This window comes from Natator depressus, chromosome 10 (genome assembly GCF_965152275.1).
Source record: "Natator depressus isolate rNatDep1 chromosome 10, rNatDep2.hap1, whole genome shotgun sequence".
Taxonomy (NCBI): Eukaryota; Metazoa; Chordata; order Testudines; family Cheloniidae; genus Natator; species Natator depressus.
In genome coordinates, this window is record NC_134243.1 from 57,036,334 (window position 1) to 57,551,986 (window position 515,653).

Here is a 515,653-nt window from a genome sequence, read left to right on the forward strand (position 1 = left end):
CCCCCATGACCCCAGCTCTCTGGCCTGACCCCAGCCCCCCCACACACAGCCCCCCACTCCAGCACCCCCTCACATGCCCCCAGCCCTCTACCCTGACTGTTGCAGCCCCCACATTCCCACCCTGAGCACCAAACAGGAGCTCCTGCACCCCCCCCACCACATTCCCAACTGCACCCCTCATACCAAATGGGAGCAACCCAGGTAAGCACTCCACCCCCAAACCTCCTGTCAACCCTGAGCCCCCTCCCTCATTCTAGCTCCTGGCCAGACCTTATACCCCAACCTGCTCCTTCACCCCCAGCCCTGTGCTCAGTGCACTCCCACCCTTAGCTTAGTGCAGAGAGAGGAAGAGAAGGGGCTAGAACCAGGGAGAAGGTAGGTACCCACTATATGGGCAGGGCCGGGATCTCAGACCAGCAGCAGGCTGAGCAGGGCCAGCAGCTGGGACCCTGGCTGGCAGGAGGCGGCAGATGGAACCCCAGACTGGCAAGAGGCTGAGTGGCAGCAGGCTGAGCCGCTCAGCCCGCTGCTGGTCTGGGATCCTGGCCGCTGGCCCTGCTCAGCCTGCTGCTGGCCAAGGTAAACTGAACCCCAGGCTGAGCGGTGCAAGATCAGCATTTTAATTAAATTTTAAATGAAGCTTCTTAAATATTTTGAAAATGTTGTTTACTTTACATGACCATTTAGTTATATAATATATAGACTTCTAGAGAGACCTTCCAGAAAAGGTTAAAATGTATTACTGGCATGTGAAACCTTAATTTAAAGTCAATAAATGAAGACTTGGCCTACCACTTCTGAAAGGTTGCTGACCCCTGCTCTAGCCCAATAGCCTTCCATTGGGATTCATAGTAATAGTTCATTATGAACTAACGAGTAGCTGAACTATCTTAATTCAAGCAGCTTTTTCTTTACTCTAATTGAGAGTTTCCAGCTACCTTCCTCCTGATAGGAGTAGGAAGCTTTAGTTACATGGACTTGAATCAAGCCATCACTTATAGGGGTAGATTTTTTCCCATTCTCCAGGCAGCTCAGCCCTGCAAGAGTAACTGTCTGGACATAAGCTACAGTTTCAGCTTATACATGTCCCACTTCTGCTGGCCTCCATGTATCATGCACTCTACTCACTAAATGTAGATGTTTAGGGGGCTTGGCATGGGACTACAACTACATTCATGCAGAGATGTGTTGCCAGACTGGGGCTTATCTTAATAGTACTTTGCCCAGTTTGAGGCTTCTCCCCCACCAAAAGCCAGGTTGATCCAGTTTATGAGTGGAGATTACTTCTAGACACCCTCACATTTGCCAGATTCATGTCAACTATGTACTCTAGAGCTTTGTTTTAAACAGTTAAGGTTCTGATTGCTGGCCTATTATGAGGATCATCTCAAGTCTACCCAAAGTTTATGAAGTAGGTCTTTTCACATTGCTTGTGAAAGTCAAGTTCTCACATGCACCATCTACACTTAGTGTAAGTAACGCTCAGGGAAGAGTTTTTTTTTTTAAAAAAAGGAGCTTTATTTCTAGATATACAAGAGTATTAAAGGGCAAGTTTAAAAGTTTGCTTTCAGAGTGAATCTGAGGGGTCTGTACTAAGATTGAAAGGCTATGTACAAAAGCAGCAGTTGTGCCTCAATAGGCATGTTGACAAAGTGCATGGAGTAGGAATCGTCTACCTAGGATTATCCCAAGAGAGATGAAGCAAGGTCTTTGATTGTTTTGGAGTTCAGTTGAGGAATTGTGCTGATCCTCATGAGTTTGCTGCTTGCATACTTGTTCCTTATGGCCTGTAGGAATTAGAGAGACTGTTAAGTAATATCAAGTTTACATTGTTTTGTGCCATGCTAGAGAGATCAGACTACTTACTAGTAAGTGGTTAAGCCACCTACTCATTTCCACTGAGGCACTTTGAAAAGGGGCCAGGAAGTTGCTGAATAGTCAAAAGAGGGAGTAAGAGCATACTCTTTTATAGAGTAAAACTGAAGCAATAGAGACATCTGTCAAAGTAATTATGTATTAACATTTGAAGCATAATTAGATATTTGCCCTTAGTGTATACTTACAGTGTATTTTGTTAAGTTCTCATTTACTCTTACTACATTCTTGGCCATATGTTGCATAATTAGCATAAGATTGTCTTCTGCATACCCAGTGTAGTGCTGCTGCTTTACACCCTGCAATACAAGACTAGTCAGAACCCTAGAGTAGCATCTTAAAGAGATTATGTCTGCCTGAGGCACTACAGTTTACTTCAGGTAACACCAACTGTAATAAGTTTGGTTTAGACTGGACATTAGAGGTGACAAGTTGAACTTGAGCTTTACCAGGTGTAGCTTAGATCAGAATCATCCTTGCTATTAGGCCAGAGTAGTGGCATCCAACTTAATATATGAAATCCTTATGACAATATTTCAGGAGCGTCAAGAGGCCACAATACATACTTTAGGGAAGAAGTGTTGTTGAATCTTGTGTGCTGAGCAGGTTCAGTGGCAGAAAAATCCTCAACAGGTGCTCAGCAACTACTCAGCACACTTCTAACTGCTCTGTACAGCACAGGGGCTGGGGGGACAGGTCACCTGTAACAGCAGGGCTGATTCAAACACTTCAGTTTAAGAATTGCAGGGCACAACTCAAAACATGTTTTATTCATAATCTAGGCGCAAAGTTTTCTACTTAAAATGCCTGAGGGCCACAGGTAGACACCTACTTTTGACTGCCTGTCTCAGTAAAACTGGTACCAAATTGTCTGTGGTATCTTGACACTATTTCCTAGATGTGGTCTTTCCCCACCTTGTCCAAGAACTGGTTTATGCAAAAGCTGTAAACCAAGCTAACAAGTTCGTGCAGATAGTTTAGAAGTTCAGTTGCTGTGGTTGGAATTCACCATCATGCAATCACTATTCTTTGTAATATCAGAACGCACTGCTTTCTGAAGTGGAATTTTTACACTGACCAAAACGTTATTAGGCTTAGCTATTTAGCAAGCAAGGACATTTTGATGTTGTCTTTTGAAGTGTTAAAAGGTCTATCGTCCGCAAGGGAAAATACTCAAGGCATGTTACCTAATGGTCAAGCTGGCTTTTCCTGCCATTGTTGTTCCTGATAAGTTTAGTTACTTGCTAGTATGGGCCGGTGTGCTAAGTAGCACTGTGACAAAAAATGTTCTAGCCTTCCAACTACTGGTAGGCTTGAACATTCCAATGCTTAAGGGCAACAAGCTGGAACCTTTCCATTTATTACTACATTTCTTGGATTACTTATCCTACCAGCTATACTTTGCAGTTACTCATTATGTTGGAGTGCAGCTTACATACTACATAAGTTTGACAGCCGTCTATTCTGTGGCCTTGAACAAATCACAAAAAGCAACTCACCCATTTGCCTTGCCCCAGAACCTTTTGAGACAAACATAAGGCAGCAGCTGCTATCTCTGAAGGATGATGGTGTATCATATCATAGTCTATGAGTGTCAGCTCCATCAGGTACTTTGCTAGTGTATGTTGCTCAGCATCAGCCTGCCAGATCAACAGCTTGTTAGTTCATGAAATTTGTCACTTCATTATAAACCTGGACCACCTTGATGGTGGTACTAATCTACTTTATGTTCTTGCTCCTGTTTGGAAAACAGTTGTTGACCCGTTCTCAGTCATACAAATCTTTGAAACTATGTTAAGTAGGAATTTGATCTCTTCCTTCAGGAGAGAGAGGCCAAGAGACTCTTAACCTGTTCTCCCAGGTTAACAGGGCTTAAATTCAGTCTAACCCAAATCTAAACAGAATTGTCAAGATTCTCCTCACCCCATAAAAATAGCTGAATTATATTCCCTGTAGTGTTTGCAACAAGCACTATAGCATAATACTAGCATAACAGACCTAGCAAATGAGGAGAGTCCCACCTTTTCCCTAAAGAGAAGCTAGAGGGAGACAATGAATTAGTTAAACACTTATCAAAAAGTAAGCTTAGGTATTACAGCTAATTTTCCACCCAATAAGACTTCCATTCTTTGAGCTGGCAAGTCAAATATCCTTGACTCCTTTAGTTAACACCACATTACAACCATAGTTTTAGTATCTTTTAAAAGTCAGAACAGAAGCCTCAACATGAGGCTTGTAAAATTTGAGACAACCATGTTATGAATTGCAGCAAAGGCTGATGAGTTGCTTGACTCCATGACCACAAAGTAACTTAATACCGCTCAGTCCTTTTCCTATAACAAGCATTCAACTGTATACACGGCCCACCCACCAGAAAGTCTCCTTCAGCTCATTGTGCTTTAAGTCAGGAGGTAAAAATCACACTGCCTAAATGAAGTGTTAATGGAAGTCCTGACATTCCATGCCTCCAATACTAGTCTCTCATAAGCAGGAGGATTTTAAGATAGCTAGAGGAAGTACCTACCTCACCAGCTTTTGATGCTCTCCTTAAGAAGTGAAGTGGCAGAGGGCGTCCCAAGTCAAAGTTCAGCTCCTTAAGTATCATCATTTCCATCTCTCTGATCTGAGAGCTAGAGTATGCATTGTCAGTGATGTAAACAAAATCCGCAATATCAGGAGAGAATATCTCCTCATACTTTGAGGCAAGAAGCAATGCTGTAACACCAGCCAGCTGAAGCTTCTTACGGGATACTGGGTGAATCTGTATAAGGTCACATGAGTTTAGAGAACTGTTTAATCTTCATGATGTATTACCTTTCAACAAGTACAAGGTATGAGTTTCCATTCAGTGAGTCAGCACATTTTTTTCCCCCTCCCCATTTACGTTTTCAGCATGCAAGACTTCTAGATTTAGCCTTGGGATGCATCTGTGTCCCTAGAATGACTTGTGTTAGTCAGAACTACCACTTCCACCTTTTAGCTCAGGTAGAAAATTATAGGTTAACAGATTTTAAGTTTGCCTGGAACATCTGTAACCCAGAAACCATAAACAGAGGACAAGAGTTATTTTAGAGTGTACTAATTTAATGAGTCTCATAAGCCTGTACAATGTGCTTGGATCAGGTTTCAGATACTTACTTGTAAGAAGCGGTCCATAATTGCAACACACATATACAGTGTTTCCTGCAAGAGCTGAAATCTTGAGTGGACCTGAACCAGCCAATCAACTAGAATTGCACGCATACGCCCATTGATCTCCTTCCCATTGAGGTAGTGTGGACGTACTGATTGCTGCAGCTGTTAAAGAGAGACCAATATGAAAGACTGAAAGCTTAATTTCACTTGAATGTGTAGTACTTAGGCATCCATACCTCAAGCTGCCTCAGATACAGATAAATATCTTTTACATAGTCACTACAGAGTTGAGGGTTTTCCCAATCATCAGCATCAATATCCTCTATGTTGTTAAGCAGCACATCAGAGAAAGCTTGGCACAGGTCCTCTTCTTTCATGGATACATCCATGGGGGTTGGAGACAGAATCTAGTGGACAGATTATAGTCACTGAGGCCCATACATTAAGTCTCTCTCATTTAAGACCCCCCTCCCCCTGAGTTGGGAGTTTGCCTGTAATACAAACTAGGAAAGCGGCTACCAAAACCTAAGACTCTACATGCCATTTAAGATACCTACAATATTTTAGCCTATAAGGCCTTTACCCAATTATAGATATATTTCTTGATCTGACAAGTTCTTTTGCAAGTCCTAATGGGTAGTATTATGTCACATCCCAAGTTAGTTGTGACTGTAAGCTAATAGACTGAAGCCAGGAATAATATCATAAAATGAATCTGATCTTTTTCTGAAGTGTTAAAACTCTGGCCTAGAAAGGGGTAGAGTGGAGGACCAAGGGTTAGGAACTGGAGAGTGACATAGGAATTTGCCATTTCCTACCTTTGGAACAGTCTCTTCTTTGAGAGTTAAATTTACTGCAGCTGGAGGTTTAGGTTGTGCAGTTACATTTGCTGGTTTAGTAGCTCCTTTTGTAGTTTTTACGGGTACTTTGAAGCTCTCTGTTTTCTACCAGAGGAAAGAACAGTTAACGCAGAACTAATAAGTTGCTTTTCTGACAGCTAGAGTTGAACTACAGCTTTACCTTGGCTGCATGTGTTCCTCTGGTTGTAACTCTATTTCCAATCTCTTCCAAAGCAGTCCTTTTGTTAGTCACTTGACTTTTGGCTTTGTTGTTAAGTCCTGTCATAGCATTCTCCACCCCTCTAGTAATCTGCAAGGGAAAATTGTAAACAAGGTTAAAAAAACTAAACCAAATCAACTCCAAGTAAAACTGGTTACTTTCAGATTATACTAATCTCAAAATCTCCCACCACCATGGTATCTGGGCACCCACAGTACCACTATACCATGTTTTGTTTCACAGCACATAATTGTGCTCAGCAGGATGGGGAGGTGAATAAAGGAGGATTAGATGCATTATGGAGAGTGCAATTAAAAATTGACTACATTTAGAGACATTACAGATGAAGTCACCCAAATCTTGTTCTTCCTGACTGGAAACCATGCTTTTTTTTAGCATCAGTTTTAGAATGCTCACCTGTGGCTTAGCTATTTAGTGTGTCCACCCAATTGTAACTAAAGATGAATTTCCATGGAGATGATCCAGTGACCAAACTGGTTTCTCTTAGGTCATCACCTAGAGAGGGAATTACTGCCTTATGCATTTTACATTGCATGGTAAAAGACTGTTGCCTTTCAGAGTTATTTCGGCACACACTGTACTTCAAAGGACTGAAGCACTCCCCTACTCAGTTTTAGATAGATAGCGCATCCAAGCCTTTAAAAGCCATACTGAAACCCAGCCCTCTTTGTTACTGTGAAGTTAGAAATCTTTCATAAGGACTAAAGCTTTCAACAAAGTAAAAAAAGCATTACCTCAAAAAGATTAACATCTACATATGCACAAGTCTTTAAGAAAGCTTACTTTACTGTAAGAACATTTCAGTGGTCACAAGGTAGGAGTTAAATTTTTGCTATCCCTTTTGTCTAAACAGTTTGCCTGCATTTGGGACTTTGCAACATTGTTTCCATCAGAAAACAGGAGTCCAACAGAGGCAGCTGTATTCTAATCCGAGTGATACAGAAGATCCCATATCCATGAGCACAGAACAAATAGGCATTTTACTCGCTGGAAAATCCCCATGCCATCTCCAGAGCAAGTGCCGTACCCAAGCAGCTCTGTGTCGGTTCCCACAGGAAAGCATGCTCATAACGGCTGCTCTCGCCATCTGCTGAGTTTCCTGCCTGACGGACACAACTGAGATCAATACCTTAGCCCTGAATGTCTAATTTGTCCCAGGGAAACCACTCAGACCCTCAGTGTTCGGCCTTATTTACACCTAAAAACTAACTATATTAGTCAGTGGTGTGAAAAATTCCCACCCCAGGCAGATGCAGTTAAGCCAACCTAACCCCGGCTATAGACACCACTGTGCCATTGACCGACTACAGCTCCCCAAGGGGGTGTATTGACTCTGACAACGAGAAAACCCCTTCCGCGGGGACGGCGAGTGGTGACACGCTGGCTGTGCAGCAGGCGGGCTGCACGCGTCTCAGCGGAGGTAGTACAAACCTCTAGCGTAGAGGGGACCTTAGCCCGGCTGAAGCTTCACGTGCAGCCTGGGCCGAAGCCTCCGACTGTCCCCAGCCGGAGCTACGCAGAGAACATTTAACTGCTCCGGGCCCTTAGCCTAACGGCAGGGGTCTCCGCACAAGCGCTCTCCAGCGTGGGCAGGAGCAGGGCGCCAGCGCGCTCCCCGCCGCCCCAACCCCACGGCTTGCTCCGGCCGCACCGCTCTCTGCGGCCGCCTGCCCGATCCAGCGCGTCCCCGCAGCTCGGCACCAGCGGCCCGGGCCCAGACCCGCACTCACCGCAGCGCGCCGGACCAGCGCCATGAGAACGGCGACTCTTGACTGGAGACGGTCGGGCTGTAAGAGTGAGGAATAAAAGCGACCCCTACACCCCTTCCGCCTCTTGATACAGCTACTACGCTATTAGCCTAGCGCGCCGCCCTCAGCTTCAAATAGCGCCCCGCCTGTGCTCCCATTGGACAGCTTCGTACGATGCTCTCCTCTGATTGGCCCAGCATTCGGGCTCCGCCCCATACGTTGCCGTGACGATGACCCTTGGCCGGGAAGGGAAAGCTGGATTCGAAGCGCTTCCGCGGGAATAGAGATCTTAACAGAAACAAAGATTCAAAGGAAGCCGGTCCAGATCTCCGCTACGACTGAGAGTTCTCGCGAGCTCGGACCTTGCGCAAAGGAGCTTGGGACACGTAGTCACCTCGGGTGGAGGCAGCACTCGGGACGGGGCCGGTCGGTCCCTAGTGACTGGGCCGCCAGAGCCAAGGGGGGAGGGAAGGGGGTCGGCCTTGTTCCGCAAGCGGAGCGCGCGGCGCTGAGAGGCGGGGCGTTAGAGAGCGGCCTGGGGAGGCGGTGGGGGCTGGGCGCGGCAGGTGCCGCCCACGGCCTCGCGCGCGTGTAGGAGAAGTGACGCGCCCGGCCGCTCCCGCGCGCGGCCCGGGCTGAGGGCAGCCCCGTTCCGCCTTGGAACCCTCCTGTCTGCAGCTCGCGCGAGTGCAGCCGGTTATGCAAGAAAAAGCCCGCATTTGTAAGTTGCATTTTAAGGATAAAGAGCTCACACTCCAGTACTTGTATGAGATGAATTGAAAAATACTCTATTTTTTTAATCATTTTTACAGTGCAAATATTTGTAATAAAAAATATGAAGTGAGCACTGTACACTTTGTATTCTGTGTTGTAATTGAATTGCTGTATTTAAAAATGTATAGCAAAACATCCAAATATATTTCATAAATTTAAATTGGTATTAAGTGCAATTAATTGCAGTTGATTTTTCAATCATGATTAATTTTGAGTTAATCATGTGAGCTGTTATTACTCAATAGCCCTTATATATATACATACACACACACAACCCAGTACAGTTTAGTGCTTTTTCTCTTATTCATTGAGTTATTCTTCATATTATATATAGGTATGTTAAAGTTCCTAATGACTTTCAAGGTCCTTTATACCTTGTGAACCAAACCCGTGGTAATATTTGCCATATCCAACAAAACACCAAAGTCTTTCTGGCATTGAGGGCCCACTAAACTTATCAGAAGCTCATCTTCCAGCATAAGCTTATAGTACGTATATTGTGTGGTTAAGATCTGTGCCATTAGCATATGAAGTTGTCTCTACAAACCTTGATTTTTAAAATGGAAAAGTGGGAAAATTAGGTATTGAAACCTTAATATGAAGTGCTTCAAGGTAATGTCTTAGAACAGTTGAACAACGTACATCCACCTACACTTTTTTTTTCTTTTAATGTATTCCTGTAGTTGCATAGGAGCAGTGGCTAATATTCAAGCAGAGAGGTAGTCCAAAATACAGTTCTACTGCATTGGTAATAGGAAGGACTATAATACATAAGTGCATATTTCCTTACAGTAGAGAACCCCAAAAGGCTGTTGTAGCCAGCTAAGCCTTGTAACACCTGTGATTTATGACAGGTGAAAGTCTATTTGATATGGGTATGACTCAAAGAAAGGTTAGGTAGCATGGCTATAATATACCTGCCCATGGCAAAAGTTAAAAAGCACAGCATGAATTAGGTTTCCTCTAATTCCCCACACTCACTATAGGATCATCAAACATTTATTCCTTTTGAGAGCAGAACTGAAAAATCAGCACAGCTTTTTTCAACAAGGTGAAATCTAATGGCCATGCTACTCCAATAATGCATCCGATGAAGTGAGCTGTAGCTCATGAAAGCTTATGCTCAAATACATTGGTTAGTCTCTAAGGTGCCACAAGTCCTCCTTTTCTTTTTGCGGATACAGACTAACACAGCTGCTACTCTGAATCCAATAATGAATGTTACTACTTCCAGCTAGCTCTCATTGTGTTCACCTGTACAAGCACTCAATACTTGTTTCTTTCAAGGTTTCTTATTTTTGAATTAAAATGTTTGTGCCCCAGCCTTTGAGCGTAATGATCTGATTTTAAGTCTTCCAATCTATCCATTTGTCTTAATTTGATCTTATATATCTTACAACTCTCTTAAGAAAGGTCATTCTTTGCCATACCGTACCAATTTGTTTTCTTTGCTTTAAGGCTCAGTTTCTTCCTGCTTTATCAGGACAGTCCCATTTTATGGGATATGCTGTAACACTTCTCCCTCTAAAAGAAAAGGAGTACTTGTGGCACCTTAGAGACAAACATTTATTTGAGCATAAGCTTTTGTGAGCTACAGCTCAATGAAGTGAGCTGTAGCTCACGAAAGCTTATGCTCAGATAAATTGGTTAGTCTCTAAGGTGCCACAAGTACTCCTTTTCTTTTTGCAAATACAGACTAACACGGCTGCTACTCTGAAACTTCTCCCTCTATTATCCCACGTAATGTCATTATGTGTTCAGATGTAGCCAGTCATGCACATTTCTGACTCAGCTTTGCGTAAATGTTCCCCAGTGTTTCAAAGTAAATCCTTTAGTTCTTCAGTCAGTTATGTATCAGGGGGGTAGCCGTGTTAGTCTGTATACACAAAAACAACAAGGAGTCCGGTGGCACCTTAAAGGCTAACGGATTTATTTGGGCATAAGCTTTCGTGGGTAAAAAACCCACTTCTTCAGATGCCTGGAATGAAAGTTACAGGTGCAGGCATACGAAAGCTTATGCCCAAATAAATTTGTTAGTCTTTAAGGTGCCACCGGACTCCTCCTTGTTTCAGTCACTTATGTTTATAGTCAGTCCCAGTCAGACTAGGACAGTAGTATAATGGGAGGTCTGCCTTTGAGGCTGCTCCAAGTATGGACTTTTTACTTTCCTTAATATGGAGTTCCACAGCAAATCTTTGTTATAGTACATGCATTATTATGCAGGCAACAACTCAACAGGTTTGCATGGAAATAAACACCATACAAAAATGGTGAGAAAGCAAGTTCTCATATGTTGAAGGTTTTCCAAGATTCAGTGGTACAATGCATTTGTGCTGTAAAGATTTAAAATTTTTGCCTACTTGAGGAAAAAAACTCAAGGTATCTCAGGGTAGTAACAGGAGTACTTGTGGCACCTTAGAGACTATGCTCAAATAAATTGGTTAGTCTCTAAGGTGCCACAAGTACTCCTTTTCTTTTTGCGGATACAGCCAACACGACTGCTACTCTGAAACCTGTCAGAGTAATAATAGTGAAAGGCAAAGTAAAACATCAAAGGTAAGCACCCAATACATGGTATCATCACCACTGCTTTTCACTGTTTCATGGTGTTTTGATAGTTGTTCAGTTTTCATCAGCATGAAGCGCACACACTCCCGCTTCAGAAGCTACTTTTTAATTCACTCACATTTTTTGTTGTAGAACAATCAACATGAAGGTGTTTGAAAATTCCCTTTCATATTCCAGACCCTTTTTTGTGGTTCAGTCACTTACGCTGCTATCATCATGGGAGAAAATTCAAATACCATGCAAGTATTATGGTCGCTAACAACTGGATTTACACTTTGAGAGCAAAATAAATCAAAGTGTTATCTTATGTACACAAGTAAACAAATCTAGTAGTAATTTGCATGAATTCTCTTAGTTGTAGAGAAAATGACAAATGCTGTGGGTGTAGCATTTCAAACAATCCACTATTTTAATTAAGATACTGACTTCTGTATATAACTGGAGCTTTATAAAATATTTAATCCTTTCATACTGAGGTTGTGATGTTCCCACAGACACATCCATTGTTAGGATGCAAGTAAACAGCTTATGCCAAAGAATTATTGTTCAAATGAAGAGCTTATAAACTAGAAGGCAAAATTGAAAACAACTTTTATGAAAAAACAGACTGCAGATGATCAGTCTAACATTTTATTTATTGCATACAAAAGGATTTGTTCTGACAATGGAATTTTATATGAAAAGTAATTTGATGCATACTGTTGAGACTTATCTTGAAAGTCAAAGATGCTGCAGAAAACTTAAGGCAATGCATCTAAGCAAGTAAAGCACAGTAAGTGGTGGAAGTTTTCAAAAACCCATTAATTTTCCTTTCCCTAAATTATATCAGGTCACAACTTTCTGGAATAGGAGTAGGCTGCAGGTTTATTAGCCCCTGCATTAGCACATAACAAGAACTGAGATTCCTGGCACATAACTGTTAAACATCACTTTACAATATGTTATGTATACATTTAAAAGCAAGACAGTATCAGTAGCAGTTATAAAATAGGTCAACTCATGGGCCACTAAAATACCTCTAAGTACCAGACACCGAAATCTGGTGCATTTTTAAAAAAAGTCTGTGCTTCTTTGTCCCTGGAAGGTATGCCAAAGTGGACTCATTGTGCACCCTGGGTCTCAATTATTTCCATGTCTCTAAGTACCTATGATGTAACTTTAAAAGTGAGTGTCCTCCCACCTTCAACTATCAGTTGGGGTGCACCCCTGGAAAGCTACCTCCCCTCCTTTTTTCTTCATATGCACTGAAGAGTTGAAAAGGGTTCCTGTTTCGTCTTTCCAGTTAATTTTATCCACTACAGCTTCAATTTCATACCCAGCCACAGGTCCTTATAGCTACATACGCTAAGAAGCTTCAGTTTAAAACCATGATAGTTTGGAGCAGCCAAATCACGTTATCTTTCTCCCTCATCCCCCTCACCCCACGCCACCCCACCAAATTAAACACAAAAGTGATTCAAGTCTTCAAATTAAGTTTACTTTTAACAATGCAAGTAAGCTTTAAAATGTCCATTAATCATAACTGTTAGGACAAAACTTCTCCCTGCTTAATGCCTTAGTGCCAGAGGTATTAAGTCTATTGCCAGCAATGGACATTGCATTGGAAAATGCTACTCCTGACATGAAAGGATTAAAAAAAAAAAAAGGGGGGGGGGGGAGGGAGCTGCTTTTAACCAGACAAACAGGCATCAAATTAGATAAGGTTACACTTATAAATGGATCACAATTTGTTAGGTGTAAACAAAACATTTTGATTTGTGTTTTACTGTAAACTGTTTTACACTTAACTGATTATGAAAGACACAAGGGAAACGGAAGGTATTTATTATTCAATCCACTTACAAAGCAGGTGGCTTAATGCAAGCTTATTGACATGTTCACATATGATCCCACAGGAACATCTCTTCCAGGTTGTGACAGTAATACTGTCTTGATGTTCTTGAGCCTCTCTTCAACACATTTTAAATAAACTATACTATACTGTGTGTCAAAGTATTTTGATAAGGAACTTGTCCCGAAGTGGATTAAAACTTCCTCCAAAGGAGAAATGTTAGTACATTAATTTAATTCTATATACTATATTATGCAGCAAATCTTAACTATAGAAAATATTTTCAATCAGTGATGGACTGTTGGTAATTTATAAAGAGGGAATCTATGATCAAAGCAAAACAAGGTAATCACATAATTTGTGTCAGTTTCTACAGAGATTTACAGATTTTTAAGTTACTAGTGACAAAACAAGTGACAGGTGGATTTAGCTGACTTTATTAACTTTAAAACTAATAAAAATCCCATGAGAGATCTGGGTTCTTTAAAAGTTCTAAGAAAGCATGGATCCTGCCTTAAGGACTGCAATTCTAGGTTCTGATTAAATGGCTTTACAAAACCAATGTGTGCAGGTAATTTGACGTACTTAGCAGAAGACTGAACAAAATTCTACATATTTGTTTCCCTAAAAATGCATTCAATCTGCAAGTATCTACAATCCAGCTAATTGAAATCAATATTTAGTGTTCATTAGAGCTGTTTCACAGCAACAAATATTAAGTTAGGGATTCAAATTTCTAGACATTGGAAGAAAATGATAAATACAATCTGAACAGCAGTCTAAATGTTTAATATTGACATTCAAATATATCTGTATTGTGCTGAAAGTTTAAAAACATAAAATTTGATCAGACAAAACTCTGGTGAGGCGTATACCAGCTGTATCAGTCAGACCGAATATAGTTTGTATTCTGTTCCCAGTATTAAGGATGGTATTTGACTCAGAACTGACATTGTAAATATACAGCAGCCATTTTTTCCTAATTAAGGAATGTCTTAATATACAATATTATTATTTTCTAGATGATCTTTATACATTAAACTAAAATACATGATTGATTAAATTAAGATATCTGAGGTTAGTAATGAGTGAAATCATATTCTCAAAGCTTGATACTATGTTTGGGAGGGAAGGGAACAACACACAATTCTACTTACTAAAGCAGCTAATCTTGCCTGCAAGTTTGGGGTCACAAAGCCCATAATATGTGCAAACAAATGCAATACAAGGAACCATGCAAAAATACAGTAAAATGAATTAAAAGAAAAAAATGTAAAACCTAAAAAAGCTTTATAAATACACTGAAACTCAACTGTCTACATAAACTGTAGGTCTAGCATTAGTTGTACCATATAGCAGAGATAGCACTCTAGGATCAATGCTTCCAAATCTGCGCAGGTAAGTCATGCCATCTTTGGTAGACTGCAGTACCAGGAAGGATGGAAGGGAGTGAGAAGGAGGACAAGAGTTCTGGAAAATGGTGTCAACTTTCACTTGGCAGCTGAGCTTCAATGTCCACTCTGCAAATGGGGCACTTCTTGTTAGTAATCAACCATTGATCTACACACACTTGGTGGAAAAGGTGCATACATGGAAGGCGCCTGTTAGCAGAAAAGAAAGAGTTAATTTTTAATACAGTATTTACAGTGTTATTAGTTTTTCTTGTTGCTGAAATCTGAAATTTTATATATAAAAATTGGCACCAGCCAAAAATGAAAGAACAAAGGGCTATATCTCCACTAAATTGTCAGTAAGATTAAAAATGATAGAACATTTTAATGCAGAATACTATGGGACAGATTATGCTCTGTTACAGTGATGTAACTCTGCTGTATCTTCAGTAGCGTTACTCCAGACTTGCACTAGTAAAGAAGAATGGGGCTGTGTAGAATTAACCCATAGAATCCATTGTTCAAGACAGTGAGGGAGACAGCATAGTAAGATTTTTAAAAGGAAACTAATAGCACCTGCAATTACCATATCTACCTTTTACTAGTGCTATCAGTCTTGGCTCAAGACGTGAGCTTGATTGACAATTGACCTGCCATTTGCCTCTTCACCAGTTCTATGGTACTGGACAATCAGCTCAGTGCATTAAGAGGACTTTCACCATCCACTGAACCAACAGCACGGGCAATTGTTGGAGGTAGGATATAGGATCTGATGTGCCAATGGCCCCTAAAAGCTTTTCGTACTACTATAATTTGTTATTAAAAAAGTCAATATAGAAATTGAGAATTATTGCCGATAACTGACAGTAAGACAGACTTCACTTGTTTAAATGTATTTCTAAACATATCAAGTGAGTTCTTTCATTACTCCTGGGGGGATTCCGCGTGACTGCGCAACAGCAGAAAATGCGCCTCCCCCAATCCTCTCCGAATTCCTGTGCTTCCCTGCAGAAAATGGCAGAGAAGCCGAGTGGGGGGACGACCATAGGTACAGTTTTTTTTTGTTTTTTTTTTTTATCAGGATTGCCCCTCTCCAAACAGAGGTGAGGCACGGGGAGGGGGCACACGGGGTTACCTGCCCTATCATTTCTGCAAGCACAGAACTTCCCAGCTAAAGGCAGCTTCATCTGGCTCCACTGATTGAATGCCGCCTCCTGGGTCCTAGTGCCAGTCGTGTTCCCGTTCCGTGTGCTGGGAGATTTCCTGTTTTCTGTGCAACAGTGAGTGCTGATATAAGGGAAGGGGGGGGGGGGAAGAGACAGGGAAGGGGGGAAGAAGCAGGTGCAATAGGGCACGGGGAGGGGAATGTGGGATTGAGGATGGAGAAGAAAAGGGAATAGGGGAATTGGGGGGGGGGCGGGGAGTGGAAGGATAGCATGCAACATCCCCTTAGCAGTAGCTGGGGCTCCCCCGTTAAGCAGGTTCATCAAACCCTCACTTTGACAAGCCCTATGCCCCTATACCTGGACCCCTCTGATGAGCCCCCAGACCCATATCCCCACCCCACTGATCCCCAACCAGTTGCAACTGGACCCCCACCCCATCAAGCCCTACTCACCCAGCACCAGGACCCCCCCGACACGAAGCCCCATCGCCCCACATCCAGACCCCTCTACTGAGCCCCAACCACCTTCACCTGGATCCCCAGCAGAGTCCCATTGCCCCTGCACCCCAAGCCCCCCAATAAGCCCCTCTGTATCCAGATTTTTTGTAAAGCCACCCACACCCAGATTGCCCAACACAGAAACCTCTCACCCCACACCTGGATCCTGCTGGGCTGAGCCTGCCCACCCACATCTGGTGCAGAGGGGTAGGCCCAGCCCTTGCACTGTATCAGGGTCGGGTGCAGCCTCACTGCTGTCCCTGTAACAGGGAGATAAGGGCTTTAGGGTGATCTCCCACCTCAATGCAGCCAGTGGCCTTTGCTCCCCACTGCTATGCTGGAACCACATTTACTGACAAATAAAATGTGCAGAACTTTAAAATATTGTACACATAATTTTTAATTTTTTGGCGCAGAATCCCCTCAGGAGTATTTTATGCTGCAAAATTTAAAAGTAAACTTTTTGTTTCCTGGGTGCTATATCCAAAGGTGTTCCGGCACTAGATTTTGATTATTAGGTACTAATAGTGTTTATTTACCTGACATCTTCACCTTCCTCTAATATAGACAAACAGATGGTACACTTTTCCTCTGTGTCTTCCTCTGTTCCTTCCTCCCCATCTTGTTTGCAGTGCAGTTTCCTCTGTGAGAACCAATCAGTTGTTACCTTATTAGTAGAGATGACATTATTGACAAACTGAGTAGAATCTCTTTTTATGCATATTCAACATTTCATTTCTAGGAAAACATCTGATTGACAAATTATATGTTACATTTTAAAAAGTAAATCTTCAACTTGTTTGCTTCTAAAGACTAGATATCAAACGTTTAAACAGTTAAAAATTAGTATAGATATAAGAGCATAAAGAATTAATAAAGACTGAAATGTGAGGTTAAAAGATATTTGGGACTATGAAGTTAAGATGTTTTTTTGTCTCTAAGCATATGAATATCTTCATTTCATGCATGAACAAACATTTCAAACAAAACTCATACCGATGGTTGAATTATTCTCATGTAAAGTCTGGTACCTTAAACCTTCACCTATTAAAGACCACCACCCATATTACTGACAGGGTCTTGTATATAATGTAGTCTCCAATGGCCTAAATTGCCTCATACATAACTATTATTTTTAAGTTTCTACATAACTACTCCAGAATCAAAGCTTTCCTTTTTAAAAGAAGTCTATTCCTTAGAGTTATGGAAGCCTTCAAAGTGCGAACAGAGTAATGGAAAAAAGTGGTTACTCACCTTTTGTAACTGTTGTTCTTCGAGATGTGCTGCTCATGCCCATTCCATTCCAGGATGTACGTGTGCCATGTGCACGGTTGCTGGATATTTTCCCTTTGTGGTACCCGTAGGGCCAGCTCTGGCGATCCCAGAAGGCCCATGCACCCATATATAGGGCGCCGCCAGCCCTGCGCCCTCTCAGTTCCTTCTTGCCGTCAACTCTGACAGCGGGGATGGAGCGCAGGTCATGGAATGGACATGAGCAACACATTTCAAAGAACAACAGCTATGAAAGGTGAGTAACCTTTTCTTCTTCTTTGAGTGATTGCTCATGTTGATTCTATTCTGGGTGACTCAAGCATAAAAACCTGAAGGTGGGTGAGGAGTTCAAGGTCAGGGGAGGGTCCCAGACAGGGCTAAGTGCTGCTGCTATCTGTCTTTGTGGGGAGGGAGAGTGGCCTGACATGGGTCGTAACTTGCGCCTCCCTTGGGCACTGGGGAGCACCCTCTCTCGACCTGGTGCCGGCAGGGCATTGTGCATTGATCTGCTCAGCTTGGAGGCCAACCTGAGTGCTGCTTCCATAAGTAGGGCTTTAAGCCTGATGTCCCTGTCCTCCTATGTCCTTGGTTTAAACCCACAACAAATCTTGTGCCATTCTTTAACGTGCACTTCCCCAAGGCACCTCAAGCAGCCGGAGTGGGGATCACTTACTGGCATAGGTTTGCCACAGTTCGGGCATGCCCCGACCCCGGAGCAACGTCCCTAAAGGGGACTATCCAACTACTAAAAAACTAAGCATAACTAAGTAACTACTGAATATAATTGTTTACAAGAATACAGTTCGATTAAACACTAGGCAAGGGTTTTCACAAAGGAAAGGAAGGCTGTTCTGACAACTGTCACAGGCGGTAAGAAGGAACTGAGAGGGTGCAGGGCTGGCGCTGCCCTATATACCAGTGCATGAGCGCGGGCCTCCAGGGGTCACCAGAGTCAGCCTAACGGGTACCACTAAGGGAAAATTTCTGGCAACCATGTACACCGCACACACACACCCCAGACTGGAACTGACATGAGCAAGCACTCAAAGAAGAAGAATGATGTCTGCCCAAGTCTGTAAACAATTTGTTACAACTCTTAAGATGAAATACATCTATTATTCTCCACAGTGTGAGCAATGAAGACCAATGACAATTTAAAATGTCACCATTAATTATTTCATTGCTTGATATCATTGCTGAAATGATCAGCTATGTGATTACTCACTGTTGGAGGTAGTGATAGATACTCTAAAATGGTACAGTGGGGCAGTTAGATGCTATCAAGGGTCAGTGGGATGGGGACCAAAATTGTCACCTCTCTGTCTTTGCCCAAGAGGAGGCATTAAAGAGAAGATGCAGCCCCTCTATAGTAACAAAAGATCTCAACTGACTTGTGACTACCCGTCCTACCTACCTGTCCCCCTTTGCCTCAAACACCTTCCTGGATACAAAAAGTCTAAAATATCCGCTACCCAGCTGCCTAAACCTTTCCCCCGCTACAACCGAGTTACTTTGTCAGTACAGAACTTTGCAGTATACTTTAAAATTTAGAAGCAGAGTAAAATTAATTGAAGATAAAAATAAAAGGAATGCTGTACTGATGAAACTGGACAGGAGATGCAGAGGGAGGAGAGAACTGGGAGAGAGGGTGCTGCATAGGTCTGGGGCTCCTGCCGAATACTTCAGGTCTAATTGATCTAAATAGAATACTGGAAGATTTAAAGAGTATGAACTTGACTACAAATCCATCTAGTTTTCTTTGAGAATTTTAGCTCATATAGCCAAGAGCTGCAATTGGACTAAAAGGCATTTCTTTTTGCAGATACAGACTAACACGGCTGCTACTCTAAAACCTGTCATTATGCAAGGCACTGAATTTAGCCGTATGGAGTGGAAATCTGTCAACTTCATGAAAAAATTGTACAGATACAGACAGACATCATCTTCCTTTCCAAATGCAAACAGATGGACATCATACCAAAAGGACTGAAGGTAAAAAATCCATTACAATCTACATACCACACAGACTATGTTGACAGATTGTGCCACACGCTCTCAAAGAAACTGCGGAACCACCTGATCAACATCCTCTACAGCAAACAGGGAAAGATTAAGAATGAGCTCTCAAAACTGGATACTCTCATAAAAAACCAACCTTCCACACAAACTTCCTCATGACTGGACTTTACAAAAACTAGACAAGCCATTTACAACACACACTTTGTTTCTCTACAAAAGAAAAAGGACACTAAACTATCTAAACTACTACATGCCACAAGGGGCCACAACAGTGGTTCCCTTAACCCACCCAGCAATATTGTTAATCTATCCAACTACACTCTTAGCCCAGCAGAAGAATCTGTCCTATCTCGGGGCCTCTCCTTTTGCCCCTCCACCCCCATGAACTTGATACAGTTCTGTGGTGACCTGGAATCCTATTTTTGACGTCTCCGACTCAAGGAATATTTCCAACACACCTCTGAACAACATACTAACCCACAGAGACCTTCCTACCAACACTACAAAAAGAAGGATTCTGGGTGGACTCCTCCTGAAGGTCAAAACAACAGACTGGACTTCTACATAGAGTGCTTCTGCCGACGTGCACGGGCTGCAATTGTGGAAAAGCAGCATCACTTGCCCCATAACCTCAGCCGTGCAGAACACAATGCCATCCACAGCCTCAGAAACAACTCTGACATCATAATCAAAAAGGCTGACAAAGGAGGTGCTGTTGTCATCATGAATAGGTCGGAATATGAACAAGAGGCTGCTAGGCAGCTCTCCAACACCACTTTCTATAAGCTATTACCCTCTGATCCCACTGAGGGTTACCAAAAGAAACTACAGCATTTGCTCGAGAAACTCCCTGAAAAAGCACAAGAACAAATCCGCACAGACACACCCCTGGAACCCCAACCAGGGGTATTCTATCTACTACCCAAGATCCATAAACCTGGGAATCCTGGATGCCCCATCATCTCAGACATTGGCACCCTGACAGCAGGATTGTCTGACTACGTAGACTCCCTCCTCAGGCCCTATGCTACCAGCATTCCCAGATATCTTCGAGACACCACTGACTTCCTGAGGAAACTACAATCCATCAGTGATCTTCCTGAAAACACCATCCTGGCAACTATGGATATAGAAGCCCTCTACACCAACATTCCACACAAAGATGGACTACAAGCCGTCAGGAACATTATCCCCGATAATGTCACGGCAAAGCTGGTGACTGAACTTTGTGACTTTGTCTTCACCCATAACTATTTCACATTTGGGGACAATGTATACCTTCAAATTAGCAGCACTGCTATGGGTACCCGCATGGCCCCACAGTATGCCAACATTTTTATGGCTGACTTAGAACAATGCTTCCTCAGCTCTCGTCTCCTAATGCCCCTACTCTACTTGCGCTACATTGATGACATCTTCATCATCTGGACCCATGGAAAAGAAGCCCTTGAGGAATTCCACCATGATTTCAACAATTTCCATCCCACCATCAACCTCAGCCTGGACCAGTCCACACAAGAGATCCACTTCCTGGACACTACGGTGTTAATAAGCTATGGTCACATAACCACCACCCTATACCGGAAGCCTACTGACCGCTATGCCTACCGACATCCCTCCAGCTTTCATCCAGACCACACCACATGATCCATTGTCTACAGCTAAGCCCTACGATACAACCGCATTTGCTCCAACCCTTCAGACAGAGACAAACACCTACAAGATCTCTATCAAGGGTTCTTACAACTACAATACCCACCTGCTGAAGTGAAGAAACAGATTGACAGAGCCAGAAGAGTACTCAGAAGTCACCTACTACAGGACAGGCCCAACAAAGAAAATAACAGAATGCCACTAGCCATCACCTTCAGCCCTCAACTAAAACCTCTCCAACGCATCATCAAGGATCTACAACCTATCCTGAAGGACGACCCATCACTCTCACAGATCTTGGGAGACAGGCCAGTCCTTGCCTACAGACAGCCCCCCAACCTGAAGCAAGTACTCACCAGCAACCACACACCACACAACAGAACCACTAACCCAGGAACCTATCCTTGCAACAAAGCCCGTTGCCAACTGTGTCCACATATCTATTCAGGGGACACCATCATAGGGCCTAATCACATCAGCCACCCTATCAGAGGCTCGTTCACCTGCACATCTGCCAATGTGATATATGCCATCATGTGCCAGCAATGCCCCTCTGCCATGTACGTTGGCCAAACTGGACAGTCTCTACTTAAAAGAATCAGTGGACACAAATCAGACGTCAAGAATTATAACATTCAAAAACCAGTCGAAGAACACTTCAATCTCTTTGGTCATTCGACTACAGACCTAAAAGTGGCAATTCTTCAACAAAAAACCTTCAAAAACAGACTCCAAGGAGAGAGTGCTGAATTGGAATTAATTTGCAAACTGGATACAATTAACTTAGGCTTGAATAGAGACTGGGAGTGGATGGGTCATTACACAAAGTAATACTATTTCCCCATGTTTATTCCTCTCCCCCGCCCGCTGTTCCTCAGACGTTCTTGTCAACTGCTGGAAATGGCCCACCTTGATTATCACTACAAAAGGTTCCCCCCGCCTCACCCTTGCTGGTAATAGCTCACCTTGAGTGATCACTCTCGTTACAGTGTGTATGATAACACCCATTGTTTCATGTTCTCTGTGTATATAAATCTCCCCACTGTATTTTCCACTGAATGCATCCGATGAAGTGAGCTGTAGCTCACGAAAGCTTATGCTCAAATAAATCTGTTCGTCTCTAAGGTGCCACAAGTCCTCCTTTTCTCTAAACCTATGGGCTTTCTTCCTTTACATTTGTGTTATAGTGTTCCACACAGCACAGCAGGGCACTATTTCTTAATTTCCTACATATCTACAATAATATATGGGTCATTCCTTGCTCTAAATGCAAACAAATAACTTTTGCCCAGATGTATGGACATGTTTATAAGTTGCCTTTTCATTAACTGGACTAACTTTTTTCTTTTAAAAAAAAAATGAAGCTTCGCCCATATCTTTAGGGGTTTTTGTTTTGTATTCTGAGGAATTTGGAATTAATCTTAAAACAAGAAAGAAAAATTCAATTCAATTAAATTGTACTTGCTCCTCATTCAGACATTAACCAAAAACTGGGATGGAGAAAAGTCCATAACGAAGGTAAAAAGTCTGGGTGTCATTCTGAAAATAGCAGCAACTTTGAGATAAAATTTTCTTACAAAACTTTAGGTTAGGAGCATACAGAAGACAAGTGCCCTTTAGTAACACTGCAAGCGGTAATATTTAGTATATCTGCAAAAGTAAATATACAAATGTAGAGAAATCCTCACCTTTTTGTATTTGTGTGGATACGTGCACCTTTCAATAGTTCCCTGGGAGGCTCCACGATTAACATTGCCTAATCGCTCTTCCAAGTGAATCAACTCCTGAAGTCAAGGGATAACCATGGTAAGAACTATGACGTATATCAGTAGCTAAATAGTTGTTCGTTTTATTCTATCCACAGAATGATATACCAGACACCACCATTAGTTCTCCCACTTATTCACTCTCAGACAATTTACCTGAGAGTGGCAGGATTACAATTAAATCTACGATGTGCAGGAAAAGTTGGGGCTTTCTGAATAAAGATACACAGCACTTTTTGTCGCTTTAAGAGATAGGAAAATATTGTTTTATGCCTAAAAACTGGCAACTGTTTTTATAATCTAGAAATGACTGGTTGGTATGTTCATAAATACTCGTGTGTCTAGTGAGGAAAATATAATTAAAATGCTATTCAAATATATTTGCTTTCTAACAGTCATTAAGGCTTGAAAGAGACAACAGATATACAGTGACTGATTTCTTATTCTCCAGCAATACAAATTTATTAGAACCATGAGCTCTCACTGAAGGTTTTTTTTTTTCCTCCCCAGTGGACTAGTTCATTAACTCTCTGCATCTGATACCATATTTACAGCTTCAGTTCCTGTACTACATGATAAATTGAGGACAGCACTGTCAAAGTTGCCAAGTTTCATTCTCATGAGGTGGATCTCAGTTGTTTAGAGGCACCAGTACCTTTCACCACTGTCTTGGAATGTATGACATCCTATTTATTGTAACAGCTAGATGTAGTGTCAGTTAATAGCCACCTAATGCTACCTTGTCCAGGAAAAAGGCACCTTTTATTGACTAACTTTTTTCAGTTACAATTCACTCACTTTTAGTATCCATTCTGCTCCTCGTCTGTGATAACAGCCAAAAGTCATTCTAAAAATTAAGGGCATTTTCTATACATTTATTTATTTTACATCCATATGCAGGGCTAATCCTGCAGCGTACCCTCCCCTCATTCCCTCAACACATTTTGGCATATATCTATGTTTATTCTATTACAAACCTCAAAATTGCCCCTGAAAGGGCCTCTGAACGATGTTCCATCCAATCCCGATGAAATGTAACGGATGTGAGGGTAGCCCGCCATGTCTGGAACCTATTCAAATAGCAGACGTAAGTTAAACCTATTCAGAACAGTTTCAGTATTTTACTGTTCATGTTGCAAAATAAAAGATCCTTTTGCTTTTATTGAAGTCACTCAGTCTCATCATTTATACTGCCCAACTTGAACTAGCACATACAAATCCAACTAATAAGTACTGAAACACCACAATGAGCTTCCTTATTTTAGTGCTCTCTAATGTAACCAGAAGCAAGAACCCTTATGGGAGACTAGATGCTCTTCTATTATGGTTCTCTCCACCTTCTGAATAATGTATCAAATACTTTAAACCTTGCCAATTCTCTCACAATCTCAACCTGATCTGTATAATAAACACTCAAATATTTTCGGACTTTGGTAAACCCAACACCTAAAACTGATGTATTAAATCACTATCAAACCTGCTGTAGCGTCTCAACCATTAAACTTTAGATATTACATAAGAATCAAGATAAACACTCACTCCATAACAATGGTCAATATTCTTATCTTATCCAAGCAACCTAATACATTTTTGAATACAGTTCTTAAAATTTACAAAGGCAAATCCAAGATATAACATCCAAAGTTTAGGTAAGCCTTTAAAATGCAACCCAAATAACCTAAATTGTAAGCTCCTTCGAGCAGGGATTATATGAATGTTTATACAGTGCCTAGCACACTGGGAGCCAATCCCAACTAGTCTCCTTAAGTACTACTGTACTATGTATGAGTAACAGTCCTGACCTTACTTTGAAAGCACATCCTTAACACTTTTTATAAAAACTGTTCTTGTCATGGCTTATCAAGAGGATAAAAATCGTTCATCTCACCTTAAAAGTGAGCAGCCAAGCTAAAATGAAAACTGAGTCAAGCCCCCAGAATGAGCAATATCTGCCTAAAGATCTTGAGGAGTAGTAAGCACAAAAATTATGTTTAACTTTATGGAGGAGAAAGCAGTATTTCCAAGAGTCAGCAAGCACCTTCCTGACTGCTGTAAGTAGTGGCTGGTAAGTCTTCAGCAAATCAGTAATGCAAGATGATACCATGGAGAATTTAAACTTTCACTTTTATGCTGAATACTTCCATGACCTTTTTGTTTTTATTAGCGGGAAGTACATTCAAGCAAGGTTTAACAAAGATTTCATTCGATCACTTCTGTTCAAACTTATAAAATATGTAATGTGACTAAGTGGAACTAATCAACGTCACCTTTAAGATAGTTTTGCCATGGACAATATGCCATGACAAATCGCTAAACCGCCTCTTTCTAGCCACAGTGATTCAAAAATATTTTGTTGTATGGACTGCATAAAGAAAAGCTTTATGGATACGTAGGGCCCTACCAAATTCACAGCCATGAAAAACGTGTCACGGACCATGAAATCTGGTCCCCCCCTGTGAAAACTGCTCTTTTGTGCACTTTTACTGCGTACTATACCAATTTCAGAGGGGAGATCAGATTTTCTCAAATTGGGGGTCCTGACCCAAAAGGGAATTGCAGGGGAGTTGCAAGGTTATTTTAGAAGGAATCGTGGTATTGCCACCCTTACTTCTGAGCTGCTTTCAGAGCTGTATGGCTGGGGAGCAGCAGCTGTTGCCTAGGCACCCAGCTTTCAAGGCAGCATCCCACCAGGAGCAGCGCAGAACTAAGGCTGGCAATACCATTCCATGCCACCCTTACTTCTGTGCTTCTGCCTTCAGAGCTGGGCGGCCGGAGAATGGCAGCTGCTGACTGAGGGCCCTGCTTTGCAGGCAGCAGCAGAGAAGTAAGGGTGGCAACACCACACCATGCCATCCCATCCTTACTTCTGTGCTGCTGCTGGTGGTGGCAGCTCTGCCTTCAGAGCTGGGCTCCTGGCCAGCAGCCACCACACTCCAGCTGCCCAGCTCTGAAGGCAACACAAAAGTAAGGGTAGCAGTACCGCAACCCACCCTGCAGTAACACCCTCCTCCCCTTCAACCATCCCACAACTTCTTTTTGGATCAGGACCCCCACAATTACAACACAGTGATTGGATTTAAATAGCTGAAATCAGGAAATTTATTATTTTTTAAATCCTATGTCCGTGAAATTGACCAAAATGGACCATGAATTTGGTAGGGATCTATGGATAGGACTGCCAATGGTAACTTTAAATGCTTTGGCAACAGCAACAATGATTTTATTTGTACCAGTTCACTTTGAGAATATATTTTTTGTTCAAATATTTAAGTGTGCTTATCAAGTAATGAGATAGGAGCTGTTGCCAATGTTAAAAAACACACACACTCATACTCGTACATGGTATACTGGAATATTTTCTATACATTGACAGGTGTCCCTGTGCCAGGCTTCCAGGGGAACATAGCATAGAAGGAGAGTTCTCTGTAAATATGCAACTGAACAGGAACCTCAGACTAGCAAATATTTCAAGACTAATATAAGGTAAAAAGTGCATGTCCCCATCCTCAATTCTTATTAACAAGGAGACTCAAAAGCCTAGAAGGTATGATTCTAGAGTGGATCCATCTACGGGTATGTCTACACTATGAAATTAGGTTGATTTTATAGAAGTCGATTTTTAGAAACTGATTTTATATAGTCGATTGTGTATGTCCACACTAAGCGCATTAAGTTGGCGGAGTGCGTCCTCACTACCGTGGCTAGCATTGACTTACAGACTGGTGCACTGTAAGTATCTATCCCACAGTTCCCGCAGTCTCCGCTGCCCATTGGAATACTGGGTTAAGCTCCCAATGCCTGATGGGGCAAAAACATTGTCGCGGGTGGTTTTGGGTACATGTCAGCAGGCCTCCCTCCCTTCGTGAAAACAATGGCAGACAATCGTTTCGCGCCTTTTTTCCTGGGTTACCTGTGCAGACGCCATACCACGGCAAGAATGGAGCCCGCTCAGCTCACTGTCATGGTACATCTTCTGAGTGCTGCTGGCAGACGTGATACTGCATTGCTACTAACAGCTGTCGTACGTCTCCTGGGTGCTCCTGGCAGACCTCAGTGAGGTCGACCAGGGGCGCCTGGACAGACATGGCTATCTTCCTCTTAGAGCACTGAATGGGAGCCAGAGACTCTAGATCATTCTTTTCTTTAAGTTTTGACTCATGGAGATTCAGTCCTGCCTGAATATCATGCGGGCTGGAGGCTTCTGCCTCAGGCTGCTCTCCCAGCCGCTAGCACCGTGCAGTCGCACCTACCCCAGCCTACCCCTTGCTCCCATGGCTCACGAAGCCTGGACAGTAGTAAGGAGCAGTTCAACTACAGGCTGAGCAAGAGCAGAATGGTGGTTGAATGTGCCTTTGGATGTTTAAAAGCTTGCTGGCGCTGTTTGGTGACTAGGTCAGACCTCAGTGCAACCAACATTCCCATTGTTATTGCTGCTTGCTGTATGCTCCATAATGTCTGTGAGAGTAAGGGGGAGACGTTTATGGAGGGGTGGGAGGTTGAGGCAAATCGCCTAGCGTCCGATTTTGAGCAGCCAGACACCAGGCGATTAGAAGAGCACAGCAAGGCGCACTGCGCATCAGAGAGGCTTTGAAAACTAGTTTCATGACTGGCCAGGCTTCGGTGTGACAGCTGTGTGTGTTTCTCCTTGATGCAAACCCGCCACCTTTGTTGATTTTAATTCCCTGTAAGCCACTCTCCCCCCTTCGAAATAAAGTAACTATTGTTTTGAAACCCATGCATTCTCTCTTTATTAATTAAAAAAAAAAAGATAACGGACAAGGTAGCCCAGGTGGGGTGGGGGAAGAGGGAAGGACAAGGCCACATTACTTATTGTAGCCACACTAAAAATCAAGTTGTTTGAATGACAACCTTCTGTTGCTTGGACCATCCTCTGGAGTGGAGTGGCTGGGTGCCCTGAGCCTTCCCGCCCTGCGTTCTTGGGCGTCTGGGTGAGGCGGCTATGGAACATGGGGAGGAGGGCAGGCGGTAAAACAATGGATGCAGGGGGTTCTGTGCTCTTGTTGGCTTTCCTGCAGCTCCAACAGATGCTTCATCATGTCCGTTTGCTCTCCCATTAGCCTCAGCATCGCATCCTGCCTCTGCTCTTCACGCTCACTTAATTCTTCCCTGGCCTCTACCACTGAATGCCTCCATGCATTAAGCTGTGCCCTATCTGTGCGGGAGGACCACATGAGCTCGGAAAACATGTCATCACGAGTGCTTTTTTTCGCCTTCTAATCTGCAATAACCTCAGGGACGGAGATGATGGGGGAGTGTAGAAACATTCTATGTTCAACGATTCTAGGGCAGGGGGGACTGGATGGTCACCTGTGCTGCTGAAAGAAAAGGAGTACTTGTGGCACCTTAGAGACTAACAGATTTATTTGAGCATAAGCTTTGTGAGCTGCAGATGCATTCAGTGGAAAATACAGTGGGGAGATTTATATACATAGAGAACATGGAACAATGGGTGTTACCATACACACTGTAACAAGAGTGATCACTTAAGGTGAGCTATTACCAGCAGGAGAGCGGGGGGGGGGGGGGGGAGAGGCGGGAGAAACCTTTTGTAGTGATAATCAAGGTGGGCCATTTTCAGCAGTTGACAAGAACGTCTGAGGAACAGTGGGGTTTGGGGGGAGGGAATAACCATGAGGAAATAATTTTACTTTCTGTAATGACCCATCCACTCCCAGTCTCTATTCAAGCCTAAGTTAATTGTATCCAGTTTGCAAATCAATTCCAATTCAGCAGTCTCTCGCTGGAGTCTGTTTCTGAAGGTTTTTTGTTGAAGAATTGCAACTTTTAGGTCTGTAATCGAGTGACCAAAGAGACTGACATGTTCTCCAATTGGTTTTTGAATGTTATACTTCTTGACGTCTGATTTGTGTCCATTGATTCTTTTACATAGAGACTGTCCAGTTTGGCCAACGTACATGGCAGAGGAGCACTGCTGGCACATGATGGCATATATCACGTTGGCAGATGTGCAGGTGAACGAGCCTCTGATAGGGTGGCTGATGTGATTAGGCCCTATGATGGTGTCCCCTGAATAGATATGTGGACACAGTTGGCAACGGGCTTTGTTGCAAGGATAGGTTCCTGGGTTAGTGGTTCTGTTGTGTGGTGTGTGGTTGCTGGTGAATACTTGCTTCAGGTTGGGGGGCTGTCTGTAGGCAAGGACTGGCCTGTCTCCCAAGATCTGTGAGAGTGATGGGTCGTCCTTCAGGATAGGTTGTAGATCCTTGATGATGCGTTGGAGAGGTTTTAGTTGAGGGCTGAAGGTGATGGCTAGTGGCATTCTGTTATTTTCTTTGTTGGGCCTGTCCTGTAGTAGGTGACTTCTGGGTACTCTTCTGGCTCTGTCAATCTGTTTCTTCACTTCAGCAGGTGGGTACTGTAGTTGTAAGAACGCTTGACAGAGATCTTGTCGGTGTTTGTCTCTGTCTGAGGGGTTGGAGCAAATGCAGTTGTATCGTAGGGTCTGGCTGTAGACAATGGATCATGTGGTGTGGTCTGGATGAAAGCTGGAGGCATGTCGGTAGGCATAGCGGTCAGTAGGCTTCCGGTATAGGGTGGTGTTTATGTGACCATAGCTTATTAACACCGTAGTGTCCAGGAAGTGGATCTCTTGTGTGGACTGGTCCAGGCTGAGGTTGATGGTGGGATGGAAATTGTTGAAATCATGGTGGAATTCCTCAAGGGCTTCTTTTCCATGGGTCCAGATGATGAAGATGTCATCAAAATAGCGCGAGTACGGGCATTAGGGGACGAGAGCTGAGAAAGCGTTGTTCTAAGTCCGCCATGAAAATGTTGGCATACTGTGGGGCCATGCGGGTACCCATAGCAGTGCCACTGATTTGAAGGTATACATTGTCCCCAAACGTGAAATAGTTATGGGTGAGGACAAAGTCACAAAGTTCAGCCAACAGGTTTGCCGTGACATTATCGGGGATACTGTTCCTGACGGCTTGTAGTCCATCTTTGTGTGGAATGTTGGTGTAGAGGGCTTCTACATCCATAGTGGCCAGGATGGTGTTTTCAGGAAGATCACTGATGGATTGTAGTTTCCTCAGGAAGTCAGTGGTGTTTCGAAGATATCTGGGAGTGCTGGTAGCATAGGGCCTGAGGAGGGAGTCTACATAGCCAGACAATCCTGCTGTCAGGGTGCCAATGCCTGAGATGGAGCGTCACGCTGACCAAACAGGAAATAAAGTTAAAAAGTACCCAGGGCTTTTCCTGTGTATCTGGCTAGTGCATTGGAGTTCAAAGTGCTGTCCAGAGCAGTCACAATGGAGCACTCTGGGGTAGCTCCCGGAGGCCAATACAGTCAATTTGCGTCCGCACTACTCCAAATTCGACCCAACAAGGTTGATTTTCGCACTACTCCCCTCGCCAGGGAGGAGTACAGAAGTCAATTTTAAGAGCCCTTTAAGTCAACGGAACGGGGTTGGTTGTGTGTATGCATCCATTTTAAAATCGATCGAACGTGACTAAATTCAACCTAACCCCGAAGTGTAGACTAGGGCTAAGTGTACGCCGCTAAACTGTTATGTAACATTCATGATGAATTGTTTACAAAGGTTACTTACCAGTAAATGTAACTCAGTATAATTGCCAGTATAAAGCTAAATTTGTTTGATGTGCATACATCTATCTGCAGAACTGATCCCTCCCTCCCTCAAAAAAAAGCAGCATCTGTTGGAGAACCACATATGTTTCCCTCACAGATCTGATAGTTTGAACATGACAATATAAAGAGTTTGGCTGTGACTTAAAAAGAGGGAGAGTTTGGGGGGAGGGATGTCTATGAGCAATTATTTGGATCAACAGTAGTTACTGGTAATCTCTGATCCATTAAAACTGGGTTATTCCTCTTCCTTTTACAAGTATGGAGGCTTTTTGGTGGTGTGTTTGTTTTTGTTTTTTTAAATAACCTCTCTAGCTTCCACTTGATGACATTACATTATGAGCTGTTCTGAGAGCCAATTGCTTCTCTAACTCCCTAGTGTCTTGTCTCCACTAAATGAAAAGAGGGAGGAGGGCAGGCCATAGCGGAGCCTCCTATCTTCCAGGCAGAAGCTCTTTCCATTGTCATTTTTAACTCCTCCTTCTCCCCCACCTTGGTGTCCCCTCGCCCCCACCTTGATGTCCCCTCCCAGATTTGAAACCTGGAATCTACAGCAAAATAATATTTGATGAGAAAACACAGCAGTGGAGTCCGTCCTGCTAAAGCAAGGGTGGAGATATGGGTGGGGGCGGCATGTTGCCTCACCCAAACCACATTTTTCCACTCCCCTCTGGACCCTGGACCCTTCAGCGCAGCCTCAGGGCACACAGCCCTATCCACTTGCCCTGCCTGACAGAGCCTGTGTGGAGAGCATAGGGGAAGGGTCTGGAAGACAGGGATTTGGGGGAGGGGGGGATGATGGAGAGCTGGGGTCAGGGGAGCAGCAGAGGAAAAGCTGGAGGGTTTCCTCCTCCCTTCCTCAGCTGGTGGCAATGGGAGGGGGGTTGCTATTTTGCAGTGGAGAGTATCGGGGACAACCCCCAGTACAATGAGCTCTCCATCTCAGTTGCTGGCAGTGGGATGTGGCTGTGCTGTTTTGCAATGGGAGGATCAGGGGACCCTACTCCCCCAGGCACGGACCTGTCCCCTTCCCATCTCCACTGTCCGTGCTTGGAGCCTCCTCCCTCAATTGCAGTCCACGCAGGGTGCCCTCCCCAGCCAGCCATCCCTGTCCCTTGCAGCCAGGCTTGCTCAGCCATTTTGCCAAATTGGGGGCTCCCAGGCCAAACCCAGGGTTCCCCTGCCCCATTCCCCCCAAGGATGGGGTTCCCTCTTCCCTCTCCATCATCTCCTGTTTTTATTTACTTATATATGTATGATTAATATTAGCATTCCACTATCTCTTCAAGGGGCAGGTCATAGATGGGGGCAGCAGCAAAAGAATCAGTTTATCAGGCAGGGTAGCCCAGTACATTGGGGGTTGGTCTGTCATTGCTGAGGTGGATAGTAGAGCTGGCTGGAAATTTGCAGATGAGAGTTTCACTGGAAAATGCCAATTCACTGAACTCAAGCTGTCTCATGAAAGTGAGTTTTACCTGGTGCGCTGCTGGTGATACCAGACTTCCATGGTCTGTACAGCTTTGGAGCCGCCCCATCATGCAGCATGGAAGCCCTAAAACCAGTTCAAGCTGGGGCTCAAGGGTTTCCCGGATTCCTGCTGCAGAGCCAAGAGGTCCTGGGACAGGTTTCCTGAACATCTGAATCTAAGTGTTAGGAGCTTTGTAACATATTGTGTCTACATCTAGCCCTTCTTACAGCACCTTTCCAATTCCTTAAGTGCAGAGACACCCACAGGAGACAAACAGAATGATATGTTGTTTCAGTTAATGTCTTATTTTAAAGATAGGCAGGAGTTCCCCATACTTTCTGTGCAAGTGTTTTTTCCTGTTAGCAATTAGACAGGCCAGGAGAGTTCGTAAATTTAGAGGGGCTTATCCAGCTGTAATCCTGTGTAATTTTTTCTTCTCCAGCTCAGGTGATTCTCAGGCCTTCAGGACAGTTTTCTGCCCCAAAAGTTAAATTGGTTCAAGTGAAAGCTATGTGTTCTAAGCCCTTGCACAACTAGGACAAATCAGTTGCACACTTTAAATATGGTTCAGACATTCAAATTGTTTATGAAAAAACTACTTGAAGAAAATTAAATTTATGATTAGACTGCTGACTAAAGGGGCATGAAGAGCATCCATATCCACTGTTTCCAGCTAGATATAATCAGGAGTTTGCCAGGCTTAAAAATTGTTCATAAAAGATCCCTCCTTCTGTGAAGGCTCACTCAATCAGGGAAGTGGTCATTAGATGGGAAAACAGCACAGTGCTTCTTCATTCAGGTAGTTTTGCCATATTGCTACCTGGACTTTAGTGATATAATAAGAATACACTGAATTAAAATAGATGTTTAGTCTGAAGAAGCTCTTAAAAATGAGATTGTCTTCCCTCTCTCAATTTGCCTTAATTAAAACCCCTTCATATGGTAGAGGGAGGAAGGAAGAACTAAAAAACAAAATAACTCCCCGACGCTGAAATAAGAGCTGTTTTTTCTTTTGATTCAGCTTTCCTGATTTCTAAGTTTCCCTTCCACTTGTGGAGATTTGTTTTACTGCTGCCTACTTCCCAGCTGTAATGGATCATAGAGTATCATGTGCCCATATGGGTCAAAAGTATAATTTACTTACCTACTAGTAATTTCCCCACCCTTTTCTGAAGTAGGCCCCTGGTGCTCTTTGAAACCCCTACCCAGGGAGACACCTAATTTGCATGTATTCTAGTTGGAAGGGAAATCTCAGTCCTTCCGTCACAGTTACATGGTGATCTGAGTTTTAGTCCCCCTTTTTGTCCTTCTTCAGAGCATTCCTCAGGCAATGCATAAAATGGTCTGAAAAAAAGTGAGGGGAGCAGCAGCTTTGGTAAGATAGTTCTTAAAGTGTGTTTTTCAGCAACCAGCTTGATTTTAAAAGAATAAATCTGCTGGGTCTGTGACCCCCCCACCTCACACCACTTTAATCACTGCCCTCAGGTGACAGGCCTGGTTTTCTTCACCTCTCTCAAGGGTGGAACCATGTGCTTCAACCACTCTGGGACTGGATCTCAGAGTCAATACAGAAGCTACCAATCTATTGAAGCTACAACACCCTAGAAGATGAAGCCAATGTCAGTTGCAGACTTGGTAGCAGAGAACCCTCAAAAGCCTGACACAATGGCCAAAAAAACTAATGGATTGAAGAGGTACGACAAAGACAATGGTTCTGAATACTTCTACAGCACAGAGGAAATTTCTAGAACAGAGTTTCTCAAACTGTGGTCCATGGATAGTTTCCTCTAAGGTGTGCGCCTGGGTGGCCGCACAAAAGAGAATGAAGGGCCACCCACCTAAGTAGTGGAGCTGCACAGGCGGGGCTCCACTAATTAGGTGCCTGGACCCTGGAGGAGGAGACGCACATGTAAGGTGAGATGGTGGCCTTGGGGGGAATAGGGGGAGGGGGCACTGGGGTGAGAAGAGGCGGTGGGGGGAATTTGGGACATGCAGGGCTGCGGCGGCCAGAGAAAGAGGTGACTTTCCCCAGCTCCAGGGCTGTGGCTGCCCAGGAGAGACAGCCCTCCTTCCCAGCCCCAACTCGGGAGCTGCTGCGGTGGGGGGAAGAGAGACCCTTTTCCTTCCCAGCTCCAGCTTGGGGGCTGCCATGGCAGGGTAGAGAAGGCACATCCATTGCATTAGAAAGGTAAGACTAATGATATTAAAATGAGTTGTGTACTATTATCTATAGAACAAAAAAACAATTATTATGTATTTTTTATATAGCGCTTTTATCCAAAGTGCTTTACAATAGTTAGCTAACCATACAAACAACATTTGGAAAGATCATTAAAGTGGTCCGCCAAGACCCTTGGCAATTTTCAAGTGTTCTGCAGAAAAAAAAGTTTGAGAACCACTGTTCTAGAACCTGAGCCGCTACATTGCCTACCCCTCTACCAGCAGATATGTTCTTCCATCTCTTATAAGGAGAGCCTCTGCAAAGCCTTATAGATCAAAGAGGCCTGGAAAGGGCATCTTTGCACCATCTGGGATAGTGAGGAGTCCAAACCCTGAATCCAGGTCTCCGATCTTACAAGCAGATGAACCCCAAGAGACAGTGCAAGTTCCACTGAGATTCAACAAAGAGGAAGAATCAGAAAAATAGGTGTAATAGGAGAGAGCAGAATCTGCCAAGAACTCCTGCTGCTGGCAGGGGGAGAAGAGTTACTAAACAGAGCATCAAGAACAGGAGTAGTTGTGGCACCTCAGAGACTAACAAATTTATTTGAGCATAAGCTTTCGTGGGCTACAGCCCACTTCATCAGATGCATTCAGTGGAAAATATAGTAGAAAGATTTTATATACACAGAGAACATGAAACAATGGGTGTTACCATACACACTATAACGAGAGTGATCAGTTTAGGTGAGCTATTACCAGCAGGAGAGAGGAAAAAAACAAAACAAAACAAAAACCCTTTTGTAGTAATAATCAAGATGGGCCACTTCCAGCAGTTGACAAGAACGTGTGAGGAACAGTAGGGAGGAAAAATAAACATGGGGAAATCGTTTTACTTTGTGGAATGACACATCCAATCCCGGTCTTTATTCAAGCCTAATTTAATGGTGTCCAGTTTGCAAATTAATTCCAATTCAGCAGTCTCTCACTGGAGTCTGTTTTTGAAGTTTTTTTGTTGTAATATTGAGACTTTTAGGTCTGTAATCGAGTGACCAAAGAGATTGAAGTGTTCTCCATTTGGTTTTTGGATGTTATAATTCTTGACGTCTGATTTGTGTCCATTTATTCTTTTACGTAGAGACTGTCCGGTTTGGCCAATGTACATGGCAGAGGGGCATTGCTGGCACATGATGGCATATATCACATTGGTAGATGTGCAGGTGAACGAGCCTCTGATAGTGTGGCTGATGAGATTAGGCCCTATGATGGTGTCCCCTGAATAGATATGTGGACACAGTTGGCAACGAGCTTTGTTGCAAAGATAGGTTCCTGGGTTAGTGTTTTTATTGTGTGGTTGCTGGTGAGTATTTGCTTCAGGTTGGGGGTCTGTCTAAGCATGAAAGCTTATGCTCAAATAAATTTGTTCATCTCTATGGTGCCACAAGTACTCCTGTTCTTTTTGCAGATACAGACTAACATGGCTGCTACTCTAAACAGAGCATCAGTAGTCACTAAGGCTATGTCTACACTGGCAATTGAACAACAAAATTTGTGTCTTTCAGAAGTGCTAAAAAAACCCAAACCCTGGAAGACAAAAGTTTTGCCATGACAAGTGCCAGTGCGAACAGAGCGTTGTTGGCAGGAGCACTCTCCTGCCGACAACGCAAATGCCACTCATTGGGGTAGAAGTATTTTATCGGCAGGAGAGCCAATGAACAGCAGCTACACTGCGCGACTTTTAGCGGCATGGCTATTGCGACACAGTCCTGTCGCTAAAAGCTGTGTAGTATAGACAGCCTAAAATGACCCTGTATCCCTCTCAATCAGTAAATGACCAGATAGATCCATGGTGTCTCCTATTACTCAGATCTGGAGAGTCTGAAGTTAGGGGTATGAGGTGGAGAGGAATGTAGGCTTCTGAAGCCAGCCTTCAGTCATATTGGCATCTCAAAGCTGCTCTGCACTTCTGCCTTAGGAACTTCAAAATAGAGTTTGGGTCAAACAGGTGCTTGGACTGGGGACATGAGAAACTGAATATGTAAGGCCAATTACAATAGAAAAGCCTTCAACTGGTTCTCAGCCTTTCCTTGATTTGCACGTAAGTGCATACAAATAGAGCAGACCCAGGGAAGGTCCCTGTCAAAGAGACTTGACCAAGATGTACAGAGATAAGCTGTCTTCCAAGAGGCACATATTCGAATCCTGACTGTTTCAATGCCATCAGGGCCTAACAGCTGGTGTGGAACTAACCAGGACTGCAGGTACTACTCAGAACGAGTTGTACACTAAACAAAACAGGTAAAAAGCTCCTCAAGGTAAATACAGAAGACCCAAACTTTGAGGTTCTTTATCACAGTAGATTAACAGAAACTGGGTGGGGTCAAGGCCACAGTGCATATATCCTCAAGTCTGAATGTTCAAATCCACTAGCAAGCATGCATGTGGTCCCAACAAAGACTGCTTTTAGAGAGAGTTTCTGCTTTCCATATAGAGCATACCTACATACCATATGTAGGGAATCTATATTCGTAATCCTTTAAGGAGAAACAAAGAAGTTGATTTCAGGCCAAAAATAAAAGATGTACTTTGAGGCAGTTCTTTTTGTGAAAATCAACCAGCTCTATTACACATTCACACCAGGTTGTCACCTACTGTAGCATAACATTAAGTGATTATGTTGGCAACTGCAGACTGATGAGGGAAAACAGCAATATCTTTCAAGAGTAGCAGAATTCCAAAAGCAACTTGATAGTTTCCATCAAGGCTGGAGTCCAAGGGAACGATCAGTGGCCTTCTAGCCCATTGCCATGCAGTGAGGCTTAGTGCATGTGAAAGTACAATCTTAAAACATATTATGACCAAACTACATAAACAGGGAGCTAAAATAGAGTTTTAAAAATCTACTCCCACAGCTTCTCTCTCTCATCCTCTTTTCTTCATGCTACATGCTAGTCATTCCCATATCAATACATTCCTGAGCCTGCTTTTATTTACATATTACAAATTAAGTACTTTATTTTAGCAGGGCCATTGCAAGTTTGAGCAAAGAAGAGTTTGATTCCGTAATCATAATTTCTGCTGTTTCCTGTAGAATCTTAGTGTTCTTATTTTTAAAAATAAGCTGGAACAAAGATGCATAAAGAACATGAATCTCATTCCCTTAGATGCCTGTATAGGTTACTGGACTATTACAGTAGACATCTGCATTAGGAATCTATGCACTGAAAGTAACTGAAGTTATTCATGTATGTTACCGATGATCTGGTATAAAAAAGGAGGAAGAAAATATAATTGTTTTGTCCTACTGAAGATCATTAACCTAATTTAAAAATCGTATGACAATTAGGATACGTATAGATCAGGAGTGGCCAAACGTGGCTTGTGAGCTGCATGCGTCTCTTTTACAGTTAAAGTGGAGCTCACAGAGCCCCCCAATTCTCTGCCTACCAGACCGGGGGGGGGGGGGGGGGGAACAGGGGGGAGCTCAGGGCTTCTGCCTTGCAGCACATTGGTGGGGTTAAGGGCTTCCACTCAGCCAGGAGTGGGGTCTTGGGACTTCAGCCCTGTGAGGTGTGCTACCAGGGCTTTGGGCTTCAGCAGGAGCAGGACTGAAGCCCCTACCCCCACACCACCCTGCTGCAAGGCTGAAGCCCCAAGCCCGGTCAGGCGCGCTCCGGCTCTTGAACTTCTGAAGATTGTCATATGCAGCTCGCAGGATCACTAAATATGGCCACCCCAGTATAAATGGCCCATGCAACACATATTAAAAACAAATAAAATTATATATATATATATTACACACACACTTACTTGAATAGACTGTGCAGTAACCAGTGCATTGCTGACCATATTAAAATATGGAATTATACCTACCACTCAAAAAATTAGGTTGCACTATTGACAGAGCTAGCCATCTGTTACTTTCATACATTCCAACAAGTAACTGGTTCACCTCACAGTATGCTAACTGAGCATCAATGCAATAGGAATCTTGATATGTCATCGAAGTACTGGAAGATTTTACCATGGTAGTTAATTAGCAAAGCCTTAAGCAACGTAAGAACAAGTTATAAAAGGGAAGAACTATTATTCCAAAAATTTGCAAGTTCTCTACTCAGCCCTAGTGATTTATAGCAAGGGTGCCTAGGATACCCACTTTTACATGATAAAAAAAAATCGAATCAATAAGTAAACAGATGTTTTAATTTAGCAAAACAAGGGAAATTTATGCTCCAACGTCAATATTTTTATCTCCCCATGCCACTGTTCTTATGCAACAGAAATTATGTGCTGTATCTCCATTTTAATGATGCTCCTTCATAAGAAATGGTTCACTTGACACCCAAAATTATCTTGAAATATTGTATAACCAAATGAAGAAGTTACTGACCTTGTGCAGTAACAATAGTTCTTCGAGAGGTGTCCCCCTATGGGTGCTCCCCTGTAGGTGTGTCTGTGTCCCTGCGCTGCTGATTGGAGAACTTTGGTAGCAATCTGTCCTGCCCATACATGCGCTGCTCCCCGCCTGCCACAAGGCTAACCAGCATGCACAGGCAATCCCTCCTCAATTCCTTCTCTACTGCAGAGTCAACTATTAGAACTCCGAAGTACAGAGGAGGTGGGTGGGTCGTGGAGCACCCATATGGACACACATCTCAAAGAACCATCGTTATTGCACAAGGTGAGTAAAACTTCTTTGAGTAGTGTCCCTATGGGTGCTCCACCGTAGGCGACTCCCAGGCAGTGCCCACCACTGGAGATTGGGACTTCAAAGAAGAGTCTGATATGGATGGTAGTACTGTGGCACTGAATTTGGGATCTGCAACAGAATCCCCCAGGATGACATTGTGTTCTGCAAAGGTGTGTGCAGAAGTCCAGGTAGCTGCTCTGCAGATTTTTGATATAGGGATACCCTTGGAGAAGGCAATGGATGAGGAGACTGACCTCGCAGAATGCATGCATACTGAAGATGGGGGTTTTGTGTTACACAATTGGTAACAGATTACTACAGTCCAAGACCCAGTTAGAGAGCCTCTGAGCTAAATCTCACCGTACCTTTTGACCTATCTTCAATGGAGAAGAAGAGTCTTGGAGACTTTCTGAAGGCTCTTGTCCTCTCCAAACAGAAGGCCAAGGCTCTCCTCATGTCGAGTGTATGAGGGGAATAGAGAAGGTTTGAGATAAAAGTCTGGAGGCTGAATAAGTTGATTTAAGTGAAATGCAGAAGACACCTTGGGAGTGAACTTTGGATTTGGTCTAAGTATGACCTCATCATGAAGAACACAATGAAAGGGGGATGCGCCATCAGAGTCGCTATTTCCCCAATCCTTCTGGCAGAGGTGCTGGCGATGAGGAACGCCTTCTTCATAAAAAGGTAAGTTAAGGAACAAGTGGCCAAGGGTTCAAATGGTAGCCTAGTCAGACCTTTTAATACTAGGTTGAAATCCTATTGAGGCATGGAAAGTCTGGGTTGTGGGAAGAAGTTTGCTATGCCTTAGAGAAACCTCTTTGTAGTCAGGTGGGAGAAGATTGAGTATCATTCTACATGCTAATGGAAGACTGCAAGTGCTGCTAGATGAACCTTCAGTGAACTGAGAGAGTCCTGAATTCCTGAGAGTCAACAGGATCACCAGTAGGATGGATGTATTAGGGATGACACCTTTGGGCTGGAACCAGATCTGGATTCTCTTCCATTTTTGTAGATAGGTATGGTGAGTAGTTCCTCTCCTACTGTGCAATAACACCTCCTGTACCTCCTCAGAGCAAGATGTCTCTATGTGCAGAAGCCAGACTTTGAGCCACAGAATCCACAGATTCAGATGGAGAGTGCATCTCTCATTCTGGGATAGAAGGTAAGGAGTGACTGGAAGAGTTATTGGTGGACACAGTGGCAGCTGTGACAGGTAAGGGTACCACATCTCTCCGAGCCAGGTAGGAGCAATCAGTATGATGTTTGCTCTCTCTTTTCACTTTCAACAAGACTTTCCATCTTAGAGGGAATGGGGGAAAGGCGTAAAGAATGTCCTGTCCCATTGAAGGAGGAGGGCGTCTCCCATGGAGCAGTACTGTGGACATTTCTTGCTGTGGTAATGAATAGGTCTACTACAGATGTCCCATATTGTCAGAATGTCATGGAGTACCATCAAATCTATCTCTCGTTAGTGATTGTGTGGGAGTGTGCAGCTGAGACTGTCCGCCGTCGTGCTGTATATTCCTGATAAGTATGCCGCTGATATTAAGATATTGTGGGAGATGCACCAGTTCCACAGTTTTGATGCTTCTACACATAGGGAATAAGACCTGGGGCCTCCCTGATCGTTTATGTAAGACATGGAGACCATATTGTTCATCATGACCCATACGTGCATGTTTTTGATCAGCTGGAGGAAATGAGTGCGCCCGTTTCTGATCGCTCCGAGTTTGAGCAGGTTGACGTGGAGGCATGTTTTAGCTGGAGATATTTGCCCTGTATTGTGCGACCATTGAGATGTACAGCCCCATCTCTGAGGGATGCATCGGTGGTCAGGAGTAGAGATGGGGAAGACTGAACAAACAGGATTGAACAAACAGATATTTACTGGGTCCTTCCACCAGTCCAAGAATTGCTTGACCCTGGTAGGCATCAATAGTCATTTATGTTGTCTCTGTTCGGCCTATAAACCAAACCAAACATGCCTGGAGGCATCTCATGTATAGTCTGCATAAGCAATAACTGATGTGCCCAAAGCTGTGTTCCACAAGAGCTGGAGGCAATGTTTAGCCAAAATTTGGGAGCTGGATTGTACTGTCTCTATCAATGAGGAGAGACTGAGAAATGTTTGATGTGGGAGGAGTGCTTCCGTCTGAATGGAGTCACGGTCGGCTCCTGTGAGAAGGTAGTCATCCAGATAAGGATAAATCATGATGTCTTGAGAGTATAAGTGGACCGCCAATACCAAGATGACCTTGGAGAATACTCTGGGGGCCGATGAGCGGCTGAAAGGGAGTACTCCATATGGTAGTGGTCTTGGCCTAGCGTGAACCTCAGGTAATGTCTGTGGCTCAGTTATGATCAAGATGTGAAAAATAAGCATCTTGGAGGTCCAGGGCTGAGAACCCGTCTTCTTTTTCTAATGCTGGAATGATCGTAGATAACATGACCATCTTGAACTTCTCTGCCTTGATAAACTTGTTGAGCATTCTGAGGTCCAGTATGGGTCTCCAACGCCCTTTTTTCTTCAGGAAGTAACAAGAGTAGAAGACTCTGCTCCTTAGATATACGGGCACTGGCTCTATGGCTCCTATGCTGAAGAGGTGGTTAATCTGCTGGTTTAGCAGGTGTTGTGAAAAGGATCCCTGAAGAGGATGGGGAAAGGGGTATGGGAAGGGGGAGGGTGGAGAAATGGATGCAGTGTTCATCTCGGATAATCTCCAACACCCATTTGTTGGCAGTTATCCATTCCCAGGTGCTGTGGAACAGGGTGAGACCATCTCCAAAGGGATGGGTGGGGTTTTCTAGCATGAGTGTTCTACAGCACCTCAACCAACGCGTCAAAACTGTCTCTTCAAGGTAGAGGACAGAGGAAGTTTGCTGAGTTCCCGACATCTTTCGTCTGGAGAACCTGGACTTCTTCCTCAGATTCATATGATCTCTGTGAATATTAACGTGGATAACTGAGATGAATATTGTGAGCAAGACTTGAATGGTGGCTGAGGGCTGTACTTTCTTTGGTACCCAGGTGTATAGATCCTGAGGGATTGAAGAATGGCCCTTGAACCTTTTAACGTGTGGAGGGAGGCATCAGTCTGTTCAGCAAATAATTTTGTCCCCTCAAAGGACAATGTTTGGACCTCCTGGGGGAAGCCAAAGAGATGAAACCACGAGGCCCATCTCATCACAATGGCAGTCTAAATAGAATGTGCCACTGTCAGCTGCATCAAGTGCAGACTGGAGAGACTTTTTGCCACCAGCTGGCCCTCATTAATTAAGGTTTTAAATTGGTCCTTGTGAGAATAGGGGAGTTGTTCAATAAAAGAACTAAACTTCACATAGTTCTGATACTCATATTTAGCCCACAAGGCTTGATCGTTCGCCACTCTGAATTGAAGGGTAGCTGAGGAGGAGGCCTTCCTGCCAAACAAGTCCAGGTGCTTCCAGTCCCGGTCATAAGTGGTGGACTTAAAGTGGTGTTGGTGGCATTTAGAGTTAACTGTGTCCACAATGATCGAACTGGGAGTCAGGTGCGAGAACAGGAATTCCATGTCCTTTCTGGCACATATTTCTTGTCCGCCCTCTTACAAGTTGGTAGGACGGACGTGGGGGCCTGCCATATCGTGTCAGCAGGGTCCAGTAGATCCTCATTAATAGGGAGGGCCACTCTGGAGGAGGTGGAGGAATGTAGAATGTCCACCAGCTTATGACATGACTCAGACACCTCTTGTAAAGGTATATGGAGTGCCTCTGCCACCCCCTGTCCCCAGTCCTGGAACAGTTTAAAGTCGTCCTCCATCGATGGCAGAGGGAGCATCACTGTCTCATCTGGTGACGATGACGAGAAAGGGGCTGAAGAAGTGACTTCCTCCTCAACTTTGGCCTCTGGTTCCTCCCTTCCCTGGTCGGGGAGTTGAGGCCCTCGAGACAGCGGCTGAAGGAGGGTACTTCCTTGGCTTCTGATAGGCCATACTAGTAATGATGGAGGCCTGTTGCCTTTGGACCTGCCAGTACAGCCACTGTGATGGTAAGGGGACCGGTGGTTGCCACCTCGGTTGCCCAAACCAGGGAGGCTGTGCGTCAGAGGGTTGGTATGCCCAGTGTCCAGAGTGAAACTGGGCTCCATACGGTGGGCAAGAAGAGCATTGGGAAGCTAGGTCCTCTTGGTCAATTTCTGACTCTGATGACAAAAAGGGTGGTGCATGGCAGGAGGTCATTGGTGAGCCAAGGGCTCTGGGTGAACTTGGTACCAGGGCCCCGGTACTGAGCAGAGAAGAAACTGGTGTCAGACACCGAAAAATTCATTGTGCACTGGAAATCTGTTGGTGCAGAGGGCATTGCTACTGGTGGAGCCTGTCGGTGCCAAGAGGCTTGTACTGACAGTTGGAAACACAGACCTGATAGCAAGCTCTGTTGGTGCCTGGCGTATCATCAGCGGTTACAATGTTGACGACCGTACCAGTCTTCCCTGGGGTGGATCTTCTATGTTTCTCACACCCCTGCGGTACCGATACTTCTTTGCCTGTGCCCACTGGGTCTTTAGGCATTCCGACCTGCCCTCTCGGTTCGATACCATGCGTGCCCTGGGTACCAGATTTAGATGGCTTCAGTGCCATCGGTACCAATGATACTGGACAAGCCAGGGATCTTTTCAGCTCAATTGGGGCTTACTGTGGGAACTCACAGACCTTTTCTTAGAGGCCTTACCTGAGTGGCTCGCAGGCATGTCTCTGAGCTCATCCCCCTTTGAAGTGGGCAGATACAGTGTTGGCTCCCATCGGGACTTCAGAGGCTGAAGGACTGACTCCATAAGTAGGAGTTTGAGCATCAGTTCTCTGTCCTTCCTAGATCTGGGCTTCAGTTGCTGGCACAAGTCCAAAAAGTGACTCAGTTGCAAAGAATCTATCCCAGTCACTGATGAAGTCCTGCAAGCTGGGCATACCCTTATCCAGGAGTGTCCCCCCATCAGGGGGTCCACAGAAGACAATTTTTTTTAAGGCAACGACCAAAATAAAATGTAAATGAAGCAAAGAAAGTAGTCTTGTGGCAGGCGGGGAGCAGTGCATGTGCAGGCGGGATGGATTGCTACCGAAGTTCTCCAATTAGCAGAACAGTGGAGCACCCATAGGGACACTACTCGAAGAAGAACTAAGATTTAACTCCTACTGTGCTGCAAGATAAACTATAAAATAAGCATCAATACAATTCTCACATGCTGCTTAGAAAGTTAAGCACTGTGACACCAGTTACAGTAAGATCTGAACTTTTAAATCAGATGCAGAGGGTCAATGCATTATTATGCAAGAGACAATTTCATTCAGATGTCTTCCATTTACAAGGCTGAAGTTAGAAATGTTACTGTCCTAAATGTATTTTATTCAATTAATGCAAGTCTGTTCTAGCTTCCCATTTAGTATCAATACATAAAACAATGGAATAGATTTTTCTGCATTTGTTCAGTTGAACCACTATTATTTGTAAAATTCTATACATATCCAATTAAAATGTAACAAACCTTGTACAAAAGAGGATAAATTCTTTAAGAAGTCACAGGTAATGATTAACTACCATATGAGTTTCCACAAATTATCTCCTTACCATTAAAGGAAGAGCCCCTATTTGTAAGTGATGAAGTCGAGGAGGTGCATGGTAGTGTGCCAAATGAGGGTGCAATGGGCCTGGCGGATATGTAGCTGCAGCCACTCCAGCTTCAATTCCCAGTTCCCTGTCACATAAGCAAAATTAAACGTTTTAGTCTAGTTACTTTTTGCCCTCTAGCTACATCTCTACGGTTTTGGAAATTTATATCATGGCATCTAAAACACACGCTCAAAGGACATTTTAAATAAAAGATTAATTACTTTAAAATAAATATTTTCCATTTAATCAGTTCTGTAATCCCATCATTGGTTCAAATAACGTGTTTGTGACTTAACATCTGGTTCAAAAATTAAAGACAAAAAAAAAATCAGTAAAAATAAAATTAACAAATACCAGTACAGACTTAACTTAGAAATCATGTGTTATGCACAACTACTCTATTACTGATTTGAAATCCTGTGTTTTCATACAATAAGTCCTCTGCAGTTCACCATTCCATTAATCACTGTAGTTACAGGAAGTTGCCCAATGGATCTGAGATATTATCTTAGATCTAGATAGTAAAGTTCTAGAATTTTCAGAGCTATCTAGCCACTGTAAACCACAGGTTACTAGGAGTGGAACAACACAACAGAAAAACTAATTACAAAGTTACAGGTTTAGTAGTTTATGAGTAGACCAAGCTCAGGAGTAAAAGTTCAGTTAAAATCTCCTCTTACTACATATCAGATGCAAAAGTTTTTTAAATAAAAATTCAGTCACAGATAAGAGGAAAGGTAAATTAGCTTACAGTTCAAAAGGTCTGAACTTTTAACTTCAAAAAATGTTTTGTATAAATTCCTTTTTTTGCCAATACACAAGAGTTTTGAACTCCTTTTATTTGCAATAACTGGTACCAAAACAGTTCAACTGTATAAGCATTGTTAAGAAATGGTAGATATTTGCTGGCATTTGTAAAAGCAAACTGGAAAAAAGTTTAAATTGGCTAGTAGCAAACAAAATGGCACTTTATAGAGAGAGCCATGTTAACACATTTTAGCCTGCACATGCACTTGGCAGTTTGTTAAATTAAATCAAAACATTATCAACGTATTCTCAGGATGAAAGGTCATATAGCAAATGCCAATAAATGGGCACCTACCAACTCATATGACACTAACGAGGAATTAAGAGTACTGACCAGGCAGACCTCTCTGGAGCTTGTCGAGGATGTGAGGACATTGTCTGAGGCACGTGGATATGGTGCCCATGACCATAGTTGGGATGCATTCTGTGAGGATGTGGAGGAGGCCGTTCATGTGCACGTCTAAGAGTTCGAATACAAGACAGCACGAGTTAAAACTATAATGATTCAACCTTTATCTGGCAGGCATGACTACAGAAAAATACTAAGTCTTCAACATGAGGTTAACCATTTTTGCCAAAGTAAAATTCAGTTTCATCATTATATGTCAAGATCCAGAGACATTCACAACTGAAAAGTCATCCATATCTTAATCTGCAGCTTCCTGGTAGATTAAGGTACTTAGGTATTCACATGAAGCAATACTTCTGTTTTCTAGGTTAAAAGGCAGCAATTTCTCTTAATAGATAATACAGAGTTCATTTTCTCTTAGTCCACATGATAGGAGTACAGTTTCTCCATGCAACAGGTGAACAAGGAGCATCTGAAGTTTTTGTATAATGTACTCTAAGGAACAGTTGGTTGTAACCCATCAGCTGATACTTCCAAAGGAGTCATGGAAAATTTTTAAAACTTTAAAAGCTTGGAAGCATATAATTCTATAAGGGAAGTAGTAGCTATAAGTTTACTCTTTGCTTAATTTTTCTGTCAGTTTAGAAACTTGTGTTTCCCAAAAGCAGAACATGGGGTGGATGGCTTCATGTCCAAACAACCACGTGTAGCGTTCTCTTGCCAGATGGTGCTTTTTGCAGGTGGCTTAGCTATTGTAGCTGCTTTACTGCATAAAATCGCTAGCAAGGATGACTTCCCCCAAGAAGGCTACCACCAACCTGTAATTTATCCTGGCAGGAATTGAAAGTTTTCTGTGCTACTACAGAAGAATGACATAGGAAAACTGCCTGGTCAATAGCCAAATCAGTTAGTAATAGTGGACTTAACTAAAAGTTCTATTCTCAACCTTTTCACATCAGAGAGTGCCACAATCAGATTTTGCCACAATTATCTGGTTCTTGCAAAAGGAATTGTGACAATAGACAGAGAAACTGCTCCTTAAAAAACAAAAGTTAACGCAGCTTCATAATGACTCCCAGAACGTCTCCTTAAGCTAGTGGACAAAAGTCATCTTTGAGAGAGAAACAGCCTATGAGAATACAGACTTTATACAGTATAAACTTGAAAAATCTTGTATTTTAAAATAGGGCTGTCGATTAATCACAGTTAACTCACAAGATTAACTCAAAAAAATTAATCGTGGTTTTAATACTTCTAAACAATAGAATACCAACAGAATACCAAAAATTTTTGATTTTTGCATTTTTTCTATATTTTCAAATATATTGATTTCAGTTACAACACAGACTACAAAGTGTACAGTGCTCACTTTATATTATTTTTGATTACAAACATTTGCACTCTAAAAGTGATAAACAAAAGAAATAGCATTTTTCTAGTCACCTCATACAAGTACTGTAGTGCGATCTCTTTATTGTCAAAGTGCAACTTCCAAATGTAGATTCTTTTGTTACATAACTGCACTCAAAAACAAAACAATGTAAAACGTTGGCGCCTACAAGGCCACTCAGTCCTACTTCTTGTTCAGCCAATTGCTAAGACACACAAGTTTGATAACATTTACGGGAGATAATGCTGCCCGCTTCTTATTTACATCACCTCAAAGTGATAACAGGCATTCACATGGCACTTTTGTAGTAGGCATTGTAAGATATTTACATACCAGATATGTTAAATATCCGTATGCCCCTTCCTGCTTCTGCCACCATTCCAGAGGACATGCTTCCACCCTGATGATGCTCGTTAAAAAAATCATACATTAATGAAATTTGTGAATGAACTGCTTGGGGGAGAATTGTATGTCTCTTGATCTGTTTTACCCACATTCTGCCATATATTTCATGTTATAGCAGTCTCGGATGATGACCCAGCATATGTTGTTCGTTTCAAGAACATTTTCACTGCAAATCTGACAAAACGCAAAGAAGGTACCCATGTGAGATTTCTAAAGATATACAGCACTCGACCCAAGGTTTAAGAATCTGAAGTGCCTTCCAAAATCTGAAAAGGAAGAGGTGTGAAGCATGCCTTCAGAAGTCTTAAAAGAGCAACACTTTGATGTGGAAACTATAGAACCTGAACCACCAAAAAACAAAACAAAAACAAACAAAAACCCCCAAAACAAACAAAACACAAAAACCCCCAAAACAAACAAAACAAAAAAACCCCCAAAACAAACAAAACAAAAAAAAAACCCCTTCTGCTGGTGGCATCTGACTCAGATGATGAAAATGAACATACATTGGTCCACACTGCTTTGGATCATTGTCAAGCAGAACCAGTCATCAGCATGGATGCATGTCCTCTGGAATGTTGGATGAAGCATAAAAGGGCATCTGAATCTTTGGCGTATCTGGCACATAAATATCTTGTGACACCAGCTACAACAGTGCCATGTGAACGCCTGTTCTCACTTTCGGGTAATGTTGTAAACAAGAGCAGGCAACGTTATCGCCCGTAAATGTAAACTAACTTGTTTGTCTGAGCAACTGGCTGAACAAAGAAGTAGGACTGAGTGGCCTTGTAGGCTCTAACATTTTACATTGTTTTATTTTTGAACGCAGATATTTTTTGTACATAATTCTACATTTGTAAGTTCAACTTTCGTGTCAAAGAGACTGTACTACAGTACTTGTATTAGGTGAACTGAAAAATACTATTTCTTTAGATTTTTACAGTGCAAATATTTATAATAAAAAATATAAAGTGAGCGTTGTACACTTATATTTGAAAATGTCAAAAACATTGAAAAATGTTTAAATAACTAGTATTCTATTAACAGCACGATTAATCGTGCGATTAATTTCTTTAATTCCACAATTCATCATCGTGATTAATTTTTTTTAATCACTTGACAGCCCTAATTTTAAATAAAAGTTTCACCTTGAGAGATTTTAAAGTAACTTCAGTCTATCAAGATTACATTTTACAATATAAACTGTTTGACCTATCAGCCTAGTTTCAAATATCGATGTTGAATTAAAGATGCAGTTTCCTAGCTGGGAGCATAATGAAACATTGGAACAGCTTAGAGGGTGGACTCAGCATCACTAATAAGATTAGATATGTTTTTTAAAGATATGGTTTAATCCAGCTTCTGGGAGAAATTCTACGACCTGTGTATGGGGGAGGCCAGGCTGGATGGTCATGATGGTTCCTTCTGGTCTTGGAATCTGTGAATCTATGAGACCCGATACTCACTCCCTTTCTTCATGGGGAGAATGAGGTTGACTGCAGTACCCTCAAAAACGCTCATAACCCTTGTAACTCAATGACATTACATATCATGCATCAGGGCTTTAGCATCTTTGAAGGTACAAAGTTTAATAGTCCCTTCTGGCCTTAAATTATGAAAAGATGAAACTATGAAATTACTGTAAATTGTCTTGTTGCAAGAAGTGATGACATTAGCCATAAGTTGTTTAACTTTTTAGTTTTGTTGGTGGGTGAGCAATTGATTATTGCTCAGTGTTTAGTCAGCTATTTGTATAGGTCTTTTTATAGTGATCTGTCCATAAATTGATGACAAAAAGGGGAATTTTTTTTTTGTTTTGGAAGCTGGGGGTGTCAAACATACAGATAAGGGTAGCATAAAATCCCTCCTTGCCACTGTACTGAAACACTTTATCTGTAAGGGGTTAAGCAGCTCAAATAACCTAGTTGGCACCTGACCAGAAGGGCCAATGAGGAAAGAAGATACTTTCATATCTGTGGGGAGAGGTTTTGTTTGTGCTCTCTTTGTTTTGTTCCCTCTCCGACAGAGAGAGAGAGAGGGAGAGAGACCGACCGACCAGGCAGGTAAAACATCTCCTGAAAACATACCTGAAATGATTCATCTAAGATTACAAAAATTGTAAATAAGGCAAGGAAATGAGTTAGATTATCTTTTGTTTTAGCTTGTGAATTTTCCCTATGCTAATAGGTAGTTTTATTCCTGTTTTTGGTAACTGAGAAGTTGAGTCCAGAAAGGAGTCCTCTGTATTTTAAACCTTTTTATTACCCTGTAAAGTTACCTTCCATCCCGATTTTGCAGGTGTGATTCTTTTACTTTTTTCTTTATAATACAATTCTTCTTCTAAGAACCTGATTGATTTTCAGTGTCCTAAAAACCAAAGGGTTTGGTCTGTGCTCACTTTGTAACCAACTGGTTGGTATATTATTCTCAAGCTTCCCCAGGAAAGGGGGTGAAGGGGCTTGGGGGAATATTTTGAGGGAATATGGACTCCAAGTGACCCTTTCTCGCATTTTTGTTTCAATCACTTGGTGGTGGCAGCAATACCGTCCAAGGCAAGGAAAGGAATTTGTGCCTTAGAGAGGTTTTTAACCTAAAATGGTAGAATATAATCTTAGGGGGTCTTTCATGCGGGTCCCCACATCTGTACCTCAGAATGGGGAGGGAACCCTGACAGGGGGTCACAGACTTCCAGTCTCTGTGGCATGTAAAACCTTGAATAGTTTTTTTAATTACTGGTTTGAAAAGGATTTTTCCAGAAGTAATGCCAGCTACAGATTACCTAATTTGAAACTGACTGGGCCAGGTTGCATGGCTCCAAGATAGGCCTTGGACCAGATTTGTTTGAAGACCTTGGAGACACTGGAAGACTCAGTAAGCAAAGTTTGCAAACTATAAGCATCAACAGTAAGGCAGTGATGCTTTGCCTTTTGGGCCAATGAGCCACCTGAAGGAAAACTGATGTTCCAGAACCCTGAGAGTGATAACACCAGGGAGAGTAATTCACAACAAGAAATAGGTATGCCAGCCTTTGACCTGTCTCTCCCTGCACCTAAGTCCACTAGGAAGAAGCACTGTGCCAGTAATAAGAAGCGCTGTGCCAGAAACATCACTATCTGGCTCCTTGGCTGCAGTTCAAGCTCCTATTCCATAAAAGTCCATAAAACTGACAGCTGTAGAGTTAATCCTGTTATTTTCCTTTTTCTATTTTTCTCTTTTATTTTCGTTAGCTGGCGGTGTCCCAGCCTTTTAATATTCTTTACTTTTAGGGTGTAAAAATGTAGTTGTGTGCATGCATGTGTATAAGCACTCAAAGCCCACAAGGGAAAGGTGCCAGAAAGTAATTTTCCCGAATTTAAACAGCCCTAAAAAACTGTCTGAAAGACAGTTAAAGACTTGGTTAAAGTGTGTTCTGTGTCCTGTAATTAAAAGGCCTGGGATACCAAAAATTACAGAATGACCAGTTTCTTGTAAGTAGGAGTTGTCAAACTTCTGCTTATCAAAGATATAAGTCTGTATTGTAATATCTGTTTTGGGGAAATGGAGGAAGGAAAGGGTTAGCCACCACATAAGAACAGAATTCTAACAAAGAAGCTTAATTGCCTGAGGTTGTAGTTCAGATGTTAGAACTGATTAAGTTTTTAATAATGAAACCAAATTTATCTAGGTCACGGATTTGATTAGAACTGGTAACATTTTATAGTTGTGGTTATAGCCAAACATACAGCCACCTTCTTATAAATTCTCCAGAGAATTCTAAGGACTGGTTATCTCGAATTAGTTTGATGATTTAACATATTTTATGATTTAACTCCAATCCAGCATTCAGATTGATTGGTTGGTTGATTTGACCTTGATTTGGTAGTTGTATTTCTTTATTTTTAGTTTTATTTAATACTAAATTAGTTTGGTGATCTATTTTCTCTTTGTTTAAAAGATTTAGTAACATTTATAAAAAAAAGTTACATTTCTTTCAACAAGCAACATGGGTCCAGAATTCTTGACCTTAAAACCCTGAACAGCTCCCCCTAATTAGTCTTTTGTGGTCACACCAAAAAATAGCACTGTTATGGAAAAAAAGTCAAAATTTCTATTAATGATGTTTGCTTTAATGTAGATGAAAATTGAAGTGATTTTATCGACAATTTCCAAGGTCAAGATTTTTTTTTAAAAAACCATCTCACTTGCCTTCAGTTGTTCATTTGTTTTAAAATGTCAATTTATATTTAAAAAAGTCTTGCTGACTTCAACAGTGCAAAAAACATTTAAGGATTTGCTTGGAAGCTGGAAATTACCTGCTAGTGGTAATAAAAAAGTGCAAATTGCTTGCACTTGAAACTGAACTCTGCTTATTCACAGGACAGGTAAAGCATGGGCAACAGAAGTACTAGCTTCCCCAAGCTTCCCCACTAAAGTACCTCTGATCCTTCCTGGAGGGGCCACCTTGACAAGTGAGAGGGTAGTTCAGCCTCAGTGCTTACTTAATCCTTGGCTTTTCTACTGCAACTGTCACATCTCACCACAGTTTAATTGTAATTGTCCACTAACCATGGTATTACAATTAAGAGTCACATGCAGCATTTAAAAAAAACAGAGGATAAGGAATTAAATGTACTCGGAACAATAACTAAACGATTATGACATACGTTGGATGCTGCATCATTCTTCTTCTCTGGACCTCCATCCTCTGGATCACTTCATGAGGATGCATCCTCTGTGCTGAAGGTGCAGTTGCAGGAATATGATGGGTAATCGGCTGGTGTGAGGGTGGAAGATGCTGTGGAATTGGAGCAGCTGCACTGGCTAAAGGGTGAGTTGGTGGTGGAGGTGGAACTGGATGAGAAGAGGCATGAGAGATGGAAGGATGAAAGGGATGCACTGGATGAGGGATAACATAATCCACTTGGGGTGGAGGCTGTGGCTGAGGAGGAGGATTTCCATGAGAGTGGGGGCATGCAGAAGACTGATGAAGAGGTCTCGTCAAAGCATCTGGAATGAAAATGCATTTTTAATGTATTACGTAAAGTTTCTCAATCAAATGCATAAGAAACTACAATAACTTCATGCCGATGCTGTACTGCACTCTACTCCTATACAAATAATATCTTTATAACATGAGCATTTATCTTTTCACAATGATTAACAGGCACTGACAAATCAACAACGTGAAATTCACAAATTAAGTGAAATAAAAGCCAAAGCTTCCCATCATGTAGATGAGCAAGACAAAATGAAAAACTGTAACCAGAAAGCCAGTTTTCATAGGATGTTTCTTGATAACTGGAGATGGAAGGATACATAACCAACTGGCTGCCATAAGAGGACTGATGGGCATGAGAAAAAAAATAAGCATTTTTTTTTTTAAAATAGAAAAATCGGACTTGCTAACATTGACAAAACTGCAATATTGACAAAAAAAGTCAGGTCTGAGAAAATTCCATTTAACACACCTGATTAAAAACTACCAGGATGCTGTCAGCCTCTTCTTTTTTAGAACTCATTGTATTAAGAGAAACAAGAGGAAAGGAATTTTGTTCTGTGTTTGTACAGCAGCTAGCACAATGGGTCCTGACCTATGACTAGGGCTGCTACATGTTACAGTGGTAATGAGAATTATCATCAACATCATCATAAAAGAGCCAATGCCTCCTAGCAAGTCCATGTCCCTTACTGTTCTCAAAACATAAGCATCTTTGAGTACTTGGCATTGTTCCAAGAAAATAAGTTTCTGGCAACCCCAACTGACATTTAGTGCATGTTAACACAGCAATGTAACCCCAGGGTTAGCAGAACTTGAGTTAGTAAACACTGGGCTACTGGCCAAGTTAGGAATAGTTGAACCCTGGGTCCCAACCTGAGGCTCCAGCATCTACACTTCATTATGCAGACCATAATCCAACCAGCCATAATCCCAGACTTCCTAGCCCCGTCCCCAAAAAAGTGGCCACTATATCCCTTTGTCATGGTGCAGTGTGGGAAATCTTGACTGTCCACCAAAGTTACCTGTCCAGAGGACAAAAAGTCAGCCCACAAGATTATGATACACTTATGGTGGACTCCCAGAGTAAGAGTCCAGTCAGGATGTGTCTACACTGCAAAGCAACAGGACTTGAACCCTGGGTTCCAGCTTGACTCGGTCTTGGACCCTCAACCCCTGTGGGATCCTGGATCCAAAGCCTGGGTTAGCATGATTTGTGTGTAGACAGAAGTGGGGATCAGGCTTGAGCCTGAGTTCGAACTCTGGGTTTACACTGAAGTGTAGACACTCTCTTAAGCACTAAATAGGTTTCCCTTTGTGTGCAACAACCGTCAAAGAGGTATTTAATTTTGTATACTATCCTCAAATATTTCAAAGCCATTATTTAAAAATGGATTGTGAGAGGCAAAGAAATGGAGAAGAAAGGCACAAAGGCCCCAACCCTACAATCAGTTCCGCATGGGTAGATCCCTATGCTTATGAGAAACCACACTGACTTAATGAGTCTGCCCAAGCAGAGCTCATTGCAAGATGGGGGCCAAAGTAAGGAAATAAATTAAAAAAAAGAAGTAGAGAATACATCCTTACTTCCTAAGGAAATGATTGAACAGTACAGGATCTAGACTGCCAGTCTCAGATAAAGTGGGGGAGAAAAAAAAATATTAAAGTCTGATATTTACTGAATCAGAAAATGAACAGTTAATATAAAATAAGGCAGGGCAAGGGGGAAAGCCTCAAAAATCTGATATAAGTATAAATTTGAAAAACTTAGTGTGTCTGAACTCAGATAAAAAATGAGTGAGCCTAGAGAGAAATAACTCCCATGCATTACTTTAGATGATCAAATTTCAGGTCTTAGAATCTTCTCAAATAAATTGTATACAGTGCTATGTGGGAAACAATTTATCTAAAAATGCTCTTTTAAAAAAGGAAGGTTTCCTTTTAATTATACCACAAAGATGATTTACCCTAAAAGTCATTTTTCACTATTTCAACCTCAAAGATTTTTTTCGTTTTGTTTTTTATATAAAGTTGGTACTTTTAGGGTACAGAATTAATTCACAGTAATAAACATTAAAAAAACAAAAACCTCATGTTTTCTATATCTTAGGCACAGTCAAAGCAGTACATACTGGATTATCTGTTTATTTTAAATTCCTCCATGCTGCAAGGATTCTCAGAAGGACCCTGATGGTTTACCAACAGTAAAAATATTTCTTATTGTAGGTTTAGGAATGCTGGTTCTAAGGCCTAATCAAGAGGACGGTATAACCAAAGTTGTCAGGGAAGTTATGTTTTCCTGTTTTGTATTTCACACAAGTATATTTATAGGTAGAGTAAGTGTACTTACAAGGAGAGTGCATATAATGTCGACATGATGAGAGCGAGGCCTGAGCAGGAGGTTGGGGCTGGGGCTGTGCAACCATGCTTGTTCCATATCCATCTATTGCTATTGGTTGGCTTGGGCCAGCACCAGCCTGATGCCCATAAATTGCAGTTCGGGATGAAGAACCAGGACAGCAAGGGTCAAATGCTGATGCTCCATGGAAAGCACCATTTCCATGACTTCTTATACCATTGTTGCTTAAGTCTACTGGCAGTGCCTGCTGTATAAACAAACTGACTTGTTTTCAAGCATTTCTTCAAATATTTAAAGCTAGGTCACCTTTAAGTGTGCTACAACAAAATATATTTACTGCAATGTTTTGCACGTGAAATATTTAATGCGATAAAATGCTTAAGGCCCCAATGTAGAGCACTCTTTAGATACGATTATTGTTTAAAGTTCACAAGCTTAGTGAAGGAGGATGGAGTTGAACAAGAATGTTCACGCTCATAAGAGTTCTTCAATTTAGCTTCATTATTTTCTATTTTATAATCATTTGTCCGAAAACAAGTCTTAATTCAATGCCCATGAGGGAACTTCACTGTACATTTCCATAGATGCAAACAGTAACCTTAGTATTCTTCTTCGTTGGGCTTAACTGATATAAGTTTCATAGTTATAAAAATGACCAAAAGCTTTATTACAAAAAGCACTGTTAAAAAAATCATAAGTTCTAGGAATAAGTTATACAGTTCAGTTCTCAGAGGCCTGAAACTTCAATTTTAAACAACTTACAAATAAGAGGCATTTCTAAAGAGAACTTGAAGTTAAATTAGCATAAAATGAAGTACTGAAGTGCAAATATTCTAAAAAGGATTCTGAAAACCATATTTGACAAATTAGTTTTTCTGCAGTGGCTGAATTAGTCACAGAACTATGTTAACCTCAAGAGCCTACCTTTGGAGTCACAGGCCATATCAGAGAAGACTGCTATATACTTTAGAACTACTTAAGAGTCCAAAGTATGTGGAGTATATTCTAAGCCATTGGGGGGTTTTTTTGTTGTTTTTTTTTTTTTTTTTTTTTTTAAACAGGAACATTTAAAAATTTTAGAGGTGTACAAGTGACAGATAGTGTCAACATCAAATTAACACATTTTGAGTTGTTTCTGTTTTTGGTTTGTTTTTTGTTTTTCAATTTCACTGCTCAGAACTCGTGCTTTAAATTTTCCTATTTCACGCCTCTTTTATACCTGCCACAGATAAGACTACTGAATTGGGAATTCACTTATTATTCTATTATACCGCTAACATCACTTTAAAAATGTAAAGTGAAAAATCATAAAAGTTAAACATGCCTGGTCATGGTAGCTGGTGCCAGTACTGCTGCTTGCTCCACAAGGAGCTGGCACTGGAGGAGGCCTTTCAACAGGGCAACTGGAGTCACTGAACGAAGGAGACAGTGGGACAGTTGAGTGGGGATTATGGTGGTGGTGATGGTGGTGTTGAAAGTGGTGGCCATGCTGCTGAAAACAACTTGTGTGAGGGTGTCCTAATACATGGTGATTCTGTGAAGATCCTCCACACGGAGAATGTTGGGGGCAGCATGATGGTAGCCTTGGCATGGCAGGAGGACCAGTTTCCAGTGTAGTACTAGAGGCAGTTCTCCTTACATCATCTTAAAATGGAGAGAAATTAAACAAATTTAATGTTGCTGAAACTTGGGCAAGGAAGTGGAAGATGCATCGTGAAATGGTGCCTGAAATAGAAGTATCTGGATTTAATCAATCATTAACCCATTAAATAGTGAGTAATTGGATAGGAAATACATCCACATCAAACAAAATTACAGGAGACTTCACCAACTGATATTTGAAACTCAAACATTTTAAAAGGATATGAAAGGTGGTTTCAATGATTCCTCTGAGAAGTCCTGAAACTAATCAGTTAGATCTGTTCATATGAATTGTCAGAGGAAGAATCTTGCATTATTACATTCAGAGTGCATTCAAACCCAGATTTCATTGCAGCTGCTGGCTAGGGGCACAGACAAGGTCCCATGCACACATATTGTGGCCAGAGAAGTCCCTTCCTGGGTCTACTAGTATTGCAGGTAGTACTAGCTGACCTCATGCTCCCCTGAACTCCAACGATGACTGACCCCGGCATGTGTGTGTTTGAGGCAGTTTCCTTAAGATCTCTCTTCTCTAGCACAGGGACAGGCAGAGTCTGGCCTTAAACTCATGGGGCCTTTAATTTCTATTGTGTTAAATATTAATAAAACTGTGTTACTTTGAAAAATATCTAAATTTGCCATTCTGTTAAACAGTATCTACACAGACACAATAATTCATTTAAACAAAGTAAAGCCAGGCCTAAGCATATTTCAACAGGTAGCAAAGCAATTTAAACATAAAACAGATCTTGAGAAAGTTCTATTGTTCTGTACCTCCCACTGAAGTCCCAGCAGTGTTGCTATTGGGAAGAGTAGTCAATGTCTCTGGTGCTGTAGAGATCTGGCTATTGGAGACACTTATAGCAGCATCAGAGGCCTGCTCTGAGGTAGATGTATTGGTATTGTTACCGGAAGCAGAACTCACAATCTGGGTTTCAACTCTAGCTGAGGTTGTTGGCACAACTGTGGGCTCTATGGAAGTGTGGACATTACAGAGAATCAATATAATGATTACCGCAACAGTACATGCTATTTAAGCTTTTAAAGTTCCCAAGAAATTCAGTTTTCCTTACAACTGTTTATTTTACAGGAAATTCTGGATTCTATTTCTACCAGACGCTGATAAATTCAGAACAAGTGGCTTGATGGGATATAAAATGTGAAAGTTAGTTCTATTTCCCCCACAAGTATGAAAAAGCCAAAGTATGAAGAGTTTTAAAGTGAGTAGTCTTTTGCTTTTTTTTTTTAGCAAAGTCAAACTTTGTAAAAAGTCAGTATAAAATCATTCCACAAGCCAAACCAAAGATTTTGATTTATTTGGCAATTATATATAACTAGAAAGGCAACTAAGTCATTGTAATATATGATGCAAGTACTGACTTTATTTACTAGTGTATTTTCTATGGACTTTCACATATCCCTAAGCAATCAGTTATATAATTACTTGTAGTTCATAATCATCATCTGTGTTTAATGCGTATCAGTGAACTGTACAACTTTACACAACCTGGTCCAGTGGCTTTTCAAAAAACCTGCATATTTCTTAATTTATGGTTCTACTTTACACAAGTTTAATAATTCCAAGTGTGTCATACTGGCTCTGATTTTTAAAAAACTGCTTCTGATATTGGGCATAATTAACTATGTAAAAATTACAAAACAAGTTGGCACCCCTTTTGAAATCCACCATTTTCAAACAATATTTGATTATTAAACTAAAGCACATAGCTATAGTAATAAAGAGCTGCTATAATTATCTCCTTTTCAAAACACTGGAGTAGAATATTTCCAAAAAGTATGTTAGAGAATAAGGTTTTTTAAAAAGCCTCTTTACTTTCAATTTTTTCCTCCTTATTTTCAACCAGTAAAATGTCAATAGATTTTAAGTACCTTCTGGAAGCTTAAGAAGCGACTTCCAGAAATTAGGGGAAATGTTAAAAATCTCATTAAAATAGTCCCGTGGCACTCTTTCCCAACATACCACTTACTATTGATAGAGTGTAAATAGAAGCTTTCCCCGGTTTTACAATTATCCTGCTCGTCCTGTGATTCAATGTAATGTCATTATGCAATGTTTGTAATATCACAGTCTCTTTCTTGAAGATTGTGTAAGATCCATCAACACTAGACCATTGAATCACTGAGTTAGGCAAGAAAAGTCAATTACAATGGGAGAGAGTCTCTTGAGAATCACTGTGGAGATACCTAAGCAACTCCATAGTTAAGGATGAGTTGATTTTCACTTAACAGCAGAATTACTAATCATCTTTCACATTTAAGTGGTGTAATTGTATCTATTTCACACAGTAATTCTTCCTATAACAATTTTCCAGATTTTTTTGTTTAAGATTAGTTGACTTTGCCAGAGACATTTTTAAATGAGTCCTTTTGAAAGTTTTTCCCAAACCACAGTCCTCACAATCAAACTTCACTGTGAAAAAGTTTCCAAATATACACTAGAACATAAAAAGTTAGTACTCTAATTTATCTTAACCTTACTGCTCTCTACAAAGACATGCTGACAGCACTACTGAAGCCCTGCCTACTAGTTCTATTCTCTAATGCTTCTAAGCCTGCCTCCCTGAGCCCACAGATCAGTTCCTCATACACATACACACACACACATATATATACACACACACCCTGGAAATTACAGTTGTGAGGTGTGCTGGAATTTTATAGTGGTTCTTTAAGCCAGCTGTATGAGTCTCTCTGACTCACTGGCTTTTAAAATGGGAACACTAGTTCCAGGTGAAATCAGAATTTTACCTCCATTACTGTCTTCTAGTGTAACTGCTCTCCCTTTACAGACAGAGCATTCAAACAGCAAGAGAAAGACAAGCAGCATAAGTAAGCTTTCGGTAGTATGAGTTAAGTAGTAAAGTCAGGGCAATAACTTGGCAACAGGATTGCTTTTAAAACTTACGAACTCCAGGACTTACCATGTCAACATTAGATTGCAAGTGACATAGCCTTTCCTCAAAGAAAAAAGTACTAATATAGTTTTCCTAATCAGTATTCTCAGAATTTCTACTTTAAAGAAAACTACCGTGACATCAGACAAACTCAGAATGCCAACAAGATGAGTGTAGATACCAATTTTTTTAGATTTTCTAACTCCTCTACCTGTTTAAAAATAAGCCAAATTGCTTCTGATGTTCTCCCCTTTGTTTTAATTCTGAGACGTAGAGCCTCATGATAAATATAGAACAGTAGTTAGGAAGAGAAATGGCAAACTGACTAACAAGTCACCCTTTGATCTTTTGTTCAACTTGAATCTTGCTACTATGCATATCTTTCAATCCATTACAATTTCATAGTGAAGAGCAAAATTCTCATTAATCCAGTAAAAGGTATCTACTTTTTTATTTAACGTCCACTAGACTAACGTTTATTTTTAGCACAAGTAAATTCAGCAACAACGCTCAAGATTTAGTTTGTACGGAGCAGCTGACTAGCAGGTTTATTTTGGCTTATCCTTGTGATTGCAACACCTATATTTTAATAGCAACCAACTACTCATTTGTTAGCGTTAACTCAGTTTTCTGTTCTGCTGACAACATCCCCCCTTCCCTCCTCTCTTTCATCCTGCATCCTCATTAGAGTGATCTAAGTCACAATTATAACTTACCATCTTCATCCACTGTGAGGTCCACCACTTCCGCTGCATTCTGCCTCAGCGGCTGTATGACTGTGGAAATCCTACTACGGTTCCGCTGTTCTTGTGATCGAGCAGCATGAGAGCTAGAGTTTTGGTTCCAGTGAGATCGTGAGTGTCCAAGTGTCGAACGAGACCTGAAGGGGGGGAAAAAAAATACAGCTGCCTGGAAAAGTAACACATACTTTTGGCCTCGACTTGATACATTTTCTCTTGAGTCCGGTTTTCAGAGATGGAAACTAAGTTTTCTGCTCACTGTGAGTTGGTTCCAACTGTATTTGTTTGGAAAAGTTTGATTTTCTAAATGTTCTGCCACATTCAAATACACCACTACACCATACACACTAGTAGCTTATTCACTAATACTTCTGTAGCTTTGGGAGTATTCCAGTTCTGGCAAACATCCAAAGAGGCAGGACTCACACCCGTGTTAGAGCTCATTAGTCTAATACTGCCATACAGTCTGCCTGGAAAGAGTACCACAGTAAGACTTGAAAATATGGATAAGGTTAAGGAAAAACCTCAAAATGAAACCACAGAGTTCCCACCATTTAGCGCTTATACCTGCCCTTGTTTTATGCAAAGTTAAAAAACAAAGAAGTGTCTTTCCCAACCCTCAGTTCTCCACACCACTATTTGTATCAAATTGGTGAAATACTGGACATACCAAGGACGACAGGAATGTCCACAGTATGAAAACATCTAGAACACTATAGGTATTGTTTTGTATGTTATTTTATTCACTTATGTCTGAGATTTTGTTTTGAGGATTTTACCTACTGTTATATAATTAAGTCTGTATTTTTAAAATAAACTCAGAACACAACCTCTGAATTTATAATCCCTTCAAATATATGCTATTATTTTCTTCTCTAGAGATAATTCAGAACCCTCTCTCACATAAACTTTGGGAGGGATAGTAAGCATAAGTGTGAACTATGCCCATGGAAACCACTGGTTTTATTTTTCCAGGCTGAAACTTTACACCAAGTAAATTCAATCCATCCACAAGCCAAACACCCAGACCAAAGAATCTGTTAAATGGGAGTTAAGGTTGAGAGAACAGATCAGTTACTTACAGGTAGAGCCCCTTACATGAATGTTGTATTTCCTAAAATACAAGCATTAGAAACCCAGAAAAGTCAGATGCCTGGGTCTAAAGTTTAATCTTTACATTCAAAATACAGAAATGCACAGACAAGGTAATCTAAAAGGATCTTAATTCTACCTGCTTAGCAATGCCAGCCTCATCTTCACTAATTTCTTTCAACCTACTATTACAGCACTAGATATCCCAAGTCTGGAAAAGCCATCATATTGGTAAAGTGCAACTCATCTCTACCATCCTCCCATCATCATCATCATCATCCGTAAGTGCATAATCAGATCCCCCAACCTACAGTTCCAGACATACTAATTTTTTTTCACCGAGAAAGTGTATAAGGTTTACAAATGACAGACACAGAGCACTGGTTTCAGAATTGGTTCCATACAAATTTGTCTAGGACACAGTCTGATACTTTGGTTTATTTCTGCCTCAATTTCATGGTGTTTCTGTAAGTCTATATGTTAGCTCTGTAATCAATGATACTATAATTATGGCACATGGAATCAAAGAATTTGGAATGACTGGCTTACATATACTACTTATCTAACTGGAAATTTAGCAAGTATGCCTTTCTGTGTACATTATATGCCCATAAAGGAAGACTGAATTGGTACAGCCACTTTGCCATTATAAGTAAGGCATTCTAGTTTCTGCACTCAGTGACAAGGTATCAATATTAATGAATATGTCCCCAAGCAATTTCTCTTGTGGGATCTTTACAGGGGAGCAGTTAAGATAGTTTGGGAGACACCTTTCATATGCTGCGATTTCTTTTTGCTTTAACCCCTGCTGCCGACAAAGTACCTGGCTAACCACAGACTCCACCTGTGGAGGGGAGAAATAAGGCTGTAGACTTCCTGAACTCTGCAGCTGTGGGGTTCCCTTCATGTGGATCTTTTGAGTTCTACAGGAGAGCATGTATGGGAGATTAGGGGTAGACCTAGAAGAGATGTGGTAATTTGCTAATCACCTTGATAGACCTCTTTGTCACGAACCCCAGGTCAAAGCACACTAACCACTCCCCTCCTGTTAATTTAAAAAAGTGAATTAAATTCCACATTTAACATTTTACTTTTATCCTTAGAGATGTTAAACACCCGGGGCTCCTAGAGTTCAGTGAGAATTGTGGGCACTTACCTCCTCTGTAATATTTAAGCACAACAATGGCCTGATTTTCCAAATTGGAAAATGCTGCATTTAGAACCTTAGGAAGTCCACCAGGAATAGAGACATAGTGGAATGCTGGCATGCTGCACCATGCCACAAGCATGATCACCTACATTTATCTTCCGTCCCAAACCACCACTTCTGTAGACCTTATGAGCTCTGATGTTAGATTTTTTTCCTGCAGCATGCAAGCTTTTTGTATTATAGGCCAATCTTCTCTGTTACTAAAGAAATTGACAGATTTAGATTGCATTTCTATTATATTTCCAAAAAATCGTGATATTTTAATGTATTTACCAAATCAATATTCTTACATGAGAGCCATAAAGTGAATACAATATGAAAAAGTTCCCTTGTATTTCCACTTGCCCAAAGGGCTAATTTTTGGTGACATGGTGGAACAATAAAACTGCTTCATAACACTATATAAGATACAAGGCCTTGTTTTGCTCAGCACTTATGTGACTGTGCAGCAGAGCTAATACATGAAAAAAAATTTCAGGATTTTTTTAACATTTGATTTGAATTTAGGAATCAAATCTGTGATTTGATACAAGGAAAGCAGAATCTATAAAGCTAGAAACATTTTGGGAGGCTTAGGTTGGGCAAAGAGAAATGCCACTTAATGAGCTAGTAGTACTGTACCCATCTCCACAAAAAATACACTCCCCTAAAATTAATGTTCTTATAAATTTTGTAACAGCTTAGCCTATATACTGGATTCCATGAATCCAATGATCATCTAGTTTTAACCTAGAGTACACACAAACTTCAAGAAGTTCAGTAATTAGCAAGCAATGACAACATTTTTGAACTGAAATGTAGGAACCATTCATCAGTCTGCTGATCCATAACGCCATCAGGCTCATCAATGCCCGATATGTGTTTTCCTTGACAGGGTTACAGGCCTAGTGGATTGATGGGAGGGAACAGTAGACAGGATATATTTTGATTTTAGTAAGGTTTTTGGCACAGACCCACAAGACATTCTCATAAGCAAACGAGGGAAATGTGGGCTAGATGAAATTACTATCAGATGCATGCAAAAGACCATAATCAAAGAGTAGTTATCAACAGTTCACTATCAAAATGGGGATTGGAGGGGAACGTATCTAGTGGGCTCCCGGAGGGGTCTGTTCCGAGTTTGGTATTATTCAATATTTTCCATTAGTGACTTGGATAATGGAATGGATATATAAAACCTTTAGGTGACACCATGCTAGGAGGGGTTGCTAGCACTCTGGAGGAAAGGATTAGCATTCAAAATGACTGACAAATGTGAGAACTTGTCTGAAGTCAGCACCTACTGCACAGTACTACACTTAGGAAGGAGCAAATCAAATACACAGCTACACAATGGGGAATAACTGGATAGGCAGTAGTATTGGTGAAGACTGGTGATTATAATGGATCGCAACTTGAATATGAACCAACATGATGAAGTTGTGAAAAAAAGCCAATATTCTGGGTTGTAATAACAGGAACGACGCATGTAAGACAATCAGGTAATTGTATTGCTCTCCTTGGCCCTGGTGACGCCTCAGCTGAAGTATTATGTCCAGTTCTGGGTGCCACACTTCAAGAAAGATGTGTACAAATTGGAGAGAGTCCAGATGAGAGGAACAAAAATGTTAAGAGGTTTAGAAAACTTACTTTTGAGTAAAGGTTAAAAAAAGGGCATGTTCAGTCTCCTATTCTGAAGACTAAAGGGGGACCTGATAGTCTTCAAATATGTTAAATACTGTCATAAAGACGACACTGATCAATTGTTCTCCATGCCCACTGACAGTAGGACAAGTAGTAATCTGCAGCAAGGAAGATTCAGGTCATATATGAGGAAAAACTTTCTAACGAAGGATAGTTAGCACTGGAAAAGGCTACCAAGAGGGCTGTGGAATCCCTGTCATTGGCGATTTTTAGGAACAAGTTAGACAAACACCTGTCAGTGATGGTCAAGATATACTTAATCTTACCTTAGCCCAGGGGCCTGGACTAGCTGACATCTCGAGCTCCCTTCCAACCCTAGCTTTCTATCTTCATTTTATCATATGTATCAATAAGTCTAATTATGGCTATTCTTTGGGGATATAATTAGATTATTTTCCACGTTATCAACCTCTACTTTGAACCCATGCCTTTCAACGTGTTATGCTCTTATTTTAGAAAGTGCATCATGCCTATTTGAAAGTGAAAGATGACTGAGTTCTGTACAATACAGAAGTACACACACAAAAAGAGAAAGAATACCTAAGAATTACAGTAGACAGCAAACAACATGAAAATACAAAGATGTATCACTTAGAGGTCCATATAAAACCAATCAAGTAAGAGACTAAACAGGCTCTATAAATCAGCTAGTGTAGAGACTCATCAGTTTTTGTGTGGAACAAGTGAGACTTGAATAGTAAATCCTCTATGGTGTTCTGGACCTCCTATGGGAACCCTAAAGAGTGAAGCCAAGACTCACCACTCATAAGTAACCCTCTAGATGCCATACCCATTGCATCCATTGCAGCTGGTAGGGACGTTTCCCCCCCACTAGTCTGCCTTCCTCAATGAAGGCTTGCAGTTGGGCTCTGTCCTCTAGGGGAAGCTTGTCCTTAAAGTCTGGCATGTCTGAAGTAGTAATTAAGGTCATATTTTGCTAACAAAGCCTAATAGGTAGCGATACAAAGCTGCAGGCTTATAGAGGAATACTCCTTTCTTCCCAGAAGTTCCAATCTCTTTGAGCCTTTATCAGCCAGGTGACTGCAGGGTGTTGTAACCTTGTTCTTTCTGGGTCTGCTTGCACCAATAGCGAGTAGGGCATTAGGTATATGCAAAGCAATTCCACTCCTTTGGCTGGGACGAAATAATGCCAATTTTAGGTGTGGGAGTGCAGGGGGCCAGGGCATGCCATGTCACCCTGGCTGCTTCCATGACGGCCTTATTTACTGGGAGAGCTACTTTGCAGGGACCTATCAGCTATAGGATGTCAGGGTGCTGACGCCAGGCATCTTGGACCTCCTCCAGAGGAATCTGGAGGTTATTTGCTATCCTCTGTAGGAGCTCCTGACACGGTCTACAGTTGTCTAGCAGAGACAGTGAAGAGGATGAGGTCCCTGGCAGTACTGGATCATAGAATATCAGGGTTGGAAGGGACCTTAGAAGGTCATCTAGTCCAACCCCCTGCTCAAAGCAGGGCCAATCCTCAACTAAATCATCCCAGCAGGATCCATTTCCTCCTCCTCATACTCCAATGGATTTGGTAGATGCCATGTGGGAAAAGTGTGGTAGGGCTCATGATGGATCTGCCATATGGGTCCCATGGGCCCCACTAGGACAAATACAAGGGGTCAACTGATTGAGAGGGACCACACAGCATCAGGTACCAGCAGTCCTGCTCTCTGCCAGGGGATCATAGAATCATAGAATATCAGGGTTGGAAGGGACATCAGGAGGTCATCTAGTCCAACTCCCTGCTCAAAGCAGGGCCAATCCCCAACTAAATCATCCCAGCAAGGGCTTTGGCAAGCCTGACCTTAAAAACTTCAAAGGAAGAAGATTCCACCACCTCCCTAGGTAACGCATTCCAGTGTTTCACCACCCTCCTAGTGAAAAAGTTTTTCCTAATATCCAACCTAAACCTCCCCCACTGCAACTTGAGACCATTACTCCTTGTTCTGTCATCAACTACCACTGAGAACAGTATAGATCCATCCTCTTTGGAACCCCCTTTCAGGTAGTTGAAAGCAGCTATCAAATCCCCCCTCATTTTTCTCTTCCGCAGACTAAACAATCCCAGTTCCCTCAGCCTTTCCTCATAAGTCATGTGTTCCAGTCCCCTAATCATTTTTGTTGCCCTCCGCTGGACTCTTTCCAATTTTTCCACATCCTTCTTGTAGTGTAGGGCCCAAAACTGGACACAGTACTCCAGATGAGGCCTCACCAATGTCGAATAGAGGGGAACGATCATGTCCCTCAATCTGTTGGCAATGCCCCTACTTATACATCCCAAAATGCCATTGGCCTTCTTGGCAACAAGGGCACACTGTTGACTCATATCCAGCTTCTCATCCACTGTAACCCCTAGGTCCTTTTCTGCAGAACTGCTGCCGAGCCATTCGGTCCCTCCTCTGTAGCGGTGCATTGGATTCTTCCGTCCTAAGTGCAGGACTCTACGCTTGTCCTTGTTGAACCTCATCAGATTTCTTCTGGCCCAATCCTCCAATTTGTGTAGGTCCCTCTGTATCCTATCCCTACCCTCCAGTGTATCTACCACTCCTCCCAGTTTAGTGTCATCTGCAAACTTGCTGAGGGTGTAATCCACACCATCCTCCAGATCACTGATGAAGATATTGAACAAAAGTGGCCCCAGGACTGATCCCTGGGGCACTCCACTTGATACCGGCTGCCAACTAGACATGGAGCCATTGATTGCTACCCGTTGAGCCCGACAATCTAGCCAGCTTTCTATCCACCTTATAGTCCATTCATCCAGCCCATACTTCTTTAACTTGCTGGCAAGAATACTGTGGGAGACCATGTCAAAAGCTTTGCTAAAGTCAAGGAACAAGACGTCCACTGCTTTCCCCTCATCCACAGAGCCAGTTATCTTGTCATAGAAGGCAATTAGATTAGTCAGGCATGACTTGCCCTTGGTAAATCCATGCTGACTGTTCCTGATCACTTTCCTCTCCTCTAAGTGCTTCAGAATTGATTCCTTGAGGACCTGCTCCATGATTTTTCCAGGGACTGAGGTGAGGCTGTAGGCCTCTCTGGCCTGTCGTTCCCAGGATCTTCCTTCTTCCCTTTTTTTTTTTTTTTTTTTAAAAAGATGGGCACTACATTAGCCTTTTTCCAGTCATCTGGGACCTCCCCCAATCGCCATGAGTTTTCAGAGATAATGGCCAATGGCTCTGCAATCACATCCACCAACTCCTTTAGCACTCTCGGATGCAGCGCATCTGGCCCCATGGACTTGTGCTCGTCCAGTTTTTCTAAATAGTTCCGAACCACTTCTTTCTCCACAGTGGGCTGGTCACCTCCTCCCCATTCTGTGCTGCCCAGTGCAGTAGTCTGGGAGCTGACCTTGTTTGTGAAGACTGAGGCAAAAAAAGCATTGAGTACATTAGCTTTTTCCACATCCTCTGTCACTACGTTGTCTCCCTCATTCAGTAAGGGGCCCACACTTTCCTTGACTTTCTTCTTGTTGCTAACATACCTGAAGAAACCCTTCTTGTTACTCTTAACATCTCTCGCTAGCTGCAACTCCAGGTGTGATTTGGCCCTCCTGATTTCACTCCTGCATGCCCAAGCAATATTTTTATACTCATCCCTGGTCATTTGTCCAATCTTCCACTTCTTGTAAGCTTCTTTTTTGTGTTTAAGATCAGCAAGGATTTCACTGTTAAGCCAAGCTGGTCGCCTGCCATATTTACTATTCTTTCTACACATCGGGATGGATTGTCCCTGTACCTCAATAAGGATTCTTTAAAATACAGGATGATGGATAGGCCAGAACACCGAGCTCTTCTAAGGTCTCATTTCACTAGTGGGGCCATCAGTATTGGAGGGTGAACATTTCTGCCTGAGGGTTGGAGCGGAGAGGGTTCCTGTACTGTCATAGTAGTTTTCATCTCCGGTGTGGCAATGTCTCTCAGGAGGATGAAGCCCAAAAGGAGAGCGGACTGAGGATAATGGAAGAAGATATCCTCTGCCAAGATATAGGTGTCTGTGCATCCCAGCGTTTGGGGCAATCCAGTGATCGGGACTGATGTTGCCGATACCTCCCAAGACATTTGGGATGGATGATCCTTAGAAAGGGTGACTGCTACAACTGAAAAGTCAGGTCTAGCAGTCTTCGATGGAACCAGTGGATGTTGGTCTTTATGTTTAGGAGACAACAGATGGATTCTTTTTCTTACATGCTTTACCCTCCTTCCTGGGGGTCTTAAGCAGTCCTGAGCCCTTAAGATCTTCATGCAAAGGCACACCTGCACGGAGCTGGGGATGGGTCACTTCTCTTAGGAGGAGATTTGGATGCAGCTCTGTCCTCGAATCCATGAGAGTGCCCCCTACTCTCGTGTGAAGCCCTAAATGACAATTCCTTGGGCTAAGGAGCTCGAGGTTCCACTCCCAAGCTTGTGCTTGAGGTGGGTGTCATTGAGGCCAATGTAGAGGGTAGTCTCCCTGGCTGGATCAGAGTGAGGTCTCATGAGCTTCTCTATAAGGTGTTCTCTCAACCAAAGCTCACAAGCCTCACATGTTCAAGAGGGAAAAGCAGCAGCAAATGCTGTACTCTGCCGAGATATTCATCTCACCCAGACAAAGGCAGCACTGGTGCTCACCACACACAGAGAAAGAGTTAGGGTAAGGGACTGAATTCTTGACTCCCAGGATTGGGAATCATTCCCAGTCTGTGGGAATGGACTCCCCAAGAGGGGGAAAAGCTAAGCTTAACCTTACTGTATTAAAATTTTAATTATGCTAAATAATAAAACTATTTACAATATATATTTACTGACTAATAAAGAAGCTGGAGAAATCTGTGGACATAGAGGATTCTGACTCTGGCCATGTGGTACATAAGAAGGAATTGGAGAAGTATTGGCCCACACTGCCTCTTCTGCCCTCAGTCTAGAACATGAGGAGAGCAACTGCAAATGTGCAGGCCAAGTGACATTACTTACAAAGACTATCCGGACTAAGGCGCATGGCACACATGCATACCCACGTGTGCAATACATGTCAGGACCAGCACTCAACGAACCACCACTGCCTCAGATAGGGATGAGGACAAAACAGCTGTTGATATTGCCTGAACTGTCAGGTTCATGAACTGCAATCTGAGACACTGTAGTTTCCGGACACAGGGTAGGAGAGGTTTGTGATGGGTTGTCCCCAACTCCGGGGTGCCGCCTGATGTACTGGAGTCATCAAGCCTGGACTCCCTCACCTTGTCCTGCTGTGCCAGGCCCTTATGCCTCCTGTAGCACACACACAGGGTAGGGACTTGCCCAGCTGCAGAAAGACGCAGACACTGAAATCAGCTCTGCATGGGAAGAATCAGCTAGGGGACTGCTCAACACTCAAGTGCATACCCCCTACGGGGTGCAAACCCAAAATTATATTGTCTTGCACTGCACAGAAAACTGTACAGCGTAAGCTTGTGAAATCCGCTTCCTCTCTCAATGTGCAGGAAGATATGCACAGCTTTTGGCCCCCTCCAGTTATGAATTACACAAAATTTTAGAATAAACAAAACAAGTTTATTAACTACAAAAGGTAGATTTTAAGTGATTACAAGGGATAGCAAACAGATCAAAGCTTAGTAAATAAACAAATCGCAAACTGAGCTTAACACACTAGATAGGTAAGATATAAATTAGCAAATGCTCACTCTGAGTGATAAACAGGCTGGCAGATTCTTAAGGCACAAGTTGCCTTGACTTTCCCAGGTTTTCATACACAGGCTAAAGATCCTTCTAGCCTGGGACCATCACTTCCTACAGTTCAGTCCTTGCTCCCCTCAGGTCTTTCCAGGTTTGATGTTGCAGGGATAGTGAGGTACCCACATGAGGTCATTGTCCCCCTTTTATATCTTCCTCCCACTTGCTGGAAAGCTCTTTTGCTGTGACCTGGGTCAAACAGTTACCATTGTGTAGTGCTATCTCTGAGATGTTTCTATTGTACACAGTTCCTGGGGTAATCTTTATGCTTGTGTGCATTCCCTGAATAAGCCATTAACATTGTTTGGCCTTTTTAACGGTTGTACATGAAAGGCTGCCTGCGGGTGTTTTCAACCTCACAATATCTTTCAGTAATACATAATAGCCAAACTTCATAACTTCCCATACGACAATAACACAAACAATACTAATGTTTAGCAGATCAAGACTTTTAGAATGATACCTCACAAGACACACTTTTTACAAAACATATCCTAATTACGTGACAGCGGTGAATATTGGAGTGTCAGGGTGTCACAAGGTTCTCATTCTAAGAGAAGATGCAAAGGCATGATATCTAGGACCTTAAAGACCCCACAGTTTCCAACAGAGCCATGTTATAACATTATATCAGAAAGGAGCACCAGGGCAAGTGTCTACTCACAAACCTGCTGTGTTCTAAGTGAAGCCCTCTACTCCCTGTCATAAATATAAAGGGAAGGGTAAACCCCTTTAAAATCCCTCCTGGCCAGAGGAAAAATCCTCTCACCTGTAAAGGGTTAAGAAGCTAGGATAACCTCGCTGGCACCTGACCAAAATGACCAATGAGGAGACAAGATACTTTCAAAAGCTGGGGGGAGGGAAAAACAAAGAGTCTGTCTGTGTGATGCTTTTGCCGGGGACAGAACAGGAATGGAGTCTTAGAATTTAGTAAGTAATCTAGCTAGATATACGTTAGATTATGATTTCTTTAAATGGCTGAGAAATTAAGCTGTGCTGAATAGAATGGATATTCCTGTCTGTGTGTCTTTTTGTAATTTAAGGTTTTGCCTAGAGGGATTCTCTATGTTTTGAATCTAATAACCCTGTAAGGTATTTACCATCCTGATTTTACAGAGGTGATTCTTTTTATTACTTCTTTTTTTACTGTTACTTCTATTAAAATTCTTCTTTTCAAGAACTGAATGTTTTTTTTTAATTGTTCTTAAGATCCAAGGGTTTGGGTCTGTGGTCATCTATGCAAATTGGTGAGGATTTTTATCAAACCTTCCCCAGGAAGTGGGGTGCAAGGGTTGGGAGGATTTGGGGGGGAAAGACATTTCCAAACAACGCTTTCCTAATAAAATAAATCCAGATAAACGTTTGGTGGTGGCAGTGGAAGTCCAAGGGCAAAAGGGTAAAACAGTTTGTACCTTGGGGAAGTTTTAACCTAAGCTTGTAAAAGTAAGCTTAGGAGGTTTTCATGCAGGTCTCCACATCTGTACCCTAGAGTTCAGAGTGGGGAAGGAACCTTGACACTCCCCTTCAGATTTGTAATAAGTAAGGGAGCCTTCCCTGCCTTCCCTGTTGTGTTGAGCATCAGAAGAGGACAATGAACATTCTAAATCTAAGGGGGGAGGGGGAGGCAGGGGAAGCATCAGAAGCCTGAGTACTAGGATTCCACAGGACATAAGCCCCAGAGCAGTACTCTGTGCCAATGACATAGAAGGCATCAGTACCACAAGAGGGATTTATAGTCCAGTGGATAGCAAGGGAGACTGACTCTTATAAGACCTGAAGGTCCATTGTTACTGCATGCTTTTTTGTATTGAGAGAGGCAGTGCCACAAACCTTAGGGTTGGCTATGCCAGTGCACTTGGTACAGACACTCTGTGTAGAAGCAAGTAGTGTTTAGGGGAGTAGTGCTGATGAGGTCTGTACCATATAACTGACTCCAAAGCACTCTGTGCTCAGGTAATCCCTGATGCCCTGGCAGCAGCTGATTGTGAGTCCCCAAGTAGTCCCAAAGCCCCAGTACCATGCTCCATCAGAGTGGTTACTCACATCAATCCATAAAGTCCCCTTAGAACCAAAGAGGTGAGATGACAGACCTCTTCTCGCTGGGAAACTCCCACTGAGATTTGTCCCTGCTTTTCTCAGATTAGCAACGCCCCTTCTTATCTGAGGATTTAGGTTTTATCAGCCCTACCTCTGTCTGAAGCCATCACAGGTCTTTCCAGATTGGAGCTGAATTACTGGATCTGAAGCTGATGGGGACACTCCTGTACTGAGGTGAAATTTTTCAAAGGGGGTCTGCCCTCCCCAGATCAGGGACTAGCTGCATAGATAGATCTAACAAAATTATCTTTAAGTGTGCCTCTCTAGCTTTCAAGGACCTTCTAGAAAAGGAATTGCACACCAAACATTTATCAGAGATGTGCTTCTCCTAAACAAAATGGCATGTTATGTGCCCATCATTTACCGGAATTGCCAATCTCCAAGAGGGGCAATACTTAAACCTAGGAGACTTAATAACATCCCTCCCTATGTCCCAATACCAGGGCACTCCCAGTCAGAGAAGAAAAAGAAGGGAGTACACACACTTACAGCTAAGAGCAAAAAGGGATGTATAAAGATGCAGACACTGAGGAGCTCAGTCTTGCAGCAGTGGGTAGTGAGAAGGAACTGAGTGGTGGAATACTTATGGACAAGCACTCAAGTACTTTCAGCTAAGTCCAGGAGCATGCAGCAGAATGTGCAAAGATGCTAGGTATGGACATGCTTCCTTTTTCCTACGTGGAGGGTGAGATTAAGCCCCCTTGTATCAGATTCCTAGATGTTCCTGTTTCACTAACAAGGCAGTATCAGATCAGTGTGCTACTTTAAGAATTGCAGAACAGTATGGTCTGGGTAACTGTATGTAGAAGGGTACACCTAACTACTCACATATGGCTCAGTGGTCAGACAGCTGACTACATATGTTACAGCCTACTAGGTCAGGAGCAGCAGAGAGACTGGGAGCAGCTCTGGCAACATGTACATCCTCAGCTGACAGCATGCCACAGTCACGGTTTTCAGCATAATCTTGGAAAAGCTGCATGATGTCATAGAGGAATGGCTAAGGTCCCTCTCTGCTGGCTTTGCAGCAACAAGGGAGTAATCATAAAGACAGAGCACAATGGTCTCTTCCACATCCCTAGCTTCACTCACTGCCTCAATCTGGTTGTGAGTCAGTTTCTGGATAGCATTACAAGGTGCAGGAACTGCTATCAACAGCTCTCAGCCTCAATGCATTCATAGTGGATGCAGTCTGTGGGACTGGCAATCTCTGGTCCCACCTAAGGAGGTGGTACTAAGATGCTATGGGGAGTCTCAAGACGACCCCCACCCCTTCACAGTAGTGGCAGACAGCCATGTTTGACAGCCCCTATCACCACAGAAAAGTGCTCCCAAACACTGGAGGAGAGGGAGAGTTTTGTAGTAAGGGGCCCCACTCCTCTTTCACCTCTCCACCACCACCACCACCACTCATCCTAGTCCATTTGTTTGTTTTAAAAAGTCAGCGTCCTACTCCTCAGCTACCCCTCTTCCCTGCCCTGATTAAATGACATACTGAAAACTGCACACAACATGGCCACTAGTGGAATTTCTGTTCCAGGTCAAAATATTTTGTTATGACATTTGGGACTAAACATTTTGTTATCTGAGAAACTAATTCTTGCAGGGTTTTGCTACAAAAATCAAAACATTTTGAACCAAATCAAAACAAAAAACAAGTTGCTCTCAAAATCCTCCACAAAATGGAATTACTGTTCCTTACACAGTTTTAGCAGGCATATTTTCCCTCAGTATCCTCCTCCCTCACCATGAGTAACCATCATCTGAAAGAAGGGCTCACCATGAACCAAATAATTTAAGTGCTTTGTTTACTATTACATTTTCTTCTTTCTGACCTTAACTAGTAATTCTTTGACTATGAGTGGCCAGTAGGGATTAATTTCAACATACTGACAGTCAGCTGAGCTCCAAGAAGATTTCCCCATCTCATTATTACCAAAAAAAAGTTGACGTGCACTGTTGATTTTTTTTTTTAATAAAGTACTATAAAGCATCATAATTTTTGCTCCAGTTTTAATTCACTAGTTTGTAAATTAAACATATACCAGATGCATAATTTAGGTACTTTGTTAAGGGTTCTTTGATACACTATCACCTTTTAAACAGTGTTTGAAGAAGTAATCCCTTTCTTTGTTTTACTTATACAAGAGTAGGGATCAACTAACTTCAAAAGTCTCCCACAAACAGATTCCTTATACTAACAGGTTCCTTATACAAAGTCACAGCTTCGGATCTCTCATACTTATTTCATCTCCCACTTTGAGGTTAACAAATTTAATGTTTTTTAAAATACTAAACTTTTCAATTTTCAGGCCACTAGCACTTCAGAATTTTAAATATGATTTTTACGTTAGTTTTGGCAAAGAGAAAGAATATCACTTACCATCAAATATCTGAAGATTAACTCCATGTCTCAATCCTAATATAATTCCCCCCAGAGGAGGGACAAATTTTAAACTACCATTACTTAAGTCTAGTGACAAACTTGAATAAAAGTTAAATCATCAAAAATACAGTTAGCTGCTCACAAGCACCTTTTAAACAATAGGGCTAAAGCTAATGTCTAATACTACTGAATAACTACTCAATGAGTCATCACTTAATAGGGGATCAATAGCTCAACACAGGAATTACTATAATCCATGTTCTAACTATAACAGATTTGATGGCAACAATGGAAATTTTTTACATACTTCCAAATCTGTGGTAAACAGTACTTCCCTGCAATACCCCATGTGCCATATAATTCATTCATTAAGTAGGATTGCAGGTAACAAAATGACAGATCTTTTTCTCGCTATCAGTCTTCTTATAGTCAAGTATTAATAGAGCTAGAATATAACATACATTTCTACAGTGGAAAGTACCTACTTTAGCATGCAAAATATTGTCAACTGAAGAATAGCTGAAGAGACACAAACCATCATCATTTACTAAAGAAGTTATTAATACCTCCCTCTCTCTCCCTTCCACAAATGTCTCTTAATATAATCTCTCAGAACTCTTTTTCCATACAGGTGATGCAGAAGAATGTCATGAAGCAAATTCAGCTGTACCTGGGAGTCCTCAGGTCAGTTTTCTAACAGGAAATTTAAAACCCAAGGGTTGACTAGTCTAAAGGGTTTAGATATACCTTCCATTAATTTTAGTAGGAGACATATTTAATATCCTTTGACTTCTTTGAAAAATTTCAAAAGGGAGTATTTGAAAAAAAATTAAAGCTAAGATTTCCTGTGACACAGAACATCCTCTCTCACTGAAGTAAGATGCTCTGTTATAAGAGCCCAATTCCACAAAACATATGTACTTACCTTTACTATCATTGAAATAAGTGGGACTACTAACAGGAGTACAGTTAAGCAGACATGCAACTATTTGCAGCATCAAAACCTAAAGTCATTAAAAATTAAATAAAGGCTGCATTTTCTATTATATGAGATAAGTAGAGCATTACACCAGCTGACCTCCATTTTTTGGGGTGTATATTGGGTATAGAAACTGTAAAGGATATAGAAAACAAATGTACTTAACTTGATGGGAAAATACCTAAAATAGACAAAAACCTCAAAACTTTGTGAATCAAAGAAGTTGTAAAATTTCTCTTTTTAAATTTACAGCCATCCAAATTACTGAAACCAAAATGACAAGTTCATAAACTACTATGATCTATCTGGGTTGGGGGTGTGTGTGTGTTAACACTACCCATTCCTTACACAAGACTTATTCAATACATTTAAAACAGGTATTGTAAGAAAATCCATCTTCTAGATTAGACAGAAAAATGATACTATAGAGTGCTGTATACTGTATTTTCATGTTTTATTCTCACTCGACTTAGATTTTTACTTCCCTCCAAAACACATGCTTGACTTTTAAAAAATGTAACCTGCTTCATCTATATGAGAGTTATGTGAAGCTGAACATAAGACAGACACTTATTTTTGCTTTGAACGGTACTCTAAATAGTGGTGAACAACTATGTCAGAATGTTCAGTTTATTCACAATATTTGAAACTAAAACTCTGAATTAAGTTGGAATTGTAAGACTGCTGATGGCACCTTCTGTTCAGCAGAACAGCAACAAAATTTGTAATTCTGGAAATGCTGTGATGTGCCTGACCAGGCCACATGACTTTGGTCTGAATAGGAAGTACTATGGGTATGTCTACACTACGAAATTAGGTCAAATTTATAGAAGTCGGTTTTTTAGAAATCGTTTAAGTAGTCAATTGTGTGTGTCCCCACACAAAATGCTCTAAGTGCATTAAGTGAATTAACTTGGCGGAGTGCTTCCACAGTACCGAGGCTAGCGTTGACTTCCGGAGTGTTGCACTGTGGGTAGCTATCCCACAGTTCCCGCAGTCTCTGCTGCGGATTGGAATTCTGGGTTGAGATCCCAATGCCTGATGAGGAAAAAACATTGTCACGGGTGGTTCTGGGTCCATGTCATCAGGCCCTCCTTCCCTCCCTCCCTCTGTGAAAGCAACAGCAGACAATCGTTTTGTGCCTTTTTTCCTGAGTTACCTGTGCAGATGCCATACCAGGGCAAGCATGGAGCCCGCTCAGCTCACTGTCACCATATGTCTCCTGGGTGCTGGCAGACATGGTACTGCATTGCTACACAGCAGCAGCAACCCATTGCCTTGTGGCAGCAGACGGTATAATAGGACTGGTAGCCGTTATCGTCATGTCCAAGGTACTCCTGGCCGCGTCGGTCAAGAGCGCCTGGGCAGACATGGGTGTAGGGACTACATTAGGAGTGACTCGACCAGGTCACTCTCTTTAATCGGGCAGGCAGTCCTATTCTACCATCTTATGGTGAGCACGCAGGAAATATGGATGGCTAGCAGTCCTATTGTACCATCTTCTGCCGAGCAGCCAAGAGATGTGGATGGCTTGCAGTCCTTCTGCACCGTCTGCTGCCAGCCAAAGACGTAAAAGATAGATGGAGAGGATCAAAACAAGAAATAGACCAGATTTGTTTTGTATTCATTTGCTCCCCTCTCCCTCAAGTCCTGCCTGAAATATGAGAGGGAGGGATAGCTTAGTGGGTTGAGCACTGGCCTGCTAAACCCAGGGTTTTGAGTTCAACCTTTGAGGGGGCCATTCTGTGTGACAGCTGTTTTTGTTTCTCCTTGATGTAAAGCCACCCCCTTTGTTGATTTTAATTCCCTGTAAGCCAACCCTGTAAGCCATGTCGTCAGTCGCCCCTCTCTCCGTCAGAGCAACGGCAGACAATAGTTCCACGCCTTTTTTCTGTGCAGACGCCATACCACGGCAAGCATGGAGCCCACTCAGATCACTTTGGCAATTAGGAGCACATTAAACACCACATGCATTATCTAGCAGTATATGCAGCACCAGAACCTGCCAAAGCGAAACCGGGCGAGTAGGCGACGTCAGCGCGGTGACGAGAGTGATGAAGACATGGACACAGACTTCTCTCAAAGCATGGGCCCTGGCAATGCGGGCATCATGGTGCTAATAGGGCAGGTTAATGCCATGGAACGCCGATTCTGGGCCCGGGAAACTAGCACAGACTGGTGGGACCGCATAGTGTTGCAGGTCTGGGGCAATTCCCAGTTGCTGCGAAACTTTCGCATGCGTAAGGCCACTTTCATGAAACTTTGTGACTTGCTTTCCCCTGCCCTGAAGCACCAGAATACCAAGATGAGAGCAGCCCTCACAGTTGAGAAGCAAGTGGCAATAGCCCTGTGGAAGCTTGCAACGCCAGACAGCTACCGGTCAGTCGGGAATCAATTTGGAGTGGGCAAATCAACTGTGGGGGCTGCTGTGATGCAAGTAGCCAATGCAATCAAAGATCTGCTGATATCAAGGGTAGTGACCCTGGGAAATGCGCAGGTCATAGTGGATGGCTTTGCTGCAATGGGATTCCCTAACTGTGGTGGGGCCATAGACGGAACCCATATCCCTATCTTGGCACCGGAGCACCAAGCCGCCGAGTACATAAACCGCAAGGGGTACTTTTCAATAGTGCTGCAAGCTCTGGTGGATCACAAGAGATGTTTCACCAACATCAACGTGGGATGGCCGGGAAAGGTACATGACGCTCGCATCTTCAGGAACTCTGGTCTGTTTCAAAAGCTGCAGGAAGGGACTTTATTCCCAGACCAGAAAATAACCGTTGGGGATGTTGCAATGCCTATATGTATCCTTGGGGACCCAGCCTACCCCTTAATGCCATGGCTCATGAAGCCGTACACAGGCACCCTGGACAGTAGTCAGGAGCTGTTCAACTACAAGCTGAGCAAGTGCAGAATGGTGGTAGAATGTGCATTTAGACATTTAAAAGCGCGCTGGTGCAGTTTACTGACTCTGTTAGACCTCAGCGAAACCAATATTCCCACTGTTATTATTGCTTGCTATGCGTTCCACAATATCTGTGAGAGTAAGGGGGAGACGTTTATGGTGGGGTGGGAGGTTGAGGCAAAATCGCCTGGCCGCTGGTTACGCGCAGCCTGACACCAGGGAAGTCAGAAGAGCACAGAGGGCGCGGTGTGCATCGGAGAAGCTTTGAAAACCAGTTTCATGACTGGCCAGGCTACGGTGTGAAAGTTCTCTTTGTTGCTCCTTGATGAAACGCCCTGCCCCTTGGTTCACTCTACTTACCTGTAAGCTAAGCACCCTCCCCTCCTCCCTTCGATCACCACTTGCAGAGGCAATAAAGTCATTGTTGCTTCATATTCATGCATTCTTTATTAATTCATCACACAAATAAGGGGATAACTGCCAAGGTAGCCCAGGATGGGTGGTGGAGGCGAGAAGCACTGGGAGGGGTGGTGGAGGAGGGAAGGACAAGGACACACAGCACTTTAAAAGTTTAAAACTTTAAAACTTATTGAATGCCAGCCTTTTGTTGCTTGGGCAATCCTCTGGGGTGGAGTGGCTGGGTGGCCGGAGGCTCCCCCACCGTGTTCTTGGGCGTCTGGGTGAGGAGGCTATGGAACTTGGGGAGGAGAGCGGTTGGTTACACAGGGGCTGTAGCGGCGGTCTGTGCTCCAGCTGCCTTTCCTGAAGCTCAACCATACGCTGGAGCATATTAGTTTGATCCACCAGCAGCCTCAGCATTGAATCCTGCCTCCTCTTATCATGCTGCCGCCACCTTTCAGCTTCAGCCCTCTCCTCAGCCCGCCACTTACTCTCTTCAGCCCGCCACTTCTCTTCCCGGTCATTTTGTGCTTTCCTGCACTCTGACATTGTCTGCCTCCACGCATTCGTCTGTGCTCTGTCAGTGTGGGAGGACAGCATGAGGTCAGAGAACATTTCATCACGAGAGCGTTTTTTTCGCCTTCTAATCTTCACTAGCCTCTGGGAAGGAGAAGATCCTGTGATCCTTGAAACACATGCAGCTGGTGGAGAAAAAAAAAGGGACAGTGGTATTTAAAAAGACACATTTTATAGAACAATGGCTACACTCTTTCAGGGTAAACCTTGCTGTTAACATTACATACACAGCACATATGGTTTCGTTCCAAGGTCGCATTTTGCCTCCCTCCTCCACGTGGCTAGCCCCTCACTGTGGCTAACAGCGGGGAACATTTCTGTTCAGCCACAGGCAAACAGCCCAGCAGGAACGGACACCTCTCAATGTCCCCTTAAGAAAAGCACCCTATTTCAACCAGGTGACCCTGAATGATATCACTCTCCTGAGGATAACACAGAGAGATAAAGAACAGATGTTGTTTAAATGCCAGCAAACATACACTGCAATGCTTTGTTCTACAATGATTCCCGAGTACGTGCTATTGGTCTGGTGTGGTAAAGTGTCCTACCATGGTGGATGGAATAAGGCTGCCCTCCCCAGAAACCTTTTGCAAAGGCTTTGGGAGTACATCCAGGAGAGCTGCAAATGCCAGGGCAAATTAATCATTAAACATGCTTGCTTTTAAAACCATGTATAGTATTTTAAAAAGGTACACTCACCAGAGGTCCCTTCTCCACCTGGCAGGTCCAGGAGGCAGCCTTGGGTGGGTTCAGGGGGGGTACTGGCTCCAGGTCCAGGGTGAGAAACAGTTCCTGGCTGTCGGGAAAACCGGTTTCTCCGCTCGCTTGCTGTGAGCTATCTTCCTCGTCCCCAAAACCTGCTTCTGTGTTGCCTCCATCTCCATTGAAGGAGTCAAACAACATGGCCGGGGTAGTGATGGCTGAACCTCCTAAAATGGCACTGCAGCTCATCATAGAAGTGGCATGTTTGGGGCTCTGACCCGGAGCGGCTATTTGCCTCTCTGGTTTTCTGGTAGGCTTGCCTCAGCTCCTTAAGTTTAATTCGGCACTGCTTCGGGTCCCTGTTATGGCCTCTGTTCTTCATGCCCTGGGAGATTTTGACAAATGTTTTGGCATTTCGAAAACCGGAACGGAGTTCTGATAGCACGGATTCCTCTCCCCATACAGCGATCAGATCCCGTAGCTCCCGTTCGGTCCATGCTGGAGCTCTCTTGCGATTCTGGTACTCCATCATGGTCACCTCTGCTGATGAGCTCTGCATGGTCACCTCTTCTGATGAGCTCTGGCCAGCGTGGCAAGCTGCAGGTGACCATGCAAACAGGAAATTGAAATTCAAAAGTTTGCGGGCCTTTTCCTGTCTACCTGGCCAGTGCATCTGAGTTGAGAGTGCTGTCCAGAGCGGTCACAATAGAGCACTCTGGGATAGCTCCCGGAGGCCAATACCGTCTAATGGCGTCCACAGTACCCCAAATTCGACCCGGCAAGGCCAATTTAAGAGCTAATCCCCTTGTCGGGGGTCGAATAAGGAAATCGATTTTAAGAGCCCTTTAAGTCGAAAAAAAGGGCTTCATCGTGTGGACGGGTGCAGGGTTAAATCGATTTAATGCTGCTAAATTCGACCTCAACTCCTAGTGTAGACCAGGGCTAAGATAACTTCACCACAGTAAAGAATAATTGACTGGTACGGAGGACATTTTCTGGCATTTAATGATTGCCTGGAAGAACCTAAGGCTTAAGGCCGAGTTGAGGACCTCTTTCAGTCATTAGATGACTGAATCCTAGAGCTGAAGATCAGCATTGCTATTATAAAACACAAATATATAAAACTGTAGAGAAAGACAAAGTAATTACATGCATGTGTTCAACTGAAAGTTGCCAAGGATACAGTGCTTTGTTTTAGAAGGAGGTCTTTTCCTCGTAGCTGAAGACCAGTAGTAAACAGTAGAAGAACAGACTGTTACCCTTGCCACGCCATTAGTGAAATTAAAGATTTAAATTTATCAGTAATCTGCATATTGAAGGAGCTGACAAATTCAATACAATCTAAAACTTATTGACAGATGTCATCAAAATGCATTGGAACAAGCCTTTGACCTAATCTTGCTACCACTGGCAAGGCTACCATTGCCATCAATGGGAGCCGGATTCATGTATTTGGGGGAGGAGGAGAAGAGAAACACTAGCCTTTATCTGATACTCTCCTTTAGTCCTTTTGGCTACGACACAAACCTTTTCTTAATTATGCCGAGCAGAGAAAAAGCTGAATATGTAAAAGAATCCCATCCATCTTTAATCAAGCCTTGAATTAATGTTCTATAAATGCAATCAGCTTAATCTAGGCTCATTTTTGACGCTTTAAAGGTTATCTACAATACACAGAAAGCTTAAAGTGATAGTTTGAGAGGTATCTGAAAAATCTTTCCAAGCATCCTGAAAAATACTGCTGCAGCTCTTAATAATGTACATTAAGGTGGACTGAGCAGGCGTCTCTGAAGATGATGGGCAAGAGTTAAAAATGCACAAGACTGAGAAAATAGGCAAGGGCTAAAACCACAGAGTCAACAAGAAACAGTACTCCAAAGGAAAATTCATGAATTTAAAAACGAAAATAAATTAAGATAAAGAGCTACAGGCTATACTATGTGCAAAAAATAAAGCTGATTTATCCTGTCTCTCCTCCCTTTCCTTCCCACTGTGTGTTATCTTGTTTTATGTTGCCTATTAGGACTGTAATCTTGCTGGTGCACAGACTAATCTGATGCAAATGTCATGTTTCAGACCTATAAAATACATTTATGGAAGTGGGGGTTGTATTAACAGATATTTCTGTGAAACACACACACACTTCCAAATAAGTGACCCACTACTGCTTTAAGGAGCATGCTCAAAGAAGTAGATGCTTATGATTAGAATGCAGTTAATTTATTCAAACCAAATGACTCTGCGGGAATATCATTTTGTCATTCTTGTTAAATATTATTATTCAAAGACCTGAGTGTACTGGCTGATCACAGCAGGACTATGAGCTGCCAATGTGATGCAGCCATGAAAAACTCTAATGCAGTCGTAGGATGCATCAGGTGAGGTATTTCCAGTAGAGACAGGGAAGTGTTAATACCATTATACAAGGCACTGGTGAGACTTCATCTGTAATACTGTGTGCAGTTCTGGTCTCCATGTTTAAGAATGATTAATTCAAACCGGAACAGGTGCATAGAAGGGCTATTAGCATGACTTGAGGAGAGGAAAACCTACCTTATGATAGAGACTCAAAGAGCTTGGCTTGTTTAGCCTAAGCTAAAGAAGGCTGACGGGAGATATGATTGCTCTCTATAAATACATCAGGTGGATAAATACCACAGAGGGAGAGGAGATATTTAAGTTAAGCGCCAGTGTGGACACAAGAACAAATGGTTATAAACACGTTTAGACTTGAAATTAGATTAAGGTTTCTAACCATCAGAGGAGTGAAGTTCTCGAACAGCCTTCCAAGGGGTGCAAAAAACCTGTCTGTCTCCAAGATTGATCGTGATATATATATATAGAGGGGACGGTATGATGAGACTGCCTATAATGACATGTAGCTAATCTGTGACTGCTAGCAGCAAGTATCTCCAACGGCCGGAGACAGAACACTAGATGGGGAGGGCTTGAGTTACTACAGAGAATTCTTTCCTCGGTGTTTGGGTGGTAAGTCTTGTCCACATACTTAGGGTCTAACTGATCACCATATTTGGGGTCAGGAAGGAATTTTCACCCAGGTAAGATTGGCAGAGAGCCTAAGGGTTGTTCACCTTCCTCTGCAGCATGAGACATGGGTCACTTCCAGGTTTAAACTAGGGTGTAAAAGGTGGAGTCTCTGTAACCTGAAGTCTTTAAAACAAGGATTGAAAACTTCAGTAACTTAGCTGGAGGTTATGGGTCTATTACAGGAGTGGGTGGGTGAGGTTCTGTGGCCTGCAATGTGCAGGTGGTCGGACTAGAGGATAAGGATGGTCCTTTCTGGCCTTGAAGTCTGAGTCTATGTAACTCCCTTAGTTAATTTTATCAGAAATCAGCTTTGATAAAAAAAAGTAACAACCACCTTCTAAAAATGATTTCTACAATCCTTCAAGTTTTAGAAGTTGCAACACACCCTCAACAACAAATAGATATGTATATATTTGTTGCAGAGGCACTTGAGTGGCTCCACATGTCAGTGCCAAGTTTTCTGCTTCAAGCAAAGTTGCCTGACAAAAGCATCTAGCTCTAGTAGGAAGGCAAATTCTCAACCTGGAGAACTTGTGGCTCATCAGACACTCTGCAAGGACAGACAGACATCTGTAACATCCTTGTGGATTTTGTCCAACGTCCTAAAACCAAGGATCACTAGTGGAAATGAGAAATTTTGATATGGATATCCTCCATACATACAAACCATTTTGAACAACATTACTTCTTGCTTGTTTTCAAGCAGTTAGTGAAGACTATACAAAACACACACACAAAGTATAACATGCTTTTTAAACTGATATCCATATTTTTAGGAGGTTAGCATTTTTTTTTTTAAGTTACTTACACAGGAGATAAACTATCCCACCCAACTCACCCACCATACAAAGAGATAGAGGCTAATCTTACCGATAGCTTTCTCCAACTGTTACGATTTCCACTTCACTGTCTGTTGAGGTAACATTGATTTCTTCATTGGCAGTGACCTGGGGAGTGGAGGATGCTTCAATCACTACAACATCTTCATCAATACTTCCTGGAGCAGGGAAGGGGAGAGAAAAATCAACAGTTTGGATTATATACATTTGATATTGCCTTATTCATACAAGAGTCATAGAACCATGGGACTGGAAGGGACCTCGAGAGGTCATCTAGTCCAGTCCCCTGCACTCATGGAATTCATTTTTTGTTTATAAGTTATTACCTTTATATATTAAAAAACTGCCTTTATTAAAGTGTATTTGCATTTTATAGTATATACACAAGTAAAAGGGATACAGTAGAGATAATGTAACAAATCTGTAATGCGAGCCCGTCAAAAGCATCTACCAAATCTGATCCAAAATAATTATTCAGAGAAGCAGGACTGCTTCAACGCTATCCTCTCCGAACCCTCAACAACTATGTTTTTAGGTTTTGAGGGAGACAACACAACTCAACTTACTGAGATTTTTCAGTTTTAGATTACCAAAGCAACAGATAAAAAAATAACTGATAATCTTGAACTGAACATCTCTACAGTTAATGGAAATAAGATGAAGTTCAAAGGCTAGAGACAGACAGCAAGTAGATATGCAAGCTTCTATCACAGATAATTTAAAAGATTTTAGTCTCATTATCTGTACCACTTTATTTCATTTAATGACCACCTAAAAGATACACTAGAAAAGGAGTTTAGGAAGAACTGAAGAGTGCCAAACTGTGATCTAAATCTTAAAGGAGCCTGCATGAACACATTGGAACTTACAAGCATTTTTACACAGCCTATCCCTTTACTAAGACTTTTGGGTAAGAGACTGTGAGGGCTATTTATTTTAGAGGAAACATATTAGACTGTAGAAATTGTGTCTTCAGTTTTGATGATTGGATGCATTTTGTAACTTGCATGAAGTCTCACCAAAAAAATGTAAGACCAAAAAGACTTGGAGAATACTACATGTAAGTTTAAACTGTGTCCTAATTGCATTATGTTTTCTACAACTTGTAAGTAAACAGTTACAAAATTAAATCTGTATTTGCCACCTCCTTTTGTCATAGCTATTCATATTCAAAAGTAGAAATTCAGCATGTTCTGATGTTAAAATAAGAGTTCCTGAGTGTTGGGAACACTGCTGACTGCAAGGGCATACAAGTGAAATTTCAACTGGTGGAGGGAGGGAAGAATCGCTTGTCAATATTTTTCCCTAACTTTTTGGCAAACAAATCTTTTTCAAGAGGCTAAAAAATTAAGTTATTGCCTATTGGTTTTTACTTTCTAAATACTGAATATTTCTGTATTATTTTTACCCAGCCAGCTAGAGTCAAATACTCAAAATATTAAGCCAGTTTTGCAAAGCTGTGCTCACCCACTCACTTAGCAAGCGCAATATTCTGATAGGCAAGTAATATTGTCCCATTGTCATCAGTTTGCAGAATAGATTTGGTCTTTAATGATAATATTTTCATTACTCCTGGGGGAATTGTGCGCCACTGTGCATGCACAGAATTCATATCCCCCACAGATTTCTTTGCTTCCCGGCAGAAAAATGACTCTCTGATGGGGAAGCAAAGGGAAGAGTGGTCATGTGACCCTCCCCAGCGGTATGTTTTCAGTGCCCAGCGCAGCTAGCAGACAGGTAAACTACTGTGGGGCAGACGGTGGGACTGGGGAAGACCTGGCTGTAGATACCCTGTGCCGTGCTCAGCTGCTAGTCCTTGCACTTCCTCTTCCCCTGCACAGCATCTGGGGCTGGGTCAGACCCACCCCCAGATTTCTCCCCAGGCTGCAGGAAGCTCTGCAAACTCTCCCCCCCCTTGCTTCCTGCACCCATTGCTCTTCAGCTGCAGGGGGAAGGGAAGGGATCACTGTACAGGGAGCTGCTCCCCCATTCACTCAAAGCCCATGCATCCAGTCTCTCTCCAGCCTCACCCCCCCACACACACCCAGAGCCCCCCCGCCAAGCCCCACTCCCCCTGCACTTGGACCACCACGACAAGCCACCTGCACCTAGATCCCCACCCCCCCGAGCCTCAACCAGCTTCACCTGGATCCCCACCCTATTGAGCCCCACTCCCCAGCATCTGGACCTCCCCACTGAACCCCCCCACATCCAGACCCCACTGCCAAGCTTTATTCCCCCACCCACGCCCCCCACTGCTGAGCCCCAACCACCTTCACCTGGACCTCCCTGCATAGTCCCATTACTGTTGCTCTCATAACAAGCCCCTTTGCATCCAGATCCCCCCTGCACCCAGATCCCCCACTGAGCCGCCTGCACAGAGGTTGCTCCACACAGAATGCTCTCAACCCACACCTGGATCCCCCCACACTAAGCCCTCCATACTTGGATCCTGCCTTGCTGAGCCTGCCTGCCCACACCTGGTGCACCTGGCACAGAGGGGCAGGTCCCTGGGGTGTTTCTGGGGCAGGCCCAGTCCTTGCACTGTGTCAGGGTTGGGAGCAGCCTCACCGCTGAGTCCATGTCCTGGGGTGGAGCTGCAGAGTGATCTTCCACCTCTTTGCAGCCAGTGGCCTGTGCTCCCCAATGCTATGCTGTAGCCTCCACATTTATTTGACAAAAAAAATTCCAGAATTCTAAAATACTGTGCACAGAATTTTTAATTTTTTGGTGCAGAATGCCCTCAGGAGTATTTCATGACAATTTTTCCAGGAGTCTATTATACACACCCACTTTCCATGAGTGAAGCAGCTTATTGGAAAAAGGAAACTAAATTTACATATTCCACAGACAATGGTAAGACACTTATTTAGTTACATACTGATGGGGTTTAGAGATGGGGTTAACAGGTGATGGAGTAAGAGCCAATTAGTGCACCTGTGCCTGCCTCCTGTCCTGTGGGATAAGAGCTCCATAAGGATCATTAGGCACCTGGACCTGATAAAGAAGCTGAGGGAACTCAGTAGGGGGGAGCTAGGATTCTCCTGTGGAGAGAAATTCCTACACCTACCTACCTACGCCAACGAAAGAACCCCCAGTGTAGGATCTACACTGATGTGCTGCAGCAGTGCCACTGTAGCCTTTCAAGTGTAGACAAGCCCTAAGTGTCTGAATGTAGGGTAGGTAGCTCCTTTCCACTGCAATGACAAAAAAATCAGAGCATGAGTACATCTGTTATGGGTATTTTAGGGCCGTGGACGGCAGAGTTAAGGTTGTATGGTGTGTACCCTAACTGTATATTTCCTGGTTTTCTGAAGTTTAAGTTTTGCAGAACTCAATGTTCTGAAAGGTTACAAGAGATCACTGGGAAACCTGAACCCTGTATTAATGATTTTATTATCTGTAGCTAGTGAACTGAATGTTTCTAGTCTCTAGTTAAAAAACATTGAAGAAAATGAAGATCTCATCCTCTCATACCTAGTTTTACTCAGACTGGAAAAGGAAAAAGAAGCTTTCCTGTTTGTTCAACTGCAAATTAGTTTCTCAAGTCTGAACTAATCATTGAACAGAATTAGTTGAATTAAAATGGAAAAAAAATTCTCTCTGCACATACAGAAGAGGCTATTGTTGTCAAAAGCTGCTTTAGAACTTCAACCAACTCTGGTTCCAGGTATTTAGCCAGTAACTTTCACCTGTCCAATGGACTTTATTTAAAACTGCAGCAAAACTGTACACACTGCTCAGTACTATATTTTGTATTTAATTTAAATAATTTTAATAAATGAAATAAAAGTTTAGACCTTAACATAGGTTGTCAATTTCCAATTTAATTTAAGTATGTTTTTATATAAACCTGCATTTAATTTCAAAGGTGGTTTGTTTTTTAAAATCACTGATTCTTATCCATGCTGCCAGTGGACCACAGTCTGGGACCATTATTTTATTCTAGTGCAGGACTTAGGTTATAGGAACTTAAACTCTCAATTTAATTCTGTTACAAATTAAAAGTACATCATTACTCAGATATATATTAAATACTGAACTCTCTTAATGGGAGAACTATAGTACACTCTCCCAAATAACCTATTTCCTTTTTTAAAGGAAGAGCACCATTTATAAGGTCTATAAACAAAAAGGTTAAGGAAAACCATGCACATACTATTCACCGTAAAATGAACAGATTAATAACCAACTAGATTACTCACTCAAAAAAAACAAGAGCTCCATTTTACCTGAGGGAACAGTTGTACTGTTTTGGTGGTTGTCACCAGGAGATACAAATAAGTCTTCCTCTCCTTCAGTGGAAGAACTTGAGGAAGATTCACTACTGAGGTCATTCTCACTGGAACTGCTAGAGCTGGGTAGCAAAGCATACTTTCTTCGAGCTAATACCTCCCGTTTTTTTCTCTGAATTAAAATTCGTTCTTTTTGGTTTTGTGTTCGCTGTGAGGAACTGGTTTTCACAAACCTCTTTCTATATGGAGGTCTTCTCGGTGAATTGCTATGAAAACAGGGTCTTTTCATTAATAGTCCAGGTACAGATTCTGTCTCAGTACGAGGCCACTTTTGTGACCTTGCACTATGAGTTCTACTTGTACTCAACACTGCCTGAGTATGTCTTACAGGGGTCTCCTTTTCCTCATCAGATGTGATTGTATCAGAGTCTCCAAAATGTAGGCTAGATGAAGGTGAAGAGACACAGTCACTAAAAGAAGAATCATTGTCTTCACTTTGTGTTTCTAGGCGTTGTCTTAGTCCTAAAATTCCCTGGTTTTCTTTAACACCACAGTTTTGAGCATATGAAGGGCCAGCCTGCTGACTCTTGCGTTTTTTCCGCACTACGATACCTTTGTCTTGTTCTGGATGATTGCCATTCATGTCCTGCTTTTGAGCGTCACCACACAAGTGAGAGAATTCATTCCCTACTTTATTGGCAATCATCTCAACTTCTGCAGGGAAACTTTTGGCTGCCCCAATGGGCTCAGGATTCAAGAGGATCCCCTTCAGACTCTCCTGTCTCTTTGGTGCATCAGAGGGAACTTCACTCTTCATATCCGCTTTTATAGTATAGACTATATTACATTTGGGAGTCCATCGAGACATGGAAAACTACAAAGAAGTCCTGGAAAGAAAATCAGACATGCATCAAAAAAAAAAAAAAAATTAACCTGCTATTAATGTTGCACTAGAATAGCTATAGATTAACAACCAAAAAAATACCACAACTTTTAGTGGCAATGGGAGTATGGCTAGCTATTTTGCTTCTTTCACTAATACGCCAGAAAAAACATGTTAGTTTTATGAAGTATTTTTTCTGCTAGAAATATGTTCTGTTTTTATTCCAGACAATTTATTTATTTCTAGAATTATTTCTAAAAATGTAGTCAGACAAAATGTCTATTCTACCTTTGGCCAAGGGGGCTTTATACGCAACTCCCATCAGCATTAAAGGGCCTTACAGGTATATAAATAGGTGAAAGAATAGTGACTCCAAAATATTAAGAGAGGACAATAATGACATAATGGGCTTTCTATGACTCAACCTGCTGGTGGTCCCAAACAACCTTTTACACTAGAAGCCAACAACTTATAGTAAGGCATCCAACATGACATATTCAGAGATCCCAATCACCAGGATACAAGACAGAAACCCAGTAAGGAACTCAAAAGCAAGCGAGCTTTAAGGATATATCCATCCTGTACAAGTTATGCAGTGTTCCCTACCTAGAAATAATTTGAATTTCAAATCATTTTAATAATGTCTTCATATATGTACAATGTAACTAACATAGAACCTTTCCTTTCTGGCCATTACCCTGTTTTACTTAAGCATGGAATGAGCTACAAAATTAAGGGATTTACCACTGAGTACTCTCAATGTTACCTACAAAGTGCTCACAGGTTGTCAATTTCAATGCAATTTTTAAGACAGCATAAAACTGTAACAAACATGTTTTATTTTTTTTTTAATAATCTTAACATTACATAGGTGTCTCAGAACCAGTTTGCTTTTCACATTGCTGTAAATAATTCTGTGGAAAGATATGAATACGCCAGATCATTTTAGAAAGTCTTGTTGAATTCTGGCAAAAGGAAATATTCCAGCAAGCCAGTGAGAAATTTGCCAATACATTCCGAGCAGTCACTACTTTATTGCCCCATCAGGAGGTTTGCATCAGCTGTTTGGAGTAAAACAATTCTAGAAATTGCAAGTAACTTTGGCTTTTTTCCCCCTCCAGAGTCCAGCAAGATCTAGTACAAATATTTTGTTAAGTCAGGTCAGCTATTTTGACTAGTACTGTAACATACTAAAATGTCTTGTTTCTGCCCCCCACTAAATGAGGGAATGTTGTTTAAAGTGTCAAAACATTAAACCAAAGAATGTCTTATTTCACACACACTGTAAAGTTTAAATTGAAAAAGCATTAGCTTTGGGAGAATTTACAAATATCTTGTAACACTTCACAAGTAATTCAACATGCTGTCAAGAGATTAGTGACTGTGTGAGGCAAATTGCTTATTGGTTTCTGAAAAATGGTCATCATACTAGACTATCTTTAAGGATGATACATGTTTTTGAAGTAACTCTGATACATTACCATATTTAGAAAATATAAATAGCTTTAATTTGTCACCACCGGCAACTCCTACAGTGGAAGAGATATCTCCACCCAAATGGCCCAGGACATTGCCATAATGAGAAGCCTATCTCTGATCAACCACAGCCAGCTGCTGGAAAGACAAGGGTGCTACACTACCTACCACAGGGCTGCCCTTAACCATTCTTAGGTTCTCTCTTTCATATCAGCTGCTAACTAGAGACTATTTAAGTATGAATCTCTGCTGGTCCCCTCTGGCTGCTGGATGGAGAAAACAGGATCCCACATTTCATTCAGTATTTTTTTTTTTTTTTTTTAAAGAAGGGAAGGCCTCCACTACTGTACTCTTGGCTCCTTAGAGTGGGGTGCAGGATTTCTAATCTATACTTTCCTGATCCCATGAATAGCTAGTGCACACCTGTTATTCCAGCTCATAGCTTTCCTGGTAAGCAACAAAGTGATATCAACCTGATTTTTCAGTTTAACTGATTTTCCTCAGAGCCCTGTGGGAAATGAAATTGCAGAGCCTTTTCGGTTTCAATCAGCTGCTACTCAAGCAAACTATGAATAGCATCATAAATATTGAAACAAAACATTGGAAGAATGAAGAAGATCATATTAGATCAGTTCACATTTTATACAGTTGCAAGAAAACCTGAAGGGCTAGTTATCTGACTTTAATCAATTAGTTTCTCCAAAATGTAATGGCTTTGTCCCAGTTTCTCGCTCAGGAAAGTTTTCTTTCTAAGTAGATTCTTCAAGCCGTGGTTTTATAAGCTAGTGTATTCAAGGTGCACTGGTTAAGATAAACCGGTGCACAATCACTCCTTTAGTAAAACTTTTGTTTTTAGAAAAGGTCTAAGTTCACAGCTGAGTATATGGTACCAAGCACAGTGATGGAACACAACTATTTCCTTAACCTCACCAAAACATTTTGAAACCCTTATAGCCATGAGGCTGGAAGGTTCCTCAAAGTGTCTTTTGTATATCAGCCTCTGCATATTTGCCCCCAGAGAAAATCATGCATTAGATTCTGTCTCTCTGAATAATCTCAAGATGATGGATTGGGACGAGGCACTACACAAAACATGATGAAGCTGATGAATGACAAAAGGCTGGCACATATGTGGAATGGGGTACAATTATAATTCATATGTAGGAATACCAAATGTGGAGATAGTTGAAAACTCCAAGCAGTTACATCTCCTATTGCATATTGAGAGAGGACTAGCCTGGCTGTTCAAGAAGTTGAGTACTTTCACCACTGCCAACCTCAGAATGTGGCCCCCATACACCTGCACATCCCAACAGTACTTAATTTCTCAGCAACTCTGGTCTTAGGCTTGTCTACACTTAAAAATTAGATTTACCTAGCTATGTTGCTCACGGCTGTGAAAAATTTTGCACTGAGTGTTATAGGCTAACCGAGACATAGCCAGGTCAATGGAAGAATTCTTCTGTCAACCTATCTACTGCCTCTTGGAGAGGTGGATTAACTACATCAATGGAAATCCCCTTCCATTGATTTAGGAAGAATCTATATTATGGTGCGAAAGCTGCAGCTATACTGTAGATATACCCATATTCACCCAGCACTCAACCTATTTTTCCAGGTCACACCATAAACAGCCATTCCCTACTATCTGTCATGCAGACAGTTCACAAGATTCACTCAGAGTAACACTTTTTTTTTTAAAAGGGTTCCAGTGGCAGATATTTCCTGTACACAGCTGTGAAATTATATAATGTGTCTGCAAACATGTAGCTGTACCTTGTGTTAATTCCACTAAGCTTGTGCAACCATTATCTTCCAAAAGGAAAAGTGAATATGGTAGGTATCTAAGATTAACTACGGCATGGGGACATTGGATCAACACATATTTAGTAATTTGCAATTGTTTATTTTTTTTTTTTTAATCAGCAACCTAGGTAAAGTGAAACAAAAGACATGTTACAACTTACTATTTGAGTAGATTTGACACAAATTCTATGTATGTATATAATCTACCCTTTCATAAGAAAGGAGCTATAGTACGCTGAAATGGGAGAGCTGTGTATAGACAAAGCTATTTTCACTCCATGAACACTTTACCCTATGCTACACATGGTGGCAAATTGGCAGAGAGTGTCACATATCATATTAGCTCCCCTGGTACTTGCTGCCAGGGAAGATTCCCCTCACTGCTGGAATGTTAGGCTGCTGGTATGCAAAAACATTCGTTACCGCAGATCAGTCTGGGGAAAACAAAACAAAAAAAACCCAACCAACCACTTTTGCTCTTACAACTGTTGTGAAATAAAAGCAGCAATACCCTTGGCAAGGTATTTAATGTCAATATGTTTCAACTGGTATATACACCTCCCATTTAGACTAATAAAAGGACAATCCAAAAGCATTTGACTCCAATAATAACTGCAATAATATTAGAAGCACCTCCTATTCCTCTCAAAGTAATCAAGCTAGAACAAACAATAAGCAGGACACCAAGTAGCACCATGGAAATACGAGTGCCATTACATTCTCTAACCGAAGGTGGGAAAACCACCGATGACGTACACAACCAAGTTTAAAATTCATGTGGACTTTGCCAAACCAACCAGAATGATCTTCTATTAAGAGATCAGTGATCCACTACTGCCTGCATCTTCAAATTAATGGTGGCATTTTGGGGTGGACAAATGTATTCTGGATGTCACTAATACCCAAGCCCTTGTCTACTTTGAAAAAAGCCACAGAATTTAGTTTCACTAAGACCACAGAATTTTATGGCACTCTGGTGTAGCACACTGGAAATTCTGGTTCACCAGCTAGCTGCTTCTACTAAGATCAGCAGCTATGAGATAGTTAATACCAACATTTACATCATCATCTTTAGATTTCAGGGTTAATTCTAAGACTGTTTCAGGCTGCATACAAACTCAAAGACCACACTGCATCAGTTTACGCTTACATTGTATTCTCTTCATAGTCATAAGCAACAGAGCTTGTTGAAACAGAACTCTGCAGCAAGGAGCAGTTACTGCAGGAGAGCCATCATAAGTAACTATGAAATCCACAGGGCCCTGGATTTCCTAAGCTCAGTTTGGAACACTCTAGACTTCTTAAAAAAATCTTTCTATTAGCAAAATTCCTGATTAAACGGCCTGAGCCACATTTGTAGGATTTATCCTATATCATAAAGCAAACGGGACTATGGTATTACACGTAAGTGGTGTCTCTCTAAGAAACAATGCTTATTCCCTTGTCCACTGGGATTGCAGATTATATCAGCAATGTTGGAAGAATCTCATTGCAGAGAATCTGAAAAGCAGATTTGGTCATTTAGAAATTGGTCAACCAATTATTGTCACCTCACACCACCCTCAACACCTTTTCCCACCAGTGGGTAGAGTGCAGTCAGATTCTGACTCATCTTCACAAGGCAGAGTTTGTTAAAGGAGACATTTGCTATTTAGGGTTGTTACATGGGCACAACTTAGGCCTGGTCTAGAAGTAAAACTTCAGTTGACCTAGCTACATCGCTCAACGATATGAAAAATTCAGACCCCCAAGAGACATAGTTAAGCCAACCTAAGCCCCGGTATAAACACCAGTAGGTCAACAGAAGAATTTTTCCATGGACCAAGCTGCTACCTCGAGGGGATGGAATAATTACAGCAATGAAAAAAACCCTTCCATCACTGTAGCAGGTGTCTACACCAGGGCACACCAGAGGCACAGCTCTAGTGCTGTAGCTTTGCCACTGGGGCACAGACATATCCTCAATAGCAGCATTCTGTGCCTTCCACTTAAATTTACTACAACACAGAAGGTGGTCATCTGCTTCTCTGGGAACCTTTGAACAAAAATTTTCCAAAGCTGGAGAACACCACCGGAGCAAGGTGGACAAAAAAATATCACTGCTAATCATCAAAAGCCATTGGTACCTGGATGTACCACGTCTCTTTTGCTAGAACTGTGTCAAAATGAGAACAGCACCACTTTTACTTCATTTCACTACTCCATTATTATTCTTTCATTCTTTTGTGATGGAAACTCAAGTATTTCATGGGAAAAATAAAACCAATGATTAAGAGAAGAAGAAAAGATAACATGGAAAAGAAAGTGTTATGAACAGTACAGAATAGAGAAGCATAACACTTTCAAAGTTGCACCTACATGCTTTTCCCACAGATATAAGAGACACCACTCACATTAAGAAATAGCCAACTGAAGATGTACAGAGTTATGTATTCAGGAGCTGGAGCCTATAACAAAGCACTTAATTTAGAGTCTCAATTTCATTTTTACCAGGAACTAAGAAACAGAACATGCCTAGTGGTATTATACATGTCTGTAAAGTTTCTTCCAAAACATGCTGAAAGAGCCCCAGTGCAAGCCCTAATTTGTTTTGGCCTGAGGAAGGAATGGGGTTTAACCACCACTGAATTTAAGTGGTGCCACAGGCACAAAATCGATATTGCATCCATGTATTCCTTTAAAGCAAAGCTGCAAAGAAAAAGATTGGTTTGTGCCATTTTTACTTTATGATGTATAAAGGTCACCCAAAGGTTTTTCAAATAGTTTTTCCATGTTTTTATCCACATCAGAAACTTGTGCCTTGTCCAAGTTGGAAGACCATGCTGAAGAATAGTGCTGACACCCACAAGAGTCAATGCTGAAGAATAGTGCTGACACCCACAAGAGTCAAGAAAGGAGAAGGGGGTTTATTCAAAATGCAAATTTAATCAACAGAGTTGAATAAAGTCAACATTTTAAACAATTTGACTAAAGAAAGACTTAAGGCTCAACATTCTGGCCCTCCTTTCTCCCTCTCCTCCTGCTTCAGTGCCAAGTATGAGGATGAAGAATCCACAGCATCCCCCTCCCTACACATACATACTCGATTTCCCAGGCTTTCTATTTCTGACGTTTCTAATGTAAGCAGGAAAATACTTCCGGCCTGCTATACACACACTCACAAATCAGAAAGCAAAAAGGCCACAAAAACTTTTTTCAGTATCTTTGTGAGGTCACCTTTACAGTGGTACTGTTTAGCACAATACTCACAGTGCACCGGAGGCTTTTTTTTGTTTGTTTTTTTAAAGAGATGCACCACTCCTCCACCAGAGCTTCCACCGAGACCTGGTCTACACTTAAAATCTAGGTTGATATAGCTATCTGTTAGTTAAGAGTGTGAAAAATTCTCACCCAAACCACTACAGATATGCCAATCTAATAACCTGCAATGTAGACAGCTAAACTGATGTTAGAATACTTCGACTGACATAGCTACCATCATTTTGTAAAGTGGTGTTCCTACAGCAATAGAAAGATACCTTCCTTCAGCACTGGCTGCATCTACGCTACAGGGTTATCCCAGCATATCTACAGCACCACAGCTATACTGGTGTAGTCCCGATAGCGTAGACCTACCTTCAGACTTAGGTCTCCTCCACTTCCACTCACCCACCTTATTTTGCTATGCCAATACTAGATATGTGGAAACATTTTCTTAACAGATATTTGAGGAAGGATTCCTATACATATCTGCGGCAATATCTAACAGCAAATAGTGGTGCTCAGTGATCACCACTTACAGCTCAGTTTTTTTTTTTTTTAATTATATGTACTGAACGTTCCTTTCTGGTACAGTCTTCATCAGAACAACAAGATGACAAGGAATTTGAGAATCTGATCACAGCCTGAAATGCTGAATACCAAACATAACTCACTTGTTTTAGGAAAGTGCACTGAGGACAACTGAATGACGCTGCAAAATGTTACCTACACTGCAGGTAACTATAGTAAGCTAAATTATTTAAATTCTATTTAAGAAAATATTAGAAGTGTAGTAGTTACTATATTACATTATTGTATCTATGTGCTGTCCAGGAATAGATAGTGAACTGCAAAACAATCAAATCTGCTTTCTTCTTGTGATGTATCAAGATAGCCAGAGCATTTTTTTTTAAACTACCATTTTACATTATAAGTAAAGATTCTGTGATGCCACCTTTCAGGTTCTCCAGAGACTGACAGAGGTCTCCAGGAAAGAGTCTATCCCCCTCAGGAAAGAACGGGGGTTGGAGGCAAGTGGCAAGGCGGGGGTAAGGAGGCAAGCGGTGGGCGGGCCCTGGTGGGGGAGTGAGGAGGCGAGCCAGCAACAAGTGGGGGTCCTTGCGGTAGGCAGAGGAGTAAGGCAGCGGGCGGGGGGGAGGAGGCGGGGTGTGTGTGTGTGAGAAGGCAAGCCGCGAGCTGGCAGTAGGGTGAGGAGGCGGGCATGTCTGGCTGCAGGCAGAGGAGTGAGGAGGTGAGCAGAGGGTTCGGGGGGGTGAGAGGAGGCAAGTGGCAGGTTGGGGGGGTGAGAAGGATGCGGGGGGGTACCCCCCAAAAAACCTTACATAAAAAAATTATAGTGATTTGGATATATATATGTGCATATTACTTTATTAACTTTAAGAAAAAGCCTTCCTGCATTCCCATGTCCCCTCAGAAGTAGTCCACAGCCTCATGATAACCTTCCTTGGCCTTGGAAGGCTGAACAGAGCTCTTCAGAGCCTATAAATTCTGCCCTGCTTAGTAAGTATGACAACACTGCAACACCCTGATAGGTTGAAACGAGTGTTGAAAGACCCATCCAGGAATTTAAGTCATGTCTTACATTGGCAATGTAATGCATTAAAGAAAGAAACTCAGCCAAATTGATATATCTTAAAGTAGTAAAGGAAAATTAAGCATGCAGTATTAGCTGTAAGTTTTTGATTCCTGTAATGCTATCTGCATTATTTTGTTGAGTTTCTATTTTGTCTACTACTGGCAGCAGTTTAATATCCTTTACTAGTATCTCAAACAAAAAAACCCCCCACACAGACACTACACAACACCTAAACAAAGGCATGCTAATCTCCCAAAACTCCCTGAAATCTATTGCCACTGCAAATAACTGGTACTGCAACACAAAAAGTCAATGCATGACATTAAATAGCAATGATTCCACAGTGGAAGTACTTTATGAAAGCAAACCCTCACATTCAAGGTCGAGGGAAATGCATGTGCCTGTCATGTTGAATTTCCTTACTTTTCTGAAGTACTGCCACAGCAGTGTGACAATACTTTTCATCTAGTTTCAGCTCCATGTGTTTTGACATATTTCTTTCCAAAACTAGCATGCTTTTGAAGCAGTCCAGTACAAGCACTATTTTTTATATGAAAATCTAAGAATCTACAAGCCTATTCACATTTATAGACGTATGACAATTTACACCAATGAGTATCTTTCGGGCTTCAACCAGCATCTTTAGGTTAAGATGAATGCTTAAATGGGCCTTTCCAGATTCTTTCTCCTCACCCATTAAAATCTGAGGCCATGATCCTACAGCTGGATCCTTGCACTGAGCCTATAGACAAGGATCTCCTGGGATTTTCCATTAAACTTCTAGCAGCTGAGAATTTAATAGTTCAGATATTTCAAACTTCATTAATTGGAAATTTTGTATACTGTCAGACCACAGCCAAATATATTATTTATGTTTTTGAAAACTGGAACCAGGGATGACAAGGCAGTTAAAGGTCTTTTTGTATGTTTGTTTTAAACGGTCCTGTGAAGTGAATATGGGGCACGTAACTGGGCTCACCATACCCCCTATTTTTTTTAGACTCAAAATGTTCAATTACTGCTTTTCCTCTCCCCTTAGGACTATCAAACACAGGTCTGGTGCTCCCTTATTTGATGGGCTAGACAAAGGTCTCAGCTATGACTTAGGTGCTCTCGCAGCCATTTGTGGAAGGATACTAGATCTTTAACAGCAACACAACAGTATTCAGGCTTTGGAATTAAATAGGTATTTTTTAAAAAGTTTTAAACATTCTGAATAAATTTAAGGTTTCAATGGCATGCGTAATACTGCAATCTCACCAGTTTTAAGGAAGAAAAAAGTTAGATAAGCCCTACATTTCCAACAAAAAAAAAAGCAGACTTTGTTTGGGGCGTATTTCAGGCCTTTATACGTCATGAAAAAGCAGCAGCACAAATCCCAGTTTGTTTTGATAGCCACTTCTAAGGCTACACGAGTGCTTTCACCTTCAGCCAGCTGAGTTAATCAATACGTACTTCCCCTCACACTACGAGTTCAATATTATGTACTTTCTAGATTGTCAATAACTTATCCACATTAGGACAAATTTCCCCACCTTTTAAAACTGTGATAATGAAAAATGAAAGCAATCTTACTCAACAGTAATGCTTTGAGGGGCAACAGTAAGGGTTGAGTGGCAAAAAAGGTGTGTTTTTCTAATCATGTTAGTTTTATCAAGAGTTGATCTACACAAAAACATTATCGCATAATTATGTTGGTTGGAGGTGTGATTTTTATTTTTATTTTGCCAGAAGTTATGCTAGTAACAGCTCTAGTGTAGACAGTTATACTGGCACAAAGGTGCCTTACACTGGTATAGCATATTCCAGTTCCAGAATCAGAAATTATACCAGTATGAATTATTTTTTACTGGTATAACTACATCCACACACATATATAGATATATCTATCAACCTGCATCTTAACTTTTTAATCATGCTAAGGTAACTCAACTGAGCTAACAATTAAAAAAGCCACCCTTTTGCCCATCAAGACAAGGGCTAAAGGACTGGTTACATAGGTCTTGCCTACACCTGAAACGCTACAGTGGCACACTGCTGTAGTCCTTTCGTGAAAACATTACCTATGCCAACGAGGGAGGGGTGTTCCCATCAGCATAGGTAATCCACCTCCACGAGAAGCAGTACGTTGACAAAAAAAAATTCTTCTGTCGACCTAGCACTGTCTACACAGGGAGTTAGGTCGGCTTAAATACATTGTTCAGAGGGGCGGATTTTTCACATCCCTATGTGACATTGCTGCGTCGACTTAACTTTTTAGTGTGGACCAGACCTTATATGGTGCTTTTGGGCTCTGATTCAACACAAAGAGTGTTTACTTTTGATTAAAAAATGAATGGAAATATTTTAAACTACATCAAGATGTGCAATTAGAGTACCCCACACATTTGCTATTACTATTTTACATTTGATATTAGAACCTTACTTCCACAGTTTCATTTCCAATATATCTATTGGATCAGAGGAGAAGTCCTACCAAGAAATAAAACAGGAAAGTTAGAACTAAGCTAGGAGACCGTCTGAAGGTCCTGACCTAAAAAACAGGAGCAAGAAGAATGTAAAGGCTCACCCTAGAGTGCCAACATTCTGGAACTCACACTTGCCTATCAGAGTAATGGGAGATCTTGATAACCATTTATAAACACCAATATGGATTCACAATCAGGCAAGTTAAGAATAGAGGCATTTTAGGTTGAGTTCACTTCATTGTGGATTTCATTTAAAAACAACATTACTTTATAAACTCAAAAACTGCTATAGTAATGATAAACATTGTGAGGAGTTCTATTTGTAATTGAAAGATAATACTAATATACTTCCAAAGTTTGGCTTTTTTTAAAAAAAAGTTTAACATCTTTAACTGGATTCCTTCTTATAATCATGGTAAGTATTCAATGCTTACACATAAGAAATACCATATTTTATTAATATGACTCTAAACCATTTATACAAGCTTAAAACCAAATTTCAGAAATGGCTAGAGAAAGTTCAAGATATGCACATAATCCATTCAATAGTTTGCAGAATTATATTAGTATTGTATTTAAATCTTTAGGAGAATCCAGATGATCTGCTATTTTCTACAACCAGATATAGAAGCACACTGTTGCCTAGTAATCTTTCAGAGTAAGGGGTCAAGGGGGAAGGTTATTTATTCGCTTTAGTAAGAGCAAGATGTAGGAAGCTGTTAAGAACTTGAACAATATGGAAAAAGCCCTTTAAGGAATTTTAAAAATTCATGACTGTTTATCCATTAAGCTCACCGAGCAAACAGTTGTTACAAAAGAGCAAAAGGAATTATAGCTACACAAAGTGCATAGATGGCAACAATGATGGCATAAAATGAGCGACATAAGATTTTGGGAAGTTGCCTTATTAATGACAGTGACGGTTACTAAGCAGAAGTGGTTACAGGAGAAAAGACATTCCAGGTTACTTGTACATAGAAGAGACTATACTAGGACAAGCAGACAATGTTTGCAAGCTGGAAAGGCACACATTTTCATTGTTAGACAAGTTCTCATAGCTTTAGATTTATTCTAAAAAACCCACTGAACTCAAGTCCATGACCGCATATTTTAATTAGTTGACTTGGCAAGATATTTCTTTACACAAACACACACAATCATATTTCTATTCTAAGAGTCAACCACATTATTAGCAACAGAAAAAAAAGTACCATGCATTCAACTTAGTTGTACTACAGCTATTCAACTGGTTTGACAAGAAAACTGTCCAATTTTTAATCTAATCTTGTTAGTATACTGTTACAAAAACTCCAGTTTTATTTTCACCCTTACATTTAGTATTCTTAGCTTCAACCTTGATTTAAACGTGGACAGTTAGGTTAACAACACTATGTAAGTCATGGTTTTAAAATGTAAGCATTAATATTTGAAAACCCAGGAATGTTTTAGCTTCAGTGATCTCCAAGGCAAATACAATATCAATGAATTCAGGAGTAAGCATTACTTTTTTTTAGAACAGAACGAAGAAAAAAAATTTATTGAAGCTTTTGGTCAATAAACTATATGTATTATTTCCAGGGAAATGGGAAGATAGCTCTGGCAAGTCATGGAAATATCAACTCACAATATCAAGCTTTCATTTAAAATGAAAGTTTCCAGATCTCGTGGCTGCTAAGAAAACCTTCCAAACACAAACTATAATGATGCAGTGCCATCGTGAATCTGCAGACAACTCATTGCTGCCGCTCATAGCTTTGCTAAGCAGTAGAATGAAACAAGACTGATCACTGCCACTGTTAGTTTCACTCCCACATGCAAGGTTCTCACTATCAATAGGACAATTTCATGATACTGCTTTGGACAGCTATGGGCAGAAGCAGACACTGGAGTTATTCACTAAGGAGGAACAGCCAACTAACGGAGGTTGGGGAATCAGAGTAGCAGAGATCTCTATTTCTTCCTCCGCAATGCAGCCAGGAGATGCTGGGGTAACAGTGGACATTCTTCTGTTGGCAACAACCAGGAAAGACAAAACTACACCTCACTGGCAGCAACTAGAAAGGATGGAGTCTCATTAGCCCTTCATTTTTCATCTCTTGCTAGTAGACTTAGTCCTCTATCTAGTAACTGTCAGGCAGATGTTTCAAGCCCCAATTTAGGGCTTGTCTAAAAGGCGAAATTTAAGAGTATACAGTTATACTGCTGTAACTATAGTAAATTTCCCCATGTAAACAAGCCTTAAATAGCTCAGAATAGCAGTGGGGAGCAGAAGAAACTGGAGTTCAAATACTCACTTAATCAAAGTGAAAATAAAACTCATTCCAGTCCCAAATTATACATATCACAAAGTCACTATACAATCTGGCTCAATATATGTGTTTGTAAATTTGGGCCAGAAGGCTCCAGAACAAGAATAGCATATGCACTGCAGATCAGGATTAAGACACATTGGTAGAGCTGTTTGGAAATCATTTGTGCAGCATCTGCCTACATTATGGATGGTTTGCCCTTTGCTATTAGTCTTGTTTACATATGAATTAAGTTTCACCCTCTTAAATTCTTGCCATTATCTCAATTATCTGACAATTCAGCCTCCAGGTTCATCATTCTGTGAAAAGATCATCATGAACTGAGCTTTCTAAATAGAAAGTTACTACCAAAGCAGAAGATGTGTAACTGAAGTGTAAAGAATATTCCTTTTTGAAAATACAGTACAGGTTTTCACTGAAGGACATAAAACCATGAACATGAATATATATATATATATATATACACACACACATATACATATATACAGGGAATAAGTTTATTAACATATGTTGTTCTTGTTGATCAGAAGACCTCCCCTGCTCTTCCTTAAGACTCATCCATACTAAGGGGAAAAAAAGGTTTTTTGTTTAACATGATAGTTGGACACATTTTAAGATCTTAATGTAGACAGGGAAATTGCAGTTTGTGTTAGCTGGCTGAGGAACTCTAGGCTCCCCATAAGGAGCCTCAGCAGGTACTGCAGCATACCATTGTACCAGTGATGTCATCAGACCACTTCCTACAGTTTTGACTCTGGACATTCTGTCCCCCCTCCTGATTGACTGCTTGCCCCCAATCCATCCCCATACCTCAGCCACTCACCACCTTCCATGCACATTTCCCCTATTCCTTCCCCTTCTCTCCTCCTATTCCATTTCCACACACACACAGTCTTTCCGTTTAGCTAATCCCTTAACATTTTTAATAGATCATGGTATTAACGTGACAACTGCAAAACATCACTCTGCTGGTATGTTATATCCTATTCTCCTACCCTTTACCGGTCTCCTTTATTCAGACTGTACACTTGTCAGGAAAGGGACTGTCTTCTACACTGCATACTGCCTAGCACAATGGGGCCCTGTTCTCAGCTGGCCCCCAGGCAATACTATAAACAACAGGAGAGTCTGCTAGAAAGCCTACCAACATTTTTAGAGCTAACAACAAGACAAATAATTTCTTTCTTTGAACCAGCAAATTATACAGTAGTCTATTACACTAAACAGCTTATGATATGTGATATGTAATTTTACTTGCTAGCACAAAAAAAATCCTTTTAAGCATTATCTTCTTCTCATGTTCTTAAGACAAGCCAGACACACATTTTTCTGTAGCATCAAAAATAACAAAAAGAAATGAACAGAGCAGGAAAAACAAACGTTTGAAGCCCCCATAAACAGTGGAGTAGGTCACATTCTCCTAAAATACCCCACTAAAAGATGCTCAAGCTAACACAAAAAAAATGACAGTTATGAAAAACAGATGCCAAATATACCTAGTGGTTACTCTTTCACAGACATTTTTTATAAATGTGCCCTCATTTTTGTCTTTAATGCCTGTGACTTCAGTGCAAACATCTCTTATAGACACACACCAAATGTAAACCTCTTTCACTCAGGAAATTATTTTGGGGCTAATTTAAAAACAAAAACAACTTTGACCTCCCCGAGGAGAGAAGGTTTTGGCGTGCATGTCAGAGAGACATTTAAAAATAACAGTAGGTCTCCATCAGCTGAACTGCCCCCACACTTTGGGGCAACTCCATCAGCAGAGCCTACGTTGATTCCCTCTCCCCCACCGTCACACTAACATTCACATAGAAAGGCCTGACCCACCACACACAACAAACGGGCCCGTTCACCCGAGACCCTTTATCTGCCACTCATCGCACCAGAGGGACCATCAGCAGCCTCGGACTCACCCACACCTTAAGCTGGACAATACACACCTCCCCCAGCGCCTCCCTCCTCTCCCCCACAGCCACACTCCGGCCCCGCCCCCACGCCCCCTCCCAGGGGGGCGACCCCAACGTACCTGGGACATTAACGCCGAGGGAGGGGGCGCTGGGTGGTAACAGCCCCCACTAGGGGGAAGGGAGAACAAGGAAGAGGCGCCACCAGCCACCGGAAGGACCCAGCGCGGCACAGCTCGTCTTGGCCCGGCCCAGCAGGCCCCAGCTCCCTTCTCCGCTGCGCCCTCACCCGGGGCCCTACCGCCCCTCACGCAGAGCCCGCAACACGGCCTTCGCCCGCTGGCCGATTCCCCACCCAAAGCCGCCCGGCGAACGCGCAACCTAGGCAGTTGCGGTTTTGTCTGCTGCGCAGCCCCCACCGCGGACCGCTACTGCTGCCAAGCCCTCCCTCCCCAGGCGCGGCGCGACACTTGGTGCTGCTTTACAGCAGCCTGCAAAGCGCAGCCGCTCGCAAAACGCCCCTCCTTCCGTGCGGCTCCTCCGCCTGGGCGGGGCTTAGGGTGGCGCACGGCCTGTGCCGAGGAGCGCCATCTGTTGGGCGGAGGCGGGCATGGCAGCGGCAGCAGTCGTACAGCCAGGGCCGCTGTGCTGAGCCCACGCCTGGCTCGTGATGGAGAAGGGTAGAGAGGAAAGCAGACTTGCCAAATCCGAGCAGTCAACAGTCATGAGCCAGGCCCAAGCACATCATGCGATTGGTGCAGAAATCACCAGATATTGTTAAATAATAAATGCTGGGTTCTTTGTATTTGCTTTGTGGTTTCCGAGCCTCTCAGGTAGGGCTGGCTCCAGGCACCAACTTTCCAAGCAGGTGCTTGGGGCGGCATTCAGAATGGGGCGGCAGTCCGTGTCCCACAGCGGCAATTCAGCTGCAGCTCTGTCGCTCTTCCAGGCGTGGTGGCAATTCGGCAGCAACTGCTTGGGGTGGCAAAATTGGTAGAGCCACCCCTGCTCTCAGGTGCACTCACTTCATCTTTTCATACTCTTCTCTTTAACCAGAAGGGTTAGAAACTTACTTAAAAATAGCTCGAAGATCAGTGATGAATGCACCTGCAATAAGGAGTCTGCAAGAGACTATGCTGCCCTTCTCTTTCTCCTCATTATGAAGGCTCAACCACCGTAAAGTCATTTTTGGTGCTGGATTCAGACCTATGCTAAAGCATTGTTCATTAACAGTTACAAAACTGTTTCCCCATCACACAATAAAATACAAGTAAATAAAGATGTATTATAAAAAGGAGAGAGAATGTTGCCAACTTAGTTTTTCTTGTATCCTGAATCTCACCCAGTTAAAAAGTCAAGAGGTTGGCCTCTACGTACTCTGGTAGAGATCCATTCAACTACCTATGATATGGATCCTTGTCCCCATGGATGACTGATGCTAGTGAAGACTATCTGGGCTCTTTATTATAATTGAGCAATGGCTCCACTATGGTTAAGGTTAAGACCAGCTTTCTGGTTAAAGTTTCACTGTTCTATGTGCTCTAAAATCTGTACAGTGTCTCAGATTGCCTTGGAATTTGAGTGCCGCCTGGTAGCCCAGGGTTTGACAAGTGATCCAAATTTGTGGCCATTTGAACAAGGGGTTCCTAAGATACACACTGCTGAGATGGCTGAGGAGCTGATAATGTGTATGCTTAATATCTACCAGAATTGTCCAGCACTTGAAGAGTGGGATTGGAAACACGTACTGGTATAAATGGTTCACATGTTTCATAACTATTGTGTCAGGCTGTTTATCTCTCTCGTTTCAGAGTCTCTTTCAGTTGACAGGTTTCAGAGTAGCAGCCGTGTTAGTCTGTATCCGTAAAAAGTAAAGGAGGACTTGTCGCACCTTAGAGACTAACAAATTTATTAGAGCATAAGCTTTCGTGAGCTACAGCTCACTTCATCGGAAGAACATCTCAATTAGATGAATGGGCCATTTAACATCTCTCTGGGCCTGCTGTGATGATGATGGTGATGTGTTCTAGGTGCCAACTAATAGCTAAATGAGCTGGAGGTGTGTGTGTGTGGGGGAGGGGGGGAAGTTAGGATACATGTTACCGGGACTGTCGTGCAGGAGGTGGAGAATGAGAGACACACAGCAGTCTTCTCTCACACACTTAAAAAGTTAGTGTAGCAACCATGAAGTGTTATTGTAACAACCATGACCTATCTAGAATTGTCTAGATTTGGGACATATGCCATCTATGGTCTCTCTTTCACTGGCCCTATTAGCAACCACACATTGCAAACATTTCAAAATATGACCATTATTCCTAGTCCACTATACCAAACTGTACAGGAGAGGGGAGGAGCAGTTAGGAAGTACATAGTAACCAGATGGCTTAGTGGAAGGGCTAAAAATTGGGTCTATTCCTAGCTCTGCCACTGGCCTGCTGAGTGACCTTGGGCAAGTCACTTCATTGCTCCGTGCCTCAGTTTCCCATCTGTAAAATAGGGATAATGATGTAAAGTTCTCTAAGATCTACTGTTATAACATGCTGCATAAAAGAGCTTTTGATTATTACCTAGCCACAGCAGTATATCAACTACAAACCTAGGTGAAAACTACAACTGCCTAAATGGCCATTAACTATCAGCAAACATTTCTCTGTTTCTACAGCTAAGAAATTAAATGCCAAAAATTTCATTAATGCAGAGTTAAGATTGCCCACTGATGACATTCTGGAAGGGACAAGCTAAGTTCAGCAAAACTCAAACTTCTGAAAACCAGGAAATACAGAGTTAAGGTAAATGCCCACACAACTTTAACTCCACCCTTTATGGTGATGCCCCAAAACACCCAGAACACACACTCAGACTCTGCTTTTTAACTGTAATGGACAGATACTATCTGCACTTGCCCTATGCGCAAATATTGAGGCTATGTCTACACTACGGACTTTACAGCAGCACAGCTGTACCACTACAGCTCTGCCACTGTAAGGTCTCCAGTGTAGCTGTTCTTTATCAGAGGGAGACAGCTCTGCTGCCGGCATAATTAAACCACCGCCAATGAGTGGCATTAGCTACATTGGCAGGAGAGGCTCTCCTGCAGACATACCGCTGTCCACACCAGCACTTTTGTCAGTGAAACTTCTGTCAGTAAGGGGTGTGTTTTTTCACACCTTTGACCGACAAAAGTTTTATTGACAAAAGTGCTAGTGTAGACAAAACCTGAGTCTATTCCCCTGACGGAGTACCACGCTTGCAAAATTTAACAACCACTTCAAACCCTTTTACAACTCATTTATACTTGCACACAGGATATCAGTTAAACCTATATTTTCCCCTACCCATCATTAAATCCACAGTCTGCTCTCATATCCCACCTCACTGCTAACAATACCCATACTCATGTGATGATTTTAAAACATGAGTTAAATCTAATAAAATGGTCATGAAACATTTCAGTTTTTACTATGGTGCCATACTGCCCACCTTCACTCTCATGGTCTTACCCCCTCATCGGCCCTGATCCCCCCGTAAATTTGAACACCCTCCCTAATTTCAATTCCTTGGGAAAACAACTGGCCCTAAAGTGGTTCTACTCATTCCCCAAGGGAAATTACAGAAAATAGTGTTGGGCTCCTACCCTTCCTCCTTCAGAGCTCTCAGCTATAGAGTTTCACAGGCCTCATTCACAGAAATGTAGGGCTGGAACAAGGGACCTTGAGAGATCATCAAGTCTAGCCCTCTGCACAGAGGCAGAATCAAGTAAACCTGACATACAACATATTCCATATACAGTCCACTCAGTTGTACCAGTATTATATTTTGGGAATGTTTTTCTAACATTAATACCTGAAACAGGCTTCCCTGTAGGTCGAAAAGGTGAGGTTTTTAAATGAAAAATGTTTGGGGTTTAAATTCTAGGAAAAATGTCCTTGTTCCCACCCCCATCTGCATACTTTGTGTGTGTGTGTTGTGAAAGCGAGTCCCTAAATTCAGTGGCCTATGTGAGGCAGAAGAGGATTGAAGCATATGCAGAGTGGAAAAGCAAGCACTAGTACTGTCGGTGCTGTACCTTTTCTGCGGATACAGAAATTAATTTTGTAATGTCATTCACTGAGCATCTTTCAAAAGCACTAATTTCACAATAAATGTGCACCACTCACGTAATTGTACATTTCCTGAGATATCTGGAAAAACAAAGTCCTAAACTACTGTATACAAAATGTTGGCAGAACATGACCTTGAGAAATTACATAAATCCAGTGTGCTCAAGCACCTGGATGTTTTCTAGTCACATGATTAAGGAGATGTAGTCAGAGTGATAATTTCTTCTATGTGATCACATAATATAGTATAAAAGTAACTAACATGATGGAGGGAGAAGTATTTTTTATTTGTGAGCAAACTAAGTTCATATTTTCATTAAAAAAAATCACAACCAAACATTCCACCAAGCACATTGCTCATGGAAAGATAATATATCTGTATACTTTTTCCAATGCTGGTAAAATAAGTGGGAGGAAATGTGGTAGTATTTTTATTTTGTTTGATTTTTGTGAGTGTTTTTTGTTTTTGTATTTTTCTATGATGAATCACAGACAATTAAAACAGTTAGATTTCAACAGACAAACTACCTGCTTCTATTCCATGATCTAACTTCAGATCAGGAGATTACATGCTACTTCCTAGCAAATATGCACAGTTTTAATCATCAAATGGAGAATATTAATTTCTGATTTATAAATAAGTTATGGTTCTTTTCCTTGCTATCTTATGGGTGAATGGTATTGGAGCTAAAGCAGAAACTAATTTCTACAACCTTCTTCTCACTTTTACATTATACACTACTTCAACAATAGATCAACAGGAAAACTACACAGTGGAGTGGAAGATAGTGTTTTCCTTGTATAGCAACCAAATGCATTAAATTTTAAAATTAAGGATCACTAATAATTTATCTGTCTGCAATTAGGCCTTTATGTACAATCTATATTATGCTTCATGCTTTGCTTTCAGAAGAGAGAGAGAGAGAGAGAGAGAGAGAGAACAGCAAACACAGACTTTGCATATAATTAGGAACTGGGACTGTCACGCGATTAAAAAAATTAATTGCGCGATTAATCACACTGTTAAACAATAATAGTACCATTAATAATAATACCATTTATTTAAATATATTTGGATGATTTCTACATTTTCAAAAATATATTGATTTCAATTACAACATAGAATACAAAGTATACAGTGCTCACTTTATATTTATTTTTTATTACAAGTATTTGCCCTGTAAAAAAACAAAAGAAATAGTATTTTTCAATTCACCTAATTCAAGTACTGTAGTGAAATCTCTATCATGAAAATTGAACTTACAAATGTAGAATTATGTACAAAAAACCTGCATTCAAAAATAAAACAATATAACATTTTAGAGCCTACAAGTCCACTCATTCCTACTTCTTGTTCAGCCAATTGCTCAAACAAGTTTGTTGACATTTGCAGGAGATAATGCTGCCTGCTTTTTGTTTACAATGTCATCTGAAAGTGAGAACAGGTGTTCACATGACAATGTTGCAGCCGGCATTGCAAGATATTTACGTGCCAGATATGAATCTTTAGCACATGTCCCTTCATGCTTCAACCACCATTCCAAGGGACATGCATCCATGCTGATCCTATTGGGATCCGGCTTCGCCCGCCCACTGCTAAAGGATCCCCCCCAGCCTAAGAGGGGGATCCACAGGACCTGGACACCAAATAAATCTGGGGGACAACTAATGAAATAACAGGGACAGGAGTGTAGTCAAAGGGTCAAATGAAGGGAACCAGATGGGGACACCGAGCAGAGAACCCCGGACAGCGCCCACTGCTCTCAAAGGCGTCAAGGGAGTCTGTGGATGCTGCCCAGAAGAACTCTGCCCGGATACGTGAACGGACCAAGGATCGGAAATAGGCCCCACAGTCACAGGAGACTCCATCGGCCAACCTCCTCACTCTGGTTTTATAGATGGCCATTTTAGCTAGGGCCAGGAGGGGGTTGACCAGGAGATCCTGTGACTTTGTGGGGCCGCAGTTAGGGAGTGCATAAATAAGAAGGTGAGGGGAAAAGTGCAACCAAAAACGTAATAAAATATTCGTGAGGAGCCGGAATAGGGGCTGCAGCCTGGCACACTCCAGATGTGTGTGTGCCAGGGTTTCCCTCATGCTGCAAAAGGGGTAGGTGTCTGGGATAGAGGTCAACTGCACCAAGTACACGCCCATGCTCACGGCTCTGTGAAGGAGCCGCCAACTGATATCCCCGGCAGGCCTCGGGACCAAGGTGGAATATAGCCTGGCCCACCAGGGCTCCTCACCCTCCAAAGGTGGCAGGAGGTCCCGCCATTTTGTATCAGGGCAGGACATCAGGGTGATGGCGTGAAGGGTGTGGAGCACAAGCGTGTATAGATGTTTCCCTGGCGCGGTCTGAAAGCAGACCGGCTGCAGCTTGTGCAGCTGGCTCACGGTGAAGTGGTGGTGGTGGGGGGGTCGGTTGGGTCCACGGGGAAGGGGCCCGATGAAAAGGTCCGGCAGGCCTGGGGTGAAGGGTGGGTGGGGCGCACCCCCGTGCAGGACCCAGTCAAGGTAAACCCGAGCAGCAGGCGACAAAGCAGCCCTCACCTCCTGAAGTATGCGCCGGGGAGTATGAGGTCTGGAGAGCTACATGCGCTGAGTGAGCATCAGGGGATCCAGCCAGTCTCCCCGGTCGTAATCCAGGAGGTCTCCAACTCTTGTGACTTCTGCCAGGATCAACCTCTGGCGCACCGAGGGGGACTCCACCACCTGCACTTGGAGCTGGGGGTTGTGTAGCAGGGGCTCCGCGAGGAGATCTGCCCCCTCAGTAGCCACCACAGACCTGGCTGTTGAAAGCAGTTTCCAGGTCCGGAGGAGGTCCTGGTAGAAGACCGGCAGCCCAGAGAGGTCTCGCGGAAGACCTCTCGGATGGAGATAAAGGAGCTGTTGGTCGTATCGGAGCCCGCGGAAGCGGCGCAGGAAGGCGTGTGCCAGTATGCTCCATGCCGGACTACCTGCACCATAAAGGAGCCTCTGCAGGGCCTGGAGGCGGAAGACATGGACCTGAGTGTGCAGACACTTCAGGCCCTGCCCTCCCTCCTCCAGGGGTAGATGGAGAACCCCTGCAGGGACCCAGTGCAGTCCTGACCAAAACAACTCCAGAATCGATGTCCAGAGGTTGGCCAGGAAACCTGGGGCCGGGACCAGGGTGTTGAGCCGGTACCAGAGCATGGACAGAACTAGTTGATTTAGCACCAGCGCTCTCCCTCGAAGGGAGAGGCACCGGAGTAGTCCTGTCCATTTCCGAAGCCGCTCTATCACCCCGCCCTCTAAATCGTGCCAGTTCTCTGGCGGAGAGGGATGCGTGGCAGAAAGGTAAACGCCGAGATAGAGCAGCGGACCCACGCTCCACCAGATGGCCTGAAGTGTGGGTGGGAGGGAGCTCACCTGCCACCAGTCCCCCACCACTATTATACCAATAAAATAAAAACCAGCAGGATCTTATTAAAGGGGAAAAGGCAAAATACCACATTTATTGTGAATACAGAAAGAATCATAGTAAGCAGTTAGTTATAGCTATAACATTCCATTCAATTTCATATTTATTCACACATTCATTCATGCGCACACACACACACACACACACACACACACACACAGGTTCTGCAAGGTTGTTATCACAGTTACCAGCCTTAGAGTTGCTCATGCCAAGCCACTGGCCAGGTGGCCTGGAGATGAGGAGGGAGCAGGGCCTTGTCAGATGCTCATCTGATGCTCCTGGAAGTTGGTTTGCAGAATCAGACCCCAAAGTTCTCACTTTCTAGAGTCCATTTTTATAGGAATTTCTTCCTATGCCAGTCTATGGGAATTGCTTCATCATGCTGTTGCTGAATCAATCAGCAGATGGCACGTTCCTGACGGCTCCGTGCTGCCAGATGTTATCTTGTTCTTTGGTTCGCCCATCCTTGAGGCTGTTGGGTGGATTCCAGTCTGCCCTCCGGGGGTCCTCTGGTTATTTCCACTTGACGCCTTCTTTGGCCGATGGACACTGGATTCTTAGGCTGGCACCTCCCTGATCATTCAGTTATTATCCACACCAAGCACCCATCCACATATATCCTCTATCTCTATTTTAATCACAATTGTTAACAAAGCGAGATGAATACAACAAAAGGGTGGGGAGTCTCTGGGTGCTGTTTCTGTTGTTGCAGAGTATTGCTTTGAGTCTCTCTCTGTGTGAGTAGTTGTTGTTACAGAGAATTGCTTTGAGAACAGACTCTGTCTTAGAATGTACTAACACAATTAGCAGCTTGCAAGTTTCACACAGAGAGGGAGAGAAACAGAACCAAAAACCAAGAGACCTCTTAATTAGTAATTCCCCATAGTTTAAATTCCAGGGTATCAAACTCATTTGTGATTTTAATACAGAACTTCTTTAATATGATCCAAACACCACCAAGCCAGAGCTCTTGACCCAGTTGACCCACGCGAGGAGGCTGCCAAATAGATGGCCTGGCAAGCCTGCACCTGTGCCAAGTCACCCGGGTCCTGGACCACGAGGAGCACGTCATCGGCGTACGCCGACAGGACCAGCCGCAGCTCTGGCTCCGGCAGCACCAACCCTGTCAACCTCCTGCGGAGGAGACAGAGGAAGGGCTCGATCGCCAGAGCGTACAGCTGGCCTGAGAGGGGGCACCCTTGCTGTACTCCTCACCCGAAACTGACCGGTTCGGTCAGGGTCCAGTTGAGCCTGACCAGACACTCTGCGGAGGCGTACAGCATCTGGAGAAACCCCACAAACTGGGGTCCGAAGCCAAACGCTCACAGAGTGCCCAGGAGATACCTGTGGTCCACCTTGCTGATGACGGGTTCTGCTCGATAACAATCCAAAGCAGTGCGGACTGAGTCAGATGCCACCAGTAGAAGGTTGATTTTTCTTTTTTGGTGGTTTGGGTTCTGTAGTTTTCGCATCGAAATGTTGCTCTTTTAAGACTTCTGAAAGCATGCTCCACACTTTATCCCTCTCAGATTTTGGAAGGCACTGCAGATTCTTAAACCTTGGGTCGAATGCTGTAGCTATCTTTAGAAATCTCACACTGGTACCTTCTTTGCATTTTGTCAGATCTGCAGTGAAAGTGTTCTTAAAATGAACAACATGTGCTGGGTCATCATCTGAGACTGCTATAACATGAAATATATGGCAGAATGCAGGTAAAACAGAGCAGGGGACATACAATGCTCCCCCAAGGAGTTCGGTCACAAATTTAATTAATGCATTTTTTTTAACAAGTGTCATCAGCATGGAAGCATGTCCTCTGGAATGGTGGCCAAAGCATGAAGGGCCATACAAATATTTAGCATATCTGGCATGTAAATACCTTGCAATGCCAGCTGCAAAAGTGCCATGCAAATGCCTATTCTCACTTTCTGGTGACATTGTAAATAAGAAGAGGGCAGCATTATATCCTGTAAATGGAAACAAATTTGTTTGTCTTAGCGATCGGCAGAATAATAAGTAGGACCGAGTGGACTTGTAGGCGCTAAAGTTTTATACTGTTTTGTTTTAGAGTGCAGTTATGTAACTAAAAAAAAAAAAATCTACATTTGGAAGTTGCACTTTCATGTTAAAGCGATCGCACTACAGTACTTGTATGAGGTGAATTGAAAAATACTATTTCTTTTATCATTTTTACAGTGCAAATATTTGTAATAAAAAATAATATACAGTTTGATTTCAATTACAACACAGAATATAATATATATGAAAATGTAGAAAAAGATCCAAAATATTTAATAAATTTCAATTGGTATTCTATTGTTTAACAGTGTGATTAAAACCACGATTAATTGCGATTAATTTTTTTGAGTTAATTGTGTGAGTTAAACAACTTGACAGCCCTATTAGGAACACAGGCGTGGAAGGGACTTCCAGGTCATCCACTCCAGTCCCCTGCTATCACAAGCAACTATATCATATAAGTCAGTTAATAAATTTAGTAAGCTCCATCTGAAAACTAGTTAAGTAGTTTGCCCACACTACTCCTATTGGAAGGCTGTTTCAGAACCTCACTCCTCTGATGGTTAGAAACCTTTTTCTAATTTTCAACCTAAATTTATTGATGGCCAATTCATACACATTTGTTCTTGCGCCAACATTGTCCTTTAGCTTAAATAGTTCTTCTCCCTCCCTGATGTATTTGTATAGACCAATCATATCCCCTCTTCAGCCTTCAGCTGAAGAAGCCAAGAGTTTTCTCCCATAAAACAGTCTAGACTTGGAACAGGAGCTAAGACAACTGAAAAAACTTCAGCTCATTTGTGCCTGTCAGATAGGGCTCCTGGTAGCAAAGAAAGACTTGAAAACATCAATCCTGAAGGCTCAGAAACCAGAAGGCAAGTACAAAGAATCCCCTGCTTATTATTTTAAATTCTCATGATTTCTAAGCTAATCTCATTATTCTGGGAGAGGGGATAACTCATGTTTTTGAGAATTTGGGGTTGGCAATGCTAGAGTAGCTTTCAGGATCATACTGTTTTCCTTAGGCTAATACAGTTTCTTTAGGAGAATGGGACTCTACCATTGTGGCCTAGCAGGTCCCAAACCTGAGAGGCCCCAGAGATTCACAGGAAGGCATGGGCTGGCTGATCAGAGGCTCTGCGGTTCCTGGGCCTCCGTGGCTGCCCATGACAGAACCCGGGGCGCCAGGCAGGGAGCCTTGCAGAGAACATACCACAGCCCCCAGCTCTCGGGGCTGGAGTCGGTCACAACGGGAGTTCCCTCAGCCCTGCCCATAGCCAGCTCCACCTTCACCTCCTCCCCACAGAGCACCCCCTTCTCCCAGCCCCCGGGCGGGAACCAGAGCTTCCCAGATACGCCCCCTGGCGCAGGGCGGAGAAGAGAGCGGGACTCAAGGTAACCCTCGGGGAACAGGAAATAGTCGGGCAACGCGCATGCCCGTTTCAGCCCGGTGCTGTGCGGCCGCCATCCGGGTACTGACGGAGGGAGGGATCAAGCGGCTGAGGGGGTTTCATTGTGCGTGCAGCTGCCGCGCTCACTCGCCCTAAAATGGCCGCCGCTGCCACCGTCTCCTCTCTCGCCGCAGCCCCGTGCGCGGGGCCAGTCCAGATGGAGAGCAAGAAGATCACCGACCTGCGGGTCATCGATCTCAAGTCGGAGCTGAAGCGGCGCAATCTGGACATCACCGGGGTGAAGACCGTGCTCATCTCCCGGCTCAAGCAGGTGAGAGGCCGGCGTAGGCCGCGCGGCCAGGCCAGGCCAGGCCGTACTTTGCTCTCTGGTTTCGGGAGCCTGCTGGGGCTTGGCCCGGCGTTGAGCTCCGGCAGCGGGCGAACCGCTGCCGTTCACGGCGCTGCCCCGGAGCGGCCTCTCTGCCCTTCGCCCACGAGGACTGCCGCGCACCCCCTGAGGGACTCGTCTGGCCGCGCAGCCCTGGCGCCCGCAAGCGAGCCCGCCGCACGGCTGTTTTAAATCCTTATGTGGTTGGCGGTGGAGGCTGGGCGTGGTGCCCTGGGCTGGTCTGAGCAGAAATCTGGATTTGGACATCGCCACAGCATTTTTCATCTGCCACCTCCCTTCCGAGGTAGGGGCAGCCCCGTACTGCGGGATTGAGTCCAGCACACGCAGGCAGGCGCCTCTCCGGTGCTGGGCTCCCCCTGTAAAACAGCCTGGTCCTAACCCCTGTTTTGCCATGGCTCAGGCTTGGCGTAGATGGCTGAGGCTATTTGCGTTGCTTGGTAAGCTCCGTGGTTCTGTTGCCTCGGCACCCTTCTCTGTTGAGTCTGCATGGGGCCTATTTACAGCAGAAGGCTGTCTGCTTTCTTCTGACATCGCCTGAGCATCTCAAGGTACGGCTGCCACGAAATTACTGTGGTGGGTTGCCGGCCTGTGCAAATGCAGGAATGTTCTTGTAACAGTATTTTCCTAGGGCTTTGGCCTAGCCTAAATGTTGCTGTCGTTGCATTTAAATTGCCTTGTAGCATTTCGTTTTGTGTGAGTAGTATGTTGATCTGTGTTACATTTTGTAAAAATGTTACTCTAATCACTTAGGTTGCTGCCATTACCTAGATTATTTTCCTTTTCTGCTCCTCCAAGAGTTTTAAACATACTATCTAATCTGAATCCCTTAAGTAATACTTTGTATTTAGGAAGAACAAGTCATTAGGCTTTTGTGTATGTAAATTATCAACTTCTAGTTAAATTTCATAAAACATTTATTATTTATTTGGTCTTATTTAGGCTATTGAAGAAGAGGGAGGAGATCCAGATAATATTGAAATAACTGTTTCAGCTGATACACCTATCAAGAAGCCAACAAAAGGCAAAGGTTAAAACCTATTAATGCGAATTATATTGTGAAAATCTATTTACTTAAGGTTTTTAAAAGTTTAATTGTCAAATTAAAAATAAGTTTTCACCTGTTGTGAATACTGAGAAATAGGCCTTGTGGATATATCTGCCCAAATTGAGTAGTTGTGCTTGATACAATTTTGTCCACTTTTCTACAAATTTAGTCAAACAGGGCTCTCTTCTTCCCCCCCCCACCCCCCAAAAAAATCACACTTGAGGACTGTCTCACATATTTACTGGTATCTGCTACTTAATTGTTTTTTCTGGAAATGCTCAGCCTCTATTTAAGATTGTCATTGAACTTGAAGGGGGGGAAGTGTCAAGTGATGAAGGTGACTGTACACCAAAAATAATAGTGGCCGGTCTAAAACTGAATTGCATGTCAATCTTCAACTGATATTCTTGCATAAAGAAGTTTTGAATAAGTCTTATCTGTACTGTTTGGGATAAATGCAAAAAGAAACAAAATAGACCAGTGACTTGGTTTTGCTTCTAATAGTCAATTTCACTCTCTCATGTGAAGTTACTACATTGCTAAGGAGGAAACTTAAAATTGTATGGAAGCTTGAAAATTTAGAAGCCTTTCTACTGATCTTGTTATACTGGGTTGTGTATTTAGCAAAAAGTAAACTGAGACCTGAGTTATTCCTTCTGCTGCTACGGTTAATGTTTGCCTCCTTTCTTCTTCAGCCCTCTAAATCATGACTGATATGCATATCACTATATTGAATTGGCCTCTGACAAGGTCCTTCTTGGATAGTCTAGACCTCCACCCTGTCACTCTGCCTTCTGAGGATATTACTGTTTGGGGAAGTCTTTGACAGCTGCTATTTAAGATGTGGCTTCCAGCTTTTCTATAGAGTTAAATTGGTTTACCTATAAAATATGAACCCTTCCCTTTTTTCAAAAAGATGTCATTAGTCTTAAGATGAGTTCTCACTTTCTCCTCACCCACTTTGAAAACTTATGGAAATGGATTATAATTGGATACTTGCGTGATTCACATACGTTTCTGTTAACAAGGGCCCTTTGATAGAACCTGAATATAATTCACGCTGTTCATATTTGTTTTCTATAACATTACAAACACACTGCTTGGCTGACTGCATGGAAGAATGATACTCTTACCATATTCGGATATGTTCATCTTCTAAAGTGAATATCCTGGAGGAATGTTTTCATTTGTCAATATAATCTGTCAGATTTTCCCAGTCTTGGCTTTCAGTGGAATTACTGCAATACCTTTTCGTCCACAGTGAGACCAAAGTGACTGTTTAACAACCAGATATTCCTTTGTTAGTTACTTTGGTTAGGATGATATGCATTCATTTAACCCCATGATGTTGGTTTCCCCTCCTGCTTGTTTCTCTCTTCCACTATAGAGATTTAACTTTTCTGCTAAAATGCTATTACTTTAATCTCTTATAAACCTGACCATTTCCTCCAGTTGGAAAGACTAGCACTTGGAAAAATGTATTGGTTAGCTTGTCCCAGGAAGTTTTCCCTGGTAAGCAGGGGAATTTAAGCCATTAATTTCTTCAGAAACTGAGCTTTCCTTTAAGACTTAACCTATGTTTACACTAGAGGTTATATCAGCATAACTTAAGTCATTCAGAAGTCTGAATAAACCACCCGCAAGTGATATAAATTACATCGACATGAGGGCCGGTGTGGACAGTGCTATGGACAGCAATCTTTTGTCAACATAGAGGTGCAGCTGCACCACTGTATGTGTAGACAAGCTCTGAGACTCAAGCCATTCTGGTTTCAAAAATAGTCCTCCAGTGTCAACAGATGCAGTTTTCCCTCCCTGATGGACTTTTCAAACCAACTGCTGTAGTTTCTGCTGCTCATAGCTTTCTCCAGGCTGCTGCAGGGTGAAGCTAATAAGTATCTAGCAGGCTTTACTGTTGCTATTCAGAACATTATAGTTAGGACAATTTTACTGCTCCCTGAACTTGATACAGCTACTGCTGGGATGGGGGAAAAGCTGTGAACAGCAGGGACTGCCACTGAAGTTGTAAGGGAAGTAGTAGATCTATTAGAAGGAGGCTGGGGGAAGGATAAGATGGAAGAGAGCCTTCTTTGGAACATCTGAAAGGGAGACCAAAGCTTTTTCCATTCAAGTAGCAACTTCAGACTTTTCAGAGAGCAAATCAGTAGAGGTCTTCGAAATAAAAAAAGCTAATAGGTGTCCAACTTTTCAGGTCCAGATATAACTGAGTACTAAATAGCACTTGCTTGAATAACTTCTGTTGTGCCGCTTCACTCCTGGATTTATTAGCTAATTCCTCGTGTGCAGGCACATTGTTTTTTGTATTTTTTTTTAAAAATCTCGCTTCCTTAATCACCTGTTCAGTGCTGAATGCTGTCACCAAAATATTGTTCTGGCCACATGTGAAGAAGATCCTAGTAACTTCTTAGATGTCTGGGTCAGATGTTGTAGCTCACCTACAAGGGAATTATGTAATGTTTTCTGTGAACCATTATTAGATGTGGAGTACTCCCCTGGAGTATTTGCAACCCAAATGCTGCAGCTTTGTGCTAATGCTCAGGAACTTGAGTTTGAAACATTTTGTCTATAGCATAAAATAAAACAGGATGAATAAGTAGTAAACATTAAAACAAGTTTTAATACCAAGATGCTAACGCAAGCAAGGACACTAGTTAGTTTGTTAAACTATGTTTAAGCAAGATCCATTGGTCTCACATAAACTTCCTTGTCTAATTTCAGGCCATAATTGCAGTTTAAAGGCAGTGTGTATTGGTGGAAGTAACATGCATCTGCCTGTAGATATCTGACCCTGATACCACCAGAATGAATTTGGTTCCTTTACTATCCAACCCCATTATATCACTAAAAGATGTATATTTACTAGCACATGCTATAGTACTGTTGCCTTCTTATTCCTCCACACTACTTAACCTTCATGTCCCTAAATTATATAGTGCCCCCCTGAATGTCAGTCTTTCAAAAATAATAAAATACTTAAAGATGAGGCACATCTCTACCCCAAAAAAGACCCATCGTTTTCCTGGCTGTTAATGACATCCACCAATGCAGAATTGTCTAATCAGAATTTGTTCCACAATTTTTTTGTGTCTCGGTCAAACATGCTACTTGTCATCAGTACAAAAACCGTACACAATACTGCTGTGCAGTAAAACTATAATATCCTATCCAAGGGAGATAGTGACATTTGAAGTGACTTACACAGTCATGCCACTTGTTCCATCAAGTTTCTTGGTATAAACCCTGCTGTCTGTATTCACATACATTTCCCTGCCACTACTCCTTGGTTACCTATATCTCTGGCTGATAGTTTTCAAGAGGCATCTGTCTCTCAACAGGAAAAACTGATTGCTCATCTGTTTTATACTAGATAATCTTCCACCACCATTTAACTCAGTTTCCTTTGGGACACTCCTAAATGCCTCAGTCTATTGGTGTGATCTTATCTCTGTCCCCTCTTATTATCGGGCACAGTCCTGCAGTGTTCACTTATGGTGGATGGTGCCTCTTCCAGGGCTGATGCCTCCCCTTGAGGTCTCTAAACCTATTGTACTCTCTCACACTGTGAGCCCTCTCTTGTTCCAGGATCTGCATCTTCCTCTTCATGATTTGGCCCTCCAGTCATGTCACTATGTGATTTCCGCTTCTGGGGTATAGAATCTCACTGGACCTGCTGTCCAGACAGTGCCACTCTGTCAGTGGCTAGTAGGGGAACCTAGACCTGCACACTATTCTGGGTTCTAGCACAAGGACCCTGTAACATGCAGCCAAGGTCTGGTCAGTCGACAGTCTTGCTGCGCGCTCTCTCTCTGGACTGCTTCCTACTCTACTTCCGATGGGTTTTCTTCTCCGCCCTTCTGTCTTCTGAGGGCTTGTCTACACTTAAGCACTACAGTGGCACAGATGCATCACTGTAGCAGTTAGTGAAGAAGCTACCTATGCCAATGGAAGATCTTTTCCCATTGGTGTAGAGCTCCACCTCCTCAAGGGGGAAGTCCTCCTGTCAACATAACGCTGTCTACACCAGATATCAGAGGGTAGCTCTGTTGGTCTGTATCCACAAAAACGAATCTGGTGGCACCTTAAAGGCTAACAGATTTATATGAGCATAAGCTTTCGTTGGTAAAAACACCACTTAAGGTGCATGGAGTGAAAATTATAGATGCAGACATAAATATATTGGCACATGAAGAGAAGGGAGTTACCTCACAAGTGTAGAGGCAGTGTTGACATGGCCAATTTGATCAGGGTGGATGTAGTCCACTCCAATAATAGATGAGGAGGTGTCAATTCCAGGAGAGGTAAAGCTGCTTTTGTAATGAGCCAGCCAGTCCCTATTCAAGCCCAAATTAATGGTGTTAAATTTGCAAATGAATTTTAGTTCTGCTGTTTCTCTTTGAAGTCTGTTTCTGAAGGTTTTTTTGTTCAAGTATAGCTATTTTCAAATCTGCAAACAATCTTCCTGGACATAGTTATACTGACATAAAATTTAGAATGTAGACCAAGCTGTACTATACCTTTTTCTCAGGACCAGTGTTTTACTCTTTCCAGGGGTTCCCTCCTTCCTTCCCTAATGAACAGAAGGTGGGTGCAAGTTTCCTCACTGCAGCCCTTTCTGTTGTCAGCTTCTAGGATTTATACTAGCCCAGCCCATACCTGCTCAGCTGAGCTTCATCTTTCAATCAGGGGTTGCTTTGCCAGCCTAAGCTCCTCATGTGTGGCCTATCATGATGATTGTCCCTGTCTCAGCTTCCTTAACCCTGTCGGGGCTGATGTGGGATGAACACTCTGTCTTTAAAGCATCTATATTTATAAGGTCTCTGTGGTCAACACACAGACTCATCAGTTTTTCTGAAATGTTATGCCACACTGTGAGCTGGCCCAAGTATAGATTAATCAAGTCCTCTAGTTCAATCAGCAAGCACTGAGGGGAGACCAATTATTCTGAAATGCTTCAAAGAATGTAAAAATGACATTAGGTACTCTGTTCTCTGCTCACACAAATGACTTGAGTTAATCTTGAAGTTAGTTTTGAATTGCGTGTGACACTATATGGACTATGGATGATCATTTATAATATTACCGATACCAATATCATAAAGTTGCAATGAATTTTATAAGATATGCCGTATACGGTATCACTGGAAGAATTGATTGACTACATATAAACATGATTATATTTAGTTAATCTTTGTATTGAGTTATAAATACGTGGTATATTTTAATATCAAACTTGTGCTGTGTTTCTGGGTGACACCCCAGGACAGATTGGCATCAGCACTATCCAGCCTGCTTAATGACCTATTTAAGGCAATCAGCTATACAATGAACCTATTGAGAGAAGGCAGGGATGCGTGAGCTTAGCTCACGCAAGCTTATGCTCAAATAAATTGGTTAGTCTCTAAGGTGCCACTAGTACTCCTTTTCTTTTTGTGAATACAGACTAACACAGCCGCTACTTCGAAACCTGTCATTAAAACAAAGAACATCCAAGCTTTGGATGTGTTCCATAAGGACTCTACAAGCCAGCCAACTCATCAGTGCTGCTAAGAACCTGATACATACATAAGACTTCAGAGTCCATATATCTGATTGCTTTACAATTTAACAACTCTTTTCTTGTTTTATAATAAAACCTTTAGTTTTAGATGCTAAGGGATTGGCTGGCAGTGTAGTATATTGGGTAAGATCCAAACTAGTATTGATCTGGTAAAGTGTCTGGCCCTCTGGGGATCAGAAGAACATTTTATATAGTGAGCTGAATTATAAATAACTCCTCACCTTACTGGACCTGTGTGCTGATTGGGAGCCAGAGAACTGGAATGCGATAAAGGGGGCTGTGTGATTTTTCTTTTTCAGCTTCTTGATAACCAGTGTGGTGGGTCAGGAGCACAGTTTGTGACTGGTTGGTGAATCTAACTTCAGTGTTAACCACCAGTTTTGGGAGAATCTGCTCTCCTTTTGCTGCCTGCCCTGTCCTTGGTATTTTCAGCGTTGGCTTCCCTAGACACCACAGGTCACATTCCCAACTAAGTCTTTCCCTTGATATTAGTTCTGTATTAGTAAATCTTCATGCTGCTGTTCTTCTCAAATTCCTGCTACAATTGTGCTGAGTAGAACAACCATGGAAGAAGCTAGTTTGAACTCATCATCAGATATAAAGCAGACTGAGGTTACCCTTTTCAATGTAGAGCTATTTAAAAAAAAAAAAAAGGTGAACTCTCCAGTGCTCAGCACTGGATTCAAAATCATAATTGTGGTCATCTGTCGCAAATACACCCAGTTACCAGGCTAATTACCAAAGCTGTTCACGATGCCCTGAAGCTTGTATGGAATGTTTATGCTTAACAGACTTATCATTTGGCAGATTCCTTTAAGCAGTTTACTCAGTTACAGTTTGCAGGCGTCTTGGCTAGCTTAACCATGTAAGTTGTATTCACAGATTTTATAAAATTCCAGTCAGCAGCAAACCAATCACTGAGACTGTTACTCCCTCATGAGACTTGTGAAGCATCCTTATCTGAAGTAAAATAGTAATAAAATACTTTTTTTTGAAAGATTGGCAATGCATACAGATGCAAAAAGAGTATGTACCTCCAAACTCTAGACATCTCCATTGTTTAACTCCTGCTAAGTGTATTACCACAAACCAAAGACTTATTTTTCTAATAGTTTTCCATTGCTTTTAGTTAACTTTAGTTATTAAATACCTTTTAAACTGCGTATAGTGAATATATTTGATCTATATACCTGAAACTACAATAAAAAGAATATTTTGGATATTTCTGTCTGCAAACTCTATAAACCTATTCTCTGGCTAATTTCAATATAGTAACTGATCATTTCTGACTTGGCTCAGTTTTTTTTTCTTAATTTAGAGTCCTGACAGTGACATACTGGAGAAGCTATAATAAGTTGTAAAATATATTCAAAATGTACCATATAGGTTTGCAAAAAATAGGATAAAATGTTAACTTTTCTGTGAAGTTAGTTTTATTTGGGCAAATAGTGACACTGAAGTCAAGTGAGGGTCGTAGGATCATGCCCATAATAATTAAATACTATTGCGAAGTATTTTTTGTAAAAGAACGATCTTTTGGGGGAAGGGGCAACCTTTGCTGAGTGTGGTACCTACCATAACGGGCCTGATTGGGTCTGCTAGCTGCTACTGCAGGGTAAATAATAAATACAGTAATCACATTTCTCACTTTTCCTTAAACACTAAAGGTTCTAAAACTATGCATATTTGTGCATCAAATGTAATTTGGCCAATACATAACTAGTGCTTGATTTGTTACCAAAGATTTACGTTTGACACCCACTCACATTTACATTTTAGTTAATTAAATATCCTTTTTTCTCATAATTCACTAGACCCTTAGGGGGTCTGAATCATCATTTGTGTAAAGGGTTGTGAATGAGTAAGACAAGCAGAATAGTTACCTGGGTCATGTAAATGAGTTTGGAATTAAATCTGCATGCTGATAGCATTAAACTAGCAATTAACTGTTATGAATCCTTTGCCTCAGTCCCAGCTAGGGGGAGTGGTAGTGTTTAGGCAGGAAAATACCCATGCTTTAAGCCAATAGGGCTTGTTACAACATCTGGCAGTTTGGATCAGTAGCACTGCTACAAGGGTTATGAAGTCTGGTGTCTCAAGTAGTGCCTTTCTCCCAAAGTATAACTGATACAGTATTGCATTCCAGACAACATATATCACAGGCACCCAGATTTGTGGCAGACTGTGTTAGCAACACTGGTGTTTCAACAGGTGTTTTTTTGGATGACTTGGATGTAGGAACTTCTTTCATAGAATATCAGGGTTGAAAAGGATCTTACGAGGTCATCTAATCCAACCCCCTGCTCAAAGGAGGACCAATCCCCAATTTAAATCATCCCAGCCAGGGCTTTGTCAAGCCTGACCTTAAAAACTCCTAAAGAAGGAGATTCCACCACCTCACTAGGTAGCCCATTCCAGTGCTTCACCCTCCTAGTGAAAATGTTTTTCCTAATATCCAACCTAAACCTCCCCCACTGCAACTTGAGACCATTACTCCTTGTTCTGTCATCTGCTACAACTGAAAACAGCCTAGATCCATCCTCTTTGGAACCCCCTTTCAGGTAGTTGAAATCCCCTCTATCAAATCCTCACTCATTCCTCTATCAATCATTCCTCTACCAATCTATCTATTCACTCATTCCTCCATTCCACTATCAAATCCCCACTCATTCCTCTCTTCCGCAGACTAAATAATCCCAGTCCCCTCAGCCTCTCCTCATTAGTCACGTGCTCCAGTGCCCTAATCTTTTTTGTTGCCCTCCGCTGGACTCTTTTTTTTTTCCAATTTTTCCACATCCTTCTTGTTGTGTGGGACACAGTGCTCCAGATGAGGCCTCACCAATGCCGAATAGAGGGGAATGATCGTGTCCCTTGATCCGCTGGCAATGCTCCTACTTATACAGCCCAAAATGCTGTTAGACTTCTTGGCAACAAAGGCACATTGACTCATATCCAGCTTCTCGTCCACTGTAACCCCTAGGTCCTTTTCTGCAGAACTGCTGCGTAACCACTTGGTCCCTAGTCTGTAGCAGTGCATGGGATTCTTTCCTGTGTGTTGCTACCTTGCTTTGTTTCATAGGCACTGCTGTGGGCTACCAGGTGTTCTCTAGCAACAGTAACATGTGCCTTTTAGCCCTAGGTATTGGTCCTCTAGATTATGCTGACCTTGCATAACAATTGTTCTCTTGCTGAAAAATGCTTTCTGGGGGTCTGACCTTAGCTGTGTGGGCACACATAACTTTGTCCTTGTTCACCTGTGGATGGACCAGTAGTAATCTAGTTCATTTACATCAGCACCATTGAATAGTACTGAACACTTCAGTCTCTGAGGGCCTCTTTTTGTCAAGATATACTGTCAATATTAGAGAGCCATATTGCACCAACATTAGAAAACTATCTGCATCAGCACCTTTTAAGTAGTAATTGCACTGGAATAAGTTGTATTGATACTTTTTTGAGGGGACAAGGGCATCATAGTTTCACTTGAAGAGGAGGACTGTTTTCTCATACTTGGAACAACGCTCTTGTAACATCAAGGAATAAATGTCTGCTTGCTTTTATTTCAATGTATTAAGGTGGACTGCAAGTACTTGATCGTCATGGAGAGAGAGACTTGGAGTAGCAGCAAGTGTCCTCCTGTCTGGTCTCGGCTATACAAAAAATAAAAATGGAAAAATCCTTCTGATACTCCCATTCATTTGACTTCTGATGAGGACACTTTCAGAAATCTGGCTTTCAAGAGAGATGCCTTTGAGTGCCATAATGTCTGAGGACTTTCATGTCGGGGGGAAGAGCACCTCTCCCCCCACAAAATGGTTCTAGTTAATTTTTCCTGCGCACGGCAAGCAGATGAATTTCAGAAACACCCTTTGAAGAGTCTAGAGACTGACAGCTATTCAATGAAATAGGCCTTTGCTGGACACCTGTAGCATCAAGAACACTTGCCTCATGAGCATAGTGTGTATGTTTATCTGGATACGGGTGCAGGAGAAGTTCAAGGATCTAGGGTAGAACATGGAGAAACCCTGTGAAGGCCAACAAAGCATTCAATTTGATGACTGATTCTTTTTTGTTTTAAAGAAGCAAATTGTGAAGCTGAAAGGACAAGTACAAAAGTCCCTGTTTAGTAATACTGCTTTTAATTACATTTCATTCTTCATTTATCCTTTGTTTACGTGGTGGACTAGAAGATTGTTGGAACATACCTGAATATAGCTGCCACTGGCAGGATTGCCCAAGTTTACTTTAGGGAGGAAAAAAAAAAAAAAGTACCATTCTAAAACAGTCTAGATTAGACTCGTGTTCCCAAGATCTGAGGATTCCATGGAGTGGAAAGGATCTTTCTGTTAAGTCACTCACCTTCTAAGGAAGACTAGTGTCTTAAAACATGCCTATTGATCATAATTTTTTCGTTGCCACTTGTACCTTGCTAATTTCATGGTATTGCACTCCAAATACAAAGCAGCAATGCTAAACATGGCAAAAGGATGCCTTTTTAATTCAAATCTGAATTGATCTATAAATGCATTTATAAAAACTGATTTGGGCATTTACCTGTATCTTACTCATGTAACTAATGAGAGAGAACCGTCAGTGTGTCTCTTGTTTGGTCAGGAAGTTTGCAAGTTTTCAAGTACTGTTTAGAACTTGCCTCTTTGAAGAATTAAAAAAGAGTTGATTCTCTTTGTTACATCAAAGGTGGATGTGGGGCTGTTTGTGCTAAGGAGTGATGTACTTCAATTATCTAGATATACTGTCCATCCCTTGGAAGAAGGAGGGTGAAAAGTTGAAGAGCAAATCACTAATGTGTTCTTAGTGTCAAATACACTAAGTAGCAAAAAGCCTTCATTGGCGAAGTTGTTATCATAATTGCCCATGTCAACCCAGCTGCATCTGGTCATGGATTCCCACAGAAACCCATTTGCACCAATTCTGATCAGATTGTGCATTTTGATCTTTTCTAAAAGGTTACTCACAGGCTGATTCTTGGGATTAAGTGGTTCAGTGTCTTTTTATTTATGTAATTATTTGTAATTATTTGAAGTGCACAACATCTGGGTTACTCCTCTAGAAAGGATAAGTGATGGACTCCAATGGAGTTCTGTCAGTCACCTTATCCACTCCCTTACTGCCCCCCCCCCCCAAAAAAAAAAAAGTACATGCACAATGCTAGATTTGTGACAGCGGTCTCAGAGGGAGAGTTGTCAATATTTTCAACTTCATGGAAAATATTCATTGCCAGGTCTTAATTCTAAAGTTTAGCACCTAGAGTTGGTTGCTAACTACAATTAATGCTACTTCATTCACTGTTATCAGAATTACTACATAACTTTTTTTTAAGTTTAAGAATTGAGTCTGAAGAGTAAGGAATAAATTTTAAAGGGGAGAGGTCAGAATTGAAGAAGCACTGTTTTGTTGATTGTGCACTGTCAAATGATTACATACCAACTCCATTTCATAACCCTTGAGTTTCATCTTAAAACATAATGTTCTTTGGGAATTATACCATGGTGAGTGATTCAGTTGAGCTGTAGTATTATGGAGAACAGTTAGTTGAACCCTCCTTCTCTCACACCATAATGCATATGAAGTCAAGTCTTACAAAAGGAGTTGCTTTCAACTATAGTCATTAGCATATCCTGTCTTTTTAGGTAAAAAACAGGAAACTGATGAACTAAGTGGTGATACTTCAGTGGAAGATGATTCCTTTGTCAAGGTAATAACTAAATTTCTTTGAGAACTTATATACTGCACTGTTCTAGTCCGGTAAATGAAGCAAAGCTTTAGCTGAAAAGGTCCATTTGACACAAGCTAACTTAGATGGAGATCTAAATCATTGTTCATGCTGTGTTTACACTACTACAAGATATTTGATCATATCTTATTCCACACACATTCAATTATATGGCTTGATTTATCTTGATGCATAACTTTCTGCATGTAAGCATGCTGTGTGCTTTAAAATAAATGGGAACTCTAGGAATGACAACAATAAACAATGTTGAAAATGTAGCTATTTGATATCCTTTTGAAGAAACAATGGCTCTGTTTCACTGGAAGGAAAATCTAGCTCGTGCCTCTAGTTATACCATATGTTCTTCTGATTGAAAGGAAAGTGAGTTGGAGGTTCAAGATGCAAGCGATCAAGATGGAAATGATGAACTGAAGGACTTTGAAGAAGTTGGTGAAAATGAAGAGGAGAACTCGCATTCTAAAGAACTGCCTCCTTCAGAAAAGAAATATTCTGATTCAAAACAGGGAGAGACAAGAGAAGATGCAGAGAGAGATTTTGAAAGCCAGGTACCTTGCCATACTTGTTAAAATCTATATGAACTTTCATCGAAAAACACATTTCTGTTTAGTCTGTCTAAAACTCTTTGGGGCTAAAGTTTGTCTCTTTCAGTCTGTCTTATTCAGCTCACTAAAAGAGGTAGTACTTACTTCAAACTCCCCTGCTCCTCTTAACCTGTCTAAGTAGTACAGAGCTGAATCTCCTGACTCTTTAGATGCTTTTGTAAGTGTCATTATTACTAGCTTGTTTAGCAAGCCCCTTATCTGTGTTTTCAACTTAGGAAAATGATCTTCAAGACACAGAAGATGATACATTTCCAACTGTCCATGTAAGTTCCAAACAGTCTTGTTAAACTTGTGATTAGGAAATTGAAACAAAGCCTGGCTTAAAGTGACCTTCTTTCTCAGTTAAGTTACCAGGCTTGCACCTTTGAGCTTCTGATGGTATAATACAGATGTTTTCAAATGACTGCAATGCAAGCTTTGCTCGCTGTATTAAGGATGGCCTGGACTTTGAGATGTCCTCTCAAAGTGACTATACTTGGCTCTTGTGGGAGCATTATACACACACTTAACTAATCGACCCAAAAATACTTTGAGGTACCTCTTTAGTGAAACTTAAGAACTATATGTAGTATCTCTAACACAATGTATACAAAACCCTCCTCTCTTTCATTTCAGAACTTCATTTCCAAAGTTAAAATTTTAAAAATGATGTTCTGGAGATGAAGGTTCAGATCCTTTTTTAAAAAAAAAAGGTAAAGTTCTTCCAGTTCTGAAATTCATACAGCGTTCCAGACACTTCTGATGAAGACATCCAGAATGTGTGAAATCACTCACACTCACACTCACACTCACACGAAGTAGATCATCATCTTCCTCTCAGTTAACTTTGATAACCCGAAAAAGTAAACATTTGTTAAACAGCATATGTATCAGACATTTCCTGTATAATATTCAAACCAGGGAGACTCTCACTTTCAAGGCTAACATTAGTTAATTGCCTTTGATAGAACAGTGCAACAGAACAGAGATCATATTACTTGTTCCTCTCATTCTGAAGACCTTAACTCTAGAACACATATCAAGTAACACTTTGTTGACTACAATAGAAGTTGGTAACATGTTGCCACCAGTTGTAAGTTCCCTTTCATGGAAAAGGGAACCTTTCTAGAAAGGGAAATGTTCTTAACTGGAAAACAAAGATATTACTGAATGCTGTGATATGAATTCTCACTGGCTACAAAAGATGGTATAAACAATGTGTACCATCAACTTCTAATTAAACTCTTTAGTTTTTGGGAACAGTTCCTTAATTCATAAATTCGGATTACTGTGGACTTGAAATTCATAATTTTTGTGCTTAAACTCTCATAGCAAACAGATACTTAAATTTGATTTCTCCCTGTCTTGCAGAATGGTGAAGAGGAAGAAAATGAAAAAGGTATGTTTTGAAATTTAGTAGAGTTGAGAGGTTTTAAACTGGTAGATGAAAAGTGAAACTTGCTTAATTTTTAGTCTGTTAACATTAGGTTTGTCTCTAGTATTAAGTATTGACTGTCTCTGTATTAAGCTCACTAAGATCCATGTCCTCAGTGGATTTATTTTTCTCAAGAGTGGATGATAGTACATATCAGTTACTGTGGTGGATGTATGCTTATTATTAATTAAAAACAAACCAAATATGCAAGGACTTCTGTTTCTATGGTGCAATAAATCTTGAAGCACAAATTGAAGACTTGCACTGCAGTAACTGGTAGATGCTTAACAGAATGAGACAGTACATTACTATACTGAACTTCGAAAACTCTGCCAATTATGGACCATCATCTACTTGACTTTTCACATACTGTCATCCACATGCTGCCAGGTTGTGCTTAGGATGGTAAAGGAAGCTTTCAGAAACGTGGAGGAGTCTAAACAGCGGCTTTTTTTTTAAAGCCATTCTACTTACTAACGCTACAGAAGAAGTGTGACACATCTGACCAACCAGAGACTTTCTGGAGAGAAATCAAAGGATTCTACATATTGTGGACTAGAAAGATCATGGAGCACTTTCACTTTAAACAAGATGGACAGTGTTGAAGTTAGAGAATAAACCTACAGACTCACCATTTACGGGGGACCCTATCGCTGAAGCGTCTGTTTTGTGAGAATGCAAGAATATTGTTGGAGATACTGCTTATGGGACTGAGAATGAATACTGAAAATCTGCAAAGTGGATGAAGATTGAAAACCAGTTTGCTACGAACTTTGAAGTTCACACTTCGTTTTCTGCAGCAGACTTGTTCAGCTATCTTGACTGCCAAACAACCATTCAGAAAGGAGGATCAAGACAGAACCTTGCAACTGTATTGAAGACTGACTTAGACTCTCCCGACTGTAACTCTTAAGGATTTTGGAAGGTTAAAAGTCTTACAACAAGGAAGTTTTCAAACATTGATTAAATCAAATTGCAAGCATCTGAAGAAAGCCTTTCTTTATGGCATATTAACACCTACAGCGGAAAATGGATACTTGCTATGAAAAACTGGTATCTGCAGGATGGAACCATTTTCTGACTCCTACTGTTTGTTGGTATTTGTCTTTTAGAAAATGTATTTTGCCATGGCGAATGAGTGATCCTGGGTGAAGGATTTATTTACATGTTAATACACCTTGTTTTTTTTCCCCCTAATCTTCCATCAGTGCTAATAACTGGCTTTGTATTTTCTAGGTCCTATTCTAGCTTATGCATATAAAATTGTTTAAACTTCTTGTTTTGCCATATTTATTCCTGTTAAATCCTCTTAGATAAAGCAGGTTCTGGTGATGGTATACAAGAAGTATCTAAACCTCTGCCTTCAGAAGAAAGCCTAGCTGAGGCTGATCATACGGCTCATGAAGAGATGGAAGCTAACACATCTGTGAAAGAAGCTGAGGATGATAACATATCGGTTACAATCCAGGCTGAAGATGCCATCACTCTGGATTTTGATGGTGATGACCTCCTAGAAACAGGTAAAAATGTGAAAATTACAGATTCTGAAGCAAATAAGCCAAAAGATGGGCAGGATACCATTGCACAGAGCCTGGAGAAGGAAAGCAAGGATTATGAGATGACTGAGAACCATAAAGATGGTAAGAAGGAAGACTGCGTGAAGGGTGATCCTGTCAAGAAGGAAGCCAGAGAAGGTTCAAAGAAAGCAGAATCTGGAGACAAAGAAAAGGACACTTTGAAGAAAGGTCCCTCGTCTACTGGGGCCTCTGGTCAAGCAAAGAGGTTTGTCTTTCTATGTCCGTTCTTTACGATACTGAGTACCAGCATTCAGTAAGATCACTCTACATTAAGGGGGTAGCAGCAAGCATCTTATAATTAATATCTTATGCTCCTGCCTATAGATATTTTTTTTTGACCGCCATAAGTTACTTTTTAAAAATTCAAGATCTTCGTATAGAAACTATGTCCTACTGATTGCATTGTCGAATTGTCAGCATTTTATTTTTTATTTTTTTCAAATTGACAAGTTTAAGTGTCCTTGTGGTGATGGTAATGAACAGCTATCAGTTCTAAGAACACAAAATGAAGTCAAGTCCCCGTCCTGAAATCTGGAGAAGATTGCCATATATCCACTGAATAGAATTGTCAGAAAATCTAGATCTTCAGGCATCTTGGGGAAAATCAGTGCAAGAATCCATAAGGGAATCATTTTGTACAAATATAACCCAGTCCACCCCTTTTTGAAATGTTAACTTGCCTGCTAGTAGTAGTGTAAAATGCAGTGTCTAAAATTCTGTATTTTCAATTTTCTTCTGATGATTTGCTTCTCCAGCTCTGCTAAGGAATCCAAAGAAAGCAAAACAACATCAAAGGATGATAAAGGTAACTTACCTCCTACTGTAGTTTTAGTTTTATATTGCTATATCTTGTGACTTAAACACAGAATACAGTAAAATTGTATCCATAGTATACAATTTTATTGTATCCATAGTATACATGGAAAGCTACCTTTTACTTTATCCGATACTTGGGAATCAATCTAGGAGGTGACCAAAAGCTAAATTACTGCAGAACATCTCTTAACCTGTTATATCTTCCTTGCCATGGACTAAAATGCCTTAGAGAATTGGTTCAGTTTTTGACTGAAGTCAATAATAGTAGGAGTACACTAGGCCTCAGTTTTCCTGTGGTTTTTTTAATCCTCCAAACTCCTTTCGAGTCAGTTAGCCCTAAGCAAATACGTTAAAACACATCAGTCTACTTCAGATCAATCATGAGTAGAAGGGCAGCTCCATTTCTGGTTCTTATGGCTTTATTTTGAAGAATCTGTATTTTAGATACAGAACCTAAAATTAGTCACAGCCCTGTCCATGGATGTATAATACTCTAATCTTTTCTTCTGAAGTTCATGTACAGTTGAACCTCAGAGTTACGAACACCTGTGGAATACAGGTTGTTTGTAACTGAAATTTTTGTAATGCTGAACAAAACATTATGGTTATTCTTTCCAAAGTTCACAACTGAACATTGACTTAATACAGCTTTGAAACTTGACTGTGCAGAAGAAAAATGTTGCTTTTAACCATCTAAATTTAAATGAAACAAGAACAAAAACAGTTTCCTTACCTTGTCCAATATTTTTAAAACTTTCCCTGTATTTTTTTTTTAGTAGTTGACTTTTAACACAGTACTGTAGTGCATTTGCTTTTTTGTTTTGTATCTGCTGTCTGATTGCGAACTTCTGGTTCCAAGTGAAGTATGTGGTTGACCAGTCAGTTTGAAATTCTGAGGTTCTACTGTACATAGAAATTGTCTTGGCATTGTATTGTTACCCTTTTTAAAAAATGAAGGCTGTCAACTGACGAGCTGTCAACTGTTACCAGTAGCAATGCCAGTTACAGGCATTTGTTTACTATATAGTTAGCAGAGTCTTAACTCCTTTTAGCTATTGGTCTGTCAGGGAAATTCGATTTGCTTTTACTGTATCTGTTAAAACAAGAATTACATAGATGATAGTTGGTGAGCATAATAAGATAACTAATTGCTCTCTAAGCCTAAAAGGCCATGAGCACTGGGGAGAATCACAGCAAGGGACCATATCAAAGTCCTTAAATTGTCATGCATGGAATTCTTGTCCCCATCACAAAACATTTTTATTTGGAACTAAACAGAATGCTATCCAGCAAATGGCATTTGTCTACAGAAAAACACTTCACACGTTGAATGTGAAAGTCACTTCCCGCATAATATTGTAGATACATGTTCATTATGTTCTCTTTGGATGTTTAACTTCATACATAACTTCAAATAATATTTTAATAACTAGGATACAGCAACTCCATTTTGTTACAACTAAAGCAAAAGATAACAGATTTTCACAGAAGTATCTTAAAACACGTGGACACTTAGTCTGGTGGATTTGCAGTACACTGTAAAAAGGTCTAAGCATTAGGTATTCATAAGATTCCCCATCTAATATTTTTAAATATAGTACACTTAAGCATTACAGTCAATGATGTAGTTCAAATTTTTCCCTTTTGTTGTTAGGCTCAGGAATATGTAGTCTTTTCTCCAGATTACATGGGAAAAGATTAAGGACCCTCCAGTACAACAGTGGCAAGTCTGTTTTTAGAATAAATAGTTTGTAGGGTTGGAAGTTCCAATTTTGGTACTATTGGCATTGCCTGCATGTATGCCTAGGACCCAAATGCATTTGAATACAAACAACTTCAAGGTCAAATATCTAGGTATGACCTGCAGTCTTTGTTCCTACAGTATCTTGAAAAACAGTGATTCTGAAAAGATTTAGGGGTCATGGTGGATAAGCAACTCTACACAAGTTCCCAATGTGGTGCTCTGACAAAAATGGCAAATGTGATCCTTAGATGTATAAATGGGAGTAGTGAGTAGGTAGGTAATCTTACTTCTCCCTACGGCATTGGTGAGTACTAGAATACTGCATCCAGTTTTACTATCAACATTTTAAAAGATGTTGAAAAATTGGAGAGGGGTCCAAAAAAGAGCCACAAAAATTATATGAAGCTTGGGAGAAAATGTTTTACAGTGAAAGATTTAGAGCTCATCTTCTTTTTTAATAAACTAAAGGATTGAGGTGACTTCACAGTGCTGAATAAGTACCTTCATGAAGAGATAATACCACGCACTAAAGGATTCATTAATCTAGCATAGAAGTGCATAACAAGAACCAATGGCTGGAAATTAAAGCCAGACAAAGTCAAATGAGAAATAAAGCGCACATTTTTAACAGGGTGATTAGCCATTACACTAAATTACCAAGGGAAGTGATGGATTCTTGATCTTGTCTTCAGAAAAAGACTGAATGCCTTTCTGGAAGGATATGTTTTAGTCATACAAGTTATTGGGCTAAATACAGGGGTAACTGGATGGATGAAATTCTATGGTGTGTATTATACAGGAAGGCTGACTATATATGAACTAATGGTACCTTTTCTCAAAGTATGAATTGAGGTAATAATGACTTCTGTTTAATGATCATGGTAACATTAGACCACATATTAGTAACTTCAGGTTTTCTTTGTGAAACTTGTTCCAGGAAGTGCAAGCAGTGTTAGTGGTAGCAGTGGCAGTTCAACTAGAAACCTATGGGTTAGTGGACTCTCTTCCAACACGAAAGCTGCTGACTTGAAAAATCTCTTTGGCAAATATGGAAAGGTATTTATTTGTGTTCAGTATTTGATTGAAAGAACCTAACTGTCATATTCTCATGTTTTAATATGAGCTGATCTAAGACCAGATCTGACTGACCAATATAAAACCTAAATTATATAACGGTAACATCAAGAGCTGCCATCAGAATAAGTGTGTGTCCATGCAGGAGTATCTTGCCAGTGAAGGAAGAGGATTTTGTTGGAGCATCTTCTGTGAGAGATGAGGGGAGGTGGGGATATTGAGTTACTATCTGCATGCCAACTGAGTTCTCATTTCTCCTTCCCAAAACCTGAAAGGGTCAGTCTGTCTGATGCGTATGCCATAGTCTGGAGTGGTCAAATGGAAAGGTTTTGTAGCATAGCCTAAAATGACCTCTTCGTGTCAGGATTAAGGAGGAGTTGGGCTGCATAAGTCTTCAGTTTCTCATAGCCAGAGTCTAATTCTTTTTGATCCAAAAGTCTGTTTCCTCTGAACAGTTCAAAAGGCTATGGCCTCTTTTTTTGGTCTTGTCTGAGTGGCTTATTTGTCTGTTTAAAACTTGTTCCTAGTTGACTTCTAAGCTAAATGGAGAAGCCTCTTAAATTGAAATAAGCATCCACACAACCTTCTGCACCTTAAACTAACACCTTAATGTAAACATACAGCTCTGTTAGAGACAGTTGCTAACCTCATTTTACACAGTTTTGGGTTGGGGAGATCTGCAAAAGTTGTGACAGTGATGTAGGTATTAACTGTTAATTTAACTTAGCTTTCCATCTTCGTAACAAAACTTCTTTAAATCCATAAAACTGTTTATACGGGTTTGTTTCCTAGGCATGGTATGTAGACTTAAAACCAGGACTTCATGGATTCTGCTGCCATGCAGTTTGCCACAGAATCTAAACCTTCATCTAAATATTTTTAGGGTCTTATAGTTGCATCTGTTTAATCTTCAGAAGCTCTTTACAGTATCTTCCTCAGGTTGCACACCTGAAACAAGCTCAAGAGTGTACAGTGCATCTCAATGGGTTATTAGAACCAGAAGCTTGTATTTATAAATTACATATGAACACTATTTCACTGCTGGTTATCTAACAAACACCTGTCTGATATGTATATCCCACAGTCCTGAATTGCTTCCTACGCCACCTCGGACGTTGACATCCTTAACTGTTCCTATTCAAGTGATGAAACCTCCAGCTCTGTCCTTTTCTCCTTCCACAATGTAGACTTGCATTACTGTAAAATAAATAAATCTATGGTCTATCAAAAACTGATTTTGAAAACAGTGTAAACAAAGGTATATCAAAAGAGGCTACTATACTGCATGTTTAAACTATCATTTTATTGAAGCTGCTGTACAAATTCCAGTCTGCTGCCTCAGTGCTGCAGAATCTAGAAGTGACGCCCCAGCATTTATGTACTTCGTAGCAAGTTTGACTTCACTAGGAGCCAGAGGTGATACCTTGCTCAATGCTTTCCTCTCAGCAAGAGGCATTCTGACACTACTGAAATTACTTGACAGTCTGGTATTGACTCTCAAAAGAGGTTTCCCTCCTCCATCTGTACATGTGGAGTGGATTGCTTCTTGGAAGTTAGAGTGCCAGTATAAGTTGTTGGTTTCTCACTTGTCTAGACAACAAACTTAAACAGTGTGGTAAAGTTTCAACAAAATGTTACTTTAGTAGATGAATACTAATTTTATTCTTGTATTTCATATACGCTAAGACTTTTAAAACTTGTGTTGTGTCTACTTTTTGAGCAGATACACAACTTGGCGTGACTAAGCTGAGAGTTGGGGTAACATTCAAGACTTCAGAAAATTTTACCCTTAGTGAGAATTTTCACTAAGAATAAAGATTATCTTCTTCTCTCTCTACCAGCTGGATCCAAAATGTTAAGCTTTATTCTTCAAATTATATATTTTTTAGGTCCTTAGTGCAAAGGTGGTCACAAATGCACGAAGTCCTGGAGCAAAGTGTTATGGCATTGTAACCATGTCTTCCAGTACGGAGGTGGCTAGATGTATTGCACATCTCCATCGTACAGAGCTGCATGGACAACAAATTTCTGTTGAGAAAGTAAGTTTAATGTATACTCCTTACATAAGGATTATTTGTGTATGGGGTCACATTCTATTAAATTTACCTTTCTAAAAAATGTAGGTAAAAGGTGATCCTTCCAAGAAAGAGCTGAAGAAAGAAATTGATGAGAAATCCGGTTCTGGTAGAAACATGGGGGATAAGAAGACTGCATCAATTGATAAAACTAGCAAGTAAGAGCTTGCTTTGCATCTTCTGGTTTGATGGACTGTCCAAACAAAATGATGTGTACTGAAACTGTATAACCAAACCTTTCTCACTGTCTCTTTGTGTCCTTTTTAACAAGAACTCAGTCAGCCAAAAAAGAAGAGAAGAAATCTGACAAATCGGAGAAAAAAGAAAGTAAAGAAGCTAAGAAAACTGAAGGTAAAGATGAGAAGAATGATAATGGATCAAGTGGCCCTAATCAAGAATCCACTAAAAAAACTGAAGAAAAGAAACGAATAAGTATGCAATATAGCTTTTTTCTTATTGCCTCTGTTTTCATCTTTTCATTTGCTTTTACGGCAGCAGATAATACCCAAGATGCCACTGCATATAAATCCTAAAACCTTGTTTCCTTAAAGCCTTCAGTAATAGGGCCGTCATTGCTGAGTTAGAAAGTCATTCCAGTGATGTCATACAAACTACTAGATTTTTGTATTCTTGTTTATTACACAGATATGTATTGACATACCTGTCCTATCATAGTCATCTTAATTTTTAAGATTCATATCTTGCATTTCAGCAAGTAAACTTCCCAGAGTAGAAAAAAGGAGTACTTGTGGCACCTTAGAGACTAACCAATTTATTTGAGCATCAGCTTTCGTGAGTTACAGCTCACTTCATCGGCATCTGATGAAGTGAGCTGTAGCTCACGAAAGCTGATGCTCAAATAAATTTGTTAGTCTCTAAGGTTCCACAAGTACTCCTTTTCTTTTTGCGAATACAGACTAACACGACTGCTACTCTGAAATCTGTTTCCAGAGTAGGCAGTTGACCATCTTAAAATGTGGTTATTTTCATTTGTAACTGTAGTGTTAAATCAAAACCACTTTAATTCGTGCTTGTGTTAAACCATTTTTCTTAGGTGGAAAAAGTCCAGGTCAGATGGTAGTTCTAGACCAAACAAAAGGAGACCAGGGTCACACTAGGACAGTGAGAAGGGGAAGGTTTGATAAAGTAAGTATCTCTCTAAACTTGACACATAATCCTTGTCTGTCTCCATATTACTTTCTAACCACTTTATCATCAATTAATAGGCAAGTAACTATCTGCAGATGTTAGTTTCAAAATAGTCTAAGGTATCAACAGGGTTGTCCATGCTAACTAGTTCTCGAGGTTGTGATATTGTAAACTAGTATAGTATCCAGAAATCTCCCTAGTACCATGTGACTTTTGAAATAACTGGAATTTCTGTTAACAGCCACCAGTGCTAAGGAACAAAGAGCGTTTCATTCAAGATAAAATGAAGTTCAGGGAGTACAGAGGTAGAAAGGATATCTTGCCTTTTGAGAAAATGAAGGAACAAAGAATGCGGGAGCACATGGTTCGGTTGGAACGAATACGTCGAGCAGTTGAGCTCCGAAGGTAGTGATCAAAATTTTTTGTTTCATCTCAGACCACTTTAAGATTTAATTGGGTAAAATTACTTTTAGAAATCTGATTATAGGGAATTTCATCAAGCTTTTTCCTCAAACACCACGCTCAGCTTTCAAATTAGTATGAAAATACTTCTCATATCTGAAGTCCAAATTTGATGCAAAAAGTCGGAAATTAGTGTCCATAGAGTAGAATAACAGGGATATGTATTTCATAACTGTCTGTGGTATGTCAGTTCTTACATGTGATCAATCTATTTCTTTAACGTATTGACATCGTTAGTCCAATTGATTGTAATAGGTGTGACTAGAAATAGCTAATTCAGTAATTACACCTTAATGACAAGGGGGCATGATGTGGGATTGGTATTTTTGTCTCCAGCAGGCCAATCTGTCCTACTTTGAAGCTGGGTAGATAATCTGCTTTGTTCTGCTCCCTCTATGTGGGTCGTGCTCTGCAGAAGGAGCAGAAACAACCCATGAGTTACCTGTTTGCATTCCTGTGGTGTGGGGATTTCCAGCAGGTGTAGAGCTGATAGAGCAGGCTCCTACATCTCCCTCCCTGCAGCCTAGTGTGGCGGGGGGGAGGAGGAGGAGAAGGGAAGGAGTGGGAGCATGTTGCACTCTGACATGTGGCCCAGCTATTGTCAGAATTGGGGGAGCAGTAATTGGCTCCCTGGTAACGATTCTCTAGCTCTGCTGGAGCTGCCACAAGCTGTACACAGCAAAGAATCTAACTCGCACCTTATATATCTTTGCTAGGCTGTCATCCAGGCAGAGTCAAAATGCAGACAGTAGCAGCAGACAGATGCCAATTAAAAAAACAAAACAAAAACCTAATTCCTACTCCCCATTGTATCAACATCAAATCTACATGCACCTCAGATGACCCCTTAAATAAATGGGCTTTGTAGCATGCCATACAGATTACCCAATTCGGGCTGTTTGGGACAAAGGAGGAAGTGAATTCCAAAAAAAGGGCCCTGCCAGCAGCCATGTCTTTCAAATTGAACACCTGCTGACTACAGCTATGGCAGTATTGCACAGGAGAAACCAGTCTCAAACAGCCACTATAAGCCATATTTTTAAATGTAATGTTGTAGGCGAAGAGAACTTGCTGAGAGAGAGCGTCGGGAGAGAGAACGCATTCGAATCATACGTGAACGTGAGGAACGTGAGCGCTTGCAGAGGGAAAGAGAACGATTGGAGATTGAAAGACAAAAACTGGAGAGGGAAAGAATGGAACGAGAGCGCTTGGAAAGAGAACGGATTCGTATTGAACAGGTACAGGCCAGTATGCATAAAGTGTAGTGTTACATCAAGTTACAATATTGTACTTAATCCTTTCCATTTTATTTGCTGTAATTCTCTTAAGTAGAAAATACAACTTGTAAACAATTTAGTAGTGATCTTTCCCTCTGGCTGTTCAGTAGCTTATATGGAGAGCTGTCTAGATCTCGGTGGAAGTCAACAACCAAGAGGCTAAAGGATTCTGTTGGCCACATAAATCTAACTTAAATCTGCAAGTATTTCTTCTATAACTATGAATTTACTGCAAACAGAAAATGAATGCCTTTCAGGGCATATTGGTACTAGAAATGTGTAAAACTTTCTAGTGACAAAATCTTGGTTAATGAGATGGCATACCAAAGGTCCTGTCGCTCTGCTTTTTCACATAGTGAGTTATGTCTAATAGATCCCAATAGTCTAAAACTGCTTCTTTTGTATTGCAAGTTTCTCCAGTATTAGTACAGAAATTGAAGTTGATCTGATTGTGTGTGGGGAATTAATTCTGTATTTGTAGCAACTATTGTATATTTGCCTCTAGTGCAAAGCTAATGGGTTCGTTCTATAGTAATCCTCCCTTTATTTTTTTTGGTAGGAGCGTCGCAAAGAAGCAGAGCGTATTGCTCGTGAAAGGGAGGAGCTTCGTCGACAGCAGCAGCAGCTTCGTTATGAACAGGAGAAAAGGAACTCTTTGAAACGTCCACGTGATGTAGATCACAGGTAGTGTATTTTCCAATTTGCTAATCTGTTGCTCATGCCACCAAACAACCTCTGTTTATCATTAAGTGGGTCCATGCAGAGAACACTTGCCACCATAACTGAGTACACAGTGCTGCTGACCTACTTGCTAAGGACTAATACATCAGATCTCAAACTGTGGGTCAGGACCCCAGAGTGGGTTGCGACCCTGTTTTAATGGGATCGCCAGGGCTGGCATTAGACTTGCTGGGGTGTGGGGCTAAAGCCTGAGCCACACAGCCCAAGGCCGAAGCACAAGGGTTTCAGCCCTCAGTGGCGGGGCTCAGAAGCCCTTGGGCTTTGCGCTCCTCCTCCCCGCCTGGAGCATTGGGGCTTGGGCTTTGGCTCCCTCACCTGGGGTGGTGGGGCTTGGGCAGGCTCAGGCGTCAGTCCCCACTCCTGGGGTTGTATAGTAATTTTTGTTAGAAGGGGGTGGCAGCGCAGTGAAGCTTGAGAATCCCTGGACTAATATCCCTAAATTAATGTAATGCAACTGTGGAGAGAGACAATTCTGTACTAGGAAGGAAACATCTTATGATAGTCCTCATGGCCCAACAAGAGCATCGTGTGTGTGTGTGTGCGTGCGCGTGCGCGCGCGTGCTATTTTACTGTCCTGATTTTAAACAGTTATGAAAGCTTCCAGCTGCTACCACTTGGTGTTAAAACTTCAGATCTTGGGAGCTGGATGGCTCAGTGAATCAATAATGCCATACATAGCCTTTGGCTTCTAGATTTCTGTATCAGTTTCTTCCCAGTTGAGTGGTCAGTGACAAAAGTTGCTAGCTGGCAAATGTTTGACCCATGTCAAACACTACTTATCAGATAAGAATGGGACTAAAATTCTTACAGTTGGCACCATTGTTAGTATTTTTAACAGTGTGTAAGGAATCGCCTAAAATCACTCTCTCATCGAGGTGGTCATGATTTTCCCATGGGTCAAAATACAGCTACTGCTATCAATGGTGTACGTACTTCATGGGAAATAGGACTTCAGTTTTCAAGGCTGTTAATTGCACGTTAATGAACACACAGCCTTTCTTTAGTGAGCCTGCAAATACACTAAATCTGTTCATAGTTCTGTGATTTAATGTCTCCAATGACCAGGCTAACTGGGACATTCTGCATACTGTTATCCTCCACATGTCAGTGTATTTTAGCTCTTGCAATTTTGTCTGAAAGACAAAACTTACCTTAAGTACTACTGATGTTCACTGGTCATAGATTCTATCCTGTGCAGGAATCAAACAGTGGGCCCTTACTAGTAGTTTCGGATGTTTGTATAGATAGTTTCCATTTTATCTCAGACTGCCTGAAGTGGACAAATATTCTTGGTTCTAAAATACTATCAGGTGCTCTAGACTTTTTTTGTTCTAAAATGACCTTCATCAGAAAGCAATGAATTAAGTTGTGCATTTATCAAATTCACTGATGAAAAATTGGAACAAATGATCAGTTCTAAGCATGTGTTACAGGAGTTGGAGACGACTTGAAGACTAAATAACGGACGGACTCACTTTGAAGAAAACTTTTAACCTCTTCTGTACTATAGTAAAAAGGCTACAATTCAAATATTGTAACTTGTTGTAAAATATTCATTTAAAATGTCTGTTTCTAAAGGCGGGATGATCCCTACTGGAATGAGAATAAAAAGATGTCCTTGGATACAGATGCACGCTTTAGTCATGGTTCTGATTACAGTCGCCAGCAGAATAGGTTTAATGACTTTGACCACAGAGAGAGGGGGCGATACCCAGAGGGTTCATCAGTGCCATCATCCTCTTTTGAAAGGTATGTTTGCAGACAATAGTTACTAAGATTTTTACTTTTAAGAGGTACTGGAGACCCGCTTGAGACTCAGGGAAGTGTTTGAGATTTCTACCCTTGAGTCCTTAAGACAGATACAGAGGGAAATAGCTGTAATAAGGCTTGATGTTTGGGTTCAGCATTTAAAAACAAAACACTGAGAAGTGTGTCTAGTATTTATAGTAGGCTAATAGAGCTACATTTTCATGGCAGTCTCAATAAGATATTGATGTAATATGTGGCTAAATGGCAGCATTTGCCCAAACAGAGTTTTTTCCAAACTTTTTGGTAAAATTCATACAGACTGATTTTACACTTTTTCAGTTGGCTCTGTGGTTTATCCAGTCCATTTCATAATTCTGGAAAGGTGTTTCTGTAACAGTGTTCTCATTACAGGAATTAATGAGACCTGCTGTGAGTTGAACCTCGTAACAGTTTATACAAGTACAATAAGTGTAGGTGTTCACACTTTGGTAATTTCATGTACATAGCTACTAAATTGACTGAACTAGATAAGGAAGCAACTGGTGTTCTAGCTGAAGTTAGTGGACTGAGCCAATAACCTGTCCTGCCCTCCAATTTGTACAGGCGAGAACGCTTTGTAAATCAAAGTGAAGGAAAAAAGACACGCCCGACAGCGCGAAGAGAGGAGCCTGGGTTTGAGAGGTATCCTAAGAATTTCAGTGAGTCCAGAAGAAATGAACCCCCACAACCAAGAAATGAACTTCGAGATACTGACAGACGAGAAGTGCGAGGAGACAGAGATGAGAGAAGAACAGTGATAATTCATGATAGGCCAGAAATATCACATGGTCGTCATCCAAGAGAAACTGGTTCAAATCCACCTAGACAAACTAATTGGAAGAACGAGGGAGGCATAAGCACAGACAAACGGGATGCCAGGTATAGTCGTCTGGATATTAGACAAAGCTGTATTACTAGTGATTTTAATAAAACCAATTTATAGTATCAATGTTAACTGGAGAATTTGCTTTAAAAAACAAAGTAGATAATCAGAATGGCACAGTTTAGACCTGCATTCTGTTCATGTTGTCTGCCATAACCTTGACTGTACAGGGAATCCTTGGACTTATGACATCCGACTTACGTCGGATGCCCTTACAATGCTTTTCAGTTGACTGCCCATTCCACCTTACAACACTCGCTTAGCCCTTAGGATGCTCAATTTGTACAAAAAGAAAAGGAGGACTTGTGGCACCCTTAGAGACTAAGCAATTTATTTGAGCATGAGCTTTCGTGAGCTACAGCTCACTTCATCGGATGCATCCGATGAAGTGAGCTGTAGCTCACGAAAGCTTATGCTCAAATAAATTGCTTAATCTCTAAGGGTGCCACAAGTCCTCCTTTTCTTTTTGCGAATACAGACTAACACGGCTGTTACTCTGAAACCTGTCAATTTGCACAAAGTTCGCTTGAAATTACTTCCCGGTTGCATTATACTGGTGTGGAGCTGGAAGGGGTCGCTTCTGATTTGGTCTCAAGGCAGCAGTGTAGCTTGTTGCCGGGTACGGTTGCTGTTTATTTTTGATTGGCTGAGCCCGGCCAGGAGCCAGTCAGAAAGCTTGAACAGTGATAGGCTGAGGCTCAGCATGTGTGTTGTTTTCCCTGGCTTTCTGCGCCTGTGTTGCCAGCATTCTGAGTAGCATATGTGAGTTTGTTTGTTTGAATGCTGTTTACAAAATACAGTGTACAGTAAATACACTGATGTAACATTAGTCATCTATAATTTAATTTTAGTACAAAAGTCTGGGTTATTGTGGTGAAAATGGTGTATCAAGCCATGGTCCAGGAACCAATCCGCCCTTCATACCATTGATTCCTTTGGGAAAAGCGGGTTCAACTTACAATGTTTCGGCTTGCAACACAGTTGGTTCCTCGGAATTGTGTTGTAAGACCGAAGACTCCGTGTGTTGTGTTGTGTTCTTGCTTTCTGCCATGCTGTTCTTGGGCATGCCTAGTAGTAGTGTGGTAAGTCACTCTTGATGAGAGAATGGAGGATGCATCCTATTTTTATTAGCAATTTTTGAGATGAGTTAACTATTCAGACCTATAAATTGCTGCTTAGTGACTTGCAAGTAACTTCCTAAGAACCCAAAATATACAGAAAATTGGATTCTGTCTAGCCTCCACACAAAGGTATTACCAGCTACTGCCTTGTGCCAATAAAAGAAAAATTTGACTAGATAATTCTCTTACAGAGGAGAGAGACCAGAAAGATCAGGAAGAGAGGTGTCTGGACACGTGAGAAGTGCCGCTCCCGGTAGCCGTAGCAGCGCTTCTGGTTATGGAAGCAGGGAGGGAGAACGGGGAGTCATGGGAGAAAGAGGAAGCGGAGGACAAGTAAGTATCTTTACTGCTCTATAACTGTTTAGTGTTTACTGAAACTATTGAAGAATGAGCTAACCCTATACTCATAGTATTTATACTGCTGTGCAGCACTATACCCATCTTGCTGTGCAGTGCTAAAGGGTAATGTTTCTTTCCATTAAATATCCAAAAAGTGAGTATCCGTTACTTCTCTTGGTGATCTAATGTGCTTCAGGTGAATCAGAATGATGGCTGTAGATTCTGTTTGAACCACTGCTACCACATCAACTGGTGGGAGGGTAGTTTAACTGGAATACAGTGCAGTCTTAGCATGCTGTCTCAGATAATTATGTACCCCACTTTCTAAAGTGTTCGGTAACAACAACAAAAATCCCAAGAACAATTGGAGTTCTAATATTGGCCTTGCTGGCACTTCAGTCTGTAGTGACCATCTTGCTAGTGACACTGGCTAACCAAGAAACTCTAAGACTCAATTTCTTCTCTATCTGTTGATTACATTAACTATCCTACAAAAAGAGGAAATATAATTATTGCTGTTCTCCAGGTGGGGAAACTGATGGAGGGTGTGAAGTTAGTAGTCCACTGTCACAAAACATATCCGTATCAGAGCTGGTTATAGCATCCAGGTTCCTTGATTCCCACTCCATGGAACCAGGCCACCTTCCAGAAATTAAAGCTGCACAGAAACACTTCCACAAAGGAGCTCCCATATTAGCATTGTTAAAAATGTTATTTTGAAACAAGAGGATCAGACTCAGAAATGCCAGTTCTAATTGTTGAATTTGTAAAGTGATTTTTACCTTTAAACACTGAGTTGAGAAATGGGTAAATTCCATCATAAGTATATTGGAGAGAATCCAAAATCATTGTATAAAATATGTAACTTCCTTCAAATAACTCAAAGCATTGCAGTTTAAGCCATGTGACCATTTCAGACTTGCTGTAAATCACTGTATATTTTGCCAGCATTATAATGAAGATAGACATGTTGTTGAACGCCATAGTCGTGAAACTGGACCAAGAAAAGAATGGCATGGACCTAGTTCTCAAGGAAGTGGGTATCATGATGCAAGGAGAATGGGAGATGGCCGTGGAGGAGGTGGCATGATGTCTCCACATACAAGGTACAAAAAACGCTCCTTTCCCCTGGTTCCCCATTGTTGAGCTCTCAAAGCTCTTCATTGCGACCATAATCCTTCTGGATGAGAACCAGTCAACGCCACTTAATCAGTTGAAGGGGTCGCTGCTGCACAACATGAAACTCATCTTTCCCATGAGCTGAGCTGGCTTAGTCATGAATCTGGATCATTTACATAACAGTGCAGAGTATTCCCTGCACTGCTACTAGCAGTTATTCAATAGCAGCAGTGTTCAGCTGCATCAGTGTATTCTGCTGTAAAGTGTGTAACTTCCTCTTTGTCAGGAAAGCTTTCATTATGTTGTACCAAGCCTCTCCTCCTGAGGTTCTACAGTTCTGTTCCACAATTGAGTTACATAAGTATTTAGTACTATTCACACACACACATTTGACACTCATAAAACTTCCACTCAGAATACCCTTTAACACTTTTTTTTTTTTAAACCTTTGTTTCCAGTAACTCTTCACCAATTAATAGAGTTGTACAGATCACAGGCAATTCCATGCAGAGGGGAAGTGGCTCAGGATTTAAGCCGTTTAAGGGTGGACCTCCACGAAGATTCTAGGATCCACAGCTGCTTGGTTTCAAGATAACTTATTGAAATCTCTTCTAAACTTTACCTGATACAAACAGGAAGTCTTGTCTGGAAATCCTGTTTAATTTTTTTTAATTTTAACATGATTACTTTTTTCCTCTCAATTTTGGAGGCATTTTTAATAGTTGCGTTGTAATTTTGGATAGTTTTTGTGTATCTTTGATAAGCATTTTCCCTGCGGCACTAGAGCTCTGCAAAACAAATTGGAACCAAAATATTTGTTAACACTGTATAAATATAAAGGAATAGTTTGCAGCTGTGTGCTAGTAGTTTAATTTACCAGCATTAGCTCTGTGGTGTCACGCTTTAAAGTTAGCTACATAGAACAGAACATACACAACAGTAACCTCCATTTTGAAGGTTGTTCAGGCTATAAAACCTGCTTTCTAATTTGTAGAGAATAAGGTGGTTTTCTTGCATTTCTGGGTATTATGTAACCTATTTTTGCAGAAGGTACTGTTACACTGAGTGCATCTATGTGTATTCTTGCAAATGTATTCTTTTGAAATAAACCTTCATATTCTGTATAGTTCCTAGTAAGTTTCTGGAACTTTCAGTCTGCTGGGGCAAAAAAGAATAAAACTGACACATTTTGAACACAAGCTCTGTTCCTGTATGGCATGCAATAGACACCATAGGGGACAGCCTGGTTTTGATTGCTGAAACTCTCTACAAACCACCTCCTTGTAATCAAAAAGGACAGCTTGTTCAAGTCACCAACCACAGTTTCTATACTGCTACCAGTAGAACTCAGTTCATATCCGGAAGACCATTCTGATTTTAGGTTGAGATGTAAATCAATTAAAATGTGTTCAGATCAGATGCAAGCAATTTAAAGAAAAGTTTCCTCTGAGTGTAATTCCATTAATGTGAAGTATCACTTTTTTTCTTCATAGGATGTATGATGAATCTAAACACTAGAGTCCTTAAAAGTCCCTGTTTTATTTTTATGCTCAGCCTCTGACTCCACATTTCAGCATGGGGGGAGAAGTTAAAGGTACTTTTGAAGGCCTGCAAAGGAACAAAGACCTACACTTAGCATCAACAATCCATTTAATCCTTGCATGCCTCCCTAATTTAGAAGTAGGATTTCTCCAAATTTGGGAGAAACAAAGTAGCCTGTTGGGGGTAGAGATGACTTGCTCTCCATTCACAAGTAGGACAGGATATGGTTTGGGGATTTTTTTGTGATCAAAAATGCAATTGGTTAGCAGGGTCTGAAGAAGCAAATTCCTCTTCAATACATAGAATATTTACAGCTTCTATCTCATTACTTGCATGCTTCCCATCACAGTACCCTCTGAAAATCTCAGATACAGTGGATTTATTCTCAACTTTCCAGTGAGAGTAGAGGGAGCATTATTCTCATTTTACAGATCAAGGACTGAGGCACAAGTGACTTGCTAGAGTATTGGAGCCAGGAATGGAAAGCATTTCACTAGAGTCGCAGTCAGTGCCTTCACTACACAACCATCTTTCTCATCTCACCCAGCCAGTCTCTGATTAACTAATACTGTGTTCACTTCGTGGGAGTTCAAGAATAGTGTTTAAACTACAACTGGATATATATACTTTGCTGCACTGCAAAGTTCCTCAATGGTGCTGGATGCTTTTGAGACTGATAAGGATATGACCCTGATGAATGACAAACTACTCCATTTCAACTCAGGATTTTCATGACTAGCATGGGATTATCTGCTGCAATGCCATGAGTCAAGAGTTTTTTGGGATTGGGTGGCAATTAGCTTTAGTTTTTAAGCAATTATGGATTGACCTACTATCCCCTACATTTTAATGTGGTGGCACATCTATTCAGGCAAGGACACTGTTAATGGTATGCCCCAAAAGCAAGTAGAATGAGAGTACTGCCAGAAGGCCTTGAGGGAAGTTATTCTGTGATCAGGCCACTTTTAAGGAGGTCTGCATTTTCAGGCCTATCCTTCATTAATAAGGTGGCTTCAAGATGCTGCCTTCTCTGCCTTTGTACTCGGTGCATCCTTGTCATCCAGATGAAATAAAGGAAGATGAGGGGTAAATCTCACTGCTAAAGAGATTTTGATCTTCAAAATTATGCTGTGCAGGAGAGAAGGGGCTGTTCTCCAAAGATGCTACAAGTAAGTATTGGGGCTGAGGGGCCAGCTGCTTTCACTTGGTGACTGACATAAGTCCCTCCCCATTATCAAGCAACTTCTAATTATTTTGTGAGTAAAATTCTGTAGCTCAACCCAGTGCTATATGCTTCTGTAGAGGAAGTTGAAGGTATGCAGAAATACTGAATACCAGATTTTCCTCACTGAGTCTAGGCCATGCAGAAAGGGACTAGAGGTTGCTTTCCAGCTTACTCTTTGATATTCTGCCTAACTAAGTCTTATGGCCTGGGTCCTGAAGACCAGCAGAGATGTGGGTCTATTGCTGGCAGACATCATCAGTGTCTCTGAGGGAATGTAGAGTTGCTTTCCTCTTAAAGAAGCTGCTTCTGCATAAGAAACTACAGCAATACTTGATGCTGACAGTCTGGCTATCAGCCAGTAGTGCACCCTCTCCCCCCCCCCAAGCCCAATAATTATATTGCAAAGGCTGGTGATACAGATCAGTGGTTTGAAGTCTCACATCCTTGACCCATACCAGTCTATGTAAGAGGCAAACTGCACTGATGCCTGTGCTATCTGCATTCAGTTCCGTGGTTCATGCATTGATATGCCTGCAGACTACGACAGGAGTGGATTTGTGCTTAGCTTTACTTGCAGAGTTTTCCCAGGGGGTGGAATGGGGCAACTGCTCTCTAAGGGCTGGCTCAAGTTTTGCAGAGTTCTATCCATTACATGCTACTGCCCCCTAGCAGTGTTTGGATATGGCAGTAGAGCTAGTAAATGTCTGGCTTTTTTGGGGTGGGGTGAGATGAAATAACTAGCTAAAGTTCAATTTCGATAAAAGTGCAGTGATGTTGCTTAAAGGGGGATAGCTCTTATTCTTTTTTGAGGGCATCTGAACTAGAGACCAATCAAATCATTATTCTACAATTTGCCAGTGTTGGTTTCATCACATGACAATCTTTAATTCAAGATTAATCTTTAATTCCTGGAGATTCTGCAACCCTACATTCTAGTGAGGGGGAACAGATGTTCCAAGACCACCTTAGGGATGCTTCAGCTTTTTTCTTTCAGCTACAGACCTTGCACCTGTGGCCTATGCTTTTGTCACCAATACTGGATTACTATAAAGTGCCCAATCTCAGCCAACATCATTTAAAACAATGTGTAAACTGAAGCTGGTATAGAATGTAGTAGCCTGCTAAAGAAGAAAATATTAGTGAACATACACATTTAGGATATGCACTAACTGCCTATGTGTTGCTGGGTCACAATTGAGAGGTTGGTATTGACGTTTAAAGCCCCAAAGTGTTCAAAATATTTTTATTTTAGATTAACTCTGATGCTTCCAGGAAGCTCACAAGGATGAGGTCGGGAGAGAGGCAGAATCCTGTTATAAACAAGAGGGCTGCAGGCTTGCTGCTTGTGAGGATTTTCAAAGGGGGGAGGGGGAAGTTGTTCCATAGCTCTAGTGCTTGTACCCCATCCAAACTAGCCTAAAGCTGATCACCATCCAGCTCTGTTGAAAAGCTCATCTTTCCTGAACAGGTGGGGATGGTGACTGAGGAAAGGAATTAAAGGTAGCAACTGGGGGGAGTTCCTGTCTTAAATGACTTGAAATAGCAGTTGGGGGTATGGGTGGGCTATCCACCTAGTGACATATGATGCAAGGGGCAGAGAGAGAAGCTAAGTGTTTCAAGTGACTTTCAACAAAGTGGAGGATCCATTTCTTGCATTTACCCACAGTATTAGCCACTACATAACAATACATATCTCTTCCTGCTGATAATTTGTACAGTTTTAGGTCTGGGACCCTCAAAGATTTGGTACCAATGCCAACCTGAAGGTCAGAAGTGGAAGAGGTGCATCTTTACTGTACACCAAAGCTAAAAGCACACTGCTATTCTATGCCAAGATGCAACCGCTCACCAAAAAACCTCTTCTACTCTCAATGCTGTTGAGAGGACTAGACTAAGGGCCAGGTCAGTGCTAGGAGTGCTTTGATGGTGTAGGTATAACAGGATGCTACCCTGGTAAAGCAACCTTAGTGCAGACACTGTCTTTAGCCAACCAAAAAGGCAATTTTGCCCATATAGCAAATTCCAGCCACCTCCCACCAAAAGCAATTTTGCCAATATGTAAAAACATTTAGGGATGTCTCATGCCACAGCTACATGGGTCACGTTACCTCTCTGACCAGCATAGCTATACCAGCAGAAGTTTGTTATGGCCTTACCCACAGGGAAAAGGGACACTTGCAGATTAAATACCATAACTCTTACAAAGTCTTCACCTTTACTGACCAACTGCCATTGTGTTAACTGATGGAACACTTTACAAAGTTACGTAGCCATTTAAAAAGGTGTCTGTCCAATACAAGATGCATATGTTGTTGTTTTAAAATTCAGAAATGAACAAAGCACCTGTTTTGACACCCAGAGGAAAAGAAAACAAAATTCCAGTCATAGGTTCCCACTTAAATGCACTAATTCTGCTCCTTGCCAAAAACCTGGGAAAGGGACTGGCCATGCAGCATGTCCTGAGGTTTGACAAATTCAGACTGTTAAAGACCAACATGGGTGAGTAAATTCCAAAGTCTGGGGCCCCTTCTACTCTGTCAAAGCCTCCTCTTGAGCACTTCCAAGATGTAAAGCTGTAGCAGTATCACACAGGGAGAGGACTCTCAAATAGTAAGGACTTAGGCAGTTCAGCTCTTTACAGGTCAATTACCAACATGCTGAACTCAACGCTGTTAACAGTCAAGCTCTTGCAAATTACTAAGCATTTGTCTTGTGGTCAGTGAGCTATTCCATTCAACAAGCAAGCCAATGCCTTCACCCTTGAGTTCAATTAAGGCATAGGCCCATTTCACAATACTAGTCTGACCCAGATGCAACACCCCCATGGACCATAATGATAGTGGTTATTTGTTACTTAAAGTGATAAGTGTTCCTCTAGGTAGACCCCACTATGTAATAACCCTCGCTGTCAAAGAAGGGGGACTGCTAACGGGGGATTCTGAGGCCCTTTCCTTTGGAATATGCTTTCTCTCCTTGGTTTGAAATAAGCCAAAGCTGTTGTCCTTTAGGGGATACTACAATGCATATCTTTTTAAGAGGGCTGCTGATGAAAAATATTGGGGTGGATGCAAGGGGCAAGTAGAGAATCTGGTTATTTTTTGTTGTCTGGTTCAGTATAATATGTTTTTCTAACTACTGTGTATTTCAGAAACCTAAATATGTACAGGGTGGCAAATCAGATAGCAAGTTATGTACCAGAGATGGGTCTCTCTTAGGGCTCTTTAAAGGATCCCTCAAATAATTCCAGTAGTATCAGACAACAGATTATCGGAAGTTGTTTTCTAGGGCCTATTTCACCAAAAGCTTGGAGGAATTTAAGTTATATCACACAAAGAACTCCACTTTTTCCATCAGGGCAAAGTGAGGCTGAAAATGACCAGTATGTGAACTTCTCTAAAATTCACAACAGTAAAGAAAAGCAATTCCACACATGAACATGCTTGTGGTACTTAAGACATCCTTAGACAGACTTCTCTTATAAAATAGTATCCATGCTCTTATGTAATAATTGGAGTTCTCATACCAGTCCAGACTATCGTCTGTGCTTTGTAACGTGATCGTTGTGCTGTTTTGGAAAAGTGTGTGTGTGTCTGTGTAAAAAAGCATCTTTTTATACAAGTGATCCAATTATACCATCTCCATCTGCTGGCAGGGAAGAATTCAAGTGGCCAACAGAAATTAAAACCCCCCTCAAAGTTCTCAGGTACAAAATGTTATAAATCACATTGATTGATTGTTTTCTGTTACTGTCCTACTGTTCTAACTCACTCTGGATATTAGTGTAGAACCTCAGAGTTATGAACACTTTGGGAATGGAGGTTGTTCATAACTCTGAAATGTTCATAGTGCTGAACAAAACATGGTTATTCTTTCAAAAAGTTTACAACTGAAGATTGATTTAATACAGTTTTGAAATTTTACTATGCATAAGAAAAATTGCTGCTTTTAACCATCTTAATTTAAACGAAACAAGCACAGAGTTTCTTTACCTTGTCAAATATTTTTTAAAACTTTCCCTTTTTTTTTTTAAGCAGTTTACGTTCAACACAGTACTGTACTGTATTTGCTTTTTTAAAAATCTCTGCTGCTGCCTGATCGTGTTCTTCCGGTTCCAGATGAGCTGTGTGGTTGACTGGCCAGTTCATAACTCTGGTGCTCATAACTCTGAGGTTCAACTGTAAGTACAGTTTTTAGTTAGAAATAAGTTAGGTCAGAGTGAGACTGTAACGAGGTACAAATTATTAAGTTTATTACATAAGCACATCTGCAGATACATTTTAAAAGGTATGGCACAATAATCAATCTACCTAATCCTTCAGCTGTCAAAAAAAAAGGGAGAAAAATCAAATGCAGAGAAAGTTGTAATTTCTAACTATATGGGACAGTTGTTTATCTTGTCTGTAAACAGATACCCTGTATAAACATGTCTTGAAAGGCTAATACCTATTTGGTCTTAAATAAAGTTATATTAGGAAAATAATATAGATAATATAGGTTTTACCTAAAATATATGTGCATAATGAAATTATCTCAAACAGTATAATAGAAATATCAAGATAGGATAAAATTACAATGGGTTTTATCAGCATTCGTTATACTTCACCCTTAATTTAGTGAGACATTTTGTATTACAAATTATACAAAATAGCAGGCATTTTCCATGAGGTGAATATAACATACACAGTGCTTAATGGATCAACCAGCAATATAATACAAAGGTCTACTTTCCCATTAGTTAGAATAGATGCAAACACTATTGTAACGTTCCCACAACTATTTCAGTTTTCAGGGAGAAACCTTTCTAATCACAGATGCCAAATATAGTATGTCAGTTTTGTGAGCCACTTAACTACATGGATTCTGTATTAGACATCTTACAAGAAATAGCATGCATTAATCTTCATGAATCCTGTTACAGGAAAGTTTAAACCCAGTAAAACTCAACTCTATAGACCGTATTAAACATACCAGGAAAAAAAAATCTGTTTTCTCTGAACACACCCAGAGATATCCATACTAAGAACAAAACAGGTTAGTAACATTCTCCATAGGAATCTAGTGTACTAAATGACTGGAAATAAAAGTATGGTACCAAATAGAAAAACCTTAAATTATTGTTTTATTATTTTTAACAAATGTACAATGGTCACCTGTAACTTTTCAGTTGTACAGATGTAGAGAAGCAGAGAAGATGTCAAACGAGGTAACATTGTTTAAGAAAGGGATTCTAAAATCCTATACTGTGGACTACATCTTAATATATTGTAGACCATCTCCCTTCCCATTTATGATCAAACAACAATCCCCATAGAAACACTACAATTGCTACTTGGAAATGTAATATTAGGAACATATTTTTAGGGATTTTTAAAAAATGTTATTAAGTAGCTGCAAATGAGGACCTAGCGTCATTCAACTAATAAGTTCGCCAGGGACCACCAGCAACCCTTTGGACCCTTGGTGGTACAGAATTTTAGAACCACTGATGTAATGTTTAATTCAAACTTTTAAGAAGTCAGCATTGCTTTAGCAGTGACCACGAAAAGGACATTTATGGTTTTCTCCCCTCCTAATGAAAACTGTCTTAAGTTTTATATTTGAGGGTCTATCAGCATTTTATTTATAAAGTTTATTATTTATAATTGGGTTGTGACTCCATTTCTCAGGCTGGCACTACATACAACATTTGAATCAGAGCAATGTTTGGCTTTTTGATTTGAAAACTCTCTTAAGTTACAAAAAGGCACAAAAACTAAGCCTGAGACTATCAACTTGTTGCAATTTTGACCAAGTACAATATTGCACAAATACCCAATGAGCAAAGGTGCCAGAATATCTAGGCACAGTGGGGTGAATTTAAAGCCCAAAGCTATTTTAACTATGATTCTGTTGTGGGTTGAAATTACACCTTTAACAGTTTTTTAAAGATAAAATCAGAGTTTTAACTACACTAACCCTTTGTTGCTTGAATCTAGTCATAAGAATGAAAGATGGCCTTTGAAAAGCTAATGTCACAATGAAACTTAAATGAACCCCAACCCTCCAAGCTCATTTATAAATCATATCTTTGGGTTCAGTACAGAGAACTAGCTCACTTAGGCCCCAATGCTGCAGACTTTTGAATGCATCCGATGAAGTGAGCTGTAGCTCACAAGAGCTTATGCTCAAATAAATTTGTTAGTCTCTAAGGTGCCACAAGTACTCCTTTTCTTTTTACATTAAACAGTTTGCCAGTTAGGCCTCTGTTCAATTTATGCACATTAAGTTCTAGAGGACTGTTCACATACATAAGTTGTTGTATGCAATGTTGTAGGCATGTCGGTCCCAAGATATTACGGAGACAAGGCTGGTTAAGTAATATCTTTTATTAGACCAAATTCTGTTGCTTGTCTGTCTCACCAACAGAAGTTGGTCCAGTAAAAGATAAGACCTCACCCGTCTTGTGTCTCATACATAAATTGTGGCAGGCTAAAGTGTGAAGAAAGCTCTACTTACCAGTGATTCTTCAAATGTTCATGTTTCAATACTTTTTTCCTTTTAGTAGTACAGAAATTTTTAAAAAGCTAATTTTCATATAACTAGTTCATAGACATTAGACTTCTCTGAAAATTTAAAATCTCAGATTTTGAACCTTACCAAGGAATTTTTTGGTTCCTTACATTATTCTCTTTTAAAAGATTAATGCTTTAGAAAACAATATAAATTAATCACTAAGACTCTTAAAATGCAAAACAGATCCAGTCTGCAAAAACTGAGATGTAATGCAAGATTGGATACCCAAGTAACTGACTGAAACCCTTCTCTCTTTCATATTAATCTTTGTAAAACAGGATTTTAGTGTATCTATCTGATTCTTGACATGACTGGATTTTAATTAAATTATGCTGCTTTTCAGTATAGTTTTCGATATGAAATTTTTTTTCCAGAGGTAAGATCTGCAATAAGTAATATGAAATTGTAAAAACATGTTCATATTGTGATTTGTTAATATTATGTGCATCAAGACAAATAGCTTAGCTGGCAGCTAAAGCTTCATAAAGCAATGAAGCCCTTGAAGCAATGTAGCTCAGCAATTACAAGATTTTTTTTTTCATTTTGCTGTATGTTTTACTAAGGAAAAACATCTTAAATACATTACAAATAATCAGTGTTAAACAAGAATGTTTCTTTGAACTGACCTTTTTCTTAAGAAGGGATCTTATGAATGGTTTTCTCCATGTTACTTTATTATTTTTTCAAAACAAAATGCCCAGTATCAAAACCATGTAATTAATAAATAGAAGAACAAATACTTCAAACTACCATATTACCTTTAGCAGCTGCTGCACTGGCAGCAACTTTTGTAGTATAAAATTCCCACATAGTATAGAGCATGCCTTTTTGTTAACGTGAGCCCATACACATATATAAAACAAGATACCAAAAGGCAATTGTAAAACAAACGAAAAAAGTTGATATGTACTTCTGCAAGTAATACTTAAGACAACGCTGAAAGCTTAACCAAAGAAAATCATTATGAAAATCCAGATGTATCCTTGACAGGTTTCAGAGTAGCAGCCGTGTTAGTCTGTATCCGCAAAGAGAACACGAGTACTTGGGGCATCTTAGAGACTAACAAATATATTTGAGCATAAACTTTCGTGGGCTACAGCCCACTTCATTGGATGCATGCAGTGGAAAATACAGTAGGAAGATTTTATATACACAGAGAACATGAAACAATGGGTGTTACCATACACACTGTAACGAGAGTGATCAGGTAAGGTGAGCTATTAACAGCAGGAGAGAAAAAAGAAAAAAACACCTTTTGTAGTGATAATCAAGATGGGCCATTTCCAGCAGTTGATAAGAACGTCTGAGGAACAGTGGTGGTGGTGGTGGTGGGGGAAATAAACCTGGGGAAATAGTTTTACTTTTTGTAATGACACATCCACTCCCAGTCTTTATTCAAGCCTAATTTAATGGTGTCCAGTTGGCAAATGGTGTGCCAGCAATGCTCCTCTGCCATGTACATTGGCCAAACCGGACAGTCTCTACGTAAAAGAATAAATGGACACAAATCAGACGTCAAGAATTATAACATTCATGTTCTCTGTGTATAAAATCTTCCTACTGTATTTTCCACTGCATGCATCCAATGAAGTGGGCTGTAGCCCACGAAAGCTTATGCTCAAATAAATTTGTTAGCCTCTAAGGTGCCACAAGTACTCCTGTTCTTTTTGCGGATGTATCCTGTCTTTCAGTCAGAGGGATGCTGTGATTGAAAGGTAGGAAGTCAGCTGTACAACATTTTTTATATCAAACTACTACAAAGGACTAGAGGTGGTTTTCTGCACTCACTTGTGGGAGATGGAGGCAATGCAGTCATTCCTGGTAGAAAAAAAAATTTTTTTTTTTTAAAGCTGACCCTTTTGCTTAAGAATATTGGCACTCAGTGGCTAACAAATTTTGAAAATGGAAGAGGGTGCGATAATGTTCACTGTTGTTTTGCCATTAATACCACACATTGGTATGGTGGCTGAAGTCTATTGGGCTATAATACAAAGGGGAAGGAGAGAGAATTGATTGCTTTTGTTAATCTTATCAAATTTAGACAGTGATTAAGAACATATACAGGCAGTACAACAAAAGCAGAAGCACAGGGCAAAAGTTTGTGATAAAATAGCAACATGTTACAATAACGTTGAAAAAAAGTGCTAAGTATTTACTTTTTAAGAAGTACAAATTGTATCAAAGGGCGAGTCCAGCTCATTTCACTGATGTACAGTCTTGTAATAATTAGAACAGTCAAACATTCCAAGAGTTATCAGTAATATTACAATATTTTAACGTCTCTGGACATACACAAAGACACTTTTGCTATAACAAAAATCAAATTGCTTCCAATATAACTAGTTTTCAGACACATAGCTACTAATTTATTTCTGACAGGGTCTCAATGGTTATTTTTGCCTGCAGTCTCAATGGCCAACTCTTAAGTATGCCAGAAAGGAAAATCTGCTGCTGTAAATTAAGTACATCAAATATAATATCTATCTGATAACTTTGCAGCTATTAGTGAGCAGACTGTCCACAAAGTGCTGAAACTGATGTAGTTTAAAATAAATAGGACAGTAATTTTACTGGTTCATTATATCTATCTACTTACATTGCTCACAAAGAGGTCATAGCTTTTTAAGCAGAATGTGCTACCTAGCATTTGCAAATACAAAACTAGGTTTTCCTATATAGCACTCTTTTCCTATAGTAAATAAAATTCCTATATAATTCTTTTGTAATTTTTGTCCCTTTTTAAACCTATCAAGATTTAAGTTAATTAAAAAGCATGCTGTTGAAGTGTTTACACCAAAAATGTGACCTACCTTTGAACCTAAAGGACCTTGCAGACTATATTATATAAATATCTATTTAATTTGCAAACTAAAAACATGTTTGATGTAAAACATCTAAACGTGATTTTGAGCCCCTTCTAATTGCTCTGTACTAGTAGTTAAATATTATTCCTTGAATAAGGAGAACAATTGATGCTTGGGCACAAAAGTAGTAGGAATAGAAAATCAAGTTCAATTAGAAACACAAGGGAAAGGTAATGGTTGCCAAAATGTAAAGAAATTTGGTAGGACAAGAACTGTATTTTCAAACTTCTCTGGCAGTATTAGAAACAAATTTAGTAGTATAAAATGGTCATTTTGATTTAAAATCAAATCATCTTTTTTTAACTAAATGCATAATATAAAATCAAACCAATTTGCAGTTTAATAATGGAAGCAGGTTGGAGTTTAGTTTTATCTTTTAAAACAGATGGAAGGAAATCTTAATACTTGTTCACATTTTTAAACCTCTCCCTTACTCAACATGGTGAGAATGGGCTAGAGACTATAGACTATGGCTGGAATTTTCAAAGAATATTAATGGTATTTTAGTGCCCAGCTCCCTTAGGCTCATTTGAAAATCCAGTTTAAGATTGTAGTTAAATCAAAATTGTATATACTGAGTCTTGCTTTTCTTCTTCCAGTCTTCATGACTACAAAATTCTCGATTACTACGGGGACTATATAATACTGATATACATGTTAACAATTAGCTGTGCAACCTTTGACTGAATTGCGAGACTGACTCCAATGTACAATAAACTGCCAGACTCCTTGCTCATTTCCAGTCTAATGTCACACAACGTTTTAAAGATGGCATTAAGAATTGGACTTCTATATTTAGTGGATTGTGGTATTTATTGTTCAGTAGAAAAAGAAAAAAAAAACAAATGATAAAACCCACCAAACGGTTAGAAAACTTTACTTCAAGTTCCAGGAACCAGTGGACACTTAGCTCTGCACCACTAGCCTCTGCTGGTCACGAAATGGGAATGATAGTGAAGAGCACACAAGAGTATATTTCTGAGGACTTGTCGACACTGCCACTTAAGTTGATGTAAGTTACACCGCTCAGTAGTGTGAAAATGCCACCCCCTGGAGTGATGTAAGTTGCATCAACTTAAAGCGCTGTCTACACCGTGCTGTATCAGCGGGAGACATGCTTCTGCCAACATATCTTCCATATCTTGTTGCGGTGCAGTAATTACATTGACATGAGAGCGCTCAACTGTCGACATAGATGCAGCTGTAGTGAAGACAAGCCCTGAGGCTTCAAGTTTGTATAGTATATAAATTCTATTCCTCCGTGTATTCAGTAAATGTTTTCAGTGGATTTACAACAATCTCCATTGAGTTGGAAGCATTACTATGGACTGTTGTTGATAGAGCAGTTTGTTACAGTTCTGAAAGCTAATATCAGCTCAAGTAATTGAGCAGAATACTTGTCTGCAAAGGATTCAGTCAAATAGAAGATGTAAATGTTCATGCTGCTATATTCTGCACAAATGTATTACAGTAGAAGAAAACAATCAAATGTCAATATTTGTCAAACCTTTTGTGTTTTTATTTACTTTTCATTCAAATGTGAAATGTTTTCCTCAATGTCAGTGGCCCTTTTCTATGCATTCTTTTGAATTTCAGAAGAACAATGCTGCAGGTAGTACTTTATATAGTACATTTCATCCAAGTGTCTAAATGTTCTTTGTACATAGTTATGCCTCAACACAGCTGAACTTACAAACATTTCACAGATAAACAATGAGTTGGTAAATGATTATACATCAATTTTTGTGCACTATTCTTTTTCCTCCTTTAACTATTTCAATTCTAATCAGTATTACCCCCTTGTGATGGATTAGTGTAAGTCTGCATCTATCTGTATCAAGCTGCAACCTTCATTCTGTTTTGTGAAGACCACTTTGATTGTAGAACTATTTTGGCTATGTAGTCTTCCTATTGAGCTAACACACACACATCAAGAGAAATTCTTGCCCCTCGTAGAGGGCTAGCAATGGGAGGGAGTCATTAAACCCTGATGACCTTCCATTCAATTGGAAGCTCCCTTGGACAAAGAGCTGGCTACCACTCAGAGAGTCCAGCTCTCCCAAGCAGGCTGACAACCAAGCAGTGGATCACCTGATGGGGGTCTGAGGCTGACCAAGATACAGAAAGAGAAGGGCTGCTCAGAGTAGCTCTCTCTCACCAACCAGAAAAGGAAGAGAAGACTGTACTGGAAGAATGAAGTTCAGGAGAGGGGAGCTGCAAGTCTGAATAGACACTGAGTCCCAAAGAACACTCAAGAGTGGTGAGGAAATGGAGGCAGGGAAGGGTGTACATGTGGCTTATTTTACATGGATTTGTCTCTCTTGTGCTATCTAAAGTAATGAGTGATTGGTTTAGAAATCCCTCTGCGAAGTGTCTGATTTTATTCAGTCATCACATGTCCCAGAAGGGGTTAACCATAAACCAGAGTGGAAGACGAGGGTAGGTGTGCCAAAGCTACTGGGACATCTTAGGAGGGTTCAGCACTGGCCAAGGGCAGCTACAACACAGGGGCTGACTTTGAGAACAGGTGCCATACAGCATCTATGGGCTGGGGAACAAACGTAGAGGCCAAAGAGAGACTGTGCCGTTGAGTCTGCCCAGGCCCACAGGAGTTGAAAAGCATTCATATGCAGTGTGTGGATCCAAACAGAGCAGTTTAGTGAGTGTCCAGCTGGGGGAGTTTGACCAGGACTATGACACACTCAATATTCCAAAACAGAGATTTATAAATAAAGGTATAAAATATAACCCTGAGCATAATCAATACCACTATCTGAAACGAGTGCAGTTTTGATAATCAAATTATTACAAGAACCACACAAGAATACCACAGTATCACAACTTATTACATACATGGAAATATAAGTAAACTATATAGATTTCATTATAAATATGGTAGCTCCATATTTATTTGGGTAGAGCTGAACAGAGGTACAATAGCTATGTTTAGGAAAAAGACTTGGCATTGAGAAACAGCGAGGCACAAGGGGTGTTTTTCCATTAGAGAAGGAAAATGCGTGTGTATGTGTAAAGCCAGCTTTTGGGCTTCAGAGCGTGGTTGAAATATAAGAGATCTTGAGATGTAATCTACAACTGTGGAGGTGGAAGATGGGAGAATAATTTCCATATCCGACCCAAAAGAAAGGAGCTGGAAAGCTTAACTTATTTATTAACACCACACTTAATTTGGAAATTTACATTCAACCAATGTAGATTTCTGAGAAACGAGCTGTTCCATTACTGAATATGGGTAGAGGGATGAGCCACTGTATCAAGTACAAATAAACTGAGGTGCCAAAGTAATGCCCTCCTTCACAGTCTCCCTATCTCCACCTTCATTATGGTGGTTTAAAAATCAAGAGGGAATAAAATAGGCGAATAATAGGTTAGGTGACCATATAAAGAATTGTAAATCTTTGACTGTAAACTCTTCAGGGAGGGGACTGTGTCTTCCTGTGTGTTTGGACAGTAGAAGTTGTTATAATCAAATAATAAATCTGGTATAGGTAAGAGGAAAGATTTGTGAATGAAGTCAAACACCTGAATTCATGATAGGATGAATTTGAGTCAAAATGGGAAATTTTAGTTAAAGGTACTTTTCTTACCAATTACCAGAATAAGAATTTGATACAGTAGAAGACAAAGTGAGGAAATACCAAAACAAAGAAGAATACATAGTTGGGTATCCTCTGCATAGAAATAGCCATAGCTTGAACCAAAAAAGGTAGTGGCCAGAGGAAAGAAGTATAGGTAGAACATGGTCCCATTACAGACATGGGCAAGTGGAATGGAAAAAAATATTGGAGAGGTTATTGAAAAGATTATAGAAACAATCTTTGTTTGCTAAAGAATATAGGGTAAGTCAGAAGGGAAATTTTGCTGGAATTCCATAAGTATATTTTAAACACTTGCAAAAAGTCAGTTATATTCTGTTTACCTCTAAGATGCTGGACACCTTTTTTCTCTGTGTACCTTACAAGAAAGATGAATAAAAATATATACCCTGATCTTCTACATTTAATAATATCCCTGTTGACTTAAGACTCTATTTGTCAGTGTCTTAAGGATGTCAGCCCTGATAAAGACTGGAAAGTATAAACATCAATTGTTTCCAAAGCCAGATCCAGAGAATGAAATAAAATATTTAAACCAACTGTAATAATGAATAGATACTAGTTTGTTTTTAACATGAGGAAAGGAAAAGCACATACAACATTGTAAAAAGCATGTATCTGCTGTTACCCATGCTATTCTTGTTCTGTAACCCAAAAAGATTTCAGCTATGAGTACTGTCAATCTGACACCTTCCAATATTACTAAATTTAAAAAATTAAATGCTGCATTTTGAAATACTCTATGAAGCAAAATGGTCAGAGGTGTCCTTTAGAGAAAAATCTAGCCTCTGTCTTAGGTACATTTTCCACATAGGGTGTTATTTTTCAAGAGCATCTAAAGGTGCTAGGCACCTAAATCTTACTGACTTTTAATGGGAGTTGGTTGCTTAATCCTTAGATGCTCTTGAGAAATCCCACCCATTTTCTACAATAAGGGACAAAGGATAAGATCATTATTTTTTCCTATAGCTATTTTTACATCTTCCCTCTTTTCCCCTGAATTTGGAAAGGAAAAATATTAAAGTGGTGCATGCCAGTGGTACCATAATGATGTTTGTTGTAACATTTTCACACCTTCCAGTTTTTCCATAATGTTATAGTTCAGTGTTTTAAAGTATCACAGCTGATAAGCCTAGTATCCTTGGTCTCTGCTCAGTAATATTTCTAAAATTGTTTTTAATGTTTTTAGCGAATATTATGCTTATGAGTAAAGGTTAACGTATGCCCCATAATTAAATGCGTCTCTAAGTCCCTAATGTGTATTTAGGGATTTTTATTTTAAAAGAAAATTAATATGCTAAAGTTACTCATATCTGAAAAGTGGCCAGTGTAGAATAAAACTAGGTTATATGCATCAGCAGTTCAGCTTTGTCACCTCCACAGATCCGCGCTCTGGACCACACAAGGAAGTCTAGAAGCAGCTGTTCAAAGAAAATGTTAAATTAACTCATGACCAGCCACACACTTAGTCTAATGAGGTATGAATTAGAACTCAGTTTCAATATCTCCTATAGCAGAGTTCTCGGAAAGCACAAAGAGAGCTCAATGATTGAGGCACAACATTGGGATTCATATTTACTGAAATAAAAGAAAACTTTTAAAATAGCTGTAATTCACAATTTCAGTCACTTTTAGATACTGTCCAGCATTTCTTTTATTGACAGTTCCAGACATGTCTTTGCTATACCAGTGAACAAGATAGAAGACTTGAACAGAAACATTTAATACTAATCAGTTCTTTCACACAAAAAAATCTTTGAAAGGTAGTCACCTTTAAAAAAAATAAAAAAGCAAAACTAAAACTGTGTGCTGAGCGCATTTGAAAATCTCATCCGAATGTCCTAACTCTGTGAAGTCAATTAGAGTTTTATCACGGACTTCAGTGGGAACAGTTAGGCCAATACAATTTTGAAAATCCCACTGTTGGATTTTATGCTAAAAGAAATCTGTTTGAAACAACCACAAGAGTACTTCATACAATTTGACAAATTCTTTTGGGAGAATCTTAGTTTTGTTGTTCTACAGTACCACAGAAGGATGGTTAAGTCTCCCATAGTTATTAATTTCATGATACCTGTGCTTAATCAGGCTGAAAGCTAGAACTGTCAAAGTTGTAACTGAGCTAAAATTCAATTATGTCACTATTAGGGCAATGATAAAAGGTACAGGCCCATGAAAGAGCTAATTTCAAAGAAAAAAAATTGTAGTAAGTTTTACCAGCTTGGAGACTTTTTTCTTGTTACTACAAAGACTTAAGCATAGCATTTAGGGGTGGAGAAAGTGTTTGTTAACCAAGCAGATTTTACACATTTCACTTTCTTTTGGCCCAGGGAAAGACAACATTAGCCAGGACTACAGCGTAACGCTGTTTCCTATACAGACGTAGGAACCATGGAATTGGGCAAAATTCTGATAATGGTTACTCACTCCATTTAGGAAGATGTAAACTCTATCAACAAAAAATTTTGGATGAAAAGAAAGGCATAAATCAATCCATACAGCAAAAAGTCACCAGAAAGTATTTTGTAAGCTGCCAATTTTAAAATATATGAGGGTCCTATTCAGAGTTTCGAAAATGCCACTAGAATATTCCCTCATGGGATTCCAGACCGGACAACTGACACTTCCCACAAAACAACTCTTTTACATGCCCTCAAAATATTGCTTCTTGTACAAATGACAACCATGCAGTTATATTTCTCAGTTAGAAATACAGAATCATCCAAGACAGATTAATTCTATATGCACAAGTAAGCCTACAAAATAGGAAAGTGATAGCTGTAAAACAGCAATGAACTTCCAAACTGCAGCAAGCTCTCCAGAGGCAATTTTTCAGATAAAGACAACTTAAATTCATGACAACAAAATTAATCATTGAGATTGACATTTCAACAGAACTGCTGAGAGGCCTGACAGAATGGGTCCCATTCTTGGCCCAGGAGCAGTACAAGAGGGGATGAAGGGACAAAAGCTGCCCTAAATGAGACAGTTGGTGTAATGCCAATAATCAGTTCCCTTCCTGCCAAGTGGGCATGTCAGGCATTGTTTGGGGGAGGAGGGGACCTGGCCAGCACACACTGTGCTCCAGATATCTTAGAGGGAGAGAATTGTTCCTGGGGAACATTCCAGCTGCATAAGTAAGAGTAACCTTCTAGATGCGGCCCGGACAACCAACCAGGAACAAACACATACCACCCTCTTCAGATCATGAGCTTGAAATTACTATTATGTTGTTGTATGTTCCAAATACACAGGGTAAGAAGGGAATTCTGCAAATTTCTACTTTAAAACATACCTATTTTCTCTTATTGGTGGTTCAGAGCCTATCAAGATTCTTATACTGATGCCTATCACCATAGAGGACCTTCTACCATAAATCATAACTGGCTATGTAGTCTAGACTGATGCTACAAGCCTTTCTTGTTGCAAACAACTTATTCTCATAGCTGGCCTGGAGTAATACACTATCTCAGGACAATCAAACTAATGCTTGATTTGATTCTTTTACCCCGATATACAATCTGTGGAAGACAACACACTGATCAGATCATCTAGGAACATGCAGGCTGCCTGCTGTTTAAGGTTACACTTTTTCAAGTTTTTAAAAGTTGAATACTCTAAAACAAATAAAACCATTAGAAAACTACACAAAATTGGATACATCATGGACCATATCTTTTACAAATTGGTCTGACATCACCAGCAGGAAACTGAACTGAGCAAAGGGCTGACTGCACTTTTCATATATGCAGGATCAGAAGAAAAAAGGTAGGTTTTAAATTAGAGGAGTATTGAATACGCTTTTTACTTTTGTGTTTGGGCTGAATAACATCAAATGATTTTGAATTGCCTTGTATTAAGTAAGGGAGTCATTTTTCAGTAACTTTGTACATACAAATCTGAATACCCAAAAGCAATCCCGTACAATGTTGCAACCATTATGGTACAAGCTTAAGAAGCCAAAATAGTTTGACAAATATCAAACAAGGTGTGGAAGTGTGAGTTCCTGATCCCGGGGTATGTCTATACTAGAAAGGTAAGTAGAGCTATATTAGGATTAATGAGGATTATATTTAGCAGTGAAATGGGTTCCATGTAACTCCCAATATATTTCCCTAGACAGCTCTCTATCCATCTTTGTATATCAGGAGGAGATACCCAGAGAGTACATCTTGGTACAAAAAACCCCCACACAAGTATCTTAACGGGTAGAATAGAGTAAAAATAACCAAACATTCAAATTATTTAAAAAATAAGCCTAGTTCTGTAGAAAGCTGCAAGAGTAATAGCACTGCAGAACAGATTACAGTACCGGAGTTAGGAGTATAAATCTTCCTATTGTGCTCCACAAATATTCCCCAATATTGATTTAAAGGAATGCCCATTACAGGTGAGAGTAGTTCAGTCTCAATGACTATTCAATCTTTGGATTCTTTAGATGCTCAACAGATGACAACTGTTATGGGTGTTTTGGTGATGTAGACATCAGTCCTGTAGGAAATTAATTAAGACCACCAAACTCATTTCATATTGGGTACTAGTTTATATATTTATGATTTCGGTCACTACCAAGTTGGGCTAGATGTACACCAATGTCCTAGAAGTAAAAGAGTAAAAGCCTCAATATTACTAAAAACCTTAGCCATCCAGACCCTTAAAGAAAGAGCAAATTGACAAGAATCATTGTGAATAATATGAATATCAAGCCACAATATTTCTGAAACTGGTAACTCCTTTATTGAAGGAGAAACTGAATTATCTGGAAAGTCTGAGATTTTTACAACAAACATTGACATTTAATTTGTTTTCTTCCACTGGAATTGAATATACCAATATTGCTGTAAGTATATCAAATTATGTTTCAGGGGTGTCAGTAAGACATGAAGTAGGAATATTAAACAGACTTTTCTGATACTAGCAAGTACATTGAATTATTTTTAGTGATTTACTTTATTTTACGAAAAGATGTACTTGATAGTAGCAACAACAATCTAAGTTAATTTGTTTTAAAAGTGAATGTACAATGCCAGTATTGTCATTGGAAATAATAAGGTAACAAAAGCTTAACTTGACATATTTATTTTTCAAGAGTATTAAATGTAAATATGAGTTTGGAAATATTTCATCAGTAACAGACTGCTTTTTAAAAAAAATATGGTTAAAAGTTTTTGTACCTCCAATACAATACAATGTCAATATTTTCAGTTCTATGTAAAGCAAACCATCACATTTGTGTTCCTCGTTTATATTCGTATAATTTTGTCTGAAGAAATGGATTTTTGTGTCTGAAAGAGAGATCCCCTTCAATCATTCATCATCATTTCAGTATTACAAAAATGAAATTGTAAAAAAGTGGACAGAAGGAAAAAAGCTGAGGAAGAAACTAAGAGTGATCTAGACTGACTCTTCAGTTATCACGAGAACTATTCCTACTTTATCAGCCTAATTGTTTATTTAAATATGTAACAGGTTTGTGCAATGACTGGTTCCAATTATGGAGGCAATTCCATTTGAACAATTTTATAGCATTGCTTTAACACTGGACTCAAATTCAGAAATCAAGAGGGTTTTTTAAATTTTGAGTTCCATGGACATCGCCCAAGCCACACTTCAAAATATATGAATGTCATACTCCAGGTGGCTGCTTTAAACTGTTCTATACTCACGTATATTAGTGCACTTACCAAGCCTTTGAATGTGAATTGGAACTTTTTTTCCAGCAGAAGCAGCTGTTTTCAAAAGTGTCTACAAGTTGCTAAATAAAAACTTTATCAAAAGGATCAGCGACAAGGTAGTTGTTATTGACTTTCCCTGTTGAAATGAAAGAGGATTTGTAGTACCCTCATAATAAAATTCAACAAGTATTTTGTTCCTGTAACCTATAAATACAACAAGATGTAACATGTTTACTTGGTTCCCATAAATTAGAAAATCTGGTTATTTCTATAGAAGTTTTCCATAACTCTAAACTAATGATTTAAAAAACAAAGTGATACTACATCTGAGTGCCTTTCCAAACAATTTGAGAGACTAGCTTAACCTTTCTCTCACCCTGCAAAAGTGTGCTTTTTACTGATACATGATTTTTAAAAGTATTTGTACACAGTATACTAGCTTAAATATACAAGTGGACATGTTAAAGTCATGTTACGGTTCAAGGTACTTCTGGATGAAGGCAGATATTAAGTTAGTTATTTTAATTCTGCATTCCTACGCAGGACAAGCATTATTAGAGACTTCAGTTTCCTACCACCATTCATGTGTTGCATGGAGAGATCAATAAATAACAACTTCTCTGGTCCAGTTTACCTATAACGGAAGATACTAAACAAAGAAAAAAAAACTATTAAATTATTTGTGTCTGACCCTGATAAGATCTGAGTTGTGATACCCAGTTTTTAACTTCAAGAAAAGCAAAATAAATCTTTATCTTGCTTATCAATAGACACCCCATTTTTCCATGACACACAATTTTCAATATGATGTTTAACAAATAACTTATATATGAGACTAAGGTCACGGTGGTAGAACTAACCCAGTGGTAGAAATAACTCAGCACAAATATGGGTTAAAGAATGGCCTACCAGCTCTTGAACAAAAGGAATCTGGGTGCATTATGGAGGCAGTTTGCCCAGAAACATATTGGGCTCCAAAACCATAAATGCCCAGTCTAAGTTATATTGTCAGACCATGAAAAGTAATACAGGATTCTGTTTTGCTGATGTAAAGATTTCAGGAAGAAATCTGACAAAACCAATTGCCTCCTTTCTTTGTTTAGAGCAGAAGATGAAATAGCTTACTAACTGATATTATAAGTAACGCATGTCACTATGACACAAAACTTGCCATGATTTGTGTGTTTAGCTACAAGGTGCAGTATTTCTCATGACTGACTCAAAGCACAGCCGCATCCAATTGTAATGGAATTCCATCTCACACAGAGCGCACTGTATGACTTTGAAGAAAGTCTGTATGATTGTAACAAAGTAGTCACCCATCCTCTCCTTAAACGTGAATAAATCCATGGGGTAATCAGGCACAGGCGGCATGTAACAGGTTTGTCTTCATTTTATTCCTTGTTTTTGTTTGAGGACATGCACTTGACTCCAGGCAAAATCCATCCCCGGTTACAAAATAACACAACTATTCTTTTCTTTCTCTTTCTCCCTCTCTTTCTCTCGAGGTTCTTTTCGTTTGCGTTCACTACTTCCAGATTGTCTTCCACTTGCTGGAGAAGCAGCTCCTTGCATCTGCTGGAAGAAAGACTTGAAAAATCAAAACCAGCAAAGAGAAATATTATTCTAAATGCTAAAGGTAGTTCTGAATCAACATTCCTGTCTAAAATTCATATGGCTGGGAACAGTAACTAATGGAAACTGAAACTTGCTCACTAACTTTAATATTCATTAATTATGCAAACTACAGCCATCAGGCACAGAGTGTTTCAGGGCATGGATACACTTGCAGATGTAGAGCACTTTGAGTTAAACACGCCTTCGGAGAGCGCAGTAGGGAAAGCGCTGCAGTCTGTCCACACTGACAGCTGCAAGCGCACTGGCGTGGCCACATTTGCTGCATTTGCAGCAGCATTGGGAGCAGTGCATTATGGGCAGCTATCCCACAGAGCACCTCTTCCAATTCTGGCGCTGTGGCTTGTGGGAAGGAGGCAGGAGGTGCGGGGCATTCTGGGTCCTGTCCGAATGTCCTGTGATGCATCGGTTCGCATCCCAGCAATCCCTGTGCTTCCATCCACATTTGGCGCCATCTTTCAACATTTTTTGTACTGTGCGCTCTGTCTTCCCTTTCGGTCTGCGGGAATGGAGCCCAAACTGCTGAGGAGTATGCTGACAAGTCTCGCCAGCACGTCATGGCTGGCAGTCGAGTTATTCCTTATGATCCAAAGTGACAGTGCGGGCTCTGACGAGGATATCGACTTGAAAAACACATATGACACGAGTTTGCTTGTGGCATTCACGGACATGCTCACCACCGTGGAACGCCGCTTTTGGGCTCGGGAAACAAGCACTGAGTGGTGGGATCACATTGTCATGCAAGTCTGGGATGACGAGCAGTGGCTGCAGAACTTTCGGATGAGAAAAGCCACTTTCATGGGACTGTGTGATGAGCCCGCCCCCACCCTGCGGCGCAAGAACACAAGATTGAGAGCTGCCCTGATGGTGGAGAAGCATGTGGCTATTGCAATCTGGAAGCTGGCAACTCCAGACAGCTACCGATCGGTCGCTAACCAGTTTGGAGTGGGAAAGTCGACCGTTGGAATCGTGTTGATGCAAGTTTACAGGGCCATTAATCGCATCCTGCTCAGAAGAACCATGACTCTGGGCAACGTGCGTGACATTGTGGATGGCTTGCACAAATGGGTTTCCCTAACTGCGGAGGGGCGATAGAGGGGACGCATATTCCAATTCTGGCACCAGCCCACCTACCCTCCGAGTACGTTAATCAGAAGGGGTATTTCTCTATGGTTCTCCAGGCACTTGTGGATCACCAGAGGCGTTTCATTGACATTAAAGCAGGCTGGCCCGGAAAGGTGCATGACGCATGCATCTTTCAGAACACTGGCCTGTTCAGAAAGCTGCAAGCCGGGACTTTTTTCCCAGACCAGAAGATCACCGTAGGGGAGGTCAAAATGCCCATTATGATCCTTGGAGACCCCGCTTACCCTTTAATGCTGTGGCTCATGAAACCCTACATAGGGAGCCTTGACAGCGGCAAAGAGAGGTTCAACAACAGGCAGAGCCGGTGCAGAATGACTCTGGAGTGTGCTTTTGGCTGCTTAAAGGGCCGCTGGCACTGTCTGTATGGGAAGCGGGACCTGGCTGATGACAGCATCGCCGTGGTTATATCTGCGTGCTGTACCCTCCATAATATTTGTGAAGGGAAGTGTGAATGATTCACTCAGGCATGGAACTCGGAGGTTCAACACCTGGAGGCTGAATTTGAACAGCCAGAGAGCAGGGCTCTTAGAGGGGCCCAGCGCAGGGCTGCAAGAATTAGGGATGCCTTGAGGGAGCAATTTGAGGCTGAAAGCTACCAGTAACGTCTGGTGCCCTGCACGGGAATGAAGTGCAGTGGTTCCAATGTTTTTAGGAATCTGTTTGCTACACTGACTTGCAGTGCCTGTTTCTTTCCTGGGCTAAGGTATCTTCTACTTTATGCAATAATAAAGTATGTTTTCAAAGCCAAAAAATCCATTTATTGAAAAGAAAGTTCATTTATTGAAAAGAAACACACCTGCTTGAGAAACAGAAAGGGCAAGGGGGTGGGGTGGGGAACGGTACAAACACAGATTTGCATATGTCCTGTTATCATACTCAGCCTTCCTGTCTGGAGTGCTGTGCAATGAGTGCTGCACTTCAGGATGGCTATACTGGGTTGTGATGGGGGTTGAGTGCAGTGGGTAAGGGTCGTAGTTTTCAAGGCTGGGTGGTGAAGCTACAGGTGTTGGAGGCAGCTGTGGCGGTAAGAACTTGGATGTTGGGGATAGTAGGTTGGATGTGACATGGGGGCACAAGGGAAAAAGTTTTGGGACACGGGCTGCGGGGGGGCGGGTGCGGTAGTGCTCTGCCTGCATGGCTACGAGTGCCTGGATAGAGTCCGCTTGGCGCTCCATTATGCTTATCAACCAATCCGTGCTTTGCTGCTGGAGCAATGTGCTTTTGTGTCGGCGCTCCTCATTCTGCTGGCAGATCCTCCTTTCACTGTCCCGCCACTCCTGCACTTTTTAATTTTCATTACCTAAATGCTGCATTACTTCATGCAACAGGTCTTCCTTGCTTCTATGTGGCCTCTTTCTGATTCTTTGGAGTCTTTCGGCCGGTGATAAAACAGATGGCTGAGATCTCAAGGTTGCATCTGTAAGGCAAAATGCAACACTTAACAGAGGCAGCATTGTTCACACCAGACAGAGCAATGATTCCCCCGTACTTAAGGGCAAGACAGTCTACACAATAGCATAATTTGCCCGTCCCAAAGTGAGCGCACATAACCCACGGGAGCCCCAAAATGGTGAGTAAGCACAGGGTCAAGCGTGACTGATTGTTTCACGGCTGTACTGTCCTCTGGGTTTCTGTGCCTTGGGGAGAGCCAACAGCAGCAGGGGGCCCCTATACTGAACACTGTCCCCACATTTTCCACAGGAGTTCGTCCTGGAAGATATCTCGCTGCTGAGGGTGACCTGGGAAGCAAGGGAGGGTCTTCTACTGCAATGCGGCTTCCGCCCTGGCCCATATGCAGCTTGCCTGTGTGCAGCAATGGTCCCCCCACCCCTCATGGCACAGTGGCGTGGACAAGTTAGCCTTACTGGGACAAGGACCACAGTGGCTCTCCCGAGAAACCTGCACAAGCGCATTGCCCAAGTTCTGGATGAGACCTTTGAAGAGATCACTGAGGCCGATTACCGCGATGTGACAGAGCACATCAACGCCCGATTCCGCATCTAGGAATGCATTCAGCCCTAACCCTCCTCGCCCCAAGAGCCCGCACTGAATAACTTCCTTCCCAAAATAAAAGCCGCTTACCAGGAACCTCCTCTGGTGTCTGTCCTTCCCGAAGCACCGGCCGCTGCAACTGGCTACCTTCCTCCTCACTTGAGAACAGCTCCTGGCTGCATGCATCTAGGGATTCCGGGGTGTCTTCCTCCGCCTCAGCATCCTCGCTCCCACTTTGCTCCTCCTCCTCCTGCCTTGTTGAACTGGGCTCCGAAGCGTCCATGGTGGTACTAGGACTGGAGGTGGGGTCGCCCCCAAGTACTGCGTCTAGCTCTTTGTAGAAACAGCAGGTCACAGGGGCAGCACCAGAGTGGCTGTTTGCCTCACGGGCTTTGTGGTAGACATTCCGCAGCTCCTTCACTTTAATCCTGCACTGCAGCGCGTCCCCATCATGGCCCCTTTCCATCATGTCCCTTGATATCTGCCCGAAGGTATCATAATTCCTATGGCTGGAGCACAGCTGGGACTAGACAGCTTCCTCCTCCCAAACACTGAGGTCCAGCGCCTCGCCATTGCTCCATACTGGGGATCGCCTGGCAGGTGGAGGCATGGTCACCTGGAAAGATTCACTGAGAACACGCCACGCCTGGCTGAGCAAACGAGAAGGGGATTTTCAAAATTCCCAGAGAATTTAAAGGGCAGGTCTGACCGTTGGTCACCTGAGGGCAGGGCAGTAGAGTTCAAAGTGATGTCCAGAGTGGCTAGAACAGGAATTGTGGGACACTTCTGGAGGCCGATCAGAGCGCACTAACAGACCAGGGCATCCACACTGGCGCTGCAGCGCTCCAGCGGGGGCACACCAAACGTTATTCCACTCGTGAGGTGGAGTACCAGGAGCACTCTAGCTGCGGAGTCAGAGCGCTCTATGTGCATTGCCAGAGTGGACGGGTGGTGAGCTAGTGAGCCCGGGGCTCCTTTAATGCACTCTAACTCACAAGTGTAGCCAAGTCCTCAGTTTGAGGTCTGTTAAAACTAACATGCAAAATTAATTATTTTTAGCGAGAAAGACATTCCCACAGCCCAAATGAAATATAATCAAAGTCCCATCTGTCTTATACAGCACAACAGACCTAAATAATGTGTAGTCTTGAGCCCCAAGCACTCTTCCTATTATGCGATCCTGTTCCAGATCAGTTCAATCAGTGCCATATCATTTGTATAATTTATTTTGCTATTAAATTTAATTTAGTTTATAATACCCCCCCGCCCCGAGTTTCACTGTGCTGTAGATTTTTCAGTTTTCTTTTTTCAAATCAAAGACAAACTACATTTTCGAAGCTGCAGAGTGAAAATGCTGGGTTTTGACTACTAGTTATGGAATATCTGGGACTTTTGGCAACAAGGAAGCCATAGAAGATCATTTTAGTTTTTGATAATCAAGAGTCAGTGAATGCTTTTGGTACTTGAAGCCCTAAGGAGCCAACTATGGGAAGGGACAGAGGTGACTTTACATTTGGGAGAGCAGGCACATGGATTTCTTCTTCCCCATCCCAGCAACTCTATTGCAGCTGGCTAATCCCTTCACATCTTGACCAAATAACTGTAGCTGCATCCAACAGTGAGAGATAAACACAGTAGTTTGATGTTTCTGCTAAAATGATGAGCAGCGTAACAGTGTTATTTATATTGTCATAATTGTGCTTCAGTGTTAACATCCTGTTTAGATTAATGGGTGCAGTTCACACTTCTGAGTTATTGTTCCTGTCTGTCTGCAGACTCAGTCAGACTTCACTGTGATAGTTTACTTTCAATTTTTGAATATTTTTCGCAACTAAAAATGTGCTTTTTTTTTTTTTTTTAAATGATCTTAGAATCAGGAAGGGCAATTAAAAAAATTCAGTTAGGTGACAATTTACATAGATGAATATAAATCACATTAAACACGGTGCCTTGAACATAATTATTTACCTTGACAAAACAACCTAAGAGGACCTGGACTGCAAATTCTATTGTCATCTACCGCTAATTTGATATTTTGACATAAAATTAAAAGGACAGAATAAAAGCAATTACCAAATCTCCTACAAACTAAAGTATTACATAACATAACGCAAGAGCACAAACTCCTATAATGTGGTTTGTGGGAAAGTAGCATAGTTGCATATTATTTAACAGATAACTTGAGGATATCTCCTCTGAGAATTCAGTAATTACAGTGGACTAAATCCGCGGTTTTCAAAAAAAATTTCTGGCAACACAGTTGAAGGAAATTGTTGATGCCCATGATTCAACGGAGCTGGGGATGAGGGGTTTGGGAGGGGCTCAGAGCTGGGGCAGAGGGTTGAGGTGCAGGGGTGAGGCTGTGAATGAGGGGTTCAGGATGTGGGAGGGGGCTCTGGGCTGGGGCAGGAGGTTGGGGTGTAGGAGGGGGTCAGGGCTCTGGGATGGAGGTGTAGGCTCTGGGGTGGGGCCAGGGATGAGGAATTTGGGGTGCAGGAAGGGGCTCTGGGTGGCTCAGGGATGGGGCAGGGGATTGGGGTGCGGGCTTACCCTGGGCAGCTCCTTGTCAGTGGCACAGTGGGGGTGCACCATGGACCGCGCTGTGCCCTGGAAGCGGCCAGCAGCAGGTCCAGCTCCTAGGCGGAGGCACGCAAGTGGGTCTGCACGACTCTTGCCCGCAGGCACTGCCCCCAGCTCCCATTGGCCGGAGAGCGCGTGGAGCCCCGTGGTCCCCCCACCTAGGAGCCAGGCCATTCTGGGGTGCAGTGCGTGTCAGAACAGGTCGAGACTAGCCTGCCTTAGCCAGGCAGCATCGCCGACGGGACTTTTAATGGCCCAGTCGACGGTGCTGACCAGAGCCACCGCAACCCAGTGCCTTACATTCCGCAACCCAGTACTGGGTCACGACCCACAGTTTGAAAACCATTGGACTAAACAAACAGGATAAAGGCAGAGTTTTTTGACACCAAATGCCAAGACATCTATTGCACAAGCTATGATCACTGAGTTAACAAGCAGCACCCTCAAAATGCTGGAAGATGCTCTCCCTCTCTGTGTGCAGTTTTTTTTTCCCCTGAATGAGAAGGCTTCAGTCAATTTTGAGTTTTCTGTCCTCTTTGTCAGTTCTGCAGTCTAATGAATAAATTTGAGACAGACTTTTTTCAGCTTTTATGATTCACCCATACACAGGGATAAGTTTTGCATTTGCTGCCTCACATTTGGATGACTGGGGAAGTAACAAGGAAAATGTCTCATTATGAGGAATAAACAGATATGAATAAGAACTTACTGATTAAATGCAAGTTGGATAAATGGGGTTTTATGCAGCTTTTTAGTTGGTTTAGTTTCAGAAGTCAGATACAATTAGGTGTGTACAAAACAGTTATGCAAAACTGAAAACGGGATTATTTAGGGACAGTGAGACAAGCAGAACTGCATTCAGTGACATTTCTAGTCATGATGTAGGAGAGGAATAAGATGTTAAAAACTCGTTTTGCTGTAGCTACTAATAGCTGAATAATGAAAACCCAACTCTGCATGCTAATCAGTATACAAAAATTCATAATCCAAAAGATAAATGTTTCAGCTTTTCATAGGATTGTCTTATTAAAAAAATCCTGATCAGCTTTCTCTTCTTCATCCAAAGATGGCTGAAATGCTGCACGGTGCTACTTCTGTTTCAATGCAATTTCTGTAACTACAATTATAACTCTTATCAGCATCCCTATTTAATAGTCTTAGCAAAATCTTGGTGTAGATGCCTAGGCCATTAGCAACCTGGTTTAATTTACCATGACATTGACAGAAATTGATACGGAATTAGCATGCATACTCTAGCAGTAATAAGATTTTTCCTAAAGTTTGTTGTGCAATCATCATATTCACTCACTGTACAGAGTGTTAGTGGTATTAGTGTTACACATCTAGAGCAAGTTCTATGAACATTGCTATGATAATGCTGCCTATAAAATCTGAGGTAAAGTAAGATGCTATGGAAGAAAATCAAACAGACAGTATCCTTTTCATACTGAATGAAACTTGTCATTGATGTAAAACACTCACAGTAGTAAGAATTTGTGTTTTAATGAAGTTACCAGAAACTAAATAAAGCTAGTAACTGTACTCTAACCATGGAATATGCTCTTACCTGGGCCTGAGCAGCAGCTGCAGCTGCTTGTTCTTGTTCCTGATAGTACTGAGAAGCCCGCCTATCCTCCTCTTCCTGCAGCTTCTTTGCTAGCTCTAGATCACTGATTCCTTCTGGGATCTGCTCCCAATCGATATCTTGGCTCTGCTGCTCTTGTTGTAAAGACAATGCCATCAGATAGTCCTAAGAAGTAAACTCATTATTAGTAAACACTCTTCTGCTACCCTAACGATAAGCCAAAGTTGTAACAGGAATTCCATGAACCTCTAAAAATGAGAGCTCCAGGATTCAGTATTTATGCTTTCTGGATGGTTTTTTATGTTGAATGGCCACTTAAAAGTGCTGGTTAAAGCCTCCATACGAAGTCAGATCAAGGAAGGAATTGTGATAGGAGCACCTGTATACCTCCTCTGACTCTGTTCTGTACTGCAGTATATCGACAGCATAACTTTTTTTTAATATTTATCCATATGTAAACAAACATGTATATAAAAAACTTTGTTTACATATGGGCTTACTTTTTAAATTCCTAATATTATCACCTCCCTTTTTTATAAATGTTCCATTAAACCACTATGAGCAAGCTATTCTCCACCAAAAATCTTCATCCTATCTTTGGGGGGAGGGGATTGCTCTGAAAATCTAGCAGAGGGATTATGACTTACAGACCATCATTACTCAGTGATGTTAATACTCACTTAAATTTTAAGCACGTAAGCGAATGAAGTTCCACACTGACAAAGTGCTAAAGTTATGTGAACTAGTGATTTTACCCTTTCAGAAATATTCATGTTGCAATATATTATCATTCAAGAAGAGTACTTTAATTAGCACATTGCTTTGCAAAACCACTTTAGGCCAAGAGCAGAAGAGAGCAAAACTGCAGAAATCCCTCAGCAAAACTATGTGTGGGGGCATGGACAAGTGCAATAACATCTCTTTCCCCTAACCTAACTATCATATACAGTACTCACATTTTTCTCCTCAGAGAACCACATGGAAATTCAGTTTAATGTGAAGCCAGAGAGGTGCAGAAGCAGGAATCAGCTGCTTTATGCGGCACATTTCCCCTTCCACTGCACACAGTAACATTAGTAAATGTCCCTTCAAGGAGCATTAGCTTACACTATGCGGTTGGTGACATAAGAAAAACAGAACCCAGGCACTACCAGTACTTGGGGAGAAGATGATACATCTCAGGGGACTGCAGATGGACAGATGATCTCCAGTGCAAAATCTGTGCTTTTTTATTGTGAATACTGCTTCTCCACCCCTTCCACATCTACACAAACTCCTTAAAGAAGAAAAGGTTATGACCTTCCCAAAAAGTACACACATATTTGGATAAGTGTCCCTCTGTCATTTAATTTTATATCAGAGGAGAGCAAAGATTTTGAATTTAAGTAAGAGAATATTTTGTCACTATTTAAATTAGCTACTTCTGATGGGCTACTGTACAATACTGTAACTTTTGCAAAGGAATTCTTCAAAAGCTGCACTTTAATAGTTATACTGGATCAAACAAAAATATTCCATTACTATGAAGATATGTCATCCAGAATTTAGTTTTCATTTTATCTGCCATGGGAAAACACCTTTCAGCCAAATAAAATAGTAGTAGTAATAGCAAAATAAAATGGAATTTCTTCTTGATCAATAGAAGAAAGAGAGGTATTACAGTCTTCCAGTTCAGAGCTTTAAAACACGAGTACATTAAACACACTAGGGAACTTTTAGTATGTGGAAGCAGGTTCCACACAAATAATGCACAGCAGGATTGCGAGAGTTAGATTTTCACCCTAGCTTGTCAAGAACTAAGTGTACATATAGATATATAGCTAACTTTTGTACAGTTGTCCACAGCATCAAGGTGCCGTGGCAGCCATGGATTTCCAGCAAGTGAAGATGCCCCAGCCATTTCTCTTTCACTCAGAAATGCCCCTTGCACTGGGAACTAGCCATAAAAGGCTACTATACCAGCTCTACGCTACTTGGGGATTCCCCTTACCCAAGGAGAATCTTAAGTGCCCATCACTGCTGGCTTTATGGCTGCTTTGAGCCATAAAAATCACAGTGGAGAATCCAACCCATTGAATTTTTGGGGTTGCACTGAAGTGTTCAATTCCAACAAATGCCAGTACAGAGTCATCATTCCAAATTTGTTCTCAAGCGTATTTTCCCCACAATGTAGCACTTCACCCTAGCAGAAAAATTGATATGCCAGCTTTTTAACGTTTAATTTTGATATACCATGGTTGTTGGTTTTTTGCATTATTTCAACAGCTCCAAACAAATTAAATCTGATAAGATTAATTTCAGATAATCAGCTCAATTACAGACATCTGTTTGGGCTAGTCTCTGCTCATCACTGACTGTGCAGTACCACAGGTGGCCCCTAAATTTTTCTCATGTTTCTAAATTTTCTAAATTTCACTCATGTATTTGCAGGGAATAAGATTAAGTCTTGATTTATATTATCAGAAAATTATCAAAACCTACACATGTATATTGGGACATGTTAATATGGGGGATTATCTCAGATTTTAACTGAAGTGCTTAAATTTATTAAACGCATCTGCCTACACATATTTGAAGCTTTTTAAAATATGTAGAAATGCTTCTCAAATACACTTTAAGAATTCATTAATTGGTTTTGTCTACGTTGAATGCAAGTTCTTTGAGGCAGAAACTGTCTCTTGCTGTACGTTTCTACCCTGCCTACCACAATGGGTCCTCTTAGATGAGGCCTCTAGAATCTAATATAAGACAAACAAACTAGAATCTATGAACACTACTGTTTTTGTATTCCATTCTGCAGAACTGACATCAAAAGGCAAAGTTCAGTGATGACAGTGAGATCTGAGATAATGTATATCAAAACACAATTATGTACTGTACTGCTGTTCTCTAATTTATGAACCCTTACAGACAGGATAACCCATGCTTTTAAGGTAAATTACCAACAGCATGTAAAATTAAAATTCTTACAGACCAAATCTGAAGTTGGCTAGATATTGTAGCTTTCATAAACTAGCATTAGCTACTAAGTTTTTACTAATAGGATGACAGTAATTTATCAGTAACTGGAGTTCTTCGAGATGTGTTGACATTCCATTCATAGTGTACATGCACCTAGAGAGTTTGAGATTGGAGACTTTTTGGCTCACGCTATCCATATGGCGTGCATGCACCCTCCCATTCCTTGTGCTCTGCAGTGAGGGCATTTAAGGGCAATGTGCGTCAGCACTTCCACTGCAGAATCCCCAAAGTCAACTCGAAGGCAGATGGAATGGAAGGATGGATGTGGAATGTGCATATGGTCAACACATCTCAAGAAACTCCATTTACTGTACATGGTAAGTAACTTGCCATTCTCCTTCAAGTGTTTGTCCATATACACTTTCCACTGATAGTGACTCCCAAGCAACAATGGGAGCTTAGAATGGTTAGTTAAACAATGAGTGAAGAACTGCTTTACCAAATACAGCATCAGATCTAGAAGACTCAGTGAGGGTGTAGTGCTTTATGATGATGTATATTGATGCCCAAATAGATGCTTTACAGATGACTGATATGGGAAAATTTTCACAGTGATGCCAAAGATGTAGTTTGTACTCTAGTGCCCTGAAGCCAGAATGCCTGTTGCACAACAACCACGATCACCATGAATCTGGTCGTTGTTTCCACCATATCCAGTGAGCCTCGCTTACGTGTATTGGCCATTTGCTGGCCCTTGCTGACTAATGACAAATTCTTTGCAAGTCTCATTTGGCAGTTTATCTGCAAAGGCATGCAGTCTCTCGTATATCAGAAGTCATAACTGGCTAATATGGCCTAGTGATTGGCCACACAGAACTGTAGGCTTGCCAAAGAGTAGGCTTTCTGGGCAAATTTATCTAATCTCTTTGGTTAGACCTCCTTTTGGTGTGGACTTGAGTTGTTTTGCTCTTTCCTTCATTACTGTGACTACAGAGGAAAGTGTCTGTAAAAGAATTCTGCACACTTGAGAGGTACTTGATATTTTCTATCTGCCCTAAGAGAGCAATGGGGTGCTGAAGTATGCATTTGCCACACAGTTTTGGCTGTGTCCATGATAGCCTTGTTGACAGGGAGGGCTATTTTTCCTGCCAAAGCAGTATGGGGTATGTCCACTAATTTATGAGTCTGCTTCTGGACCTCCTCAACAGGGATTTGAAGGGCCTCAGATATCCTTTTTAATAAATATTGGAAGTCCTTGAAATTGTCCAATTATGAGGCCACTGGTGGCACTACAACCTCATCAGGGGACAAAGAACAGGGCCACCGGAGCTGACAGGCTTCCCTCTGGTTCCTGTTCTTCCATAACTTCCTCCTCTACCTGCGGTTGAAGTGGAACCAGGAAGTGGGTGGCCTCTGGGACTGATATTGTGGGTGAAACAATCTCCTGGCAGCGGTGCTGGTCCGTCTGGCTAAAACTGGACTGAGCAGACCAGGGTTCCCAATAGGGCCACATGGGAATTGATTGGTATGAGCCTGATGGCCAGAAGATAGGGAACCATGGGTCAGGATTTTAAAGGTCCCAGTATTTTTCCCATGAAGAGTGTTTGGACTCTATCAAATGTCGAGGTTTGAGGCAAGTAAAGATGCTACTGGTATGGATCTTCCTAACCCTTTGACTCTGAAGATAAGAAGAATGGAAAATGCTGATTAATGGGTGGTGTTGACGTGGGTGGTGCTGTGGCTCCCAGTGCGTTAGGAACAGATAGTGCCACATCAGTTAGTAGAGTCGATGCTGACTGTAATGCTGAAGCCAACAATAAGGGAGATGAGGTAGTATCTTTTATTGGACCAATTTCCATTTGTGGAAGAAACGAGCTTTCAAGCTTCACAGAGCTGACGAAGAGCTCTGAAGCTCAAAAACTTGTCTCTTCCACCACCAGAAGTTGGTCCAATAAAAGATATTACCTCACCCACCATGTAGCTCTCATATCCTGGGACCAACATGGCTACAACAACACTACAAACAGTAAGGGAGATTGTAGGTCCTGTTGTATCTGGAGATCAACTGGTGCTTAGTACTTGTATGGTGCCTTCAGCAAAGGTGTTGTGGATTGGTGGTCTGGAACCAGGTCCTCTCAGCATATTTTACATTCTCCATTATGGAACAGGAGAGGCCCCTGGTGTGTGGCCTAGGTCTGCTTGGCCCTGCTGCCAGGAGTATCAGTGCTGGGGCCATTTCACAATGCATCTATAGAGTATTAGGTAGATGGTACTAGGATTAAACAAGTTCTTTTGTGAATGCAGAGTTTTCTGTGCGGGGTGCTTTGGTGCCATCCAGTCGGAATCGGCATGAGACTGAGCTTGGGCAGGAATCATTTTGGGCCAAGTCGTCTCAGCAGATGTTAGGTGCTGTGGGCAGATTTTCCTCTTAGACAAAGCCTTGGTAGGTGTTCTGCCTCTCGGACTCCTGGAGCCCTGTGGGCTGTCTGAGCACACAGACCTCATGGCCTGGAAGTTGGGCAGTAATTGGGCTCTCGCAGGCTGTACTTTGGGGCTCTGAGTCATGAGGAAGACCTGAAACCAGCCTCCCTGTCTTCCCTGGCCTTAGAACTAAAAGACTTAAAAATTGCCCATTTGCTAGGAATGTACAATTCTTTCAGACAATCAAAGCACTTCTGAATGTTAATCTGAGACTGTGACAGTTCCCTCACAAGGGGCAGCATTTCAATCCCAGAGAACCGGATGATACCATGCTGTTGGTGATTAATCCCTAAAGAACTAACAATAGCAACAGAGAATCCGGTAACTATCTATTAATGGACTAAGCTATGACTATATAAACTGTGAAATCAGAGCTAGAACTATACTAGTAGAGAACGGCTGGCAGTCTCTCAGACAATCAGGGCTTCATTTCTAAGCTGAAAGGATGTGAGAAGAATTGAGCGGTGGCTGATTAGCTTCTCCCTTATATGCCCTCACTGCAGAGCAATGAGGATTGGCAGGGTGCACATGCACGTATGGATACTACTGGCCAAAAAGTCTCCAATCTTGAGCTCTTGAGGCATACGCACACTATGAGTGGAATGTGCATATGGACAAGCATCCAAAGAAGCGAAAATTCCATAGTATGATTTTTTTTTTAAATAATGTACATTAATTCCTTAACATGTCAAATCTGACTTCTGGTACCTGAACAAAACACGCTAAGAAATACCCATGTGAAGAGGCAACAGCAGAATCTTTGGAAAATGGGTTCATTTTTCCTAGAGAGCAATTTTCAAAAACAATCAGTGTCAGCCTTACTCTGATCCCATTGAAGTCAGTGGTAGAACTTCCATTGACTTCAATGGGACAACTTTGGAAAATCCCACCCTACAAAAGCTGGAGAAATGCAATAGATTTACCTGATCAATTTGATCCTGCTGCCCTCTATATACAGTTTCTGGGTCTGATGGAGGCCGAAGGTGGAATTCAGAGTCACAGAAATTTCCATCACCATCTACATTATGTAAACTTTCCCAGACAACTTTCTCTTCTGTAAGAAAACCCTGGTCTGTCACCAGCAGATAAAGCTGACCCTAAATGGAAGGATAATAAGGATAGAATCTATAAGAGGAATAAAAGTAGATCTTTACAGTCTGAAACATTTACTTATTATTCCTGCTAACTGAACCTCCATGATTCAGTAAACCGAATGAGGATAATTTAGATTTATGCCCATGTTTCAGATTTAAAACTATTTGTATACTTCTGTTATCAGTACGGAATATTGAGATTTATATTAGTGCTCATTTCCAAGGCACACTGGCAACCTACAGCAATACAAAGAATCTATCACAGGAGAATAAAATCCTGCATATTAACTAAAGTTCCCATTCCCTATTACAATAAACATAAAACATGGTCCCACCAACTTGGGGTCTCAAACTACTTGATGGAACAGGTTCCAAGGTGTGGGCCCTTTGCTGGGAATACCTGGCTACTGGCAATGTAAATTCCAGGACAGAAAAAAACAAACAAACAAACAGATTTTAACTCCCATGGCAGGGCTTGGAGACAAGAGAGGATCTTCCAATAAGTGGGTCTCAGACCATTATTAAGTTTATAGATGCTAATGTTTGAACTGCACCCAAAAGCAAACTGGCAGCCAATGCAGGTCATGGCGCACTTTTGTTATGAGCTCTCCAACTCAAGGGGAGCTGCTAACTTCAGCGGTAGCTGAAGCTTTCAAGTCCTCTTCAGTGGTGCCCCAAGTAGATCTTACTGCAGCTTTTTTGCCTTCACATTATAGAGCCATGGCTCACTGCGACACTGTCCACATCAGATTATATATTATTTCTATTATGGCAGCGTTAGAGACCCCACCAAAATCGCAGTCAGTGTGCTAAGAGCTGTGCAAATGCACAGGAAGAGACAATCCCTGCCCCAATAAGTTTACAGCCTAACCAGACCAGGCTATGAGTGGGATGCAAGTAATATGTCCTTTCCACATATAGAGAATTTAAGCACAGAGCGGTTAACTGACTTGCCCCAAGTCATAAAGGAAGACTGTCACAGATCCTGGAATTGAATCCAGATGGCCTGAATTCCAATCATGTACCTTTACTTTACAATCATCCTTTCTCTCAAAGGAGAACAGTTACAGCCCACAAGCCAAAAATATACCATAGCTGTCAGCTGAGAATTCAGGGCCAGCAATGGACTCAATATGGCCTGAGATTGCAAAATATGCTTTTACAAAGGCCAGATAAACAATTCTGCTAAAAGATACAGTGCTTCCCTTATCCATCATATCAGCTTAATCTTACATAGCCAGTTTGATCACATCTAGTCTTCACTTTTGTTAGGAATTGACACCTAGTAGCTGAAAAAGCGTTCAGCAGCAGCATGAAGTAAAAATAGGATTGCGCAGTTGGAAATTTATGCCAGCATACAGAAATCTATAACTATAAACTATTAACCAGCTCTTAGACACCTCCAATAATTAAATTTAAACAGAAAAAAAGTTTTATTTATCCATTGTAAGGATTAACCAAAAACCTCATTAATCTTTTTCTTGGCAACTTATCTAATTAAGCAGAAGTAACAACACAGATGGTTCTCCCACTCTCAGCATAAATACATGACTGAATGTTAGGGACCAGATTTCATAACTGTGCATCAAATGGTCAGTTAATTGTTTAAAGGGTCCTTTGCATACTCGTCACCACTGTGCATGCAATCACAGTAATTCTACACAAAGATGGGTACTCATTTCTGTGACTGCAAATGTACCCGCACAATTATGGAATTGGAAGCAAGGGAAGATTTAAATACGAATACCCATTTTGTAACAAATTGTAATACAAATCCTTTTTTTTTTTTTTTTTTTAAATTAGCCCTCCTCTACTTTTATTTCATTGACCACTTTTGTAATAATTGGGCCTAAAAATTTACCTTAATTGTAAGCTTAACTGTGGGAAAGTGGATAAAAAGTTTACAAAATGTTCCAATCACGTGTATCAATAAATGTCAATGGAAAAAGATGCAAAAGGGAGACATACTGAATCAGTTCAAACAAAAAGACCTACTGATATAACTCAAGGACTGTGTTAGGACCACGTCTGGTAAAAAAGAGAAGAGTGGAACCGGAAATCATAAGAACATAAGAATGGCCATACGGGGTCAGACCAATGGTCCATTTAGCCCAGTATTCTGTCATCTGACACATGTTTCAGAAAGAGCTAACAAAACTGGGAAATTTATCAAGAGATCCATCCCCTTATTCCAGCTTCCAGTAATCAGAGGTTTAGGCACCCGGAGCAGGAGGTTGAGTCCCTGACCATTTTGGCTGGTAGTCATTGATGGACTTATTCATGAACTTATCTAGTTCTTCTTTGAACACAGTTATAGTTTGGTCCTCACAAGATGCCCTGGCTACAAGTTCCACAAGTTGACCGTGCACTGTGTGAAAAACTACTTCCTTGTATCTGTTTTAAATTTGCTGCCTATTAATTTCAGTGGGCGACCTCTGGTTCATGTGTTATGTGAGAGGGTAAATAACACTTCCTTATTCACTTCCTCTACACCATTCATTATTTTATAGACCTCTATTATATCCTCAGTTGTTTCTACTCCAAGCTGAACACTTCCAGTCTTTTTAATCTCTCCTCATACAGAAGCTGTTCCATACTCCTAATAATTTTTGTTGCCCTTCTCTATAGTTTTTCCAATTCTAATGTCCTTTTTTTTTTAAAAAAAAGATGAGGCAACCAGAACTGCAAACAGTACTCAAGATGTGGGTACACCATGAATTTATATAGTGACATGATTATATTTTCAATCTTACTATCTATCCCTTTCCTAATGGTTCCTAACATTGTTAGCTATTTTGACGGCTGCTGCACATTATGTTGAGTGGTAATAGCTAATTTAGCTATTTTATCATTTTGCATGTGTAGTTAGGATGATGTTTTCCAATATGCATTACTTTGCATTTATCAACACTGAATGTCATCTGCCATCTTCTTGCCCAGTCACACAGTTTTGTGACAGCCTTTGTAACTCTTTCTCAGTTAGTTTTGGACTTAACTATCTTGAGTAATTTTGTATAGTCTGAAAACTATGCACCCTCACTGTTTACCCCTATTTCCAGATCATTTATGAATATGTTGAACAGCACTGCTGCCAGTACAGATCCTTGGGGGACTTTGCTATTTACCTCTCCCCCCTGTGAAAACTAACCATTTATTCCTAGCCTTTGTCTCCTATCTTTTAACTAGTTACTGATGCATGAGAAGATCCTTCCTTCTTATCCCAAGACTACTTACTTTAGTTAAGAGCCTTTGGTGAGGGACCTTGTCAAAGGCTTTCTGAAAGTCCAAGTTGACTATATCCAGTGGTTCACCTTTGTCCATGTTTGTTGACGTCCCGTGAAGAATTCTAATAGATTAGTGAAGCATGATTTCCTTTTACAAAACCTCTGTCGACTCTTCCCCAACATATCCTGTTCATCTACGTGTCTGATAATTCTGTTCCTTATTACAGTTTCAATTTACCCAATACTGAAGTTAGGCTTACTGGCCTGTAATTGCCAGAATTGCATCTGGAGCCATTTTTAAAAATCAGCATCACATTAGCTATCTACCAGTCATCTGGTACAGAGGCTGATTTAAGTGATAGGTTACATACCATAGTTAGTAGTTCTGTAATTTCATATTTGAGATCCTTCAGAACTCTTGAGTGACTACCATCTTGTCCTGGTGACTTATTACTGTTTAGTTTATTAATTTGTTCCAAAACCTCTTCTACTGACACCTCAATCTGGGACAGTTCCTCAGTTTTACTCCCTGAAAAGAATGGCTCAGGTGTGGGACTCTCCCTCACATCCTTTGCAGTGAAGACTGATGTAAAGCTTCTCCTTAACAGCCTTGTCTTCCTTGACTGCTCCTTGATCATACAGTGGCCCCATTATTGTTTGGCAGGCTTCCTGACTCTGATATATTTTAAAAAAATTGCTGTTCGTTTTTGTGGTTTTAGCTAGTTACTCTTCAAATTCTTTTTTGGTCTGGTTACTTATACTTTTACACTTGACTTGCCAGAGTTTATAATCCTATTTTCCTGAGAAGGATATGACTACCAATTTTTAAAGGATGCCTTTTTGTCTCGGTCTCTTTTACTGTGTTTAACCATGGTGGTGTTATTTTTGGAGCTCTTACTCTCTCTTTCTTTGGGATATACATATATTTTGATCCTGTAGTATGGTGTTTTAAAAAGTTCCCATGCAGCTTGCAGGCATTTCACTCTTGCAACTGTTCTTTTCAATTTCCATTTAACTAGAGTCCTCATTTTAATGTTGTTCCCTTTTCTGAAATTAAATGCCACTGTGGTGGGTTTCTTTGGCATTTTCCTTCCTAGAATGATTTTAAATCAGTGAACCAAAATTGTGGGCTGGAAATTAGACCTAATGAGAGGATGAGCTATTCCACCCAGCGCTGCCTTTTGGGGTCCTTAAAATAAAAAAAACTGGGGGCAGGAGGAAATCACAGGCAATGACTGGCTGACAAAGAATGGGAAGGAGCAGGCTTCATCATCATGGCTGCTACTCCCATGGCCTCCTGGGAATCAGGGATCCACTGTGACATCATTAGGGTTTCATTACCCTGATCCTGAGAGATGTCCTGACCAGACTTGGCCAAGAGAGGGACCCTGTCAAGGTTCCTTCCCCACTCTCAACGCTAGGGTACAGATGTGGGGACCTGCATGAAAAACCTCCTAAGCTTATCTTTACCAGCTTAGGTCAAAACTTCCCCAAGGTACAAAATATTCCACCCTTTGTCCTTGGATTGGCCGCTACCACCACCAAACAAATACTGGTTACTGGGGAAGAGCTATTTGGAAACGTCTTTCCCCCCAAAATACTTCCCAAAACCTTGCACCCCACTTCCTGGACAAGGTTTGGTAAAAAGCCTCACCAATTTGCCTAGGTGACTACAGACCCAGACCCTTGGATCTTAAGAACAATGAACAATCCTCCCAACACTTGCACCCCCCCTTTCCTGGGAAATGTTGGATAAAAAGCCTCACCAATTTGCATAGGTGACCACAGACCCAAACCCTTGGATCTGAGAACAATGAAAAAGCATTCAGTTTTCTTACAAGAAGACTTTTAATAGAAATAGAAGTAAATAGAAGTAAAGAAATCACCTCTGTAAAATCAGGATGGTAGATACCTTACAGGGTAATTAGATTCAAAACATAGAGAACCCCTCTAGGCAAAACCTTAAGTTACAAAAAAGATACACAGAGAGAAATAGTTATTCTATTCAGCACAATTCTTTTCTCAGCCATTTAAAGAAATCATAATCTAACACATACCTAGCTAGATTACTTACTAAAAGTTCTAAGACTCCATTCCTGGTCTATCCCCGGCAGAAACACAGCATATAGACAGACACACAGACCCTTTGTTTCTCTCCCTCCTCCCAGCTTTTGAAAGTATCTTGTCTCCTCACTGGTCATTTTGGTCAGGTGCCAGCGAGGTTACCTTTAGCTTCTTAACCCTTTACAGGTGAGAGGAGTTTTTCCTCTGGCCAGGAGGGATTTTAAAGGGATTTACCCTTCCCTTTATATTTATGACAGACCCAAATGACATCATCTCCTCCACTGGCTCTGGCTCAGGCTCACTCCCAAATACCCCCTGATAAGAGACTGTCACTCCCAACCCCTCACATGTCCTTTTCCTTCTCCTTCTCCATCCCATATTTTCTCTTTCCTATCCTTTCGCCTTCTGTCGAAGAGGAGTCTGGCCTAACCAGCTAAAACTGTATGCTTTGCAACATTACTGTAAGCCTGTGATCAGAAATAGGCAACTAAAAGCAATGGCCCAAACAGCCTGACACAGGTGCAAATTTCTTAGAGTGGCTGTTTTTTTCTAGCAGTCATGTTGCAAGTGAGAGTCAACACCAGAGATAGCAGCTCCATTTTATATCATTGCTGTTCTTTTCTCTCCCCACTTGTGTATTTGTCTTGTTTTGTCTTTCAGGAAATGGGATCAGATTTCAACAACTATAGCTCCAGCCCATTTCAACTAACTTCTCTTTTCCCCAGAAAGGACAGTTTTTACCATTTTAAATACCATCTAAAGACTTGTCTACATGTAAAATTTAGGTAAAAAAAATCCACACCCCAACTGCCATACCTATGTCAACCTAGCCCCTACTATAGATGCAGCTAGGTTGACAGAAGAATGCTTCCATTAACTTAGTTACCATTGCTTGGGGAGGTAGTGTTCCTGTAGCGAAGCAAAATCACCTTCCATCACTGTAGCCTGTTATACCGACACAGCTATGGCACTGCATAGCATAGGAATGGCCTACATGACAGCAAAACAAGGGTGGTGGCAGGGGAGGTTCCTTTTTAAAAACTCTCTCCAGCTAAAGGGATCGAGGTACTTGAAAATGAAAGCCTTATTTAATACTTAGTATTTCAAATGCTTTAACTTCCTTTTCTGTATCTTTAATAAAAGGTTAAAAGGATGTTTAATGATGTGTTTGCCAGGGTATCAAGCAGGCTGAGGGGGCCATATCCCAAACCTCGAACGTTGTTTAAAACTGTTTAATGCTGGTCAGTTACAGGGTCACGTTAACACTTTTGACGCTTTAGGCCCATTTATTCCATCAAAATTAATGTACCACCACTTGCATGCATTCCTACGAGTATCAAAGTGTGCAAATACTTGCTCTTTACAGACAGAATGTTGCCATCCTTTAACTACATTATGCTAATATAAAAATATGCATTCATTCAGTCATCTTAAAAAAAAAAGTGTAAAGACAAAACTTCAAAGCTTTGGCCCATGGAAAGCATGCAGCAGACCTGGTCCATGCCTAATTTTCTTTTCTATAGCTATCAAAAATATTGTGAAACAACTTAACATTTACTACAAAAAGTTCATTTTTAAATTTTATGTGAAGAAAATGTGGGGGGGGGGAGGGATAGCTCAGTGGTTTGAGCATTGGCCTGCTAAACCCAGGGTTGTGAGTTCCATCCTTGAGGGGGCCATTTAGGGATCTGGGGCAAAAATTGGGGATTAGTCCTGCTTTGAGCAGGGGGTTGGACTAGATGACCTCTTGAGGTCCCTTCCAACCCTAATATTTTATGATTCTATTCTATTCCATGAAAAAAAGCCAATGAAATCTAATTGTCACATACTAGATTAAAAGATTGAATTAATTTACTAACCTCATACTACAATTCAAGCAAATCTGAAGTGTTTCAACTATAGACTATAGAATTTTAATTTTATTAATAATTTTTAGACATTTATTGCACATAGCCCTAAAAATGTTGTATAACAATTTATGTCCAGTAACTTTAGATAGCAAAACTTGTTTTGGGGGTTTTACATAGAGAAATCTCATTTTGGAGCGTAGATTTTTGAGGACTGATACTGGAAGAAGTTCTGAAGTCTCATACATAAACTACAATATTGTATAAGCCAAATCTTCCCTAAGGGATGGCTTCTTTCCTATCTGCAAAGTGGAGACTTCAAAAAATTTCTCTCTTTTGTGGCAAGGAGAAAGAAGTGGGAGGGTTTTTTGTTTGTTTTTTTTAGTGGTTTTTCCATTTACTCTTTCAGAATAAATATAAAAATGGGGCAGTTTTACATCACTCACCCCAACCCCCATGGCAACTGTTTTTCCTGCTTGGAAGTTTGGAATGATAACAATGCCAGTAGAAATGGATTAGTGAGTAGAGTGCAAATAAAGTGGTCAATGGCACAAATTATCACATGGATATGACCATCACATGTATGATCGCATTTTTTTCCCCCTTAGACTGTAATGGTCATTAAAGACATCAAATGAACAGAACAGCTACAGTACTAGCAACAATTTTGCAAGTGTTCTTACATACACAAATGACATTTTAAACTTGATCTAGAGACCCCACCCTCTTGTAATGAGAAGGTAGTTCAACTTCCAGACCAATGCAATACTTGGGTTCTGCTCAGACTATCAAAAAAGGTATCAACTGTACTTTATTATTATTTTATTTTTGGAGAAGTCACTAGAACTAGGGCATAAAACGAAGTATTTTCATGTAGCCCTCAAAGAACCATGATTTCACTCAGTATCAATTTAGTGAACATTCAAATAATTGTCTCACTGCTGGAAGGCTTGGTATCTCAGGATTAGTGTCCTGACCCAACTATTCCTTTATTTCTCTCTTTAGTATCCTTTTGATTCAGAATCTGGCTAATATTATGGTTAATCATATTGAGTTGCCACTGAGCAGCTCATCTACTGCTTACATACATATCAGAGTCTCTCAACAACAGTTCATTTTGGCAGTCCAAAGCCCCTCCTCCAAAGGCCCCCCGTCACAAATAAATAAAGGCAAAAGAGAGACCTGTCAGGGATTTTTAACTGGTTGGCTGACAGGCAACATTAATGCTATGCTGTTTATCAAAAGATTTTCATTTGATAACTAATACTCCAATACTACTAGCCCCAAAACTGGTGGCATAACCCTCTCACTCAAATTCAATTAACAATACTACAAGAATCTGTAACAGCAGGAGGAGTAAAAGCCAGTATGTCAAATACAGCTAAAAACTTCCCCTTTAACGATTTTCTATTGTTTGTGCTTTGGTCTTGCCTACCCTATAGAAAAGACTATAGTAAAATTATTAAAAAATCTTGTGTCAACTAGTAACATTTTCCTCAGTGAGGAGAGAACATTATGGACCATATCATGCCTGGCACTGACAGTGAGGGAGAGGCCACAAGGAAACTTCTCAAATTTGCAAGGACAGAAACTGTAACACTTCTCCACACTGGTTACTGAAATCAGCTAGCTGCACAGGGCAAAATAATATCTGGCATCACCCTAAGGGATACAGCAGCAGGCATACTCCCTCTCTGAGCACTAGGGAACTCCCAGGAGGGATTGGACTGCCTTCAACATGAGCCTGTGCTTATCTGACACAACTGACGGAAAACCATTATCAATATTAGACTATTGTCTATACTTTATTAATTTTCTATGTTCTGCCTGTAAACCAGAAAACATAGCTCTTCTAGTTTTAGCTCTGACACAAAATCAAAATTTTAGGGGCAAGTTCAGATCCAAGTACTCAGATCAAATGACCAACACTTTAAAGGATGTCAAAATCTGACATTTCTATTTTGTCTCATTCCTACAAAGAATCTCTCTATAACTATAAAAAGCTTGCTGTACTATTGTGTATTTCTCTGTAAGTCATTGAAATCAGCTATACACCTTTCAGCACAGCTATGGGAATTAAATAAAACACAGAACACTAAGATCAGCAATCTCATTACCAACATTTTCTACAAATTAAGTGATTATCAAAATCCCTTCCCTTTGTAATCTTCAATAGATGGTACAGGAATAGTAACATGGTTAGGAAAAAGTCTATCTTTTCTTGATTAGGCAGATACCCCTATATGTTCATGAACTTTTTCAAACCGGATAAAACCAAACCAACAAAAATAGAAAGTTTCTTATATTTCCATCTGCTGACTGTTTTAAATAATTTGTCATAATACACAATATTAGTGTAATTAGAAAAACAAATTGAAAGAGGAATGCACATCTTCAAATGATATAGACAAGTCTGTTCAATGCAAATGCATTGTAGAAATTTGAATTACATTTATTCAGCAGGTTAAACTCCCACACCGCTGAAGTTTTATATGGCTACTATTGATCAATTCACCGCAACTCACTTTTCTGCATTCTAATGTTATAACCAAAGAGTGCCACCTTAGAAAACAGTTTGAAGCAATATTTCAAAGAGACTTGAGTAATGCAAGAGATGGTGAGAAATAACTGGTCCTATAACAATGGTTGAGTGAAGGGAAGGTGTATAGGAAAACTATGGAAGTGAAAAATAAAATCTTTCTGAATTTCAGTATTTTTGGTGACTTGAGAGAAAGTTAGACAACTATTACTCAAGATAGTTAAGTCCAAAAAAGTTTTACATCAGATATACATTGCACAATTGTTTTATGTACAAGTGATAAAATATATATTCTAGGGCTGCGGATTAATCGCAGTTAACTCATGCAATTAAATCAAAAAAATTAATCGCAATTAATAGCAGTTTTAATCGCACTGTTAAATAATAGAATAAAAATTGAAATTAAATATTTTTGGATGTTTTTCTACATTTTCAAATATATTGATTTCAATTATAACCCAGAATACAAACTGTACACTGCTCACTTTATATTATTATTTTTATTACAAATATTTGCACTATAAAAATGATAAAACAGTATTTTTCAATTCACCTCATACAAGTACTGTAGTGCAATCTCTTTATTGTGAAAGTGCAACTTACAAATGTAGATTTTTGTTTATTACATAACTGCACTCAAAAACAAAACAATGCAAAACTTTAGAGTCTACAAGTCCACTCAGTCCTACTTTTTTTCAGCCAATTGCTGAGACAAACAGGTTTGTTTACATTTACGGGAGATAATGCTACCCACTTCTTATTTACAATGTCACCAGAAAATGAGAACAGGCATTCGCATGGGACTTTTGTAGCCAGCACTACAAGGTATCTGCATGCCAGATATGCTAAATATCTGTATACCCCTTCATGCTTCGGCCACCATTCCGGAGGACATGCTTCCATGCTGATGACGCTTATTAAAAAAATAATGCATTAATTAAATTTGTGACAACTCCTTGGGGGAGAATTGTATGTCTCCAGCTCTATTTTATCTGCATTCTGCCATCTATAACATGAAATATTAGTCTCAGATGATGACTCAGAACATGTTGTTCATTTTAAGAACACTTTCGCTGCAGATTTGACAAAACGCAAAGAAGGTACCAAAGTGAGATTTCTAAAGATAGCTACAACACTCAACCCAAGGTTTAAGAATCTGATTTGCCTTCCAAAATCTGAAAGGGATGAGGTATGGAGCATGCTTTCAGAAGTCTTAAAAGAGCAACACTCCAATGTGGAAACTACAGAACTCAAACCACCAAAAAAGAAAATCAACCTTGTGAGTGTGGCATCTGACTCAGATGATGAAAATGAACATGCATTGGTCTGCACTGCTTTGGATTGTTATCTAGCAGAACCTGTCATCAGCATGGACATGTCCTCTGGAATGATGGCTGAAGCATGAAGGGACATATGAATTGTTAGCACATCTGGCATGTAAATATCTTCCGATGCCGGCTACAACAGTGCTATGCAAACACCTGTTCTCACTTTCAGGTGACTTTGTGAACAAGAAGCGGGCAGCATTATCTCCTGCAAGTGTAAACAAACTTGTTTGTCTGACCGATTGGGTGAACAAGAAACAGGACTAATTGGACTTGAAAGCTCTAAAGCTTTACATTGTTTTATTTTTGAATGTAGTTATTGTTTGTACATAATTCTACATTTGTAAGTTCAACTTTCGTGATAAAGATATTGCACTATAGTACTTGTATTGGGTGAACTGAAAAATACTATTTCTTTTGTTTTTTGCAGTGCAAATATTTGTAACAAAAGATATAAAGTGAGCACTGAACACTTTGTATTCTGTGTTAAAATTGAAATCAATATATTTGAAAATGTGGAAAACATCCAAAAATATTTAAATAAATGTATTCTATTATTAATAGTGTGATTACTCGTGCAATTAATCGTGATTTTTTTTAATAGCTTGACAACCCTAATACATTCCATCTTTGAACCCTTGTACAAATGTATTTGATCCTTCATTTATTACAGCCATCTGGTTTTTATTTGTATAGTACACTAGTTCATTTTTTAAACAATTATTGGATCACATTAAATGAAGTTGCAGATTTTATTCAGAAAGGCAAATAAAGGTGTAAATAAAGCTTCTAAAATGATACAATATGGACTGCAACTTGAGAAAAATACTTGAGAATATTTACATGCTTTAGAGATGTTCTTCAAACAGGAAGGATGATTTCTTTTTTTTTAAGGGGACATTTCAGGGGTCTTTGAAAGGTAAAAAGGTTTCTGTGACAAGTTCAGTTTTCCAATTACAAATATTAAAAAGAATATTTCATAACTTCTATGGATATGTCTACACAGGGATAAAAAAAACCCACAGGTGTCCCAGGTCAGCTGACTGACTTACAGGGCTTGGGCTCCGAGGCTGAAAAAAATTGTGTGTAGACATTTGGGCTCAGGCTGGAGCCTGCGCCCTGGGACCCTGTGAAGATTGTGAGTCCCAGAGCTTGGGATCCAGCCTGAGTCCAAACATCTACACAGCAATTTTTAGCCCCACAGCTGACCCAGGCCAGTTACAGCCATGGCATGCGTCTTTTATCCCTGTGTAGATGTTCCCATCAGACTAAAACTAAACATTTCTTAAACGATTTCAGAGCCAAAATTTATTTGATACCGGAGAACTGTTTCAAGCTTGAAGAAAATGTTTGCTACTATTTTTTTCTTTTGCTTTAAAAACTGCAATTTAATAGGTGTATATAAATCATGATTATCTTCAAATTGCAGATATTTTACTTTATAATAAGAAACATTTTAATACACTATTTCCAGCTCTAAGGCGAGAAAGTACTTCGGATTTTACTGATCCATCTAAGCAAGACCACTGCAATTGGCTAGTTCAAAAATAAACTGGTTCACATGAGCAAAGCCTAGCAAAGTACAAAATGGGATAAATAACTATGAGTTGCAGGAATATGGGAAAAGTCCCCCTCTAGGCACCTGTCAGTTATAGGTCCAAGTTAAATAGATCTCGTGATTTTAATTATTTTGCAGTTACCCAAAAACAGCTCCGTAGAGGCCCATATATTACCATTGTTCAGGTAGTCTTTGGTGTCAAGAGAGAAATGGGTGCCAATCTTGCATACGGTATTGAGAGGCAATGAGCAAACCACAAGAGCAAGGTGAGGTTTGACCATCATATACTGTCAGTTGTGCTACTCGTGTGTAATAGCCATAATTTGGCTACTGAACTAAATGGAGCATCACTTTTTCCAGTATTCCATAACCTGTGTTCCTATGTAAATATTGTTTTTAACTTGAGACAGTGACAATCTGGAATTTGTGGTTTGTAACCAGTAAAACAAATGCACAGTTGATTTATGAGATAGTTTTTGCATGTTTCTGGCAACAACATGTTAGAGAAGATGGTCATATAATAGATTAAATTGAAATTAATTCCTATCCTCTGTATTGTAATTTTCTTCCTGTCTTCTTTTATATGAAGAGTGATCATGTCTTGCCCCCTCCCAAGTTAAAAGAAAATATTTAAATTGCAAATATTGCTCAATAGTTTAATCTGACAGTTGAATACTAACATGTTTTAATCTAATCTCCTTGAGAATGAGGATGCACTGATCAAGGAGCTGAATCTGGAAGCAAGACCCTTTCTTGAACTCAAGTCTTGTATATTAGTTGAATGCACTGCCATTCTGTTGGGTGTCATTTCTCATATATTTCTATTACAGCCTCTCATAACAATTCAAACTGATGTCATAAGGGGAGAGGTTTTAAGAATCCTGCAATTTCTTAAGAGCGATGTACACAGGCAACTCAATTCATCAGTCAGTAAAAACTGAATTTTGAAGCTGTTGATCTTGAAAACAGAAATAATGATGAGATTTGGTTGTAAGAGCATAGTCAATGATATAAGGATAGATATCTTGCACATAAGAAGTTTCTAGTTTATGTGATGAATCCATTTAAGTAATTGTGGCCTGCTTTTTGGGCCATGCTTGCTGAGAGTCTACAATGCATTATACATTATTAAGCATAGATGTTTTTATCTGAATTGTGATGGACTGTTAAGAATTCATTGTTTATAAAATATGGAATTAAAAATGAATACAAAGACGAAGACAAACTGATATAGCAATGTTTTAGAAATATACATTTCAAGGGCTATAAAGCTAACAGTGAACATTACTATATATACTGTAGTAACAGCTGTTATCAGAAAGGGTATAGAAGAGAAGGGTTTAAAAAATTAGTCACAGGCACACAAGTGATACACCTCTACCTAGATATAACGCGGTCCTTGGGAGCCAAAATATCTTACCGCGTTATAGGTGAAACCGTGTTATGTCGAACTTGCTTTGGCCTCGAGCATTTCTGTTATTAGTAGTCACTTCCTGCCCCAACTGACCCCTCAAAACCCCCGATCCATCCAACTCCCCGCCCCCGCTCCCTGTCCCCTGATTGCCCCAACCCTATCCACACCCCCACCCCATGACAGGCCCCCCAGGACTCCCACGCCCTATCCAATGCCCCAGTTCCCTGTCCCCTGACTGCCCCGCCCCCAGAACCTCTGAACCATCCAACCCCCCCTGTTCCCTGTCCCCTGACTGCCCCCCAAGACCTTCTGCCCCTTATCCAACCCCTTGGCCCCGGCCCAGCACCCTTAACACACCGCTCAGAGCAGCATGTTGGAGCCAGACACGCTGATGTGCTGATCCCCTGGAGCACGCAGCCCCGTCCCCCAGAGCGCTGCTTTACCACGTTATATCCGAATTAGTGTTATATAGGGTCATGTTATATCGGGGTAGAGGTGTATTTATTTTTAGTAGATGTTAAGCCTATTGAATAATTATGAAATATTAAATATTTATCCTGAATGTCTAAGACTTCATATATTCATAAGAATAAGAACATAAGAATGCCCCTACTGGGTCAGATCAAAGGTCCATCTAATCCAGTATCCTGTTTTCCGACAGTGGCCAGTGCTAGGTGCCCCAGACGGAATGAACAGAACAGGTAATCATCAAGTGATCCATCCTCTGTCGCTCATTCCCAGCTTCCCAGAGGCTAGGGACACCATTCCTGCCCATCCTGGCTAATAGCCATTGATGGACTTATCCTCCATGAATTTATCTAGTTCTTTTTTGAACCCTGTTATGGTCTTGGCCTTCACGACATATGCACACAGTTTAGCCTTACACATAAAAGCCTCAAGTGCAAGTTTTGATAATGGGATTGTTTCTCTGAAGAGCCATCTAATACTTTTCTGTTTGTAGATAAATAATCTCATAAATGCAAGGACAATGAGCATAGGCTGTGGTATGTCAAGCTACAAGTACTCTTAACATGAATATACTTTTTCTACATTTCTTCTAGCAGTTGCCTTTATGTATTGATTGGCAACGCACTTACTGGTTCTATTGGTTTGCACGACATTTCTAACAATTAATTCCATACACTGATTACTTGTTATAAAAGTAATTTATAAAAATTTTTTACAGTGTTTTCTGTTTTGTTTATACATTATAAAACCAATACGTAAATTTCGATCAGCCTAGAAAACTGCAAATTAAAACTACATTCTGTCTTAAAAAACTTAGTCCTGAAAAATTAACACATTAGGTCCGATCCAAAGCCCTTTTAAGTCAATGGAAATATTCCCATTGACTTCAATGAGCTCTGGATCAGGCCCTTTCAGTGTTACAAAAATACTATATATTGAGATGAACGCACTTAATTATTTTGGGAATAATATAGTTGAGTGCCTAGTTACAGTAACTATCAGACAACTGAGAAAGACTGTGTACTTGTTTTTTGAAAGTACTATAAACGTTTGATTTGATGGTCCTGATCTTAAGACTAAAAATAGTACTATTACCAGACAAGCAAAAGTATTCGAATAATTTAAATTATATTCAGTGCCAAATGGCATTAATGTTGTGTGTGTCTAATATCTCAGACACAAATAGCTCACTACTTTTACAGAGATAAATCTACTGATGCTTAAAAAGGAAAAACTGTAAGTGTTTCTATGACATATATGTAGAATTCGGATAAATACTGTGCAGATTTCATAATACAGAAGGAAAATATCTTTTTAACCTACATAAAATCACCACAAAACACACTTGACAGTCCAGGCAGGAAATTAGTTTCCTGTTACTTTTCTGTAAAGCAAACAGAGTGTGTAAGCAGTCATATCAGAGGGAAACAGTCCAACTAAGATATCTTACCAGAGCCCCTCATTACAGTCCTGTTTTTCCTTTATTTGGGGGATTATCTTTGCTGTACTTATTATCTGTGTAATGGAAAGCAGAGGCAAATCTCAAAAAAAAAAATCACATCTTTAACAGTTTTAAAATACTATTGCACAATTAAAGGCCCGCAAAACCAAAAGCTGTTAGAAAGTTAAGGGTAAGGGACAGAAGAGATGAATGCTCAAGTGCAAATGTACAAAAAAAAAAATCCAGTGCAACTTGTTATGAAAGTGATTAGGAAACTGTCTATACTCTTATGGAATTATCAATTTATTCTCCCCATTTTTTTAGGCAATAATTGAAATTTTCTTACCAATTGCAATATATATATACTATATAACATCTCTTTATGAACACAAGCAGAAGAAACATGCACAAAGAACACATCACAATACTCATTTAAACTTTTAACTTAATAAGCAATGTCAGGTAACAGAGTATGAAGTATCATCTACATTAGATTTTAATCATACAGTTTTCCATAGCAGGAATATTAAAGTTTGGCTAAAAGACTTAATTTATGCAAGCCTATATTCCTTACATGTTCCAAAATCTATTCATCAAATTAGGCTTGTAATGGTATTTTTTCTAAAATTATAATGTGTATAAATTTGAACAAATTATTAAAAGGTCTGGATGTGACATCCAGAGTATTATAACTTTTATAAACAGACAAAACAAAATCCAATTCTTTGGAGAGGGAAACAATTTCTTTACTCTCTCATGTTAAACCGCTGACAAAGGCAATATTAGCTCCCGTCTTAAAACTGCTGTTGCTGTATTTTTTAATGTCTTCCTTTTAATGTGAATGATGTGACTGAAAACTAAAAATGCATTATTGACTGAAGAATGCTTGTTAATATCATACTTTTCCAGTCACGGGTCATTTACTACATGGACTAGTTAAAGTGACATTGTAGTTATCAACATGAAATTAAAATAAAATATCAAGAGATGTCTATATATTGCATAAAAGCACAGTGTGAGGATATCAATAAGACTGATATTTTAATATTGCTTAACTCTCCAAACAGTAACATACAACATTGCCCTATACGGTGACAGGGAACAAACAGTGCAAAGCTCGTGTTTTCCTCTACATTTTGTTCCTTTTTGTGTTCATATGTCAAGGACTCTGTTAATCAGGTGCAAAAGCCAGTCCAGATGACATCTTTATTCTGTAGTCAGTGTTTTATAATAAATAAATAAATAAATAAAAAATCTGCTAGCATGTGTGTCCCTCAGTTGTGTCTAAACTACTTAAGTTTATCAGTGCAACTTGCACTATGGATAAACACCCAGTGCAGAGTGCAACATTGCAGAGAATCCATAGTATCCATCCTCTTTTGGGCGATCACAATTCACCATGTCTACAAACAACGCTTGCTGAAAACTGTTGCACTCACACTGAGCCGTAAGCAAGTATCCCACAGCTCCTATTTACTGCTTCATCCAGTTTTTTATTTGTAAAATGTAAAGTGTCCAAATGTGTATACATATACAAGTTGAATAAAGTTTTCAGAAGACTGTAAGTGACCTAGGAGCCTAAGTACCCAAGTGACTTTTGAAAATGGAAATTGGATACTTTTGAAAGTTGTCTTTTTGCAAAAACAGATATAAGCACTTATTTTACAAGTTAAATGAGCAGGCATGAGGAAACTGGGGATTTGGTGAAACAGTTATATCTCACTGGTGCAGCTCCAACCCCAACACAGTCAGACTGTTCTAGCACTGCAATGGAGCACACTGATCTGATGCAGAGTACAATGGTGGTGAGCTTTGCTTTGAGCATGAGCAATTGCCACAGGGCTAGTCAGGGATGCTGGAATAACTTGTGTAGTGGGAGTGCTGAAAACCAAACTGTGAACCCTGTATATAATGGAAACCACTTCAAGTCAGGGGTTGCAGCAGCACCCCTAGTATCCCTAGTTCCAGCACCTATGATTCCAGTACTCTTTGTGAGCTGCTGCAAGCACTTTACGTGGACATGGGGTTGCTAGTGCATGCAACTGTGCATGCAAAGCTAAAATTTTTCTAATGTAGACAAGGCTATGAAATGCAACAAGTCACCTCTGCAATTCACATTAGCTGAAATAACCTAAGAAATTTAAATCCCACAGCTCCTCCTGCATTTTGGTCTCATATGACAACACAATATACTTTTATTGGTTGGAAAAAACAAGTTTTTCAGCAAATATTTATATTCCACTATGGAAGCACTGGTTACAACTCAACTCCATAGTTAAAGCTGAGTTCCATTTTGCACTTAAAGAGATTCAACCTTTATTTTTTATGAAAACAGCATATCCTCCCCAAAACTTACAGAATTTACTTTTTGAGTGTTGGATTAATTGTCTGAGAATTTAAAGTAAATCCATTAGAGTTAACAGTTAAAAACTGGGTCCTATAAAAAATTAGTATCTCTGTCTTTTCTTTATTCTGAACTATCTTAGCAGAATACAGACACTTCCAAATTTCTATATTATTAAAATTAATGTTATATTTGAAGAAATTATGTTGAAATTAGATTAAATTACTAACAATTGTATCTATTTATTATGGTTATGTAGGCTACAGCCAGGCTCAAGTCAGCAGCTCAGGTAACTTAAGTGCATTGTGTCATCAGGTGTAGTTGGAGACTAGCATATACTGCAGCCTTCTTTGAAATATAGTAAATCAATTGCATCTCAACCTCAAAATTCAAGAATGATGTTGAGTTTTGGGAACAACCCAAACACTCAAGTACAAGAGTGCATACATCTGATATACATGAATGCTTTATAGCAAGGTTGACATTTTTAAGCTACCAAAGCTATCAAGAATTGTTCTTCCAAAAAGATTTTGCACTGCAAACTCTTGTACTAATAACTTACAAAAAGGTTAGCATTCCAATATTCCTGCAGCTTCAGATTTGCAGAGATTACCCATTTTCTATAATTGTGAATTAAAGATGGCTAATCTGTACTAGCTATTAATAGCCAGGTCTCAAAATATAAGGCTTTGAGAACATGGGACCAAAAACAAGCCCAGGGTGCAACCTGAGGGCCGGATACGAGGTAACCCAGAAGATAGAGCCCCTCTCACACAGTGCAGCAGTATGACTACCGTCACTTCCCTTTTCTCCTTTTGGCTATTACAGTACTGCTGCTGTAAAGATCATTAAAACTTGCAGAGATTGGACTAAATCCAACTGGAGGATACAATAGGACAGATGCAAGACCTTAAGGCAAAACTTCATAGTTGTGACTTTGTGTATTTGGCACATACAGAAAATAGTCTTGAAGGCCCACAGATGTCACACAGTTGCTTGGGTTTTTAGCTAGGATTAGAGTCTAAACTTCATTTTGAACTTCCTGGATTGGAAGAGTAATGAGGTAGTGATTTAACCACTGCTTTTCAGAATGGACAGATTGCTGACTTTTTCAGGGGTATGATAACAGATGAAATAAATAATTTCTTCACTGAGGATCTTGCAAATGTTTCAACATGGCTAAGAGTCCTTCCTAAATAAAGAAGCACCATTTAAAATGTAGAGTGGTTGGGAAGGTCCAGAAACTAAGAGCCTTGGGACATTACAAAGTGGGCCAAGTAGCTGGAAGTGAGGAGGCTTCAGTGATTTTGAAATACAAGAATCCTAGCCTGTATCTCTGAAACACCTTAAAGGTCAGATTTCTCAGAAAGGACAGAATTTAATTTCCCAGCTTCGTCCTTGTTTACATGGGACAACAGGATCTGATTTCAGTAACTGTTCCTACTTGGTTTACCACCAAAAAGCAAGATTACTAAAAGTAATGTTTGGGCCTATTTCAAGGCCTGAACTTTATGTTTAGTTGATGAGACATTTTCAGCAAGGTCATTCATGGTTTTATAAAGCCTCCCTGAAAACATGTCCCTCCCTATACAGAAAGGACACAAGCTTGAATTAAGCAGTGATTTAGTATCTTGTCCAAAAGCAAAGACATGGAGACTGCTTGACAATGCAAGGAAATCCATATAAAGGGTAGTACAAAAACAGTCTGAGCTTGTATCATAGAGGTAAGAGGAGGATAAACTATAATGAATTGACAATTTGTAGAGAGATGAAGAAGCAGTTGTTTCAGGAGAAGCCAAGAGCTCTCCTTTCTACCATTTTATTAGGTACTTAGCTATGTAGAAAGAATGAACTGAGATGGTTAGATGGGTTGCCATAGACCTATAAGATTTTAAAAGGACTGAATCAACTCTTTCAAGTAGATTCTGGGGCTGGCTTTTTCTTCAGTGGGATCCAAGCAGCCACCACAAACTATTTTAAGGACTGAGGACCAGCATTTCACATTAATATTGGGGAACTTATAAAGCTTGGCAACATTAGCAGGAAAGGCAAATTCAATGTCATGAGCATCTTACAAAGATATTTTCTGACAGACACAGATGAATTGCATTCTTAGGTTTTTCTTCCTTTACTATAAGTTAGAGTTCCCTTGTAGCAATGTATAAGTAGAAAGTTTAATTCTATGCATTTTAGTAATAATTTCAGCATAAACAGGAAATTCATCCAGAAGTCATTAAGTCCTTCAGTACCTCTTAAGACCTGGAAGACTCAACACCCTTATCATCATCATCCTCTACCAGGTTATCTCAGAGGATGAGAGAAAGGAAGGCACTTTTATCATTGGATGATTAACTCTTCATAGCTGTCCCCAATGAGATTTTCCTTATCAGACTTTGGCTGAGCTGAAATTGAGGTCATGCTCTTGGGAGGTGGGTACAACAAAAAATAGTGCTAGCCTTTGCAGTAGAAGCTGATTTCTTTGTCTTAATGGTAGGCTGAGTGAGAGGTCCTGTCTGTACCTCACTTCCACAACTGAATTATCTATAATGAAAACTAAATTGAGTAGAAGGAACAGAGGTGCATTGTGTCCCTTCTGGAAATTAGAAATAGACTGAGCAGAATTTCCTACCTCTTCTGTAGGTTTCTGTGCTGCCAAGACATGATTGTCAGAACTCCTAGCTGATCTTGAGGTAAAAGGTCCTGGAACAGCAGGAAGCTCCAAATCAGTGTCACCTGATGGTCTTAGAAGTCCTCAGAGCAACAGAGGCAAATAGACCCAGCAGCTGTGGGTTGAAGAGGCACTCTGCAAGTTAGACATTTCTTGTCCCCTTTTCTCATTTTATTTGTTGACTCAGAGTAACTTTTTTATTTTTCAGCCATGACAGAGCAAGGGTACTTTTACGATGTACTCTGAGCAAAAACTGGAGAATTTAGGAGACAGTATGTGACCAAGAATCCTTGAGGCCAAACTTTTTGGAGCAATTTGATTGACCTCTGTGCCACTTGCGTGACAAGAATGACTGACGAGCATTCCACACTGGTGTAGCAGAGACTGCAGAATGGAGTAATATTTTAATATTTAATTTTCAAGACCTCTAGTGTATTTTCTTACTCATTTGTAGTCTATTGGCAAGTTTAGCTTCATGCTCATTAAGTGGGAAAGAGCATAAAACTTAACGTGGAAACAATATAAGAAAGGTAGTGATTTTTGAACCTCAAATCCTATCTCCCCCAAAACTACTTGTAACATACTCTGTGCACTGGAAGCTAGCAATAATATCTATGTGTTGGGAAGAACGACAAAAGTTACATCCTCATTTTCAATTATACCAATTCAATCATGCATCCTCCAAGTCACAACAGCCTTAATTCTGCCACTGACTATACTGCATTTCAGCCAAAGAAATCCTGTTGTCTTAAATTATATTTAAATGTTTTGTTCATCTCATAATTGTAGAGTAAACATTTCTATCACTTCTCAATTAGAACAGAAATCTGATGTGTGAAGCAGTGCTGGCTACAGCTCAATTACTACTGCCAAGATTTGGAGGTCAAGCATAAACATTAAGAGCAGATTGTGTTACTGAGTAGCAGATCAGTTTTTATTTATTTGTATGACCATATTTTTTAGCATCTTGTATTTTGTTTCAATATATTACTGAATCTCATACACAGTAGAAATAAATGTGGCCATGACAACAACAAAAATGACTCTGTGGTTAGTTTTCATTATTAGTATGGGGCCTTTTCGCTGATGTCTGCCCTCCTGCTTAGATCACCTCATTCACAGAACAATGCTTACCTTTTTCTCATTTTCTCCCAAAAGTCTCATTACTAAATAATTAGTTTGTTGATAATTTGGAAGTGAAGATGCTTTCCTGTCAAATTTTATATCATAAGAAATATATGACCTACATTAACTTCCTTTAAAGTCTCAAGGAGATTATAAATGTTCCAGCTGACTTGTAAAGCTATACATTATATTGGCCCTTCTTGTTTTAAAAACAAGAACTAAATTTGCACTGTACTCTTCTAATCAAACCATCTTATGTTCCGTAGTGCCAGTTTAAATTTCTGGAAAAGTGAGTCATTCAGTAAGGGACTTAACAATCTTTAGAGATCATCAATATGAAAAAAAACCAAAACTGTAGTTTTAAAGACTATGACCAAAGTTTTCAACATTATGTGCCTGAAGTTAAACATCTAAATCTACATAATGGCACATAAGTAACCAGAATATTCAGCATTCCACAGCACCAGTAACTCCTGTTGAAACCACTGACACCCTAGTTTGAAATGTTTTGCATATAAGACATTCCAAGTCATGCTACTGTACTATTTACATTTATTTATACTAAGCACTAAGAAATTTACATTAAGGGAACTAAAACTGAAGCTGGACTGTACTATAGGCTCACTAACAGTAACCCACTGATATCCCACTGTTAATTACTGATTTCTGAATTAGCAAGTGTAAACAAGTATAATGCATCGAAATGCACCTTGTTCATTTATTTTTATAGCTATATTTTAGCTTTAATTATTCACTGCAGTAGTTTTCTAGAAAATAATAAGCCTCAAATCTTGAAAAGTAACCCATGAAAGTAACATCTGCTCTCCACCAAGATAAACAGAGACAAACATATATAACATAGTAAATGTATCAAATAGCATGCCATCTTTTGTCTAACTTACTTAATAAAAATTCGAGTCACATTTTTGAAGTAAAACATGCACAATCCATCTGCACATATCTAATTTATGTGCAGGACCTATATATCACATATGCCCATTGCCCAACTAATCAGCCATATGTATACATCAACACCTGATTTGGACATGTATATTAGGTATGTCTATGAATATTTTAATTATGCACAAACTGAATGTAACAGCATATTATAATTTTAAAGAGTTGTTCAGTACACCATTATTGCCAGTATGTACAGTATTGTAAGCAATTGATAAGGAATCTGCTCCCAATTAAGAAATCCTTAGAAATCAGAAGTTTTATTCATGAAGCTTTCTGTCACATTTCCAAAGTACCTACTGGGATCCTTCATGGATGAATTATTGGTTCTACTGGGACAGCAATTTTATTAGCTCACTCAGTTTTAAAATGTGAAAACAAAATGTTGATTTGTAAATGTGCACATTAGACTTTAATAACCCATGCTGGGAAATTATTCTGTCACACTTCACTCAGAAAAAGTCATTTACTATTTATGATATTTTAGATTGTTCATATTATGAAAAGCAAAAATTTAAAATGATGTAAAATGGACAGAAAATATACAGTAGAATCTCGCAAATTCACAGAAATGACTGGGGTGAGGGTCCTTTGTGAATTTGTAAAAAATAAGTAATTAAAACCAAGGATAACGCACCACAAAATGTACTTCGATAATTAAATAGGTATACTTTAATCTTAATTTATAAGAGTATTTAATTGTCTACAGTACTAACGAATTTTCAAATATTGAATAATATTCAATGTATGGAATAATACAAATATTTGTATTGTTAAAACTTCTTTATTTTTGCAAGTCTGTTATTCAGGTGTTAAATCTCCATAGCAAAGTGGGGACAAGTTTATTAACAAGTCTAAATCCATGAGATTCTATTGTATTGCTAAATGTTAAACACAATTTTCAAAAAGTCGACAATACCTTTCATTTGCTGGATACCTATAAGTAGGATGAGAGTAACATATACTGACAACATATGATATTTTTCAGATATTTTAAATTCAATTTAAAACAAGATTTGTTTTCAGTCTTAGAAATGTATTTTTAGTAATAGGAACTCATTTCGTGTCCTAAACCATACTATATTATTGCTGGTCACTAAAAAAGGTGTTGTCTATAATCCCAGAGGCGCAGCATTTTCATGTATTAAAGTGATCTCACCATATAATTTATATTTAAGTGTGCTAAACTGGTAAGACACCCAGGATGGAAATTAAAAGCCAAGTTTTGAACTCTGATCCAAATACTGGTCTCTGGCTAAAAATAACACTGTTCCCATGTGCGGATATGAGGACAGAATTTGGCCCATATTATATTTCACTAGTTTAAAAAAGTGACACTTCAGTCCATTCTGAACAGCAGAAACATACTTAACATCTTAAAAACTTAAATTACAATATCATAAGTGAATTTAATGTATTTTTACTATTTTAAATATTACTTTGTGTTATGATTGGCTGATTCTACTTGGAATATTGCTCTAAATCTCATTTATTTGTTGTTCAAAACAGTTGGTGCTTGTAGGACAGGTCCTTTTTATTTAAAAAGGCCACATTAAATATCCCCCTACACACACAACCACAACCACTCCCACCCTTTCTGCAATGTTTTGGTCCACGTTACAAACATCATTACAACGATCTACAAGGCTATATTTAAAGAAAGAAAGAAATAAAAAATATAAAAGTAGCATCTAAAGTCTTAAATTTGCACAGCTTATTCAGGTCACTAATTATTCAGTGCTCCATAAGGAATGATTTATACAGAGTTTTTCACATTTTGAAAGTAACAGACCAGTAACAATGATGGAAACACTTGTCATTTCTTCAGACTTTTCATTGGGCATGAAGCCACATAAACGTAATTGGAGACCTGTAAGATCTCCTAGAATATTATGTTGTATTATGAGACCATATCTTTGTAATCATAGGAATGTCTCACCTCATGGAAGAAATTACTATTTTTCTGGCTTTAATTCTAGCAGCAAAAATTCTAAATATCTGCTGTCAACAAGATTTATAGCACATACTGTCACCTCAGGAGTGATGACAAAGGCTGTTCACAGATGATATTTGTAGTCTGTGCACATTTGGGATGCGAATAGAGTCTTAAATTAACTAAATTTGACTATGATAAAGTTTTGAGGCACAAATTCCTCTTTTCCTTCCCACAACAGAGGAGAGGCTTATAGGAAGAGATTAAAATTCTGCAGAAGATCTTGCTTCCCAACTCCAGTTCCATGCAGACTTCTACCCAGTATTCAGAGTCTTCCCCTCCACCCCCCAACAAGTTCACGAGTGGCCTATTTTAGCTTCCTCCCTTGTTGTCTTAGACTGCAGAATACAACTCCTGTAACTATTGGTTGTTGCTGTATTCCACAGTAACTTAATTCAAAGCATGTCTTTTTTTCTGAAAAGTTAGTAAAAAAGGTGACTAGAGACAAACAAGCTTACAAGTAAAAAGTTATTCAAAGTGTCAGACCTACAAATTCAATCTAAAAGTCAAGCTGGCTTTTTCAACTACTTCACTAGTACGACAAAATTGGAAAAAAATTACCTTATCACTAACATTAAAAAGTAGTAAATAAAAAGTGGCAAGTTCATTTTTGTAATTAATGTTGCATTTTGGGGACAATATGGTAATAATTAGTAAAACTGTTTGAGTTCTAAACAAACAAACACACACTGATAAAAAGGAGATTCTGCTAGCCAAATTCTGCCCTCAATCACATTGTCCAACATCACTGTACATTTAACCTGTACTCCAGCTTATGGTTTCTGGTCTAGAAGAGACACACTAACTGATAACATCCTTAAATACAATGTAGTCAAAAAATTAGCAATTATTAGCACTATTTACAAGGCACAATAAATACACATGAATTAAAAAAGAAGGCTCCTTTACTAAAATCTGGCTAATACACAACTGCAAAGCTTTAATATAGAAAGGTAAAACTTTCTAAAATTCACACTCATGTTGAGAGAACTTAGCTAGAGTTCCATGTCAGAATTTTCAGCTTCATCAACCACCCAGGGGTTGGTTGACTTCTGTCATTCTGAACTTTTGTCTCCAAAGACCTGGTCACTCCTCTCTCCCCAGAGGGCTGACTGAGTTCAAAGTTGACAGTGCCCCTTTCTGGATAACCCTATATGGTTAATTCAATCACAGCAGCCTTATAGGATTTGTAAAGTTGTCTTAAAAGCAATGGTGCTCCACGAGTGCCTTTGAACCTGAATGAGACAGATCCTTCCATCCATGGAGCTGGTGAGTCCTACAGTCCCTGAGTCTTAGTCTACCTCTGGTTTCCTATGGGAGCCTTGTTTGACTGGTTACAAATTTAATGTCAACCTCTTTCCTCACGTCACAAAAAGGCCAATAAAAGTGGTTTACCTTCCACTCTATGTAATTGCTTTGTAGGACATAAAGAGTTTACCCTTTCCTACACACAAAGAAATTTCAAATCCCTATCATTTTAATTTCAAGAGAAGATGTCAGACAAGAGTCCTCTCATCTCTGAAGTTCATTGGCTTTTCCACAATTTTAGATGCTGCTAAGTAATCAGAGGTGGCTATATCCCAGGCACTGTTTCCACAATTTTCTGCAAATATAAACAGGCTGTTGTCATACCTAGCACTGAACTCATTTACCCTGTCATTAGCTACGTGCTAGTCAAGTTGTCTACACATATAGAGCTTGTCTAGACTAGGATAAAAGATGAATTTTTAAAAAGTTACCTCAAACATTTTAACTAACATCTTTTAAAAACTCTAGTATAGACAGGTCAAGTTAACTCCTGGGGGAATTCTGTGCCACTGTGCATGTGCAGAATTCATGTCCCTCACAGAATTATTTTTCTCTCCATAGAAAATACACAATGCTGGAGAGGCACTGCAGTTATGGCTTTTGCCCACCAGGGGCTGCTGTGGCACCAAACAGAGGGCAACCAGCTCACCAGCCATAGCAGCAAGCAGTTGATAGGCTGGTGGAGGAGAGTCTGTATTCCTCACACTGCCCTGCCCACGGGGCCAGGTGAGGAGGCACAGGAGGAGCAGGGCATATGGGGCTGCTGGGGAGGGTCACACACTGGGGTGCAAAAGGGCTAAATGGCACTGGTGGGTGCAGGGACACATGGCGTTAGGGGGATGCATGGGGAGAGGGTGGCTGAGTGGGGGTGCAGGGACACATGAGGATGAGGGAGGCACTGCAAGTACACAGGAGGACAGGGGCAGATGTGCCTGACTGAATGGAAGAGGCTAAGGGTCAGCCAGCGTCTGCATGGGGGAGGGTCCCCAACTCCCTAACAATCCCCCCCTCCCCAAAAGCCCCCTATTCCATACTTCTCCCACCCACACTCAAACAACCCTCCAGGTTCACTCCCAGGCTTCTTCCCAACAATTACTTCCCTCTCCCTCAGCTCCTCCATTACCCCCACTGCTTCTGAAAGATGCAGGAAATACATTTCTGTATTGCAGTTTATATGAATTATTACTTAAAGTTATGTATTAATATGCCTAGTAAGGAATCTATTTGTCAAAAATATTTCCTGGTTCTTTTTTGCCTGTACTGTTACAGACATACTTGACAGGTATTTTGAAATAAATTACCAAAATAATAGAAACTGGCATGATTATATTGTGTTATTTTGACAAATAAAATATGCAGAATTATGCAATATTGTGTACAGAATTTTTAATTTCTTGGTGTAGAATTCCCCCAGGAGTACAAGTTGTATTTTAAACATGTTAACTGGTAGAAAGAGTTCACCCATTGTCCAATGATTTGCTTTGTGAGAGTATGTACCCATTTGTTAGCATATCCAAAGACAAGAAATTCAGCAATATAACAATATAAAAGTGAAAGGGTATAAACCCTGTATAATCCATATTCCAATAATAAAATACCTTGTCTCAAAGATCTTAAACCAGAGTAATGCTGTATAACAATTTTATTTGGGGTGGGGGGGAGAAGAGATTAATAGTTTTTCTAATACTATAATAAGCAGCTAAAATATTTAGCTATTTTAATTTTTAAAAAACAATGCTAAGTTATCAAAACCAATAATTTAATCTAAATATGACATATACCTTAAAACATAGCTGCTTTTTATAGTAGTCATTTGGGAATGGGTCATATTTCTCCACCATTTAAATTCAGTAAGAAAGTGCAGCCTATTAGTCTGTCACTACAAATCTGTGCAAATTCCCTTTTTCTAGCTGACACACAGACAATAAAAATCAATGAAAAGGTTAATAATCATACCTTATATTTGGTCATGGTGCTAAAATGGTTGTTCCTGAAGAACACACAAAGTTCTCCTTCCTGAACTGCTGAAGTCAGCTCACATAACCCATGGTATGTCAACTGAGTGGCTGTGTTGTTCAGAAATTGTTCAGCTACAAATCCTATAAAAGCAATGCAGATTATTAACTGTGGGGCCATCATACACATCTAAATACATACATACCTACATAAAAAAATTAAATATATCAAAAATTCTCTCTCAGCTAGTGAAATGAACTCTCAAGGCTTATATCAAATTAGATTTCACTAGAAGAAAATAAGTTAACTTTCCTTCTCAATTTACATCTGTGAAACTATGACATTACCCAGGGTAGAATCTGAACTGATGGAAAGCTGCATCCTCTCAATTCTCCAGCCTGGGGTGCCTTTTACACTGCTTTGCTGTTGGAGCAACCACTCCTGATCTGCTCTCACACAGCTTTCAGCATGTAAATTACTCCCAGCTATACTGCTGGAGTGCCAGCCACTCCTGAATTACACTGCAGAACAACACCAGCAAATTCCCAGTCCCAGACTTTCCCCCAGAAATGTGCATCTTGTATTGCCCAGCCCTCTCCTGGATAACACATGCTCATATAAATAAAATATATTTTATTAAAAGAAAATGTTATGTACAAATCCTGTTATCCCAAAGTTTCCCAAACAGTTCAATCCAAGCACACTGGTTTAGATAAAACAATAAAACAAGTTTATTAACTACAGACAAAGTTTTGCGTGATTACAAGTAATGAGGCATAAATGTCAGGACTGGTTACAAAGAAATAAAAGGCAAGAATACAATTAATACCTAACTTAATAAGCTAAGTGAATTTAAAGCAAAAAGTCTCTCTCACCACATGTTCTAGCAGTCTTACTGGCTAATTTCCTTTCAGACAGGATTCCCCCTTCAGTCCAAAGCTGTTTCTTTGTTCCTAAGGTGTTGTAGTTGCCGTTGATAGAAAGAAAGGGAGGAATGTTTTGGGACACCTGTTCCCCTTTCTTATAGTTCTTTTTCTTTGAAAAAGATCTCCAGCTGTGGTTCAGGAGACAGAAAATCTGTGGGGATGTGAACCTCCAGCTGTTTCTTTGCCAAAAATGTAGGTTTCTCACTCACACCCTCTTTCCTGCCAAAGAATGGCCCCTTAACCAGGTGATAAGTCCATTTGATTTTTTTGACACCTGAAGCATCAGTTTGGCTCTTGTCATTGAGGAACTGGTTTATGCCTGCTTTTCTGAACTTGTAACATCTCAGTAATATTATACAGTAAAATCTTGTAACTTTACCTATAATGTTGCCACACATATTTTACCAAGACAGCAATGATCAGCCAATTATGAATTTTCAAATGATACCTCAGAAGGCATACTTTGTATCCCTATGTTCACCCTTTTTACAAGACTATAATAAATTTTGTACAGACGGTCACAAAAGCATTAAATTTTTTACTGCAATCTTATTGCAGTCTTTTTGTTCTATGTTTGTACAGTGCCTAGCATAATGGGGTCCTGCTCCACAATGGGCTCCTATGTAATACAAATCAATAATAATGATAATAATTTAACAGAGGTGCGATTTTTAAAAGTCTCTCTTGTACAAAAACAGTGCATTTTACCAATCATGTTATTTGACTTAGCACCATGGAATCTTGATTTTAAAAAAACAGCACTATAATAAATCAAGGTAGCACATTAATTGGATTAAAAACTGGCTAACTGGAAAATCTCAGGTGCTAACTGTAAATGGAGAATCATCATCCAATAGGGGGTTTTCTAGTGGGGGTCTGACCGGGATCTTTTCTTGGTCCAACACTCTTCAATATATTTATCATCAATGATCCAGAAGAAAATATAAAATCATTGCTGACAATGCTTGTAGATGACACCAAAATTGGTGGACGGTAAACAGTGATAACGACAGGTCAGTTCTGCAGAGTGATCTGGATCGTTTAATAACCTGGGCACCTTTAAGCAGCAAGCATTTTAATACAGGCAAAACACAAGGTCACACATCTAGGAAACGTACATTAACCAGAGTTGTTTAAGATGTGTTGTGTATATTTATTCATTCCACTCTTGGTGTATGTGCGCCCCATTTACTCAGGATCAGAGTTGTCTGACTGACAGTGTCTTTTGCAACCACACATGGCCCTGAGTATCCTCATGCTTTGCACTGGGGGCATAGAGGGTGAAGCAGCTCAACCACCACTCGCTTCCTTCAGCACAGAAACCAAATGAAACAAGATCCTGTAGTAGAGTGGAAGGCGTGCACACAGTAGAAATATATATATGAAAGAGAGAGAGAGAACAAACATCTTGAAGGAAATATTGTTACTAATACAAAAGTAATATAACTATAGTTACATTATTATGTAACTGTAGTTCTTCAAGATGTCATCAATGTGGAGGAGGGAGGGATAGCTCAGTGGTTTGAGCATTGGCCTGTAAAACCCAAGGTTGTGAGTTCAATCCTTGAGGGGGCCATTTAGGAATCTGGGGCAAGAATTCGGGATTGGTCCTGCTTTGAGCAAGGGGTTGGATTAGATGACCTCTTGATGTCCCTCCCAACCCTGATAGTTTATGATGCCACTTACATAAAGGGAAATGTAGCCATGACCCCCATCAGCTTCCAAGCAACTCAAAGCACTTTTTGGCTAACGACTCCAAAAGCAGGGATGGAGAACAGGCTTGGTACAACATGAAATATTTAGTCTGGTCAACACAGTACTATAGAGAGTGACCACTGGATCAGCACATGTGAGGTCCTTGAGGATTTTTGATACAGTAAGAGGAGAGAAGATGAAGAGCGACCGTATCACAGGGAAGTCAAGTCCAGAGCACTTCAACTGCAGTATGCAGTCCAGGATCTTAGGTATCGAAGCCTGTTGGGCCACCCATATGGAAAACCTCTTCCACTTAGAGTAGGTTCTTCTCATGGATGGGTTCCTGCTTAGAATCAAGATACCCTGGACAAGTGACAAGCAGCCCTTTTCCAGGATACTCATCCAAGCAGCATTTAGGCAATCAGTTGTAGTGACACTAGGTCTGGGTGAAGTAACCGTCCCTGTGATAACAGGTCTGGGTGGAGTGGGATCTTGCTCGGGGGTTGCACCAACAGATGTAGCAAGTTCATAAGACAGAACTGTCTCAGCCATTACAGAGTTATGGGGATGAGCCTGAGATGCTCTCACCTGGCTTTTGGTAGTCACTCTGTGGAATCAGTGGGAAGGTGTAACAAAGCCTTAACTTCACTCCAAAAGGAATGTGATTGGAGGGACTCTGGATTCATGGCCTCTGGAGCAAAGCTGGAGCACTTTGCATTATCTCTGGTGACAAACAGATCTATTACCCATGTCCTCCACAACAGAAAATGTACTCTTGGTGAATTTCTGCAGCAACCACTTGTGGTCAGTGACTAAATGCCAGCTCAGGAAACCCACTATGTCACTGCTGGTTCCTGGCAGGTGCAGCATTATCAAAGGGATGTTTCATAGCACCAATTCCACAACTTGATCACTTCATTACCCAGTGGGGGAGATAGCACACCCCCTCGCATATGTAATATATTGCCTGTGTTTTGTTGGTTTGTGTGTTACAACGTGCCATAGGACCAGGAGACCACACACTGGCCTGATGACCCAAAACTCCAGCACTTCCGTGTGTAATCTCACCTCCTCCGGGGACCATCTCTCTTATATTTGGCAATGGTCCGGGTGGGTGCTCCCATCCTGTCCTAGATGTGTCCGTGATCAGTGTTCAAGATGGTTATGGGGTTTCAGATGGTTCTCCTTTCTGAACATTGTTGGGGGTAGGCACCAAGTCAGTGCTCTCATGACACGGAATAATATTACCATTGATTTGCTCAGCAGATGGTTCCTGAGGACTGACCTGAGCCATAGTTGTAGGGGCATCAGGTGAAGTCTGGCAAGCAGCATCACACATGTACATGTGGACACATGACCCAACAGTGTCAGCTAAGTCTGCACAACCCTGGCCAGGTTAGTGATCATCCCATTTACTAGGGATTGGATTGCAAGGAACCCATCCTGAGATACGTACGCCTGAGCTGTTACCAAATCTATTCTGGCTCCTATAAATTCTAATGTTTGCATTGGAATCAGGGGTGGTTTCTCTCAGTTGATCAAGAGAGCTAGCTGGACAAACAGGACTACTACATAGCCTCAGCACAGTTTTTGGAAGCAGCAGAGAGATAGCCTTGCATGATTGGTCACAAAGGTGCAAGCTGCCATGTGTCCCAGGAGCTTATTGTGTTTTGAGGTCTCCCCTGAATTGCTTGTACCAGACCTGACAAGATGACAAATGTGTCTAAGGGAACATAGGCTCTGGTTTCAATGAGTCCAAATATGCCCCTATAAACTGCATCATGTGTATAGGGATTAATGTGGATTTTTTTTTTTACATTCAACTACAGATCCAACTCATGGAACAGAGCATGGGCCATCTGGGTGAAAGACAGCAGTGCTTTGTAGGAACGGCCCTTGAGTAGCTAGTCATCGAGGTACAAGAAGACTAGAATCGCTTCTTGTTGGAGTTAAGCAGCCACTACGGTCAGGGCTTTTGAGAACAATGTTCGGGCTGAGGAAAGGCTGAAAGGAAGCACTCAGTATTGGAAATTATCCTGGCCTATAGTGAAGCATAGGTATTTCCTATGTGATGGGTGTATTGTTATATAGACATCTTGTATGTCAAGAGCTAAAAATCAATCTCCTTTCTTTAGTGAGGCAATTATAGCTGCCAGAGTCAACATCCCGAATTTCTGAGACTTTACTACATTGTTTAGAAGTTTTAGATGTAAGATCAGTCTCCATCGTCCCTTGGCAGAAGGAAATACTTTGAGTAAAATCTCTTGCTCTTTGTGAGGAGGAGGAGGAGGAGGAACTGGTTCTATTGCTCCTAATCAAAGGAGATTTCACTTCTTGTCTCAATAAAAGCTAACGAGAGGGGCCCTGAAGGGGGATGAAAGTTAGAACAACATAAAATGGATGGTTTAACCTGATATTACCTCTATTACCCACTTGTCTGTACTGATCTGCCTCCAACCATGGTGGAGGTAGGCAAGCTGGTCTCCAAAGGAGGGAGGTGGGCTAATAGGCACAGCTGTAAATCCAGAGGCAGAGGTGGTTTTGAACCCTCAACCAACCCAAAACTATTGCTTCGAAGACAGCTGGGTGGTCATGCAACCCCCTCTCTGAAATCTGTCTTTGTGAGTGGTTCAGTGGATCTATGGGATCTGGAAAATTAAGTAGGATGTGATCTCGGGGCAGTCTGTGACCTACTAAACCTTTTCTTATATGTAGATGTATATATGCCCTGAGATCACAAAGTAGCCCTGGAGTCCTTTAGGACTCATCCATGGCCTCCAAGAACAGTTTATGACTGTCGAAGGGGAGATCTTCCACGCTGTTCTGTACTTCTCTCAAAAACCCTGAAAGATGTAGCCATAATGCCCTCTCATAACCACTGCCATGGAGAAGGACCTGGCAGCAGTGTCCACAGCAGTTCTAGCCACCAACTGGCTCTCTGAGATGGATTAGAATTGCGCCCTATGTTCTTGTGGCAGACGTTCAACGAAAGCCATGAATTCATTATAATTCGGCCATCGGGGCCTGATAATTTGCAATCCTGAACTGAAAGGGTTGCTGATTAATAGGCCTTTCACCCAAAGGAATCCAACATTTTCTGATCTCTCTCATATGGGGGGAAGGGGGTGAAGAGAGAAGTGCTGCATCCCCCCCCCCCCTTGTTTACCGCATCCACCACCAGGGAGTTGGGCAGGGAATGGGAGAACAAAAAGAATCCCTAGAGGGAACATAAACACTTCTTATCCACCCCTTTACACATGGTTAGAATAGTGGCAAGTGTCCATCAGATCATCTTAGCTAGATCTAGGAGCACCTCATTGATTAGTAACACACCCTTGAGGAGTGTTGCTGACTATAAGATATTCCACCCTTTGTGCTGTGAACCCTTGACCTCCTCGAGAGAAATATGAAGGGTGTCAGCTACCCTCTTTATGAAGTCTTTACATTGCTGGAAATCATTGGCCCTGGATGGTAGTGGAGGCATAACTGCTTCATCCAGATACAAGAATGAAACAGATGTTTGAGGGGGGCCTGCTTATTTGCCCTAGCTCCCCGCTCCTCAAATGTCACCTCCTGGGTGGGGGCTGGTTGGGGAGGACAATGCTGTACAACTCTGCCCTCCCTATGAGATTTTGCCAGACCACCGGTACATTGCTGTAGATAAGCAGCTCGGGGCCCCAGAATGGCCATTGTGGGGCCCATAGAGAAGTAGGAGTGGCATGCATGGTTTCACCACCCTTGATAAATTAGCCTTATCTTCCCTATGACTTTCAGAGAATGGGATGCTGAACGGATGTGTGGAGAACCATGAACAGAAATAGAGGATACTGACTGGAAGTCTCCTTCATCCGCCTCTATCTGATCCGAAGGGGGAGCACCTGCAGGAAACAGTGGAGAATCCTGCAGTACTAGAGGACAGTAGTCCAGAGATCAGGTTTCAGTACTAAGAGATACTCAGTACCCATCAGGAGGGGAGACTCTGGTTCATCCATTATTAAGAGGTCCTTAGTAGAGCTGAATTCCTATTGTAGTGAGTAGGGGGAGTAGTACCCCTGCGGTAGCTGAGACCATGGTCGCCAAAGCCAACTGTGGACGTACCGAAGTAGACACCAATGGTGTCTGGTGCTGTTGCCTAAGGGTGCTGCATGTAGGGGTACCAAAGGCTGGGCTGAACTCAACAGTGCCAGTCCCAACTCTCTAAGCTTCCCCTCCTTGGTGATAGAGGTTACCAAGGCCCTATCAGAACCATGTCTTTCCTTTGTGGTCTGGGATTTTATGGCCACAGCGGTACTGGAGGAGGAATCCTTCAACTCAGAAGGTAATAAGTAGAGATGTCAAGGCTTTGGAGACCTAGATCTCACCAAGGACCTAGATCTTTTCAGAGCTGTCGCCTTAAGGTGAGTCCATGCTCCTCTTTTTGGAAACCTTCCCTGAAGGCTTCAAAAGGACTTTCTCTAGGGAAGCCTGCAGGGTGCTGGATCTGCCTGGAGACAGATGTATTGGTTGATTTACTAACCTGACTCAGAAGCTGATGGAATGCTCCCTTCAGCCATTTAACAGTCTGAGTTTAATTTCTCTATTTTTCCTTACCCTGGACTTGAGGGCCAGATAGAAGTTGCACTTCTGGGAGACATAGGACTCCCCCAGGCAACAGATACAGATTGGCCGTCTCCCACCACACTTCAGTTGTAATTCAGGTTTGTTTACTGTTTTTCATGGAAGAGTCTGTGGATTGCTGGAGAACTAGTAATATTATGACACTACAAATACCAAGAAAAAGAAACGTGAGGGGAAATAATTTTTATTCACACTATTTAAAATTGTCCACTTTATTAACATCTATTTAGATCAAATGTCTGCCTAACAAAAGAAAAGCTATCTAACCTTCCCGGGATCCCAGTTCACAATCTCCAAGTCTTGTGAGGAAGGCCTCGAACAAAAAAAGGACTTGGCATTTCTGATATTAGTAAGATATGAACTAAATAAAAAACCACGCATACACACAAACTTTTCAGGCTCTCTTTATGCATTATGAAGATGCACAAAAAAGTATGCAACCAGTTTTTTGTGCCTCCCTCACCCTTCAGATCAGCCTTAAAAATGTACTTTACATGTACTTAAAGCAATTTTCAAAGTCTTAAATGTGGCCAATCAAAAATAATTTTTACCAACACTGCCAGAGGCATTTCACTACAAGAGCCAGTTACCCACCTATTTCCAACAGTTTGGGCTATAAAGCTGTTCAATACAGATTTTAAAAAAAGGGAGAAGTAATGTGTTCCCTTATGAGCATACTGAAAATTCAATCATATTAGAGCCTTCATAAAGGATTATTCCATTTAACATTCTTGCACTTACTATAGTTCAGGCTCCTTATAAGCAAACAAATACCTCAGGTTTTCAAAACAGTTAAATTTAACAGTTTTACAAGGTCGCAGGATTTTTTTTTTAAAAAAAAAAATCACCTTTTTGGATGTTTTTCCATACCTGGTCCCTGTCCAAAGATGAACTTTTCTGAAAACACCAACCAAAATCTTCAGTCATATTTTGGTAAAGTAAGAATGAAAAAAATTTTTTTTCCATTTTTCAAACATCTAGCTCCAAAACAGCTGAGCTTTGAAGACTTGCCCATTTTGTACAGCTGACAATGCCTTTGTTAGATTGACCAGTATATATCAGCACTGTAAATCTTATCTGTACTCTACTATTACCTTTATTCTTGTAAACAATTCTGTAAACAATTCTGTAATTCTCTTAAACAGCATCATGGTACAGGACTATTATAAAGCTCCACAATCTGTTATTTGGAAGCCACTTCTAAATATGGACAAAATGAGTTAAAATTCCACGACTCTGTAGAAAACCTAAAATGGTTGTATTTAATAATATGGAAAATTACCACTTTCCCAACAATATTTCCAGTACCTCATAAACCATGTCATATTTATTCTAAATTTTGAGTTAAGCATTCATGTCGCGGTTCCGGATGGTGCCTGCCTATGCAGGGAAGATGGTAACTAGCTGAAAGGATTCCAGGTAGAGGTGGATAGCACAGGGGTATTTCCTCCCACAATGTAATGAGAGCTAAAAAGGTAGCCCCTTTATTATATTTAGCTAAGAAGAATTTTATATTTGTTAAAACAAACTGGCTTATTAGTCATCAGTTTAGAGCAAATGCATGTATTAGTTTGCAACTTAAAAGTTTTAAGCGGGTCAAGACCATTTGGGCCCTTATTTAGGCATTTGAGTGCACTGCCTAAATCACTTTTGAATATGAAATTTAGGCTCATGAATCAATTAGGTGTTACAACACTGAGGGCAGCAATGCCTAAATATCTTTAAAAATCTGAGGTTAAGTGTTTACCTAGTTGACCTAGAGGATATTTTTTCCAAGAACTATTATTTATATTTTCATTACAGTAGCACAGAGACCCCAACTGAGATTGGGGTACTATTGTACTAAACACTATACAAATACACAGTAGGAGACAGTTTATAATCTGAATAAAGATGACAAAGGGTTGGAGGAGAAACAGAGTTCATAGAGAAATGAAACTGACTTGCCTTAAACCACACAGCAGCCAAGTGGCAGAGTCAGGAATAAAACCTAAGTCTGCCACAATAGGACACTGGATAGGATTTGAGAGTGTCTCCTGGTGCAACCTGGACTGTGAGACTGCTTAGCCCTCCAAACCTACTAGCCTGGGTTGCCTCTCATATTGTGAGGCTCATGTCAAACACAGAGGTTCTCAAACTGTGGTTCGTGGAACCTAGGCGGCTGTGCACAAGAGAATGAAGGGCCACCCACCTAATTAGTGGAGCCACGCAGGCGTGGCTCCACTAATTAGGTGCCTGGAGAAGATGCACATATAAGGTGAGGTGGTGGCCTTGGGGGGGTGGGGTAGGTGGTAGGGTCCAGTGGGGTGAGAAGAAGGAGTGGAGGAAATTTGGGATGTGCAGGGCTGCGGCAGCCAGAGAAAGAGGTGACTTTCCCCAGCTCCAGGGCTGTGGCTGCCAGGGAGAGACAGCCCTCCTTCCCAGCCTCAGCTCTGTGGCTGCTGCAGCACAGAGAAAAAGGGCACACCTATCACATTAGAAAGGTAAGTCTACCGATATTAAAATATGAGTTGTGTGCTTTTATTTGTAGAACAAACAGTGTTTATCTTTTTTTAATATAGTGCTTTTATCCAAAGCGCTTTACAATAGTTAGCTAACAGTACAAACCACATTTGGAAAGATCATTAAGTGGTCCTCCAAGATCCTTAGCAATTTTCAAGTGGTCCGCAAAAAAAAAAAAAAAAAGAAAAGAAAAGAAAAAGGAAAGTTTGAGATCCACTGCTCTAACAGGTACTGCACTTACACAGGCATCCATAGGCAGGGACACACCCAACTGAGTTACATGAATGATCTCCCAGCCACTCATGAACCATCAATAGAGAGGCTCTCGCCAATTTCCCCCCCCCCCCCCAGCTCCATATACCTGACCAGTGTAAGTTCATATTTAGTTTACCACTTCTTCATAGGAAAGTGGATATGTACCATCCTTTGTAATCGAAGCTGAGATTTCCCAAGCACTTCCACCAAAACACACTTTTAGGTAAAATATAAAACAGATTTATTAACTACAGAAAGATAGATTTTAAGTGATTATAAGTGGCAGGCACAGAGATCAAAGTTGGTTATCTAAGAAATAAAATAGTTAGAATTTAAACTGCATTTCTAACAGACTAAACAAGATTTGAATCAAGCAGTGTCTCACCCTAACAGATGATACAAGCAGGTTACAGTTCCTCAATACACACAGACTGGACTACCTTCCAGCCTGAGACCAAACTTCCCCAGTTCAAAATCTTTGTCTTCCAGATGTGCTTTAGGTGTTGAGATCTGGGGTGAGGGAAGAGAGGCCAAGTGATGTCACTGTCTCTCTTTTTATACTTTCTTCTAGCTGCTAGAAAGATCCTTGCTGTGCTGCAGGGATCCGTCAGTCCCCATTTGACAAGCAATAATCTCCACTGCTTTAAAGAGCCTTTGGGACAGGATTGTTTTCTTGAAGGGCTATTAACGCTGTCCGGGGCCTTCTTTGTTGTAACTGAAAGGCTGGCTGTGGACGTTCCCAACCTCTCAACATATTTCAGTAACACATATAGCAATATTTAACTTCACATACAATGACAGTACATACAATCCAACAGCATATTAAAATGTTCAACAGATCAAGACTTGTTAAATGATACCTCACAAGGTATACTTTGTACAACACACATCATAATCTCATGTTAGTGATGAATATGGGGGGGGAGGTCCCAGGGTGCTACTTTAAGGTAGAGAGTGTCACACCTATCCTCTGTAACACACTGCCTCAGGTATAAAACCTTATGGAACTGAAGAGATCAGAAAGTTTGCAAAAGTCACAAAGCCTTGTGAAACTAAACATTGGTCAGGCTTGTGCTATACCCCTTCTGATACTGACAAACAACATTTTCACAATGGTTTCTGTGGCACATTTAGAAACAGTATTGTAAAGACTACTAACTTCAAATTAAAAATGGAGTCCACCCATGAAATTTTGAATGGATCTACTTCTATTTAAATTTCAAAGTATTAAAGTAAGGCTATTTGTAGAAGAATCAGAATAAAGCTTGGCACCAGTCCTGAAATTTCAAGAATAATCTTTAGCTCTTCAAACTCTCAAACTACTTACATATACTTGCAGTTGTATAGAAAACTGAATACGTGGTGATGCATACTTGTTTTCAGAGCACAATGGATTTAAACCTTGCAGTAACTGAAAAGTTGAATGAAAAATTTTAAGCTCCTGTGTTTTCTGTAGATCACCACTGATGACTCCCACTACCCATTAGAGACTCTGCCTCTCACAATGAGCCTCCAACTAATGATGGCTCCAAAAATTAATCCCTGCCTGAATCAACTATAGTCTATGGATCAAACTTTAGAACAAAAATGGATTGTATTTTTTGTGAAATACATGCTCACTCACACATGTGCAGTTTACACATGTGCATTTTTACTGACACTATTTTTCATATCCCTTCACCAGTAAAGGAAGGCTCCCTTATTACAGAGTCCAAATGCACAAACCACAGAAAGAACAGCTGATACAAGTCTCAACAATAACGTATAGCAGCTTTTCTTTATATTTCCAATTTGAAATCTTGAGACCTACCATGCGTAGAAGTACTATATCTTTCTAATAGTGATTTTCCCCTTTCCAAATGATATAAAGTTTCCATGTCTAGACAAGATATGTTGAGACATAGCAGATCTGAAACCTGTCACTGACCCTGACTGAACGTTGCCCATGAGACCTCAAACTAATGAAATTCTGTAAGAGAAAGATTTCTCCAGCTTTTTAAAATTTAAAAATAGCAGAGCTCGGAGGTTTGCAAAGCTTTGTAAATTCCAGCCTCAGAGGGCAATCCCAGTGCAGATGGTTTAATGGGCAAAGATGCAGTTGAGATTTAGTGTGCATGATTAACGCAGTATATCACATGGATGTCACCACCACAGGACAGACTACATAAACAGTAGACCAATATACAAAATGTATAATTAAAGAAGTTTAATAATTTTTAAAAATGTATAAATGCATACTGCACTTCATTAGTTCCAGTAATTAAAGAAGAAAAAAATTACAATGGCAGCATTCACCCACCTTCACTAACCAGCTCACTGTTGTCCGACTGTTTACAACAGATTATCTTCTCCACCAATTGATTGTAACTACAATTACCAACTGCCTTCACAATGTCAGCAATCTGGAAAAACAAATAATTCATTTATCTTTATGAAGAACAGAAAATCCATTGTTTGCTCCTGTGTGCCTACTGGAATTGTTCATAACAAGATAAAATATATCAAAAATGAATTGTCCACAAGAGGTTTTGGTCTTTTGGACTACCACACTAAGGTCAATACATAACCCTGGGTTGAAAAGCCTTAAGCCAAGGATGTTGCACACATTTTGTGGAGTGCGCAAAATTCCATTTTAATTATGGAGTATGAGCTAGGGTTTAAGTTTAATACTACACGCTGCCCTCAGAGTTATATCAGTGGGCGATCTACATAAAAAGATCAGGGGTAGAATCAGTCTTTTAAGCAATACCTCAACTTTCAGTTATTTATTATTTTTTCAGTTGTGTTATTGGCACATTCAGCTTCACTTAGTGGGGAATATGCTGGTTTTTTATAAAAAACAATTTTTTCCCACTTCCTCTCTTATTCCCTTTTTTCTGTATCATGCCTTCATACTTTCCAGACCCATTCTTGCAGGCAGCCTGCAAACTCAGGCTGCATTAGTTGTACTTGGTACACATCTGGAAGATTCTCTGCAACTATGAGAGTTACAAACTTTATTTTTTAAATGTGAAACTTAGACTCTGCAGAATCAATGTGTCATGTGGGTCACATAAAAAAAAAATCAATACATGCCTACTTAAGCCACATTTCTTTATTCCTTTTTAGGATACATGTAAGTGATTTGCAGCACATTATAATGTATGTTCCAGAGGATCCCAAAGAAAAGTTAAAAAATGAGATGGCTTCATCTAGTAGTTTTTTTTTGTTTTTGTTTTTTTTAAATACTCAAACATTTAGCATACAAAAAAATAATGCATTCCTATTTTAGGAAGGCTATTACAAAGTTTTCACAATTTAAAAAAGTATATGTCTGCCACAGTTGTCTCCAGAAGCTCATATAAATCTTGATCTATACAAAATCAAGTTAACTAATGTCATCTAGATTGAAAATGTAGATGTTATCTGTTACATAAATATTTTTCATTCTCATTCCCTTAGAGAAATACCTGTGGGAACAGTTAGCTTTTTACATTTAAGAAGTAATGTAAAAAGCTAAGGAAATTCTGGATCTGTTAGATCAGCATGGGAAATGATTTCCAGAATTAAGGCCCCTCCATTAAGACATCCTCCCGACCAAATCTCAAGATACTCAAATCTTGAAACTATAGCATGAGCATGTCAGCTGATTTATACCATATTGGAAGATCACAGAGTCAGATGCTCAAGTAGCTGAGACAAAACTTGGTAAATACCAACTTAAAATCTAAGTTCTTCAGACCAAGGATCACTTTTTCATGTGTTTCTAAATTAGTGGGGCTTCAGTCATAGCTGGTGCCACAAAGGACTAACCTAATAATAAATAACTATTAATATCAGTAAGAAAGGCTTGAATTGCACCTGGAAGCAAATAGGAAACCAGAAAAGTTTTGGAACACCAGTATGTGCTTCTCCCTTGGCCAAAACTACAACAACTATTGTTTCTCCTGTTCTCCAACATTGTCACCCATAGAATTCACAAAGGTCTGGACTATAGATGTAGGGTGCACATCAAAGAGAGACGGGTTGCTGTCTGTAGTGCTAAAATGAGATGAAAACATTTTCTGGCCAAGAAAATTGCCAGGTGAAACAAAAAACACAACTAGAAAAGAGCCTAGATAATTACAAGACAGAGTTACAAATCATTAGGAACACATCAATCATACAGACAGGCTATTCTAGCCGTATAACTCCCCAGCCAAACAGTATCACCTTCTTTTCTTAAGTAGATGGCGCCTCAGCCAGCCCATCTTAAGAATAAGTGATATAATTTTGTTTAAGATAAAAATTTTGTTTTTTCAACTTGGTTTTAATACTCTCAATTCTTGAAAGAGAAGCTGGTAAAAGCAGGTAGGAATTTCAGGAAGGAGGAAAGTCACATCACGTTCACTAACTTCTTAGTGTCCAAACTCTTATATGAGCAAACAAAGGTAAGAAATGAATACCACTCCTGGAAAGGGCAAAAACAAACTCAATACTTCCCTAGACCAGCAGTGCTATTTTGCACTGATGCAGGACTTAAAATAGACTTGTCTAAAATCTGGAACTTTATAATATTCAAATCATTGCAAAGTTATAGTCCCTTAAAATGAACAGTATGATTTCACACCACGCTTCAAGGTGAAATTTTAATCTCTCAGGGTGCAGACTCAAAAGAAAACATGATCAGCTCACTGTGACTCCTGTCTACACAACAACAAGAGAGACTAGGAGCCTTAGGTTAAAATTAAACAAGAATATGAAAATTCTGATGTGCCATACACATCAGTAAAATGTAAAATAGTTCAGACAGGAAATAGATAACTCATCATCTAAGCTAACTTTGCTTACCTGAGGATCCACTAACCATCCATGGTACAAAGGGATATCAAGAAGGTCAAATACTATGCATTCAGGTGTGTATTCAAAAACTCGTACACCAGTGAACTTCACGTTCACATCCAGACCTGTCTGTAGCTTATGTAGGATAGCCATTGCATCACTCATGTTCTGACAACCAAAAGAAAAATATAGATGAACCAAATGGAAAGCACTAGAGCATTTTCAACACTTGATAGCTACTCTTGTAAGTTAATAATTCATCTGATTCAGTGTTTTATATACAACTGGCAAAAGGGCACATTAAGTAAACAATGGATTCGATACATTTTCTCAGTTACACCAGTATCACAACTTAAGATGTATCTTCAAATAAAAGAAAATATAAATTCACTTACAAATTTTATGTAACAAATAATCTACATGTACTAAACAGCACAATTTAAGTTCATTAAACCTATTTATATATATTGAGGTAGTATGTCAGAGATCCCAGTCCCATATGAAAGGCACTGTACAAGCAATATAACAAAGACAGCTCCTGGCCTTAAGACTTAAAGTAAAGAGTTTATTTTTTAAATAAAATCAGTTTTCCTACTTTCCAGCCCTGATTTCAATTTATTGATTTGAAGGATGGGAAAGTAGCAATGCACAGAAGAGTCTGGAATAGCATTTGAGGCATAAGTTTATTATAATGCCCACATCAGCAATGGCTGAAGACTCTGGTTCCGTTACACAAACAAAAGGAGCTGTATTATGAAACTCGAATGGCATTCTTAGAAATACAATACCCCACCGGAGCACTATGAAATATTTTCTGAGAAAATAGATGAAACAACTAGGTTGCCATAAGAAGGATTGTGTTTGCTACTCCACAAAGTGAGCACTAATAAGATTAGAAAATACTGGATAAATATGACTATTTATATATTTACAACGCAATCTGGCATGGAAGTGAAAATATACCTACACTAGCCTCTTTACAGATGTAAAGGAACATACCAAAAAAAAATTGTATGACAATTACATGGTAAACCCATCCAGTTGGGTAAGGGGAGGCCAAAGAGTAAATGGGTAGCTAATTTTCTTCAACCTTATTCCAGTACACTGTGTCTACCACTATACAATATTTTTACAATAACTTCTAAACCACAAGACTTATTGTAACCATTGATAATTTAGCACTCACTTGGACACATGAAGCATTATATGTCAGTTACACCAAAGTTTATAACACAAAATAAATCATTTTAGATAATTTTGAAAGACTATGCTCCGTGTCAATTTCATTTTCCGCAATACCACTCAATTTGCACAGCAAATATAAGATGTATGTGTAAATCCTCCAAAACCAAATAAGGAGATCCAGTAATAAAAAGTAAATAATTCCATTTCAAAACTCTAATCATTTACTCCCAATGAAATCCCCCCTCTCTCCTTTAAGAATTTTATGCACAGGGAATAAGCTATGAACACATGTAGATGGAGCTAGAAAAATTCACTCACTGGAAGCAAGTAGGAAGCTTTTCCTGCTACTTGGGTGCATATGTTAGCAGTTTCTACAAAAATTAAGCTTTTAATTTAAAAAACAAAAACTATTTTTCTGTTCTTTGTGGTTCTAGAGTAAATATTCCAAAATGCAAACCAACTAAGCATTGTCTTCCCAAATCTGAGGTCAGTTCCAATGCCTTTGCACAGCATTACCAAGCACCAGCAGAGTGTTTAGACTCGGGTCTGTTTCACTGCTTCTATTCAGAACCTGTGGGAAGCAATGAAACTCCAGAATTGTATCAAATTTACACTGTTGCTGTAGCAAAAGCAATAAAATATAGCACCAGAAGCAGGCGCTTCACAGAGACAGACAGACTCAAAAAGTGGAGACTAAAGGTAGATGAAGGATGACACTTCTTCACACTACCCAGCACCGAAGAGGCTCTAGGTGAGAAGTCAAACAGTGGAGACCTGACCCACTCTATTCCCTCACCCCATAGTAGCCAGGAAGCTGAGGAGAGATACAGTAACAAAAGCTTCTCTCCTTTGCAGCAGCCAGGAGGCTCTGGGATGGGTAGGAAAGACAAACATTGCCTTACCAGATCATTGGTCAATCTAATCTTGTATCCTATCTCCAACAGTGGCCAATATCAGCTGCTTCAGAGGAACATGCAAGAAAAACTGCAGTAAACAGTTTTACAGCAAACAGGAATAGCCTATTCATAGGGAAAGTTTCTTCCACTGTAATCTAGATGTTTTCATTATCAATATAAACACGAATGTCAACCTTTTTCTGAAATCTGCAAAGCTCTTGATCTCATTGGCATCTTGTGGCAGTCAGTTCCACAAGTTAACTGTGTGTTTTATGAAAAACTGTTTCCTTATTAGTCTGAAATGTGTTGCTAATTGATTCATTAAAAGGTCCACTTTTCCTTATATTAGGAGAAAAGTGGAACAGACGTACCCAACCTACCTTCTCTATATACTGTTCATTATTTTGTGTATCATGTTCTTTTTACTGGAATATACCAGCACAGATCCCCTTCATCTTTTCTATCTCACACTGACTAGTAGGTGCATCTTGTAAATTTAGCAAGGTCTGTAATAAGATATATTTCTGCATGATCTCAATGTTTTGTCCTAATCGCTTAAGGCAATACAAGTGATTAAAATCATGTTCTAAGATTTTAAAGTTTCAGTTCCTTGAGAAGAAGCAATTGAACAATCAAATACCAACAACTGTAGCAACACAAAGGTTCGTCATTTTTGTGCATTGTAGCAAGGTCTGCATGGCATGTTAGTGTACCTCTTCTTGAGAAGTCAGGAACCTCTCCCTGAAAAGTCAGGAGCAATAATCAGTTTCCTTAGTTTTAGATTTCTTAATTTATTTTCCCAAACACTTTTAATCTAAGGGATTTCTTTTCAAGATCTGAAGTAAAGTTTGTGAATGATGCTGCATTAACAGCACTAGACACTGAAGTCCCTGACTGATCTAATCTTTGTAGCTTGCCTGATTTGTAGAAGTGCAATCTCTAGTGCACTGCCATGCATTTTTTCTGACTAATATGTCAATACAGGAATAAAGATCCTAAATGTCAACTTATGCCTTAGCTTGTGAAAGCCCTTTGTTTCAAAATTGTGACTTCAGTTATATCTGTGTAATGCTCAGTTTATTAGTGGGGATGATGTATGAACCAAGGAACATCCACCTTGATTTTAGATACCAGGTTGAAATTGTGAACTCATGTTCCTAGACATTTGCCTTCCAACCACCCACAAGTGGCTCAAGACACCTTTTAAAGAAAAACTGCTTACATCAGTCACTGTTAGCACTTACATAGGAGCTCGCATACAAGCTTTCATGATGTCACTTTGCCTTTTTAGTACAGTAGTTAAAATGGAGCAAGAAAATCCATTTCCAGTTGAAAACAGATACAAAGTTAGGTATACATTTATAACAAGTAACCTATAAGATTACAATAAACAAAATATAAAAGAAAAATATTTCTTTCCATTCCTCTCCCATTTAATCTACTTTGTGGTCAGATTCACTGTTTTATTGATGGTACACATCTTTCTCCAGATCCTACAAGAAGATGTTTATCAGTATCACAAGCATCATCAAATCTCAAAGTGAAAATGAAGAGACATCAGACAAAACTGTGCTCTGAAACAAAAGTGAGGAATGAGCTGAGCATCCTGGCTGGTGTTGCTATCAGTCACTTCTTAAACATCAACAGGAAGCACAAAAAGTTGCACATTTTAAAAAAGGACTTAAAAAAATTCAGAATGCATTATTGGTGCTATATCAAAGAATACATTTTCAAAAACTTCATGCAGATCACGTCCTTTTAGTTTGGGTAAGTATAGTGATTTTTGGTTTTAGTAAGAAAGTTACTATTTGCACATACCCCAATTGCCTCTACAGGGTGGTTTTTAAAAAATTAATATTTATAGTGACTCATCCCAAAAGGCTCCCAAAGCTCTTTTCAAACATATACATAGGATCACCCACCTCTGAAACTAAATGCGGCAATCACTCTATACCAGCAGTATCCGCAATAGGTTTGTTATTAAAAATACATACATGGTAGACACACCTTTATCTCAGTTATATTTAAAAATGGAATAAGTATATCAACTACTATATCCTCAATTGAAGTTAAAAGAAATAGCTATAAAACACTTCAGAGAATTCTTAAGACTTTCTGTACTACTTCTGTGATCTGGTTACAGCAGCATCTACAGATAAATTTGAAGTGATTAAAAATTTTCTATTCCTATCTGAATAGGGTATGCTAATCTGAAAAGCATGGTTTTCCGCGATCACAGATTTCTCAGAATAAGTACCTACCACCAGTACTCCAGGGACATCTGAACTGAAATATGAACTACTTTAAAATAAGTACAATGGAGTCTGTCATTATATTTGCTGCAGATAAAGGAACTCATTTTGCCATGGCGGATATAACAGCATGCAAAGACATTTTATTTTCTTTGCTAGAAGAGAGGCAAAGACTTAGAAGTCAGATTGAACACTAAGCCCAAAGCCAATCTGTTACTATAAACAAGAAAAAACGGTTGTATCTTTTCAAGAAAGTGATTTGTATAGCAATAACTAATCTTCTCTACTTTAGGATAGATACTTTAAAACTAAGTTTGATACTGAATAAATAAGAACAAAGACTATTTTCCATACATTGGTGAATTTTACAAATCTCAACAAAAACAATTTAGTGGGAAAAAAAGCTTTAGTTCATTACTGAAAAACAAAAAATTGCTTTTTAGAAACTGTTTCTTACCTGCTCGTAATTTAGACGTTGAATTTCAGAAATCTCTTTTGGTTTTGCATCAAGAATATAGTCTCCTTAAAAAAAAAAGTTTTCAAGTTATAGTTTATTCTACAACTCAAAGCTTTAGACAACTTTTAAAAAGTACCTTTATCTGCCTGAAGCTCTTTGACAAAATGGTGGCATCTTTAATTAACAACCTTTAAAATAAATAAAATAAAATAAATAAAACAAAAAATTTTACCACTGGAACAACTTCCCAAGCGTCATAGTGGATTCTCCATCACTGACATTTTAAAGTCAAGATTGGATATTTTTGTAAAAGATACGATCTAGGAATTATTTGGGGGAAGTTCTATGACCCCTGTTATATATGAGGTCAGTGATCCCCTCTGACCATAGGATCTATGAATTTAAGTTTAATGAACTGATGAGTGCCCACTTCCTCAGAACTTTAATCAGAATGGTTAGAGAAAAAGTACATACACAATCTCATCAGAAGTGAAACCCAAATGACAGGTAAACATTTCAGTTGGGCATGTAGCTATGCTATTTGCTGACTTTTTTTTGCGCTAGTACAGTCATTTATTCCTAGAGTTTGACAAAATATTGTTTGCAATGTTCTTTTAGTGTTTTATAAATTAATTTTTATTGGGTCCAAGTTTTTCCGTTTTCTGTACAGTTTTCAATGTGTCCTGATGAGAGTTAAATATTAATTAATATAGTTTATGCCTTTATCCAAGGCAATAGGATTATTAAAATACAGTATGTTATATATACAAAGTTATACAGACACAAACTTGCAATTCTTACATCAAACAAAAATATCCCCTCCCTATTTGTATCATATTAACATACATGCTTGTGAAAATCTGGTTATACTGTTTGAATGTCTTGTCTATTAATTTCCCATTTTTATATTTAACCTTTATAAAATATTCAAATCTTTGTTTTTATACTTTACACTTTGTTTCTGTTCAAAATGTGTTTTTTCCCCTGGAGACACATGCCGAAGTGAAAGTTACAATTCTGCTTGCACAGCAAAATACTCCTCTTGCAAGTGCAGACCACCTGAGCCCCTTGTTTAAAGATATCTTTCCTGACAGCCTTATTGCCCATTCAGACTAAAGCTTGGACTAGATGGGAAACAGCCCTCTATTATCCAAGTGAAGCTGGCAAATCCCGAGTCATATTTCAAGTTTAAGCCACCAAAAGAAATTGTAACAGCAGCAAAGGGGCTGCATGGCAATATAACAAAGTACATGAATAAAATCAGACACCAAATTAGAAACCAATATAGATTTTAAAAGAAATGTGAAATCTGAATCCTTTATCTATGTTTTGTTAGCTTCAGATTCATTAAATTCAATTACTTCAAATAAATGTAAAAATAAAGGACTATTATTTGGTTGTGTTTTATTTCAGTTTAATTTTAATTTTGCATTTATTTTACAATCTGATTTTAGTTTGCTGTAAATGTAATATGAGCAATTATATCCAAATCAAATACTACTGAAAAGTAGGGTTGTCAATTAATCACAGTTAACTCATGAGATTAAACCAGTTAATCGTGATTAATCACACTTATAACAATAGAATACCAATTGAAATTTATTACATATTTTTGGATGTTTTTCTACATTCAATATTGATTTCAATTACACAGAATACAAAGTGTACAGTGCTCACTTTATATTACTACTAGTATATGCACTGTAAAAATGATAAAGAAATAGTATTTTTCAATTCACCTCATACAAGTACTGAAGTGCACTCTCTTTATCGTGAAAGTGTAACTTACAAATACAGATTTTTTTTCGTTACATAACTGCACTCTAAAACAAAAAAGAGTGTAAAACTTTAGAGCCTACAAGTCCACTCAGTCCTACTTCTTATTCTGCCAATTGCTAAGACAAACAAGTTTGTTTACATTCTCAGGAGATACTGCTGCCTGCTTCTTATTTACAATGTCACCTGAAAGTGAGAACAGGCCTTTGCGTGGCACTTTTGTAGCTGGCATTGAAAGATATTTACATGCCAGATGCACTAAAGATTCTTATATCCCTTCATGCTTCAGCCACCATTCCAGAGGACATGCTTCCATGCTGCTGCTGCTCGTTAAAAAAATAATGCATCAATTAAATTTGTGACTGTACTTCTTGGAGAGGGAGAACTGTAGGTCTCCTGCTCTGTTTTACCCACATCCTGCATATATTTCATGTTACTGCAGTCTCGGATGATAACCCAGCACACATTTGTTTTAAGAACACTTTCACAGCAGATTTGACAAAAATGCAAAAAAGGTACCAATGTGAGATTTCTAAAAATAGCTACCGCACTCAACCCAAGGTTTAAGAATCTGAACTGCTGTCCAAAATCTGAGGGACAAGGTGTGGAGCACACTTTTAGAAGTCTTAAAAGAGCAACACACTGATGCAGAAACTACAGAACCCGAACCACCAAAAAAGAAAATAAGCTTTCTGTTGGCGGCATCTGATTCAGATGACGAAAATGAACATGCATCAGGCCGCTTTGCTTTGGATTGTTATCAAACGAACCCCATCATCAGCATGGAAGCATGTCCTCTGGAATGGTGGCTGAAGCATGAAGGGACATATGAATCTTCAGCGCATCTGGCACATAAATATCTTGCAACGCTGCTACAACAGTGCCATGCGAATGCCTATTCTCACTTTCAGGTGACATTGCAAACAAAAAGAGTGTACAGCATTATCTCTTGCAAATGGTAACCAAGTTTGTCTGTCTGAGCAATTGGCTGAAGTAGGACTGAGTGAACTTGTAGGCTCTAAAGTTTTATATTGTTTTATTTTTCAAAGCAGTTATTTTTTGTACATAATTCTACATTTGTAAGTTCAACTTTCATGATGGAGATTGCACCTGTACTTGTATGAGGTGAATTGAAAAATACAATTTTAGTTTTTTTTACAGTGCAGATATTTGTAATCAAAAAAATAAATATGAAGTGAGCACTGTACTCTTTGTATTCTGTGTTGTAATTGAAATCAATATCTTTGAAAATGTAGTAAACATCCAAAAATATTTAAAATAAATGGTATTCTATTGTTTAACAGCGCGATTAATATTTTTAATCACTTGACAGTCCTACTGAAAAGTGTTTTTCCAATGGATTATCAGTATGAGAAGGTGATATGCAAAATAAACATTGTTGTATTGACAAAACAGTTCTCTTTGTTAGGTTTATATAAAAACAGTTTATTTTTGAATATTTCTCTTATACTGTCCACTGACAATGTGCCTAAACCAGGCGTTAACAACTCAGGTCCTCAGGGATCTCCAACCATCATCCAGGTTTTTGTTCCAGACAGCAAATAAATTGTTTTTATTAAAATCCATTAGTTTGCATTGCATCCCGAATGCTCACATGCCCTGGACGTTATGACGAATTAGGATATTTAAGTGTTTCATATGCAATATTAAGCAGTGTACATTTTAAAACAAACTATTAAGTGCCAGTTGGTTTAAAAGCCTGGACTATTGGCGGTCACCAAGGACCAAAGGTGATCTAACACACCAGCTGGAAAAATCTCACTCTTTGGGACTGTAAATCACTCTTTAGGGCAGCCAACCCTCAGCATCTCTGTTAGCTATTAGTTTATCGAAGAGAACAGAAAATCCTAAGACATTTGTCTAGACTTGGATTTTTAAGATGTGATGAAATATAGAGCAATGCCCGCACAGCACAGATGATCATAACCCCAGACAAATACATTCTTAAACAAAGTTAATGAGAGATCTTGAATCAATACCCAAATTGTTGTTTGGCATGAGTTACAGACCCTCTGAAACAATAAATCTGTAGACACTGATAGAACATAGCAATATCTGCTTTATGTTAGAGTAAAACATGGTATTAGATTTAGTTTCAAATAATTGTAGAATTTGACTAATGCATCCAGATCTAATAAGCTATTTAATTTGTGTATAATGCACTAATCAAGTTATATAAAAATGAGGATATTGGCAGCAGCCAACTGGCTAGGAGTACTGCAAAGAGCCAACTCCTTTCCCCACAAGCAGCATAATCTTCCGTCTCTTGGGAGTAAGATGTGTGGGGACCAACAAGACCAAAGGCTCTTGTCCCATCCCATTACTCTATACACACACACACACACACACAAGTTAGCTACCAGCCTTTCAGAATCCTCCCAATGTTGCTTCATTTTGCCTTGCAGCATCAAGGCTCCTTCACGGGACCATGAGCATGGGCGTGTATTTGGCACACAGTTTACCCGTCCCGGACACCTGCCCCTTCTGCAGCAGGAGGGAGACCCTGGCGCACGTTTACTTGGAGTGCGCCAGGTTGCAGCCCCTATTCCAGCTCCTCACAACTATTTTGTTATGGTTCTGGCTACACATTTCCCCTCACTTCCTTATCTATGCACTCCCTATCTGTGGCCCCACAAAGCCACGGGACCTCCTGGTCAACCTCCTCCTGGCCCTGGCTAAAATGGCCATCTATAAAACCAGGGAGACGAGGTTGGCCGATGGAGACTGTGGGGCCTATTTTCCTCCATCCGTTCACGCATCCGGGCATAGTTCCTCTGGGCGGCATCCACCGACTCCCTTGATGCCTTCAAGGAGCAGTGGGCGCTGTCCAGGGTTCTCTGCTCGGTATCCCCGTCAGGTTCCCTTTGTTTGACCCTGTTCCTGTTATTTTATTATTTGTCCCCCAAAATCACTTGGTTTCCAGGCCCTGTGGATCCCCCCTTAGGCTGGGGGTGGGGGAGGGACCCTTTAGCAGTGGGCGGGCTTCTGCCCGCCCACTTCCTGGATCCCAATAGGAGCATCTTTCTCCCCCAAACCCTACGAGTTAATTCTTCCCTTATCAGATATTAACTCACAATCTCCTAACAGGCTCTCTGAGAAGAATGAAACAGTGGGAATTTCCTCACAACAGGCAGCTTCTTACCATAATCTGAGAAAACCTAGCAGATATTTAGCAAGAGATCCAAAAATTACTGTGTCCTCATGAAACACTTAATAAGGGGGTCCATCTGTCATGAGAGCCTGACTCGCCCCTATCTTTTGAGCTGATGTGAGGCTACTAAGAAAAGCTGTCTTTGCAGGTAGGTGGTGGCGGTTAAGGGAACAGCTTGCTCAGCACTAAGGTGGGAGGGGGGGAAGAATCCATCAGCTCTGCTAATACTTAGGCTTGGCAGAATTGAAGTTTTATTTTATTATTTTGACAGATAATGTTGATGTTTATTTTTAATCACGGTTTCCAATTTTTATTATTTACATTTTCACGGTTGAGGGAGATTATGGAGGGAGGGGTCAGACAATGACAGAAGATGATGAGATTAAAAATGTTCAAGCTTTATAACTGTTAACATCAACTGTCAGCATCAAATGTCAAAGTATACAAAGTAAATATCCTTAAATCAAACTAAGTTCTCAAGCAGCATTTCTCCTAGTTTGCCTATTTGGAAATTTTGATTAAGAAAATACTTTCTGGGTTGGTTTGTGAGTGTACAGTGAAATTGACGTTTATGACAATTATCGAGGAAAATCTCATCCTTCCAAGTCTACCAATACTATATTGAGGTCACAAGGATGAGGGGGCTTCCAAATCAGTGGAAAAACATGAATGGAGCCTTTAAGGAATCTTCCTGCTATGGGATGGTGGAAAAACATGGCCCTGGATAGGAGTGTGTTATGCAGATATTGCTGCTAGAAGGAACCTTACGGAGCTGATTGAAAAATTGAGATTTCAGAGTTAGTAAATAGTCCAGTATTGCTGAAATTGATGATGTCAGGGGAGAAAGCTGGCACCGAGATCCCCAAATGAAAAAATCTCTTCCATTCAGCTTTATAATTAAATCTGGTTGAAGGCTTCCTGCTTTAGAGCAGAATGTTCTGAACCTCAGAAGAAAGCTTCTTTCTGTGGACATCATCCAGTCAGCATCCTGGCTGTCAGATGTAACGGAGTGGGGTCCAGGTGTATAATCTAACTGTTGTTCTCAAAGACTATGCAGCCAGGGCTGGTAAGGTGATGGTGGCTGTGTTGAAAGGCTCATCAGTTCTGAATACCAGAACTGCCTGGCCCATACTGAGGTTTCCTCAGTACCCTCAGCATCATGGGCATTGATGGAAAGGTATGCACTAGTCTTAGTAGCCAGGCAACACATTTTTTTTTCCCCAAACACACACACACACACACACAAAAGACATCTGTCAGGGAAGATGGACTCCAACACCCTCTTAAACAGATTGTCAGACTTCTGTTGTTCTGGTCTGTGGCAAATAGGTCTATTTCTGGAAATCTCCGCTTGTGAAAGATGCTATGTAGGACTGAGTCTCTGACAGCTCACTCATGGTACTCTGAGAACAGCCCATAAGCTGTTCTATGCAAATAATAAGACCAGGAAGGTGCAAGGCAACCAATGTGGTTTGGTTCAGAATACACCAATTCCATGGCCACATGGCTGCCTGATAGAGCAGGGAATGATCTTGCTCCCCCCTGGCCTGTTGACATAATGCATAGTTGTGGTGTAGTCTGTCAGAACATGTATTGTGGAACCAGGAATGCTTTTTCATGCCAGCTGGACAGTTCTGAGCTCTAGATATTTATGTAGAGAAAAGCTTTTTGAGATGTCTGTCAGAGTGTCTTGGGAGGCAGCAGTCTGTAGAAAGGTACTCTGTTGTACACCTGATGAGGAGAAGGCTTCTTGAGGGACTGTGACCATCATGTCCATGCAGTGCCTTCTGGATAAATACACTGATTTCAACTTCAACCATCCTGCAATGGAAAGTAGATGAAGTCTGGCATAATCTCTGACCTACGTGCATGAGGCCGTGGGTCCTAGTAGCCTGAGACACGTTCTGACTGATGTTCTTAGTTGATCTTGAAGTGGGTTGATAAAACATATCACTGTTTGGAATCTGTTGTGTAAGATAAGCTGTCACTGACCTGGACTCTATCAGTGTTCCTAAGAAATCTATGCTGAGTCAGTACAGTTTGTCGTCTTTTGATGTGGGTCCAGTGAGGCAAACCACATCAGATTTGTTTGTATTGAGTTAATTGCCTGTAGTGGTGATCTTCCTCAAATCCTCTAGTAGTCAATTTATGGATGAACCTGGATTCTTTATCTCCTTAGATAATCTGCCACGACTAGTGAATACGTTCAGTGCTGTGGAAAGACCAAGGGTAGGACTGGTAATAAGATGTTTCCACCAGGAGTCCAACTTACTTCCTGTAGCCTGGATGGATTGATATATAGAATAGGCCTCTTGCAAGTCAAGAGCTGCAAATCAGTCTTGAAGATCTAATGAGGGAATTATAGAGGTCATAATCACCATCCTGAACTTGGAATAGCAGATTTTAAATCTTATCAGTTCTAATACCCTCGGGAGGGGAAAGGAGAGTGTCTAACCTAACAAGTTTATCTAAGGGAAAAAGATGTGTGTTTTTGTAAACAGATGATTAAATATATAAACTCTGATTCTGACTAATACCTGCTAGCACAGTGTCCAGAGCAAGGGAGAGAACTGCAGAGGTTCTGTCTCACAGCCACAGGCCATAAGAAAGAACTCAGGGACAGCTGGACCTGTTCCAACCTTTACACCATCAGGTGGGGGGGGCGGGGGGGGGGTAAAAGGACACCTAGGATGCAGGCATAGCCCCACACTCTTCAGGCCAAAAGAAACCATCTCACATGCACACCAAGAGCAAAATCCATTTAGCCAGTCACTCAAAGTAGTCGTCAGTCAGTCTGTACAGGGAGATGTCAGCAAACCAGTAAAGCGCCTGAAACCACTATGGCTTATTGCTAAAAGCAGGATGTCAAGTCAGCAGGACGTAAAGTGGCCATGTAGCAAACTCAGCTTGACCAAAGAAGGAGGGAAGGGGGTTTTCGGTGCCACAGAAAGGGCAGCTTGACCCAGTATCTTTCCTGATAAGCATTGTGTTGAAGCTGCTGATACATGCATTTTAGAAGAGCAGGATGTCTATTGGGGCCTCAAGGCTACAAACTCTGGAAAAACTCACACCTGGCTAATCAATAATCAGAAGGAGCCTCTTGATTGACCATTGGAACTGCTTGCTTAACGAGTTTTCTTTAAGGGACATGTCATTCTATTACTAAATGTAATGTATAAATAAGGGAGAAAAGTTTGAGGTAGTGGGACTCGTCAGGACTGGACTGGACTCCCTCTGGATGCATCATGTGTTCCCCACCAGCACACAGGCTGTCACTGTGCCTCTCAAGAGCCACACTCAGCTTTGGTAATTATCAAGGGTTGGGGGTGTTTTACTAACCTGTTGCAGACATGTGTATAAGTGCTTGAGACTAAGTAAAGTTTAGCTTTAAAGTGAAAGCACTCGTGTTGTCCTGTTTGTGCCAGCCATCTATTGGTTGCACGGCCGTGTCTCCCCTGATTTATTTCCTGACACCACCTCACATAGAGTAAAAGTTACCAAGAGCTTTGGGTTGAAAGAACCCCGGGTAACAAGTCCAGAGTTGTAATTCATCCTTATGAAAATGTTATAGAATATTCTCCATAGCCAGTTTACTAGTAGGGCTGTTTAAGAGTCTCTTTGTAGCATTAGCAATGGTAGAAGTGTTTTAAATCTCCATTATTATTCACTGTTTGCTATATGTAATAGGTGCCGGTTACCAAATTTCATAAATCACCTCAATCTATATGCTTAGAACAGTCTTCAAACAGTAGATTAAAACAAAGGCTACTAGGAAAAAAACAAACAAGAATTTTTGAATTATAGCAACTAAGAAAAATTTAATTGCAGCTCCAAATTACAGATATGTATATGGCCATATAGACCATGTGATGTTTCCCATTCTTTCTTGCCATCTCCCTATAGCTCTTGATGGGACAGAGATGACAGTAGCCCTCAGTTAAAATGATCTCTTGCAAAACAGCCATTACCTCCCTTTGTTCCAAGTAAGAGTGAAGCAAAGCTGCTCTCAAAGAAGATGGTGTTGCCTCAGCCGTGAGGGTCCACAATCTCCTCAGCGTGGCTTAACTCCTTTCCTATTGAGAACAACAAGAGGTGGTGGCCGTTTCCTAAGAGAACAGTTCTTTGGGAAATTCCCTGAAGACCAAAATTATATTTAATCAGCCTCAGTTATGAAAAGTAAAAGCAGAAAGTTACTACTAATCATAAAATGAATGCCTTCAAATGGAGCCAATGCGTGAGATTTCAGTGAGTTTTAACTACATGGGGAGTTTGAAAAGTCTGCTATTTCATTATTAAGATTAGTAAAGTGTTCCGACACTGGATACTAAATTTCTTAAAGAAATCATTTAAAAATAAAACAAACTTAAAAACTGATGTTATTTCAAACTCATTAACCAAATTTATTTGTAAATTAATTCTGCACCAAAAGATCAAGCGCAATAACTGTGGGAAGGATATGCTGTATTCCTTATACATAAAGTGGCTGAATTCCTGCTTTAAGAAAAACACCACACCACACCCCTCAGCTATGGAAGCACCAATCACAGTTCCATAATACATTCTCATAAAAAGTAAATCTAAACCGTCTATCTACACAAGTGCTTCCTACAGTAGCACAGGTCCATTCATTGTATAGCGCAGGAGTTTTCAAACTGGGGGTCACAAGGTTATTATATGGGGGATCACGAGCTGTCAGCGTCCACCCCAAATCCTACTTTGCATCTAGCACTTATAATTGTGTTAAATATATTAAAAAGCACTCAGAGGCTTGCTATGTGAAAGGGGTCACTAGACCAAAGGTTTGAGAACCACTGGTATAGCGAATAATCTTTAGATGTTTTTCCTCCTTGTTACTTTAACCCACGATAAACTATTCCCTAGTGAGGGAATGTTATACAGAAAATCGTTCTTTTCACGTTTTCAGGTTAATTTAATACAAGAAACTGAAACATCACTCCAAAGTTATTAGGCTAGGAGGATGTAGTATCTAGAGCTTAAGATGTGTGATGATTGAACCTTGAATGTCTGAATTTTCTGAACTATCAGTTAGACTTGTCCTCTGGAAAGTTGCAGATGGGTTAGAGACTGAACCTGAGAATGAAGCGGTCCCTGCAAATAAGAGACCCCATCTGCCACGCCAATTACATTAAGTTTTTGCTGTTCCTATAATTAGGCAAGAACAAGAAGGAGAAAAATAAAGTCACTGTAGATAATTAAAAGAAACAATTGTCTTAGTACTTTTCAGAAGATATAATATGAACAAAGCAAGGAACAGGAATGAGAAAATGTCTGTTGGCATCCTGGAGCATGAGCCCAGGCCACCTGCAAGATCCAGGCCATAAGCTGGCAGCCACAGCAACATTTTACATTTAACCAGAAAGGTAGAGCACAGAACTTCCATTAGCAGCACCAATGAAAAGCATAAATGGTAACCAAAGGTAGTCTAATATACCAGATTATATTTTGTGTAACCTATATTCAATCAAAACCTGCTGGAGAAAGTTTGATGGAAAAATATTCTTATGTAATTCTACCAAGTGATAAACTACTTTCTTAAATACAATTATAAATCTATTCTGGATCACTACTAACCTAAATATTCCATCAGCTGTTCAGCAGTTATGATTTCCATCATTGGTGGCAGCTTGACCTGTGAAAGAAAAGGATTTTGTTTCAAAAAATTGAGTACATTTGAGGAAGTCTGTGTTGCTTGTAAAATCACTTTTCGATTTTAATGTTTTTCTGGGCAGAGACCATACCTGTCTGTGTTTATACAGCACGTAACACAAGGGGGCCCAGAACCTACATGATACCTTTAAGGGATACCACAGTATAATTCAAAAAATAGAAACACTTTCTAGTACATGAACTAAACACAAACAAGGGTGAAAGATCTCTCTACCACAACCTGAGCGTACGGTCACACAACTTAAAGGGATAAGAGTTGCATACTGTTTGTGTACTGTATTTCATGTAACATGGTCAACTTTCCACTATTATATATATAGATATACACACACACACACACACACACACAAATTTAAAAAAAATTTACTTGGTACATCTTTTGCTTTTCTACGATCTTTTCCTTCCTTGCTTCACTCATGCTTTTCTTTCCTTTCTCTTCCCCTCCAACTCCTGATCTTTCCCTAGAATGTTTTCTTCCACTTCCTATCCTACATTTTTCCTTCCTTCTCACAAGGTCCATCCCTCTCTCTATTGTATTTCACTTTTCTAAATTATCCCATCAAGTTTTTCCTCTCTCCCCTCCATCATGCAAATACAGATATAGGATTTTTAAGAGAATACCTAATCACAAAAGGAATAAACTTACAACCTAAACAGATACTAAACACTGGGCCAAATTCCTGTGGAAGTACCGAGGTGAAACCCCTCTCCATATACACACACACAAAGAAAGAATTGGTGCTGAAATCCCTGAATCTTGCTTGGGGCACCATCTTTTGTATCAGTCTCCAACTAGTACGGGTCAGATAAATGTGAAGCTCTCACGCCAATCTCCCAAGCTTTTGGGGCTACTAGAAGATAAGAGAGTCTTCTCTGTTTACTTCTTTACCAACTCTGAACACAGAGCCCAAACCTCAACTGAGTCACCCTCTTTAGAAAAATAGTTCTAGTGACTACTTCTGCAACTGAAATTCAATTGTCAGTTTCACTGCTTCCAGTGGGATTCAAAAAAAGCAGAAATGGAAACCAACAAGACAAGTTTTCACTCCGCTGCATCTTGGCAAAACTATAAACAGCATAAGCAGCAGTAGAGCTCACCTGAAAACTCTGGAAGACAGAACAGCATCAGGTGACACTTATAATTTTGGAAAGGTTTCAGAATCATATGGGCTGATAAACCTTAATACTTGATTCTCAAGAAGCTGATGGCAGCGTTTGCCTAGACAAGCGCATTTTTGAAACCTTTTAAAACTGAACTACTTAGAACGATTAGACTTACACAACATCTCAACCTAATTGCAAATCAAATCTATTTGTACAGGGCTTCACTAACACTCTACAAACAAATTACTTTCAAATCCTTTGGCAAGTGTGCATACAAGATATTTGCCAAAATGGCGTGCAGCCCTAGAATTCGGTTGCAAGGATTTGTCTACACACGGAAAAAGCCCAGAATAGATAGTGCAGAATAGCTGTTGCTGAATAGGTATTCCACACTAACTCCCCATATGGATACACTTATTTTGCACTAAGAGTGCCTTTGAGTTTCAGGTTAATTCATTTTAGAAATGGATTACCCCAAACTGCTAAAAGGCACTCAGTGTGGAATAAGAGCATTCCCACAAAATGTCAAAGTAGAATAGCTATTGAGATCTAAATTTGCACCCTACTTACTTTACAGTAATTCCCCTGTATAGATAAACCCTTAAATCCCCAAGCAGCAATATTGGTCCATACTGTCTTTCACAATCCACAGCAGGCCATGAAACTATAGCTATTTTTCTGTTACGTAGACCTTCCAAGAGCTAGATGCCTGTGCTGCCTTCAAACTTGACTACAAAAATGTGCTTTGTCCTCCCCACAGGGTTCCAGCAGAAGCTACAGCTACTAGAAAATAAGAGCCACTTAAGCAATGTCAGGATATGGGATTACATCTGCGCTGAAGTCTCTGAACTGGCTTCTCGTTCACATCCCATCAATTCACACTAATAGTGATGATCTTTAATGCCCTGCCTAGTCTAGAACTAGCCCCTGCCTCTAATGATTTGGGGGTAATCTATAATGTATATAACTTACAAATTCTGGTTATTATGAAGTTACAGTAATTTTCATAAAACAGTATCATGAATGCCCCTCTGTTGATGTGTACCCACCATGGGCTGGCAGGATTGTTAAAAGACCAGGGACAACGCTGAGTCATTAGAACTCAGCCTTGTATGCAGGCTAAAGTACATTGGGACAATGTGTTTGCTTGAGCTGGAAGGGAATACCGCCTCATCCTGTCTGAAAGGAGAGGGGAAATGCAGAGCGGAAATTCCCCAAGCAAGACAAAAAGATACCAACATACTGATGTTGGCCATAGAGGCTGGGTGGATCAGGGGAAAATTCACAATAAGACACAAGTATAGGAAGATGAGGCAAAGAGGATGGTTTGGCCACAGTCAGGAAGCAAGCTGACCTAGGAAGAGAGGCTCCATGTTTTGACAGAGAAGTCATATAGCTGCAAGGAAAGGATCTTGGATCCCACAGAGGACCCTGTCCACAGCCCAAAGAATGCTCTGGAGTGATGAGGAAACTCAGGCAGGGAAATGCATGTAGGGATGATTATTTTTATATAGATCTGTGTATTTCTCATGCGATTAAGTAATGTGTTAGAATTCTGTGCAAAATGCCTGTGGGTTACTTGCTACACCTACCACGTAGCCCCTTGAAGGCGTAAAGCAGAAGACTTACATCTTCAGGTGGAGTTTGGAAGAGGGCTACTTAAGCCACAGGTGAGTCAGCACTGCTCCATTTCTGTGAAGAAGTAACATATGCAGTTGGTGCCCAGGCCATGTGCCAGACAGGCCAATGGAGGAAACAGGGCTGCAGCCTACTGACATGAAGGCAAGTAAGTGTCTGGATCTTCTCACAGTAATCTGGTGGGCCACCAAAAAAGGGGGAGCTCAACCATATCTAAAGACACTGCCTCTCATCATGGCAGTTAAGTATTTTCGCTGGAAAGTACTTGGAGCCTAAATAAAATAGTTACTCATCTTCTTGTAACTGTTGTTCTTCAAGACGTGTTGTTCATGTGCATTCCTTCTCCACTTGGCAAGGTAGTTAGCTCTGGTGGAGGGGTTTCTGACTATGAAGAAGGACTTGCCTAACCTGGTCCGAGCAGGAAAGCTCCATCGGGTTCAGCCATGGAGCTTCTACACCAGGAGGTGCAGTGACTCGAGGTGCAGGTGCTGGAGACAGCCATGATCCTGAGTTAATAGGTCCAGGAAGAACACCAAGCTGACTGGAGCGTCCACGGACATTTCCAGGAGTGATGTGTACTATTGTTGGCAGGGCCAGGCTGGAGCTAACAATATCACCAAAGCTCGTTCCCACAGAATCTTGAGGAGTACCTTCTGAACAAGCAGAATGGGTGGAAAGGTGTACCGTAGATGGCCTCCCCATGGGAGCAGAAATGCATCCGTGATGGAGCCCGGGCTGATTCAGGAAGGAGCAAACATGCTGGCACTTCCTGTTGAGTCATGGGGCAAACAAAACTGGGGAAAGCCCCACTGATGGAAGATTGAGATCACAACGTCCAAGCATAGGGACCACTCGTGGCCATGGAATGACCTGCTGAGATAGTCTGCCAACTGGTTCTGTGCCCCAGGGAGGTACGATGCTTACAAGTATATCAAATGCCCTACACAAGTCCCACAGCATGAGGGCTTCCTGGCACAGGAGAGAAGAGTGTGCACCCCCGTTTGTTGACATAAAACATCGCCGTGGTGTTGTCTGTCGTAAGTGATGCACATCTCCATGTTAAGTGGGCTCGGAAAGTCAGGTACACCAGGCATACCGCTCTCAGCTGACGTTTATGTGTAGCACAAGTTCTGCCCGAGACCAGAGGCCTTGAGTCCTGAGGTCCCCCAGATGTGCTCCCTGCCCAAGGTTGACACATCTGTCACTAGTGAAAAACGGCTGTGGGCTGGTGAAGGGGACCCCTGCACATACCAACTGTGAGTCGAGCCACCACAGGAGAGAGAGTCGAGGACAGGACAAGGCAGGGTCACGATCCTGTCCAAGCTGTCCCGGACTGGCCAATACACCAATGCTAGCCACGACTGAAGGGGCCGAAGTCTGAGTCTGGCATGCTACACCACATAGGTACAGGCAGCTATGTGTGCTAGAAGTTTCAGGCAATTCCTTGCTGTGGTGGTGGGGAACTGCCTGAGACCCTGAATGATGTAGCCGAGGGCGTGAAACCTTGCTTCCAGGAGGTATGCCCTGGCTTGTGTCAAGTCCAGCACTGCCCCCATAAGCGCTATCCTCTGAACTGGGGACAGCATTGATTTCACCTTGTTCAGAAGAAGGCCCAGCTCGTCGAATGTCGCTCTTATGAAGTCTACTTGTGCCTCCTCTTGAAACCTGGAGCGGCCCTTGATGACCCAGACATCAAGGTATGGGAACACCTCTACCTGCCGCCTGTGCAGGAACGTGTACACAACACTTGAGGTGCCGCTGACAGACCAAACAGGAGGACTGTGAACTGGTAGTGATTGTTGCTCACCACAAACCAGAGGTATTTTCTGTGGGGTGGAGTTATTGCTATATGAAAGTATGCGTCTTTAAATCGAAGGCAGCACATCAATCCCCTGGATCCAAGGAAGGGATGATGGAGGCCCAGGAGACCATATGGAACTTGAGTTTCTTCATGAACTTGTTGAGTTCGCATAAATGTAGAATGGGCCTTAGCCTGCCTTTGGCTTTCGGTATTAGGAAATACCAGGAATAGAAGCCCTTGCCTCAGCTCCTGAAGAACATCTTTCACTGTTCCCAGCGAGAGGAACGCGTGCACCTCCTGTATAAAGAGTTGCTCATGAGAAGGGTCCCTGAAGAGAGACGGGGAAGGGGAGTGGAAGGGCAGGAGGGCAGAGAATTGGAGAGGATATCCCCTTTCTACCGTGCGTAGAACCCAACAGTCCAATGTAATATGGGCCCAGGCAGGATAGAAAGGGGACAATCGTGACGAGAAGGTAAGGCGGGGTGGATCCAGTTCCTGAGCAGGTGTGCCACCTCATGCACATCTTCAAAAGGCCTGTTTCTGGCCGAGGAAGGCTTAGTCTGGCCAGAGCTCTGGTCTGAGGATAGGTACAGCCTCTTCCTGCTGCTCTATTCCTCCTCCTGGATGGATATAAGCTGTTCAGGAAGGACAGGAAGGGCAGAAAAGGTGGGGGAGTTGCACTGTATGTAAGAGAGCAGTATGACTGCTCAGAGCTCAAGTATGAAACTGCAGAAAAACCCGAGAGTCTCTGGATTAAGTTTAGAAGTATGAGCAACAAGGGTGATGTCATGGTGGGAGTCTACTATAGACCACCAGACCAGGGGGATGAGGTGGACGAGGCTTTCTTCCGGCAACTTGCAGAAGTTACTAGGTCGCAGGCCCTGGTTCTCATGGGAGACTTCAATCACCCTGATATCTGCTGGGGGAGCAATACAGCGGTGCACAGGCAATGCAGGAAGTTTTTGGAAAATGTAGGGGACAATTTCCTGGTGCAAGTGCTGGAGGAACCAACTAGGGGCAGAGCTCTTCTTGACCTGCTGCTCACAAACCGGGAAGAATTAGTAGGGGAAGCAAAAGTGGATGGGAACCTGGAAGGCAGTGACCATGAAATGGTCGAGTTCAGGATCCTAACACAAGGAAGAAAGGAGAGCAGCAGAATACAGACCCTGGACTTCAGAAAAGCAGACTTTGACTCCCTCAGGGAACTGATGGGCAAGATCCCCTGGGAGAATAACATGAGGGGGAAAGGAGTCCAGGAGAGCTGGCTGTGTTTTAAAGAATCCTTATTGAAGTTACAGGGACAAACCATCCCGATGTGTAGAAAGAATAGTAAACATGGCAGGCGACCAGCTTGGCTTAACAGTGAAATCCTTGCTGCTCTTAAATACAAAAAAGAAGCTTACCAGAAGTGGAAGATTGGACAAATGACCAGGGATGAGTATAAAAATATTGCTCAGGCTTGCAGGAGTGAAATCAGGAAGGCCAAATCACACCTGGAGCTGCAGCTAGCAAGAGATGTTAAGAGTAACAAGAAGGGTTTCTTCAGGTACGTTAGCAACAAGAACAAAGTCAAGGAACGTGTGGGCCCCTTACTGAATGAGGGAGGCAACCTAGTGACAGAGGAGGTGGAAAAAGCTAATGTACTCAATGCTTTTTTTTGCCTCTGTCTTCACTAACAAGGTCAGCTCCCAGACTGCTGCACTGGGGACTAGAGGGGATGCCATTTTAGATTTGGTTTTGGTGAGTAGCGAGGACCTCATAGAAGAAATAGTTGTAGGGGATAATCTTGGCTCAAGTGATCATGAGCTAATTCAGTTCAAACTGAACGGAAGGATTAACAAAAATAAATCTGCAACTAGGGTTTTTGATTTCAAAAGGGCTGACTTTCAAAAATTAAGAAAGTTAGTTAGGGAAGTGGATTGGACTGAAGAATTTATGGATCTAAAGGTAGAAGAGGCCTGGGATTATTTTAAATCAAAGCTGCAGAAGCTATCAGAAGCCTGCATCCCAAGTAAGGGGAAAAAATTCATAGGCAGGAGTTGTAGACCAAGCATCTCAAAGAGGTGATTAAGAAAAAGCAGAAAGCATACAGGGAGTGGAAGAAGGGAGGGATCAGCAAGGAAAACTACCTTATTGAGGTCAGAACATGTAGGGATAAAGTGAGATAGGCTAAAAGTCAAGTAGAGTTGGACCTTGCAAAGGGAATTAAAACCAATAGTAAAAGGTTCTATAGTCATATAAATAAGAAGAAAACAAAAGAAAGAAGAAGTGGGACCGCTAAACACTAAGGATGGAGTGGAGGTTAAGGATAATCTAGGCATGGCCCAATATCTAAACAAATACTTTGCCTCAGTCTTTAATAAGGCTAAAGAGGATCTTAGGGATAATGGTAGCATGACAAATGGGAATGAGGATATGGAGGTAGATATTACCATATCTGAGGTAGAAGCGAAACTCAAACAGCTTAATGGGACTAAATCGGGGGGCCCAGATAATCTTCATCCAAGAATATTAAAGGAATTGGCACAAGAAATTGCAAGCCCATTAGCAAGAATTTTTAATGAATCTGTAAACTCAGGGGTTGTACCATATGATTGGAGAATTGCTAACATAGTTCCTATTTTTAAGAAAGGGGAAAAAAGTGATCCGGGTAACTATAGGTCTGTTAGTTTGATATCTGTAGTATGCAAGGTCTTGGAAAAAATTTTGAAGGAGAAGGTAGTTAAGGACATTGAAGTCAATGGTAAGGACATTGAAAGTCAATGGTAAATGGGACAAAATACAACATGGTTTTACAAAAGGTAGATCGTGCCAAACCAACCTGATCTCCTTCTTTGAGAAAGTAACAGATTTTTCAGAAAAAGGAAATGCAGTGGATCTAATTTACCTAGATTTTAGTAAGGCATTCGATACCGTGCCACATGGGGAATTATTAGTTAAATTGGATAAGATGGGGATCAATAGGAAAATTGAAAGGTGGATAAGGAATTGGTTAAAGGGGAGACTACAACGGGTCCTACTGAAAGGTGAACTGTCAGGCTGGAGGGAGGTTACCAGTGGAGTTCCTCAAGGATCGGTTTTGGGACCAATCTTTTTATTACTGACCTCGGCACAAAAAGTGGGAGTGTGCTAATAAATTTTGCGGATGATACAAAGCTGGGAGGTATTGCCAATTTAGAGAAGGACAGGGATACCCTACAGGAGGATCTGGATGACCTTGTAAACTGGAGTAATAGTAATAGGATGAAATTTAATAGTGAGAAGTGTAAGGTCATGCATGTAGGGATTAATAACAAGAATTTTAGTTATAAGCTAGGGACGCATCAATTAGAAATAACGGAGGAGGAGAAGGACCTGGGAGTATTGGTTGACCACAGGATGACTATGAGCCACCAATGTGATATGGCTCTGAAAAAAGCTAATGCGGTCTTGAGATGCATCAGGAGAGGTATTTCCAGTAGGGGTAAGGAGGTTTTAGTACCGTTATACAAGGCACTGGTGAGACCTCACCTGGAATACTGTGTGCAGTTCTGGTCTCCCATGTTTAAGAAGGATGAATTCAAACTGGAACAGGTACAGAGAAGGGCTACTAGGATGATCCGAGGAATGGAAAACTTGTCTTATGAAAGGAGACTCAGGGAGCTTGGCTTGTTTAGCCGAACTAAAAGAAGGTTGAGGGGAGATATGATTGCTTTCTATAAATATATCAGAAGGATAAATACTGGAGAGGGAGAGGAATTATTTAAGCTCAGTACCAATGTGGACACAAGAACAAATGGATATAAACTGGCCACCAGGAAATTTAGGACTAGAAATTAGATGAAGGTTTTTAACCATCGGAGGAGTGAAGTTTTGGAATAGCCTTCCAAGGGAAGCAGTGGGGGCAAAAGATCTATCTGGCTTTAAGATTAAACTCGATAAGTTTATGGAGGAGATGGTATGATGGGATAACATGGTTTTGGTAATTAAATATTCATGGTAAATAGGCCCAATGGCCTGTGATGGACTATTAGATGGGGTGAGATCCGAGTTAGCCAGAAAGAATTTTCTGTAGTATCTGGCTGGTGAATCTTGCCCATATGCTCAGGGTTTAGCTGATCGCCATATTTGGGGTCGGGAAGGAATTTTCCTCCAGGGCAGATTGGAAGAGGCCCTGAAGGTTTTTCGCCTTCCTCTGTAGCATGGGGCACGGGGTCACTTGCTGGAGGATTCTCTGCTCCTTGAAGTCTTTAAACTACGATTTGAGGACTTCAATAGCACAGATATAGGTGTGAGGTTTTTTTTTTGTAGGAGCGGTGGGTGAAATTCTGTGGCCTGCATTGTGCAGGAGGTCAGACTAGATGATCATAATGGTCCCTTCTGACCTAAATATCTATGAATCCATGACCAGCCCTCTGTGGAGAAAGAAGTGGTTCGGGACTATTTAGAAAAGCTGGACGAGCACAAGTCCATGCGTTACATCCAAGAGTCCTAAAGGAATTGGCGGATGTGATTGCAGAGCCATTAGCTATTATCTCTGAAAACTCATGGGGATCGGGGGAGGTCCCAGATGACTGGAAAAAGGCTAATGTAGTGCCCATCTTTAGAAAAGGGAAGGAGGAGGATCCTGGGAACTACAGGCCAGAGAGCCCTACAGCCTCACCTCAGTCCCTGGAAAAATCATGGAGCAGGTCCTCAAGGAATCAATTCTGAAGCACTTAGAGGAGAGGAAAGTGATCAGGAACAGTCAGCATGGATTCACCAAGGGCAAGGCATGCCTGACTAATCTAATTGCCTTCTATGACGAGATAACTGGCTCTGTGGATGAGGGGAAAGCAGTGGACATCTTGTTCCTTGACTTTAGCAAAGCTTTTGACACGGTCTCCCACAGTATTCTTGCCAGCAAGTTAAAGAAGTATGGGCTGGATGAATGGACTATAAGGTGGATGGAAAGCTGGCTAGATTGTCGGGCTCAACGGGTAGCGATCAATGGCTCCATGTCTAGTTGGCAGCCGGTATCAAGTGGAGTGCCCCAGGGGTCGGTCCTGGGGCCGGTTTTGTTCAATATCTTCATAAATGATCTGGAGGATGGTGTGGATTGCACCCTCAGCAAGTTTGCAGATGACACTAAACTGGGAGGAGTGGTAGATATGCTGGAGGGTAGGGATAGGATACAGAGGGCCCTAGACAAATTGGAGGATTGGGCCAAAAGAAATCTGATGAGGTTCAACAAGGACAAGTGCAGAGTCCTGCACTTAGGATGGAAGAATCCAATGCACCGCTACAGACTAGGGACCGAATGGCTCGGCAGCAGTTCTGCAGAAAAGGATCGAGTGGTTACAGTGGACGAGAAGCTAGATATGAGTCAACAGTGTGCCCTTGTTGCCAAGACGGCCAATGTCATTTTGGGATGTATAAGTAGGGGCTTTGCCAGCAGATCGAGGGACGTGATCTTTCCCCTCTATTCGACATTGGTGAGGCCTCATCTGGAGTGCTGTGTCCAGTTTTGGGCCCCACACTACAAGAAGGACGTGGAAAAATTGGAAAGAGTCCAGCGGAGGGCAACAAAAATGATTAGGGCACTGGACCACATGACTTATGAGGAGAGGCTGAGGGAACTGGGCAGGCTTGACAAAGCCCTGGCTGGGATGATTTAGTCAGGATTGGTCCTGCTCTGGGCAGGGGGTTGGACTAGATGGCCTCCAGAGGTCCCTTCCAACTCTGTTATTCTATGATTCTATGTTTAGTCTTCAGAAGAGAAGAATGAGGGGGGATTTGATAGCTGCTTTCAACTACCTGAAAGGGGGTTCCAAAGAGGATGGATTTAGACTGTTCTCAGTGGTAGCAGATGACAGAACAAGGAGTAATGGTCTGAAGTTGCAGTGGGGGAGATTTAGGTTGGATATTAGGAAAAACTTTTTCACTATGAGGGTGGTGAAACCCTGGAATGCGTTACCTCGGGAGGTGGTGGAATCTTCTTCCTTTGAAGTTTTTAAGGTCAGGCTTGACAAAGCCCTGGCTGGGATGATTTAGTCGGGGATTGGTCCTGTTTTGAGCAGGGGGTTGGACTAGATGACCTCCTGAGGTCCCTTCCAACCCTGATATTCTATGATTCCTCCAGGAACTGTCCTGTCAATTTTGCTGGTAAAACTGCAGAGGAGGTTGAAGCCTGAAATGCCTGCGCTGTATATGCCTAGGAACTTTCTTTTCAGAGATTAAGGCCTGACCTTCAAAGGATAGGTTTTAAATGGTCTGTTGGACTTCACGAGGTAGTCCAGAGGCCTGGAGCCAAGAGGACCTTCTCATGGCCACCGCTGTAGCCATGGTTTGGGCGGCCGCAGCATCAAGAGCAGCCTGCAAGGAGGCCCTAGCAATGAGTTTGCCTTCCTCCAGACCAAGGCATTAAATTCAGAGCAGGAGTCTGGTGGTAGTAGTTCAGCAAACTCGGCCATCGCTCCACAGTACCTACTAATGATGCCCTGTTGGTCTGCAGTGTGGAGCTGCAAACCACTGGAGGAGTAGATTTTCCTCCCAAACAAGTTCACCTTTTTCACCTCCTGATTTTTAGGGGATGATCCCTGAAGCCCCTGGTGCTCCCTTTGGTTTGCAGCATCCACCACCAAGGAGTCGGGTGGAGGATGAGTACAGAGATGCTCGTAACCCTTTGAGGGGAGGAAATAGCATCTCTTATTTCTCTTCACTGTACGGGGCAAAGAGGCCGGAGTCTGCCACAAAGTTTTTGTGGTCTCATTTATAGTTTTGATGAATGGCAGCGCAATACGCAAGGGCCCAGAGGGGACGAGGATGTCCACCACGGGATCAGCATCCTCTACCAGTTCCTCTGCCTGGATCCCCAGGTTCTGGGCTACCCTGCGCAACAACGGTTGCGGAACCCTTCAATCCTCTAAGGCCAGGGCCATTGAAGTGCTCGCAACGGCCTCATCTGGGGAGGATGAGAGAACTGGCACGTGACATTGGTCACTGCCCTCAGCACCAAGGAGGTCAACGTTGTTCGTGGGGCTGGTGTGCCAATGGTGCTGAGACGGTTGCCAGTGCCGAGGTCAGAGCAGCATGCGGAGGCATCGGCATCATAGCCTGAGATAGTCTCGGTGCCAGGTGCTGCGAGGCGATGAAGGACGTAGACACGACTGAAGGAGACCGAGATCTTGACACCTGGCTCTGACCCTGGGCCTCACGAGAAGCCCAGGGAGTCCAGAAGGCCACTGAGCTGGTCGTTGCCATTGAGGTGGCCACGATGCCGGACGGAACTGGCAGTGCCGCCTAGATCTAGACCTCCTGCCGCTAGACCTATCTGAATGATAGGACTCTGTCTCGGACTCCGAGGTCTCCAAAAAAGAAGACCACGGAGGAGCAGTACTGGATGGTACCAGTGAGTGGTGCCAGGCCTCTGGGGACTGGTGCAGCTCCCCCACATAGACAGCCGGGGAGTCGCATGCCAGAGATGGAGAGCAGAGTGACATCGCTGGCTTGCCCCTAGATGGAATAGGTGGCCAAGTTACCACTGGTGCCTCATTCCTCCTTGGAGAAGGTGGTGCCATCAGGCAAATAAGGTCCTATGCCGCCCAACATCCTGGAGTCTGCACTGCAAGCTAGACTCCAAGTTGGAATCTACAGAGCCACTTCAACAATGCCAGCCCTGTCTTCACCTACAGGTTAACAATAGGTGAACCATTGTCCCCAAGTCCCTTTGAATTGTTCCCCTGGAATATCCAGCCCTTGACACTGGCTACTCACAGATATTCCAGCTTCTCTGCCCTCAAAGAAGTAGTGGGCAAATTTTCACAGGGAGAGCAAAAAGCACACGCCTGATGCCTACTAAATTTCAACCCCTTGCTACAAATAATGGAGGTGTCAGTTTCTCAATAAAACTTTTTTTTAAAAAAAAGACATGGGCAAATAATGTAGTTTTCCCTAACCTCATTCTTGGAAACTGTCAAACCACTTTTTCTGACCACTTTCAACAACCACCCGGACAAGCCTTAGGCATACACCTAGAACAGAAAATTTCAGTGCAAACAAGTGTAAGTTTGGCAAAGTCATAAGCAACTGAAGATAGGTTCTTTGATGGAAAGTGTCTAGCAACCTTAGCTATGGGTATCACATTCTGCACCGTGTGTTATATTTTTACTTCTCCATGTAATTTCTCAAGTATAAGACTGCATATAAGTGCCACATCATAATTTTGAGAAATTTTCCAGTTAAATTCACTCTGATAGCTCTCCTTAAAATTTGTCATGGTGAATTAATTTAAATCAAAAAGATTTAAGTGACCCATTTTAATTATGATTTAAATGAGCATGCAGGAAAGGTTAATTTAAATAATCAATTTTAATCACATTTTGCATTTGTACTTCTTAATTATTTTCCTAAAGTAAAGCTGATTCTCACTGGTTGGTAACCATTATAACATGTTGATTTTCAACTACATATATGCTTTACACTAAATTTGGTGTATCTTTATAATAATCAGGAGAATTCATTAGATATCTATACACATTTAAGCAATTTTACAGCTTACCATACCTTTATTCAGATTCTTAATTTTTACGGTTTATTATGTTAGAAAATTGAGAATGACACATTCCTTATTTACTTTATTAACCGTTGGGGTCTTTTTACTTGTGATTTGTGTCAAATGATTATGATTTTGACAGAAGTTCAAATTCAATTAAAAATGCACAAAACCAGCATTTTCAAATTGTTAACTAGTAAAATAAAAGTACCTTAAATGTCCTGGATACATAAGAAATAGAGTTTATCAAAACATATTTTTGCATTTAAAAAAACTGATTTATTAAACAAAGGAAGTAATATCTGCATTGATTGTTTCAGATCACCATGTTCAAGATTTTAGAATGAGTAGATCTCTTCCTCTCAAGAAGAGTTTTTATTCATAGATTGGAAGAGAACAAGCTTTTTCAACTCCCACTGGTTTCTTAACTTTGAATGAATTAGTCATTGAACTGAACTAGTTAAATAAATTGAAGACAATATTCTCTCTGCACCTGCAGACAAGGTTACTGCTATCAGAAGCAGATTTAGCATGTCAACAAACTCTGGGTCCAGGTTCTTAACCAGTGACTTCCACCACCCCAGTGGTGTGACTTTCTTTAAAATTAGGCCAAAAACATGTACTGCTTAATACTTCCTGTATATATTTTAATGGATTGTAGTAAATTTACACCTTAATATAGGTTGTCCTATTTGTTAAAAATTAAACCTATGTTTAATGTAATGTAAAAGATCAGATTTAAATAAGAATGTTAAATCAATTTTTATCCAGCTTGATATTCATGAACTGAAAAGGATAAATCTGACATACATATGGTATATGCAGTTATAGAAAAGGACCTAAATCAAAGCCACTGAAAAGTTGTCCTTTCTATGTTAATGTGCTGGGGATATAGTTAAAGTGAGATTAAATATAGGACACCTTGGTAATGGCTGAATCATTTATTTAGTTTACATTCAAATTATATGATTTTATGGGGCTTTAATGCTTACATTTTCTACAGCAAAATAGAAATTAACAAAATCTTCAGTATTCATACACAGTCCCTGTAACAGCATACCTGAAACCACCTAACTCCACAAAATGTTTCATTTCCAAAGTAACTATACTGCAACAACCTGCAAAAAAGAGGTCTACAAGCACTTTATATCTGAGGCTTCATTGTACGACCATTAACTAATCCACACTATACCTATGAGAGACAGAACTATTATTTTAAAAGTTTGAAAACATCAGTAAATGGGACATAGTTAACCTGAATCCTAGTCAATTCTTTAAAAAGGTTAGCAGTAGTTCAGGTACTCTATTCACCTCAAACTTCTTGCCAAGGTTTGTGGTTTTACAACTACATTTTCCTATTTTGGGACTGAGTGATATGCAGGCGTCCCCCTGTATCTATTCATGGATGGCTGGGAGGGACTTTACATCAGCGGTTTTCAAACTTTTTCCATTGGTGACCCCTTTCACATAGCAAGCCTCAAAGTGTGATCCCTCTTATAAACTAAGGGGGGGTAATTTAATTGAGGCTTGGGGCTGCCAGCTCCACACAGCTGACAGCTCGTGACCACAATGTAATCACCTTGCAACCCCCTGAGGGGTCACAACCCCCCCGTTTGAGAACCCCTGCTTTACATGCTAGCCACTGTGAGCGAGCAGAGCCTAGAGGGGTTGCTGTTCTGACAGGTAAACAGTGTAAAGGGCATCTTAGGCTGGAGGGCTAAGGAAACACAGCAGTCCAGTAGTTCAGGTTGCGTCCTGGCAAATGTCACAACAGTGAATAAGCTCACAGCTGACAGGGAAAAAAATAAAGTTATTTATTGTACTGGAAGAAACAAGAGGAAGTTAATCAGTACAATCGCACACAAAATGTCATGCTAAAAGCTTCTATATTGGGAAAAACAGGAGTAAGATGACATGAAAACAGGGTAGACAGCAAAAGTTATAGAAAGTGAAGCTTGTGCATGTGTATTGTATGGGTTATGTAATACAACTCTTAATGTTGGTTGGAGGACAGTTAATGAACATGTAATATGAAAAACTATAAAAACCCAAGTGAACAAGAGCCCAAGTCAGAGAAATACTGTACTGGAAACTGAAGAAATGAGACTGAAGGACCAGACCAGCAACCAAGACAACCATCATGAAGTTCAGGAGAGCTTCCCAGGACCCTGGAACATCATAACTTGGGTCCCTACCTTTTCCGTCTTATCTGTCTATTGTCTGGCATATATGTATGTTCAGAAAATATGAACAATAAATCTGTCTGAACATTTATAAATAAAGGTGAAAATTGACTGAGCTGTGGATTTGGATAAATTTCCCACCTTACAGGTTCACCCTATCTATGAATGGAAACGAAAAACTATTTCAGTTAACACAGGAAAGAGAGGTACTCTGCATTCTTTCTCTGAAGAGAGATCTGGAAGCACGAAGTGTTCTCATGAAATACTGGATCCTGATTCTTAGGAAGCCAGCCATTTCTGCAACAGCCTGGATCTTGGGGGGAAAAATGTACTTTATTAAACAGAAAAAAGACAACTATTATAAGTTTAGATCTTCTACACTTTCCACAGTATGCATCCGATGAAGTGAGCTGTAGCTCACCAAAGCTTATGCTCAAATAAATTGGTTAGTCTCTAAGGTGCCACAAGTACCCCTTTTCTTTTTGCGAATACAGACTAACATGGCTGTTACTCTGAAACCTGTCATTATAAGTTTAGACCCAGGTTCATGTTTTAGGATTGTTTCATATTTAATCATTCGTTTCCATCACTCACTCTTGTTTCTAGTAGAATCTCTATCCTTTCTTATATAAACTTTATTTTGTTCTATTATAAATGTTGCACATCATACAGAAGGAGGAGTTTAAGGTACAACTTGGGCACACTGCTCCTTTGGGGGCAGAGGAGCTGGAATTTCTGTGAGTAGCCAGTGTCAAAGGCTGGATAGTCAAGGGGAACGATTCAAAGGTTCACCTGTTAACCTGCAGGTGAAGACAGGGCTGGCATTGCTCAGAAGGAAGTGCTTGAGTGGCTAACAGGCCGGTGATATTCAGCAGCTGACACCCAGCCAGGCACAGTCAAGACTCCCTCACATGGGAGACATGGGATGACAAGGTGACTCTTAATGCTGGGTGCCCTAAAAACCATCACAATGGTCATGGGAAAATTGAACAAACATCGGTCAGAACTGGCGTCATGGATAGATAGGACCACCATCAGAGAAAAGAGAAGATAAGTTGGAATGATCACATTTGTAAAGGAGCAGATTTTTTGACATAGATCCTTCTAGGGAAACAGTGACTGTTGGACTACACAAGCACTGCCTTACAATACCAGGAATTCAAAGCATACTGCGGTCCCCAGATGCCTTGGGATTCCTTCCTTTCTGAGGCTAGCTGTGGGTGACTAGACACTTTTGCTCTGGGGCTAGAAGAGCTTCTGGTTTTCGACCAAACATCTACTAGTTTCTTCTTGTAATTTAGACTTTAAACTACTTATCTAAGTAATTTGTTTTAGCTAAGGAATTTTAAATAGTTTCTGCACAGCTTAATTTCCCAGGTGCTTTGGTTCAAGACATCACATCCAAGCCAAGAAATACAGAGAATGAGCCTGGGTTTAAGTAGTGCATTTCACCCCTCTCTGTCTGCAGAGTCTGACTCTCATATCTGCTGCCCAATATGCCTTGGGAATGGCCATTTATCAGAATGTTGTTCAGTGTGCCAGGCCATTATACATAAAGTCTGAAAGGATAGCCACACTTTGCTCCATGCCTTCCAAAGGCTTGCTTCAATGGACTGCCCGTCTCATTGCCATCACAGCTGCCATCTGGTGTTCATTTATACAGAACTGTTCTCTCGATCTGGCACACTAATCTGACATTTGCTCTGAGAGAACAGTTCTGCAATTCTTATTTAACTTTAACACTTCAGCCCAACATCCTGGAGGCTGCACGGCAAGCTAGACTCCAAGTTGGAATCTACAGAGCCACTTCAAAAGAAAAAGATAAAAAGTTACTTACCAGTAATTTTAGTTCTTTGAAAGTACAGTTTATACACATTCATGTTACCTGCTCACCTTTCCTGCTTCCTCAAACTTCTAATCTCTCTTTAGGGGAAGGAGCTGTGCTAGTTGGGAACCACACAACTTTCTTACAATTTTGGTTACAAACATTTGATATATAAGGAGGTATTTGTGCAGACCCAATGAGTACTGCTTTTCCAGAAGGTTACCAAAACTCAAGTGTTGCCAGAGGTACTACCCCAGAAGTGTGATTAAACAGAGGCAGAATTCTCAGAGTCACTTAGTTGTACATAATGTTTCTTTTTGTAGCCCTACTCAAAATTGCTAAGGCTGATACTGATGTGGAGTTCTCAAAAAAAACACTGATTGATTTTTCTTCTGACAGAGTAAGAACTGAAAAATCTTGCTGAAATGACAGATTTCATTTTCATCACCACTAGAAAAAAAATTAGAAAAAAAATACTGGAGCATATTTACCTATTTTGCTGCACTGTACAGCTCAACCCTGCCAGTTACTGCAGCTTTTACCAAAGCAAACTTTTTGAAACTTAAACTGATCAAGAACTACCCAAGGTCTTCAATAAGTCAAGGTAAACTCAGTATCTGTGATTAACAGTAGAATGTGAATTGCTAAAAAGACTTTAGACAATCTTATCAATGAATCTGTATATACAAAAGTCAGAGATAATCTATGACGAATTTAGAGCTGCTCTGTTCAGTTCAACATCTTAATCAATTATTTACATAATGGCATAGAGAGTACACTTATAAAGTTTGCGGACAATACCAAGCTAGGGTGGGGAGGGGTTGCAAGTGCTTTGGAGGATAGGATTATAATTCAAAATGATCTGGACAAACTGAAAAGAACGGTCTGAAGTAAACAGGATGAAATTCAATAAGGACAAATGCAAAGTACTCCACTTGAGAAGGAACAATCAGTTGCACACAAACAAAATTGAAAATGACTACCTCGAAGGAGTACCCTACTTTTTGCGGAAGGGATCTGGGGGTCATAGTGGACCACAAGCTAAATAGGAGTCAACAGTGTAACACTGTTGCCCCCAAAAAAAAAAAAAAAAAAAAGCAGCGGGGAGACATGAGAACAGTTTTCAAGTACATAAAAAGTTGCTACGAAGAGGAGTGAGAAAAATTGTTCTTAACCTCTGAGGATAGGACAAGAAGCAACGGGCTTAAATTGCAACAAGGGAGGTTTAGGTCGGACATTATGAAAAACTTCCTAACTGTCAGGGTGATTAAGCACTGGAATAAATTGCCTAGGGAGATTGTGGAATCTCCATCACTGAAGATTTTTAAGAGCAGGTTAGACAAACACCTGTCAGGGATGGTCTAGATAATAATACTTGGTCCTGCCATGAGTGCAGGGGACCAGACTAGATGACTTCTTGAGGTCTGTTCCAGTCCTATGATTCTACGAATCCTGTATATTAACCTCGTTATTTAGACGTTTTCTGTGTCACTATATTGATTTAACACAACAGGAGAGTCTGAAAAAAACAGACAAGAAGGGAAGGAATGACTTAAGAAAAACCACATTTTTACAACCCTCATGTGTTTGCAGAGGAACAATGCCATGATTATAACTTTGAAGATTTTGCCCCCTCTGCAGCTAATCCACAAAATTCCTGTAAACAAAGGACATGAAAGACTTCTGGCAGGTTAAAGGAACTTTCCCAAGAGAATCGGGTAATTATCAGGGGGAGGGGCTATAGAGACAGGATGGGGTGCCTGAAGAAGTTAGGCCTGCCAAGATTACAGTCAGAGGATGGTAAGCCTTTAGGTAAATTACGCATGGTGTTGACTGTTTTAAAATCCTCTTTTCTAAACGCTTTGTTTTTATTGCTAAAATAAATAATACATTGGTTTTAAGACGTCTGATCACCATATGCTTCTGGTCAGACTCCTGAGAGGAAGAACCACAAGTGTATGAAGTCAGTCAGACCTGCTCGGTAAGAACAGTTGATACACAGAATATTGTAGCCCTGGGTCTACTTTAAGAGTGGGAGAGTTGTGGAATTCCACCCCAGGATAGGTAAAAGTACAAGTCACCTGAGGGGATGCACTCAAGAAAGGCACAGAGATGCTGTTAGCCCTGTAACCATGACATACCCCTTACTTTAAGTTGCTGTAAATGTTATTTACAATAGTTTGAGACCATGACATGTTTGTTTATAGGGTGACCAGATTTTCAAGGAAAACAGTAACACCTATGGAGGTAAAGGGTTTGATGGGTGAAGAAAGGAGGAAAAAGACCACTATTCTATTCTCTGTATTTTAATCTTTCTTCCCTCTCCACCCCCCCCCCCACTTCCCTCACTTTTTCTTCTCCCTACATCCTTGCTGCACTCTGCTCTACATTTCCGCTCTAGATACCTCATGATATCTCTCCCTAACACACACAGTACGCTCATTCTCTTTATCCTAACTCTCAGGCTTTGGTCCCTTGTTCCCATCCCCACAATTCCCTGCCACAATCCAGTTTTCACCCATGGTGTAGGGAGAGTGAGCAGAATGTGGACACCTATCATCAGCCTGGATCAGTAGCCAGCTACATACAGACGTGGTGCAGATCAGCTGCAAATAAGCTTGCCACTCTCACCACTGTCAACATAAATCTGATTATAGTTTGGGAGGGGGTGATGGGGAAGTAAAGCAAGTTGGGGTGGGGCAGTTAGCCAGGAGATTTAATTAAATGTAGGGGGTAAAATATTACTGTACAACAAATTAAGTGGAGGTCCCTGAAGTACATGCACGCTTACTCAGTGTGTGATCAATTTCACCAATTTAGCTGGCTAGCAGCTACTTCTGGTAGCCAATCTGCTGGGAATTTCATAAATCAGGACAGAACTCTCTTCTGTAATACTAACAGGAATATTAGGACAGACCCTGAAATTAGAGAGACTTCTTATTTTTCAGGGAAACGTTGTTACCTTATTTATAAAATTAGAGATTACACTGTTCACTCATATAAATACATAGCGACACATGATCATGGTGCACAAAAGTCATGTAAAATTTTGGGTGCAGGGTAAGAGTCTATAATTATACATACATATTATGCATGGTAATAATTGGGGCATCACAGGTTCTACTCCAACTGTGAGTTTAACAGCTGGAAAGTAGGTAAAGGTTCATAAATTGTCCCAATTACCTGTTATATAAAATTGTTTAAGAATAAATGCAAAAGACTGTCTACTAAAGCCAACCAAGGACTGTGTTAAGATCACTTCTGGTAAACAAGAGGAGTATGGAATCAGAAATCAACAGACCCAATTTGGTGCTGAAAAAATTAAGCCTATTTGGTGGACAAAATAATAAGAGGATGGGCTATTCCACTCAGACCATTTTTGAGGTCCCTAAGAAGACACTTTGTGGGGGGGAGAGGGGGGGAGCTACTAATGGAAAATTTTTGTTGTGAAACTCAGACCTTGGCATACCAACGGGAACCCCTTTTTATCCCTCCACTATCTTCCTCCTGTCCTCTTTGTATGTTTCAACTTTTCTACTCAATTCTAAAACAAACTGCACTGCATAGCACCAGCATGACAAGACAAGGCAGCCCACCTAGGTCTGTCCAGCCTTAGAAGAAGCAGTGAAGGAGAGGAACCTGACAAGGCCAGCCAAATTACATTCCTGACCAGGGAGGTAAGCCAGGATCCAGAGCAACAGCTGTTGTGGCCAACCTGCCAGCCCAAAGCATCCATCCATAACTGACTAGCCATCCTGTCTCCTAAAAACAGCAAAAGCAGCTGTATTTCCCCCACCTTTTACTATCCTCTCTCTTCATTTCTTGTGTGTCCCACTGTTTTGTCAAAAGCAGAAAAGTGCGGCTGGTCGCAAGACCGCCCAGTGCGGCCGGCCCATGTGGCTGTCCCGGGGTCAGCCACACAGGCTGCTGCAGAAGTCATGGAATCCATGACTTCCACGACCTCAGTGACAGACACGGAACCCGAGTCATAGTGACTGCACCCTTCTTTCTAATGATAAATGAAATATATGACTAGACTATATTTAGGAGATATCCTTCCTCATGACTTTAAAAAAAAACACCAATAATTGCTGGATTAACACCACTTATCTTTGTCTAATTAAAAAAAACCCTCTATTTAGTAGGAGAATACTGTTTCTTAATCACAAACATTCTAATCTGGGGTTTCATCACATATAAATACGGCACAAAATCACTTCACTCTGGAGAAGGAGACAGTCTGGGTTAATTTTAAAAGTAGGTTTTTGCTTTGTTTGTAAGGTCATCTCCACCTGGAGATCTATGAAGGTATAATATAGTATAATCCTGATTGCCAGCCTACATGCCAAAGATATCTGCATTTCAGTAGTGAAGCTGTATGAATATTTGGCTCAATGCTGCTCCCATTTAAGTCAAAGGTAAAACCTCCACTGACATTTATAAAATGCTTTTCAGAGTAACAGCCGTGTTAGTCTGTATTCGCAAAAAGAAAAGGAGTACTTGTGGCACCTTAGAGACTAACCAATTTATCTGAGCATGAGCTTTCGTGAGCTACAGCTCACTTTGCTTTGTACATCCTGAAGGTTCCCAACACCTACCTCTTAACCACTTTTGGCTCTTTACTTTTTTCATGTCACCTGCTACATTTGAAACAGCCTCCCACTCTCTCTTTCCCTTGCTCATTCAAATTCTTCAGAAAACCTACTTCTTGCCCTAAGCCTTCCTGTGCTGATTGCCTGAGTGATACTTGTGAAAGACTGGTAATATCCTGAACAAACCTTATGGAATTAAGATAAACTTTACTGAATTAAGTTAAACTTTATTCAATTAGGGTTAAGACCTCTGGGGTACATTGTATTAAGAATGCAGTTGTGTATTATTGTGGCTTTGTATGGACTTCCATTAGTAAGGATGGCGAATGCCAATGTACTACTTCTGTTATCAACCCTTTGAAGCCACCCATCTGGAGAGATATGCACTAGCTCAGGGGTTCTCAAACTAGGGGTTGGGACCCCTCAGGGGGTCACAAGGTTATTACGGGGGGTGGGGGTCACGAGCTGTCAGACTCCACTCCAAACCCCGCTTTGCCTCCAGCATTTATAATGGTGTTATGTATATAAAAAAGTGTTCTTAATTTATGGGGGGGGGGGGGGGGGAGAGGTTGCACTCAGAGGCTTGCTATGTGAAAGGGGTCACCAGTACAAAAGTTTGAAAATCACTACACTAGCTCAAAATGGATTCTCCAAGGACCAACAGACAAAGAAAGGATTTTTGAACAAACAGCCTTGTTTTAAACTAGATCAGGGCCTTCTTCTTGATCCAGCAAACAGACAGATCCTCTGGTCCACAGATTACCCCACTCCTTAGGTTAAGGGTGGAAGGACTGGGCCTGCTGAAGCCTCATAAGGCTGGATGTTTGTTCTGAGTTGAAGCTGTAATGAACATGTAACCTGTGGTAACTTATAACTATAGCAATTACACCTGTTAACCATCTCTGAAGAGAAAGCAAGTTGTTATCCTCAGGTAACCTGTCTGGGCTGGGAACAACATAATGAAGGCAGAGAACTGTGCAGCTTGGAAATACCATGATCAGAAGGGGAGGGGGGGGGTCTCCACCCACAAAGGAAATGGCTGAGGAGCTAGAAGCCTCAGAGTGGGTGCCCTTAACTTGACCAATGAGAGGAAATACAGATGCAATTGCCCAGAGCTGTCACAATATCTTACAGTACATGGGATAACAGTCAGGGTGCATCTGTTTGGGTTAGATAATTGGCTTTTCTTGAGAGGGGAAACCCTCTGGGTGGTTTTAAAGGGGAATGCAAATTACTACTTAGCATTAATAGCTACTTTCTTTTCAAAATCCCCTTATAAATATTAATCTTAACACCATGCTATGAATTGTAGAGAAGGATTATCCCCATTTTACAGATGGGAAAAATTGAGACAGAAGTTAAAATGATTTCCACTGCAGCCTTGGATAAGTTATTATTCAAGACAGGATTAGAACATGGGAGTTTCTGGTTCCCAGTCCTTTGCACAATCTTGGCATATAATACTAATTAATATTAGATCTTTACAATATGCTTTATACAATTACAGCTGTGTAATTATTATTAGGGATGTGCTTAGTAAAACACTATGCCAGTTATTAATTTGCCAAACAGCAATAATAGGTTTATATTTATAAACAACTGTATACAGGCCCAGCACTCCTGAAAACAGGTAACTTTCTGCAAATTGTCATGCATGTTCCCATCACCACCAATTTGTAGAACAGATTTCTATTTCTTAGACTGCTACACGTATTTCCAGTAACATATCACTGTTATGATTGTTTTGTGAAGCACCATCTACATTACTATTGCTATTTAAAAAGTAATAGCAGCACTTTACAAAACAGTCTTACCTATATTGCCAGTGCTACACAGTACAAATAATAGAACTGTTTTGCAAGATCCCATGTATTTTCCCAGCACTTGGAGTGAGAGATGTGCACACTTTAAGTGTTATGTAAAGCATATCAACAATAATAGGCTTCCCTTTAAGAAGTGTAGTGTCTAATGCTGTAGTAATAGGTCTGACATAAATGGTTGTGTATAGGTTGTCGCACTATATAGATTTGTGATTACAGAAGTACTGTGCATATTTCCAGGGCTACAGGAATAGCTATTAGGTTTGTGAAGCATCTTGTACGTTTCCAGAGCTCTACAAATCATAACACAAAGTGAGATATATGTAGTGCGGGGCTGTGCGCATCTCCACTATCACGGAGACTGTAACTGGGTCTGCGCGAAGCCTCAGGTGCGTTTCTGCTGCTATAGATATTGTCAATTACTCCCGGCCCGGGGGATACGATACCTTCCAAGCCAGCAGCAGCACGTTCATGATGGCCAGCAGCGGGCAGGGCCCGTTCTCGTTCTGGGTGATGATCGGCGTGTTCTCCTCCTTCCAGCGGACCCACTTGATGTGATAGACCGACTGGCCGGGAAAGCGCTCCTTAGAGGCCGACAAGAGCTGAGCCGCCGCCGTGGGCCCGTCCCCTCCGGGGGTCGGGGCCTTGCCCTCTGCTGCCGCCACCGCCTCCTCGGCATCACTATTGAGCTCGGAGCTGCTCGGGCAGCAGGAGTGCAGGTTGGAGAAGGACTCCAGGGAGTCCAAGCTCCGCGACTCCTCCTCTGGGGGGCTGGGGTCGCCGCTGCTGCCGGCCTCCCCGGGGCCGCTCTCCAAGGCAGGAGCCGCCTCAGGGTTCTCAGTCACGGCTGGCTCCTCGCAGTCCGCAGCGGACCGGCGGCTCTCACCGGCCAGCACGGGAGACCCCAGCGAAGCAGGAGAGTCCCTCCCGGGGCCCACGGCAGGCGGGGGAAGAAGTGGAGGGGACGGACCCCACTGCCCGCCGCCCTCCTCAGCAGTCACAGGTCCATCCCTGCTACTACCCCCCGCCTCTTTCTCCACCGACCCCTCCAGGATGATTCGGCCCGCAGCGCCCCCGCCGCCCCTCTTCAGCGCGCCCAGGGGCGGCGGGGGCTGCGCCAAGCTCTCCATGGCCGGCCCGCCGCCCGCCCGCCGGCCTAGCTCTCTACTGGCTCCGCAGAGGCTGTTCCTTCGCCAGCAGCGCCCTGGACGCCATGACAGCGGCAACGGCTCCGCCCCGCGGCGCCACCCCTGGGACGTGTGGGTGGGAGGGGAGCCGCTTCAGATCGCCGCTAGGGTGGGGAGCGCGCGCGAGAAGTAGGAGAGGCGCGGCCTAAAGGCTCGATTTGAGCCTGGGCAGGGGGCGGAGCGAGGAGCTGGTTGTACGCTAGCGACGCGAGCCCGAGGAAGCGAAGGGCGCGAGAAGCCGGGCACGCAGCGCCGACGGATTTGAGTCCGACGGGGAGTGGCGAAGGCGCGCGGCCCAGCGGCGCGAGCCCGAGGGAACAGGTGGGGAGGGTGCTAAGAGGCGAGCGCGTGCTTGGCAGTTTCGGATGAGATAATTGCAATGTCCAGTTGGGCATCCACCATGTAATCGCGTGCGTGGCTCGTGCCTTCAGGATACGGGTAGGGCAGGCACCTGTTTTCTAAGCCAAAAAACAACAGCAAAGCCGACTCCCTATTCCCAAGCAATACTCAATTTGCTGACTTAATTTGTGGTTCCCCATTTTATCATACAGGCTGAAAACGTTTGTGTGTCTTTGAAGATTCATATTTTCCTTTCAAAGTCAATACCTGCTTTCCTCTCCCCGGACCCAACAGTTTGCTGTTCAGTCTCAAGTTACTCTGTTATTTTGCTAATAATGTCCGTGAACAAATATAAGGCACAATACAGCTATCTGAACGAGATGTGCCTTAGATACTTTTTAAAACCTTTTTATTCATTGCAAGCCGTGCACGAGTTCTGGAATAGCGTGTTAGGAGCGGGCAGCGCACACTGCTACAGCGAAAAGGAATCTGGGCTCACAACAATTACATTTGCAAAGAGCTCTCACTATTTTGCAGGAAGTTGAAACTCGGGGCATAGGACCAGCGCAGAGGGCTCCAGTCACAGCCTTTTTAAAGGAACAGTGCAGCTGCTTTTCTGAGCTGTAACAAAGAACCATAAGAAAAGGAGTACTTGTGGCACCTTAGAGACTAACCAGTTTATCTGAGCATAAGCTTTCGTGAGCTACAGCATAAGCTCAGGAAAGCTTATGCCCAAATAAATTGGTTAGTCTCTAAGGTGCCACAAGTACTCCTTTTCTTTTTGCGAATACAGACTAACACGGCTGCTACTCTGAAAAGAACATAACAGCTATACTGGGTCAAACCAAAGGTCCATGTAGCCTAGTGGTTCTCAAACTTTTGTACTAGTGACCCCTTTCACACAGCAAGTCTCTGAGTGCGACTCCCCCCTTATAAATTAAATATACTTTTTTATATATTTAACACTATTATAAATGCTGGAATGAAGCGGGGTTTGGGGTGGAGGCTGACAGCTCATGACCCCCTATGTATTAACTTTGTGAACCCCTGAGGGATCACAACCTCTAGTTTGAGAACCCCTGATCTAGCCCATTATCCTGTCTTCTGACAGTGGCCAATGCCAGGTGCCCCAGAGGGAATGAACAGAATAGGTAATCATCAAGTGATCCTGTCGCCCATTCCTAGCTTCTGGCAAACAGAGGCTAGGACACCATCCCACCCCATCCTGGCTAATAGCTATTGACTATGACCAAAGGACTATTATGTTCTTCTGAAAGAAATTGTAACATAACCAAGATGAAAACCTCACAAAGTTCTCACTTCCTGTCAATATCAGGGATCTGGGGAAGCTGGGAGAAATATCATCCACAAAATATTAAATACCGTCTCAGTTCCAAGGAATTATTTTCCTTTCTATATATATGTTTCAGTGGTATGCATTCATTTGCGAACCATCTATGCTTTAAAATGTTATAAATGTATGGTTAATGTAAACCATCATTAAAAAAAACTAATGTCACTTTATGATTCAATTGAATACTAAGCAAAATCCCCAACTGAGATAAAAATGTGAGTTTGTAAAATGAAGGGTTGATAGAGACTTGTGAGGCGGGGCAAGTAAGAATTTTCTTTTTCCATACTCTTATCTGTCTTTGTTTCTCACTCTAAAAATCACTCCTTCTCTCTTGGTGTTATTTAAAGTCTTTGGAAACAATTACTTCAGCATGAGTAGCTTCCTGTGAAGCAATGGACGTTCTTGTAACTTTCCTAGTCCTTCCTGTGTATATCCTCATGTAATACTTCTTACAGATACTTTTTAATCAAATAGAAGAACTAACTCAGCCTTTCTAACTTATTCTGTAAAATATTCTTCTACTATTTTGCCAAGACAACAGGAACTAAAAGCAAGTGTTCAAAGCCTTAAAATTTAAATATTAATTTGATGTTTTAGTACATAGTTGACAACTTCTGAAAAGCAAACTATAAAACTGGATTGTGTCCTCTATTTTTAAAAAAAACCTTTTAAATAGGAGTGCATAATAAACAATTACACACTTTTATAAATTGCTTATTGTTGACTTTTCTTGATAATTTTCTCATTGGGTCAAAAAATAACAGCACCATCACAGACAAATGCTATACCATTTTTGAAGTCAGATAGAATGTGCTGTAACCTGCGGGAGTTGTGGGGCGAGGGTTATTTGACAGTAGCACTGTGACCTGACAACAGAGGTTGAATGCAAATGTGATAGTCTCACTGTAACCTGAAAGCAGGAACCGTAAACAAATCTTTCATTGTAATCCTGCAGCATTTTGTGTTACCTTTTGGCCCCTACTGAAGTCTTCTCTCTGGGGACTGTGACCAGTTTGTAAATACAGTGACAGAGAACAACTTGTTCAAAATATAGTATTTATTTATCCATAGGAACATAACAAATAGAGCAAAAAGGGTTAAAGCAACAAAAGCTTAAACATATATTGTCTTACCTAAATTTAGCTCCTGCTGCATCCAGTTAGATAGTCCTGATTTAGCTTTGGTAACCTCTGCCTCATTTTCCTGAGGACCAGGCTGTAGCCTGCTTTTCTGCAGAGCCTTGTCTTCTCAGGCTCAGCTTTTTAACCACTTTCAAGCTCTTCGTTGAGAGTTCCTGCCTCAAAAGCCCTGGAATTTCAAGCTGGAATCTACCCTACCTTCTTGTGGGATCATACCCTGATTCCACATTAGTGAAGATAAACCTCAAAGGAATTATCACCTCTTTTGCTGTTTGAGTACTGGCCATTGATTTTTGTTTCCTGCAAAGCTAAATAAGGCTATGGTGTTGGCTACCCTAGAGAGCTTACACCAGCATAGCTTCACTATTGTAAGCTCTCTAGTGTAAGCACTAGTAGCATATACCTCGATAGTATTCATCATCATGTTCTTGTTGACAGGTTTCCATGCCCCATTTAGGGCTTATGTCCCGCCCTCCCTTTCTGTTTCCCTTGGTTTCAAGGTTTGGCACCATCGGCCATTTTGAAAAAAAATATTATTTTTTATGTTTGAATAGGGGGTATGTTGTGTGCTTGAGCTTTGACACATTTGATTGATTGCTTAGAGAAAAAGGTTGAAAGAATAGAGTGAGAGCGTAAAGATTTTTTTTAAAAAAAAAGCTTTGGTAAGGTTTAGAGGAAAAAAGGAAAGAAAGGTTGTTTGGTTAGGTTTAGTAAGGAGAGATGATTTTAAAGGCCTAGTTTGGCATGTTATTAAAGAATAAATTTTGAGGTAAGTTTAAAAGGTGTATTAAATATAAGGGTAGGTTAAGAGCATTTAAAAAAGAGTTAAATAAAAGTGAAAAATATAAAGAGTTTAAAAAAAGAACACACATGGCAAAAAAAAAGGAATTTTATAAAGCAGAAACTGTTTAGTAAACACATGGTAAAAAGTATAAAGGGAGGTTAATAAAAAAGCATTTAAAATGTTAAATACAGTATAAGGGTAGGTTAAGAAAAGAGCATTTAAAAAGAGTTAAATAAAAGAGAAACATATGAAGATAGGTTAAAAGTGAGAACAGGGCAAGAAAAGGGAAAAGGAAGCCCCTTTGGAAAGGGCAAAGATAGCACATGGTTAAGTTAGAGAGAAAGATCTTACCCTACCAACTGTTCCTGGGGAAAGAAGGAGCTTCCAAGGTTTACAGCCCCTCAGGCTAGTTATCTCCACCTTTGGATTGGACCAATTAGATGCTGTTCTACAGCTGCATCATAGAACACATTTTCCTGAAGCAATCCTATAGACCCAAGATTTTTAAACAAGAGCCGTCTCCCTCCCCTCCCCTCACTACTCACCCCCTTTAACTGCCTTATTCTTATCTAAAAAAAACCAGACCCCAAGCATTTTTCCCGCCATGTAGCCCTTTTACATAGGTGCTTTAATAAAGGTTAAAACCATAAGCCTTAGTAAACAAACAGTTTTTAAAAGTTTCCCCCCTATGTTTTAGACTAAAATTGGTCATTTTTTAGTGAGGACAATCTGAAGCTGCAGCAAAGCCCCTGTTAGCAAAAACAGCATCTATGAGTCAGTGGATCAGAGATAAGGCTGCTTCTTCCCCCACTTTTTAACAAAAGCAAGTAAAAGGTATATTAAGTTTTGTAAAGGAATAAAGCTCTGCTTTATAACTACTTGAAAAGGCAAGCCTATATGAAGAAACATCCCTTCATTTATAGGTTTTTTAATAAAACATGAGCATGCAGAAGCACTCCAGAGTTAAACCCACAAACCCTTACTAACAAAAAGTTTTTAAAAGCTTTTCCCTATGCTTTTAGTGAGGACAATTTGAAGCTGCAGCAAAAACAACATCTGTGAGCCCGTGGATCAGAGAAAAGAAGGCTGCCCGCTGCTGGTCTGGGGTTCCATCAGTTGTATTCAACAAATACAAGTAAAAGATATATTAAATTTTGTAATGAAATAAACACTTTAAAAGACAAGCCTATATGAAGATAGAGCCCTTTATTTAACATTTTTATGTGTGTTTCAATTAAAAAAATAAAAATATGAGCATGCAGAAACACCCCAGAGTGAAAACCACAGAACCTTAGTAACAGCTAATTTATATTCCCCTTATTCTGTAATCCAGTGGATCAGAGAGAAGTTTATTTTCCTCCCCACTTTTTAACAAATCCATGTGAAAGTTATATTAAGCTTTCATTTTCTTAGGACTTTTAGATTTAAATATGAATATTTCTGTTGCATTATCAGAATATCTTTGTTTTTAAATGTTTGCAGCCAGTGTGCTCAGGGACAGGTACAAGCTCCTGTGTTTGTTTTGGGTCCATAGGTTTTATTAAAATAATATATCACAGGTTGGAGCTGTGGCTTTCTCTACATTTTAAAAATGGATAAGACTACTGTAATTAGGCTACCCAGTGATCCATACACTATAGTCTGCCTTAGCAATGCTCTAGGGGTCACCCCTTCAGTTTGCTGGGTTTTTTATGCGGACTTCTTTCCTAACTTTTAAAACGTGTTAAAGTATTAACAAATGGTGAGAGTGCATTGAAAAACACTTTGTGAAAGTTATAACAAGTATTTTATTTCATTTACTGATTGTAAAAGACAAAAACCATCGCTTTGTGAATGCATGAAGCTCAGAGATAGCCTATCTGAAGAACACCCCCCCTCGACTTTTCCCCCATACTTTTAACACTTGCTAAACATGCTGTGTTTCATGATATAAAGGGTTTTTTTTAACATTTAACATGAAAATACAGCACTGACTGAGATGTAACATAACATAACCTTTTTAAAGGATATTCTGTATGGAGTGAGGCCTGCTTGAAGCATTATGTTCGTTTTTTTAAAAGTTTAACATGAAAAAGCAGTATTGACTGAACTCTAACAAAACAAGGCCACTCTTAGCGATATTTTGTAGAAGTTTAGTGAACTAAAAAGGCTTAAGATACTAGCCTATCCTTTTAAAAATAGTGTTTTTAAAGTACCAAAACAGCAACTGGGCAAGAATATGAAAAGTGGCAATTGATGGGAGTTTACATATGTATTTTAATAAAAAAACAAAATTAACAAAAAAATACACAAGATTGCTTTTTAAAGTTTGGATTTATACAAAAATCAGAAGAAAAAATTAGCATACGTAAAAAAAGTTAGCTGTTTTTTACCAGAGATAAGGAGTCTGCCTGCCCCCCTCGCCCCCCGGCACACACACCTTCCTACTCACCCACTCTCACTCACTTTCTTCTTTTCTAATGTTTTTTAAAATCTAAACCGAGGACAAACACATTTTTAAAAAAGCCACAGAGATCAGGCCATGGGGGTGAGAAAGCTGTCCTGAGTTTTAGGTTTCAGAGTAGCAGCCCTGTTAGTCTGTATTCGCAAAAAGAAAAGGAGTACTTGTGGCACCTTAGAGACTAACACGTTTATTTGAGCATAAGCTTTAGTGAAACAGTTTTGTAGGCAGACATTCTGTGTTAGTTGTTACGCTTTAGCACAGGCAAGCGTTTATCATCGGAAGCACTTTCTCACTTTATGAGGTATTATCTCCCCCATCCTACCGCCTGTCAGAAATATTAACAAAAACAAATTTAAAGATGTTTGTTGCTTTGTAGCAGTGGCTGCAAAAGGGACTGGGGAGGGGAAGGAAATATTCCTGCATAGGGCCCCATAGCAGACTCTCTGGGGTAGCACTGACTCTGGGGTTTCTTGCACCTTCCCATTGAGCACATGGTGTTGGCTACTTATAGAAAGAGGATACTGGAGCACATACTGGGTCTGACCCAATATGCCAGTTTCCTAACAATATAATGCAACAAGGGGGGGCCTTTAACTCTTGGGTCTATTGTTTCTACATGCAGAATCAAAAAGCGAGGAATCAAGACTAGTCACGTTTGCCCAGGGAAAAAGGCAAGGGAGGAATAGCATGGGGACTCGGGAGGCTTCACGCACTAAAGGTGTGAGGGAGAAGGTAATGGATCACTCGTCTACGGAGATCTAGACTTTCGTTGAGGAAGCCCTTTTCATTGTGGGTTGTAGATAGGGCTTAAATTCTTAGAGTATTTCCCGGACCCTCACCCCCGCGCTATAAAACCTCTGGGGGATTTGAAAATATTTACAGGAGCTCTGCTCCGGACAGCTCCTGCTGAACGTAGGGGAAGCGCGTACTGGGAGAGGGAGGCTGTATTGTTGGGCAAGGGGGAGTAGGCGTCTGCTTGCCGTTTGCACCTTGCACGGCCCCTTTGTCGGTGCAGCGGTGGTCTTTACAGTGTGCTGCTAGTGCATGCTGCTGCGCGTGCACGCCCCACGCCAGCGCCTCTGCCCGAACAATGAAACGTGGGGGACGGGGACGCTACCCCTTTAAGACAGCAGGCACACTATTTTCCAGCAACGCCCCGACGCTTGGGTCTGGCTCGGGGGCTCCCTGTACCACGTGGGAGGAGGCGGGTCTGAGCGTGGCCGATCGCGCGCTGTGGGCGTGCCCCCGAGCCCCGCCCCTCCCTGGTGCTGGCGTCGCGCGGGGGGCGGGCGGACGGACGGCGGAGGTAGAGTGGCTGTGGCTCCAGCAGAGGGGCGCGCTGCCGGGCGGGCGCTGAGGCGGAACGAGTCGCCGAGTCGAGGGTTGGAGGATCGGGCGGAAGCGTCTGCCTGTGCGGCGGCGAAACGAAGGGAAGCGCCTCGGTGCCCCTCCCGATCCCAGTCCCTGGCCGGAGCGGATGCGCTGCGGTTAGGAGGAAGCGGCGGCGGGGCCTGGGCCAGGCGAAGATGGTGCTGGTGGGGGCGATAATCCTGTTCTGCTCTTGGGCGGCCGGAGCCGGAGGTAGGGACTGGACGGGGCCTGGCACCGGGCGGTGTCTCTGCCACCCCTTGTTGGGGGCGAGTGAGGGGACTGCTCGAGGCCGCGGGGGGGGGGCCGCTCCGCGTCTCCCCCATTTATAGCCTCGAAGGGAGCCCGGGGCCTCTTCCAATTGCTGGCTCCCGTCTTTGGAGCGGATCTGGGCCCCGCTTCTCGGGGATCTCCCCCTGAGTTACCCGCATGTCAGGCCTGGGTTAGATCCGTGGGCGCTTCTCTTTCCCTCCACCGCCAGATTGCTGGGCCGGATCCAGACCTTCCTGTACGGGCTCTTGTCGCCCCCCCCCCCCCCCCCCCGTTACTGGGCTAGGTCCAATCCCCGCACCACCCGGTGATTCTTCTCCCCGCAGGTCACTGAGCTGCATTCTTCCTCTTCCTCCCCCGAAGAATCTGTCCGCTGGGATTTGTTTTCTGCCCCATGGTTCCTAGGCTGGGTCTCACTTCCCTTTCCCTCGTCCTCTGGGACTTTCTTTATGGCCTCAGGATCTGTGATTGCCCAAGCTCGTTCCCTGTTGTTCTCTCTAAATCTTCCTCCCCCGCCCGTTGTGTGACGGGAGCGGTAAGATGGTCTGTGTTTGAGAGAGAACAAGGCGAACAAACAGCAGAGCATGGGGGTGGTTGTTGCCTGGTGAATTGTCTTTCGCCCTCAACAAGGCATACAGTAAACCTTACCAAACCACTTTCAGGCACATAAAAGATGTAAACTGGCTGGAACATCCTCCCTCTCCCCAAGGAAGAACATCTTCAAGAGAAAGTAGAGTGGTTGAAAGTTGAAAGCTATTGTGTGTTAAAGGTCTGGGAAGATGATTTAGCCCTTTGTTAACACTTCTTAAAGCTCCAGTTTCTATGTAATAATTTCCCAGTTTTTGAGGTCACTTGAGTTTTTAAAGGCGGAAGTATGGTTAGTGAAAGAAGTTAGAGCTGCCTTATCTGCTGTGGAAATAGAATATAAAAGCTGGGATTTCCTGGAATGGAACTGTAGTTACAGCTAGGGGCTTAACTCTGTCCCAGGCCAGGGAACCATAACCTTGGAAGAAGCGCTGTTGCTTTTGACACTATTTTTATAGTGGCTTCCTAACCGTGAAATGCACTTTGGGATTAGGAAGCTATTAGGGGAGGTGTTTTTGGGGGGGGAGGAGGGGGATGACTCTGGAAATGGAAGGGTTAACGGCAGCATAGATGGAGCAGTTGATAGAGGGATGGATAGAGTCTTTGATAAGGGTCTTTTACTTGTCACTTATTCTGTTTGTCTGAGCTCTGTTTCTGTACATTTCAGTATTAATGAGATTGTGCAAAAGATGTCATTTTGGATGAATTGTAATAAAACAATTTTGAAGTAGCTACATGAAGACTTCAGAACACAGTTTTTAGGCAAAGCCAACAGAAAAATACTTCTAAGATAGAGTTGAGAAAGCAATCCAGTTTATGTTGTCAAAACACACACTAATACTGCAGTATCTAGTATTTATATAGGTCAGAATATGGACCAAGTTTTGGTACTGATGTTCTTGTAATTTTGCAAATATTAGGACATAACGTTCTTGTTTTAAAATATATTGGAGTACTATTCAAGGGTTTTTCCTCAACACTTTATATAAATTGATTAAATTGCTCTGACAATAGGAGCATTTGAGTTAGTTCATCCTCTGTTCTTAAAATCACCACATTCTTGTGGTGGTCTGCTTATTTTATGCAATAAAATAATGCTTTAAGTACACTGAGAGTAAACTTAGAATGTACAAAAGCAAATTCACAGGATGCCAGTTTTAGATCCGGATCTGTCAGTTTTACTTTGGAAATTCATATTTGGATTAGCCAATGAAAGAGGAATGGGGTTCTATTTTTATATATAGATAGATAGATAGATTTGGGAAATGTATCAAACCTGTGACCTATGTTTTTGTGTGTAAACATAATCCTCAGCAGAGATAGTAACATATTGGGATTGGTGTTGGTATCCATTTCCGCCCCCCCTCCCTCCCCAAATGATGCATGTGACATGGATCAGGTTTCATTCTCAGTTTTGCATTATATGTTGGAGGCATAGAAGTCTGTCTTTAATTGGAATCTAAATATGTGTTTTACAGCGGTGTAGACAAATATTTTTAAAAAAATCAAATTATTTTTATTTTTTTATTTACATGTTTTATTTACTTTTCATTTTGCAGTGGATGTGCTGTAGTTATTTTTGCAGTTTACAGAACCCCAGATTTTACAGTGTTTTTTTTTTTTTTTTTTTTTTTTTTTTACTAAAACTTCACATTTAAAATGTTAACGTATAGAGGGAAAAGACACATCTCTAACCTTATAAACATAACTGTAAAAGCAGCACAAACTCTTACAGAATTGAGAAACAAATTGCCAGAGCTCTATTTCCAACCAATACTACCTTCCAATATAATGAACTTACACAAGTCAAGAAAGCTGAAATAACTTCAACCAGGCAGTGGTCCTCCATCAGTGTTTACAGTTCAAAGTCATTAGGATTTATGCTCTTTAGTCACATAGGTGCTTTTGAAAATACCACCCTCGGAGTGCTTAAATGCTTCTTAAAATGTTGACGTGCACATTAAAAGTTCATAGTTTTGTTAATATGTTCAATGTCTAAATAACTTATGCGATTTTGTTTTGAAATGACAATGGTTTTATGCCACTAAAAGAAGCTTTCAGTAAAATATGTTCACCTTGATGCATTGAAATGAATGTACCTGTTTAAGTGTTAGCAAGATTAGGTCCTTAATTCTTAATATATTATGGTTTTTTGCTCATAACAGTTCTGTTAAATTCAAATACATCTATCAGTACTGGCATCAAAAGGAGCAACATTTATAGTTTAATTATAAATTGTAATCTAAAACTGTCCTAGTAACACAAATTTTCAAATCAGTTTTTACAAAGCCTTAACTTGATTTGAATGAATATCTTTTTGAAGTCATCTGACAAATCACCTTGAGTTGAATGGCTCCAGCCTGCTTGATAGAAAGTTTGTTTAGAAAACCACTTAAACTGTATACATGCTCAGGTTCCAGCGACAACCGGTTTTCATTGGGTTCCACTTTTTAAAAAGTACTGTCACTTAATAAATTGTTCTAGGGCAAAATGATTATTGAAATGTCCTTATTGTGATCTTTTGTAATCATTAATACATTTATTAATAACGTTCAGAACCAATTCCTACAAACATATATACATAAGTGTTTAAGGATCAGTGCCTATACAAACTTATGTCAATATAACGTCGCTTTGGGGTGTGGAAAATCCACACTCCTGAGCAGTGCAGTTATACCAACCTAACTCCTTGTGTAGATAGCACTATGTCAATGGGAGGCTTCTCCTGTCAACATAGGTACCACCTCTTAGGGAAGTGGAATACTTACCTATATAGGAGAAACTCTACTGTCATATAAGTGGCGTTGTCTATGCTTAAAGAGTTTAGGGAAAAGCCTGTCTTGAAGTTAGACCACTTTCTGTTAGCAAATTATGTTGAAGCTAAGTAAATGTAGCATTCAGGAAAAAAGTGATCCGGCTCTACAGTTACAGGATTACAATAATTAGCATATACATCCATTTTTCACAATTGGAAGAAGTGGAATCATTTGGAGTTCTGTTTTAGAGAGATGCAAACTTGCTAGCTTCATGCGCCTAAAGCTGTTAAGAATTTTTAAAAGATAAGTCTTTAACTTAAAAGTTAGAAACTAGAATCCTGAAATTAGTTATTGTCTATAAGAAATACAAGGTGTGTGATGTAATATCTTCTGTTGGTGAGAGAGAAACTTTTGAGCCACACAGAGCTCTTCTGGTCTGTTACCTCACCCACCTTGTCTCTTTAATATCCTGAGACTGACACAGCTACAACTACTCTTATTGCTTATAAGAATTTTTAATGTACAGTTCGAAAAGTTAAATTGAGCACTGTGGAGGCATTTGGTTTAGGGGCTATTCAGTGACTTACACTACTATTGCATCCACAAGCAAGGCAATAGTCAATGATGCGTGTGTGTGGGGGGGGTGTTCTTGACAACGTTTAGCACACACTACACATACCAGTTTTCTATGAGGAAGCAGGAAGCAACTATTAAATGATGTTAATGAGTTCCAAACAGGGTAGATTTGATTTAAATCACTAGTCAGGAAGGTTCGATTTAATCATAGATTTCTACATAAAAGTACATTCTTGTTGGTTGTTATAACATTAATACATATTCTTCACAACTCACAGATAGATGTAGGTTTCATTTTTAGGAGGTGCACACTATATATTTTTTAAGTGATTTATTTTGAAAACTTTTCAGATTAGTTTTACAGCTATATCAGAAAATGAATGATGGTTTGGTTATTTCATTTACCAAAGGTAATTGAAGCAGCTATCTATGAAGTCATTGGGAGGTGAACTATTTCCAATTCGACAGGTTAATCATTAATTTTGGAGGATTGTCTTGCCATGCAGTATTAGGAGGAGGATATCGCTAGACAGACATTTAAATTGTTTTATTTAACTAAAACAACAATGTTATATATTCTGGATTTTTTTCTTCAACAGCAAACCTATAATATTTTAACAAAACAAGCATATGAATTTTTGAATTTAAACATTCACATTTTTTAAAATCAGGTTTGTTTTTGTTAAAATTGTTTTTAACTAAAATAGTTATATGCAATTAAAAAAACCCCCAAATATTAAATCAATTGTGTAAGCTGGGTCAACATGAGAAACTTAAAATATTGGCTTCTGCAGCTAACTCAGTCGTCTTCACCTTCATTTTCCTGTTTGTTCATAATCTGGAAAAGGAAAAACAAGCTTTCCTGCTTTTTCAGGTCCCAAACGATTTCTCAATTTGTCATGAATTAGTACAAAGGAAGAAAATATTCTTTCTAAATCAGCAGAAGAAGTGAATGCTGTTAAAAGTGAGATTATCACTTCAACAGAATCTGAATCCAAGTGATTAAGTGACTTCTACCAGTTCACTGGTGTGACTTTCTTTAAAACATCATCAGCAAACATATATTTCTTGAATGGTTCTTATTCCCAAACTGGGTCTCTCTTACTGCCTGCTGCTATTATAGGTTTTCCCTTCTAGTGAGAGAATGGTATGGTAGATCTCAAATCAATGAAGGCTACGCTTAGAAAGACCTGAAGACTTCTGGAATATGCTGCTCAGAACAGTTTCACTTTTGTTTCTACTGCCTGTCCCTCCCTTCTCACATTTATCTCCAGACTACTTCTTGTCCAGATCTATTCCACACCCAGCAATCTTCTATTAATTGAACTCTTGAAACTTTGCACTTGTAGAGAGAGGTAAGGGATTGACTCTGTGTACACAAATTTGCAGAGGGACAATAGGGTTGAGGTCTGTTATTTCTCAACTCTATATTTTATTTATTTATTTAAAAACATTTATGCTGTTAACAAGCATGTTATCTCTGGAGACACAAATCCACAGTTTGAGAACTGCAAAACTAAGCCTCTCTGATGGTATCTTCTAGACTGAGCACTGAGTCCCATTGGGTAGATGGAAAGATTAACCTAAATCTATACAGAAGCCCCTGGAACCCGTTAAGATTGGGTCCCTAATCCATGAACTATTGGAACTCATTTACAAAACTTTTCTTAAACATTACATGAATATATTGTCTCATAGAATTATAATTTATAATCCCTATTCCATGATGAGATAGCTTTGAGCTATAATATATCTTTATCTTTAGATTGGTTTTTTTTTCATAAAATGCTTTTTGAGGAAAAAATCTGATTTAAATTAAAAAAATCATTTTTTTAATTAAATCATTGATTTTTATCCACCCTCGTTCCAAAATGAGTTGCTTCCAGTCTTCAAAGAAGGTGAATATAGTCCATGGTCTTCTAGTTGAGGGATAGAAAAGTGTGGGATAGGAAATGGGCCTGGGAGAACTTTTGGCCTCAAAAGTTAACCTGTGTGATTGGCACGTGGGTTTGAGGATCTGGGTTGGCCGTGTCCAATTGTGAGCTATACTACAAAGCTATACCTGAGTTGCTATATCCTTACAAGTGCTGTGTTCACTCATGTCACTAGGACTTCTTGGGGTATATTCTGTGGTTCTTTGTGCTCTGGTAAGCTGAGCTGCTCTGATTCTTCTCCAGTGAATTGTGAGAGAACTTGTCTGTCCTTGTGGGCACATGGAGGGAATTGTGGCAATACCTTGGAGGATTATTAGTGTTTTAAGAGATTTAATCTGCATCCTCACCACAGAGCGGGTGTGTTACCAGCCCGAACAGAAGTGGCACTTGAGCTTTAATCTATACCCCAAGCCGGACAGCTAGGATTTAAAGCACCACCAACCTCATGTGAGAGGGTTTTGTGTGTGATGGGGAGAGGGGATTTAGGAGCAACACCTGAGTTAACTCAGCAGTGAGGTGCATGATGGAATTCAAGCAGTTTCTAAATCTAGCTAAGCTAAAAAATTTGATGTAGGTTCATGTGTGACCTTCATCTGTAGTACTACCAAATTGGGATTGTCTTTATATTTCAGTGATAAAAGAACACTGCCATTTTGAAATTCTTTTTTCAGTTTTCTTTTTAAAAGTCTTAGTAAATTGAGGTACCCTTGCTTTCTATTGCCATTTTTTGTTTAAAACACGCTCTTTTGTTTTTCTTTCCTGTTGTATAAAAAAAACCCCACAAATAAGGGAAATTAGCTCTGAGGAAACTTACTAAGCACCAAACTCAGAGGAAGAAAATTGTACTTTTTTTAAACTATTACATAAAATAATTTAAATAGATATGATTTTTTTGGTTGGTGTCCCTTTAAAATTAAAGTTCTAGTATTTATGGTGTATCTTACATTTGTTAATTTATTTCCTAATGTCCGTTTTAATTTTACTACATGACTTCCAGTGCATATAACTGAGTGGGGGTCTTTGCAAATATTTATGCGCTGTATTTTTTCGGAATACTTGTTCACAGTAAGTTGGGTGCAGAAGCTGCAGAGTGTCTTAATGCATTCAGAATCCTAGTATGATGCAAACTTATATGGGGATATAATATATGAAATCGTTTTTCACAAAGGTTTATCTAAAAGTTTGTTGTTGTGAGGGAACACTATCAACTTGAAATCTCTAATCAGTTTCAAATCGTTAAAGGTGGTTTCAGGTACTATATCTGTCAGTGTCCCTCTGCCAATTCTTATGAACTTAAAATCACACTTCCCTATTTTTTGTTTTGTTTTCCTGTGTCTATATGAAGGGTGCACACACACATACACATACACAGAGCGAAACAATGAAACTACATTTGATAGCACGTTAAGTATAAAGTAAACACACTGAAAGTATACTTTTTCTCTTTCAAAAAAGGAAAAGGAGGACTTGTGGCACCTTAGAGACTAACAAATTTATTTGAGCATAAGTTTTCATGAGCCACAGCTCACTTCATTGGATGCATGGCTCACAGAAGCTTATGCTGAAATAAATTTTAGTCTCTAAGGTGCCACAAGTACTCCTTTTCTTTTTGCAGCTCCAGACTAACACGGCTGCTACTCTGAAACTTTTCTCTTTCAGTAATCCGAGGCGCGATGTGGTGTAAATCTACAGTGCTCCCGGAAAACATATATGGAACTTTAAGTGAACGGGGTCCACATGGCCAGTTAGACCATGGCATGTTAAGCACTGTAGATTTATATCTCAGTTTTCTACATGCCAACTCTGTATAGACATATCCTTAAACTTTAACTGTAACAGTAGAAGCTAAAAAGAAATGTTTGTGTCCCTTTAAGAGATTTTTTATCTTTTCTAGTGGAAAAAGAATCATGACCCTGCTGAATACAGAAGTTCTCTTTTTAGCCTGAAAAAAAGGACGAGCAATGCAAGCTTCCCTCTTAATGCAGCTCTGTAAAATTCTGTTCAGTCTTTCACCTTGATGGAAGGTTAAATCTTATCTTCACGTGAGCAAATAAGTTTTATAACTGGACTGGTAAATGTTCATGAAATGTTTTTTTGCAAGTCTTCTCTAATGTACCTCTGTCTTCAGCTGGCGAGAGTCTCTCTCTCTCTCTCTCTCTCTGTCTCTCTCTCTCTAGTGATGAGTAGTTCACTCCCTATGCTGACATTTATAAAGCTGCCAATCAATGACGACTCTTGCAATGTGGACAGCTGTCCTGTAGGAACTAGGCTGAGACCATTAACCAGTTTCAAATAGCCTGTCAATCATACATCAGATTTTGTAATGACTTTTGGCTTTTTTGGATTGGGTTTGAGCTACTGACTTCAAGGTAAGACTTGTCTTACTATCAAGCAATGTGTAGTCCTCAGTATAGTTTTGAGTTCAGTAGATTATAATGAGGATTATTGTGTGCTTTGCAGCTGAGAGATTGTATTTTATTCACAACAGTGATTTACAACATCTTCCTTAAAATGGTGAGGAACTTTTCCACTTAGTCTTGTGAACTATGAAATTGTGTGCTGATGTTACACAAATCTGATCAGACCAGCTATAAATGTTATTTATTAGAGTCTGAAATCTATAGTAAACTGTTCAGTGATATTCCTTTAACTTCTTTACTCATGTCTTTAACTCTATCTAACATTGAGGTATGAAATAACTTTAGAAATTCCACAGATTTGGGTCATCACTTGGGCTGCAAGTTTATCATGCCGTGAAAAAAGTCATATATAGCGAGATTTTTCCTCTTTGTCTATTACCTTTTTGTGTCTGTGACTCATCTTGCAGCAACATCTCTTATCAAGTGGGGTTGGGCCTGGGCCTGAGCCTGGGCTTTGCTCTCTGCTCTTTGTGTTGTGACCTGACATACCAGGTCACAGAGCTGCTCAGGTTTGGCCAGCCTGCCCCTCTGTCTGGATTGTGCAACACGTGTTCATAACGCCTAGAGCAGGGCACCAACTCCACATATTGGGCTAGCTCTTCAGCTCCTGCCCCAGGCCTTGCCTCCACACTGGGCAGGGATTAGGGTTGTGCCAAGGGTGGAAGATGGTTTGTTCCCCCTCAGGGGGGCGAGGAGGGCATTTTTTATCAATTCTGGAAGCAGTCACAGTAAATGTAGTATCCTGTGACTTTTACTAAATTTGCTGTGATCAGGTATTTTTATTAAAAAATACCGTGACAAATCTGCAGTCCTAGTCATCGCTAATTATTGTTGTGGGCACATATGGTGTATCACAGACAAATTACTGATGTGAGTGCCACTGTTTGAAGTAGGAGAGAACAGTGTTATCAGTATAACTGTAATTTTCAGTGGAAGATAGAGGCCAGATTTTTAATCTAAATATGTGGGTGCACAATGCTTCATTTTTTTTCAGCTGCAGTCACACCTGCATATATGACATTTTGCATTGTTTCAGTGAAATTATTTGGGCTAACAGTTGTAATATCTGAACATAATTTTCCACATAAAACACTTCACCCAAAAAATCTCAAGGGGGGGTGTTTTCACATTTAATTTCTCCTCAAACATCTGGCGTACTTCCCACTTTATTCACTTATGCATTCTTAAAAGGTAAGTTCAGTGTTCTGGAAAGGTGGCAGATAATACTGGCGAGAGATGTGGTAAAGGTACAAAAAAAGTACAGTAGAACCTCAGAGTTACGAACACAAGAGTTATGAAGTGACTGGTCAACCACACACCTCATTTGGAACCAGAAATTCACAATCAGGCAGCAGCAGAGACCAAAAAAAAAAAAGCAAGTACAGTACTGTGTTAAACGTAAACTACTAAAAAAAATAAAATCAAAGGTTTAAAAAAAATTTACAAGGTAAGGAAACGGTTTCTGTGCTTGTTTCATTTACATTAAGATGGTTAAAGCAGCATTTTTCTTCTGCATAGTAAAGTTTCAACGCTGTATTAAGTCAGTGTTCAGTTGTAAACTTTTGAAAGAACCATAACATTTTGTGCAGAGTTACGAATATTACAAACCATCTCCATTCCTGAGGTGTTCATAATTCTGTGGCTCTACTGTACCACAGATGGCTGTGCAAACTTCAGACCACCCTGCCATATCAATCGTGATATGAAAGGACTACTTCTAGGACTACTCTAACCCCTCTGCTGGGATTGATTCCAGAGCGGTCAGTGATGGTAACTGTGTGGTGTGGCAAGGTTATTTATTAGGAACAGACTGAGTAATAACTCGTTTTTCATAGGCCACCAAACAGCCATGATATATCATAATATATTCTCTGTTAAGAGCTTTACAGATGGATAAACACAATGGGTGAGATTTTTCATCCCCCGCAAGCCAGGTAAAAGGGCTAGTGTGGCGAAAAGGAGCTCTAAAATCTGGATCTGTCCAGGGAGGAATTCTCCCAGCCTGGGAATTGAGGAAGACAGCCACAGATGTCCTCTCCTCCCATAAATTCTGGGAGAAAAGAGTGAAGCTGTAGCATATAGTGCTGTACTGATGATGCCCATAGGTAACCAGTGGCTGAGCTACTGTAACTTAGTCCCCAGTTATATCTGTTACGCGTGACTAGCTCAGAATTAGGAGGGTGCAAAGGTGGCTTGAAGCTACCTTGTCACCCCCACCTCTGTGTGAGAGTTGTTTGTTGTCTCTTTGTGCTATACCTCTATCTTAGTCACTTTCTGTAGTCAATTAGATTCTAAATGTAGACCTCGGAAAATTGGTTGAAGTAAAAACATTTTGAGGGAAATAGGGAGTGTGGGGATTAGGATTAACAAAAATGTCAGTTACTTGGGTTTATAAACTTGGTGAAAATTGTTCATATATATGTACACTGAACATAGTTTAACAATGTGGTGGTAATATTTTTAGTCATTTGTAGTACTTTTCCCTTCCTCTTACCCTCTGTATTCCTGCCCAGTCTTTGTACTTACCCTGCTACTACTTTACCATATTTCACTACCTCTGTAATTAATGCTAGCAAGTTTTCACCTCTCTTGGAACAACATTTGTGACACAGGAGAGCAATGTGTCATATCTTATGTTTAAGGCAGTGTTGTCTGTCATGGAAGTCATGGATTCCGTGACTTTCCGTGACCGCCATGACTTTTGCAGCCGCTTGGGCAGCCCCTGAGCCAGCAGAAGCAGTTTGGGTGTGGAGAGGGCTTGGGGCTGGGGGGGGCGCTCCCACCAGCATGTCCCTGCAGCTCCTAGGTGGAGAGGCCAGTGGGGCTCCATGTGCTGTTCACACCTGCAGGCCCTGCTCCCGAAGCTCCCATTGGCTGCACCTCCCGGACAGTGGGAGCTGCGCCTGCAGAGCCAGCGCTTGTGACGGGAGCAGCAGTGTGCAGAGCCCCCCTGGCCAGAGCTGCAGGAACATGCGGAACCCCACCAATCCCCCTCCCCCCCCCCCCCCAGCACCTGGGCAGGGGGGGTCCCGGGCCACCCCCAGCAGTGCCTGCAAGGGTCCCCCGGCCACCGGCCCAAGTTTTAGTTAAAGTCACGGACAGGTCATGGCTGTGAATTTTTGTTCACTGCCCGTGACCTGTCCATGACTTTTACTAAAAATACCCATGAGTAAAACATAGCCTTACTTATGTAAAATCCCTTGATCCATCCAATCATCCTCTCTAAAACAGGGTGGATAGAGTAATTTGGCTTTCCTCGGTACTTTGCGTGGCTATAAATGGTCCATCCAGTATTACTAACTTTATTTTCAAGGGATATTCATTTTACACACTGAGTTCTGTGCTTAAGGAATTTTAAATGAAAGTTGTGACCTTGTAGAGAAGGAGACTCCCACATTGAGAACACCTTGTCCTCTGGCCCTGATGTAGAGCAATCTGCTGTTGTTCTTTTAGTGACTGTCTGTCTCCACAGATTCCATTCTTGGTGCACATGTGCCCCATGCATGGAAAATTAGATTATTTTTAGGTGTGTGTCTGGAGTTGCACCTTTTGCCTTTGGAGCGGGCTAAACCACTACTCAGTTCCTTCTGCCCAACTGTGAGAGAGATGGAACCTTTGCAAAGTCCTCATCCCTTCCACTGTGTGAACTAGATTTTAAGTTTAGTTATAGTCATAATTAGTGTTCGTGTAGTTAGTAGAGTTGATGAGGTTTTTGTTGCCTATGGCTTAGCCACCCAAATAAACTTTGTAGTTTCCTTTCGCCTAAGTTTCCCCTCCTCCCTCTATGCAGGGGTACTTCAAACATGGTAGACACCAAGCAACCAGGGTTAAGAACTGTATCTCATTTGACTTGATTGTACATCTGTTAATGATAGGCACTCTCTGTACCTCGTGTGCTTCCCAGAGGAAAATGTACCAAAGTGTTGCTATATGTATTGTTCCTTTTTGAAGTGTACACAGAAGGAACTTGAGGGAGGCAAGACTCAAGCTTCTACTACTTGAGAAGTCTATACAAGTCTCCACGGGCTTGGAGACCTGAGAATCCTCAGCAGACAGGTCAGTCTCTTCCAGCTAATGGAGTCTGGAGTGGAGTCACGGCTCATGAGGGCTACTACTAGTCACCCCTTTTGTTGTCAATGTCCCAGAGAGTCAGGAAAGACCACTGCTCCAGGGAAGGGGCTAGGTGTAGGTTGTCCAACACCATGCAGGAGACATGAGCCACAGCTTTCTTCAGGCTTCTTCTGTCAACAGCCATAATCAGGGGGCTGTGTTAGTAGCTTGGTACCAAAGAGGAAGATAGCACCAACAGTTCCTTATGATTATAAGGACCATGCTGCACTCAGTACTGAGTTCAGTGCCCAGAACCTCGACAACAAATGCTTCCCTTACAGTACCAGTGTTGGTCACCTCTCTATCAGCTGATGCTTCAGCACCAGCTGTCTGTGCTTCAGTATCTTGGCATTGAACCAGTATCTTTCAATTGGCTGAAAATGTTTAAGGGAAGTTATTGCTAAACTCCCAGCTTCTTGTTTCCCATGTGTGTCCAGCTGAGTCTCATTGGTACAGGCATCTCCATGCCTTAAACAAGGCGTGTCAGATAGGACTGTCTTTTCCCTAGAAACAGTTTTTACTTTTTCCTCTTCCTCAGCAGAGCAGAGGACACGAGCAGGGGAAGAGTCTGTTTTCCCTGCGGGTGTTGCAGTGGGAGTCTGGGAGGAAATCCAGAGGGTCCCCTCCCTCCCCCGGGGTATTAAAAAGAGATCTAGGGAGAACTTTAGTTGGTCTCCCCCATGCCTCCTTCCCCACATTATCCATATCAGCTATGCTCATACTGGTTCCCTTGGGGTATAAAACTGTGCTCCAGAAAGTCAGCATCCTCATTTATATTGAGGGTCAGATCTCATTCACCTGTAGACAGATTCAGACTCCCAAACTCCCAATTCAGCTAATTCATCTGCAGCTGTTAGGTCAAGAGAAGGACAGTGGGGATGATCATTACTTGCCTGAGCTGGAGTACATAGCACCGCTTGCTATATCCTTTTCTTCCCCCAGAGAAGCCTTCAGTCCTGCGTCGTAGCCTCTGTTTGAGTTCAAGGTCTGTCAAGACCTAATGTAACATCCAGTATTTCTGCCATCCTTTTCCTTAGAAGAAGTAGCATAAATCCATGTGTATCCTTAATATAGCAGCATCAGGAAGGCTGTGTATTCACATAAATCGGGGATTACACAAACCTGCCAAGGCAATTCCAGCTACCTGCAAGGGCGCTGACTGGAGGTATAAGGTTCCAGCTAAAGGCTCAAGTACTCTTACCAGCCTTCTGCACTTGACTCCCTGACAGTACAAGCGGCCTAAGGGAGGGCAAAGCAGCAAGGTCTCCCAGAGTCCACCCTTGATAAGGATCCTAAAAATCAATACCTTTTTAGCTGGAAGGTCTGTTCATTTGCAAGCTTACAAATGAGGATAGCAAACAGCCAAACAGTATTCTTTAATTACCCCTCATGTCCCTTTTCAGAGACCCCTCTCATGAGACTGTTAAAGCAGGAGTTAGACTCCCTATTACAACTGAGGGCAGTGCAAAAATTGCCCTTAGAGTTCAAGGACAAAGGTTTTCATTCCCACTACTTAATCCCAAAGAAAGGAGGTTGGAGATCCATCCTCGGTCTTTGACATCTGTTGTTTCAAATTCCACATAGTTGACTTAGCTTCTCCCATCCCTTCTTTGGGTCCTGAGCCCATTTTGTTCTGTTATGACCACAGCAACTGTCTCCTTAGTGGTTCTGCCTGATCCTAGTCTCCTAGAATGGAGGCCAGATCCTGCATCCAGACCCAGCACTACACCTGACAGCCTGGATGCTGGCTGGCTGAAGTTTACGGAGAAACTGTTGAACCAGGAGTTCAAAACGTTTTGCTTCAAAGCAGGAAATCTTTGTTCAAACAGATGTACAAGGCCAAATAGAAAGGTTTTCTATCTGGGCAGCTCAACTTTTGCCATTGACCGCTTCAGTTGCAGAAATTCTGGACTGCTTCAGGGATAGCAAACAATCTGGACTATCAATGAGCTCGAAGTCTATCGAGCAGTAATAGCTGCAGATCATCATCCTATCCAGAGCACACTCTATTTTGACACCTTAAGTTATAAAATTTCTGAAAGGATTTCTTTGATTTTTTTTTTTTTTTTTTTTTTTTACCAGTTAGGGAGCCGCCTCCTTCCTGGTACCTTAATATAGTACTAACTGGATTGATGGTGTTCTCCGTCTTTGAGCCCATGACAGTCTGCTTCCTTTGCCACCTAGCAATGAAAACAGCATTTCTGGTGACCATTACATCAGCTTAGGAGCAGTTAAACCCTCACTCCCAGCCCCCTGTAAATGGTCTTTCTACCAGGACAGTTACCCTTAGACCTCACCTGAAGTTCCTGCGTTTGGTGGCTTCAGAATTCCATACAAATCAGTCCATTCACCTCCCAGTTTTCTTTCCCATGCTTCATTCTAACACAGGGGAATTGAAGCATCACACATTAGACATAATGAGAGCGTTCTCTTTTTTTATTTAGGTAGGCTTGGTCCTAAAAATATGTCCTTGGCATTTGCTTCTATGACTAAAGATTATCCTGTATCCACTTGGAGGTTATTCAAGTGGGTTTCTATACAAGGAATTTTTTTATTGATTAGTGAAGAAAGTTTTCCCCCTGGTCATATTGGAGCATCCTCTGTTGCCTGTTTGGATAATAATCCTATACATGGGATATATAGAGCAGTTACACAGAGCTCGATCTACAACTCACTATTCCATAGTGCAGGCTTCCAGATCAGATGATGGTGTTAGTAAGGCTGTCCTGCAATAGCTATTCAAATAGAACTCTTTGTACCACTCTCCAAGCAACTAAATAGCTACTTGATAGTCACCACATGCGGAATCTCTGTATGGTCAAAGAATGTTTGCCTTCCAGTAACTGATTCTTCAAGAAAGGGAGGACTTGTAGCACCTTTGAGACTAACAAATCTATTTGAGCATAAGCTTTCATGAACTACAGCTCACTTCATCGGATTCTCCAAGAGGTCTTGTCCACACAGATTCCATGACCCAGCTGCCTTCCCTGCTAATTTGGAGCCCTGTGCTGATGGGATTCCATATTGGCGAGGGAACTGAGTGACACTTGAACCTACTCCACTCTTTATGCCCTTGGCTATAAGCACGGGTGGTAAGAGCACCGAGGACGCAGCCATTGGACACTGCTATTCAAAAAGATTCTGATCTTGTGTGCATGGGCCAGAGTGGAATCTGTAGACAGTACAGCTGAAAGAACCACACTTACTGTAAGGAAATTAACTGTTCTTTGTTTTGTCTTTGAGAAGTTACAGGCTGCCAAGTTATGTCCTACATTTGGGTTACCTGATACATTTTTTGAATGGGGAAAATCATTAGACAATTGTGCTGCTTCTGCTGTTAGCTTGTGGCCATTTGCATTCCTCAGCATAACTCTCAAACATTTCAAAGTCTTTGGGGAAAAAATAAGCAGAAGTACTGATTTTTATTTTATTTTTTTTTAGGTTCCCAAACAATGCAAAACACCCACACAACCAGTGTAACCATGTGTACTTACAATGATTAATTTTCTTGTCTTTCTCCTTCCCTTCTGTGTCTTGTCTTAAATTAGACTGCACACTCTGCAGTGCAGGGATTGCATCTTCCTGTGTTGGTGTGACACCTGTCACAATGGGGGTCCAATCCTAATTGGGCCCTTTGGGCACTATTGTAATATTAATGTTAACTTTGTGTGTTTCTGAAAATGTAAGGTAGCATCATGCAGTGAGAAGCCTTGATGTTTATTTGTAGCGCCCTTAGCAGATACAGATCATTTATCCATGGATAGAAATCGGTATCCGCTGAACTATAGGGGCTCTCCTTGGAACCACAGTGGCGAAAGGAGCAGAACGTGGGGCCGCTGCTTTCAGGAGCCAGTGCCCTGTACCCGCAGCTCCTCCCGTGCTGCTGTACAGCACCCATCTCTTCCACGCAGCTGTCTGTGTGGCTGAGTCTCCTGTCTGTGGTCTGTACAGCTGCGCTGGAGGACAGGGCTGGGGGCAGGGCTTGGGGTGGTACACTTGCACTGGAGGAGCCACCAGCATGGGGCTCTGGCTCCTGGGAGCGCTGGTCCCATGTTCTGGTCCTTGTGCCTCTGTGGTTCAGTGGATGCTGATTTCTATCTGCACAGGGCTCTATTTATTTGGTACAGAGTAATCGAAGATTGAAACCCATTCTAGGAAAGCTACATATGAAAAGGCATATGCCACAGATAGTGCTGCTGCATCCTTTCATGGGAATAGGGTAACATGAGCCCCTCTAAAGTGGCAATGGCTGTTTGCTAATACAGCAAGAGAAGATCCTTCCACAACACTAACTTAGCTAGGAACATACTGCTGAAATGCAAAAAAGGGAATGTGTAACTGCAGTGAAAATACCTAAAACCTTTCAGTGTCTACTTTTTGTGGGGAGAAATAGCAATATTGGTTCCCGATAGGTCACTATACGGAAGTAACTGATGAGGGTTTAGCAAAGTCTGTGTTGCTGCCTAGCAGAACCAACAGTTATTGCAAGAACTCCTAAGGCTGATTATTCTTGCTATTTTATCACAAAATAGCCACTGTGCCAGAGATGGACTTTAAGCACCGCATACTGCAGAAAAGGATCTGGGGGTTATGGGGGATCACAAATTAAATGAGTCAATAGTGTAATACTGTCGCAAAAAAGCGAACATCATTTTGGATGACTCTCATTGGAGCTAGAGTATTGTAAGCAAGACAAGAGGTAATTCTTCCACTCTATTCAGCACGGATAAGGCTTCTGGAGTACTGTCCAGTTCTGGGGATCGCACTTCGGGAAAGATGTGGACAAGTTGGATAAAGTCCAGAGGAGAGCAACAAAAATGATTAAAGAACTAGAAAACATGACCAGAGAGGAAAGATTTGAAAAAATTCTTTTAGTCTAAAGAAGCGAAGACTAAGGCAGCACATAAATCTTTCAGTGTGTAAACGTTTGTTTATAACAAGGAGGGTGACCATTTGTTTCCCTTATGCACTGAGGACAGCACAAGAAGTTATGGTGACAGAGTATGTGGAAAAAGCTAATGTACTCAATGCTTTTTTTTTTTTTTTGCCTCTGTCTTCACAAACAAGGTGAGGTCCCAGACTACCGCACTGGGCAGCGCAGTATGGGGAGGAGGTGACTAGCCCTGTATGGAGAAAGAAGGGTTCAGGACTATTTAGAAAAGCTGGATGAGCACAAGTCCATGGGGCCGGATAAACTGCATCCGAGGGTGCTAAAGAAGTTGGATGATGTGATTGCAGAGCCATTGGCCATTATCTTTGAAAACTCATGGTGATTGGGGGAGGTCCCAGATGATGGGGGGGGGAAAAAGGCTAATGTAGTGCCCATCTTTAAAAAATGGAAGGAGGAGGATCCAAGGAACTACAGGCCAGTCAGCCTTACCTTAGTCCCTGGAAAAATCATGGAGCAGGTCCTCAAAGAATCAATTCTGAAGCACTTAGAGGAGGGGAAAGTGATCAGGAACAGTCAGCATAGATTCACCAAGGGCAAGTCATGCCTGACTAACCTAATTGCCTTCTGTGACGAGATAACTGGCTCTGTGGATGAGGGGAAAGCAGTGAATGTATTATTCCTTGACTTTAGCAAAGCTTTTGATAACGGTCTCCCACAGTATTCTCGCCAGCAAGTTAAAGAAGTATGGGCTGGATGAATGTACTGTAAGGTGGCTAGAAAGCTGGCTAGATCGTCGGGCTCAACGGGTAGTGATCAATGGTTCCATATCTAGTTGGCAGCCAGTATCAAGCAGAGTGCCCCAAGGGTCAGTCCTGGGGCCACTTTTGTTCAATATTTTCATTAACCATCTGGAGGATGGTGTGGATTACACCCTCAGCAAGTTTGCAGGTGACACTAAACTGGGAGGAGTAGTAGGTACGCTGGAGGGTAGGGATAGGTTACAGAGGGACCTAAACAAATTAGAGGATTGGGCCAAAAGAAATCTGATGAGGTTCAATCAGGACAAGTGCAGAGTCCTGAACTTAGGATGGAAGCATCCCATGCACTGCTACAGACCAGGGACCAAATGGCTAGGCAGCAGTTCTGCAGAAAAGGACCTAGGGGTTACAGTGGACGAGAAGCTGGATATGAGTCAACAGCGTGCCCTTGTTGCCAAGAAGGCTAACGGCATTTTGGGCTGTATAAGTAGGAGCATTGCCAGCAGATCCAGGGATGTGATCATTCCCCTCTATTCGACATTGGTGAGGCCTCATCTGGAGTACTGTGTCCAGTTTTGGGCCCCACACTACAAGAAGGATGTGGAAAAATTGGAAAACGTCCAGCGGAGGGCAACAAAAATGATTAGGAGGCTGGAGCACATGATTTATGAGGAGAGGCTGAGGGAGCTGGGATTATTTAGTCTCCAGAAGAGAAGAATGAGGAGGGATTTGATAGCTGCTTTCAACTACCTGAAAGGGGATTCCAAAGAGGATGGATCTAGACAGTTTTCAGTGGTACCAGATGACAGAACGAGGAGTATTGGTCTCAAGTTGCAGTGGGGGAGGTTTAGGTTGGATATTAAGAAAAACTTAATAGGAGGGTGGTGAAGCACTGCAATGGTTTACCTAGGGAGGTGGTGGAATCTCCTTCCTTAGAGGTTTTTAAGGTCAGGCGTGACAAAGCCCTGGCTGGGGTGATTTAGTTGGGGATTGGTCCTGCTTTGAGGAGGGGGTTGGTCTAGATGATCTCCTGAGGTCTCTTCCAACCCTGATATTATGATTCTGTGATTGCAGCAGCAGAGACTTAGGTTATTAGGAAAAACTTCCCAACTGTAAGGATAGGTAAGCATTGGAAGAAGTTACCTACAGAGGTTGTGGAATCTATTGTTGGAGTTTTTTAAGAACAGGTTAGACAAAGACCTGTCACAGATGGACTAGAATAGGGGCAATATACCAAGAACACACCAATCTTCTTCCCCTCCCCCGCCCGCCCCATCTGCTGGAAAAGAGGTGCTGAAAATTTTGACAAGGGGCTGTCCCAGGACCTGACTTCAGGGTTCCAGTTTTCACATTGTCTGAAATCTGATAAATATGAAGCAGTTTCCCCTATCTCTGCTGGAACAGACAAGAGCATTCTTTTTCTCACTCATTCCAGAGCTTCTTGGCTGTTATGGGAATTGGGTGGGAATTCTGCTCCTTTACTTCACCTCAGTTCCTTGGGGGCTGCTCTAGTTAGATGTCAGTTGTTCTCCCTCTTTTTTTGCTGCTGGGGGTGTGTGAGAGGCTGCTTTCTACTCCCTCCAGCAGCCACCATTAAGTGTGCTCCCCCGTGAATGGCTCAAATGTGTGCCTTTGCTCATAACTTTCCTAATCAGTAACAGAGTGATACTGACCTAATTATTTTCACTGCTCCCCACATGGTCACAAATAAACAAGGAAAACTAACACTGGTAGCTTTCGCTCGCTCTCTGATCAGCAGAGGCACTGAGATAGTCTTGTTTTAAGACTGAGGAAAACAGTACATTATTGGTTTACTTTCAGTTGATATTTGAAAGGTTTTTGGAAATGTTAAGTTGTAGAAGTTTTTTTTTTTTTTTTAAGAGAGCCTAGGTTCTGCGGAAGGGAAATCACTTGCCCAGGAGACTCCTTGTTGTCCTCAGGTTTCATTTCTGTTGATCTTGTAGTAACTAGTGAAGGAGACTTCCAGTAAATATTGACATCAGCATAAATTCAGAAGACAGGTGAACTTTCTTGCCTTTTTGTTCATTACCACTTATTTTTAAAAGTGATGAAGTACATCATACCACTGTTAACAGCAGTGATAAATGCAAAGTGATAAAAATTTGAAAACATTGATTTACTCAGAAAATCAAATCTGATGTCAGTTGTTGGCTAGTACAAGATGGTTCTTTCAGTTTAGTGGCATCTAAAATTTGATTTCTTTAAATGTTCTTCTTTCAGAAGAACCTTAAATAACTCAGTCTTGTTTTTCTTGGAAAAAAGGTGACTCATCTGAAGTTTGCTTGGGGAAACAAGTGCTTAATCTCTATTTGTAAGCATACCATTGTTACCTGAGATACAAATGGTTCCTTGTAAATTCATTACATGATGAAAGTCTCAAATTCTTGAAGGTTCATGATTTTCTTCACTGATATATTTTTAATCTGTTCAAATTTCACTCTACAATAGAAGACCAGATACAAGCTAGAAATTTTCTAGTCTTGAAGTCCTCTGTGAGTACATGTCATGCTCATGGTTGGACTAAATGTTGGGTCAAGGAGAGTTAATATTTGATAGGAACATACTCTAGAGCAGTGGTTCTTAGCCAGGGGTATGGGTACCCCTGGGGGTACTCAGAGGTCTTCCAGGGCTACATCAACTCATCTAGATATTTGCCTAGTTTTACAACAGGCTACATAAAAAACACTAATGAAATCAGTACAACTAAAATTTCATAAACAATTATTTATGCTGCTCTGTATACTATAAACTTAAATGTAAGCACAATATTTATATTCCAATTTATTTGATTATTATATGGTAAAATAAGAAAGTAAGCAATTTTTCAGTAATAGTGTGCTGTGACACCTTTTGTATTTTTGTCTGATTTTTGTAAGTTTTTAAGTGAGGTGAAACTTGGAGGTACACAAGACAATTCAGATTCTTGAAAGGGGTTCAGTAGTCTGGAAAGGTTGAGAGCTCTAGAGACTGGCTGATACGTAGAATGCAGTTCTCTTTCAGTTTTGGGTTTTCTTTCACTACCGTACTAAAGATGTCTGACGGAGTATCTTAGAGAGACTAGATTGGATAGAAACATCATCAGGCCTTTACTCAAAGCAAATCTTTGGTTTCAATACTGAATATGTTTTCCAAGCGGTAGTCTGGTGTGGCAATTTATCTTAAAATAGTATTTTTACTTGAATAATTTGTATTTATTTTGTGATTTATTTACCCAAAAGTTTAATCTGAAATACAGCTGTCTTTCAGTGAATTACTGATTTATTTATTTTTTAGTTCAACTTCACAAATAGGCTGACTGAAGTATGTGTGTGACTGGGGTTCCTGTGGAGACCAGCTGTGGTCACTCAATTAGGGTGAACTGCAAAGATTGGGGCAGACAGTCCCCATAAAGCTGGTGGATATTCCAATACTTAAATTTACGAAGCCAGTACAAAACAGCTTCTTTATTACATCCAGGTACTCAAGTCAAATATGATGCAGATTCCTGTGAATCTTATTTAATCATATAAAAGAAAAGGTTCTACCAAGCCCAAAGGATCAGACGCATTGCCTCCCAGGTTATTGAATGTTCCAGATCTTACCCAAATACACACTATAGCTAATTATTATTAACTAAACTAAAACTTATTAAAAAGCAAAAGAGAGCATGGTTAAAAGAGCAATATACATACAGACATGAGCTCAATTCTTTGATGTTCAGATTCGTAGCAGAGATGGTGAGCTTTCTGGTTGCAAAGTGTTCTTTCAGAAATAGCTCATAGGTTATAGTCCAGTGTCCAAATATCATATTCAGGGTGTACCAGCATAACTGGGATCTCAGTCTTATGACTCAAACTTCCCCCATGAAGCTTAAGCAGATCTGAGATGAGCAGCACCCAAGGGTCTTTTTATACAGTGTTATAGCATCCAGGACTGCTTGGTCAAGTGGTTAAACAATAGGCTTTTGATGTAACTTTTTGCTTTCTAAACACCACCATTAATTAGTTACACAAATGAACATAGGGCAATTTGTCCATTAGGCGTCTAGTACTAACTTCAGAGACATAGACAATGACATTATTTTACCCAAGATTCATCTAAATGTTAATATTCCCTTTTGATCTCTGAATCAATAGTTATATTGACAGGGACTGTCTGTTTACGGGTAGCATCTAAGATGCACACAATTAGTATTACTTCTAACAATATAGATTTGCATTTCAACGTTCTAGTCTGTTTAGCACGAATGGCCCTAATTATCATTCGCATACCTTTCTAACATGACTTTTAAAGGTAGGCTTTGGGTCATTCAGCCTACAAGCTGTTTAACCATTTCTAGCCATGTGTCACAGAGGGTTATACATTGCTTTAGGTCATACTATGAGGCAGTGGCTCTTCCTTGTTTTCAGCCATTATTTGTAACTATTGGACTATACTGAGCTGAACTGGCATAAATTACATGATGCAAATGCTAGTTTTACAATGCAAAACTTTGTTAATGAAACGTAGAACCGGAGTCTTCATGAATTCCTGAAGCTTACTGCTTGTTAAAGAATATTTCCAGTAAAAGTTTTTCTTGTATTGTCAGTGTTGTCAAAGACTTCCGGGTGGTGGGACCAAGGCCAGGGCTACACTAAAAAGTTAGGTTGCTCAGCTACATCGCTCATGGGTGTTTAAAAAATCAAAACCCAAACATCTCCCCCTAAACCACACGCTTGAGCAAGGTAGTTAAGCTGATGTAACCACTGATGGTAGACCATGTTACATCAACAGCAGAAGTCTTCTGTTGACCTAACTACTGTCTCTCATGGAGGTGGATTACTTACATTGATGGGTAACTCCTGTCGCTTTAGTAAGCGTCTATGCTGAAGTGCTATAGCAGTGCATTTCTAGTGAAGACGTAGCCCAAATTTATTTAGCACATATACAATAACTAAAAGGGAAATGAGCCACATAATTACAGATTTAAAACTGGAAATAGGCAGAGTAATCTTAAAGAGAAGGATACAAAACAAATCAAGAAAATACAGGCAAGTGTTAAAGAACTATGTAAAAAGTGAATTGACAAAGGTAAAAACACAGATACATTTATATGGTGTACCAAAATGCAGCTTCTGTACTATAATCCAGAATAGCAAACTTCTTAAACCACATCTAGATATATCCAAAGGAAGTCTTGCTGCAAAACATCTTCTATAAACTAGTATTTGTAAGAAGGCATATGATATCTCCAAAGTAGTTCTTTCCCCACTTTTCTTGCTGAAAACTGGGGCTGTCAGTTAATTGCAGTTAACTCACGCGATTAACTAAAAAAAATTTATTATGATTAAAAAAATTAATCTTTATTAAACAATAGAATACCAATTGAAATGTATTAAATATTTTGGATGGTTTTTCTACGTGTTCAAATACACTGATTTCTATTTCAACACAGAATACAAAGTGTACAGTGCTAACTTTATATTTTTATTACAAATATTTGCACTGTAAAAATGATAAATGAAATATTTTTCAATTCACCTCATACAAGTAGTACAGAGCAATCTCTTTATCATGAAAGTGCAACTTACAAATGTTGTTTTTTGTTTGTTACATAACTCTTTTGCTTTTGAGAGCAATCTAAAATTTAGAGCCTACAAGTCTACTCAGTCCTACTTCTTATTCTGCCAATCGCTAAGACAAAGTTTGTTTACATTTACAGGCGATCTGCTGCCTGCTTCTTATTTACAATGTCACCTGAAAGTGAGAACAGGCCTTTGCGTGGCACTTTTATAGCCAGGTTGCAAGATACTTACTGCCAGATATACTAAACATTTGTATGCCCCTTCATGCTTCAGCCACCATTCCAGGTGATACGCTTCCATGCTGATGATGCTAGTTAAATAATGCATTAATTAAATTTGTGACTGAACTCTTTGGGGGAGAACTATATGTCTTTGCCTCTGTTTTACCCACATTCTGCCATATATTTCATGTTATAGCAGTCTTGGATGATGACCCAGCACATCTTTGTTTTAAGAGCACTTTCACAGTAGATTTGACAAAACGCAAATATGATACCAATGTGAGATTTCTAAAAATAGCTACCGCACTCAACCCAGGGTTTAAGAATCAGAAGTACCTTTCAAAATCTGAGACGGACGAGGTGTGGAGCATGCTTTCAGAAGTCTTAAAAGAGCAACACTCTGATGCGGAAACTACAGAACCCGAACCACCAAAAGAGAAAATTAGCCTTCTGCTGGTGGCATCTGATTCAGATGACTAAAATGAACATGCATCAGGCCACTTTGCTTTGGATTGTTATCAAGCAGAACCCATCATCAGCATGGAAGCATGTCCTCTGGAATGGTGGATGAAGATGAAGGGATTTATGAATCTTTAGCGCATCAGGCACATCAGTATCTTGCAACACCGGCTACAACAGTGCCATGCGAATGCCTATTCTCACTTTCAGGTGACATTGTAAACAAAAAGCGTACAGCATTATCTCCTGCAAATGGTGACCAAGTTTGTTTGTCTGAGCAATTGGCTGAAGTAGGACTGAGTGAACTTGTAGGCTCTAAAGTTTTACATTGTTTTATTTTTCAATGCAGTTATTTTTTTGTACATAATTCTATATTTGTAAGTTTAACTTTCATGGTGGAGATTGCACCTCTACTTGTATGAGGTGAATTGTAAAAAAACAAAAAAAGTTTCAGTGCAAATATTTGTGTTCAAAAATAAATAAGTGAGCACTGTACACTTTGTATTCTGTGTTGTAATTGAAATCAATATATTTGAAAATGTAGAAAACACCCAAAAATATTTTAAATAAACGGTATTCCATTATTTAACAACGTGATTAATTTTTTAATCGTGCGATTAATCACACTATTTTTTTAATAGCTTGACAGCCCTACTGAAAATATGTTGCTACTCCACTGTTTGAAGTGGGGGGTGATAGATGGTGTGTTCAGGGGTCTAAGTTTCCCTATTCCTTCATTTTGTTTCATTTACCAGACAGCTTCTAGCTAAAGTAACCAGAGCTAGATACAAATACTTTAGTGTAAGGGAACACTAGTAAGCATGAGGAAATAAAGTCAAGTGAGAAGTCATTCTGCTCAAAAGGAGGAAGAAACTGGGATTCTTCCGGATCCTGTCCTTAGACCCTGGTGGATGGGGCAACGGCTTTTGACTATTAGATGTATGATTAATGTAAAGCTCTCAAATTGCCCTCCAGCTGATGCAAGGAGAGCTTTTTTTTTTTTTTTTTTTTTGTAATTAAAGAGATCCTCTTTGGGATTCTCACTCCTGGGTGCCTGTTTCCTAGTAGAAACTGGTAGAACTGAAATTCTTAACCTTTTTTGTTCCTTAACCACAGATGTAGCAGGTAGAAGAGAGCTCCCTCCCTCCATTGCTTGTGTGCCATAGGACTCTTATCTGTAGTCAGTTCCTTGAGCATAGCCAACAAGGGGCTCTCTGCAGAAGCACTGTCTCCATTTGGTACTATTGTCTTTTCAGCCTACTTCAGGTAAACTCTGTAGTGTTCCTCTTCCTTTCACTTTGGCCTGTTTCTTTCAAATATTCATTTTACTTTGACTTTGCTCTTTCACTGCTGCTGGTTCTGAAGTACTGATGGAATGCTGACCTCCAGATACCTAAGAAGAACTTAATTTCTGTGACTAGGTTTTGCCTTTTGAGTTTCAAGCACTTCAGAGATTTCAGGCTTGGTGCTTGGCCTTCATTCAGTTTTGGAGTCACTTTAATGAACATATGGTTTTGGAAACATTTTCCCAGAGTGTACATCTTCTTCACATGCTTGATCAAAGGGAAAAAAATAAGAGTTCTACTTGAAGCAGTCTGACCACCCTTAGAAAATCACCAAATTCATTTAATTTCCTATGAGTTCCCTGTGCAATACTGTTGCTAAGGTGACTGTGTCCAAATGACTATCCTACTGAATTGCAAATGGTAATGACCTGGGTGGCCTAACTGTGTAAGGCTATGTGTCAAGGCTCATTTGATGTGACACTGAACAGCTTCTACTGACTTACTCAGGGCTGTATTCATTAGGCGTATGAAAGGCAGATACATATGTTTATAAAGCACCATTACTGGGATTCAGTCTCTAGAAGGAATTCCACTTTGGATTCTCAGGGTTGGAGAACCTCTTTCTAAAGTAAGAATCCAAAAACGTTTCTTCCCCAGAGTTTATTTTAGGATGTACTTTTTTGAGTTGGCCACACTTTCCCTTTTCTTGTTCTTTAGATGCTCTCTACAGGCTTTCAAAGTCTTAAGCCTGATGCTTTTGAGAAGTATCTTCCCTTTCTCTTGTTTTTAAAACTTTGTTCATTGCTGGTCTTGCTCTTGATAGTTTTCATCTTTTCTTTTGAGACATCCTTCAAACTACTTATTCTTCAGCAGTGAGAATTGTGCCCAGTTGGTATTTTGTGTTAGGGATAATTACTACTTTTCTGAAGATCTCATTTACTAGGATTCTCACTCATCCACTTCCCCTGTCTTGGAGGGAACCTTCCTGAAGGTTGTTTTATTTTATCTTTACACTTCTTTAGTCTTCTTTTAACTTTGCAATCCTTTCACTTTGGCTTATTTTTCTTTAGGAAGTCTCTGCTGACTGCTAAATCATAAACTGAGTGAAATGTTCCAAAAGGTGGTTAAGCTATGTGGTAACATGCAGTCCCCAAAAGACAAGCAATTCATTCTTTTGCCCACTACTTTGGGTTCTTAGGGCATGTCTACGTTGTACATCAATGCACACTATGGGAGTGTGGTTTCTAAAGTGCTTGAGATTGCACCAGCACACTACACAGACCAATTAATGCACAACACATTTGTGTGCTTTAGAAATCACCCTTCCAATAGAGCTCATCACCTCACTGTGTTTAGACAAAGGTCAGGTCTACACTACGGACTTACACTGGTATAACTAAGTCACTCTGTGCGACAAACCCACACCCTTGTATGATCCAGTTATACTGACCTTACCCCCATCAGCGAGCTTCTCCCGTCAACATAGCTACCGTCTCTCACAGAGATGGATTATGACAACGAGAGAAGCTCTCCTGTTGGCATAGTAGCGTCTTCACTGAAGCGCTACAGCGGCACAGCCACTGCAGTGGTTTAAGTATAGACCTGCCGAAACCCTCACAAGATGTCGTGTAAATCATGTCAAGGTAAATTAAAGCTCATTAAAACCCCTCCCCCTGCTGTTCACTCCTGAACGTGCAGGGGCTACTTTATGCACATAGATTTCTCACCTCTCGTTGATTTTTGTCCCCAAGCAGACATGCCCTTAGAGACCGAAAACCTTTGAGCTTGGACAGTTTTGAGTGTCTTTCCAGGTAAAAATCCAGTAGTCTGAATCATACAAGATGTCTTCAGGAGGCAGAATTATGCAGTTACCTATCTACCTACTTCTCCCCCTCCAGTCCTCTTGGGGAGTTCTCCATTACTTGGGGAGATCTCCATTACTGTACTCTTTTCTCCTGTCCCCACAGTTTCCCAACTGCTGAGAGGAGGGAAAGGAATTAGAGGTGCTTTTCTTCTGTCCTTCTTGTTGCTTTAATTTCACAGAGAAATGGAGATAAACTCTTACCACTGAGCAGACAGTCTGCAGTTACCTTCTTATTAAATGTGCAACAGTGATAATAGGAAGATATGCTTTGAATTTTCCTGTGTGCATCAAAGCAATTGCTTATGAAGTCTGCTCCCCAAAATTTTGGGGAGATTCAAGCGTTGAGTAATGTGAGCTTCAGGGGAGCTTATGAACTATTTACAAATGACTGCTGTGAGATTTTATTGCTTGTGCGCTATTGGAGTTTTGATATGGGTATTTCCTACTTGATTCCCTGGCCGTATGTCAATTTGTATTTTAAACATATATATATATTTTTTTTAAAGGGAAGCTTGTCTAGAGTAGATGCTTGTGCTCTTTAATTCATTTTTATACCACCACCCCTTTTGGTCAGATAGTTAACAGTAAATTTTCAGATCTTTGTCAGAAAATGGTATTCTGTAGAACAAACGGTAAGGCAAGGGTAGTATATAGGCAAACTGGGGCCAAATCTGGACTGCCACACACTTTTGAAAGCACCCCAAAATCTTTTTATTTACTTATTATTTATTATCATTATTGTTTGTTTTCTCTGGCGTCTGGACCTTGACTATACCTTGACCAAAAAATTTGGACCTTGACAAAAAATAATTGACTTACCACTGTGGCAGGGGAACGTAAATGGGACATGAATGCCCAGTTATTCTGTTGGCACTCTTATACTAACAGTGGGGTAACTGGGAGCACTTTGATGTCAGCTTAGCTAAGAACTTGTATGTATTTATTTTGAGAGAAACCAAAATACCGTAGTAACTTCTGAATTAGAGAACGTATTTAGCTGAAAACATAAATGGCTTTTAGTATACAATAAGTCAAGATAGTGTTCAATATTTTGAAATCACACTGATTAGATGTAAGTTTCTGATATCAGTTAGTGTAGTATTTAATTTAAGGGAGAAGTTACAGAATTTTGGTATTTTAGTTGCAAGACCTGTCATGTAGCTTCATATTAGTTGACTGCATATTTTAAAGTGCCTTTAAGCAACTCCTAATGCTGCATTATTTATACTGTTTTATGACATGTACATTTTTTTTATATAAAGGAAAAATTGCTTGCATTTCTGTTCAATCAGTTTTGTAGTACTTCAGGAAACTGGTATTTTAAAGTATATTTTTGTGAAAAAGGCCCAGAGGCACAATTACTACCTGTCTATATTTTGAACCTACAGACAAAATTAATGGCAATATTTTTTTTCCTCTCACCATAGCAAAATAAAGGGTGAAAACCTGGCCCAGTTGAAAGGTCAGGATGTTGCTTCAGAGTGTTTGAAATCCGTTCATGTTTATTTTCTAATGTCCACTTACTTTTTCTGAGCGCTGGTCATTTTCTAAATGCATGCTTAGGGATGTCCCATTTATGTACTTTCCAATTCTGGATGTTAGACTGTCGGTTTAAGTGTCCTACTCTAACTGTGTTTTAAATATACTTGACATTGTGTATGAGTATGGCTGCGAGTCTGTCATGGAAGTCACTGATTCTGTGACTTCTGCAGCGGCCAGTGCTGGCTCAGGGGCTGCCCGAGTGGGCAGCCCCAGGCCACCAGCAGCAGTTTTGGTGTGTGGGAGGGGGCTCAGGGCCAGGGGTTGGGAGGTGTGGGGGGGTGCTTACCTCAGGGTGGGGCCTCCCTGGCTCCCATTAGCATGGCCCTGCAGTTCTTAGGCTGCAGAGGGGCCGGGGGCTCCCCAACTCCGCAGCTCCTATTGGCTGCAGTTCCTGGCCAATGGGAGTTGCCCAGCCGGTGCTTCTGGCAGGAGCAGCACGTGGAGCCCCCTGGGCTTGGCCCCTCTGCTGCCCCCTGCAGAGCCGGGTAGTCTAGCGTAGACTAGCGGGGGTCCCTGGGCACATGCCATTGCTCACCCTGTCCCCCCAGCACCAGCAGGGTCCCAGGCCACACACTGCTGCCCACTCTTCCTCCCCCGAGCACCAGCGGGGTCCTGGGCCACCTCCCTCAGCACCCGCGGGACCACCCCTCCCCCCAAAAACCCGTGACCCTCTGCCCAAGTTTTAGGGGTATATAGTAAAAGTCATGGACAGGTCACGAGCCGTGAATTTTTGTTTACTTCCCGTGACCTGTCCATGACTTTTACGAAAAAAAAAAAAAATACCCGTGACTAAAACGTAGCCTTATGTATAAGACAGATCCCACTCTTCAGACTTTATAATCTAGATAGACAACATACCAGCATGGAAGCAAACTGTAAAAGCTTACAAAGCCTGGTGGTGGGTTTTTTGTTTTGTTTTTGTTGCTGCTTTACTTGCTTCTTCAAATGATTTTCACACCCTTATCTTCTCTACAGTTGTTCCAGCTTAACTGTTCCACTTTTGTTAACTCAGAATGCTCTCTCTTCTGTGAGAGCTAGCTCCATAGAAAGAAATAGCTCCCTTTCATAAAGAAAAGTGACTAGGTACCTGCTGACATCAATGCTTTTTTTTTTTTCTAAAAGTTTTTCAAGATGGTTCCCAAATCTCTAGAGGTCTGTACTCACTCTCCTCCTGCCACTACAACTGCTTCACAGGGGTGCCTCCCGCCCTGAATGGGAATGTCTGCTGGAGATTGAACCCAGCCTGGTGAGGTCTTCCCTACTGCTTCATAGTTCTTACAGTGTAATCAAGTGTTTGCGCTTGGACACAGGGTGTGGACAAAAAAGCATCCAGCACCTACTAACCAGGTGCTAAAGATGTCCTCATAACTTTTTTTACTGGACGAAGAAGATGGGAAATTATTTTTAAACTTGTTTTCCATGTCCTAATGAAATTAGAACTGTAAAGTCAAGGAGTAATTCACAGCTCTAATCTGCTCCTTGAATTAACTCTTTACTATATATGTGCTCCTACCTCTTTCTGCACTCATTTGAAGAGTGGATTCCGCTTGCTCATTCTGATTTGAAAAAATTGGATAAGTTTATGAATTTTCCCATGATCTTGTCTAACTTTCAGTACTCATTGTTTCACTAACTCATTGTTTCACTAACTTTCATTCATTGTTATGTAATTTAAAGTAGTTTATGGTCATCGTGGTCTCACTTTTTAGAAAGGTATCTTGGTAAGCCTCACTTTAATTACTAATTGGCGCAGTGGAGTTGAGATCAGCTGTATGCCTGCCAGTCTACATTTTACTTTTACTTTCCATGATTCATTGCCCTAAATATTTCTGGGTGAGACTTCCTGAAGGAAACTTCTTAAGAGTTGTTAGCTTAAAAAAAATGATTTTCATGAGGCCCTCCTATCCTGATATTTTTAAATGTTACAAATAGACCAGCAAACAAACTTGGGTGTGTGAATTCCTACCTCCCCCATAGACGAGGGCTCCGATACCTGCTATTGCAGAGGTGGGCAAACTACAGCCTGCGGGCCACATGCAGGACCCTCAAGCCTAGCCCCTGAGCTCCTGGCCCGGGAGGCTCGCCCCTCGACCCCTCCCCTGCTGTGACCCCTTCCCCCGCAGCCTCAGTGCACCGCACTGCCGGCGCAATGCTCTGGGCGGCCATGCAGCGCAGTTGCAGAGCCGCAGCCTGACCCGGTGCTCTGAGCGGCGCGGCTGTAGCGCCACCAGCCACCAGTGCTCCAGGCAGCACGGTAAGGGGGCAGGGAGGGTTGGATAGAGGGCAGGGGAGTTCGGGGTGGTCATCAGGGGTCGGGGGGGTCAGAGGGCAGGGATCCTGGGGGGCAGGGGGACAGTCAGGAAGGAGAGGGGGGGTTGGATGGGGCGGCAGGGGGCAGTCAGGGGCAGGGGTTCCAGAGGCTGTCAGGGGACAGGGAGAAGGGGTGGTTGGATGGGACAGGGGTCCCGGGGGGGCAAGTCAGGAATGAGAGGGGCGGTTGGATGGGGCGGCAGGGGGCAGTTGGGTTGGGGGTCCGGGGGTGGTCAGGGGACAGGGAGCAGCGGGTGGTGGATGGGGTAGGAGTCCGGGGGGGGGGGTCATGGGATGGGGCGGGGGAGTTGGATGGGGCAGGAGTCCTGGGGGAGCTGTCACGGGGCGAGAAGCAGGGAGGTCAGATAGGAGGCGGGGGCTGGGCCACGCCTGGCTGTTTGGGGAGACCTAGCCTCCCCTAACTGGCCCTCCATACAATTTTGGAAACCCAATGTGGCCCTCTGGCCAAAAAATTTGCCCGCCCCTATGCTATTGGAAGGTCCACTTAATCTTTAAGGGAATTTATGGGTACCCTTCTCTGTTTTGTGTGTATATAAAAAAGAGAGAGGTCTCTCCTATCCCAGCCTGATTAGCTTATTGCTTCAGTTATACTCTTTACCCATTTATTCATCTTCTTCATGCAGAATATGCACATTCCAAATTAGCTGAACCATTTTCCTGATAGCTGAACAGGTCCTTTGAATATTCTTTAAATTAGAGAATGATGTTTCTCTGTTGCTGGACTTACTATTTTACCAGGCTGAATGAAATGGGATAAAATGCACTTCTGAGGTTATTTCCACCCCTCTAGTGAGTCTATTTAAAAGCAAATTAAGCAAAAACAGAAACTAGCTTTAATACTTTGTTATACTATCAGGAAGTTAGGTGTTGTTTCTCTACTATAGCATAAATGCTTTGAACTTTTGTAAGAGATCTGGGCAGGGTAGGCTGAAAATAGATCGTGTTTATGTTCCTTTGAATGCTTGACTTGGGAGAATAAAAGATGGCCTTTATATAAAGTGACATTAATAAGAGCCAGGTATGAAATGACTGTGAGTTAAAAAATTCTTTGATATTTTAGACTTCATTCGAGTTAAGTCTTTTTAAACTTATTATGCTTAGGCAAATGTAATTACTGCTCTGCCAAAGAGCCTGAAGAATCAGCAGTACTTAATTCCAGAGTATTCCTAAAAATGACTTCTGCTTAGTCCTTAGTTTCTCTTTTTAAAATGTAATTGTACATGAAAGCAAATAAATAAGCCAGAATATAATCAACCATTTTTACTTTATAGTATTGGTGGATAGCATGCATAAAGGGCCACGTATCTGACATAGTTTGGAGCAAAGACTGAGTGTTCTTATGATTTACGAGGCTGTTCTGTTGCTTTGAATAGCATATTGGTTGGCTGAGTTAATCGTTTCTTGTATGTAATTTAATGCTGGGTGGTCATCCTTTGATGGAGCATTTAACTTTTTTTGCATGGGAATTTTTTCTTGTGTAAATCTAAATGAAATACAGCGATTGGCTAGTCATGGAGAACACTTTTGTGTTTAGGGAAGATCAAGTGTGTAGTATTGTTCCCTTGTTGCAGCAGTAGCGGGCAGAACTTGTGTATGGGGGTAAAAACTGTGAGAGTCTTGAAATGAATCCATCATAAAGATGGTGTCCCAACTGAACTTCTGTTAGGTACAGCTATGGAGTGATTTCTCTGAAAAGCCATGCCTAACCATATCTTAGTAGAATAAACATTGCCTCCTTCCAATCCAAATGTAAAGCTCACTGCTTCACCCTTGCTCTTCTTCTAAGCTGCGCATAGTATACCAGTATTTGCTTCAATAGTTAAAGCATGCATAATTTCCTTTGGGGGCCAGAAATGGAAAAGAAAATTCAAATGCAGTGCTAGTGTATTTGTTTTACAATAGAAAGTGATACGATCACAGTAATGGCCTGGATTAAAACCATGAATATAAAATCTAAAAAAACTGAAGGTAGCAACTTACAACGAACCTAAATTTGCAACTGTCTCACTCTTGGCACATACACAGAGGCCTCTGCTCTATTGTCCTCATTTTGGGAGGATGAATCCTCACTTGAATTTGGCTACGGAGATAAGGGGAGGTACAAATCAATGGTAACCCCTCTACTTTGACTACTTAGTTCATTTCTGGATACTTCATCTCCAGAAAAAATATACCAGAAGTATAACAGATTCAGAAATGGGGGACAATTACTGGAGGTATGGAAAATCCAGGATATTTTTAAAGATTGTGAAATTAGTGTGATGAGGAAATGAATGAGGTGACATAAGAGATAAGAATGCCTTCAGATTGACTTTCTCTAGCACTTATATATCTTCTCATAGAACAAAGGAGGTGAATGAAAATTAAATGAATTAAATTTAAAAATGAAATTTTATTTAAACATAACATGTAGCTATCTAATGGCAGCAAATGCCACAAGTTACAGAGGTAAAGTCTTGGGGGCTGCATTAATTCTTCAGTAGCCTTCTCTGCTTGGAAAACTACCTTTAAAGGGGATAGTGGTGTTTGGGGAAATCCCTGTGGAGCTGTGCTGGCCAGGGAGATGGGCAGAGCAACAGAGTCCTGGCATCCAGGGGATTGGCTTCGTTTGGGATTGAACTACTTACATACTCATTGGGAAAACTACATTTTCTCCTACCCTTAAATTAATTATTTGGAGAAAACTCACGGATCTGATTTTCCTTGGATATATTTATTTTTACCATAGTGAAATCCTCCAGATCCCATCTGACAATTTATTTCTAGAGAAAAGGGGATGGTCCAGGCCAAGTTCTGGAAGATCAAGGACAGGAAACAGAAGAATGAGTTTCCGAGGAGGAGAACCTTGAGAATAGAAAAGATGATTCTCAAATAGATGAGCAACCAGTTTTAAGTGTGCTGAGCACATTAAAAAAATCATAAGGGAGAAAAAAGCAGATGGTGAACGTGCCACAGTAACAGAAGTAGAACAAGATAGAAATTTTGTCCTTGGAGTTTTTTTATATGGACACTTTTGCACAAGGAAATGTTCAAATCACCAGTCCATTTCATATAGGTAACTAAATAGTGATCAGATCTGGAGTTGAAAACTGGAAATGAAATAAAAGACTGCATATCTTACTTCCAGTACATTAACTTGGATATCAACAACTGTGTGTATTAACTTTAAAAATAAATGATCTGAAATTCCTTTTACTCCCACTTAATCCTGAGTGAAGGTGAAGATGGTGCTTTTGCTCCATTTTTATCTGCTTTTTTGTCATTACTTCCATTTCATACCAAATCACAGTGCCACATTTAGAACCAGAGTATTTCTCCAAACCATCTTTGAAGCCATGGGGTATACCCTATCAAAGGGATGATGTGGGGAAGATTTGGCAAGTCACTGAGCAAAGCTTGAGTAATAAATATTGGTACTATTTGAACATTTCTTCTAGAAGTCTGGTTGGCAAAAGTTATACTAAAGACATTTTTTGTTTTAGAACTATTGGCTTATTTTAAAAAACATTTGACTTTCACATAATTAACTGCAAATTAGTGTTTGTACATCGCTGCAGAGTTGGTGTTTACATTTGAACAACATTATGAACTATGTTCAAATGTAAAATGCTGTCTTCATGCACGTGACTGCCTAATCCATTGTGTTCTTCAAATACAGCAGCTTCAGATGAAGCTATTTCTATGAATTTGCAAGAGGAAGGATTATAAATTGGTCATTTTGTTCTTCTGCTTGGGTTTAATGACAACACTGGAAGGCCTCCTTGTCTCCAACTATATAAATTTACATACAAAGTACTAATGGCAAATACTCATGTGTTCTGCATGCAAAATGTGTGTAATGTTTTAAGGCCTATTTTAATTAGGGTGGGTAGTTTTTTAATTTTCCTCAACATGCTGTGGTAGTTTAGTGTCCCATTCGAACAAAGAATGCAACAATGACGGGGCATCAAAACTCTCTTGAATTCTGTATAATAACTTTTGGCCTGATCTTCAAAGTTGTTTAACACGTGAAGTTTACATTCATTTGCTGGAATTTGAGGGCACCCACCTTTTTATTGCTTTTCCTCTTATGAGCACCTTGAATTCTTAAGGGTTTAGATTTCTGGACCGAAACCTTCACTTTAGGGAGCAAAATCACCATGCTCAGTCACTTTAAGTGCCTTATATCCAATTAAAAATGCTTTGCAAGATATAAAAATATTATAGCTGATCTTCATCAACTCATCTCTTCCTCTCCTGTTGGGTTTGTTCCTCTTTTTTCTATTCTTCCTCCCCACTACTTTCCACAGTTAAGCTTTTACTTGTCTTTTTGTCCCCAGTCTGAACTATTGAATCCCTTCCTCTTCAGTTGTTTCCATAAAGCTTTCTTTTAGCTTGCCTTATTAACTCTGAAACAATATTCTTCATGCATAGAATTTACATGCGGATTGTGTTGCTTCAGATACTGAAGGAAACTATACATAGTGGCTATACTTATGTGTAGGAAGAATAATTGCTTAGAACACACTTAATGAATGTCAGGACTTATTAGAATATCTTGTCTCAAACGATCACGTGTGAAATTTATTTTGTACTATCACTTTTGCATATTCACTTTCCAAAATAGAAGCAGAAGTCTTACTCACTTTTTATTTAAAAATATGAAACATACGAAATAGAAGGGAAACAAGTAGTGGCCTAGAGCATTGCATACATAGTATTCACCATTCGGGGCATGAGTCCCCACCACTCTCCCATCCATAAGGGTTTGTGGGAGGAAGAAATTTTCAAGACAAAGCCAGCCCGGGAGTCACTCGTCCATTTTGAGTTAGTAGCAGCAACCCTCAGTCCCCTGTAGATTCATTACTTTTCTTTCTGAAGTTTTACTTGGGAAATGTCACCGAGATGCTGTTTGCTCCAAGCCCCTCCTGTCTACTCCACAGGTTGCTCACCATCAGCTTTGACATCCGGGTTCGTGTTTTCCTGTTTCTAATGCCCCTCCCATTTAACATCCTCCGTCCCTTCCTTTTTCTTCCCATCCTTTTGTCTGTTAGGTTGCTTTAGCAGTCTAATTTAGCACATACCCAGAATTTGTCTTCAGGCAGATGTCTACACAGCGGTAGAGAAGTCAGTTCACTAGCTTATCAATGCCAGTTGACTATTCAGATACCTAGTCTTGCAGTGAGTCTTGTACTAAGGCAGAAGTACTCAATGTCTAGCATAACTTTAAAACCATTGTTTTGGGCCCTGTCTGCACTACATGTAGATCCAGGCAAAGCTCTCAAATACCAGTGCTCCTGGCCAGCTCTCCAGTTCCCTTCCATCCTCAGGTTAGCCAGGTTTCTCTTCCAAATTTCTCATGCACTCAACAGGAGTCAAAAACCTTCTGCAGGGAAATGTCTAGGCCAAGAGGCTTGAATTCAAGCTGAATCCTCAGGGATGTTTCTTCAGCCTTTTTTGCTTGCATGGAAAACTGCTTTGGAAGCACAGTTATCACATGAAAGAATATTTGTATCGCTGCACGTTTAGACTTGCTTTTAATTGCCGTGTTTTGGCTTGCAGAAGTAAGCCTTCAATTTTGAGTAGAAACTGTAATGCTAGCATTGCAGAATGAAAATACAAGTGTGTTTTTCTTTTAGGAGTGCAAAAGAAAAACATCAAGTTGTTCTATTCACTGATACTTTTGAAATTCTGAGACTCAGATTACTGTTTTTTTTTCTTTTCACAGGCCAGTATGGAAATCCTTTAAATAAATACATTAAACATTATGAAGGATTGTCATATGATGTGGATTCATTACACCAAAAACACCAGCGTGCCAAAAGAGCAGTGTTGCATGAAGACCAGTTTCTGCACCTAAATTTTCATGCACATGGAAGGTGAGTAATTTTTACTTAAGGCTATTCACCTTAAGAATACTTTCCATTTTTTTTAACAAAATACAAGTGCATTGGTTGAAGTACTATACCACTGCATATGAATGTTATATAACTTGAATGTTAAAATATTTTAAAGATACCTTTTATAATGCAAGTGAATTAATTGTAAGTGTTCAGAGTAAATCACACTGAGTTGTAACTACCTCTCATTTTTACTTAGATTTCCTCAAATTTTCTTATTTAACCTCAAACCAAAGATTTAATTTTTGGCTAAGACTAAATCTCTTTTGGTTTTTGAAATATATTAAGAGTGGAGTGGCATAGTTATTCCTGGTTTTGTAATGCATTTTTGGACTTTGTGAATAGCACAAAGCTGTACACTGAACTTTTGCCTATGAGTAGTCTTCATTGAAGAAAATAGTCCAATTTGGGACAAAGTACTGAATTTTGTAAGCCACTAAAAATGCATTTTCTATACTTGTGCATGAAAACATAACTGAAAACTAAAGTTATTTAATTCCATGTTGCCGGAGAAAATTAGGTAGTTCCATAGTGTCATTGTAGATAAATGGGGTGTGTGGGAGAAAACTAGCACTGTGCTGCAAAGATTTGAAAAACTCTGGTCCTGCCGGTAGCATTTTCTTTTAAAAAAGAGAACTCTTGCATTTAACATAACTTTTGCACTTCCTGATTTTTATGGTCAAATTTGCTCTGAGACTGTCTATACTACGAGTGCTACAGCAGCACAGTTCTGCAGCTGTGCGACGGAAGGGGTTTTTCTGTTGCTGTGTTGCCCGATTCTTTAGTAGTTATTATTGATTTCCCATTAATACTAATTTAAAGAGGGTACTGTAGGTTCTAGTCCCAGGATTTGGCATGACAGAATCAAGGTTATTGAGTTCAATATCTGGCTGGGAACCCCAGAGTACATAATGTAGACGCTCGGGCTGAGGGCAAAGCAAAGCTTTAACACCTTTTGTGAACACAATTAGTAAAACCACCAAAGCTCCAAACCGGATAAAAAGATAGCAAAAATACAGATTTATGGTGATATCTTGTACCATTCCTCACATATATACTCATATAGTCATTCCCTTGCTTGGGGATCTGATGGTAAGAGACAACCTGCTCTGACCCTGGCATGCCAAACAAGTCCGATGGTCCAGATTGACGGACGACAATGACCCCCTTTATGTGGTGGTTTGGCCTATTGTAGGGCCCAGGGGCTGTCATGAATATTCATTCAAATGCTCAGCATCCCTTGTCCATATCCAACTTTTACCCTATAGGTAAGTATATTAATGATTTTAGCTTATTATCATATATATCAGTTAATTGCCAGGGCTAAGCATCTGCTGACAATCTATCCGAACATATCCAAGCCTAGTATCAGCTCAGCATTCCCGTGGTAACCTGGTAGCATTTTAGACAACCCCTTCCCTTAAGCACACTATTCCCAGTTCCCCAAAACTCAGAGTAACTTTGCCATTTATTTATGCCAGAGTTCACAGGCCTCAAAGCCTTATGATAATTTATACCTTATATTAACTGCTTAAGCTAATATCTTGCAGGATATGGGCCTGTAGGTTCCTTGAATTACTGCAAAGTGAAATAAGATGCTAAAGCTAGCTCTGTAGGCTATAACTATAGTAAATCTATCTCCTTGAGAGATGGTAGCTAGGTTGAGGGAAGAATTCTTTTGTCAACCTAATGGTGTCACTACTGGGGCTTAGGTCAGCTTAATTTTTGTCTCTCAGGCGTGTGAATTTTTCACGCCCCCTGAGTGATGTATCTAGGTCAATACAGGTTTACAGTACAGGCCCATTTACGCACGAATCCACTTAACGCGCGGTAGCGCCATACCTCCCAGCGCTACCTATTTAACACGCGAGACTCGTTAACGCGCGGTACAGGAACTTGCTATGTAGCACTACAGATTTGTTCACTAACTCACTGACCTAGAAATGGACAGGAAGTGTGGGGCGGAAACATGTTGTACGTCTTTACTGCCAACAGGGGGAGAAGGGGCAGCAACGTTTAAAGTGCTGCTGTGGATGGTCCTTTGCTGCGGCAGCGCTTTAAGGGCCACCAACGTGGGAGGCAAAAAGGGCAGGGACGTTAAAACACTGCCGTGGCAGCACTTTAAGGATGGTCCTTTGCTGCGGCAGCGCTGGGCCGCCGGCAGGGGGTGGGGTGCAGCAACATTAAAGCGCTGCCGCGGCAGAGGACCCTGCAGGGCTTTAAGGTCCCTGCCCCTTTTGCCCCCCTCAGCTGCCGCCGACGGGGGGTGGGAGGGCAAAGGGAGCAGCTGCCCCGGCGCTGGTGATTTAAAAGGGCCCAGGGCTCCAGACACTGCTACCGCAGCAGTGGCATCCAGAGCCCCGGGCCCTTTAAATCGCCACAGGAACCCCAGGCGGCGCAGACCAGGCAGCCTGGAAGGGCTGGCTGGGGGATACTGACCCCTAGCCCTGTCCCTTCTAGGGGCCAGAGCCGCCCCCATACCAGTAAGTGTCCTGAGTTACTTTCACCCCTGTGTTGTAGTAGTGTTTTTATTAGATTACACATTTGAATTTATATTCTTGCAAAGCACCGTTAACAGCTAGGCCTGCTGTATTTGGGACACTGTGAATATGTATGTAATCCTAGGGGGTGTGTGTGTGTGTATATTTATAGCTATCTTAAGATATTTCAGCATGGCCCTCTTAACCCGCGGTCCGTTAGCGGAGAGGGTGACTGGAAAAGTTTGCTGAACTCTTGCATGTTGCGATGGTCTGGCCTCTTGCTTAGAAGAGTCCCCCTCTTGCCTGTGTGCTTCGGCTCCCCTCCCTATTTTGTTATGTGTACAGAGACATTTAAAGTCAAGGGCCCTACTGGAAGAAAACACATTGTTCCAATAGGGCAGAGCCATTCAACATTGATGGCTGTGCCATAGCTTCTCAGACAGTCTTTCTGCTAGGTGTCATGCTGCTGCTACAAAATGGGTGCTCTGATCAACAAAGGAGGTTGTAATGCAGCATGAAGGTCATGCTCCAAATGATTACAATGGAAAGTAGAGCCCCTGAAACAACATGGGGTTTACAATTTGATATTGACACATCCTCAGTTTCACATGGACCACTTGTGATCAGTAAATAATCAATGACACTCTCCAGAAAAGTACCAGTATTGTAAACAGATTCCATCATCTCTTACTGCATTTTGTTTCCCTAAAAAATTTAGCTCGTGTGGTATTCCATGTTCTAAATATTACCATAGTATGTTGATAGTTATCTGCTGCGTTTTACCACAAGTATCTTCAATGGTGGATTAGTCATCCATATATGTAGCTTTATCTACATGCTAATTTTAAAGCTCCATTGGATGAAAATAGCTAAATAAAATTTAGATAGTGATCTTTGAAATACTTTACACTGTAAACTAGTCTGTTGCACTCCAGTGCCATAAGGTAACTGAGTCCAGGAACCTGACAGGTTTCTTTAAAAGATAACTGAAGATGTTCTAATGCTATCTTAGAAAGGATTTAAAAAAAAAAATATGGAAGGGATATAAATCTGTGCGCTTCAGGGCATAAGCCAACTTCTTACTGAAGGGGTTAAGAAGAAACTTCCTACACAGACAGGTGTCACAGTTCTGGTTGAGCTCCTTGTAGACACTCAGCAGGCTGCTGAATTTGGATCTCAGCACTGGACTTCTGTGTGTTTTGGCTTTCTGAGCAGACTCCAGGCACTACCTCTGGCTTTAGGTCTCTAAGCACACTCTCAGGGTAAAGATCCTCCATCTAACTCTGGCCTCTCTCCGAGCTGGGACTATATTGGCCACTTGCCTAGGCCCTGATACTAGCATCATCTTCCCAAGGCTTTCCAGTAGCTTAACTACATCCATCCCAGAACTCCAATGATGTGGACACTCTGCTTTTATGGTTTATCCCTTCAGAGACAATCTAATAGCTGAAGCAAATAGTATTGGAAACCGTAGGCAAGTTTATCACTTTCACATAAGATGGCATCAGAGGTACAGATCTAGGCAAAACAAGAAACATCTGCGCTAAAATCCTTGCCTCAGTTTCCTCAACACTTTTCAGCATTCTTTGGGATTGTATTCTGTGTCCTCCTGTGGTTCCAGGACTCCATTCCTCCAGGTCAGGCTTCTCTTCCAGATCCTGGAGTCACTGTCTGACCTCTGCAGTCCGTTTCCTCTAGCTGTGGCTGGTGTCCCGCAGTCAAATAGTCCTCGTTCTCTCTCTCCTCTGCTTCTGGTTTTAAAGGGCTATACCCGCCCTAGGCTATATCTACACTTAATATGCTATACAGCAGCAGTGTTTCAGTGCAGACAATCACTACGGTGATGGGAGGGGTTCTCTTGTTGCTGTAGTTAATTGGCCTCCCCTAGAGGCAGTAACTAGATCGACAGAAGAACTCTTCCATTGACCTAGCCCTGTCTAAACTGGGGTTAGGTCGGCATAGCTACGTCTCTCAGAGGATGGGTTTCTTACATCCTGAGAGAGAGAGATCTGTGCAGATGTAAGTTTTCAGTGTAGCCTATCCCCTGGTTTTTGTGTCCCTTGTGGAGAAAAGCCACTGCTCCAAACCCCCACTCTGTGAACAAACTTGGTTGAACTGGTTCCCATAGACTTCAGCATTTCCATTGTCCTAAGGTGCCCCTCTTGAGTAAGAGCTGTTTTTGATGATGACTATCCATTGCTCCTGGTCTGGGAGAGACACGACACCAGCCCTGAGAGCAGATGACTGACTGTACATCCCCTGAGATGTTTAGTGATGCAGAAACTTCATCAAATCAACCACAATTCAGAAGTGTTATGTAGATCTCCAAATAATCACAGCAGGTTAGTACAAAATTGCCCAATTGGGATTTTTGCACCTTCTCCTAAAACATGCGGTACTGCCTGCTGCTGCAGGCTGAACAGTGGACTAGATATGTCTGGTCTGGTAATTCTTACGTTAAATGTTTTGAATGCATTCTTAAACTAAAGGGCAAAGATTAAATATACACACAATGCTCAGTGTAGAAATTAAGTGTTATAAAAATTATGACACTCTTTAAAACTGGTGGTGCTGGAGTTTCAGCCACAAAAACAAGCAATTCAGTGTTGTGGGTGACGTTTGCCAACTTAGGTAAATAGATATTGGATCAAGAAATTATTATGTACATAGGTCGGTGGATGGGTTAAGGGCACATATTCAGCCTTGGGATTCCTAACTATGAATATAGATTTTGTTTTATACATAACTTATTTTTATGGTAATATGGAATAAATCTGTTTACAGTTTTTTACATTTGCTATTGTATGAACTGACTTCTTTGATATTCAGTCATAACTCTGTTCTGAATATACATTAAAAATTACTACTTGGTGTGTTTCAGAGGTTAAAGCACTGATTGTTGTTAAATCATGCTAGCAAAGATTGTAAATACACTTTGTGCAATATTCTCCCCCTCCACTTAACTACAGTAAACTGGCACTTAAAAAAATACCACCCAGAAACGATGTCTCTTATGATCTGTTTGCAAAAGTCATCTTGAGTGCAGACCCATTTGAGCTTGTAGGGTTTAGGTGAAATGTCTTGAAACATAGACCCTGAGTCTGCAATGGGCTGCACCAGACAAGTCCTTGGTCTGCACCTAAAACTTAGGTCAACCCAGCCACGTTTCTAAGGAGCATGAAAAATCCACACCCTGAGCTCTGTAGGGGTTAGGTCACCTAACCCCGGTTGTAGATGGTGCTAAATTGATGGAAGAATTCTTCCATCAACCTCCCTACTGCTTATTGGGGGAGGAGGATTAACAACAGCAGTGAGAGAACCCCCCTGTTGCTGTAGTGAGTGTCTAAACTGAAGTGCTACAGCAGCACAGCTGCAATTGTGCTGCTGAAGCGGTTTCAATGTAGACATAGCATAAGCCCAAGTATAGACACCACTAGATTGATGGAAGAATTCTTCCATAGACCTAGCTACCACCTTTGAGTGGATAGATTTACTACAGTGATGGAAATCCTTCTGTCGCTGTAGCAAGTGTCTACATTGCAGCACCACAGCCATGCTGCTGAAGTGTTTGTAGTGTAGACCTACTTTAAGGCTCTGCCTGTGTGTAGTGGTCTGCCTGCATGGAGCCAGTTGTAAGATTGGGGCATTAGCGGGGGACTTTATATATTAAAACCTCATTCCCTGGCTGAATTCTTATCTTAGCTTGGTTTCAGAGTAAAGCCGTGTTAGTCTGTATTCGCAAAAAGAAAAGGAGTACTTGTGGCACCTTAGAGACTAACCAATTTATCTGAGCATGAGCTTTCATGAGCTACAGCTCACTTCATCGGATGATAGCTCACGAAAGCTTATGCTCAAATAAATTGGTTAGTCTCTAGGGTGCCACAAGTACTCCTTTTTCTTTTTGCGGATACAGACTAACACGGCTGCTACTCTGAAACCTGTAGAAGTGTGGCGCATCTATATATTTTTATTACAGTGCTTTAATTCTCATTTCAGAAGCTTTACCCTTTTAAATTGACTTTGAAGATCTCTGCTTATTTCTTAGGCGTAGTGACTTTTATAACATACCATTAAAATATTGCAGAAGTGTGAAAAATTGTAATTCTAAGCAATTATCCAAAGACTTTCTACACGAGATGTTGTTTTTGTAAGGAGAACAAAGCTATTCTTTTTAGATGGGGAGAAGCACTTTTGCACTTGTGCTAATGTCAAAATATTTATTGAAAATTAAAGAATATTATTGGAATACTAATAGATTTATGAATATTTCAAAATACTGAAAACTAATTAAATTTCAACTTGCCGTTCAATTTTTGTTTAACATTCCAATTTAGAACAATACCTTGCTGTGTTTACATTTTCTTGCATCAGTTTAAAAAAAAAGTGCATGTACATGAAAGCAGAAATTATCAAAATAATTCTTTATAAAGGTTTGAACGCTTAGAACAACTTAATGAATTAATTGCTGTAACTTGCTGAAATTTTTCCAGAGCAAAAATCTAACGATACCAGACGGGTGTTGCATAAACTTAATTGAAGAGCTCTGATACCACCTACAAAACTTTTTTGTTTTCTGTGGCTCTGTTTCCTTCTGGGGCTTTTCGAGGATCAGAGGCTACTGCTGAGAAAAGTTCTTGTTTGTGAGTGAAGATGCAGAGGACCTCATATTGTAACTGCTTTCCTGGGCTCGTGGTGCATTTAGAGCTGGTTTTTTCTTTACAGAAATATCTGATGTACAGGCTAGGCTGTAATACTGCTTCATTACTTGATTTTTAACTGCTATCCGTTCCCTGCATAGAGAAGAATCAAAATACTCTTCAGCTCAGTGTCCAGAAAACTTGCTGGTGGCATTGGTGGGAAAACAATGTGTGAAGAATCAGAGTATTCAAGTATGGCCGGCTGGCTTCAGTGTGATCTGTCTTTTCATCTGTAGAATTCTGCTTAATAACACTAAGACCAAAGACATTTACATCTCTTTACATTTGAGTCATTTTAATTGAACTGATATTTAGATAAGTAGTCTCTGCTAGTAGTGTCCAGTATATAACTATTGTTCTTCTTCGAGTGCTTGTTCATGTCCATTCCACGTTTAGGTGTGCGTGCGCTGTCTGCCTGAGCGTCGGAAACTTTTCCCCTTAGCAGCTCCTGGCGGGGCCCCCCGAGTGGCACCACTGTGCTGTGCATATATACCCCTGCTGGCCCGACCCCCTCCAGTTCCTTCTGACTGTCCGTGGCGGCGTTGGAACAATCTCTCTCTCTCTCTCCCTCTCCCTCTCCCTCTCCCTCTCCCTCTCGTAGAAGAGCAGTCCCTTAGCCTTTAGAGTAGCTGTTATCAGTTTGTTAACTTACCTATTGTGGACACTTAAGTCATTAGGTGCTTTGAGGCTTCCAGCACCTGCTGCGGGGCATGCCGCAGGCCCACGGCTTCAAGGCTTGCGCCACATGCCGCAAACCTATGCCAGTTAGTGACCCCCATGACTCATGTCTACGTTGCCTGAGGGACGGACATCAAACTGAAGGGTGTAGGATTTGCGAGGCATTTAAGCCAAGAACAAGGAAAGAAAGAGACTTTCGTCTAAAGCAGCTGTTGATGGAGGGTGCATTGCAGCCACCAGGCCCAGAGCGCCCAATGCTGGCTCAGGCTTCCTCGGTGTGTAGTGCCCCGGAGCCATTGAGAGACCCGGCACCAGCTAAGCACCAAAACTCTTGGCCCCAGAGTGCCAGGCTAGGCCCCGGCACCGCTCGTCCTCCCCGGTGCCGTCCCCTGCGCAGCCGAAATGAAGGCGCGGTCACTCCCCACATAGGAGGCCGGCACCTCCCAAGGCACCGAGCGCCGGTAAGAGCGGGAAGGCCGAGGCACCTGCGGTCCCGGCAGCACAAGTCCCACCAAGCCCGGACCTAAGTGAGCTCAGTGCGGACGATGGGCTATAGGGCATAATGGATCAGCCCTGTACGCCTGGCTCCTTTGAGGCTGTAAAGGACCTCATCGAGCTGTCGGCGGCGAGCCCCCTCCTGTATGGGGAGAACGCTCCGGCACCCATGTTTTGGGTGCTATCGAGGGGTAAGCTGGCAGTGGTGTGCTGCTCGAGGACACTGTCCCAGCACCGCTCCCGAAGTTGGTCCCGGTTGAGCTCCGACTCCGCAGAGTCACAGTTGCCAGCGGCCCAGAAGGAGGTTGCGGCACCAGCAGTGGGTCAGCGCAGGGAGGCATCGGAAAGGGCACGCCACACTCTGGTACCACCCAGAGACCAACTCCTCCTGGTGCTGAGACAGCCCTTGCCAGAGGACTCCCGGAGACAGTCCCGGTCCTGGGGATACCAGTACTGCTCCTGCTCAGCCAGGAGCCGCTCGTTCTCCCCCTGGCGCAGATCATTGGCACCGCCATGGCCTTTGTGATCAGCATCGCTGCAGTCTGGCACCGACTCTGGCCACTATAGCTAGCTGCACTGGGCCCCAGACAGCAGGGACCCTCAGGTGGGCTGGCAACCCCAATGGGGGCCGCCAGGCCATTGGCCCTTCTGGACCCCCTGGGCCCATCAGGAGCATCAAGGGCAAGTTACTCAGTGCAGCGGTCCTGGTCCCTGCACTGATGCCAGAAGGTGCCGGAGGCTACAGTTTCCAGACCTCCAGCTTCCCCCCAGGATAAATGGGAGAGACTGGCACAGAGTCTGGTGCCATCCCATGGACTCCTGCCCCGGCCTGAGCCGGAGGCCCTTCCCACGGGAGAAGGGCAGCAGGAAGACCAACTGGAGGGGGTTGAGCAGCAGCTTAACCTCCTCGTCTTCCCCGAATACGGCGGTGGCGGGTTCAGAGGTGTCCAGCCCTCCACCGATAGACCATAGAGCCCACCAGGAATTGCTGCGCAGGGTCGCCCAGAGCTTGGGGTTGCAGGCTAAGGAGACAGTTGAGCAGGAGACCCCATGGTGGACATTTTGAGCCCCGAAGGTCCGTCCAGAATAGTGCTCCCGCTCATTAAGACCATTCAGTCCAACTACAAGACGACTGTATGGCAGACCCCAGCCTCCAGCACTCCAACAACCAAGGGAGTGGAGAATAAATATTTTGCTCCTTCTAAAGGCTATGAGTTCCTGTTCTGCCACCCCGAGTCCGTGCTCCCTAGTGGTCTCAGCGGTAAATGAAAGGGAGCGCCATGGACAGCAGGCCCTGGTCACTAAGGCCAAGGAGGCGAAATGCCTAGACCTTTTTGGTAGAAAGGTGTACTCATCTGCGGGCCTTCAGTTGAGGATTGCGAACCAGCAGGCCATCCTCAGCAGGCATAATTTCAACTCCTGTGCAGTGGTGGAGAAGTTTAAGGACAACCTCCCTCAAGGTTCCCAACAGGAGTTCACAGCCCTGGTGGACAAGGGCAAGGCAGTAGCCAAGACCTCTCTCCAGGCCCCCCTGGATTTGGCAGACGCGGCGGCTAGAACAGTCGGGTCAGGGGTGGTCAAGAGGCGCTCGGCGTGGCTCCAGGAGTCAGGCCTGCCGCCCAAGATCCAGAATACACTCCAGGACCTCCCCTTCGAAGGGTCAGGGCTCTTCTCGGACCAGACAGACACGAGGCAGCACAGCGTCAAGGACTCGCGAGCTACGCTTAAGTCGCTGGGTATGCGCACCCCAGTGATCCAGAAGAAGCCCTTTAAGCTGCAGCCTCCCCCTCAACGCCAGTACCAGCCTCGCCATAGGCATGAGACTTACCGTAGGCGAGGCAGGGATAACAGGCGACAGCGCAACAATAGTAACAATAATGCGCCGGGCCAGAACCAAGGCCAGCACAAACCCCAGCTGGGCACTAAGCCAGGCTTTTGAAAGTGTGCTCAGGGACAGCGTACCAGACCAGTCACCGGATCTGTCCCTTTGTTTCCTGAACCACCTGTCCCGTTTCTCCCGTGCATGGTCCACCATTACGTCAGACAGGTTGGGTCTCTCTCACGGTACGGAACGGGTACTCGCTGCAGTTCGTCTCCCTCCCACCTCCCTTCCCCGTCCCTCTTCAGGGACCCCTCTCATGAACATCTCCTAGAGAAGGAAGTCCTCTCGCTGCTAGAGGCGGCGGCGGTAGAGGCGGTGCCTCATGGCCTAAGGGGGAAGGGGCTCTACCTCCGGTACTTCCTCGTCCCCAAGGCCAAAGGGGACCTTCGCCCCATCCTAGACCTGCGCGGGCTCAACAAGTTCCTGGTCAAGACCCGGTTCCACATGGTCTCTCTGGGCACCATCATCCCTTCCCTGGATCTGGGGGACTGGTACGCTGCCCTCAACATGAAGGACGCGTACTTTCATATCGCCATCCACCCAGCACATCGACGGTTCCTATGCTTCACCGTGGGCCAAGAACATTACCAGTTTGCAGTTCTCCCATTCGGTCTAGCTGCGGCCCCAAGGGTGTTCACGAAGTGCATGGCGGTGGTGGCGGCCTTCTTACAGAGGCAGAGAATCCGGGTGTACCTGTACCTCGACGACTGGCTTCTAGTGGGCCGATCTGAGGACTTGGTAGTGACAGCGCCAAGGGACGTGCTGGACTCCCTGCTGTGGTGGCAGTCCCAGCCTGTGGTTTGTGAAGGTATCCCCTTTGCCGCCCCACAACCAGACCTGACGCTGGTGACGGATGTTTCAGACCACAGATGGGGGGCTCACCTGGGGACCTCGTGATGCAGGGGGTTGCGATCCAGAGCAGAGCGGTCGTTCCATATCAATGTGAAGGAGCTCAGGGTGGTTTGTCTCGCCTGCCAGACCTTTCACACCACTCTGAGTGATCACAGCGTGACAATTCTGACAGACAACACTACTGTCATGTTTTATATAAACAAGCATGGCGTGGCTCATTCCTTGCCACTCTGTCACAAGGCTCTCCTCCTCTGGGACCTTTGCATAGCACATGCAATTCACTTCGAGGTGTCCTATCTCCCAGGGGTACAAAAAGAGCTGGCGGACTCCCAGAACAGGACGTACCACATGCCTGAGTGGACGCTCAGGGCGGACGTCGTGCATTCGCTCTTCCGCAGGTAGGGGGTTTCCCCGGGTAGACCTGTTTGCCATCAGGGCCAACACCCAGTGCCCGCGGTTCTGCTTGTTCCAGGGCCGCAGCCTGGGCTCGCTTGCGGACGTGTTTGCGATTCCCGTGGAGAGGGGACTTGATGTATGCCTTCCCCCCGATCCCCTTGGTGCACAAGGTCCTGCTCAAGGTGCGCAGGGACAGGGCGGCGGTGATCCTCATCGCCCCAGCTTGGGCCAGCTAGCACTGGTACACATAGCTCCTAGAGCTGTCAGTGGAGGCCCCAGTAGTCCTGCCCCTACACCAGGACCTCATTACACAGGAGAGCAGACGGCTTCTCCACCCCGACCTACAATCACTGCACCTGACGGCTTGGAGGCTCTGTGGCTAAATGCCCTGGCGAGCCAGTGCTCCCTTCCCGTGCAGCAGATTCTGCTTGGCAGCAGAAAGCCCCCTACCAGGGCTGGCCCGTCCTCACTCAGAGTGCACCTGGTGGCCATCTCGGCCTTCCATCCGGGGTTTTCGATGGGCTCGGTGTTTTCCCACCCAGTGGTGGGATGGTTCCTTAAAGGATTGGAGAGGATGTTTCCGTACTCACGCCCCCCAGTCCCTCCATGGAACCTTAACTTGGTCCTCTCTAAGCTGATGGGACCCACTTTCGAGCCCCTCACTACCTGCTCCCTCCTCCACCTTTCCTGGAAGGTGGCATTTCTGGTGGTCATTACCTCGGCCAGAAGGGTGTCTGAGCTGAGGGCTCTCACCTCCTGAGCCACCATATACAGTGTTTCACAAGGATAAGGTGCAGCTCCGACCGCACCCCAAGTTCCTCCCTAAGGTGGTCTCACAATTCCATTTGGGCCAGGACATTTGTCTGCCGGTGTTTTTTCCAAAACCCCATACAGATCTGAGTCACCGCAACCTGGGATGTCCATCAAGCGCTGGTGTTCTATTTGGAGCGCACCAAGCCCTTTCGAAAATCCGCGCAGCTGTTTGTGGGCGTAGCTGAGAGGATGAAAGGTCTCCCGGTGTCAGTGCAGCGGATCTCGTCTTGGATTACAAGCCACATCTGGGCATGCTATGAGCTCGCAGGTATTCTGCTCCCGGTGATCACTGCTCGCTCGATCAGGGCGCAAGCGACTTCCATGGCTTTCCTAGTGTAGGTCTCGATCCAGGAGATCTGCAGAGCAGCCACCTGGTTCTCGGTGCACACCTTCACGACCCACTACACAGTCAACCAGCAGGCCAGAGAGGACGTGGCAGTTGGCAGAGCAGTCCTCGGATCAGTTATTCCATGACTCCCACCCTCCTCCAGAGGTAAGCTTGTGATTCACCTAATATGGAATGGACGTGAACAAGCACTCGAAGAAAAAACGGTTACTTTCTCATAACTGTTGTTCTTCGAGATGTGTTCACGTTCATTCCACCACCCACCCTCCTACCCCTCTGTCGGAGTCGCCGGCAAGAAGGAACTGGAGGGGGTCGGGCCGGCAGGGGTATATATGCACGGCGCAGTGGCGCCACTCGGGGGGCCCCGCCAGCCCAACGGGAGCCACTAAGGGGAAAAGTTTCCGATGCTTGTGCTTGCAGCGCGCGTGCACACCTAATGTGGAATGGAGGTGAACACACATCTCGAACAACAGTTACGAGAAAGTAAGTAACCGTTTTTTCACTACTGTGTATAGTTTTTCTGACAACTTACTACTTCAGTATTTGTACTAAAACAAAATGCACAGTACACCACAACCACACAAAGCACTTAACTTGTAAATACAAATTAAAACAAGCTCTTATACGATAAGTTTACCAAATAAAGAAAACCTTTTGCAACTTCAGGAACAGATATTACAATAAGTTTTTATAATTGGATAATCACCTAAGTACCATTTGTTTGGCAGCTTTAATGCTTGAGATTTAAAATGAACACATAATAAAACACCAGCTCAGTAGGGAAATTAAGACCGTTCAGAGTAACATATGGAAACCTGTTAAATCTTTAGAATCATAAATCTTATTGTTAGATCAGTTGACATTGCTGCCTTGCAGACTGTACAAAACTTATTTTATTTTTTCAAGGTCTGAAACAGGAGAAAATGAAAAATTGCATGTGCAAGAAGTACAGGTTAGACTTAAAATTAACCTGCTTACAGTTTTTTACATGCCCAGGATTTGCAAACGCAGTTGATTCTCATTCAGGTAGGTCCCCTAATGCTCTCGGTATCCTATTGGGAGGGTAGTGAATTCAGAAATAATGAGACACTAGAGGGACTCCAATATGGTGTAACTCAGTGGTTCTCAACCAGGGGTCTGCAGGCTGGTTTCAGGTGGTCTACCAAACCTGGCTCGCATTAGACTCACTAGGGCCCAGGGCAGAAAGCCAAAGCCCCGCCGTGCAGGATTGCAGTCTGGGACCCCAAGCCCCATCACCCGGGGCTGAAGCCAAAGATTGAACAATTTTAGCTTTGCAGTGCCCCCTGTGGCGTGGGGTCCTGGACAGCTGCCCTGCTTGCTACCCCCTAATGTTGGCTCTGGCTTTTATATGCAGAAAAACAGTTGTGGCACAGGTGGGCCGTGGAGTTTTTATAGCATGTTAGTGGGGGCCTCAGAAAGAAAGAGGTTGTGAACCCGCAGTGTAACTTACACTGATTTGCTGATATGTGAGGGTAAGTATTTGTAAGGGAGTTGGATTGTAAAGGAGTTTAACTTACTCCATTATATGCCTTACCTCTTAATATGGGATATTGGTCTCCATCTCACTGGCAGTATTTTACTTTCTAACAGACTTCTTTTTGATCACAAATATTGCCTTATTGTTATGATCACTTTCCTTTAATAAACCCTGTAGCAGTAGTTTCAAACCCTTTTTTCGTAATGACAGGTTTCAGAGTAACAGCTGTGTTAGTCGGTATTCGCAAAAAGAAAAGGAGTACTAGTGGCACCTTAGAGACTAACCAATTTATTCGAGCATAAGCTTTCGTGAGCTACAGCTCACTTCATCGGATGCATTCAGTAGAAAATACAGTGGTGAGATTTATATACACACAACATGAAAAAATGGGTGTTATCATACACACTGTAAGGAGTGTGATCACTTAAGATGAGCTATTAATATTACATTTAATTTTAAGGTTGAAAGAAAAGCTAGGCTTCTACAGCAATCTTGTAAATCAGATCTATCCCTTCATCTCAAATGATCATTGTAAGGTAATTCACGATTCTCGAGTGGAAGATTGAATCTTTCATGAAGTCTGCAACTTAAACGTGGGAAGCTGTATTTTGTCATATTAACTCCTGAGGTTGCAACTTCCAAACTGGACTGCATCCAATGAAGTGCGCTGTAGCTCACGAAAGCTTATGCTCAGATAAATTTGTTAGTCTCTAAGGTGCCACAAGTACTCCTTTTCTTTTTGCCAAACTGGACTATAAATCTACTTGAGTTCTTGTGTTGGCTCAACTCCTTGCTCCTGTAGGGTCCCCAACCTTGTGTTGAAAAAGGTAGAAACTTTGATCAAAGGAATGAAACTGTCCCAAAAATTGAAGAGTAATGGTAAATTGCCCTTCAGGGAAAAAGAAAAGGACTCTTCTCAGCATAGACATTGCCAACATACCAACAGCAGAACAAAAATAATCTTAAATAGGTAACTTTGAAGTTCTATTATAGGGTGAGTTTATTGTGCTAGACATTAATTAGTAATTGATTATTTTCATTTGAGGACAGGATTTGAAAAATTTACTTCACACCTCGTAGTCCCAGAATTAAGTCTACCAATCAGGGTGAAAAATACAGGTACAACCAAGACCCATGCATGTTCAAAGGAATAATAAACTGTCTTCTGTTTAACTGTACTGTCAATTAGCTTTCTACTTAATGCATTTAAAAAAAGGTAATTTACTATCTCTTCCTTATACTTTTTTTCTAACTTGTTCCATCAGTCTGTCATCCACACCCACTAAACCCCCCCCCCCCCCCCCCGCATAGATTCTGCAAAAATTGATGACACTCCCCTGGGAAAGATTGCTACTCACCATGGGTGAGTGAACAAGTGGATTTTTCAAGTGCTTTTTGATGACAAATGACTACATCTGCATATTACTAAATCATATTACAGGCACACTCAAAACAGTTTTTCAAAGGCTCCACAATTTATCACTAATCTAAGATTTTTTCAGATTTTTATTGCAAGTCATTTCGTATAATTCCGTTTGAAGTCAAGCATCTGAATTAGCTTCTGTTGGAATGTGTAGCCTTTTAGAAAAAAGCCGTTTTTAAAACGTGATATTTGACAGTTTTTAATTTTTAACTGTGTGTAAGTCGAAAGGCCTTTCACATGGTTAGACCTGTGGATATTTTTGTGGTCTGTAAGATTAATTTGATTCAAAGATTATTTAAGACCCTATTTCAGTATTTAATATCTATTTATAAAAAGGTTTAAACTTCAGTAGCAAAATACCGTCTATACATTTGCTTCAGTCTTTGACTTACAAGTAAGGATGGCTACATCTGATAACTGTCAAAAATGCAAATTTTCGAAAACTAGAATCCTATCTTAAACCAAATGTTTTGAACAATTTTTTAATGTGCTCACCTAATTGAGTATTTCTAATGGTATTTTCATTGATCACCACTGACAACAGAGGGCACCTATGGGATGGCTTGCACAGTTGGGCCCTGAGTGACCAGTGGATGCTGTTTGCAGTGGATGCAGTGCAGTTGCTCCCCAGGAGACTGACAGGACTTGTTGGTGGCAGCAGTTCGCTGCTTTTTGTGCTCATCCTGCATGCTTCTGAATGTAGTGGCTCCGATTGGCCAGTGTAGTCAGCACTGTATGGCTGCCTTTAGCAGTGGAGTCAGAAGAGTGGGCAAGCAGAATAGGAAGGCAAAATAATCATACTAAGCCAAAAAAGTGGCAGTGTAGTTACCATACAGCCAAATCAATGCTTTTAATTGATAAATCTTAAACAAGTTTGCTAGAACAAGCTGGGTAAGAAAAACGTTCAGCAAATTATCTTGAGTTCAGACTATAGGCCTGTGGCAATGGGGATTAGCCCCTTTAATTATATACTACTGAACAGCCCAACTACATTCAGGCATGGTACCCTGGACTCCAGTTACCACTGGGTTAACATGGAACAAGATTAATTTCTGGATGCCATAACCTTACTGCCCCAAAAGTAGATGCTGTTGCAAAAGGGTGCGCATCCTGACAATACTGACAGTTTAGAGAGCCTCTTCAGTGAAGGGGAGAGGGAAAGGCTGGTCATGATGAGACAATTAGAATTAAAAATGTCCTTAATAAAACATACTGGTCTTATTCCAGTATTCACATTTTCAGTTAAAATGTTCTTAATGTGCTGGTGGTACTGCAGAGTAAGAAGTCTTCATCTCCGCTACAGGCATAACTTTGGAACATATAAATTATCTGACAATCACTTAAGCTCAGGATGGGAATGAGCCTTATTTGGCAAGTAGAATTTTGAGGGGTTTTTCCTTACCATTCAGTGGAACTCTTTAGATTCCCTTCAATTTTCACTTGAAATTAGTCCAAACCACTGGCTGTTTTGATGGATAAGTTCATTTTTATTAATGTGTTCAAGCTGATGTTACTTCAGCAATGATTGTCATGAGGTTTTTTTTGGGTAGGGAATGGGTATGTTGATTGTGCAGTCATTATGAACTGAGGGTTAGGGGCACCGTGGTCCCAGAGCAGTTTGCTAACATGTTATGCTAGTTTTTTAGTCTTTGATATAGTATAGTTCTTTTTATAGCGCCTTCCATCTTCAAAGCTGTTAAACACGTGGATATGTTAAACCAAGTAATTACTGAGTACATTTGAACAGGTCATGAAAATGAAAGGTGCTAGTTTCACGGAAATTATATTGATATATTTGTCATCTTTAAAAGTGATATATGCAAAGCATGCAGCCACAAATGAGATGGACTGAGGCAACAATATTTTACCTCAACGAACAGGGGGAGGATTTCTTCTCCACTCTGTCAAGAAGTGACTCTCCTCTGGGAGTTGTGTATTGCCAGCTCAGTAGATATAGAAGCGTCATATCTGCCGGGAATATAGAATGACCTAGCAGACCAGCTGAGCAGATCATTTACGAGTCACCATAAGTGGTCTCTTCGCCCCGATCTGGCCAAATACATCTTTCAGCAGACAGATTCCCAAAGTGGACCTATTCGTGACAGTCCAACAGAAAGCATTAGCAGTTCTGTTCCATATGATGTCACAGCCCAAGTTCCATAAAACAACTTTTCACTGATATGGTCAGGCAAGACTCCTCTGTGCTTTTCCACCAATCCCATTCATTTGCAGGATGTTGTTAAAGATAAAACTGGACTAGGTTAGTGTCACACTTATAACCCCAGCATGGGCCATCAGCACTGTTCTCCACTTTCCTGGCACTGTCTGTGAAACCTGCAATTTCACTTCCAATAGACTCAGACCTAATCTCCCAGGGTCACTGTTGCCTACTCCACCTGAGCCTACGGTCCCTTCACTTAACTGCATGGATGCTCCATGGATAGATGCAAAAGATCAGGCTTGCTTGGAAGATGTTCAAGAAGTAAAGCCTTCTGTGGGAGCTACTTGCTAAATGGAAATGTTTCTCCATCTGGTCTTGCCAATATGGGGTATCACTGACCGGTTCATTAGTTCAACAAATTCTGGACTACATATACCTGAAACACCAAGATTTGGCAGTTATAACATCGAAGTACATCTGGCTGCTATTTCAGTGTTCCATCCTAAAGTGGACAATTGTTCTGTTTTCTCCAATGACATGGCCATAAGGTTTTTAAAGAGCTTAGTCAAATTATATCCTCAATTGCAAGAGCCCATTTCCACAGGGGATCTAAACTTAGTATTGTCAAGACTTATTGGTTCTCCGTTTGAACTGCTGGCTACCTGCTCGTTGCTGCATCTGTCAATGAATGTAGCATTTTTTGGTGGCCATTACCTCGGCCAGAAGAATAGAGAGCTGCAGGCATTGATGTCAGGACATCCTATATGATCTATTTTAAGGACAAAGCGTACCTGCGTCCTCATCCAAAGATCGTCCCAAAGGTGGTTTCCTCCTCTTCCATAATCCAATCAGTTTATTTGCTTGTATTCTACCCAAAGCCACCTACAACCAGAGTGGAAGAGTGTTTGGATACCTTGGACGTCAGAGCCTTCGCTCAAAGCTCCAGTGACAATGCTGGAGTGAGACAAGTTATTCTCTAATCTTTATTGAAATAGATTCTGATTCCACCTCCTGTCTTACAGTTTGAAAGTTGCCGAGAGTGGAATGCATGTGTGCAATTATGGAAAAAATAAAATACAGTTACTAACCTGTTCCATAAGTTATTCTTTGACATGTTTTGCACATGCCCATTCCAGAACCCTCCCTCCTACCCGTCTCATCAGAGGTAGAGCAGAAAAGAGTAGGGGAGGAGGGGCAGGGATGGCTTTGCCCTTTAAACCTGCATGCAGTGGCAAATGGCAGTAGGGGAAGCCTGAGCTGCCCAACAGGTTCTGCTGAAGGAAGAAATTTCCAATGGCTGGGTGCTTGGTGCACCGACATTGCAAGGAATGGACGTGCCGTATATCTCAAACAACAGTTATAGAACAGATTAGTAACAGGGTTTTTTCAGCTTTTAGAAGATACTCAAAACACACACTCTGAAAAGAATCTATTGGTTTATAGGGTAAGCCTTTCCATTGCATGCTTAGCTCATTTTTTCCTATAGAAATTTTATTAGTGAACTGAAACATATATATGAAAGAGCTCTCTGTTATAAAAATGCCTGCAGTTTGGACTGATCACTTTAAACTCAAGTTTGGATCCAGATGCGGACTTTTTCAGGGCTTCAAAGGTGTTAGGATCCCTGTTTTTTATTCCTGTTCATCTGGTCTGTAAAATAATGCTTTTGACTCAGTATAAATAAAAGTAGTAAGGTTCTTTGTGTAAGAAGTAAACTGGGAATGGAAAAGTGGAAACTATTCAACGATGGGGAGAGAGAAAGTAATTAGAAGCTTGCTTTAAGTTGGAAAGAGTAACTAACAAATTGTGCGAAATTGGAAGGAGGAGATTAGGGACTCTAAGGCTGCATTTACATGCCTGTTAGTCTTTACTTTGGTTAGAGCTGCATTTCCTAGTTTACAGGAACTTCTCTTGGTGAGATTTCCCAAGTTGTCTTGTGCAAAAGGATAACAGTTGTCTCCTATTTTTGGAACCTGATACAGAATTAAATGCTAAATGTTTTGCATACCTTAACTGTTATCATATTCAGTCAAAATAAGCATGTCAGAAGTTTTCAACTGTTCGCTTTTATGCAGTAATACTGTGCGTACCTTTTTTGGCTAAAATAAAATGTGTGATAGATATAATTAAAGCTTATGAGAAACTACCAAGGTTTTGTCTGAGCATAGGTAGCAACTGCTGTTTCACCTACAAATCTTTATGACAAAGGGACAGTCTGACCTCACAGTTGTAAATTTTTTTAGTAAAATTGTTGAAACTGCTTTAAAATAGTCAGGTAAACTATGCAATAACTTAAACATGGCTCATTACTGTATCTCCATGGTTGTATATAATCAGTTAATCTATCATAGATTATTATTGCTGTTGTTTTAATTATTTAGTGAAAAAAACAAAACCTAAAAATCAGCAGTAGTAAGCATGATTAACACCATAGTTCTTGAACATTTTAGTTCAACTCTATAGGTAACATCACTGTATGAAATGTACTTTTATGCTAATGTGGCAAACATGAAATATGAGAGAATTTGTACACTAGCTGTTTTTTGGCAATGAGTGAAAAAGATTATTTAACCAGTGTTCAAGCAACATATCTTAGCCTATGCTGGCTATTGGTATTGCCTGTGTGGTGCTCTCAGTTTTTTTCAGCAATATGTGGCTGTAAGCAAGAAGGTCAAAGCCATATTTCAAATGTATCACAATTCAGTTTATACATTTTAAGAAGTTCTGCTATGTCCGTTTACATAATTGTACTGAGCAAAATGGTTCATTTGCTTTCATTGCTAACGATAGGTGACACATTAATAAAATGAGACTACAATGCAAATCCCCAAGAACAGAAATTCAAAGGTAGGAGCCCTGTTGTCGAGGTACTACTTTGATCCCAAACTGTAAATTGACGTTGTTGTGTGGGTTTAAACCAATATCTACCTTTTAAAATATGTAGTACAGAATTTCATCATTACCACTGCCTATCTAAAGTTTGAGGCTTAATTTAATTTAAATTGTACTTCATCCTTGAAATAACTTTCATCCCCCTCCCATTTTTTTCCCCTTGGAATTAAAGTCGAAAATTCCCGCAACTCATTAGAAAAAATTAGTGCTAGTGACTCGCCAAACTTGCTGAGTTATGACTGATTATTCTTTTGCTACCCTGGAGTATGTGCAAATGACCGAGAAGGCCTGTTAGATAATCTGATTAAAAACAGTTTTGGAACAAACAGATTTCTTAATTTAGGTAAATTAACTGAGGTGAGTAGGAAGTGATGAGGAAAGAGTGAAGTAAGTCTGTAAAAACATAAAGGGGTGTATTTTTATTTAAAACGCTAGTCTGTTTTTACTTGTGACTGGCTGATCGTTCAAACTGCTCTGTTCATAATAAAAAGTTCAGTCACACTACTTTAATTAGCATTTGTGTGTAATCTGTAGTTTTACTAGATTACTAGTTTATCCTAGAACATAGTGGTGCCTTTAGAAATCAGGAATGCTAATTCCAGTGGATACTGGAAGTTTACCTTTATAGGCCAGTTTGTGTACATCCTGGGAATCCATACTTACCATTCTGAGCTATCAACAGAAAAAGCTTTATCATAAGGTACAGGCCATCTAAGCAAACCTACCTCAACAATTGCCATTGTGGAGTAGAAAGTGCAAGATTGAAGAGTGATGTGTAAATACCTCAGAAGAGTATTTTAGTGTCAGTTGAGACAGGGAGCCTGCTTATCCTACTCTGTGTAATTTTAGGTTGAATCCAATATATTCTGACTTTGTATATAATTTCCTTTTGTAATAAGGCCAGCTACATTCTCAATTCTCAATTCCACTTACTTTAGTTGAGCAAGTGTGTCCGAGAGGAGAATTTGGCCCTGATTATATAGTATTCCTACACCTGTTTTTCATTCCTCTCTTGAGTAGTTATGAAGTTTTCAATGTTTAGATATAATAATAATAATAATAATAATAATTAATAAGCTTGTCCTTTATTTTCCAATAGCTCATGATTGACTTCAGTTTATATGAATTAAAACTGGAAAAGTTTAGTCTTACAGTACTTTATTTTCAATAATATGCTACTGTATCACATGTAATACAGAGATCAAGGATCATTCTTTGCTCTGAGCATATAGACTAAGTTAAGGTTCTGCAGGCAGAATAAAAATATTTGAATTTCCTTTTAGAAAGAATACCATCCACTTGAGTCAGCTGTGACAGAGGTCTTGCTAGGATTTCTAGCAAACACCAATGAAATCAGGGAGACTAGGTCATTCTTTCACACTTAGGCCTCCCCAGGAGGAAGATAGCAGTCCATCAGATGTGAGGGTGGAGATCTAGTCAAAGGCTTGTCTACACACACCAGTTTGACTTAAATCCGTTTAAAAATGTATTTAAATTGGTATAACCTTGTTAACCTTGTGTATGGACACCTATATCTGTTTAAACCTGCCTTATTAGTTTATCTTGATTTACAGGCATAATCTGATAAGAATCTCCACAGTCTGTTTAAAACAACACCTTTAAACCAGTGTGTAGACCAGGCCTAAGCAAGAGCATATTGTGAACTTCATTATATTGCAAATCATCAGCTGGATTAACTTCATTGTTTAAAATGGATGAAGTTGGTGACCAGGGCAGTTGTGTAACTTGTCAATGTAATATCAAAACAAAGTAATAGCTAATATTTTAGTTTTATTCTGTGACCATGAATTCTTCCATTTTCCATCTGTTTGTCATTCGGCCTCTAAATATTTATGGTTTACCAGTACATATAGTATATATATATCTAGAAATGTACTGTTTACATAAGGACAGGTTTCAGAGTAGCAGCCATGTTAGTCTGTATTCGCAAAAAGAAAAGGAGTACTTGTGGCATCTTAGAGACTAACCAGTTTATTTGAGCATAAGCTTTCGTGAGCTACAGCTCACTTCATCGGATGCATAAGGACATCCTGTAGACACAAACTTTCAGTGAGACATTAGTTTTCTTCTTACTACCAAATATAAAGTTCATCTACCTAATCTTATAGGCTGTGTAACAGTGTGCATTTCTCATCCTGTCATAAATTACTAATTTACTTAAAGCTAATCTACCAGATGTTAATTTTGAGGGTTGAGATTACTTTCTCAAAAGATTAGTACATAAAATAGCATGCTGTTTGTTGCTGGAGTGGTGTGCACTATTTAATGGAGTAGGTTAGAGAACAGGAAACTTAGTGCCTTGTTTCTTATTACTGAAGAAGTAATATGGCTATAGAAATATAAGGATAGTTGTATTTGGAGGCTTGCTTATTGCATTTCGTATTGGTGTTTGTATTGAAAAAATCAAAGAAAAAACTTGTCTGGATATAGACTTCACTATCCATTTTTCTGAATTTAGGTGAAATTGAGTCTTAATATCAAGAAAATGTTGAAGATATTTTTAAGAAACTTTAAAACTGAAGATATTTATTATATAGTTGAGGTGTATATGGAACAAAATTGGATTGAAAGTGACTGACAATGTGACTGACTTCAGACATTAACCCCCATTATTTTTTTATACTGTGAGCACAAATGGACAGTAGGTTTCACTGTATAAACTATGAATCAGAATGTGTTTGTATTGTGTACATCTGAATGTATGGGGGAGAAATTGGTTTTTTTTCTTGTATGTTTAAACAATGGATGTAAGATGTCTATATTGATCTGATAACTGTTTCCATGCCCGCAGATTAAGGGGAAAGTAAAGATGGAAAGAGTCAACAGTATTTATTATAATCACTACAGAAATGAAAATGACAAGCCAAGTAAAACCCTTTTTATATGTGCTTATTTCAGGTTTGTCTCTCTAATTTCATTAGTTATTCTTCAAATACAAAAGAATTCTCTTAGCAGTTCTGTGTAATGAAATTTTCCAGTTTGGCATGTACCTGTAACAGTTATTGTAATTATTTTGATATATAAATTACTTGTGTTCAGTTATGGCTGTGGCTTATTTAAAAAGCCAATTACTATATCCACGTATGGAAAACCATTTAAAATAAAAATGCAAATCTGGAATTTAAAAAGCAAATTTCTTTCCAGTAGAGATGTAAAATGTTAACTGGTTAACTAGTGAGCATTAGTCTGAGGCAGGATGTATGCAGAGTTGTAGCCATGTCGGTCCCAGAATATTAGAGTGGATCATGGTATGCATCTATGTCACAAAACAAATTAGGAAGGATGATTTAGTGGTTAAGGCATTGGACTGGGGCTAGGGAGATTGGAGGTAATACCCTGCCACCGGCTTCCTGTGTGAATCTTGGGCAGTCTCTTAATCTCTGTTCCTCAGCTTCCTATTTACAAAATGGAGGTAATGCTATGTTGTCTTGCATATTTAGGTTGTAAGCTCTTGAGAGCAGGGCCATCTCTTGCTATGCTTATATAGTAACTAGAACACTGAGTCCCTGATTTCAGTAAGAGTCTCTACAAGAGGAGAGGAGGATAATATTCTGTAACACAATCTCCATTCAAGATTTCAGTAAGGATAATTCTCTCTGTAGCCTGAGAAGGATGAATGTCCGTCTGTGTTGCACACGTGAATTCACGTTATGTCAAGTCTGCCTGCCAGTGAAGCTCTGATTGGAACCTTTGTGTTATGAGGCAGATACGTTGTGAGGGAAATGTGTTCTTTGACAGCATCTCCAACTTCTGCCACTATTCCCTTCCTATGTGATTCTAGAGCTGGGTAGGTTCTGCTGCTGATAGGGGAGCATTTGGTTCCTTGCTAGGAGAAAAGGGGAGGGTAGTATTTTAAAAGATGCATTTTAGAGAACAAAGGGGACACACTTTCTCCATGAAACAGGCAATTCATAGTGCAGAGCACATGTTCTTTCTGTACAAGGTCGCATTTTGCCTCTTATACTGAAGTGCCTGCCGCTTTGGTGTGAGTAAGCCGTCACACGCAGCCGGGCAACAGAATTCAGCTTGCAGGCAGCCATGGTAAGCCCTAGGGGCATGTGGGGTTCTGCTTCTTTCGCATTCATTTCAATGCTTTCAAACTGCCAGGCCCCCTTTGCCATAGCAAGCAATGCCTGGTGGGTTTGCCATATAAAAGGAGGGCCTACAGGCTCTCTGGGATCTCTTCACACAACACCCCACACCCACCCCCCGCACCCACCACGTGGCTCCGATGAGGCTCTGAACAGCTCAGCGCGGCTGGGTTTTCCCCCTACCGCGTGGCTCCGATAAGGTTCTCACTCACCAGAAGTGCCTTCTCCAGGGTCACGGTCCGGGAGGCCGCCTTGGGAGTGGGGGGAGGCTGTTGGCTCCAGCGTTAAGCATAGTTCCTGACTAGGAGGGGAGAACTGATTCCCCACTTGCCGCCTGTGCACTGTCGTCCTCCTCCAAAAACTCATCCTCCCCTCTCCGTGCAACTCCCCCCTTGCAGGTGTCCACGGACAGTGGTGGGGTAGTGGTGGCGTCACACCCCCCCATAATTGCATGCAGCTCATGGTAGAAGCGGCATGTATGGGGCTGTGACCCAGAGTGTCCATTCGCCTCCCTGGCTTTTTGGTACGCTTGCCTGAGCTCTTTGATTTTTGTATGACACTGCTCTGTGTAGCCTTTTTCCGTCATGGCCCTGGAGACTTTTTAGCATATGTATTTGTGTTTTCTTTTTTTGGAATGTAGTTCTGCCATAACAGATTCATCTCCCCAACATGTGATGAGATCCAGTACCTCCTGTTCAGACCGTGCTGGAGCTCATCTGCAAATCCGGGACTGCATGGTCTCTTGTGATGGCATGGTCGCCTGTGCTGATGGTGACCAAACAGAAAATGAAATTCAAAAGTTCCCGGGGCTTTTACTGCCTACCTGGCTCGTGCATCAGAGTTGAGAGTGTTGTCCAGAGCGGTCACAAGGGAGCATTCTGGGATAGCTCCCAGAGGCCAATAACGTTGAATTGCGTCCGCAGTACCTGAAACCCGGAACTGCAATCTGGATTTTAATGCTACTCCACTTGCCAAGGTGGAGTACAGAAATCTGATTAAAAAGCCCTTTAAATCGAAAAAACCGGTGTTTGGTCATGCGGACAGAATCAGTTTTATTTCAAATTAACTCTGCTAATTCCGAAATAACCGCGTACTGTAGACCCGGCCTTAGATGGCTGGCTTCATGTGCATCCACTCCTTTGGTGTTTAGCAGTGGCAGCAGCACCTGTGTCCATCTCATTGTTTGAATGTACAGTAAGGCACTCCTGTAATGAGGAAGAGTCATACAATAGAAATAAGACCTAAATGAAACTGATATTGCAAACTTCATTAAAAACAAAACCCAGGTTGATTTTATTTTATTTTATTTTTACTTTAAGAGCTTTCTAGTATTGGGAGGGTGATTCTACAGGCAAAACATAATGTTTAAATGTTGCAGTCCTGATTAATTTAGATGACTAAAATAAGTTTCCAGGTAAAGGGAATTATTATTTTTTGTTCAATTGGACTATGCAGTTGTTGATTTTAAAAAATTCTTCAGTAATGTGGCACTTGTCATACTGTAATACAAATAATAGCATTGGAGTAAAAATGAATTTTGGGCTTAATAGTTGTGGATCACTAGTGGTATATTAGTTATTGCAGCAATTACGATATTTCAGTTCTTGCATTTTTCAGACAATAACCTTATCTTGGCTTAGTGAAAGGATGGTTTTTATTCATTAATTACAAAATTAGTTTGTAAAAATTGTCATGTTTATTTTAAAAAAAATTAAAAAATCAACCAAGTTGACATGTTTTATGTCTTGATAACTTTTCCACTTGAATTAGAGGTTGAATCATAAACTTGTGCTCCTGATTTCCAGAGAGAGATCATTTATATTTCTAGTGGGATTAAATGTAGTCGGAGTGTTAAATATAAGTAAATCTGTTCAATTTAGATAGAATTGAACTGCTATAGTTACATGTAGTAATCCCTACACATTTTTGTGGACTTTTTATTACAAGTGTTGGTGTCCATCTTACTTTTTGAATTTCATATCCAATTAAGCCAACAGTATACCTAGACTTTAAGTCTCTATGCTGGAAATTGCAAGCAAAATAAACTGAAAATGAAGATATTACTAACTTGAATAGTTTTATAATACTTTATCAAAGAAAAGATGGCTCTTCCTTCAGTTACTCCCGCGTTTTATGGAGGAGTGAGAACAAAATCCATAGTTAAGGCTGAGCAGGTAAGATTAGGTTTGTGAACTTTAAGACTGGCCATGATTTTTCTCACGTTATTTTGTTAGTACAGTTACATCAGAAACATCTGAATGCCATTATGTACTGAACTGAAATCATTCTTGTAATACGTTTGCCTGTCTCATGCTCTGTGTAAGGAATATTGTTTCCATATTGGTAATATTTTTAAAGGATTTGCAGGGTGTATTTACAACCTACATTTTAACACAGTCTGTATTCAGCAGTGCTTGTGTAATTGAAATTATATTTCAGTTTACTATCTTTTGTTTACTTCATAGACACTTCAACCTTCGAATGAAGAGAGATACATCCCTCTTTAGTAATGACTTCAAAGTAGAAATATCAAATAAAGTAGTTGATTATGATACCTCCCATATTTACACTGGACACATATATGGTAAGTACAACAATTTCACATTGATTAAAAAGTCCAATGATTTTAAGCAAATGCTATTTTATTTTAATGTTGCTTTGACTTATGAAGTGGAAAATACTTGATCAAATTGTTCAAAAATATTAATTTAAAATTTCCTTAATAGAAAAAATACTAAAATGTGATGCATGGACAGTTGATTAATCTTTTCCTAACTTAGTTTTGGTGGACTTACTGCAAAATATTTTCTTAACTTTTTTTTGGAGCCATTCAGAGTCTGAATGGCCTTCATTTTAAGTACCTTTTCAAGAATGTGGGTACTGCACTTCCGAATATAGTCTTTCCTTCCTTCCTTCCCTCCTTCCCGTCAAACAGATGGTGACTTCAGTCTGTGTATTTTCACTTAAAGATGAACTAAACCAGATGGCTGAACACTTGATTTGACCATCCCCTATTCAGTTATACTACTAAGTGGCCCAACTACACTATCAGGCAACATGGTACCTGAGGGATTTTGACAAGCAATGTGGTGAAATTAGACACCCATATACCAAAAGGAGGCCCCTGTAAAAATTGTGTGTAATCTGGTGCTTAGCCCTTGGAACAAGCTGAACGTGGAAGTTAGTCCTGACCTTCCCCATAATGCTTTCTGGAAAAACTTGAAATTTTCTGCTAAGTTTCTACAAGGATTATGAAATGGCTACAGGTGATAGAGTATGAAAAATTGAATTTGATGCCCATTCAAATTTACTTCCATTTAAGAGTTCACATACCTTGAACTATATAACTTTATGCTCACATTGAATAAATGGTGAAGGGAATCCAGAGAGTCTTCACCAGCATAGAATCAATAACTCAGTCATTAACTATAAATGCCTGCATTCCAGAATATATATAACTGGAGATGTAAACTCTGGGGGAGAAGAGTGGTCTCCTCTACTGGTGGTTCATACATTGTTAATGGGAACCAAAATCTTTTGTGTATCTCTATAAGAGAGCACCATCTACTAAGTGATGTACTTACGGTATCTTCCCCATCTTGCACCCCTCCTTGCACCCCATCCCCCCCAAAGTTGGAAGACATGCAGGGATACATAGTTGGTTTCCTTAAGTGTGTTCTGGGCTCAAATTTTGGGTGTGTGTGTGTGTGTAAATTTGCAGTCTTTTTTTTTCATGATTGTCTTGGGATACAGCCCCTACAAAATGTTGTGCTTTTACATTTCAAAGTGCTTGAATGCTTGTGTATAGCCAGACTGTCTTCAAGACGGCTATGTCCTGTCAGAGTCTGAGGTAAGCTATGTAGTGGAAATCTGGGGTTATTTGGTTAAAGGGTTTGTGAGAGAGCCCCTCCCACAAATGACCAGCTTTTAATTTGCTAAGTGCTCTAAAATCAGGTACACAGTGAAGCTAGGGTAGGGAGCTGAGAATAAGCAGGCAAAGCTTATACCATGGACTGGTACGTAGTTCTCAGAGTTTACACGGGTGGGATGTAAGGTCAGGGAAATTGTAAGAGGCTCATCTTAAGACTAAAGATCAGTTTGAGCTCTTCAAGGAAATGCTTAGTGAATGAGAGGCCCTGGCAATTGATCTACTCACCTCAACTCAGCTGGTTGCTTGAGGAGGCTGGTGCCCATCTGCAGTCCCAGTGACCATGAGTTCAGATCCTCTCCTCCATCTGACTCTTGTGATTGAGTTTTAAGCATGTGGAGACTATATACAGATTCATCTGGGTTCATCTTTCTCTGGAATCAGAGCCATTCTCAAATGCAAATGATCTGCTGGGTCCTAAAGGGGTATCCAGGCTGAAACTCTACTCACCAGTCCTGCTGGTCTTTCCAGCTGCTAACTGTAGATATGTGAGAAGTGCTAGCAAAGCCTCTCTATAGCACCCCTTTGGTCCTATAATTGCCCCTTAATCATGCCCTATATAATTTTTTGAAAACTGGAAATTCACATGGAAAAATATATTTGTAGGATATACATGCTCCGCCATTGCCTTGTGCCTCATTCTATTTCAGAACATAAGATTAACTTCCCCAATTTAAACACTGGCAAATAAGCAAATGAAAAGTTGAAATGACTTTCCCATATGAGCTTAATTCTTTTTTAATCCTTGATGTCTGAACAGAGGAGTCTTCATCATCCCTTAGCCTCTTCCAACCAGTAGCAAGTATTCAGATCACTGATGCTTTACAGAATACAGTGAGGGTCCATTTAATAGCCTGAATAGGAGTGCTGATTTGGAGCTGTACAGGGCTTGGTTAGGGAAAGGGCGTTATGATGCTGTGGTAATCCCAGTTCCTGTAGCAATCCCTGTGGGGGGAAACACTTGGTTTCGTGGGAAAGTATTGCTTTAACACTTTTCAATGTTTTGCTTTTTAACACTTATTTTGTTCTTGTAACACTAACCTTTTAAGATACATGTAAGAGGACCCTAATTCTGCTTTCCTTGGTTTGCCAATGTTGGAATTTTAGGAATTAGGCTCATATTCTGGACGATCATGAGTACAGGGCTTTGCTGAGTACCTATTACTTTCTGTATGTTAACTGTTGTGCATGTGAATAAAAATATATCTGAGGTGGTCATGGGAATTTTAGTTTTACAGCTTTGTTCTTCAGACTTTCCTTTTTGAATTCATATTTCAGGTGTACTCTCGTAAGTAAGGTTAATTCACACTCTGTTTTCCTGTATTGATTTCAGAGTGTATTCTTTGGAATCGTTTTTGTATATAAACTGTAAGAATGTTTTGAGATGGGTGTAAATGTTTTTTCAAAACACATTTGCTGCTTTCTTTAATAGGTGAGCAGGGAAGCTTTAGCCATGGATCTGTTATTGATGGAAGATTTGAAGGATTCATCCAGACTCACAGTGGCACCTTTTACGTTGAGCCAGCAGAGAGATATATTAAGGACAGAACCCTACCATTTCACTCTGTCATTTATCATGAAGACGATATTAGTAAGTACTCCCACTTTGTGCTGTAGACAAAGAGAAAACGTTTTCATTAAATGTCAAACTGCCTAAGCCGTTGGTAAGTTTCAAACTCAGGGGTTTATGGAGACAAATATTCCAAGATGCTCATTATCATACAACAGTATGAGTCATGACGTCCTGAAGTGATCCATGTGCACTTATGGTCTGAAAGGAGTCTAGAGCAGGCACAAACCTTACCCCACTTCGAACTTTTGTTTGTTTTTTTATTCGCTACTTGGGCTAGTCCTCTAGCTGCGAGACTGGTGTACTAGTGGAGATCTTTCCTGCAAAGTAAACACGAAGCCTTCCCTTGAGCTTGTTAAAATGTCACATACTGACCATGGTGCTTTCTTGTGAAGTTCTGTGGTATCTAAAAGGAGGGATGAGTAATCTAAATTCACATTAAAGTGCTCCTAGATTAATATAATTAGGTAAGAAAAATACCCAATTTAGCAGTGTAGAAAGCAACAGCTTTCCCTGCACACATGGGTCCCAGACTCCTTCAGACTGGTACTTAAAAGGTGCAGTAACAGCCAGCAGCTCGCATTCTGGAACACTGTTCTGATGGGAAAGTGCAGAAAATGCTAGCTACTAAGGTTGTAGATTGTAAGGCTAGAAGGGACCATTGTAATTATCTTGTCAGACTTCCTGTATAATACAGGCCATAAGACTTCTGTACATTCTGAATTATTTCCTGTTCAAATTAGAGCATATCTTATAGAAAACAATCCAATTTTGATTTAAAAATGGCCAAAGATGGAGAATCCACCTCCACCCTTGGTAAGTTTTCCCAGTGGTTAATTACCCTGTTAGAAATTTACATCTTATTTCCAGTCTGAATTTGTCCAGCTTCAACTTCCAGCCATTGTATCATGCTGTACTCTTGTCTGCTACATTAAAGAGCCCATTATCAAAGTTTCATTTCCCACGTAGGTACTTAGAGACTGCTCAAGTCCCCCCTTATCCTTCTCTTGTTTAACTAAATAGATTGAGCTCCTTGAGTCTATTGCTGTAAGGTAAGGCATTATTTTTTAATATTTTAATCATTCTCATGGCTCTTTTCTGAACCCTCTTCAATTTATCAACATCCTTCTTGAATTGTGGACCCCAGAACTGGACAGAGCATTCCAAGAGTGGTTACACCAACGCAGTAGAGGTAATAAAAGCTCCCCACTCCTACTTGAGATTCCCTGGTTCATATATCCAAGATCACGTTAGCGGCAGCCTTTTTGGACACAATACTACACTGGGAGCTGGTGTTCAGCTGATTATCTGCTGCAGAGCACATACCTTTTCTGAGTCGCTGCTTTCCAGGATAGTGTCCCCTACTCTGCAAGTAGACTCTATTCTTTGATCTAAATGTATAACTTTACATTTGGTCATATAAAATATGTTCAGCCTTATCAAGTGATCCATATTGCTTTGTACCAGTGACCTGTCTTCCTTACCACTCCCTGAGCCTTTGCATCTGCTTGTGCACGTTGATAATAATGTTAAGTAGTTATAGGGCCAGGAATTGATCACTGAGACCCAACTAGAAACATCCCCACTTGATGACTGTACCCTATTCACGATTCAATTTTGGGTCTGTCTATACTGCAGCTGGAGCTCAAGCTAGCGCATTTTAAAAAAACAACTTGGGCTCTCAAGCTTAGGGAGTCAATACATGACATCAAAACTATTTGCTTTATTTACCAGATTTATAATCTTGTCAAAAATATATAAAGTTTTAAAAGATCTATTTTCCATAATCCTGTGTCACTTGCTTCCTTATTTTGGCAAGGAGCCATGTGCCCCCTGCTCACCCCACTGCAGGGGCAAGCTGGCCCCTTCCGGGAGCAGTGTGGGGCTGGGATAGGCAGGGAGTCTGCCTTAGCCTCGCTGTGCCCGCTGCCCAGTGGGAGGCCGCACCCCTTCCCAGAGCCAGCACCCCAAGCCCCAGCCCTGAGCCCCCTTCTGGAGCCAGCACCCCATACCCCCTTCTGCACCCTGAAACCCCTCCTACACCCCAAGCCCCAGCCCTGACCCCCTCCCAGAGCCAGCACCCCATATTCCGTCCTGTATCCAAACTCCCTCCCAGAGCCTGCACCCCTCACACCCTCCTGCACCCCAACCCCCTTCCCCAGGCTTAGCCAAGAGGCCTCTCTCACGCTGTGAACCCCAGTCCAGAGCCCGCACCCCCTCCCGAACCCCAACCCCCTGCCCCAGCCCAGTGAAAGTGAGCAATGGGGGGGGTGGAGTGGGCTTTGGGGCGGGGCTTTGGGGAAGGGGCAGGGCCTTGAGGAAGGGGCAGGGTAGATTCTGGGTTGCCCTTAGATTCAAAAAACTGATCTTGGGCATAAAAAAGTTGGAGACCACTGCTTTAGAGGCTGCTGTTTTAACGTCCTCCTGAGTTTCTGTTAGAATGGGAAGAGTTTCTTCATCATCATCTCTTTAATTTTGCTTTGATTTTTCATTGATAGCTTAGGATAACTTCAGGGCTTCCGTACATTGAAATATTTTAAAAATTAATTATAATGTTTACTAAGACACCTCAAAACGATTCAGTGGGACCCTATACTTTCTTTGCCTTTCAAAGCATACTGTCTTAGATATGTAATCTTGTTTGTAATTGTAGTTTAATGAAACAGGCTCTGTAGAACTTTTTAAAATGAAAACGAGCACACAAATCTTAGTTCCTCTTGCTGTATAATCTATAACTACTTCTAACTCTCTCATGAAATAGATGCAGATTGACATAGATAGCAGCTTGCACTGGAGGGGCAACAAAAAAAAACCAACCACTTCTCATTGCTAATTCAGCAGGTTGTGGGGGAGGAGAAGGAATCTTTTTGCTTTAAGATGGAATATTTTTGGTCAGCCGTGTTTGAGCCTTTTGAAACAATATACTTTTTGAGCCTTTTCAGGAACCATAATGCAACATATGATTAGCATCTCAATGAAATCTTATTCAATAGACAAACAAAAGGGTTTTTTGTAAATGGGGATTATATTGTCATCTTTATAAGAAGGCTTTTGTCTGTTACAGTGGATGTGGTGACCAGTGGAAGGCAGCCTTCTATTCATGACTTTGAACACAAAATGAATGATTTCAGATTCCTGAGCCACTCCCAGTCAAACTGTTTTATAACTCAGTGGCAATATGATGCAAATTAGTTACATTCATTGATGGATTAGTTTTGGAAACCAGTTTCTTCCACACACTAAGGCTTTCAAAGGAATTCTTTATTTAAATATGTGAACTATATAATATGTTCTTGAGTCACATTATTAAATACAAAATAACTTGCATGTTTACTCAGGTTAGTTGTGGAAGGGAAATCCTGCTCACAAATTGTTTACAGTAAGTCATAAAGGAAGTGGAAATTTTGGTGACCTCTTCAGGGCCTTGGAGAAGTTGTGTATTAACTTTTAATTGTTTAAAAAAAAAATCCTGTACCTGTTTTGATGAGTCCTTATTTTGGTAACATAGCATTATTCATCAATTACAAATTGTGTTTTTTAATTACAACTTGCATTTCTGTGCCCCCTACTTTTGGTCACCATCTTGTAGATAAAAATATTTTTGAAGGTGTTATGGGAACCGAGTGTGAGTGGTTGATAGTTCAGAAAAAAACTACTCCTTTAATACAGGTTTAACATATAAATAGAAGTTTTAAAATTGTTAGTTTTTCTTAAATCACTTCTAGTGGGGAACCATGTGTCTAAATCCAGTGTACTTTTAATTATTTAACCATACATTGCTTAGTTGATAGCACTGTTTACTAACAAATAGAAAAAAAAGAAGAAAAAATCAAGAGTGACCTGGTTTCTTGCTCTCCAGACTGATATTATACTTAGTATTCTGACAGAGTAAAAAATGATTTCTCACTTAAAACATCCCTGGTTACTAATGTCATTAACACTTCATAGCTATTCTGCCTCCCAGTTACATGTAAAGTGTTATGGCTGTCACTAAATATTAAGTAAGGAGAGTAGGGATTTTAAAGGGATTATATGTAAGGATGTGTAAAAAGTTCCCCAGTGTGGCCTCTGTTTCAAATATCTAACACTTGTAGGAGAATAGGAAAAATAGTTTTATGGTTGTTCAATGTATTGCCTTGCAACTCTTTGGCCAGAAGATCATCCTATTTTACATCCAGTGCAGGCTTGGTAGAGAGGTCCAGATGCCCTTCTTGGGTTTACTGGAAAGTTGTGGTGCGGAAGGGGTGTCCAAACTTGGCCTTTTGAAGACACATGCTCCTCTGCTGGTCAGCTCTGCGAAAGCTGGAGCTAGGATCAAGGGCTATTTCAGGACAGCTGGAGAACCAGAAGGGAGCTATGCTTCCTACAGGAGTTTAAAAGCATCAGAGAAGCGCTGCCTAATCCATTGTGATTCAAGGAAGCATCATTACTTTAGCACTCACCATCACAGGCTATTCTGGCACCTCCTCCTCATCCCCCAAGTTCAGAGTAATGCCCACACTGAAATGAATGGGCAGTCCTTGCTGCCCTGCTGCTCCTTGCACAGCAGAAATGTAGTGCTACTGATTTTTTTTAAGTGGATATGAGTTCTGTTTGGAACTATATTACTCTGAATACTAGCATAGCCACAAATTCTAATAATTTATTGTTTTTGGAATGTACAGATATCTGTCAAAAGGATAATAATTAATCCAAACTTGTTTGGTGTCAATATTCCAATTGAACAATTAACAGCCAGCAGAAAAAGGTCCTAAAAAAGTTCTAGTCTCATCTCAGTAAATTTTCTCTAAAAAGTTGCCATCATGGGAAGGATCTTCATTTTGAGTAGCATTTGCTATAGTAAAACAGCTTGAAAAATTCCTGACTGCAAATGTGGTATCAGTTGTACCAGAATCTCAAGCCAGCTCCCTTGGTAGAGATGGTAGGCCCCATCAGCTAGTTAGTGTCTCGATACACTGATAATATGGCTTGGGTGTGTCTGTTGTGTTTTGATATCACTTAAAACCTCTTTAAGGTTGCTACTACACAAAGGGCCTCTTGTCCCCTAAAGCTTTTTGGAAAATGGGACTTCAAAACCCCATATTCAGATATGAGAAACCCTAGAAAAATACTCATTTAAGGGGTCTCTACAGATCTCTGAAAAGAATGCTACGGTTATAAGAAAAAACAAACCACAAACTTATAAGTCCATTTGAGATACAAGATGTTGGTATCATTCTTTTGGAAGTGGGAAATATCTGCCTAAACTGCAGGAAACAGACTATAGGAAATCCCTCAGTGCATTCTTAGCTTCTTAAACTGTGATCTTGTTTCCTGAAAAGGCAGCTCATTGTTGACAGATCCCACCAAACAGTATTTTCGTTATCGGTGCTGCTGAACAGGCCATATTGAAGGTCCTGTTGGACTGTAAGAACAAGAGTCCTAATTTAGATTTGTGGTGGCCAGTGAGTGGCTTTTTTTTTTTTTTTTTTTTTTTTTTTAAAGGAAGGGGTTTCTGTTGCCACCCTGAAGATTGTGTGGTGGTTGTGTATGTGAAATCTGCTGGTACACATGTACTGTTGGTTATCACTTTCTATTGGTCGTCACTCTTTAGCTCCCCAGAAATTCAAGTGTGAGGTTTATCTTGGAGCCAGGCAAGTTGGTCCAATAAAATCATCCTAAACTAGCATTAATTTTGGAAAAAATCCTGGTTAAGTCAGCAATTTAAAAAAATATTTGGTTTATTGCATGCCACAGCTTAGGTCTCAGCTAGCCGCTCTAAAAATATTAAAAAATACAGAACATAAGAGCACTTATGAGGAAGCTGACATGCCTAATTGGGGTAAAAAAGGTCTTGTGATGACATTGTCACTAGTTTAGGGAAAGCTGCCAAAATCCAGTAAAAAATAGCTGAAAAGATCCTGGCAAAAGCCAGTCACTGAACATTCATTATCAGTAAAATTAAAAAATAAGTTGGAGAATTTGACTCGTGTTGTCAGTCTTCTTGCAAACACGACCATTTATAGTAATCTTTATATTTAGGAACTGGGCCATAAATCAAATAGCTTATTTTTGAAAGTTTTCATTTTGATAGAGAAAAATTGTTTTAAAATCTCTCTATAAAACACATTTAAGAAATAGTTTTTATATAAAGTCTGTGTGCTACTACACTATTTCTCTCAGATAAGGAAAGCTTGTTAACCATATTCTTTAAAGTCCTAGACAATGGATTAACAGAAAAATCATGTGTATTGTAGAATCTTCTTAATTGTTTTGGGTCTACAGCAAAAGTAATATTATGTGGCTTTGTAAATTTCAGTGTGTTCTAGTGTTAAACCCTACAAGAAAAGTTAAGCACTCACCTCAAATCCTAAAATAGAAAATGAAATACTAGGGTTTTTCTGTTCAGTCTTTTCTATGACTGCCTACTACTTTTTTCTTCTGTGATTGTGGAAATGTGTGTAACATTGTTTCTGGGGTAGAAAAGGGTATGGGGAGGAATATATGGTGCATTTCAACTTGAATTATTGGTCTTCCTTTTTGTTTTTGTTGTTGCTTGAGAATGATCCAGCATCAGGACTGCTTGCTTTGTTCTTATTCTCACCCCACTCCCCCACCCATTCCTTCACTATCCCACCACCAGAAAATGAAATCCTCCAAAAGATGATTGATTTGTGTTTAAGGGCCTTTAAAAGAAACATACCTTATGATAACCTTTGCCAATATTAGATTTGCAACAAAAACTAACGTGTGACCTTCATTACATCATGTGACTAAAGCTGATTATGAACATAATTGGATTTAAGACACAGCTTATTTAAAGTTTCCCTGTAAATTCAATTCCCCTCCTTCACAAATATGCAACTGGCAGTATTAAACAGTAAAACATCAGACAGACTATTGCCCACGCTGGGTAGAAGTATAAATATTGTGCACTTGTCTAGTTCAAAGGTTTTCCCATAGAACGAAGTATTGCTGTTCTGAGTTGTGATATTTCATTGAAAAGAAGATATGAGTGTTCCAGACATTTCTTGTAATGCAGCCATATTTTCCAAAGACATATGGACAATAGATCCTACAATATTAACAGTGTATTAAACTAATGGACTCTTGTTTATCCATAAACAAGTGCTGTTTCTCAACCTAACTTTGAAAAGCAGTATTTCTTGAAACTTGCAGACTGCAAAGCTCACTCAGCTGTTCAATAGTGCAGTAATCTTCCTGCAAATATCTAACTCAGGAACACGTAAGCTATAAGAAGATCTAATTATTAAATATAATCAAAAGGTTATTTTTACATACATATATCAGTTTGAGATTTAATTTAAAACCACAATTTGTACTGAATATTGTATCTTTAAAACTAGAGTTCACTGTATGATATACTTCCATTTGACTCTAACATTCATCCCGACTTGATTCTTTGACATCAGGAATTGGGATTTGAAAGAGAAGGCTCCCATCATTTCCCTGGATAGGAAATTAAACCATTTCAGGGAAATGTACATTGAATTCATTTGACATTGGAATAGAATTTTAATGTAAGTTGATAGAAATGTATTTTTCTTTGAAAATGCAAATTTCAAAATAGTTTTAAAATGAAGTTGTTTTTGGCAAAAGTGATTATGTAAACTTCCCCTTACTCAACAGATATGCATGTCCCTTTCTGTTTTAATCACATCTGATTCTTTACTGAAAGTCATACTTTTATTCTGCCTTTCACCTAATTAGCAAAATGGTTAGCTAGCTGATACATTTAGAAATTTAGTGTTGAGTTTGTGAGGGACAAAAAGATCACAGCTTTGAATGCAGTTCTCGGGTTCTCTGCATTGTCATTTAGAAAGTGCTTTTTACTTCTAAACTGAGCAAATTTGAATTGGAAGTTGGAGAAAATCAATATGGAACACCATTATTTCAATTTTAGTAAATTTTTCACTTTAATTTCTTAAGTTAAATATACAATAAATGACAGTGGCTTGAATTTCTAAAAGGAAATCTGTAGCGGTAAGCTTAGACACTGCATTCTTGCCTACTGTGGAGTTAGCTGCTGTTTCAAGAAAATGTCATTGGTTCATGCTAATTGTCTAGACAATAGCATTCATTGTCCTAGAGGCAAGTCTGTCACTCTTCACTTCCTTTTTGTGCACAGGATATTCCCATTCTTGCATCTCCTTTTCCCATAAGGTTCCCATTTCTCTTCTCTATTCTTCCTATTTTAAAAGCCAACATTTTCCCTAAATAGTAAATACCACTATTTGTAGCTATGAAGTGGCCACTGCACATGTAGTGGGTGCCACCTACAGTTATACTGTACCATGTCCCTATTCTCATCTCAGGAAGCACATTTCTATTAGAACAGGAGAACACTACCATCTTGCATTTCAAATTGTTGAAACAAACTACTTTTGTTTAGTCAACATTGTGCAGGGTAAATGCTTTATTTGCTTTGTAGTATCAGTGATTTATGCTGCAGAAAACTAACTAGTTTTGTGGCATTGATCTGGATTCTGTACTCTAGGGGTATGGTGCAGTTAGAAATAGACTTTGAAGTTTATAACGGTTGTAGCTTAGTTTCCGTTAACTATCAGATTATAGTAATTCTAAATCTTGCTCTTCTCTCTGCTTCCCCACAAAGTTATTTTCATTTTTAAAAGCACGGTGTGGCCATGTCTACATTAGACTTTCAACAGAGTAGCTCTATTGGTTGTGTCCCCCAAGTGTGTGATCTCACACTGACTTAGTTAGCTCTTTTGGCAAAAGCTCCAAGTCTAGATGCAGTTGTAATAGTACAGTTTTGCCAATATCCGTTTTGCTCAGGGTGGGGGTGTAAAATAAGCTGTAACAGTAAAAGCATAGCTTTGCTGGTGTAAACTGCCTCCACACTAGGACCACTTTGCTAGTATAGTATACAGGTCTACTTATACTGACCAGTAAAGCACTCCTACACTCTGCCAAAACACTGACCAATAAGCTGTATTTACTGATACATCCAGTAAAACCAGAATGCCTCTGTAAGGTGGGAAACTGAGGCACAAGTCCACCCAATATAAGCTTAATCAGTTTTTTCCTTTGTAAATTTCAGACAAAATCATTGTCATTTAAAGTTTTTGATCATATATAACACAGTAAAATGGAACAGATGGGGTCCAAGTTACCGACTTCTGTTGTACCGGGAAGCTCTCCATTTCATGATGGTCATCTCAGTCTCTGGACTGGTGTTCTCCAATTTGAGCCCTTGTTTACTTGAGCTTTCATACATTCTGTTCTTCATCATAAAAAGCATCCTAAATTATTTGCTAACTTAACCTTTATTTTTCTTATTTGAGTTAGAAATTTATAGGGAAGAACATGCCCAAATGTCAGCATATTATTATATTTTCCAAACATGGGTTTTTGGAGATTTTTTGTTCGGTTTAGTAGCAATGCTCATAAATCATTGAAAATCCTACTGTTACAATTTGAAGTACTTATTCAGTCTAGGGCCAAGATGTTTAATTGTTCCCCAACAGCTCTGAAAGTCTTTTGAAATATTAAAGTACCATATGACTTGTAAGGTTCTTTTAATTTTGTTTGTAGATGGCAGCAAAGGTTATAAAATACAACCCGTGCAACTTGTAAATATTCTACAGACTATTCAACTTGGGACACTATAGCACAATCTTCAGGCAACGTGGTCCAGTTGCTGGAAAATGGGACAGGGAATTAAGACGTGAATTCTTTTCCCATTGCTGCCACAGACTTACTGTGCGACTGTGAACAGCTCACTAAATTTCTGCGCCGTAGCTTTTCCTTTGTAAAAAGAGAGACCCACCTGTAAAATTCTGATCATTACGTAAGAAAATGGTTCTACGTATGGCCTAGTTTATATAAAATATACACTTCCCATAAGAGCAAATATATATATTTGAACGTTTAACTTTAAGCTTACATTGAGTAGTCACTAGTGATTGTTTTGTTGTCATATTCATGTTTGTGAGACTTAAATTTGTGGGTTGATGAGAGAATAAAGTTGCTCCAGTATAGTAAGAAAGTTCACAAGTGAATGAAGGATTTTAAATTCTGGCACTTGTTACTTTACATTAACAGAATGCCTTGGGTAGAATTAAAAATGACCAATATTGTAAAACAAGTAATAAGATAATTTCCTCTTACCTACCAGGACCTAATTTCAAGGTCTTCCTTTCTTCAGCAAGAATTCATGACATCGTTAGAACCAAATTAATGTAAGGAATACTTCTTTAGTGGCCAATGATGTCATCAGCTCTTGCAGTAGAATCAAAATCCTAAACAGTCTGGTCAGATAAATGCTTCAGTTCACTTTTTTTTTTAAAGCTTACTTTTCAGTCTAAAACTATCCATGTTTTAGTATTTTTTAGTATTTTAAGTTTCACAATTCATTTTTGTGTGAAAGAAACTAAGAAAAATTAAGCTTGAAAAAATGCAGATATTCTGTTGCATACTCAAGTTGCAATCTCTGAAGATTAGAGATTTTTCCTTGAAGTATCAAGTGAGCAATATTGGACACTAACTGAAAATTAATCTGATACTTTCACATTTTATACATAAAAGTAAAATTTAAACAAATATTCAGAAGTTGAAAAATCAAAATAACCTAATTTTCCCAACATTTTAGAGTATCCTCATAAATATGGACCACAAGGAGGTTGTGCAGATCATTCCGTGTTTGAAAGAATGCAGAAGTACCAAATGACTGGTGTAGAGGAACCAACAACACAGGTATAGCACATGGTATAATGGATCCTATTGATAAAATGAAAATTAAATATTGGTATTGCTCCTCTGTATGTGCCCAGTATCCCTTCACTCTTTTCCTAGCCCACCTCACCTGCCCTCCACTCAAAGTTGCCCATACAATTTCAGAGGACTTCTCCAGCTTAACAAAAGTATCTGAAAAATCATTTTCCTGTCTTTAAATTGTTTATATTTTGAAAGCTATTTAAATGTATGTCCAAAAGTCTATATTCCTGAACACAGGCGTAGTATATATGCTGGTTGGTATGTTATGTTCATGTCAGTGAAGGTGCATATGTGCACAGGTACTTGGGTTTCAGTTGAGAATATGTTTTGTATACAGAACGGAGGTCTGGGTAGATGTTAACTCAAAGTTAGTTATTCTTACAGTATTATGGAGTGGCAGTAGCCACTCTATAATTAGGGTTGCAAATGAGTTCCTATTAGCAGTCAGACTTTGCTTCTACACTACCTAAAATCTGCAACCAGTCATGTCAGCCGTGGAACTGAAAAGTTAGTCACGCTGAAAAGCCTATTTGTTTGTTTTTGTCTGGCAACTAGCAATTCGGCTTTAACCCACTGAAGACTAACCAGCTTCCTAAGGTTTCTGGGGAGAGGGAAGAGTGGTTCATGAAGAGCAATCTGTTGGTTACAGGCACAGGGGACCCAAGAGTTTCTTATGTCTGCAAGTAGCTCATTTTGTTACATGTACATTCTTTGTACTATATCCATCACTATGGAATTTGAACACCTTCCAGAGGCAAATTAAGGAACGTGGGTGGAATGAGCCTCAGAATTACTGCAGCAGGCAATGAAAGTTTGAATGGAAAGGCACTTAAAATTTACCCAATGTGAAGCCCTACTTTTTTGGTTCTCCTCGGATGCACAGGAGTTTAGGTGTTCCTTATGAGAACCTTGGGAGATCCATAGGAAGGAGGGAAGAATTGCCCCTCTGTGCTGTCCTTTGTAATCTTCTTAGTCTCCTAATTTCTCCCCTCACTGCCTACATATTTTGAAATGTGCGCAGAGGAGGGGATCCCCTCCTAGCAACCTTAATATCTTCAGCAAAGGCAAAATACTCTTTATTGGATATTAGGAGATGCACAGATGAGGACTTCCACTCCTGCAGACCTTAGGAAGAAAATCATTCCAAGTCCTTTGCTCTGCCAAGTTCCATATTAGTTCTGAAAGACTAATGAAATGGTTATGAAACTATTAAGGTTGCAGATACATATCTGAGTGTTACTTTTCAAGAACCTGTTAGCTTAAAAAAAGGCTAAAAATTAGATAAGGTTGTACTCCTTAAACACAACATTGCCTTCTTTAAAAGTAACCTTCACTCCACCCTCAGTAAAAACAGCACAGAGCAAACTGATCGCTGAATACCATAATCTCCATAAAACTGCATGTTCATATAATGTTAAAAACCATTATTGTAATCTCATTCTTTCTTCCATTGGACTATGCCTTAGTTTAGACAATAGTTTGTGTCTCATTTTAATAAGCACTAAAATTTTCCTTTAATATATCCACCCTATATGTTAATATATTTTTGGAACTTTCAGTGAGGAAATCCTGCAAATACAGCTAATTACACGTGAAATATTCTCTTTTCTTCATTCCCTACATATTCTGGAAAGGGAAAGGGCCACAAAGCAAATTGCATCCATTTTCTGACCTTGAAGGGTAAAACCTGGTTCAGATGCTAATGGTTTAAATTAATTTTACTTTCAACAGACCTGCTCAGATGGGATTTGCAAAGTGCTTTAGTGTTTTAGGAGCCAAAGTCTTACTGAAAATCAGTGAGAATTGTGTTAAGTCACTAAGATGCTGTTGAAAATTGCACCCACAGTCCCTTATGCTACAGTACTTGCAACTTTATTTTAATTATCTTGATTAATAAGTCAACTTGCTAAATTGAGTCTTTCAAAGCTGGCGGTATCCATCTAAGATCCTACCGAATAATCTCTTACATTATGGATTTGCTCCAAGTCCTTGTCTCTAGCTAAAAATGATCTTTTCAGTGTTAGGAATGTCCTGATCCCTAGTGTGGACGGTTTCGACTGTCATGACTATTTTCAGAGCTGTCCAATAGATTTACCTTCAGCGGTTAGATGATACTCTGCTGACAAAAGCACTGGTAGCCAAAACCCTATTTACACTGTGGCTCAAGAAATTGCTAACACTGGTGCAATTGAGCCAGTGCAGATGGATCCAGTGTTGGGAGCAGCAGGACTTTTCCCCCAAAACTGCCATGTGTAGACGTGACCTACCAGAGGATGATGAGGCATAAATAGGGCCCTACCAAATTCATGGCCCATTTTGGTCAAATTCATGGTGGTAAAATTTTAAAAATCTAACTTTCATGATTTTCAACTATTTTAAATCTGAAATTTCACAGTGTTGTAATTATAGGGGTCCTGACCCAAAAAGGAGTTGTCAGGGGAGGTCGCAATGTTATTGTAGGGGGGATTGCATTACTCCTATCCTTACTACTTTGTCACCGCTGAAGGCAGCGCTGCCTTTGGAGCTGAAGAGCGGCGACTGCTTGCTGGGAGCCCAGCTCTGAAGGCAGAGCTGCCTTGAGCAGCAATGGAGAAGTAAGGATGGCATGGTATGGGACAGAGCTGGGCACCAGGGTATTGTACGGTATGGTATTGCCCACCCTTGCTTCTGAGCTGCTGGCAGGGCACTGCCTTTGGAGCTGGGCCATCGGCCAACAGCTGCCGCTTGCAGGCCACACAGCTCCAACGGCAGTGCAGAAATAAGGTGGCAATACCGCAACACCCGTAAAATAACCTTGCAAGCCCACCCCTCACTCCCTTTTGGTCAGGACCCCCAATTTGAGAAACACTGGTCACCCCTATGAAATTTGTAAAGTATACGGTAAAAGCACATAAAAGACTAGATTTAACGGCAGGGGAGACCAGAATTCACAGTCCGTGACACATTTTTCACGGCGGTGAATTTGGTAGGGCCCTAGCTATAAAGCAGTGAATGCCGCTAAGGCAAATGTGTTAGCTATCAGTGCTCTGAATGGCAGAAATAGTGGATGCGTTATTCTGGCTGTTGTTTGGCAATACTTCATTCCACATTCAAGCATTGGAGTGTTTCAGCTTGTTCAGGTTAATGACTGTTAGAGTAGTAATGATCTGAAGTAACAACCTTTTTGTTGTGGTGAGGAAGCACTTCTAGAATTGATTTTTATATCTACAAATTGGATTTGTGTTTGTTTCTTCACCATTGCAAAGAGCTACATATTTTTAGAGTTTTCTGTTATGGTTTTGTAGGTTTTAGAGGCACAGAATTCCTGTGATATGATGGTACCAAAACTTCTCTGTTCTTGTTGGCTATATTCTAAATTGCAGGGCTAAACTCAGAGGAGTTATGACTGAAGTGGATGACCTACTTGAAGACTAGCCTAGTTCAAGATTTAAAAAACTTTCCTATAATAAATAGGATAATAGAGGTCTTCATGTGTGTTCTTCTCTTAAGAATACTGCACTCATGTAAAAAGCATTAGTGTTTTTAAATATGATTTAATTTAAAAGAATATGTACAAAATTAATGCTTCATTGCTTTCTTATATATGTATAGAAACTCTACAAAGAATATAACATCAATGGTCCAGAGCTTTTAAGAAAAAAACGTGCAGCTCAAGCTGAAAAAAATACTTGTCAGCTCTACATTCAGACTGATCATCTGTTCTATAAGCATTATGGAACAAGAGAAGCTGTGATTGCACAGGTATTTGTAAGCTTTTAGTCACTATTCCAAGAGTCTGTTCTTTTTCTCTTTAAGAGGGAATAGTCTAGACAAATGAATGCATTTTTATCATGGTGCTTTTCATGTTTAGGTCTGTTTAAACTTTTTCGTCTGCTACTGCTATCCTGGCACTATTAAGGCAGCTTTCTCATTGACCCACCACAAGGGTACCACGTGCCCAATGTTCAGAGGTGCTAGGCAGTTGGACCTCTCTTTAATGGGAGTTGTGGGTGTTTAGCACCTATGAAAATCAGGGAAAAGAGTTCCTTTTGGAAATGTCAGACTTGTATGAAAGTCTGAAAAAATGCTATGTTAGCATTTCAAGAGGAAAGCTACACAATGTAAGCTCTGAGCACTTTCAGTTAATGACAGTGGGTATGGCAGCAATGCAGCTGGGAGCATGCCTTCTAGGCTGCGTAGACCAATCATACTAGCTCTGCTTGAGCTAACATGCTGAAGCACTGTTGCCATAGCGGCACAGGCTGTGGCTTAGGCTAGCCACCCAAGCGCAAACCCAAGGAGTCAGGAGGACTTGGACTTGGGTGACTAGCCTGAGCCCCTCTGCCTGTTCCACAACGTCCACACTGCTATTTTAGTGTCTACCTGTGCTGTGATGCGTGTTCCCAGCTGCGGTATAGACGTTTCCAGTAAGACCAACTCCTGTAGAGACAAGTTCAGTAGATGGTCATTGAAGCAGTAGGGAGAAACTAAAAGTAGACAATCTTCACTTATTTCAATGAATTCCTAGCCAGGAAATTTACTTTCTTGGTTCCTCTTCTGTTTGCAAAAAAAATCTAGGTAACACGTGTTACTTCTTCTTGAAGTGTTCCGTAGCTTCACAGCCCATTTTTGCATCTAATTTAATGTAGATTATTAGTTCATTGGACTGTACAGCTACAATTCATAACCAATAACGTTTTCAGAAGTGCCCTAGTCCCATTTTCAAGAGCGAGTTAGATACTTAGGCACCTAATGGAAAGTCAATGGGAGTTAAGAACCTGTATCTCTTCTTTGAAAATGGGGCTTGGGCTCCTGAGGTCTACATCCCCAAAGGGACTTAAGCTTTGCAACACTTTTAAACTTTTAGGTTTCCAGCTGTCCAGTGGACAGCCCCAATTTAGGCAATGCATGGTGAGAGTTAAGTGCATAAGAATAGGATTCAGAAAAAGGCAACAAGCTGAACGGGGAGCAGCCTAAGCTAGCCAGTAGGAAATACTGAGGAAAGGGGTGGGGTTTAGGCCCTGCCACACAAAGGTAGTTAGGCACTTCCCTCCAACCCGGAGTTAGATGCCTATTTCAGTTCAGCATTCATACCTGTGAATTCTCTTGTGGAGTTGTGTACTGAGCTTTACAGTCAGTCTTTGGTCCAGGGAATATCTATTTATGTAAAGTGGAGCAGTTTCAACAGGAGAAATTGAGTTAGGACGCTCACCTGGAATGTGGGTAAGCTGCATTCAAACGCTTGCTCCAAAGCAGGCACAGTGGAGATTTGAAAATGGGTCTCTCCCATCCTAAGTGAGTGCCCCGACTATTGGACACACATCCACCCTTCCCATTCCCCCAAATTCCTGATCTGGTCATCCCCAGCTCTCTCTCTTCACAGATTAAGTGTGCTCTAAGCACACCTAATGGATTGGGCACCCCAGGTGAGATAGGCAGAGGAATGCTTAGTTTGAGAATCCCACAGGTGTTTAGGTGCAAGCTAGGGCGGGCATCAAGACTGAAGCAGTTTTGTGCAGGCCCACTGGCAGGAACTTGCATGGGAATTTAGGTGACCGCAATGTTAGGCGCCAGCTGAGTGGGGGTTTTGAGGATCTCATTGATCCCTAAGTATTGGACATAAGTCCACTTAAAGTGGCAATTAGGCACCTAAGTCCCTTTGTCATTTTAATCCTTAAGTCACTTAAGTGCTTTTGAAAACTTTATCCCGTATTCTTAAGAAGGCAAATGGTGGTTTTTCATATTTGCTTTCTAGTAAAAAATAGAATAATGTGCAATGACAATTTACAAAATAAAAACTTTTCCAGTGTCTTGTTCTTTAAAATAATGCAATCCTTTGAGGATACTTTTCACTGTACTTTGATGTTAGGGTGAATTGAATGGCTGTCACAAACACATATCTCATAATTATTTCCAGTTATTTGTATTGGGTAAGCAAAGTTAATTTAGCAATAGGGGATATCGAAGATTTTTATGGTCTGAACTATGTACACTGATTATTCATTAAGGGTACTTTATCACATAGTAGTGAAAGTTAATACTGCACGTTAATTTTCACGTGAAGATGCTTGCATTGAAGTTTTCTTGTGTAGTATAGTATGTAGAAAACATTTTTTGACTGTAAACACTTCAGCTTTTCTCTTTCTGTTTAATAGATATCCAGTCATGTTAAAGCAATTGACACAATTTACCAGTCAACAGATTTCACAGGAATCCGTAACATCAGTTTCATGGTGAAACGAATAAGAGTGAGTAATTCTGTTGCTGCAGTCATATCTGTTGAATGTGAGGAGTGTTTTGTTTAAAAGAATTATTGCCATTTAACTATCATTGCTGACTATGATACTTTCATATTAAAAACAGTCTGTTATAATTGTCCTCCTACCTAATTTCTTCAGTGCTCTTGCAATCTTAATATTCACATTGCCATGGCTTTCATTATGGCTTTGTGATGTTTCAGTTAAGTGTTTGATATAGCGGACTAATTTAAGGGACAGAGCTTCTCACATATTGGTTATCAGCAGTAATGGGACAGGAAATACAGTAGAAATATAGGAGTTTACTTGGGGGCTGTTAAAATATTAATTTTTTAAAACTGCTTATATTTGATGCTTTAGGCCAATGGTCACTGCAGAAATTTGCTTCCTAATTTTAAAGTTCAGCTTATCCTTAAAATGCTCCTTTCATTGGTGGGGAAAATGTAGTCAGTACATTGATATACAGAAACATCAATTAGTTGTAAAAGGTGACATGCAAAGAAGAAAACTTTTGTGCTTGTTCCCTTCTTGTTGCTTTGACATACAAAGAAGGCCTGAAATTCTAAGTGTGTGAGATAAGTGGTGGCCTTCAAAAATTAGAAATTTGAGTCTTTTAAACAGGGTTTGTTTATGTACAGGGAGGAGAGGATTAATTCCCTCCAGCTCAGGTGAAACTCTGTGACTCTTCTTATGCAAGAAGTTAGATTAAGTGATCTTGGTGGTCTCTTTTGGCCTTCAAATGAATTAATCTACCTTGGAAGGATATCTGACATTACAAGAGACCAACTAAAAGGGGGAGCAATTGAGAGGAAAGGATTGTAGTCTAGTGTTAAAGATTTTTTTTAATCTTTGTAACACCTATGTAACTAATATATAAACAGCTTGGGAGAAAGAATGTCTTTTTTTGGAAGAGTCAGCACTCCAGCCTCTTGGGTTAAGGCAGGGATCGGCAATCAGCATGTGGCCTGTCATGGTAAGCCCCTAGTAGGCTGGGCCAGTTTGTTTATCTGCAGTGTCCGGAGGTTCAGCCGATCACCGCTCCCACTGGCTGCAGTTCGCTGTTCCAGTCCAATGGGGGGGAAGGGCAGCCAGCACATTCCTCGGCCCGTGCCACTTCCCGCAGCCCCCATTGGCCTGGGACGGCGAACTGCTGCCAGTGAGAGCTGCGATTGGCCGAACCTGCGGACGCTACAGGTAAACAAACTGGCCCAGCCCGCCAGGGGCTTACACTGACAGGCAGCATGCCAAAGGTTGCCGATCCCTGGGTTAAGGTGTGAGTTAGCTCACAATACACCAGACCACTGAAAAGTTCCTCTGGGAAAAAATAGGAAAGATCAAACCAGACTGGATCACTTGATATGCCTGACTCTTAAAAATAAAAAGATAAAAGCAGAAAAAAAACTTCTATTAAAAGGCTGCCTTTATACATTATAAAAAAGCAAAAGACCAAAGTGCAATTTTTTAAAAAAACTTCCTTTTGCACATTGCTTTTAAGCCTCCAACTTTTAGACTTACACATGAAATTGTTCTGTGCATAATTGCATGTTTTGTTGTGTTCAGTTTAAAAAAAAATAAATCTCTAATCAGCTTCTGCCTTAGTGCATGTTTGTGCTGAGAAAAATATATTGGAGAGACTTCCACAGTACAATGAGCTGAATGGAATTTATGTATAGCCCATAAACCTTGCTCTTAGCTTTATGTTGAAGATTTAATCTGAGCATGCAGTTTTACTCTATCGGACACTTTTACAAATTTTTCTTGTTCTTAGCTGTATCTAAGCATTCTGACCTTCGTGTGCTATGAGGTAGTAGCATGTGCGATCAGTGTACCTTACAGGATGTAATACAATCTTTTTGTTCCAGGAACTTGCATTTAAAGTAGATACAGTAGTCAACTGGATAACCAGATGAAAGTCCAATTTCAGAAATGTAGAATTAAGGTTATAAATACACCCTTTTTTGAATTCTTGTGAATGAAGTTTGTCTTAAGGAAGCATTTGAAGTAAGAAGGAGGTTGTAATTTGCCACATAAATGCAGTTACGTTGTTTTATGAAACTAGTTCACTTTAGGGCTCAGGATTTTCCAGATAGTATGAATTGATATGTAGTATCTATAAATCTTTAGATATTGATGTAATTCTTTGACACCACAGTTGGTAATAGGAAGTTTTTCTTAGCAAGCTTGTATTAGCTAGACAAAAATGCAGTGTCTGATTCAGTATAAACTTGAATTTACTTTTAGATCAACACAACTGTTGATGAGAGAGACCCTTCCAATCCCTTCAGATTTCCTAATATTGGTGTGGAGAAGTTTTTGGAACTGAACTCTGAGCAGAATCATGACGACTATTGCTTGGCCTATGTATTTACTGACCGTGATTTTGATGATGGTGTCCTTGGTCTGGCATGGGTTGGAGCCCCTTCAGGTAATTAATCCATAACTAGAGTACTCTCCTACAGAAACCAAGTATTTTTAAGTAGGAGCAAGGAAGAAAAATATCAACTGTTGACTTTACTGAAATATTTGTAGGTCTGATTCTTCACAGTTTTTGATAATGTATGATTTGAAATTATGTAAACATCAGTACATCATGTGCCACTAACGATTTGAGTCACACAGATTCCCCTATTCATTGCTTTCCTTTATAACAGCACCTTAATTCTCTGGGCGAATAGTTGACGAGGTATGAGTGACCAGTGAAATGAAAGAGGTGTCAGAAGTGCTTCAAATAAATTATCACCAGGGCTTCTTGTATTCTACAACAGTCTACAGCCATAAAATTCACGCCTTGCCATAGATTTGTACTCCAAGATCTCTGGCTTCCAGCTCTTATGGATACAAATAACTTGGAAATCTGAACAGTAAACCAATGTAGTGATGTCTGCAGAGGTACTGAAACAATATCTCTGTACTTGCCCTTCCTAGATGATTTTTCTTTAAATTTCACTGAGACTCTGACCAATTTCATTCCAGCCATGTATCTTAATTTTCAGTTTCTAACTATTTCCTGATAGCATTTTATTATGTCATTTCATGTGGAGAAATTTAACAGAGCCTTTGTGATAACTTGCATTGAAGCTACGAAAATCTGCTATTCCAATAGTGTCTTATACCTACTCAAGTGTGACATAAGAGAAAATCTTTCTAGAGACTGACTTTGACCATTGGAGAAATACCATTTATCACCTCGCAAGGAAAATCTTTTCATCCATGTGGATAGACAACTATCTCCCTCTGCAGAAAAGAGCCAGTATTGTTAATGTAAAACAGCAGTTGAATAATATTGGAGCTCAACATATGTCTAATGGATGGAGAAAACTAGTTGCAACATTCTTTCAATCTAAGGGTATGTCTGCACTATAAAATTAGGTTGGTTTTTATAGAAGTAGATATTTAGAAATCAGTTTTATACAGTCGATTGTGTATGTCCCCACTAAGCACATTAAGTTGGCGGAGTGCGTCCTAACAACCATGGCTAGCATCGACTCACGGAGCGGTGCACTGTGGGAAGCTATCCCACAGTTCCCGCAGTCTCCGCTGCCCTTTGGAATTCTGGGTTAAGCTCCCAATACCATTATCGCGGGTGGTTTTGAGTACATGTCGTCAGTCTCCCCTCCTTCCCTCCCTCCGGGAAAGCAACTGGAGATAATCATTTCACCCTTTTTTTTTCCTGGGTTACTCGTGCAGACGCCATAGCATGGCAAGCATGGGGCCCACTCAACTCACCACTGCTGTTGCAAGCATTGTAAACACCTCCCGCATTATACTGCAGTACGTGCAGAACCTGGCTAAGAGACAGCAGCACGAGGACAATTGTGAGGAGGACATGGACACAGACATTCCTGAAAGCACGGGATGTGGCAATTGGGACATCATGGTGGCAGTGGGGCTCGTTGATATAGTGGAATGCTGATTCTGGGCCCGGAAAACAAGCACAGACTGGTGGCACTGCATAGTTTTGCAGGTAAGGGATGATTCCCAGTGGCTGCGAAACTTTCGCATGCATAAGGCCACTTTCCTGGAACTCTGTGAGTTGCTTTCCCCTGCCCTGAAGCACAGGAATACCAAGATGAGAGCTGCCCTGACAGTTGAGAAGCAAGTGGCAATAGCCCTGTGGAAGCTTGCAACGCCCGACAGCTACCGGTTGGTCGGGAATCAATTTGGAGTGGGCAAATTTACTGTGGGGACTGCTGTGATTCAAGTAGCCAATGCAGTCACTGACGTTCTGCTATCCAGGATAGTGACTCTGGGAAATGTGTAGGTCGTAGTGGATGGCTTTGCTGCAATGGGTTTCCCTAACTGTGGTGGGGTGATAGACGGAATGCATATCCCTATCTTGGCACTGGACCATCTTGCCAACCAGTACATAAATCGCAAGGGGTACTTCTCAGTGGTGCTGCAAGCACTGGTGGATCACAAGGGACGTTTCACCAACATCAACGTGGGATGGCCAGGAAAGGTGCCTGACATTCTCATCTTTAGGAACTCCTGGCTGTTTGAACAGCTGCAAGAAGGGACTTACTTCCCAGACCAGAAAATTACTGTTGGGGATGTTGAAATGCCAATAGTTTTCCTTGGAGACCCAGCCTACCCCTTGCTCCCCTGGCTCATGAAGCCATACACATGCAGCCTGGACAGTAGTAAGGAGTTCAACTATAGGCTGAGCAAGTGCAGAATGCTGGTAGAATGTGCCTTTGGACGTTTAAGAGCTCGCTGGTGCTGTTTGCTGACTGGGTTAGACCTCAGCGCAACCAATATTCCCATTGTTATTACTGCTTGCTGTATGCTCCATAATATCTGTGAGAGTTAGGGGGAGACATTTATGGCGGGGTGGGAGGTTGAGGCAAATCATCTAGCTGCCAGTTTTGAACAGCCAGACACCAGGGCAATTAGAAGAGTACAGGCAGGCACGCTGCGCATCAGAGGGGCTTTGAAAACGAGTTTCATGACTGGCCAGGCTACAGTGTGACAGTTGTGTGTGTTTCTCCTTGATGCAAACCTGCCCCCTTTGTTGATTTTAATTCCCTGTAAGCCAACCACCCTCCCCCCTTTGATCACAGCTGGCAAAGGAAATAAAGTCACTATTGTTTTGAAACCATGCATTCTTTCTTTATGAATTAAGAAAAAAAAAAGAAAGAGAGAGAGAAATGATAAGGTAGCCTGGGTTCGGAGGGGAGGATCAGGGCACACTGCTGATTTGTAGCCACACTACAAATCAACACTGTTTGAATGACAGCCTTCTGTTGCTTGGGCCATCCTCTGGAGTGGAGTGGCTCCCCGTGTTCTTAGGCGTCTGGATGAGGAGGATATGGAATTTGGAGAGGAGGGCAGGCAGTTGTACAGTGGGTGCAGCAGCGGTCTGTGCTCTTGTTGGCTTTCCTGCAACTCCACCAGACGCCTGAGCATATCCGTTTGCTTCCCCATTAGCCTCAGCATTGCATCCTGCCTCTTCTCATCATGCTCACTTAATGCTTTCCTGGACTCTGCCACTGAATGCCTCCATGCATTCAGCTGTGCCCTATCAGTGCGGGAGAACTGCATGAGCTTGGAAAACATGTCATCGCGAGTGCTTTTTTTTTGCCTTCTAATCTGTGATGGAGATGATAGGGAGAGCATAGAAACATTTGCACCTGCAGGGGGATAAAAAGGGGGAGTAAAATATAAGATGATACATTTCTGAGAACAAAAGAGACTCTTTCACAGTGAATCAAGCAATTCACAGCAGACAGCACATGTGCTTTAGGTTCAAGGTCGCATTTTGCCTTTTATATTGAGCGCCTGCCGGTATGGTGACACATCACAAACGGCTGGCCAACAGCATTCGTTTCCAGGCAGCCATGGTAAGCCAAAGGGTATGCAGGTTTGGCTTTTAACGCCTTCATAACATGTGGGAATGTTTTCAAACTGGAGCACCCTCCTTTCCCATAGCAAGCAATGCTGGTTGGGTTTGCCATTTAAAAGGAAAGACTGCGGTTTTCGGGTGGAGATGCAGCACGCACCTCCCCCCACCCCTCCACGTGGCTATTTGGGATGATCGCTTCGCCCCTCCTGCCGCCGGGTGGCTATGGGATGATCCCTTTCAGCCAAGCGCAAACAGCCCAGCATGAACAGTGTCCTTTTATTGTTCCCTTACAAAAATTCCACTGTTTCAACCGGGTGACCATGAATGATATCACTCTCCTGAGGCTAACACAGAAAGATAAAGACCGAATGTTGCTTGAATGCGACCAAAACCCAGGACCATTCGCTGCCATGCTTTGTGCTGTAGTGATTCCATACTACTTGCTACTAGCTTGGCGTTGTAAAGTGTCCTACTGTGGAGGAAGAAATAAGGCAGCCTTTCCCAGAAACCTTCTGCAAAGGCTTTCAGAGTATCTCCAGGAGAGCTTCATGGAGATGTCTCTGGGGGATTCCCGCTCCATCCCCAGACATGTTAACAGACTTTTCCAGTAGCTGTACTGGCCGCGAATGTATCCCAAGTCTTCAGGGCAAATCAAACATTAAACACTATTGGTTTTAAACCCTGTACTGTAATTACAAATGTGCACTCACCAGAGGTGCCTTCTCTGCCTTCAGGGATGGGGATCCTGCCTTGGGAGGGTATTGGCTCCAAGGTGATGAAAAGGTCCTGGCTGCCGGGGAGAATGGATTCACCACTTGCCTGCTACACATTCTGCTTCTCTTCCTCATCCACCAAATCCTCCTCCGTGTTGATTGAGACTCTATTCTCCCCCCTCCCACACACCCCTTGCAGGTGTCCACAGGCAGTGGTGGGGTAGCGGTAGGGTCCCCCCCCCCAGAATGCCATGCAGCTGATCATAGAAGCAGCATGTATGGGGCTCTGACGCAGAGTGACAGTTTGCCTCCTTTGCCTTTGGTAGGTTTGCCTGAGCGCCTTGACTTTCACACGATTCTGCTGTGTGTCCCTGTTGTAGCCTCTGTCCATCATGCCCTGTGCGATTTTGCCATAAATATTAGCATTTCTTCTTTTTGATCGGAGTTCTGCCTGCACAGATTCTTCTCCCCATACAGCAATCAGATCCAGTGTCCCCCGGTTGCTCCATGCTGGGGCTCGTTTGCAATTCTGGGGGGACTGCATGGTCACCTGTGCTGCTGAGCTCACCACACTGACCAAACAGGAATTGAAATTCAAAAGTTCCCAGGGCTTTTCCTGTGTACCTGGCTAGTGCATTGGAGTTGAAAGTGCTGTCCAGAGCGGTCACATTGGAGCACTCTGGGATAGCTCCCGGAGGCCAATAACGTCGATTTGCGTCCGCACTACCCCAAATTCAACCCAGCAAGGTTGATTTTAGCACTGCTCCCCTCGCCAGGGAGGAGTACAGAAGTCTATTTTAAGAGCCCTTTAGGTCGACGGAACAGAGTTGCTGGTGTAGATGCATTTATTATAAAATTGACCTAATGCAGCTAAATTCGACCTAATCCTGTCGTGTAGACCAGGGCTAGGTGATAATACCTTACTTAATTCTAGAGTATCTGAATGCTAAATGGATGACCTACCATACTTTCCTGTTCTCTGATCCATTTTGTGACCAGAAAGTGTATTCTTGGTCATGCTTGGTTTGTCTTCTAATATACTCAAATGCTTTTTCCTTAGACAAGTCTGACACAAAGACTGACTCTTCATACTTCTGACAATACACTGATGCAGTGCTATCTTTTTAGTGTCTTCTTGGACCACACCCTTTACTTCCTAGTTCTTACAACTTTTTTGGTCAATCAGTTAATCTCTGAAATATTTACATGAACATGATATTTTTATATTAGAAACAGATTCTAACTTCAATCTGAATAAACAGACTACAGTTCAGAGAAGTTATTTAGAACATAGATTTCTTTTCAAGGCTTAGGGTTATTGGAGAAACAAACCTGTATAGAAGTAGGTAGAAGTTGAGGAAGAGGAATGGGTGAAGTCACTTGTAATTGAGAACAGGGACATGACTAGTAAGTGGAATCAGATTGGAAGTTGAAGCAGAGAAGTGGATGAAATTTAGAATTTGATTTGCTAGAAACTTCTGAATATGAGCAAGGCATGTGAATTAGTTAATCTTGTTCGGTATCCAGCATTGAATTCAATAGGTGGCTGTTCATTGTTCTCACTGTAGGATATGTGAAAGCTTGCTGATCACTAATGAAAGACTTGCAGAGTATTTGGCCTTGTTATCTTTCACTGCAGCTTGTGGTATTTGGCAGCAGTGTCCTCTATTTCAAGGAAAATAGTAGATGTTTGTGTTAAATGGTGACCTACATGGCCTGGAGTTAGGATTGTAGGTTCAACTTCATTTTCAGGAACATTAAAAATTGGAAATATTAAGCATATTAGTTTAAAACAATTGTTCTTGAGTTGCCAAAAAAACCCAACAGCTGCTGCTTTGGCTGCCGCATATTGCTTATTTGTATAATTGATCCTTTAGGAAATGCGATGTTTGGAACACACTGGATACATTAGTTTTACAAGATGAATAGTTTGGAACTGATCAGCCTATGTGGCACCTTTTTATTTTTGGATGTCTTATCAGTGTTGTATGTTACATGCCCAGCCCGAGAATTAAGATTTCTAACCTGGCTTTCCCAATATTGTGTCTATGCTTTGAGTAAATGTAAATTTTTATAGACTTATTATGTCTCATTAAAAATTCCAGCTGTGCAAATCTAGACTTGTTAGTGTCCATGGTTCCACAAGAGCTTATTAATTACATCATGTCTAAAATACACAAAATAAAAGTTAACTGTAGTTATGACAGGCATTGTTTTTTGCATTCCCACAACTAAAAAAGTTCTCGTTATTTAAAAATTCACAAGCATCTGACCAAGCTATTATTGTTAAGATTTCCTAAATAGTTTAAAAGTTGACAAGTCCTGGCCATGTAAATATCAGAAACAAAACAATTATTAAAACAGTTAGTTTTTGTTTAATGAGACATACAGGAGTATATAGTCATCAGATGTTTCTGTTTAATGGGTGTTATAGTACAGAGTGAGCATCATTAAAACACCTGAAATATGCCATTTCTATTGATTTTTATTAAGTTGAGTGAAATCTCAATATACATGTTTAATAGGTCAGGTGTGTCTATCAAATGTTAAAAAAAAAAAAAAAACTGGATAGCTTTGCTGGGTTCTTGACTATTGAATAAAAGGTAACCCAATATCTGTGTATCTATCTGTCTTCTGTCTCTTGCTGGGTACGTAGTTGGTATGTTAATTTTTCCATAACCACAACCTCTCCCCCCCCCCTTTTTTTTTTAAATAAACCATTCCTTTATGGTTGGACTGTTTCTTTTTCCCAATACTCTCCAAGGAGTGAACGGAACACCATGTATGCATAAAATCTCATTCTCCACCACAGTTTCTCTAACACGTATCCCCATTCAGGCTATCAATATCTTTTAGCCTGGTTGGTCTGAAGGGCCATTGAAACAGTATCTTCAAGAAATTATTGTGTTTCAGGCTGAGGTTACTGGTCCTCCTTTTTTTTTTTTTTTTTTTTTCCCCCCCTCCCCCTTCTCTCAGACTAAACCCCCTTTCTCTGGGGTAATTTGTCTATCCGCATCCTTTCCCCAGTGAGTCATATATGAATTTTTTTTTTGGTTAGGAAAGCTGTCTGCAAAGATTAATACAAATTAGTTATTTTTTTTGTTTCCTAATTGACCAGATACCATCGCTTCTATTTGTTAGCTGTCTGTATAAAACAGATTTTCTAGAAAGTTGAGAAACCTAATGCCTTACGTGAAAGTACTAGTGCCAGTTAAAATTAGTTGTGATCTCTAAACAAGTTAGAAAAGTTTCTTTACTGAGGGCATAGCTACACTGGAAACTTCAAAGCGCTGCCATGGCAGCGCTCCCACGGCAGCACTTTGAAGTGCGAGTGTGGTCACGTGCGAGGGGATTATCTCAGAGCGCTGGGAGCATGGCTCCCAGTACTCAGAGCCTGTCCACACTAGCGCTTTAAAGCGCTCAGACTTGTTGTGCTCAGGGGTGATTTTTCACCCCCCTGAGCCAGCAAGGTAGAGCGCTATAAAATGTAAGTGTAGACAAGCCCAAAATAGGCTGCCAACCACATGTATTCCATGGCTCTCCCAGTCTTTGAAGCTCTCTGGTTTGCAATTTCTTTTAAGATCTAGAATATTTGCAATGGGTGTGATTGGCGAGAGAAGAATTTCTCTAATTCTATCCCAAACCCATGGAGTAGCCTTTGCTAAAGGATGTGTGTAAACTTCTGGAGCGACCTAGAGACTTACAGTACCACAATTTTTCTGTTCAGTAAAGACCCAGTGTTTGGCTGGGCATCCCCACTCCACTCCTGCTTTGAGCTGGCCGGCTTGATACCATAAATCAGCAGTTCTCAAACTTTAGTAACCTGAGGATCCGTATTCTGATTTAAAATTTTTACTGTGGGCCCCCAGTCTACCCCTTCCCTCAAGGCTCCACCCCTGCCCCTCCTTTTCCCCGCCTCTTGCTGTCCCTTCCCCCAAGCAGCCCTGTCCCCCTTCCTCCCCATCCCTCCCAGCACCTCCTGCATGCTGGGGAGCAGGGGGAGGAGTTGGTCTGCAGGTCCCACGGACCCCCTGGAGTACCCTCGTGGACCCACGTTTGAGAAACTGCCATTTGGAGCAGCTAGTCTACCCAGTTCAATGGATCTGTACAAAGTATCTGCACTCACTCTTGGCCTTTTCTTATTCCATGTAAATTGTAACAGCATCCTCTGTATTCCTCCTAGGTTTGTATCTGGGCTAATCATAGAAAAATTTTGAGACAAGAAATATATCCTTAGCAGAATGTTTATTTTCATGGTGGCTGTTCTTCCCAATCAAGAAATTGTATACTTCCCCCGGAACTCCAAATCTTTTTTCATTTGCTGAAGTTGTGGTTAACATTTAAATGATAAAGCTTTTCTAGGTTGAGATTTGAATTCCCATGTATCTTACAGAATTTATTGCCCATTCGTACCCAAACATTTTGTGAAGGAGTGACTTTCAGGGTCTGACAAATTTATAGCTAGTATTTCAGATTTGGCATAATTTATTTTAAATCCAGACTTCCCCAAAATCCAGGATTATTTTAGCAAATAATTTTAGAGAATATTTGATTTAGATAAAAATGTTACATCTATATATGCTATTTTCTGATGTGGGTCCTACAAGTTTCATTCCTGTGATGGATTCATTGTCCTTTGAGCAAAAGGCTCTGTGGCCAGTCCAGAAAGTAGAAGAGACTTTAGACATCCTTGCCTACTCTCTGGGTAATTCAAGTAAAGGAGATTTAACTCCATCAATTCACACAGCTGCTTTTGGGCTGATGTCAAGAGCAGTTATTCATTTAAGGAACTGGGGGCCAAAGTCCATATCGGACAGGACTTGAAACAGAAAGTTCTACTCTATTCTTTCAAAGAGTTTCTCTGTGCATAGTGATAACAAAAGAAATGGCTCTGTTTCTGAACTGCAAGCTACTATTTTTCATCATTCAAAAATTTCCTGACCAATTTGAGCCCAGTTTCTCACCACAGGTTTCGATGGTATTTTTGTCTGAAAATAAATCTAGTGTAAATTATTTTGTATTCTACATATTTATAAAAACAAATATCCGACTACACCCTTGAGTTTCATAAACAATAAAATCACCACTCACCAGCTAAAAACTTAATACAAATGTTTTTAGGGTTGTGATCAAATTGAAGTAAATTCATTTAAAGCTATCCAATACCTAGATAATACTATCAATACCTACTTGTGTCTTAAGTATTGGGCGCATTTTCCCCCAGCCAAATGACTTTTCTGTTCTTTCACTATTGTGTCCCATCCTGCTGATGACAGTGTTGTGCAGTCATTTTCAGTAATGTCATGGAGACACATAGGCAGTGATAGAAATCCATAAAAAAAACAAATGTCACAGAGAAGGTCAGTCGGGAGCTTCTGCTCTTTTTGTCTCATAACACAAGAACAAGGAAGGAACATTCAGGGAATTAAAAGGTGATAAATTCAAAAGGAAATACTTTTTCACATAATGAGTAATTAGACTGTAGATCTCATTGCCACAGGAAGTCATTGAGGCAAAGAACAACAAGATTAAAAAAAAAAATTGGACATTTATGTGGATAACAAGAATGTCCAGTATTATAATCATCCCTTCCAAAATGTGTAAGCTTTATTAAACCCTGTCATGCTTCAGGCCTTCAGATAAAATCTAGCTATTAGATTAGGATGAGATCTAACGTGGGGGACACACTATCCCTTATAGTGGGATTCTTGTGCCTTCCTCTGAAGCATCTCATAAGGACCACTGACAGAAACAGGATATTGGACTAGATGGATCTCTGGTCTGATCGGTATGGCAATTCATGTCTGTTGTTCCTACCACTTAGATCTTCTGACTAGATTATGCAGATGAATTGGCCTTGCAGGGGGGCTCTCAGCACCCTTGTACGACACAGAGGGATCTGTATAGACCAACGTTGATCTCTGCCCAATCGAGATCATCTCCCCCAATGGAATTGACTGGATGGGCGGCTCCTTAATCTTCGTCTCTGCTCAAAGTCTAAAGTCTTCAGGGCATCCATTACTGATTTTCAGTACGCTGAGGATTGTGTCATCCTCGCGCACACTGAGAATGACCTTCAGTCCGTACTGGATTTTCTTGCACAAGCTTACTGAAGCCTAGGACTCTCACTCAATATTGAGAAGACTAAAGTGGTCTATCAACCTGCTTCAGGCCTTGAACGTGACCCACAACAAATCACCTTGAGTGTCAGACTCTGGAGACAGTTGAGCACGTTTGCTACCTCGGTAGCCAACTTTCTCAAAATGCAAAAATTGGCAGTGAGATCCAACACAGAATTCAGTGCACAAGTGCTTCCTTTGGGAAATTGCTTCGATGCGTTTTCACATACCATGACCTATGGCAGGCCGCCAAGATCCAGGTCTATAAGACAATTGTTGTTCCAACACTCCTGTTTGGACACACAACCTGGGTGACCTGTCAACAGCACCTCAAGAGTTGGGAGAGGTATCACCAGCGATGCCTCCAGAAGATCCTTTGCATCAAATGGTAAGATCACTGCACTAATGCCAGCATCCTCGCTGAAGCCAATGTCATTAGCATTGAAGCAATGATTCTCATGCACCAACTTCACTGGGCTGGACATTGTGTGCGGATGCCAGACTCTCACCTCCCAAAACAAGTCCTCTACTTTCACTCACCCCTGGTCAGAGATCCCGTGGTGGTCAGAGGAAACGCTACAAAGACACACTGTGAAAGCGTCTCTTAAGAAAATTGATGTGGACATCACAAGCTGGAAAGAGCAAGCAACCAACCAACCCCAATGGCGCCATATCCTCCATCAGGCACTGGCCTGCTTCGAGGAGAAGTGCCTTGTCCTCAAAGTTGAAAAGAGAGAGGAGGAAGGAAAAAGAAATAACTTTCTCCCAGCAGGCCATCATCCTGTCACAAAATGTATGTACCTACTCCAGGCAGATTTGCGGTTCCAGGATCCAGAGTCCAGGACCCATATGTAAATCCATGGTAGAGATCATCCTCAAATCAAAGGATTGCCAATCCATCGAGGGATCACCAATCCATCAATCGATCAGACCAGTGTTGGTGACTGTCCTAAGGAAGAGTCTAGGAAATTCAATACATGGATCTAATTGCCGTAATACTCCATGAAAGTGGCACAGAGGGTCTGTTTTGGCCCATTGGCTGGGGAAGCATGGCAGCATAGTGGGGCAGGGCTGATGGAATGTAGATTTCACAAGCACCACTCACAAGAACTTTATCTGCATCTATTACAGGGATCAGCAACCTTTGGCATGCAGCCCACCAGGGTAAGCCCCTTGGTGAGCCAGGCCGGTTTGTTTACCTTCCATGTCTGCAGGTTCGGCCGACTGCCACTCCAGGCCAATGGGTGCTACAGGAAGCAGCAGCCAGCACATCCCTCAGCTCATGCTGCTTCCCGCAGCACACATTGCCATGGGGTGGCAAACCACAGCCAGTGGGAGCCGTGATCGGCCGAACCTGTGGATGCGGCAGGTAAACAAACTGGCCCAGCCCACCAGGAAGCTTACCCTGGTGGGCCACATGCCAAAGGTTGCCGATCCCTGATCTATTAGATAGTTAGCATTCAGGTTTTATCTCATATCTGTACAGGATTTCTTAATCAATTAAGAATGCATTACATGGAATCCGGATGACTAACAGGTGTTGGATGTGCAGCTAAGGAATGTTTTGTTAGTCCATTTAAGGAGGATTTTAGGAATCTGATCATTTTGTAGTATGAAAGAAAGATGAGTTGTCCTTTAAGACCTGCTGCATTGAAATGTATGGGTGAATATAGAGTATATAGTAAGGCTCCACTTTGGACTTTTTACTCACTGACTTATAGGTGCTAAAGTATGAATCTTTATCACCCTTCCCCTGTGAGGCTATTCCTGGAAGTACTTATTTCATATGACTTACTTTGCTGAACTGCAATTTGACTTTAGCAAGACAAAACTTGTTTAGAAAGCATATATTCTAGATTCTGAAAATGTTTTTACAGCAAAATAAGTCTCAGGACTGCATTTTCAAACACTGGGTGTAACTTCCTTGATCGTTGACCTTTAAACACATATATGATTAACCACCTGTCAAAACCACATTTCAGTTTTAAATTGTACTGTGAAGAAATGAGTCACTCCTTCTCCCTAGGATATGTAGCTAATCTTAGGTCTTTTACAAGTACTTTTTGGGGGGAAATGGAAGATAGTATTTAAAAGCAGGTTTGAAGTATATGCAACTGAACATTGTGAACGTTAGCCTTTTTCCTTGAAACTGGACAGAATTTTATGTATTCAGAAATAGTATATCCTTTACTTGAAAAGGAGCACCAAATGGATTAAAAAACACTGATGTGGCTCTCTACACACTTTCAGTATTGTAATACAGTTAGAGTAAGTTTTCAACTAAGATACAGAACAAAAAATACAACTCACCTTTTTTCTTTCAAAATGTTTTAATTTTTGAGCTGTTTAACTCTTGTTCTAAATGCAGGGAGCTCTGGCGGAATATGTGAAAAGAGCAAACTCTATTCTGATGGTAAAAAGAAGTCCTTAAATACTGGAATCATCACTGTTCAGAACTATGGCTCTCACGTCCCTCCTAAGGTTTCTCACATCACTTTTGCTCATGAGGTTGGACATAACTTTGGTTCTCCTGTAAGTATTAAATGGTTGCTCCATTACAAATTTTCAGTGTTTTGGGGGGGAATTACTTGTTAATGATGAAAACATTTTACTATTATGTGTATACTAATAGAAATTTGAATAGGTATGCATGCAAAAGAAAAGCAAAGACTGCAGATAAGCAATATGTGTTAAGATCTTTGTGAATGTTCTACAAACGGAAGAACTTGGTGCCACAGGACTTTTGTGAATATTCTTAATTTCTCATTTAGCTGCTTACAGCAACTACTGGCTTAGCCTTTCTTATACTGCACTTATTCATGACTACTCTTCTGAAAAAAGTGTGGGTTATTCTCTCCTAAAGTCTTCAAAGGAAGTAGGAAGCGCAAAGCTTACTCATATCTCTTCAAAAATGTGTATGTGTGCATCTGTGTTATGGTGAGAAGTAAATACTAGTTCTTATTTTATGGAGAGTGAGGGGAAGGGTCCCAGCTCATGAGGCAAAACTTTGGTTATGTCCTCTCACCCAACAATGGGGATAAAACTGGCTTTCCTTTGTACCCTGTTGTATTTTTGGTTATACCTTAAAGATTTTTAATTTATTTTGAGAAGCAGCTTATTCTGAGTTACACTTGTAAATAGGATTTTGAAGCAGTTGTCTTCACATGCTATGTTCAAGGCTTTTGACTGTGACAGTCTGAAAAATTTGAGGTTTTATTTGTTTCTCTTTTGTTTGTGGGTGGTGGTGGTGAAAAATGGAGACTATTTCCTTTTTTACGTGTGTCACTTTTAAAGTTTTACATTTTAGAAAACTAGAAATTTAACCATTAAGCTAACTTCCACCATATTGGCTGGAACAAGAATCCAGAATGTTAACAGTGTGCACTGATTGAAGAAGTAGGAAATCTGTCAGAGTGAAAATCTTTTTGGACCAATTGAAACATCATTTTTGAACTTGCTTGTGAAACTCATGTTTGATCTTGGATAGTCAGCCGATATACTTGTCAGGAAATTTGCTACTCTTTGTGGTATTACCATTTTAAAAGTGCACATTTATATACTTGGAAGGGTTGGGTCATATTCTGGGAAAATCAGTTGTCAAAAGTGGTAGTACAGTATTGGTATTAAACAGTTTCTTACTCTTGTCAAATATTTTTTCAAAGCTTTTGCTATTTATCATCATCTTTGAAACTTCTATATTATAAAGTATTCCATGTATGTTACCAGGTGGTGGTATAAATGATCAGTTCTCCATAGTGTGGATAGAAATAGACTTCCCCCACAAATCATATCATACTTAAGTCCACGTTTTCCCTACAGTGTGAATGTGAACTATCTGAGATGTTTCTGCTGGTCCTCCCATTAATGTCCCACAGACATTTGGTACTTGGTAGTATTCAGAAATCTCAGAATCCTCTGCTTTTGGGAGATACCAGGAACTGTGGACAGGTACCCAGAGAGCAGTGTAACTGAAATAGTCTAAAACAGTGCTAGTGTGTAAAACTGCTGTGATTCTTTACACCAGTCAGTGTGGCTAAGCATGGACGCATCAAACTATTTGAGCTTAAGCCAATTTTATTTAACCATTTCAGTTGGACAGTCAGGTTCTCTAGTGTAAACATGATATGGTTGCTCTCACAGAAGTTAGGTTTTTGAGCACTGACAAAAGTTTTCGGATAGAATGTAAAAGCAGTTTAAAAAAAAAAATAAGGATCGTGTGTGATGTGTTGCTGTAACCAGCACACACAGAGATTGATAAACCACCATTAACATTTAAGCTGGAGATGTTGTCGTGACTTTCCATTTCATCCTGTGCTTCTGATGTTCTTCACCTTTTGAAATAGACAAGTGATAGTCATTTGGGTCAGTGTTTTGGAGATGATTCAGTGTTTAGTAATAACCGTGGCATATATCTGGTCAGACAGAACATTGGTTTCTTCTTCTGCATTGCTTCTTTGTCCTTGAACTATCTGAGCCTGTCCAGACTACTATAGGTCTAAAAAGAAAATACCTCAGCTATAGCAGAGGCAGAGTTCACTAGCTTGGGATTTGCTTGTGGATGCGAGAACAGAGCAGCCTTGTTACAAGAAATTAATTTTTTGAGGGGGGTAGTAGGGGTTCATCAGTTATGGAATTTTTGCTGACCTTAATACAGTTAAGTATGTAGCTGATCTTAGGCTTTTCTAAGATGATAGATGAAACAGAGGATGGGATGGGGAGAAAAAATAACACTATATTAGCTATTAATGGATAAAACCTTGGGAGGAAGAATGATAATTTTAACGTTCAGAATTTTGAACAATTTTCCTTCATGGAATCATTTTCCACTGATGCACTTTCATTTCTAGGTACCATTAACTTCTGTAATGCTATATTTTTCTATTATGTGTCTATTTGATTCAATTCGAAACCTGTGTAGAATGTCCTTTTTTTTTTTTGGTACACTTGGTTTTAAAAAGGGAACAGTTTTATATGAGCTTTTGTTTCTCATCCTGTTACCCCACACGGGTCTATTATACACACAGGTTGAAAGATAGCAAATTAACTGACAGAAACTGATCTGCTTGAAATAGTTGACAATTTTCTGCTTTGCAGCATGATTCTGGAACGGAATGTACTCCAGGAGAGTCCAAGAACTTGGGGCAGAAAGAAAATGGCAATTATATCATGTATGCAAGAGCTACCTCAGGGGACAAACTTAACAACAACAAGTTCTCCATCTGTAGCGTTCGAAATATCAGCCAAGTTCTTGAGAAAAAAAGAAATAATTGTTTTGTTGGTATGTATTTGTGTCATCCTTATAAAATGCTAAAGAGTTAACTTTATTATGTATCAGTATTATGATAGCGCTTGGGAGCCCCAGTCATAGATCAGACCCAGTTGCATTTGGTGCCATGGAACAAAAAGTCTCTGCCCTAAAGAGCTTACAGTTTGAGTATAAAACAAGAGACCACAGATGAGATATGGACAGACTGACAGAGTACAAGAAACAATGAGAAAATATCGGTTAGCATGATAGGATGTAGACTAATTTCTCATAGTAGAACTTACTCCAGGGGAGGGCAAACTACGGCCAGTGGGAGCTTCGGGGGTGATACCCACAGGCGAGGGCAGAGCGCAGCAGAGCCGCCTGCTCAACCCCACCCCCAGGAGCCACTCTGAACATGCTGGCCACTTCTGGGAGTGGCACGGGGCCAGAGCAGGCAAGGAGCCTGCCTTAGTCCCACTGCACACTGCTGCCAGGCTGGAGCCTGTACCCCAAACCCCTCCTGCACCCCGCAACCTAACCCCCTGCCCCAAGCCCCCTCCTGCACTCCACACCCCCTCCTGCACTCCAACTCCTTGCCCTGAGCCCATTCCTGCACACCACACCCCTTCCCACGCCTTGCATACAATTTCCCCACCGAGATGTGGCCCTCGGGCCAAAAAGTTTGCCTACCCCGACTTACCCTCTCCCCTTTACAGTTTCTGAAAACTTGATAACATTTGCCCATTCTTCTTCAAGAGATGTCCATGTGGGTACTCCACTTCAGGTCAAGATGCATCTCAGCGCCTTTGATTGGAGATTTCTACAGCAGTACCCTACGGGCTGTGCACACGCTGTGCCTGCCTCTTGAGCTGTCAGTGTTATAATAACGCATGTACAGCCGGGGCTTCTCAGTTCCTTCTCTACCGTCCCTGGCTAGAGACGGAGTTCAGCAGTGCTCTTTGAGATTAAAATGCTGCTCTTGGAAAACTCCCTTAGACCTGCATCTGACCCTGGCCAGCAAACCTCTGAGACACCCTCCAGAGGCAAAGCGAAAGCAAAAAAACAGCCAGCTTCCTTTCCCCTCAGGAGCCGTTCCTCAGGCAAAAAGTTAAAACCAGCTCTCTGGTCTCCGATAACTCCAGTTCCACGGCTCAGCACCTTCAACGCGGCAGGCACCTCAGTCACAGACGGTGAGTCGGCTGCCCCACTACACGGTGCCAAGGCTCAGGGCTTCCAGTTGCCAGCCTCTTTCAGCTCTCCTTCGGCCACCTCTGTTACAACTGTGCTGAGAGCTGCTACAGTGCCGACAGTACAAGTGATGGCTGCGGCACCGTCCTTTGATCTTGCAGCACTGCTTTTCCAGCCACCGCTCTCAGCACTGACCCCCCTGAGCTCTCCAGCTTCCCTTGCTGTGCCTACCTCAGGGGCGTCTACTCCGCAGAGTCAGCTTGCTCCCCCAGGACACCCTTCGGTGCCCCAGCAGCTGCCCCAGCAGACTGTGCCTCCCCCAGCTATCTCGGCACCAACTCCTGCTCAGTCAGCTCCACTGCAGTTTCTACAGCCAGAGGAATTAAGGGTGTCCCATGCTCCTGACTCTCCTCTTCTCGGCACCTCACAGAGACCTTTAGCACCCTACCTTCAGTACTCCCCTACTACTTCAAGCCCCTCCAATGAGGTGTGGGAGGATGAGAAAGAGGAATACAATTAACAGATTTCTTCTCAATCCTTCCCCAGATTGTTACCTGCAACTTGGAGATGCATTACAGCATGATCGCCATATCCTCATGGCTATCCACACTGGTATGTCAATCCCTGGATGGGACCACCTATGCCCTCCCCAGGGCAATGGTCACACTGGGATTCATGGACATACACCACACTCAGGTGTTCCGCAGGCTCCCCAGAGGAAAGCTGTCAGATGCTCCTCACTGCCGGTTTACACTGAAACCCAGATAAGACCTGATGTGGCCCCCACCCCTGCAAAAGATACTGCACCGCACACCACCTCTACAGCCATAACACCACAAGACGCCATGGTGCCCCCACCACCATCTCCCACTACTGATGAGCTCGCTCACTTTCAAGAGTTGTTTAAGAGAGTAGCGGAGGAGCTCAAAATTACCCTGGAGGAGGTACCTGAAACACACCACGAGCTTACGGACATCCTGCAAGCTACGACCTCCTCCAAAATAGCCCTACCAATTAATGGGGCCATTATGGAACCTGATAAAACTATTTGGCAGACCCCAACCACAATAACCCCGACTAACAAGAGACTGGACTGCAAATATTTTGTCCCATCTAAGGATTCTGAGTTTCTATTTATGCACCCCTCACCTAATTCGTGAGTGGTCGACTCGGCCAATCAGACAAACAAATATCAACACTTCCAGTCCACTCCATCGGACAAAGAAAACAAGAGACTGGACTCCTTTGCCACAAAGTGTATTCTTCTCCCACTTTGCAATTTAGAGTAGTGAACTATGCTGCGCTCTTAGCAAAATATGACCACAAAAATTATGCTAAGGCAATGCAATTTATTGATTGATGTGTCGGAGGATAAACGACAACAGTTTAAAGCAGTGGTGTCCAAGGGCCAGTTGATCTCCCAGCCAGCTCTTCAAGCCGCCCTTGATGCTGCAGACGCAGCGGCCGGATCCACAGCCATGGCCATTGTCATGCGGTGGGCCTCATGGTTTACTACTTCTTCCTTTCCGAAGGAGATACAGAATATGGTCGAAGATCTCCCCTTTGATGGAGGCAATCTCCTCGCCTCTACCACCAATGAGGTCCTCACTCCATGAAGGACTCCAGGGCCACACTCCAATCCTTAGGCATCCAAATGCCTGCATCAAAGAAGAGACAATATAGATATCAGCCATACCAACGACCGCATCACCATACCTTTGTGCAACATCCACTTTTAAGACAATATGATACACAACAACAGCGATATAGGCCCAGGAACCAACGACATCGACCTCTGCAAGCAGTGGCGACCCACCCTCCTAACCCAAATAAACAAATTTGAAGTCTTGGTCGAGGGTATAGAAAACCTTGCACCCTCTCCAGCGCCAGCTCCAACCAACCATTTTTCTGGACACCGTTTGTGTCTGTTCCTGGCCAACTGGCAAACCATCACTATGGACAGATGGGTCCTGGAAATTCAGACTGGGTTATGCCATCCTTCCTCTCCTTAGCTCCCACCCCGTCCATTTTCAGGGACCCCTCTCACGAACAGTTACTCTGTCAGGAGGTACAACATCTCATACATCTCAGAGCAATAGAGGAGGTACCCCCTCAACACAGAGGGAAAGGGGTTTACTCCCACTACTTCTTGACGGAAAAGAAAAGCGGCATTGGCGCCCCATCCTCGATCTTAGACTTTTGAACAAGTTCGTCAAGAAACAGAAATTCCGAATATTTACTCTCCCAATGATGATTCTGACGCTGGAGCAAAGAGATTGGTTTTCAACCCTTGACCTCCAAGATGCATATTTCCATGTCTCCATCCATGCTGCCCATCAACATTTCCTCAGGTTTGCTGTGGGAGCACAACATTACCAGTACAAAGTCCTCCCATTTGGCCTCTCCACCACACCACGTGTCTTCTCCAAGGTGCTAGCAGTTGTAATAGCGCACATCAGGAAAAAAGGAATCCTCATATTTCCTTACCTGGACGATTGTCTCCTCAAGTCTCCCACTCAGTTAGAAGCAAACCATGCAACTCTTGCAATCCTTCACTGCTTCCGCACCTTGCAAATAAACAAAAACAAATCTACCTTACAACCTACCCAACAAATCGACTTCATCAGCACCCACTTTGATTCCACCACCGGTCTTGCATCTCTCCCCCAGGACAGATTCCACACAATGGGCATCCTTATTACCCAGATACATGCCAGCCCACAAACTACAGTCCGAGACTCCCTACAGCTCTTAGGACATATGGTCGCTTGTACATTTGTGGTCGCAAATGCTCTCCTGTACATGAGATGCCTTCAGGGTTGGCTAGCCATGGTATACAAACCAAATAAGCACAGGATAAACAGGTTACTAACTATGCCCCAGAAAGTCAAGGACTCACTTCTCTTGTGGACCCTTCCAATCAACCTCTGCACTGGGATTCCCTTCCGACAAGATCCTGCTTCAATTACCATCACCACAGATGCATCCGTCACAGGATGGGGATCACACATCGGCCACTTCACCACTCAGGGTCTCTGGGCCACTCCAGAAACCAAGCTTCACATAAATTTGCTAGAGCTCCAGGCCGAATGCAATGCCTGCCTCCATTTCCTTCCCATCATCCAAACTGCCGAATTCGAATCATGACCAACAATATCAAGTGCATGTTTTATGTCAACAGACACGGGGGAACCTGGTCACGCTCCCTCTGCACAGAGGCAGTAAAACTTTTTTTGGAACTGTTGCCTTCAACACAACATCCACATCTCCACCTCATACATGCCAGGCTCTCAGAATACCCCGCAGACGAGCTCAGCCGATCGTTCCCCATACAGCACGAGTGGGAACGCAATGACACCATTCTTTCCAACATTTTCCAGACCTGGGGTTTTCCCCAACTGGATCTATTTGCCACAGCTACAAACAAAAAATGCCCAACATTCTGCTCCAGAGCAGGCCTGGGGAAACACGGGGAGATGCCTTTATTCTCCCTTGGACAGGAACTCTCATGTATGTGTTCCCACCAATGCCGCCATTGCATAGAGTAATTCAGAAGGTATGAACAGACAGAACCAACATCATTCTCATAGCCCCCACATGGCCCAGACAACTGTGGTACCCCTTCCTCCTTCGCATGTCAGTCAAGCCACCCATTCCCCTTCCCCCACTCAGAAACCACCTATCACAACGCAGGGGACAACTCTTTCACCCTGCCGTACAATGTGTCTACCTGAGGGTCTGGCTGATCAATGGTTCTCTAATGTGGAGTTAACATGTTCGGACCAAGTACGCACCGTCTTGCTACACAGCAGAACACACAACACATGCACTACCTACCTGCATAAATGGAAACAGTTCACATCTTGGTGCGCTGATAAGCAGACCTCTCCATTTTATGCTTCACTCCTACTGATACTGGATTACCTGTTATACCTCAAAACATCTGGCCTCTCCACAAGCTCACTCAAGGTCCACCTCGTGGCAATCACCACCTTCCACCATAAGATTGACAGTGTAACAGTCTTTGCCCATCCAATCACCAAAAGGTTCCTGAAGGGTATCCAGACATTCTACTCAGATGTGAAACTGGCTGCTACACCTTGGGATTTACACCTAGTCCTCAAAGCCCTGATGGATACACCCTTTGAACCAATGGCTACCTGCTCCCTTCTCCACCTATCCATGAAGGCTGCCTTCCTCATAGCAATAACGTCTGCCAGACAATTAGGAGAAAAGGGGGCGCTTATGGTGGACCCTCCGTATACCACGTTTTTCCACAATAAGGTCACGCTCCGAACACATCCAAGGTTCTTACCCAAGATACTCTTCCTTTCACCTCAATGAACCTATATACCTTCCAACATTTTTCCCAAAACCTCACGCTAACGCCTTTGAAATGACAGTGCACACTCTTGATGTTCGCAGAGCATTATCCTTTTACCGGGATAGAACAAAACCGTTTAGAAAAACCCCCAGACTTTTTGTCTTTACTACTCAGCGCTCACAAGGAAATGTTATCTCTACACAGAGACTTTCCAAATGGATTGCTGGCTGCATATGCCTTTGTTACCAACTCAGGCAAATACAACCTCCTACGTCAATCAGAACACACTCTACCAGAGCTGTCTCTTCCTCCACAGCCTTTCTACTTAATGTCCCACTGTCTGACACATGCAAGGCAGCTACCTGGGCATCGAACCTTACCTTCACTAATCACTACGTTCTCATCCACACTGCAGCGTCTGACAGCAGATTAGGTAGAGCTCTCCTGTCAGCAGCCTTCTTGCCTCATCCGAAGTCCCATCTATCCTAAGGTATACTGCTTTTCAGTCACCTGAAGTGGAGCACCCACAGGGACCTCTCAAGAGGAAGAAGAAGAGGAGGAGGTTACTCACCCTGTGCAGTAACTGACGATGTTCGAGATGAGTGTCCCTGTGCGTGCTCCACTACCCGCCCTCCTCCCCTCTACTTCGGAATTTGTAACACACTGCGTTGTAGAGAAGAAACTGAGGAGCCCGGGCTGTGCACATGCTATTAAAACACTGACCGCTCGAGAGGCAGGCACAGCACGTGCGCAGCCCGTAGGGGTACTGCTGTAGAAATTTCCGATCAAAAGCACTGGGGTGCACCTTGACCTGAAGTGGAGCACCTGCAGGGACACTCATCTCGAATGTCAGTTATTGCACAGGGTGAGTAACCTCCTCTTACGTATTCAACTCCTTATCCATACAAACTGTGCGAAAAATAATTTAAAGGGGTACACACATTCTACTCTAGTGTCTTATCCTCCGTGGTTCTTTGAGAATTGTCACTGCAGAGCCTTGTTTAATGATACTGGGTCTGAACCTTTTGTAAAGTAGTGCGGGGATGCACTAAAGCTTTGGAGCTGCTTTGGAGCTGCTGGTACGAAGGACCTCAACTCTAGACATTATCAGTTCTTGAACACCAAAGCAGCTATTATGGTCAGAGAGAATTTTTTAGAAAGAGGGGGAGCAGTGCAGGAAAACTGAATGCTAATTTAGAGAATTTTTCCATAAATCTCCATCCTGAGCTCTGATCTCACTTTTCTTTTGCACAAGGAGTTCCCATTGTTATTAGTAGAAGTTCTGAATACAAAATGAGAACAAAATATGTAGTAGCTGGATGCTGGATCCAGCTGGATGCTGAAGAGTACTGTTCAAATTTCCCAACAAAATCCTAATCTGTAACATACCTACACTTCCAGTACTAATCCCATCTTCAGTAGACATTGCCAATCATGCTTAACTATGTCCTATGACAATTTAACTTCAAGTTACCATGCATGTCTTTTATATTCTGTAGTGTTACAAAAATATACTGACATTTTTCAGAGTCTGGCCAGCCCATCTGTGGTAATGGAATGGTAGAAGAAGGAGAGCAGTGTGATTGTGGATACAGTGACCAGTGTAAAGATGAATGCTGTTACGATGCAAATCAACCAGAAGATAAGAAATGCAAGTTAAAACCAGGCAAACTTTGCAGGTATTATATATTTCAGTTATATTATGCTTATTGAATTGTTCAGACTTATGGATAGGCTAGCAAGCTTTATTTTAGAAATATCTTCTATGAGGTATACTGTTTGACACTTGAAGTCTAATCTCATTTATGTTGTTAGAATGTCCCTAATTTTTAGTAGTAACAGTTAATGGGAATTTCACTAACTATATTATGTTATTTTTTTAACTCAGCACTAATTGTAACTTTTTCTTAGTCGGCAACTATGAGAGTACTTTATTCTTAGTCTTTTGGAAAAATGCATAATTTAAAACGCTTTCTAACTAACTACGTTAAGTACACCTTAAGACCCAGTATAAGTAGGGACAAGTTGTGTTTAAAAATGTTGGCTGGTTGTAGTTATCCCTTGAGCTAAATTCAACCAGCTAACACACTTAAACATTACTGTCTTTGTCCCTACTGAGGACAAAATCATATTTATCACATTAGTTATGTCCTGCAAGGTAATGCGTTCATTTGTAAACAAGGTCTTAAAAGAAATCCAAATTTGTAAGTCCCTTTTCTTGCTTCTCTGATCTATCTTGGATGTTTTGCAGAAAAATTGAGCAGGGACACTCAGTATATCTTGTGCTTGTGAAAAGGATCAGGTTGACAGCTCTTAAAACTGAAGATCTCTCTTTAGCTAGAGGAAGGTGCAAATGTGCAGTGTCAGGACATACTTTTCCATGCAGCTTTGTTAACGTGGATTAAATCAGGTATAGTTAGGACAAATTCTGCTGATAAATTTAGTCTTCCTGTTAATTCAATTGGCTCCTTTACTAAAGCTGCCATGGAATGTTTAGTTTTTGTCAAATGTTAAGAATTTTATGATATGAACATCTGCCCACTAGTACCTGGACTAAGGTCATACTTTAGGTGACTGTATTGTCATTAGATGATTTCAGTACGTATATGTACCCTGGTCAAAATTCTCTGGTGATCTTGAGCTAAGAAAGGTTGTATAAACTGTAATTAATCCCTTGTCATTCCCTCGGTCTGTTGTTCTTAATGTTAAGTAGTATCAGAGATTTGTGTGGGAGGGCGGGAGAATCAATTGGATCCCTACCCTTTTTTTTCTTTCTGACTATTACTGTTTGGGGAGAGAATAAAGAATGCAAGGAGATCAGAATCTTGACAAATCTAACAGTTGTAGAAGGCTGTCTCACGGCTAGTCTACTTAGTGTCTGGCAAGCTGGAGTGTAAATCTAACCTACACTAGCTTGCTGTGCACTAACTCTCCGTGTGGACTCTGCTGCCAGACACTTCTATCTTCCCAGTTTCAAAACGGGGTAGATTGAAGTGCATTGCAGAATTTTTAGCATGAGGGACTAGGGTCCACACTTCAGGGTAGATTTATACCCCTGTTTGCAATGCAATAAGTGTTCCTGTAGACAAGACCTAATTTAAGAGCAGCATGAGCTTTTCTTGGCTCACAGCTATACAAGGCTGCTTTGTTCTCTAACTCCATTGCATGTGATATCTTTTTTTTCATCCTCCCTGCTGCCAGAGTGTCTATGAATACATTAAACGTTAATGGTTTGCCAGACACCAGTGTTGAACTTGGCATTGATCAAAAAATCAAGAATTAGCACTAGAAGACAATTCCACTCATGAAGCCTACATGATAGCAAAAATGGCTATAGTATTGTGTTTATCAATACAACTTGCATGCCTAAGATAGCAATGTGACAGTAATGAGCCCAAGCAAACCCTGTTTACAACAGTAGACTTCCTTGGATCACTTGCTGCAAGTAATTACAAATGGCAAGAGATATTGAAAAGTCTGTATTTATAAGAGAACTTTCAGGTAAAGGCTGGTATTTCCAAGAAGACATTTTTGCTTTGTTAAAATGCATTATAAGACATCTGCCTGCCTGTTGTGGATGACTAAATATTCTACCACATTTATTCAGAATTTGGTCATTTTCATAGAATGTCATATGTGATACATTTCCTCGAAGGAATGTGACCCAAGGATACAGTTTGATATCAAATAGATTTTTCTGGCACTTGGGTTTTACATATCAAACTTCATCTGTGTTGCCTTGCTTCTAGGCAATGCAACACATATGGGACGATATGAAAGTGACCCAAAAATATTGAAAAGGGTGTAGATACTTCTAGTAAATATTTAAACTTTGCTTTAAAAAATATATATGTATAATATATATTAGGCCTAAGATACTTGACAGTACACATATAAAACCCAATACAAATAAAAATGTGTAACTTTTATCCATTTAAAATCTCAAAGAATGTTTTACTTCATCTTTAATTTTAAACTTCCTCCAGGTAGTGAGTTTAACTTGGGCAAAGTTAGCTGAACCTAAAATTTCACTTTTATGAAGGTGTTCAGATGTAAACATGCATGCAAAAGTAATTTTTCTAGTGTAAGTAATGTAAATGTGGTGTTTTTCATAATTTAATCATTAAAGTTGAGACCAAGATGACTGCTGGATACAGAATACCAAACACTTGTTACCCCCCAAAAAACATTTTTCAGTTTACATTTTGTTGACACAAATTGGAAATAACAAAACTGACACTATTTTTGTATGCAGTTGTAGTTTTAAGTGGTATTCCAGTTAAACGTGCATATTTCTTAGCAAGTTCTGCTTTATTCTACCTCCATTAATCAGTAAATGTTAAACTTAAGACTTGAACAATATTGCTATTCAGGGTACATTCAACACCAGAAAAAATCTGCATTTTTCTTAATATATTTTTGTGGTTTTTTTCTTTGTAGCCCCAGTCAAGGCCCCTGCTGTACTGCACAATGTAGCTTCAAACTCAAGACTGATAAGTGTCGGAATGATTCTGACTGTGCAAGAGAAGGAATGTGTAATGGTTTCACTGCTCTCTGTCCAGCATCTGATCCCAAGCCAAACTTCACAGATTGCAACAGACACACACAAGTTTGCATTAAAGGGGTGAGCTTAATGTTCAGAACTATTGTACTAACAATATATTGCAAAGCACAATTTTTGAAACAATATGGCTTCCGCATGGTCTTCAGTTTACATGTTCACCTCACATTATGCGATTGTCTCCCAGACCACGGAAGATGCTGGGTTTGGCAGGGCTGTGCTCGGTCCCGGGAATTTGTGAACTCCTACCCACCTCCAGTGGATATAGCTTGGAATCACCTCTTACGGAATACACATGAGCAATCACTTGAAGAAAAGACAGTTACCTTTTCCGTAACTGGTGTTCTTCGAGATGTGTTGCTCATGTCTATTCCATATCCTGCCCTCTTTCCCCTCTGTCGGAATTGTCTGGCAAGAAGGAACTGAGGGTGGGGGGAGCGCGCAGCACCCCTTATACTGCGCCATGGAGGGCGCCACTTGGGGCACTCCCCTGTGGGTACTGCTAGGGGAAAAACTTCTGGCACGGGTGCACGTGGCGAGCACGCACACCTATTGTGGAATAGACATGAGCAACACATCTCAAACACCAGTTACGGAAAAGGTAACTGTCTTTTCTCTTGCCCACTTAAAGTTACTGTTAACAATCATATAATAACAGTTATTATAACGACACTGTCATGGTTTTGGGACATAAACACATTGCATACATTTCAAACCACGGCCATTATCCACATTCTGCAATAACAAAATATCCAAGAGACAGGAGGAGCACTGAGGAATCACATAACTGTGAACAGATGCTGGTCTGGAACTATTTTTGGCTCCGCCACTATCCTGCCAGGCAAGCCAATTCACCTCTGTGCCTCAGTTTCCCATCTGTAACATGGGGATAATGATGTAAAGTTATTGGAGATCGGCTGATAAAAAGCACTATATAAATACTAGGTCAATCTGCTGCTTATTATGTAGCCACACTAGCATTTCAGCTGCAAACCTAGCTAAGAACAACTGACCACTAACTCCTACCAACAAACATTTTTCTGTTTAAAAAACAATGCTGGACAATTAAATGGCAATCAGGTATACATTTAGGTGGTATTGTGTGTGCAAGTGCAGAGGTGTTGTAAGAGTGTATGAAGTGGTTAAATTTTACACTTGTGGTATCCTGTCATAGGAGTAGGCTCAGCGTTGGGGCATAGGGCAAATGGAGGTAGTGTCTACCCATTAGAGCAAAAAGACAGAATGCAAGTAATGTGTTATGGGCATTGTGGGGCATCACTCAGAGGGCAGAGTTAAGATTGCTTGGGCATTTACCGTAACTATTTCCTGGTTTTCAGAAGTTTCAGTTTTGCTGAACTTGGCATTCTGGAAGGGCACATGCTACCAATGGGCAACCTTAACTCTGTATTAATGAATTTTTTGGCATTTTATTTCCAATATGGTCAGAGACTACTTTAAAACTGCTAATACTGTAGGAGACCATGCAGAGCAATCTAGCCCAAGAAGGGAACATCTGCAAAGTACTAGAGCCCCCCTTCTTTTTTCCCATAATTTGATCACTGCTCATTTGCTTGCTTCTGAATTTGATTTTGAGATCATCCAAACATTGAATTACTTACAGTATTATAGACTCTTTCCTGCTACTGATTTTTTCCCCTAAGGGAAAGAAGACATTGAAATGCCATGTCTTTCATACTTTTGAGCTATTTTTATTTTCATGAATAGGTATTCCAGTTCTGTGGTCTTGATTTAGAATTTTTTTTGTGCATATTGCTGTGCTATATATTTGTTGCAACTCCCGTTTTGCATGTCTCCCCCATTTATGGGAATAAGGCATATCAAAGAACCTAAGATTCTCTACCTCAACCATCCAATTTTAAATTCTTGTCCAAATTAATCCAAACCAATTAAATATTTACTTTTTTCTGTGAGAGAAATTATTACTATTTATAAACTTTAAAAATAGCTTAAATTTGCTTTTGAAGTGTTAAGGTTTCTTTTTTAGTGAGCTGCTCTTTATGCTTTTTGTCTATTAAAATTGATATTTGTTTTATCTGCTACAAATGGATGTGAAGATGATTTTGAATTATTCTTCCTCCTTTTGTCTCTAATAGCAATGTGCTGGTTCTATCTGTGAGAAATATGGCTTGGATGAATGTACATGTGCTAGTTCAGATGGCAAGGATGATAAAGAGTTGTGCCATGTCTGCTGCATGAGAAAAAGTAAGATTTGCACACTTCTAAACACTAATACAGTAGTAAATCTCTCAAGGTTTTTACTAGACTTAATTTTATTTAAAGTCACCTTTGTGATTTTAAAATATTTACCAAGTTTGAGTGAGTAAGAATTACAGCATGTGGAAAAAGTCTTTGCTCTTGCTGTTCCAAAACACTTTTTGGAAATTATACAATGTATAATTCAGTGTTTATTACTTATGTACTATTATGAACAATGTGCTTCTCCCATAAAGATACTCAGTGGACCTTAATAGTAAAATGCCCATTTGATAGGTCATTGATATGTCATAAATATTTTTGTTTTTCAAGTTAATAGTTCCTTCATAAAAGACAATTACATTACCACTTCCTGATAAGTTTTTAAATAGGGTAAGAGTACATTTTTCGTAGTGGGTTGGATATCCTTTTACATATTCATGCATATGCAAGGTATTTTGTTATAAACTTGTCTTGAAATAAAATCCAGTCTTCAATTATATTCACTTTTTTCAGTGGATCCAATGACTTGTGCAAGTACGGGATCTAGTCAGTGGGAGCAGTATTTCAGTCTCAAAACCATTACGCTTCAACCTGGATCCCCCTGCAATGATTTTAAAGGCTATTGTGATGTATTCATGAGATGTCGGTTAGTAGATGCTGATGGTCCTCTAGCCAGACTAAAGAAAGCAATTTTTAATCCAGAGCTGTATGAAAATATTGCAGAATGGATTGTGGTAAGTATCTTAATGGTTTGAAAACATAAGCATGAAAGTTTCCTATAAAATGGATTGAATATATTCAATGTTTGTGACTAATGATAAACATGACTGTATATGCAGTATTTCAATGTTCTCTTAAGGTACGTCTGCACTGCAGTAAAACTCCCACAGCTGACCTATGACACTGTGCTCAGGCTGCTGGGTTATAAAATTGCAGTGTAGACACTTGGGCACAGGCTGGGTTGCCGAGGGTCCCAGAGCCTGATTGTCTACACTGCAATTTTATAGTCCCACAGCACTAGCCCCATGAGCCCAAGTCAGCTGACGCAGGCCAGCCACAGGTGTTTTACTGCAGTGTAGATATACCCTTAAAGTACATTCTCAATCCTTACTCTTTGGTTGGCTTCTCCACGCTCATAATCCAACTAGCAAGTTTAGCAGGTAAAGTTCAATATCCTTTGGAGACAATTGAAGAAAGTGGCTTATGGTACGTGTAGTACGCTATTGCTTCTAACCATACTAATATCTCTTCATTTTACTGAGTGGTCACCTTAATTTTTTAAAAATCTGACATTTTTTTCCAGCTCTTAAAACTTTTGTCCTCCTATGTAGGTGCTCAGTTCCTCAGAACATCAGGGCATAGTGGCTATTTGCATATCTTTTGATCCCTTATCCTAAAGGGATTATACTCTTCCAATAGAGTATCCAGCAGATAGAGCTGCAAGGAAACATTGGTGGCTTTCCATGTTGGACTCGTGTGTTCACCTTTGTATTAGGTACATCTATAGTTTGTCTGTACAGAACATTCATTACATGTCTATGGTACCAGATTTTTCACTGTACATCTTAACCAACATATCTGTCATTACCATCCATTTATTTCAAAAATATCTGTCAGAACTTCATAAATGAACTATACATAATCATAACTCTATACCGTCAACATAGTTTTAAAATGTCTGTTCAACAGTATATTTTGTCCAGACATTTATTAGATGCATATGGTGCTAAGTGGATTCATCACTACTCTGAGGCCAAATATTAGCTGTTTATTTTCACTATACCAACATTGTCCTTTTGTTTGGCATGTTTAAATAGGTGTCTGAATGTGAGCCTATACACTTCCACGGTGTTCTTATAGTGTATATTTAAGAATCAAAGTCGATTGTCTGTTTTTAGGGTTTTATACTGCCACCCATCACTGAGGAATCTGAATGCCTTCTACATAAAACTGATAGCAATATCAAAATCCTTGGTGGACTTTGAGTCTCTGGCACTACTCTCTCTTCAGAGTAAAACCTCTGTTTATTTTTTATATTTTATTAATTTTAGATTTGTTTGGGGCTAACTTCTGATTTTGATTGGGTTTTTATGAACAGAAGGGGGTATTAACGTTAGTGTTGTTCTTGTAAAGGAAAGTCTTCTCTGAAGGGGAAGGACTTGCAGTGTTTCTCTAAAGACAGTCAGGATGTGCTCAGTTTGCTCTGGAAGCTTGTTCTGTAGCCATACGCCTTTAGATTGAAAATGCTTTGTTACTAGCAATCCTGCTTTTCATCCTGGACTTCATGATCTGCATTGTCCCAGAAGAGCACCGCTACTTCTGTGGTTCAGAGGTTAAAATTCAGTCTCTGTTCTAGCTAGGACTTAATCAATTAAATGTTTTGAAGATCAAAACCAAAGATTTAAACTGGCTCTGGGTCAGCTTCTCATGCCAATGGAGGGACTTGAGCACAGGCTCATTGTGCTCCTGGTGGCCTTACCTATGGGGAAAGTGGGCAAGTCTTCTGTACGAGCTGAAGCTTGTACCTAGATTACCTTTGTAATATCATTGATCTGTTTCTGTTTCCATAGTATTTTTGTGTACATTTACTAGTCAGTTTTGGTTTTAGTCCTCTTGAAACTTATTTTTTTACGTAAGGTTTCCTTTATAGACTTAATTGTGTATGGTCACAATAATGCTGAATACAAAGAGCAACTGAAGAAAAATATGATTTGTAAAGAAAAAATTGAGGATCATGCATAGCTTAAAGAAATTAAGTGGGGGTTGATACCATAAGACCATAACAGGGTTCAAAAAAGAACTAGATAAATTCATGGAGGATAGGTGCATCAGTGGCTATTAGCCAGGATGGGCAGGAATGGTGTCCCTAGCCTCTGTTTGCCAGAAGCTGGGCATGGGCGACAGGGGATGGATCACTTGATGATTACTTGTTCTGTTCATTTCCTCTGAGGCACCTGGCACTGGCCACTGTCGGAAGACAGGATACTGGGCTAGATGGACCCTTGGTCTGACCCAATAGGGCCGTTCTTATGATAGTTATACTCAAAAACAAACAGGGAGAGTTATACCTGCAAGGCTGGCCAGAAACACTGTAAAAGTTAAGTTTAGAAGGGAAGTTTTTCCTCAACAGTAAGAGCAATTTGACAATAGAACAGCCTGGCAAGATAGGTCATTGTGGAAATATTTAAAAATGAAAATGTCTAGGTACAGCATAGCTTGCGTTAAGTGTAGGAAATCAGATGTGCTGTCCTGTGTCCCTTGTAATCCTAAGGTCTAGGTATTTATAATATAAATACCTCCACTGAGCAGACCTCCATGTTTTTTTGTCAGCTCTTTCAGACCAACAATTGATACATTAAAAATTAAAGCTAATTTTCCAAAGCACCCGAAAAGAATTGAGTATGCAAATCTTACTGAAATTCACTCTGATTTACTCACTTGACCATAATTTAGTGGTTACTGAAGCACTGATAAATAAATACACTGTCATTTATTAATGCAATTTTCATTGCTTGATGAATACCTAATACAGTATTGGTATATAACGCTTCCCTTTTGCTTTAAGAAACTATCATCATAAATTTGTTCTAGTATTTGCACACAGTCAGTTCTCTGTAAACTCTAAATATCCTTTTTTGAGAGGAAAAGGAATTTTCTAATGTCACTCTACTCTAGGGGCACAGCCAGAATTTTCCTAAGGAGGGAGTCCATGGGGAAGATCCTTCTCCAGTAGGATGCCTGTCCTGGGGCAAAGAAAATGGTGGGACACAATCCACAGTGTGCTCCGCAGGCATGCCTCAGCTTCACATACAGCTGACAGGGCAGACACAGCTGCAGGCAGTTTTGTGGGGCTGCAGCCAGGGAAGGAAGTGCTGGGATGTCCAGGGACCCCAGTGCCTGGGCAGGGTAGGGCACAGCCCAGAGAGTAGGGCACAGCCCAGAGAGCGTAGGGGGATTTATTGTGCAGTCTGCGGGTCCCCAGCTCCCTGCGGAAAGCCCCGGTATCAGGGCTGCAATCCCCACTACTGCCCCACCAAGGGAAAGGACATTGGGGAAGTATTGGGGCCTTCCCTGCCAGCCCATAGCACCAGGATTCTGGCAGGAGCTTCCTCGTTGGGCAGGGATGTGGCACCCCAGCCCGTTACTCCTGTATGGTCAGTGGGTTCCAGGCTGCAGGGTTGCCCCATACTTAGGGCCCTACCAAATTCATGGTCCATTTTGGTCAATTTCGCGGTCATAGGGTTTTAAAAATAATAAATTTCGCTATTCCAGATATTTAAATCTGAAATTTCATGGTGTTGTAATTGTAGGGGTCGTGACCCAAAAAGAAGTGGTCGGGGGGGGGATGATAAGGTTATCGTAAGGGGGGTTGCGGTACTGCTACCTTTTATTTCTGTGCTGTTGCTAGTGGCGGCACTGCCTTCAGAGCTGGGTGGCTGGAGAACAGCGGCTGGTGCCCAGGAGCCCAGCTCTGAAGGCAGAGCTGCCACCAGCAGCAGTGCAGAAGTAAGGATGGCCTGGTATTGCCACCCTTGCTTCTGCGCTACCTTCAGAGCTGGGCACCTGGCCAACAGCTACTGTTCCCTAGCCACCCAGCTCTGAAGGCAGCGCAGAAGTAAGGGTGGCAATATTGCTGTCTTGGGCATGGCCAGGAGGTGAGACAGCAGCTGCTGGAGTCTCTGTTCGGAGCCAGCCAAGTAGGGGGTGGGCCTGGGCCCCCTATTTGTTGTGCCCCTGCTTTTCACATAGATATCTCTGTAGTGTAGGTTTATAGCAGTGTTTTGGCGGGGGTGAAGGTAGCCTTATCTTGTCTTTAAAACAGTCTAATACACAATACATAACTATTTCCTAACTGCATTAGTGGTTAACTTTAACTGCCTCATAAGGGTTTCTGAACTTTATATACGAAGCTTGCTAGTGTGCATCAAGGATCTGACCAAAGAGTTGACTCTTTACAGGAAGCTACCTTCAGGAGAACTCCAGTCACAGGTAAATAGTTTGCATTAACCAGCCATGTAATATGTTAAGCTTTGTATAGATGATGAAATACGAAACACACCCCACTTCAAAGGAATTAGATGCTTAAAAAATGAATTTAAGTGTATTTGCTATGGCTTAACTTTCATTTGAACCAAAAATGTTCCATTTACACCAAATTAAAAGCATGAGTCAAAATATATAACACTGAGAAATGTTTGATAAAATATTACATTTACTATTAGCAAATACAAATTAGGTAAGTAATCTCATGAATTTCTATAGAAATAGGCATGCAGATTTTAAATGTATGCAGCAAATGGAGAAGTAATATGTATAGCTATGGAATGTAATAAATCTGTCAGCCTCATTCATATGCCATACAAAAACTACTAAATGAAAATTATTATAGATTGCAAACTAAAGCATTCAGAAAGTTAACAGCTGCCTGTGCAACCTTAATTTTGCCCCTTTGTGCCTATGCATTATTATACAGTTTTTAATTACATCATTGCATGCTATCTCTTTTCCACATTTCAAGTCTCACTGCTTACAAAACCTTGTCCCATTCACCTCCCAATATGTTAGAGGCCTATGAAAAAATAGCGTGTGATTATGTAATTAGACTGTCATAAAGCAAAAATGGAAGGGGGCAGAATTAAAGTTGCACAATAAATCTGGCATTTCTTAATTTTGGAATGCTTATCTTTTCAACTGTAACAAGGTTTTTAATGTAGTTTTTATAGAATTTTCTTAAAAAGAAAAGTTCATGTGCAACTGTAGCACACAATTTTGAGTGGTTTTTGCTCTGCCACTCTGAAATGCTGGGAATTGGGATTCCTGTGTTCTATTACTTGATCTGGGAGTGGAGAATTGCCTTTGATTTGATCAGAGGACTGAAAGAGAACTTGTAGGTGGTGGTGGTTTGTCAGTTATGCTTTTTGCTTGTACAGTGCTCACTGTTGCCTGTCTCTTGTATAAGACGACATAACCAAGCACATAGATTTGGCACATTCTTTGAGAGGCAGTGTGATTAACTAGATAAGATTTTGGTTTGCTATATTAGAGACCTAGATTCTATTTTGTCAGAAGCGAACCTGTGCAGTGTCTCAGATCCTCAGTTGCCTTTGATGGACGGAAAACTTACTTCCCTCCAAATTTAAGGATACGAAAGCTTGCCTAATATAGGTTGTGAAGTACATAGAATTAATATTATTCAAGGAAAGATAAGACTAGAACTCAGTCTTCCGTTCCCAGCCCAGTGCACCTTCCCTTAGTCTGAAAAGTATTTTAAGAAGAATAGGGAGGTGGCAGGAAGCAGCCTGTGTTTCAGCTGGAAGGCTTGCTCTGTTCTTATCGTAGGCATGTAATGCAGGAGATTCGCTTGGGGCCTGGGAGCACATGCAGTGCAGTTGGACTGTAGAGAAAATAAGGGACAAGTAGGGATCAAACTGTAGTGCCCATATGCAAATTCTCTACATATTATAACTTGGCCAAATGTCTGCTTTCATGGGGGACAGTGAATGACATGTTTCCAACCTCAGACATCCTCCCTGCCGAATAACAAATTCCTAATTTGAATCCTTGAGGTGTGACAGCTGTTTTTAAAATGTCAGAATTTAACATAGGCAAAAGTACATGTTTCACTAACTGATTTCTTCAAAGTGGCAGACGTACAAAAGCTTCCATTGTGTGGCAGAGAGAAAGTATGGAAAATTCCAATCTGAACAACCAGTTTGTCTAAATTAAGTAACTGTAAACAAGGTTATAATAGGTGTTAGACAACTTTAGCAGTAGCAAAGACTATAGTTATCCACCAGTTGGGAACCCCCTGGGTATTAATAGCAGTGTAGGCAGTGAGGCACTGCCTGTGGGCATCTACCCAGCTTTAATACCATACACAGCTCTCTACAGCCCAAGCAGTGCCTCCCCAGTCTACACTGCTATTTTTAGCAGGGTGATGTCCCACCACTGAAGCCTTCCCCTGTCAGAGGAAGAGTGTCCTACAGCGGGGAGCTGTGCAGAAAGGCTCTATCAGCTCACCGCTGCTGGAGCTTTCTCCCTGCTGTGGGGGAAGGCTTTGATAGTGAGATTCATGGGGAAAGGTTCCAGCTCGCTGCTGCGTCCCCTCTCCAGAGCCTTTCACTGACATGTAGCTACATAGTAGTGTGGATACCACTTGCTTTTCATTATGGCTTATAATGAAAACTGGTGCGCAGTGTAGACATAGCCTAAGAATTATTAATACACTTAATGAACTCAACAGATCAAAGGTACCATAAAAAGATCTTCTCCATTTTCACTTTTTCCTCCTTAAGCCTCTAATAAACTGAAATGGTTACAGTATGTCCTGAAAGTAATAAATCCTGGCCAGTGTTGGAGGAATGAATTCCAGAGTCAAGGACTTCTCCCTGAAAGCCCTTTCCTTCCATGGATTATATTTTTGTGTATTCTCCCTAGAATATATTTACTTCCATTGCAACAGCATTTAAGAATCAATTTCTGCAGTCTTCTGTTATGTTTTGTCATTTTTTCATTAGTAGTACCTGAATTTTACTTTATGGCTAGATTTCATTACTTTCTGCATGCAAAGCAAAGGCCAGATTGTCAGCTAAGAGCTCTGAAAAATATGCAGATTCTTACCTAGTTGCTGAATTGCCCCAAGCTGCAGTACAGCAACTTAATACTTTGTCCTTTTTCTTTTGGCTTTTTCTTCCAGTCTGCGAATTGATTTACTCACTGCCTTGGAATATGTCTGCCAAATCCATGGGAGGTGCTGGCTTTTATAGATAGCTGGCACTGGAAGATTTGTGACTTCTTCTATAATTTTTACTATAATAAAATAGCAATAGAATTAATCATTAAGTGAAACAACAATGCTAGAGCTCAGAAAAGCTATTTTCAAGTTGGGGAAGTTTAGTGTCTATGTTCACCCAGATTAGATGCAATAAATGCCTAACAGTGATTAAATGGATTATTAGATAAATTCATTAATGCCACTAATTGATTTTATGTAACTTGTTAGTATATTTCATTGTATGAGAAACCTTACAAAATTCAGCCAAATAAATTTAACAATGTACTGTCTTTTTTTTTAAACCTTGTTTTGTAATGTGTTTTAGGCTCACTGGTGGGCAGTATTGCTTATGGGAATTGCTCTGATCATGTTAATGGCTGGATTCATTAAAATATGCAGTGTTCATACTCCGAGCAGTAATCCAAAGTTGCCTCCTCCTAAACCACTCCCAGGTAAGTACATCCAAGTGATTAAGACTACAGAGAAGTAAGAAGGTAGAGCCTTTATTCTCAACTATATGCCAGGCCTTTTTAAACGGTTGAGAAACCGTAGTGCTAGTTCTATAGCTCGTAGTCTGGCACTGCGAAACTAAAAGGTTACGCATGTTGCTTTTTTCATGCCATAATAACCCCATAGAACTATTTCTCAAATCTGGTCTACTGTGTAGACAGAGAGAAAATTACATCTCACATCCTCCTAGTCAAAATATGGACTATAAACATATGGAATATGTGGAAAATATAGTGGTGGTAGTTGCAATTACTAACATAGACTTCCTTTTACTCCCTCTCCCTACACCACCTTTCTGTCAGAAAATCATTGTATGTAGCAGTTTATTTACAATATATTACATGTTCATACCACATAGCTAGTTGTCTGTTAAAACTTTTCTTATTGCAATTTTAAATATTGTGCTTTTCACAAAGCATGAAAATATCCTTCCATATTTAATTTGTCTAATCAGAATTGTACTTCACTTTATTGGCAGTCATTCTTTTAAAAATGCATTCTTTGATTTATTTTTTCCCTAAAAACTCATGTTTTTCTCTGTTTACAACAGGCACTTTAAAGAGGAGGAGACCACCACAAACCACTCAACCACCACCACGTCAGAGGCCCCGGGAGAGTTATCAGATGGGACACATGAGACGTTAACTACAGATTTTGCCTTGGTTCTTCCTAGTGCCTACAATGGGAAAACTTCACTCCAAAGAAAACCTATTAAGTCACTGTCCCCAGTCTTACTCTCAAACAAAAAATAGAAGGAAAAAAGGCAAGAAGTTATGTCCTCAAACAAGTGGAGGAGTTTAATTTTTAATTATTGGACCTTCCAGAGAGAGAAGTGATTTTTCTTACAGAAATTTTTAACCTAATGGCACAAACGTCTTAGATTATCATGGTTTTTTTCCCCCTTTTCTGCTCTTCATTGCTGCATTTTCTTCACTTGCAGGCAAACATGGTTCTAGTAAGACTTTTATTCACAAATTGAAAATATATATGTATATATTTTTCAACTGCCAATTAAGGGTAGGAAGCTAGGCCACCTCAACATTGGAGACATAACCTGCCAGTGTATATAAATTGTTATATGCAGACATGTATTTCTAATGTACACCCGTACTTCTGTGTGCAATTGTAAACAAAAGAATTGCAATATGGATGTTTCTTTGTATTATAAAACTTTTCCGCTATTAATGAAGAAATTACTGTTTAATTGACTTACTCAGGATAACAGAGGATGGAGGTGTATAATGGTCAAGGATTCTGTAATGCTTTACACAGCAGTTTTGAATCAATTCAAACTTTTTTTATTTGGATCAGAGTTGGTTCAAGTACTCATTTCATCTTTTATCAAACAGCTGCTAAAACATAGCACACAAGTTTGAATGCTCTTTTGGGAGTACATGCAACAGGTGTTGTGCAAACTTCGCATATGCCAGAATGTTTCAAAATTACGTTTTATATAAATGTCCGATTTCTTGTAGTTCAGCATAAGTATTTTTAATTTTCGTCTGATTATTCTGTTAAATAATGAAGATTTGGATGAAATATTTCCATGCTTTAGTAGAGAAATATGCCTGTTATACAACTTCTTTTAAGGACTGCAACCGGTTTATTTGGGTTGTTCAGATATTCGTAGTGTGGTAATTACGTTCATGATTCTGAAGAAATGGGAAGGATGAAAAGCTGTAGTTTCTATTTTTTAATTTATCAAATATTTAGATAACTTTCCAGCATGATACTGTTAATGAATAACCACTAAAATACAGTAATATTCCAGCTACTGTAGCTGACTTAAAATTATAGTTAGGCCAACTGATTTTCCCTTAAATATTTTATAACAGTAGTGAAGTTCAAACAGCACAATGTCCCATTCCAAAGTTTTTAGTACGAATGTAAATAATTGGCATTTTTTTAAAAAAGAAAACAAAAGCATTTAATGTCTTAACATGCTTACTGCTATGCAGAAATGAAAGGGGCATTACAAAAGTTTACGCTCGTGACATATTTATTGCTTGTTTTCCAAAAGCTGCAAGCTAATTAGAGGCAAATGGCTATAATTTTCCTGGCTTTGCTTAGGAGAAAATTTATTAAGGGTTGGACAGGCTTTCTTTTTTGGTTTTGTTTTTTTTAAGAGTATAAAGTTTACACAATCATTCTCATAATGTGACGCAAGCCAGCAAGGCCAAAAATATTACAGAATATAATGGGATCTCTTCCTTGTAAACTTGTACAGTATGTGGTGACTTTTTTCAAAATACAGCTTTTTGTACATGGTTTAGAGACAAATTTTGTACATGAAACCCCATAGACTATAAATAATTCCAAACAGTCTTAATAAGTTAGAAATGTATGTAGTTGCTTTTAAATCATTTTAAATACATTTGTTTTCAGACTGTGCAAAGACTGGAAGTGGGTTTGCATTTCTAAAATGGTGACTTTTTTTCAGCAAGAGTTCTTAGTAACTTCTTGAGTGTGATAACCTTTGGGACATGTAAATTTTTTGCTCGTAGTGTTATCCTGTGGTGGGGTTTCAGCAGATACATGCTGCCCTATTTTATTTTGAGTCTAAGTTAAATGTTTTCTGAAAAGAGATGTGCACTGAACTCTCCACTGCAAGTCAAAATGTGGTAAAACAAAAGAGATCAAGACAGACGAGATCTAATACTACTGTCAATTTAATGTCCACTGTGTTTTATACAGTATCTTTTTTTGTTCACTTTGGAAATTTTTACTAAAATTGCAAAAAATAAAGTATTGTGCAAAGATATGTATGGTTTTTTTGAAACTTGAAATGCATTAATAAATAGACTTGATGAAATTATCTTGAAGGTTTGCTTGCTTTTTAAACTCAAAGCAAAAGGAGTATACAAATGCTGCTTCCTCCTACTTTTTCTGTCTTTCACCATAGATATAATTAGAACAAGAATAACTGCATTATGAATACACCAGAAAGTGTTATCCACATCTCCCAATTTGAGCTTCACGCAGTAAATAGAGTAAAATTTGTCCGTGGAAACACTCTTTTTAAGATAAAGCTCTAAAATTATCTTTCTTTCGTTTCTTATTTCTGATCAAAGTATTTTAAACTCCTTCTCTGCTGTTATGTTTAAAAATTAAGCTAATAACTCTGAAGATGTATAAGGTAGATCTTTAGTTGGCTTGATCTTGTGAAATAAATTCACTTTCTGACATTTTATCTATGACAATTAATATAAAATTCACTGAAGATAGCTAATGAATACCTTTTTCAAAACATGCTATGCAAATCTGATTTTTGTCTGTATTAAAACTATAAACATAGGTAGCTTTCAATTTTTAGTGGACAGATCTTTGAAAATTGGTTGATTTTTAACTGGTTGGGCTAAGATTTATATTAAAAGGCCTGCTAGCCACATCTTTCATTCAAAGGTTGTACGGTCTAAGGAATATATGCTTGAAGCTTTTTTTTTTTTTTTTCCCTAACTGAGAAATTGATCTAAGGAATTCCTGGGCATGCTTTGATGTACTGTTTTCATGATTTTGACATCAATGCTTGCTCTTAGAATTAAATTGTATAGTTGGGTGCAAAGAGAATTATTAGATTATCAGTGGGAGCTCTGCACCTCTGGAAGCCAGATAACCTTTTCAGGTACCTAAATAGGGATAAAGATGCCTGTGAACTGAAATTAGGAAAAGTGACTTATAAGCACTTGAAAACATGGTTCCTGTTTTCTTTTAAATTAATCCTTGTAGTAAGTGTGTGTAAATGGCTTTATTTTTGGTAACTAATCTGATTTCCCCAGGATATAGCTGCTAATTGAATTCAGTTGTCTTTATACTTCTAAAACATTTTTATTCATTAAACAGCTTTTTTCCTTTAGGGAGAATGTGCAGCCAGAATGGTGTGAATGTCCGAAAGAAGGTCTTCATGTGATTCCCTTTAACATGACATTTTATCTAGTTGATCAAAGCAGCAAAGGCTCTCTAAATCAGTGGCTCTGTATCACTTTTTCATTACTGTTCCCACCTCACATAAAGAAAGCAGAGGGGAGAGTTACTAATTTTGAAGAAAGGTGAATAGAACTAGGAAACATTAGTTCATGTAAGGTGATTAAAAGCACTTAGCTTTTGTATATCTAAGGTATAATGACTTTGATATGGTTTGGTTTCAAGCTCTATGTTTGTGTTTGAAGAGAGAGAGAGCAGTAATCTCAGTGAACAAAAAGTGAGGCACCACTAACAAGCATTCAGGAATGACAATTGCAACTTTAAATGGAATTTAGAGAGTCAAGTTATAAATATATCTGAACTCTCTGTAACTGGTTTATAAACACTAGGCACCTTTTATGTTAGAACTTCTCGGATTTTATTAGAATTGATAACACTTGTAGTGCAAGCAGTGTTGGTTGTACAAGATTAGCTTGTCTTTCAAATCTTTTGGGACAAGGTATTTAGAGACTTGGATTTGTAAGAAATGGAAATCTGGATGAAAGGAGAGTAACTGCTACTGCATATTTGCAGATAACATGCTTTGTTAAAACTCCTATATATACAGTTGATTTTGCTTTTAATTTTCTTAGCTGACAATTTTAGAAAATCTTCAAAGATGCATTATCTACTGGTATCCAGTTTTGCGATAATGGTTTCTTTACAGGAGGATTTCTCTCAAATCAAGCAGTCATAAGGAGGTTTCCTTGATGCTGAGGCTTCAGCAGCCTCCGTACAGATCTTGATATTACCCAGATGTTTCATACTTGGTTTTCCTAAAGTTAGGCCCTAAATTTACATTTAGGCATTCAAAGAAGTGGCCTGATTTTTAAAGGTATTTTGCACCCACAGGTCTCTGAAAATAGGCCACTTATTTAGGTGTCTAAATGAGGATTTAGGCTGTCTAAATTTACAAAAACAAGTTTGAAAATGTTGGCCCACGTACATAGATATCTTGGACACTAAACCTAAAATCAGCTGTTATCTGTTCTCTGTTATGGTGGCTTTTGTGGCAGATTTGTTAAGTTTTCATATGGATGCCTTTCATCATATGAAGTAGCAAAAGGGTACCTGTGACTTCAGCCTTATAGAGGAATTGTACTTGGGTTCTAGCCTTGGGCCCTTGCTATAAAAGCAAGATCAGTTGTTCAGTATCCTCTGAACACAAACATTCTTCCAGCCTTCAAGGAAGCTAGAAAGAATACTGGATGTCTTTAATTATCGTAACTTTCTAGTTTGATAGAAGCAAGTCCTAAACAAATGGATATGAGGCACATCATGGTGCAGAGGCAGAATGGAAGGCAGAGAACAATCCAACACTGCCAGCAATGCCCAGATCATAGTTGAGAAGGTAGAAACCATAGTTTACATATCTTGAAGCACCAGTAGCCACAACAGCAAAATCAGACTTTGCCAGTCACAGAAAACTATAAATTGCTGAATTTTGAAGAGAATCCAGCGAGATTTACAGTTGGAATTGATCAAAAAAGCCATTCTTTATCCTGTCCTGGACTTGAAAAAAATCCAGTCAAGGTGAGCTTAATGAACTTGACGATACAATATGATGGCCACAGACCACTTGCCTCTTCAACTCTTCTTTAGAATATATTCAGTTTTACTTTTTTTTTTTTAAGAAAAGAGGGATTGACAGTTGTGGGCCCTTTAGCACCTCAGAGAAATGTAGTTTGTAAAGATGTACACTTCTAGATGGAGACACTAGCATCTGGTGTCTGCTAAGTGAATGCAAGACCTCTCTACATCTGCATAAGGCGTACACATCCAAATTTGTCCTTCATTGTAAATTCCTGGGATTTTTCTATTGAAACAGCTCTATGGACTATTTGCGTTGTCTACACACCCCAGACTGTTCACAAGTTAGTATAGTGGTTTGATACTGGAAGGAAGGGAATTAACGTTTTCCTGTCAATGGTCATGTCACAGTCAAAGCACTGTCAGAGCAAGAGGTGGATTTAACTTACATAGATGTCAGAAGTTGAGGTACACAGTTTTCTTAATTTTATTTAAAGCCACACTGTTTGCACCAGAGAGCTAATTCACTTAGGAAACCAGATAGCCACAAGTATCAGAAGAACCTTTTTATTCTAAGATAGAATACACAATTGTCTTTCTGGAGATTCAGCTGCTCTTAAGCCTGTTTGGATGATGTATAGTATTGCAACAAGCCAAATTTCATGTGTAAACTCTCCCCTGGTTTTCCCTTGGTTACATGGGACCACATTTGAAAGGTCCAGAGAGTCATGCTTCCTAGAGGTATGAAGGCCTCTCAGAGGTGGTGAATAACCACATCTCACTTTTTGAAGGAGCATGCTGGAGGGGGAAGTCTCAATACAAGGTACTTGAGGTAAAATTTTCAAAAGTGCTTAAATCCCATTTTCAGAAGTGACTGAGGGCTTGTGTACCCCATGGGATTATGTACACTACAGGGGTGTGAATTCTAAAGCGCACTTCCATGCACTGGCTGGTCTGTGTAAACCCTGCTGGTGTACACTGAAAGTTCCATAGCCATTATGTTAAAGTATACTAAGGAACTTTCAGTGTGCACCAGCAGGGTCTACATGGACCTGTTAGTGCACGACATGTTAGCATGCTTTAGAAATCAGACCCCATGCTGTGCATTGTAGACGAGCCTTTAGGCACTTAAAAGCCTAAATATCATGGAAAGTCAGTGATTCAGTTCCTGACTTAGAAACATTCAACCAAAAAGTGGGTGTCTGCTGTTCAAGAGTGATGGACATTCAGGCCATATTAGTTGATTCACTCTCCCAAGACTCACCCACATGGATCTTTCATACACTTTCCCACCAGCTTTTTTTCTCATACAGAATGCTTCAAAAGATCCAATAAGTACTGCCCTACCAAATTCAAGGGCTATTTTGGTCAATTTCACAGTCAGTCGTAGGATTTTAAAAATTGTAAATTTCATTATTTCAGATATTTAAATCTGAAATTTCACGGTATTGTAACTGTAGGGGTCCTGACCAAAAAGGGGTTGTGGGGTGATTGCAAGGTTTATGGGGGGGGGTTCATGGTATTGCCACCCTTACTTCTGCACTGCTGCTGGCAGTGGTGCTGCCTTCAGAGCTGGGCGGCTGGAGAGTGGCGGCTGCTGGCTGGGAGTCCAGCTCTGAAGGCACCGCCACCATCAGCCGCAGCGCAGAAGTCAGGATGGCATGCTATGGTATTGCCCCCCTTGGTTCTGCGCTGCTGCTGGCAGGACACTGCTTTTGGGGCTGGGCGTCTGGTCAGCAGCTGCCACTCTCTGGGCACCCAGCTCTGAAAGCAGCACAGAAGTAAGGGTGGCAATACCGCAATCCCATTACAATAACCTTGCAAACCCTGCACCCTGCAGCCCCCTTTTGGGACAGGACCCCCAATTTGAGAAATGCTGGTCTTCCCTATGGTATCTGTATAGTATAGGGTAAAAGTACACAAAAGACCAGATTTCACGGGGGAGACCAGATTTTACAGCTGTGAATTTGGTAGGGTCCTACCAATAAAAGTGAAAGCTTGAATTAATATCTGAGTCGTACCCAGTTGGCCTTGGTGGCTTTGGTGCTTGACAACAGAATTGGCAATTGATCCTTCATTACACCTATGTCTGGGCAGACCCCCTTGCCTTAAGATTCTTTTAATCATGCCATACCAAGCATGATTTATTTAATATGGCTTTTGAGTGTAGTCTTCAGAGATTTTGACTGAACATAGCCTGCCAGGGCCTGGAGGAAATTCAGGCACAGCCATAAGAATAATGAACAAGTATCAGGCATAGGCTGAATTTTGGACTGTCAGATCTCTGCAGCAATCAGATACTAGCACTGAGAAACAACTTAGTGCCAGGAGCTGAACAAAATCTAACCTTTCCTCTTTTAGTGAGACCTATTAAAGCACAAAACTTACTGTGTCCATTGAAGATCCAAAGATTTTCTTCCTGGGGTTAGAATCTGTCCCTGTCAGCATCGACCACAAAGCCCTTTTAGCCAGTTTGGGCAGACTTTTTCCTTCTTGTCAGGGTCTTATTCCTAGTAGTCATTGCTTTTGCCACATCAGCTTCTGAACTGGGTGTATTTTCAAGGAAGAAAACTGGTGTATTGTTCACCAGTTACATGTTCTTCAACTTATATCCCAGCTACCGATCACCCTTTTGGTTTCTGAATTTAAGATCATGGCTTATTTTAAATGAATGGTAGCTATTTAAAAAAGCCTGTGAGTGCTAATAAGATAGAATCATAGATATGTAGGGCTGGAAGAGACCTCAAAGTCATCCAGTCTAGTCCCCTGCTAATGAATTGTCAGCAAATGTTTCCACCTCAACATTTAGTCCTGGCCTACATGACAGAGCTAAGTTGCCACAAGGCCGCTTATGTTGACCTAACTCTGTCAGCATCTATACTGGTGGTTCTCAAACTTTTGTATTGGTGACCCCTTTCACACAGCAAGCCTCTGAATGCGACTCCCGCCTCCCTTTTAAATTTAAAACACATTTTTTTATATTTAATACTATTATAAATGCTGGAGGTGAAGTGGGGTGTGAGGGTGGAGGCTGACAGCTCATGACCCCCAGTTTGAGAACCCCTGATCTACACTAATATGTCACTCCCACTGATGTAACTCACCCACTTTGCTAGCTTAATAATTCCACCTCCTCAAGAGGCGTAGTTCTTAGGTTGACACAATGTCAGTGTAGATGCTATGTTACTTATGTTGACTTTAGTGGCCTCCCGGAGATGTCCCACAATACCCCACCATGACCGCTCTGGTCACTGCTTTGAACTCCGCTGCCCGGCAGCCAGGTACACAGATACAAGCCCCTCCCCTTTTAAAGCCCTGCAAATTGTTGAATTTCCATTTCCTGCTTGGTCGGCATGGAGAGTTCACCTAGCAGCCGACCAGGCCGGCTCCGTGCTGCAGACGTGTGGAGTACACAGGAGGTGGTGGATCTCCTGGGTGTGTGGGGAGAAGAAGCTGTGCGGGCACAGCTCCAATTCAGACATAGAAACATCGATATCTCTGAGCAGATTGCTCGGGGCATGGGGAGAGGAGGGCTACAAGAGGGATCTGCAGCAGTGCAGTGTGGGAGCCAAGGATCCATGGCAGGTGTACCAGAAGGCAAAGGAGGCTGACAATTGCAGACATGCCGCTTTTACAAATTTCTGCATGCCATTGTCAGCACAGACTCTACCACTACCACCAAGAGCCACGTGGATACTTTAGGGGAGCGGGAGTCACAGGCTCCTGAAGTAAATAGAGGATGAGAAAGAGGAGGACTATGGGGGACAGTGATGGAGGGGGGGGCAGATCCAGTGGTGTGGTGAGCCAGGACCTGTTTTGATGCCAGATCAGTCTAGTCTGTCCCTACAGTCCAGCATAGGTGAGCCTGATGCAGGGGAAGGAATCTCTGGTAAGTATGCAGTTTGCTTTGATATTGCAGGGGCACATCTGGTCATTTACTCTTTTTCAATTGTGCTAGAAGAGGTAGTGAAATAACCAATGGAGGTAAAGTTGCTATTTGCTTCTCAATCCTCTGTACGGTTAGGCAGAGGGGAGCCTCGCAGAAGAGTTGGTTTATGTGCACTGGTCTGTTCCTTGAGTCCTCCATAGAGATCTCAGGGAAACTTTCCTGGGTGTAGCCTGCAGTCTGTAGTCAGCTGAAGATTTCTGGGGAGGGCTGACTTATTTCTTCTGCCACGGTAGGACATTTTCCCATGTCACTCAGCAATTCTTAAGCAGGCACCATTGCAGCACACTGGCGAGCAGCATATAGACCTGGTCTGCCTCTGGACATGTGCAGGAGCGGTTCCCGTTCAGCCTCCATTCAGGAGTGAGATGTCAGCTAAAATCACCACCACTTGTGGAAAACAGTGCCAGTATTCAGTTCAATTACCCTATCCGCATATACTCATGCCCATGAGCTACCCTGCTTATTGTCCCAACTCACCCCCCTTCTCCCCCACACCCCGCGACTGCTGCCATGCTGTATGAATCCCAAGGAGAAGTGAGAATGTAGTGTTTATAACTTGTGTGGCTCAAGGGAGCAAGTTCAGTATAGACCAAGTTTCCACTGATCTTGTGAAAACACTCTCAATAGTACCTCTGTGCGCTGTATCTTTTGCAAGTGGAAATGTGGCCTTGAGAGGGTGTCTCCATCCACACCAGCAGAGCAGCTCAGCCAGATAAGGAGGAGAAGGAAGAGGACACAATGACATGTTCCAAGAGATCTTGCAAGCCTCTGGTGCTTCGGATACCAAGCACAGGGCTTGGAGGATCACCCTCGTGGACAGGGATGGAGAGGATAGGAGAAGAGCACAGAGAAAGGAGAGAGATGTGCAGCAGGAGATACTAGCACTTCTCAAGCAGCAAGCAGACATGCTGGAGACTCTTGTTGGCCTTCAGGTTCAACAGCCCCATGCACCTCCCTCTGCAGCCTATAGAGAACTGCATTCTGGGACCTCCCTATATCTTCCCCCCGCGCCCCCCCCCCCACATTCCATATGGTGGCTGGGGCCGCTGCACTACCCTACCATTCCATATGGGGGAGAGGACAGATATTCACAGGTGACATACATTCCCCTGTGAGAGAGACTGTTGGTGTATGTGTTTGTGAAATGAAAATGATTGTTCTTTCCCTTTCAGAGGTTCTTTCCCCTGTATTTATAAAGCATTTCAACATCCCCAATGGTAATTCTCTGGTCTGGAAAAAAAAATCCCTGCTTACAGCTTTCTGAATAGTCCTGTGTTCTTAAAGATGCGTGAGTCATGCACCTTCCCTGACCATCCTGCATTGATGTTGGTAAAGCGTCCCCAGTAATCCACCAGTGCTTGCAATGCCATAGAAGAGTAGCCCTTTCTGTTGATGTACTCTGTGGCAAGGTGGTCTGGTGCCAAAATAGGGATATGCATAGCATTTAGCGCCCCGCTGCAGTTCGGGAACCCCATTGCTGCAAAACCATCCAGAGTCTCAGTCCTTCGTAGCAGGATGCAGTTGATGGCCCTGCACACTTGCATCACAGCAACCCCCGTGGTGGATTTCCCAATTCCAAATTGCTACCCATCTGTGGGGAATCAATCTGATGTTGCAAGCTTCCACTCAGCGATTGCCACTCACTTCTCCACTATCAGAGCAGGTCTCAGTTTGGTGTTGCTGCACCATCTGCAGCCTCTCCATGAATGCCAACAACAACCTTGAATTGTTTCTATGTCCTACAGCACATTAGTCTCCAAGGAATCATCATGTTCCCCTGTGGCTCCTCTGGCAGCTCTTCAAATAGTGCATGATCAGGTGCATTATGCTCGCAACACTCATCACAATAGTGGAGAGCTGGGCGGGACCGAATGGCTAGGCAGCAGTTCTGCGGAAAAGGACCTAGGGGTGACAGTGGACGAGAAGCTGGATATGAGTCAGCAGTGTGCCCTTGTTGCCAAGAAGGCCAATGGCATTTTGGGATGTATAAGTAGGGGCATAGCGAGCAGATCGAGGGACGTGATCGTCCCCCTCTATTCGACATTGGTGAGGCCTCATCTGGAGTACTGTGTCCAGTTTTGGGCCCCACACTACAAGAAGGGTGTGGATAAATTGGAGAGAGTCCAGCGAAGGGCAACAAAAATGATTAGGGGTCTGGAACACATGACTTATGAGGAGAGGCTGAGGGAACTGGGATTGTTTCGTCTGCAGAAGAGAAGAATGAGGGGGGATTTGATAGCTGCTTTCAACTACCTGAGAGATGGTTCCAGAGAGGATGGTTCTAGACTATTCTCAGTGGTAGAAGAGGACAGGACAAGGAGTAATGGTCTCAAGTTGCAGTGGGGGAGGTCTAAGTTGGATATTAGGAAAAACTTTTTCACTAGGAGGGTGGTGAAACACTGGAATGCGTTACCTAGGGAGGTGGTAGAATCTCCTTCCTTAGAAGTTTTTAAGGTCAGGCTTGACAAAGCCCTGGCTGAGATGATTTAATTGGGGATTGGTCCTGCTTTGAGCAGGGGGTTGGACTAGATGACCTCCTGAGGTCCCTTCCAACCCTGATATTCTATGATTCTATGATCCATGCTTCACACAGTGATGGCAGAGGCGCATGTTTGTGGGGCTTTTGAAAAGAGGTGCGAAACATCATGGGATGCAGTTTTCTCTATCCCAAAATCTTATCGGCATCATGAGACATTGAAAGCATGTTCCCCGTCACCCATGCACAACTCCTTTGCCCCCATGAAGCATTGCAATCCCTTCCCAAAATACCCTGCACTAGGTGGTGGCAAGTTGCACAGTGGGATAGCTACCCATGGTGCACTGCTCTCTGCCTTGATGCAAGCACTGGTAGTGAGGTCATACACTGCTGACCCAAAGAGTATAGTGTGGACATGCAAAAGTGATTTAATTACTGAGGCAGCTGAATATCAACGTAACGTAGTCTTAATTTTGTAGTGTAGACCTGCCCTTAGTAATTGCTCACTAATTTAAAGATTGATAGATCTGCCTAAATTGTTGATTTTCCACATCTTTCAATATCCTGACTTGTAATTTCTGTACATTTTTTATTAACATTTATCTGGTTTTGGTGTGACGATATGGCTTGTTTCAGGCCTCGTGACCACCAGCAACCATAAACATTTTTCACTATTTGAGAATAACATTTCAGATTCCTTAAAGACTTTAATAAAATTAAACATCACAGTAGTAAAAACAAACTTGTAATGATAAATTTTGATTTCTGGCATAACAAAATGACCAATGTAGTGTCAAAACACTATTTTTCTGATTACCACATGCAATCATAAACTGAAAATAAAAATTTTCTAAGGAAACTTAGGGCTATTTCTTTTTTCCATATTTTCTATTGATACAGGAATAATGGAAATACATAATCTTGAAGTTTCATAATTCTCTGAATGTAATGAAGATGGCTGAAGTTTTACAATTTTTCATTTGTAAATCATGTTAGTCTACTGTGAAAATTTTACATAACTTTAGACTTTACACTAGCATGATGAAAAGGATTTACGTGCAGAAGTTCACTGAACATGACTGCAAATAGGACTATCAGCTGGAATGTACACTAAGCATTTCTTCAAAGCAAATTAGTTTAAAATATTTCTGTCACTACATTGAACAGCAAAGCATTTTCCAATAGAATAAACTTAAATGAAACATGTTCTTAAAGGTACAATTATTTGGCTCATAACGCTGTAAGTTTTATTGGGTATCAGACAAGGATGAGCCTGTCACCTTCATAACTCCTTAGCTCATGAATGTTAGCAAGCTATTCAGTTAAAAGCTCATAAAAGTTTTCTATAGGTGTGAGAATTTTCTCTCTTCAGTAATAATATTTTTGCAGTAAGTGATTTACACACCAAGTTCATTAGTAAGTAATTCAACTATGCTTTAGCTGATAATATTCAGGTTTGACCCATGGAGCCTGTGAATTATTTCACCCCAGTGAACTACTTGTTTTGTGGCTAATAAAATTGTTTTCTACCTTGGAGTATGCAAATTGTTGTTATTCCAAGTTGTCTAGTTGGAAAGCAAATTGCTTTTTAAAGAGTCAGCAACATGAAATCTGCCTTGTGTTCAACGGCAGCTTTTAGCAAGAGTCTTTTGAAGTAACCATGTTTGCATTTCCCCTGAACAGGTTTTCTCTTTCCGCATTTCAAAACAATTTAGATATAAACACATGATATTGACTAAGAAATTGCAAGCTGATCTGTTTGGGAATAGCTTTAAGGACAAACAAAATGCATATTTCAGTATACTGTTGTATCCCAAAAATAAAATTAATTTTTTATTTTTGTCTTGTTCCCTCTGGAACTGTCGGTGTACATTGTTTTTTGTTAAACTTGGTATATTTAAAATGTTTGAACTATTGTTGTAGGTGTGGGATTTTACTAATGCTTGACAGGCAGCTCTGTTCATGTTCTTGCTAATCTGAATTTTCTCTTTAGTCTCCGAGAGCTGTTTGCACATCTCACAAAAGTTTTCTCTTGGGCTGGATGCAGGTGCACGTTGTCAACACTTTGAGAACAAAATGTCATTCTAAATAGAAAACACAAAGTATAAGTTACTTTTTTTTGGACATTTCTTTGTGTAAATGTTCTGTTCCCCATAGTATTCTTGACTTCAACTTCTTTTTCTGCTTTTTTAATAAGATACCTAATTGTTTTCATTTGCTTTTAATTATGAATGTACATCTGGCAGCAAAGTATTTAGAACAGGGTAGGGGGGAGTAGGTGAGGCATAGGTGATTCCTGTGTATTTAGTTTACTGCTTCTGTATGTTCTTTCTGATTGTCCGTACTTTATGCTAGTTCTCGTGAGTCTTGTCTTCATGAAGAAATTTTTGCTGATGGCCACTAGGGCCATAAATCAGGTTATGTAGATCTGTTCTGATAGATAATATGGTGCTTAAAACAGCAGCAGCTGCCTGGACCCTACACTAGTGTTCTCCCACTCTTGCTACCATGTGTGATGCTGAAACATTAATAGCAATAGATGGACATTTTAGTGAAAAAATCTTTGTATAAATGCAGCCATAATAACATTTTGAGGCTGTGAGGATGAGGTCTCAAAGGAAGCTGAAAGCTTAGCCCATCCTTGAACATCCCTCCTCTGCTCTTTAAGAAGCATTATTGAAAAAGCATTCATTGACACGTGTCCCACTCTTCTACACAAAGGGAAAATCTAGCACATGAAACCATTACAAACAAATGTTTCAAATGATTAAAATGGGTAAAATGTGGATATGAAAATATAGTTAACAGTTTGTTCAAGAGCCTGGGAAAGTGGAAGACTAATCAAAACATATGGTTTGTTTTTTCTAGTATTTTATAATCTAAAATTCCCAATATGCTAATGATTAAATTCATGCAGTTTGGACTCTCCAAGGGAGTTTTGGTAAATGATTTAAATACACCCCTACATTTCTTTCAAAGAGAGATTTCCCCTTGAGTATTCCTTGTGCTTCCTTTTAGAAATACCTAGTAAGCTTTCACTCACCCCAAAGCACAATTTCAGCAACGGTGTTATTTAAGTTCCCATGAAGTTCTAGATTTCATAGAAAGAGAATAGCATCTCGTCAGCCCCTATTACAACATCCTCCACACCAAAATCCAGTTCCACTTACCCAACGACCTTTGGCATTGTTTTCTGTATCTAAAACACCTACAAAGTTTTGTGGTGCCAACCCCCACAACCCCCAGCCTTATCTACTCCAGTGGGAATCCCTAAGCAGCACACAAGTATTGTAATTCTTTTGAACTATTCTGAGAGTCCTCTTGCAGCACATTATTGGCACACACAACAGTGTCAGGGAAGAACCTTCCTCTTTAGGAAAGAATTTCAAACAGAGCAGACACATATTCCTTTCACATTTTGTATACATTTTCTTAAACTATCAAAACTCCGGTTGGACCATGTCTCTCTGTCATGCCCAATGCGTCTTACTCTCCAATTTGATCCTGCAGCAAACTTAGCTAAGTTAATACTGGTCCATTATCATTTTCATACCAACATGAGATGTTAAAAACTCAGGATTAATATTCTATGGCAGGACCAAGTCGGAGATGCTGTTCTGTGAGGAGGAAAATATTTATAAAACAAATGTTTTGAGTAAGAGCAAAAGGAGCACAAAGATAGTGGTCAAGTAAATGTATAATTTTTTTCTTCAGGTTTGAAGCACTATGTAAATTTCTGTAAGTCACTCTTTCAAATCAGCACCAGGGAACTATGGCTCTGCAGATGGTAGGGGTACCCTCAAAGATCTGCAATAGATATTATTGGTGGCTGTGAGGTCTTTCCTGAGCTCTTTGGAGCAAGACCAATATAATTGTCCCTTCAGGGTTGAAGCCTTCTGCAAAGTAGGACAATTTGTTCTCATTTAACCTTAATTAAAATGGTTAGTTCTCAGGAGGTTAAAGCAGTGGCAGTCATTACAAACATATCTGGCTGAAATTTTCCTTTTTTTTTTTAATAGACAAACCATTTCACAAATATAAGCACTGATGTTACTGGTACTGTAGTGGTTTGTCTAGGGGGGATGATGTAATAGCTCTTGAAAACCATGAAACCTCACCTTGCATTTAGAAGTTTTTACTCAAGAAAATCTAACTCCTAGCAGAATGCAACGATTTTACAGTTCGCCTGACAAAATTCATCACTTCATCTACAGCACCAGAAAAATGGCAGCACAGAGTACAGGAGTGACTGCCAAACACTGGCAGTAATCAATGTTGTTATGTATGGTGCTTTTCCTCTCCAGTATCTCTGTATGTGGGTACTTAACCCACCATGGAAATTGCACTATCTCTGTAGAGGAAGGAATTCACTAACACACAAGCCAACCATGCAGGGGCCTCCACATAAGTTTTAATACTGCACACATACTAGCAGTAGCAGCTCATCTGTCAGAGACTGGACCAGGGCAAAAGAAACTAATGTGAGAAAATCTACCAAGTTTATCAGAAAACAGACTTCTTGTGTTAAATTTAATGTAATCAATAATCAGCCAGGAGACTGCATAGTTCTGAAATCTGCTTCCTCCTCTGTTGCCCTTCTGAGCATGATGTAAGGCACCCTGGCTTTTCCCTGGGGGGAGTTATTGTTGGGGCAGGTGATGGGGGGGAAGGGGAGGAGTTGTCTTTATAAAGCTACCATTCATTAACAATGTGTGTCTTTTCAAAGATATTGTGTGGTCCCTAGGGACTCTGACAGGTACATTCTATGTAAAAAAAGAAAAAGAAAAGCGAGCTGCCTTTGGTCATCAATTGTATTAGGGAAAATCTTCACTGCAGAGTTAACTTAGGCTCTTACTTTCGTGTTGTCTCTAATCCTCTCTCACATAAAACCCTCTCACCAGAGTTTGTGGTGCTTAAAATCAGGGCTAGTTGTCCAAGCTGGGGGCATACGCTAGGACTCAAGCACCATTTTCACTTGAGCTAGTGGACCCCCTACTTTGTAATGAGCCTGCAGATGAAATCACTCAAGTGCTGATAGGTCTCAAAGGCCTTTCCACAATTCCTCCATGTGCTGGAAGGCCAGACAAGTTCTCCCAGTTTCCCCAGTTCATTGGGAAACAATCAGAGAGCAGCTCAGATTCCTGCCGCATAAAGCACCATGGGACATGCCCCCAGAAGTTCTGCTGACTCCCACGGGTGCGTGCTGCACCAGGGAGGACTGAATCACTTTGCAGAGTGGCTGCTCACGCCTTCGTTAGGCTAACACAGGTGATTGGCCCAGTTAACTCTGCAGTGAAGACATACCCATAGTGCTCAAAGCTTGTTGCTAGGTGGGCTGCGACTTCCAAAGAGTTCAGCTGGTAAAGAGGCTGCTGTCAGAGAACAGGAGTCCACATGTAGGCAATCAATTATCTAAAAAGTTCAGTTTTAGGCCTACAAATATCCTGTGATTTTTTTCAGGCCTGGGCATATCTAAAGGTGCATGTTAATCCTTGAATTCAGCTCTGTTTTGAATCACAACTGGATTTATGATGCAGCCGTGTCACCCTCCTCATACTCGACATACACAAAATATGAGCAGACCAAAGCCTGCTTCTTCTATACGTAGCCAGTGAAAACCAAGCCCACTCCCTGCACCTTCCATTGCTACAAAGCAGTTTGTAAGTTCTTTTATGTCTCCCTATCCCACCCACTGATGTATTTAAACTCATCTGGGAGACAGACAAGTGTGATGGACAGGCACAGTGGGTGGTGTTTAGTGAATTGGAGTAAAGTGAGGTTTATTTTCTTTGCATATCTCAAAAGTTGTAGTCTTAGTTATTCTACATCTGATAATTCAAGATCTGTGCCCACACTGCTCCTTAATTATTCCAAAAAGTGATTTCTATAACACCTACTTTTGCTGTGTTTCTCCTGCTTTGACTCTTATTGTCTTTACAATAAGTCCTGGTCGACGGTTGCCCTTTGTCCAGGGGATGATAGTTTGAACTGTGTCCCAGATATTTTCCCAAACTGCAGTTCCTTCCCATTTGAATTTGATCATCATTAGCTCACCAATGTCGATGTCCAGAGTGATGAGAAAGGAATAGGTTTTATTTCCTGTAATGCCTTCAACGCTGTAAAAGCAAAACCACCAAAAGTGATCTGGACACTGAAATGTGCTTTGTGTGAATGATAGTTTCTGGATTATAGGTCTATCTATGGTTTCCATCTGAAGAGGTAGAGCAGATGACACTAATATCTAAACAACACTTGAAGAAAATGTGTTTTTCTTTCTGCATGTTTTAACTGTAAACAATCTTGCAAGATTCTACAGCAGTGGTGCATTTACTATTAAAATAAAGTTGTACTCTTCCCACTTACAAACTGGTCAGTACGTTAGCCACTGAGCTACTGATGACATTATTTGTTCTTTGTATTGCAGTAGTTCCTAGGAGTCCCAGTCACGGACCAGGACCCCAGTGTGCTAGGCACTGTACAAACAGAACAAAAAGAGAGTCCCTGCCTCAAAGACCTTACTTGAGGGACTTAATTTTTGTTATTATTGTCCATATATATAGGGATTAAAGTGGGTGGGGGCAGTTCCCCTCCATTGCTAAAATCAGAAGGTGTTTCCCTTCTCCTTGGTCTGGGGGAATCACAGCTCCTCCAGGGCTTCTGCTTCTCCAGGGACGGTGAAGTGTGAGAATTTGACAAACCAGGGAGATTGAAATGGGAGGAGCCTGGCCTATTTGTGGAGCAGCAGCAACTCCTGACAGGAGAAGAAAATATTTCCCAAAAAGGAGTCCCTCTGTGCCTCCTCTTCACTACAAGAAGGTCTTTCCCACCAGCAGCCTCCAACTCCCTCTCACTCTAGGTGGAAAAACAGTAAATACAGAACACCCAGATTTTGCAGAAAATCCCTCATTAGAAATGTCCCTAAACTTGTCTAAACTGCGGGGAATTACACCAGATGTTTCAGTGTTTCTCCAGGAAGGACCTCCCAAGTTCCCATTTGCTTTTACATCAATCCAGATTCTCTGTAATGGTCAAGTCTAAAAGACATATAGCAATGGAAGTGGGGTGTGTCCTTCACTTCACAAACGCTCTATCAGCTGTGGTTAGCTGGCTATGGGCCTGGTTGGAGAGGAATCTTTTGGGATATAGAATCATAGAATCATAGAATATCAGGGTTGGAAGGGACCTCAGGAGGTCATCTAGTCCAACCCCCTGCTCAAAGCAGGACCAATCCCCAATTAAATCATCCCAGCCAGGGCTTTGTCAAGCCTGATCTTAAAAACTTCTAAGGAAGGAGATTCTACCACCTCCCTAGGTAACCTATATTCTTCTCTTCTCCTTCCTGCATGCTGTCACCATAAGAAGATACTACACAGTATCTCTATATGTTGCCTAGGCTCATGACAACAGCCACCATTACCGGTGAACCTCCCATTCTAGTTAAATTGCCTTTTAACTGCACAAAATAGACCCAGCATTCTACAACTGCTCATCCTGGGATGGAGTGAACTTGACTGGATAGGATGCCATACTCAATGTTCAAGAAAACTTCTAAGATTGACTAGTTTATTTTATAGTGACTTTTCATACCAAGACTTGCATGAACATTGTAAAAGGTTGTTGGTTTTTTTGTTTTGCATGATTTCCAGTTCGTCTCTGTTGAAGACTACTAAACCAGGCAATTCAGAACAAATGATGCATATTTATTATATAAGTGAGCCTGTATTAGAAAATGTGGCATCATTTTTCACCACCATAAAATAGGGACTTTGTGTCTAATACTCACAGCGTGATGGGGAGATTTTCAGCATCTTCTTTAGTGCCTGTCAGAGAGACGGTAAAAGTTGGTTCTACCTGCTTCTCTTGAATTTCATTGATGAAGTGTATCTTGAATTGATAATGGTAAACTGCACAGGAGAAGAAATTGCAAGGTGAGTCATGGTCATGCAGGCAGCATACTCATGTGATAGCAGAAGTTTGCAGTTCAGAGCAGACGCTTGAAAATCGTTTCCCTTTTATTTATTTTATCAAATGCATTGGTCACCATTAAAAAGTCAGCAGTTGTCAATCATTGCCAAACAGCGTTAGCTGACACGTTTTTGGGTCCCCACTGCTCTCTTTAGTGGTGTGATGTAGGGGAAATGGGTGGAGGGAGTTTTCTGTGGGAAATCTTTCAGATTTCATAAGATTTAATTCTGAGAATTTCTGATGTGTGTCACAGAGAGTAAGCAGGCAGTTCCTGGTCTGACTTCCCTGGATTCTGTTCAGCTGTATAGATAGAAATCCTTCTGTGGACTGGGAAGGGCAGTGGAGTAGTCACGTGGATTGAGAACTCTCTTCTGGATGTCAGCCTTGCTCACTGTGATCTGCTGGAACATCTCCCAGCAAAACAGATGACTGTTCTTGATGGCATAATGATACATTGTGCTTAACACGTATCTGTTCACAATATGACTTTGTTCAACACATTGAAAGAAGAAATATGTCATTACTACTTTGAGGTTTGATGGGTTCTAGAAGAAGAGGGTTTGGGAAAGTCTTTGAACTGAAAAAGTGATGCAGTTGTGGAGAAGAGTGGCTGAGATATCATCAGTGTAAATGTCATATGTCGTTTTCACATGTAGCAAATTGCAGAAAATCATTGTCTGACTGTGTGTGCAAATTGTGCCATACAGCTTTGAATGCCCAACTTTGTCTACCCTCTGCCCGGTCAGCCTGTCAGAAGTAATGGTAACAGAAGTAGTTTCATTTGGAAAAGCCATTATCCGCTGATGAAAGCATTCATATAGTACTGTCTATCAGAGGATGTCTGAGCAAGATGACTCTCCATCTGCGCCCAGTACATCAACTGGCTTTAAATTAAGAAACATAACAGTGATGAGTTGTTGATATGCCCTATAACACTGAGTCCTATGGGCAAACACACCTTCCTTCAGCAGGCCCACCCCTCCAGGCTGGGGCTTGGAAGGGGATAGTATAGGTCTGCTTATGCCAGTCTTACTGATCCTGTGTGCTTTGGGGGAATTTTCCTTGGCACTTTGCCCTTTCTATGTGGCCCCTATATGCTGCTTGGAGCAGCACCTAGAGCAGGGGTGGGCAAACTTTTTGGCCCGAGGGCCACATCTGGGTATGGAAATTTTATGGCGGGCCATAAATGCTCACTAAATTGGGGGTTGGGGTGTAGGAGGGAGTGAGGGTTTTGGCTGGGGGTGTGGATTCTGGCGTGGGGCTGGGGATGAGAGGTTGGGGGTGCAGAAGGATGCTCCGGGCTGGGACCGAGGGGTTTGGAGGGTGGGAGGGGGGATCGGGGCTGGGGCAGGGGTGCAGGCTCCAGGTGTCGCTTACCTCAAGCAGCTCCCGGAAGCAGTGGCATGTCCTATCTCCGGCTCCTACACAGAGGTGCGGCCAGGTGGCTCTACGCGCTGTCTCATCTGCAGGTGCTGCCCCTGCAACTCTCATTGGCCACAATTGCTGGCCAATGGGAGCTGCGGGGGCAGTATGCGGAGCCCCCTGGCTGCCTCTATGCATAGCGTGGAGCGGGGAGCCCCGGCATGCACAGAGCGGGGCAAGCCCCTGACTCCACTCCCTGGCTGGAGCTCGAGTGCCAAATTAATATGTCTGAAGGGCTGGATGCAGCCCCCAGGCCATAGTTTGCCCTCCCCTGACCTAGAGGTTGGAGAGGTGGATAGAATGGGTCCCTTGGTTGGTTTGGCTAAGTATCCAAACCCATCCATCCACTAAACACCAAATCTATCATTTAAAAATAGATTTTAACCTACTGTGGTACATCAGACCACACTGATCAGACTGCACTTCTTACAAATGCTGTGCTCATAACCATGTAAAATTAAAGCTGGGCCTGCACTGATCTTGGAGACTTGGGAAGGAGATTCATGTTATGAATATATATTTCTAATATATTTCTGCAAAAGCTAAAGGCAAAAACCCTTTCACTGTCCCCACAGGATGAAGGTTGTTTTTTTCTAGCCATCTGCTGGATAAGACCTGTAACAGATGTCCTGACTAATTTGGGGCATTCACGCCTCCAGGGCACATTTAGCAAGAGTTAGATGTTTATCCTGCTCTCCTGGTCAAATTACAGATCAGGTAATTCCATGCTATTATCCAATCCTGCCTGATAGTTATTATGGAAAGGTAGGTTTCAGAGTAGCAGCCGTGTTAGTCTGTATTCGCAAAAAGAAAAGGAGTACTTGTGGCACCTTAGAGACTAACCAATTTATTTGAGCATAAGCTTTCGTGAGACACAAGCACTCCTTTTCTTTTTATGGAAAGGTATTCACTCCCCCTCCTTAAAACTGATGTGTAGCGTCACTTGCACAGAATGGCTGCAGTTCAGTGGCAAGTGAGTGACCCCGCTACGTACATACATGCGGTCTGTACAACACACTGACCTTTCAGGATGAAAGGCGCTATTATAAACGTGTTATCTTCTTACAGCTGCTATCTTTTTAATGAAACCAGGTCAGCTTTCAGTCCTGGATACACTATCATTAACTTGAAGAATAGAATGTCCAGTTTTATAAAGAAACTAAGATTATGAGGAAGTATAACACTGAGCTTCTTAATTATTTGCTGTCTGAGTTTTTCACATGATCTTTAGAGCATTCTTGGGAAAGTGTTTCAGGATCACTTGATACAGATTCTTACACAATTGTTGGACTGTTTTGCAGCTACTATGAAAGAAAGCTCTTGTTAAGGCATTGACCTTTTGGTATCCCAAAAGTCTGTGAGAATGGCTTTTTCTTTTTTTTCACATCAGGAATAGTTCCAGGAATTGAACTGCAGTATGTCTTTAAAAGTGAAATTAAAGTCATTGGGAACAACAGAGTTAAGGCTTATGGTAAGAAAAAAGTTCCAGATGCCAGTAAGAAAGCAATACCAATGATCTTTTCTTTTGCCAAGATACATTTGTCAGTAGATTCCTTACTGTAAAAGTAGTGTTTAATCATGGATCCTGAAGGTGATCTTACTATGCTGACCCAAAATAAATTTTTACTTTGAAGAACTAATGAAGAGTGACTGCTTAGGGGCTCCTAAAATGTCAAAATATATTTTGAGCAGTGTGATAGGGCATCCGCCCCACACTGGCCTGTAAGGGGTTAATAGAGCCCTAGAGTGGCTGTGTCAAAAAGCAGCCAATAGGAGAGGGGCTGTGAGGAGCGGCCAATCAAGGCCCAGCAGGCCCATATAAAAAGAGCCTCAGTGAAGAGCAGGGCTATAGCTGCCTGGAGCTTGAGGAGGGAGCATTGTGTCTGGAGTAGGCTGCAATCCTGTAGCATCTCGGACAAAGCAATGCAGGCAGGAACCTGGGGAGAAGAGAGAGAGCTCCGGATGGGCTGCTGAGTCTGAGGAAGTGGCCTAGGGAAATGTAGTAGCAATGGTAAAGGCAAAGGACTGCAGTAAGTGACTGCAATTCAGAGGGTCCCTGGGCTGGGACCCAGAGTAGTGAGCAGGCCTGGGTCCCTCCCACTTGCCACTGGGGACGTAGCAGAACAATTGACTGCAGTCACCACTGGGGAAGTGGTTGGACTAGGAACTAAACTCCCCCAGAAGAGGGGAACATGGATAGTCGCATGGCTAGGGGACTGAACCATGAATAGGATGCAGTGGCTCCTGACGCTGTGAGAGGGTTGCAGGTGGACTGCGGAGAAGGAGTGATGGGGTGCAGACCACAGATGGGGTGTTGGCCTCGAGCTAATCTCCAGAACAACCAGGAGGAGGCACCTGTCCAGTGGTGAGTGATGTGCTCCATGACAGTTAGCTTACCACAAAATTAAAAATAAAATTAAATAGGAAATTCAGAAAATGTCAACTTTCTTCTGTTTTCATATGGATTAAATCCAGTCCAATCTGAGTAGCTGAGACAGAGCTGTGCTTGTAGCCTCCCCATTTGGAGTAAATGCCATGCATTTTAAACTAGGATTAGAGGAAGGGTTTCCAAAAATCTTTCAAAAGAAGCCAAATGTGTGTGAAAGTATTACATTGAATTACACATTGAGCACTGGGGACATCATACTGCAAAGTATAAGCAGCAAAACTCAGTAGTTCTGTACATAAGCAGAGCTTGTTCTAGGGATGTGCAAACTATGTGGGCATCCCCTTTCCCTCTGGCAACCTCTCAGCATCCAAAGTGGTGACAATAAATAGCTTATTTCTGAAAAGAGGGAGAAGGACTGAACACAGTGTCTCCTTCAGACAATTCTCATACTCCCTTTAACAGCATTTGAGACCGTGTGGGCCAGACTGGCGCTGGCACACATTGCATCTGTGGAGTCCCAGCAGAATCTCCTGCAGCACAGGCTTTCCCCTGCAATTCGCACGCTGCTGGATGCTCTGTGATGCAGGCAACAGCCCTGAGGACAGAGAGACGTTCTCTCCTCTGACCTCAGTGCTCTCCTGCCTCCTTCTTTTTAGTTCCTGTGAGCTTGGAGCCAGCAGGTGGCAGCAGCAGCAGGAGAAAGGGGAGGAGCTGTCGAGTGGGGGGAAGGGGAGGAGCCTGTTCCTGGCTCCTCCTCCTACATCCTCCCCAAGCTGCCAGCCTTTGCCTTCCCTTCCCCTCTCTTACTCTGGCTGCCCCTGACTATCCAATGCCCTGTCACCCCCACACAGCTGTGGGGGTCAGGAATGGGATGGTGTGTGTCTGCCACCTGCAGTTAAGTCATCTTAACTACTGTAAGAACTATTTGTAGGAAATGACCTGGGCTGGAGGACTCAGTCCTGATTTCGAGAGGTAATTGGATGCCACCAAAGACCTTGGGGGTGATGAAAAGAGGTGTGTTGTTTACTTTACTATTTCAAACTCTCACCCAATGCCCATCTATACTACAAAAGCAATTGTGTTAGTGGACATGGTTACAGCACAATAGTCCTGGGACATGGTTAAACCTGATTCTGTCTTGCAGTGTAGATGGGCTCTTACTGTGTTTCCAAGTCATTAGCATGGACCCAGCTACACTACAAGATGGGACTGTGTGTTCACTGTGTTGTAACTCAGTGGTTCTTAACCTCTTCCATTCCAGGACCTCCCTTAATGATAACAATATGGAAAGGGTATGGTGGCTTTGAACCCCTGATACCAGTTCCCATCCTCCCATCCCTCAGTCCCAAAGCTGAGAACTCATGTTGTAGTTAGTATGTAAGCAGGTCCCTTGACAATTTTTATAGTGCATATAGGCCTCTATTCCGTAATTCTCTATCAGACCTATTTCCAGCCCCCCAATAGTAACTGGTGTAATTATGTATGTGTTTTCTCTCCAAATTCAAATAGTGAGCTGTTATTGTGCTCCTGACAAAGTGATTTAATGAAGATAACACTAGAATTCCAGTAGCTTCATTTTAGTTCTACAATTCCACCCTATAAAACCCACACTATTCTGTTCTGTCTTCTGTTTGAAAAGTAATCATTTGTATGTCTGCTATAGACTAATTACAGATAAAATTTGTACCACAGTCAGAATGGGAGGTCTTACAGGTCTCCCTGAGCAATTATGGGGGTTTTTTTTGGCTTGGCTGGCAGCCTGCATATGCTATACCAATTGTTCGGTTTGAGTTAGCTATAAGAAAATTCTGCAGATCAGGACCTGAGCAGCTTAGAAACCACGAATCCACAATTACTGTGTGATAAGCATGCAACTTGCTTCTCCCACTAAAACATTAAGAGAGCTCTTGATGGAATGGCTGGGGGGAAAAGCCCACTAGGATTCACAACTATCTGGACAAACTGATTTTTACCTAGTGATTTTATCACTTAGGCAAATGACTTAACAAGATCCAAAAACCTAGTTAATTTTCTCACTTCATTTTCTAGTTAGGCTCCTGAGCAAGTGTACCTACTAACCTTTGAAAGGCGCATGTGCTCGTGTTTTCAAAAAGAGCCGTCTGTTTCTCTGGAGCCTCTCCTTTCTGATGTTGTAGCCCAGGGTGTTGCAACGGTTCTTCCTACAACTGAGGCACATTCCTTTGTCAAAGGTGTGGATATCATTGCACCAGTAGGCCATGCTTTGCTTATCATCATGCAGTAGAGAGTCAATGAACAGATGAACCGACCTCTCGTGTGCACATTTCACTGTCTGAGTGATCCCTGGAAAATATAATAGCAAAACCCTTGACATTCCCGTGCCCCCACTTCCCGTGCCAGTTACAAAGCAGTGTAGTAAGCTGCCATGTAAATCTTATTGATCCTTCTCAACACATCATATTTACTACTAAATCCTATCAGTTAGACAATCCCCGCAGAGACACATGTAGAATTCTTGATTCTATCAAGGAGCATCCAAACACTATCTGACTGAGCTGGCAAACGTAGCAGGAACTAATGTGTACAAAATGGAACAGACTGTAAACATCCTCTTCTTTAATAAAATTGTTCAGACTACAGGTACCAGAATGCAATGCCCCATCTTGGCTGTTCCATATGGAACATAGCATGCTGGTATCTGTAGTCTTTTCAGACTTCACTTCATATTAAAGAGGACAGCCACTGTGGGCTGCATTGCAGAACGCTGTGCTGCACTTTGGCTGTTCCTGTAATACCTGGCATATCATACACCTATTTAAGTGACTAACCTCCCTGATGAATCACATTTGCAGCTGTTGTTGTTCAACAGGAACAACATGAATGCATTATTCCCACTGTAAATTGTTGAGAAACAAGCCTGACACTAGGGTACTTATTCTTCATGCTGCTATCAACAGCCTTCAATTTAAAAGTAATTTTTAACAGTCTTTTCCCTTTGTATTACAGTTTTATATCTTATTTTCCTCTCTGTGTGGTTATATACCATGGTAGACTATGAAAACACATCCTCACTCATGAGCTTCCTAATTCATAGCTGCTGAAGCCAGATATGGGCTATCTAATAGCTTTATTTCTTGGTACTGTGAGAACAGCTGAAAATGTTTTGGAATGCAGTATGCTGGGCAAACTCTGCCCTGTTCTGGTGTTTCAGCAAATCATTCTAATTGTCACTCTGCATGAGTGCCTTACCTTCCGGCAGTATATTGCAGCAGTTACAACCTCCTTCAGGGGTGTCTCTGTACATTTACATTGCGCTACACTAGGACAGAGCTTCTATATATAAAACTTAGATTGTTACTTGTCTAATTGGCAATAAGGTCCTAGAGAGAGAGCGAGCGAGTTTGTCCACTTTGCAGGGTAGTACCTGAGGGTTGTGAGGGTAGCAAGGGGGGAGATAATTCGGGGAGGTAAGTAGTACAGTTCTGAATTTTATTTGATTTTAAATAACTAATTGCATTGTAAATGTATCTGTCTTAATTAGGGTAAACTCTCCTCTTGCCTCAGTACCCAAAATAAGTATCCTTGGACTCATTCCAAATTGGTTGATAGTAGGATGCTTTTGTCCTAATTTTCAGAGGTGCTAAGTGCCCAGAGCTCTCACTCAAGTCAATGTGAACTGTGGGTGCTTAGAGCATCTTAAAAATCAGGTAATCAGTTTCTAGCTAAGAAAAGCTCCCTTTTACAGTATGTTGTTTATATTGGGTGACACTTTAGGCTATTTAATTGCATACGGACATTTAGAAGTTTCTCAGAGCTGCTGTCAGTCAGACTGCAATGCTTCCTTGACATGACAAAAAGCACTTCTTACCAGTGATTCCGTACTGTGCAATGTGATTATACACATGCATGATGTGGCAGCCAGGTTGAAAGGTGCCTCCATTGGGATAAAAGTCAAAATGCGCCACTGGCTGCTTGATCCCTACGCTGAGACCCATGTGCTGTTGAGTAAATGTATGAATTGCATCTACAAAGTTTGCATCATCTGGAGATAAACGGTCTGTTGGTGACATTCCTTCAAACAAAGGACCAGCGGGGTCAAGGCCTACAATAAATGCAAATAATCTGTTTGAGAGTTACAGTAGATTTGTTTTACCAAAAGAAGTTATGAAATTAATACCATAAAACTGAGAAAAACACACTCTATGACTGCCCAGACTTTTAGTGACGGCTTGCCTTCTTTATGCTAAGAAACAAGACTAGGGACAAAAAGGCCACGAGTAGGGGGAACACAACTACACCCAAAGAGTTAAAAGCAAATATAGACACTAACAAACAGTAATTGCTATATATACAAGGACACTAGCCTGAAGAGATAGATGTGTTTGTTGTAGACAAGCCGTGTTCACTGCCACTACGTCTGCTTGGGTGGTGTTTACTTAATTTTGGTTTTTAAATCCTGCAGAGGTCACACATGGCAGAGGCCCTATTGCAGACAGGTGTTCCACATTAAGCTTGACTTTTACCTTACATTTGAGACCTGAGACTTCATAATGTTTGGTTTGTTTATAGAAAGGCTTCTGGTGTCTGGTTAGCTATTTTTATTCAGAATGATTCTCCACCATCAAATGACTGTACTTCAAGGCTAATAATTATCCCTCTTTAGAAAAAATATTCCAGACTTGGAGTGTTAGATTTAGTTTATTAAATATTTTTCCAAGGTGCCTATCACCTAACTTTCTGAGGGCTATTGAAGAACTAATTTTTTTTAATGTCCCATGTACATTTTTAGCGGCTTTTCTGTGTCTAGAAGGCTACTCTGGGCCAGACACTGCTTGGATAGTCCTGCTAATCCCCTTGTCTAATGGGAGCAGAATTGGCACATGTGTATTAAAAGTAAAGTTGGCTATAATGAATGTGTGGCCAATTTTTGTAGATATTTTCCATTCAGTGTTCAGTTAATGGAGATTATTGTTGCAAGCTTATTTCAGTGCTACTGAAGAATACACCTAATTATAATTAGAAATAATGTATTTTAATTATTTTAAGCATTTTCTCACTTGCTCACCCTTAAAGGGTAAAGGGTATATTGAGGGTTCCTGCTAGGGATGGCCAAACTACTTAGGATAAAATAAGAAGCACTCTGAACCTTTGCCCAGAACTTGAACCATACTTGAGTGGAATCCTTTGGTTGATGCTTGTGGACCTCTGCACTTCCTTGGTTTGGACTCAGGCTGGAAGATGGTGTACAGAAATATTACAAGAAAGATCCTTACTGTAATTCTTCCAATTCAGAACACGTAAGTACTGGATATCCTAAGATTCTGTGCTTAGAAGAATTTCAGCCCAGTTTCTACACCAGTGGGAGAAGCTTCAAAACTGAATCTAGTTCCCATTAGAGCATAAACTTTTTGCAATGAGAAATTTGCTTCTTTTTCCAACCAAAACCTAAATAAAAGCTTAAGTGCTAAATTCTGCTTCTTTGTTGCAAGTGGAGTTCGTATGGCTTTTCTGATGAGGCCTGCTTTTGCACCACTAAAGTCAATGGGAATTTTGTCAGAGACTTTAGTGGAAGCAGGATCAAGCCTCTAATTACCATTCCAATGCAGAAAATGAGTAACTTCAAGAAAATGTACATTAGAAGGAGAACGAACCGGCAGTCAATGCACAACAAGTCCAAAATGGACTATTTCACAGCTCTAAAAATACACGAATTGCATTTTTTTATTGTCAGAGCCCTTGCACAGGCATTGGCCGGCCAAGAAAAAGTACAGTGGTTACAGCTAAGAGAAATATTTTCAGAAGGGTGCACTTTGCCTTTAAATATCAAGCATTTGGCAGACTCTAAATGTGCTTCTCTTCCATTTATATCACCACTCATTACAGCTTCTGTCAAAGAAAAAGAATCATGTGGTGAACTGAGAAAATACATTTGGACGCTGTGGTATTATTCCTACAGATCTGTAGAAGGCTGGCAGTGCCTGAGACACCCCGCCCTGTGAGCAGGTGTTAACCCTTTCCCAGCAATATCCAGTGAATTCTGCTGGCTCACTGAAGGCAGTGGTTTATTTTGACACCTGGTATAAGGGAGGTAGGAGCAGTTCTTCAGGAATAGAGAATATAGGGTGTAGAATGAGCAGGCCTGAGGTAGGAATCCTGAGAGCTGTCACGCCTGGGGCAAAGGCATGAGTTGAACTTTATCTTATCTCCTATTCCTTTGTTAAACAGGCAAACCCCAGGAAGCGTTTATGTTTGGACTCTAGATATTGTGTGGACTTTGGTTTTGATCAGGTTGGAGAAGGCAAATAAGTAAGAAGGTTCATAAGTAGGACCCTGCGTAAATCTTTTTTTTTTTTTTTTTAAAGAAAATTCACCATAGCAGAAATGGCAAAGTATTGAATTTCACAGAGTTTGCAGGGAATAAATTTTACAACTGAAATTAATCAATTTTGAGGATGGAATGAATTGTACAACTAATGTTAGTCAATTTCAAGGACTGAATGAATTTCACATGTAAATGTAGTCAGTTTCAAGGACAAATACTTAAGAGATCACAGTTTGGAGGCATTTTCGTGATTTCCATGCCCTCCATGAAATCTTTATTTACACAGGGCCTTACTCATAAGACCTAATAATCAGAAGAGTTTTGCCCTAGGATTCACCTTAGGACCTGTAGTGGATGTCCTGCAAACTGTAACATATATGGAGCTTGAGGCTATAGACTTTACTTTTTGCTCCCTCATAGTGGTGGGCCTGAACAAAACACTGGATTTAAACATATTTGTTTTGGGGATCCAGTTCCAAATGATGGGTGTCCGGCTTACCTCTGTTCAGTACTACATTATACAAAACAATGGGCCTTCCTTTAAAGACATGAATATCTGCAATAATTATATAACTACTAAAATACGCCCACAGAGAACAATATCTGCAGATCTTTCAGCTTTTGATCCCACATACGAGTAAATTTTCACACTTGCATAGTTCCATTGAGTTCGTCGGGACTATTCAAGCATACAAAGTTGCTTACATGTCTAAGTATTTTCAGAATCAGGATCTCAGTGTGTGTGTAAAAATTTGGAATAATTATATTAGAAAAGAAGACCAGTACAAATGTAAATTTATTTAGCACACTGCATCATAGGACTCCTGAAATAAATTAATTACAAGAAAACCTTTGAAAATCCAGTGTAAATATCACTGTTATGTACTCACACAATCAGTGCAGATAAGATTGCTCATTTTTAAAAAATTATAGTTCTAATGTAAGCTGTAACATAAGGCTGTTAAATATCAGTACACTTAAGCAATGAAGCCAGCTGGCTGTTCTATTAAAGTTATAAATATTTTTTTACCTGTAATTCTTCCAATCTTGTTTGTGCCACTAATATAACTGCCAGCAAACCCTGAAACATGAGCTCCTAGGCTGTACCCAATTAGATGAACATTGCTTCTGGAAAATTGAACAGATTCCTGGAAGACATCAGCAGTTTGATTTAGGTGCATAAAAAATGAAAAATAAACTGGTAATTGCTGTCTAAGAATTCCCATCGGTTACAACACAAGCCAGTTTGTATTTTGATACCAATGATCAAATGAGGTGCTTAGGTCACAAAAGGCATTTGCTGGTTTTAACTTCATTTAACTTCTACTGGACATGTGCATATTTCAGGAAACTGCCATACAATTAGACACTGTTGTTCACCTACTCTGCTCAGGTGGGCCCTGGGTAGAAATAGCAGGGGTTTGCTGATCTTCATTAGAAATGTTGCAGGTATTCTATTATCTGTGTCTGCAGTATTCTGCTTTTCAGTTGCTGGATGTGTGTTAAATACAGGGTAAAACAATCCTTTACATATAGTGTCCTGTCACCTCATACTGAGACACTGATGCATACTGCAAGCAAAGTATCACAGCCCTTCTCATCAGAAATGTAAAGTGATACATCAGTGTCATTTCTTGGACTAATTTGTACAACTGGGTATCTGATCTGAAACAAGCCCACTGAAGTAGAATGGCCTTGGGCTCATCACTCTTCCTACTCAATACAGCATATATCTTAGCTCTCTCACTTACACTGTGAGGCACAAGAATTTTCTGAGTTGGAAAGAAAAATGTGGTATTTGTGTCTCTTACAGAAATATCCAAACCTTTCAGGGTGGACTTTACCGGAAGCCATGTTATTCTGCTACATTTCTCAATCTCCACTAGAGAGAAGTATTTAGAGGGAAAATAGTAAATTCTTGTGAAAGGTGATTCTCAGAAATTACACCTGGGAAATCTGAAATTAATAGTTTTCTTAACAGACGTTGCTAAACTAGAAATGATGCCTCCTAAACGCCTGGACTAAGAACTCTAAGATTGGCTTTCTTTGTATTTTCAATTAAAACACATACACCTCTGAAATATTTGATACCTCCACTGTGGCCATTTCAGGTGTTCACATCTGGCTCTAAGCAGTTGGACACACATCAGAAATACACTTCTGGAGGGTGGAAAGGAAAATTCTCATTGCTAAGTGGACTGGGGGTAGTTTTTGTTGTTGTTTCATTGGTTTCAACAAAACTGTGTTTTGTTAGCACTGTTTACTTTATGAACACTTTCTCTCCAGTGAATTTAATCTCCCTCTCAATGGAACGTAAAGCTGTGAAAGGTGACAGCCAGTGTAAATCTTGGGGGGACACAGCATAAAGGAATCCACCCATGCTGCCACAGCAATGTGCTCAGAATCACTTCTTCAGCCCCATGCTGTAGTCAGTCCTTGGTTTGTCTGCTGAGACAGCTAGCAAGTATGATCGTCAGTGATGTCTCTGATGTGCCACCTCTCCTCTGGGAATTGCACTAAGTCCACCCGCTTGTCTCACATAGATCACTAACCAGCTATCAAAATATCACTTCAGGTCACTGCCACCATGACCCAGTTTGAACAAGAGCAAAGGTTACTTTTAATCTCACAAAGTAGAAGGGTGACACCAGTTATCTTCGTGCTCTCTGTGGCATAGTGTCCACTCTCCATAAGTATCAGGGGGTAGCTGTGTTAGTCTGTATCCACAAAAACAACAAGGAGTCCGGTGGCACCTTAAAGACTAACAGATTTATTTGAGCATAAGCTTTCGTAGGTAAAAAACCCACTTCAGATGCATGGAGTCATACAACTGAAGAAGTGGGTTTTTTACCCAAAAAACTTATGCCCAAATAAATCTGTTAGTCTTTAAGGTGCTACCAGACTCATAATCCTGCCATCACCGGTGGTAGATGCTTTGCTCTTCATTAGCGTTTGTTACAAATTTCTCAGTCAACTTTACAGACTTCTTTTTCCCCCCAAAAGAAAGTTCAGTGTAGACATAGCCACGACTAAAAGGACGTGGGCTGGTCTACACTACGCAGACTTTGCTGATACGGCTATACCAGCACAGTTATGCTGGCAGAGACCTTGAGTGTAGATGCAGTGTATGCTGAGAAAAGGTTTTCTGGTGGCATAGCTACACCACCTCTCCAGATGACATTAGCTCTGCCAATAGAAGCACTCTTCTGTCAGCACAGTTGCATCTACACTGGGGTTTTTGCCAGGACAGCTGTGTTGGCTAGGCTTGTGGGTGTGTGTGTTTTCACACCTCAACCAACATAGCTATGCCAACAAATCTCTCTAGTGTAGATGTGGCCTGTGACTTCATATTTTCCCTGTGAGGTAGGGAAGCATTATCCCATTTTACATATGGGGAATCCTGGACCAGCTCTGTGTGTGTGTGTGCACGCTAAATAGGGGGCTGCCTAAAGCACCTGATTTATATGGGTAGCTCTTGTTCTGTCAGTCTTCACTCCCCCATCAGCTGAAATATCATCATCGCGCTCCTCCATCACCATCATGGCAAAAGCAGTAGCTGGTAGCCATCAGACCAATGCAGCTCTGGCATGGCTGCCTGCCACAGCTAGGACAGCTTTGAAGCACATGTGTCTGTCTCTGTGAGGGTGCTCCCTCTTTAACTGAAACCAGGTGCAGTGGCCAATGCTGGGACTCATCACATTAGCATAGCTCAGGCCTTGCTGCTCCTTCCACAGCAGCTGAGTCCACTTTGGGGAGGGCCTGAGGGGACCAAAGTGCTTAGTGCCAGCTGTGGAGAACTGAAGCAAAGACTTGTCCAAGATCACCCTTAAAGTCTGTGGCAGAGATGGGAACTGAAGCCAAAACACCTCCGCCCCTGTCCAGCGAAGCCCATTCTTCTTGCCAATGATGCTCACGCAAAACCAGGCTCTGAAAATGTGTTGCTCTTTCATCCCTCCCCTGCTTCCACCGACCACTGTCAGTTTAAGTGTTTTGAACTTGAGCTTTATTATCCAGTACAGGTCTATAACTCAGACAAACAGCTGCCTGCAGAAGTGCTAACAGAACAAAGAAAATTACAGTAGCATGAAACGATCACATCTCTAAAGTAATATCAAATGTTTTAATAAACAGAAGGCCACTTGCTGTCTCTCTCTTGCACAATAAAATTTTTATGAAGTCATCTTAAAGTTTATGGAAGAAATTTGTTTGTGCATTGCAATGAAAGAACGTAAGTGAGTGAAGCAGAGCACATTAACAACATAACTTCGAACTAAGGTGAAAGCATAAACAAAAGGAGAAAATAGCTCTTGCTCAAAGAAACACATTTTGATTCGGGGCACTTACCTCCAGCCATTCCAGGAAATCTGCTATCTCTTGTCCTATATTGCGTGTATTCTGTACTGCTATAGGGTAATGCTGGTGAGCAAGTGTAAGCCAGTCTGCAATAATCACATTTGTTTGTTTATGCTGAGATTTCAGGGCTGCTACCATCTTCCAGATCCACCCTTCTAACATTCCATCTACCTGTAAAAAAGGGTTTGGGGGGGGGAAGAACCTCTTTACCAAGTACATTCCTATGCAATTCCTGACAACTAATTGCATGAAAACGTGAATATGTGAGCAAGGAGGATTATTTAGTAGTCATCAGGTTTTGTATATCACTTCTGAGGATGACGATAAAATGATTGCATATAGTAGTAAGATCAGAAGGATAAAACAAACTCAAGAGCCAATATCAAAAGCATTCAACTTTTGGGCCTTTTGACATGGGCCCTTGACAATGAACAGGTGCCACTGTATTTACTCTCTCTTCCAGGGATAACTGAGTAATTTCTCAGATTTCATTTTACAGCAGCTACCCTCCAAAAATCCTAGGTACAGGGAAAGGGGTAGGTGTGGTGGTGAAAGATTGCTGGGCATCTAGAGTTCTAGACTTCTGATTTTCTAGAAGATTCCATCAATCATTTTGAAATCTGTCCTGCCCCGTTTTTGTTCTTGTTGTGCGCATGCGTGCTCGCTCGCTCGCTCTCTCTCTTTTTTTTTTTAAAGGTTTGATCATGAAGCCTGGATTCGCCTGAAAAGTCCCATTCAATTCAATGGGTCATAAATTCCTAATGCTTTTTTGATTGTAAGAATCTTTAGTTTCTATCAAATCTAATACAGCCAAATTTTCTAATTGCTAAAGCTGTCAGAATTAAGTTAAACTAATTGAATACATTCCCTTCACCGGGGCACTTACAGGCTTCTAAATCTCTTTTCCACTGACCCTCTAACAGAGTTTGAGAATCCATGTTTAAATTTGGCTTAAGCACAGAGTTCCAACTCAGGCCCTGATCCCTCTCATGCTGAAGTTAAGAAGTTTTGTCACTGACTTCAGTGGGAATAGGCTCAGGCCCATTGTTTGCTCAATGAGGACAGTGTTTGAATAAGGTCCCCCAGTTTGGTTAAAGACCCAGAGTAAAATGTTGGCTCCACTGAAGTTGATGGGAGTTTTGCCATTGACCTCAATGAGGCCAAGATTTCAACCTCATTGTAGACAGGGTCCAAATAAAAGCTCTTGAATTTACATGTCTGTACCTGATATGGGGAACTTCACTTGAGTTTTACAAAACTGGAACTATTAACCAGGTTGCAGAACAAGTTGAAACCCTGGTTCACTGTGTCCAAACTTCTGATATGGTATTCCTCTTCCAATTTCAAATTGCATCGTCATTTTCCACTTTGTTACAAAAAGCTCAATGGGAATTCGGAAGAGAGTTGTTTATCTTTTTTTCCCTTACATATTTGTTTGGGGTCCTTTACTGAAATAATTTTAGTGGTGCATTCTCCATCCCTATTCATCTGTAGCTCCTACTAATGCCAAAAGGTATTACATCCATGTGCTTGGGGGCAATGCCCTATAAAGTTTTCTGTGATAAAAGATTTGCTCAGACAGTTTTGTCCACCTTTGCTAGTAAGTGTGGCTTCTATACGATTCTGCTTTGAATGTCTGTTAAATGAACATTTTTTTAAACTGAAGAGCTGATCAAAATTCACTGCAGACTAGAACGGCTGTTTGAACTGGCTTTTTAATTTTTTTTTTTAACTTGGAACCAGTTCAGTGGTTAGTTATTGCTGTTCAAGGCTCCATTTTCAGCTGAAAGTGTTTATAGAGAATTTCTCTTCAAGGTGTGTGTGAAAGAGATGTGGGGAGATTTTGAGCACTTCTTTTCAATAACAATCTGGAAGTATCTGTTAGCAAATAGAACAGAAATGAAATCAGTACATGTGCCTTTAGAGATATAGCACATTAATTCAGCTACTTGTTCAGACTCTACTGGGTTTAAACCAGGGAATATGAAAATAATCTCTAACACAGGTCTCCTCTATGAGAGGTTGATATTCTGTCTCCGAATTCAATGGGAGTAACAGACTCTGAACTATTTCAAGATATGTTTCCTACTAAGGAAATAGGCAGTCATTCTTTTCCTAACCTTTCCTTGGAAGATACTTTGGTAGTAACATAATAAGAAGGGAAGTAGATCAGATCAGATGCATCTTGAATTAAAAAGAAAATAATGTGAAGTTCATACCGACCATCCGTGGACTATCATCACCAGAGGAAGAGAGGCATTGAAACTGCATTTGTCAAGAGTTTCCAGCTGATCAAACAAAATCAGACAGCCTTCTTCAGTTGTGTCTGTATAGAGTCGAAATTTGGTTGCTGAGCTGTGTTGATTTTTCTTTATTCTAATGTGCTGATGCTGTGACCCCAGTGCCTCTGAAATGAAATTTATATAACATACCTAGTAACAAGGAATACAAAACCTGCAAAGACTATTTATGCAGTACAGCTTAAAATACATGGAGGAATAAAGTTGTTTTAAAAAAAATACACTTCTATTGAGTGAAATGCTGCGTAATACAATCCGTTAATAACTAGGCATAAGCTGCAAAGCTTGGTCAAAAGCTGACCTTTTTCAAAGTTTGATGCTGTTTGAATCTGAGGTTTGGTTTGAGCCTGTCTCTCACAATAACTGAAATTACGCAGGAAATATGGGCCTTATAATTATGGTGCATGATACAATATCTACCATAAGGATAAGGTACAGTTGTTGTGACTCTACAACATTATTACATGCATAGCCAATAACATAGTAACTCTGCAGGGGACATATAACTAATGTATATGTGCTAGTACATGCAAAGCAAGTAGCAGTATGCTAAAGCAACCATTTAATACAAGCATATAATTCTGTTTAGGGTTTTGGGTGACCTCTGAAGCCAGTAGAGCAGATCTCAAGTGATTTGTCTCTAGAAAGTCAAGATAAAAATTCCTTGTATAGGTTGTGGTACATGTACTTTCTGATAACATACCCTTGTAGGAGATATAGGAGAATATTCTCAAAGCACCTAGGTGACTTAGGCTCCTCCATACCAGTTTCAAAAGAGACTTAGGAGCCTAACTGCCTGAGTCTCTCTTGAAAATGGGACTTGGGGTAAAATTTTCAAAAGCCACTTTCACATTCTGTGTCACTTTACAGTAGGATATTTCCATTACATGATCATTGCATATGTGGCAAGAAGTTCAGGTCCTTATGGGACCTCGAAGGAATGACCCTCCTGGTTGTGATGTTTCCTAATAAGGGGAAGAAGCATCCTTCTTCACTAGGCATTAGTACCAGGACGGTTCCAGGGGATGCTTAGATCCAGGCAAACTCCTCTCCCAGCTGCAGAAAGAGCAGAGGACAGCTGGATCCTACTGACTCACTTAAGGCAGGTGCAATTTTTTTTTCATTAAAAGGACTTGCAAAGAATGTCCTTCTCCCCTGCCCCCCCATCTCAGTGGTGGGAGGAGAGATGTTAGTTGGATCAGCAGGTATGATAACCAGCTCCCATAAGGGAAAGGCAGGGGATGAATCATAAAATTGTAGGACTGGAAGGGACCTCAAGCGGTCATCTAGTCCAGTCCCCTGCACTCAAGGATGCACTCCTGCACCACTAAGCATTATCTAGACCATCCCTGACAGGTGTTTGTCTAACCTGCTCTTAAAAAATCTCCAATGACAGAAATTCTACATCCTCCCTAGGCAATTTATTCCAGTGCTTAACCACCTTGACAGTTCGGAAGTTTTTCCGAATGTCCAGCCTAAACCGCCCTTGCTGCAATTTAAGCCCATTGCTTCTTGTCCTATCCTCAGAGGTTAAGGAGAACAATTTTTCTCCCTCCTCCTCGTAACAACCTTTTATGTCCTTGGAAACTATTATCATGTCCCCTCTCAGTCTTCTCTTTTCCAGACTAAACCAATTTTTTTTCAGTCGTCCCTCATAGGTCATGTTTTCTTGACCTTTAATTATTTTCTTACTCTTCTCTGGACTTTTTCCAATTTGTCCACGTCTTTCCTGAAATGTGGTGCCTAGAACGGGACACAATACTCCAGTTGAGGCCTAATCATGGGCAAATACCTGGAAATATCAGAGCTGGGCCCCTGCTACCTTGGGTTCTCTGTCTCCTGTTGGCCAGCCAGGGTGGAGCTGAGAAGCTATTTGGCCCTGATGCATCTCCCTTCCATCAATTTAAACCCTTCTTGTGCATTTGGGGGCCCCTTGCATCTTTAGCTGCCTGGTACTTCCTCCTTGTTGTTGCAGTATAGTGAGCTATCAGGATGCCGTGGGTCTTACCAATCTAATGTTTTTGGTGTCAGGAAAGAATTTTACACTATTCATTTATTTTCTGCCTTCTTAATCTCATCGTGGAGGTCCAGTTAGGTTAAAAAGGGTACAAACTGGAAGTTTAATATTAGGAGATTTCTAGGAACTAAACATTCATTAGAGCTTATGTCCACTGTCCAGCTTGGGATAAAGGCTAAGAGAAGTAAATGAGACTTGGGATTTTGCTGATGGACCTTGTGCTTGTAGGAAGAAAGGGGAGCCCTTCACAGACTGAGCTTCCATTGGTGTGCTCTATCCCTGCTCCCTTCTGGGTGGGTGGTTTCAAAGAGAAGCTGAGTCCTGGGATAGGCTGAAGAGGGGGTGGCTCCTCTGGATAAGAATCTGGGCTGGTTTTTAAGGAAATGGGATTCACAGTGAGTAAAGTGCTTTTAGGTTCTTGGATGAAAGCTGCTTAATACATGCAAAACATACCACTGTATTGGAAATGTTTCTGTGTGTAGTTCATCTCCCAAAAGCGAGCATTATTAAAGTGATGCTTGAGAATATCAGTGCTCATGACTTTTATGCCTATGGACATTTTTCAGAAACCATGTTTTCTTGACATACTGCCCTATCTCTGTAATACATCCATCTCTGATGTTCCAGTTATAAATGTAACCACAGGTTCTGATGACACTAACTGAGTCAATTCAATACATTGCAAGAGGCTTTTGATAAATGTACAGAGTTGGCTCTTATTCTGGAAGCATGCATAGCAATGGGACTGCTCACATGCAATATTGGGGTTTTCTATTACACAATACATAGCACATCATTCACATCTGATTTCTCTGTCTTTAGATCAGACTGTAACATTGTTAATCTTGTTATAAGCATCCCATTCGACATTACATTTTAGGAATCTAAAATTTGATACAAATAATATATTTTAATTGGCTGTCAAGCTAATGATGTCTTTGGCATGGCAGTAAAGCTCCCAAAACTGCATTACTGTAGTGAGAAGCTGCTTTCTGTTTCTGTCATTAATTACCATATATTCCCTTTTGTAACAGCAAGTCACACCAGACAGTGTAGTATGTTTCACAGGTAGGAAAATCCAATTCAGCCATTTAAAGGGGGATAAAGTTAATAAAGCTGAAGTGTTAACCCTTTGCTAACGGTTGTAACACTCACCTTCAGTAATGCAGTATGCCATATTTTTCTTTAAAAATCAATTTGACCATTATAGCTATTTAGAACTTAGCTTGATCATTTCTCTTTTACAGCATACAGTCATGAGTTGCTGAATTTGTATGTGAGGCCTTTGGTTTCAGAGAAGAGCAATATTAGGAAAAGATAAAGCCACAGCAAACCAGGGGGACAGTTTAAAGAAGCAGATATGCTTAACCATGGACTCACTTTAAGGAGCTGTGACTATTACCTACACCAAGGTATAAAATGTATTGTATTCTTAGTATATGAGAAGAACACTTAAAAATCTAGTGAAGATAATAAAATGGACACCCTTACTTTGTTTTTTTTCCTCTTACATTTTCTTTCAACACTTTTGCTCTCTGAATTCCTGCTAGTTACTATACAGAGGGACTTTGCCTTTCTGCATTTTATACATTGACATATATATTTTTGATGTTGCTCAGTAATAAATTACTATATTGGGATTTTTGTACGAATGTGGTGGTTGTGATGTGAGCTTTTGGCTATGTGGTAGGTCTGGGAGGAAAAACTTAAAAATCCAGTTTGGAACTTATTCATGACTCTCAAAGGTGAAAAGTTCCAACAGAGTCTGCTGTGTTATGAGACAAAGGAGTCCCTCAATCGTGGGTAGTGGGTATAATAGGCCAGGGGAGGCTAAGCCTCCCCAAACGGGATACCACACACCTCCCTTTAGAGGCACGCTGCCAGCCTGCCACCTTTGGAGTGCCACCACTGCTCTGCCCTGAGGTCCCACTCCCATGTCCCGCTCTTCCCCTGTGGCCCCATCCACATGGCTCCTCTTTCTGCTTCCAGTCCACCACTTCCCCCTGCGTTCCCCTCTGCCTGCCTCTCGTGCCTCTCTGCTGCTTCCCCTGTGGACCCTCGAAAGGTAGAGAGGCGAGGGGAACCACTCCAGGGAAGGGACAGAGAGGTACAAGCGGTGGGTGAAGGGCAGAAAGGTGTAGGCAGGGGACAGGACTGAGCAGGGCCTGGGGTGGAGTGGGGGTGGAGCATGGGTGGGGCCTTGGGGAGAGGAGGCTGATTGGGGGCGGGCCTCAGGGCAGAGCAGGGGGAAGGGCCATGGTCCAGGCACTGGTGGCCTCCACACTTCCAGGGAGCTTCCAACATTCAGGTCCAGGCTCCCCAAATGCGGGAGTCACATACCACCCACGGCCTCAATCTGTTAATGCACATAATGTTTTCAAGAGGAAAAGAGTGTATGAAATTTTGAGCTTCCAGAGTGGACTCTGTCGCTGTAGTTTTTCTAGAAGCTAGTCAATTACATAGTAAAATATAATTGCAAAGTTCCATAGTGCATTTATATTTTCAAAATAAAAAGGCTCAAAAATCCAGTGCTAATCAGGACTAAGAATTTTAAGACATACTTGGAAGGTCTGTTACAGAGAATTGAGCGCAAGATTAGCTCAAAATGTGTTACACTGTACATGAAAAGAAATATATACATAAAACAAAGGCCACTTCCCTGGGAGCTGACAAATTCAATTTCAGGGTTTTCCTCCATAGGAAATATTATCTCTTACTCAAGTAAGTGAGATCCAGAGTTATAATTGTGATTCTATAAGTGCAAACCTAATATGAGACTAACTCCTTCCAGAAAAGGCTATGCAAGATGGCCACATCCATCTCCCTTGACACTAATAGTCTAGGTTCCTGCAAAGCAGCTTGGTGACCATTTGCAGGAAATGCCATTATGGCTTCCTTATGTGCTGCAGAATTACAGGATGTTTTTTCCTTGCTTCCTATTAATGATGATTTTGTGACACCTACAAGAGAGCTGTAGCATGGTGTTGGCCTGTAAGAACAGGGAGGGCCAGCACATCTGTTATCAGGATTTGCTGGGATTTGGGGTACATGATTAAGTGTTGTGTGACTGCTATAAAGGAATGATCCTGCTCAGTCTTTGTAAGTTTAGAGTTAAGGTGCAGCTCTGATGGAAAGTCCTCCCATGGGGACCTAGCAGGAGGCCTAGGAGATACCTTTCCCCTTACGCAGCCTTTTCCTGAATACTTCCTGTTCCTCCTCACTTGCTGAAAGCCAGAAAAATCTGGCCTCTGTTGGCTGCTGCAATAGTCAGTTGTGGTATTTTGATTCTGTCATAGAAATACTCAAGTTAATAAAGCCATAGACCCAAGTTTCAAATTCTGAGTACTTCCATGCTTGGATGGCTAGTTGAGAATCACTGACCTTCTGCACCTCTGAAAATCAGCCACCCATATACTGAGGCCCCCAGAATTAGTAGATACTTAAAATTTGGCACAAGCCACTGAGGAGTAGCAGCTTGTGACCTAGGTCATGGGGAGGCATAGCATAGACTAGTGGACTGGAGCGCACCATGGAACTCTTCACAGTCAACCTGTGGAACTCATTGCATCTGTTGTGAAGGCCAAAACTATAACTGGGTTCAAAAAACAATTAGCTAAGTTAGTGGAGGATAGGTCCACCAATGGTTATTAGCCAGGATGGTCAGGGAGGCAACCCCAATCCCAGATACAATATATATATATTTGTCCATTAAAGAACAAGGGTTAATGAGATGGATGCTTTCTGAGTGCTTTAGTTTCACCAATTGATCTTTCAGAGCTTTTCTTGCTAGAAATGTTGTCAGTGTTCCTGTTGTTTAGCTAAAACCCTATTCACAAGCCTCTTTTCACTTTGAAGTGCCCGTCAAAAACCCCCAAACTGTACACTTTCAAAGCATAATCTGCTGAAGCTCCCACAAAATGGCAGGATGTAATGTAGAAAATTAGAGTTAACGTTGTGTGGAACTCTTAAATCAGAGTTTAAGTAATAATGAGTTTAAAGAAGTGTTGATGAGAGAGATATAAGCTTTTGAGTTTACAGAGTGCTCTACTGGTGTATGTAAGCGCAAAAGCTTGTCTCTCTCACCAACAGATGTTGGTTCAATAAAAGATATTACATCACTCACCTATATCCTGGGATCAACACGGCTAAAACAAAACTGCATGCAATAATGAAGTCTGAAAACTATCCACAGAGCCATGAGCTGGACCCTCAGTGAATAAGACACCACACACAGAGACCTGGTTAAAGCTATGGCCACAACTTGTATTAGCTATGACTAAGCCTACGATTTAGTCATGGAGGTCGTGGAATTAACGGAATCCGTGACTTCCAGAGACCTCTGTGACTTCAGCCTGCAGCTGTGGGGAGCTGTAGGGTCCCCTGCCACCCACAGGGGCAGGGGGCTGAGGGTAGCCCCGCCTCCGGAACTCCAAGTCGACACGGGCAGCAGGGGCACCCCGCAGCTCCCAGCTGCTGCAGCTCTCAGCCATGGTGGAGCTCCAACACCCAACCCGCAATGTGGGCCCCCGGAGCTCCCAGCTGCCCTGCCACTGGCGGTGTGAAGCACCCTCAGATCCCGATTTTGTCACATTATTTTTAGGAAAAATAAGGGACTGGTCATGGCTTCTGTGAATTTTTTTTTATTGCCCATGACCTGTCCATGACTTTTACTAAAAATATCCGTGATAAAATCTTAGCCTTAGCTATGACATAATGTGACTTGCGAGGAACAGCCAGGTGGCTCCTCCCACAAACTATCTGGCAGAATAAGTGCATTGCAGTTTGCAAACAAATCACTATAAATGCAGAGCAGTCATCAAAATGTTGGTGCCGCTAGCTCCCTCCTGTAAATCCACCCAAGGAGCAGAACCAGAAAGACTTCAAATCCCCCTTTTCTATTTCCTCATGCAAAGGATGAGGTGAAAGTTGGCTCTTTCTGCGCCAGACACTGAAGCCCTCCTGGTGCCATGCAATGCAGAATAAGGGTCCAGCCAGTTGCCACATGATCAGTGCTTGGTGCCATAGTAATAACTCAGGCCCCTTGATACCTCAGTTAACTCGCCCTGGACACGCCACACAGGTGGCGCAAATAATTTGATAGCTCAGTGCCCCTCCCCAGAGGAGAGCCTGTTGAAGGTGAAAAGCCCCCACCGCTAACTGCCAGTGTGAGGTGGTAAAGAGCCTTCTTTTCCCCTCAGAAAGGAGCTGGCCGAAGCCCAGAGCAAAGTAGGGAAATCTAGTAGTAAAGTCAGGAAAAAACCAAACCACCACCCCTGGAAAGGGTGTGTGGGGAAAGAAAACAGTGGTAAGTGGCAGCCCATGCCCAGGAGGAGCAATGTGAGCTGCCTCCCTTCCTTATGGGAGAGTGATTCGGCCAATATGACCAGGACTGGCCCAATCAGGCTGGGAGGGTGGAAAGTAAAGGTGGCCTCCTGCTCTACCTAAGCACAAGATTACCAAACAGGGTAGAAGGGCACTATTGCTTTGCTCCACTCAAGCAGGGCACTTAGGGCCATGTCTTTCCTTTTCCAGTTCAGCCAAAGCTCTCCTGGCAAACAGTGGAAGTGTGTGGGGGATGGGAGTGGGGGTGGAGGGTAGGGGGGAGAGGAAGAGGGAGATGAGGCCCGCAGCTCTGAAAGTGGGCAATCAATCACTGCAGTCTGGAAAAGTTCCTAGACCCTAGTAAGCTGGCACTCCTACAACCAAATTAGTTAGGGAATAAAAATGCTCAGGAGTTTCTTTGGCTGGGAAAATTATTGGAAAAAAGGTTAAGCTGGTTTTGGAAATGTGGAGCCACAGCACAGTTATTCCTTGCGTGTCATTTACTTTCCAGATTATTATGGTTTATATGGCACTAGACATATATGTAAGATAGGCCAACCAAAGTGCACTCAAATTACTGTGTGCAGTCAACATCAGGGCTCCAGATCGTGCAACATTTTCTTGTCATTCCAACATTCTAACTTTCAACACTCCCCAGGTTGGTCAACAGGTTCTATCTACTCCTTGTCCTTTGGGGGGAAAACACAACAGGAAGGATTGTAACATTGTCTTGGGAACTGGAAGGAGTCCAATCAATGCAATCCTCTCTGCTTGGTTCTCAGGGACAAACAGCAGCTGGTGTTTGCTATGCAGGTAGAATACTGTACGTGTGCACTGATGTTCATTTGAAAGACGATTGGTGAAAGTAAAGGGGCCTGAGCAGTTAGCATGAACAAGTAGAATTCTATGCATGGAGCTAACAGGACTGAGAGATACAAGTCACAGACAAGTAGGGTCTTGGAAAGAAGATCATGGCACAAAGCAAAAATTGAAATTGGTGATGTATGGATTTCATGGGCTGGGATACAGGCAAGGCTGTATTAGTGGTCCATGGTGCCTGAAGAGTGATTAAATTTAGGCTGGTATAGCAGATTTTTGAGCCAATTCCTATGCTTCCCCTGAACAGTCAATGAAACTGTTAATGCGAAAGAGTGTGTGTGTGTTACTTTTTACAAAAATTGCATACTAATGCATAGTCTGGGTGACAAGGGGTGTGGCTGTCTCTTGTGTTTCCCTTTGTGAATTCTTTACCTTTGAAGCATGAGGGATATTTTTTCTCTGAAAGTTAGAATCCTCCCCACGTGAACACCTACTCCATTCCAGAGGAATGATTTTTGTATTGGCTAATAAAAAACAGCCTGTCCTCCCCAAACTTTTCCCTGTGCAGGAGTTCAGCTGCACCATTGTGGGAGAGCACGTTCTGAGACCTACAACAAAAAACCCCCCCTTCACACTGTAGGGAAACACAGGAAATAAGTCTGTGAGATATATATGACAATCTGCTCTATGTTATATATAATCTGTACTGGACCTAGCAGGTCTGTGGTCTGTATCTAATGAACTTTTTTCAACATTAAAAAGGACCAAAGATTTTGGCTGTGGATACAATTAGTAGCCACTAAGCAAAGATCCTTATCCTTATCCTACCCTACTGTGTTCTAGACAAAATCATTTTTTTTAATATGGCACAAAATATAATGGGAGAACTGGAATGTGTGTACATGTGTTAGCAAGAACTTTAGACCTATACACTAGGTTTCCAAATTTGATTAGAATAGAAACTATTTAACTACCTTCCACAGAAAGAACAATCGGAAGAAATACCCAACACTGATATCACTGAAGATGCAAGTCAGTAGAACAAACAGCTGTAAATAATATTCAGGTTAAGCACAACTGTTCTTTTCTTTATTAAGTACAATTTGTTTGGTCTGTGGTTTAAACAGGGACAGATTAACTCCTGTGGGCCCGGGGCTATTAGATTTTGTGGGGCCTCTGGGAGTTTGGGTGCAGGAAGGGGCTCAGGGCTGGGGCAGGGGATTGGGATGCAGGAGGGGATGAGGGGTGCAGGCTCCGGCTGGGAGGCACTTCCCCTGGGTGGCTCCTGGGCAGTGGCACAGCAGGGCTAAGGCAGGATCCCTGCCTGCCCTGGCTCCGCACTGCTCTGCTCCCCGAGGTGACCGGCATGTCTGGCCCCTAGACAGAGGGGCCAGGCCGCTCTGTACAGTGCATGCTGTCTGTGCCCGCAGGCGCCACCCCCGCAGCTCCCATTGGCTTTGGGACCTGCAGAACTGGCTCTGGGGGCGGGGGCAGCATGCAGAGATTCCCTGAAGGGCCCTTGCCTAGGGGCTGCTGGGACACATTGGCAAGCTGGCTCTTGCAGCTCCACGCCCATGGGGGAAAGGGGGGGGTGCTGAGGCTCGGGGACCAATATCTGGCCTGCAGTGCAGAGACTTGCCGTGGGCTGGATAGAAAGAAGCAGTGGGCTGCATCCGGGCCGCAGGCCTGCGGGGCTCCCCTTAGCCCGAGGCCCTGGGCTGCAGCCCCTAAAGCCCCAGCATTAATCCAGACCTGGGTTTAAAACATCAATGAGTCCATGCTACCTGCAAAGGTTTCTTATATCAAGAATAATTGATCAGAGATCTTCATCACCTTTTTATTATGATACCCTAGTCACACTCCTGTTGATGCTGTTTATTCAGAACTGTCTTCTCTTGTAAGTATTCAGGCTGGTGACCAAGAGAGATGCAAACTGCCAATGCCTAAGTGTGTCTCAGATGACAGCATTTCATGATTCTGAGAATATAAAAAGACCAGCAAAAGCCTTTCTAGCAGATCTTTAAAGAGATGACGGTGAACATAGGCTCAGTGCTGTGATAGTTTAGCTCCCATGTGCTGTTGTCTATTCTGAACAGCTCCCTTACGTCTTCACATATGAGTCAAATAATACTGTGTTTGTTTCAAGGTTTTCAAAGAGGAAGCAGCACAAGCAGCATAACCTGTATGTCAAGAAACAGAAATGAACAGATTCTCCTTCTGCTTTGCTCTACATGCTATGTTAATTGTCTTTCCTCTTGCCAAATCCACATTGCTTCCCTCATTAGTTGTAAATACTGTGTTGGCTCAAAAACCATCCAAACAGACATTTATTTTCTGGTGCTTGTGCTTTGTTCTTCTTAATCTTTCTCTTCCCCTATTAAACTGCCTTTTGTTGTGTAAAACTTCAATGTAATCTTTTTTCCAAGTATGTTTACTTTCTGTGGAGCCAAGTGTAGCAGCAGTAATGGTTAATCTAAAAGATGGGCAAAGACTGAAACACAAAAGCCAATGAAGTTGTGGGTCAACCCTTTTTCACATTCATTAAAAATCAAAACCTTATGGAAAGAGCGTGAGTCTCAACAGCTTGAGGCCCTTTTTCCTTTTCTGGTTAATATAAATACCAACTTTGCACCACTTTAGCATCTTTCATCTTGAAGCAATTTAAAAACATCAGTTAGTCCTCTCAGTACCACAGTCAAGTGGTGATTATCCTCAGCAGATGGGGAAACTGAGGCAGAGAGTCCTCAGACAGAGTCTGGATTAGAACCTATGTCTCCTGACTTCCACTTTATACTCTCTGAAAGGGAGACAATGTAGATTATTCTTATAGAAAGAAATTTAGGAGGATGTGCCACCCCTGAAAGGGCTAAGCATCTTTCATTAGTTACTGGGTAACATGGTTTTCCTCATGATATGTTCATCTAGGGTGCATGGACCCTTAAATTGAGCTTAAATGGGGATTTATATGGTGCATGGGCTTTGTGCTGGCCCACTGCATAAGGGTGAGCTTGCCTAGTCAGAGTGTTCTGATGATTTTAATGCTTCTGCCTTGTAGAGTGTGCTGTCAGTCACAGTAATATAGCCAATGTAGGTTTAGTTACTGGTTTAGAGGAGACCCCATCTTCATAAAATAGGGTGAATTAATCCCTCTAAATACACACACTTGTTCTATTTAACCTTCTGAACTCTTAAATAGTGTTTTTTCAAGCACAAGAGGGATTGTCCAGTATTCTACTGTATGAAAGCGATTGTTAAATTGAAAGCAATACCCTATGAATTTCACCTGACCTATGCTTAATTCTACTTGAAGCAATACTGGGAAACAAAAAGAAGTCTTGCCAGAAATTCTTAGGACTAGTATGTTCCACAAATGTCAAACTCAACACACATTCATTTAAAGATGTAAGTAAAAGGGAAGTAATTATCCTTTCCCCCCCTTCCTTATTTCAACAAAATTCCCACAGGAAATAAATTCTTACTGAAGTTGATCAGATTTAGAACTGGGCAAATACTGCAAAAAATATTCATGGACACTTGTTCAAATACAGACTGTGAATATACTCTCACTGTATGTGCCCCTTTTTATTTATTTTCTGCAAACATTCATCCCAATGATTTTCCCCTTTTACAGGGATATTTACTGAAAATATTTGTATGAAAATGTGTGACTAAATTTTTTAGCCAAGATACATGCCAAAAGTGTGCAGATGCCCATCTTGAGCTCTCATTTCCCTCCTGCTTTTAAGAACATGAATAAGGCTGAAATACACTTTTCATAGTTTCTATTGCTGTTACCATAGCTCCTATGAGCCCTAGTCCTAGACCAGGACCCCATAGTGGTAGGTGCTGTACAGACAGAACAAAAAGACAGTCCCTGCACCAATCTAAATATAAGACAAGAGACAACAGATGAATATAAATGGACAGGTGAGTAGAAATGAACAATGAGACAATATATTGGTCACTGTGATCTACAGTAGTCTCTGCACAGCAGCTGAGTCAAACAATTTTGAATAAGGAACAAATTAGTAAAATCAAAGTTTGTTCATGGATAATTTGTGAAAAAAGATGGCTAAGTTTGTTGAATTATTTGTTATGAATAGACAACCCATCTCTAAATAAGAAATGTGGGAGGTAGGATGTTTGATCCGAGGATTCAAACTGTGTGTATATCTTGTATAACCAACTAAGTCAGAACATTATGATTTCTTTCTCTTTTCTTTTCCTCCTCTTCTCCTTATATATTGCAAAAGATAGGGAGAAAATTGCATAGCTGTATGGTTGCCATATCCGTTTCACTTTACAGCAGGGCTATACTGACAGGGTGAAATTTGAAAAAAGAGGACAGTTTTGCAAAGGATGTGACTATTTTTTTTGGAGTTCTGTTTAAAGATATCTGTGCTAGAAATAGAAGTGTTCTTCCTCCTCACATCCCCGCTTTTTCTTTCTGCGTGATCTTGCAGTGAAGTGACAATCTAGCCTGATGACAACTTGCATGGAAATGGCTGAGATGTCACAATTTCATTGTAACTTCTGCACCGCAGTATTAGGCAGAAGGAGAAGAGTGATCATAAAGTATGTGAAATATGACCCTGTATTTGAAATTTAGCTAAAATAGTGAAAATGATTATGAGAAAGACAAGGTAGAAATATGCCTGGATTGTTCTACAGAAGTTCTCCAGTGTGTGAAATTTTCTCTTTAAGGGAGGTGAAATTCACCCATCAGAGTAACAACCGTGGAAGGTCTTCCAAACTGCTGGCACTATAATAGCTCTGTTGCATGACACTGAAGATGGGTGGCTCTGGAACGGAGCTATGCATGTGGTAAAGCTACAGGGAATTAAGCTGATGTCTTTGCAAGTTCCCAGAAAGCCAGATGTTTCAGTCTAAGATAAATAACTTAGTGACTGAGTATATTAAATTGTTGCAGTTCCAAGAGAATTGGATTTTAGTAGAAATGGTGCTAAAAATATTGAAATACATATTTCCCAGGGAACCTTCATTTGCTAGTACTTTCCCCTTGCCTTTCTGGTTTTGCCTTCTCTTCTTTCTAGTGTTCCTGTTTTGTTTTTGTTTTTTCCTTACCTTTCATCTAACCCTTTGAATTTTTAAAACTTTATTTTGTTTTTACTGTTTTAATCTGGAAGAATTAGTAAGGCAAAAATAGCCGCCCGGGAAGTCCTGGTTTTGAAGCACATAGTGGCTGTTTGCTTTGAAAGTCACTAGGGATGTTCATCTAAATAACAGTTTAATGTGTTCACTGATTTCAGATCAAAGGGCCCAGAAGGTTTTGGGCATGTCCTAAATTTTCTCCGTCATCTCTTACAGTGGGTGCCTGATAAACAAGAGATGATCCAAAGCAGTTATTTCTGGAACAAATTCTTGTAAATGGTATGCATTGCAGGTTATGTCTGTTCATGCATTGTATTCAGAAAGAAAGCTTCTTAGCAAAAAAGACTTGGAATTAAAGAACATTCCGGCCCCATTAAGACCAAGTTAAATACATCTCCTGCTTATTTACCTTAGACTGAATTCATGTAGATTCTCTATACTATACACTGATTAGGTGTTTTCTTTTTCATTAATCTCCTGTCATAATATTTTTGTTCTGAATTTATAGATATCAAGCACTCCAGCTCTAATCCGTAAAGTTCTTTCACATAATATATTACAGGAAGAGATTTATGGTGGTGTGATATAAAGGGTTTTTTAGCTTAAGTTGGGGATGATGAATTATTTAAAATTGGCAAAGCTGTTAGTGAGTTATGTAGGCTGTCCAAAATGAGTGCTGAAAAAACCTTTGTACCACACCTTTGTCCTGTATTCTCTATACTGTATACCACTTGCATTACAGAAAAATTATTTTAGGGAGTTTAAAACCTTTTTTTATTAGGATTTTTCTATCACTTTCCCTGTAAAGCCAGATCACCTTAGTTACCATGACCCCAGCTGTAGAAGAGGATGTAGCAAATTATATTTTAAAAGTCATGATAAGGTGCATTAACTTGGGCAGCTAGTAGTAAATGATGTGTCCCCCACTGGAAGCTGTAAATCTCCATTTTCAAAGGTATAAAGCTGCCTTTTTGTAGCACTGCAGGCTCATAGAATATTGGACTTTTAACCCATTGTTGCTCTAGCACTGTGTTTTCCGTGCTCTGGCAGGGTTAATAGTTTGGGGAGAATTCTACATTTGGGGAGATCCTACACCTACATCCATGAAAACAACGTAGGCAAGATCCTCCAGTCCAGCCAAGCTACGTTCAGCATGGAAGACCATGAAGTGGAGGGTGAAGAAAGAGGAAAAGATGCCTTTGGATGCTGTGGTTGTTTGAGCCCCCAATGCAAGTTACAGCAGCCTGACCTACGCTCTAATCTACACTAGAGGCTCACACTCCAAAGCATTCCAGCAGCCATGGATCTCTGAGTCAAAGGGATGTGTCAGCTGCACCCCTTGTTCGATAATCTGGGAAGGTGGAGGACATAGCAGGTGCTGCTAGGCTGGGAGAATCCTCAGTGGGTTGATCAGGATCTAAGGATTTAGCCCAATGAATCTAATGATGTAGAAGATCTGAAGACACTGTAGAACCAGAGCCATAACATATGGATGTGGCATTTGTTTTTCTTCTTGATTAAGAGTTTTTACAGAAAAGGGAAACTCAAGGCACAAAAATCTGTATTCTAATACCATTAAAGCAATGACACTCTCAAAAAGTGAGAAACAAAACTCAGCTATTGCAGATACCTACAGGCTGTGTGTGAACCAGACACTAAGATGACATTCATAGAACCATAGAATATCAGGATTGGAAGGGACCTCAGGAAGTCATCTAGTCCAACCCCCTGCTCAAAGCAGGACCAATCCCCAATTTTTGCCCCACATCCCTAAATGGCCCACTTCAAGGATTGAACTCACAACCCTGGGTTTAGCAGGCCAATGCTCAAACCACTGAGCTATCCCTCCCCCCCTCCTCTGGACTTGGAACCTACAGCTTTACACTATTGTCTCCCTTTAATTTCAATGGGAGATTCAGGTGCTCAGCACCTCACATCATCGGGTCATTTGTTTGCAGTGGCTACTCATTTGCATTCTCCCTCACCCTTTTGTCAAGTTATTTCCCCCCCACAACAAACAACCTCCCTTTAACCAGAATGTCTTAGCAGGAGTCTGTTGAGATAAAACCTTGCTTAAGATAAAGGAGCAGTGAGTGACTGGTTTAGTCTGAAAATTATGCAGGCACACTTTATTCTGCATGTATTTCCTGCCCTGCTTTGCAGGTCATCTTAAAAAGATATTCACTGATAGAAGCTGGGGGAAACCAGAAAATCCAGAGTTATATTAGAGGTTAAAAATGTCTGAGGGATATACACCCTCATACATCAGGGCATAAGCCAGCCACTAATTTCCTAGGTATATGAATTATTCCCTTATATGCAAGTTATTACGTGTATAATTCTCTGATATGGCGTTTCCTCCACCTTCCTCTGAAATGTGTGTTATTGGCTACTCTGAGACAGGATGCTAGATGGACTATTGGTCTGCTCCATTATGGCAATTTCTATAGCCCACATGTTTGGGCTTTGATACTAAGACATCAGACTGAAGAAAATTGTAAAGGTCACTGTTTAGACAGAGCACTTCTATTTCAGTGTTCTTGACAAATGTTAATGTTACATGGGCCAAACTGGAAAAGAGACTGTACTCCATTTTTTGAGGGTATGGAAACTGGAGAGTATAACCATCAATGAGCTAGGTAGATTGCACTAATTTCCAACAGTGTAATGCAGTATAGTTGTTATTTTACTATTTGCATTACTGTGGTACCTAGTGGCAACCACAAACATGGGAAAATTCTGCTCCTGTTACTCATCTACCCCTACAAATACAACAATTGGAAAAAATGAACAATGGAACTTCAAGTCTTATTTAAAAATTCACAGTAGGCCAGTGTACACAACCTAAAAACATCCTGAATATTTGCACTAACCAGAAATTTTGTTGTGAACCTCAATAGAGGAACCGACTACATTAGGCCATGAAGACTGAACTATCCATTCACCCCTTTACTTGTGGAGCAGTACAAGGAAGCTTCCACTGCTCATGCTGTTCTTGGTCTTTGGCTAGAGAACTGCAGTCTCCAGGGCTGTCGATTTTCCTGAGCACCAAATTTCCCAAAATAAAGGACACGTTTTGGGTTAAAACCTTGACTTTTTTTTCCTGGACACAATTTTCCTAGTCAGGCTGAGGTTTCATTGTGATTGATTTCCATGTTGGGAGTACAGGCTGTGCTTGGATTCACCAGCTGCCATTAGTCATTCTTTGTAGGCACCTTACCAGTTCACAAATGTAGGAATGGTGAAAAAGAAATGAATTTCTTGAAATTCTTTGATCTTTGCTTATGATATTTTGTTGGGGAGAAGAGATTTATCATAAAGTAACTGAACAATCAATTGAAATTCTATGCATAGTATTAGAATTATTGTTAGAACTGGAATGGTGGTTGTTGTTGTTGGATGGTTTGTGGAAACCAAGCTGGGTCTGTTGCCACTAAGTCTTTAGCGCTACATAATCCACCAAATGTGGTACAGTAGAAGTAAGCAGCTTGAAGCTGTATTCAGTTTTGAAAGGAAGTTTGTTTGATTTCAATGAAGAAAATCTATAACAAACTCACACAATGTTGATTTTTACTGGGTATTTTACATGTGTATTCCTGGTATGTGGGAAAACCAAAACTGGAATGATTTTATCAAATTTTCTGAAAAAGTGTGTTCTTAGCTTTCCAGAGAGTGTCTGAGGTTTTTCCTTGTGATACCTGCTGGGATCCAATTGGAGAGTCTAATGTTGAATCAGAAACAACAGGAAAATCCCCCTAATCTTAAAGGTGAGTGTGACAGAGTGCTGCGAGATGGAGCATGAGCCAGCGCTCTGGTCAGTATTAGCACTAATTAGATTCCCCCAGCAAAGACCTAATTGATCAGGGATATGCCTGATCACCAGGTCAGACTGGGATTAGGAAATTAATGAGCTAATCGGCCCATTAACAGCAAAATGGTTTAAAAGGAGCACAGGAAGGAAGTGCTTGAGGAGGGCATGGTGTGGCAGTAGCTAGGAGAGCCTGTTAAGGGAACTTTTCAGAGTAGAGACACTTCAACCTTTCCTTCCTTGAAAGAAAGGGACAGAAAGTGGGAACACAGTGCAAGGGCATGGAAGCACTGATATGTATTGATGGAGACAGTCAAACACTGTAAATAAAGTACATGCTGGTGCTGCCAAGCAAGGAAGTGTCCGAGTGGTCTGGGATGGTGCAAGAGGTGAGGGTATAGGCGGCGGGACCAGTCACAGTTAGGATGAGATCACCAAACAGGATCAGATCTGACAGCTTGGAAAGAGCAAACACTGAATCAAGAGGGCAGCTGCCAAGCAACAAGAAAGAAGCTGTTCAGATTTGAAGTAGGCTAGCAAAGGGCTTACAAGTTGCTGAATGTCTTTGGAAATTAGTGGGAGTTGGGGGCACTCAGACCCCTTAGTGTGTGCTCAGGACCATGCAGGCTCAGGTCTCAAGTGTTTACTCTATCTTAGAAGGCAAGTTAGCTCCACTTAGTTTCTCTTGGCATGCAATATGACAGATCTCTACTTTTCTTCTGAAGGTATCTTGAAAATTGCTCTAGTGCCTTTCATCCTCAAGAGGACGGTGTGCTCCCCAAACGACATATATAAAATATCACTGAAATTTAGCCACTTCAGAAGTGGACTGGTGACAGCTGGATAATTAGTGCACACCTGTGAAGGAGTGAAAACTTTGGTCAAGGGGCATGTCTTAGGGACAAGCCCCCTACTCACAATTTTTGGATGTTCAAAATTAGCCACCCTAATTAGCGGACTGACTATCATAGTTGCTGAGTCCCCTATGGTGTTGTGCTGAAAGCTGGAGCAAGGAGCACAGAGTGGTAAATGTGGTTATAATGGAGGAAAATAAATTAATTAGCAATGACCAGGATGTCCAGGATAGTCAGCTTCAACATATAGTGAGACCTCGCATAGTAGCTGCTCAAGTGCCTTCCACCAGGCACCCACAACTTCCACCACAGTTGCAGGGTGCTGAACACCTCTGAAATTCAGGCCAATTTCGTCTACGTGACTCAGTAGCACTCACAAACATGGAAGGATGGACTTGTGGGCAAGGCACAGGACAGGTAGTCAGGATACTTGGCTCTCCCAGCTGTGCCCCAGACTTGCATTATGACTTTGGGCAAGTCAGTTAACCTCTCTGTAACTTCTAGTTTGGCCTCTGCCTCATATTAGTGTTGCAAACTCATTAAAGTTTATGGAAAGCTGAGATGCTGTGGAGATAAGTACCATAAAAATGCCTATAAATTAAAAAATATTAATAGTACTAGAAGCTAGTTATTATGTGGACACAGTGGCAATGGATATAATCTGACAGGGAATGTCTTCAAGGTTGTAATATATTTCTGGTTTTAAAACCTACCACATTGTCACCATGGAAGCTTATTATAAAAAACAAACAAACAAACAAACAACCCTCCTTCTAATGCTCCCGCCCCACATGCTTTGGTGCTTATGAATGATTCAACCAGAGCGTGTTTGCTCTTTGGCTACAGAAACAGTCATCAGCCCAAAAAAGAGGAGTACAGGTTAGCAGCATGCCAAGAGCTTTATTGACGTCACTAATAACCTCATTGATTTTGGCTGCTAATAAACAGGGCAGTTTCCCACTGGTTATATGAAAAGGGCACGATGTGGAAGGGAAATACACATTTTAAGAAGCAGATATTGCAACCAGTGAAAAACAAAACTTAAATGCACTTGATACTGGTTATATTTAATGTCCACGTCATATGTATATAATTGAACTGTAAGCCGATTTAAATTCTACTTAATATTAACTACTCATTTTACAAATTCTCTTGCATTTCCTTATGTACTGGGCCAGATTCTGATCCTAGTTACTCCCGTATTGGAGCGGAATAACTCCACTGAATATACGAAAGAGGACGATAGTATTACTTATTTGTATTGCAGTGGTGCCCAGAGGCCACCATCAGCCTCCAGGTCTTATGGTGCTAGTTGCTGTACAACCACACAGGAACAGACCTCCCCTGTTCTGAAGAGCTTACAGTATAAGAGCTTGAATTTGCAGTTACCTCTGTGTGGCTGTATCTTTGCACCCATTGAGAGCCACATTGAACTCACTAGGATTCTGTGTGCGCACAAGGGGCATGTTCCTGTTTATCCAGTTGCAGGAACAGGGAGTAACTTAAGAGGAGATGCAACGAAGGGCTGTAACAAACAGAGGGAAGAGTGAATAAAAGAAATGCTTTGCATAGACTGGTTATATGAACAATTAGCACCTAGGAGTATTAGAAGTAACACAGGTTAATAGTCAAGGAAGTAAAATTAGATTATATGGGCCAAATCCTTGGCCCTGCTCAGGCCTCCTTGTACTGCTAGTGCAGTGCGAAGGGACCTTAATCCCGTCCTAAATGGGCAGCTGAGGATTTGCCCAGCTCGATGGCATAAAGCCAGCCCCTTCTGTTCCTCCTCCAGTTCTCGTGGTGGGAGTGGCATTCTTGGGGCACAGCCAGGGTGCACTGTTATCCGTGCTGGTCCCACGGGGAAGTCATTACAAGCCAGTGCAGATTAGAACATCCCTTAGAAACTGACCCCAGGATTGGCTTACAGCTGGTTCAGCTTCTCCCCACCACAGCTGGCCATCAGTTCAGCATAGTTGATGAATGATCCCTAAAACTCCAAACTTGAAAAACAAAACATTGTTTGGTGAAGCTGCTAAGCATTGTGGGGAAGGGTATATGCTTATGCAGAGCCTGCACCCTAAACTCCCTCCCAGAGCTGCACCCCCTCCTGCCCCCCAATCCCCTGCCCCAGTCTGGTAAAAGTGGGTGAGGGTGGGGGAGAGTGAGAGATGGAGGGAGGGGGAATGGAGTGAGCAGGGGACAGGAAGAGGGGGGTGGGGTGGGACCTTGGGGGAAGGGATGGAATGGGGGTGGGGTCTGGGACTGAGCAGGAGGCTTGGGGTCCCCAAAAATTTGTAAATCAAAATGGATGTCCTTGGGTTGCTAAAGTTTGAGAACCACTGCTATAACCTATACTGGGTAGAATCATAGGGTTAGGAGGGGCAGCCAGGGTAACCAAGTCTAACGCCCTGCCAAAATGTAGGATTTGTTGTATTTAAACCATCCAAGACAGATGGCTATCCAGCCTCCTTTAGAAAATGTCCAGTGAAGAAGCTTATTCAACCTCCCTAGGCACTCTGTTCCATTGTCCTATTGTTCTTACCATTAGGAAGTTTTTCCTGAGATTTAGTATGGGTGGCAATGTGAAACTCCATACCAGTGTCTAGGAAAACCTTCAAAGAATCTGTAAAAGCAGTCATGAGAATCCTCCTCCTTAATGTTCCTATAGCAAATGTGGGGTCGCAGCAAAGCTTACCACAGTATCTCTAATATGAAGGAATGAAAACTGGAGAAAATGAACAATTTACTTTTTATCCAGGAGGTCAAACTCTTACACAGTCGAAGTCCAAAGCGAAAGCAATGTCTTGGTAGAAAAGCAAAGGAGCTGTTATGTCACTTGGTGAACATCTGCTATAGCTTAGATCTGTAAGTGTACAAATGCTACCAAAATCACGCAAGAGTGACATCCTTGCAGCCCTTCTGTTCAAGGCACAGACGCGACAACTGAAAGAGTCAGAAGGAGAAAGATGGTCTTATGCATCAGAACAGCTATGTAAATATAATCCTGACAGTCAGGTGCCCTAGAAGAGGTTAATTTTGTGTTGTCGTCTTAACATTTTTTGTCACCAAAACGTCACCTTCCCCTACTGTGCATATTCTATGTAGCACATGGTGTATGTAACAAATCTACCCATGCTCCCAGTTTTTGGCTGGTATATTGAATCCAGCATCTGTTACATTCTGTAGGGCAGAGAAGGTGAGAAGGCAGTTCATGCATGTGAGAGAGCAGTGATTCAGAATGGGAAAGGATATGCTGCATAAATCATACTTCTTCAGCCTCTGCCAAGAACAACCATGTCTTTCCACTGTACTGAAATTCATTGTGTAGTCAAACATGCAATGTCTTTTGTCAACGTGATGCTAAAACTGCTTGTATGTGTATAGTGCCTGTCATCTGAGGAGCTGAAAGCATTTTACAGTTATTTTAACCTTTGCGCTCTGAGATGGGTATGTAGTACACCACACACAACACAAATGGGGAAACTGAGACACACACAGGTTAAGTGTCTTGCTGAAGGGCACAAGATCATTGGCTGATCAGGAATCCTGACCTCCAGTCCTGTGTGCTCTGGCCACTTGGTCACACTGTAAGTGATAGGGTATTTTCACCAAGGACGTATAAATCTATGGCAATTAGGTGTGTGGATATAGAGAATTCACAGTACACATTGCTCTTACTGTCAGTGACCAATCAAAAATAATATAAAATTGTTCCCTTCTGTTATGCTTTACAGATCTTTGTGGAAATACAGTAGTGCTTCTGTGACATCCATCAGCTTGGTCATCTCCAGTGACTGAACCCAAGATCTGCAGAGCTAAAGCATGAGCCTCCATGTGGACCAGGCCCATGGGGTGACATGTAACACACTGACTAGTGGGTTACAGTTCCATTTTGTTTCTGATGAATACTCTTCCCCACTGCAGAAGGTAGTTCCTTTCCATCCCGCACGCCTGCCCCTTCGGAACTCCGGTTGTGTCCAGCAAATGTTCATTGTACCCGTTTCCTTTGTTACTGATGAAAAGCACATCAAAAGTAATGTTTTGATGAATTTTTTGTAAGCCTCCACTGTAACTGTCTTGTTTAGTTTATGGTTTTTATATGCCCAATGCTGCGGTATCTCGGATCATGATGACTTACTGTAAATAAAGGCTCAACAAATTAATCTGTCCCAAATATGCATGCAGAGAGCCCCCACTCTGTTTGGCACCCCAACCAAACACACTATATTATCCAGTGTTCGACCAAAACGATGTGTTTGGTACCATGCTCCAATTAATAAATTTGGTCTATCACAGACACTGAATTCCTGGGGACCCTCCATTCTCCAAGAGTGTGCAAGCAGTGACTGTCAGGAAAAATACCTCTGCCATCATAATAAAGCATAGTGTGAGAGTTGGCCCCTAAGAGAGCCATTCCTAGAGTATATAGGATTTACTAGACTAGGATCAACACTGTCAGTTGCCCCTGAAAGCAAGTGGGAAGCAAATGCAATTTAAAGATGGACATAGCACAGATGAAGTGCACAGATGTCAGACCCCCTAGGCTAAGCAGGCAGACTGCATTGCCAGCATCACCTCTGCCCACCCCAGACTGAGCTGCAGCTGAGTTAGTTAATGTCTGTGTCTTGGACAAACAAGGACAATTCTGATCAAAGTGCAGCCTGATGAAAAAGAGACTTAGAATTGAGTGCTACCAGCAACCCACTGTGCCTCACAGTCTCCCCGGCAGCCTTGTATACATGCCGCAGTGACCATGGCTGATTGGAACCCTGTGTCACCACCACAAGTGAGCAGCTACTTGGTGCTATCCATTGTCTGCTACTTCCCAGGTTCTTCTCTGAGACCTGCGAGAGAAGAAGAGAACAGAGACTCTAAAGAACAATCCCATTGGCCAATTTGATCCTGCTGGCATATCAGCAATACTTTGTGCTCAGCCATAGCAAAGGCGAATAAATTTAATAATATCATCATGGACACTTGGCCTCTGTCCACTGTCACTAGATCATCAGCTAAAGAAACCAGTGGAGTCTCTGTATCATGGCCAGGCATGACAGAGAACAATGATAGCAAAAATATTTGCAAAACTTATCCACTCTTCTGATATCACTGAGAGAAGAGGAATAGGTATCAAATAAATTCCTTCTGAGCTCCCAGTCAGCTTGAGAATGAATAGCTGATAGTGGAGAAGTGATGGTCTAGGCCTGAACATTCCTTAGTTCAACATGGACAGTTCTTCATACTGTGGTCCCTATTCCTCCAAAGCACACATTATACACACCTGCTGGAGTGGTCCCCATAGTGTGGGAAGAAAGGAGTTGAACTGTGGATGGTATTTAAATGGTAATAAAGAGTTGTAGTGGGTTGCTTTGTGTTCTTAAGAGCTAACCTAGTGTCTGAAGCTTCATTTAAGAAATGCAGCATTAGCAGAGTCTCTAGTTCAAGAACTGGTTAATAGGTAGTTTATATATAAATACAGCAAGGAAGTTCAAGAGGCAGTAGACTTTGAAAGTTATTGTATGGTGAGCTCTATTCCTTCTTTTTTTAGAGCCAGCACGAATTTTGCAGGAAATATACAAATACTTCACAGCAACCTTTGAAGGTATCTTTTGTTTTTCTATGCATTCAGGTGCATGGCTGCTTTTATTATCTCTCAAAGTTAGGGAGGTGCCATAATGGCTGCTTCCACCATTGTTTATGCTATTAATATAGATATTTAGTAATTAGAATAGCTTTTATAGTGCCTTGCAATTTTCTTTTTAAAAGGTATATTAGATGAACAGGCACTCCAGGTCCAAGAGTGTTGGGTGCCAATAGTTCCCTGAAATTCTCTTGCTTCTAAGGCTCCTGAGTATAACCTGTAAATAACACCTGAAGATAGATTCACTTTCATTTCCAAGAACTGACCCAACCCCCATGGAGATTATGTGATGTATGTGTCCTCTTTCTCTTTCATTTTGTTTTGTAGCAACGTCATGGATTTTGTTCAGATTTATGGAGGCTGCCTAGACTAAACAACTCACACTGCAAGCGAAAAATCTACCCAGTTCCATCTATTACACTTCTACCAGGGAGTTTAATAACTTCCATAATTTTCTCTATGGATTCACATAAAAGAGCATGCTGTTTTTAAAAAAAGAGAAATACATTCTCCTCCATCTAGGACTGACAAATCTAATAGCAAAACCTTCAATTAAATGGAGAGAGATTCCTTTATTTTGCACAAGTTCATTTCTAACCTTTCTGGTAACTATTAACTATAATTACAGAACTATATAATTACAGTATTTATATTCTAAGCATTCTAACTTCAAAGGTATGTAGCAGTTATTCTAATCTGTCAACTGATATGCTTTTTCTGAAGCACTCTGTAGCCCTGAGTTAATACTTTGTGTGGTAGCCACTCTAAAGGACACGTTTTGCTGAAATGTAGTGAGAATTATTCCTTTTAAAAAAAAGTGTTCATTTCATCCTAAACATAATTTTCCCTCCAATCCTTCAGTTTTATTACCTCTTTTCTTAGAGGGTTTGCAGTAAAAACACATTTACTTAGTGCATGACAATTTTTCTCATGAACAAAACAAACACTTGTGCAGAATAAGTGCTCTGGCAGAGTATATCAAGGGCTTCTGCATGGAGGCAAGGGGAGCAGGATGTACTTTTTTTTAAACTGCATCCTTCACTAGAAATGTTTTTGCATGAAAATTAAAAGACAGTTTTGTAGAAAAATAAAATTGTGCAATTGCTACAATTTCTGTCAGAATGATCTAGTGTTAATATTAGTGTGGGGCAAAGCTCACAAAATTGGTCCAATAAAAGATATTACCTCATCCGCCTTGTGTTTAGCCTGGGACTGACCTGGCTACAACAGCACTCCAACCAAAGTTGGAATAAACATACAAAAATTTAGCTGCCTAGCTGTTTAGCTGACTGAACTTCTCAGGTCTGAAAAACTGAACTGGCAATTTCAGAAGAATATGCTTTTGTGTGCAACTTCCAGTTTTTCTTGCTTTCAGCCAGGCCAGCAATGCCATGAGGACTGCCTTTCTCATGGTATTTCAGCAGGTTTGTGGTCTCTGCCTGAATGAAGTGAAAAAGAAAAATTGACAACAAAATTTAACAACACTTCTCAAGCTTGGGATAAGGTTTGATTTCATTTTTGGGCAAAGGTTTTGATTGCTGATTTAGCCAAACCGCTTTACCCATTCCTAATTAGTATCTGATATTATCTCCATGCAAAGAATCCTGTAACCTTAATCAAGTGTCACAAAGGCCACGTGTGCACCTGGATGCTTATCTACCCATCTATCTATGGAAGGTTCACCTGCCACTTAAAATAACATTTTCCAGTTAGGCTTCAACCCTTTATGGAGGGAATCGCACCATTCTCTTCATCAACATACTCACATGGAGATAGGAGGTAGAAAATAACCCAGAGAGGTGCTCCGTGGAACTGTTGAATCCTTTTGGTGCATCTGTTGTATATTTCTAATGACACAATATAGTTGGGTAACTCAAACTTCCTGATTCTTGGGGATGGGATGGAGGGAAATGCAGGTAACCTAAGTGAATTATCTGAAATATGTCCCTGTAAATGTTTGTGGATGGACCAAAAATTATTCATAGTATTTGTCACAGAATAGGTGGTCCCTGTGCGTTGACCAAGTGGAGCACCCCTGTGTCAGAGCAGGTGGGCCCATTTGAGACAATTAAAAGGGGCAGGGCCTGGGGAGTGGAACTAACTCCTGTGGTGGGGCCTTGGAACAGGGAGCCAGCTACCAAGGAAGGTTACCCTGGACCTGTTGTTCCAGAAGAGTAGCAGAGCAGGTGGAGAGCTGCACTGGCTGTATAAAGACTGGCTGAGAAGTGAACTGAAGAACCCATTGTGGTTTTGCTCATGTGTGGATAGTAAAGCTATTCAAAGGATGGGGCAGTGTATGCTTAGAAGCTGGGGAGAAGCCCTGCCATTGTGAAAGTGTTCTGTTCTAGAGCTGATCTAGGGACAGAGCTGATGCTTGAGGAAAAATGGGAGTAAATGAGAATGAACAAATACAATTCTGGTCCAGCTTCATTTACCTGACATGCTTAAGGCATGCTCCCTGAGCATCATCCACTTGAGCAAATATTGCAGTGATTAGGCACACGGCATTGGATGTGGATACTTAAAGAAGGTGTTGCTGACTGCCCACACCTATCCCATACCATTGTGTTGATAAGACACGATGGCTCACATCTGTCTGCTTGTATACAGGGTGGGCTTTTGGTAGAAGGAAATGTTCTTCCTTTTAAGAAACAGAAGTGTTTTCTTGGGGCATATGATGCATAGAGCAGTGCAAGCGATGGAGCAAAGCTGTGGGTTACATACAGTATGTATGAGAATTGAATTTCTCTATAATTTAAAAATAGCCTTCTCAGCAGAGCCCTCTACAGTGGTTGACTAAAGAAAGGGTATTTTGCACCTGCTTGATTTCCCACCCCCCTTCTTATGTCCTGCAATTCATTATTTTAACATTCATTAGTTTAAAAACTACTTTGAAGTAAGACAATTTGTCCTGGATTATGGATATGGCTAGGTGAGGGCAAGCACCATTTGTAAGCCTCAGCAAGAAAATGAAGTCTGACCATGACAAAGGCAGAATGGGAAGCTAACCTGATGGTGTGGCAGTAACTAAACAATATATGGCCCTTTAGTCACCACTGCCTGTGAAGGATGGTTGAAATTTGCTTAGGTATTTGGACTGGTTTCTGATAATCGTCTTGCAGCAGATCAATGCAGAAAGTTTTACAGGTATATTTCCTCTTATTGCTATGGAGACAAATCAGATTCTCCATCCCAGCCTCTCCTCATGCTCCAGACAGCCAAATATTTGACAGGATGAAATATTTCTCTGTTTAATTATCGTGTTTTTTTAAATTTGTATTCATTAGGAGAATGGTAGACTAGAGGCTGTGAAATTATCAGGCAAAGAAGGCTTCTAAAAATATTGCTGGTGTAAGCAGGGGTCTGAATGAGTTCTCCCCTGGCAGCTAGCGACAAGCCAGGGGAACACACTTCAGGAGCTGATCATGTTTGCATAGATGTGCCTATTCTGCCTAGGGGAACAGCAGATGGAGTTGCTTTGCCAAATTGATCAATTTGGCTGGTTTTGAGTTACAAGCACTCTAGTATTTGAATGCAGGGCTAATGAAACATTTCCCTTATTGTACAAGTAACGGGCAGCAGAACTGTGCTTTGCATGCCCTGACTGAGGGAGTCATTCTCAACTCACCCTCACTTGCTAAGCAGGAGGTATGGATGCCAAGTAAATAGGTGCCTAGGTGCGGACAGGTGTTCTTACTGAGGATGTGGATGCTGCCCAAAGAGTCCTAGACACTGTTTGAGGGCCCCTCTCCAGTGTGTAATGATGGAGCTGATTAGACTCACTTAAGAGTTTTTGTTGCTGGTTGGTGATTCCTAGAGCTGACATCACTGCTGAGCTAGTCTACGAGTGAAGACTTAGGCCTTGTGTGGGGACAGTGAACATGGAGACTGCACTGGCTCTGAGGTGCCCTGCTACCTGCTGAAATCATCAAGAGCTGGGTTAAGTGGTGGAACCTCAGAACATGATGTTGTGGAAGCAGTGGCGGCTGAGGACAGTGGGCCCATGGCCGGGAGACAGTAGCCAGGGGCAGCGGAGGTATTGTTCGAGCCTCATGCCCGCTTCCCCACACGAATGCACCTCTGAACTCTGAGTCTTCACTAACCAAGGGCAGCCAACTGTGAGTGGGGTGCAGCGGAGGGTAAGGGGAATGATATTTTAAAGGGACATTGATTTGTTGGAAATCAATTTGTTTGGTGGGAAATGGGGCAAAGGACACTGCTCAATACACAGTGAGGTTGGGTTTGCTTATGGTCGTATGCTCTTGAATGTGGTTGTGGTGTTTCCCAGCTTGGTTCCCTTTCCCTTTTATTAAAAGCTCTTTTGTTATACATGGACTCAGTGCTTGGGAGATATTCTCTTAGAGGGGCCCTGGTGTAGTGGTAAATTTCTGAGTTGGGATAGGGGCTCAAGCCAGTTCTGTTTTGTATTGTTAAAAGGAACCCCTAGATCAGGGGTCTCAAACTCAATTTACCTTCAGGCCAGTGCCAGTCCTCAAATCCTCCCAGCAGGCCAATAATGTCACTCATGCTGCCCAGAACTCTGCCCCCGCCCCCCAAACTCTGCCCCCCACCTGCCTAAGGCTCTGGGAGGGAGTTTGGGTGGGGGAGGAGGTCTGGGGTTGGGCTGCAGGCTCTGGGAGGGAGCTTGGGTGCAGAAGGAGTGAGAGGTTGGGCTCTGGAAGGGGGTCTGGGGTGAAGGCTCTGGGATGGAGTTTGGGTACTGGGTGCAGGCTCTGGGCAAAGGGGGTCTGGGGGTGCAGAAGGAGGGGGTGGGGTTGCAGGCTCTGGGAAGGAGTTTGGGGGTAGGAGGGGGTGTGTGGGAAGGGGGAGGGGCAGGGCCGGCTCTAGGTTTTTTGCCGCCCCAAGCTCTGAGAGCACAACTGCCCAAGCAAAAAAAAAAATAAATAAATAAAAGGATGGCTGGAATGCCGTCTCTGGAATTGCTGGTGCCTAAAGCCGGCCCTGGGGAGGGGGTGCAGGCTCTGGGAGGGAGTTTGGGGGCTGGAGGGACGTGGGGAGGGAGAGCAGGCTCTGGGAGGGAGTTTGGCGCTGGGAAGGGGTGGGGGTGCAGGCTCTGGGAGGGGGTCAGGCAGTGCAGCGCTTACCAAGGCGGGGCGGGCCGGGGGGCCTCAGTGTGCTGCTTCCCATTGGCCAGAGGGGCACTCGGGGCAGTGCGCGGAGGCACAACCGTGCCCCGTGGCTGCAGGGAGGGGCTGGCAGCCATGTGGAGTGAGTGCGCAGGAAGCTGCTCAGCTCCACTGCGCTGCTGGGGGTGGGTGGGGCCCCAGGCCATATTAAATCACCCGGTGGACGCGCGAGGGGAGGGAGCACCTGGGGGCAGCAGGCAGGGCCAAGGGAGAGACCGGGCCCCAAAATTGCTGGAGTCCCGCAGGCCGCATTGGGGAGGTTCTCGGGCCGCAGATGGCCCGCGGGCCGGGACTTTGAGACCCCTGCCCTTGTTATTGAAATTGGCCCTAGTTGCTGCCAGCTCCACCTGGCAGAAGGGTTACATTTATGATGCTTGGCATAACCAAGTGTGTGGGAGTTCCAATTGCTAAGGAGGTTTATACAGCGATGTCATCATTGTAAACGAACTGAGGATGGATTTTTAGAGATGTAGCCATTCAAAATTGGCAGGGTTTTAAAACTACCTCAGCAATGAATATTTAGAGTTATTTGAGGCTGCATATGATCTCATTCTTCCTACAGTGCCACATGGACTCTTTTGTATTACAATAAAAAGGATAGGTGTTAAAAAAAAATGTAGGAAGTTGAAAGCAGTTGCCTCTGCATTTTCTGCCAGCTGAACTCAAATGGTTTGACACACTTGTGAAGGAAGGTATATACTGCATACAAGTCTACCTTAGCCGGAATGCCAAAGACAGCACCTTTTGAAAGAAAAAGTACTGGAGTATAGGGTGACTGGGGTTCACATGACAGAGTGTACAGAGTGTCTTTAGTTACTCCATGGAGCCTGTGACTGGTCAGTGAGGCAGGGGTGAGCGACAAATGCTTGTGGGGGCCATAACAAAGTTGTGGGGCAATCTCATTCCAAAGATGATGGAAAACTTCCTTGGACCAAAATATTTTCCTAAGCAGTACAAAGTTATTCTGTGTAAACGTGTTCTAGTCAATGGGTTATTCTGTGTGGACCCTGCCCCACCTCATACAGACAAGAGAATAGGGATGAGTAAAATAGTGCTAAAATATGGTTTCTTGGAAATAAGGCACTTCTGAGAGTAATTTCTCAGCAAGGTTTCATAAAATGTTAACAATTCTAACAAAAAATTCCGAAATCACAATAGGGAGCTGCTTGCCTGAAGTATTGCAGTCACCACAGTGTACAATGTGCTTATTTCCTGTCAGTATTTCATAAAGGATTGATTGCACTGTAGGTTTGACATAGCACAGTGACTCTTTAAAAATACAAGTCCTGCAAAGCCTGACATTTGCCCATTTACTTTAGTCCTCTCCTTACAAAGCTGCTTTTTGGAAATATGTGTGTGAATGTAACAATTATTTGGGTTTCTACTGTTCCAATAGCGCAGCTAGGTGTGAATCACTTCAGTTGGAGAATAAGGTTTATCTTTGTAGTTACTAGTGTGCTTTTAAATAAAATATTTTTAAAGGAATCTTACTGCAGCACAACACTTTGTTTGGCCTATAGCAACGCTTGTTGGAATTGCCATTTTATTTCATTTAATAATTCTTTAAAGAGCCTTGTTTTAAAGCTTCAGCAACCAAACAAGGGTGGCCATTGTACTTCAGAGAAGTGTCCGTGCTGACTGCTTCAGTGACATGCTAAAATTTGGCCTCTGATAGCTGCAGCTATCAATACCTTCCAGAGCACGTCAACAGAACCATTGTTGTTGTGGGTCACGGTCAAATGGACCAAAACTGGAACCGCTTATATTTAATCTTCCAAACTTAGAGGGATAAAAATAATTTAAAAAAAAAACCCTCTTACTGCCACTGAAACTTAACGAAGAAAGGATTAGACTTTCTAAAGTTAGGCAGGTTTCAGAGTAGCAGCCGTGTTAGTCTGTATTCGCAAAAAGAAAAGGAGTACTAGTGGCACCTTAGAGACTAACAAATTTATTTGAGCATAAGCTTTCGTGAGCTACATTCGATGAAGTGAGCTGTAGCTTATGCTCAAATAAATTTGTTAGTCTCTAAGGTGCCACAAGTCCTCCTTTTTTTTTTTTTTAAAGTTAGGCAGCGTGTGTGTGGTTTCCTCTCCCCCATCTCTTTTCCCGCCCCCAGTGGCATACTGTCAAGTCCTAATGCATCTGATGAAGTGAGCTGTAGCTCACGAAAGCTTATGCTCAAATAAATTGGTTAGTCTCTAAGGTGCCACAAGTACTCCTTTTCTTTTTGCGAATACAGACTAACACGGCTGCTACTCTGAAACCTGTCAAATCCTCCTGGCTGTATTCCTGTGAGTATTGCCATTGTCCTCAGAGTGGACAACATGCAGAACAAAGACAAGCAGTCTTTAACTCATGCAGTATTTATTCCCATCTGAGTGCTCTGAGATTTTCTCTTCTAACTCCCTGCAAATTGAGATGGAAATAAGTGTTGTGCTAAATTCATAAAGCTGAAAGCTTCAGGTAAAATAGGGTTGTTGTGGGTGGTGGTGGTGAGAGGGTTTGCCTTGATTATTTCCTTTTATTATTAAGTAGTTTAACATTAAGAATGGCTTATTTAGAAGAAAATCGCCACATGACAATAACAGGGAATTCTAGAGTTTTTTACCTAACCACTTGTGAAGCAATACCTTTTTCACAGTGAATCTCGCCTCAGAACCAGCTGAGCTGTTCCTGACTTCTCAGATCATTGTTCGCAAATCAGAACATACATTGCTTTAGAGCCTTTTTTGGTGTTATTTCCAAGGCTTGCTGTTAGGCAGCTATTTAAAGAGCTAACTAGTAATGCAGCTGTGGCTAATTGGGGGGGGGGGGGGGGGGAGAAAAGTGAGGAGTTGTAGAATCCAGCCTCCAAGGAATTGATCTTTGCAAAGTTAGGACCCCTGCTCCAAGCAAATATGTTATCATAAAATGTCCTTTAATGAATTTTTTTTCCTTCAGATTAGGGTAAAATGAGGAAGATACCTGGGCCCTAGGCTGAGTGGCACAATCTGGCTCTGCATCATGAAAGGAGAACTTGGAAACCTTTGTCCGTTGCTAAGCTCAGGTAACTGTGAGCACTCATCACAGTGATGAATGGGGGTGAATTGTCCCCTTAAGAATATTTTCATACTCTGGAGCCAATGTTCCCAAGTTTAAAAAATGTGGATTTCCTTATTCCACTTTTGTTACCCTACAACAACACTGGCTGCATTGGAGTTTTTGTATCCAAAACTCAAAGTAAAGCAGCAAGAAAAGACCTACCTTTTCTTTTGTTGATTGAATGTTGGCTGCCTTCTTGCACATAGTTGATTTCCAGTATCAAATTAGAAGCTTAACTGAAATTATTTTTAAAAGCCCTGCAAAACGCAACCAACCTACATATAGAAAACAAAGAAGGAATGCTGCTTTTATTGCCTAGAAAAGGAATTTTAATTTTATTTTAATTTGGCCATTGTATTGCAAGTGACACTGACAGCCAGGCTTTCATGTAATAAAGGAGAAGTATTTTATGAAAAATTCTATTTAAGCACGTTGCATACGTATTTCACTTGGCTACACTGCAATACAACCGCCTATTCGTACAAGCTTGTTGCTTCTATTCTTTAGGTATTTCTTTTGGTGTGTTTATAGAGCTCATCACCACAGCTATGAGCTTTTTGTCTGCATAATAACATATTACTCAAATATCCTGTCCCTTTTCTGAGACCTACAGGCCAGATGTGGAGATTGTAGGAAATTACAGTATTTTTATGAAAATTGTGACTCAGTTTACCCAGTTGCTTTTGTATGGCTACCTACTTGGTTGCAAGAAGCTAGCTTCTTTCCAAAGACACACTTGCTGGGAGCATGAGAACAAACATTGAATGGACTGGGTGGGAGTCATATAGACATGTCTGTGTTGGCATGATTCAAGTACCAAGAGTCACCATGGCTTGGATAGAGCTACCTTGGAGATGGTCAGGTCCTTGGTCTCCACTATTAACTTCTAATGACTGATGCCCAAGGGAACTTTTTGTAATACGGATGGGTGATTACCTGTCTGACCATAACCCCTCCCCTACCTTGTAGTGCTGCTTGTTGGAATGTAGGTGGAACAGGGTACACACTGGTTAGCAGGCATGATAGTTGAAATGTTTAGTTGTTACCTGATCCAAAACAACTTCACATGTTAAATGAACCGTAAAATAAGCCACCACAGGTCAGAGAGCTGTAGCAGAGCTGTACTGCAGTATATGCCAATACTGGTGAACTAATCATGGATCTTCTTGCTTCAACCCAAAACCTCTGTGTAACAAGGAGATCCCATGGGGTGTAACTCTGCAGTTCACAGGAGGTGAACTTATGTTATATTCTTATGTTTAATAACTTTTTTTAACAAGTGCAAACAAGAATTTTCATACTTTAGCTACATATTCCTCTAGGAAACCTATTTGTGTTTTCTGTATGTGATATAAAAGTGATTAGGTTTGCATAAAATAAATACATGGCTTAACTTAGTGCTGGCAGAACAAGATCCTAAATTCCCCCATCAAGTTTGAACTGTAATGATGATAACCATAGCATTCCGCCCCCCCCCCCGCCTTTTTTTTTTTTTTAAACAACTTGACTCAAGGAATTTGTGTGGCTGCCATCTTGGGATAGTTTATTCACTTCCATGTTTGGAATATCTGAAGTGTCACAGGACTGTCCTATAAATCACTGGCTGTTGCAGATCAAGTATATTGAATGTATGAGTTGTATTTTTTTGGATTCATGTGCTTTAGGTCCATTACATGAAAGGAAACTGTCACAGGCATAGAATCAATATACACGTTGATTTAATGAGAGATTTGTGGGTGACTGTCATGTTAAATAATATCAGACATGAGTCTTGGTTTTGGGAATGAGTTGAAATGTGCTTATCAAAGCATGTCATGTTGTTTCAAATTAGCTTGCTCATATATATATTTATATAATATTTTAGGTTACTTTCAACTGAAAGCTTTTATCAGCAGACTGAGCATCAGAACAAAGCACCATGAAGTAAACTTCTGTGTAAATTTGTATGTCCAACCATACCAATACTGAAGCCTTGTCATGCAAGAGAGAGAGTAAGAGAGTAAGAGAGAATCTTACTGTGGAATGCTGAAATTAATAAAACCCAATTAAAGAAAATATATATTAGCCATTGATCTTCTATGAATCCTCTGACTGCATGAATTTGGAGGCTGCACGTGGTTTAAAAAAAAATTCATCCCTAGCTTAACAGCAAAATGGAAAATTCCAAAATAAGTGCCTTATTCTTTCTGATCTCTGTTAGTGCCTCCAGCAACCTGAAAAATGGAAGATTAAGTGCACATCTGAACCCAGAAAATATGGACCTATTATAATATCAGTGCTTGACAACCTTTAGGTAGCTTTAAGAAAAGGGAGTACTTGTGCCACCTTAGTCTCTAAGGTGCCACAAGTACTCCTTTTTCTTTTTGAGGATACAGATTAACACGGCTGCTACTCTGAAACCTTTACGTAGCTTTGTAATCTTATGAATTAGTCGGTGACCAAACTGTTCATTGTCATAATCAGTTTGAATATTTAGTTCTCTTCCTTTCTGAAAGCTGATTGTGAGGGGTGAGCTGCAGAGTTATACTTTAGTAATGCTGTTAGCTAGGCCTGTTTCTGGGGGGAGTTTTTTTTTGCTTAATGTTTGCACGAAGAGAGAGGTTCATGACAGATTTGACATTCATTCAACTGTTTTTAGTTTGATATGTTGGGAATCAGGTACACAACTCCCATAATATTAATTAATTTTAGCAAAAAGACATGACACAATATATGTTCAAGCAATTACTGTGACCGGTGGTGTGTGACTACCCCAGCAATGCACAATTTTCTCATGTTCAGAATGCTCTTTGGTGTCAGGAAATGGTACATCTAAAGAAGGAAAACTCAGATATGTGCATTTTCTGCATGTTACTGACAAAGATAATGACATTACTGGCAGTCAATCAGAATGATAGCTTGCTTTGTGGCACTCAACTGGCCTTCTGAAAAAATTGATATGATAGCTGCAGCCCCCATGTCTGACATTCTTCTTGGCCAGTGGGACCCTGCTACCAGTGCCCGCCAGTTGCTTAAACACATTCCCCCAAAATCCACCTAGCTGGAGGAGCTCTGCTTTCTAGTTATACTGTCAGGAAAGCAAAGAGTACAGTCTTAGCAAAGGAATTTCTTAACCATAGACACTTGAAAGTAGTAGTGAGTTACAGATCTTTGGAAAATAAACAGTCCTTGAATCCAGTCTGCCTTGTCCGAGTCCTGGGTTTGGTCACTGTCCTCAGGCTAAGCAGCGCTGACTCTTCCTAACCTGATCTATTTGCCAGCCACCATAACATGCAATTTGGCCCCCACCTCAGAGAAGTAGCCACCTTTTTAAAAGGTTTCAGAGTAGCAGCCGTGTTACTCTGTATTCACAAAAAGAAAAGGAGGACTTGTGGCACCTTAGAGACTAACCAATTTATTCGAGCATAAGCTTTCGTGAGCTACAGCTCACTTCATCGGATGCATACTGTGGAAAGTGTAGAAGATCTTATTATATACACACAAAGCATGAAAAAATACCTCCTCCCACCCCACTCTCCTGCTGGTAATAGCTTATCTAAAGTGATCACTCTCCTTACAATGTGTATGATAATCAAGTTGGGCCATTTCCAGCACAAATCCAGGTTTTCTCACCCACCCCCCCACACACAAACTCACTCTCCTGCTGGTAATAGCTTATCTAAAGTGACCACTCTCCTTACATTAAGAAAAGGAATACTTGTGGCACCTTAGAGACTAACCAATTTATCTGAGCATAAGCTTTCGTGAGCTACAGCTCACTTCATCGGATGCACCCGATGAAGTGAGCTGTAGCTCACGAAAGCTTATGCTCAAATAAATTGGTTAGTCTCTAAGGTGCCACAAGTACATCTTTTTAAAAGTCTCCCTCTCTCCTTCTGGCCCATGTGGCTCAGGCTGAGAAACTGCAGTTCCTTCCTTGTTAATTGTTCTTGCAGATAGTCTCAACTACTAGCCCATCAGATTTGATGGCTCTCTTTGTTTAGCCCTGTGGTAGGTATCCCACCTATAACATGAGCACAAAGAAGCTTTAAACTAGGAATTTGGGGGAGATGGTTGGGAGATGTCCAGGTAATCTCCACGCTGGATTTTAGCATTGAGAGGGAAGAAAACGAAGTAAGAAAGGATACAGCCCTGGGTAGGAGAATGTATATAAGGAGGAAGAGCAGTGTAGATACCAGTCTAATAGGTTATACTGGCTGTAGAATGACCGTGCCTAATAGGGTACAGAATGTGAATGAGGCCAAACAGCAAAAATTAAGATGTTTGTACACCAGTGCGAGGAGCCTAGGTAACAAAATGGAGGAACTAGAGCTACTGGTGCAGGAAGTGAAACCAGATATTATAGGGATAACAGAAACATGGTGGAATAGTAGTCATGACTGGAGTACAGGTATTGAAGGGTATGTGCTGTTTAGGAAAGACCGAAATAAAGGTAAAGGTGGTGGAGTAGCATTGTATATCAATGGTGAGGTAGAATGTAAAGAAATAAGAAGCGATGGAATGGATAAGACAGAGTCCGTCTGGGCAAAAATTACTTTGGGGAAGAAAACTATCAGAGCCTCCCCTGGGATAGTGCTTGGGGTGTGCTATAGACCGCCAGGATCTAATTTGGATATGGATAGAGCCCTTTTCAATGTTTTTAATAAAGTAAATACTAATGGAAACTGTGTGATCATGGGAGACTTTAACTTCCCAGATGTAGACTGGATGACGAGTCCTAGTAATAATAATAGGGCTCAGATTTTCCTAGATGCGATAGCTGATGGATTCCTTCATCAAGTAGTTGCTGAACCGACTAGAGGGAATGCCATTTTAGATTTGGTTTTGGTGAGTAGTGAGGACCTCATAGAAGAAATAGTTGTAGGGGATAATCTTGGCTCAAGTGATCATGAGCTAATTCAGTTCAAACTGAACGGAAGGATTAACAAAAATAAATCTGCAACTAGGGTTTTTGATTTCAAAAGGGCTGACTTTCAAAAATTAAGAAAGTTAGTTAGGGAAGTGGATTGGACTGAAGAATTTATGGATCTAAAGGTAGAGGAGGCCTGGGATTATTTTAAATCAAAGCTGCAGAAGCTATCGGAAGCCTGCATCCCAAGAAAGGGGGAAAAATTCATAGGCAGGAGTTGTAGACCAAGCTGGATGAGCAAGCATCTCAAAGAGGTGATTAAGAAAAAGCAGAACGCATACAGGGAGTGGAAGAAGGGAGGGATCAGCAAGGAAAGCTACCTTATTGAGGTCAGAACATGTATGGATAAAGTGAGATTGGCTAAAAGTCAAGTAGAGTTGGACCTTGCAAAGGGAATTAAAACCAATAGTAAAAGGTTCTATAGCTATATAAATAAGAAGAAAACAAAGAAAGAAGAAGTGGGACCGCTAAACACTGAGGATGGAGTGGAGGTCAAGGATAATCTAGGCATGGCCCAATATCTAAACAAATACTTTGCCTCAGTCTTTAATAAGACTAAAGAGGATCTTAGGGATAATGGTAGCATAACAAATGGGAATGAGGACATGGAGGTAGATATTACCATATCTGAGGTAGAAGCGAAACTCAAACAGCTTAATGGGACTAAATCGGGGGGCCCAGATAATCTTCATCCAAGAATATTAAAGGAATTGGCACATGAAATTGCAAGCCCATTAGCAAGAATTTTTAATGAATCTGTAAACTCAGGGGTTGTACCATATGATTGGAAAATTGCTAACATGGTTCCTATTTTTAAGAAAGGGAAAAAAAGTGATCCGGGTAACTATAGGTCTGTTAGTTTGATATCTGTAGTATGCAAGGTCTTGGAAAAAATTTTGAAGGAGAAGGTAGTTAAGGACATTGAAGTCAATGGTAAGGACATTGAAGTCAATGGTAAATGGGACAAAATACAACATGGTTTTACAAAAGGTAGATCGTGCCAAACCAACCTGATCTCCTTCTTTGAGAAAAAAGAAAAGGAGTACTTGTGGCACCTTAGAGACTAACCAATTTATCTGAGCATAAGCTTTCGTGAGCTACAGCTCACTTCATCGGATGCATACTATGGAAAGTGTAGAAGATCTTTTATACACACAAATCATGAAAAAATACCCCCCCACCCTACTCTCCTGCTGGTAATAGCTTATCTAAAGTGATCACTCTCCTTACAATGTGTATGATAATCAAGGTGGGCCATTTCCAGCACAAATCCAGGGTTTAACAAGAACGTCAGGGGGGTTAGGAAAAAACAAGGGGAAATAGGTTACCTTGCATAATTAGTCTCTAAGGTGCCACAAGTACTCCTTTTCTTTGAGAAAGTAACAGATTTTTTTACACAAAGGAAACGCAGTGGATCTAATTTACCTAGATTTCAGTAAGGCGTTTGATACCGTGCCACATGGGGAATTATTAGTTAAATTGGATAAGATGGGGATCAATATGAAAATTGAAAGGTGGATAAGGAATTGGTTAAAGGGGAGACTACAACGGGTCCTACTGAAAGGTGAACTGTCAGGCTGGCGGGAGGTTACCAGTGGAGTTCCTCAAGGATCAGTTTTGGGACCGATCTTATTTAATCTTTTTATTACTGACCTCGGCACAAAAAGTGGGAGTGTGCTAATAAAGTTTGCGGATGATACAAAGCTGGGAGGTATTGCCAATTTAGAGAAGGACAGGGATATCCTACAGGCGGATCTGGATGACCTTGTAAACTGGAGTAATAGTAATAGGATGAAATTTAATAGTGAGAAGTGTAAGGTCATGCATTTAGGGATTAATAACAAGAATTTTAGTTATAAGCTGGGGACGCATCAATTAGAAGTAACGGAGGAGGAGAAGGACCTTGGAGTATTGGTTGATCATTGGCGGCTCATAGTCATCCTATGTGATATGGCTGTGAAAAAAGCTAATGCAGTCTTGGGATGCATCAGGAGAGGTATTTCCAGTAGGGATAAGGAGGTTTTAGTACCGTTATACAAGGCACTGGTGAGACCTCACCTGGAATACTGTGTGCAGTTCTGGTCTCCCATGTTTTAGAAGGATGAATTCAAACTGGAACTGGTACAGAGAAGGGCTACTAGGATGATCCGAGGAATGGAAAACTTGTCTTATGAAAGGAGACTCAAGGAGGTTGGCTTGTTTAGCCTAACTAAAAGAAGGTTGAGGGGAGATATGATTGCTCTCTATAAATATATCAGAGGGATAAATACCAGAGAGGGAGAGGAATTATTTAAGCTCAGTACCAATGTGGACATAAGAACAAATGGATATAAACTGGCCACCAGGAAGTTTTAGACTTGAAATTAGATGAAGGTTTCTAACCATCAGAGGAGTGAAGATTTGGAATAGCCTTCCAAGGGAAGCAGTGGGGCAAAAGATCTATCTGGCTTTAAGATTAAACTCGATAAATTTATGGAGGAGATGGTATGATGGGATAACATGGTTTTGGTAATTAAATATTCATGGTAAATAGGCCCAATGGCCTGTGATGGGATATTAGATGGGGTGGGATCTGAGTTACCCAGGAAAGAATTTTCTGTAGTATCTGGCTGGTGAATCTTGCCCATATGCTCAGGGTTTAGCTGATCACCATATTTGGGGTCGGGAAGGAATTTTCCTCCAGGGCAGATTGGAAGAGGCCCTGGAGGTTTTTCGCCTTCCTCTGTAGCATGGGGCACGGGTCACTTACTGGAGGATTCTCTGCTCCTTGAAGTCTTTGGACCATGATTTGAGGACTTCAAGAGCTCAGACTTAGGTGAGAGGTTTTTCACAGGAGTGGTGGGTGGAATTCTGTGGCCTGCGTTGTGCAGGAGGTCAGACTAGATGATCATAATGGTCCCTTCTGACCTTAATATCTATGAATCTATAAGAACAGACTGACCTTGTCAGGATTAGACTAGCTTTCAACACTACCTGGGTGCCATAATCCAACATGGAGATCGCAATGAAGGTTATAATCACAAAATGGCATTCACACACCAAAATGGAGTTCACAATTCGACAGACATGCCCCCAGCCTGTCACAGAAAGCATCTGTGTTCAGATGACTAGTTAGTTTTGGTTAATGGAGGGCTAAACTTCATTTGCCTGTCCACATCTGATGACCTCCTGTTCCCCCTTGCTGTACCTAGATTACCTCACCAAGACATGCAGTGCTTATTTGTTGTTTTCTTGGCCGCCTCCTGCTTCTTCACTGTGCTTATCCGTTTCACTGTGAAAGCTGAGTAACATGGCATAGCCAAAGAATTTTGGGGCCTTTGCATGGACATTGGGGAACCCTAGACCAGAGTGGCACTGTGACCCTATGTGCCAGGTCACAAATGTCGCTCACTCAACACTGGCCTGTCTGCACCCTGCCCCCATCATGATGGGGAGGCAGTGGGCTAAACTTGAGTGAGTGGTGCTGTGCTATGACCATTTTTTCCCCGACATTCAGCTTCCCCCTCCCCCAAGATATATGTGGGGGCGGGGGGTAGGGGTGTATGTGTAAGTTCACCAAGCACATATGAGCGAATCCAGGCCTACTGACTGAAGAGTTGTTGTATTGTCCGCATGTTTTCAGTCTTTCCACTTTCTTTCTAATCCTGTGGGATTTATATGAGGGGTAAGGTGGAGGATATAAGAATAGCCATACTGGGTCAGACCAATGGTCCACCTCGCCCAGTAGCCGGTGCCAAGTGCTTCAGAGGGAATGAACAGAACAGGCAATCATAAAGCGATCTCTACCCTGTCATCCACTCCCAGCTTCTGGCAGTCAGAGGCTAGGGACACCCAGAGCACGGGTTGCATCCGTGACCATCTTGGCTAATACCCATTGATGCATTTCTCTCTTGGGGGCTACTACTTTGTGTCATGTTTTACACAATATCTTGTTTCTTAATTCCTGTAATAGCTGTACTTTATTCTTCATAGTATTTGTATCTCTGGATTTAAGATTTCCCTGTGGATTGTCTCTTAATCCCAATAAAATCACTGATTTTACATATTATTTTTTCTCCCAAATAAATCCTCCGGCAGCTCCCTCAATGAAGTGGCAGTGTCTTTTAATAATGAGAGCTGCTGTCAGGCTTCCGTTCTCATGGCACTTTGTTAGAATATGCATATAGTGCATGAGAATGATGTGCTGGTGGACTTTTATCAATTCTTAGACCACTTCATAACTGATATCAGTTTGTTTTTGGACCTCTGAGTCTGCCCTGATATTTATAGTTCAGATTTTTGGAGGAGGAGTCAATTTTCATGTATATTCAGACTCATAAAGCACAGACCTAAAAGTACTGTACATTGTCATGATTGAGCTGAGTGTGTGAATTATCTGTTTGTGACCTGTTATACCACATATAACACATGGTCTGTAATTAGTAGGACCAAATGAATTTTCTTTACAAATTCTTAGACTCTCTGTGGAGAGTTTCTTTCCTCTAAAGTTTTGTTTTTATCTGATCTTTGCTTGTATAGCCATTTTGGGTACATGGGTCAAATCTTAATTTACCAAAAGTCAATTTGCATTGGTGATATTTGTATCTTGCTTGTAATAATGAGAATGGGAGTTAGATCTTAGAAGTAAGAGAATTCTGCATTGACTTGCATGCCTCTTGGCTGCAGGTAAAGAATTCAATAGCTTGTAGGATTGCTAATTAAAGCTAATAATAACTTCACTGACCTGCCTTGGAACTGAAATGCCGAATAGAAATTGCTCTGGTCCTTGGAGGACTGAGATTTTGTTTCTGTGAATGTGTTTGGGAAAGCTCATGCTCTCATGGTTCTGTATTTAGTATAAATTCAGAGTAATGATCTAAGGAGGGGGGAGAGAGAGAGAGAGATATGGGGAAGAGAAGGGCAAACAGATCTGTCAAATCTATTCCACAGTAGGGTATTACTTACAGAGGTTGATAGTCTGAGTTAAATCACCTTGTTAAAAGTGGAAATATTGAAAAGAAAACTGGAACAGGAGTTGGATCATTCATTCATAGTTAAACATTCTCTCCAATACTTAGAATTAATTTGCGTAAGTATGCACAAAGGGGTCTGAGGGAAATCTAGGCTTTAATTTGGGCAAGTGTCCAGAGAGCTCAGAAGTATTTTAACTGGCAGACTAGATTGCTGACTATGGAGAAAATAATTATATTAGCTCTAGTTTTTCAAGGGGAAGTGTGCCCTAGACCACCTTAATGTAAATATTATTAGCACCAGACAGAAATGTCCCCACCCCCCTTAAACCTTTCACAAGCCATCAGCAGGGTGACAGAACTGTTTCCTTCTGCTTTTTTTTTCTTGCTGATGAAATGATTAGAAATCAATCCATGAAATTAGAGGAGAAAGATGCCCTTTAAATTCTAATGGAGCCAGTAGTAGTAGTAGTACTTTATTAAACAAGTAGTCCAACTGAAACTCATAGGACTACTTGTGCAGAAAGGTCCTACTCAAAGGCAGAATTTGAGCCCTAGATTTTAGGGTTATCTTTACAAAAATTATGTTCCAAACAGTCTACAGTTGACCAGTACGTGGTGTTCACTTTGGCAAGCCAAGGTCAACAAGAAAGAAATGAAACACCATGTGCGCTGAACAATGCTCACAAATAAGGACATTTCAAATTCTGTATACTGAGCATACAGAGTTTACTAAATGAAAGAAATTTTGCTCTCTGTGAGTTAAATTCTGGCACTTAGCCATAGCTCTGCACTGGTGAATATGTAGAGCTACCTTAGGGTGACTGGACAGCAAGTATGAAAAAAAAATCAGGATGGGGGGGGGAGGGTGGTAATGGGCGCTATATAAGAAAAAGCCTTGAATATCAGGACTGTCCCTACAAAATTGGGACATCTGGTCACCCTAAACTAAGTTCACCCTGGGGAGTACAGGGAGGCTTTCAGAATAGCTCCTAGTGCACAGAAGCATGTAGTCTGACCAGGTCGGGCCAGATGGCTACAGGAGAGTGATAGAAGACAGATATATTAGCCCCAGATTAAGCAGGTCCCTTTTCCCTGGGTAAGGTAACAGGGACAGTTCCAGAACAATTAGGAACTTGCTGGAACCAATTACGGCAGGCAGGCTAATTAGGATACCTGGAGCCAATTAAGAAACTGCTAGAATCAATTAAGACAGGCAGGCTAATTAGGGCATCTGGTTTAAAAAGGACCTCACTTCAGTCAGTGGGGGGTGTGCTGCTGGAGGACTGAGGAGTACAAACGCTATCTGGCATCAGGAAGAAGGTCCTGTGGTCAGGATAAAGAATGTGTGGGGAGGAGGCCATGGGGAAGTAGCTGTCACACAGCTGCTACAAGAAACACTGTAGACAGCTGTGATCCACAGGGCTCTGGGCTGGAATCCGGAGTAGAGGGCGGACCTGGGTTCACCCCATCCCCCCAACTCCCTATTGGATAGGGGAGGAGTTGTCCTGGACTGTAGGTCCCACCGGAGGGGAAGGTCCCTGGCCTGTCCCCTGACCCACTAGGTGGATCAGCAGAGACTGTGGGGATCGTTCCCCTCCCGTTTTCCCCATGCTGGCCAGTGATGAGGTTAGCTGAGTGAACGGAAGGTTTGAGCCACTAGCAAAAGTGGCCAAACTGAGGGCTGTTGTGAATCTCTGAGGCAAGCAAATCCGCCAATAAGTGCAGGACCCGCCAAGGCAGAGGAGGAACTTTGTCACAGTAGGTATGATATCCCCCTTCAAGAAGGGTGATATAATCCTCTCCTTAAATTTATTGCAGCAAGACCATTTCTAAAAAGAAACATGACCCCCAACACTATGGAGTCACTGTGTGAGGAACTGAGTACCTCAACACCCATAGATATGGTAGTATCCTTCGCAGAAGGGAAAAAAAAAAGGCAGGACTTGGTGGTAACTAATATAAAGGAGATTCTTAAGCGAAGCCGCTGGGCACAGATGCACTGTGGTTTTCTATCTTCAAAACTAAGTAGAGCCTGTGCTGCTTATTGTCACCATTTCCCCAAATCCCAGCCTGGACTAAGTAGAAATGGAAGGGGCTGATTACTACACTTCATACTTCAGTGGCTATGGAGAGCACTCGAATTTGTAGGATTGAGTTCTTGACATCTAACATTTAAAAATAGCAGAAAGTTAACTAGTTTCTCCACAGGAAACCCTGCCCCCCCTTTGCACTCCTTTATGCATGGGATGGAGGGAACTAAATACAAGTATGGCAGAGAAGACAGAAGAAAGGGAATGGAGGTTTTGTGACATGCTTCTCCCTCCCTATGAAACAGCCAGCAGGAATTCCCTGTACCCTGTCTCTGCAGCTTCAGGACTCCACGTGACTTGCTCTTAATCTTTTTTTGCTTGTCATTTTTATGATTCTATACTATATTGCATATTTCTAGCTCAATTTATATATCCAGCAGTCTCCCGTCAGCGTCGCATAGTGTGGACCCCATGGTAAGTAGGTCTAAGCTACGTTGATTTGAGTTGCACTATTCACATAACTCAAATTGCGTAGCTTAGATAGACTTTTCCCTTTAGTGTAGGCAAGGCCTGAGTTACTCAATTCAGTCCCTTACTACCTAAATTTGTACTCTGAAAGTAGCCAAAGGACTCCAAAACTTTCCAGAAAGAAAGTCTGGAATATCTTCTTTTATGTTGGTGTGAGATTTCTGCAACAAACTCTCTTAATAAGGATCTGTGCCAGCTTCCATTGAAGTCAGTGGCAGGTTATCCATTGAATTAACAGGAGCTGGCTCTAGCCCAATAGGAGATTCCAATATCCACCGTAGTTTGTGTGCTGTAGTAGAACATCTAATGGTTAATACTTAGTCCTGCCATGACTGCAGGGGACTAGACTAGATGACCTGTCAAAGTCCCTTCCAGTCTGATTATTCTATGAAGTGTGCATGTAAACCAAAATTTTCAAGCTTGCGTGCCTATAGTCTGGCACCTCAATCCATAAGTAGGTCCCTAAAAACCCTTCAGTTAAAGCACTTAACTGTGAGCAATCAAGTGTAAACATTTTTGCCCTGCTGCTCACAACCTCACCCCACTAATACAGCTCAAGGGCAAGTGGAGAGATGCTTTCTGCCAGATTTAGAACCCAATAGAAAAGTCACAGGTTCTGTATTTAGAACGGAAGAGTTGACATTCTAGATCCGTTTAGCTCTGGAGAAATACGAGGTCTAGTCTGCTTGATTTGTTTTATTTTTTCTAGCCACATTCCAGTGGGGGCAGGTGGGTGCTCAGCACTTTTGAGTCCATAGTTAAGCATGACTTTCAAGTAGGTTCCTGTTTTAGCACTTCTCTAATCACATTTGTATATAAGATTCCATTCTGTAGATATCCTCAAATCTGACAGAAGTAGAAATCAGCCCCAATTTTCAGCCCCAGTAAATTCTGCTATTACTGCTTATTCTCTATTAGATAAAAACCTAAAGACTGCAGTGGCCAGATTCTGATCCTAGCTACCCAATAAAAAAAAATTGGGAGCATCTCCGTCAACTTCTGTGACTACTTTTTGACCAACTCCTGCACAAGAGCAGAATTTGGCCTTTGTTTTCTTAGTAGTGACTGTAGTGATTTGATTTGTAAAACTGGCAAAACTGTACTGTTAGTAACTAAAGGAAGCACAAAAGTTCCATACCACACACATGCACATCTTACATTACATACTTTTTAAAAACCTCATCAAAGCAAGCTGTCACCTAGGATTTCCCATGCAGCACCTCTTGTTAATTCCTCAGCTGTCATGACTTTGATCTCATTTGCTAAGAAAATTCCAATCTATTATTTTCCTTACAAAAAAAAACTGTTCTCTGTTAAAAGAACAAGCTTGCATAATGATGTAGATTTCAATTTCTATTCCCCGGTAAGCAGAAGGTGAGCATGATGGAGATGGAGCACAATAAATTACTGAGTGATGAGCCAGCTGGCTCTCAATGCAGTATTCCACTACAGTTGCTCCCCAGTTGCTGGTATGTATATTGGCACTTAAGACTTGCGAGACTGATAATCTAAGTTCCCTTCTCTACTTTAAGTCTAGATGGCCATTTTACAGCCTTCCTACAACCGCATAGCTGCACCATCCCAGGAGCAGACCAGAGAATGAATTGGTTGGGTTACCTTCCACCCAAGCACAAGGGAGGAATTATACTTTATCCTTTTCACAGAACAGTTTACTGCTCCCACTGCACCTGTTCATCTACTTTGGGGGTTGAGGTGGGTTGAGCCAAAGTCAGTGAAGCAGCACCATCTTCCCCTCTGTAGCTGGTGTTACAATCTGAGCAGGCTAAACAGAGGTGACCTTACTCCCCTGCATGGCTGAGTAAAAGCTGTGACAATTTAGCTCTCAATGGTGAGCCTCTGTTCTGGGTCCAGGTAAGCTACTGCTAGCCAGCTCTCTTAATTATATGCACTTGTGAAACTGGGATTAACAGCTATGGAACTCTGTTGTAGGTTAGACATACACATCTGAATAGGAACTGGCTGATTTAGCCAAGATCAGTCTTTGTTATATTTCAGTTGCCTGAAAAAGGTTTGGTAACCACTTTCCCTAGTGAGCTTCCAGGGGATAGCACTTGGGTTGGAGTCTAGGACTTGTCCTTTTAAAATGGGGTTTAAATAGCTCATAAGTTCAATAAATATGAAAAGCCCCTTAGATTCTTCATAATACAATTTAGCAGAGATACATAGTTTACAAATCAAGTATCTGAGATAAGCTGTAGGTTAAGCTTCCCTCAAGATGTCTTACAAACATCAGTTAGTTCATATTTGTATATATTTCCCCATATCTGTAATAAACAATATATCACTACAGAGGATGTAATCAGTGGTGAGAAATGCAGTACTTCTCAAGCATTCCCCTGGATAACAGTAACAGTCCTAGACATAGTCCATTCTCAAATGGTTTAAAAATATTTCATCAGTACAATGTAAGCTCTGGAGTGGAAATATTGCTAGTATAACAAAATATTTTATGTATTTGATATGTAGTGAATACAGAAACTCCCCGGGGGGTCTCAAGCTATTGCCCTAGGTTAAAATTTAGTTACATAAAAATTAAAACTACCAGCTTCTTCTCATCCCCAAATCAGAAAATAGCCAACTAGAGATGAGATCAAACCAAAACAATACCCACTTGACCCTCTAATACCACACCTTACCATGCCTTTCCCTCTGAGAGTCCTGTAAAATATAAACATTAGTGTGTCTATAAAAAAACATTTTTAAGTTTCCAGGCAAATAGGATTTGTTCCTGAACAGTATCTGAAGTTTAAGTAATTGCCAACATTTATTAACATGGACATCCTGGTAAATCAAAATTCATCTGGACTGTTTTTTTATAGCCAACATGTATTGTAAGTGATTGAGGAGGACAAATTTACATTTGACTGGACTCCTAATTGAGTGGCCTTTGTGAATGGGGAGTTATGAACACAGAGTTAAACATTAATTGATGTCCTCCAACATGCCTCATGACCCATCATTACCCAATGGTAGAGCAGTGGCACTTGAAATATGGAATTAAAATCACTCAGTGGCACGCTACAGAACATTTGACCTGAAATAAGAGAACTATGGGTAAATTACTTAATATACAGAAGTATGAAACAAGAAAAGGCACTTGTGGCACCTTAGAGACTAACCAATTTATTTGAGCATAAGCTTTCGTGAGCTACAGCTCACTTCATCGGATGCATACTGTGGAAACTGCAGAAGACATTATATACACAGAGACCATGAAACAATACCTCCTCCCACCCCACTCTCATGCTGGTAATAGCTTATCTAAAGTGATCACTCTCCTTACAATGTGTATGATAATCAAGTTGGGCCATTTCCAGCACAAATCCAGGTTTTCTCACCCTCCGCCCCCCCCCCCCGCCTCCCCAAACTCACTCTCCTGCTGGCAATAGCCCATCCAAAGTGACCACTCTCTTTACAATGTGTATGATAATTGAGTTGGGCCATTTCCAGCACAAATCCAGTTTTTCTCACCCCCCCCACAAACTCACTCTCCTGCTGGTAATAGCCCATCCAAAGTGACCACTCTCTTTACAATGTGTATGATAATCAAGGTGGGCCATCTCCAGCACAAATCCAGGTTTTCTCACCCCCCCCACCCCCATACACACACAAACTCACTCTCCTGCTGGTAATAGCTCATCTAAAGTGAGCTGTAGCTCACGAAAGCTCATGCTCAAATAAATTGGTTAGTCTCTAAAGTGCCACAAGTACTCCTTTTCTCCCTACAATGTGCATGATAATCAAGGTGGGCCATTTCCAGCACAAATCCAGGTTTCCCCCCCCCCACACACACAAACTCACTCTCCTGCTGGCAACAGCTCATCCAAACTGACCACTCTCCCCACAATGTGCACGACAATCAAGGTGGGCCATTTCCAGCATAAATCCAAGTTTAACCAGAACGTCTCGGGGGGGTGGGGTAGGAAAAAACAAGGGGAAATAGGCTACCTTGCATAATGACTTAGCCACTCCCAGTCTCTATTTAAGCCTAAATTAATAGTATCCAATTTGCAAATGAATTCCAATTCAGCAGTTTCTCGCTGGACTCTGGATTTGAAGTTTTTTTGTCAGCTCTGTTTTTATATATTTGCTTAGCATAAAATGTGTGGAATAACATGCCACGGAAGCAGAGCCTTGTGGAAGTCTGTCTACCCCAAAGCTATAATGACTGGAAATAGGAGCCTGTTTGCTGCCTTGGGGCCTTATTCTGACACCATTAGTCCTATTGTATAAAACCTTACTTTGTGAGTGGTCCCAGTAATTTAGCTGCAGAGTAAGGTACTATGCCATGGGAATAAGAGTGGGAGAATCAAATTCTTGAACAGTAGTAAGTCATAGGACTTATGTGGTGCAAGGTGGCTTAATTTGTTAGAGAGAGTTGCATGTATGAATAGATTCTCCATTCATAATCCATTTCAACTGGGTTCCTCTTTGTCACGTCCTTTTTGGTATTTACCGTTTGTTGCACTTGGTGTAGTTGTATCTGAATCCGGAGGCCAATTAGAAAAGTCAAATTCATTTTGTATTACTGGTAAAAGACGAATTCAACTGAACTTAATTGAAACTGCACAAGCAACTTGAACAGTGTGTGTGCATGTGCAGGTGCTGTCAGGTTGCCATAGATCCACCTGCCGAGACCGTGGAGCGTGTCACGCCACATGCATTGCTTTCCCAGAATAAACTTTCATTGGCTGATCATAATGTGAGGTCATGAGGCTGTTGCTAGCTGCTTATGAAGGAAATTAGTCTTCTACAAGTTAACACTTTCAGGGAAGTTACAGCACACTAACGAGTAAGAACTGGAGCAACTTTTATGAAATCAGAGTACTTAACAAGAGTTCATAACTGTGTAAATGGCCTTTGTTTTTCACAAATGCATTGTTGGGTAAACCATTTTAGAGGGAAATTCTTCAGTAAATTTTTTTTTAAAAGGGGAATAGTATAAAGTTTATTTTCCACATCTACCTGAAGAGGAGCATAATTCATTTTGGCCCAGTGCCAAAGTAATGAATCTTATCACCCAGACTTGGCATGTGCAGATAGATGGCCCCTTTTGTCTCTCTTGCCAGTTATTGCTTATTCTGCTAGGAAATCTTATGCATGCTGCTTGGAAGTGGCTGCTGGCCCATCCAAATACTGCCACATTCTCTGACTACATATGAAGCCTTACTTAGCTTCAGCAAACCGTTCTCAGCTGTAGCTAATACATAGGAAAAGAGGTCACTACACTAAGGCTACTCTGCTGAGCAATATAAAGTTGAAAACTGCATTATTAATGTAGTTAATGAAACCCCACTATTAACCCTGAAACTTCAAGCAGATTCAGCATAGCTCTCGTATGACAAAATATGCCACATAAGCCAGTGGTAAACAACAACAAGCATTGGCGAAAATAATTAATAATGAATGTATCTATTGACTGATATTTCCCATTAAAACGATATCACCTATTCTACTTTGAAAGGAATGAAGAAAACCACAAACAATTAACATTTCTGCAGTGCTGCATAGATGCACTACTGTATTATCAAGAAAATGTACTTTGTTCCAGTTTTTCTAGTGTGCTGTATAAGTGATCGCTACTGTGTGAATAGTAGCGGGAAAAGGAAAGCAATGCACACGTCAAGTGAATACCTTTTATGTTTTCTTCTTCTGGTGAATGTAAGCCCCTCATTAAGATGTTCAGTCATTTGTATTAGAAGAAAACATTGAAGCTTGTTTGATGCATGGCTAGTTCTTTGTTCTAGACCCGAGTATTGGGTATTTCCATGAACAAAAGAAAAGGGTCTTTAATTAAATTGGACTGAAGTTATATTTTGGATTTCAGTGGGAAAGATTGAGGTCTGGAGTTTCACTTTTGCAGTTGCCAGATCTTGAAAATCTTCAACGAAGCCCTCAAAGACGCAGTAACCTTTTTAGGTGATAGAACTCTTAATTCCAAAGGACTTTGCTGCTGTATGTCTACACAGTATCTCTAATGAAATGCATCCACTGATGGTGTGGAGGGCAGCAGCCAGCAAATCTATAGCACGTTGTCCAACAATGGGGAATTTTGGCAAAGGATGCAAGGAATGTAATGGGATCTGGGTCTTCAACATCCAAGCAGAGACCAGTCAGACCAATCCTTGGACCAAAATTTTCAAATGTGGGTACTTAAAGCTTAACTCCTAAATCCATATTTAGATGTCCTAACCTAAAAAGCCTGACTTTTCTGAGGCAACAGTGACCCACAAATCCCACTGAAGTAAATGACATCTGCTAGTGTCTTTCCATTCTAAATACCCTCACACAATAAACTACCCGGTGCTTAATTTCCTTGGTGAGGGGCCAAGTCTAACCTAACCATAAATTCAAATCCAGTTGAAAGGAGTGTCATTCTATGTATTTCAAACCTGAAATTTAGACTACTGTTCACACTTTGATTATTCTTTTTTTAATCCTTAAAAATAATAATGGTTATTACTTGAATAATTGAGAATAACTCCATTGAGGTCAAGAGGTATAGTGGTATAAAACTGATGTGAGATAAGAATCTGATTCTGGTATGCAAGGCTGCTGCAACCAGACTTTAACCTTTGTAACTAAGCTCTGCAGACCATTCTAGCCATGTTCTGTGCAGATGAGAACAGAGCAGACTTTTTTTTTTTTAAAATAAATTCTTAGCTTTACCTATTCTTGTTTCTTAAATCAACCGTATCTCGTTTAAAAAAGACTAACGTTGATGTGCTTGCTAACTCTAATGGGACACATGCTTAATGTGCTTCTTAGAAGACTAGGTAGATTCTAAGTTAGGGAAACAAAGAGCAAACAAGTGGAGTCCATTGACATAATTGTGCCTAGATTACAAAAAGGAATGGTAGCCTTGTTATAAAAGGTGCCAGAGGTGGTAAGGGAGTGGGAGTGGGCACTGGCATCAAGTGAGCCTTCTGACCTTAGAGACCTGGGGTACAGTGACCTGCTGTCATGTTTTTGATGAATGACCTGAACTTTTAACACACAAGGTTTTGTATGGAGATAATCAAAGCTTACGTTACAAACCCCAAACTACAAACAAATCTCCATCTGAGTTGTATTAAAAATTTGAAACTCAGTGTAGGCCTGCAATGTTTTGCTAAGAGTTGTCAGCCTTTTAAGTACCTGTGGCCTAGCTGTGTGGGAACCTGGAACAGATTATAGTTTTGAGTGAAACTGGTTTTGACTGAGGTATTTCTTAAAGTTTTTGTTATGTCAGAAAGTGGAAACACAAAGTGAGGCTTGGGGTGCAGAACCCCCTCCCCCCCCCCGAATTGAAATCACTGTGCAAGTGATGTGTATAGTATCCTCTGATGGGAAATAGTTAATAAAATTGTTATCATAAAACCTTACACAGCTACCAACAAAGGACGTACTTCTACTGCCGGTGTACAACTCTACATCTCACCCAGGGGCGGCTCTACCAATTTTGCCGCCCCAAGCAGTCGCTGCCGAATTGCCGCTGCCGCCCAAAAGGCACCACCCCATTCTAAATGCTGCCCCACGCACCTGCTTGCAAAGCTGGTGCCTGGAGCCAGCCCTGATCTCACCTCAGTCTAGGGATGAAACTATATTATCCCCTCCAGATTTAAAATATTGGAAATAACCTTAGATAAGAAGGAAAACTGCTACTTAGTATTTATGGTTTACAAGGTTGAATATGAAATTAACTTTGGCAAAGTAGCAGGGCCGGTTCTAGGTTTTTTGCCGCTCCAAGCAAAAAATTTTCAGCCCCAAGCTCCGAGAGCGCAACTGCCCAAGCCAAAAAAAAAAAAAAAGGGGGGGGGGTGGCCAGAATGCCGTCCCTGGAATTGTGCCACCCCAAGCATGTGCTTGCTTTGCTGGTGCCTAGAGCTGGTCCTGCAAAGTAGAGAGGTTTAGTACTATTTTGTGGTTGTCATATTCCAATAATCAAAAGGACACGCCGACATAAAATGGCACACTCCCATAGAAAATGGGGGTGCAACAACTTAGATGATTCTACACGCAACTCCTCCAGCACAAGATTTCAAAGATATACCCCTTTCACTCCAACAGCACTCCACCAATAAATCAATTAATGAAGCAATTTGTAAAATTTCTGGAGACCTTTTTCCCTGTTTTAGAAAATATTCTTTCACAGAACAGATTGCACGATTGGTTCAAGAGAGTTTTCAAACAAATACATTTTTTAACTTAACTGTCGTCAAACATGTTAGAGGTCAGATTACCTTACAGCTACATTCTTTGAGAATGGTTTCCTCTCATTTAAAAACAGCTACATTTTCTTATAAATGTCATTTTAATGGCCATGCATTTGATTAAGAGAACATAATGTTCAAAAAAGCATGCTGAGTCCCAAAGAGTCAGTATCTCAATCTTTATAGCACAAACTTTGAAACAAAAATCATGATTGGTAGTTAGCCAGTATATTACCTTTTTTCTTCCCTCCATGTGTATTTGCTTGAGTAAAGATGAAGTAAAGCAACAAAAGTGAGAGAAATCGGAAACTTCTCATTTCTTCTCTTTCCACACGAACACTGAGGCTTTCACTACTAATTTTCTGCTGCCAAAGAGACATGGAAGATTATCAATACTTTGGAAGGAATGGTTACCCATTAATCGTTAACCTTTAACCTTTAAGTGTTCTGTTCACTGTTCCAATATTTTCCTTCTGTGCCTCACTCTAATGTGAACTGAATTTGCTTTCATCCAAATACATTTTCATTTTATGTTGCTTTTGGCAGAAATTAAATTTAGAGCTGGATCCCTACCTTATTCAGCAATGCTCAGTTTTGAACAGATCACAAGGAGGGTGAATATTCTGTTCTGAAATGCAGCTGAAGGTGGCGGGTAGTTAGCTCAGAGTTGGTTGGCTCAGTCTGAACATATTGCAAAATGACTAAAGGGAAAAAAAAAGACTAATCTAAATAGTTCACAAACCTAGAGACATCCAAGTTGGGGTTTGTGTGTGTAGAAGGGAGCCAGTGGGGCGTGGGGGGAATCAAATGTGATACGCTGAAATGCCTCACTTAATAAATAGTTTTGCTAACTTCAGTGCTATAATAGATAACTGCTCTTGTACAAGAAGAAAATGTTTTTTTAGTTTAAAGTAAGCAGGCAGATTTTTATCTTGTGTGAGAAATTCATTAACAAAGCACAATTAACTGACATTTCCCTTCATTAAGAAGTGTAGGGGTCACTACAAAGAAAAGTCATTGTTTGTATGGTACATTGTCTACTGGACATCAGAGCAGGCAGTTAATAATTGTGATGTGTATGAATGTCACTACAAAGGTGTGTACTGTATTTGTGCTGTGACAGGGTGAAGTGGCCTTGTCAAGTAGGCAGGGAGCATTGCTTGTTTCTGCCCTGGTCATGTGTGAGGTGCAGTGCTGAGGGAACTACAGGCATTTAGAGGGAACATGGTAAACTTTTTTTTTTTTTTTAAAAGGCTTCTTTAAGGTGACAGAGTTCCTCCTAGGGATGGATTTTGACACCCTTTCTCCAGTGGAGTAATGCCTTATATTAAATGCAGTTCCACAAAGTTCACTGGAACTACTTTTGGGATAAGGCGTTACTTTGTTGTAACAAACTCACTCCAGAATGTAAAGATTACTACCACAGGAGCATTGTAACCTGCTGATCCGGGGCACCACTTTACATATAGCTTGACTTCATGATTCCTGTCACCCTGGTTTAACTATCATTTTGAGCATTTCTATCATAAACTTGAAAAGGTCACTGAAGATCACTTCGTTTTTCTGAAATATTAGTAGATCTCTACATACTTTTTTTCCTTAACAAATTTTAGCTTTTAAGCTAGGTTCCTACAGTATTAGGGAACTGGGGGGCTCAGCTGTCTCAACTGCCTGCCCGTAGACTTCTTGGAAATTGAGCAGCCAAGGACAAAGGGTTGCCTAGCCCCAAGGAGATTCCCTGGAGACATGAATACGGCCCCCAACCGTCCTGGATTTCCTGGAGACCTTCCTGGGTGTCCCAAGAGCAGCCACAGCTGCGGGAATCCTTATTAGTCCCCCCTGAGGTGAGGAAGAGGCACAGGATCTCAGTGGATCTTAGGGGAACCACCAGATTTGGAGGCAGGCCCTCTGCTTGGGCCAAGGTAATTAAACACTGTTGGGTTGATCTCTGAGTGGAGCCTGATATGGCTTTCCTAAAAAATCCCCTCACATGAGATTTATGGAGTGGGAGATGATCTGGATGTTGCAGGTGAGCCTGCCTAGTGCCATTGGATTAATCTCTACCCCACTGTGCAGATACCAAGATGAGGAATGAAAAATAGGTATCTCACCTCCTATGCTGGAAGGTGTTGGGAATGGAGTTTTGTGAACCAAATTCTCCCTTTACAGAACTTCAAATGAACTTTTTTCACTTGGCTCTTCATGGGAGTTCGTAGTGCCTTGAGGCTTATTTTTGAGTTTCCCGTTCAAGCAAAACAAAAAGTCCTCACAGCAAAGCACAAATGTGACTGTATACATTCAGTTTTTTCCACCCAAAATCACAGTTCAGTCAGATGTGTTCAAATCTTTCTCCAAGTTTACTAATTGGTGTGGGAGCTGTGGTAACTCTTATGTGAAAACCATCCTGAGTTCCATGGGCACACTAAAATCCCAAACTGGCTACTTTTAATCAGTTCTTTCCTTTTGTTATGAAAGGTTCACACCGTGCCAGTTGGGAGGACTACTTAGGTGGAAGAACATTGGCTAACTGATGTCACCTGGAGATTACAGCTGCACAAAAATATGGATCTTCAGGGAATCAAGAGAACTTCAGAAGTTCTTCACACCTGAGGGGGGAAAAATGTAATGAGCATTTGCTCCTGAATCTCAACTGGAAAAATGTTTCTACAGTTCTATAAACTTTGCAGCCTTCAAATCCTGCATTTCACCCACATCTCATGGGTTCCTTTATAAATCAGAACTGGGACATCCTCTTAAATTAGGAAAAAGTGGAGCTAAAAGTGAAGGCATATGATTGAAGTGGAAGAGTGCCATTTCCCATTCTCCCAAGAGCTGGAGGACCTCATTAATGAGAACATAAGTGTCACAGGAACTATATTGTCAGAATGGTTAAGTAGACTCAGTGTGCTCTAAAGAGTATTTTGTAAACTCTCTGCTATACTTTGTTTGCAAGGATTTGCTGTTTAGAAATAGCAAATAGAGAGAAAATGCTTTAATAAGAACTCCAGAACTATCTGCATGGGATGGAATAGCTGAAACCAGAAGATAGGGTCATCCTATCCTCTCAAGCCCTTAATTTGCATGATTGCTCCTATCATTCTCACTAATCTAACCTGTTTCTGAGCACATGGTGATCATTTTGGGATTGTGACACTTAGCTGGTTCACCAGCATAACAAACTACTAACCCCGTGTATGACCCATAAATTAACAAAAGGCATTGCAATTGTAATCAGTACAATTCACATGTGTGAATATCAAAGAGATGTAAGCAGACCAGCAATCACTAACCCATTCATTAGTAGTAATAGGAATCAAGGGAGATGATAAATGTTTGCCTAAGTCCCTTTCATGTCTGAATTGCCTTTACATTATGTATGCGATTGTGTTCAGTTAACCTGAAGATCAAAGATGTGAGTCACTGCAGGAAACTGGTAATATTACCTAAATTGTCTTCAGTTTATCTATCCCTATTCTTAATGAATGACCAGCAATCAGTGTAACTAGATTACCTGTGGACGCATAGGAAACGGAATGGGTCAGTATGTGCTCAACAAAGAAGGAGCTGCAGTCACATGGGGTGCTCAAAACACTTGACAGCCTGTTCCAGCTATAAAAGAGAAACCTCGGGCCTGATTCTGCATCTCTAGTCTGCTGAACTTTGAACAGGGAAAGTTTAAGCCATGGGACTGAGATCTTCCAAGTAGTTACTTGAAATACCCTGGAAAATGAGTGGAAAGACTTGAACTGAGTCTACATCTAAGCTGCCTTTGGATTCTGACCTGTTGGAATGATTCCAGAGAGACTTTTGTGCAAACTAGCAAATTTACCATCAATGCTACAATTCTGATCTGAGGATTTTCCAATCACTTGTATATGATTCTTTAACCATTTAACTCTTTTTCTTTTATTATTAATAAAATCTTTAATTTACTAAGAATTGGCTGACAGCATGATATTTGGGTAAGATCCTAAATATATATTGACCTGGGGATAAGTGTCTCATCCTTTGGGATTGGTAGAACCTCATGTACAGTGAATTGGGTTTTCAGTAACCTCTCACTATATTAGACTAATTTGTCTGGATGGGAACCAGGATCTGGAATGCCTAAAGCGGTCTGCGATTTTGGCTTCTTGTTAACTAGTGTGGTGCTACAGAAGCTCATTTTGTTACTGGTTTGGTGACTCTCATGATAGAATAAAGTACTAGTTCTTGGGATGTCTCAGCCCTGAGTGTGGCATTCTCAGTGATGATCCATTCTAGGCAATGGTCACAGTTTATTTCATTGATCAATTGGTCTTACAATTAAAAGCTATTTTCTAATGTCTACTCTGAACCCTTCCTCCTTTAGCATGCTGTAACTTGTTACAGAACATTCTTTCATTTGGCAGCTCGGAAGCCCAGATGGATCTGAATCCCACATTAGTACTATAAATTGATTTGTTAGGCTTTATAAACAAAAACCTGAAGCAAATTCCACTATCTTATTTATTTGTATTACCTTAGTGCCTAGGAGCCCTTGTCATGGACCCCCACCCACCCAACTGTTTTTCCTTTTTTTTTATTCCCAGAGGCACTGCAATAACAGGTCAATGCATGGGGTGGACAGAGTAAGCTCCTCTTCCAGCCCCCTGTTTCAAAAATCAATTTAATATACAGTCCGCAAATTAAGGACATATCAGATATTAAACTGATAAGAACAGAGACTACACCTTGATTTTAGCTGCTAGGCACTGTAAAAATAGTGACCAAAAAGACAGACCCTGCCTCAGAGGGCTTGTGGCTGTTTATGGGGAGCTCCTCAGAAGCCTGAGGGGAGCTTGAGAGAAAGTATGAAGGTGTTTTCAGCTCTCTGTCGCACCCAAAAACGCATGCAAAGTCAGTGGCTGCATGCATCCATGATACTGCAGATATGTCACAGTTAAAAGGATCAAGAGAAAACAATGGGTAGAGAGGGAATGAACCCAAGTAAGAAGTTTACACCAGTGTGACATTACTCAGGGTACAGTCTGGACTGTTGAATAACTGTCTCTTCAGTTCTCCAATGGTAAACATAATAGTATAGACTGTCACAACAAGCTGACAGGAAAAAATACTATCAGAACATTAGAAAACAAGCACAATAAAACATGCCATAGACAAAAACAAGCACAGACATATTGTTAGAGATCTGGAAAGACATCTGCTTTGTCTGGAAGTGGCTCTGGTTCCTCAGTATGAGGAAACTAATCATTACTCATCTCCTATGTAAGGGAGATCTGAGTTCTCTTCTGGTGTTTTGTCACACTTTTTGTGACCTTGTTCAAGTAACTTAAATTCTCTGGGCCGCCATTCCTCCTCTGAAAAATTAGGATGATGACACAATTGACCTCACAGGCCTAAATTCAGGTGAGGTTTAAAAGTGGTTTGGAAATTTAGATGGAAGGTGCTGTGAAATTAAAACAATTTAATATCTTTAACAAATTGTGCTTATGTGTGTTCCTTCATGACAATATCTGTCTTGGTCTGAAGGTTTTAACTGGGGCATAATTTCCAACTAGCATGCACAATTAACACTTTCTTGTGGGTGTTGTGTCGTGTGTGTCCCCCCAACCCATTCCCCCCCGCGATCAAATTCCACATTGAAGTCAATGGTCATGTTATTGCAACACTCCTATTTCCAGGTAATACTTCTGCTATATAAAGCAAATTCATATTTTGCTAGCAGCATTAGTAATTTGCCTTCAGCGTTGAAAGTAATACGAGCAGTAATGGCTAGAAAACCAGGCGTTGCTCTGGGAATACTTGTACAGTACTAGAATGAGAAATTCCACAGCATGCATTTAAGATAAGTTGATGTAGCATAAAATTGCATGCTATGGCACATTAGTCAACAGAAAACAGATGCCATTGTTTTCTAAGGGAAGTCACTGCTCACAATGGCCCCTCGCAAGGCTATCCCATTCCCGCGACATGTGATCAGGGTCTTTTTCTTTTTCCTAGGTCTAATCGCCATTTGATGTACATGAGTAATTCCAATTAACTTTAATACACACTCATCAAGAGAAGACTGGATCTCCTACAATAGAATACGCTTTCGAGGTAGAGGTTTCCTGATTAAATACACAGAAAAAGTGCTTCATATCTAAATTGTAACTTAGCCAATCCTACCACATGTTTGACAGGTCACGCAATAAATGAGTTGCCAACTTTGTTTGAGCTGCTCTGTCTCAGTTGGGTTGCAGACTGGCTCTCATTACTAAATTCAGGTTTCAGAGTAACAGCCGTGTTAGTCTGTATTTGCAAAATTGTAGTCAGTAACACACAGAGATCACACAAAAGCTTTCAGCATATAGGAAAGGCATAGAAAGATCTGTAAAAGTGGCAAAGAATCCTGTGGCACCTTATAGACTAACAGACGTATTGGAGCTTAAGCTTTCGTGGGTGAATACCCACTTTGTTAGATGATCATTTTCTTAAATGGTATTCCTTTGTTTCAATTCACAGGCTATATCCCTTGGTTGAAGGAAGGATCGTATTATCATAGGAATTTAGCTTCCAATAGGTTTGTTAGTAGATAGTGACTGCAGCAGACCTAAGGCATACCATAGATGTCTGTTTCCATATAGACAATTATTGAAGCTGGAATCTCCAAGTTTAGGATTCCTGCTGGATCTTTGTGTAAAACCTGTGACCATTCTGATTTGGCTGTTTGGTGACATTAAAAGGCATGTTGAAAGCATGCTTTTCACACACAACTCAACTATATGTATATGTGAGGTTATGTCAAAATTTACATCTTGGTAATGTGCATCTCTCGTAAGGTGACTGAGAAGTTTCTATTTGGTTTAGACAAAATAAGCTTTGTAATGTTTTAATGGTTATATTTATGGTAACTGTTTTATGGAACCCCTATTAGGGTATGTGTGGAGTACAACGTGTATCCCACTGCTTAGAGGAGGCTGCTGTGCTCTGTTGGGGACTTATGCTGGAAAGAGGGCAGCTGGTATTGGTGGGGCTGCCAAAAGAAAGTGGCTTTAAAATCTGACTGGAACTCCATAGTAGTCCCATGGATGGAGACTGCTGGGGGATGTGTCTCTTGGGCAAGCTGGCTGCTCTTGGGGCTCCACGCATTGACTGCAGACCCTCAAGTGAAACAGGAATTGAAGCAGCAGCAGTGCCTCTGGGTAGGATTTCCACAGTAGAGGGCCCTGCACCATTGACTGAATAAAGTTGGAGGCTACAAAGCTAAGGAAACACAGGACTCGGGAACTGGAGGATTCTAAACGCAACTAGATACTGGAAAGGCAACCTGGGAAAGCATTTGAGAAGCCAGCACCTGGGACACATGGACTTTGCTGTGTCCTGATTTGGCTTCAGGGAATTAATCACTACAGTGTACTCCTGATTATCTGAATAGCAGAGGAGAGGGTCATGGATTTTATTCAGGTTATTGGAGTTTGGATAGCTGAGAGGGCAGGAGTCATTCTGCAATGGGGGCTCGAGGCTGCTCCTCTTCACAGTCCTGGCTGGGGAGTGGTCTTAGCTCTGCTCCACTCACTCACTCACTCCCATGACAGTGGGGCTGCAGAGGGTTCCGGGGGGCCAGTGACACCCAATCACTGCAGGTGCAAGGTGCAGGGCAGAACAGAGCCACCACCCCCGGCTGGAACTCTGCTCTGCACTGCCAGGACTGCAGCCTTCCCTGCATCTTGCACCTGCAGGGATCACTGGCTCTGCAGCTCCCCTGTCCTTCCCCATTCACTCACTCCCATGATAGGGGCCGAAAAAGGCTTCCTGAAGTACCAGGTTTACAATGGCACCGTCAGGCTGGGCCCACTTAGTAATAACCGAGTAAAATAACTTAGTAGTGCTGGAAGGCCCTGAGAAGTGAGGGAGCCACTGCACCTGGACTGTAGCCTCCCTTGCTCTGGTCCTCCCCCCAAGGCCTCACCTGCACTCCTCTCCCCCTGTGGCTCTGCCTGTCCTCCACCCGGAGGCCCTGCCTACACTTGGCCTCTTGCCCCAAGGTCCTGACCTCAGTCTGTCTCTTCCCATCCCTGATCCCTCTTTCCTTGAGGCCTCACCCATGGCTCGCTCCTCTCTGCTCCTTCCCTACCCCGCTCCCCACCCCCAGGCAGGAAAAAAGTGGGAGGGCATAGCCTTCCCACTTCTAAAAGTGATGGGGCCATGGCCCCCCGGTTCCCCCGTTCCGGTGCCCCTGTTGCCAGGTGGCTGGTTTTTGACCAGAAAGTCTAGTTGAAAAGTGGGCCTGCCAGTGTCTGGTCAGCAGTGCTGACCAGACACTAAAAGTCTAGTTACAGGAGTAACTGCAGTCAGACTCCCCACCAGGAGGGTGGGAAGAGCAGCTGCAGCTCAGAGAGAGAGAAACTGGCTCAGAAAGACCTGGCTCTGGCAGAGATAGGTAGGTACCAGTTTCGTGCCGCCCCAGGGGGATCCTGTCTGCTCGCCCTGCTGTGCTTGCCCCCAGCCCCTCCCTTACCCCATGGGGGCCCACAAATATGTTTGGCACCAGGCCCACAAAAGGTTAATTTGGCTCTGGCTCCTTGCACTGCCCCAGGAGCCATTCAGCAGTAGGGAAGCCACCCCTGCAGCCAGGGGCTCATGCTCCTCACAGTTCTGGGGGTGGGGTGGGGGAGTGGGAGCTATGCTCTATTATCTGAAGTTGAACCTCTGCATTATCCCAATCCCTTCCTTGCCCTGCATGTATCTCATGCTGGGGGACAAGGAAGGGATTTGGATAATGGGGAGGTTTGGATAATAGGGTTTTGGCTAAATGGGAGTACACCGTAGTCCTTTCTTGAGGTACAGGGTTGAGGTTGCTGGTACTAGGTGTCTGTCAGCCAGGGAAGTTTGGTATTTGCAGAAGCTTTGGTGCATCCCAAGGAAAAATATTGGAATTTGGAGCTCTGTAACTTAGTAGCTTTACTTCCATTTTTTTTTAAAGCTCAAATAATGATGTGCAGCATTCCTTATGTTCTCCAAGGGGGGTTTCAACCACCTACAGACAAAGAGCAGCATAGTACAAAGTTGTCTTTCAGCTTGAGAAGAAACATTATGGGCCACATCATCAGCTGGCATAGCTCCATTGAGCTACCCAAGGCTTGAGGTGAAAAGCAATAGGGCCAATGCGCTTTGTAACAATGTTTTCCAATGTCTTAAGGGGCCAGTGAGTTTCATCTTCTGAGTAAAATAACTTAGTGTGCATGGACCTGATCCTGTGAAATGAGTGTCTTCTGCAAGATGCAGTCTGTTTTATTGCTTATGATGCATGTGACATCTCTTCTGGACTGGTCACTCAGAATCAAGCTGTTGTCACCTATACTTGCCCTGAATCCATACCTTGGGCTCAGAATTGCATTCTTGTAGCTAAAAAAAAGGCAGTTTACCACATCCTGTGTAGCTGTGTTCATTGATAACTATAAAAAACCTTAACCAGCACCACTGAGAAATTTGTATTTTAAATGTTTTTTTAAAAGAGAATTGAAAATCAAACAATAGCCAGACATAAATAAAACTGAATAGTAATAGTGGGTTCTTCTGTGCAATTTCAGTAAATAAAATATTTACATTTTCAGTCTATGTCCTTCAGTGCCCTTTAATTAGGGATAATGTGTAATGTGTTTAGTTGCCTTGAAAGAATGGGGTCTGAACTCTAAGTGACTTGGCCTGAGGGCTGAGCCACAGAAGACCTGGGGCCAGAGGCAGGTAGCTGACAGGAGATGCTGAGGTCAAAGATCACGACAACACCCCACACCAGTGCAAAGGGGATCTGCGAGGGTGAGTGAGCTCCACCACAACTATCTTCTTATGGATTCTAGGTTTTGATTTTTATGAACAGTTTGTGTATTTAAGAAGCCCTGTTTTTACGTCGGTACCTGGTCAGTGGTGATATAGGAGGTCAAGATTGGGGGAGAGGGGGAAGCCTTCCATAACTCTACATGACAAAGCTTACATGTAAAGGAACTTATTGCCCCCACAAGCATGATAGATATTTCATGGAACCTGTGCTAAGAATCAGGCATGCTTGCCAGGTGTATGGCCTTCTGTTGTGTGTGACGAAGTGCATTAAGTCTGTGCTTACTCATGTGCTTGTGTTTGTTCAGGTAAAAGGTCTTTTCCCTTCATTGTACTGCATGTAAAATAAACTACTCAAACATACATAAAGAATTTCATTGAAAGACTGCAACCCAACCCAGCCTCATGCATGGCATTTTTATGTTTTTGTTGTGTTCTTCTCCTTTTGGGAACAGAGCTTCAAGGTTTTAAGCAAAAACAGCAAAGACAAGTGCAATTTCTGTTTTAAAGCAGCCTTGCTTGTTCACCTCCCTCACTTCAAATAAAAGTACATCACAAAGAGATGACTGCATGATAAAAACAACAATGCTTACTCACCTCCCTTTCCTTGTCTGCACTTGGGAGGAGGCAAATGTTTCTGATACTAGATAGAGAGCAGGCTTGTTTCAGAAACTGATTGATCATTCCTATGAATAAAGAAGACCGCAGAACAAGACAACCAGGGATCATTGTAGGCAAATATTTGAAGAGGGATACACTTGAAAGCACTTAAAATAAAAGCCCGAGAACTGTGGCAAAACAAAGGATATTGAAAGACATTAAACATTCAAGTGCTGATTGATGGTGACTCTTAGGAGTTAACACGCCTATAAGAGCAAAACCTGAATCCCTCTGGAGAGGCAATGTATCTGAAACCGTTTTAAATAAAATAACGAGAAGACCAAGCAGACAACAAAAATCAAAGAAGAAATGGGTAAAATACACATCAAATCTGAAAATATTTCTGAACAATGAAAATGGGAATCTATGAAAGAGTAAGGAATAGCCATGATAAACAAACCCCAAAGTGCAGAATAATATATTTTGAAGCATGAGGGTTTATAAGATGAACTCAAACTCTAACTAATGGGGATCAGGAAGAAACTTTCCCTATGGGCAGGTTGTCCTATAATTGTCTATTTCAGAGCTGCTTGTCTGAAGCAACTGATTCTGCTGAATTGGAATTAATTTGCAAACTGGACACCATTACATTAGGCTTGAATAAAGAGTGGGATTGGATGTGTCATTACACAAAGTTAAAACTATTTCCCCATGTTTATTCCCCCCCATACACACACACACACACACACACACACACACACACACACACACACACACACACACTGTTCCTCACACATTCTCGTCAACGTCTGGAAATGGCCCACCTTGATTATTACTACGAAAAGGTTGTTTTTTTTTTCTCTCTTTCCTGCTGATAATAGTTCACCTTAACTGATCACTCTCATTATAGTTTTCAGAGTAGCAGCTGTGTTAGTCTGTATCCGCAAAAAGAACAGGAGTACTTGGGGCACCTTGGAGACTAACAAATTTATTTGAGCATAAGCTTTCGTTCGCGACAGCTCACTTCATCGGATGCATGCAGTGGAAAATACAGTGGGGAGATTTTATATACACAGAGAACATGAAACAATGGGTGTTACCATACACACTGTAACGAGAGTGATCAGGTAAGGTGAGCTATTACCAGCAGGAGAGAAAAAAACAAAAAACCTTTTGTAGTGATAATCAAGGTGGGCCATTTCCAGCAGTTGACAAGAACCTCAGAGGAACGGTGGGGGGAGGGAATAACCATGGGGAAATAGTTTTACTTTGTGTAATGACGCATCCACTCCCAGTCTCTATTCAAGCCTAAGTTAATTGTATCCAGTTTGCAAATTAATTCCAATTCAGCAGTCTCTCGTTGGAGTCTGTTTTTGAAGTTTTTTTTGTTGAAGAATTGCAACTTTTAGGTCTGTAATCGAGTGACCAGAGAGATTGAAGTGTTCTCTGACTGACTGGTTTATGAATGTTATAATTCTTGACGTCTGATTTGCGTCCATTTATTCTTTTACGTAGAGACTGTCCGCTTTGGCCAATGTACATGGCAGAGGGGCATTGCTGGCACATGATGGCATATATCACATTGCTGGATGTGCAGGTGAACGAGCCTCTGCTAGTGCGGCTGATGTGATTAGGCCCTATGATGGTGTCCCCTGAATAGATATGTGGACACAGTTGGCAATGGGCTTTGTTGCAAGGATAGGTTCCTGGGTTAGTGTTTTTGTTGTGTGGTGTGTGGTTGCTGGTGAGTATTTGCTTCAGGTTGGGGGGCTGTCTGTAAGCAAGGATTGGCCTGTCTCCCAAGATTTGTGAGAGTGATGGGTCATCCTTCAGGATAGGTTGTAGATCCTTGATGATGCGCTGGAGAAGTTTTAGTTGGGGGCTGAAGGTGATGGCTAGTGGCATTCTGTTATTTTCTTTGTTGGGCCTGTCCTGTAGTAGGTAACTTCTGGGTACTCTTCTGGCTCTGTCAATCTGTTTCTTCACTTCTTCAGCAGGTGGGTATTGTAAGAACGCTTGATAGAGATCTTGTAGGTGTTTGTCTCTGTCTGAGGGTTTGGAGCAAATGCGGTTGTATCGTAGAGCTTGGCTGTAGACAATGGATCGTGTGGTGAGGTCTGGATGAAAGCTGGGGGCAAGTAGGTAAGTATAGGGGTCAGTAGGTTTCCGGAATAGGGTAGTGGTTATGTGACCATCGCTTATTAGCACCGTAGTGTCCAGGAAGTGGATCTCTTGTGTGGACTGGTCCAGGCTGAGGTTGAAGGTGGGATGGAAATTGTTGAAATCATGGTGGAATTCCTCAAGGGCTTCTTTTCCATGGGTCCAGATGATGAAGATGTCATCAATGTAGTGCAAGTAGAGTAGGGGCATTAGGGGACAAGAGCTGAGGAAGCGTTGTTCTAAGTCAGCCATAAAAATGTTGGCATACTGTGAGGCCATGCGGGTACCCATAGCAGTGCCACTGATTTAAAGGTATACATTGTCCCCAAATGTGAAATAGTTATGGGCGAGGACAAAGTCACAAAGTTCAGTCACCAGGTTTGTTGTGACATTATCGGGGATATTGTTCCTAATGGCTTGTAGTCCATCTTTGTGTGGAATGTTGGTGTAGAGGGCTTCTACATCCATAATTGCTAGGATGGTGTTTTCAGGAAGATCACCGATGGATTGTAGTTTCCTCAGGAAGTCAGTGGTGTCTCGAAGATAGCTGGGAGTGCTGGTAGCGTAGGGCTTGAGGAGGGAGTCTACATAGCCAGACAATCCTGCTGTCAGGGTGCCAATGCCTGAGATGATGGGGTGTCCAGGATTCCCAGGTTTATGGATCTTGGGTAGCAGATAGAATACCCCTGGTCAGGATTCTAGGGGTGTGTCTGTGCGGATTTCTTCTTGTGCTTTTTCAGGGATTTTGTTGAGCAGATGGTGTAGTTTCTTTTGGTAACCTTCAGTGGGATCAGAGGGTAATGGCTTATAGAAAGTGGTGTTGGAGAGCTGCCTAGCAGCCTCTTGTTCATATTCCGACCTATTCATGATGACGACAGCACCTCCTTTGTCAGCCTTTTTGATTATGATGTCAGAGTTGTTTCTGAGGCTGTGGATGGTATTGTGTTCTGCACGGCTGAGGTTATGGGGCAAGTGATGCTGCTTTTCCACAATTTCAGCCTGTGCACGTCAGCGGAAGCACTCTATGTAGAAGTCCAGTCTGTTGTTTCGACCTTCAGGAGGAGTCCACCCAGAATCCTTCTTTTTGTAGTGTTGGTAGGAAGGTCTCTGTGGGTTAGTATGCTGTTCAGAGGTGTGTTGCAAATATTCCTTGAGATGTCGAAAATAGGATTCTAGGTCACCACAGAACTGTATCGTGTTCGTGGGGGTGGAGGGGCAGAAGGAGAGGCCCCGAGATAGGACAGATTCTTCTGCTGGGCTAGGAGTGTAGCTGGATAGATTAACAATATTGCTGGGTGGGTTGAGGGAACCACTGTTGTGGTCCCTTCTGGCATGTAGTAGTTTAGATAGTTTAGCATCCTTTTTTTTTTGTAGAGAAGCAAAGTGTGTGTTGTAAATGGCTTGTCTAGTTTTTGTAAAGTCCAGCCACGAGGAAGTTTGTGTGGAGGGTTGGTTTTTTATGAGAGTATCCAGTTTTGAGAGCTCATTCTTAATCTTTATCTGTTTGCTGTAGAGGATGTTGATCAGGTGGTTCCGCAGTTTCTTTGAGAGCGTGTGGCACAATCTGTCAGCATAGCCTGTGTGGTATGTAGATTGCAATGGATTTTTTACCTTCAGTCCTTTTGGTATGATGTCCATGTGTTTGCATTTGGAAAGGAAGATGATGTCTGTCTGTATCTGTACAATTTTTTCATGAAGTTGACAGATTTCCACTCCATACGGCTAAATTCAGTGCCTTGCATAATGACAGGTTTCAGAGTACCCATTGTTTCATGTTCTCTCTCTCTGTGTGTGTGTGTGTGTGTGTGTGTGAGATATATAATATAATCTTCCTACTGTATTTTCCACTGCATGCATCCGATGAAGTGGGTTTTAGGCCACGAAAGCTTATGCTCAAATAAATTTTAGTCTCTAAGGTGCCACAAGTACTCCTGTTCTTTTTGCGGATACAGACTAACATGGCTGCTACTCTGAAACCTGTTGGAGGTAGGATACTGGACTAGATACTCCACCAGTCTGATGGAGTATGGCATTTCCTGTGTTCGTAGAAGATTATATGGTAGGAAGTGAGTTTATTTTAGAGATGGAAGATCCTTGAAAGTTCAGAGGTTCAATTGGATTAAGCTCGAAGTTTGTTTAGAAAGTTTAGAGAAGCACTATCTGAATCTGCAATATTAGATAAAAATATTTTCAGCAGTTTCTGTTGGAGCTAGGCAGAGGCATGCAACAAAGATATTTTTTAAATAATTTTTTTTAAACGTTTCATCCTTTTTGAACCTTGATTTCAGTTTGCGTTCAGGTCATGTTTTTCTTAAGGGTTCTGGTCAGTTCACCCAATCTTGATTTATGAAGAACAATGTGATGGCTTTTAATGGGATTGTACCAGCAGATATTGCAGTAATCTGTCTGCATTTTTCTCCCTTAATATTTTTGGAGAAGTAACAAGAGTGTTTCAAAGTTCAGTGAGACTTGTCAATCTGTTTACTGCAGATGTTATTCTGGATGACGTGGTCTTTAAGGGATGTATTTCATAAGGATTGTTGCTAGTTGTCTGGGTTTTTCACGGCTGCTTTATTTGCAAATACTACAGATTAAGGATTCAAAATGTGTTGTAACTTGAATTGAAGAGCTGTGTAAAGTTTGCTTTGCCTGTACAAAGGGAGCAGGATTGGTTCTTATAAAGGCAGGCAATAAGAATTTCCATTTCTTATATTAAGATACCCAGCTCTGCAAATTTCTGTTGTCCGTCCTATGATGGACGGACAAAGCTATAAGAATTGCAAACTTTTTAATAAGGCTTTCAGCCATTTATACAGAAGTTATCTACACTACTTCAGTCACTAGTGCTGAGTCAAATCCTAGCTGAGTGTGTGTTGTAGTTATTTTCAGGGCAGTGTTTAGGCATGTGGGTGGGGATGGAATCTGCGCCCCATACATTCTGCGGATCTCATTCTCTGAAGTTTAACTTTTGCATCTTTTTTTTGTGAGCACCAAATTAATTTTAAATGGGGGAGTGGAAGGTAGATGCTGTTATGTTCTGTGGGGCTGGTGAAGAGCTGTCACCTCTTACTCTATAATTCTTAAGTGCCCCAAAGCTTTGCTACTGTAGTGCTCTGCCTGGGATGCCCACAGTCAGCGACCAGCATGCCCTCTGTCTACGTGTTGGGCAGCCCTGGTCCAATGCCTTTGATCCATGAGCCTGTCTGCAGATCCCAGACTTCCACCGGCTTTGGTTAACATCTGATAATGACTCTCCACTTCCTTAGCCCTGAATTTTCCCCCCAAAAACATGTGCTTTGGAACAATCAGAGGAAAGTTAGTTTGCTGCTCCTTTAGGGTCAATATCCAACAGTTTGTTACTTCAGCTGGAGTTACCCCGACATAAAGTTCACTCAAACTGTGAGGAAGGAGACATGGAGTCTCCCGGTGAAGGAAGTTTCCTGCTGAGTTTTCACTCGCATGCTAATAGAAACCAAAGAAATGGTAAAAGATCATAATGTGTTCAAACCAATTCACTTGTTAGAATAGAAAAAAAGGGGCTGTTCATATACATGGCATATGCCCGATAATTACGTTTGCCCATCTGGGAGCCCTCTGTCCTTGGGCTGTTCTTAAAGCGACAGATATCTTCCAGTTGAAGTACAAGTAGGAAAGTTAGAGTGAAAAGAAATGGCCACATTGACCACCTACGTGAATACTGCGTTTACATTTCAACTGCGCTGGGTGTAATAGCATGCTTGGTCTGGACACTGCATTGAATAACTCATAAAGAGATCTAGTTAAAGCCAAGTCAGCAAGTGCTATTAGCTGCGACATAACAGACCCAGGGGAGAAACTGCCAGGTGGCATCATCCCACACAAACTACCTGCTGGGATAACTCCAAAGAAGTTTGCAAACCAACAGCTGTGAAGACAGAGCAGCCCTTAAGAGGGGAGTACTTCTAGCCCCCTCCTGTGAATCCTACCCAAGGATCAGTACCAGGAAGACCAGAGATATTCTTTTCCACCACTCCCGTGCTTTCCTCATGCGAGGGATGAGGTGAAAAATGTCTTTCTGCACCAGACATTGAAGCCCTCCCATTGCCATGTAACAGAGAGTAAGGATCCAGCCAGATTGCACCTGCCAGTGCCCAGGGCTTCAGCAATAACTAAGGATCCTAGTATCTCAGTTAACCTATACCGGACATGTGGTAAACAGTTGGTGCAAATAACTCAATAGTTCATGTGACGCTGGCAGACCAGGTGTCAGTTCATACCAAGGTCCCTAGACCTCACTGAGCATTGACAAATGCATAGGTGGAAACTAGTCTGGCTCACCTGTAATAGTTTTGTTAAACTAGGTATTAGATCTATAGAGATGTTTGGACTTCATGAAATGCTTGAGAGTTGCTTCATGCATTCATCTCTCTTATAATATCTGTATCCTATGTTTTATAAAGTAATATTTAAGTATTTGCTTTGAAACTATAAAAGTGTTTGCTATGAAACTGGAAACCCCCACAGTCAGGAGAGAAGCATTACCAGGTGTGAGATATTAGTTTTCCAGTGTTATCTCCTGCCCAACAAAAGAGAGCCAATAGATACCAGAGGAACTATTGCAGAACATCAGTGGACAAAAGATTTTGTTGTTTGTTCCCCGTACCCCATGGAGAGGGGATGTGCACGAATCCTCCTCTCATCTGGGAGAAGGGAATAAAAATTCCTGACCAGAAAGATCTCTATCATTATGCTGCTTGGAATCTGGAGAGGGCAATATTTCTAAGCATAAACAAGGATCCCCAAGCTGCTTAGTTTGGGTTAGCGCTAAAGGAAGTATAGAAGCTGCTTTAATGTGCAAGATCTATTACTTTTTGAAACCTAAGACTGTAACTCATGTGTATTTACCAGCTTAAACCTTGTAAATAACTTACTACTTTTTTGTAGTTATTAAACTAAATGTTTATTATAGCACTGGCTACAAGTGCTGTCTTTGAGAGATCTAAGGTACAATTGGCATGGGGTAAGAGTTTGGGAGTAACCTGAATATTGTGATTTTTGATGTGAGGGGCCATTTATCACAAAGACAGGCTTGCCTGGGTGGCAAGATAGACTGGAGAGCTCAAGGGGGCTGTCGGTGACTCCATGTTAAGGCTGATGTAGTGCTTGCGCAGTTAACACTTGATACTTGGTTGGTGAAATCTAATTTCACAACACAACCATTTCGGGGTTTCTGTGCTGGTTTGTAGCTGCTTGCCCTGAGGTTGGCACCCACGTTCATGAACCACTCCAGACAGCTTGACAGTCCAATACCCCTCCCCAGAAACACCTCCGGTGCAGTCTGTTGAAGGTGAAAAACGTACACCGATAACAGGCAGCCTGTGATGTGGGAAAGATCCTTCTTATCTCCTCAAAAGGGGGCTTGCCAAAAACCAGGGCAAACTGGGAAATTGAGCAGTAGACACAATAAAACAAGTACCCATGGGAAGGGCAAGTGGGGAAAGAAAACAGCTCCCTGAATGGCAGCCCGTGTCCAGGAGAAGTAATATAAGCTGCTCCCTGCCTTGTGAGGGGAACCATCAGTGCCCTCTGGGACTGTGCAGTCAGGCTGCGAGGGTAGGAGCCAAGGGTGATTTCCCCAACCATACTCTGCTCAAGCCCTGTCCATGCATGAGGCTGTTAAGGAGATGGCACCATCACTCCCTTCCATCCCAGCCAGGACCCCAGCAGTCTGGGGTCTCCAGACTAGCTAGATCTCACCCATGGCAAATGAGAAGGCCTCATGCATGGAACATGTGCATCATTCTTTCCTTTTTGCTTGGCCTGGAAGTGGTAGGAATGACTATTTGGAGACACGTGGAAGGTATTTTAGTGTGTGCAAACTGGAAGCGTGGCTTCTTTAGGGTATGTGAACGTTTGTAATGTTCAGCGTTCAATGACCCATTGTTTTTTTTTCACCTTGACAATTGTATCTAGGAAATTGATTTGTTCTGGAACGTAATAGCAATGGTTGGGAGGAATTTAGTGACGGCATTGCAAAATGCTTTAAAAATTGTCAACTTCTGTTGGCATAAATAAAAATACCAGCAGTCCACTGGCAATAGGTGAAACACTTATGTGTTACTTGTAGTCTTAGATTAACCGTAAGAAAATTGATGAACTGTGGTACCATCCGGGTGTCCATAGCTATTGCAGTGACTTGCAGGAACATGTCATTGTTAAAATTAAGTGACTGTGAGCATGAATTCAATCTGTTTTGTGCTTGTGTCCTATGGATATTGATGTTCTACGGTTGAAATGAGGAATTAGGAAAACTATTAAACACTGAATTTAGCACAGATGTTTCTGTTGTAACAGATTAGTAAAATTTCAGTATGCAATGGCCCTGAAACACCCACTTCTATCTGTGGACCCCAATGTTAGCATTCTGGAGTCTGCTAGGAGAGAGGGAATTTTTTAAAGAAAACATTGGAATCTTCTCTTACTTTCTGCATTGCTTCATTCTGGGTGTATTTAATTTATATGTGGAAATATTTTACCGGGGGCAAAATAGATAGCACAAAGCTTTTATGCTCCATCGGTGAGTAGCAACTACTGAAGCCAAATGCACTGCAAGCAAGTCACAGGGCATATGCTATATGCACAAGCGAAAATGTGGTAACTGAGAGAGCATGATGGTGATGGTTGTGTAGCCATGATATACTCAGCCAAAGGACCAGTTTGTGCTTGTTGCTTTTTAAAGTAGATTTCGTTCAGCCAGTAGCTTTAAGCAAATGAACATACCTGCCTAAAAGACAAAAGGTAGCGAAGGGCTAATCAGATGACAAGACTGATCAGGTGTGTTCTGTGGGAGGGGAAATAGGTGAGCGTTACATGAATGGGGTCATATACATAATAAAGCAGCTTAACAACTCTTCTCTTTAGGCAGGTTTTTCTGTATGTTCCCCATCTCCTTCTGCTCGATGTATGGCATCAAAAATTTAGGGATTTCAAGATTACTTTTACTCTTTGTCCTACCCTCTCTTATTCTCAGCATGAACTGACATCAGAAAAACATGTCGGATTTACAAAAGTCAGTAAGAAACCTTACTAACAACATCCAGTGTCCCATATAACAACTGGGGACTGTTTAGAAAAAGAGCTATAAGAATATTTGAGATCTAGGAAATGTGCCTTGGAATGAAAGAGTTTGGTCTATGTTTATTGAAGAGAATCTCAACAGGTGACTTGATCAGTCTATAGGTACCTATGCAGGAAGAATATTTCTAATATTAGAGGTTTTGTTTATCTCAGTCAAGCAGTGTTACAAGATCCGATGGCTGGAAGATTGTTAGAAAACTTCAAAATGGAAATAAGATGACCATTTCTACAGTGAGGGCAATTAACCATTGGAACAGTTTACCAAGAAAGATTGGAAATTCTCCATCACTTGAAGTCTTTAAAGTCTCTCTAAATGATATATTCTAATTCAATCACAAGTTACTGGGCTTGATGCAAGCATTATTGGTGAAATACTATGATTCTCATGATGTAGGAGGTCCAGATTAGCTGACCAGAATGATCCCTTTTCGCTTTAAAAATCTATGAATCCACAACACGCATCACAGATAAAACAGGGTTATTATCCACAAAATACCATGAAAGCTCGAGTTCATTGATCCATCCCACTCTTTCATATGCTACACATGGCATAAATGCAAACTATTTTTTACTCTTGGAAACTGAGTTACTTTAAAGTACTGGGACATTATTTAGTGTGTCACTTATATATGACCTGGCAGGAAAAGACCCTTCTGTTTTTTAAAACACATGGTGGCGGCAATGGTGCTTTTATTATTAATAGAAAAAATATTATTAATCATCTATATTGCTGCTAACATTACTAATGTGTTCTCTTTCTGTTTTCTCTTTAGCTTCCCCTTACTCCTATATTCTGCTAGTGTGAGATCTGTCTCTCCCTCACCCCATCTTGATCCATTATCAATTGTTTCTCCTCTCCTATACTTTCTCCAAGATACTGGTGTTCCATGGAACCAGTGAGTTCTCCTGAGTAGCAGCTTGTCAAAGCATCTACAGATCTACCTTCTCCTGACTGACAGTCTCGGTTAAAAGTTGAAAGAAGTATCACTTTGAAAACGTGATGTGCAGGTGCCTGTGTAGCTGCACAGAAAGCTGTGATAAAAGGCACACAGTATAGGTCTGCTTAGAATCACTGCCAATTTAGTTTGGAAATTCAAGGGGAAAAACCCCACACAACAGGAAAAGTAGCCTTTTGGTTTCTGAAACTTGTTGAACTGAACATTTTCTCCCCCCCCCCCAAGCCATTTTTAAAAGCTTATTAAAGGCAGATGTGGGAGCATGGTCTGGTTGTTAAAGCACAGAATTGGAAATTAGGTGACTTGTGTTCTGTTTCTGCTCTGTCGCTGACTTCCTGTGTGACCTTGGGCACTGACCTCCCTGTGGCACTGATGTCCCATCTGTACACAGGGTTTAATAAAACCTACCTCTTGAGAGTGTCGTGAGGCTGAGTGAATTGTCCATAAAGTGTTTTATATAGCACCTTTCCTCCAAATACCACAAGTCAAAAAGATAGCTCTGGCCCAGACTGGGTGCTTGAAGATGTACTCAGGCTAGCTGTTGGTAGCAGAGCTTAAGGAAAATGTTGTCTGTTTTTTCCTTTATATATTTCTGCTATTTTTATACAGTAGGACTCATTTAAAGGAATGCCTGGTAAAGGAATAGGAGATAAGGTGGATGAGTTCTTTTATTTCGGCCAACTTCTGTTGGTGAGAGAGACACAAACTCTTGAATGCCTCTCTTTCACCAGCAGAAGCTAGTCCAATAAAAGAGATCACCTCACCCACCTCGTCTCTCTAATACCCTGGGACCCAACACAGATACAACAACAATGTTAAAGGAATAGACAATGCATACAACAATGTTAAAGACATAGACATTTTAAAGGAATACATTTCTTTCAACACATAACTGTACATTCCCATACCAAAAACTTTTCAGTTAATGTTTTAGACTACAGATCACGGTTATGCAAAACATAAAAACAAAGAATTATAACCGTTCTGCAGTTCCCTCTCCCTGCCTGTGGTGGTGGGAGGGAACCAATGTCGTCTGCCACTTCCTGGGTAGAATTTTGTTACCTTAGCTCAGTCAGGATTCAATTCCTCACCCTTTTTCCCCCCATCTTTTTTGTTTTCTTCTAAAAACAAACCTTTCTTTATGAATTTTGTTTGGCACCTCACATCTCTGCTGCCTGAAATGGTGGATCCAAAACCATAAGCCCAGCCTGTCTTGTAATGGATTAATTCCGTTCAAAGATGGACACAGCTGCTGACTGTTTTGCCTTGTGAGAGCCATGTGCTTAATCACAGCTTGGTCTGCCCCTATCTGTGGACACACCTGTCTAAACTGTATCATCTTGAGAAATCCATGAAGTGCATCTCCATTCCTTCAGATTGGACACTGAGCTCCAGAATGGACTCTCCACGAAGACCCAGTTTCAGTATCCCTGGTACCCACGATCAGTATTGGAAAGAGACCGGCCCAGAGTTAGCAGGGTAAGAGTCCTGTCTGCCAAAACCCAGGTCTGCTCCCATGGCACCTGTGGCACTATAGGCTGGTACTGCCTCTCAACTCAGAGGCAGGAAAGAAGAGCTCCTTGCACTATGCACAGCTCCCAAGACAAGAGAAGCTGAGGCTACTAGCCTTCCCTCTCTTCCCAGAAGCATAACACGCAACCCTCTCAAGTGTCACTGTGCCAGCTTCTGGTTCAACACTGAAGGGCTTTGAGACAACTACAGTATCTACATCATTATTTTTATCAGGCTTGACTGGAATAATCACCAACCAATGTGTATTAGAGGCTATCTCCAGAGTATACTCCACCAGTTCCAATCCCTGTCCACTTTGCACCATCCTTACCTGCCCTTTTCAGGGATGCTTTTCCCTGAGGAATAACTGAAAGAGGAGGTGGCTTCCCAGACTCTGCTTTTGGATAGCACACTTACACAATTTAATTAAAATACAAAGGAGCACTAGCCTTCTCGTAACTGCAATGGGAAGCCTGACAAACCCAGGAGGGGCCTTTTTTGGAATCAACATAAAAATCTGATTTTCCTGACTGTCCAAACTGCACAAAATTTTTTTAATTCTAAGATGATACTAGTAACAATGTAGGACTTTTTTTTTCTTCTTATTCTGTTTAGCTAGAGTGTGTCTGACATTTTCTATTGTATGATTTCCTGGTTGTTAAATTATGAAATTAGCTATAAAATTAAACTTTGTTAATTTACTGATTGCATAAGACAACATTTGGGTAGATCTTTGGGTAACATCAGTTTCAAATAATACCAGGTTCACAGGTATTTGATAATTCAGTGTGCAAAGGCATTTACCCTTCCCATCTGCTGCTTTTTTAAAATGCTCTTTGCAAGGTCTATGGAGGTTTTAAGCTTTAATCTTAGTTACAAGCTTTTTCAAGCTGTTGTTCACCTTTTTAGATGAAAAGCACTACAGGCTTATGGTTGGAAATATGAGATTCTTTGCTACACATTGAATTCAGATTCAGTTTAAGCCACGTCTGCTGTAAGCTGCCTTGTTATATTGAAGGAGAAACTACAGATCAGACAAAAATTTTCAGAACACATTAAAACATCTTACAATTATTTTTTTGTGGTGGTGTAGCCACGTTGGTCTCTCTAATCAGTTTTTTGACAGTTAATGGAGCTATTCTTAGTCCTGGTTTCAGAACAATTGTAAAATAATGGAGCAGTGATGCATTGGCAGAATGATTGTGTTAAATCACTCATTCTGTATTCCGTTAGAAATCTTAGATAAATTTGGATAGATACATTTTATGCATTTTATATAAAGTATAGTGCAGTGTGTTAGCCTATAGGTGGAGTGATGGCAGCTTATTAAACGAATTTAATTTAAACGAATTTAATTTAAAGCTGAATTTAAGCAATCCCTACTACTGGATAGGAAGCGCATGTTAAAATAGATATTTTTCCTAGAGACAAATATACTAGCAACGAAGCAGCTAATGTGTCCATATACCGCTGCCCTCCATTAGATGCAATCAAAACTACTCAACTGTGTGTCAGTCTACTCATTTCCATAATTAATGGGAATTCTCCTCCAATGTAATTGGTAAAAGTCTATACTTTTGGAGCAGGGGGACCGGAGTTCTACTCCTGCTGTTGCTGTGAAGTTCTATTTGGCTATTGTGTTGAAGACGACCATGAAATCTTACGTAGCTAGAGATTTGTTACAATATGCATTCTATACGGCTTCATTTTGAAGTAAATAATAATGCAATGTATTGCTTTATCATACTATTCTGTACTTTTGGATAGATTAAAGCAAATGTGCTGTTAATAAATTTTGCTCACATCGTGTCAACCAAATTTTTTTGAAACATTATGCATGTGAGCATGGGCTGTGATCTATTGCTGGATGGTGCAAAATTATTTTGAGTGATTTATTTTAGACAATAGGGTTTGATAAAATAGAAGAGGTCAGTACATATCTACATCTTCAGGTTAGAAAATGGGGTTGGGTTATTATAAATCAAACACTGGACATGTTACCGTAGAATTGTACTTTATTGAAATGCGAAAGCAATGCAAGAATTGCACATTCACTCCAAAGGCCTTCACAAATTATGCCCAACTTCATCTGAGCTGTGCCAGTATCTGAAAGGCCCTCCTACAATGAACGGACGGTTCCTCTAGATACATAACTGAAGAATGAGGCACTAAGTCATGCTGGCTATGATTTGGACATGTCACTCCCGAGTTGTTTTACCTCTTTCTGAGACCACTAATCTAATCTTTACAAAGCAATCTTATTCTATAATCAGCCTGCTACATCTTGGGGTGTTCATCTCTTCCTGTGGCAATACTAATCTACTTCCTCCTGGTATCGTCTGAGGAAAGTAATCAGCTCCCTTGCCTCTGAAGACTTGCTTCCCCCTCTTTTAAGGGCTGAAGTTAGCATCCTTGCTTCTGGAGTATCCAACAGTGCTTGTCCCTAGTGTAACAGTCTGTACATCCAACTCCAGTTATGTTGAATAAAATCAACCTTTATTTGTGATCTCTTTATTTTGATAGAAAATAAAGAGAATGTGCAAATGAATGTTTGTAAATAAACACATCTATTCTGACAAAAATACTGCTAGAGGTTAACAAGCTTATGTTAAAGTATGGATACATTACCTACAACATAAATTATGTAAATTATTCTCTCCCTGTTTAGTTTGTTGGGACTTATCCTAACTTCTCGGAAACTGACAAAACTCTGTGTTCACTGTCTAGTAGGAAAGAAGTGTGTGCTTTGTGCAAATGTTTGCAAGAATATTGACGCCGTTTATTAAAAAGTTTCTTGCTCAATCCAATTGACTAAATGTGACCCTCAGAGGAATAGGAGGCATCTCATTAAAACTTATTAGTATCTTGTTTTTCCTTCACAATATGTGGGAAGATAAGGAATTTGTTTTAACTCTTCATACATACAATTCAAACTTTGTTAATCTGCAATATTGCACATGACAATGCTGCTTACTGTACTCCATAGATCAACAAATGTTTTGCAAAACAATCCAGCTGCTTCTCTGACATTTCTGCTGTATTGTGTTCAGTTAGAACAATATCCTTCTTTATGCTTTTAGTACTACAGCATCTGGTGGTGCCAGGAAGCTTTCTGTTTCCCTCAAAAAGAAAAACAAAGATGCAGGAAAGACACCGCCTTAGCTGTGCACAATTATTCAGCTCCAGTTCTGTGATCAGTAAAATAATTCCTTTCTATTTCTACATAAACACACTTTTTTTTCTGGAGGGAGCTTGCCTAGCTTTGAGAGTTGGAAGTAAATATACTTTGAAATTAGACATTTGCTTTATCCCATGCTCTGTCACAATAGCCTGAAATAATTAATTACCCATTGATCATTTTTTGAAACTACTAAATAATTCAAATGAATTTAAACACATAAAATGGAAGCAGTAAGACCAGAAACATAAAAACATCCTGAAGCCAGACACTGAGTGCTGTTTTAAAACATTTACTGAGAGAAAAAGAGATGCACTTAAACTGTATTGGATTTCTTAGATTTCACTTTAAAAAATGCTTTGCTCAGTAGCTCCTGCCCCACCTGTTTTCCCATTTGGACAAACTTTATGGTTACCTTGGCCTTTCCAGACTATCAATGCTTTTGCCTGGAGCTCTCTAAAGTGACTTTGGAACTGAAGTAAAGATTGGAGTGACCTGAACACTGAGCTGTTTTCAGACCCTTTATATGTTTAACTGTTATGGGACAGATCTTTATATGGAGAAAATGCATAATGGTTGGGTGTTGTATAAATGTTTCATTGGTATAAGTTTGGTGTATCAGCCCCAACCGTTTCTACAGAGAGAATGCATAATAACTATTCATGATTAAAGCTGATCAGATGTGTTTAAACAGACAGCCTAGCTAACTCTGTTGAGGGTTCAAGTTACAATTCAAGGTGAAGTTTTGAGGCTCAGAACCTCACCCCTGCTCTTTTAGCTTTAGCTGGGTAAAAGGGCTGGAGCAGCATACAGGGGCTCACAGGATATTTTAACACTGCAATTAAAAAACCCACAGCACCAAGTCTGAGCCCGCGTCAGCTGACTCGGATTCTCAGGGCTCAGGTTGTGGGACTATGAAATAGTAGTATAAATGTTCAGGCTCAGACTGGAGTCAGGGCTCTGAGACCCTCCCATTGCCTCAAGTCAGCTGCCCTTTTCTGGCAGTGCAGACGTACCCTAAATGTCCTGGTTACATCCTTGGGAGGATTCCCTTGATGCAGATAGTATGGAAGACTGCTGTAAGGCTGACCTTTGAGGACCCCATCTCAAGCCCAGGTTTAGGAGATGTGCTGGGGTTTGCACTGGCACTGGTTTGCACTGGTAGAAGAAGGTCTGGGGCTGGGCCACATTGTTGAGCACTATGATATTCTGGGCAGCTCTGAGGTGCATAGGGCAACCCACGGACCCTTCTATGACTTAGGCTGCAGACCTTAAAGGCACCTTAGCCTGTCTCCCTCTGAGCTGTGTGTTAGATGCAGCATGGAATTTCAACCTGTATGTTTAGTTACACTGTAAGCTCTTTGGGGCAGGAGTTGTCTTTTGTAATGTGCTTAGTGTGGTGGAGCCAGGATTTCTGGTCACCACCACAACACAAATTATTAGTAATAATACAAATTTAGCCTTTTGACTTGCAGGGAACTGGCTTGATAAACTAGTAGGAATTCACTTTTTTTCCCTCCAGCATATTCACCCACTGTTTACAGTTGGAATCCTTTTTCTATCCCACTCAAAAGGATCCAGTGCTATCATCTTTAGAAATATGAACAGGAATAACTTGCAAACAGACTCTTTGAGAAGAGCTATAAAAAAATCCAGTTGCAATGACTATTATAAATTAAAGAGGTAAGTCAGAAATCTTTGGTTTGCTGCAATATCCTAACCAAAGCACTTTAAAAATCTTCTTAATACTTTGTACATCCTAGCTAGCAATCACAAGTTCCATGGGCTGGATTCTGCACTCCGTTCATTTAAACCTCCCACTGACTTCACTGGAAGTTTTCCCCAAATCAGAAGGTATTGTATGCTTCAGTGGTGTTTAGCCTGTGACAAGCTTTGGAAGATCCCTTGGGATAAAAGGTGCTATATAAATGCCAGGACCGGCTCTAGGCGCCAGCAAAGCAAGCACGTGCTTGGGCGGCACATTTCCAGGGGCGGCATTCCAGCCGTCCTTTTTTTTTTCCCCCCCGCCCCCACTCAGTCAACCAATGAGCCCCTGCATGGGGTGGGGTGGCAGGCTCAGCGTGGGGGTCCTGGCCCCGGGGACAGTCCCTTCCCTGGCCCCCCACCGCCGGGGAGCGGGGCGATGTGGCTCCTCCCCCTCACCCGCCCCTGCCGCATGTGTCACAAGCAGCGGAGGAGCCCGAGTGGAGCAGAGCCCGGGATCGGGGCAGGACTTGCAGCCAGTAAGGGACCAGCTTCCCCGGGCGGCTCGGCGCTGGGTGGGCGCCCCTGGTCCACCCCTCTCCCCGCGGCTGACCTGCCCCCCAGCCGCTCTGTCAGTTACTGTCCCCTCTGCGGGGTTGGGGCTGGGTCTGAGATCGGGCTGGGCGCCCACGGGCGGGATGTACAGCCCCAAGCACCTCACTCCAAACACTGCTACAGCATTACGCATTCTTTTAACGTTACCGGGATCAGTGGGCTTTTGTTGAGCGCAGTTTCTCAAAACTGAAATTACTAAAAAAAAAATTATTTGAGGTCCACCATGTCTCAAAATCGTTTGTCAGGACTCGCATTAATTTCAATTAAAGGACCATTGCAAAAAAATTAGATTTCACTGAATTATTAAGACTACGCAAGTATAAAAACCAGCCAAATTCAGTTCATATAAATTCTTTTAATTTATGAGAAACTGGGCGCACCGGAAGACACTAACATTTTTCATTACAGTGTATAGTTGAACCCAAATTGCTTGTAATTGTGATTTTCGTTAAAATTAAATGAATACACTAGTAGGAAATTGTTTTATTTCACTAACTACAAATTCTCTGTTTTCATTTTTTTTATTTTAAACAGTTAAAACAAAACAAAACAACATTGCAAAGTGCAAACATGTGTAAAAGCCAAAAAAAAGGGGGGGCAGCCAAAAATTTTTTTGCTTGGGGTGGCAAAAAACCTAGAGCCGGCTCTGATAAATGTAAACTATTCTGCTTTTGAGTTGAGTGTGCTATGCAAATGCATGTTCTGTTAATAATTCCAGTCGTTTTGTTGTTACAGAGAGAGCCTGTGAAATATACAGCATAATTTGGCAGTAGAAATCTTCTCTCAAAAACAAGTTTAAAACTCTGTTCTTAACTAAAGTCTTGGGATTTTAATTTTTATGGGGCCTGGAAGACTACTTTGATCCTCTTATTTTCAGTAGTAAAACAGAATGCTGTGTTTCTGACAGGCACATGGACTACTGATTTTTAGAAAAAATATTTGTCTTCCAGACTTTGTTCCAAATCAGTGAAATAACTTTTGAAGAATTACACATGGTAATCAGTACTTGTTAATGGGAGAACTTATAAACTGAATACCCTTAGCTCTGAAATGACAGACTCTAAATAATGACTAATAAATCCTGAAACACGTCTCTATTTTAATCTATCCACTATATAATATTTCTGAAGAGCTAAGAATACAATCAAGTGTCATTTTCTGTAATTATTAAAACCCTGACTTTAAGATTGCACATAGTTCAGGACCTCTGTCAAAATCGATATAGCACTAAGAAATGGAGCAGATTACAGGTTGTATTTGTCTTTGATCTAACCATAATTTTTTTTGATATCTCTATCCTTCATTTCATTTTTTTTGTTTGTTTTTTCTTCCCTCCCCTGCATAGGAAGCCCTTACTTGGGATTACAGGATTGGGCATTTATGTGACATTTTGGATTCAGTAACAAAAGATATTAAGTCTTTAGCAGATCACTGCAATTGTAGAGTATTTAGCAAAACCATCAATACTGAATGGAGCATATCACTTACAGTCAGGCATGGTTTCACTGGGAGTTTTGGCTATATCAAGATTGCAAGCTTGGACATTTCATCTCTTCCTTCCATTTGTATTCTTTGTGGCGCACTCCACCCCCCTTTTGCTGACGCTACTCATTTTGATTTTTGTAGTTGGAGCCATTATTATTTAGTTTCAAGGGAAGTAATTTAATTTTAAAAAACAAACAAACATAAATAAATAAAGCTAGCACTGCTGCTTTCCTATCTTTAAATGGATGAGCCAATTACAGGAAGAAAAACTACCTCATATGTTAAATTACTCACTCTTCAAAATGAACACAGAAGAAACCAAAAGGGAAAGGATTTTAAGGATTCAAAATAAGAATTTGGAAAAAGTACTCCGATTCCTTCAGTGTAATGAATCACATTAGCTTTGCTAACTGAAGGTCACACGTAACCATAAATCCCTAGTAAAAGGGCTAGGTCATAAACTATTTCTTTTACACTTGGCTTCCTACTAACAGCTACTAGAAATGAATTATGTGGCCCAATTATTATGTACATGGTAATAGCTGACATTGTATAACGTCTGCAATTTTCCATTATACCAAATAAGCAAAAATTCAAATGTAAAATGCCAATACATACAGCCATTTTCCAATACAAAGTGCTTCCTTTTCAAGGCTCTTTAGTTTTTTCTGATGCTTATGAGTGCGAGTCTCCTTTTCTGTTCAGTCTAAGCACTCATAATTCAGCTGGTGGTTTTTCAGTATGCAAAATGGATGCACTCGATCTGTCTGCAGTTACACTCAAGGAGGCCCCCTGAAAATCTGACCCATCTGAGTAGGCTTTGTGAATGGCCCTACTGGCCTTGTTGCATTTTGCACTATAGTGTGCAGCAGCTCCAGGTTTAGGAATGACTGTAGCTTGCTCCTCCTGAGCAGGTGGATCTTTGAAGCTTCTCAGAAGGGAGACTGTTGGGTTCATGGCAGGATGGGCACAGCTCCATGACTGAACAGCAACGTTATAGGAAGCGCTAGTCAGCTACTTGCCTCGCAAAAGGAATATGCTGTGAGTATCCCTGTCGAAGTGAGAAGGTTCATGAGGAGAATAGTTCTCAACCTTAGAAGAAAATGGACAGAGATCCTTAAAAGCTTCAGTTGCAGAGAGAGGGAAATCAGTGCAAAATGTTTAAATTGTAAATATGTTACACGTGTACTAACTAAAGCACGTGAGTGCCTTCTGGGACATAGGCTTCATTTTTATATTTCTCTAAACTTAGGTTCATTGTACTGGTTTGAGTGGCAGAATCTCAGATATATAGAAAATGGAAAAACTTCAAAAGTGATTGTTACAGTCTCTGTCTGGGTATGCTAGTCGCCCGAGGGAATAAAAATCACCTTCGTTTGTGCATTTTGTGATGGCAAA

At 41.2% G+C, this 515,653-nt stretch overlaps 7 protein-coding genes and 1 non-coding gene across 20 annotated transcripts; 3 read left to right on the forward strand and 5 right to left on the reverse strand.

Annotated features, from left to right (window-relative positions):
* Positions 1-1,524: 1,524 nt before the first annotated feature.
* CCNB2 (cyclin B2) lies at positions 1,525-7,985 on the reverse strand. Of its 2 annotated transcripts, XM_074966254.1 has the most exons (9): positions 7,821-7,985; positions 6,031-6,159; positions 5,829-5,954; positions 5,247-5,417; positions 5,014-5,172; positions 4,400-4,636; positions 3,375-3,515; positions 2,064-2,174; positions 1,525-1,787 (listed from the first exon to the last, which is right to left on the reverse strand). In XM_074966254.1, exons 1-9 carry the CDS (start codon positions 7,842-7,844, stop codon positions 1,683-1,685), a joined length of 1,203 nt encoding a protein of 400 aa, XP_074822355.1. In that variant the 5' UTR covers positions 7,845-7,985; the 3' UTR covers positions 1,525-1,682. The 2 variants fall into 2 exon arrangements, with proteins under 2 accessions (XP_074822355.1, XP_074822356.1); XM_074966255.1 differs by lacking the exon at positions 5,247-5,417 and having other exon boundaries at positions 1,527-1,787; positions 7,821-7,984.
* A 332-nt stretch (positions 7,986-8,317) lies between these two features.
* Positions 8,318-22,049, forward strand: LOC141995220 (uncharacterized). 3 transcript variants are annotated; one of them, XM_074966241.1, is made up of 3 exons: positions 8,318-8,559; positions 15,484-15,682; positions 19,160-22,049. In XM_074966241.1, the coding sequence occupies exon 3, from the start codon at positions 20,080-20,082 to the stop codon at positions 21,001-21,003; it is 924 nt and encodes a 307-aa protein (XP_074822342.1). In that variant the 5' UTR covers positions 8,318-8,559; positions 15,484-15,682; positions 19,160-20,079; the 3' UTR covers positions 21,004-22,049. The 3 variants fall into 3 exon arrangements, with proteins under 3 accessions (XP_074822342.1, XP_074822343.1, XP_074822344.1); XM_074966242.1 differs by lacking the exon at positions 15,484-15,682; XM_074966243.1 differs by lacking the exons at positions 8,318-8,559; positions 15,484-15,682 and adding an exon at positions 15,130-15,157.
* On the reverse strand, positions 11,805-103,974 carry RNF111 (ring finger protein 111). 6 transcript variants are annotated; one of them, XM_074966236.1, is made up of 15 exons: positions 103,633-103,972; positions 87,816-88,705; positions 86,658-86,780; positions 83,615-83,741; positions 59,921-60,084; positions 57,064-57,261; positions 55,973-56,292; positions 54,640-54,895; positions 51,958-52,300; positions 45,505-45,630; positions 44,322-44,448; positions 23,753-23,845; positions 22,698-22,793; positions 16,605-16,708; positions 11,805-14,612 (listed from the first exon to the last, which is right to left on the reverse strand). In XM_074966236.1, exons 2-15 carry the CDS (start codon positions 88,684-88,686, stop codon positions 14,495-14,497), a joined length of 3,066 nt encoding a protein of 1,021 aa, XP_074822337.1. In that variant the 5' UTR covers positions 88,687-88,705; positions 103,633-103,972; the 3' UTR covers positions 11,805-14,494. The 6 variants fall into 6 exon arrangements, with proteins under 6 accessions (XP_074822337.1, XP_074822336.1, XP_074822339.1 ...); XM_074966235.1 differs by having other exon boundaries at positions 16,605-16,732; XM_074966238.1 differs by lacking the exon at positions 23,753-23,845 and having other exon boundaries at positions 103,633-103,974.
* Positions 103,975-114,598: 10,624 nt separating this feature from the next.
* On the forward strand, positions 114,599-146,399 carry SLTM (SAFB like transcription modulator). Of its 3 annotated transcripts, none has more exons than XM_074966247.1 (21): positions 114,599-114,794; positions 115,812-115,899; positions 127,147-127,211; positions 127,607-127,795; positions 128,068-128,115; positions 129,203-129,230; positions 130,580-131,048; positions 131,599-131,648; positions 134,341-134,459; positions 136,367-136,516; positions 136,601-136,710; positions 136,824-136,903; positions 137,607-137,698; positions 137,943-138,106; positions 139,221-139,401; positions 140,000-140,124; positions 141,760-141,930; positions 142,534-142,848; positions 144,165-144,306; positions 145,261-145,418; positions 145,890-146,399. In XM_074966247.1, the coding sequence occupies exons 1-21, from the start codon at positions 114,621-114,623 to the stop codon at positions 145,996-145,998; spliced, it is 3,027 nt and encodes a 1,008-aa protein (XP_074822348.1). In that variant the 5' UTR covers positions 114,599-114,620; the 3' UTR covers positions 145,999-146,399. The 3 variants fall into 3 exon arrangements, with proteins under 3 accessions (XP_074822348.1, XP_074822345.1, XP_074822347.1); XM_074966244.1 differs by having other exon boundaries at positions 114,600-114,794; positions 136,824-136,984; positions 145,890-146,395; XM_074966246.1 differs by lacking the exon at positions 128,068-128,115 and having other exon boundaries at positions 114,600-114,794; positions 136,824-136,984; positions 145,890-146,397.
* A 12,038-nt stretch (positions 146,400-158,437) lies between these two features.
* Positions 158,438-265,504, reverse strand: MINDY2 (MINDY lysine 48 deubiquitinase 2). 3 transcript variants are annotated; one of them, XM_074966249.1, is made up of 9 exons: positions 264,751-265,504; positions 240,734-240,791; positions 230,194-230,258; positions 225,413-225,571; positions 222,903-223,005; positions 210,609-210,751; positions 182,207-182,380; positions 175,824-176,006; positions 158,438-168,478 (listed from the first exon to the last, which is right to left on the reverse strand). In XM_074966249.1, exons 1-9 carry the CDS (start codon positions 265,432-265,434, stop codon positions 168,356-168,358), a joined length of 1,692 nt encoding a protein of 563 aa, XP_074822350.1. In that variant the 5' UTR covers positions 265,435-265,504; the 3' UTR covers positions 158,438-168,355. The 3 variants fall into 3 exon arrangements, with proteins under 3 accessions (XP_074822350.1, XP_074822349.1, XP_074822351.1); XM_074966248.1 differs by having other exon boundaries at positions 158,438-168,481; positions 264,751-265,449; XM_074966250.1 differs by lacking the exon at positions 182,207-182,380 and having other exon boundaries at positions 158,438-168,481; positions 264,751-265,492.
* A 7,329-nt stretch (positions 265,505-272,833) lies between these two features.
* On the forward strand, positions 272,834-398,864 carry ADAM10 (ADAM metallopeptidase domain 10). Its single transcript, XM_074966253.1, has 16 exons — positions 272,834-273,131; positions 310,193-310,343; positions 337,555-337,673; positions 340,450-340,608; positions 351,200-351,303; positions 354,916-355,065; positions 357,459-357,551; positions 359,802-359,985; positions 372,603-372,766; positions 375,329-375,512; positions 382,523-382,673; positions 385,435-385,618; positions 387,670-387,778; positions 388,286-388,506; positions 395,872-395,998; positions 396,607-398,864. The coding sequence occupies exons 1-16, from the start codon at positions 273,077-273,079 to the stop codon at positions 396,699-396,701; spliced, it is 2,250 nt and encodes a 749-aa protein (XP_074822354.1). The 5' UTR covers positions 272,834-273,076; the 3' UTR covers positions 396,702-398,864.
* A 10,755-nt stretch (positions 398,865-409,619) lies between these two features.
* LIPC (lipase C, hepatic type) lies at positions 409,620-485,448 on the reverse strand. The gene is made up of 9 exons (XM_074964755.1): positions 485,367-485,448; positions 432,621-432,808; positions 430,393-430,572; positions 427,079-427,196; positions 423,595-423,828; positions 421,827-422,069; positions 415,755-415,875; positions 413,869-414,087; positions 409,620-410,055 (listed from the first exon to the last, which is right to left on the reverse strand). Exons 1-9 carry the CDS (start codon positions 485,446-485,448, stop codon positions 409,932-409,934), a joined length of 1,509 nt encoding a protein of 502 aa, XP_074820856.1. The 3' UTR covers positions 409,620-409,931.
* A 4,234-nt stretch (positions 485,449-489,682) lies between these two features.
* LOC141995477 (U2 spliceosomal RNA) lies at positions 489,683-489,877 on the reverse strand. Its single transcript, XR_012641328.1, has one exon. It is a non-coding gene; the product is annotated as a U2 spliceosomal RNA (small nuclear RNA).
* Positions 489,878-515,653: the final 25,776 nt, after the last annotated feature.

Bases quoted from the DNA above. Each gene is read 5' to 3' on its own strand.
- CCNB2 (XM_074966254.1), bottom strand. From the start codon at position 7,844: ATGGCGCTGGTCCGGCGCGCTGCG. The intron at 6,160-7,820 runs GTGAGTGCGGGT...TTTCCCTTGCAG, and splicing joins CGCTGGTCCGGCGCGCTGCG to ATTACTAGAGGGGTGGAGAA. The intron at 5,955-6,030 runs GTAAAGCTGTAG...TTCCTCTGGTAG, and splicing joins GAGGAACACATGCAGCCAAG to AAAACAGAGAGCTTCAAAGT.
- LOC141995220 (XM_074966241.1), top strand. From the start codon at position 20,080: ATGAATAGGTCGGAATATGAACAAGAGGCTGCTAGGCAGCTCTCCAAC.
- RNF111 (XM_074966235.1), bottom strand. From the start codon at position 88,686: ATGTCTCGATGGACTCCCAAATGTAATATAGTCTATACTATAAAAGCG. The intron at 60,085-83,614 runs GTAAGATTAGCC...CCCCCCCTTCAG, and splicing joins ACAGTTGGAGAAAGCTATCG to GTCTCGTTCGACACTTGGAC. The intron at 45,631-51,957 runs GTATGTCATAAT...TCGAACTCTTAG, and splicing joins AGAATGATGCAGCATCCAAC to ACGTGCACATGAACGGCCTC.
- SLTM (XM_074966244.1), top strand. From the start codon at position 114,621: ATGGCCGCCGCTGCCACCGTCTCCTCTCTCGCCGCAGCCCCGTGCGCG. The intron at 136,711-136,823 runs GTAAGAGCTTGC...CTTTTTAACAAG, and splicing joins TCAATTGATAAAACTAGCAA to AACTCAGTCAGCCAAAAAAG. The intron at 136,985-137,606 runs GTATGCAATATA...CATTTTTCTTAG, and splicing joins TGAAGAAAAGAAACGAATAA to GTGGAAAAAGTCCAGGTCAG.
- MINDY2 (XM_074966248.1), bottom strand. From the start codon at position 265,434: ATGGAGAGCTTGGCGCAGCCCCCGCCGCCCCTGGGCGCGCTGAAGAGG. The intron at 240,792-264,750 runs GTATCGTATCCC...TTTCTTTCACAG, and splicing joins TGCTGCTGCTGGCTTGGAAG to GTCAAGCTGCCACCAATGAT. The intron at 225,572-230,193 runs GTAAGAAACAGT...TTTGGTTGTCAG, and splicing joins AACGTCTAAATTACGAGCAG to AACATGAGTGATGCAATGGC.
- ADAM10 (XM_074966253.1), top strand. From the start codon at position 273,077: ATGGTGCTGGTGGGGGCGATAATCCTGTTCTGCTCTTGGGCGGCCGGA. The intron at 375,513-382,522 runs GTATGTATTTGT...GACATTTTTCAG, and splicing joins AAGAAATAATTGTTTTGTTG to AGTCTGGCCAGCCCATCTGT. The intron at 382,674-385,434 runs GTATTATATATT...TTTTCTTTGTAG, and splicing joins AAACCAGGCAAACTTTGCAG to CCCCAGTCAAGGCCCCTGCT.
- LIPC (XM_074964755.1), bottom strand. From the start codon at position 485,448: ATGAGAAGTTTCCGATTTCTCTCACTTTTGTTGCTTTACTTCATCTTT. The intron at 432,809-485,366 runs GTAATATACTGG...ATTTCATTTCAG, and splicing joins ACATGGAGGGAAGAAAAAAG to AGGCACTGGGGTCACAGCAT. The intron at 410,056-413,868 runs GTAGGTGTTATA...TTTTCTATTTAG, and splicing joins GCAGGAGAAACACAGCAAAA to AATGACATTTTGTTCTCAAA.